This window comes from Rhinichthys klamathensis, unplaced genomic scaffold (genome assembly GCF_029890125.1).
Source record: "Rhinichthys klamathensis goyatoka isolate OS25496 unplaced genomic scaffold, OSU_Roscu_1.1 h1tg000111l_1, whole genome shotgun sequence".
In the NCBI taxonomy this organism is placed as follows: Eukaryota; Metazoa; Chordata; class Actinopteri; order Cypriniformes; family Leuciscidae; genus Rhinichthys; species Rhinichthys klamathensis.
In genome coordinates, this window is record NW_026606649.1 from 13,184,568 (window position 1) to 13,761,283 (window position 576,716).

Sequence of the window (576,716 nt, forward strand, 5' to 3'; positions counted from 1 at the left end):
ATAGGTGCTGACAATAAGATCAGGAATGTCTTTTCAGAAAGCTAATAGGGTTTATTTTAGTTTCACATTGACTTCAAAATGATTTTTTTTTAAGTCTGGGTTTTGAATTAAATTAAAAAATATTTCTCTTGTCTCTCACCTTCAATTTTTTGTGAAAATACAAAGATTCATCATTTTTCTTTCACAATGTCAAGCGCTAGAGCAAAACCAAAAACAAAGCAAGAAAAACAAAAACACGTTAACAGATGTCTAGCAGGAGAGTGTCCGCGTCTGTTTAGAAGCCTCAAGGACTGTAAACATTTTTAAGAGATTTATCTGTGGGTGGATAAAAAGAAAGACCTTAGTGTCAGAGCATCTATACACCAAAAAACAAAAGATGAGACTGACACAGGACGACAGGGAGATTTGTGTTGGTAGAAGCAAAAGAACAACCATCTGCACAAAATCCTCGTTCTCTGTTTCAATTCCACCTCAATCCTATTCACACCACTGCCCTCCTCCTCTCTGTGGAGTTCTTTAAGAGCCCAGTCAGAATTTCTGACCTCGGTCAAAGCCATAAGCTCGTCTCTTAATCTCTCACACTGCATGTGATGACCAGAGGAATTAGGGCAATTTAGAGACATACGATAAATGTGACTAAGCCTAAAAAGTCCTGAGTAGAGTTCACACAAAGCATGTTCGAAATGCATTTTTGGTTGGATTCTGTTTTGTTCAAGTTCAATACCTCTTACATTCTCAGAAGTGATGAAATACTTTTTTTTAAATACAGATCAACAGGGGTTGGACAATGAAACTGAAACAATGGTCAATATAGTTTTGGAGGTCTCACGCCTACATATGCGTGGCCTGGTGGCCTGGTGGCCAATCTTTACTGATTTTACATTCCGTCAGTAAGAGCAGATTGAGAAGGATGAATTAGCTGAGCAATAGCACAGCTGTACATAAAATATTGCAATCCATATCAGAGTTCAAAAGAGGACAAATTGTTGGTGCGCGTCTCGCTGACTCATCTGTGACCAGGACAGCGAGGCTTTGTGGTGTATCGAGAGCTATGGTTTCCAGAGTAATGTCAGCATACCACCATGAAGGACGAACCAGATTCATCAGAAGTGACTGTCGACGCAAGAGGAAGAAAGGGAGATAGGAAAGGGATGTAACCCGGATTGTATAAGAAAAAACATAAAACCACAGCTGCCCAACTCACGCACCTGGACGTTCCTGTTTCCATCAAAGCTGTTCGTCGGGAGCTCAATATTCATGGTCTTGCTGCCATAGTCAAACCTTTGGTTACTTGTGCCAAAACTGCCAAATGTTGGTTTAATTGTTGCCAACAGTGCAAATCTTGGGCAATGTGAAACATGTATTGTTCTTTAATGAGTCCACCTTCACTGTCTTTACCACATCCATGGGAGTTTTAAGAGGCTTAACACCTGGATTGTTGCTGTCCAGAGTGAAGCATGGGGTGGATCAATGATGGTTTGGGCAGCAATTTCATGGCATTCCCTACTGTGCTTGATGGGCGCGTCACTGCCAAGGACTACCGAACCATTCTGGAGGACCATGTGCACCTAATGGTTCAAACATTCTACCCTGAAGGGGGTGCCGTGTATCAGCATGATAATGCACCAATACACACAGCAAGACTTGTGACGGAATGGTTTGATGAACATGAAAGTGAAGCTAAACATCTCCCATGGCCTGCACAGTTGCCCGATCTAAACATTTTTGAGCCACTTTGGGGTATTTTGGAGGAGCAAGTCAAGCATTACATAGTGACCTGAGGCTAGCCTAGAAATCTAGACACACCCTAGCGACAGCAAAAATTATTTTGCAGCAAAGTGTGGTAGCAACTCTCCGTTGGCTTTTCGAGCTGGAAAAACCAAACTCTGGTCAGGCCAATCACATCGTGTATAGAGTTGGTGGGCGGGCTTAACAATGACGGCAGAGATGTGATGGTTCCGCGTGATTTCCATAGGTGATTTCCCTGCTAACGTTACTTGAAAACAAAGAAGATGCTGCTGGCGAACAGCGGTCTTTCGAATCGGATTTGGCCGCGACTCTGGAGGACTTGGAGTTAAGAGAACGTAACTTAAGTCATTCTTAAAAAAGGAAGATGTGTTTGGAGTTTTGATGATCGGATACGGCAAAAGTTTAATATATCAACTAGCTCCGCTGGTGGAAAAACGCATGGGACTCACACAGCCATAGCCGTTCGTTGCTCTGGTTGGTTGTAGTGCTGTCCTATTGCGTGCCGAGGGATATTGAAAGACAACCGTTTATCCCGCCCCTCGGATTGAGGTATGCCAATTGGGAGTTCCCAGACCTAACATCTTGATGTAGGTCTGGCTTGCCAGGCTAACCTGAGGCCTCATTTATAAAACATGTGTATGCACAGATTTGATCAGAGTGTGTGTATGCTAAAATCCAGGTCAATGTCCAAACACAGTCTTTGATCTGGAAAAGTGCTTAGCACCACGTCAGGCTCTAAGCAGACGTATGCATTTTTCCTTGTAGTAGAGAGTCGGAGTACTGCAGGTAATTTGGAAATGTAAGCAAATCTTGCCGCTCTACAATCTCAAGTATTTGGATGTTGACTGGTGCTCTTTTATGTTAATGACATTAATTAGGTGGCGTTTACAAGATCTGAAAAAAAAAATTGTGTGTACGTTCGGTCTTTGAATCACACATACGCACATTTGAGAAACGATCATAAGATCAAACGTAGGATTGTTTCTGGTCGCAAAATTGGTCACAAAAGGAGGCCCTACACCATGCTAATCAATTATTGTGGTCTAACCAAGTGTTTCAGTTTCATTGTCCAACCCCTGTACATACTGTAATGATTATAGTTTCATTACACTCATTGCTTTTGGTCTGTTACTCTCTCGATAAGAAAATAAAGCAGTTGAATGCATCACCTTACCTCTTTTGTAGGCACTATAGATGAAGTTCTGTTTTTAGCACTGTATAATCTCGACCTTGAGGTGTGAATGTAGGTGTAATGTAGGACAGTAACACATTTTTAATGCTCATATGAGAGAGAAAGTCAAGGTAAAGGCCAAGTGGGAAGCAGAGAGAATTTACACAATAAAAAGCAACCCTTGGCTCAAAATGTTCTAAGATTATATTATTTGTTTTGTTTTTTTCACATTTTCTTAAGAAAACATAAGTGGTGTTTGGTAAAACTCCAACACTGTCAGGGTGTTGCTATGCGGGTTGCAAAGGTTTTGTGAGTGCCCCATATTTTGCTATATGTATGTTTCCGTTGTGGTTGCTATGTCATTGGTAGTTGGTTGCTGGGTGGTTGTTAGGATGTTGCTAGATGATTGCTAGGATGTTCTAGGAGGTTGCTAGGACGTTGCTAGGTGGTTGCTAGGGTGTTCTGGGTGTTTTTGGGTGCACTAATGGTTAGTACTACTATAGCGCTCTGGGTGGTTGCTAGGGCAGGGCACTGCTAATTAATTGCTGCTAATTAAATACTAACATTTCTAAATGTTTGCTAGGACGTCACTATGCAGTTGCCAAGATTTTTTTAATGCTCCTTGTTTTGCTACATGGTTACAGCATGTTTCCAATGTGGGCTGGGTAGTTATAGGGCATTGCAACATGGTTGCTAGGGCATTGCTAAATAAATGCTAGGGTGTTCTGAGTTCGTGCTAGGGCATTGCTAATGGGTTGCCGGGGTGTTCTGGTTGGTTGCTAGGGTATTACTAATTGGTTGCTAGGGTGTCGGTTTGGTAACGTTCTTTGTGGTTACTAGGGGGTTCTGGGTGGTTGGGCATTATTAATTTGTGGCTAGTGTGTTTGTTTGCTAAGTGTTCTTGGTGGTTGCCAGGATGTTTTTGGGTGGTTGTTAGGGCATTGCTAATTGATTGCTACTAATTAAATACTACAATTTCTAAATGTTTGCTAGGACGTCACTATGCAGTTGCCAAGATGTTTTGAATGCTCCTTGTTTTGCTACATGGTTACAGCATTGCTTGAGTGTTGATTTGCTAGAGTGTTCTTGGTGGTTGCTAAGGTTTTCTGGATAGTTGTTAGGATGTTGCAAGATGGTTGCTTGGACATTGCTAATTGGTTGCTGGGGTGTTGGTTTGACAGAGTGTTCTTGGTGGTTCCTAGGATGTTCTGAATATTTGATATGGTGTTCTGGATGACGAGTTATGCTAGGACGTTGCATAACTCGTAATTTGAGATATCCTTCATATATCACAAAGAGTTTAATACTCAGGATCAGGGGTTTGTTCAAATCCATAACTCTGTATGAACAATAATCATTGTGATACTTGCCTTAGCAACCAACTTGCCCGACCAGTCCCATCTAAGTGCATTTTCAACTACATCAGAAGGCAGTGGGCTTCTGCAGCCGTCACAGAAGTGAATATGTGAACAAGTCGGTGATTGCTGAGGGACTTGCTTTGATTCAGAGCAGCTCCCTGCACATATAACCATCTGCGGCCCAGTGAATCGAGGGGGTTTGATTCTCAGACTAGATTTACTGGAGCACACGCTCACTTCACAGACTGCTGGGCCGGGCTGCATATATCATATGGAGCAGGGACACAATAGTGCTGTGTATCTTGCACATGCCGTGAAGAGTCAAAGTTAAAGCTTTCAGAAAATGAACAATAAACAAACCCAACAGGTGCACAGAATTGTTACTGTGTAGAATATACGAGCCTGCCTGTGAATACCAGTAATAAATTTGCTTTTATGTTCCAACCAAAAAAAGAGAGAGAAATGTTCATGCTCGACCAAACAGTGTTATCATTAACAATGTCATCAGCAAGTATAGTTTTTAACCCATTTCACAACAACCTCAAAGTTAAAAGTAAATAAATAATAGGAAATTACATTTTGCGTAAAGAAAGCAGGTGTTTTTTTTCTATTCTAACATTTTCATGACTATTTAACCTCTTGATTCTCATTAGAGGACATTGCCGCCATTTTACTTGTTGATTTTGATTTATTTTATATTTCCATTACTTTAAATTATTCTTATTATATTTGCATAAATAAATTAGTGCTGTCTAATCACTAAGATATCTTAAAAGTGTGTGTGTGTGTATATATACACTCACCGGCCACTTTATTAGGTACCCCATGCTAGTAACGGGTTGGACCCCCTTTTGCCTTCAGAACTGCCTCAATTCTTCGTGGCATAGATTCAACAAGGTGCTGGAAGCATTCCTCAGGGAGTTTAGTCCATATTGACATGATGGCATCACACAGTTGCCGCAGATTTGTCGGCTGCACATCCATGATGCGAATCTCCCGTTCCACCACATCCCAAAGATGCTCTATTGGGTTGAGATCTGGTGACTGTGGAGGCCATTTTAGTACAGTGAACTCATTGTCATGTTCAAGAAACCAATTTGAAATGATTAGAGCTTTGTGACATGGTGGAAGTAGTCGTCAGAGGATGGGTACATGGTGGCCATAAAGGGATGGACATGGTCAGAAACAATGCTCAGGTAGGCCGTGGCATTTAAACGATGCCCAATTGGCACTAAGGGGCCTAAAGTGTGCCAGGAAAACATCCCCCACACCATTACACCACCACCACCACCACCAGCCTGCACAGTGGTAACAAGGCATGATGGTTCCATGTTCTCATTCTGTTTACGCCAAATTCTGACTCTAACATCTGAATGTCTCAACAGAAATCGAGACTCATCAGACCAGGCAACATTTTTCCAGTCTTCAACTGTTCAATTTTGGTGAGCTCTTGCAAATTGTAGCCTCTTTTTCCTATTTGTAGTGGAGATGAGTGGTACCTGGTGGAGTCTTCTGCTGTTGTAGCCCATCCGCCTCAAGGTTGTGCGTGTTGTGGCTTCACAAATGCTTTGCTGCATACCTCGGTTGTAACGAGTGGTTATTTCAGTCACTGTTGCCCTTCTATCAGCTCGAACCAGTCTGGCCATTCTCCTCTGACCTCTGGCATCAACAAGGCATTTCCGCCCACAGAACTGCCGCTCACTGGATGTTTTTTCTTTTTCGGACCATTCTCTGTAAACCCTAGAGATGGTTGTGCGTGAAAATCCCAGTAGATTAGCAGTTTCTGAAATACTCAGACCAGCCCTTCTGGCACCAACAATCATGCCACGTTCAAAGTCACTCAAATCACCTTTCTTCCCCATACTGATGCTCGGTTTGAACTGCAGGAGATTGTCTTGACCATGTCTACACGCCTAAATGCACTGAGTTGCCGCCATGTGATTGGCTGCTTAGAAATTAAGTGTTAACGAGCAGTTGGACAGGTGTACCTAATAAAGTGGCCGGTGAGTGTATATATACAGTATATATATACATACACAAACACACACACACACACATATTTACAAGCTTTTATATTTTATATTAGATGCGATTAATCGCGATGAATTGATTTCACAGCTCTACAGTAAATTAAATATTTATTGAATAAATATTATTTTTTCACACAAGAAGAAATTAGCTTTATTGTCTTGTAAATGTCTTGATGCAATAAACGTTGTAATAGTCATGAAAACAGACTTAATTTTCTTTATGCAAAATACATGTTCTTATTTCTTTTAATTATGGGGTGAAATATAATCTTGACTAGTTTCACGAGTTCACACTTACATACAATTAGAGGGGGTAAAGTTGATTGCATATTTGGCGTGCTGTCCGGGGGGAGGGCTCCGAGCTCGGAGTTCGGCCCAAACCCAGAGTACTCCCCCCTATGTAAGTAGTCAGGACTAGAAGTGTGGAGAAGAGGCGGTGGAGGGGTGAGTCTATACACCTCTTATCATTGATTGTTGAGTGCTCTCCACCCATGTTAATTATCTGAACGTGCTCCTCCCGAACTTTGTTAATAAAACATAATTTCATGAGTATGCAGTATCAAGGCAGGGACAACATATCATTTGAATACTTTATTAAATAATTATAATCAAACTGAAAAAAGAAATTCCACTATCAGAAGTCACATTTTTCACAACTTTTTTTTTTTTTCAAGTTTTAGAAACAACAACAGCATCACTCTGTGAGCTACAATATATGCATGTGTACTTCCAGAGAAAAGAAGCACAACCCTCTGGACTGAGCTGTGCCAACAAGAGCACAGGAGGTTTCAGAAGCTACACCAAGGCTGATGGTGGTTTAAGAAGGAGAGTTCAGGAGCTACATAACCACAGTCCAGAGAGGTTTTGTGCACAATTAATGAGCTCAGTCCAAAATAATCCAGATTGGCTTGCTCTTTGAAAGGCCTTTGTGGCACAGCATATTGTTTGTCTGTTTGAAGATGTCAAAGAAAGCTGATAGATAGTAAAAATAAATTGATGTCTACCAAGACCAGAATACCATTTGTGCTGAAATAGAGGTGAAGACAGGGGTGGAGAGATGATTATTGAGACTGCGTTACAGTCTTTCTGTGTCCTCCCATGTCTTTCTGATGAATTGGTTAAAGCTGATGTGTGTATATAGTTTAATTCCCCCCAAAGAGCGCAAAAATTGTCGCTCGTTGAATGAGCTTATTGGCACAGTAACATTGACTTAACCAATGGTTAGAGGTGGGACTAAATGCTTGTCTGACCAATGGCAATTCTATTGGTGGAGATTGTTTTCCACAATCTATTTCATGATCACCACAGAGGAAATGACAACAGCAAAATGTTTGTCGCTTCCTGTTTGGCGAAAGCATGCGACTCTCTTCACCCTGACCCTCACATTTCAACAACCCAGGCTATAGAGTCTATGATGCCTTAGCACTATCAAAGCTGGATTTATTTTATATAAATATCAGTATTCAGAGCAAAGGTACCCAGTATAATTGCCAAAGTGCACAGAACAAGCTGTCACTGAAACAACCACATCAAAAAAACGACAATTCAAACAGAAGTGTGAAATTAACATTCTAATACTGTTGACATATAATTTCCCAAACCTGGGATGAGCTGATAGGATCTTTTTCAGTAAAAAATAATAATTATCATTATAATAAAAACACAAACAAAACATTCTGGAATTTCCTTTTAACCTTAAACTGAAATACAAAAAACAAGGATAATTAAATTAAAAAAAGAGTCAAGTTTACATGTACACCACCACAGCAGCAATTCCTGAATGATATACATGCAGTTTTTTCAGTCATTTCACATTGATACAAGCAACATATTTACACCACACTGGTTATGCTTCTGTCTCTGCGGTGAGAGACTCTACATGGCGTTCCTTTTGTATTCTACATACATTTAGCAGCATAGAAAACATTGATAAAGTAGCCATAACTCATAGAGTAATGGCGAAGCATACTCAACATCCAGATCCTGAGTGTCCAAATAAAGAGCCACATGTTGTATAGTGTCTTAATTCAGTAGTCTTAAACTTGAGAATCACATGACAGTCATCCCACCCACAAGTTTCTCTCTGTCTAATGACAGAAGTTTTCTTCGTTGGAAAATCCATAGCGATTCGAGGTCTCTGTGTGCTTGTCACATTAAAAATCTCCACGTACAGCAGTCGATGAAGCGTTTGAGGTGTAATGAGGACGTTTGTGCAAGCACGTCCTTCAAAGGTTGTTTGCACACGGTTTCAGGTCCATTTGATTGACTGGCAACAGAAGAAATGATTCTGCCAAACAGTAGCATTGATGGAGTGGAAAATGGCTCATGAGATATGATTATTCTAGCCTGAGTAAATTAAAGTCTCTATAATCAATCCTTTTTTGAGTCATGGCTTTCCTTGGGGCTCGTGTTTATGCGTGTGTGTTGTTAACAAAGCGATATTCAATATCTCTAATCTTTAGGTAGACAGTTTATATCCAGATCAAGGCACAAACGTTTCACATTAAAAATATAAGTTCAGAGCAAGTATGGAAACTAGAATACTTGCTGCCTTCAAACCAGCTCACAGGAACGCCACTACAATGCCGTAATTATGATGAGTAGAAACCCATTGCTTTCCAAGTCGGGGTCGTATCAATGAAAAAATCATGACTATATTGATCATAATAAGGTGTCATTTTGAATATACAATGCATTTTGTGTAATGATGATGAGGATTAGCAATAAAGCTAATGAGTTACACATTTTGTGCTTCCTTTATATTGTCAGGAAGTGAAAAAAAAGGAAATAAATATGCGTAAAACATCCATTTTATTCTAACCAAAATCACTTGAACGTACATCATGTCATAAAACTTCATAATTGGGAACTTCCCAGGAGAACTTGAAGGCAGCAAATATTCCAGAGAAATCCCAGAGCTTCGGTACACATGGGAGTGAATCAATGGAGAAAGAGTTCCAGCAAAGGAGCATGGAGACGAGCCAGACACGAGAGTGTGAGAGCACACAGTCCTAGTTGGAAACACAGCAGACAACACATCGCACAAGCCCATTGCTGAGGCTGCGCACGCTAGCAATACAACAACGGCGCTCTGTCAACGCTCTCTGTACACAATAGGGGCAAACTAAATCACTTTAACCAGGACGAGGAAAACAAGTGATATGTTTGTGAAAGGCGAGAAGGATGGGGGAATCACAGCGGATCAGGAGGGATATTTACACCCTATAGTATGCCAATCTTTTGTCTATGGCCACAAGTTTCTTTAAATAACATCATCCCCTGAGGCTGAAATGGATATGGAGAACTGTAGATACACCAACTCTCTGTAGGTTTGAATCTCTTGCTCATTGCAACTGTTTAGCAAGGAAAAATTAGTGTGACCACAAAGCAGCCTGTAGGGTCACAAATGAAGACTGCTACAAATTGAGGAAAACAACTCATGCTTAGAGTGTACGTGGTCATATTTCAAATTGTGTTCTCTTAATAGCTGTATCTTCCTATAGTATTACACCATGCAAATGCACTTTTAAAAAAAACATTCATTTGCATATCTGCTAAAAGTTATTTTGCCCATTTATTGGAGAACATAGCTTATGCTTCAAAGCTAACAAACATGAAATAAAAGCCACAATAACTCTAATCTGGATTTTATGAGGTCTCTACCCTTGTGAAAAGGAAGTACACTTTAGCATATTAAATTAAAATTTATTATAATCGGATATACTGTATGTATATATATATATATATTTAAATGCACACATACAAGTTTTATAAATGCTTGTCAATACATTTGGTAGTGCTCTTTAAGCATTATTCAAAGTGTACTGTTTGTATATATGTACTTAAACATATTTGTAATTATACATTACAGAAGTGTACTTCTTTAAAGCGTGGCAGAAGATTATTAAAACAAAATAATTTAAAATATACTTTAAAGTAAAACGTTTAATTTAAGAAAGTGTACACTTGTGGCCTTTTATACCATTAACATTAAATTATATTATCTGCAAGAACAATAAAAACAAACTACAATTGTGCATTCAATAAAATTAAGCACACTTCTTTTTCACAAGGGTAAACCATTTTATAGTGAAACCTTGTATTTTCTTTCAATCCCTCGCAATTAAGCATGTATTTAAGTACGTGTTAAAAGGTCACTATTCTGTTTTGCCATGTTTGTTGCATAACATCTGTGCAACGCACAGTCAAAATACAAGATGTGTCTTTTTTGTTAGTTTCAGGAAGAGAAATCTCTTCTGATCAGAATGGTATTTTGTTATTGTGGCATTTTCAGCTCACTCTGCCTAATTGCTGGCAAGGATCAATAGCGGATTAACGCTTCGGCGTGTGGGAGAAGTTGCATGCAGATACACATGCGTATCAGTGCGTTTGCGATTACTAGCCTGAAAATGAATGCTTAGTGGTTACAGGTCGTTTGAGTGAGCATGTCCTCATATATGAGAGCATGTGTGGGCTGAAGTATGCGTTTAGAGTTGACTTTTGCAGGGGAGTCGGAGTATGGCACCCATGACCCTGCCTTAAAACTCTACAATAAGATTAGCGAGTGCTTGCCGTGCCACATGCTGCTGTCCTTGCTCTTCTGTCTGAGCGCTGACACCTGAAACCCTGACCCAGAGACGATGGCATCTGTTGTATCTGCATGTTTTATCTATTACTTTTACGTATTCTTTGTGCAAGTAGCTTCAGAGGCAGAGGTGGCTTTGATGGACGATTCCGAACTTTTTTTGGATTTAGGAATAATGTGCCCTGAAGAATCGTGCAAAAATAAGACCAGGAGTGTATGTTAGGAAAATAAATAGGGTAAATGTTGATTTCATGTTGACCTTAGAGCATAGAAATCTGATATTTCAAAGAAACTGAAAAACTCTAAAGAGAGAAGATGCAGTGGTCTGACACTGAGACTAAATCTATCTTTAGAGAATCCAGGCTTCTTTGTTCATATATTTCTTGCTCTAGAGGGATAGGACTTACTCTTATAGACTCATTAAAACCGGATACAAATTTTCAATGACACTGTACTGCTATGAATGCCAAGACATGCAAGACAGAACATAGTGTGTATGGCCTACATGGATTACCCATTCAACCTATAGAGCTGGCGAGCAAAGAGAAGCATTGAGAACTCTGTGTGTGTGCGTGCGTGCGTGTGTGTGTGTGTGCGCGTGTGACACTAATCTGTTAATCTTGTTAATGCCTTTGCAGTTGGTGCCCTAACGTCCAGCACATGAAATAAAGGAAGGACAACACGATCACCAACAGCTGTTGATGCTCACTGTTTGCTGCCCATCACACACACACACACATACACGTGCACTCCCACTAAAAGTTTTGCTGTTATATGGTTTCTGTTGCAGTTTATCTCAGACTAGATGTTGAAAAGGTAGAGGAAGCGAAAGGTTTAGCAAAGGAATCGTAACTACTTCTGAAAAAGGCTGGTTTTGACAAAAGCATAACTAACAAACATAATCTGTAGATGGACAATTACTCCCTTCAAAGTGATGTTGATCCCTAAATAATTAGTATGTGTATTTTTTAAAGATAGGGGAGTTGAATTAGAAAAATAAGTTGGGAACAGCCTTTGTCTAAGTCAAGGTGCCAAAAGGGGGTTTTCGCAGTGATGCCATAGAAGAAGTATTTTTGGTTCCTCAAAGAACCTTTCAGGGAAGTTCTTAAAAGCACCATTGTGTGAAGTGTGAAGAACTTATTAATAATCTAAAGAACCTTTTGTGGAATGGAAAAGTCCCATGGATGTTAAAGGTTCTCCATCAATGCCAACAATCAACCTTCATTGTATGAGTGTATGTTATTTTCATGCTGTCTCCATATACTTTCTTCTCCTGCTGAAAAGACCATCACAGATAGTCATCAGCGTGCTTCTTAACTAGCATAACCACTAAAAGACTGTGCAGTTTACCAGCTAGACCAGCAACCCAACCAACATAAACCAGCCTGGACATTACTACAGGTCTAAGCTAGTCTTTTCAGCAGGAATATGTTGCATCTTTCTGTTTCTTGCAGAATTCTCAGTAAAAGGGAGACTCATAAAAGTCCCACTGTTTTGTGACAAGGCATATGGGGGCCAGAATGAAGGTGAGGGATGCTGACGGTGTCACTTTCGCAGAGAAAATCTGTTAGGTCCTCTTTTCACCAATCCAGAACTCTAGCGTAGTCCTGCAAAGCGCAACCTCCTTCGCTCTTCAGGTCGGCAAAGATCTGCGTGAAGAAATGCGGGTCTGCGTTGATGCGCAGCATCTTGGCACTGGTGACGTCGATAATGGCCAGACAACGGTCCCAGAATGCCTCTTTACCCGCCTCCACCAGGAAGGGCTTGAGCGGGTATGAGATCTCGTTCCCCATGTAGGAGTAGGACAGGTACAGACAGGTTAGTAGAATTGCTTGGAGCTCATGCTCTGAAGACACCACGTCGCCATCCACCACGTCACGGCACAGCATGTACACAAACACCACGTTGGCTGGGGTCACAAAGGCCTGGTCCTGCCAGCCCTGGAGCAAGAGTGAGCGGTCCACAGCCCGCAGCCACAGAACCGGATCTGCGGGGGAAAGGTGCTTGAGCCGATAGCAGCGGCCACACAGAAACTCGCCCAGGCAGCGAAGCAGCTCACTAGTCGAGGCCTGGACGATCACACGCTTGGGTGTGGAAGTGCATGTAGGCGAATTCTTCTTAACAGAGGAAATCTGCTGCGGTTTTCCGTAACCCAAGCCCAGGCCTAGACCCGCTGGACCCTCATAGCTAGCGAGATTGGCGCAGGAGAGAGACTTTTTCACATTTTCGTGGTTTAGGTGCAAGACCGGATCCTTTTGGTAGATGTTATTGTTGTTGAGAGGAGCCCCAACGGCGCCATGACCTCCAGGATAGGCTTTTTTGGACTCACCCCGCTTCTTGGTGGAGGCCACCAGTCGTTTCCAGGTGAGAGCGGGGAGGAAAATGGAATGGCGTTTGAGGTTGCGGTCCTTTTGAGTGTTCAGCGAGCGGCTGCTCAGGCTTGGGTAATGGCTTAGAGAACCGGGCCGGTCGTCATAATAACCAGGTTTTCGAGTACCCGGCGAGAGGGATAGTACGGTACCCATGAGTCCACTGAGGTGGTGAAGCGACCAGCAGTGTGGGTTAATGTGGCTCAAAAATAAAGTGCTTGTGCCTCACTGTTTGAATGCTGGAAGGTCAAGACTTGGCTGGTGAAGGGCACGGATGAGTTCCTGAGGAGATTATATGCAGAGTATTATAATAAATAAAGGACACTTTTAAATGACAGATACAAATTCATGTAAATAAAGAGAGAACACTATGACATGCAGTTTTGGGAAACACAAATGAACTAACAATGAAAAGTTTTTTGCAACATTTATATTGGTAATAAATTGGTTCATATAAAATTATTAGGGGTGTAACAATATATCATGTGCCACAATATTTCGCAATACAAAAATGCATTAATATCGTGATAGTGACAATATGTATCATGTCTAATTTACCCCAAATGAAAATTACTGTGTGAAAAAAATCAAGTTTACAGAGTTTTAGTGTCCGTACTACATTATATATAATGTTGAATATATTGTATAATAATGCAATGGGGGAATATTTGTGGGTCCTGATAGAGCCAAATGTCTTGTTTTCAGTAAAAAGTGGCCTACATTATTCTAAATATGTCTACCCAGTGACAGAGTGCAAGCATATTCGTCTAAAATAATTCTGTATTTTCAGCTTCAGAATCATGAATATTTTTATTCTGGTGTCACCATTTCATTTACACCCCCAATGTAATACCAAATTTAGCATTTTAATCAACAGTACATTTTTTGTTAACCTTTTATCAAAAGTCTTGGAGTATCGCTATAATATCGTATTGTGAGTTCAGTATGGTGATATGTATCGAATCGTGACATGAGGGTATCCTTACACCCCCAATAATTATGCATCAGTTCTAATTCTCAAACTTGATTGGCTTCTTTTGGAACTGTTTACATTGACAGAGAAAAGGCCATTTTTGTCAGAAATGCTTATACATATAAAAGTTACTTTATATTAATTCAGATCTAGTCAAATAAAATGTATTTGTATAGCACACAATGCTTGTTTTAAAGGAGCTTTACAGAAAATCATGATGCAATGCTTATAATATCTTAACATCTTTATGCCTTATAGTTGCCTTTAGCAGATTAGAGATGGGCAATAATATAGTTTACATTTTGTAATGATACAAGCAATTAAGCAGGAGAGATATGCTATAGATACTGCATGCCAATAAAGTTAGACATACACCTACTTTACATAAAGATAAAAAGCCGAACAATATTATATATTTTTTTGCAATGAAAAAAAATCGTGCTCCTGTTTACCTACATGGTGGTAAATAATGACAAACATTTAAGATTCTCCACTATTTCTTTCGGTTACTAATAAAGTCAGTTTGTTCTGACCTTGTTAATTTATTTATTTTACCCCAAATTAAAAATTATGTCATCATTTACTTATCCTCATGTTGTTTCAAACCTTTCTCTTTATCTGTTGAAGATTGAAAAAAGAATATGTAGCCTACTGATGCATTCAAGATTCAAAAAGATCAAAATATGCATAAAAACATTGTAAATGTTTCCAGAGTGATCCACGCGATGTGTTATATCTGACTCTTCTGAAGCAATGCAATAGTTTTGTGTGAGAAAAAGATTGAAATTTGAAACAATCTTGGTAGGCTATTTGTCTTGTGTAGCTCTCCTTGGTGTTCTCATAATAATTAGCAAGAGAAGTATTATTTGAGTCGTGAATGAATCACAAATTAGTCTGTTCTTTTCGATAGATCAGTTGACCAGTTCACAAAACTGATCTGAATGATTCGTTCATCACAAATCAGACTCACTGACCTAATGATCCAGTCGTAGCAGTTACAGCTCACTGGAGGCAGGGGATATTATCAGTAATGACTTAAAATTCGGTCTGTTCCTCACACAAAGCAACTGTTTTCAATTACATTAGAAGAGAAGTTGTATATGAACCAGGTTTTTTAATTTTATTATTAGGCTAGATTATTTTATGGTGTTTTTTGAGTCCGCTTTGAAGCTTGAAATCTCGGCAGTCTCCATTCAATTGCATGAGAATAAGAAAGAAAAAGTCATACGGTTTGGATCAACAAACATGAGAGAGATATCTGTATTAAATTATAAAATCGATCAAATAGCACTGTTCTCAGACTTTTTTGTAGATATTTGGTAGTTCCTTTACTCGGAACACCAACTGTTGAGAGAACAGGCATCTGAACCACAACTAAACATGTAAAAGCAAACCCCTAAACAGAACAATGTTGTGTTATGCTATTTGTTCTACACACAACTTTATTTTTTACTTGATTTTACAGATTATGTTCCTATATATTCACATCAGAGTAGCCTAATTGACTTGTAGAGCTGTATTTGCATATGCTATTTTATTAATGTTGTGAAAATAGCAACATTAAAGTACAGTAGCTACCTAAATACTTGAACCAAATTGTTGTAGTTAGTAAAGTTATTGTCACTGCAATACAATTGGTAATTTGGTAGATGCCTCTGTCATCAAGAAAGTTTAAATGACAGAAGGATTCTCATGAGATCCAATTTTAATCTATCATGGTTTTACATTTACATTAGTAGCAATGGTCACTGTACTATTTAGGTGATCACTATTAAGTTACAGTGTTTTGCTCACCTGTTCGGAGGACATCAGTGGATCGCATCAGCGTCTTGACTGCGTCCTGCACATCACACGCACGCGCTGAAACGCGCCGCACACGCGCTTACTGCATTAATGTTTGCATTAAATCCTTCCGTCGCGCAATTAAACCTGAATCTGACAACATAGTAAACTTAAGCGCGTCCAACGCTCGAGTTAGAAACAAAGTCGTTCAGGTTCACTGATGTCGTTCCTGTTCAAATATGTCCATTATCCAGAAACGCTGCTTGTTAAGTGTCCTCATTTGAAGTTGCGCGAATTAATTTGAAGAAGAGGATTTACACCACATAAAACTTTTACGGCATTCCAGTTCCATCTCTTATGCACTTTGAACAAACAGTTGATGAATCCGAGTATGTTTGGGCCAGTTACGGAAAATCCGCCAAAAATATATCCTATGCAAAGGCGCACGCATATAGCCTAAGTCTTTATAATAGAGCCTCAGTCCTGGTATACTGACAGCAGGAGTTTGTGCTCTGGTCCTCTTTGCTGCACATCAGGCTTTCTGTTTTCAGCGGAGACTCCTCCTCGCGACATGTGACCTCCTCCTCCTCGCTAATATCGTCCGATAGACTGACTGACTGACTGGCACACAACTGACACATGTAGAGCCCAATAGGTATACAGAAAAATCGGCCCCATATATATATATATATATATATGGGGCCGATTTTTCCGATTTTTATACAGAAAAATCGGCCCCATATATATATATATATATATATATATATATATATATATATATATGGGGCCGATTTTTCTGTATACCTATTTATTTAACGTGTATCAACGTTAGACTTCATTATTTTTTTCTTTTATTTGGAATGTTGCAGTTTTTATTATAAATAGCCTATTTCTAAAGTATTTCATATAAAACATTTATCCGTGCATATCATTTTTTAAAATTAATTTACCCTCGTAATTTTTAATCAAAATAACTTCCCATCCCTCTTGCAGAGTCATCTCTTCTCAGATGACGTGTTTACTGGCGTGAGGGCGGGGTAACCTGTCACTCACATGACATCACAGAAATAGCAAACTACAACCATCCAATCAATTTCATATGGACAAAATCAAATCCGAATCTACAATTTTACTTGTTCAGAAGCCTTTTCACTCATCATAATAGGGAAGAAAAGACTATAGCAGCTTCCATTTCATGTCAACTTTAAAATTATTATTTTTTTTTATTTTTTTTTTACTTTCTATGAATCAAAGAATTCTGAAAAAAAATGATCAAAAACAAGCAATTCAATTTAATATAATAAATTAAGCATCACAACTATTTTCAACATTGATAATAATAAGAAATGTTTCTTGAGCAGCAAATTAGCATATTAGACTGATTTCTGAAGGACACTGAAGACTGGAGTAATGATGCTGAAAATTCAACTTTGCCATCACAGATATACAAATATATTAAAATAGATTTTTTTTTAAATGTAATATTTCACGTTTTGATGAGGAAAAACTCGATGAGGCTATACACACACACACAGATTTAGGGGATAGAATATACAGTTTGTACAGAATAAAAATCATGTCTATGGAATGTCTTCATAAAACATGTTAACCCAACGTGTGTGTGTGTGTGTGTGTGGTGTGTGTGTGTGTGTGTGTGTGTGGAACTACGCCCACTAAAGCTGAAATGCAAGACCCATTTAGCCTATAACCTACTAAGCCTAACATATAGGCTACTGTATATGGTATCATAATTAATTGAAAGGCATCTTACAATTGTGAGCTTTTCATGTATAAAAGTGAACAAATATCTCAAATGTAGGATCTTTCTAAGGTTTTACATCTTCCGGCATAGAGAGAACAATTGCCCCTTGTTGAGTAAGAACAGCATAACATGGAGCTGATAAGATCACAGTAGCACAAGAACTTTGTTATATCACTTGATTACAAAACGGCTCAGCAAATACAACAAAGTGTTCCTCAGAAAGAGTGAGTTGGAACAACTCAAGCTAACAGGTGCCCAGTATGAGTGTTTTTTGTCAGAGTAGACATTTTCACCATTCAGCAAACAAGTAATTCTGTGTGGTTGCTGTTGCACATGCTTCCCCTTCTGCCTAAGAAGGATTTCTGAGCAGGGTTCAGCACATGGCAGTTCATGTATTTGCTTCAGATCCGTGTGTTATACACTGAATGGGCATTAAATGTGCAGTTTGCAATGATAAAGGAGCTGTGAAGAAATCTCTCGTTTTCTATTTTTTCGTCTTCATACTGTACCTGTTGTCATGCCATTTCACCTTCTGTTGGTGTTGGAGCGGTAGAATGAAAGAGAGAGATAATGTTGAAAAAAAAGTGTGCTTAATTGTACTGTGTACTTTTAAGAAATTGTAGTATGCAAACTTGATTACAATTTTAACATTAAACATTGTTCAATGTTCCATTCAAAGTCAATATATTTTAAAAGTACTAAAATTCAACATCATGTGTAAAATATATTTAAATATATGACAGACACGTTTCAGTAGAAATGACATTAGTTTACCATAAATGCTGGCAAGCATATACTTCAACCATATTTAAAAACAATCAAATTATGAAATTTCATATAAAGATGTAATTTATTAAGTCCAACTTAAATATGTCAAACAGCACTTTAAAGATTAGATACTTGCATTTAAAACAAATTGAATACATTTGAATTTAATTGCACTTAACATGCAATAAAGTTCTAAAACATTACATTCACTTTGCACTTATTAAGTATAATCTTTTAAAATATAATATTTCCGTGATAAGTAGGCTACACTTTATAAAGGTATGCTAATTTTTTTTTACTTCCTTTTCAAAAAAGGTAGACTTGGTAATGGGGTAATAAGAGTAACTTTGGAAATGGAGCTACTGCGATTACAGTCCTTCAACACTACAGCACATTTGAGTGAGACTGACTGATAGTGGACATGAATAGTGACTTGTGACCACTGAATTTCTCAAACACAGTGAAATCAAGTGAGTAACAAACAGACTGCCAGAGATTTGTTTGTTTTCTAGACTGTTGTATTTTACATTCAGGTAAATGCTGCCCTCTAGTGGTCAAAAGCTAGAAAGCCTAAACGTCCATAGACTGTGACTTGGGATTTGAACTCCACTGGTCGCAGACCCTGCTTTCTCTGCTTTACAGAATGAGATATAAGGAAATCACATCTGACATCATATACCATGGCCAGACATTTGAATGATTGCCTTGGCAAATATGTAAAGGAAAAGTGTTTCACCACTTACAAATAGTAGCTAAAACAAAGTTATTTTAAGGAATTATTGAAATAAATCATTTCAAATGTCAATTGCTGAAACATAAACACCTAGTGTTGTTCCATTTCTTTTGCAATAGCAGAATATTTGTTTCAAGGCACATAATGCTAGGGTGAATTTAATGGGAATATATATATACTATGTGACCCTTTTTTCATACTCTGGGATAGTTTATTTTAAAATCTGGGACACTCATTCAGAAAAGGCTGTATTACTGTAATTTATGCAGTTAAAGCCTGTTTGACCATAAGTGAGAGAGCATAAATGACTATGTGAATAAGTGAAAGAGGAGAAAGAAGGACATTAAAATGACACTGTAGTATGTTCTTTCTTTTTTTTTTTTTTTTTTTTCACTGTAGTATGTTCTATGCTATTGTGATGGCTGAATATTGCAATAATACGAAATACAGAAGTTATATAAAAATTCCTTTTTATAAATGCTAAGTATTGAATGTAGGGGAAAACCTAGATGCTTATTCATTTGAAACATTTAAATGACTGTCTCAAAATGTCCAAAACATGCTCTCCCACTTTTGTTTAAATTTGTATTTTATTATAGCCTATGTACATCATAAACATACAGTAATATCTGAATCAGAAATAAGAAATATTACGCTCCTAACATTAACCATATTGTTTTTTTCTCCTGTCTCACTGACATCAGACCCATGAAGTGATCTCAGTCAAACAGCAACCCAGTTATAATATAGACATGTTTACATAGACTAAACAGAGCAAAAATGTTCCTCGTGACCCAATTTCCAAGATTAACCTCATTCAGCCTATGTGATCAAGTTTCTCTTTCATTGGTTGAAAATCTAAAATAAGAAAGAAACCTTACATGAGTTTTGCATTTAAAAAATGCAAAAGCTTTTTGCTAGTATTGCAAGAAACATTTGTACAGGGACACATACTGGTTGATCTGAACATTGATTTTTTTTTCTAAAATGGCCTTTTATTTTCATTTTTGCTGCATCCACTGCGCGACAGAACAAGGCAAAAGCCAGGCAGCATAATTTATCAAAGGTTTCTTGAAGACAAAAAATGTACTGTTTAATGTTATATTTTATTATTATTTTTCTTTATTCATTTTCATAGTAATAATAATAATAATAATAATTTCATAATGTATTTTGTGAAGTCAGAGTATGTTGTACCATGTGTAAGCATGAGGTATACGTTCCTTTTTAAACATAAGCAACATGTTTTGCTACCTTACAAGGAAGTTGTAAGTCCCAGAGTGGTGTATATAAGCTCAATCCTTACTGTATTGACTCAGAGGCATGACGGGGTGAGGGAGGAGAAACACAGAAAAACCATTTACAGCTGGCATGATGGGGTGAGAGGATAGAGAAATGGGGAACAGAGCAATCTGGAATGAAGACCACCTCTATGCCTGTTTCTCTCGTGTGTTTGATACATGTATAAAAATAATAAATAAGAGATCTCTTGGCAAAGTAACTGGTGTAGCTTCTGTGATTCAACCATAACGGGGAAAAGCATGATTTTCAAATCTACACTTCGAAATATTCAATCAAAATAACTGGTTTGTATCTCTGTATGATATAAAATTATTATTATTATTATTTTTAATTTCTAAATTATTCTCATAACATTTTTAACTGTGGAGTTAATTTCTATTTTTACATGAATATTTGAAATATCGCTCATGTCCACACCTTGACCCTTGACAGGTTTTAATCAATATAATATCAACGAGTGTGGGTCGAGAGGTCAGATGTTACATTTTGTGACAGCATCCATTTAGGAACCAGAGCCCTGTCCCCTGGTTTCACAGATAAGACTTTAGTCTAGTCTCAGACTAAAATGCACGTTTGAGCTGTTTTACCTGAAAAAAAACTTGCAGTGACAATCTTAAAATATACCAGCACCATTGTTTTGTCTCAAGAAGCACACCAGTAATGTTTTTTTTCCAAAGCACATTTATAAAAGACACTTAAATCTCCTAATTGAACTAAAGCCTAATCCTGGCTTAATCTAAGAACTGTCTGTGAAACCAGGCCTATTCCAACCGACACACATCAATATTAAATTAATACACTGGATAGCATGATTTATAGTGCATAAATCATAACAATACAGATGTCTGGCTTAGATTTATTTTATTCTGTTAATATGTTTGAAACTTAAAACGCTAGATCAGTGAATTTGTTTAGCTTATTGCTGGCGTGCCCTTGTCTTGCTTATACTCCCATGGTTTCCAATCTCACACCAAACCAATACCAAATGGCTTATGTCTGGCATAAATCATACAAATACACCTGTTATGCATTTTTGTAATTCATTTTTTTCACTAAATTCTTGCAGCACACTGAATAACAAGTACATAGTATACCACTGTCCATGGTGCTGAAATGAACAAAATAACCTGACAATCAGAGCCTCTTTGGATGAAAAACAGGTGGGGGAAACCATTAAGAAAAGCACAATTACTGAATTTAATAACACATTATGGGGTTTTATAATGAAACACTACTGTGTGTATTTTTAAATGTATGTAAATGTAGTTTAACTACATAAGGACATTTTTATTCAAATTTTTTTGCAAGACGCCAAATTCACAGTCAACCTATTTAGTCATATTTATTGCCTTTTTAATTAATTGCTTTTATATTTTTTATGCTTTTATATTATATTTATTCCATTAGCTTTGCATTTTAAGGTTTGCTGATTCTCATCCAAATAGCACACAGATACCACTCATATTTCAAGCGTAGATGATGGTGCACGATGCAAACTTGTGCAGTGTAGTGTATAATTCTGATTGACAACATTTCTACCCTTCAAAATTTCACAAGATAAAAAACTAATTTTAATCATGATCTCTTCCTACCTCTCTGAACACACACATGAACACAAACACACAGGTAGTCATGATGAGGGGATTGCAGCGCGAGGCTTATGTCCTCAGATTCGTCTGCTTTTGGTACAGCATAAAGTCATCAGGTATGGAATCTGTGCAAAATATCAGGAGAAAAAAAACGGAGTCACTCTGAGACTAAAACACTGTTTTGACCTGAGTGACGTGCCTTCAATTTGAAGCACACAGCACACTGAACCATTACAATTCTGTTTTTATATTTTTATACATATAACATTTTCAAATTGGCCCTCAGATACTGAGATTCAATTTAGAATGCATCTCACATTATGTTACTTACCATTGCATCTATAGCCGAGATTAGACCATATGACGTTCTCCTGGGAGAAGCAGAAGACGCCCAACCGCCCTCCTCTCATAGTGGTGTCTATCAAGACTCCTGAATCGGCCACCAGGGCTGTACCTTCATACAGTCTTAATCTGTCCCATTGATATAAAGGACCCAGTCAGACTCTACAAAACTAAATATTTCAAGTTCTAATAGTAAGAGATATGCTTGTGTCCTCATGCATAGAAACATGTTTTGTGTATCTCTTAAAGTTAAATCAGATCCACCCTCACCTTATGTAGCCCACCTGTGGGCGGTGAGTGAGGTGCCAGCGATAGGACGTTCTGTCCTTCCAACCCACATTTCTTGGGTCCTTCCAAAGCAAAGTAACTTCCCCTGATGTGTCTCCTGTGTGCCACAGGGCATTACGCAGATACTCACCAGGGCCTGTACGAGACTTCACTGCCTGGAAGTCAAAAGAGACAGATACATTTCTGAGTAATGTTAATAAAAGGCATTTAAACATGAATATATGCACTACTGTTTAAAAGTTTCCCATCAGCGAGATTTTTAAAAAGAAATTAATACTTTTAATTAGCAAGGACGCATTAAATTGATCACAAGTGACAGCAAATAATTTTATATTGTTAAGGAAAAATTCTATTTCAAATAAATGCTGTTCTTTTTAACTTTCTTTTCATCAAAGAATCCTGAAAGAAATGCAGCGCAACTGTTTTCAACATCGATAATAATAAATGTTTCTTGAGCAAGCATGTGATACTGAAGACTGGAGTAATGGTGCTGAAAATTCAGCTTTGCCATCACAGGAATAAATTACATTTTAAAATATATTCAGATAAGAAAACATTTCACAATAATAATAATCTTTTTTACTGTATTTTTGATTAAATAAATGCTGCCTTGGTGAGCATTAGAGAGCATTTTTTTTTATTAAAAATAATCTTACTGTTGCCAAACTTTGTAATAATTTTTGAATCAGGCCTACATTATGTCCCAAATCCATTTTCTCCTTTCTCCCTCCACATTCCTTTCTCACATTCGTAAAAATGCAACACTGGTGAATTTTTGTGTATTCAATGCTTTATTTATCTGCCATAATAATGTACTACATTTGCTTTTCTTTTCTCAGCAAATATTCACATTCAATTAAGTCATTAACATTAATCTGCATATCAGGTTCCTTACAAAAAAATAAATATACTATTCCTTAAGTACACTTAAGTAAAGTTCAAGTATATTTTGAAGTATAGGCTACTTTATGTATTATACTAATATCAATGTACTAATAGTATCCTTGTAAGTGTACTATTTCAATACTACTTGGGACTAAATTGGCCCACTTTTTAGTGAATAAAAGTATACTTTTAAACATACTTTAAGTGTAACAGTAGTTACAAACTTTGAGTGCACATTTCTTAGTAGTTTTATACTGCAAGTATACTTGTATCTTTAAGTGAACTTAACATTATACATATGGTTTACTATTTATATATCATTTTTACACTTTAAGTATACTACTATATTTCTATTTAGGTATTCATTTTTATACTTTAAATATACTTTTTTATATACACTGTATTTTAAGTCAATTTGAAGTCAATTCCTACACTACCAGTGGACAAAAACATGTTAATACTCAGAATTAGGAATATATCTGTTCTCTTTTTAAATCAATATTTTTTAAACAATGTAAAACTATGAGAAAATAATTAATAGGTTACTCAATCAAAAGAGTAAACACAACTACAATCCAAGTATACTTAGAATACTTAATTATACTTTTAAGTATATCTCGATCAAAAGATTGAGTACAAGTATAGGCCAAATATACTTAGACTTAAGTACTTAAGTATAAATTCAAGTATATACTTATACTTAAGTATAAATTCAATTATACTTAAGTGTAATTTTAAGTATATTTCTGAGAAGTACATAAAAAGTTACGTTTTATTTTTTTGTTTAAAAGAAGTATACTAGTAGCACACTTAAACTTATTTTTTTGTAAGGGGTGCATAATTCAGTTACATATCAATTGACAGCCCTAATTTTAATGCATATGTTAAATTGACTTTACCTTAAGCTGTAGTCCAGGCTGAGCTGAGGCTTTAAAGGGTAAATTCTGCCAGTACGTCTGTTCTATCTGTTTCCACATCACCACATAGAAGCTGGAAGAGTCCTGATAGCCAAAGATGAAGCCCACGTAATCATCATCAGTGGCCGTGTTCACATGGATCGTGCCCTCAAAATCAACACCATTAAATGCTGTGTAACCTAAATAAAAAATAAGGAGGTTAATAGTTGTTGAGACACAGAAATGTCAATTAATCTGTTGAAAGTGAAGTAAATGAACTGTAAAAGTCACAAAACACCAACAGTGATTTTATGGCTGTACGAAAAAGTATGTAAAAGAGTTTTATGTACACTGTAAAAAAAAATTTTTTATTGAAGTTGTAAGTATGTTTTACAAGAAAATACTATTTAACTCTTTCTACTTCAAAATTTCAAGTTTAATTCAATGTATTACTTGCCATTTCTTTTTAACTATTTGTGACTTTTACTAGTAATTTCTGAGTATACATTGTTATAAAGTAGGCCTAAACCTTAGACAAATTTTTGTTCAGTGTACATACCCACAGCCAAACCAGGGTCGCTATTCATGGTCTGCACAATCTCCATTCCCTAAAAAAACACCAAAGTTGTTTTTATAATACTTCAAAGACTTTGTCTACAATAAGCACAACAATATAGGAGAGAATATAAGCTCAGAGACTAGCTGAACAAATAAAAGCCATTTTAATGAAAGATCACCTTATTTAGTACCAGCCAGTTGGGGTCGATCTGAGTATCTCCTTCAGGGTCAAGAATGACTGTCTGGAACGCCCTGAAATCGGTCATAGTGACCTCAGCACTTTCAGGGCACGCATCCAACAAGTCATTCACCTTATCGTTGTCAAAGTCTGTCTCACACATGTCACCCACTCCATTAGCTGAAAGGAGAGAAGGTACAAAAAAAGTATGTTAATTTCTAGACTGTCAATAAGACAATAAGTGTGACAGGTATCTTTGGAAAAGAATACTAGCATACTGGTTACTGCATCATATTTTTACAATCTGAAAAGTCTGTGAAACAGCACATGTTGTTTTTTAAAATGTTATACTATGCTATACTATACTATATTGTTGTCACATAATCTCATTACTTCAGAAGTTTAGTTCAGTGAGTGTTGGTCCAGATATCATCTCAGAAATAAAAAGTTATTTTGCAGTTTTAATCAAATGTTGTGTAAAATGTCCCACTCCAATAAAACATTATGACCTCCGGTCAAGCAAATATGTTTAAAGTTGTGGTTGATATTACTTTGAGTTTGAGGAATATAGTATTTCGTGCAATGCGCTCTGTTACTGCACATTCTAGCAAAAATAGTAGGTCATCCAAAATTCACATACTGTGCACTGTATATATACTGCAGTAAGTGTGGTATGCTTTTCCAAAATACAGAATTAAGAATCAGACCATCAGTGTCTTTTTGACTGGGGTTGGGAACAAGTCTGCAGTTATCTGGACCAGGAGGGAGGATATCTGGAATTCCATCGTTATCATCATCATCATCACACTCGTCCCCAATCCCATCATTATCTGAGTCCAGCTGAGAACTGTTGGGCACTTCAGGGCAGTTATCCCTCGTGTCCTGATATCCATCACCATCCCTACACACAGAGAATCATTTTCAGTAGGTCTTTGCAGATTTTCCTGAGTAATGAATTACACCACAAAGGAAATTGAAACTGACTTATACTAAAAGAAAACACAGCTATTACACATTAAGAGAACTGTAAACATCCCCTGTTCTTGGGTAAAATAAACATTTATCAACACAAGTACTTACATGTCCTTGTTTGTATCACACACATCTCCCACCAAATCGTTATCCATATCTGACTGTAAAAAAGCAAAATATGATAATTAATCATTGCATTCATATTTAAAAAGCAGAGTGGCCATAGTCATAGTCATTTATTATTTAAATGCCTCTTTAATTATGGAAGAAATCTATTTTTAAGAATATGATACAAGTTTGCTTAAGTAGTCATGTTGTGGAATTTGGCTATTGAAAATGCAACATTTTAATTTGACTGCTCAAATGAGCAGAGTTAAATTAAAACAATGGGTGAGCAATGAGCAGTAAACAATTCATGCAAAATATTTTGTCAGGTTACCTAAAAAACCCTGGGGTGCCTCAAGGTTTCGTGCTTGGACCTCTACTCTTCTCGATACACACAACCTCACTAACATAAAAGTACACTACTTGATTCTACACAAATGATAGACTGTTTTACATCATTCTGGCCTAATATTCCCACTATCTCAGCTGTATCTCTGCCTCCATTTTGAAGAACCTTCATCTCATGGTGCCCCTCTTCCCTTGCCTTCACCATTATAATGATCCCTTTGTCAAACCTGCAAAGGATCGTTGACCTCAGGACAGCTGTCACACGCGTCACCCACACCATCTCCGTCTCGGTCTGTCTGCATGGGATTGGGTATCTTAGGACAGTTATCCAAAACATTAGGGATGCCTGCGAAGAGAATGCAGTGGCAGGAATAGATGATGTTGTACAATGCTGTAAAACCACAGAACAGTTAAAAGTGAGTAGGCCAGTACCATCTCCATCAATATCATTGTCACAGATATCTCCTTTGCCATTGCCATCCGTATCAAGCTGATCTCCATTGGGAACGTTAGGGCAGTTGTCGCAAGCATCGCCAAACGAATCTGTGTCAGAGTTCTGCTGGTCCTTATTGGGCACTAGGCGACAGTTGTCCTAGAAACATGCAATTAGAATAGCTACTGCTTAGGATCTGTCCTACAGACAATTGGTTTCAAAATAATGAAAAAACAAAACAAACAAAAAACATCAGGACATCAGCCAATATGAACACGGTGTGGTATCCAATTATTGCTCAATATTTCAACAATTCAAAGCCACTTGATCATAAACCTCAACATTTTTGATTCCATCTTCATCTGCATCCTCGTCACATTGATCACCAATCCCGTCTCCATCTGTATCTTCTTGCCCAGAGTTTGGGGTATTCCCACAGTTATCCTACACAGGGATATCAAAATTATACCAAAAAGCATGATTAAAAAATCACAACAGAGATGGAAATATATGTTTTGCTAAAGAAAAACTGTCATCAGTTAAGAAGAAATCAGTTCAAATGGTAGTAAACAAAGAATTAGACAGAATGTGGCAAATTCAATACAGTTTCGGCTAATTTAACCAGGTGATATTTGGACTGCTGTTGCAATGCAATAAGCATGTTAAATTAAGTAATACTCTGATGGCCAATGTAATTTTGTTTAAACAAGATTTTGTACACTTTGTATCAATCAAGATGGTAGTAATTCAACAATTGATAAAGAAGAGTGCCATAACCAGTGTTTTTCAGTATTTGAGTCATTCTGATTTTCCCAGTGCAATACGGCATGGATATTTTATTCAGCACAAGTGTTTGTCTTCTGATGATTAATTTTTCTTTAGTGAATTGGGTGATTAAACAAGGCAGATGAGCAATTTAAAGAACTATCAGTGGGCGCAATTTATTCTTAGTGAATGAGTATGTACCGCTCTGCAGTGTTTGTCATTGTCAATGCATGGAAGTGGTTCATCAGGGTAACCATCAATGTCTGAGTCTGGACCACAAATGTTCCCATTACCTGCCCAGCCAACGTTACACTGCGGGACACAAAATGGAGAGAATGATCAGCCATTTGGACAATTCTGGCTTTTTGAGTTGAAAGAAGCAAAGAAGCAATCCAAAACATTAAAGAATGTATCATCTCACTTAAGAGCAGCAGGTGCTTTAATTACAAATGAAGATTTTCGATTCAGAATTTCCAGGTAGGAAAATTAATTTCTAGATTCTCACCAAGCAGGAAAAGTCATTATTGCGGCCCATCGCACAGTGTGCATTTACATCACAGGGGTTATAGCCCAGAGTTTCACACATCCTCCTTGCAAAACAGCCTGCAGTCTGATTACCCACAAATCCTGCTTTACACTGGCCACACTTGAACGATCCCTATGAAAAGAGAGAAGTCAGTTTGTGTTTCACCAATTATGGCTGCTCTGTTTGACTTGCCAATTCTGGTGTTAACTTATTTAAAGTGCAAATTTTGAGAGTTTAATCACCACTGTATTTATACAGACTGAGTTGGGCACACAGGCGCTTGAGGACTCAGCACACTCATCAATATCAACACATTCCTGAAAAAAAATATATATATTCTCACGGTAAAAGCCTGTTCACACCAAGAACATTAAACAGTAAAGCTAATCGCAGACATGTCTGTTCAATTAAATAAAAAATACTGAGGTCTGAATAGGCCATATCTTTACATTTTGTTATCCTCACTATGTTTGGTTGTAATTGGATTTTTGACACATTTTTACCTGCTTGTGGCTCTTGGCAAACTCCAACCCAACCCCCCTGAGTGTTGTACCGGTGAATCCTATGGGACAGGACTCACAGGTGAAGCCTTTAGCTGTGTTCACACACAACTCTGCAGAGAAACAGGGCTGAGCAGTACACTATAACAAAGGGAGATATTGAGAGAAAAAAGAAAAGTATGGCGGGAAAAAAACAATGTTAAAACTGTAACTTCCATTTTCTGCTGCAGCACAAATTAAATATCTCAATATGCTATGTATTTAACATGATGTCATGAGTATGGCTATGTGGTTGCTAGCTGCTTGCTTACTGGCCAAAGTCAAACTGACCAACCCCCAAGTCTCTTCAGTATTCTGATCTCTAGATACCCTTGTGAAAAAGAATATATATATATATATATATATATATATATAAACTGTACTTATAGATAATACAATTAAATAAAAGTCCACTAAAGAGTACTTAAAGAGTGTACATTTTTGTTTCTTAAAATACGGTTAAGAAGGTTTTTATTTGTTAATTAAAATAAAATACTTTTAAGAAGTGCACTTCTTAATAATGTCAAATTACGTTTTACTTTAAAGTACATTTTAAAACATATTTTAATAATCTTTTATTGTGCTTTAAAGAAATACACATATTTTGATGTGTTGATTAACATTCTAATTTGATTGATTCTAATAACTGTAGTTTGTTATTCAATATTACAACATTATGTTAAGTCATGTTTAGTTTCATGGTGTTTTGGTTTAGTTTTCCCTGTTCCAGGTCATTGTTAGTTTCTATGGTTGTTAATGAAGTTACACACCTGTTCCCTGTTCTGTTGATTATCCTCCCTTGTGTATTTAAGCCCTCAGTTCTCCCAGTTCTTTGCTCGGTGTCGTCGTGCTAAATTTTTATTCCTGTTGGATTCATTACAGACTGTTTTTGTTTATATTCCTTGTCATCGAGCGATTATTGCAACCATGCCTGACAGAACACTGAACCAAAAAAAGAAGACATGGATTTACCAGCTGCCCATCTGCTCTGTTTGGAGCAGGAATATCATACCCTCGAGGACCACATGAGTGACTTTTTAAATCTAGCTGTAGCTTATGCAGTTTCTAGATCACTCCCTTTGTGTTTTTTTTTAGACCAGCCAAAATGAGCGAACTAAGGCATGACTGCGCAAAGATGGTCTTCGAGGGACATTTTTTCCAAATTTGTGGAGTGGGAGCTGGCTAATAACAATTCGCTGTTGACTGTCTGCCTCACAGATGAGCCAGAGTTGACGCCTGAGCCCAACTTCATCCCGGAGTCTGACCAGGTGTGTGAGCAAGCAACACCGTCTGTCCCAGTGGGTGTCCTCGTGGAGTACCTGACCGAACTCCAGATGCTGAGGGTGAGATGTGCCTGGCCTCTGTAAATGTTTGTGAGGAAAGAGGTTATTCCCCAAAGCCTCCAATTCTGCCTTGGCACGTGGATCCCCTGGTTCCGCCATGGGCCGCCAAGCCCGTCACTCCACCTCGGCCCGTTGACCAGTCGGCTCCACCTTGGTTCCTCACCCTCTCGGCTCCACCTGGGACCATCATCCTCACGGCTCCACCGGGCTCCCTCGTCACTCCGGCTCCGCCTTGGTCAGTCATCACTGCCTACGCCACAGGACTTCCGGCCTTTTGGCTGCATCTTGTCCCTCCACCCCTTCAGCTCCGTCCGGCTCCTCTTTACCTTCAGCTCCACCTTGGGTCTCAGTCCCACCGGCTCTGCCTCAGTCCTCCGGCACCCTGGCTCCTTCTGCCCGCTCGTCACCACGGTTCCATCTTGGCCTCTACAACCTATGGTGTTACTCAGTCTCTGTGTCTCCTCCTTTGCCTGGGTCTCCAGCTCTCCTGGCTCCACTGGTGGGTCCACCTCCTAGTGTCCGTCTGTCTCCAGCTTTTCGACCACCTCCAGAGCCACCACCCTCCCTCATATGTTGAACTGTTATAGTTAGTTATGGCACAATGATGCACCCTCGGGGAGATGGGTGTTTTGTCTGAGTTATGTTTAGCAATGTTTTGTTTAATGGTGTTTTTTTTTTTTTTCGCCCTTCCCGTTTTGCCCGAGTTCCTGGTCATTTGTTAAGTTTCCATGGTTGTTAATTAAGTTACACACCTGTTCCGTTGATTATCCTCCCTTGTGTATATTATTTCTGTAATAAGTGCCCTTCAAAGTGTATGACTCTGGTATTTTTGGAGCAATATAAAAAATACTTAATTGATGCCTTAGCAAACACTAATTATAATAATAAACTGATCTTTGCAGTAACCTCATCAATGTCCTGGCAGTGTGTTCCGTTGCCTGTCATGCCCTCTGGGCAGGGGCCACATTGATATCCTGGGTACGTCAAACTCTCCATGCAGCTTACGCGGTTATAGCAGGGGTTAGGATGACACCGTGATTGAGGCTCATGGAATCCTGATGAACAGAGAGAGAGCAACATACAGGTTACCTCTCTTCACCTTATTTATCATGAAAGAACGGGCACGGCCATTTGTAAATTTCATAAATTGTAAATTTCTTCATGTGTCTGGCTTCTGGTGTCATCCACTTCCAGTAATTATTAGCTGTACAAAACAGCTTTTTATGCTGCTTGATATTGCAAACTGGTAATTTCTTACCATATTATTTTAATGTATTGTCAAAATTATAAACCCACTGGTTTGTAGCGCAAATTACCATTTGCTGCACTTTGATATTTTTTTTTCGTCATTTCCCTTCAACTGCTAAGGAATTGGAAGTCTAACATATTCTCAGAAAACGGCTTACTTCCGTGTTGAAAAATAAGGTGAATACCATGACAATCTTCAGACATGTTTTAACAAAACCTGATCTGCCATTATCCTTCCTGTTCATGCTTTTTCACCACCACTTACCACACACTTGACATTCAAGGATGGTGTTTCTTATGAGAGACATCTCTTTAGTCTAAAAACACAGAAAAGAAAAAGAGAATTTGATTTGATAAAATCCCATATCCCAATTAAAAACGGAAATGTGCAATACAATACCTGTTCTCTGATATCCTCTCTCAGCTCTCCCATGATCTGGTTAAAGATTATCAGCTGTCCAATCAGAGCTTTGGTGTGATCACCTGGCCATATGACAGGGTCTTTTTATTATCACAGAAAAGCATTACAGGCATGGAGATAATTCAATTGTGATAGTACATTCACATGATTTGATAATATTTGATATTTACCAAGGATGGCGTTATGGTCACTGGCTACTGTAAAGAAACAGCATAAACATTTTATATATAAAAAAAATCTTGTTCTAAAACAAAATAATATACATACAAATATTTTGAAGTCTGTAATTTTTGTTAATGTTGTTTTTTTATTTAAAAATCATTAATCAAAAAATGTGTTGTGTAATGTTATTTTTTAACGATTTTTAAAAATTGTAATGCATATATCTCATGATCACAAAATTACAGTGAAAAGAGTAATACTATGAAATTGTCTTACAATTTTTACTTTTCTATTTGAATATATTTTAAAATGTAATTTATTCCTGTGATGTCAAAGGTGAATTTTCAGCTTGATATTATCAATGTTAAAAACAGTTGTGCTGCTTAATATTTTTGTGGAAACTGCTTAATTTTTTTTCAGGATTCTTTGATGAATTGAATGTTTAAAAGAACACCGTTTATTTTAATTTGAAATGCATTCAATTAAAATCGTAAAATTATAAATGCCTTTACTGACACTTTTGATTAAGTTAAGGCATCCTTGCTGAATAAAAGTATTAACTTCTCTTAAAAAAACAAAACAACAAAATCTTACTGACCATAAACTTTTGAACAGTAGTGTATATCACATTCTCCATATATACACATATCCATAAATATGTATATAGACCATTTTAAGTGTTTGCAAACAGCGATTAAATTGTTTGTGGGCGGAGCCTGACTGTGTCAGATAATGACAGTTCAGCAGTGATAAGTCTATGGAACCGATATAATAAAAAAATAAAAAAGGTAATTTTGAGTTTATCTCACAATTATGAGAGGAAAAATAATATTATGCCTTTTTTCCTCAGAATTGCGTGTTTATATCCCACAATTCTAACTTTTTTTTCTCTCGGAATTTGTGAGCTGAAAAAGAATTATGTTTAAATGTTATCTATGTAAAATGTTATAGGTTTATAACATAATTTCATGCTTTAACTGTAGGCCCAATACATTATGTCCCATTTGAACTGCATATGAACTGCATTCATGCTTTAATAGTAGACTCATAATTTCATCAGTCTAGTCTGGGGCTTGTAACATAAATGTCTTGACTCTTGTGCATAGTTTTAGAGGGCGTCTTTGACGACAGAATTCTATACATCTATACATATGACATCCAAAGGCACAATAAAAAAAAAAAAATCTTATTCTGTGGATTTTGCCAGTTTTCCTCCAATTGTTACCACTGTTTTTCTGCCACCATAATGCAGGTGCAAGTGACGTAATTGTGATGTCTGCTTCCAAATGGTGTATCAATAATGGGCATAATTTCTGCATTGCCACAAGAGGGCAGTATGATGACATGATAATGGAATACTATACCGCCTATTGTATACTGTGCAGTATGTACTGTCCTACCTACTATTATTTTTTTTAATTGTCTGAAAAACATTATAGTATGTATTGATAAAGGTCTGACAAAAAGTAGCATGCTTTCGTGCTGTCACATGATATAGGTGGTTATATTATTTATAGTTTATTTGTCACAATGTAAATGAAAGGATGAATTGAGTGCATTGTTGGACATTGAGTGCCCAGTGTGCTCTGCTGTAAATTGAGTATTTTTCAAGACGTCTTGTACTAGTAAGTTACCAGTACCACATAGTTAAAATTCCTCTGATGCTGTAAGAAGTCCTTACCTGCATTGTTTATAGCTGAATCTCCTTGAAATGGACAGTCAATGAGAAGACCAGCTGTAGCCAGAGAGCCTCCGATAGCCAGTTTGACAGACTCTACTGAGCCCTAAAATGTATACAGTACATATATATATAAATTATATATATGAAACCTATCATTACTAGCATATTTACACATGTATCCTTATCCCTCTTCTTCCAGACTTCACCATTTAACACACTGACTTTCACTCCTGTGCACACAGGAAACTGTATAAAATATCCGTCAGAGCAGTATTTAAGTCACTTAAAAAGTACAGACCACACAATTAGAAATATCATTTATGAGTTATGAGTTCACCCAAAAAAATACAATTCTGTCATCATTTACTCACCCTCATGACGTCGTTTCAAACTCACTTTCATTAATCTCCGAAACACACATGAAGACATTTTCGTGCTTTTACTAAATTTGTATGCATTAACAAAGCAAAAAAGATACTATAAGTGCAATTCATATATGAATCGAGTGGCCAAAGTCTTGTAAATATGTATGAATGAAAGCCCTAAATTAAATCTGTTCATCATATAAAGCGATTGTGTCTCTTCAGAAGACAATTCAAACGGATTATCTTTACAATGTCATATTTTGAAGCATCCGAGTTTTGATTGCGTGGACTTGGAGGGACAGAAATCTCTCAGGTTTTATAAAAATATCTTCATTTGTGTTTTCGAAAATGAAAAAAGTCTTATGGGTTTGGTACAACATGCATTTGAGTAAATGACAAAATTGTAATTTTTACCTTCAAGTTTGATTCACACAGACTGCAAACCATGACAAAAAATGTTAATTAATTGTTGACCTAACTGAATCACCTGTATCCTGGCATAAGACTTCTGTCCGGTGCGAACATCCACAGATTCAGCCTCTGATGGAAGCCCGACAAAGGAAGGGAGGCCCTGAGCAGAGTCGACCAATCGGCAGTTAACATAAAGCTCTAGGTTTATGTGACTCCGTCTAAGTCCACCCATTCTGAGAATAAGTGATTGGGTGCGTCCCTCAGCGAGGACAGGATTTTGTAAATTGACAGCATGAGCTTTTCCATCAGAGCGCAAGTATCGCACCAGCACTGAGGATAGAAAGGAGAATTGATCTTTCCAATGACCGGAATCATAAACAAAGACTTACTTAAACTATTGAGAACCTATTGAGAACACAAATCGACATCTGGGGGAATGTTTGCAAAGGTATTTGGAAAAAGCACTTACATTTGTTGATCTTGCCTACAGCAGCAATCTCCAGGTACTTCTTGTTGTCCTCCTTATCATAGAGGCCAAACAAAACGCCGCCGAGTTTGGGTGGCAGCATGAAGGTGGAGGTGATGTACAGATCTCCCACTGTCTGCAGAGCTCCAGACAGATTCTCTATAGCTGCAGCTGTCTGACGTGGATCACGGAGCTCCAAAATATTTATCACTGAGAGAGAGACAGAACAGATTTGAAGAGATTTGTTTGCTTCAGGCAGGTATTATGCACAGATCATTTTGTTGAATATATGCACTATACGTATTCATTATATTTTTATTTAATTCATTATTTAAAGAGGACATTTTAGGCCCTTTTTCAAAGTCTTGATTTTGTTTTTGGGGTCTACTCGAATAGGTTTTCATGCTTGAATGTTCAAAAAACACATTATTTGTCACATATTGTGAAATTGTTGGACCACCTCTCTGCCCAGTCTATCAGTAACGCTCTGTTTAGTTTCTGCCTCTATGAAGCCCCTCCTTCCGAAAAGTACAAAGGGTCTTATTGGTCAGCTGGACCAGTGCGTTGTGATTGGTCATAGCGTGTTTGGAAATGTCACGCACAGGGCTTGACATTAACTTTTTTGCTAAATTTTGTAAAATTGTGCTCAATATGCGCAATCCCTCGCCAGAATTTAAGCCCTGTACCACCAACAATATTCATCCGGAGCAAATAAAACGAGTGAGTAAAGGGTTGGTGTGTCAACTCGCTGTCGGAAACACACAGCTGTTATCTTTTGTATCTATTCTGCGGAAGAGTTTTAGATATTTATTTTAGTATCAATATGTATTGAAAAATCAATATTACTAACAACACTAGATTGCACTTAGTTTATTATTTCAGATGCCTTTTTAAAAGACTACAATTGAAAAATGTACATATTATATAAAATTTAACCCGCCAAAGTGGCTAGTAGGAGAGACTGTGTTACACGCCAACGCTGAAATCCACCCGCATTTGGCGGGTTGGCGGGTGTTAATGTCATAGACAGTAAAATAAATGGACACAGCGACCCCATAGACTTCAACGGAGAAAAGTGAAGTCAATTAGAAGCACTCACTTCCTGATTGCCAAGCGCACTGCGCAGGCTCAAACTGAGCTTGACGACGTAGATGTGACGTGAGCAACTTGTAAGCCTTCTAGTAGCTGTGCCAAGAGGAATCTGAATCATTCCCTTCCGAATCTTGCAGAGCCGGAGTTCGTGAGTATTAGCTGTCCATGAGCTAGCAGCAGGAGCAACTTTATGACACTCTATGGGCTTCTCCCTTGATTTTATGCCTCCACGTCCCCCCGATTGCGCGCGAGCTTCTACTTCGTTCTATACGGTCATTTCTCTACTGTGCGACAGAGAGTCGCGTGTTATGACGCAATCGTTAGCCTATTTTTACAAAAACGGCTTCTACGGCACCATAACGTAAGATACAAGGTAATGGAGCCTTTTATACATTGTCGTGTTTCTTTAGAAATAAACAATGGACAAATGGAGTCTTTAAACGCCTCAGATGTAAAGTTATTCGCTGTCAACGTGACGCAAAAATGAATGGGAGTCAATGGGATGCTAACAGCAGGTGAAGGCTTGTTAGCCAATGGCGGCCCCCGGGGAGACTTCAGTTTGGTGGATTACCCCCTTGGTTAATGTCAAGCCCTGGTCCCGACCCCTACCCAAACCGCAACTTTCAACACCCAAGTGTGCCAAAAAGTAAAGCCAAAGCATTTTGATCGCCCCCTGGTGGCTGGATGCAGTATAGATCATAAACTCCACCCTCTCCATGTAATTGAATGGGACATGAGCCAAACTAAAACATCCAATTACACTTCAATACATTTTTTTTACAAAATTGGTTTCTGTCATTTTAGGTAGTTCTTATTACGCAGACATATGTTCAAGTGTTCGTTTTTGCAATAAGTTTGGATTCAGTTAGTTAATTTGATAATGGGGTGTAACGTCATGATTGACAGCTGTGTCTGCAGGAGAATGGGCAGGACCTTGATACCACAGCTCCACCTCAGGATCACTACTGCAAAGACTCAAGCTCCAAATGACGTAATCGGCAACAACCGTTTCTGGGATATTTTGGCTTCATTTCCCTATACAGTGGAAGGAAGCGGAGATGTGCTGTCCATCTTTTTTTCAACATAGGGCCTTGTTCCAAATGGAACCCTAAGCCCTTGCAATCTTCCTCCGAGTCCACACTTTCGTGACGTAATGCTGCTTTGACTGTCGGGTAGAAGTCTTCTGCGGAGCTCGCAGGCTTGTGGGCTCGGTAAAAGTGTGCATCGAGGGCGCATATCGGCCAATAAGGGGTTGTTCACGACTCACGAGCCCCCTTCTGAAACCTAAAATGACAAATGGGACACCCTATGGTCTTGTCAAAGTCCCTTTCAAGGAAAATCTGTTCAATCTGCGGCCATATTTGCAACGCCTCCAGCCAGCTACTTGAGGCATCCAAGGCCAAGTCCAAACTATTTGAGAGGGGGAATCCTGAAATCTCAAAATCAGCAACAAAATCTTTCATGAACTGTCCCATAAATGTTGTTTCTTAAATTCTTATTACTCAAATAGTGTTTAAAAAAAATGCGCATGTGCATTCCTAAGCGCGAGCCTGGGAACCGGAGCTTCTTATGGCAGCTGCAGTGGTGCAATGACTTTTCCAATCAGCGATTGGCTCTTTTACTTAGAAGGCGGGATGTATTCCGCCATATTGCACGTTGCAGTTTCATCAATTCATAAGTGAATTGATTCACTACTGTACACCTATAATATGTGTTTATATTCAGACTATTTTAGACTGGTAGGGTTCGTACCACTGCAGAGTAGCACCCATTTCACGCTTACAGTCAGGTGTAAATATTTAATGAAAACCTGTACACATAAGTATAAGCACTTGTATGAGATTGAGTACAGGGTGCGAACTACGGGGGAGCTAGGGGGAGCTCGGCTCCCCTTAATAAGACATGGGCTCCCCTGAAAACGTGATTCGTGAAATTTTGGGGGGTCTCAAAAAATATTGACAATCTTTTATTTTGACGTGCAATTTCAGTTTTGTGTAATGTGATCATTGTGGATTATTATGTGTAAAATAGCAAAATATTATTCATTAATGCATGACGGCGATTTAAACCTAATTCACTTCAATGAAGATAACTATACATGCTATTCTTGTCATGAGCATCAAGGCGTGGTGGCGCTGCGGTGCAAATTCCAATCATGTTTAGGCTATGTTAAAGGGACACTATGCAGCTTTTTTAGCTTAACTGAACAGCTTCAGAGTTATTGAAATGGTTATATAACTTCTTTCGGGTTGAATGGTGGGCGTCTCGACCCCCCCTGGTGCCTGTGAGCGCAAAAATCTCACTTGCAACTTCGGTGCGGCGGGCCGCGTCAGGAAGTATCGCGTGATACCAGCTCTCGCGATGTAACATATTCCTTTACGGCAACTGCACACATACACACAGGAACAAGGTATAGATAGATGGAGTTTGTCACACTATCGTCATGGCTGAGCCGGCATATAAGATGCAGAAAGCTAGGAAAGCATTGTCGGAGGAACAGAGAAAGAGGAAACGGCAGACTGACCGAGCGAGGAGTCGGACACGAGCATAGGCATAATTTGCTCGCTGGTGTGTTATGTCCCCATTGAAACTTCTCGCGGCACGGATGTAACGTTACCATTACAAACAAATAAAACATCTCCAGGTAACTCTAGTAGAGCATTCATTTTGTTCGTTTGTTAAATAAGAGGCGATCTGAAATGTGTTATTTTTGAAATCAAGTGACCAAAGTGCTCGTTGCCTCTGCGATCAGTGGTGCAGATAAGTTACAGTGTTCTGTTGTGACGCGCGCCTGAATCCGTTGCGGGGACTGAGAGACTCTATATTTTGTTATGGTGAAATCACAAAATCTAATGCACAAAAAACATGTCCCTGCTTGAAATACAACCACTAATAAACAATCGGTTTTGATGAGGAAAATAAACTTTACTACTAGTACCGATTAACCCAGAACCTCTGACACACTTGGCAAAAGTTCTGCCTCTGGACCATTAAAATTGTCGGATCTATGTATTTAATCACGTGAAAATTCTCACCACTAACAACATATATTATATCTCATTAAACGACAAATTAAACACAATGTACTATTGTATACTATGTAACAGGCCATGTCACGCTCTGAGTGAGTGGTATTTACGACAGTAACGTTAAATTCAAGTACTCCACAGTAACTCTAGGGGTCGCTGTTTGACAAAAACGGGATTTTTGCATAATGCCCCTTTAACTGAAAGATTCGTAGAAAAAATATAAACGTTGGCCATTGATCTGCGCGCGAAGTAAATCCATTCTGTGTTAAGGTAAGGCATGTTATTCCCAATTATGTGTTGTGGCTGGGTTGTTATATGTCTGCGTGACTCTCGATGTCTTATTGAACGGAGGTATTATGGTATTCTTTAGTAGCCTGACGAGTAATTTATTTAACCCTTGTTCAAGTGAACTCAAAGACAATCTATTTATATTGGTGGGTGGCTGTTTGAATTATCATTTTGTGTCGATAAAGTATAATGGGTAAATCCTGTATAAAGTGCTTGCACAGTGCATACACTTGTAGTTGTTATGTATTTGTGGAAGTTGAAATGAATGGGTTTCATAACACAGCGCCGCGCATTGCGCGTCCTGTCTGAAAGCCGCTTCAGTCCTCGGCGCGCGCAAGTGCACAAACCCCCCCCCCCCCCCCCCCGGTGAAAAAAAGGGGGCTCCCCCAAAGGACACGGTATAGTTCGAACACTGATTGAGTATAATTGGCCAAGTAAGTGGTGTCTGACCAACATGTAAAATTACCAGCCAAATGCTTTTGGTCAGTCATTTATGGGTGCAGGTGCACCAAAACATTTAGGGGCAGGTAAGACTGAAGGCTGAGACCAAAATAATAGACTGACATGCAACAAATAAGTGATCCATTCAAATAATGATGCAACTCCATAGGCTGTACAGACAACACTGAAGAGTTTGGAAAATATATAGCCTACAGTTGCAATCGAAATTTTTCAACCCCCGTTGCAAATCAGGTTTATTGTCAAAATGTACAGACTTTCAGCTGTTCACACTGCAACAGCCACAATATGACCACACTCTGCACTCATGCTTTAAAAAACATAATTCAACATATAAATAACACTTTTTTGATAGCCTACTTAAAGTGTGTATTACAAATAAATCGTTAAATGCTAAAAAAAAAAAAAAAAAAAAAAAAAGTAAATAAATGTACAATCCTGTGAACACCAATTATTGGTTGTTCAACTGAGTTGATTTTGTCAGGCTAATAATTGCATTTTCCATTTAAAATAAATGCATTTAGCAGACACTTTTGTTTTATTCAAAGCAGAATGTGCTATAATGCAGAACATTGCAGAAATAAACTAGAACTTTTGAACAATATGCCACAAAGACAAAGAAGGCCCAAGAAACTCAATTATAAGGGGCAAACGGTTGCCCCTCAATAAAAATTTAATTTATTTCTATACAGTCAGAGTTTGTACTGGGTAACAGGCACAGCTTCCAGCCTTCCACTTATTTGCATGATATTATCTCATTGTTTGGGGACTTTGTCTGACCACTATATTGGGTCACTATGGGGGGAAGCATAAAGTAAGCCAATAAATAACAGTTTAAAGGAGGAATTAACGGTTTAACTGTGCAACTAACCAGCTGAACCATTCATAACACCACTAATGTGAAAGTTTAAAAGCTTCACATTGAACACAGGGGGGTGGAATAATCAGGATCCAAGTGCAATGGAAGAAAACCCACACAAATTAGTGTTTAGATTACATTTTAAGATGTATAAAAAACCCACCTTTGATTTCCGATGATTCGGAGAAGTGGCCAAACGCAACATACAGGACAAGCAGGTTTGACACAATTTTCCTCAACTCCATCCTCTTAAAAGTCCAGCAAATATTGTTTGATAAAACGATTTGAATATATTCCAGTTTAAAGTCCTGTTTCCCAAAGACACGAACAGCTCAAAGCGTCCAAGATCTTCATAACATCACATAAACCCGCTGACCGGAGAGTCGCTGAATGTGACCTGAACGGCCAGGGGTTCAAAGTAGCCTATATCTGATTCTGAGCGGGTGCCGGGTCGGGTGAGTCTGACTCTGACTCTGCGGGTCTGAGACTCTGCAGCGCTCAACACTTTCTATCCCAAATGAGAAACAGAAGTTGAGCTGCAGGACGGCAGGGGGAGAGATAACGAGCCTTGTCAATCAACTTAACGTTACATGCATTTATTGAGGGTCTTTCCCGCTGCGACTTCAGCTTACCGCACTGAGCTCGTCTCAGACTATTGCATTGCATCGTGCAAATGAAAATCTATGAAAGTTTTTGTTTCGGTGAACTAAAAATAGATATTTGAGTTTGGGTTCAACAATACAAAGCAGACGACAGAGTGCAAATTAAAGCTACGACAACGTTTTGATAATTTTGAGGGCGGAATTCGAAGCTCACTGTCTTCGCTTGTCTTAATTAAAAAAAAAAAAAAAAAAACTTTAGTTATGATAAATGGCATAAGGGCTTTTTTAAAATGTTTTTGCCAAAAGTGTCTCTGGCAGCCGGAAATGAGCGGAAAGCGCTAGTGTAACAGTTAGTTTACTGTTGCTATGGCTACTTCCGCGAGCGTTTGTTTGGCGCCAAAAAAATACACCCACAACTTAAAAAAAAAAAAAAAATGTTGAGCCTACATGTTGATTTTGTATTACAACATTTTTTTAAACACACAAACATGTAGATATAATTAAGGGCTCAATGTAGGCTAAACGGTCCAAAGCGCCCAGAAAACCGAGCAAGCAGCATTTTAAGATCCACAAACTTTTAATCTTCGGGTATGGGCCGGTGTGGTGTCTTGTCACATATGTAAAATGAGAGCATAATTTCATTGTATAACAAAACGAAGTCACATCTGGACAAATTATGGTCAGCTATAGACACTCGGTCCCATCATGATTATGAACATGTTCTATGCTATCAGCTACTGCTTGAAATGTTATCTTTCTTTAAAACACATACCACGTGCGTTTACAAAACAATGTAGGCCTACTAAAGATGGAAAAGTGTTTCCCTTGCGTTTTTCGTGTACAGATGGCAATGCTGTCAAGAAAAGAAAAGAAACCACGCTGAACACATGATACGCATGCGCATGACGTCACATTTTTCACGAACGATAACGGTTTCAAAAACTTGCACTTTGAAACCTGTTTTCAAATGTTTGCGCTTTCAGGACCCCAACAACGTAGTTGGGTAAATAAACGCTAAAACTAATCAAAAGTTTCATTTTTTTTAGTTGAAAATAGTGTAGTGTAGCCTCTATGATTCTATCATGGAATAGCCTACAACTTTATGATCATGTCAAAAAAAGATCATAAAACAATTGATAAAGTTAAACACATGCAAGCTGTGTTAACCATCTACATTCTATGTTAATCTCGACTGATGATGATACTTAAAACATTTTTAAAGCCCTTAAAACTGTGTACTTTGTTGTTATAACCATTAAACGCTGCTTCAAAGCACACTTATGTTGATTTTATTTATTATTATTTAAGGGCCAGCAAAATACAGAAAATGCATAGCAGCCTACCCAGGTGAAAAAGACGTAGCCTACTATTAAATGTATTAAAAATGTACTTGAGTATGTTTTTAGTATAATTATATTATTAATACTTTGTTCTAAACAAAACATTGTGTCATTAAATGTGGAATCCTTTCATGATTACACAATTGCCCAAGTTACTGACAGTAAAATACTTTTGTAGGAACTTTGAGTGAGGTACAGTGTAGGTCTGGCCTTAGAGCAACAAAACGGACGAGCCCACTGTGCTTTGGGTTTCCGGTGAGAGATTGGGATGGAGAAGACCAGCTGTATAATGGCCACAGACTCCAACTTAACTGCAGTGTTTGGCATGTAATAATAAAGTTCTCGTCAGCAGTTCTCTGAGGAGCTCTAAAATCTGGCTGATTTATAAAGCTTAGCATCTTGAGTGGTCAAAAAGCTCCAAGATGGTTGTTTTAAGATAAGAAGTCTCTGACAAGCTTCTGCAATGTGTTGGAAATATTAATAGTTTGACAGTATGTTTAGTCTGCAGGACAGCATATTAGGTCACTGCACCATATAAATGTAATATTTAGAGTGTAAAAAAGTGATGAAGCATAACAATGCAGCTGGTAATGTTAACAGCCTTCCACAATGCAGCTGGTAATGTTAACAGCCTTTCTTCTGTATTTGATTTCGGAGCTGGTAACAGTCGGTTTCCACGATGATGTATGATGTCCAGTATAGGAGCATACGGATTGCTACGTTGTACAGTTAAAACGGAGCATAGACCGATTTGCTCATATTAGTGTGTTTAAAACTTACCAATACGCCGATAACTCCCACAAATCAATTTATTGAATTAACCCGTTGTCCCGGTTAACATGCAAACCAACAACCCTGTAATGCAAGTAAACCAAGTTTACAAGATTTTATTAAAAAATCAGGTTATTCCCCGGTAAACCTAATCATTAGTGTATCTGACTCTGAGGGCCCTATCATACACCTAGTTTCAGCCCGACGCAGTTATCATTTTCACGTTCTGTGCCACGTTGTTTAAATAGCAAATGCATTTGCCATGCGCCCATGGGTGTGTGCTGGTCTGAAAACGAGGTGTGTTCAGGCGCATTGTTTGGCGCGTTGCTATTTTGAGGCAACTGAAATAGACTGCGCCATTGACCTGAACTGAAACCTGGTCTAAAATCAATAGCGCAATTTTTTATATTTATTTAAAGAGCACGTTAGTAACATGCGCCTATAGGCGGGTGCACGACGCGCGTACACTTTGTCCCGTAGATGGTCAGCTCGCGTGCTTTAAGTTCATGCATGAGCAGATCCGTTTCCTCGCGAGAGAAACGTTCAGTTTTTCCGCTTTAAAAGTGGATTCGGACACGCCCTAAGTGCACTTGCGCTGTGCGCTTTAGACCATGCGCTTATCGTTAAAATAGGGCCCTGAGTATTCCATTTGGTTTACGAGATGTGATGCTTAATAAATAAGCAGTATTTTGACAGTACCATTTCTCCTTTGGCTGCATGGGATGAGAACACATTTTTATAATTTTTTGGAAAAAGAAAGAGTCTAGGTTAGTGATATATTTCCTCCTCCCCTATCAAGAAACGCTCACTCTGTCTGGATGTGGTTAAATCCACAGTAAGAACACTTGCCAGTTACAGATCACATATATGCACTTCAATAGGCCGACACAACCAGGTTAATGTGTTTACATGCCTGGTGAAATCAGGGTATGAGGCAAAATTCTAGCTGTGTCGATCAGTTTATGCTAAAGCCGTTTATAACCATACTCCGATAAAGGAAAAAGAGTAAAAGACATTGCATGACCACATGCATTGTCAACTTAACATAATTGGGTTAAGATCACGTGCTTAATATTTCCCAGGTTGAGTTTTTTTAAGTGGCATGTTTACTTGAATGCAGACCAGGAGATCAAATTGTGAGATATCTTTTAATGACCTAAAAAACAAGTTAAAATTCCTGCCTGTGTGAGACCTGACAAAATTACAGATCACTGAAGAATCACAACTATTGTAGTAACAATTATATTAACAATAATTAAAATAAAAGGAAAAGCACCAATATGGGGCTCGCTTGAGGCTACATCAAGGGAGCGATTCTGGCAGAGCGCACTCGTGCATGATGTAAAAAGAACTGAGGTAATAGTATGTGCAGCTCCGCTCTGAATGGCTGGTGAGCTAGAATGTGCGCTACTTGTCCCTAGTGGCACCCATCCCACTTTTCCTTTTGAATTTAGTCCTCGTCTTCTTCATCTTCGTCATGATGGCTAGAGTTGTTCAGCTGTGGCTGCTCACGCTTAATCTTAACAATCCCAGTGAAGATGGCGTAACCCAGCATGGCTCCCACAGCGAACAAAACAGAAAGAATCTGGTTACGGCGCTTATGGGGCTCATTGTCGAAGTCGCCGCTATGAGGCTCAACATGAATCTTGTGACCTGGTGCCTCTGAAAAGGGGGGAAGGCAAAGTTTAATTAAGTTAGTTTCAGCAAAAATGTCAAGGGTTATTTGAGTCCTCTTTAACTGAACCAAACTCAGACCCCTTTAAATGGACCAAAAAGTGAAAAGAAATAAAAAGAACCCAGTTCTCTGCATTTACACTATCAGAGGTCATAAAAGGAGACTCAAATTTTACTTCATATAGTATAAGTTCCATTCACAATGTTTTTAGAGCCTAATTAAAATTACATCAAATTTCATTTTTTGGTATTATTTATGTAATATTCATACTACTACTACTAAGAATATGTATTATTATTATTAATTTAAAGTAAATTGTAATATTGTTATTATTAATAATAATAAGTATTATTAAATTAAGACAAAAAAAATTACTTATTAATTTAATATCCATTAATATTTATGTAAATATTTTTTATTATTAATTATTTAATTTTTTACGCTTGATTATTATTAATTTATATTAGTAGTATTATTGTTGTTATTAATAATAATAATAATACTTATTTAATTACTATAATATACATAATGTTTATATTAGGCCTACTACAGCTGATAATAATAATTTAATTTAAAAGGTTAATTTAAATGAATAAGAATAAAATGTATCATTATTATTAATAATCGTAAGAATATTATATGAATGATAATACAAAATAAATCCTTAATGTAATATTCATACAATTATTATTAATAATAATAATATTTTTTATTAATATTTAATATTATTATTTGTTTAAATTGACCTTATACATTAAATTATTAATTTGTAATAATATTGTTGTTGTTAATAATAGTAATACTTATTAAAATAATATGATATACATAATATTTATATTAGGACTACTACTCCCTACGACTACTAATAATGCTAATAATAATAATAATAATAATAATAACAACCCATTATTAATAATTTAACCATATTAAATTAAATCATAAGGTTAATATGTTTGGGTATTATTATTATTATTATTAACTACTACTAATATTATTAATAATAATAATAATAGATCAAAATCTTTAACACACTATAATACAGCAATATCCACCTCGTGCATCGGAGGGGAAGTAGAGTTCTAGGATGTTGGAGCAGTACTGCTGCAGGTTGTTCAGAGAGTTGAGGTGCTGCTGAAGCTTTCCATTAGGCAGTTTGATCTTCAACAGAGGAGCCAGGTGTCCAAACACATACGCATCCAGCGACGAGGGACTGGAAGCACACGACACATCATGGTCACATACGCACATTCTCACACAAACACATACATGCACAAATTATGCAATTACACACAATTGGTGTTGCTTACGAGTCTCCAAAGAAGAATTGTTGTGACCCCAGTCTCTGCGATAGGAGGGTCATACATTCAAATGCATCACGATAAAGCTACAGAGCAGAAACAAAAACACAAAGATTAATTTGATCCATCAAAACTGCTGCCAATTGTTTTGTAAAAAGGACATGTATATCTGTCTTTGCTCATAACTCAAAATTAATCACACTCCTTTCCAAAGCCTTCCTCTAAACCCAACAAAGCAGTGATAACATGAAGACATGTTGCCATGGCAATGAGTCGTCTGACCCAATTCTTTCTATGTTGTGTAAACATATGACGGAGATCCTGCAGAATGGTCCAGGACTCAGGAGTGTCTTTGAAACAAATGTAGACCACCAAGAGACTGTCAAAAACAAAGCCCACATATAGAAATTCTCATGCTTTGAATGTAGCCGTTTATATTGAGATAAGCCTTGTTTGTGAAACCAGGGGGAAGAAATTATTTTAGCTTAAGCCAATGCATGTTTGAGCATATCTTAAAATATGTCAGTGCCATTGATTTGTCTCGAGATAGACACCAGTAATGTGTATAAAAGCCACTTAAATGTCCTAATTAAACAAAGGCCTAATCCTGGCTTAATCTAAGCCCTGTATGTGAAACGAGGCCTTAATGAACTGAATTTGGATAAGATTTTACTTTAGCAGATTGCACCTTTATTGTATCGATTAGTGTTTAAATAGTGAAAGCTTTTTAGAAAGGTTGTATAACCTGTTACAGTCACCTAAAACAACGCTTAAATTGCTAACTAGAATCTGGTTAACATTAACCAATAGTTTGCGCAGCTTCAGATACATTAGTTGAAACAGCTTTGGAATAGTGTGCACAGGACCAGGGATGAGAGTGTCTCTCACACACTACAGTTCAAAACTTTGGGGTTGGTAAGATGATTTAATGGATTTGAAATAAGCCTCTTATGCTCACCAAAGCTTCAATTATTTGATCAGAAATACATTAAAAACCGTAATAGCATGAAATATTATTACAATTTAAAATAGCCATTTTGTATTTGAATATATTTCAATTGTCATTGAAAATGTCATTTATTCCTGTGATGTCAAAACTGAATTTTCAGCATCATTAAGCCAGTCTTCAGTGTTACATGATCCTTCAGAAATCATTCGGATATGATGAGTTGCTGTTCAAGAAACATTTCTTATTATTATCAAATGTTAAAAACAGTTTTGCTGCTTAATAATTTTGTGGAAACAATGATACATGTTTTTCCAGAATTCTTTGATAAAGTTCAAAAGAACAGCATTTCTTTTGTGACATTATAAATATTTTACTGTCACTTTTGATCAATTTTATATACTCTTGCTGAATTGAAGTATTAAAGGGTTAGTTCGTCCCAAAAATTTAAATTCTGTCATTAATTACTCACCCTCATGTTGTTCCAAACCCGTAAGACCTTCGTTCATCTTTGGAACACAAATTAAGATATGTTTTACGAAATCCGAAAGCTTTCTGACCCACCATAGACTGCAATGTTATTACCACTTTTAAGGTCCAGAAAGGTAATAAAGCCATCTTTAAAATAGTCCATGACACTACAGTGGTTCAACCGTAATGTTATGAAGCGACAAGAATACTTTTCGTCAGCAAAAAACAACAACAAAAAAATAACTACTTTATTCAACAATTTATTCTCTTCCGCCAATATCTGACGATGTTTACGTTGTAAACACAGTGCAGCGCTTCTGGGTTCTACGTCAGAACGCCGGCTCAGTATTGGCCAGATCCTGCGTCAGCATTACATGCATGCGTAGTGGGGTTCACAGGAACAGTGTCTTTCTGGGCCTTGAAAGTGGTAATAACATTGCAGTCTATGGTGGGTCAGAAAGCTTTCGAAAAACTCGGAGAGCTTTCTGTCCCACCACTTATGACCTACAAGACTACTCATTTCAAGCCCCAGAAAGGAAGTAAAGACATCAAGTAATCCATATGACTCCAGTGGTTTAACCTCAATTTTATGAAGCAACGCGAGTGCTTTGTTTGTGAAAAACAAAACAAAAAAACATAATTTACCACTTTATTTACAAAATATTAACGCGCGTTCACGCAACTACGTCTGCTCTCAGGTCAACAACCCGTCATGGTGCTCTCATCAACACGCTACAGAGATAATTTTATGATGTCTTTACTACCTTTCTGGGGCTTGAAAGTGGTAGTTGCGTAGGCTATCAATGGAGGGACAGTAAGACCCCATTTACACCTGGTATTAAAATGCGATCTGTATCCAGATAAGTTATCCGGATAATAAAAAACGCATGTTAATGCAAGGTGTAAATACGTTGTGATCGGATTGTGATCGGATCTGCTTGACCACATCTGGAGGTAGTCTGGCTCGGATCTTTACTAGGTGTAAACGCAATCCGTACGACGTGATGGCATTCGTACCTGCCAAACGTCATTTTTTTTCTGGAGGACAGAGATCCGAACTCAATGTGGATAACGAGAACGCATTAAAAATACAAGGTGTAAACGCAAAGGTAAGATCAGAACACTTATTATCCGGATAACTTATCTGGATACAGATCTCATTTTAATACCAGGTGTAAATGGGGTCTAAAAGACCTTTATTTGTGTTCTGAAGATGAACGAAAGTCTTATGGGTTTGGAATGACATGAAGGTGAGTAATTCATTCATTTCTTTTTTTCTTTTTTTTCATCTTACTTGATCCCAAACTTTAGAACAGTAGCGTAGATTGTATGTTTTTTCATGTCACATATTTCTTATAAGCATTTCCTTTAAATTTACATTTTAAGTCATTAGAAGGAGAACATTGTAACAAAACTAAAATCTTCAGTGTTTGTTCCTCCCCATCTCACCTCTTTCTCCAGCTGTTCACCGGGCTCCAGGACTGCGTCTCCCCTCACGAGTCTCAACTTCTCCAGCTGCTGGCTGTGCATGCGGTTGGGTAGCAGGAAGTTGAGAGGGAAGGGGATGTTTTCTGCATACCAGCCCCGTGTAACATCCACATAGTTTTTCGAATCTATCCACAGTGTGTAGACCTACCCAGACAGAATGGTTCAGAGACACATGAAGTTTCTCAGAACTCCAATTAAGTTTCACTAAGACTGTTAATGTCTCCGTTTTACAGTTTTAAAGAGGAAAACAGGATGTGCGGCACATCAGTAAACATGACGGATGTCCGCAGGGGGACAGTGAAAGATCAAACATCAGCATTTGAACGGTGTCATCATGCAGAGAGTACAAATGACTGTACAAAGAGAAATAGCTTTGTAATGAACAGAAAATATTGGATACAATATAAGGGCTTTGAATATGTTTTTTCCAGACAGAGGTATCTGTTTTAGGGAGTTTTCATACATGTATATGGTTTGCTTGGTTCCGAAACAGGAGTTCAAATAGTTACAATGTTGCAATTTCTTCTTGGTTTGGTTTGCTATCACAAGGCAGCATTTCTAAACAGACCGAAATTTGTTTATACAAGTCACGTGCGAGTAAACTGTCCTCTCATTGGTCAGAGTGCACCTGACAAACTTATCTATTTCATCTCCTGGACTCCCACTCTTGCAAAATGAATCTCGAACTTTTATGTATGTATTGTTAACAAAGTTTTTTTTAGTCTTCGCACGACACTGTTTTATGTATGTATTGTTAAAGGTGCTCTATGTAACTTTTCTACTAAAATGAATCCTTTTTTTATTGCCTGTGTGTGAAGGGGTTGTAATCACACATTAAAATGATCCACTTGTCGAGTTTTGCTATTACCTCTGAAGGCCAGTATTCCTATTTCTATGTGAAGTGTCCGGGTCGGATTTACCGCGAAATCCAACGGATGTGACGTGCATGCGCGCTCCCGAGCCTCTCTCCTTATATACAGTCTATTGTAGACGGTCAGGGAGTTACGTCCGGTTAAAGGCGCACGTTTTTCGGCTTATATCTCAGTCAATCTTTGATCAATATTCCCAAGACTCTAATCGTTCGTAGTGCTGGACGGGGCCTTTCGAACGAGCCCACCCCCGAGGTCCATCTCGCCCGGCTCCCCGAGTTATAGCCGTTCGAAATCGGGGGTCCCAGCGAATGGCGATCCGGTAGGGGGCATCCCCGAGGCCCGCCACTCTAGCGTTCGGGCAAGGGTTCCCCTGGGACCTCCTCCCCCGAATTTGAGCTCTCTGGGTCTTTGCGTTCCAGAGATCCGAGCGATTTTCTTCTGAGATCGTGACGTCACCGGCGTCCGCAATTTTGCAGCGCGCCCGATGGTTTTCTGCTAATATCTCCGCGAAAACACCACCAAAAACTATGGAACTTATATGGTTCTTTTCAGCTCGACTAGATGGTCCCAACGAGCTCGGTGCTCGCCAAATCCGTCAAGTATTCGCCGAGATATTTGCGTAATAGACGGTATTGTCTATGAGTTCGAGCACGAGCGCTCTTGTAAAAGTTGGTTGCAATCTGAAACATCACCACTAGAGGCCGCTAAAAGTTACGTAGAGCACCTTTAATAAAGTTTTTTTTAGTCTTCGCACGACACTGTTCCACGATTAAAGCACATCTCTTTGAGACACTCGGTAAACACCTTGTAAACTTCTGTATTTCCATGCGTTTTGGACAGTTGTTTTATCAGACCAAATTTAAATTAGGCTTCTCACTTCATCTTTGCTCTAGGGTTAACCCATGATTCATTTCGAGTGGCATTAGCAATACAAACACTGCTGATTTTTATGCAAATTACGTAATTACTCATAAATAATTTGTGAAACTGCCTGGTTCGTTGGTCCATTGGGTCGGACTGCTTTCCTTCCAAAAGCCAACCACTCCAGTTTTAGTTTTTTTTAAGTGGGCCAAGAGACCACGGCTGCGTTTCTCAAAAGCATCATAAGCCAAAGTTGATAGTAGAACCATTGCCACCAATGCTCTTTACGATCAACTTAGCTCACGACACTTTTGATAAACGCAGCCCATCTCGTTCACGCAATCTCAGACCGATTTCTTCGGTGCGGATGTGGCCATGTTCAAATATGCCTAAACGAACTGAACTAAGGGAGGAAACGTGCCAGGTTCCGTAACAGGTGTGAAAACTCCCTTGTCTTTCGCTGCTCACTCCTCACCAGTGCAGGTAGCAGTTTCTCCTCCAGTAGAGAGACAAAGGCAAGCGTATCTGCACCCTCTTTTGCTGATAGGTCATAGTCTGCATTGTACTTCTGAAACAAGAGACAGACAATTATTTAACTGGAACTTTCAAAAGCACTCATCACATTTGCATTGCATTGCGTTCTTCATCTACTATAAGGGTGAAATAAGCAGTGACTAACAATCAAAGCAGCAGCTGCAGTATGCCAGCAGTTGTTAGTGTGAATGTTAGCAGTAAATGTAACTGACCATGATGTGTTTAGATTGAAGCGTTTAGATATCTCTGAATGTCTACTCTCTCAAGGATTAATGGATATAATAAGGAAAGGTTGAGCAATAAAATTAGTCAATTTCCAGAGTTCTTTCATGGGAGTAACTCGGACATGCTGTGCATGCTCTTAGTTCACCACTAACAAGCTATAAACGCTCATGCCATACCCACCGCCTTTACAACACAAGCCAGAAGCTGTTATTGGGAAACCGCTCTCAGTCTCATGACAGCTACAACAACCAATATGACCAACAAAGTCAAGAATACTGCCGTACTCTTTTAAAATGTCCAGCAAATATTCCATTAGGATTATACAATAATAATTTTACCAAAAATTTTCTGGGTGGATTCCCATTTGTATGTCAGGTAACAATCTTTTGAATTTTATTTATTATTAGCATACAGATATTCAATAGTGTAAACAATCGGTTGGTGTTATATTATGAAATAAGACCATCAGTGGACCGACTTATTATTCTAGGTTTTTCTCTACATAAACTAGCAGTAATGAATTATGCAGTATCATTTGAGATTAGTAAGATGTTTTTCTCCTATGCTCACCAAGGATGAATATATTTGATATAAATACAGAAAAAAAATAACATTGTAAAAAATTATTACAATTTAAAATAACAGTTCCCTATTTGAATATACTGTAAAATCATATCATTCTTCAAAAATTATTCAATAATATGCTGATTTGCTACTTAAGAAACATATCTTATTATTAATATTGAAAACAACTGTGCTAAATATTTTTGTGGAAACTATGACTTTTTATTTCTTCCTTCATAAAGTTCAATAGAACAAAAATTTTTTTAAATAGAAATCTTTGTTTAAATATCTTTAATATTTTAAATATCTTTACTATCATTAACAACTTCCTTTTAAAAGAGCTTCAGAACAGCTGTCTTTACATCACTCAACACCCTTTCACAATCTACTTAGCATCTGCTCATAAACTGGTTTAAGGAAAATCCTTCACCTGTTTTCAGAGGATGGAGATCTTGATTTAGATGCTGAGAAGCTTTAGGGTCTAATCCTCACCTGTTGAGAGTGTGCGTGTGTGTGTGTGTGTGTGTGTGTGTGTGTGTGTGTGTGTGTGTCCGCGCGTGTGAGAGAGAGAGAGTTCATCTTGCCCCCAAAGGTTGTTAGCCTCTGAGGGTTGGGGGTCGCTCACCTGTTTCCTGAGATGAATGATGATCTTACTGGGTTGGGAGATGCTTCCTTCTTCCCTAGTCTTCAGTGCAGGCAGAGTACCTGTTGGAAGAGGGAACAACTCGCATGTTAACCCATGCAGGAGAAAATTTTAGAAAAATTTAGCACACTGCCTTAAAGTGCACGTGCATTCAAACCAAACACACTCCACACAGGCTTTCAGAAGTCAGTGGAGGCTTGACACGTTGACCTATGACCTGTTAAACACTGCTCATTACACCCTCTTTCAGTTTCGGTCACTAAGGTTCCCTCGTACAGCATATATATAATAGCCTATATATATATACACTACCGTTCAAAAGTTTGGGGTCAGTGAGAATTTTATTTTTATTTTTTGGAGGAAAGAAATCAATACTTTAATTTATCAAGGAATAATTAATTTGATCGAAAGTGACAGTAAAGACATTTATAATGTTACAAAAGTCTTTTGAACTTCCTATTCATCAAAGAATCCAAAAAAAAAAAAAAAAAAAAAAAAAAAAAAAAAAAAAAACTGTACAACTGACAGACCAACAACTGTTTCAACATTGATAATAATAATAAATGTTTCTTGAGCATCAAATCCTCATATTATACTGATTTGTGAAGGATCATTTGACACTGAAGACACTGACACTGGTGATGCTGAAAATTCAGCTTTGATCACAGGAATAAATTACACTTTACTATATATTCACACAGAAAACAGCTGATTTACACTGGAATAATATTTAATACTATAACTGATTTTTGTTGTATTTTTAATCAAATAAGCGCAGCCATGGTTAGCAGAAGAGAATTCTTTTAAAAGTATTTAAAATCGTACCGACTCCAAACTTTTGAACGGTAGTGTATATATAAGCTGTCATTCAGTCTTCAGTCCTTGGCAGTAGCTCACTTTAACAGCTTGATGGATCCTTAATTCTGGCAGAATTTAGGATTCTGCACTGCATTAGTAAACTCACCTGTAGGACTTCTCCATGGGTTGGTGATTTTGTGAACTTTGAGAGGAGCTCCAGCAAACTTGGCATAGGCCTTAAGAGAAAAAAAGAAAGAGAAAACATGGAAAAAACTCAGTTATTTATTCCCAAGATACAAACAAAACAATGGAGCACAACAGTTGAGTTCTGGAAGTAAAATCCCAATAATTTATCCACAGAGAAATAATTTTTCATATAAACATGAGTAGTTCTTACAAAGTATGACAACCATTTGTAAAGTATCCGGACCCTGGAGTAGCAATCAAACAAGTCAAACATTGTTAAAATTGTTCATATAAACATACAAGATGCTATAACTATAATAATAACATTATAGGCTACTTATGAAGATGGTTTTTAGTAAAAGGTTTTATTTTTGAAAAGTAGTCTTTTTCTGTACTTTTTGGCCTTAAAAAAATATTATTATTTTTTACATTAAGAACTAACAATAATGCAAAATTATAAGTCACTCTTATAATGAGGCTTTTTTTCTTTTCTTCCTTTTAATGTCAGGAAAGTTGTATCACCCTAACATTTGTTTTATTTTCGCTTTAAAAAAAGTTATTTTATGTGTGAATCAGTGCTATTTTAGTGTCATTGAGATACTATAATAGTTTTTATTAATAATCTGAATTAGTTTGTAATTGTTATATTTTTCATTTTAGTTAAACGTTTTATCATTTTTGTTGTGTGTTTTTGTATTTTTTCAATTATAGTTTTTATTAATTTCGATTTCAGTTTTATTTTTTGTGTTATTAAAGTTAAACTCAATGAAAATGAGAAATGTTGCCTTGACAACTAGTTGACAAAATAAGTTTAATTCTGTTTAATTATATTTGGTCTCAGATAATGTTTATTTCATTTCAATAACAGTTTTTTTTAATAGTTTTAGTTTTAGTTTACTACAATAAACTTGGTGTGTGAATTGCATTGTTAATGTATTGAGCATAAAATGAAAGTCATGTCATTGACCCTAATATTATATGAATTATGGCACAGGTGGAACGCTGTAATGACCATTCAGCATCTAAGACTATGCTATGCATTTTATGAAGAAAAAAGTTATGTTAATTTATAATAAAAATAAAAAATCTGTCATTGCTCCTCAAAAGAGTTGAAATTTCACACGGATGAGTAATAGTCGGGCTGGATCATCTGAGCATTGCTACATTGCTATTGAGACATTTCTGTGGCTAACCGGTAAGTCACTAATTGGGTCGTCCAAGAATGTGCTGACTTGAGTTAGTGCCTGGGAGGGTCTTATGTTTGCCAATGGGGGAGATCAAATTCTGGACTCACTCCAAGTCAGGATAGTAAACAACATTTTGCAGTCAGCTGCATTAAATTGCCATGAAGACGCCAATCATAGCTCTCACACTCAGTGGGATTTATGAAAGTCACTTCCCTGAGCAAAGACAAAGGCAAGTAGGAAAGATCAGATGAGAGATACATGTAGTCTCTTTTATCACCCATCACGAATGTACTATTAAAGAACATCAAACAACAGCACTGCCCCTCTGTAAATTCCAGTGTGGTTTGCGGCTCTTGACTGCTGTGCTGAGAAGGCATTTAACAGGAAAAAAATTCATAGTGTTATGTTTTCTTTGTTTATGGAAAACTAAGAGAGTCAAGTATAATAGCATGTTTGTAACACAAATTAATCATGTATCCAAAATACAAGATGAGATCATGGGACACAGTAAAAATTTAAAGCAGTAATAATAGACAGGCTCACATAAATACAACATCTTTAAGATTACGAGTTGAATGGCTGCAAGCACCGCTGGTAACCTGAGAAGTGCCCTGAGAAAGCGTCTGGATGCAGTTAGAGTAATGCTTATGTCTTTCAATCTCACACACAAGCCAACTGCCCCACCTATCCATGTGCTACTGGTCTTAAAACCTTCATTCATGTTTTTCTAACATCGTCTGGACATTTATGTTGCGGTTTGAGCAAATGCAGCTCTGAAAGGGTGCTTTCGAAATCATCTACTATCTAAATAAGTTCTACTTTTAACTACTTCACGGACGTTAAAAAAATATGTTCTATTCAGTATCAATGTGTGAAGTCATTTTAAGTATTCAAGTCTGTCTGTGTGCATCAATAATTTGTATTTGTTTTGCATGAATTTGTTTTTTTTTTAATGTCTTGTGCCTATATTTTATTAAAAATTGAGTTTCACTTTTAGTCATTTTGGTCCATCAAGTCAAACTGTTGCCTTGGCAACTTTATTTTTTAATTTTTTCAGTTTACCCATAAAGTGACCAATCACAGTTTTTTATTTATTTATTTATTTTATGTGGTGTTTGGAGGGTTATGCTATGAAACAGTTATAATAGACCTATGTCTAACATTAAAAAATGGCATAGCCAGGGAAAGATGCATTTTAGTATTAAAAACAGCTGGATGGAGTGCAACGGAATAGAACAGAATGCAGCGGTCTCAAAGCATGTTTCAGAGTTTTATTGGTAGTCAACCATTGTGGCCCATCCCTGCAAAAGACTTGTCAACTAGGGCTGGGCGATATGGCCAAAAAATGTATCACAATATTTTTTTTTATATAAGTCGATATCGATAATTATCACGATAAATGTCAAATCTTTATTTCTTTCAAGTTTAAAGGCAGATTTTTGCTCCTAAGTGAAAGTTGAATAAACCAGAGCGTTGTGGTTTTAAAAATCTGAGGTAGAACATTCAAACATTTGTCATTTTTCCTTAACAAAATAAATATCTGAAAAGAAAAATATATTTCTTCAGCACAGTTTCCAGTGCAGGCTGCAATATTCAAATTACATTTTTGTCATGAAATGCATATTTGACAGTGAGTTGACAGTAAATCTACATCCTAACTCAAGCTAATGCTACTATGTTAAATTTATGTTCATTAACAAAAACAGTAACATCTGTTTGTTTTTTAAATTTAAGGACCACATTTTTATTTGGTAAAATGTAATATTCTGACTGTTTGAGTTTTATTAAAATTAACCATTGGTCATCCAGTATCATGCATTTAGATCATGATAACCACAGATAAAGCCAGGTACAGCCTATAGCACCTCACTATCATGGCAAAATGTAACTTTATGGTTTCTATGGTATTTGTATGAAAAACAGTAGCCTAACAGTTAAATACATTATTAAATACTGTAATTATATTCCATTAGTCATTTAATACATTGTCTACATTAATAATATTATACAATTCAATATGTATATCCCACATTTCATGGTGCAGTTAATATTACTAGGCTAACGTTACAGTAAATCCATGGTAGGCTAAATGGATTCAGCATCAATTCAGATTCTGACTGTTTCGCTGCGTAGTGTTTCTCCTGTTTGTCAGCGGTGTTTCATCTGCCTTTAAACTGATTTAAACTGGACATTTGTGTTCTTCGCTGAACTTAAGCGCTTCTCACTGGATCTCGTGAGCGAGACGATCAGAGTAAACGCGTCTGCTCTAGTGAGACTCATTTGGACTTTGAGCCGAGCGGACAAACGGTCCGTGTGGCGCGCGCGGTTCAAATGAGTTTCGTTCCGCTTTTGGCGCATACACATTATCGAACATTTATCGACCTCTTGATATCGTTTTATCGAGAAAAATTATATCGCGATAATTATCGTTATCGTTTTATCATTGGTATCATTGGTATTTGACACTATTTTAAGCTTTGCTGAATTGGTGGTGAATTCGTATAATCTCATTTGTACGCTTCCGTACAAACTGCTTACGTCCGACTGAGGGCTAGGTTTAGGGGTGGACCTTCATGCTTATTTTTTAAACATAGAAGTTAGCCTACGTTTTCTCATGAGATCGGGTTGGACTTGTTCAGGTATTCAAATATTATTTATATAAACTAGACACTTATGTGTTCCTGTAGCTCAAACAGTGGAGCATGGTGCAATTAACGCCAATATCATGGGTTTGATTCCCAGGAAATGCATGAACTAATGAAAAAAAAGCATATATTCAATGCAATGCAAGACGCTTTGGATAAAAACGTCTGACAAATGCATAAATTAATGTGTGTCAAACTTCAGAAAATAAGAAAAAGCAGTACCAGCGCAATTGACTGAACTCACCCCTGCTTTAAAGTGTAAATTGCAGGTTAACCACCAAAAACAATTAATGTGTAAATTAAAGTGCTCAAAACATTTCTGTCTTAAAATGCGTTAAAATAACATTTATACGCTGATTTCATGCAGCCGCCATTTTGAAATCGAAAGTGAGGCTCTGGTGGGAAGAACCCCGGAAGTAAAGATAAACAACAATGCCTCGGACTACCAACCTGAAGCTGCTGCCGCGATTTACACTACTGCATGTTAATATCCAATATAGGATATGTAGTTCGTTCCTGCTTCTTTTTTTACTTTCTGAATTATATATATAAAAAAAAATTATTTATAAATGAATTTTACTGTATATAGAGTATTAGAATAACTCATTTCTACATTAAACACAACAATACGCCATCGTATTCGCGACTCTCCTATGATTAAAGGCGGCACTTCCGGTTTTCTTCCCACCAGTGGCGATATTTTTTTTCACAGGATGGTAGGGGAAGACTCATGAATATTCATTAGGGAACTCATCCCTGATTGGTCTGATGACCTACCCCTAACCCCGCCCCTAAACCTACCCGTCACTGGGGGTCTGATGACTTACCCCTAACCCCGCCCCTAAACCTACCCGTCACTGGGGTTAAGACCAATCAGGGATGAGTTCCCTAATGAATATTCATGAGTCTTCCCCTACCATCCTGTGAAAAAAAATATCGCCCACCGGAGCCCATAGACAGTATAAGAAATGGACAGAGCCATCTCATTGGAACTCAGTTGAGACAGTTGAAGCCCATTTTTAGCGATTTCTGAGCACTTCCGTTCCTGACGCGCAGACTCAAACCGACTCAAACTAAGCTTGATGACGTGAGCAACCTGTCTGACAGACGATAATCTTCTAATAGCTGTGCGTGAAAATTGCCAACGTTAATCTTGCAGAGACGGGGAACTTGAGCAAAGAGTTCTTTGGCGTGAGTGAGCAGGAGTAAGTATTCCGTTGCTTTTATGGACTCATTATCTATGGGCTTCTCCCTTGACGGGACGTCCCCCCGATTGCCTGCGAGCTTCTCCTCCTGTCTGTACGGTAATTTCTGTACAGCGCGACAGAGAGTCGAGTGGTTATGACGCAATCGTTAGCCTATTTTTACTAAAACTGTTTCTACGGGGCCATAATGTAACATAGAAGGTAATGGAGCACTTTATACATTGTCGTGTTTCTTTAGAAATAAATAATGGACAAATGGAGTCTTTAAACGCCTCAGATGTAAAGTTATTCGCTGTCAAAGTGACGCCAAAATGAATGGGAGTCAATGGAAATGCTAACGCAAGTGAAGTTCTGCTACAACATGGCGGCACCCGGCCGGCTTCAACTTCCGGTCGATGGATTACCCCCTTGCCGGAGCCTCGCTTTCGATTTCAAAATGGCGGCTATGTGAAATCAGCGTATTGGGGTTTCAAAGGTAGCATGTTTTTTATAGTAACTGGGTGATGACGTCGTAAGAGGGAGTAGCAGCCCATAGCAACCCGTACTCTGCTAGATTCCTACTGTTTGTGGCTTGACTATGTAGAACGACTGGGAGACTGATGAGGTGGGAAACCATCAAATTCTTGATGGACCACAGCCCTACAATTTATCAATTATTAATGCTTGGTGTGAGGAAAATGAGTGGAGGGTTGGCCAGGTGTCCTGGTGAGTAGCTAGAGCTAGCCTAGGTTAGCCTGGTGCTAACCAGGATAACATTAGGGAACAAGCTAAAGTCTTTTCAAAATCTTGCAGTCATGTAGAATAGCAAGGAGGGTCAACGACTGAATACTTGATTATTTACTTGCATGAGTCCTAATCAGAGCTGTAGAGATGCACACAATGCACAGGCACAATGGCGCTTTTGCTGGCATCTGCTGACAGAACGCGATATTGCCTGTGCTAAAACGCAACTAATTAGCTATGCTCATTGTCAGAAAGAAAAAAAAGAGATCAATGTCCCTATCGCTGTGTTTGACAGGTGTTTGTGTGGGCTATGCCACCCAATGGAATCAGCGTGGAGAGTATGTGCTGCCGTGAGGTGAACGCGTTTTCGACCCGCGACCGGCAAATCTGACGTGCCTCACGCAGCATCCTGGTTTTGACGATTGCTGCCTGAACCCGTTTGTTTTGCGAATAGCTTACTCTCATTTCAGGGAGGATCACGGTCCTCTTGAAGCCAGCACATGAGTATGTTTACAATTGAGTTATTTCATTCATCACTTCTGAATCTAAAAAACGTTTCTATATAACTGCTAGCCTAGTTGCCGTTAGACTAACGGTAACTCTAGGCTTGGAGTCCCTTTTATGACGTCATGCCCAGCCTAGTGTAAGGGAGGGGGAGTGTAAAAAGTACCAACTTTTCATATTATATTCAGCATTTTGGTATAAAAAAAACATATAAAACAATGGTGGGCGATTCTTATCTTTATGTTTAGTAAGCACATTGCATTATCTTCGTGAAAAATGTAATCTGCAATTTACTCTTTTTTTTATTTTGGCCTTTTTTTACACATTGTTTTATGTAACCTATTAAACCAAAGCAATTTTCTGATAGTGATAATCCACCCACATTTTTCAATAAATATAGCTCTCTTTTCCCAGAATTTGCTTATATCTACTCAACATAAGAGCAACTGGAGACTTGAGCCTCTGTGATGACTTTTCTGTAGACATAGAAACCATAAACCACCCGTTCTCCATGAGAATGTTTAGGCGCTGGCTAGACAAAAGAGGAAAGTCGTCACCATTGCAAAAACCTCTGCTGCCTATATCATTTCTACCGCAGAGCAAAAAAAAAATCATGTTTTTCAGAAACTATGACTAATGAAGACCAAAAAAAAAAATCTGAGACGCTTTTCACACCTAAAATAGTTATCCTGGGTTATTCTAAACCCCAGGTAACCGCAATCCTGGGTTATCTTCCTTCATGTTTCACATTCCTCACTGTACATTCCTAAACCCTGGGTTAACATTCTTATTTGCGGTGTCTGTGTCAGTGTCACTGATCGGACAAACGCTGTACGTGATACGTTAATGCAAAAAGGCTCTACCATTGCATATCCTCATAGTATACTGACTGTATCAAGTTTATCCTCAATGGACTTTTCAGACTATAAGGGTAAAGGCCCGTTCACACCAAGAAAGATAACTCTAACGAAAACTATAGTGTATACAACACACGATACTGTTCTGTTTATTCTAATAAATTATTATTTATTCTGCCGCTTTAAATGCCCAAGCTCTTTAAAGAATGATTGATTCCGACAGGATGTCAATCTTTTTATTGTACATCAGCTAGAAAAAAATATTCTAAAAGTGATTCCAACAATATCATTTCTCTGTGCCATTATCGTAATAGTTGTGGTATGGACTCTGCTATTCTTTTATATTTAGAACTATATTTTTTAAAGTTATGGTACAGCGGCATGATTAATTGAAGATCGAGATCCAAACACCCACGTAATCTTATTCCTAAATAACAATGATTTGACATTCAAATCTGCGTTGGTGCTGCTGCTGACCCAGAGAGTGCAGTTGTCAGGTATGAAACAGCTTCACTAACAGTGTTTTCAACCATACCCTATCATTATTTCTGTTACAATAATTCAAATAATCTCAGAAGTACTGGGATAAAAGTTTAAAGTTTGGATATAAAACAGTGATGTCTATGGTGGCCATTAAAAAAAAAGAGTAAATAACCATTTGAAAGTAACTTGATGCTTCAAATAAAGATTGTATCAATTAGGCTACATTGATTGTTACACCAGTATGTGCACCAAGTGACTGTTAGAAAAATGTATTTGTCAATTAATCATTCATTCAAGAGATTTGTTCAAAAATGCTGATTCTTCAATAATGAAAAAAGAGCTCTTTATAAGTAATTTAATCAATCATTCAAAAAAAATTTTTTATAGACTGTGATAATTAACATTTTGTCAGAATCTCTAGTAAATTGCATGTTGTTGTGTTTAGTTGTCTATCCAGAATCTTGGGAGAATCTCTATTTTTAAAAAAAATCGTGATCCTCAATTTATCCAGAATAAAATATCACTGTAATCTGTATTATGCAACATACATTGTCTTTAGAAAAAAAAAAAATATATATATATATATATATATATATATATATATATATATATATACTCACCGGCCACTTTATTAGGTACACCTGTCCAACTGCTAGTTAACACTTAATTTCTAAGCAGCCAATCACATGGCGGCAACTCAGTGCATTTAGGCATGTAGACATGGTCAAGACAATCTCCTGCAGTTCAAACCGAGCATCAGTATGGGGAAGAAAGGTGATTTGAGTGACTTTGAACGTGGCATGATTGTTGGTGCCAGAAGGGCTGGTCTGAGTATTTCAGAAACTGCTAATCTACTGGGATTTTCACGCACAACCATCTCTAGGGTTTACAGAGAATGGCCTGAAAAAGAAAAAACATCCAGTGAGCGGCAGTTCTGTGGGCGGAAATGCCTTGTTGATGCCAGAGGTCAGAGGAGAATGGCCAGACTGGTTCGAGCTGATAGAAGGGCAACAGTGACTGAAATAACCACTCGTTACAACCGAGGTATGCAGCAAAGCATTTGTGAAGCCACAACACGCACAACCTTGAGGCGGATGGGCTACAACAGCAGAAGACTCCACCGGGTACCACTCATCTCCACTACAAATAGGAAAAAGAGGCTACAATTTGCAAGAGCTCACCAAAATTGAACAGTTGAAGACTGGAAAAATGTTGCCTGGTCTGATGAGTCTCGATTTCTGTTGAGACATTCAGATGTTAGAGTCAGAATTTGGCGTAAACAGAATGAGAACATGGAACCATCATGCCTTGTTACCACTGTGCAGGCTGGTGGTGGTGGTGTAATGGTGTGGGGGATGTTTTCCTGGCACACTTTAGGCCCCTTAGTGCCAATTAGGCATCGTTTAAATGCCACGGCCTACCTGAGCATTGTTTCTGACCATGTTCATCCCTTTATGGCCACCATGTACCCATCCTCTGATGGCTACTTCCACCATGTCACAAAGCTCTAATCATTTCAAATTGGTTTCTTGAACATGACAATGAGTTCACTGTACTAAAATGGCCTCCACAGTCACCAGATCTCAACCCAATAGAGCATCTTTGGGATGTGGTGGAACGGGAGATTCGCATCATGGATGTGCAGCCGACAAATCTGCGGCAACTGTGTGATGCCATCATGTCAATATGGACCAAACTCCCTGAGGAATGCTTCCAGCACCTTGTTGAATCTATGCCACGAAGAATTGAGGCAGTTCTGAAGGCAAAAGGGGGTCCAACCCGTTACTAGCATGGGGTACCTAATAAAGTGGCCGGTGAGTGTATATATATATATATATATATATATATATATATATATATATATATATATATACTTCAGCATTGTGTGATACTATTTTAAAGTGATTTCAGTCATTTTGACAGTTGTATTTACCTATGAAAACAAACCTGGTAAGAGACGTGAGGATTTGGGGAGAAAAAAAGAGATTCTTCATGCATTCCAGTGAATTATTAATGGCATAGGCCTATATCGTAAATTAAATCGGGAACAGACCACAAATGTACAGTGTATGTTGACCTTTTTTATACTATTACAGCTAGGGGAATGCAAAAGGAAAAAAGAAAATAATCATGAGGAAAAGAATGCAGCGACTGAAAAGGGCTCTTGCCATAGACATTATTGTTATAACATGTCACATTAAAATACCAAGTGTTACGTAATTTTCATGTTATTCTTAAATAAAACATGAAATAAAACTGATTGCTCATTGAGTCAAACTGACAGATAAGCTTTATTTGTAGGGCAACCTTATGATTTGAAATTTTGAAATTATTCATTTCAGTCTTTTTGAATGGAAGTTCCCCAAACCGGAAGTGCCTCCCATAATTCTAAACGCAGCAAGCTCATCAGGAATAAGGTGGATACAAATGGCTGAGGGCAGAAATATGCTAATACGGGACAGTCCGTCAGTGGTCGTGGGCGGAGCCTGAGCAATAAGGAGTGAATGGATTTTTTTAATTATATGATGTTTTATTAAAGTTCGGGAGGAGCACGTTCAGATAATTAAACCCAATTAAACACCTGTGAAGCGCATTGAGATAATCAAAGCTAATTAAACACGAGTGGAGCACATTCAGTTAATCAACGAATTAAGAGGTAGGCTATATACAGCAGACTTACCTCCGTTCGTCGACAGTTTAACAGCATCCCTCCACCACCCCATCTCCTCAGTTCTAACTACTCTTACATCAACCGGGGGGAGTACTCTGGGTTCGGGCAAAAAATTCCGAGCTCAGAGCCCTCCCCCCGGACAGCACGCCAAATACGCATAATCTTTACTCTGTTTAATTTGATGTAAGTGTGAACTCGTGAAATGGTGGTTGTGTCCACACACTGGAAAGACACATTTATATGCAAACACCATAAAAAAGTTAATTTTGCATCTGATGACCCCTTTAAGAATGAAACAGTCTCTTCTTCACACCAGTTGTCACGTTTTCTGTCACCATTTGACAGGTAAAACCTCTGTTTATACAATATGCAATGTTTCCGTGACTGTCTAAAGCGCGTGAATATGAGGCACGCTATTGGTTGTCAGTTGACAATCTAAGACTGCATAGTTTCACACTGTATTCTACAAGTTTGACACCACCGCAATGCAGGGTTAACACCGCAAAATCAGTGCTAACCTGAGTTTAAACCTAAGTTTAAGCACAGTGTGCCCTTTTATTAACAATCAATCATTTAGATTCACTTAACCGTCCCCTTTTTAGTTATTACTTTATTTTCTATTGGTCATGGCATTGGCAACAGTTACTTATTAAATAATCAAATGAGGGACAAGAGCAGACAGTCAAATATCCAGGCTTATGTTGTAGTTGTGCTTACTTTTGCCATTTAAAGAGCTGACTCAGTTGCTTTGATCGCATTCTCCACAACCTCATCACTCAAAACCAGTTCAGGCAAATTGAAATCAGCACTAGTGTCGTGACTGACTACATTTGTGCCATTACCTGATTTGTATAATTCCCTAGTTACATAAAAGCAATTAATTCATAGTGAAACACTCATTGAAGTTATTTCAAAGTTATACAGTCATAAATAAACTCAGACTGAATAAATAGCTGGATCACTGCATGTCCATTCATGTTGAAAAGTTTCAGTTATTACCCTTGTCCTGAAGGGGTTTTTTTTTGTTTTTTTTTTGTCATTGTCGAGAAACATGAGAACCTCTCGGTTACACTGTTTGTTTTTGTGTTTGGGGAGTTTGGATATCTACACTAAGGGACCCTTCACTCCCTAGCATAAGCATACACAAACTGTTGGCTGTTTAGACAGCTGTGGCGGACAGGCAGATAATCCTATCTTTCTCTACTGTCATCCACAATGAGTAGTATACACAAACAAAGACAAGTGATAATAGACACACATGGCCACTGCACCCTATTATTGAGGTCTTCTTTCTTTCTTGTAAAACAATGGAAGTTTTCTAGTAGATGTGAAAACTCCGCATCTCTGCTTTTAAGGGAGGAGTGTAAATTTAGGGAAAAATAAATTTCATTAAATTATGCTAAATGTCATTTACTCACCCTCAAGTTGTTTTAAACTTGAACTTATGAATATGAATTTCTGCTCAACAAAAAAGAAGATATTTTGAAGAACATGGGTAACCAAACAGTATGGGAAAAATCTATGCAAGTCAATGGGGCCCATCAACTGTTTGGTTTGCCAACATTCTTCAAAACACCTTCTTTAGTGTTCAGCAGAAGAAAGAAATTCATACAGGTTTAGAACAACTTGAGGGTGGGCAAATTATGACAGAATTTTTTCATTTTTGGGTGAACTATACCTTTAAATTACTGTATGCTAATTGACGTACCCCATCCACTGAACCAAAAGGACGACCGCTCAGTATATTATCAGAAATACAACGGTTTGACATATGAGAGTTTGAAGTTTGAACCCATAGACATGTGTGTGCGATTTTGGCACCATCAGTAACGCGTGCTGTAAGTCACCTCCCATCTTTCCTGACAACCGACACACAAATACAACACATTTACGGCAAATACCGCAAAGCATAAAACAGAAACTAATGTGATTAACCAACCAACCGATGTGTTTTTCTTACCAGCACAGTTAAACAGTCGATATCTACTGAAGGTAATCCATAGTCGCCTTTCCAACAGAACAACTCCAAGGGAGCAGCCATATTTGAGTGACTTTTCACCTGGAAGTACTGCGCTCTGTCTGCGGTGGTTACCACTGGCAACACTGTCAGTTGTGTGGTACTGGTACCCTTTTTTTTCTCCAGTCTATGGTGGTCCCCCATGTTTCTATTAAAATTATGTATTTTTATATGATGTCTTTTCAACCACTTATTAAAGGAATAAACGCTCAAACACTCCTTGCTTATTACCATAAAACGGCAAAGTGACACTATATTCAATGACTGTACATGGCAGTTATTCACTGTCACTGCATATTAACACTGGATAAGTGTTGAGTAGGCCTATACATTTTTTAAAAAAAATTAAAAATGTATACTCAACACTTATCCAGTGTTAATATCCAGTGACAGTGAATAACTGCCATGTACAGTCTATTGAATGGAATTTGTGGTGTATTGACACATACAGAAAGATTGTCATTGGAGTAGGTAGGCTATACACCATTGAACATTACTATTTTTAATGTTTTTGTAAGAAGTATCGAATGCTCATCAAGCCTGCGTTTATTTGATAAAAAAATACAGGGGAAAACCAGTAATATTGTAAAATATTATTACAATAAAAATTATTGGTTATCTATTTTAATATAGGCTTTATTATTTATTTCTTTGATGCAAAGCTGAATTTTCAGCATCATTACAGTCTTCAGTGTCACATGGTCCTTCAGAAATTATTCTAATATGCTGAAAAACATTACATTAAAACATTAAAAATAGTAATGTTTCCAAAAATCAGGGATGCCTTCTGTTGATTGTGCTATAAACGGCGATGAAGAGCAGAGGGAGCCAATGTTTCATTCAACCCAAAAATCTCTTTATCTCTTATTCCAGTAGTTATCTCTTATTCCAGTAGGAGGCGCTTTGGTTCTCTGTGGCAGCAGCGGATCATCTGCCCAACAAACATCACACATTCACATTTTAATGGCATGCTAAATGGTCTCTTGGGTCAAAACGAGAGAGTATATAATGCGATTACATGTGTTTCACAGTTTATTCTGCAAGTTACACATCAAATCCATATTCTGGAGAAAAAAAAAACAGTATTTATCTGAAAAATAAATAAATTAAGCTTTGCTACTCAAGTTTAGAAAAACATTATAATCTTGTAGTATATTTCTTTGAACACTAGATGGAGTCAGAGCAATCCCTTAATGTGTTGAGGTCCAGGCTCCAGGTGCTGTATGCATTTGCCGTTTGTGATCCAAAGATAACACATGGCACGTTTTTAGAATTATTTTTTACAAACAAATACCTCAAGAAATGTAATTTGTGTTATTTTTATTAAACAAAGTTGTTCTTACATTCACAAGAGTGTGCTAGTCCCCTCTGTGATACCACGTGTCATATACAGCTACATATCAAAGACCAGCAGAATCTCTCTCCCAAGGCAGAGGTAGTTGTGCACTTTGTCTAGGCCCTATGACAAACATGTTAAGCCTAAAAGTGCATTAAATTGTTCACACAGGACAAATGCATAATACATCATACAAATCTGTGCTGAACACACATATTCAGTCCTAATTTTTGTAAACATAGTCAAGTGCCTCTGTCATTGTATGTTAACCTAGTTTGTAGCAGCAGAGGCATCAGTTTCCTTCAACACATCCAATTTTATTATTATTATTATTATTATTTATTTTTTTCAAGGGAAAACCGCCTGTTTCTCTCTCCTCACTGTGTCCTGGTCCTCATCAACAACCAAACGTTGCACGTAGCTCAACTTTTAAGGTTTCGGGTGAATTTCTCATTGGTTCTCCAAATTGTTGGGCATACCCTTGCAACATCTCGCTGCTTTGTTCAGAAACGTCTCATCATCAGGTTCACTCCTCCTCAGAGTTTCCTCCCTTCCCGCAGCTGCTGTGCACTCGCTCGGCACTCTCAGCCACGAGGTGTCCACGCGCCGCTTCTGGGCGCTGATTGGCCAGTGACGACATAAACACCGAATTTCGACCAATGGGAGCGATGTGCATGCGCTGAGCCATGCAGTGCATTCCACTTCCACATGAACAGCTGAAGTGGTAAACAAGCCTAGTGAGTCACTGGCTGAAGTGTCTGAGTATAAAACCCTAGCCTAGCCCAGCGCGCACAAAGCTTCTATACTAACCATGCGAGCAGGCAGTGTGAATTGTAAATTTGCATAAACCACTAATTTGCTGCAACTCATTCCCTACCAAACTAATTCGTTTGGACTGAAGACTGGATGCACTTTTGAAGGACTACTTAATATCTGGCTGATTTACCAACTTTTAGTTGAGACGCGTATCTTCCTTCTTTTTAGCTTGTAAATCACTATGGTGGCGATGACAAAAAGAGTCAAGGCCTTTGAGGTCGTTTTCAACGATCCATCCAAGACATTTTACTGCAGTGGAGATAAAGTGGCTGGGAAGATCTTGGTGGAGGTTTCGGAGGTGACCAAGGTGATGGCCATGAGGGTCGTGGGAGTTGGATGCGCTAAAGTGGAGTACGCGAAAGGCAAACAGAGATGCCGTGAAGAAATTGACTATCTGAAGTATGAAGAGGTTGTCCACTTGGACGACCATCCCGCAGGTGATTTAAAACGGTTTATTTTGCTTTTAATGTTGACTTTGCTCTGGTAGATGCATTTGCTGGGATGATGCTGATGTTGGAATGTGGCAGTTCATTGTGAAATACTGAATATTCAAAAAGAAGTCGTTAACACTTTGTCTTCAACTACTATGTGCTAACATTTAAGTGATTGCACTTTATTTTACTGTACGTCCACTTACAGTGTACTCTCCTAAGAAAGTACTGGGTAATATAAGATAACATGGGTTAAGGTTAGGTTTAAGGGGTAGGCTCAGGAACAGGGTTAGTAACGTTACCTATAATTACCAAGTTATTGCAATTACTATAAGCACATTTACATGGAGAATAGGACTGTAAAATAAAGTGCTCCCATTTAAGTGAAACATTTGATACAATGAATTTACAATGAAGCATGTTTTACATTGTACTAATATTCTATAATTACACTTGTTGACCCTTAAGCCACCCTTAAACCTAACTATACCACAACAGATAGTGTGTTAGCCATATGAAAGTGGTCCTAAATATCATGTCAGATGCAAAACATTTAAACAATAGCTCCTAACTGAAAGCAAAGTAAGATTCATAGTAAGCGGATTCCTTTGCTAAAGTTTTAAGTGGGTTTGTTTTGTCTCATTTGTTGAAGATCTCTTGAAACGGTCCAAAACTAATATGCTTATCTTTGCTTCTCACAGACTCAGATGGTTCGGTTGTTCTCCGTCCTGGCAACAAATACGAATACTCATTTGGCTTTGAGCTTCCTCAACAAGGGTAAGCATTCTAATTGACAAGCTATAGGCATTAATTTCCGTTTAAGTCAATTTGCCTGTAAATTAATACAAATGTAATTTTCCCAACAGGCAACTGGTGTCTTCCTACAAGGGCAAGTTTGGGTTTGTTCAATACTTTGTGAAGGCTCTGATGGAAAGACCCTCTCAGCCCGCCCTGGAGTGTAAGAAACACTTTGAAGTTGAAGAGCCGTTGGATGTCAACACTCCAGACTTGCTGGTGAGTTCCTCATATTAATATCTTTTATTAGACTGATATCAAAACAGATGAGCTTTAGGCCACAGATCATCACTTTTGGTTGGGCTTATCCAAATTCTAGAGGCTGCTGTTCTTATTATTGACTTCCAATAGTAGTACTTTGTCCATTTAGGTAAACATCCTTTATGAATTTAATAATTAGCCGTGTCCTCATGAAGCTGGCGTGCAAGTTAATCATATCCTTTTTTTCCATCAATCACCAGTCCCCTACTGGAGGCATGAAGGAGAAGAAGGTCACCTGCATGTTCATCCCCGACGGCCAGGTTTCTCTGAACGCCAAGATTGACAGGCGTGGCTTCTGCGAGGGCGAAGAGATCTGCATTGATGCCAAATTTGAGAACACCTGCTCTCGCATCGTGGTACCAAAAGCGGCGATCATCGCCAAGCACACCTACCAGGCCAATAGCCGCACCAAAGTCTTCAGGCAAAAACTCTCCTCAGTGCGTGGCAACCATATCATCTCCGGCATGTGCGACGCCTGGCAGGGGAAGAGCATTCGTGTGCCTAAGATCAAGCCCTCCATCTTAGGCTGTAACATCATTCGAGTGGAATATGCGCTCATGGTGAGGTTTTTTTTTGCATATTGCAGTTACTGTAGTTGCATAATGTTGTGTTTTTCATCTACAAAGTAGGCACTTATTGAAAGCTCGTTGTTCTCCTTTATCTACAGATATATATGCACATCCCTGGCAGTGATAAGTTGATTCTGGAGTTGCCTCTGGTTATTGGGACCGTTCCCTACAATGGCTTTGGTAGCCGCACTAACAGTATGAGCAGCCAGGATGGTTCCGTCAGCACAGCGTCGGCGAGCTGGGTGTCCCTGCAAATGCCCCCAAGCTACTGTGACATTACACGCGACTGCAGCCTAGATCAACCTCTCACACCTCTATTGGATGACTATGATGGAGGAGACAGTCCCATCTTCATGAACGCACCCCAATTCCAGTTCCCCCTACTCCCCGCTTATTCTGAGGTGAGTGTAAAGTATATTCGCCTAAGGTGCGGTCACATTTACCTCTGCTTGGCGAAATTTCAATAAGAATTTGCACATTTTGACATGAGGGCGGAAAAGTTCTCCACACAGATTTTGCTCATGGTCACGTGGCAACGTGGTGCTGACCATCCATCGAAATTTGACCAAAATAGCACTTATGTGATTGCACCTTTAGTGTATACAAAATGAATACCAGTTGCTATTGAATATCAATATAAAAACTGATCTAATTCTTTGTTTTTCTGTCGTTTAGGTGGAGGAGGAATTCAACGGAAACGCCCGCATGCTTCCTGTCTGCTGAACCGATCCAGCAGCTCTAGAACTGAACTGATGCCCATCATAAAAGGTTTTTTTTCCCACTCTAAGCACTCCGGGCTTTCACCATGCGGATCAGAGGTGGTTTGAGAAGTGTCGTATGGATGTATGAAAGTGAAGATGGAGCGGAGGATTTTGGGACCCGAGTGGCCCCTCTGCAGGATGAGCTAGTCGACGTTCAGAGGAAAAAGGAGTGAAGTCCAAGCTCACATGTGCCTGCATTGCTGACAGCCATCTTATATAATGCATCACTCAAGTTAAACATGTTTCTGTTATACATTTGATGCTGTTTCAGGGTCTGAAAGAGGGCACACAGACTGGCGATTCGTATTTCTTTATGTTTGAGCTGCTCTCTCTTGATACGAGATTACTGCTGAGGTGCAAACTGATTGTCGCATTATAGCCATTTAAGCACACATAGACTTTCCTTATTGGTGTTCATTTACTTTCTAACAGTCCCCAACATATCATTCAATAGCATTGAGCTTATTTTCGTTATCATTCCATTACAACCCAATGTTTTTTTTTTGTTTTTTTTTTGTGGGGATGAAATATTTCATTTGTAGAAACATTCTTCAATCCATTTGTTTTTTTGTTTCTTTTTATGTTGGTTGTGAGGTTAAGTCAATGTGCTAGGCAGAGATATATTATTCTAAGTTACTGAAATGTAAAGAAGAAATGTAGTATATTGATATTTTCATCAAGGGAAAATCATGCAGTGTCAGTCTATAATGTACCAGTGTTTTGTTTTTCATTTGAATGCACTTTTTATGAATGCAAGTTGCTGTATAACTACTCGCAGGGAGATGGTTTTCATGTTGTTTTTTTCTTGTCTTCCAAAATTGTTCGCTGAGGGATCAGGCATTCATTGCATGCTCAATTCAAGAGTCAGTACTGTGATGCGTTCAAAACCTCGTCCTAAGAAAGGGCTCCACTGATGTTGTCTCTTCCACTGTGGACTTGAACATTAAGCCAAAAAAGAACTTGATACTTCAAGTGCCAAAATTAGGGTCTGTTTAGACTTCGAGCGCTGACCATGTTCATATGTGAGACTAGAACCTGCACTGTGTGTAGACATATCCTGAAGACATTTTGATCAACATTTTCACTTGTGGGGATATCTTCCTTAACTTCTCGTGTGTGTCTCTGTGTTTTGTTTCTTATAGAATGTATAAGATGACTGTTACTGTTATTATAAATCGTGCAAAGTATCCTTTTTGTATCTAAATTAAAGTGTTTTTTTGTATGAGCACTCGTTTTCAATAAAAGTTTTAAGATGTTATAATAATTTCTGCATTCTTTTGTTCAGTTGAAGTAAATTAAAACCACAAACAGGCTGTTAGAGACATTTTATTAATCAATATCAGAGATCAATGCTTATTGTAACATCATTACTTATTGGTGTTTTCTTAGGAAAGCATCACTATTGGGATTTTCAAGTATTTAACTTTATAACTCGTCCAGTTTGTGCTATGGACTTTAATCATCTAAAATCGTGTGACTTATTGAGTGGAAGTTTTATTTTCTAAACAATCAGATTTCCGCCTAGCTCATCAAACGAGCAAAACGATCCCATATATTTGTGTTGAAGGTCTATCTAGAGACCTGTATGTCAGAACATGTAGGTGAGCTCTTGACTTGGGCCAGTGATTGACCATTCAAATATCTGGCATTAGCATTGTGGTGGAGGTTTATCACATGCAAAAAATATTTTTTTACTGATAGACTGTGTCAGATGGAGAAGATAGCAGCAACATGTTACAAAACCCCTTAAAAGCTCTCTTTCTCCAATAAAAACAGTTCTGCTGATAGAAAATCCATCGTTTCGCGGTCACAGACCATTGTTTATTTTCAGTGGTTGGCTAAAGAGAAGATTTAAAGGCAAAGTTCACCCAAAAATAAAACATACTGTCATTTTTCCAAACCTGTATAAATGTCTTTTTTTTTCTGCTGTACACAAAAAGGAAGACCAAGCAGATCTCAGGCCCCATTGACTACCATAGTATTTTTTTCTTTCTATGGTAGTCAATGGAGCCAGAGATCTGTTTGGTTACCAACATTCTTCCAAATATCTTCCTTTGTGTTCAGCCGAGCAATGAGATTTATACAGGTTTGAAACAACTTGACGGTGAGTAAATAGTGACAGAATTTTAATTTTGGGGTGAACTATCCCTTTAAATGTGGAAACAGGAGACCAAAAGTGAATTTTGAATCAATGCAAGGTAAACAGACATGGATGTTAATATTTGTTCAAGGCAAACACCAGGATCTGATCGATGATAGAAAACAAGGCTTATTCAATAAAACCAGGGATGTTGCTAGGGATTCCGGGACCCTGGTATACTCTGGTACTGGTAAAACACATCCAAATTACCAATAATGTTGGTGTTTTTATTTGTGATTATTGATTTGTATGTAGTTTACATTCTCTTGCGAGAAAAATGGCAAAACACTCAACACTGTTGGTCTGAATTTTGAAAAATGTTTTAAATTTGATCCAAATTTGATTTCAAGAAGACACCCTGCACATTTTATATCGCATGAATCAGATCCAGCCTTCATACCCTGTTTTTCTTAGCCTAAGCAATTTTTCTTACAGTCTTGTAGAGTTGGAGAAGGGTCAAGTCATTTACGTCATTTTTTGTGCTGCTCTCTTTCTTGTGCGCATGAAGCATTTGTTGAGACGTGCCCGGCTGCGGCAGAGCAATAAGCGATAAGGGCAAAACTCTTTATCTTGAGCAAAACACTTGTTGAATGAGCCCCTCTCTTTCCTCTCCTTCTTGTGCTTTCTGTTCTGTATCTACCTCAGGAAAACCCTGTCATATTTAATGCACTTGCCCAATCTGCAATCCCTCTCCCAACATGGCTGCTTTAATATTAAATCTAAATCTTCCTCTCTTATATCTGTATAAAATATGTGGTTCGCAGCAGATTAATTCAGCACATATTATACATACGCTGGTTTGACAGGGGAAATCTCTTGTCTAGACATGGTTAAACTGACAAATCCAGTGTTTCTTCTATAGAACGGTGTGTTTTATTCCCCAGATTGTGTAACTGACATTAGATTATTTCAGAGATGTTTATTTGTTCTTTTCTAAATTGCATAACATATTGCTGTACGTTGCAGATGCAGTGCATAGCACAGCCTCATCCAGGACAAGTGGATGTACCAAGTGTTTGAGATTTTGACGGATGTCCACAGATTTCTCAGAAGTTAGTATCATTTTTAGGAGGTGGTGGTGTTGACGGACCCCAATGAATGAAAACAAATATACTGTGGAAGTCACTGGGGCCCATCAACTGTTTGGTTACTGACATTCTTCAAAATATCTTCCTTTGTGTACAGTTCAGCAGAAGAAAGAAATTCATACGGGTTTAGAACAACTTGAGGGTGAGTAAATGATGACAGAATTTTCATTTGGGTGAAGTATCCCTTTAAGGATCTGAAAACATTACATTCAGTTCACACTCAAGAAGCATATTATTTTAAAGTATATTATTTCTTTTTAAAAGTAGTCATTATTTTTCTCAAGGGTATATGGGACTGTGATCTTGATAATACCATGACCAGCCAGGTCTACAGATGTGCCTAAACACATGGGGAGGTATAAGTGTCATTGATCATTGCCCATGCATAATGACCAGGTGACCAGGCAGACCAGACAAGGCACGTCTTGTGTTCAATTATATGCTGGATGCCTTTCACATGCCTTTTGGGAAATGCTTAGCATTATTTTCTAAAACTACACCTCTGAAACAGCCTCAGGAGGAGACATGTGCTATGTCAGTGGCCAATACGTGAAAACATTGAAGATTCACTGTTTCTACATATAGACCCAAATTCCTAATTCGGAAATGGATAATGGCTACAAAATGAATAACGAATTCTACCGCATAATAAGAACAAATATTCGGCAGACCCATGCAATCCTTGTGCCGTTTAGGCCTACTGGATAACAGCTGGGCCAAGGGATAGATAGCAAATTAAAGCCTATTTCAAACCTCGTACGATATGTTAGGCCAATATGTTTCTCGCTGTCTTGCTCTCTCCCGGAGACGGCACGCATAGTAAAAGTTGTTTTAGCAATTTTTTAATCTCTGAATATTTCCTTTCAACTTAAATATCTCTTAGCACTTTTTTTTTTAAATATAGAATCCTCTCTTATCTCCTTATTTGAGCTTGTGGATGACTGTCCTGACATAAATCTGTTCCTCTGAAATTAAAAATCCCTTTTTTTAACATTTAGTAGCCTACTGTTTTAATTAGAAGATAATACATTTCAATACATTTTATAGGCTAATTATAATAAAGAAAATTATTTTATGAGCTGGAATATTTGTTAAATGAAGACCATGAAGGGAACAGAATTACATTTAAAATGTAATTGTCTGCTGTAATTTCACAACATATAGAGATAGAGAAAAAGATATAATATAAATATATAAAAATATTTAAATATAAGATATTAAAGACATTAATATTCATTCATTCATTAATATAAATATAAAGAAAAAATGACAGATTCTCAATTTATAATGCGGCTGTGAGCTATAAGCCTAACACCTTTCTTTCCGCATGTCTTTTATGTGTTTGCTAGAGGTTGAATTCAAATCAAATACTGTCAAACTGCCCATATTACTTCTGTCTACTTTATAAATAGTATGAAAATTATGGAAATATATGGTTCAGATCACTCAAACCATATATGGAAATGAAAGAGTCCTTATATGGTCACCAATGGAGTCTGGTTGTAATCTAGTGGAAAAGTTTGGTACTGCGCCCCAAACAAAACAATCTCACTGAAAGCTCATTTTTTGAGGTATCAACCTCAATTTTGGAACAAAACATAATTGTTCAGATTAATGGCTTTGTTTTTCTTGCAGTTTTAAAGTAAAAGATGTTTTGTAAAACATGTATTTTATGTAAAATAAAAATAATTATATTTTTAAATATTTACATTTCATAAAATTAAAACCTTTTTCACTTTAATTTTTTTTTCTTTTTTTCTCAAATCTACAATAATCTGCCAATTGTCTCCTTTCAAATGAGATCAAACTTAAGTCTGTGCTCCAAAGTTTTCAAGATTTATAACCATTTAAAGTGGAAAGGTCATTGAGGGGTTAAGTAAGTGGCCTTTTATTTAATTAGTATTATATTATCTGCAAGTATAGTTAAAAATATACTTTGATGATTTGAAGTACACTTTCACATTTAAAGGTGCCCTAGAATGTTTTTTTTTATATTATTTTATAATGTTTCCTGGGTTACCCTTAAAATGTTAGTATGTTTTTTAGATAAAAAATAATCATAATTTAGAAATAAATGGCATTTTTCCTAGCCTGCTTTTAGCCTCTGATTTGAACACTCTGTTTGAAGGGGCGTGTCTGCTGTGGGATTCAGTCTAACCGCGGCCACTGCTGTGATTGGCTGACATGCTTGCATATGAAATAGCTACGGATTACATGTGAAACTCTCTCCCGAATACTTTTACTACTGCTATTATACGTTTTTACTATAACAGCTATCGAGATTAACGAATCGTGAGATGTTTTTAAAGTATTTAGATCTATTCCCATCACATAAAATGTTGCCGTGATGAGCATTGAGCAGATGACAGTGTGTTGATCGCGAGAATGAAGATCTTATCATTGCAAAGCAGTTTCTGCACTCTCTCTGCTTTCACCAATGCAAACACAATGATGTAAATACAGTAAGAGCTTCGTTGTGCAGTGTAACGTGCGTCATTGATTTCATAACGAGTTGTCCAGATAAACTCGCGCTGTGTGGAAAGATTGTTCTTTGATCGCTTTCTGTATATAATTTGTTCACAATTTAAATACGATTATTTTCATCCTACTAAAAGAAACGATGTGAAGCTGATATTTTAGTCACTGGCATGACTTACTGATGCATAAACAGTATTGAACGATTTTGAGAGAAAGATTACCTGTCTGAACTTGAACAATTACACATCAGAAAGTGTTGCTTGGTAGCTCGATCCGAGGCCAGCTCTGTATTGGCCCAAGTTGAGGAAACAGTCGGTGAAATGTTTGGAAATTTCCAGAGAAAATAACATTAACCCATTATTTCTTCAGAGGTTCAGATGAAGGAACTAAAAAATACTTTTGTGTTCATGTGTACATCCACACTGAGCAACTGCCATGCGTCGGCTGCGCAGTTCCGCCTGGCATTGAGGGCTGGCATTATGCAAATATTTGGAGGCGTACATATTAATGATCCCGACTGTTGCGTCACAGTCGGTATTGTGTGGAGAACCGACCGTTTTTCAGGGGTGTTTTTCATAAACGTGAATTAAATGAGAACGCGAAAACAGTCCAGTTTGAGATTCACTCTATGTCAAGTCCGTGCACTGAACTCTTGTTATTTGACTATACCAAGCTAAATTCAATTTTGAATTATAGGTCACCTTAAATACAATTAAGCACAGTTCTGGGGGCTTTCACTTTTGATGTAGATTTGCACCTATTGCCGAAAAGCAAACAGATCAATTGTTTCATGACTGAAAATAGTTCAGTGGGAATATTTAGACAGACAGGTCAAACACTCTTGACCTTTGACTTAAAACAAATATTTTCTTGACCTCTGGGGGGAAACAAGCCCTTTCTTGCCATTTAAAGCTTCACAAATAAGAAGTCAATGACCGTAAGAAGTATTTGGAAAAGTTTTTCAGAATCTTTTAAACAATGTGAAAGTTCATGTGCTGGTGATAACAAATCTCTTCCTCTGCTCTTTCTCAAACCAGCATTTTCACCTCTAAAAATGTAAATAAAACCCTCTTATGCTTTTTAAAACTATACGTTTTTATAGATTATCATTATCTTCAACACCATATCAGCACATTAACCATTTTAACCCCTTAGCTGTCACTCCCCTTTTTGAGAATGGGGGTTAAAATGCCCTATTCAAACTTAAATGGTTGTAATTCAAGAATGCTTTGGAATATATACCTAAATTTGATCTTGTTTTAAAGGCAGCACTCAGCAGATTATTGCTGAAGTGAAAACACTTCAAAAAATGAAAGTATGAAAAAGTTATGGAAGGAAGTTTAAATTTACAGTAGATCAAATATACTGTACTATATATTTTTTATTTTATAAATTTTTATTTACATTTTTACATTTATACTATTTTATTTTTTATTTTTATATTTTACAAAATATGTTTTACTCTAAAATTACTATAAAATCAAAGCTATATATCTAACCAAGTTATGTTCCAAATTTGAATTGATATCACAAAAATTGAAGTTCCCATGAGATTTTGTTTAGGCGTAGTACCAAAAATAGCCACCGGGTGACATACATTCCATTGAATTTAGTTGTATACATTCTGCCTTAACAAATTAATAAATTTCTGTCCAAATATCAATTCTATCAAAAAGTTTGAAACCTTGAGACTCAGACCTTTCTGACAATATGTGTTTTGTCAGGATTAGAAAAGGTTTCATAAATTATGAAATATAATGATGCCCAAAAGGGGAGAAGCCTGATTAAATATTTTAGAGTACCGTTTCTATGGTAACTAATTTCTAATTTCAAAACGGTTTTCACAGGATGAATTCTGAGTTTGTAAGCTTTCAAATGATACCTAATTTATGATAACTACTAAAATATGTGATATAATAAAAAAGGCGATAAAAAAGATAATATTATATTTTAGAGGATAATATACATATTATACTTTTTAGAGGAAAATATTATATTATAATTTTTTATTGAAAAATACTAGATTATATGTTTTATTATGAACTTTTAGCATGAAAACCAAAGTTTCAATTATTAATAGTGTGTGCGTTGACTTTTTGTGACAAAGGTCAGAACTCATGTTATGATGCAGATTTTTTTGAGGTGCACTCTTGTCAAAAAATCATCGGTTACTCTTCCTACATAATTTGTAGCAAAAAACAGCAGTCAAATATCTATTTAGCAGTCTTAGACCTTTCCAACGATATATAGTTTGTCATAATTAGATTAGGATTTAATAGTAATATAGCGAAGTAAAGTTAGATCTCCCGTATACGGGATGGTGACGGACTGAGTGCCTTGAATCAAATTGTAGAGCCGTGAGACAGTTTCAATTCAGGATTACAGATGTGCTTATTATGGATTCATAGATTCATAGTTTCACACTGCCTGAAGCATACAGTTCGACCAGACATGTCAAAACCATAGCACTCATCTAGTATTCAGCCAGAGGTTATAGATTTTTCTATACCTGAGAAATGTCACTTGCAACTCACTTGGGCTTAACCTATATATAATAAACTAGATTTATTTTTAAAGAAAATGTGAGTAGCACATAGTTGATGAGTTATGCTTGTTCAAATCCCTAGGAACTAATAGTGATGCTTACATTAGCAAAAACCATTAACCAATGCATTAAATAAGAATTTAAAAAAATCATTATTCTTATTCTTAATGTATATTATTTATATATTCAAATGTATTTCATAAATGTAAATTAAATGGAATAATCTTATTTAATTTTACTTTTATTGTATGTAATTTGTAAATAAAATTAAATAAATAGAATTAATGAAATGAATGAATCAGAATATATATTTCAGAATATTTGACCACATCCATTTCTTTCTATTCTTTGGCCAGTATTATTAGCTCTCTCTTGATTGGTTAGCACATGCATGGTTATATGTTCTGTATAGTCAGGGGTACAGGGGTAAATATGTTTCCTCATGGAGGGACCTTCTCTTGTGTCATTGTCAATTCTTGGAAATGCTGCACTGGGTTGCAGACAGTGTGTGATGATTTGTTATGGCCAAACTGGACAGGATATTTTCTCTAACTTTATGACTGTCAAATACACTGGAGATTTAGGGGAATATCTTTGATGTAGCCTAAACTAATCAGCTAAAATGTTTCGTACACACACAGTCTCTTCTCCATTCTTTCTCTTTTCTAACCAGCATTGTTGCTCTATCCATTTCCCATCATGGAAATGCTATTCATGGAGTCATTAAGCCAAACTGAGAATGGAAAATTAGTTCTGCCCTTCTTCGAAACTTCAGGACGAGCACATAAACGACACACACACACACACACACACACACACACACACACACACACGCATGTACGCACGCACGCAATCACGCACGCACACACACACGCAATCATGCACGCACACACACATGCACACGCACACTCAGTTTCGTGGTTTTATGGGTACTTTCCATAGACATAATGATACTACAAACTGTATCTTCTATCCCCTAACCCGAACCCAACCCCTAAACCAATACCAATCACAAAAAACGTTCAGCATTTTTACATTTTCAAAAAAACATCAATTAGTATGAATTATAAGCTGACCTAAAAAAAAGTCCCCAAAATTTACTGGTATTACTATCCTTGTGGGGACATTCGGTCTTTCCACAGAGAGTCTTATCAGTTAACTACAGGCATGCATGAGAGATACCTCAAATCATGCCACTTTTTGAGAAGATGTTAACGTGATTGGACTTTTGTGAAGGGACAAAGGAAGGGACTCTGTTGATTGATTATTAACCACCCATAACACCCAAGCAACGAGGAAAACGTTTATTGAACGTTTTCATGGATGTTAAAGATTCTTCATGGAACCATCAATGCCAATAAAGAACCTTTCTTTTGAATGGTGTATATTACTCCAGTCGCAGTCAGTCCATCATAAGAAACCTGAGCTTGCTGTATGACATAGCTGTCAGCTGCTTCTAAAAAAGTCACATGTGACAGCCTCAAAAACGTCTCTCTTCCGTTCACCTTTCCCCTCATTCTTACTGCTTCTTAGCCAATCCTTAATCTGCCATTCATGAGTGGGAAAATCAAGTCATTTCCTTAACAGCACGTACCCCACTTGACCTTTTCATTCTTTTCTGCCTTATAAATACGCAACCTCTTCAACAGTTTCACGCAAAGGACTTCCCGTAATTTAAATATAAATAACTAATGATGCATGTACACTGTTTGTTTATCATCAGATGCTCAGACTTTTTAGCGCTGAACGTCACATCTATGCGCCTGTTTGAATATGTTCCATTAGAGAGCTCAAAAATAAATTGTGCAACAAATGAAAATACTCATGAGTTCTGTCAGCTGTCACTCAGGACTGATACACCATGGGTACAATGCTTGTTTGGTTTGTTTCCATCATTAGCCAGCCATGCCAGCCAGTAGTACAAGAGCTATTCAAAACAAACAAACAATGATGTTAGTATTAAAGAGCAGATATTATACTCATTTACAAGGTCATAATTTTATTTTTGGAGTCTGAATACATTTACATTTAAAAACCCATTATTTATCTATACTGTTCATTGCTGCAGCACCTCTTTTCACCCTCTCTTTTAGCTTCTTTTCTCTTTAATGGGTGTTGGTGGGATCACATTGAAAGGCCTGTGAGTGGTCTATTTTTGCTCTAAAAAAATATAAGTGGCATAACATCTTTTTTTTTATTTTTTTTATATAGAGGCAGGTGCTGAGCGGTAGGAACATTGCAAGGTTGGCATCTCTGTCTTGATGTCATATTATGCAAGCTTGGCATCAAGCCATGTGGACCAAAGGTGATTCTCCATTGTACTGTAATGGAAACTCATCTCATATTCCTGTTCGGTAATGGAATCCCGGCTGTTCTTTTTCCTCTGCTTGTCTGTAGCTCCTCATCATAGCATATGCTTTATTGGAGCTTCCGTATACAAGCATGTGATGCACATCATTTGAGAAACAAAGAATGCTGACCTTGTTATGTGAATACATTCTACCACATGTAGGGAACAGCACATTCCAGTTTTACAGTTTTATGGCAGGGCCCTCTCTTACTGCAACAGTGGAGAAAGGTTTGCTACATTTTGATTGGATCTAGGTGGACTTGGTGGTCCAACACCATCAGATAAGGATGCTAGGACAACTGACAGACACCTCAAGCACGGGAAGGACTTCTCATTGGTCCACAGACAGTTTCTGTCCTGCACCCATCATGAGACTAATCTCTAAGGTTGAAGATAACCGCATAAAAATTCTTTAGGATTTTTTGGGATGCAAGAGCAATCGCTGAAACAAAGGGAGGCTACAATGTTCCATCCAATCCATTCCAAACTATGTTTGAAAACCGTAAAACTGATGTAAACTACACACATCCATTTCATACTTATTTAGAGGAATAAGTATTCTCAGTTACAGCTATTTGTAGTGCAACATCTTACACAAATTCACCTGTTAATGTACAAATGAATGAATGCATGACAGTTCAATCTTTTTCCATCTTGTTTGGACTCCGTTTGTTTAGAATATTGCTAAAGGTTTGGAAAGTGAGAAATGCATTGGTAAAACTTAAAAAAAAGTGCTTTAGATTGTGCAAATGAGTTCCAAAGGGGAAAGAAGGTGTAAGGTCCACCCAATCGGCCCAACGGCAGTTTGCGATAAGCAGGTGAAGGATTACTTCACGTTCGGTCATTTCCGTTAGCCTGGGAAAACCCAGACAACTTCCGGCAAATTTAGATTTGCTCTGAAAGTTAGTCTGGCAAAGAGCTCATTCAAGCCCATTTCCAATCCGTCGAAATCGAGGCACCAATCAGAAACGTTGGGGCGGGCTTTACACGATGACGACAGCGCTGGGATTTTGAAGCAGATTTTGTAGCCTACATTACAAAGATGGATGCCGCCGTCGAACATCACTCGTTCGAATCAGCTATCGCGTCTTTTTTAAGCGATTTGAACGTTTCCATTTTGTTAAAAACCGAGCAAAGAACAACACTCGGATATGTTTTTCCGCCGCTCTGCATACGTCATCTCCTTCATCGCTCTGATTGGTTTTAGGTCTATCCGCGACGTCCGTTGGTGACGCCCCTCTGGAAATGATTTGTCTATGACGCTTTGCCAGACCATAACTCAGTTACAACTGAGAATGGTCTGGTTTTAACCAGGCTACATTTCCGTAAGTAGTTTAATTGGTATCTGGTATCAAGTAGTATCAAGTTGTTTAAAAGTAGTTTAAGTAGTTTAATTTTTAACATTTACAGAGTTCGAGAGAGTGATTAATTTGTTCATTTCATCTAGACTTGACTATTGTAATTCTCTTTATATTGGAATGAGTCAATCCAATATTAGTCGTCTTCAGATGGTTCAGAATGCAGCGGCCAGACTTTTGACTGCCACGAGGAAGTTTGATCATGTGACCCCAATATTGCGTTCGTTGCACTGGCAGCCAGTTTGTTATAGAGTTGATTTTAAAATACTGCTTTTTGTTTTTAAAGCCATAAACAAATTATCTCCAACCTATCTCTCTGATCTTTTGAAATTAAATGACTCTGTTAGATCATTGAGGTCATCTCAACAAAGATTGCTGCTGGTTCCAAGATCAAGACTGAAGACGAGAGGTGACCGTGCGTTTTCTGTTGTTGTTCCAAAACTGTGGAATAGTCATCCTGTATCTTTAAGACTAATATCCACAGAGTCTGTTTTTAAATCTAAGTTAAAAACTTACCTGTTTTCACTGGCTTACAATTGCCCTTGATTTTTGATGTTGAATTGTTGAATTGGTGTTTCTGATGTAAACTCCCTTTATCATTTACTTTGTGGACGGTCTAGTTTTTAAGATATTTATTCTGTTGTACAGCACAATGGCCAACTACTGTTGCTTTTATTGTGCTATATAAATAAAAGGTGATTGATTGATTGATTAATTCCAATTTACTTTTATCTGACTGCATTTTATCGTGACGTTAAATGTAGGTTGGAATGCCAATTAGTTTTTGGTCATTTATATAATCATTTATCTAGACATTTGATTATTCTATTTAACTCTTTACTCGTATTTTACTCGTTCATTCAGATACCAATGTCGCTAAGGTTCTTGTGGCGGCCTTTTAACGCGGACCCCACAATCACAAACTCGCGAGTCTTGGATCGCGAGTCTGGCTGCATGGATGCGCAGGGAGTTCTTGCCCAGAACAGAACCATACCGCCAATCTTAACTGTATGCTAACTGTCAATATTTGACGATAGTGTTCCTGATAGAAAACAGAGGTAAGGCTCACTTGTCCAGTGTCTAATTAGGTTGGTCGAGCAACATTTCTTAAAGCGGCGACGAGCTTCCGAGAAGTGAGCTTCCGACTCACACAACGTGGTCAGACTCTCTGAGGGGCGCAGGCTCCAGGTCGATGTCTTCTCCTGTCCTCTCTGTTGGATTAGGCTCGTCGATCGCGGCAGGTAGGTCTTCCTTGCCTGTGGTGGACTCTCTTATCTCCATCGTGCCAGTCGTCGACGGTTAACAGGTCTCTGGATGTGGAGTGGGGCTGGGGTCCTCTGCCAAGCCGATGGTGAACAGGGAGTTGTTGTTCACTAGCACCAGCACCCACTCCATGAATGCGGGAAAGTCTAAACTGGGTCACAGGAAAAAAAAAACACAATGAAACATAGGAACCCTGACATTTAGACCAAATCCTTACATGTATGGTGTCCATTTTAAGCATAAATCACAAAACACCATTTTCCCTTTTATAGCTATACACATGCATCTCAATACTACAAGGGTGACCATCACAAAAACATGTCAGGTCACATTTCAAAAATTGTATTTTGAAATGTATTCTTAATTTTATATTGTGACATTATTTCCTTATTTTATTTTATTATTATTTTTACTGAATGACAGTATGAATTGAATAATTTATGAATAATGTGACAGTATGAATAATGTCCAATTCCGAAACCCTGCTAAACTCTGCACCCCTGATCCAAAGACAAAATGTTATGACAGTTCAGCAAATACTACCATATAATTAAATACTTGCATTCAGTTTCTCACAGAAAACTATCATATGGATTCAGAAGAGTACTTTTATGGTGATTTTGTGTCGTAAAGCTCCAGTTATGTATTCCACTGTGGGGGAAAAACAAATGTCATATGGGTTTGGAATGACAGAAGGACGGTTGAGGAAATTATTGCAGAATTTTCATTTTTGGGTGATCTACTGCTGCTTTTTCAGTTTTATGTTTTCAATTAAATGAATTTACTGTAAATATACCTTTTATCACTTTTATTGTATTCTCTTTATTCTGTCATGTAAAATACTGATTGACTACACTTGATTGGAAGCAACTTGCATGATTAGTATAACTGCTAACTGTTCTTTTTGGATCACTGAAGGTGAAACATAAGTTCAGTAAACCTGTTTCTGCAGCTTAACTGGTAGAGGTAGAGCATGACACCAGTAACCTGACATTCGTGGATTCAGTCACCAGAAAACACAGAAATGCACATACTGATCAAATGCAAGTCTTTAAAATGCACTGTAAAATGTTTTGGATAAAAGCATAACATAACATATAAGATACACATATACAAAATTCTAGTTTCTAGCTAACAACACCACTCTACATAGTGTAGTTAACCCTTTATGACCTGCCATAGAACAATTCCCCAGAGTATATCTTTGTATTTTTACATGCTGCTGTCATTCTTTTGAGCATTTTCATATGCCATACATCAAAATAATCCTTACTCTCCCAATTTTAAGGCTATGTTTGTAAAAAATCAATAGTAACTAGATAAATATCTCAAAAGTGCAATAAACAAAAAGAAAAACAATTTTAATTATTTATTTTTTACATATTTTATTCAATACAAAAAATGGATAAATGTCAACCTCAAACTTGTCAATGTGAAAAACGTGCATAAAACAATTTAAAACTATACAGAATTGATTTGAACTGTTTACATAAATTAGTTTTTAAGATACACTAATTTTTACACTCATTCAAAAAAAGGGAGGGGAAATGCCATGTAAAATATTCAATTACATTTGTGGTCAAACAGATAACATTTTGCTTTTGAATTTTGATTGAACATTGAATTGGTTAAAATATAAAATAAATTAATGAGCAGACGTATAGTTCATCGTCATTGGACGCAATTAGTATTTCCAAAACCTCCGCGTCCGTGTACTTTCGTTTAGACATAACGTTGCGTGCGTGCGCGCACGTGTGTGTGTGTGTGTGAATGTGCTTGTATTTGTGAGTGTCTAAAGGAGAAAGAAATGATCAAATAAAGCAATGGTAAAAAGACAATAACTATAAGAAGGAACATATAGCAAATGGGAGTCAAACGGGAGTCAAACGTGTGATTTTTTCCCCCCAAACCACTTTAGCGGAAATCCCGCCCTGCAGCCGATTTCATTGGTTTAGGTTACAGTAACGGGTAGGTTTAGGGATCAGTGTTTAGGGGCAATCAGAGCCTGGGGGCAATCTGTACAGTGATTGACATGACCAATGAAAACTTTAGAATCGGCTGCAGGGCGGGATTTCCGCTGAAGTGGTTTGGGGAAAAAAAATCACGCGAGTCAAACGCATGGTCAAATGACGCAGCTTGTGACGTCACAACATGCGACACACCCGGGGGTCATAGTGCACAGAACGTGATACCTCAATGAGCCATCGGAAGACGTAACTATCAATCGCAGATCTACAGAACATGTGTGCAAAGACGTGCAATGCATTTTTGTGGGGGTTTTTTGTAAACGCATATTACGCAGTTTGTACAGACTGATTAGAGGGTGAAAACAACGCAACATGGGCATGTTGGAGGCTTGATCTGAACATGTTACATCTCTGGTTTTGTATGCAAAAAGAATGATTGAGCTAGCAATTCGGTTTCAGTTTATATAGGCTTTTAAACAGACACACGCAAACGGGAGCGCCGGCGCTCCCATCGGTCTTAAAGGGTTAACAACTAGTTTGGGTATTTGGTATTTTAGTTGATAATGGACTAATGTATGTATTTCATTTAGTAATATAGTTCAACTAAACTCTGAAGAATACCTCCCAGGCTAATTAATCTGTCAATTAAAGCTGCTGTAGGTAACTTTTGTAAAAAATATTTTTTACATATTTGTTAAAACTGTCATTATGTCCTGACAGTAGAATATGAGACAGATAATCTGTGAAAAAATCAAGCTCCTCTGGCTCCTCCCATTGGTCCTATTGCCATTTGCAAGAAATACACGCTCCCGGTCAGAAACAACCAATCAGAGCCAGGAGGAATGTCTTAGCAGTGTCAATCACCCTCGTGTACGCGCTGATCACACCCCTCTCTTGCACAGCGCGAGCGCCGGAGCGCGAGCCGTCGTTCAAACTCAAGATTGCCGGCGTGCTGCAGCTGTGCTTATGACGGAGAAACAACCTAAACTGCCAATTCTCGAGTGACACCTGCTCATAAAACAAAGAGGTAAAAGGAAAAAGACCGATGACGATAAACAGGCGAAAAAGAAAGAATTACACAGAGCCCATTGACTCGGTGTCAAAACTCTAGCCGCATAACATGTAGATAAAATGTCACGCACTCTGCTAAGCAACAATTGAAACCTGCTAATTCACTGGCTTGTCATGTTGCTGAAATAATGTACTAGCACACCTTATATAGCATTATATTATATCGCTAGAATAATTACTTACATAGACTACAGTAACGTTAGTTACCGTTATATTAACGTTATCTTACTAGCTATTTATAACTTAATAGAAAGAGTGCAACGTTATAAAGTTACATGTATTGCAAAATACATAATGATTTGAGGACCAAGTTTGTAGTCAAAGTATTGGCAGGCCATAGTCAATGTAAAGCATATTATTGACGTTTAGTCCCTATTAGTGAATGTGCCATATAACTTTTTATCCGCTGTTATCGGTGGCCCTGTTTACTAGCCTGCACGTTCACGACAGGCTCCGCTGTGGGGGACGAGCTGTGGAGGGAGGGCTGTAGCGCAGCAGAGAGCAAGGGGGTGGGACCTGTAAGTTGTGCTTGTTAAAATTTTCAGGCTAAGTCAACGTTTTCTCAAAACTCCCTACTGCAGCTTTAATATAGTTGTAAAAAAAAAAAAATTCCAATCAGTAAATGATATTTGAAGCTATTTTTTATACCTGCTTCCCATAGCTGATGTAGTTCACTGTGTGCTAGTGCGTCATCATGTAATGTCACACCTAAGAGAGTGTTCTCTTTCCCAAGATTCTGACTAAACCTAACCACTACATTAATAATTAATCACCAGTAAGTCTGAACTATGGGCTGGAACTAAACATGAGTACAGAATAACCATCCATGTGCAAACTAATGCAATATGTGCCTTCCAGCCAATCAGGGAGAAATTAGTCAGCTGCAATGTAAAAACTCCTTCGTTTATGAAGATGGAAATAAGTAGTTGTTTAAGTCATTATTTATTACACTAAACACTTTATTACACTATTCATTCTTAAATTGCGTTAGATTTCAGAGAATGTACTACACTCCCATTTACTAAGCTGAGATTGAACATTAAAAAAAACGAATGATGTGGTTACCGTGTAAATGTGTTACATGTCAATCGGTATGTGTAATCATCATATTCTATATACACTGTAATATTTTGACCACATAGCATAATAGTATTTAGAGTCTGCCATCTTATCTCTTATAACTTTTATTCATTAGCATTAGCTCAGGACTGACCTATAATACACTAAAATGTTTTTGAAAAAGGCTATGTGGTTAAATCTAGCAGATAATTGTGATAAGTTTAATTCAGACCAAACATTCACAGGGATTTGGGGACCATTAGGGAGAATTTGAGTATAGTTATTGTCATAAACCAAGCATTGGGTGCATTGTGTAGTCCAAACGGTAAACTGAAAAATCCTTTTTAAAAACAATCCGTGTTCATTTCGGTATAGCATCCAGAGGCCATATATGACTTTCAGCCTCCCAACACAAAACGCCTCTGGTATGCCTGAACTCTGGGCTTACTTGGCAGTACTACAGAAACAAAAAAACAAAAACAAAAACAGCTCCAGTTCACATGCATGAAATGATTTCGAGGAAAAGGGGAAATAATTCGTACTAATGCCAACTCTCTGAGCTCAGAAGCAGAATCTGAGGTTAAGTGAGTTAAGGTTGATAGACAGAATAAACTTTTTCAACCACAATTTCAGTTTCATTTTACAGCCTGTCGCAATTGATGACTAAACTTAGATGGGAATTCTGAGTACTCTTCAGAGACAACTCATTTTCACTTAACTTGCTGTGATCAAAAAGTCCCACTATCAAGTTATATGTGTTCAGGTTCAAAATTTCCACATAAGCCCATGACAGCACCTTTCTTGGCTGGCTGCATAACTGTGCCTTCCTTTGATTGGCTAAACATACATAATCATGCATGTCATTGGTTGAGCAGTGTTCTGCAAGCTTCCATTCACCTGATGCATGCTCGGGATTTCCCTTATTTTTTGTCGTCCTTCTTTATCTTTTGGTTTCTCTCACACACACCCTTTTTTCTGTTTGGCTACTGTATGTTCTAGCAAATATAGTACAATTAGAACAGTTAGTACAGGTTAGAAGGTCAGATTCTAATATGAATCTTATTTTGAAGAAGGAATCCCAAATGTTTGTTCTTTCCCAACATCATTATGTGTGATAAAATGATATTCTGTTGTGCTTATGTATATAAGCTTCAGCTGAAACGGACTGTTCCTCTGGCTTACAACTATCATATGGTGTGCAGTTTAATTCCTGCAATAGATACTTTCAAAGTGGCCCCATTCAAAGTATTTCAACACTTACAAAAATGTAAAACTTTCGCTACATTAGATAAAGTATCATCAATCCAAGTAGGAGAATAAGTAAGAAGAATAAATTACATATAATGTTCTAAATGTCCCTTTGTGGTTGTTATATGTTAGTGGATAATGTTGATATTAATTTATGATGAGCTACAACTGTGTGAAACTTTACATCATACACTATAATATAAAAAATCATACAATACAATACAATAAAAATAATATCATAAAATCTATTGTATTAAATATTTTATTAATACTATTTTTTTCTCTGAGCTATCAAACATCAATGATTTTAGAGGACAAACTTAATGCTAAATTCCAAAAAATGTACAGAGCAGGCAGAATTCGAACTCTATTTATGATGTCGCTCTTTTGACTCATGCATGCACATTTGGATACCCCCACAGATTCCTCTAAATGTTCCATTTCCTCACTCTCATTCTTCCTGTGTTCTGCCAAGTTGCAGTTTTTCACCCCACCCACGTCATCCTTCCCTGGCTTGAGGCTGAGAACATTACTTCCCCTATATTTGTGTACACTCAGTCTCAACTGTAGCTGAAATGTTTCTGACTTCTGATTGGTGGCTGACTCTGATCACGCTCCACCTCATTGGTTGGATGGCTTGAGCATGCTGTGATCACGCTGTGAATTCATGCCAGCATCCCCTGTTGGCTGATGTGTCTTGACTCTTCCCTGTTCTGTGTAAAATGCAGGTGTCAGCCCTTTTATGGAGCGTGGCAATGTCTTGGGCTTGTGAAGATTGGGTAAGACATAAACACGGAGAGAGCAAATCTAAACCTGGACACAACATCAGCTCCTTATTTATCTAATTTATTTGTATACAAGCATGTCCTGAGCTTTCTGGTTTCTTGTGGGTCACAGTAAAGCACTACCTATAAGTATTAGAAAAGGCCAATAGGCTAATATGTGCCATATGGATGAATGTGATTTCACCAAGTACATGTTCCTGGATCAACATCTTTGTTCAACAAATGCAACTTGAGAGCAGCAAATCAGCATATTAAAATGATTTCTGAAGGATTGTGTGACACTGAAGCCTGGATTAATGGAGTAAGATATATTTATATAAGTTCTGAAGAAAAAAAAAGTTCTGTGAGTAAAAACCAACAGTTTGTCGAAATCCGTTCTGCACAGCAACCCAGTTGTGAATGTTTTAAAAGGGGAACTGAAGGTCACATTACATGTTGTTAATTTTTAATAGATGTCTCAACAAATTCAGTCACAGAGAACCGAAACAAGGCAGAGAAACTGATAAAAAAATAGGGAAATGGGATTTGTCCAGATCATCACATTTAGTGTTCATTTTTCAAAACAAGAAATGGTAATCTTAGCATACGTGTTACATACAAAAATTAGTAAATAAAAAAAAAAACTTAGATTAAAACTTGATTATATAATCCTCAGAGACAAACTGTTGTCTAAACCAAATAGACAAATTTGACTGCTGCACTGCAGGCTCACATTATTGCATCACTGAGACAGTGTTGTTTCTCATCCATTGACACATTGTGCCAGATTTCATGTGCGATACGATCAAAATAACCTCAGGGCTCAGCACGAGCTGCAGAAATGTACACAGATATTTGTGCTGCTGAACACTTCTATTGGCCATAGCAAAAGCAGCAGACACACTCCTCCCATATGCTGCCTCTGGATGAGATCGGAATGTTCTGTTTACAGTGAGCGGAGCAAAAACACTTTGGGAAAGAGGAAATATCTTTTCAGCTAACCTTGACTTGTGCTGTAATGCCTACACCGAGATATCATGATGCACAGGAACAGAAAATGCATTGTTGCTTAATTGTAACTGTACACAAACTTCATACTGAGTTGATATGTTATAGAAAGCACAAGCTATAGGATCAGTACCAGTTAGGCTTTTAAATGAAGATCTCTTCATTGAAAGTAACTCACAACTGCAAAGACAGTCTACTCTGGAAAATGAGCAGGGATTCCCAAATGAGGTTTGGTTTGTGAACCCCTAGAGGTTTATGGCGGAACTGCAGAGAGCTTGAGGAATGAAAAGAATGCCTTTGTTAAATTGAACTAAATCACATTATATTAAATGAACAATGGTACGCATTAAAAGGTACACAACTGTTCATAAGTTGGGAGTAAGATTTTATTTTTTTTTAAATGCAGATTTATATTTTTGTTCAAATTTCAGTAAAGATGAATTAACCCTTAAATGCATGAATGTTTCGCCAATCATTAATACATATTCGGGACTTTATTGACCCGGATCTATATCTAACACGGATGGAACTCTACCTGTCGCGATAATGCAAAACTCTCCTGATAGAGTAACAATTACAGAAGAATAAAATAAAGCATATTTTGTTACCTTTTGGAGCCTAGAAGGGTTCAGTTTGAGCAGATGTTTTATACCATCATCCTCATCAGTGCTCATTTCCCTACATTCAGCATCTGGCTTATATTATAATACAAAACTAACATTCTCAACATCCTAAAAATCAATATTTTGATCGCAGACAGCTTCTTCACCAGATCCACCATGACAGTGACACTAATGTTTGATTGTGTTCAGTACTTGCTTTGCAGTATATCGCTGAGCCATTTCAAGCTTTGCTGATGATACTTCCTATTCTTTTGTTTTCTGCATGCAGTAACTGAATGAAACATCACTTTAGCGTTGTGTATCAGACATTGTAACCTTGTGGAATAAAAGTGAATTGTACTTATTCAGTCATCAAAGATTTAACTATTATTGTGCAAAAAATATATATACTTACACTGTTACACACCTCGCGTCGTTAGCGACCCTATACAATTTTTACAAAAAAAATTCTTGTTATATTGTTTATAATGAATTGATTGAGGAATACTATGTCTAATTTTAAATAATGAATGAGGACGAGGGTAGTGTCACTAAAGACCCGAAGTATGCGTTTAAGGGTTAAATTGATCGCAAAGTGACAGAAGACATTTATGAAGTTGCAAAAGATTTATATTTCAAATAAATACTGTTCTTTTGAACTTTCTATTCATTAAAGAATCCTGGGGAAAAAAAATCATGGTATGTTAAGCAGCACAACAGTTTTCAACATTGATAATAAGAAGAAATGTTTCATGAAAATCACCTCTAGTCAAGTTTGTCTACACTTTTGATTGACACTATAGCTCCCTAATCTTATACAATACAAAGAGTTATCAAATGTATTTTTCAATGTATCCTTTAAAAAGGTCAGAACATTAGGGTGTTCAAAATACGAGGGACTTCATCAATCATTTGTAAAAGGGTTTCAGCAGATGGTGGGGGGAATCCTTGCAGGCAAAGGTTAAGTGGCTCAAGTGAGCATTGTTGAGACAGCAAGAGTGCGATATCAACTCTGCAGTTTCTGGGTCACTCTGTCTAACAGGATCCCTTTCTATTAGAAGCACATGATTGTAAGTTGTAACCACTAAATTGTTTGCCCGTGTGCATAAATTCATGAACATAACCCCGCTGAAGTCAGCATTAAACAGAAGATGCAATAGATTTTTCTTTTCTATGTGTATCTGAGTGAAACGGCTCATCGAACAAGAAAAAATTGTAGGACGGGACCTGATTGGTTGCTATTGCAATCACATGTGATTGACAGGTTGCCCCGCCCTTGCGCCAGTAAACACGTCATCAGAGAAGAGAAGACGCTGCAAGAGGGAGGGGAAGTTATTTTGATTGAACATTATGAGGGCACATGAATTAAAAAAAAATAATGATGTGCATGATGAAATTATTTATAATAAAAATTCATAATATAATGCAATATTCCATAAAACAATAGGAATTGTCTACTTTGATTTGACCTTTAACCATTAGACTGCAGTGAATGATAAAGTTTAATAGTGGCCAAAAATGCTGTTTGTTCTATATGACCCTTGGTTAAACAATCAAAAAAAAAAAAAAAAAAAAAAATATATATATATATATATACATACATTTTTTGGTATATTTATTTTATATATACAAAGGAAAATCAAAACTCTAACATGGTTAAGGTATCTTACAAAATTATTTGGCAAAAACAAAAAGCTGTAGCACAGGAAAAGCACAGGAAAAAGCACACTGACTGCACCATAATTAATTGTTATTATTTCATTGGTTTTCTCTTGTTTTTGCATGTGTTCATAATTTCGTTGTGACAGCCTGGCCAAAAATTAAGCACAATTTGGCATGTTTCATTGCGTTATAGTAAAACAATTGACTCCAAGCATAATTATACAATATGCATAGAAAATCTTTAATGCATTTTAAATAAAGGGTGAATATTCAAATTTTCCTAGGCCAGACATCACCTTTGGCCACTATTGGCCATTATTTTTTATTTTATTTGATTTATTTTACAAAATTCAATCTGCAATGGATGCTGGGAACTTGCAAACCTGCATACATTCATTTCAATAATCTAATATGAAATCTCCTTCACATGCACAAATCAGTGAAGCTCAAACTCAGCACAGGTCACACAGTCCCCTCAGCCGCTGAATGAGCCATGACTCAGTCCTTCAAGCCAATGTTAAACAGCAAAATTTGCGGCTTCATTTAGGGGTGACGCCGTGGACTGATGAGCTGCTGACAAGCCTTGGCGTGAAGACAGTGTCATGATAAAGCACAGCCCTAGTGTCAGTAAGAACTAAGCTGACAGTGACACAACGAGGAAGTCAAGGCACTGAACATGCTTTTTGTTTGACCTAAAGCAATGATTTGGTACTATGTTTGGCACTGATATAATGGGCAGTGCTAGTTCCTCCTGTAGTCAGCATTACGTCAACATTTCAGCAGTGCAGTTTTAATTAAGATTCTGGAAGGACAAAAACATCAGTAAGAAAGCCAGAGATAATGTTCAGTATAATGCCCTTGATTACGTCTGTCTCCTGTTTAGTCTAAAAATCTGCTGATTCCCATTTAGCGCCCTAATCAGAGAACTCTACGCAAACAATAACCACACTTCCCTGCTTTCACGTTTCCCGTAACTAATATTTTTGTTGTGTTCTTGAACATGGGAATTTCAGTGCTTTCATCCAGTGCAGATTGCAGGGTCCTTTACAATATTGCAAAGAAACTAAACAGGTCAATTGCAACATTCAACGTTTAACATTATTCTATGCATTAATACTACCTAGTGATTTCCTATAACTTTGATATTTTTGTGTCTCTTGTATGCTCTTTTTCTTCTTGCGTTATGAATTTATTTTATGGAAGTAAAATAATCCCAAATGTTTTTGAAACAAAAAGCCTGTTGAATTGTACTACTTGAAAAAAATATGCATTGCATTAACCCTGCTTGTATTTTAATGCATTGTATTTTTAGGGCTTGTATTTTTATAGGCTGAAATTTAGCATGGTTAAATATTTAAGCTGTGAATATTTCAAATCAAAACATTTCAAACACATTTTCATTAGTAAAATTTCAATAATCCATATTCACCTTTCATATTTCACTTCCAAAATATTCAAACTGATTAAAAATACAACCTATAATATTCAACAGGTGGTTTTCGGTCCATTTTATTTCGCTTTGCAAATTCGCTTCCACAAATTCAGTGGTTCAAATTCGACCAATAGTATCCAGCTGCAGACCCGCAGCACCACCAGTTTCAGAACCCCAGCGCCAGAACCGGAAGTAGGGGCGGAGCTTACGTTCTAACACCAGCGCCAGGACCGGAAGTGAGGGGCGGAGCTTACGTTCTAAATCGAGTAACGCCACCTAACGTTTTGGAGCGTAATTTGCTTAGACACGAAACGGCATTTTTTCACACGAAACGTCATACTTTATACGTATTATAATGATACATTAAGGTATAGTACAATAAGCATTTTAAAACATTGATTTTGTGTAATATAATTCTATATAGTTATCCGTTTCATTGTATTATGAGAGTTACTTCCTGATCATGATGGTGAAAAATAATACTTGAAACTTATGGTCATTTTATATAAAATATACTTTATTTCACAAGAACATGTGCAGCATGCATTTTTCTTTATGTAAAATAATGTCAAAAATCTAAAAAGAGAGAGAAAATCCGGCATTGTTTTAAAAGAAACAATAAAAATGTACCGTACTTGTCTCTTTTACACGCCTGGTGTGGCTGCAGGTCTGGGTAAATAAAGGCCGGTCGCAAATAGAGGCCGGGTCTGTTTTTTAGTTTCAGGTTGTATTAAATCTTCTAAAACCCGTCAGATCGTCCGCTTTTTGGCGGCCGCCAAAGCAAATTTGTGTCCCGCCAAAGCCTATTTTGATCGGTGAGTGATGTAGAATAGAATGACTGCTGCGCATGACAGGGCAGAGCAGAGAGAGAGAGCCCTGGCCGCGCGCGCGCACTCTCACGTCTTCAAACAACACGAGCGCTGTCTTGCTCTTTATTTGTCACATACCAGTTATAGTTCATACAACGAGCAGTGACTCACTGTGTAATAAAAACATACCCTAAATATTATTTAAAAGGTGCAACAATTTTAAATATTTTCAAATACTTGCAAAAATAACCATGCTTGTGTCATTGTAAATAATTCCGCCCCTCCCTCACTTCCGGTTCTGGCGCTGGGGTTCTGAAACTGGTGGTGCTGCGGGTCTGCAGCTGGATATATCTCAATTCGACAGTAAATTCAACGTTGACATCCAGGAGCTGCAGGAAAAGCAGTAGATTACCGAGCATAATCTCCATCTGCTGTTAGTCGACCTCACCAGCAGGGGGTGCAAGCGCGTGTTGTTGAGGAAGACCAGAGCAACAGTTAGCGCAAGCCATTCATTCATAAAAACTCAGCATGCATTATGTTTTTTGTGACGATTATCTGGGTCAGTATATATGCGGAAAAGATGATAAAGGCACAAAAGCTGTTTTTATGTTTCATTCATTGTTACTTTCCCTGTGTAGCCTTATGTTATCAGCCTTTTCTACAGTGAACGGGATTATAATCTGTTTCCCTCAATACATCATCATACTCAAAGATTCCCCGAATTCCGTCAGGACAAAGCGCTTAACGTAGCTTAATGGACTACAGTGATATAAAAGACCAAACTCGCACCTTATTTGGAAAGTATGTATTGTACATGTACTGCATTAGATTAAACTGGGAAGTAGCACTTTCATATTGTTGTTCTATATTGTTAGTTTGACTAGTCGCTTTGGATAAAAGTGCCAGCTAAAAGACTAAATGTAAAATTGGGTTGACATTCGCACATTTAGGGACCGTCTCTAAAGTAACAAGTCCTATAGGCCTAAACGTTTCTAACTTCAATAGCAAACTTCAATCTATTTGAATAAATTGCGCATTATGCCTGAGCCTGACACCTACATGAACACTTTACAGTTGGTTTTATGACTGTAAGTCGTTCTTTTCAAATGGTATTTAAGTTAGAAACGTGTATACCAATTTCGTATGTAACTTTAGAGACGGCCCCTAAATGTGCGAATGTCCAATGTCAAACCAAATTTATGCCAGTATATCACTGGGAAACGCTCAGCATTAAACTTTGCGCGTTAAATTCATATTCTGAGTCCATCTGCTAGCCTGCGAGTTTGGTCTTTTATGTCCATTAAGCTACGTTAAGCGTTTATGTCCAGCAGGGGAATCCTGACATATTGAGGGAAACCAAACCCTAGTACTGCATGCAGCACATCGCTGCAATATAAGGTTAAGGCAACTAAACAACCAAGAGAAATATGTCAAATGTAACACTGGATCTGTCCGCATCGGGGGAATAACATTATCGTTCATGGTAGAGAAAGATGCATGTAGGCTACACAGGAAAAGTAATCGTGAACACACTGAATTTCACATAAAACAGACGTCATAATAATCACAAATACACTTACATTTTTGTAAATAAGTTTTTATGAATGAATGGCTTGCACTAACTGTTGCTCTGGTCTTCGTCAACAACACGCGCTTGCACCCCCTGCTGGTGTGGTCGACTAACAGCCGATGGAGATTATGCTCGGTAATCTACTACTTTTCCTGCAGCTCCTGGATGTCAATGTTGAATTTACTGTCGAATTTGAACCACTGAATTTGTGGAAGCGAATTTGCAAAGCGAAATAAAATGGACCGAAAACCACCTGTTGAATATTATAGGTTGTATTTTTAATCAGTTTGAATATTTTGGAAGTGAAATATGAAAGGTGAATATGGATTATTGAAATTTTACTAATGAAAATGTGTTTGAAATGTTTTGATTTGAAATATTCACAGCTTAAATATTTAACCATGCTAAATTTCAGCCTATAAAAATGCAAGCCCTAAAAATACAATGGATTAAAATACAAGCCGGGTTAATGCAATGCATATTTTTTTCAAGTAGTACAATTCAACAGGCTTTTTGTTTCAAAAACATTGGGGATTATTTTACTTCCATTTTTGTCAACTCATTGCAACATTTTATGTTCATTTATTTATGTCCATTTATGCTTCATGTCTGGGAACACATGTTGGCATTTGTTTTCCAATAATGATGGGCTGTTTATTGTACATTATCCCCTACTTAGACTGTAAGCAAGTAGTCATTTGAAAGACTGTTTTAAATACGGTTCCCCGGAACAACCAAGAGTCTTTCTCAAAAACACAATTGTGCAAACACATACATGTCTATATGTGATCATTTAAGCCCAAAGAAGCGCCAAAAAGAACTCAGTTCAGCTCCGAAGAGAGTTTAGTACAAGTGCACTTTAGTCAAATGAAAGGTTTTACATTGTACAGTAAACACATTGTTTTAATAATCTTTTGTTGAGCTTTAAAGTAATACACTTTTTTTTGATGTGTTGACCAACTTACTAAAGCACATAAAGTATTTGAATTCAATTTTAACTCGTGTTATTTGATATTGTATTTAAAGTTAATATTTACATATACACAATACAATAATAATATAATAATATAATATAATTTTCATATGTTAAATGAAAAGAATTACAAATTTGTAATTACAAATATATTAAAATACATTACATTTTAATAGAAATTACCTTAGTTCACCATAAATGCTTGACAGTATCAATAACTTATTTTAAGTGTGCACTTGAAGTATATTCTTTTAAAGTATAAAGTATTTTCTCCTTGTAAAAATAGTAAGCACCACTAAAAAGGATAGTTTGAACAAACTGCCAAATCCTAAGTATTGAACTTTATCGCATAAGTTGTCATGTACCATTTGTGCTATAAACATTAAACAAAATGTGAGGTACGATGAAGTACTGTTACTATGTCACGACTTCAGTTTAGTACAAATTTACTTGTAGATGTTGCAAACAAGTATGAAAAAAGCAATGCATGCAAAGTGTTGCTCACACTGTGACTGTTTATTGCTTTACTTCAGTTTCATTAACTGGACTGTTTATTGCAGGAACAAGAACATTGTGTCATTGAATAACAGGTCACGAGTGATGAGGAAGTAAGAACTGTTAACTAAGCAAACAGAGGAAGCATACTGCAGTTCTCCATGTTCCATGAGAGCACAAGAGAGGTTGATTCAGGAGCCGAGATGGCCCTGAATGCGAGGAAGCAGGAAAAGGGTGGCGCTTAGTCGGTTCTCCCATGGGATTAAGGAGTTAGAGGTGGTTTCTGAGAATCAGCAAATAAGCGATTGCTGTATATAAACATAAATCTTTTGTTGTTTGGTGGAGTCCTTGGGTTTACTTGTTTCTGCTAAATGGAAAGCAAATTCAAGCAATTACTGGGGTAATGAAATGATGCAGCACATGACTAACATGTGATCAGAGGCGGAGCAGAAGTGAGGATTTCATAACTGAGAGGTCCCTTAAATTTGAACATCCTTGTGAAAAATATAATTGCTCTTAATAGTTTTGAATTTGCATGTATATTGTACTTCAAATCTTAAAAGTATATTTAAAAAAACTATACTTGCAGATCATATAATATGAATGAAAAAAAATACCACTTGATTGAACTTTATAAATGTGCACTTTGTAATAGTCAAATTAAAAGTTTTACTTTAAATTACAATTCTGCTCTTTGATAATTAGAACCAACCAGTTTATTGATGTAGCTACATTCAAGTAAAAATATTTTACATCGAGTCAATAATCACATTGACGCTCCATTAAAAACCACATCGGTTGAAATCCATGTTTCCTTTGGGTCTTAACAAAGACTCCGACCTGTAATGAGTATGACTGTAATGAGAGTGGATGGCAATACTGATTAATGATCAACATTTGTTGCTTGATGTGCCAGATCACCTTCCATTTTTATCTTCATTTGTTGGTTGTGGGAGTAATTTGTTTTGTTAATAAATTGTATGTTTTGAGTATTTTTATATGTTTATGTCATGTACAGACTTAAATGACCAGGAAACAAGGTGTGGGCATCACAATCGGGAGGGAATGAGGGAGAAGTTCTTCCCTCCCTGCAACTTATTGGAAGAAATTGCAGGGAGGGATAAGTTTAAAAAACCTTTAAATAATTGTTTTAATAATAAGTTTAATTACATTTAGGTATATTTTAGTTTACCATCTTTTAAAGACAACAGAACTATGAAATTACATATAAAGATGTATGTATCAAAACAGCACTTTTAAGGTCTAATACATTTAATTTAATATAAACTATAATACATTTTCATTGAATTATAAATAAATAACATGCAGTTGACTTCTAATATAGAAGAATGTTTACGTTTGTTTAAAGCCAGAAACTACGTTTTTATTTCATACTTGTGTTGTATAGCCTATCAGAACAAAAACTCATAATGCAAACAAGTATGCAGTGCATTTTCATTATTGCCTATAAACTGTGTTCTTCTGCAGTCAAAGTTAAACTAGTTTACAACATGTCTATCATAAACTACCTGAATAAAATCTGCATTTGTGTACTTGGGTGGAGTATGCCTCTTTTCAGGGTAAAACTCAAGCCAGATGAAGCAACAGACCCGGAGAACAGACAGTGGTGTCACTTTGATCTTGTCACTTGCCTTAAAGTATTATATTAAAGTACATTAAAGGACATCTCATCTCAGCACAAGCCTGTTCAGGCATTCACACAGTTGTGTTAGCTGTACCACACGTGAGAGGGCCCGTTTCCAAGGCCTTTCTCCTTCTTGCCACGGCAGAATCCTCTTTTTTTTATTTCCCTAACTGGATTGATGCAGCACAGCATGACAGTATGAATCAGCCCTTCTTGACCTCATTTTGGCTTCTTGCCCTGAAACTGACTTGTGCGTGTAATACTGCGAAGTTCACCAAACATGACCTTGGGGCAAGAATGTCAGGTGATGACTAAAAGTGACAAAACAGACAAGCAAGCAACTAATATTTTCTCATTATTTCCCTTATAAGTAGAATTAACCGACAAAGAGAGCTTTTATTTTATTTTTTTATTCTCATGTATACAGCACTTTGGAACCCACTGTGGTTTTTGAAAGTGCTCTAAAAATAAAGTTGAGTTGAATTGAGAAAACAGGAAGCTGCAAGCACATATGACTTGCTGTAGGCTATACTCTGGTTTACAGCAAACATATTTATGCAAGGTAAAAGAAAAAGAAAACAGACCACATTAAACTTCTTAATATTTATTTTTTAGTCCAGTGCATTACAAGCTGATGAGAACATGACATTTAGGAGACATTTGGAAACTATTTGGTATTCTTATACAGCCTTGTCTTCTCTTGTGAAAAAGGCCTACACTTAAGAATACTTTAAAAAGAGCTATATGGAAATAACTAAACATAATGTTTTCAGACGCTTTATTGCATGTTAATTAAATGAAAATGTATTATGGTTTTAAATCTATATTCAATGCAGTTAGCTACATTTTATTGTGCTTTTTGACCCTCTTAAGCAGGACTTAAAGGGACAGTTCACACAAAAAATTAAAATTATCCCATAATTTACTCCTCCTCAACCCATCCTAGGTGTATATGACTTTCTTGTTTCAGCCAAACACAATTGGAGTTATATTAAAAAATATCCAAGTTTCTTGTTTCATAGTGGGAGTAGTGAGGGCCTGAGATTGTGAAGCCCAAAAAGCGCATCCATCCATCATAAAAGTAATCCATACGGCTACAGGGGGTTAATAAAGACCTTCTGAAGTGAAGCCATGCATTTTTGTAAGAAAAAATATCCATATTTACAACTTTATAAACTATAAACACTGGCTTCCGGTAATTGCCGTACACGAGTCTAGTTCCAGCGGAAGAGTGACCTTTGACCCGACGCATGATGTAGGATGTTGGAGTAGCGTAAGCTTAGTTGAGAGCAGATGCCCCTCGCGGTTCAAACAAATAGGGCTGGGCAACAAACTCAAGCTCCGACATTTCAGTTAAGAAATTCTCATTTTAGACTTCTAAGTCATGAGTCATGACTGATGTTTTGTTTTGCTCTATCTTCTGCTTCCGGGTTCGTCAATACGTCATGCGTCGGGTCAGAGGTCACTCTTCCAACTCGACTCGCGTACAGCCATTACCGGAAGCCAGTGCTTATAGTTTATGAAGTCATAAATATGGATATTTTTCTTACAAAAACGCATCACTTCAATTCAGAAGGACTTTATTAACCCCCTGGAGCCAGATTCACTTAGTGACTTTTTTCCCCCATTAATATTATATTATCTGCAAGTACGGTTTAATAAATGGTTTAAATACGGTTCGTTTTGATGTACACTGTGAGCACATTCAATATGTGCACTTATTCACAATGGATGTTAATAATTTAGTATTAATAGTAATAGTATACTATATTAATAGTATAGTACATTGTAATAGTAATAAATTACATTTTTGATTTTAAGGACATTTTTATTTATGCACATAAACAATTTTGGTACAGTGTTGTGTCGATGCTTGATGTCCAATGTAAAAAGTTGTTGATGATGCAACAAAGTTTAACTTTATGCAAATGAGCAACAATGTTCTGAGTCAACTACCAATGGGAGAGCAGACAGTGTCTCACCAACACAAATCCTTCGATTATACACACATAATAACAACAAAGAGTTACATAATAGTGTTACAGTACCACCCTGGGAACTTGATCCAAGTTTTGGTGGCAAATTGTCATGTTGAAATGAGTAACGCTGACACTTTGTGGCTGTAAATTGAACTGGGAGGGTAAAGCGTGCCAGATAACAAAACCATAGCTTCATCTTTAGCATTACCATCCAGCTTGATTCTGATCTGGAGAGTGTGTTATAATAGTTTATCTATTATTTGCATTCTGCTTGTCATTTCTGACATAAAAAAAAAAAAAAAATTCAGTCAAAAGTCAAAACCAGGTCAGTTGTATCATTTGTAAGCGAGCTGGACAAAGCAAAAATTACTTGTTCCAAATGAAGCACATGCATATGGTCTGTGGGTGTACACTGTGTTCTTGTTGTCTCACCACAAAGGCACGCTGAGTACAGAAAGTGCAGAAGGAAGTCACACGTATGCACGTACACGTTTATACATGTTGTCAACATGCAGCATTACCTATTATGTAACCAAATGGCCCACAAAGAATCATAAATTACTATTATGAGTCTTACTAATAGAGAAACTCTACAATTCTTGCTTGTGAAAGCCCGCAGTACATGTGCTTATGGAATATGTTTGTGCAATGCATGGCATACCGAGACATTTTCGGGATCCTCCACATTAAACTTGCTGACAGGGTGAAGGGTTGTGAAATATATGGTGCTGCTTTTTTCCCGGCCTTTACACTGACACACGACCCCTCCACGCAGCCCAAACAACAGGCTGCTTCGTCCTGCAGTCATTTGCAGACTAGATCATGGACTTTCATGATTTAAAAGAAGAAAGATAATACAAAGGTCAGTTGTATGTTCATAAAGCATAAAATGGGTAATGCACAACCTTATGATTCAACATTTTATGACATAGCTATTATGTGGAAGTTCTGAAATGGAGAAAAAGCAATCAGATGCAAAGCTTTAACCTATAGCCTTCGTTATCATATTTAATAGGCTTTGTGAAGGTCTCTAAACTATTAACATGATTGTAAAACCTCCTGAAAAATCTGTTGTCCTCCATCTAGCCTACTACATGCCTTCTGCCATCAGTGCCTTCAGGTGAGTTTGCTTCTGTTTGTTGACTTACATTTCACATCATTGTCCTTCACAGCACGTGATATATGTTGTAAAACATGTTTTTCCTCAGGCCCTGATGGAAAAGTCTGCCTGCAAGTTGTGTTGGTGGGTGCATTCACTCAGCCCCTTATGAGAAGAAGTACAGCCTACTTCAGCAGGCTTTTAAAAGGGGTAGCTAAATACTAAATAGTAGCTAAGTAGTTATACGTAACTACACATATGTAATGATGTAGTTGCAGCACGTGGGTTCTTATTTCAAACCACTGAAAAGGAGCACATCTGATTTGACACTTTGAAAATTAGGTTTAATGTTAGGGGAGCTGATATTTTTCAGTAAGGTTTGTTAGTAATTAACTGTTTGCACTGCAAAATGTTGCTGCGCAAGACACATAAACTTGACATGATGTAGTAGTACAACAAGATGAATATCAAACTCGATGTGCGCAACACACGCCAAAGCATGAATTTCAAAACGGGAGAATGAAAAGACAGGGCTTACAGAAAAATATTTAACACAAAAGAAAAACACAACATACAAAACTGATACTGTCTCTCTCTTGAAATGTATTTTCTTTTTTTTTAAAGAACTGATATTGCTTTTGTGAAATATTTCCTGCACTGCAAAACAACATGGTTAAAGCTAAAGTTAAAGCTCTAATCAGGTGACTTATAAGAACTCATAATTTTTAGTGTATACACCACACTGACGGGAAATATCGCCATCTGCCGGCTGACTAATGATGCCTAAAAATGTTTGAATGACGTTGCTCTCTTCTTAAAGAAATAGCTCACATGAAAATGTCATCATTTACTCACATTCAAGTCATTACAAACCCACATGATTTTCTTTCTTCTGTGGAACACAAAATAATATATTTTGTAAGAATGTCCACTCTTAGCCACTTATTTCCATATACCGGTAATGGGAGTGAATAAAGACGGGGAATGTCAAACTCCAGAATAAAACAATAATTAAAAAAAAAAATCACAAAAAAGTAGTCCCAGTGTTTTTTGTCACACACTCAAAACCACTCAGACAAAAAAAAAAAAAAAAAAAAAAAAAAAAAACAGATGAAGTTTCTGATACAGTTATAATTTGCAATTCAAGGCATTATCAGGTGTAAACATGAGATGCATGATATATGGTCTGTAGTGTCCGCTCCTATATGACAAAAAGGAATCCTGGCTTCTGTGTGTTCCCTTTTTAAGCAGAGCTTTCCAATTACAATAATTAAATTAAAAGCATAATTAAAACTGTCTTTCAGTAACATTCCAGCACACTGTTAGAATAGCAGCAGTATCTGAGTCCATCATACCGTTTGAACAGCATCTCAATAGCAGCATTGATTCTCTGATCTTAATTACATTAGTCATGAAATTAAATTCAGTCCCCTGTATTGACCTGATTCAGTATGTGTCAAGTTGAAACAAAGAACATGCCTGAATTAAGACACTTCTTAAAATACATTCTTTCAGTCTCACTCATAGAAATATGTATCCCCCAGTGATGTCCACATTAGTACACAGCTTCGTCCATATTGTCATCACTATCTGCTCCAAATTCCTCTCCGTTGTCAAAGTAAGACATGATGTAGTCTGTCTCCTGAAAAAAAAGAAGAAAGAAGTCATATGTGTAAATGACAGCAGCACAAATATTGTTGAAAAAGTATGTTTTGTGTCAAATTATGAAAAACAAATTCTTACATCTTCAATCTCCTCTTCAACATAATCTTCATCCGCATCTGGCTCCTCCTCATTATCCTGTTTCTTCTTCTCCTCTTCCTCCTCTTCCTCAGAATGCTGCTCTTGTTCTCTTTTCTCAAGTGTCTAAATGTTATTCCATAAAATGAACATTACTAACATGCTGCATACACAGATTAAACAGCAGCATTTAAAAAAAAATATATATATATATATATATATATATATATATATATATATATATATATATATATATATATATATATAAAAATATAAATAAGGACAAAGCAAATGGCTGATTTGCTTCGTTTGTTACAATTGTCAATTTAAGTTTTGGTATAGTTTGTGTTTCTATTTAAAGTCTTTCAATCTGTTTTTTTCTTCTTCTTTTTTTCTCGATTTATTTGAATGTCCAAGCATGTTTTAAACAGTTAATGCAACATAACAAAATATTATGGTGTCAGTAAACTCGTACCTCTAGTTTTTGGAGAACCTCTTCTTTGCCAGCAGCTACTTTTGGTTTTCGCTGGAGTTGTGGCTTAGCACCTATGACTACGGAACAAAGGTATTAAAAAGACAAATGGTTAACTCCTATTTTAACATGTATTGGGTAGCATTTAGTACATTAGACTGTGAACCTACGCACATGGTAATAATAATAATAATAATAATAGAGTTTCTCACGTGTTTTTCGGGGTTTCCGTACTTTAATACAAAGCTCTTTTGGCAGTCGGCTCCAGTCTGGAATGAAATCAAATATTTTTAGAGAGACCTGACTTTTACATTTTCTTGACTATAAAAATTAATAAGTCAGTTGTGGCACAATAAATAATGAATATTTCTCATTAAAATTCCTCTACAGTGGTACATGGAGTCTGTGGTCGGTAATATTTTTTTTAAAGAAATCTCTTATACTCACCAAGAGCAAAAATACAGTAAAACCAGTAATACTATGAACTAATATTACAATTTAAAATATGTTTTCTGTCTGAATACATTTTAAAATGTAATTTATTCCTGTGATGGTAAAGCTGTATTTTCAGCATCATTACTCCAGTCTTCAGTGTCATGATCCTTCAGAAATCATTTTAATATGCTGATTTGCTGCTCAAGAAACACTTATTATTATTATTATTATTATCAATGTTAAAAAAAATGGTGCTGCTTAATATGTTTGTGGTAGCAGCAGATACATGTTTTTCATGATTCTTTTATGTATAGAGAGTTTAAAAGAACAGCATTTATTTGTAATGGAAATCTTTTATAACATTTTAAATGTCTTTACTGTCACTTTTCATCAGTGGTCTGTGGTGTCCTTTTAGATATCAGATACCAGTCCTTGGAATTCACAGCTTTAATACATTTAAATCACAAAAAGACAAAAAGCATCCTGAGACTTGAATGCAGTGGAGGATTTCAGGTTTCCATGTTTGACTGTTGAATTTCCTCTGCTTTATTATCTGTTATGTCTCACCTGGACTCCATTCAATTGTGTTGTTCTTCGGCTCACCATTTTGGTATTTATCAGAGTACCGTGCCACATCTAAAAAAGAAGACAATAAAGAGAGCCGTTCAAACCTGGTCTTTGACCATCCATGCCTGATGGGTCGTTGGCTTTGAATATTTCAGTGACTGCCCACAGTTCAAATGCAAATCCAGATTGCATGACCTTATTCTCTATGGCCCTGTTTACACCTGGTTTTGGTCGATCGGATCACAAGTAGACAAGGGAGACACATACCCGTTTACACCTGGTATTTTAATCCGTCTCTTTTGTCCACTTTCAACCACTTCCTGATTTCTTCTACGGGAGGCTCTATGGGCGGGTAAATGTCTGGGCTTTTTAAGATCTTTCGATCTAATAAATGAAATAAGCTTGCATAATTTACATATATATGCGCTCAGAGACGACGGAAAAATATACAGAGCAGCAGCTTTCATTTCTGCTCTGATATGCGCAAGACCATGCCGAACGCTGTGAGTTTGTGTTAGAAATCAGGAATGCATTATGCTTTGTAGGTTTTCGTCTTCAAACCAAACCCGTCTGGCTAGCATGCTTCCCATAATGTTTACGCATTAGGCCAGTAGTCGGAGAATAGGCAGTATTTTGTGGCTGTTCAAACGCGTTTTAACTACCTCTGGAAGTGGTAGAAAGTGGATAAGCTCAAAACGTTTAAGCCCCCGTTTACACCTGTATTTAGCGTCGTCCATTTGTGATCCGATCGACCAAAACGCATCTTAATACCAGGTGTAAACAGGGCCTAATCATGTTGGATCTTCCTCCTTTGTGCTTAGAATTGTCCACTCTGTGTGCTCAGTATTGCCCACATGTTGCCTCAACCCATCGTACCTGTCTTTGTTCTGGCTGCTCTTATGTGGAATGGCAGATTCTTGCTGGAGGCTCTCAGCTCCTGCTTCAGAGCGAGCATATAGTCCACTTCTTCTCCTGTAAGCAGAGGCACTGGTCTAAATTGCATAGGCTGAAAGAAAGAAAAAAGAAAAGATTAAACTCAAACAAAAACAATCAGAACAATCAATTCTCACAAATCCGTAATAAGACATTTATAGCATTTGTATGTGTAATAACAACAATTGTAGTAAGACTGTAAAAAACTGTTTCTTGGTTGAAAGTAAGTTCCCTTACTCTACGAAAAACTGTAATAGATCTAACCTTACATTTCATGTAATTTTACAGTAAAATACCATTTATGGAAGTAAAAACAGAACAAAGTCTATAAAGATTTCACATTCCCAGAATTCCCTGTGTGACATTTTACAATTGGTAGTTTTTTATTTTAATAATTATGTTTCTTCTTAGTTTGTAATCAGTTATGTACAATAGGGTTTTATGTTACATCTTATGTTTTTAAATTAGTGTTTATTGCATTATTTTAGTGTCTTGTGTGTAACTGTGATGGTGTTTTGTATTTGTGTGCAGGACACTGTGTCTTCATATTAGTATTTACCTTAGCTTGTGGAAAAGATGAGAACTACATCATGTGTTTTCTCTTTACCACCAGTGTTATTATGGTGGATGTCAGTATATTTTAAAGGTACATAACAGATTTTAGAAGCTTCACTAATTCAGCAGAAAAGGGCTGTTGGATTTATCTGTTTTAAATTGTAAAATGTACATGTTTAAATCACATCTAACATGTTTAAACCACAGCTGCCAGTTTTTTTCTTCTTAAATTTTGTAAAGATATTTTTAACAGACTATATTACAATGTAAAGACACTCATATTACCATTAAAACACTTACGGGAAAAAGAGGAGAAGGTGTATGTGTAGATGTTGGTAAAGAATCACCCCTCCCAAAACCCAGTGCGTCCACACTGAAGGTAAACTGGCTTCTTCCACGACCTCTACCTCTACCTGCCATGACTGTACCTGTACAGTCAACACATGTGCATGAGCATACAACTAGCCAACAGCAATAAAAAACATTCCATGATGAAACCTGCAAGATACAAACACAAAGATAACTTTATTTTAAGCAGTAATATTTAGATTAGTCACTGAACAGCTTACCTCAAAATGTGTTTCAGGTTCAATCCCCCAGTAAAGATCTGCACTGATCACCAGCTTCCTGCTGAATGTAAAGCCATGTGTCATGAAGGCACAGTCATTAGGAGCCTACTGTGCACGTGGGTAGTTGTGTTTACATCCGGCACATGTACACGTGTGGTCCGTCTCAGTGTACAGTCCAACCAGAAAGACTCCTCGGGCAAAAAGTTCCTAGCACTAACAGCAGGCATTACATTGCTACTACAACTGTTACAACTGAGGATATTACAACATATTTGATTTTAATGGTGTTGTAAACTTTATTTTTTGAATACACCTATAAAATATCGCTACCTGACAGATATCACTGAAATTAGTGTCGTGATAAATCACGTGGAGAGTAACGTTACATGTTGCGAGTTGTTGGAGGGTGGAGTTATATAAATAAATAAATAAAGTATTTTTATGTCACAATTAAAAAAAAAATATGTCTCTCTTGCCATTCTGATGCACACCTCCCCCTCCTCAGATTTGCGAGAAAAATGTCAGAATTGTTTAAATTCCGTGGTGTTTAAAATATTCCACACACAACAGACGTTTGAGATAACAAAAGATAAGATATTTTATTTAACCAATTTATATAGTTTGTGGTCGCAGTTTTTTTTAAGCTACACTAATCCTGAAAGATTCAAGTGTCAATAGATTTAAACGATTATATGGTGTATATGGTAGTGTGTATATTGTGAATAAATGTCTAGTGCACTAAGTTTTCACAATTGCTAAAACAAACCCCATTCACTGAGCAAATTCTTAATGGGATAATTCTTTCTGCAAAACCTTAAACAAGTTCACTTTAGACAGTTACACAATTTGCAAATCTCATGCACTCTTTTTTGCTAAACTCTAATTCTCTAAAACTGTAATTCTGGATGCTCTGTTCTCCTTTTTCTTTGTATGTAGTGTGTCTAATGCATGATCCGTAGAGTTTACCCATTGGCTGTGTGAATGAGCTGAAAGCAGTTTCATTTTGAATAGGCCTACAGGCGAAAGGAGGATGAGGATATTGTTTGATTTTGTCAGAAGAGTAAGGGGTGAATTTAGTTTAAAGATTTGGATTTGTGCTTAAATGTTGTGATAAAATGGGTGAAGGTTTCAAGAAATGTGTCTTTGCAGTTGTGAAAAACTAAGACAAAAACGTCGTGAGATTTGAGGAGCCTTTCTGAGTGTCGAGCGCCCCCTGGAGGAGAAGAACTAGGCCTATTATGTCACAGGATATACAGTTCAATATTATGGGTATTCCAGCAGGTGGCACAATGGTTGCATCTACTTAAATTATTTCACATTATTGAAACTGACAAAGGGATCTGGCATGACCAGCAACAGGAAATGTCCATTTGTTATACCTTTGATGTGAGCAAATTATTTTGCCTATTGCCAAAGTCAGATATTAGAGTGGAAACTTGAGTTATGGAATGTAAGTACAGTCTTGAACTTTACACTCTTTCACCAATGAGCCACAGAATAAAAGCAGACAATTAAAGGGATAGTTCACTTTGAAATTAATTTTTGATATGTTTTAGCTTACCTAAAGGGCATCCAAGATGTAGGTGTCTTTGTTTCCGCAGTAGTTTCAATTTTGATATTTTTAGGTCAAACCGTTCTTGTCTGTCAGTCATATAATGCAGGTCTATGGTCACTTCCTCAAAGAGCATGTACAGAGAAGTCCAAATTAAACATGATTTAATGACTCGTAAATGTAAGTACACATTGATGGCCTAAGACATGAAACGAGCGGTTTGTGTGAGAAAACGAACAGTATTTATATCGTTTTTACCTCTTGTAACCACAGCCACATCCAAGTGATCTGAGGGCGCGGGCGCTTCGGTCTGTGCATTACAAGAGGTAAAAACGATATAAATACTGTTCGTTTTCTCACACAAACTGCTCGTTTCGTGTCTTAGGCCATCAATGTGTTACGAGTCATTAAATCATGTTTAATTTGGACTTCTCTGTGCATGCTCTTTGAGGAAGAGACCATAGACCTGCATTATATGACTGACAGACAAGAACGGTTTGACCTAAAAATATCAAAATTGAAACTACTTTTTTGAAGAAAGGTCAAAGAAGAATGAAGGATGTTTTGAAATTTAGTTTTTTTCTCAAACTATGTCAAAATGAATGAAATGATAAAAAAAGCAGATTTTTCTCATTTTATTCATTTTGACATACTGAATATATGTTTAATGTTTAACAATATGTTTCCATGACAACACATCCTGTGCAGTGCACATGTATCCCTCTCCTTAGGGTGCAGCTGACCATTGTCAGCCATTGTCATACGCATTAACCTCTGGTTAAACACAGCCAAGTTATACCGTTTTGACGCAAGCATTTTTCACAGTATTGCATGCGTGCAGGTCAAACAAAATGGCTTTGACGAAGGTCCATGGATCTCAGTGAAGAACAATGAAAAAGAATTGATATGATTCATCATCAGTTACTAACTTTAGGTCCTATAAAGCCACGCCTCCATCCATGATTGATTGACAGCTGTCAGCCTCTCTTGATAAAAGCTTTGCAAATAAAAGATTACACTTCATTTACCATCAGAACAACTCTACACAAGACACAGGAATACTTCAACATCCAGTGAATTTGAATCCAGTTTCTTCAGGATGAGGCACATTGAGTTGCATTACACCGGGGCAGCATTGTTCTTCCTGCTGTTTTCTGCTACAGGTACGTTAAAAACTTTACATTTAATGAAATATCTTCAGGATATCACTTTAGAGTTTGTGTGAACAGACTGTTATGGTAACTCACTTTCTCATTTTTATTTCATTGACTGACTTCCACTTTCAGCTCAACCCGATCACACTAAATGCGTCTCTATAGCACGCAGTGTGTTTATCGTGTAATTTATACGCGAAAATGAGTTTTTACGTGCATAGGATACGCATGTTGGTTAGGGTAGGTTTAGTAGTGGTGTGTGGGGTGCGTGTGTATTATACGTTATTATACGCGTGAAACAATATGCTTTATTGCTTATATTATGAGAAAAGTTTGTGACAGTCAGTAATAAAAAAAAAGCCAGTATTTGGAAAATATCACAATGTTTGTAAACCAGGTTTGTTCAAACCGTACAATCGCAGGAATTTTTGTAATAAAAAATATTTAAAAAATATTATGCTATTTAAAAAATGTCTGATCTCAATACATTTTTGATACATTTAAAATAAAACATAATATGCCCAATTTGCAACTAGTGTCATAGTCTTGAATACTTAAAACTCTTATTTTCATGGAGATTTGTGAATAAACATTACCCATCAGAATAACATTTTGGAATTTAAATGTCCTGACATTGACATGCGCTGGATTATGACTATTTTGGGGGAAAATACACAACCACAAAACATAAAACGACCAATTTCATGAGTAGACCTAAAAATTTATTAAATAAATAAATGCTACATAATTTTGTGACTGAGTCTTTTCCCCTAAATAGTAATAATCTAATATATAAATATAGTCACCATCTAATAACAGTAACAATAAATACATTAGATGGTGAGATGGTTGCTAACATGGCAATGAGTAATCATATTGTATTTGTAGGTGCTCAGCCCTTGAGCATTTTAAAGATTATTGAGGGGCTCCAGACACCCCCAATGACCTACTCTACACCCCTTTACTCATTTTCCCTGTGCATGGAGATCACCAACCGTGTCTTCAACGACTCCCTCCTCAACACAACCTCGCAGCAGTACAAGCGGATGTATACAGAGGTTTCTGGAGTTGTAAGTGTTTCCTGCGATTTGTCATTGAATAGATTTCCCCATTTTACACATAACAGCAACAACATTTTAAGTAGCTACATGTAAATTGCTGTTGACCCTATAAGAGACCTGTAAACATGATTTTGTCTGACTTTCACAGTTGGACTTGGCCTTTAATTGCTCTAACTGTGACACAAGAGAAACTTACAGAGGGGTAACAAATATACAGTTCAGGTAAACCTCATTTGATTCTTTTTCTAAAGGGGTTTGTCAGTTGGTCCTAAATGAACTGAGAATTTAAGTGCATGCTCTTGTGAAAAAGAAAAAGTGCACTTAAACTGTATTTGCGGAATATTAATGAAATAAAAAGAGTACACTTTCATAACTGTTTCTTAATACACTTTTAAAAAAGTGCACTTTGTAATGTCAAATCAAAAAAAATATATATTATAAAGTATAGGCTACAGTTTAAATCATTTAGTAATCTTTTGTCGTGCATTAAAGACGTACACTCGTTTTGATGTGTCGACTAACATAAACTAAAACACATGTAAAGTGCTTGATTATCATTTGAACTGTTATTTGATATTACATTTAAAGTTAATATATTTTAAATGTAGCCTACTAAATGTACCAAATTTCAAAGACAATAAGTAAAATACAATTAAATTATAATTAAATGTAGCCTATACAATAATACATTTTATTTAGTTGCAATTAACATACAATAGTTAAATATATTGTTTTAAAGAGATTATTATTTCGGTATAGAAATGCTCTTTTTAAAAATATGCTAAAGTGTACTTTTTTTGACACAAGGATGATGTTACTGCATTATATATTACAATCAATTTGGCAAAATGTTGTTTCTTGTTTGATTACAGGAGCGGGCCTATGATCGCGAATTGTACCATTCAGTTTCAGACCATTTTTATCAACCATGTTGTGATCAAATATTTGTTCCTGCGAGCCATAGATAGTAATACTCAACCAAATGGTCTTGCACTCAACAGACAGTACACTGCTGGTGAGTATTCTTCAGGGTCAGGCAAAGTTCAGAATTTATGAATTGGATCTCTTTTGATTTATCACTATCAATGTAAATATGGATTAAACTGGCATATGTGCATTTTAGAATTAACCTATATTATTACCTAAATTATAAATATATATATATATTTTTTTAATGTAGAAACGGTCACACCTGCCTGGCTTTCTCCAACATCCACAACTCCTATGGCTCCAGCAACTCCCTTTGCAGGAAGTGCTGCTCACTTTGCAGGAAGTGGTTCTCATTGGCTTCCTGGTTGGGCCATTGCATTGCTAGTGTTAGCATGCGTCATCATACTGCTTCTCCTCATCATCTTACTACTGGTAAAAACGTAACATTTACACTTCGCTTTATAAACTCACAAAGTACCCTTCGTGACAATGAAGTGCCCTTAATTGTATTCAATGTGCACTTGTAGTGTATTTCAAAATTTAAAAGTATTGTTAAGAAACTGTACTTGCTGATATAATATATTATGTTGAAAAAAAGAACACACTTAACACACTTAAGTATGTTTTTAAAAAATGCACTTTGTAATGTAATGTTTTTAATGTCATATTAAAAGGTGTACTGTAGGCTACAGCACATCTTAATTCAAATTAAAAATGGTTTTTATTAAAGTACACTTATTTTGATGTTTTGACTAGCAGACTAAAGCTCATGTGAAGTCCTTGATTTGAACTGTAACTCAATATTTACTTAAAATTAATATATTTTAAATGTAGGCTACTAAATTGCAACTTCATAACAAATTTGTAATTATATGATGTCTATTATATTATATTATAATTTATAAATGATGTATATTTACATACATGAAATACAAGTTTCAATAGAAATTACATCAAAGTATTTTAATTGATCATAAATGCTTGTCAGTACATCCGGCAGTACACTTGAACCATATTTCAAAGATAATAGAAGCCATTATAAAATTACATATAAAGATGTACTTAAACCCTACTTAAGTGCGTCAAAAAAGCACACTTAGATTCAACTATTGAATTTAAATTTAAACTAGAATACATTTTTATTTAACTGCAAATTAGCAAAACATTACATTCACTTTAGACTTAAGTATATTACTTCTGTACTCTTACTTCACCTTCTTTTTCACAAGGGTAATAACAGGAAAAATGTGCTCATGTAGAATGATGCTCTGCTATAGTGTGATATCTCATTTCCATCTCTCCAGATATGCTGTTGGTCCTGTAGGAGAAAAGACAAAAAGGAAGAAACAACCAACATAGTAGAACATGCACCTTATCAGAGGACATCTTTCAAAGAACATCTTGCCAATCCCACATATATGCCACACACACCTGAGAGAAGCCCAATCTACCCAGTCTTGGTAAGAACCAAATGTCATTTCTGATGGCAGAAATATAAGTTAAAAAAATCTATTGAGAAATTTGGTCACACCTCTATCCTAAAAAAACATTTAGTTAACATCAGCATTAGACATTGCGATTCAGTCATGCATGTTTTCAAACATAAATCATCTTTTTATCTACGATTTGTGCAATTTGGAATCGTTCAGATCATCAGAACATTTGTGCTTATAACATACTTGTGCATCCTCTATGCTTAAATAGATTGGTACAATATTCAATAACTTCACTGTTTCGATTTTATTCAATGAATGAAACGGCTGAATATTCAGAACACAGACAACTTGAATGTTAAGTCAATTCAACTTAAATGACATTAAACTGACTTTAAAAAGATGAGTTGAATCTTGTATAACATCAAAAAAGTTGAAAATTGCTTAACTTATTTTGATGAGAGCAATGAAAGCAATGTAAAAAACATATGTTGTCATAACTTATTGAACGTGTAATATGCGTATGATTCTATTATTATGATCTCTTCTAAGCGTTGTATCGTTTCTTCAACAGGGAGAACCGGAAGTACAGCATGGCAGCCAAGCCGGGATGTATGCGATGAACCCTCAGAGATGATAACCACAATACCACTATAAGAGAGGTATAAAACAAACTTCTGCAGACAACATTATAGACATCTATAACTTATGTATTATATACAGGTTAATAAAAGTTATAGGCAATATAGATCCTGCATTTATCAACAAAAATGAAACAACACAAATTCTCATTTGAAACAATAATAATAAAGTTGACATTTTCTCAAGCCGGTCTCAGAATCCAAGGGAGAGGTTTGGAGTGACTAACAGGTTTGCCAATGATGGAGGGAGGCTTACAGGGAAATGCGTAGTTGCTGGGAGAGCAGATCTATTCATTATGAACAAAGAGACACTAGCAACACAATGCAGATTAAATACATAAACTTGGTTAGTTAACATGAGGTCAAGCCCTCCATTCAATGAACTGTTTACCATTGGGACCATAATGCTTGCACAATATGGTAACACAAATATGGGCTTTAATGCTAGTAAATATATTTCATAAAGCTAGCATTGAATTAGGATTAAACTATGTATGCAGTTCTTTTACATACGATTAATATGTTGCTGCAGTGTCAAATATTGAATGGCAATGATTTATAGCTGGGAAAAGCTCCATGCTGATTGCTTTAAACTGATGAGTGAAGTGGGAGTAATTATTTGAGGTTACTTAAATTATTTGAGATGATTTAGCTTTAATTAAAAATAGTCATAATAATGATTTTTAACAATGTGTCAACTATTTGAAGCTGCTTGTCCTCTGTAGGGTCGTGGTGAAAAATAAATGAAATGATCTTTCTTATTTACGCTGGTGCGTTAACCTTGTACAATACACTAAAAATAACAAAAGTCCAGGGAGTGGCTTAAGCTATTAAAACTCACCCTTCTCACGTCATTTACGTTGCTTTATTTTACACAGTTCACATACACAACCTAATACATACATACTGACCTTTGTGATATTGTTAACATTAAACACTGAAAATACGGTAACAGTATGTTGAATCTGGTTCAAAACATCAACTGATGTAACATTGGTATTTAGTAGAACACTGACAAGTTTACGAGAAATATTTCAGGAGTCTATATACACTGGTGTAATAAATACTAATGTAAATAATGTGGTCTTTGTTTCAGAGCCATGAAATAACTGACGCTACGGAGGTTCAGGACGGTAAAGCGGTTTCTCTCGTAGAAGATGCTGGTTTCTTCAAAAAGATTCTAGAAATGTGGACTTGTCATCATTACCATGTTTAATATAAGTATTATACTCAACTTAAATGGAACTTTATTTATTGTCACACAGATATGGGGATTTAGGTCTGTGAACTTTTGCAGCTCTTTCTCAGTATAATATACCAGGGTTAGTTGTCACACTTTTTACTTCAATAAATATTTTTTTCCGGTTAGGTTAATTCTCGAGAAAGCCCCATTAACATTTCCACTGTTTCCCCCCCCAAAATAAATTTAATATATGTTGTTTCCTACAGTGGTGCATGTTGTCAAACTATGTTGTTTATTATTATTCATTTTTAGTTTATTTGAGACAAATACATTTTTGAAAGATAAAATACTGAGTTTTTTTTAAATTCCATAACACGTGTTTTTAAAATGTAAACATTTATATATACATTTATATCTATAGGACAGGGGATTTTAATCTGGGGACCCACAGGGTGAATGTAAGCGTAAAAAGTTTATAAATAAATAATAATAATAAAAAGATGTAAAAAAATATATTAAAAATAAGATTAAAATAAGTAAATAAATATTATAACAGTACCGTACTAAGGAGTAGGAAAAGATGTAATAATGCAACTTAATAGAAACTAAATATTTTCCCAAATAGAATTTTAGACCGATTTATGAAATTAATTTTTCAAAGTATAAATTGGATCTAAAAGATGCCTTTTGAATTTTGGCACAAGGGTGATCATATGTGGGGGTCCTTGAAATCTGAATGTTTGAAACCCTCTCTGAATATGAACTGGTATGCCGATGAAATTTACTCAAACAGTAAAGGAATTAAAAAACAAAATAATATATAAAGCAGCAATGATGTAAAAGGTGACTCAAGTTAAAACCATTGTTTTGCCAACATGAATTGCAATCACATGTAAAACAACAATCACTTCCCTATGTGACAACTTGCCCCGGTCTCTTTGATATCTTAGGCTACAGAAGAAGAGTAATGGTTTGCTTTTATGTATCTCCAGATTACAAGGTTATCAATCCATAAACCTCTTTTCAATTGTAATTTGCATTCATGTTATTTGTATGGACATTTACACTTTCTGTGGGAATAATAATTATAATATTTAATGCAAAATGTCAGAAACTATATATTACATATAAATAAATACAGCATACAGTACATGATTTGTTGTTTCTGTTCTTTTGCAAGGATTACACAACTGTGAAATTCTAAATGGACTTCAATGAAACAGTCTTCTGGTTGATTACTGTGCAACACTTATAGAACGTTATTGGGTTCAGTCTGAGAACAAATGGAAAAATATTCAATATCCAATTTAAACCTAGAAATATCAAAGCTTTAGGATTTAAAACATAAATAGAACAACTAAAACAAATAAATGTAAAAAATGTTTAAGATTTATAATCTATGCCAATAATAAAAGTAAATGTGTAACGTTGATCAGATGTACGCTTCCGCAGCTGCAAGATTATTTGCACAAAAGTTTATGTACCAGAGAATTAAAAAGTAACAGAATTCATAATCTTGCTTAATTTACAAAGTACTTAACCTCAGCTTGTATCAAGGGCAATATCTCTTCAATTAGTGTCAGTTACTTTAGATAAAGAGTCTGTTAATTTAAAGTGGCATTGAGCTCTTAAGCAATTAAGTATATTGTATTGTTCAACATAAGACTTATTGTAAGCTTAAATGTTAGAATTAGTCATTATTCCCAAGTATGATAAAAAAGCAATACTCTAACTCTAATGTACTCGCAAAATTCTAACTCTGATCAATACTCTAACTCTAAAATCAATGCTCCAACATCCACATTCCCTCAGATAGTAAGCACTAAGCAGTTTGTTACTATGGGTGGTGGATGCAGGACTGAGGTTGGTTTGGTACAGTCTGGTGTTCCTCAGGGATCAATGTTGGGTCCTGTACTCTTTAGCATTTACATTTTTCCAGATGGTCAACTCTTAAGATCACTCAGTCTTAACTTTAATTTTTATGCAGATGACACCCACATCTACAAACATTCAAAACCTGCTAATAATAATGTGGCTATGGCCTTTCTTTCTCAATGTATTTCTGAGATTAAAAAAAAAAAATGGATGTCTAAAAAATTTGTTTTGTCTTGGCTCACCCTACCAGTTAGGTAAAGGGTCTTTAACCTTAAAGTCCCCATGAAAAAACATGAAGTTTTTGGGCTTTTAGTATGAATATGTTAGCCTTACTGTTATCTATAAGCTAGCATGCTCCAATACAATGACAAAATGCATTTAGAAGATACAAGCGTTAAAAACTTACAGGGCCCTATCATACACCTGGTGCAATGCAGTGCAATGAAAGCAAGTGTTTTTATTGCTAGTTTCAGCCCGACACAGTTATCATTTTCACGTCCTGCGCCCCGTTGTTTAAATAGCAAATGCATTTGCGACCATTTGTGTGCCCATGGGTGTGCTGGTCTGAAAACGAGATGTGTTCAGGCGCATTGTTGGCGCGTTGCTATTTTGAGGCAACTGAAATAGACTGCGCCATTGACCAACAAAAACCTGGTCTAAAGTCAATGGCACAATATATATTTTTTGTTATTTAAAGAGCGCGTTAGTAATGTGCGCCTGTAGGCGGGCCCACAACGCGTGTACACTCTGCTTATTACACACACAGGGACGCCCGCAGTAGCACAAAAACATGCCAAATATTAAAAATAAAAGGATTACAATGTAAAGGATTAATATTGTGTACAAAAAGATATGGTGGAATCCGGCTTGTCCTGTAGATGGTCTGCTTGCTCGCTTTAACCTCGCGCATGAGCAGATCCGTTTCCTCTCTGGAGACGTGTTCAGTCTTTTCGCTTGCAAATTCTGCCATGGCACGAGCGCAACTGGCTTTTAAAAGGAATGGGAAATTACACTCTGATTGTTTTTTGTTTTTTTTTGCATGTTACGCCCAAAACACACCCATTACTCATTAAGAGAATAGGGACAACCCTTTTAGACCATGCTCCGGGTGCGCCAACCATTTTTGAATTCGGACACGCACTAAGTGCACTTGCGCCGTGCGCTTCAGACCATGCGCTTAGATCGTTAAAATAGGGCCCACAGTCTCTCTTCCGCCAATATGGATCAATGATTTTGATAACATCACTCTGCACTTCAGCTTCTGATCAGATTTTCTGTCCAATCAAATGCTCTCTAGAATCTAAAGAGTCCCGCCCCCACACTATAAATATGCTGCATGCTGCAGCTAAAATCGGTCACTTATTTACTGTTTTCTGTGTTACACACATACACAAATGTTACACACGTTTACTATTTTCTACATGGTGAATGGCACAGTGTTTCAGACTGTTTCCAACGATTTGAAACACAGACTGAACGCAACTGTCTCTGACTCGGCGCGTTTGGGCATGATCAGTCGTAAGTATCAAATTACATTCATAATCAGCCTTACAGTCGTTAAGTGTGTCCGTGATTATTGTTGAAGTAAAAAAAAAAAGTAAAAAAAGTTAGAGGTGTAAGTTTATTAAAATTATTTATAAACGTAATTTTTATAAAATACATACTTTATGAAACATGTTGAACTCTAAAACAGCTAGAAAATCAAAGCTATAAATCCAAATAATTTGTGTTCCGAATTTTACGTTTATATATCAAAACATTAGATTTCAGTAAGATTTTGTTTGGGTGCGGCACCAAATTTTCCCCATTTGCCATGCAGCAAAGTTCCACTGATGCACACAGTGGTTGGATTTATGATTTGCAGTACAGTAGAGTTTTCTCTCTCTCAAATATTACACGCACACACACACTGTTTTTTTTATTACACACATACAAACCAAACTCTGACATCCATACCAACACACCCACACAATTAAAGCCACATAATTTAGCCAATTGGCTCTACAATATGCAGAAGCAGAACACAGGAATAAAGCAACTATTTTGTTTATAGGCCAAACCTGAGAAAATGGCACCATCTGGTAATTTTTTTTTTTTTTTTTTGTCTTTTTTTTTACAAGTTTTAATTTTGAAGCCTTGCCAACAGAATGAAAGCCTTGTAATAAAGCTTGCATCATTTTATAGTTAAATGACCCTGGGATAAAAATTTGTGCTTTTAATGGGTTTTGTTCTTAAAGGGTTAGTTCAAGCAAAAATGAAAATTATGTCATCAATGACTCACCCTCATGTCGTTCCAAGCCCGTAAGACCTCCGTTCATCTTCGGAAACACAGTTTAAGATATTTTAGATTTAGTCCGAGAGCTTTCTGTCCCTCCATTGAAAATGTATGTACGGTATACTGTCCTTGTCCAGAAAGGAAATAAAGACATCATCAAAGTAGTCCATGTGACACCAGTGGGTTAGTTAGAATGTTTTGAAGCATCGAAAATACATTTTGGTCCAAAAATAACAAAAACTACGACTTTATTCAGCATTGTATTCTCTTCCGGTTCTGTTGTCAAGCCGCGTTCACGAGTCGGCAGTGACGCTGATGACGTAAGGCGCTGCTGACGTGTATCTGGTGCGTCCGTGTATTCGGGTTCAAATAAATATGGCTTGGCAAAAAAATGTAAGTCTTCCTCTGTGTTGAAATCCTTAGATATGTTTGCGAAGATTGTTTTGTTTACAGCGTGTGTCTCCCTCAGACTGTAAACGAAGCTTGGGCGCACCAGATAACACGTCAGCAGCGTCTTACGTCAGCAGTGTCACTGAACGCGGCTCGACAACAGAACCGGAAGAGAATACAATGGTGAATAAAGTCGTAGTTTTTGTTATTTTTGGACCAAAATGTATTTTCGATGCTTCAATACATTCTAACTAACCCACTGGTGTCACATGGACTACTTTAATGATGTCTTTATTTCCTTTCTGGACAAGGACAGTATACCGTACATACATTTTCAATGGAGGGACAGAAAGCTCTCGGACTAAATCTAAAATATCTTAAAATGTGTTCCGAAGATGAACGGAGGTCTTATGGGCTTGGAAGGACATGAGGGTGAGTCATTAATGACATAATTTTCATTTTTGGGTGAACTAACCCTTTAAGGTCCTGAGTGGAACTATTTGTGTTACTGTAAAATAGATTTATTAAGGGAAATGGGATTTAAATAGTTAAATTCCAATAAAAATGCACACTTGTGCCAAAATGTATGCAGTTATCCATAAGGTCGCACAAGGATTAATGTAAGCTGTGCCTGCATTCAAATACACTACTATGTGCTGAGTAATCATCCCAAATCAGAAAAAAACAACTGCAATGCCAGACATCTCTGACAAAAAACTCGGACTCTCAATAGAATGTCAATAGTTGACAAAGTCAGAGGTGCTGCACCTACTTCTATCTTTAGTAACAGTTGTGTGTCACAAGGTAATCAAAAAGTGTAAAGTCATTATTTGTGGATTATTAATCAAAAAGGATTTCCTTTAAGCAGCTATATTTATAAACGCCTATTTATAAAGAATGCATGTCTATGAATGCGTATATATTGAGTGTGCACATAGTGTCCTTAAAATATAAAAAAAAACCTGCACAAGATAATTCATTATTAATGAACTAAAAGGTCATTTAAGGGGAGTACAGGACATTATGTACTTAAATATGTACTTGAAGTAAAAAAAAAAGCAAGCTAAAAAGTTAAACTAATTACATTTAATCTCAATTTAAACTATAATAGGCTATGTTTTATTTAATTGCAATTAACATGCAATTAAGTGAAAACATTAGTCAGTTCACACTTGATGTATTCTTTTAAAGTATATATTTCCGTAATAAAGTACCCTAAAGTGTACATTTCTTTTTTCACTAGGGCATATGGATGAATCACCTGCCCTTTTGAAAGGTGCTTCAGGTTACTTATGTATGTTTTTGATACAAGGAACTGTCTGTAAGTCAAGAACACTGATACAATCTCACAGTATAAGAATAATCAATCAATGTGGCTATTTAATCACTGCAAATGAGGAACCTTTACTTTAGCTTATTCGGCTGTTCCACGTTTCTATACATAACCTGAAGTCTGTTATTGAAGTGTTTATCTCTCAGTATCCATCTTTATTGTGCGCGTCATTTTTGAGAAAACTACATTAAGTAAGCATGTGTGTCGGATGAATGGCATGGAGATGTCACATTATCTTGCTCAAGATGAAAGCATATGGTGATACAGAAAATCAAATCATAACTGATAATACAGAGTGCAAAGTTCTGAAAGTATCTGAAGAAAGATATCACTATATGCTGAAAGGGGCATTGTTTAAAGTTTTTAAACAATTCTTCACTCCTGTTTGAAGCAAGAAAGAAATATTAAATTATTTAATAATAATAATATTATATATATACACACAAACACGCACGCACACACACACGCACGCACACACACACACACACACACACACACACACACACACACACACACACACACACACACACACACACACACACACACACACACACACACACACACACACACACACACACACACACACACACACACACACACACACACACACACACACACATATTATATAAACAAAAACTTTTATGTGATTAAATGATTTTACAGCACTAAATATATAATATAATATAATTAATATAATATAATAAAATAAAATAGTCTGAGAAGTTTACTCTTGATCAAAACCTCCATGACAAACATCAACTTACTGCTATAAGGTTCTTATTAAACTGAAAATATACAAATATAAAAATGTAAAACAAGAAACAAAATCACATTGTTGGTGCAAAAAAAGTGGTTTAATAAGACCATTCAGCACCTAAAATACACTTCAAACACAATGAGAATGTGTTATTACAATGTCATATTACATTGACCGAATTCTTTGATCCCCATCTAGTGGAAAATGAAGTAATAGCAGCATGCTTAAGATCACAATTAAACAATATGTGACATAGTGAACAGAGCAGAAAATATACAGATGTTGTGTAAAAGAGGAATGAGAAAGTAAATGAAAGTATCCAGTGGATAAACAAAATACTTTGGTTTGTCAGATCTGTAATAAACCGTAGTTCGGATTATGACTGTATTATAACATCTAATTTCATATGATGAATTGAGATACTAGTGAGATAATAAAATTGACATTCTGTGAGTTTGGGTATAAAGTAGCTTACAACAATAACTATTAGCTTTATTAAGCCTTGTGAAACAATAATGGCAATCAAACAACCAGCTAACATGGACTGTTCTCAGAACTTTGGCTAACGTTCTCTCAAAGTTATGAACAAATGTTCTTCCAGTAACATTAATAGAATGTTGGTTCAAAGTTATCTATAGTTTTTAATAACATTAACAAGAAATTAGCACACATTTTTTTTATATAGGCTACATAATTTAGTACTCACTACTTTTTCAGATGGTTCAGAGATTTCATTGCATACTGCTATAAGGTTCTTTTTGTACTGAAAATATCAAAATAAGAAGCAATAATCACAGATTGTTGGTGCATAGAATATATAAAATACATAATATATTTTAGATATAATATTAGCAGTAATATTTTCTCTAACGCTCACAACCAATACATTTATTTAAAAAAATATTTGTTTTGAACGAGAACATTCAGAAATAACTTGTAATGTTTTCATAACTTAATGGGAACGTTAGCAAAACATTTCTAGAACACATTTTGTTAGCTGAGAAAGGGCCAAAGGTTACACATAAAACCCCTATTCTAACTCTCTCCGTTTGATCAAGATGAAAACATGATCTCCACACAACCTCATCCTGCACTGAAATGGATTTTTCAAGATTTACTAGTGTACTAGCACCAATGACTTTACATTAGAAAGTATACATCATATCTACAGAGAACACATCCCACTGTTTGATATTACATTTGGAGAGCACACAAAACATTATTTTCTTTTAACAGAATGTAAAAGATCAAACCCAACTTGGGTGTATATTATTCTGTTAAGATATTGTTACTCTTTTTCATTTTCTTCTGAGCATTTGAGTTCAAGATAGAGATAGTAAATGCCATCAATTTACTACTAACACTGAAGAGGCCAAATGAATTGTGGGAATATTTGACATCATTTATATTAACATCATACAGAGCTTTTTTTTTTGTTGATAAGTTAGGTCCATGTATTTAATATTGCAATCAGTGGTAAGATGCCATTTCTCAATTAACACAATATTACCTGCAATATAGTTTTTGACAGCTGAAGATGTTTTAAAGCTGATTTACAGTCTATATCTAAAATTTGCATCCTGTTAACAAAACCTGGTAATGATGTCTTGCAGTCAGCGGATCCAACTGTGCATGCTTGCATTGTTTAGATACATTTTTCCCTTCCACATTTTTTTATTTTATTCTTTGAGCTGTTGTTACATTTACATTAATCATGCTGTGATCTTTCTGCATTAATATCAATGCTATTGTTCATTATCTTGTACTTGATTTTCTGGGGAATTTCCATAAGTCATTTATAGAGATAACTTGAAAGATCTACATTCACTAAGAGCACTGACTTTTCCAGGATTGGAAATCACAATGTTCAAATTCCCTGATATTTCCAGGTTTTCCATGTCCGTGGAAACCCTGAATAGAGTTGTTTTTTTTACTTAGTCTCTGTAAAATTTAATTCACACACGTCTAAATTCTAAACATATATATTTATAAATATATTTAGTTCAGTGTAAATTAAATGCTACATTAGAGCTGATTTGCAATTGAAATAATAAACACTGCACAGTGTAAATGCTCTGAATGTTTAAATATATGCAAGGAAGAACCCAAGCATGCGCACCAATCACAATTCAATATGCAAACAGAGCAAGAGAGAAGATCAATCACAAAGCAGTATGCAAACATTTTGATGATAACTTTGCTGCCAGTTAACTTTTAAATTATGAATAGTCAATCACCGTATCAATGGGAGATTTTTAAACTTGTATCTTAATTTTTCTTTTTTAGGTAACACAAGAGGTGAAATTAGTGGTTCAGGCTAAATGAACTATAGATGTTTATAGGCACAGTATGTAATATTGACAGCTAGCGGTTGAAATGGGTACTGCAGTCCAAATTCAAAATATTGGAGAGAGTTGTTTCCCCCGCCCCATCCTCCTCAGACTCGAAGCTCACGCGGGTTGCCAGTTTGAGGACACGCAACAGGAACAGGCGCAATTGACAGTGAGCGACAAATCTAAGTTGATGAGCTCATGTTTTAATATGCCTCTGGTCACAGAGCTTTTTAGATGGATGCCAGCTTTTTTAGGTCGGATAGAATCTGTAATCTCTGACCCAGTTTGTTTGCTAGTTTCCATGGCTGCAATACGCTTTGTTTTCCTCCAACTGGCAACTTGGGGTATCGAAATACTATTGGGTGAATTGGCAATGAGCGGGATAAACATAGCATAGTTTCCTTAATCTCTGCAAACATATTATGATATTTTTATGCTTTAGTATAGTAATATTTTTTTTAAAAAAAGGACATACAGCACCTTTAATATTTAGGGTAAGGGGTTGACCCTGAATATTTGAGGAATATCCAACACGATCTCACGGCAATTCGTACTTATGTTATGAGGTGGCTAATTCGTACGACCTCACTTGTACGAATTTTGCTAAATCGTACGTATTTTATGAGTTGCCCAATTCGTATGATATCGCACGAATGACCTAACCCTTACTCCGCGCCTAAACCTGGGGTTTAGACAAATCGTACGAATTCGTACAAATTAGCCACCTCGTAAAACACGTACGAATTGGTCGTGAATATCAGTAGAGTGCATCGGCTGACAGACACAGAGGATCTCTGCAACTTTTTAGAGCAGGTAATGCAATGCTAAAGCGATAGTTCACCCCAAAATGAACATTTACCGCCATGTGTTTTGGAACCCAGAAATTCTTTGTTCTGTAGAATGCAAAAGAACAAAATTATAGAATGTTACACTTTTACAAACAATTAACGTGAACGGTGACCACAGAAGTCAAGCAAGATTTTTAATGAATAATGATTCACAAAGTACTATCTCAAAACTAGGCTATTATATGACTTAATATGCCCATCCACTTTCACTGGAAGAAAGTGTTAAAGGTTTGGAAAGATGAAGATTTTTCATTTTTGGCTGAACCATCCCTTATAGCATAATGACATATTGGATAGCCCTATCATGTCGATTTCATAAACAACTAAAACATAAAAACCCTTGCTGCTAAAACCTCACTGATCACCAAAGCCCCTACAATATACATACAGATCACATGAGCATGAAGTGTCAAACGTCTCTTAAAGAGTCAATGGGGGCCACTTGAGGTTCAGTGGGAGGGCTGGGGATTTCTTCTATTGGCTCAGATTGAGGTTCTGGCACGTGCTCTGGCATTGGCTCCACTTCTGAGACAAACACCTCCACCTATAAGGTTTGCATGGAATTGGGAAGAAACAGAAGTTCGATTGGTTGACAGGTTCTAGAACTAAAAAAGGAGAGAACTTCACAAATAACGATTACTTTAAAAATGATTATACCAAGTTCTGTCATGAAGCTCTAGATGGCGCATACTGATGGGTCATTAACGCAACCTGCCGACAATTGCATCATTAACTACACGGCACAAGCTGATTGGTTACTGTTGCATCTGTAGCCAATGAGCTTGCTGCTCAACATTTAAATAGTTGGCCAATGTTTGCTGTAGCAGTTTGAAGCGCACTTCACCTTCCCCAGCTCCACCTGTATAGATCTGCTATAAGTAATTTCGGAAACGCTTCCTTTTACAGTACAGTACTTACGTGTACTTACAGTGTACTTGCATAGAAAGTACTGGCTAATATAAGGTAAGTACATGGGTTAGGGGTAGGTTTAGGGGTAGGTTCAGGGTTAGTACCTAGTTATTACCCAGTAATTATAATTACTATAATAAGTACATAGTAAGTACATGGGTAACAGGACTGTAAAAGGAAGCGTTACCGATAACTCTTCCATCATTGAAGAGTTGTCATGATAGAAATAACGATCTACGATAACTAGCATCCACACCAATGGACAATAACTTTCTGTTTATTATGCACACTCTGCAGTTACGTCGTCTGCCGCTTTAAATGCTTGAGCTCTTTAAAGTCGAGTGGATTCTGATTGCCTGTCAGTGTTTCCAAAGATATCATTCCTCTGTGTCTTTATCGTTATAGTTGTGTGGACTTCCATATTGTCAAAGAACAATTACTAAAACTTTATAGTTGTGAACATGCCTTTAAAGCTCTAGCAAGCTCTAGTTTCACATTAGGTCCATTTCGAACCCAATGAAGGTATAGTCCTAAATTAAATCTCAATGTAGGTGAACTTGGTGTACCTGAGGTTGACTAGGGGTGACCGCCTCAGGCTGAGATGGAGCTGCACGCTGTCTAAAACCAGGAAACTGTGGAAAACAGAGTTCATCAATGTATTATATTAGTTTATCGCAGAAAGGATTTGCTCAGACAATTTTGAAGAGCATATTGCAAATCACATTTATACCAAAAGTCTACAAAATTTACCATACTATTTGCATTAAATGGGTAGTTCACACAAAAATGACTCACTCTCATGTTGTTCTAACCAATAAGATTTTTGTTCATCTTCGAAACACAAATGGATACTTTTAATGAAATCTGAGAGATTGCTGTCCCTCCCAATGAAAGACTATTCACCAAAAACTCTAATTTAGGCTTTTGTTAACTTAAACATTGATCAGCAAATATACAGGGCACTTGCTTGATGCTTGAGAACAAACCTCATTGGTTCTTGCAAAACCTCAATCATGCTGGCGTCACATGGAAGAATGAATCTCATTGGTTCTTGCAAAACCTCAATCATGCTGGCGTCACATGGAAGAATGAATCTCATTGGTTCTTTTTTTAACTTCCGTTTACCAAATTTGAGTGATCTATGTATTAGCTGATCAATGTTTATAAATAAAAGCCTAAATTATATCTGTTCATCATATAAAGTGATCATGTCTCTTCAGAAAACTTAAATTAAACCGCTCATTTCATATGGATATCTTTTTACTTTCTCTTAATGAACTTTCTGAAGAAACTCACCCTCATGTTGGATCAACATGAGGGTGAGTAAATGATGACAGAATTTTTGGGTGAACTAAACCTTTAAACACAACAACATCTCCAAAGTCATCACATACCCTACTATTGTGCTTATGTTTAACTGACCTTTACGCCAGCTTTAGCAAGAGCACTGAGTCCAAACAAAATGGTCACAATGCAGATCACCAACTCCACCACAAGAAACAGAACCAAGGTGGCCAAGAAGCCATCAATCAAGAGCTGACAGCACCCAAACGAGACAGAAAAACAAGACAGTGGTTATAACATCTGTCGATTTACCTAAAAGGGCAAAATAGTTACAACAGCTATCAAAACTGATGTGCTTGTCCACGTTTGGAAGTTGCCAAAGAGTTCAACTCTTAAAAACATGCAGACAAGCACACTAGTAAGGCAGGCATTGTTGTAATATAAAAATAAAAAAAATGGACAGAAGATTAGCAAGGGTGACCATTTGAGTTTTCATAGCACATCTGCAAATAATTGAAGGTATCTTTCATTCTGAAGCATTTTCAGACAACTGGCCCAAAGTGCAAAACTGACAAGACTATCTTCAAAATGACCCACACCCTGCTTCCGCATGCATTCACTCTCCTAACACAAATATACGCAAAGCTACTGATCATTTTTTGATAAAGACAATGAAAAACAAGCAGATCCTTAAAGGGTGAATTCAGGCATTTGGGGCTAATGTTAGAGTGGCTGTCACAGTGGTGGCTTAATGTACCTGAATTAACATTATAAGTTTTGTGCTTGAATTTCTGCAAAATGTTTGTCACCTTAAAAACAACAATAACTTAATTTTTTTTAAATGTACCTGTTTTTCTCTCTCTCTCTCGCATTATCAGCAATTATTTAAGCACATTCATGTACACAAAGAAAAACATAAAGGTAAGAATTACTTACTTTACAATTTCTCTCGACAGTATAAGTGCACTTCCTGTAACAATATTGTTGCTTTGGAAAAGCAGACACAAAAAACATAATCATGTTGAATTTTGCCAAATACCTGGCTCACTTTACAAATATAGCTATAAATCTATTATTCATATACAAATGTTGCTGCAAGCACACCCAATTGGTCAATTTAGAAAAACTGTTACAGTTTTTTGGCTTCCTTGACAAACTACAGTGCCCTCAGAAAGGTTTTGGACTTCTGAGATTAGGACAAATCCCATTAACCACAGACTTAATTGGACAGTTATTGTAAAAATATGTTTCTTTTTAAAAAAAAAAACTATTCACTTCTTTTCAGGTATTAGAGTGTATGTTTACAATGTCCAGCCATTGTATACAGGTGGCTGGACATTGCTGGACTTTGCTATAAACATAGACTATAAATATGAGCAGCCTCAAAGTCAAATGTACAGTATCACATAGCCCCCCCAAGCCAAAATAAACAAATAAAATAAAACACACAATATATATATATTCCATATTCTAATACCCCCCTCTTTTTGAATTTATAAAATGGCCATTATGATCACTTTTTGCATGTTTCATATCTGATCTACAATATTTTGTGTAAAAACTTTTTTTTTTTTTTTTTATTGTCCAAATACCTTGAGAGGGCACTGTTTTTATTAATTTCTCCAGCATCAGAAAAAGTCTGTACCAAGTGCAAAGGATCAATATCCATTACTCTATTCTGTTATAAATATATAAGACAAAATATAAATTACAAAGCAGAACAAATGAATAGGAGCGATGTTAACATATTTGGTTACATCTTCAGCAATTCATATCTTTCTATATTTCTCAAAAATTGATAAACCACTTAATATTCTGCCTAAAAAAATTAATTTCCAAGCAAACTGCTTAAATTGCTTTCCTATTCAAAGCAATTTAATAAAGTATGTTGTGTAAACCCACATCAAAAAATATATGTCACTACCCCAAATAACAACATTACCTGTATTTTTTCACTTTATATTTCATTCAGAAACTTTATATTAATTTCAACAACATAATCCTTCACTTCATCAAGCATGTATTTTACAATATGGAAAAAAAGAAGAAGAAAAAAAATCACACTGATTAAAGAAATTAACAGAAGATTTAATCTAATTTTAAAATAAAGTTTAAGCAAACAAAAATTATACGAAAACTTCAGCTTCCAACTCCACTTCTTTTTTTTATTTTCTTATTTCATGTTGTTTAACTCCACTGCACTGCACTGCACATTCTTAAAAAATCTTCAACCATCTGAACCACTTGGCCTTTTGACAGACAGAACATCATTATGCTTTTTATTGAAAGTCTATGTTTTGCACTTCGGTACAGTCCTTTGAAAAGGCATCAAGGAAATTTCTTACAGAAAAAACTGTAACAAGAAAGTTGATGTGGCCAGTTCATCACATCATACCCACTTTACAGTGTTTCATCCATCCCACTGCAGCCAAAACACACCCACATGCATTCATCATTAATGTAATGTATGCATGATCTATATCTGCAGGTCTATGTATGTGTGCAAAAATACACAAACACATCTTCCAATAATGCAAGCAGCTCAACAGTGCAGTAACAGAGTAGCAGATCTGTGAGCTCACCACAGCATAGATCTCCAGTCTCCTGCAGTGCTCACAGTGGTAAGTGTCCTGACGGTAAGGCAGGTGACGGGACAGCAGCCCAAGAACAGCAGTGGAAAACGCTGCACTGACCAGGTGAGCAACCAGTGTGGCTTTCACCTTCACACGATGGGACAGAAGTTACTGTACAGTGTGATTCGTCAAAACATTGAAAAGGGAAACTCAGTACTGAGAAAAGACTGAAATATAATGCCAGTCAAAAGTTTGGACATACCTACTTTCTTTATTACGATTATTTTCCACATTTGAATAGTCATCAGATCAAACTATGAATGGAAGTATGTGAATTATAGGGACCAAAAATAAATAAACAGATCAAAACTTGCTTGTATTCGAGCTTCTTTTTTGTAGCTTGGCTTGAAATCTTTGAAGAAGTTCATATGTATGATGTAATTGTTAGCGGCCTATCCTTTACTATCTGCTCCAAAATGAATAAAAAAAAAACACCAAAAAACTTAAGAAAATCCTAAACCAGGGTTGCCAGGTTTGCGTAACAAAACATGCCCAATTGCTTTTCCAAAACCGCCCAATCACGGCCAAAAAAATATAAATTGGTCGCTTCAACAAGCGGCAACAGTGTAAAAGTAGCTTAATTCCACAGGAAAACCCCGGACTTGGCAACACTGTCCTAAACAGGCACAATTTCTATTTTTCAACAAATCTAATTTCAATCATTTAAACATTAGCATTCACTATCTGCTCAAAACAAAACATTCCAAATTATTATTTTTTTTGCAAAACTAATAACAATGATTTGTGTAATTAAGACGGGAAAAAACGAGTCAATCGCGTCCAAACATTTGTCTGGTCTGTTCAGAGTTGGTAATTATGTAGGTATTTTCATTGGTTCTGCAATCCTTTTAATTTGTACTCACCCAAAACAGTGATGGAAACCTTCCAGTATGGATTAAAATGGATCCAGACACGAGCAACTGATAACAACAGATTAAAAAATTATTGTTTGCTACATACATAGCAACAATTTGATTCAATAGATTAAACCCAGATTAAACCCTGTTTTAAAACAAATGAAATAAACACTAGTACATTCAGCTTACCTGAGCAACAATCACTACCACAACGATGACATCAGGAGAGAAGTGGACCTCTTCATAGAGCTGAAGAATGGTGACGCTCAGACACAAGCACAAGACACCAATAATGATCTGAATGGACTGAAACAACACAACAAGATAAACTTGGTATGTTTCCAAAAAGCCCATTAGATTTAATTCAGTTTTTCGTATTGTAAAGGCTCATGTGAAATAACTGGTATATAAAGATACTCCTGTGCACTTTTTCCTGCATTCAGTATCAGATTTGTTGGGGTGTTGAATGTGAAACTCACCCCCAGTGCCTTCGGCTCCACATTCTGAAATGCCTTGACCTGCTTTGGCGTCAGAACTCCTGGAGGGCGCGTGGGACCCTCACTCTCAATGCCCATGCTGATGTCAGGCAGTTTGAGATGTGGCTACGCTAAGATCAAGAAATACACTTTGAGATCTCTTGATTTAGATGGAGGAACCTAAAGTGAATGGGGAAACAGACAGAAATGAGAACAAAGACAGATGGAGGCAGCAGCGCAGGGCAGAATGAAAAGGGGTGATATATGGATGACTGAGCATTTAACCTAAAACAGGTCATGCTCATGGTGCAATTTGTGCCTGAAATCATATCTTTTCTCAGGCCCAAAGATCCACCAGAGGAACGCAATAATCAGATTAGACCAATTTCAATGGACTATTCTTAAACTATCACCCACAATCTAAAAAAAAAAAAAATCTGTTACAGGGTTAATAGGCTTTAGTTTATAGAATTATATATACTTTTTACTGTACGTTGCCATTATTCCATTATGAAAACCCTTTGAGTTGAACTTGACTGGGGCAAAATAAGCTTCAATCTATTGAATTAAAATGGTTGATTAGTTCATGACAGTTTGTATAGACACCATTTGAGCATTTGAGATGCAACACAAGACAAGATGATTCTATTTATACTAAACATCCAAAATGATCCGTGAGAGAAAACATAAAGAAACTAATCCGACATGGAGACAATATACACCTTCTGAACCCTCATAACTGTGGAGAGCATCTAGACACCCTTTCAAAAAGCCTCTGAGGAACAAGATTGAACCCACAAGTTCCTACGAAAACTCTACGGATTGTGGTTCTTCCATTAACCCCATCATGGCATCTTATACCGCAAATCCTCTCCTTTATGATACACTATTTTATACGCTATTTTTAATGTTTCATTTTGTCATTTAATCTGAATATCACCATATGTGAGATTTAAGCAGTTTTGAGGTTAATTTATCTAATTTGGTGAATATTTGGTGATATGTGACACTGTTGAATATATATATTTTTGTCTATTAATGAGTGATTTGTGGACACATTAATATTTTATGACTTGTGGAGTAAGTTAGTTTTTATTTTGAAGTAAAATGATCAAATTAGACCCTTGGGGTAAGATGACCCCCACCCACTTAACTATTTTTAAATTTAATAATTAATTAATTGGGGTTATTATTCAGCATTTCCATGATAGATGTACATTTCAGGCACCTTTGCTTTCATTAAAACCAACAGGTTAGTGAAGTGAAATCATTCGGGCTATTGTGACATATCTTCAGTTAAAATATGGGCAATTAAATGTAAATATGAATATGCCTGAATAGAAGTCATAAAATAATTTTGCCTTTCAGATTAATGTATTTTACTGATACATTCATGTATTTTAATGTATTCTCCTTTGTCATCAGTTATTCAATTAGGCTATTATCAAAATTAAAAATTAATAGGCTACAATAATTTTTAGTTTTTTACATTAATGACACGTTCTTGGGGGCATCATCCCCCATCACACACACACACCTATAAAATGGAATTATGATTTTTTTTGTTTAAATATTTATGATGCAGAGAGTAGATTATTAGAGATTTCATTTTAAACATTCACAAACAAAGTGGACATCTTTACATATTTCTAGTGCGAAAGTGTGTTGAATGTAGCCTATCATATAACCATCAGCTAAGCATCGTATTCCCCATTTTCAAGTGATGATGTATTATGTTTTAAGTGGTTTCTTGGCCTCGGAGCGGAGGCCAGAGGAGCAGACAAAAATAGACATGGCAAAACGTGCAGCTTCATCACTCTCCTCATCCGCAGTGCCCCGCACTATGACAGAACATGCAACTTTATTACGAGCATAATACCTGCGATATGAATAACGCCAAGCCGAGCGGCAGACTCAATGCGACTCACCAGTGCTTCATTCTGGTTTCCAAATCCTAAACGTGTGTAACCTTCAGCGCTGTCATAGGTGGGGCCGCACACATGTCGACTATACGTCCTGTCCCAAATCGAGATTCGTTCAAATACATGCGTGATGTTACTTACCTCTGCAGCTCAAGTAAAACGCGTTGCTTTGTGGTTCGTTTTCTCTTTAAAGGCGAAAGTGCAGCATTCAGTTATTCCATCCGCGACGTGGTTGAAGGGAAACAACTAGTTAATTGTATGGGTGTGAGGCATGCGGGTTACGTGCAGTACCGCAGTGAGGAGGAGGCTGGTGCTCTGCATCGGTATGGATGGAGACAGACTCAAAGTGATGCGGCGCTATGGCAACTTAACTCACTCGCATCTACACGCGACACAATAGAACAGGGGTTTGTTACATTGTTTTTTCTACTCACCAATACAGTGCTGTAATGTAGCTAGCTAGTAGATTATTATTATTTTTTTTCCATCAATGTTTCATTAATTTAATTTAGTTTAATCAATTTTTTTATTATTTATTTTCACATTTTTAAACAATTTGTCTTTCTTTTAAAAGGTATATTTCACTCCAAAAACGACAATTGTGTAATCATTTACTCACCCTCAGGTTGTTCCAAATCTGTATGAGTTTTTTGCTTCTGTTGGAAGATATTTAAAAAAAATGTTGGTAACCAGACAGTTGACGGCACCCATTGACTTCCATAGTATTTATTTGCTACCATGTAAGTCAGTGGGTGCCGTCAACTGTTTGGTTACCAACATTCTTTAAAATATGTTCTTTTGTGTTTAACAGAAGAAAGAAACTCATACAGGTTTGAAACAACTTGAGGGTGAGTAATGACAAAAAATTTCATTTTTGCGTGAAATGTCCCTTTAAGGGAACATCTAAACAATCATGCTGTTTAAAAACCCACACCATGGCTGCTGGTAAACTGATATTCAAAAGGTCTACCGTATGGCAAATGTGATTTTGCTTTTATAACAGCAGTTAAAGTTTAATAAACAATATCTATCTATTAACTTATGTTTCAAGCAAAATGATCAGTTAGTTTATTAAGTCCAGTTATAGTCTATAATGCTCAGAATGGAATTTCACTGCTAAAAACTAATATGTCAGTGCATAATGTTGGTTCTCATAAAAAGTCAGTTCTTTAAAAATCGGTCACAGTGCATTTACATTAGAAATATCACCAGTTGAAGAGCACTTGAAAGTTTATTTATGGTCTATAGATTTTCACTTTTGTCTTCTGATGCCACCTAGTGGCAATAAAATCCTTTTTTTTAAGGAAAGTTGTAGTAAACACTTTAAATCAATATCTTTTATTTTCAAAACAGCCTGCTTTTGGAGGCTATAAAAAAATAAACAGAATCTTTCAATAACAGTGGCATGCAGGGGAATGCATCAAGTCCCGTGACAGACTTCACATATTGGGCTTCGATTGGGACTCAGTTATCCAGCTAAAGACAAACAGAAAATGAAATTGTTCTTTGAACTACTAGAAAGAACATGTTCTCCATTCTCTGATTGTAAAACACAGATTTGGCAATATCACAATTTACAAGGGATTTCCCCAGAATGAAGACTTCAAATTCGTACCGTTCAGGGACAAATCACAGGCTGGGAAAGAAAACAACAAACAAAAGATTGGTTTAGGTCACTCTCACATAGAAGTAGCAATCAGGCCCAATATACTGATGTGCAAAGGCAATTTAAACAGAGCCAATTTAAAAAATAATAATAATCATAATTAAGACCAAAATCGGGTTTGTCTACAATTTGTTCTGTAAAGAATTCAGTTTGCCTCAACTATGCTCCGATGCTGAAAATGTGACAAAATGTTCGTAGTTACTGTGAATTGCCATTAGGTTATAGTGAAGTGGTCAATAATGAACGAGGTACTGACATAACACTTTTGAGTATAATTTTTTACATTGAGTTAATCTTATGTTGAAATATAAATGATAGAGACACAACTACCCGTACTTACACATGACCGATCAGCACAACTTTTTTATGCATTACACAAAATACTTAAAAAATAAACCACTTGAAAAGCATCTTTGAAAGCTTCATTTTTTGCATTGGTGCAAAGTTAAAGGTATAGTCCATCCAAAAATGAAAATTCTGTCAGCATTTACATACCCTCGTGTTGTTTCAACCTTTTTGACTTTCTTTGTTCTGTGGAGCTTTAAAGATATTTTGAAGAAAGTTGGTAGCCAAACAGTTCCGGTTCCCATTGACTTCCATTATATATAAGTGAAAGTCAATGGGAAGTAAAACTCTTTGGTTCTCAACATTCTTCAAAGTAACTTCTCTTGTGTTCCATAGAAGGAATTAAGTCATAAAGGTTTGGAAAGAGAGGAGGATGAGTAAATTATGACATACATTTCTTTTTTGGGTGTCCCTTTAAGACTATAAAAATGAAAAAGAAAACATACCTCGTCTTGACATTTAAAATGTGAAATCAGACAAGAATAAGGAACAAAGGCAAAGACTAAAAAAGATGTGCGATATAGAACAAGGTAGACAGTACTGGAAACTGAATATTTTATGCGAATGGAAAATATGAAAGTTCGAAAAGTTGTTTTTGAATTAAACATTTCTAAGCCTCTCTTAGGAAATGTTAGAAATTAAAAATTTTAAGGTCCATTAATTTTTATTTTAAGATTTTTTAAACTGAGCTGAATCAACTTTCTAATATCAATTAAAAAGGTTGAAGAGATCAATGAAAATCTTAAACAGTCCATCTATATATTTCACTTATGTTTGCCTGAAAGTGATTTAAGAGAGGCATAAAATCTGATACACTTTAGACTGAAACAAACAGTTGTCACATAAATTACAGCTTAAATATTAACAAACTGAAAATGCACTAGTACCTAGAGTTCAAGATCTTCGAGTCTTACAGTTCCAAAAAGTTTGTAAAAGGTCCAATGTGCCATTTTGTACCATTTTTTTTTTTTTTTTACCAGTTGATCCTGCACAAGTGGTTCAGCGAAAGGGCTTGATACAGCAGAAGCCCGGTTTGGCTCAGAAAAGAGGTTTACATCACAGTGTCCGCCCTCAGATGGGTGTGTTGGGTAGGTGACCGTTGGAGGCGTTCAGCATACTGTTGCTCAGCGTGATGGGAGATTTGCCATTATGTGCCTGACCATTGTGGGACTGTACGTTAGGAGCTTGTCCGTTCCGCTTTTCCAAATGTGGCGAATGCCCTCTGAGAGACTCTCTCTCCTGGGGCGTCGCACTTCCTCCCTTTTCGGCGTCCCTGCGAGAAGAAGGAGTCTGTGGGACCGTCCTGCTGTGGCAAAGATGTCTGAACCTGTTAACTGCGATGGTCAGCAAGGCACTGATGCACAGAGCTAACAGAACGGACACCACCACTAGCTCCTGCAAGTAGGTGGGTTTGTTCACTTGCTGGAGGTTTCCACCAGCCTCAATCATTCGTGAGTTTTCCTCGTTCATCCCAGACAAGTGGGTGAAATTTCTACTTTCTACTTTTGCCAGCGAATCTTTGTGTGTGACAGTAGGATCCACATCTTCTGGTTTAGGCCTCGGCTCCGTCTGCTTGGGTATCATCCACCTGGGAGTGGGCATGGGGGTTTTATTTCCCGTTTCGGCAGCCGGGGTGTTCTGCGGGCGGCTCGGGGAAGCTGCTAGGATGGTGGGGTTGCTCTTCTGTTTAACATGGTAGACGGTCAGTGTTTGGGTGTAGCCGTTCTCCACAGCCTGACACAGGTAGTGTCCCAGGGTGGACGGGGTCGCCACAAAGCTGAGGCTGCCGGTGTCTGGCTGGATGTAGATTTTGGGCGAGAGTTGGCTGTTAAGACGCTCCCAGTGGCGTTTGGCGAGGTGTGACGCTTCCGGGCACTGCAGGTGCACTACCTCGTTTAGACACACAGACACCACTTCACCTGGAAGACACACAGGGGGTCAAGGGTCAGCATACACACGAAACCACGATAGCAACACAGGCATGCAGTTAAACCGGTACTCTGTATGGCACTTTTACATGAGTAAGAACAAAACAGGGCTTGAAAAGAAGGTGCTTAACCTTCAGAAAAAGTTGAATGTCAAAAGGTCAAATTAAATATACAATTAAATTTCTATAATATAATTAAATATGATATATTTTGATTTGCTTTATATTTAACTTTACATTTTTGCAACCCTGTTAGCTACATGTGGTACATAACTAAATCTAAATAGTGAATATTTTCTAGAATTTATATTACAAAACCACAAAAATTACAATTCAATTTAAATGCATTTACATTTAAATTTAAAACAAAAGGTTACACATTTATTTAAGATTATGTTATGCTAAATTAGGTTACACATTTATTATTAACAGTTACATGGAAATATTACAATACTACAATTTGTGAGAAAATTAAGGCCATGGAATGAAATCGCTTGTCTGTCACACGTTTATGATTTTTTTTTTCTTAATAGAGGAAAAATCATGTGGTAACAGGGTTGTGTGACAGCTAAATGTGTGACAAATGTGTGACAGCTAAATATTACGTTTTTGGTTATGTTCTTTCCCCCTTAAAAGAAATAAATATTTCAATATTGTGGCAAGATTTTGACATTGTTTTATGATATTATTGTTAATTTTTGAATGCAGAAATTTCATGGAAAATGCCATAAATAGTAAAGAATACACTTCAAGATCTAAGTAAAAATGAGACAAACAAGAATATTTCAAGGACTTCTGTTGAGGTTACCCAAGTACCACATTTGCAACTGCAATAAATGTAATTGAGATTAAATTATGAGTAAATTAATGGTACAAATTTAAAAAGGATAGAATTTGGGACTCTTGGAATAAAAACCAGCATTTATACACTGATATCTAAACATTATAAAGATGTACACAAACTGTACTCACTTGAAGGGGTTCGGGGCTGGCCAGAGCGTGACCTGGGGGTCACATTTTTACACTGCTCTGACACATTACCCTCATCTACATCCTGGACACTGTGAAAAGCAGTGAAGGAGAGATTAAAAACAAAGGACAGCGGTATGCTGAAGTAACCCAATCATTGTGAATGCTGAAATCTGCAATAAAAGCGCATTAAACCAACCGCATATATAATTAGGGAGTATTTGTTAGGTTTGAATACACTTGGCTGTAATGATACTTACAGATGGTCCTGACTAGTTATGTCTGTGCAGACTTTCATCACAGGGTCCCAGCCACAGAAGGGGTCTCTTGCAAGAATACACTCAGCACAGCTCCAGTAGTAAGAACAGTTGGACACTGGTACTGACACCACTCCTTCTGAAGAGCCTATCAGCACTGCACCCTGGGGAAGACACAAACATTTACAATTCATTCTTCAGACTCTTTCTTGCACCGTAGAATAGATTTCTGTTTAGTAAATTTGCAGTTCCATGATTAAATAAATACTATAAAAGAATGAAGCTGTGACTATGCACACTTTTGACATTTCCTTTTTATTTCCTTCATAAAATCAATATGAAATATATTAATACATTTTAAATTTAAACTACACCTTTTCAAAATAGACTAGTTGGTGTTAAGGAACCCTGTAAAATGTATTTAACTCATGTACCCTTCAACAGGGTAACTAACAGATATTAATTTAAATAAGATTTAATATTAAATAAACTTAACTTGTATTGTATTATGCCATAGATTTAAATTTTGAGTCAGTGAAAGGGTATATAGCATACAGCTCTCAGAAAAGCCACGTGTCTAAACAGAACTGTTATCTGCCTTCAATCTAAGATTATTATTCAGGGGTAATTCCTTTAGCTTTTGTACAAACGCCTACGCAAGTGCACATTAGACTAGAAAACTTCTCGCACACCTCCATCTAACCCAATTACGGACGAAATGTGACTGCTGAGGTCAGTACATACAGACTCATAGACTTGTGGGTCAGTGACACAAACATAAACTGTGTAAAAGAGTTCAAATGTATTAACAAACTATTCTCAGAATTAAATATCGAATAAGGACAGAAAATAAAGTCTGTCACGAGCAACTGGGCTCTAATTGGCTGAGCAGCATGATGGGAGTGGTATAACCCAGCATGTGTGTCGTAAGCCTGGAACACACCAAGTCGACGCCGACGAACTAGCGCTGATGAAAGCCGACTGTGTTGTCGCCTCGTGTCGGGGTAAAAGCTGCACTTGAACACACTGAGAGAACTACAGCCGACTGTCAGCTAAAATCCGCGTTCTGGGCCTGCGTGTAAATGAGACAACTGTCTATTCCTGCAGATATATTCGTCTATATTCGTCATTCAAAAAGGGACACCGACGCTGCAGACTGCAGATACACACACCGTAAACAAAGCAGTGCGTGCTTACCTTTTTGAATATCAATCCTGCTAAACACTTTCTTTATTCCACTCCGCTCATGTTAATATTGAAATATTCGCCAAGGAACACTCAGGTAAGATGACGTAACATTAGAACAGCCTTCTATCTGTACCGTTTTGACTTCTTTGCTCGCTGTTTTGCTATTATTCTCATGCACTGACTCGTTCACTAAGCTGAACAGCCAATCAGAGTTCCCTCTTTCACCGAAAAAAAGCCGAAGAGGACCAATTTCAGCCGACGGTGCGGAACACACTGAGAAAACTTAGTCGGCCGACGCACAAAAACTGCCCGACGGCCGACCGTCGGCTTGGTGTGTTCCAGGCTTTACAGCTGGGACACCAGTCACATGATATTTAAACCAAAAGTTTACAGTAGCACAACAGGGGTTATAACCAAGGAATTTGATTTAATGGCTCAAAGAGTATGATACTGTGCATGCCATGTAGTGACTTTTAATGTGTCAGAGGATTAGACAAGCACGGATGTCTGTTCCCGGAGTAAAGCTAATAAATGACACTTGAAGTGATGGGTACCTTGGAGACTGAAAGCAGGATGTTTTTGACCAGCTGCGGTTGATGAAACACTTGGATCTCTTCAATGATGTGAGCTCCGTTCTCCAAGATCACTGCTTTGTGCAGGTAGCCAGACTCTACAGGGAACACGGTTAAAGTGATATTAAGATCATTTTAAAATGACTCGAAGGGGAAAACAATTATAAGAAACAGTAATAAAGTCACAAAAAAGAAAGAAAACAATATATGCAATTCTTTGATGTCTGGGAAAATGTATTGTTCTACAGTCTAATACGACAATCCAACCAATGCATTGAATTTTTTAGGAGTATAGGAATACTCATATTACAACTGCCATTAGTTCTTTTTACTCTCATTAAATCTAGCACATTTTATTCTTGTCATTAATTGTTATGGTGTTTAGGAATATTATTTTTCTATATGGAATAATATCTCCAAAACAGCATTATTATTTTTATTATTTATATACTTTTATATTTTCAGTTTTCATTTCAATTTTACTTTAAGTTTTAGTCATTTTTAATTTTAGAAAAGAAATTAAAGGCTGCTTCAGCTTTTATTTATCTTAATCTTGTTTGAAAAACATTGCATTATGATACTAACAATAATTTAAGCAATCAATAAAACTACTGACAAAGAAAAACGTCTCCACTATCAGTCTAATTGTGATTTTTGAAGGTGACACTGATATTGACCAATATTTACCCGTGAGCAAGTAGAGCACAGTGTAATCTCTGCCGCGTGCTCCACGCACTCTCTGAGCTGCGATGTTGCTGTAGCTCTTATCAGGTGACACTATTGTCAGGCCCTGATTGACCGGTGCAACACTTTTATCAGCCAGGAAGTTGTCCTTAACAAAGCGCAGCGTGTTGTCCGATGCATTATGAAGGCCACACTGCAGAGATAAACAGCAGAAATTTTAATGGTTTGATTTAAGGGCATAAGAAAACAGAAGAAGAGAATTTGGTTAGTAAAATAAAATAAAATAAAATAAAATATAGTTTGGGCTCAGTAAGATTTTTATTGTTTTTGAAAGAAGTCTCTTATGCTCACCAAGGCTGCATTTATTTGATGAAAAACACAGTAAAGAACATAATATTGTGAAATACTTTTACAATTTAAAATAACTGTTTTCTATTTGAATATATTTAAAAATGTGATTTATTCTTGTGATGGCAAAGCTGAATTTTTAGCATCATTACTCCAGTCTTTAGTATCACATGATCCTTCAGAAATCATTCTAGTATGTTGATTTACTGCTTGAAGAAACATTTCATATTATTTTTGTGGAAACTACTTTTTTTCCCCCAGGTTTTTTTTTATTGAACGGCATTTATGTGAAATAGAAATCTTTTGTAACATTATAAATGTTGTTGTCACTTTTTCTCAAATGAATGCATCTATGCATTGATTTCTTACTGACCCTAAACTTCTGACCGGTGTAAACTAAATTAGAATAATAAAATAAAGGGGCCTTTCAGGGCACTCTTATGACACTAACCTCTCCAGGGTTTGCCATTTGCTCCTGTACTCGTGTGCTCCATTTCAAAGTGTCCCGATTCAGAACCTTGTAACGTCCTGTAAACACATTTTTAATGTCTTTGAGGCTGAACGCACACACGGCTGAGCGACCCAAGTTTACTTGCCTAAAAAACAACAACACAAAAACTGAGGTAAGTATTTTAAGCAAAATGGCAAATTATAAAATAAATCCTCACTACTTTCAAATATGGGGAAAAAAACCAAAACAACTCAGAATAATAAAGCATGTTTCCCCACCACTGAGAACTGAAAATCCCATAGAATAGGGTTTCGTCCTCAGACGCGCCCTCCGGTGGCGGAAGGCTAACAATGTCCTGTAGGATGTTGTATGGCAGCTCTTGGGCAGCTTGACATAGTAGCTGAGCCTTGGCAAAGGTGGTCCAGCGTTTCTGAAGAGTACGCTGCCCACCCACATCACTCTAAAGAGAAATTAACACCTACTGAGAATGACATTTTTAATAAAACCAATCTCAAATGAAATTAGTTTTTCATTTGTGTTTGATGAATCTGTAAAAGTGCTAGCTAAAAAAACTGTTATAAACATGCTCACATACACAGGATATATATCAACAATCAACACTTACTGTGCAAACTTGGGCAATGCGAGACACCGTAAACTTCTCAATGAAGTCGTACTCTTTTCCAGTCTCACTAAAGAAGAAATAAACCTTCTCCTCACTGGGAACATACGTGGAGCTGATGAAAGTAGGATCTAGGAATTGTGTAGTGAAAAAGAAAGCAGTGTAGTGATAAAGCGAAGCAAATCGGAATCAGTAAAATCTCTCCCTCTCTTTGCTTTTGTGGCAGCATTAAAAACAAAGTTTTCTTACCTTCTAACCAGCCAAGCGTATCATCCAGTTTCAGATCAACATGGCTGCCCTCGCTCAAGTGGCGTGAAATGACAGGTCGAGTTCCCCTGTAGTCTGCCACTGTTCCGGTGTACAGTTCTCCATCTGAAACATACAGAACCATTATATTGTGCTGAACCATATACAAAAACCTTCGGCCTCACATTTACAAATAGAAAAGTCGGGGATAAAATAGACAAGTCAAGAGACATCACAAATGAAATAAACTTCAATTTCCATAGTTAAAGGTTCTAAGCGTGTGGTTTTACAGTGATGCCATAGAATGTTGAAAGTTGATGTTAAAAGTTCTTCATGGAACTAGATGACAGTAAAGAAGCTTTATTTTTAACAGTATACTGTATAGGTACACAACAAACAACAGTGCCTGCCAACTTGGGTTCATGCATGGCTTTAAACAGGCTGTAGGCCTGTCCGATTGATGAGGTAAATGTGAAGTGAACATTCTCAGGCCTCATGTCTGAAGTCACATGTCAGCCACCCAAAATAAGTAGATCAGGACTAGGATTTAAGAGCAAGAGGATTAACAATGTCTGTTCACTGAGAAAAATCTGCCTCTCTCTCTCTCTTGTTCAATCTATTCATCATTACGGCAAGGCCAATTTCACACCACACACATAAGTAACATGAAGGAGAAGCATCAGCAATAACTACAATAGTTGTGTTGTACTTTCACACTGACATTGTTTTTGCAACATGACAGAGTTGATGCTCTATATGAAAAATAAAGTCTTTTCTGGGTTGCTACTTTAAAGGTGCAGTGTGTACATTTTAGAGGCATCTAGTGGTGAGGTTGCGAATTGCAACCAACAGCGGTTAAGGTGGCCGACAGGAAAAGATGTCGTCGTCTGAGACAGCAGAGAGTAGCCAGTTCAGCAATGAGGTTTTTTTTTTTACAAAGATAAATTAAGAAATTATGTTTACTTAATTATTCAGTAAAACAATATGTCATTGTGAATATTATTGTTACTTGTTCATCATTGTGTCAGTGTTTTATTCGCTGACTTTAGCTAGCTTCTTTGCACGCTAGTGACGAAACGCTCTGTAAAGCAGTTTTTCCGTTTAGGGCTACTGTAGAAACATGTCTGCCAAAAAAAGGCGACTAAACGTGTAAGAGGACCCGTGGTTTATGTAGATAGAAATGCCTCATTCTAAGGTAATAAAAACATAAAGGTTCATTATGTAATGTCTATATTCACCACTGAAAACATAGTTATGAATATTATATTGCAATTCTGTCAACAGATCCTCCTAAATATTACACAATGCACCTTTAAGTATTTCCTTTAATAACATCCATAAAATATTAAATGATTATCATGAGTTTTAAATAATTTTAATAATTTATTAATTAATACACAAAGTGTCAGACCAAACAAGTCAAGTATGGAGTGCCACAGGGCTCAGTATTTGGTCCTTTTCTCCTTTTATATGATCAGGAAAACAGGAAACAAGGCATTAGTTACCACTGTTATGCAGCTGAAACTTAGCTTTATATTTCCTTCAAACCTGAGCCAAGCAGAATGTATTTGTTATATCAAAGACTGGATGGTTTCCCTTTTCTCAATTCTGACAAAACAGGGGTATTAGTTATTGGACCAAAAACCTCTGAGAATAAGACGATAGAATATAATCGAGTTTGCTGACTATCATACAAGTCTAATGCAAAACTGCAAATATCTGTTTAGTCATGAAACTCTAGATAGCACAGGCAATCACATCATTTTCTACACGGCACAAGCTGATTGGCTTCTGCTGATTATGCATCCAATGAGCTTGTTTGCTCAACATTTAAATAGTCTCTTAGGTATGCTGTGTGAAACAAGCCAGATAACCGATGCAAGCTCTTCATGGCAGTGGAGGGATTCTTACCCACAGTTATGGCAGTGTTCTTCTGGTACGGGTCGTAAGGGCAACGACCTCTGCCTTCTTCAGGCTTACCACTGGGGATTGTAGCCATGGAGAATGTCTTCAAATCCTGTGGAGGTGAGCACATAAAGCATATGTGTATTAATACACTGATAAACTTGAGGAAATTAGATTAGGACAATTTGTACACCACACTTTTGCCTTGCTGATTTTGTTTAAATTTGATATGAAAAGACATTAACAACAGTAATAATTCACAGGCTGTAGTGCTTTCATTCAGGAGGCTTGCTATTTAGGATGCATATCTCCCCTGATACACGCACACACACAGATCTTCTTCCTCTCACACTCATGAAAGCACAGAATGAGGAAGAAGCACTGAGACCACTGTGTTCACATGACAGGATTGAATAATGCTCAATGGTATGTGAAGGACAGTCACGCAAGGTTCCATCTTAAAGGTGTATAATACCATAAAAGCCCTAAACATGTTGCAAACTAATAAAATCTTTAACTATAAAGCAAGGTGTAATTTAACATACACAGTGACAGCAGGGTTCTGCAATATCCTAATATGTCATGTGACTGATGCTGAGGCTAAGGCTGTAGATTGACGCTTAACTCAATAGAGGTCAGTGCACAGACATTGATGTGACTCATATGAAAGGATACTACGTAATCATGGCTCTTCAGACATTACAACTTTTCACATGCACATACGATTGTTGCATTTTGGCCCTCGTGACAGTCACATAGAACTTTCAAAATGGTTGGTTATTAATCAAAATTAATAATGAATGTATGATTATATTCACAAAAAAACGATGACCGCTAATACGTCTGAAAGAAAAAAAAGTTTTTCTAGGGCTAATAAACGTAAATAATTAATTATTTACGTTTATTAGCCCTAGAAAAACTTTTTTTCCTTTCAGACGTATCAGCGGTCATCGGTTTTGTGTTTACATTATGCTTACAAGAAGTAAACAGAGGACAAAATAAACTGTTTAAAGACGGATGCGGTCTGACTTACGATGTAGATGCAGCGGGGGCTGAAGGCAAACGTTCCACAGGCGTACATATGGGTGGAGTTCAGCTCTTGCAAAACCCTCACAAAGTTATGACAATCCATCTGAGGGTGAATAGGGGAGTTAAGTTAAAGGCCAGCTTATGAAGACAGATATTTGCCCAGTTTAACATAAGTGTCAAAAAGGTTGGACTGTTTAGCACTTAAAGTGGTTGGTTTCCCATACCTTCATTTTGCCTTTCATGGAACAATCACCGAGGTCTTTTTCTGAGGGAGACCAGTCCAGCTGAAATGTGAGTGTAAAAACAAGGTCAGATTCATCACATGCATATACCACAGCTCAAAGAAAGCTGTTTTTTTGTTGTTGTTTTTTTTACATTTTAATAAACTGTTAAACAAGAAAACAAACATCAACAACCCAAAACATGCAAAAAAACAACAACAACAAATAATATAATAAATAATGTATACACACTACACAGTTATATACGTACATTCTTAGACTAGATACAAAATTTAATTTTTAACTTCCTAAAATAGTTAAATAAATTTAAAAGAAATAAAAAGCACATTGATTACCGGCACCTAAACATTAATTTATGCTTACACATAAATGTTAGATCATTTAATTAATACATCTTTTTTTTTTTGTTAGATTTGCATATATTTTATATTTGTTATATATTTTGCTCATATTTACTTTGTGATCAGCTATAAACAATAATGCAAGAGAGGTCCAGCTAATTTTTTTATATAGTCACGGCTAAAGTGCCTTATTGTTTTTATAAAATGTATAAAATATTATATAAAATAGAAATCAAGGACATACATTTTAATTAAATCACTGAAGCCCCTGACATAACAAAAGGTTGCTATGCAACATAAATAATCATAGGCTATGGCAGCTGTTCCTTTATCTTGAAATATAAGGGAGATGGAATGCTGTATATTGACCAATCAGCATTTATGATATATTTATAATATATATAAATGTATAATATATATATATATATATATTTTTATGTTTCCATTAGTCTGATTTGTTGTGCTGACAGTGATCCTTCAATTCTTTAGCTAGTCATGTACTAAATCAAAAATCACACTGACCTTCTCCTTTACGGTCATATTGTCAGTCTGACTGACATCAATTGAGAGAATGGCATCACGTGCTCCGACGAATAAAGTGCCCTCATCGTTGCTAAGCAACAGCGTGGTGGTGTTATAAACATCAGGGTTTGTGAAGACAGTGAGGGAACGACCTGGACTACCTGTGACACAGCAGAAAAGAAAAACAGTAATGACAAAGCAGAAACATAAATGGAAAAATAATTAATCACAGTTTACAGTTTTACCGTAGAGTTCCAAATAATAACCACTATTTTTATTTCAATTGATGGATGAATGAAAGGGTTGTATTTCCCAGAACCACAGAAGAAAACTATATGAAATTGTATTGAGCAATTAGCATAAAGAAAAGCTATTTTTAGGATCATTGCACTACACATTTAAGATTGTGACATTAATTCCATATTCCATTAATGACAGTTGGGGTGGGCTCTGCATGTGATGAAAATATATAATAATAATAATTTGATCCTAATTAACTGTTCTGGAATAAAAATAAAATAAAATCACTGACAGCAGGGGGCAGCCAAACCTCCACAAAATATTAAGGAAATCTAAAAGTGCTTATTAATTGTGGCCAAAGGAAATAAACAGCTCTCACACCATGTTTTGGTGAGAATTTGACTGCAGGTGTTTTTGATGGAGAGATTATTAGTTTAATAAATCAAAAAATAACATGACAATGTATCAAGTGGGGATCAGATACATGTCAGGGTTTAAAGTTTAGAATTTGAGGTTTGTTTTATGAGCAGCAACAGTAAAAGTGATTGCCTACTTACAAAATGTGAAAGACAAAATTAAAGAAATCTTGATTATTGTTTTGTTTCAGCTACTGTTTCTGAAACACCTGAGTAATGAACAGTCATGTCTGACACTAAAAAGAGTATCTTACTTTAAATTCCATGTTAAAATTCAACATGTTGTGGAGTAATTCACACTGAAGCATGAAGTCTATCTACCCAGAGGAAAGACTGTAATTTCCAAGAAGCCGATTTTTGAAGCGTGAAGACAACAGCAACTTCCTGTGCTTTTTTTAATGCAATACAGACTCTGAGGTAAATGCCTGCCACACTTTTTCTTGACTTTTATTAGACTTACACTGTTGCAGTGGTTTCCTCACCAGATGGATGGTTCGCCTCAAGTTTGACGCATGTGTGAATTTCTGAGAGTAAATTTGAATGTGGTTGACATGGTATCAGAGCAAAAAGCTGCTATAGCAGCCGGTACTGGTTCCCCCCCCCCCAAAAAAAAAAAACCCCCACTAGATACATCTCACCTCAAACAGGTTCAGTCTAGACTGGTGAGAAGATGTGTCTGCAGACATCCACTTATCATTCAGCCTTACGTGACTTTATGTAACTGATCTCTTAAACACACACACAAACACTATAAAGATGATAAGCACAATACACACCCTTGTCAACAAAACAATGAGAACGAGGACCAAAAATGAAAGCTGTATGAATTATTTATTGTTTTAGTTTGGATGCCAGAACAAACACACACCACAATGTGTGCCAGGGTGATATCTGCCTTGATCTACATGCAAAAACAAGCATGCTAGCAGTAATGTTGTGCATGGGGTGAGCACGTTAACTTGTGTCAGAGTCAGAGATTGAACGTTTTGTATGGGAATACAGTATGTATACCACCATTTAAAAGTTTGGTGTTGGTAAGAATTTTGAATGTTTCTTATGCTCACCAAGGCTGCATTTATTTGATTGAAAATACATAATGTATTCCTGTGATGGCATACTGTCATTACTCCTGTCCTCAGTGGCACATGATCCTTCAGAAATCATTCTTATAGGCTGATATTGTTATCAATGATTATTATCATTGTTGTAAACAGCTGTGCTGCCTAATATTTTTTGTTAAGGATCAGGATTCTTTGATGAACATTATACATATAAGTATTGATTAGTTTTAATTTCTTTTAAAAAAATACTAAAATAAACAGAGAACGTTAGTGAACCCTAATTTACCTGACGTACAGTATCCATATAAGGTTTCATGCTAATTTTACAACTGTGCACAGTTTAATTATTACACATATTTCTTGTTTAACAAGTTTATGCAAAACAGCAACGGTGGCTCTCAATTTGGTTTTATTTTTAACTGTTTACATGAAACTTTGTTAATATTTAAATCCAAGAGAAACTGTTATTGTTGATGATGACGAGCCGAAACAAACACACAGTGGCTTGTGAAGAATATACAGGCCTCGGAATAAAAAGCAATGCGTTATGTCATTCTCAAGAAAAGCAGCAAGTGGAAAACTGCAAGTGGTTTAGTAAACAACGAGTACCATGTCTAAAAGTGATGTCTCAAAAGCCCATCTTATTCTGAGAGCATATCTATTGTCTAGTCTACATCTACAAAAACAGCCACATGAAATGATACTGTTTCTCTGTTTGCAACCGGCACCATGTCAGCTCTTACAGGAAACTTGCTCGGGTCAAATTGGAACATGGCAATACCTGAACTGAGAACATCAAACCACAGACTTGAAAAAACAGAAACTACTTCAGAAATAGTTTTTATTCCAATCCATTAACATCAATGCATTACATAAATTAATAAGTAACAAAATGTAAGATAATAATAAAAATGCAATAATAAAAAAACTACAGTAATTCTAAAACTACACTTTCCATAATATATATATATATATAAACCACTTTATTCCTGAAAGGTAACTTGAGAACTTATATTTTATAGATAAAGTATAACAAATGAGATACAGTTAAACAAAGTATAACAAATGTGATAAATGTAATTACCTCCTTTCACCTGAAAGTTATAAAAGTATGTACCTAATTATACGGCACGTACTTTTATTTACAGAACTGGATATTTCAATCGTTCTTATACTACTTAATTATTGGTTGAACAAAGGTATGCAATCTTTAAGAGCAAAAATTAAGAAAAAAATAGATGTCAGAACTGTGTGGAATGGATCCAATAAACTCCTTTCATTCACATTCTTCCCTACATAAAGAAGGAGTGAAGTGGTGTTACGCAACTACTTCAGATCTGAAAAACTTTGGCCAGTGCTGCCAGAAACAGACCGCTATCTGGGCCTTCGCTGAGTGTTTGGAAAAGCGACGACAGCAAGGATAGTGATGTCATAAAGGAAGCTCTAAGACAAAGAAAGCTTATCAACTTCTAAGTCACATTAACACATTGAAATCAACACATTTTTGCCCTAGGCGCAGTTATTATTCTGCTTAGAACACGTGAACAACTTCTCTGTTAGCTGTCATGAGCCTGGGAAGAAAACACTCGGCTCTGTGGGGAGGCTAATCCTAAAGCTGAGCCGCAGCATACCAGCTGTCTTCTCCCAGCAGCCCTCTGAGCGAGAAGAACGTCAGCACTACTTTTCCTCCTCCTCCACTCTTTTCCACTATATATCATTCACATGACACATGACAACTTCTGTGTAATCATAGCTTTTCTCAAGAATAAACAGCCCAATGTGCACCCGCAGATCCTCACAGATCTTTACAGATATATCTGCAGACTTCCACTGAATTCACACCTGCCCCTGGGTGTCAAATATTTTTGTTCATGTGACAACAAAAAGACATATTAGCTGTTTTTGTACCATGTTAAAATCTACAGATCTCAGATAGAGTTTCACCAAAATTAGTCCGGGAAATGCAGAAAATGTCTGAAAATCTGCTCAAAAACAAATAAGCCGATAAACAAACAAGGTCATAAAACAGGCATAATGTCTTTGAAAATGCTGTTCTAGCAAAAAGGGGGAAAGAACAGGAATTTCCAAGATAATCTTGGATTATTAGCAGCACTTAATGGTGATTTTGGTCTTATGACCATTTCACTGAACTAAACTCCTATAATTCCTCATATGAGCTGCTCTCTTGTCTGTGAGGCCTGTAAAGAATGTGGATCTGACGGTCAACACGCGGCTGTGAAATTATGCAACCCCAGGGTACACACTCTCAGTCCAGGCCAGAGAAACCAAAACACTTCAGTTCATTTGTAAAGATCCAAAAGCTACCTCCTTGACTTAGTTTGATATAGAAATATGTGGAAAAATAATGTCTTGTAACAGTAGATTTTCCCCAGAAACTAAAAAGGAAACACAAATGTGACAAAAACGAGACTGTTGAGGAAGTTTGCACGACTAACTGCTCATGCTTCCTTATTCATGATTATGTACAGTTAAAATACAGACACTTGCTCTGCTCTGGTTTCGTCAAATCCGTGTTTAACTCCTATCGGTGTCTGTTGCCGTTGGTCTGTGCATGTCACCGACAGAATATTATTCTTAATATTATTGATCTGCCTGCCTGCTTTGACAACATTGTATGATAACTGAACTGAGCTGGACAATGACATCCCTGTTTTCTCCAGAGCTGCTGTATAGATAAATAAACTAAGGGTACGTTTACACGACACTGATGTACTAAAAACTGAAACTTTTTTTCCCCTCTGTACAGATGACAATATTATCAAATTGATCCCCATCCACACGGATCCACGAAAACGACTTAAAAACGCTGTATATGCAATGCCAGACAAGTAGTTGTCAATGTCACTTTGAAAGAAAGACTTTAAACCCGTTTCAAAGTTTGCGTTCTCAGGCCACAACAATGACGTTGTTGTGTAAATGAACGGTCAGAATGCACTAAAAGTTATCTGTTTACAGGTGAAAACTGTGTTGTGAAAACGGACCCTAAATTAATTACTAATGATTTTTACAAAGGAAATAAATCAATGCTGAACTTACTAAAACTGAGCAATGACTTTCCTCTGCTGTTGCACAGCCAAAACAATCTTTGTTGCATTCACTTCCTGTTATCACTGTAAAGCTGCTTTGAAACAATCTGTATTGTAAAAAGCGCTATATAAATAAAGGTGACTTGACTTCCGACGGAACATATTGAATCTACGTTTGTCGGGTCTTGGAATGTCAGTACTGTAATCTGGTGCTTGTCCGCATTGGTCGTCTGTCAGTGCAGTGTGAATCGGCCATAAAAGTTGCACGAAGAATCAAAACATCCGTTATATTTTAAAATGAGTTTATTTTACTATAAATATATTGGTAAAATGACTTCCCTGATCTAACCTGAACTAAATATGAGCAGTATTTAAACATTGCATAAACTTGCATTGTTTATTAACTCAAGTTAATTAATGGGACCTTTATATTGTAAAGTATTTCACAACTTCCAGAACTTAAAAAGTTGATAATCTCCCCACAGTAAAAAAAGACAATTTATTGAAACTAAGCAGCCAAAACATCTGGTTCTGAACTTCTACTAACAGGATAATAGACAGAGTATGAAAAAATTGTCAAAGAACTAAACTATGGTAAAAAAAAAAAAAAAAAAAAACTACTGTGCATTTAATAGAAAATAAATTAAACAAATAAATTACCTATAAAATATCCAACTTTCCAATTTGATTTGTTTACTAGGACTAGATATTACAATCCATAACAATTCAGCTCAACACAGCACTGGCCTTGAAATATTCAGCACTACCAGTCCATGTTGAAGGAGTCGTCTTAGGTGGGTCTTCGCACCAATACGACACATCAGAAACACAGTTGTGTACCGCCTCCTCACTGGATGTTTTGGCCTTTTAGCACAAGACACACTCAGCAGAGGCAGGCACAGGCTGATCAGACCTGGGTGTGTGTCGCATGGTGACGGTGTGGGACACGGCGTCCCACACCGTCTCCTTTCGTTTCAGCCACAGCCAGTGACTACTTCCTTCGGCGACAGTGGCAAGTTCCTAAAGTACTTTCCACTGGGCCAGGCCTCTGATACCCACTTCCTTCAGCAGCCTTATGGTAGATCTGGCTACAAAGCCAAAGCCAGCCGACCTCCACTAGACTCACCTTCACCTTCCAGCCCCGCTTCTCTGCTTCAGCTGCCAACTTGGCATACCACAGTTTCTTCCTTTCATAAGCCTCCTCTATACTCTCCTCCCAAGGGACTGTCAGTTCCATGAAGACACAATAGCCGCGTTTCCACTGCCGGGCTAGGGCCGGGCCAGGGCTAACAGCGAGCTGAGCCGAGCCAGTGGCCTCGGGCCTTAAGCACCGGGCTTGCGTTTCCACTGCCGGGCCAGAAGCCCCGCAGCGCTGCCCTAAACCCCGCCCCTAACACGCCTTTCTGGATCAAACGTCATACATACAACCCAACCCATTTCAGCGGATATTATGAATTCATTTCTTTTTTAAGTTAGGAAGATAGCATGTATATTAACTCACCGGCCGTGGCTGCAATAGTGTCCCGATTGTCTCGCGAGTTGTCACTAACAGAGGGACGGTGACCCAGCACACCGTCCATCAAGTCGAACCATGGAAAGTTCCTTTTCTGAGCTCCGCTTGTCCATTGTGTGTTTTAATCGCCTTGAACAATACTGCGCCCGCAACTTTTAAATTTTTTTCCTGAACTTGAAGCGTTGCTCGCTGCATGCTTAGCTTAGAAAGTTCAGCATCGATGTATTTTATAACGTCCTCGTTTCTTCACACGCCGTCAAATTGACGTTGTACCCTTTCTTCTGCCCAAATGCTCAGAAGAGCTTTGCAGCGATTATTTTGCGTGATATAAAAAAGTGAAATGTGCATCTTGCTTCAGATCATAACGTTCCATAACACCGATAAACTCCGCCTTTTACCTTGACCACGCCTCTAGCCCGAGCTGGCCCGCTTTGGTCCAAGGTATTCGATGGGCCAGAAATCCTGGCCGTTGGCCCCGAGTAAGCCCCGGAAGTGACAGTGGAAACGCGACTGGCCCTGGCACGCACTAGCACGGCTCGGCCTTGGCCCGGCAGTGGAAACGCGGCTAATGGCAGGAGTTAGACCAGAAGACCAGGTCTGGGCGCAGTTTGGTCGTCCCGATTTTGGGTGGAAAGGTAATTTACTAATTAATTAGTAATTACTAATTAATCACTTTTAAATAAAAAAGGTACACTATGTAACATTTGGCACTCTAGCGGTTAAAAAAACTAAACCATGTATTTTGCGGAAGAGCATTGTGCTTCGGCTCTGCCTGACTGGGCATGGGCGGATGAATATGGTTATCCTACTGCTCATAAAACACTCAATACTAGGCTTTATAGATATAACCAGTTTAGATGGAAAGGACCTCAAGCTGACTAGCTGAAGACGTTACTGAGGCTATACCCATTAATAGACAAGGTACTTCCTTAAAAATAAATTCCAGTAGAGTGCTACAACAACTTTAATGAAATGACCCTTCACATGTGTAATGAACTCTGGTAGAGTGCTACATAGGTATTTTATTGATCAGATAAATTGCCATAATTCACCTGGTTGAGCAATAAAAACACAATCTCTGTTCTTTTATAACATTTCAAATCCCTCAGTTCTCGCCATCTCCGAAAAGCCAAGCCAATGTTGATTCTTCTTTTTATTACAAGCTCTGTTGCATTCTCTTTTTGTCAGCAGACTGTAATGACTGGACCGATCAAACACCTCACCCAGGCAGAGTCCGTGATGTCTGGTTTCCCCACTGAGAATTACCACCCTTTTGGTCACCTTATACACTTCAAAGACACTCCATTGGGAGATAGTGCTGGCACAGAACAGTACAGGCTACAAGACACAGACATGTACACTACAGTAGTCCCAGAAATGGAATTCTCTCCACTAATTCACTGACGAATCTGTCTAGTGGATAAACATTAGGGCTGGGGTAAACGATTATTAATTAAACGATTAGTCTGTCGATTATTTTATCGATTAGTCGACAAATCTAACGACTAATTGAACGATTCTTTTTTGTAACATGGAAATTGCAGGAGTGCACATTCAATGCACAACAATTTTGATCTGGTTCTTACAGAGTATCTACACTGTAAAATGTTTGGTAGGCTACTCAAATGAGCCCTATCACACTTGGATGTGGTGCTCATTTTAATGTTTTCAGTGCTCATAAAAAACATCCGGACTGATTTTTCGGTTTTGTTGACGGGGGTGGGGTTTACATGCGCTTCATAAGGCACACACGCACATTTGCACACACACGCGCAAGGTCTCTCGCTCTCTCCCTCTCTGCGCGCGCTACACGGTTTGGAGCTCGCGAGCTCTAGATTCCGGGAGATTTTAACTAATTTGCGGTCATCAGGGAGCCGCTATCACTATGCGGGAGACTTGGGATGTCAACTCCATTTGACAAAGAGCGCAAATAACGACACCTTTACGTTTGGGACTAAATTTGAAGTATTCCCATACCTTCGATGATTTAGTGCGAGCTGGGTTTTTTTAGGACTTTTTCTTTTGTTGGGACTTTTGCATGGCTTTGTTGTGAATTCTGTGAAGAGGTTGCTGTTTCGTCCTCGATTCTGCAATGTTTCGGTCTCCCACGTGTGTGTGGCGAGCTGTACCGCCGGGAACGGTGCAAAAAAATAAATACATAAATAAATAAAGAAGCGTCGACAAAAAAATATGACGTCGACGAATTTTTGACGTCGAATTTTTGACGTCATCGACGCGCCGCTACAGGCCTAATAAACATGCATTTCCCCAGTACATTTTGTGTATCATTACTGTTTGTATATTGTCTTTTTATATTATATAGTGTTATGCATGCCTGATGATATAACTACTAGTTAATAGGGGCTTTCGCACCAGGTAGTTCTAGGAACTTGGTTCTAGGAACTAGCCACCAGGGTGGTCCCCGAGAACTAATGGTTCCCCTAGGAAAATTTTCCAGGTTGCATTCGCACCGCCAGTAGGAACTCTGAAGTGACGTAAGCCACGCTTGTTGTTGTGACTTTTATTTTGACAGCGCTGGGAACGCTACAGCCTGAGCTCACAGTGCTCGTATTCTCCATGTTAATTAGTTTACGATCTGTCTAAAAGTCCTGTCTAATACGATATTAAATAGAACTGTTATACATAGAAAGTAGACAGTATATGAAAAGGTATTAGCGGAGCAGAAATACATAATCATGCTTCGCTTGGTCCCATCAAAGTTGCATTGGATTTTCTCCTCAGCGTAAAGTTTTAGAGGCCCATCTATCACTGTTTTCCATGTTCGTAGAGTACGTTTTTGGAGTAAATATATAGGCTATAATCTGTGCATTTACACAGCTTTTTTTTTAAATGGCCGGTGCTGGTGTTTCGTGTGCGTTCGGCCAATCAGCGTACACTTACGTCACTGGTAGTTCCTATAGTGCTGGTTTAGACCCTACTCTGAAGTAGGAGCTAAATTAGTTCCTCCAAAAGAAGTTCCTAGAACTAAAATTGTTCCCAGTTCCTGCAGTGCGAACACGCCAAAATTCGGGTACTTCCACCAATAGTTCTAGGAACTATGAAAAGGTTCCTCCGGTGCAAAAGCCCCTATTGGTCAAGCCAAAACTCAAAGGTGGGACCTCTGTGGAACTTGAAAGCCAACACAAAGTTCCCTCTGCGCTCGCTGGCTTCTGCTCCTGATTGCTGTTCGCGTGAGACCTCATCTGGCCTCGCCGGCGCAACCGAGCTGTCAGGCTATACACACAGAGCCATGTGTACCTTCCCTGACCATAACAGTCAACTAACTCCACAAGTTCACCATCGCTTCTTCATTCAACGGGGAAGAAATCGATTGCAACTTCAGCACCATCGGACCGAACTATTAAGATCTTCTCCTCACGACTGGATGAACAGATTAATTGATTGTAATATTAATTCAGTGGCATGAAATTACTTTGATTAACTGATCAAAATAATTATAATTAATTATAACGAGTTATGATTAATTATTTATATTTCCCTTTTGAGCTAATTTGCTACAAGACGGTGATTCCCCGGAGGTTCGAGATTTAGCGTGCTCCATGTCAACCTTTCTAGCTCATTGTGACAACTAACCTATGCCACTCCCACACCATACCAAATACTTTAGATATAAAGACAGGGCACTCGTATTACTTATGAATGAGAGAAAGTGACACACAATTTAGTGGAATAAGTCCCATCTTCTAAATAAAAGAGCCAATTGCCAATTGGTAAAGTCATTGCATCACTGCAGCTGCCGTTAGAAGCTCCGGTTGTCAGTAAGAAACAAAATGTACGAGACAGCTGTTGTCAGATTTCACTGGTGATATCAAATATGAAATTTAATAGTAAGATTGGTGAACAGCTTTGGAGAATTTGATGTTTCCCCATTCAAAGAGATAGGAGCTGTACTTCCATGACTGAATTAGCTCCCCGAGAGGTGTTTCCAAGATGGCCGCAGAGTGAAATAACTTGCCTCAAAGGGACTTTGACCATACATGCATCAAAGTAGCTAGAGCAACTTCTCTATTTACAGATATGACTAGACATGCATAGGTGACGTATGTACGCAATTGCCAGCGAAACCCATTCCAACATGTCTAAAATATAAACACTTATAATAGGCTTACCATAGTGAAACAGATTAAGATAAAAACATGTTTTAGAAGAAGGATTGAAGCTGTATTCATTTTGAACAAAGAAAAGTTACATAGTGTACCTTAAAAAATGTTTTGCTTAAAGAAAATAAGAATACAGAAAGCACATATTGATGCTATTACTTATATTATCATGTCTGGTTTTCATGTTTCCGGAGCTAGTGTCAATAACAATGACAGCAGCAATTAAAAGTTTGCAGATGTCATCATCAAATCATGCTCAAACACCTGCATAGGTGTGACCAGACTCATTCTGGCATCGGCTATAATTGGTACTGCTGGGAAACAGGGACTCAGAGTCTGAATTAAGCCCTGTAATCTTCACAAACTCATGTCTAGTCATTTACAGGGTCAAATGACTGATCCTGAATCAGCAAAAGTGATGTATCTGCATGTCTAAGCATCTGTAGCACAGTCTATCCATTGTTCTGATAAACAAGGAGAATCAACGTTTAACTGATTTATGTGACTCTCATAGAAAAGCCATTTGCCAGGTCAGCCTGATTCTGCCCTGCTTTGCCAACTCATGGACTGGCCTCCTCTTAACAAATAACTGTTGTTCAGAGAACAAGGGCCTCCATTCATTAAAAAATAAAAACAACAAAGCCACTTTCAATTACATCAGCGGATTTATCTGCTTACTTTCTTGTTTCTCAAAAGTAGATCATTTTAACTTCCTCGTCTGTGACCCAAAATTTATAACCCTAAAATCACTTCTTATTTTTTTTTAACACAAATGATTTGACCAAGACATTTGTACAAAAAAACCTAAATCAATATAGTATATTTTTAATGCTATTTTATTGCATTTTATTTTTATTACACATATAATAAGAAATTAATTCAGCAAGGATGCTTTTTTTTGATCAGTCATGGTTTTTTTTTTTGCCTTAATCTTTGAGCTGATACTGTCGCAATGTTGTATGTTCCACAAAATCCAATAAAGAATTTAAAAAATTTAAAATGCAAAACAGTAATGTGTGGCAATGCAAACAAATAAAAACAATATTACTCAAATGTGTCATGTCAATGACAGCTTTACATGGCAATAAAGTGTGCCTCAAGTTCCTAGATTTTAGGAACCAGAGAGAAGAACTTTGTTTAAGTTTGTGAGAGGTCACAGGAGAAATGAAACCTAATCTAGACGTTTCAGAAACATTTCAAGAAGCCATTATAAGAGGTTTGCATCAAAGCTCCCATGTGAATGACAGATGCTTCCTCTTAAGAGAATCCGGAGTCCCAGACAGGATCTTTCATTCCTCTTACATCCAATGTTTCCTAATCAGGGCAATAAACATGATGTACATGGAAAGGTATTTCTTGTAATGATCTCTCTTATGCTTCCTGCTTGTTATCTTTTCTTGTTAGTAAAAATGAAATGTGAAGCCCTGCTGGTATTTTAACATAAACAAATGATTAAAGTAGACAAACATTCTGTATTATGATACAGAATGTTTGTTATGATAGTCACATAATGATTACACCAGTATGTTAAATATATAATCAGGGTTCCAGACTGCGACCAATTTTTGAGAATGTGCGAGTTAAAATTTTATGTGTTCGCATTTGTGCGAGCGCATGGTCATGTACTCACCATTAATACATTCACCATGCGCAACAGAACGCCGTTGTATCAGCAGCTGCTGCAGTCCGTATGTTCAACATGAACGAGTACATCATGAATCCAATTTCCAAACCGTGTTTTTGACTTATCCTGAATCACTACGGTACGCCTATAATAAGTGTTTATATTCTGACTCTGTTATCCCGGGGTCGGCTCGGCTGCGGAGCTGCCCAGTGCTTGCGTGACTCGCCATAGACATTAACGGAGAAAAGTAGCTCCGGCTACGATGTTCTTCCGCAAGACACTTGCAGTTTATTTATTAACGAACGTGCACGTCACGCGCATTGCACACTGATGGTGAAACGCGCCAATTAAGTCATAATAATTGTAAGTTAAATGTACAGTGTACGACATGTAAAAAAGACAAGAGGCTAACCATGTAAAGATCAATATTTGTGTAGCCTGACACGGTGTTTTCACACTGCATCCGTTCCAGGAGCGGTGCGTTTAAGTGCAGAGATCACACACACCGAGTCTATCTGCTGTGCTGCACGTACTGAATTAAAGTGACAGCGCATAGTTCGTGGTCAAAAGGAGCACAAATTGACATGACAATGAATTTCATCATAAATGCATTTAATTAAATAAAATGTAGTAATCTCACCATAAATGCATTTAATTAAATACTACTATTTTTCACAGTCATCTTTTTAATATTTATTTTGAGAATATTTTGATTTGATAGTTAAAAGATTAAAACATTTTGCTAACATGAGGTCTTGTCACTGTCAGTCTTTTTACATCAGTGCAAAACTATGGTATGCAGATTAAGACCACTATTCATCAGCATGCATTGATTAATCGCAAGGCATGTAAAAAAAAAAAGAAAGGTGCGACCAAATCATATGCTGGTGCGACCAACTGAGAAAGTTAGTAGCACCAGTGCAACCAGTGGAAAAGTTAGTCTGGAGCCCTGATTAATAATATATAATAGTAAATTAACACTGATGTGAGGGACATTCATATATTCATGCTATTACAAGATATTTACAGAATACAATTATTTACAATTTACAATGGTGATATGAAGATATCAACAGTACAGTACAATATTTCAAGTATGTTTAACTCAAGTGGCACAGAACTTAATCTCACAAGACTTGATTATGTAATTCAACTTTATTCACCTTCTGGTTTTCCATTTACCCTAAAAACCACTGCAGGCCAAAGGTAAAGAGGACAACAGCAGCTCACAAGTTTCATAAGCTATTCAAATATCTAATGGCATTCGAAAAACAACTTGTTGCTCTAAATTCAGTTCATAAATCTTGAAAAGTTTAAAAATAAGACTTACCTATGGGAAAAGAGAGACGGGGGAGGACATGAGAATGACAGCTGAGGACAGTCAGAAGAGACAGACAGGCACAAAGTGACGTTGAATGCACCATCCTGTTGGACAACCAAGAGGACACTGAGCACAACAGATGAGCTAAATCCAAAGACTGGTATATCTGTCGCTGTCAGGTTCTGTGTTTGTCCTTTCAGCACTGAGTAGCCCACAAGGACACCACTTCAAACAGCCAAAAGAGTCTGCCGTCATCTCATCTGTGCAGAAAAATCAAGAACGTGTTAGAAAACTGTAGGCAAGTTCTTAAGTCATCATCACTTCCTCTGAAGTCCCCTCTTCCTCTTTTACAGTTTTGTATAAGCTTAAGAAACAGTCAAGGGATGACATACATCAGCAGAACATGACATGTCTTCATCTGTGATTGGTGGAGGGGGATTTAAGTTACATTTTTACATTAGAAGACAAGAGACTGACCATCATCCAGAGAAACTCTGTGAGCAAAGACAATAAATCTGATAAAGACTATCAGCGGTGTAGAGTGGAAACAGAGCAATATGCTTTTCGCCAAGTACTGTTCATTTTTTTCATTTAAATGGCCTAATTATTCCAAATATTTTTTTTAAGATTACCGTGGTATAACTGGGTGCAAATTTAGCTTTGGATCAAACATGGAGTTGTGTTTCTCTCATCAGTGAGTGTGGAGCAGGAAATGGAAAACTCAATGAGATGGAGTGGATGAATATTTTTTTTTTTTTTTTTACAAATCACGTTGAATCATGTCTAATGAATATATGATGGAAATCCCCGTGATCCAAAAACAGAAACATGGTGACTAGTGTCTTGTGCTTGGGCTACCTTACTAAACACTTGTAAACATGTGGAGTGCTTTGTTGATCATCAGAAGAGAAAAAAAAGCAAGGTTGCCCCAATCAGAATTTTTGGGGCAGATCACAGCATCACCCGATGCTGACCATGGGGTCTATTTGAAGCCTTCTATTTATCATGTAGCATTATTTATAAGGACACCCTGATCAGGAATTTACAGACATTAATTAAGGGCCTGAATTTTGTTTTGGAAAATTCCACCCTTAAGTGCCTCTTTTGGATTTTTTTAGACATTTAGACGCAATGCATTTTTTGTTTTTACAATGGGGCAATTTTGTTGCACAATAGCTTACACATTGCACAAGCTTGATTTCAAGCTTTGAATTGCACTTACAAAAAAGACAAGTAAACAGTCAGTAATAAAATAAGAACAAATAAACAAATAACAAGTAGCAGCACAAATAAATGCAATAATAAAGGTACAAATGAAAAGCAGTTTTCAGTTTGATTTACGTAAAAGCAACGCCTCGCATTAATCTCACAGATAACAGTATTGTAAAAAAGAAACTTTATTTTTTTTATTTTACCCAAGCAAAACTCACCAAAATGATGCAAGGAAGTTTACCTTAATGTTGTTGTTTTTTTAGCATGTTATGTTATGTTGTTGTTGAGGTGTTATGGTCTCTATAATATTGAGTAATTGAATTTTTAGATAAAGCTTGTGTACATCCTATTTTTATCTCCCATTTTATCATCTGCCTGAAGAAAATTACAAGTCTGTACATGTGACACACAACGTCACTTACAAAAATTACAAACCTCTCCAAAACCAGCTGCACGAACTGAGGTATTATTCATGTACGCACTACCCATCACAAACGTTGAGTTACATGAAAACGTTTAACACAAGCAATATTAATAGAACATGATGCTTGACTTTGGGGGGGGAGACTAAACAGTAAATTGGTTTACAATATACACAGAACTAACCCTGCACAAGCAACAATACATTAGGGATGCTTGTTTCACCTGAACAACACAACACACAGGTCCTTATTTCCTACACACTACTCCGCAGGTCATCAATATACAAACCCAAATTACTCATTCATAATTTCACGAGTTCGCACTTTCATATATAACCAGATATGGGGCCTTTCCTCCGAGTAGGCAAGGGAGGCAGTGTCTCCTCCAGCGCAAATATTACAAAACGTGACACTAAAAAGTGTATGAATAACTCGCTGTCCGAGGGGAGGGCTCCTCCCGAACTTTGTTAAAGAATTATATACGTTGTTAATAATATAGGTAGTGTGATTAGAAGAGATTTGTATTTTCATCCTTTTATATCCGGTCAGTGGCATTACCCGGAACAACCATATAAGAATTACCCAAGCATTAGTTCCTTAAAAGATCAATGATGTAGTAAAAGCAGTTTCCATTAGTCACTTCCAGCATGAGTCATGTCACGGCACCGGATCATAAGAAAACAGTGACAGCCTTATAAGACAGGACTTTTAAAACATTTTGGTTGTAAAGGACACCCTAACATAAAGATAGCCTTACAGGAGACCCCCCTTCCTAAAAGGAAAAATGTAACATGTACATATTTTGATTTTGAATTTATACTCTATGAGAAAAATACTAAGCATAATATTATAAAAACATTGATTATTGTCACTGTATTGGAGCCAAAGCAAATTATTATTTTCTTCCCACTGTTAAGGGGACACTGGAATATAAACATTTTCAATGCAATTCAAATGTATTTTTTAGCACTGCGCTTGCTGCGATAGTCTGTGTTACCTGTGTTCAGACATCGATTTTGAACTTGCCCACCGCACCACCACCCCCAGAACAGACACTACAAAAAAAAAAAACACGTCTGTTCAATTCAGTGTGTGTCGAACGAGACTCGCAGCTCAGATCATCAGCAGGAAACATTAAATGAGGCAATCTGTAAACTTTGCCTGATTAAAGTGGCAGCATACAAAGGTAACACTTCTAATTTACACACATACACACACACACACACAAGAATGAGGCTGCCAAAATGGGACCCGCAGCAAAAAAATGTACCGCGGAAGCCAGACACACAGGTACAGCCATCAATAAATGGTGTGTTTGATCGATGCACTAAATGTAATACATTTTTCACCACATTCGCGGGGATCCTGTCATTCATTCAGTGCTGAACATGACGGATGCAGGTGTGGCTTTCAGCTTGAAAGACGTTTCGGACAGTTGTATGAACTGTCATGTCACTGTCCCGATCGGACTAGTGCTGCATGGTCACGCAACTTTATCATTTGCATGCGTTTTCAAGCCTTGCCAATTCAAGCATTGAAGCGAAATAGAACGCGCACGCTGTGTAAGAAGTTTTGTGCGCGCACACCCAGCCCTAGTCAGAGGTGAAACGCATGCACTGATGCAGTGACCAAACACAGTATATCTGCAAAGAAATGTTGTCTTTCAAAATGGTTGAAAGCAATCGTTCAGAGACCTCTTAACCACACTTGACAGCCAGTATGAATTGTCAGGGTGTGAATATCTCTTCAAAATAGCAGTCACACGCACCCATTCAAGCAATGGGCTATATGCACGCATAACTGCCGCGTATGACGCAAGGATGCTCGTGCGTTTCCGGTTGGGGAGATTTAAAGCGGAGGAAAACCGAGGAAAACGGGATTATGGCAGAGTCTTCAAAATGTACTGTCCTCTCGTCTTTGAAACGAAACTTTAATACGTTTAGATGTAATTTTATATATAGTTATGTTTATTTAATATAATAAACACAGAAGCATTAACAAAATGAGGAGTGTCTGTTTTTGTGACTAACGTTTCTTTAGTATAGCAATAGAGTATAAAAACCAATATAAATTCTCGGTATAGCATTGGACTCTACGATCGGCGGAAGTAATCCAGCATCCTTAGACCTTCACCGGAAATACCGCCGTGCATAGAGCCCATTGCCGCCAATTCGAAAAGCGGACGTAAAATGCACACGGGCATTCATAAGTGATTTAAAAGCTAGGTGAAAAAGAGGGGAAAACTCCAAAGCCCCCCCCACATGCATATTTAGCAACTTTCACAATAGATCATGCTTTAATAGAGAATCATGCTATTACATACATTTCAATAGTATTAATGATTACAAACATTATAATGTTTCTTCAGTTAACTTTGACAGCCCTAAAAATACATTTAGTAAAATCTGCTTCTATAAAACATACAATCCAAGCCAAAATCTATCCTCTTTAAGTTATAGTCAATTGAAACCCTGACGGTGTAAACCAGACTACATCGTCAATGCAATACTTTTCAACTTGGAAGGAATTTGACACTAAAAAGAAGTGTTGGATACTCCAGTGTTGATCCACCACATATGACACTCAGCTGTCTGACAAAGCAATGGAATTTCAACTGAGTCATATCTTGACTTCCATCATGTGACAGCAAATGCTACATATTACAACAGAGCCATTCACATCTGATTAAGCATAGTGGTAGATCAAAACAGATTGTATTTCGTGTGTGAACACAACAGTGTGAACACAACAGATGAGTGTTTCACAATCTACTGATGAGTGTGAAATTGTAGCAAGGGCTCTAGAAGTTTATAATAGCCGGAGAGTGCTATCTGCTAGCATTCTCATTCATCTCAAATGGCAAATGAGCAAATTCTACCATCTTTACTCATTGGTGCTTAATATTTGCCCAGGTTTTTGGGGTCAATCATCTGAGCCATTTAAAGCAACTACATCTGGCAACCGCAAGCACGAAAGCTCTTAGATGCTCGATCAAAACAGTCTGTAATATTGTGTCTCCTATGTTTATTCGACAAAAACAGAGAGATTTTGGTAAAGTTATTTATTAACTACATTTTGGTCTCATTATTTTAGTCAACAATATTGCATGTTGACAGTCACAGTTATTGTTAAATGGCGTTGGTGTCGTCTCGTTATTGTCTTAGTAATGGGAAAAAAGGTGGTCAACGAACATTGTTATTAAAGTGTAAATTGCAGGTTAAATTTTTCACGAAGATAATGCAATGTGCTTACTAAACAAAGATAAGAACCGCCCACAATTGTTTTTTATGTTTTTTTTTATACCAAAATGCTGCATATAATATGAGTAATATGAGTATAAGTTGGTACGTTTTACAGTGGTTTTAAGCACGCCCCCTCCCTTCCACTAGGCTGTGCGTGACGTCATAAAAGGGACTCCAAGCTTTTACTGTCTATGCCTGATCTTAGTCTAAACGGCAAGTAGGCAGTTATATTGGAGACCTAGCTAGCAAAAATGGTTAACTATTGTGTTTGTGCGGGATGTACGAATACATCAAAAACGGGGGAGAGGCTCCACAAGTTCCCCAAGGACAAACGACTGATTCGTGCCTGTAAGTGTTAGCATACCCGAGGTAGATCTCGGGTATGCTAACACTTACAGGCACGAATCAGTCGTTTGTCCTTGGGGAACTTGTTAGATAGATAGGTAGATCTCGGGTATGCAAGCCCGACCCTACCCGAGCACGTTGTGTCCGAGCCCAGCCCGGCCCGACACATTAACTGTAATTATGAGCCCGAGCCCGATTTAAACCCGACCATTTTTTAATACGTGGGTCATTGAATAACTGACGTTCTCAACTACTTTCCATGTTACTTTCTCCCGCCCGCAACATTTATGTTTTGTCCTGCTCCCGCCCGCAAAAAGACTTTTTCTCTGTACCTCCAAATACATTCAAGTTAGCCTAAGTGTCGCCACCATACACATCAGCATAAATGCTTCTGATAAATTATTTGTTATTAAAGCATTAACACACAAACCACACTGTTATAATAACATAAAAACAAGCAGGCTAACTTACAGTCATGCATGGTTTGGCATGACTGCCCGCAAAGTGCGCTCCCGTAATAATTCCTAAAAAGCTGACATCAGTTCATCGCGATCTCACACATTTGTTATTATCAATGAATCTTTCAATATCTACACTTTGTCTGTTATAATTCGAGGATTTGCCAGCATACAGAATTCATCACTGAACAAAAAGTCCGTTTTGAGCGGTGAGGGAAGTCTATCGTAAATGCTTCTGATTGGCCATTGCGTTCCTACTAGAAATCAACACATATGTCTGTGATTGGCTACATCGCTCAACACTGCAAACATGTTATAAATAGAAACTCTGGCCTGTAAAATGTTTCTATTTTGTTTTAGTTGTTCTTGTTGCTTTTCTGCAACAGATGAATAAAAATGTATTAGTTTTTATGTTTTATTAATAGATATTTCTAGTTTGCGGGAGTCCCGCGAATCGTTTTATTCTCCCTCAACCCGAACACACAGAGTGAGTGCATTACCGCCCGCGCTCCCTCTTATGACGTCATCACCCAGTTACTAGGGGTGTAACGGTACACAAAAATCACGGTTCGGTACGTACCTCGGTTTTAAAGTCATGGTTCGGTATGTTTTCGATACAGCAAAAAGTAAGAAATGCCAGAGAAATTTCCTATTTGTTAAAAGAAAAAATATGTGTGAGTTTTTCTACATCTTGAACCTTTTAAGGTTTATAAATGGGTGTCATCTTTGAAGGATGAACAAATAATGTTTTGGTCATCACATTAAAAATAACATTTAAATATATGAAGAGTTCAGATGCAAAAGCCATTTGAAATTTTCTTAGAATGATCATTTTTATCAAGCTTGTATATTTAAGTTCAGTAATTTCACTTAAATGGCGATGAAGATTGCCTATTAATTGTCATTTGAGTGAAATTACTGAACTTAAATATACAAGCTTCATAAAAATGATCATTCTAGAAGAAAATTTCAAATGGCACTTAGAGGCTTTTGCATCTGAACTCTTAATATATTTATTTATATAATATTTGAGTTTTGAAGTGCTGGAAAAAGATGTGTGAAGTACTTGAAAGCATTTCACTATTCCAGCCAAACTGGTTACAGTTATGGTGAATGTTGCTGGTCTGTGGACGTAAAGTATTACTAACTTAGTTCATTCACGACAAAATATTTCTCCTGGTGTCCACGTCAGCGCTGTTTGATCTAATAGAGATCTACGGTTAATAACGGAGAAATGTGAATGCTTCTCACTAGATCTCGCAGCGATGTTATTACTTCAGTGGCGAATTCAAATGTTTTCTTTACTGGATCTCTTATTAGCGCTGTGTAGTAAGTGTTGCTTGATCGAGATCGGCTCGCGCTGCACAGATGTTGCTGGTCCGAACTGATAAACGATCCGTGAAGCACATGAGTAGCGCAGTTTCGTTCCGCTTTCTTTATGCTTGCCATTTGATGTTGCGCAACGTTGTGGTGATCGCGCCAGCGCGAATTCTGTCGGTAGGAAAAATGGTCCAAGGAATCGTTCGGTTTGTATGCGTACCGAACCGGAAGCCTCGAACCGAAACGGTTCAATACGAATACATGTACTGTTACACCCCTACCAGTTACTGTAAAAAACGTGCTACCTTTGAAGAAACCCCAATAAATGTTATTTTAACGAATTTTAAGACAGAAATTTTTAAATATATACATATTGAGCACTTTAATTTACACATTAATTGGTTGTGGTGGTTAACCTGCAATTTACACTTTAAAGGACCCCATTGACTTCCATAGTATGAAAAAAAAAATGCTATGGAAGTCAATGGGACCCATCAACTGTTTAGTTTCTGACATTCTTCAAAATATATTTTGTGTTCAGCAGAAAAAAGAAACTCAGGTTTGGAACAACGTGAGGGTGAGTAAATGAGGACAGAATTTTAATTTTTTGGTGAACTATCCCTTTAAGTATTGCTTTCTCAATAGGGTTGTGCCGATAGACGATATCATCGTCCATCGTGATGGCTGACAGACATCACGATGTTAAGCCAGCATCGCGCATTCGCTCCTTAGTGCTCAGCTGCTGCAGAGCGTGCCGACATCAAAATTGCTGATGAGATGTAGAGGAAAATATCTCCGCGTTGTGCCTACGCCCCTTAGCTGTTCTAAATCCACTGTAAAACACGGCTTTGCGGGGCTTATTGCTTAAGTGAAAAATTAGAATGTTAGCCCCGCCCTTCCTCCCGATATCATCGTCCATCGCGGAAATAATAAGTTGAAGGTAAAGCAAGACAGAGTGCGCCTTAGGATGGGAAATATATGCAGAAATGGGACACTTTGTAGGCTAGATTGCATGACAAGCAATAACCTGCTGAAAAGTATAATTTATTTGAATTATACCGACCGCCAAAAAAAAACTGCCGGGGACAGTACCTTTGGGCTGGCAGACCGGGGTGGTGGTCGCTCTTTTCAAGAAGAGGGACCGGAGGGTGTGTTCCAACTACAGGGGACAACTATCAATGCCTTAAGCATCTGTACATTAATTCCTCTTAGCAGAAATATAACAGCAAAACACAGAAAGATGGAACCTGATGTATAAGTCACAGTCACATTTACACCGGAACCGGGCAATAAGGTTAAATATGGAATAAGCGTGCAAAAAAACTCAAGAATACAAATACATGTTGAATAAAACAAATAAGATAAATTATTTTAAAATAAATTATTAACTGATACTTAAGATATAAATAAATATGAATATTAATGTATAATGGATATATTTGTAATATAGTGAAAAAGAAGAAATAAAATAAATCAGAAAAGATTTGGTGTACATTTAATGGTAAGTACGACCTGGTGAATGGGGAGATATTTTGTTAAATAAAATTGAGTGCATTTGTATTTTACTAAATGTCTTTAGGCCTATTTTTTCATAACAAATAGGCCTACCATATAAACAGTACTTTATGTTGTGGTTAACATAATTCAAATAGGCCTACTATGGAAGACAATTTTACCCTGTAAAATTTTACCTCATAATGAGGTTGTTCATTTTTTGGAATCAAATTAACTTTGGAACAAAAATCTGCCTTTAAACTTGAAACAAATGCAGATTTGCTAATACTCAGTTAATATCTAATTAACTGACCTAATATCAGTTAATATCATGATAATCGACTGATATGAAAAACCATATCGCCCATACTCACACTTTTTCACAGCTTTACATACCTATTTCTTTTTTATTTCTTTTTTATGACCAGCACTAAAACAGGGAGTTTCATGACAGTTTAAGACAGATTGTTTGTTGAGCCAAAGGCAGGATCAAACTGGTACAAAAATATAAACCTGATATAAACACAACAAACATTACAAACCTGTCAGCTCTTTCCATACTTACCTACCTATACATAAACATTCAGAGACATGTCTGTCATACTATACAGATTCTAAATTACAAGCTTCAGGTGCAGAAACGCACACATGTGCACCAGTGAAACTGCAGTGGCCCTGTGCACAACTCGAGTCAGACTGAAAACTACTGAGACAAAGACTCACAAGATAACAGTTCATTTAACTGAGAGAGTTCCTCCTATTGTTTACCGTAAGATCATTTGCCTCTTTTCATATCCGTATCTGTTATTTAAAAAAAAGGAGATGTAGACTGTACCGCCTCTCACCCATCACTTGAAGATTTTGTTTCACATTTTGTAAACTTATTTCCCCATTTAGGTCCCTTTAAGACACAGTTTTGTTTTGATATTTTTCTGTAATTAAATTGAATTCTGCCGCAAGAAACAAACAGCCTTTTTCATATAAGAAAATTGTGAATGGACTAATTATGTGCATTCTTTGACATCAAATACAAAAAAGTGGTAGGCTAACACTTTACAATAATGTCTCAATTGTTAACATTAGTTAATTAGTTAGACTTATTGAATTAGGAAACCTTGCAATATTTCAAATGGAGAATTGACATGTCCCTGAGGTAATTTTTCATTGGAAATTTAAGGGTAAAAAACCTTTTTAAAAAACGTGATGATCAAAGCAGGTCTGACTGTTTAGGGAGAATCGGACCTTTTGAAGATGAGCAAAGACTGTGGAGACTAAAGTCTAGTGTCAAAAACACGAGGAAGCAGTCTTCTGAAGCTGCCCATGCATGGAGCAAAAAAGGTTCCCTTTTCCCCTAAATCTCAGTCGCACGTATGCATGAAGCTTAAAGGGGTAAAAGTTGCCGTAATTATCCCCGTTCACACAGATCTGCGGAAAATTAAAAACGCTGTATGCTTGGGTTGGGTATCGTTTGGCGTTTTTACGATACCGGTGCCAAATCTATACTTTTAAAACTGTACCTTGTTCCTGTTTTACACTTCGTGCATGTGTATTGAATGTTAAATAAGTTAATAATGATAACAAGATTGTGTTTATCATGACTCCGTGGATTTGCACTTAACAAGCCTAGGCAGTGAATGAGAGAGAGATCGACTTAGCGTGTGCGATTACATGCGTCTGTCCTTCAGGTCAAGTCCTGTTGACAAACAGGTCAACTGTTTGTTAAGGCCTACATTCATAAAAAAAAAAAAGTTTGCCACGTCCAAGGATTATGAAATCTTTGTCATATCATCCTTTTAACGTTTAAGGGTATTTCCTGGTGTCAGTGCTGGTCAATGCATTAAATCAATGCCATTGGTCTCTATGAAGTGAAGCATCGGTTTCAGCGTTGCCCATGCGGCGCATTGCTGCTCAGCCGAGCCTTGTAAAGTGGCGCTCAAAGTTAAAATAATTTCAACGCCTTGTTTCATTATATCTAGCGTTGAATAAATCTACGTTTTTGAACATGTTCGTTGAATGAACGGTTGAATGACTGACAAGTCAGTCCCTTGCCGCCACCTCGACAGCTCAGGCACTTAAGTGGTTTGAAATCTGTGTTCTGATTCGGTCCGGTATACCGGTCATATAGGCCTCGTTTACACTGTCAGTGAAATGTGACCCAATTCCGATTTTTTACTCGTATGCGACACAGATCGGATGTGTTCTATGACAGTGTAAACAGGAAAAAAACGCATGGATTCGGATATTTCGAGATCGGTTTCAGGCCTCGTTCATATGTGGAAATAAATCAGATGTAAATCGGATATGTGCCAATGCGACTGTCATGTAAACAGGCAGATCGGATTTTCCGAGGCATTAGGCTGCGTCTCCGCGGTTTAATGACGAGAGAAACCCAGACGCGCATCTGCGGATGGACGAATGGCCCGATGAAACATTGTGTCGTCGTAGGAGAGGAATGTGGACACACGTTGACACAACATATCAAAGGTTGGCTTGCTCATCCTAAAATTTCGGAACCACTGCTCCTCGTTAAAGCCCGCCACGATCTCATGAAAGTGCGTTTATTGCACGATTTTTTTTTCACGTGGCATTTACACCAAAAATAGTTTTTGCGTGCATGATACGCACTTTATGGCGTTTAATACGCACGTTTACAGTGCGTATCATATGCAAGCAAAACTATTTTTGGCGTATAAATGGCATGAGAAATAAAATTTGTGCTATAGATACTCACTTTCATGAGATCGTGTTATATGTTCCCACCTGTCCTGAGATCTCGCTGCGCGTTCGTCCATCTGAGCAAGAAGACCCCTTTAAACATGCGCGATGTTTCAGTCAAGTGTAAACACATGACTCGGATATGGGTCACAATTTAAAGAAAGTGTAAACGGACGGTAAAAAAAATCGGATATAGGCAACAAATCAGAATTGGGCATCAAGACCTGCAAACGAGGCCATAGATGGCACCAGGTTTCGGTACCCAACCCTAATTATGCTACCCTGCCAGTAGTTGGCCATGTCACTTTGTAAAGAAACACTACGCACCTATAGACTGAACAAGTAATACGCATGACGTCAACTTTTTCACAAATTTGCGTTTTTGTTGTTTACATGTTGATGATAACGGTATTGTTTTCAAAAACTTGCACTTTGAAACCTGATTTCAAAAGCTTGCATTTTTAGGCCGCTAAAACGCTGTTATCGTACATGAACGGCCAAAACGCATAAAAAGTTTTCAGTTTTTTGTTGAAAACCATGTCATGTAAACAGCCCCTCAAGAAGCCCCTGAGATTTGAAGCTAATATTTCAATAATTTGACCATGTATTCACATTTTCATGGTTCTCTGGTGTTGTTTAATGGGCACACTTGGTGTGTGCACACGCATTTATTTTATGCAGGTAAAAATAAAAAGTAAATAAAATAAAATGAATATAATTTCTTTTTTAATAATGAATTTATTATTAGCTTTTAATCAACTCTCAAACCCCAATTTGGGAAAACCTGATCTACCCAATGTCTAGGAGGGATCTCATGAAATCAAAAAGAAAATACATTTTACATAAAGAAAGTGAAACCTATTTTTCTAGATTATTGTTTGCACTCACATTTTTAGGACAATTTATTCCCAATTATTATCATTATTACCATAACACATTTACTTTTATTATTCCCATTATTATCACTGATTATTCATTACTCTAATACAGTAGTTTTTCTGTATTAGAGTAAAAAAGATAATGTTATAATATAGTATTTCTATTATATATAATGTTAAAATAGTATAGCATAAATTAAAGCATGACAAATAATACCATGATGTATTATATATTTATATATTAAAATACTACATAATATTTTGAATTTGAAAAATAAACAAAGATAATATGAAAATTAGAATTGTTTTTCATTACAATGAGAATTTAAGGTTAAATGTGCTTAACTAATAAATTGCAAAAACTATTAATCACAAACACACACACAAAAACAAAAAAAAGTTATGAAGGGGAAAACAACTGGCACAGCATAAGCCTTGCGTGAAGGGGAAGCATAAAAAAAAAAAATCTCCCTCCGGAAGAACATTAAGTATTAAGGAAAACCGGTGGTGGCATTTGCGTGCAAGCAGGTAGGCCTAACATCTCGGTCCATGGAGGAAAAGCAATGAGTCAGTGAAGGAGAAGAAAATTGCTCTCCCAGTGAAAGCTTTAATTCCCATGTGCAGTTGCCATGACTACAGATGATGTGATTACAGTGGAGTTATGAGGTTTGTGTCAGCCAGTGTGCTGATGCACTATAGTATAACGCTATCTGTCATGTGAAGGAACAGTGTGAGAATGCCACATAGCCTATTATTTTAAGTGTGTTAGTTGAATCCAGCAAATTAAAAGGAAACAGCCGCGCCATGCAGGCTGTGATGTAAGGTTTGTTTTGAGAGTGGAATGAAAGCTCATGAAAAAAAAAAGACAAATCCCATCACAATCTGCACAGTACAGGTGATTTGAGTCTCTGGATAATGTTTTGAGGACAGACAGATCTGGCAACACTCAGATTAATTTCATTGCACTACAGCAAAATACACAGCTGCGCTTCCTCAGACACAACAACACTTTTCTGAATCATTTTTGCAAAGACTTTTAACCAACTGATCCCAAGGTAGTGGATGCATGAAGTCAGTTCTCCTCAGGTTCTGGATAGTTCACCCAAAAATAAAAGTTTTAATGGGAAAAACACACACAATGGAAGTCAATGTCATTAACTGTTTGTTAACGATATTCTTCAAAATATCTTCTTTTGTGTTCAGCAGAAGAATGAAATTCACAGGTTTGGAACAATGCGAGGGTGAGTAAATGAAGAAGAGTATCAAAAATGGGTGAACTATCCCTTTAACATCACCACACAGTGTAGTTAATCACATAATTACAACAACAACAATAAAAATACTAATAACAATAATTATAGAATAATATAATATGTATTTTAATGTTTTTATATTTTGTAAACGTATTCTGTATTAAAATGATCAGAACTGTCTTTCAATGACTGGTAATTCAACACTGAAGGGTTAGATACTGTACCAGTATAAACTGCATATTGAACTGAATTTCTATACAAGTGTGCATTACTGCACTTCACTGCAGTCCAGACTCCAGATAACAAATGTGCACGAAAACACCGGCTTGATATTCAGAAGTAGATTAGATCACAAGCAGCTTGATACAGGGTTCTAAAATAGAAACGTAAATTTAGAAGTGATGCCTTTTAAAAACAAACATGATGTGCTGTTGATGTGTTATTTGATGCATCTATTTAAGACCTGAACAACTGTTAAGTTTAAGAAAGCACAAAAACTTGAAACTAGACTTTGCAATCAGAAATGTTCAACGTTACAACAGATCAACCAAATTACACAGGCAAGACTAAAAAACACGTCCTGCTTAACACATACATACACAGGGTGAAAGCACGTGTTTCTCTCTCTCTCTCTTTTGTTGCAAAGTTTCTACACTGTAAACATAGCCTACCTCATTCAACCCATCGCAACATAATAACGTTAGTCAATGTTTCACGCAAAGGTTTTCACTGTAGCCTACAACTCAAATCTGCATTTGCATTGATTTGGATGCATGCTCAGCACAAACATACTATCAGTTATCGTCCATAGTTTAGGGGTTTGCCCATGTCCTATCCAGTCTATCGTCAAACACACTGAACGACGCATTTACTTCACTTCATAAGGCTCTGCAACGATTCAACGGTTGTACTCACATCAAAATGTGCTTCTCCGTGATCTGTTATGCTGCGCTCCGGTGTTGATATGATAGTCCTCAGTCCGTGTATTACCGTTTCTGAATTAAGAACAACCCCCAAACTGACGTTACAACTCGAAGTAATCGAAAATCTAAAGCACAGTCTGTCTTTACTGGCAGAATTCTCCCGCTTTTTTTTGAATAAAGTAGCTCGTTCTCATGTAAACGCTCGTCTCTCCCTATCTATTGTGTCCACGCTGTGCTGTTGATAAGTATAAACGCCGTTTAGGGGAAGATACAGGTCAACGACATTACACCGCTACACAACAGCGCCATCTGGCCGTAAGACACGGAACAATATAAAACATAAAACAATCAAGCTTACAAAAGGGGGTTTGCGCATGAAAGTCATAGAAGAACCATTTTGAGGTTTTCTTATTGTGAGCAACGTTTTAAAAATGAAATAAACCTTTTTACATCCACTCTTAAAAATAAAGATTGGAGAGAAAATGGAACCATCGCAAATTAGTTTTTGTTATAATTCCAAAGAAGAACCATTTGGGGTTCCCCAAAGAACCTTTCAGCGAACTGTTCTTCAAATAACCTTTTTTTTCTCTTAGTGTTTTTATTCTGCACTTTATGTTACTTTACTATACATTTTAATAATCTAAATAACCCTTTTAAAGAACTATCTGTGCAATGGAAAGTTTTCAAAGATGTATCAGAGATGCCAATAAAGAACTTTATTTTTAAGAGTGAAGGCCTAAACTGAAGAAGTGTCCGTCCGTCCGTCCATTCATTCATTCATTCATTAATTCATTCATTCATTCATTCAAGAAAAAGGAAAGACCATCTTATAAGACAGTTTACTGGATCCTTCATAGAATTTAAACTGCATATTTCAATGGCAGATTATTCACTTTAAAGAATTATATAAAGCTTTGTGGAAAAGTACACTTTACAAAGCCTTTAGTTATTTTAAATTGTTAATTTTATCAAAGGCAATGATTTTTAAGGGGTTTTCAGTCAGTTGTGGGGGTCGAGTCACCTGTTCTTCTTTTTCAATGTAGACTCAAACATGGCATACTGTCACAGTTTCACCATTTCGGAACATTCTGAACAGGAATATGTCACGTATTAGCCAAAAACAGTAAGGTCTACGTGACAAGCTACAAAGGCTTTGTTATTAATGATGTGGATAGTTGCCTAGCCGGGCATTGTGCAATGAGCTATGTCGACCTACTGAGGAAATGAGTGAAAAGTCCAATTAAGAATTTCCCCGTCTCAAAAACGCACTCAAACCAATCAATTAATCTTAACTAGGGTTTTCTGCGAAAACAAAGCATATGTGAATAGTACAGATTACTATTTACAATTAAGTTAAGACATTAAGTAAAGTGAACTAAAAAGTTTTAGAATCACTGTTGGATTTTACAGTGTACAGTATACTGTCCTTGTCCAGAAAGAAAATAAAGACTTCATCCATGTGACATCAGTGGGTTAGTTAGAATGTTTTGAAGCATCGAAAATACATTTTGGTCCAAAAATAACAAAAACAACGACTTTATTCAGCATTGTATTGTCTTCCGGTTCTGTTGTTCTGTTGTGGGCCGTGAGATTTCACGTAGTGAAACTACGCAAAGCTTCTGTGTTGCACGTCATACGTATAGGCTCACTATTGGCCGACGCTGATCATGTGTGTGATGCGTGTGAAGTACAAACTAGAAGCTTTGCGTATAGTTTCACTACGTGAAATCTCGAGGCCCACAGAGAAGGAAATGAATAGTTGAATAAAGTCGTTATTTTTGTTTGTTTTTTACGCACAAAAAGTATTCTCATCACTTGATAAACTTAAGATTGAGCCACTGTAGTCACTCGGACTATTTTAACGATGTCTTTCATAACTTTTGGCCCGGCCAGTTTCAATCCCTTAAGAGGCCTATGGAGGAGTGATCCAGCTCTCAGATTTAATCAAAAATATCTTAATTTCTGCTACGAAGATGAACGAAAGTCTTACGGGGTTGGAACAACATGAGGGTGAGTAATTACTGACAGAATTTTCATTTTTGGGTGAACTAACCCTTTAAGAAAGAATATGTTGAAATTAAGTGATATTTTATGTGTTTTTGAGAAAATTAGGAAAGGGGAAGACTTTATAGTGTGTAATTGTGTTTAATGTTCAATTACATTGCAATTATTAGAACCATTTAAAGTGGGTTACCGGAGAAGAGTGGAGCATTTGGTTAGATTGTGGACTGATTCAGATAAAGTCTTAGTCATCTTGCTGAAAATGCATATAAATCTTAGCATTTAAATGTTAATAAGTGCTATTATTAGCTAATAGCTATAGTCTAGAAATCCTACATACTTTTCTTTATCAGTGCAGTTTAAAAAAAAAACTAAAGCATGTTCACTAAACTTAACCGATTTAAGTTACAGGGAAGCAATTGATTTGTTTGGACATTACTATTTCACTTAGATTCCGCCGGCGGGCCCATTTGCCATTGCATGTTTAAAACAATAATATCTTAATAAAAACCTAAAGTAATATTGCCAAACTATATATCATTTGAAAGCTTAAAATCTCTAGTTTTCATATTTGGTGCCTGTTATCTAAAATAAATTACAGAGGAGCAGTAATTTATCAATTTGCAACAAGAATATTTCATATTCATTAGGAGTATTTAGGCCTTTATTTTGAAATAACAATAAACACGAAAAATCATGAAAGATTGGTAGAAACCTCAGTTTGTTTTCATGCCATGAGTTCAAAAGATAACACCAATTCCATTTTATGAGAAAAAAAAAGGTCTGAAAATGTTTTAAATATAAAGAAAAATGTATGGATTCTCGATTTCTGATTGGCTGCGAGCTATAACGCTATAACATAGTCTTTTTATGCATTTATTAGAGGTTGAATTCAAATCAAATACTGCCAAACCACCCACACTACTTCTGAATAGGATGTCTACTTCATAAATTGTATGAAAATTATGGAAATACATGGTTCAGATCACTCAAAACATATATGAAAATGGAGGCGCCCTTATATGGGCAGTAATGGAGTCTAGTGAAAAAGTTGGGTACTGCGCCCAAATAAAATCTTACTGAAAGCTCATTTTTTTCGATATCAACCTAAAATTTGGAATACAACTTGTTCAGATTTTTGTCTTTAATTTTCTTGCAGTTTTAGAGTAAAATATATTTTGTAATATATATATTTTATATAAAATATTAATAATTATATTTTTACATTACACAATTTCATAAACTCAAACTTATATAACTTTTTTTCTGTTTCATTTTTTATCATTTCTAGATAACTACAATATTCCAGATTTCTACAATAATCTGGAAAATGCCTTCTTTAAAACAAGACCAGCCATAGGTCTATATTCCAAAGCATTCCTGAATTACAACCATTTAAGTTTGGATAGTGATTTTTTTGTTTTTTTTTTCTAAAAAAAGGGGGTGACAGTTAACAGGTTAAGTTAGTTTAAAGAGTAATTTTTTGAGTGACTTACTTTTCTCTGTTTGCATTCACTCATTTCCCAAAGTCATCTTGAATGTGGAATTGTCAATACAACTGAAAAATTTGAGAGAACATCACATAAGTTGACTTCATAAATTGATGTTGATTTTCCTCAAATATTTTTAGTCGGCGATTAGTGATCCCTTTGGCTGGGCACTTGGAACTTAATTTACTGTATTGTAATTATCTTCCTATTGACAAGAAATTAGTTATTTGGTGTCAAAGGATAAGAAGGTGTGTGTGTGTGTGTGTGTGTGTGTGTGTGTGTGTGTGTGTGTGTGTGTGTGTGTTTGTGCGTGCGTGCGTGCGTGCGTGCGTGCGTGTGTGTGTGTGTGTGTGTGTGTGTGTGTGTGTGTGTGTGTGTGTGTGTGTGTGTGTGTGTGTGTGTGTGTGTGTGTGTGTGTGAGAGAGAAAGAGAGAGATGTATAACATAACTATATTTCATGTCAATTAATGATCTTTTATCATTTTGTTGCTAACACTTATGTCCTAAACACCATGTGAAACTTTTAATTGGGTTTATATAATCCCTCTATATTTGTGACAATCTTGTAATTGATCATGCTTGAGTCACTCAACATTCAGCATGCACAACACAACAATGGTAACAATTACATTTTATTTAAAGTAAATGATCAAATATTCTCTACAGTTATTTTTTTTAGTTACTAGAACTCTTGTGTAAGTGAACCGGTATACTAACTAAGCATTTGTCAGTACCACATACTATTCCTATTTCACTTTACTTGCTTTTTTTTTAAGGCAATGATTTTCTTGATATTTTCCTAGTAATGTGAACTCTAATGAGAAGTTAATACAACTAATGATTTTGATTCAACAGTACTTGAGTATACTTGATTAACAAGTTTTCTTGTTAATACAAGTATAAAATGAATACACTACTTTACTTGGAAATTTTAAGGCAATCTGTTTCCTCACTTTTTCTAAGTAAAGTCAACTTATTACATTTTACAGAGTAACAACAACATGCATTATGAACTACCTCAGAAATGAGAATTGTTGGCTGTAAAAAAAAGGCAATTGATGTAAAATCTGACTCAACATGTAGGCCTAGCCTATAAATAGAATTGAAATCTTACTTGGCCTATAGCCTACACAAACAAAGTATGACTAAGTTGTGACAACATGTTTTACATTTTGATTTAACTTAAAAAATATGTTAAGCAATTTTCAACTTTTTTTGTTATACACGATTCAACTCATTTTTTAAAGTCAGTTTAATGTAGCCCTAATTTAAGTTGAAATTACATCCAAGTTTTTTTTACAGTGCATAGCAAAAGGTATATTTAGCCAATAAATAAAATAAAAAAATCATGCACTTACTTGACTTTTTCAAGACAGCAAGTTCGCTGTCAAAGGGACATCCAAGGGGTTGGAAACCTCAGTTAAGCGTTCGCAGTCATCTAAACTAAAACAGGCTTATAAAGGCACATGTGTTATCTCGGAGCATCACCAAAACTCACCAAATCCGTGATAGCAAATCTGCCCACTACAACGCAGCAACATTCGTCCCTAATGGGAACGGAACGGTGAGAGTTGTCCTGTCATCGCACCTGTCCCGTCTGTGCATTCAGTGTGGATTTAAGCAGCCTAAATGTAGATCTCATTATTCACATGAGAACCAAGTGATTACTTTTACAGCTCTCTGAAATTATGTCCCGACTGGCTATCCTATTCAAACAACATTTGCAAAGCAATGTATTCAAGCAATATGTTCAATAATCACCAAGACTCGTCTCAGGATTTCATTGATATAGGCTAATAGGTAGGTCAGGATCGAGCACGACAGGGGAGCGGGTAGTAGCCTAAGATTAGTAATATGAGCAAAGAAGATTTGTGGCTTAGCGCCGACCTCAAAACTGCATGGCTTTTGCGCGCAAATGGTTCCTTGCGCTTTTCAACGCGAACGTGTTTTGCTGTGTAGTTTATTAATGGCTGTAATAAATGTGCTCGAATAAAACCTGTTTATTTAGGCTACATTATTTCAGTGTCTGGTGATGTTCACTCAGAAGTTCTGGATAATCGAACAGAGCGCGGTTGGCAAGTGTGATAAAAGACATTCTTCCAAAATTCGTTGGAGTTGTAGGCTAATAGTGACATCCATCATCAGAGGTATGACTAGTGATAACGTCTTTTTATTCGTGTCTTTAGCCTAAACACTTTATAGGCTCAAATTCATTGTGCGCATCGTGCCCGGGAGTGCCATGCCTTTATTGTGGACGCGATCGCTTATTACGATGAGATCATTTTCCCCCCACAATAATGAGGATTGAATCCGTCTTCTTTTTTCTTTCGTAGAAAATGTTCACATTACACCTGTCATGTTTAGGAATGTTGTGCTTGGACACCATACTATTCCAGAATTGATCAGAAATGCCATGAGGTCGAAAGTAGACTAGGTCTGGTGGTGAGTGAACATAAAATTTAGTTTGGAAAAGGTAGGCCTACCTGTGTCATTCTTCAATTTCTCCATTATTTATTTAATACATTTAAATACAATTTCATTTCTTAATGGAATTGTTAGTGAATTTATTGATAAAAAGCTTTTATCTATCATAAAGATAGCGAATTAGGCCTACTTGTTTGTAGTAGTTTTGTTAAATTACATTTCACTTTTTAAATTTTTAAACACCATTTTGGCGTTAAAAGAACGGCATGGCAACCAGAATTAGATGAAAGACTACATTTAAGACTACAACTTAAACAAAGTTTAAATGTAGTCTTTCATCTAATTCTGGTTGCCATGCCGTTCTTTTAACGCCAAAATGGTGTTTAAAATTAAAAAAGTGAAATGTAATTTAACAAAACTACTACAAGTAGGCCTAATTCGCTATCTTTATGATAGATAAAAGCTTGTAGCATGCGTTTTGCACTCTTAAAGAGAGAGTAAAACAAATTATATAAACTATTTTGACCTGAATCAAAATAATGCCTTACACTATCCGATGTGTGTGAAGCTGTGTCAACGAGTAGGCCTACTATATGAACAACAAGAAACAGGCTGTAACAAAATCAACAATAATCCCTAAACCTATTTCACTTTTTCTTTATTTCTTAGCAAACAAATCAAAATCAAGTTGTTAAAACAAGCTGCATGTTTAAGATATTTGAGATTTTATATTTGAGATTTTGTGAATACATGCTTTTGTGAGGGGTTGAAAAACCACACTGCAACAAGACAATGCGTGGGCCTTCTGCTACCTTTCTGCTGTCATCTGAACACGTGTGGTTACACCAAAGTAAAGAGGTGCAATACACAGCAGGATGTTAGACATGAGGGTCTCATGAAACAGATTGAACTGAACCTGCTTACTTTCACATACAGATGTCCATTCACAATGACCCAATGGCTTTACAACAACATTGATAAAACATTTTACTGAAACAAAATATTCACTTTAATAGGCTACATGTACTCCCATAAATCCTAATAACCAAATTGGTGTTATGATTTGAAAATGCATTTTTGACCATAAATTTAGACACAGAATTACTTATATACTGTATAGCCTAGTGTGATGTATGGATACATTATAGACTTAAATTACTTTACAAGCTGGTTTGTAAAAATCAGTAGCCTATATTTTGGTGATTCGCTTATCGTTAAGAAAATCAACATTCAGAAAGTTTCTCCGTGACAAAGGTTTTTTTTTTTTTTTTTTTTTTTTCATATCACAAAACTCTTAATACTCAAGACAGGCATAATAAAATGATTTGTTTTAGTATAATTTAATGATTTTTTTTTCTATGTATATAAATATATTTGATATTTATAGAATGGAATTTTAACATGACGTTGCACATATGACATAGGTATTTGAAGTGCTGGGTGGGGAAATGTTTTAGACTCAGTTTGCGAGCGAAGGTGTGGGCGTTCAGCATTGGTCGTTGTTCTCTCACCATACTGCTCTTTTCATCTCAAACCCGTGAGGTTAGATCAAAACAAGTAACAGCATCCAGAATAACAGCAGACTGTAGAGTCAACCGACAAAAAGAACACCTGCTCATTCTGTTGACCTTTCAGGATAAAAATCTGTAGATTTGAGCAATACAGACTAAGCCACACCAATATGCAATAGTGACTTTATGGATGATATATATGAACCTGAGAAATCTAACCTAAGCTCTTGTCTTAGCAATACCACACGTCAATAATTGGCATCTAAAACATCAGGAACGAATAGTGGCAGGCCTCTGCGGACTGACACATTGACTAAGTTTATTTTAGTTAGTAACCAAGAACTGCATTAAGCAGTATTTCTAGGACAGTGCTTCTTAAACCTGACCTGAGGACCCCCCACCACTCCACATTTTGTATGTCTATCTCATGTAACACACCTGATTCAACTCATCAGCTTTAATTGGGTGCGTCTGATAAGGGAGACTTCCAAAATGTGCAGTGGTGGAGGGTCCCCAACAGGTTTGAGAAGCTCTGTTCTAGGAGTCCTAAGAAAAGTGATAATGTCCCATGGCCCTGTTTCCTGAAACACCAAAGTAAATGCAAGAAGTAAAATGCTATTTTATCTTGGCAACATGTTGACTAATTATTTAACACCTTTGAGGGCTGCAGACCACTGGGAAAACTGTAATGTACAATGTAAACATGTCTTTCCATCTACAATCTTGTAGAAAGTTATTTATATGGGCTAAAGGTCCACCCACTGAGTACTTCTTAAGGGATTCTTTCTTTCTTCTTTTGTTTCTCCTTGCAGGCCATGTTCCTTCAAACTGGGTGGCGTTAAGATTGCCGTATTTAGGCTAGTTAAAAGTGGCATACATCTAACTTCTTTCAGATCTTTGGAACTGCAGACATGAGCACCTCGACACATTGTTGGATACAGTTATGTGTTTGCATTTTTGCTTCACACAGTAAGTGACATTTTTGCCTGCATTTTAAATTGAGAATATTCTGTCTCAAGAATCTCACCTCATTAATTTTAAAGAGTAACTATTTAATCTGATATTCTAGTCATAATGTCAGACATATAAAAAAAAAAAAAAAATCATTCTCTCGTTTGCAGCTACTTGCTCATTCCTCGTGTCTCAGTCACCGGACCTCACACACGTCTCAGTTGGTGACACTGTACAATTAAGATGTTCATTTGAGCACAAAGTTTCTTACTGCTATTCTGCTGTAACATGGCAAAAGCTGAACCTACGGACTGGTAAACTCACACCGACGAGGTCTGGCTCTCAGTCCGATTCACTTCAACATGATGATAAAACTTGCGTTGTTACTTTAACAAATGTAAAACAGAATGATTCAGGTTTGTACTACTGCATTAGCCATTCTAACGCAATGGCTATTGTCGGCAGTGGAAGCAGGGTGATCGTAACAGGTAAATCTGGGGTTAAATCTCATCAACTTTTCTATGGGTCACGGTCACTATAACAGATAACATTCTGACTTGATGATATGTGTGTAGATCACTCTGTTGTGCAACCAGAACTATCCATCTTATACTCAGCATCAGAAACTGGCTCATCATCGGTAGCACTGCAGTGTCTGGTGACCGGAGTTGTCCCGTCTCAAGTGCAGGTGTTCTGGAGGATTGGAGAGAAAGCGCATGTTGGATGGACCGAATCCGCTTGGACAGACTCCACTGATTCAGCCACAGAATTCACGCGTGCTCATCTCTCTATTTCTGCAGATGAGTGGACAGAAGCCGATGAAATCCAATGCTTTGCTGAATATAATGGCAAGAACATGTCCAAAACTCTGAAGCGATACGGTGCGTATAAATGATAAAAGTCTCAGAGAAACATATCAGGAAAAATAACAGGTCTACACCTATTATTATCCAGTCAAGTTTAAAAATGTCAACCGACTAAATTGATTTTCTTCAACCTACTGTTGAAGAAAGTTGCATTGGAACTCTGAAAACTAATGAAATCGAGTAAAAGTGAAAAACTGAATGTAAACAAATGATGATAACCGTTTACAGTAGAATACAGAACACTGCCCACTGCATTTTGCTTTTAGTTATTAATTAACTTAAGCATATCTATTAATCACTATGCTCATTGCTATATTTCAGTAACCCAACCAATCTTCTCCTGGCTTCTGTACACCGGCTGCGTGGCAGCGCTCCTTACCATACTTATAACAGTCATTATGTCTGTAGGATTGTACCGAGGTGAGAATTCGGTGCTTCTGATTTTGAGGAAGTTTATATATGCCCTAAATAGTTGGGACTTGCACTGATTGAGGTTTGAATTTGCAAAGCAAATGCCTAAAAATGAGTTTTGTTTTGCTGGCTGGGCCTTTTTCAGGTTTGTTTGATTGGACTTTACTGAGTAAAGCTGTCTGACAAACAATCCAACATAACCTTGTATGTTCACAATGTTGATTAATTTATGTTGATAAATACAGTATGACAATCTTATTGAAATAAGCCTGTGTAAGTCTTCAGAAATTCCATATTAGTAGCCTTTTACTTATAAGAAATCATTCAGAATTTTCATGTAGTTAAATATTTTGGAGGAAATATGTATAAATGTGCACAATTCATAAACAAATGCCGAGCCAAAATTATTAGGATATATATTTTAAAACTAACATCAATCAATTTTGCATTAATTAAAAGGCACATGCTTTGATAAAATTGTTCAGCCGATATATGATACATTGTGGCATATTTTTTATTATATTCAGTAATACATTAAATTTTTTCATTAAATTCTCAGATATGTCGGCGAACAAAAAAAACAGAGGGTCAGTATTTCAACTTCTACCCTATAAACTTCAAAAAGTGTATTTTATGAATGTAATTGAAGCAACTTAACCAAACTGTTTTTTATTTTTTATATTTTTTTTATTTCAGTCTCACAAGAAAAGATGCCCACCGCAAAATTTCCTATGGTAATGTTTCCTTTCAAACCTACAACTATAATGTGGTATGCTGTATTCTAATATATAATATGCAATAATAGCTGTAAAGTAATAAGAGTCAAGAAAAAAAACTGCAAACACAAAATGAAAGTGTCTATATTTATTTACCCTTTAACAGGCAAACAGAACACACTGAGAGAAGAGAGTTCATCTGTTATGGTAAGAGGCACAGAAAATTGTGGAGACTGAACTAAACGTTTTACTGCATGTGTCTTTGAAAATTACTGTTTTTGCTGTTTCAGAACAACTATTTAATGTGTGCTATTTAGAACATGAGAACAGGTTCATGAAAAAAAAAAATCAGCAGACACAATTCTAGTGAGATGAATAATTAACTAATAAGCAAGCTCTAAATATGTATTATACAATATGAACAAGGCTTGCAATAATATTAAATGGAAAAAATAAATATAAGTATGTGGTTATTGAAATTTGATCAAAATATTGTTTTGCCTGTAAGTTTGTTAAAACTCCTTTGACATTGTGTGTTTGGCTTATTTGTTATATTGGTAAAAGTTTTCTTGGAGCTTGGCAGATGTGGTCACTATGAATGTCGTGGAATGGAAAATAGCTGTGTGCAGATTCTTTAATATGTTTTTTGTAATGTATTACATGAATCTCTAGATCATTTGATTTCGACTGATCAATTGTGGCATTGAGCAGTTAAAAATGTATGTTTAATGACCAATAAACTTTAATCAATAAGAAAGAAAGGTTGTGATGGAACTTTATGAAGTCTTGTTATAGTGTCTTCACTAGTTTCTACTCCTTTTTGTACGTAGGATTTATTTTGTGGTTTTTGACCAGTAAACCATGTAACCTTGAACAGCAGATTCGATTAGACAAAATATTTTACATACAAAACTATGCTTTTGCAAACTTTTGACCAAACAAAATTTGTACTAACTTTAAATAACTATATTTTATGATCTTAGAATTTTGTCCAGTGTTTCTCTGGGGATCTCATCAGTCAGGGGCAGGGTACGAGTCCATCAAAAGAATAAAGGTAAAGCAAAGCAGAATTTTAATGAATTATGTGCAACAGGAAATAGTAACCCATGTAAGGATCATTCTCACGTGGCCTTGAGATTTTCATTCTTTTTTTTTTTTTTTTTAGGGTGCTATAGTGGGGAAGGACATAGGAGTATGTTAAAAATGTCTGAAATAAAAGTTAGAAAATGAAACATATTGTCTTAATACAATAAGATGACCTCTTCTTGTTTTATAATCATGAATATTTAAAAGTTAGAAAATGTAGGTTTTCCTGTATGTATTTCTGTTATTTTAAGTTTGTTTATTTACTTTTTGTCCCCCTAATAAAAATGTGTCCTCTTGAAATTGGGTTAAATCATGCCTCTTTGTAGACCATCACCATTTCTAGACCATTTTCCAGAGTAGTTCATATGATGTGAGATTTTTTTATAAGTTATATTTGGCCTAAAATAGGCTGATTCACAATACAACCTTAATGGCATCCTGCTATTAAAAAGGAGGGCATGAAAATGAGGAGAGTGGCACCAATTCTATAGTCGTTTGTAATTCTATAGCTTTTTTTGTAAAGTAAAACATGAGCCCGTGAGATTGTTCATAATGTATGCATATTTTCCTGTGATGGGTTGAAAAACCACAGTGCATGTAAAAAGACAATGTATGGCCTCTTGTTGAAGTCTTCATACTCTCAGTAGTGCTTGTGGTTAGACATAAGCTGCATAACAGGATGTTAGATGAGATAAACTGCATGCACACCTGCTTTTGCTGTCCATTTTTGCAGCAAACCCACTGACATTAATTAAGCCTTGATTATGTTGGACCTTACACCTTTGTATTGATACAAAATGTTCTCATTTGTCATTCATCCCTACATGACCCAAGTAACCACATTAACTTATTGTTCGGAGGAAAAATAAAATTAGACTACAAATCAGTATTAAATCACTTGAATATATTTTGAAATATAATGAAAAATATAGTTAATGATATCAGATCAGAGAGCAAAGTTGGGAATATTACATCAGCTACATTTGTTTTCCTCTTTTATATTATGCAGATGTACAGATCTTACAATGTGAGCTCTGAATTAAGAAAAAAATATCATTTTGTATATCTGATTGTACACTATTAAGGGAGATTATGTCCATTTTACTTGGTAAAATGTCAATCTTAAGGGGATAGTCCACCCTTACAAAAAAGTTCATTCAAGTATACTTAAAATATATTTGAAATTGAATTAAGTATACTTCATGTAGTACAGGTATGTACTAGTAGTACTTGTAAGTGTACTATTTTAATACTACTTGGAACTAAACTGGCCCACTTTTTAGTATAAAGTATACATTTAAGTAGGCTATACTTCAAGTGTAACAATAGTAAACTTTGAGTACTAGTTTACAAATAGTTTTTCGTTTGGACTACAACTACAAGTAAACCTATATGTATAACTTAAAATCATACTTAAAGTGCAAAAATAATAGAGTTCGCTAAGTATACTGTTCCCATTTCATTTTTACACTTGAAATGTACCTTTAACTGTATTTTAACTCTTTCCCCATCAGCATTTTATTTTTAAGTTGCTAGCCAGCGGCAGCATTTTTTGATCATTTTAGCAAAAGTTTCATGGCCCCCAGAATATTTTGTTTTATGGATTTCTGAACATGCAGATTGAGTTGAGTTCAAGAATAGGTCAAGACTTTTCTGTCAGTATAAGTCAAGTACTTAAGTGTAACGTTATATTTCTGAGAAGTAAATAAAGTTTACCTATATTTAAGTATATAAAATGTATAGACTAAAAGTACTTTCTTCTTTTTGGCTTTAAAAAAAGTATACTAATAGAACACTTGAAATAACCTTTTTTGTAAGGGCACCCAAACACCGTTTAGTCTTTCTCTCATGCCATTCCAAACCTGTATGATATTTTCTGCTGTCGAACACGAAGGAAGATATTACTAATATTTCAATTGTTTTATCCATATAAGGTCAATAACAGCATTGCATTAGCCAAAAGCATTCCACTGAAGAAAGTCATGCAAGATCTGAGTATTTTAAATTTTCATATTTGTGTTAACATTTTTTTAAACTATTTGTGTTAAAAAAAATAATATATCCAAATAATTTGTTAACATGTTTTCTTTACTTCAATCAGCTTATTGTTTCTGCCTTTGTATTAATTTAAACAATGTTTTAAAATGGTGTTAGCTAACTGTGATTTGAATATGTACATTTCTGAAAAAATATAACTTGGACACAGTCACCTCATAAAAAATCTTTCTAAATTGTATTGTAGACATGCATTTTCTGTAAAGCTGCTTTGAAACTATATGTATTGTGAAAAGCGCTATACAAATAAATGTAAATTGAATATTTTAACACGACGTTACATAATTCGTTCAGTATTTTCTAGCGTGACATTCCACATATGTATAGCTATCTGAAGTGCAGTGTGGAGAAACGGTATTGTCAGCTTGTGAGCGAAGGTGTGGGCGTTCAGCATTGGCCGTTCTTACACCATACTGCTCTTTTCATCTCACACCAGTTAGATAAAAACTTGTGACAGCAGACTGTCAAAAAGAGTAGTTAACAGACAAGAACAACTTCTCATCTTGCATAGATTGCTACACAGAGAAACAAATACTAACTAATCCTGATGAAACAAGATGAAACGTTGAAATAGACTGCTTGATTTTCAGAAGGTACACAGAGACACGATATAAGTGCTACTTTGCAGCTTATTTGATTAAAGCATTATTACCTGCATAATAAGTTACCTTATAAGTTATAAGAGTGTAATTTGCAACATAAAGAGATCTAGTATTTCTATGCTTTGCAACAGTGATTTCTAATGCAAGGAAGGTCCACCCACTGGTGAGGGGTTATTTTTGCAGGTAAATGAAACTCTTGTGTACTGGGATCTTTTGGCATTACGATTGTGACCGTTGAAGGTGATATTAAAAGGTGCATCAGAGCCTTGAAACCATTAACATGAGTACCTGGACGTGCTGTTGGATTTTATGTTTTTGCATGTCAGCTTCACAAAGTAAGTATGCAAGTTAAGAATGTCATCACATTTATCTCAGCTCATTAATTTTTCATCATGTTGAATATTCGTTTTAAAATTGCTTTTATTCTCTCGTTTGCAGCTACTTGCTCATTCCTCGTGTCTCAGTCACCGGACCTCACATACGTCTCAGTTGGTGACACTGTACAATTAAGATGTACATTTGAGCACAAAGTTTCTTACTGCTATTCTGCTGTAACATGGCAAAAGCTGAACCTACGGACTGGTAAACTCACACCGACGAGGTCTGGCTCTCAGTCCGATTTACTTCAACATGATGATAAAACTTGCGTTGTTACTTTAACAAATGTAAAACAGAATGATTCAGGTTTGTACTACTGCATTAGCCATTCTAACTCAATGGCTATTGTCGGCAGTGGAAGCAGGGTGATCGTAACAGGTAAATCTGGGGTTAAATCTCATCAACTTTTCTATGGGTCACGGTCACTATAACAGATAACATTCTGACTTGATGATATGTGTGTAGATCACTCTGTTGTGGAACCAGAACTATACATCTTATACTCAGCATCAGAAACTGGCTCATCATCGGTAGCACTGCAGTGTCTGGTGACCGGAGTTGTCCCGTCTCAAGTGCAGGTGTTCTGGAGGATTGGAGAGAAAGCGCATGTTGGATGGACCGAATCCGCCTGGACAGACTCCACTGATTCAGCCACAGAATTCACGCGTGCTCATCTCTCTATTTCTGCAGATGAGTGGACAGAAGCCGATGAAATCCAATGCTTTGCTGAATATAATGGCAAGAACATGTCCAAAACTCTGAAGCGATACGGTGCGTATAAATGATGATAGTCTCAGAGAAACATATCAGGACAAACGTTTATACTTTCCCATTTTATTCTCAGGTTTTTTTTTTAAGAAATCAGAGATTAGATTAATTGTCACACTAAAAGGTTGTCATAGCAACTAAAACTTTTTGATTCAAAAGGCCATTTATGCAATTTAATATATATATATATATATATATATATATATATATATGGCAGTGGTTTTGTGTGTGTTACAAACACCTATCAAAACCCTAATTAAGTGATTCAAAATTATTAGAAAATGCCTAAGAAGAATAAGTTTAATAATCATAATTGAATCTCTGTTGTGTGAACAAAATGATTCATTTTCGTACACTCAAGCAAGATACATAGGTCTATATAAAGACTACCAAAGGACTGAACCTCAGTCTCCACTATAGAACACTGTACTTACTAAATATGAATTATTCATTATATTATGATGGTTAATCTTTCAGGATGGAATCAAAGGACTTTCTGGCCTCTGTACTGTGGCTTTGGGGCAGCATTCCTGACTATGGCTGTGGTCTTCTCTATTTGTTTATGCCAAGGTAAAGATTTAAATCAATATGAAAACCTTTTTTATTTTATTTTTAAATATTATAACTAAAAGTATAAAACTAATTAAAACTAAAAGCACATATGGGGAAATTATTACCAATTTTTATTTTTATATTTAAATTTTTAATTATTACCATGTATTATGTTTTATCAAGTCTGGTAATCTGCAGTAAAAAGTGCATAATAAAAAAGCGTATAAAAAAACTTGAAAAAAATTAAATACTGGAAAAAAACGCGAGTTACTTACAAAATATTGGTAACACTAATACAATAAGATTTCATGTTTTAACATTAGTTAATGTATTAACTAACATGAACTAACAATGAGCAATACATTTGTTACAGTAGCCTATGTATTAATCCTTGTGAATGTTAGTTCATAAAAGTACAGTCGTTCATAATTTGTTCATGTTAGTTCAATGTTGAAATTAACATTAACTAAAATTAATAAATGCTGTAAAAGTATTGTTAATTCTTAGTTCATGTTAACTAAAGTAGTTAACTAATGTTAACTAATGAAACCGTACTGTATAATGTAAAAATTCTCGGAGATCCACAATTTTTTTTACAGGGTCAGTTTATAAACTTCAAACTTCTAAGGACACTATAGGGTCATTCCTTGTCGAATCAACCAAATTTCGGAAGCTTCCCCAGCTCAAATGTTTTTCTGAAGAAAACATAAATAGTGATGAAAGCCAAAATATTAAATAGTAATCCACTATTTTGTAGAGGGAGGGGTCAAAATGACAATTTTTTTGGAGCCAAATTACAGGGGGGTAAAATTGACTTTAGAAAGATGGCATTATAATTATTTTATTTTTACACAGAGATTGGTAGGTCTATAAGTGAAATCTGTTGACTTTAGCAATCGCTGTTGCATTATATGCCAACAGTGAAAGTTCAAAAAATGGGAAAAAGCACTTCTTGTGTTTTTTACCCCAAGTTTGCATGACTGCAACTCAAGAAGTATTAAAAATATCGTAATATCCTTTTAGATTTTGTTTTTTAACAAATATTTCTTTTGGTATCTTCATTCTAAAGGCCCTATATGGTTTTATGGAGATTTTAATGCAGCTCCATAAGTAAATTGGTGAATTGTGCACATTTTCAGACAGTCATCAAAAACCAAATGTGGGTCACTTTGCATACAGCGGATACTTTTTTCTTTTAAAGAGGAATATCTAAACAACAAATGTTGAAACTGAAATGTATCTAATTTTTTTCTATCAACACAATTGCATAATATACCAGTCTGAGTGCCATAAACACGTTTTTTTCTAAAGTTTGTATCACTCAAAAAGTATTCTACTGTAAACTGTACTGTATGCTATTCTGTGCATGTTATAAACATGTAGTCATCTTAGTGCATTAAATCTGCCAGTAGCTTCATCATAACACATTTGCATTGAATCTTTTTATTAAATTGCATTTACCCTTTAACAGGTAAACAGAGTGCAGCGACTGCAGAAATGTCATCTGTAATGGTAAGCATGGTATAATCTAATAATTATAGATATGTAAATATGTTTGTTTTTTTTTTTTAAATCTTGACAAAAAAAATACTTCAAAGTCAAAATGATTTTTTCAAGTAGAGTCAATAATAGTTTTGGTGTGGATATTAAACTTCTTAATTTTTTGTCTAGTTTTATCCTGTGGATCCCATTAATTTAGGACAGAATTTAAGTCCAACAAGAAAAAAATAAAGGTAAAAAGAAAATGTATGTATTCTTTTTGACTGTAATCATATGAATTATGTGAAACAGTATATAGTAGTCAATCCTTGCAGCCTGGTCTCATTGTAATACATAGGCAATAGGCAGTAATACGTAATTTTCAAAGACACAAAACGTACTTTTTTGTACTTCTGGATAGATGCTGAAACATAATATGGACGTATCTGCAACATTTAAAATGTAGCGTTATTACAGCTACAAAACGTATTTACGAATCTTTCATATCATAAAGATATTTGTATAATTTCCCTTTTACCATTTTATAGATAGGCTACATGTAAGCCTACCCATTTTATGCAGAATCTAAAAAGAAAAAAACGTGGACAGAGATGTGAAGGGAAATGACAGTTTTAGTAACGATATAGCATTAAAATATATTTTGAGCCGCCAATACTCCTACCCCTAAACCCACCCATAGCCATTTCTTAAAACTACATAAAGTTGTGAAGAAAAACATAACAGACAGACAAGTGTAATCACAAAATATTTATTCATTGCGAAAATGTCAAAAGCGGTACCAAAAGCCGCTCAAATGACGATGTGTTGCAGTCGCAATGCTCTCTGGCGGTAGGCCTATATAATAGTTTTGTACGAGTAGAGCAGAATTTAAGTTATTAATACATGGAAATGTTAATCCGGCTTCACTCTGTGTGAAGGCGCACATTTCCTAATTTCAAATGTAGCTATATCGACTGAAACACGGCATGTGTATTCTCATGAGATCACGTTGCACAGCCCAGCCTTGTGAAGACCACTGTCAGATTTTCTTCAGATAATCTGTCCTCTTTTTGTTAGGGCATCAATGGAGATCAGTGTTATTGAAAGGAATGTTGGAGTATGCCACACAATCATTGAAATGAAAGTTAATTATATTGAAATTTACATCCTTCCAAAGTTGTTGTTAAACCAAAATTATAAGAATAATCTGTATTATTGTTTGATTATGTCTCCTCTTGGTTCCAAATAAAGATATTTTTACTTTTTAAAAGCTAGAATTACAGCAGAAATTGCCTTCTGTCTTTAAATCCTTTGTAAGGAAGGCAAGTTTATTATGGTGCAAAGATTCTTGAGGCACCTCTTTTGAATATGCATGTGCACAAATTATATTTGAGAAGATTTCAGGGAATAACAACGTATATTTCACGCTGTTTATAGCTTTTATATGGTTTAGGAAAACTTGAAATATAGAGAACAAGGGGCTTGTTTTGTATTTTGCATTTACATTATTATTGCCAAAGCTTAAAGGAACTACACTTCATTGAACAACATGAATCATGACAACTTGCTTTTACTCCTCAATCCCAAATTAATTTCCATACCTGGCTGTACTCAATATGACTCTTCAGTAGCGAACATTGACTCTTGAACCATGCATGGCCATCTCACCCGCTTCCCTCATCAGGAAAAAGTAAACTATTAGCATAGCTTATACGGTGTTCTCTTCTAGTACTGCAGATGTACAGTTGACAAGAAATGCAACAAGCAAACAGCACAGTGAGTGTGATAGTTATCACCAAAATAAAAATGTAATAGAATGCAAATCCTCATTACAAATAATTGCATCATCACACAATCGGTGTGCACTTAGAGGGGTCCTATTATGCTTTTTCACTTTTTCAACTTTAGTTGAGCATAAGAAAATCTGCAATGTTACAAAGTCCACTCCAAAGGGAGATCTTTTATTTAACAGAATTCACTTTCCAAGAACGAACGTCTCTTGGAACGTGTTTTTTTCCAGAGTGTCCAATCACAATGTTACTCTTTTAAATAATCCCCGAGCAGACACTGGTTTGCTACTTGCTCTATGTTTATTTAAAATCAACAGCAAGACAACTAGAAGTGAATGTGCTTTCCATTAAATAAATCACACACAGTAAACAAAACCTTAAAAAAAACTTTGCAATGAACTTTGCAATTTAAAACTGCGTGCCGGTGCGGTGAGACGTACATGCTCGGGCAGATTCTTTGAAGTCGTTCATCCTCGGACGCAGCCAGTGGTTAATTTGTAAAGTGGGAGGTCCCAGAGCGTAGAGGGGGGGTGGATCCGGCGACTCAAAACCATAGACAGTAAAAGAAATGGACAGAGCGATCTCATTGGAACTCAGTTGAGACAGTTGAAGCCCACTTTTAGCGATTTTTGAGAACTTCCGTTCCTGACGCGCAGACTCAGACCGACTCAAACTAAGCTTGATGACGTGAGCAACCTGTCTGACAGACGTTAATCTTCTAGTAGCTGTGCGTGAAAACTGCCAACGTTAATCTTGCAGAGACGGGGAACTTGAGCAAAGAGTTCTTTGGCGTGAGTGAGCAGGAGTAAGTATCCCGTTGCTTTTATGGACTCATTATCTATGGGCTTCTCCCTTGACGGGACGTCCCCCCGATTGCCTGCGAGCTTCTCCTCCTGTCTGTACGGTAATTTCTGTACAGCGCGACAGAGAGTCGAGTGGTTATGACGCAATCGTTAGTGTAACGGTGGTCAGGCAGTGAAGGGACTGAAACCAGAACTGGCTTTTCTCACATTTATTCCTTTGGAGAATCTTTGGAAAAATCAGAACAAAACATGCCTTCAGGCACTGGTGTACATATAACAGCATCCGATGTAAAGCATCCCGCTTCTCATCTCTTTGGTAAATTGTTACAAAAGAAACATTCATACAGAAGGATACACCTTTAGCATACAAGAAGGGTATAAAATAAACATAAGAAAAATAAACACAGGAAAATATTTCCTCATTCTGAAACTAATTCACATTTAACATATGAAGCAACATACCTTTGGAAAAATCAGAACAAAACATGCCTTCAGGCACTGGTGTACATATAACAGCATCTGCACATACAAAAATAAAAGAAATACACACTGAATACACGGCTAGTTACTAGCTGAGTTTACAGCTAGCCACGCTAGACTCAGAGTGTATGAAATCGTGGTCATAATGAAAGCATTAATAAACTTTCTCTAAGTTGCTGAAATTGCACCTGAATCTTAACAATACATGTAAAATAATATAACACAGATCATATGTCGAAGTTTTCAACTTTAAACGGCATTTTACAGTTATATCATTAAAACAAAGTGAGAGTGCTTTATACAGTGAACCTACCCGATGTAAAGCATCCCGCTTCTGATCGGGTATGGCAACAACACAAGGACAAAACGCAGCAGAGCTGCAGTACACCGTTTCTCCAAAGGAGGGCTCCAAAACACCAAACTCAATACAGCTGCTTAATTATGGTGAAAATCACATACAAACACTAACTGACATTTCTAACTCTGTTACATTAGCCTATTTTTACTAAATCTGTTTCTACGGGGCCATAGTGTAACATAGAAGGTAATGGAGCCCTTTATACATTGTCGTGTTTCTTTAGAAATAAATAATGGACAAATGGAGTCTTTAAACGCCTCAGATGTAAAGTTATTCGCTGTCAAAGTGACGCAAAAATGAATGGGAGTCAATGGAAATGCTAACGCAAGTGAAGTTCTGCTACAACATGGCGGCACCCGGCCGGCTTCAACTTCCGGTCGATGGATTACCCCCTTGCTCAAAACGGGGGTTGGAGGAAACGAAAAAAAAAAAAAAAAAAAAGCTACGTAGCTCTCTCTTCGTTCTCTGACTAAAAAAAAACCTTAACAACGATGTGTGTGTATCAGGGCAATGTTTATTTTAATTTCAGAACATGCACTACATGGGTGCAAAATGTAAAAAAAAAAAAGAAAAGAAAAAAACTTTTCACAAGCAGCAAGGGGGTCGCACAACGGACGAGAAGCGCCGAGTCGCGTCTAGGACAACTCGAGCAGGGGCGGCGCCAGATAATTTTAAAGCAGGTGCTGAGGGGCGCTAGCCTGGTTCTACCAGACTCTCGTACATTTCATTTGTACAGAGAGTCTGGCCTCGCTCCATTGAGAAACGTTTACTTCCTTGTAGGCGGGTTCTCTGTTAAAGTTCAAAACTATTGGATCTGCCCAGCGTCACTCAGGATCTGCCATAGCCAATCGCTAACGTGTGGTCGTGACGTATGTCATGCGCCGAAACCGGCTGGAAACAACAAGTCCGAATTCCATATTCATAAATCTAAATATCTAAATGCTAAACCTCTCTTTCTTATATTTGTGAAAGAATTTAAAAAATACCTCTTTTCAATTAAGTTGTCTGAGAACAAAAAAAGCCTTAAAAACATTATCTGTTTGTAATTATTTTCCTTTTTTCAGTGTCATGTAATTCTCTTAACTTGTTCATGTTTATTTTATATTATCCCCCTACTGTTTTATTTTTGTTTTGTTTTATTATTATTTTTTGTTTGTTTTTGTATTATGTTTTCTGTTATTACTTGTGTATTGTTTTAAGCAATAAAAAAAAACAAGTCCGAATGATCAGAGGATTATGTTTAGAATAAGATGTCTGTCAACGAGAGCTGCATGTTTTGTTCATCGAATTTAAGAGTTCAAGGAACAATTCTAAATGTATATTTGACACTAAGGACAGTGATGTATTCAGTCAACTGTCGAAGCTGGGTGTAATCATTAACAATACGCCGCTGCGGTCGTTTCGGATCTGCCGCAAATGCTGTACAGTGATCATCGTGCACGCCGAGCTGCCCAGCACCAACTCCTAACCTTTCTGCCTCCCTCACTTGGTCCTCCATTAGTGCAACAAGAGGAGACGACAACAACTATCGGCTTTGCATCCTATCGTTCGCCTTAGCTAACTCATTCACCACTAGCGGAGTGAGCTGGAAAATTAAACTTTTCCCGAACCCCGTGGGGAGGAGGGCCACAACATCATGGCCACCAACAACACTTAGCAAACATTGATCTTGCTCCGGCTTTAACTTCTGGATATTCGGCAGTTTTGCAACAACGGACCGAATAGATTTTCTCACGTCTTTCTCCGCTGCCATTACTGAACTCCAACTCAAACTGACGCGCTACATCAACGTCATCGTTCTCAGCCACTCCCTCTGTTCGCTGATTGGACCGGTAAAAAAATTATTTCTGGAAACCAAAGTCTACAGCACAATCCCAGACGTAGTACTGAAGGAAAATAAAATTGAGCGGAAGTGCGTAGGAGGGCGGAGCCAGGCTAGAGGGGCGCATCTTACTAATGCTGTTCAATTTTCATAATCAGCATGTAAAAAAATAACATTATAATATTTTTACAAAAATTAAACAAAATGCGCTTATTTAATGGCTACAACAACACATAGTGGGCCATATATACAGACTCTCTATATTGACATTGACATTAACAATGCTGTAGAAGTGCAGTTTGTTACGAGCTAAATGTTAACTAATCTATAGTTAGGTTAGGTTAGCCTACCGATTTTTTATACACAGATTCAGAGGTCTCGTGAGTTCAGTGTTGGACAGGTCAGTTGTTTTAACTATTCATTAAAGTAAATAGTTAAAATGAGTCATTCGTTTGCGTAGGCCTATCGGACGTGTCATTAGTGGACGTCCAGCCACGGCACGCTTGTGTGATTATCTCGGCAGTTTAGGACACGATTTGCGTCAATACAGAAAACATTTAATCACTGGATAGGTTTTTTCGGTTATTGAAATGTGGTTTATGTCAGCTGAATGGGCGGAACGCTTTTTAGAGAAGATAAGGCAACGTGTTTTTTTTTTTTTTTTTTTGCACAATTCACACACCGCGGTAATTCAGGAGAAAAAATCTCCAAATGCTCCACGTGAAACTGCGATCTTCCGACCTTTTACTATCGTGTCAATTGATTTTGATTAATATGCGCGCGCGCGAGAGAGAGCAAAACAGCGCTCGTGTTGTTTGAAGACGTGAGTGCGCGCGCGCGGCCGGGACGCGCTCCCTCTCTGCTCGTTATGCGCCCTGTCAAGCGCGTGATTTTTTTTCCCAAACCACTTTAAATGCTGGAAAAAACCCTGTTATTATGTCGAAATAACGAGAATCTCACCTGAAAATCCGATAACATCAGCAATTTTAATTCAAGCAACTGATTTCTGTAAATGAATGTAAAACTAAATATATATTGCATGCAGCACAGGGTGAAGTCAAACAGTATTTACATTAACAACGCCGAATGGTGCTGCCGGTGTGTGTAGATATGTGTTAGAATTTTAAAGACGTGGCGCTGCGCTTCTCGTCCGGTGTGCGACTCACTTTACCCTGAAAATTCACCTCAAAAACGCATCGAAACTGCAAACACAAGATTTTTGTGGAACTTCAATGGGGAATAAAGACTAACAAGACAGATAACAACATTGAACACTACACAAACAGTAATTATTAATTTGCCAGAGTGACACAGGAGGTGCCGGATCCAATAAAAAAAGGTTCCGGATCCAACGTCGGAGGTGCCGGAACACGTTCCGGCGTGTTCCGGCTCAAATTAAGTCCTGGACGCAGCGCAGCGCTGTCAGACAGGTTGCTCACGTCATCAAGCTTAAGGCCAATTTATACTTCTGCGTCGAGTGTACGCCGTAGTGTACGGCGTGGGCTACGCACGTAGGCGACGCCGTCATGAGCATTTATACTTCTGCGTTTAGGTCTGCGTTGCTCTGCAGTACAGCGCCGAAACGCTAGTTGGCGGCGGAGGGTTTTAATGTTCCACTGTGTTTAGATTCCTCGCGGCAAGAAGAAGAAGATTCCTCGAGGCTGTTTTGAGTTTAGGTTACTACAAGCAATGGCGACTGAAAGAGAGCAGATCATGTTGGAGTTGGAGCTTATCGAGGTGGAAAAGGTAAATTTTTAGTTTTTTTTAACAGTTTCGCTGTACTTAGAATTTAAAAATGGCGGGCGGTGCAGAAGAACACGCCGGAAATGCATAGGAGGAAACGCGATGCTACCAAGCCGACCAATCACAGATCTTGCGGTCCGCGTCGTCGCGACGTGTAGTTACATTTTTGAGGAGGTGCGCGTCAGGTTACGGCGAAGGGTACGGCGTATGGTACGCGTCTGTGCGTATGCTACGCCGTACCTACTGCGCGCACCCGACGCAGAAGTATAAATTGGCCTTTAGTTTGAGTCGGTCTGAGTCTGCGCGTCAGGAACGGAAGTTCTCAAAAATCGCGAAAAGTGGGCTTCAACTGTCTCAACTGAGTTCCAATGAGATCGCTCTGTCCATTTCTTTTACTGTCTATGGCAGCCTCCCGTCCAAAGCACCACTAACTCCGCCTCCGTTTCCCGCGTAAGCTGATATTAGTATTTAAACATTCTCTATGATAAAAAATGTTTGTGAAAAAAATATTTTAATAACATGGTTTTGCCGGTTATAGAGTTCTAATGACGGTGTTCAACTATAACCGTCACACCCCTAGTTCCATCGCTGTGCTGTCGTCATCGTGTAAAGCCCGCCCCAATGTTTCTGATTGGTGCCGCGATTTCGACGGATTAGAAATGGGCTTGAATGAGCTCTTTGCCAGACTAACTTGCAGAGCAAATCTAAATTTGCCGGAAGTTGTCTGGGTTTTCCCAGGCTAGGGGCAACCCACTCCACGAAACAAAACAAACAGGGTTCCAGCCAATAACCGACAAGAAGAATTTGGGCGGTGGGGTTAGTGCCCGTACACATGAAGGGGGGTGTGGAGGAGAGAGAAGCATGAAGAGGGAAAATTATAACTCTTTAAGTTTAATATGGCCGACACACGACCAAAGAGATGACGGTCCGATGAACAGATTGCAAAAATGCAAAGAAGAGGAAAAAGGAGAAGGAACGCTCGAAGTCCCGAATTTACATTTGGAAAAGCCTTTGAAAGGTGGCGAGATCTCCGCCGGCAGAGGGCTTCCAATCCGACATTCAGGTAGCTCTGTTTTTGCTGGACAGGTGGGTAAATCCAGTTAGATTTTTCTAAATGGACTTTCATGTTCGCTTAACAAACACAAGGATATAATTATCTAGAACAATGCAGTCAGCGCTAACTTTGGTGAATACAAAACATAGGTTTCTAGCAGCTAGCTATCGATCTCTATTGTAAATGATCTAGCAAACTCACAGTAGGGCGACAGTTTGTGTGAATGATTGTTTTCACCCACTGTTTGTTTTGAATTTGAAATGTTCATTCATAGCCTATTGACAACTTTGACCAAATTTGTTTACAACGGAGCCGTTGTTTATACTCACTGGGAAATGCGAAGCTATAACGTTATCTTGCTATTATTGCGTCCTTGTAAGGGAGCTAAAGTTATAACCTAAGGTGGCGAAACGTTTTATCGTGTTTTTCTGGTAATGTCTCTCTTTTTCTGCATTATATGAAAGCATTTATCTAACTTGGCGACATTACACCTTGAATGAAGTATCAGTAAAACTACAGGGGGAGAGGACGGGATGAGGAGGAGGGAGGGTCTAGCTAGCCTCCGTTTAGTTTGACAATACTTCGAACGTCAACAAGAAGTGACGTCACCCAACATCTCCATATGTCAAAGAGACACTGTTTTTTCCATCCCTTTTCCAAAACACATAAGTTTGACCTTCTAATATGGAGCTTAAATTTACACAATTCAAATAATTTTGTCATATTATAAGCTTGCTGCACATTTTACGGAGGACAGCTTCCAGAACCTAAGAGAGTACAATGCAGGCTTTACACACAAAAGCTTCAACTGAAATGGAGCAGTTCCTACTTTGTTGGGACAATCTGTTGTTTGTGGATCTCAACTTGTAAGTATGTCTTATTTGTAGTTGCGTTTTTTATTAATAATTCCAATTATACGTTTTATGTTGTTGCTACGATGTAAACAAAGGGCAAAGCTTAGCCTCCGCTCGCCTGCTAGCCAACATTAGTGTTGATATAGTGTTTACTGTATTTGTAAGCTCTCGCTTTTGTACGGCTGTTCGCCATCCTTTATATTTACACCAGAGCAGAACTCAATGTTATGAAGGAGTGTGACATTTCCCGAAGACACGCTACAAGCGGTGCCAATCACAGCACATTTCGTATTTCGGAAGGAAGGGCTTCATCAAAACAGAAACTGTATGGCATGTTCGAACCAGACTGGGGAGAAAGGTGCTGTAAAAATGTAAAATATGTGAAAAATAATCTGTTTTTTTAACAATCATGTATGAAAGCCTATTCTAGTACACCCCAAAAACAAAATCAAGACTTCGTAAAAGGGCATAATACGACGGACCCCTTTAAGTGGAATATGGTGACAACTGGCCGGGTTGCAAAATGTATGACAAACACCACACAAAACCAACAACATTTAATTAAAGGCAGGGTAGGCAGTTTGATTCTAAAACACTTTTTCCCAAATTTGTTTAAACTGTCTTTATATACCAATACATATCTAAAATGTAAGTACTCTGAAAAGGAGAGTATAACAATCGAGTGTCTGTAGTCCTCTCAGGGCTCCCTCGCTACCATGGCTACCACCCCTACTGCTACAGGAGCTGCCCACATGCGCGCACCCAGTTGACTCGCTCATTTCGAAAGAGGAGAGCCACGTACCGGCCGGAAACTAGGAAGTCTCACAATTATGGCAGATAAAAAGCAGTCAAAATTCCCAGTACCACCTGTACCTGCATATACAGTCAGCGCAGGCAAACAAGGCAAAAAAGGTGATGTCACTCCATGCACTGCACTCCTCTCCGCTCGACGCTGGTAAACGCGTCGTCCAGCTGAGCGGCTAGCATCACGCATTCATGTGTTTTGGGGGCGTGGCTTTGGAAGGAGCCCAGAAGGGAGGGGGTGGGAATTTCTCTGTTGGATACTTTCAAAATCCAAACATTTTCTGCTAGTTTCTCAAACTTACCTACCCTGCCTTTAATGTAAGCATATGCACTATAAAAGTATCCACAGCAAAGCACATGAGTGACAGACACATCCACAGACAGTCAACAGCAATGGTGGCATTTTGGAACCCACAAGCACAAACAAGTGCAATGTTGAAAAAATAATATTAGATTGGCAAAGCGGCCTATTAAATGTACACTATTTTCTTATCTATGGAGCGTAAGGATTTAAACATTTTTTTAACTATTATTCAGAATTACAGCAAATGTGCATGGTCGCTGAGATGGTACATTTAAAGATTGACCAGTAATTCTACTAAATGACTTTACTCAAAATAAAGTTCAAGTTAAAACAGTTAAAACAGTAATTCTTTCAAAAACTGAGTAGCTAGTCAAATCTTATGGTATAGGAATAGACTTTCCCCTGATGCCCATGTAAAGAGAAAAAAATTGTTAGCCTCCTTGTACTCCCACACTTCGTATTTGTAAATATTATTAAAGGAGAACTCCGACGCAAAATGAACCTTTGGTCTATGGTACCTAGTCAACCGTTCTCTGAGATTTGTTTTCATGATAATCGAATGTAAAGAGTTTTATCTCTAAAAACTGTTTAGCGTATAACGCTAGTAATGGGGGCATCTATTAAGTAAAAATAAATCGCTAGTTAATACCACTAACAAGGCTCAAAATAGCCCCACACTAACACAGTAACATAATGAGGGTCCCTACATGCAAAACGAAGCATTGAGAACTTTGTAAGTGTACAGACCGTTTAATAAGAAGATATTTTATGAAGACAGTCCACTTCGTGTATACAGACAGGAGCCATCTTTGGAAAACAGTCTCGACTAGTCAAACCACGAATGCCATTCATACAGTTCAGAAGTTCACTGAACTTCATACAGTTCAGCTCACTTAGCACGTCGTTCGTGGTTTGATTAGTTGAGACTGTTTTCCAAAGATGGCTCCTGTCTGTATACACGAAGTGGACTGTCTTCATAAAATATCTTCTTATTAAACGGTCTGTACGCTTACAAAGTTCTCAATGCTTTGTTTTGCATGTAGGGACCCTCATTATGTTACTGTGTTAGTGTGGGGCTATTTTGAGCCTTGTTAGTGGTATTAACTAGCAATTTCTTTTTACTTAATAGATGCCCCCATTACTAGCGTTATACGCTAAACAGTTTTTAGAGATAAAACTCTTTACATTCCATCATCATGAAAACAAATCTCAGAGAACGGTTGACTAGGTAACAATGTTTTATTAGACCAAAGGTTCATTTTGCGCCGGAGTTCTCCTTTAAGAGACACATTTACCATAATATAGCCTAATAAACCCACCTGTGTGGACTCGGTGGGCGCTCCAAAGTTGCATACAAATTCCTTCCCTCCTCCATTTACACTGGGAATTAACTTCGATCTAAACAGAATTCTGAGGCTTCCGAGCAGCCTCGTACAGTGAGTGAGAGAGTAGCAACATATGATTTGTGCGCTATTTTTAAGAGTAACGAAGCCGTCTGTAGCTTTCAAAACTCGCTCATTCAAAGATTCCATTGATCATGCAGATGCACCACTCGCCAATCAAGATCCCGCCTTAAAGGGTTAGTTCACCCAAAAATGAAAATTCTGTCAGTAATTACTCACCCTCATGTTGTTCCAACCCCGTAAGACTTTCGTTCATCTTAGAACACAAATTAAGATATTTTTGATTAAATCTGAGAGCTGGATCACTCCTCCATAGGCTTCTTAAGGGATCAAAACTGGCCGGCCCAAAAGTTATGAAAGACATCGTTAAAATAGTCCGAGTGACTACAGTGGCTCAATCTTAAGTTTATCAAGCGACGAGAATACTTTTTGTGCACAAAAAAAAATAAAAAAAATAACGACTTTATTCAACTATTCATTTCCTTCTCTGTGGGCCGTGATATTTCACGTAGTGATACTACGCAAAGCTTCTAGGTTGCACGTCACACGTAGGCTCACTATTGGCCGACGCTGGTCATCATTATCCCTCAGTCACTGCGACAGGAGATGCTGAAAAAAACTGCACGAGGGACACCTTGGAGCAGAAAAATGTAAAAGAAGGGCTAGGACTGCAATCTATTGGCCCGGAATAACGCAGACATCGACAGGATGGTGTCAACCAGTGATACTTGCTTGAAACATCATGCTAAGCAACAAAGGAGCCAATGATCATCACTGATCCACCAGATTAACCATGGCACAAAGTTGGGACTGACTTATTCTTCCTGGATGGACGAAACTATTTGCTAGTGATAGACTATCTGTCAAACTATCCAGAGATGGCGTTGCTTTCCAATACATCTCATGCTTGTGTGATAACACACATAAAATCCATTTTGCGAGACACGGCATTCCCAGCAGGTGGTTTACAGTGATAATGGGCCGTGCTACAGTGCCAAAGACTTCCAGAAGTTTGCTGAGGAATATCAACATGTGACATCAAGCCCATTATATCCGCAGTCGAATGGAAAGGCAGAGAAAGGAGTACACAGTGAAACTGCTACTCAAGAAAGCATTGGACAGCCAATCAGATCCTTATAGCTCTGCTGACTTACCGTGCTTCTCCACTAGAACACGGTGTGTCTCCTGCAGAAATCCTGATGGGGCACAGATTAGGAACCACAGTTCCTTGCTTAGCAACACCAAAAAAGTACCTGAAAAGAAAACAAAAGCACCTGAAACGGAGACAAAAAGCTAATTATGACAAGGCATCAAAAAGCCTAGAACCACTCTCCAATAATGACACAGTAAGACTTGAGGATTGCAATACCTGGACTAAAAGAGCCACAGTCCTGGAGGAGGTGAACCCAAGATCTTACACTGTCAGGACAGAGGATGGTCAAGTCCTGAGGAGAAATCGGAGAAGTCTGTTGAAAACAAAAGAGACAGTACTAGTGGTAACATATACAGGTGACACAGACTGTGCAGAGTCAACAACAACATCTGAAACACTTCCAGTGCTGCTGGATGACAAAGAGCCAGCTAAAGAAATGCGTTCAGATTTGCATTCACCTGTACTGAGAAGATCGAAACGCTCAGTAAAGCCTCCTGATAGACTTGACCTTTGAATATTGCTTAAACATAACATAAGCATTAGACAGAAAGAAAGACAAGAGGAAATGTAATCGGTTGATTATTATTACAGTGATTGCAATGTAAATAATTCTTGAGATTGTTGGTTGATGCATTACATCTTGTATAATGTATAAATTGCTTGCTTAGTGGTTATAGCTAATATATAAGTAATTAGTTGTAATAACTCGTTCTTTACCTCTAATGGAAAGGGGATGTAGTGATAGTACCATTGTAGATGTGAGTACAGAAACTAACCACTAGGTGTCAGTAGTATTACACTTACCGGTAGAGCATGCAGACCGAGAGTCAGTAAAGTGGCGTTGTTGTTACTGTTGCTGCTCGCGACCTGAAAGTGAATAAAAGATAAGTTATGTTACAAACCTGTTTCTTTAATGAAATAAGAAACATTACAATTACCAAATCCAGATTACCAGTGCTCTAAATGGGACAACATATTACAATGTGGGCATTACAATGTGGGCTACCAGCTATGTAAAGAACAGGTAGAAGAGCCAACACACACTGTAAACCCGAATAAGTTGCCACAACTCAAAAAATTTAAGGCAATCAGTTGCCTCAAATTTTTTAAGTTAAGAAATTCAAAGTTTAAGTAAGCAGAACTGACATATTTTTATTTTGTATTTGTACATTTGAATTGTTCTTAACTTGAAATGTTTGAGTACACTAATTCATACATTTAACTTAAAATTTCATGTAATCTCAATGTGAACACTTTTATTAGTATAAACTTAGCTAGCTTTAACAAGCTAATTTGCTAACATACTATTTTGTTAACATCTTAACAATAGTATGCTATACAGTAACAATTGCAGCAATATAAAGGATTTATTTGTTCTCAAATCAAGCTCATGCACCACTTGTCACCATGATGGTAACCATCCTAAAACCAACATTCTAGAAATTCTTCTAAATTAGCATAACGAAACATTAATCATTACTAAATCACCCGCTTAACATTATTCTTGCACAAAAAAACATTGTATTACACTTAATTTTAGCATTTACTCTCCCTTTCGAGTGCCATCGGCAAAGCATGCTGGGAAATATACATCCCAGCCGTTTCAGTTAAACTTAAGTTCGTCTAAATTAAAAGAAATAATTTCATAAAACTCAAAACAATGAAACAGTTCAGTTCAATATATCCATTCTGTGAACTTGAAAGAAAAAGAAAGTGCTAAATACTCATAAAAGTTAATTTGACTGAACTAATTAGTTTAATTTAAGTTTTTCCTACTCAAACCAATTAAGTATTTTGAGCGTTAGGGTTTACAGTGCAGGGTCACTGTATATTATATTTTGAGACAAAACACAAAAATAATATAAACATCCACTTCCATTCATAATTTCTTTTATGACCCCTCATCTGAGCCACAACAAATAAAAAACAAATATAGGCCCTACATTAACAAATACATTGTGGATATTTTGAAAACATCTTTAAAAAATGGCCAAATGTCCAATAGTTGACAAGAATGTTCAGGGTTCTTCTTCATCTGAGGAGGAGAGACCAGCATATATATATACTTTACTATATACTGAATAGCTTAATTGGTAGCCTATTTCTACTTTATCTACTTGATCACGGTTGCAATGGTTACACAAGTCAAGTGCAAAATATAAATAAAAGTATATATACTAAATGATACAAATGTATTATTTGACCAATTTTAAAGTTTTACTACATTTTCTTCCTGGAATCCACCTTGAAATCTTGAAACCCTTGAAACCCACCTTGATACCCACCTTGAAATCCCTCTTGGGATCAGAATAATCCTGTTTTTGTTTTGTTTTTTGGATCAAAGTTATCCAAATCCTACAGACAAGTTTTGAACAACACAAACTGAAGGTTTGATCCAGATTAAAACTAGGATTGGATTCCATGATCCAATCTGATTTCAGATTCCTTATTTCCCTTTTGAACAACCCATTTTCAAGATTTGATCCAATCCAATCAGCTTACCTTTGAACAACTGGCCCCAGATGATTGATAAATGATTTGCATTTGAACATGCATGGACAGTATTGAGAGTGAGGAGTCACGTGCCGATTTGGGCGGGGTCTGAGCCGGTCGGCCATGATGGTAGGAGACGCTATCGGTTGCCAGGGGCAACGCCTTCAGAACTTCACAGAGGCGCGACTAAAACATTCCAGAAATAGCGAAAGAGAGACAGCGCAGCTTAGTGTTTGTTTACATTTTACCGATACGCCGCAGTTTCTTTGGAAGATATGGAGAAGGAAGAGAAATGAAAGGGGTTCTAGCGGGAGAGACTAAATAACAATGCTAGCCAGCTTAGAGAAACTGCTTGTCAATAAACTGACAGCAGCAACAGCGAGCAAAGCCTGCTTTCAAAAGCAACACATTTCAGCACAGTTCGCCTTTTATTTAACACAAACGAACGAAATTAATACTCTGTTATTCATCTAGAGTTGTTTCATTTGTTATAGATATATCTGTACCGCGAAATGTTTTAAAAAGACACTTTTTTAAATGACGTACGATTCGCATCGACAGGGGAATGTCCGAACTGTTCGCTTAACGTTGCACGGCAGGTGCAAATGCACGTATCTGATTCATATCAGATTTATTTCCACATATGAATGAGGCCTGAAACATCAAGTATGACTGAACTCTCGCAGTTTAACGTTACAGGTTTGGGGGTTTCTAAGTCGTGCACCCAGCCGCAGCAGACTTGTTCAGCTTCTAATGACTTAAAGCTTCTGAACTCTTGCATTGTGTAGGCAGTAACGTTAGTCACTGATACCATAAACAAACCAGGTAATTAACTATGTCAGCGTATGTGAAAGGTGGTAGTGCTTTGGGTCTTTCGTCCATTCTGTAGCAGGTCGGACGGGTCCATGTTGATGTCAAGTAGTTTCTCTAAATAACGCTGCTTGGTGTTGTTATTTAGTCTCTCCCGATAGAGCCCCTTTCCTTTTGCTTCCCGCTTCTTCATTTATTCCCAAGAAACTGTGCCTTATCGCAAAAATGCAAACAAATATCAAGCTGCTCTCTCTCTCTGTCGCTATCTCTCTCAGTCTCACGGTCGAAGTAACCATGACAACGGATAGTGTATCCTACCAAGATGGCGAATCCTTCCCACAATGGAACGCGGAGTGATACGCGTGACGTCACCTTCTCATTCTCAATACAGGGAGACGTCCATATCAACGGCAAAAAAAAAAAAAAAAAAAAAAAATTAATGTGATGTATCTGAACACATTTGTATTTTTTATTTCTTTACTTTCTGCCTTGTTGCATTTCCTTGGACAAACACGTGCATCACTGTTCAAAATTAATTTACATTTACATTTATCTGACACTTTTATCCAAAGCGACTTTCAATTGCTATATATGTCAGAGGTCGCACACCTCTGGAGCAACTAGGGTTAAGTGTCTTGCTCAGGGACACATTGGTGTTTCACAGTGGATTCGAAACCCGGGTCTCTCACACCAAAGGCATGTGTCTTATCCACTGCACCATCACCACATGCAAATAATTAGGCATTGCATACTAACTTAAAAATGGGATGGCAGAAACTGGATGACACATTAGAATGTTTGTTATTATAATTTGTAGTAGGCCTTTATTCAAATGTAATCTTTATTCACAAATTTTACATCTCACATTTGCATAAAATGTACTCACATAAACATAACAAGCAAATAATTATCCTAAAAGTTCATCAATACAGCAGTGTCTTGTATAGTATGTATCCCTGCCAATGTAGAAATAAAACCTATGCAAACTAAATAAAGTTGATTCAAGCTTTATGCAAAAATATTTATTTGTAACAAATTGTATTTATTTATTTGATGTTTTCAGGTCACAGAATCAAATACAAAATTTCCGTGGTTTAGAAGCGTCCTGCTAATATTAATGAGGTAATGAAAAAGAGAAGAGCGGCGACAAGTGCAAAAAATCTAGTTACACCGACGAGAGGATAACAAGTGTCCTGAATATCTGAGGAAAAGAAGAAAATGAAAAGTGTTGTGAGAAAGGAATCAAAAATGTTTACAGCAGTTCAGTCAATAAATCATACTGATCAACATTTTGGACAGATAACAAAACCTTTAATTTACTAACTTAGTGAGTATATGGATTATGAAAAGTTATTTACCATAATGATGAAGAGTTGTGTTGAACATCCATCCACCAAACTTCACAACACAGGTGCTCTGTCCTTCAATCTTCCACTCCTCAGCTGATACCGCTACATTATTCTGAGTTTTCACTGAGTTCTCTTCGCCTTCTTCCCAAACAACCAACGTTTGTCCATTTTCTTTTCTACTACCTATGAGCCAGTACACAAAGACCTGTGATGGAGCAGATCCCCTGACTGTACACTGAAGAGTGACTGTAGAGTGGTTGTTGCTGCTGGCAAATGCCACGATATCAACAGACGGCATAACAGTGCTGTCAGCTGCAAGAAGAAAGAGAGATGCAATTTTACTGAGATAAAATAACAAAAGGATTGATACATATAGTAATTATATAATAAACACCTGAGCTTTCTTATCAAAACAAACCTCGAGTACCACCATGTTCTAATACAGTACCATGTAAGGTGACAGCTGTGCCATTCCCAAGGTACATATGCTCACGGTCTGTAGCGATGCAGTAATATGTCCCAGAATCCTGTACCGTTGCGTTGTAGATGGAAGCCTGACACACTGGGTTTTCCACCTCATCTTTAGTCTGAGGAGGGATGTTTGCATCCTGCAGAATGTCTATGATTCCACTTACTGGATTTACTCGGACCCAGGCCACTGTGTGACAGAATGACTGCACCTCATTGAGTTGGCAGTGCATGGTCACTGTATCCCCCGATCTCTCTTTCACTGACGGGGGAAACTGATAAACTGTTCCCGCCATCGCTGCAAAGGGATTCAGACCTCAAAATGTGAAAAATTCAACAATATCATAAATGCTACTTTGATGGTCTTAATTACTAGTTTTAGTTACAAATGTACTAAAATGCATAAATGAAGAGAAAAATACTGTTGTAGCTTACCGTGTGGCGAAATTAACCTGAACAAGACAAGAAAAAGGAGGTCATGCATGCTGTCTGAAGACTTTACAGGCCAAAGCAACTGAGAGAAATGTGCAGAGTCTGACATATCACACACCTTTTCCTGTCTGTCCACGGTCGTTTCATCAGCTTGTTGATAAAAAACTGATACATTGAAGCTCGGCTCAGGTGGACCTGGAGCTTCATTTCTTGTCTTTAGTTTTATTCATGATATAACTCTCTACCCATTACAAAACTGCATAAATTGAACCGTTTACAGTTACTAAGGCAGAATCTAAGCATTAACCTGTAACACCAAAACCCCCAAAATCGAAAGAAATGAAAACATCAGTTAAAATCGTATCCCTAGTTATTATGGTTTTATAACAGTAACTGTGTATAATATATATAACAAAAATGCACAAACAGGCATTGCAACTCTTCAAATGGCATGTTAAAATGGCACATCAAAAGTAGTAGGCTATTCACATTTAATCTGAAGCTTGAGCTTGTTTTGATGAACGCAAAGATGATATCCTGGCCGGCCGACACACAGAGCTCTTGGTCAGCCTTTCTCTGTTTTTGTTCTTTATGTAAGTAAGAGTCTAGAAATCAAAGCTCAGGTTGTGAGAAATGATAGCAACACTGAGATTGCCCTGTCTGCGATGACTGGATACTCTTTGGCCTCAGTTAACCAGAAACTGGCAAAAGTTAGGTCATTAAACCACAGTCTTGTCTCATTTTAGTGAGCTGCTCGTGTTGCCTCAAAGTCCATTTCCTTTTTCCATTGCAGATTAGAAATGTGTCTCTTAACCAGCCAATGGCTTTGGATTAAAGGGTTAGTTCACCCAAAAAATGAAAATTCTGTCAGTAATTACTCGCCCTCATGTTGTTCCAACCCCGTAAGACCTTCGTTCATCTTCGGAACACGAATTAAGATATTTTTGATGAAATCTGAGAGCTGGATCACTCCTCCATACTAGTCCATAGGCTTCTTCAGGGATTGAACTTGCCGGCCTCGAAAAGTTATTAAAGACATCGTTAAAATAGTCCAAGTGACTACAGTGGCTCAATCTTAGGTTTATCAAGCGACGAGAATACTTTTTGTGCGCAAAAACAAACAAAAATAACGACTTTATTTCAACTATTCATTTCCTTCTCTTTGGGCCTCTACTCAGTTAACGTAGTGTGATTCCGTAGAGCTACGTCACACGTAGGCTCACTATTGGCCGACGCTGGTCATGTGCGTGATGCGTGTGACGTACAACAACAGAAGCTTACGCTATTACACTAGTGAACTGACTCGAGGCCCACAGAGAAGGAAATGAATAGTTGAAATAAAGTCGTTATTTTTGGGGGGTTTTTGCGCACAAAAAGTATTATCGTCGCTTGATAAACTTAAGATTGAGCCACTGTAGTCACTTGGACTATTTTAACGATGTCTTTAATAACTTTTCGAGGCCGGCAAGTTCAATCCCTGAAGAAGCCTATGGACTAGTATGGAGGAGTGATCCAGCTCTCAGATTTCATCAAAAATATCTTAATTCGTGTTCCGAAGATGAACGAAGGTCTTACGGGGTTGGAACAACATGAGGGTGAGTAATTACTGACAGAATTTTCATTTTTGGGTGAACTAACCCTTTAAGGAAATAAAAGAGACATTTTTTTTTCAAGGGGTTTTTTATGCTAGAAATGACCTCACAAAATGCTGCAGTGCTGTCTGAATGGGGGAAACATTTATAGAGTGGCTCTTTCCACATGTCATCTGTCATGAATTGACTCCAACGGAGGCAAGATGTAGCGAACCCAAATGCAACTTTAATAATAAACATAAGTTCAAACAAAAACAAAGGCTAGAAACTGGAAACAAGAACAACGACTGGTAACATTCACAGGTAACATACAATACTAGACAAAGACACAGGGCAAACATGAGGGCTTAAATACACAAGACTAACGACAAGAGACATCTGTGAACAATAATCAGACGATTAACCAATGACAAGACACGTGGCAGGATCACATGACAAACGGAATCACATGACAAGACAAAACCAGGAACAAGAAACAAAACCCAAACCGTGACATAGCCCCCCCTCTATGGGCGGCTCCCGACGCCCATCAAAACAAACAAAAAAACACAAGTTCAGGAGGGTGGTGAGTGGAGGCGGTCTTGGGGGAGGGACGGAGGGCCAGGTCCGCGCAGGGAACGGGACCAGGGCCTTGCAATGACGGGCATGGGCCATGAAACGTGAGCGGACCTGGGCCATGGAACGTGGGCGGAGCTGGACGTACAGGCTGCCAGGGCGGAGCAGGCTGTGGGCGTGTCCATGACAGAGCAGGCTGAGGGCGTGGCCACGGCGGAGCAGGCTGAGGGCGTGACCAGGGCGGAGCAGGCTGTGGACCCTCGGGCGTCCAGGGCGGAGCTGTTGGACCCTCGGGCGTCCAGGGCGGAGCAGACCCTTCGGGCGGCCACGGTGGTGAAGACCCCTCGGGCGGCCACGGCGGTGAAGACCCCTCGGGCGGCCACGGCGGTGAAGACCCCTCGGGCGGCCACGGCGGTGAAGAGGGCTTTAGGCTGGGCAGGACCAGCGGTGAAGGAAACTCTGGGCTGAACAGGACTGGCGCAGGATCAGCGGGCTCTGGCGCAGGATCAGCGGGCTCTGGCGCAGGATCAGCGGGCTCTGGCGCAGGATCAGCGGGCTCTGGCGCAGGATCAGCGGGCTCTGGCGCAGGATCAGCGGGCTCTGGCGCAGGATCAGCGGGCTCTGGCGCAGGATCAGCGGGCTCTGGCGCAGGATCAGCGGGCTCTGGCGCAGGATCAGCGGGCTCTGGCGCAGGATCAGCGGGCTCTGGCGCAGGATCAGCGGGCTCTGGCGCAGGATCAGCGGGCTCTGGCGCAGGATCAGCGGGCTCTGGCGCAGGATCAGCGGGCTCTGGCGCAGGATCAGCGGGCTCTGGCGCAGGATCAGCGGGCTCTGGCGCAGGATCAGCGGGCTCTGGCGCAGGATCAGCGGGCTCTGGCGCAGGATCAGCGGGCTCTGGCGCAGGATCAGCGGGCTCTGGCGCAGGATCAGCGGGCTCTGGCGCAGGATCAGCGGGCTCTGGCGCAGGATCAGCGGGCTCTGACGTGAACCTCAGGATCAGCGGGCTCTGACGTGAACCTCAGGCTCAGATGGTGCCGTGGGCTTGCGAGGCTCTTCATCCGTAGAGCCCACCTTGAACGACGAGCCACTCCACATCAGGGCAAAGTCAATATACTCCACCAGAGTGTTCCGAGGGGTATTGGCTGGCATAAGCTGGTAAAGTGGTTCATGGGCGGAACATATCCTTTAACACAGCATCATTGAAATCCTCCCCATGGCAAAGCTCGCAGAATTCCTTGACGTACTCCTCGACTGGACGGTTTCCCTGGCTGAGGCGGAAGAGGCGGATTGCTGGGTCCATAATGCGGTCTAGTATTCTGTCATGAATTGACTCCAACGGAGGCAAGATGTAGCGAACCCAAATGCAACTTTAATAATAAACATAAGTTCAAACAAAAACAAAGGCTAGAAACTGGAAACAAGAACAACGACTGGTAACATTCACAGGTAACATACAATACTAGACAAAGACACAGGGCAAACATGAGGGCTTAAATACACAAGACTAACGACAAGACAAGGGACATCTGTGAACAATAATCAGACGATTAACCAATGACAAGACACGTGGCAGGATCACATGACAAACGGAATCACATGACAAGACAAAACCAGGAACAAGAAACAAAACCCAAACCGTGACATCATCGCCAAATAGCAAGCTTTGATCTGAATCCAAACTATTTGTCTGTGCTAGTTAGCAAATTCTAATTTTTCTTTGCATTCGTATGTTTAGTTCATTAAGATGTGCAAAGATGTCCGTCATTGTATGCCAGCCTTGCAAACCATGATTGATGCATAACACAAAAACTGGCATCTTTTTAACACAATAAGATCATAATTACCAAATACATGAATGCAATCTAAGACTAAAGCAATGTGGCACATACTTGTGCCCTACTTCATTTCAACAAAATCAGCAATTCTGTTCTTCCGCCAAAGACTTCAGGGTTGGAATTATGCATCTCTGAGGTTTCGTTGCCGTACTTTTGAGACTGAAGTTTTTCCGCTGACAAAGCAAGGTGTGGACATTAACCAATATGATATGAGGTCCACATCACCATTTTGCTCATGTGGTGCATGCGACCACACAAAAAAGAGGACACAGAAAAACAGAACACTGAAGGAAAGAAAAAATCACTTCCTGTCTGTGACCCTGCCACACATAACCAAAGTCACATAAGGCACAATTCTCTTTATTGCTGGTACTTTGTTCCTAATAATTACATTTGCCATTCAGTGACACATGACTGACACTTTATAGGCTATAGGAAAAAAAAACTAATACCATTATATATGAAATCAAAAATGTTTATATGTTATTTTATTTTGGTTTGAGATCCTTGGTGTGAATTCATATGATTTCAAGAAAAGGTGGGTCAAACAATACATTTGTATATATTTTATTAAAAAAAAGGGGGATAATGTTGACTTTTTCCAAAAAGGTTTTAGATAAGACTAAGTGTTATATATATATATATATATATATATATATATATATATATATATATATATATATACTGTATATAATTCCTTTTAAAAAATATTATGCTGTGGAATGAGTTCAGCCCTGGGTGAAAGTCTAGATTTATCCTTTAAATTAACTGACATTTCACAAAATATCACACTATTCAAAACATCAAATAAACATCAATAAAAATCTGAATCAAAAAGATCACAATTACTCATGAAACATGCTTCCTGCAAATAGATATGCCAATTTATTTCAAATATTAGTATGTTAGTAACTATTGCCATCTTTCATCTGATGTACAGCAATGCCAAACAAAATAAGTTTGACGAATAAAAGTTTGTCAAAGCAAAATAGATAAACTGAAAACTCTTTGAATATCCGCTTGTTAAGTCACGATTAAGGAATGCTGTTTCCGGGTCCAAGTGTGACTGAGAATATTATTTCAACAGCCGTTTATGAGCAATAATTATTCATATAGCCTACACATATGCACACACATAAAAATGTACGCTGTACACTAGGCCTACTTTGTACTCACAACATCCCAAACTCAAGTATTTTAATGATTCATAACAGATGAATTACTGTCTGGCCATTTGGGATTTCGGTATGGAGATGAAGATTAAGACTATAATTTTTCATATTACATCCCATCGTGAGTGTATATTAGCACCGTTTGTTGTTTTCTTGGGGCATCTGGTAGCGTTTGGACCTGGAAACAGTGATCCAAAATGTCAGACTGAACAAGAGAATAAGTTTTTGCATTGACACATCTTCACAAAAGTTTTTCGTCCCAGTTTATAAACATAAACAATCACTGTTATCAGAAGCAGGAAACCAAAAATGAAGCAGAGAGACAGATATATGTGTTTTACAGCATAGCACACGTTTGATGCATCTGCAGAGAGAGAGAAAAAGGGAAAAAGTACATTAGAAAAAATAAACCCAGATTATTAAATATAAAGATGTTCATTAAAACCACTGAATAAATAAATTAGGAACTAATTAAACACTACCGTTCAAAAGTTTGGGGTCATTTTTAAATGTTTTTGACAGAAGTCTTATGCTCACAAAGAATGGATTTATTTGATCAGAAATCCGGTGAAAACCGTAAAATTGTGAAAAATAATTACAATTAAAATAACTATTTTGTACTTATATACAGAAATATACATGGATTTCTCGGCAAAGTCATCACTGCTTGCGCACACAACTGGGAGGCAGAAAAAAGACGTGTTTCGTGTAGGCTATAGCATAGTGGTGTCTGTAACGTAAACAAGTGGAATGCAGGCCTAACTTATAAAAGCAAATTCGGGCTGTCCAGTAGATGCTGCACTGCTAACATTGGCTATTACATTACTAGCCTAACATGATAATTAATATACATACATCACAGTAACACTGCAAAATTAAAGACAGACAAACAGATCCAACTAAAATCACGTTTTATTGAGTCAGGAGTTTTATACAAACAATAAGGAAAGCTTCAATTATTAATCCTCAGGTGCTCTTCGTTTCGGAGTCACACGTGTTATCTTCCCGGTCAGAAGTGACCGGACACCTAAAAATTAAACTTTCTCCATCCCAGTAAAACCAATGCAATTTATTTTTGTTCAATAATATTTTTTCTTTTTAATTTTGTATTTTGAGAGAATTTTACTTATTAATATTTATGCAATATTTATAGTCCATTTTTGCCAAAAAAACCCCCCAAAAAAATCCTAATTTTTTTAAATATTTTTTTAATTATTGCAGTATTTCAGATTAATACAGAGACAGGGGCCGTATTCACGAAGAATTTGATCTTACCACTGAGTACTCCTAAATCGCACTAAAATATTTTAGCTAGGAGTTTTCTCTTAAAAGTTATTCACAACGCCTTTCAGACCTACTCTTAGTAAGAAAAAATGACAACTCCTAAACTAAGAGTGAGTCTTCATTGCTATGGATGACATCAATTCTCATGCACGAGCTTCCTCGCAATGATCACGGTGATTGGTCGTTAGATGATAGGGCCATCATGCGGAACATAACACAGACGCAACAAATCATGGAATTACGACATCTAAATATGTCTGTGTCCTACACAAAATAATAATAGTAATGTCATCGAAATGCATATATAATGACATGTTTGTGCAGGCCCCAGTGAAGTGTGATTCTAAAAAGGCAGAGAGAGAGAGAGAAAAGTCGTGAATTAAATTAAATTAAATCAAGGTAGCCTAATACCCCAATGAAAACCGCCACTTGCCTAATAATGAAAAACGACACTTGCTTCGTGAATTACTCTTAGTGAAAAAAATGAGGAGTCCTAAAGTTAGGAGTGACACGCCCATTATTTTTAGGAGTTGCTCCTAAATTCGCCAGTTAGGAGCTACTTTAAGCCTTAAAATTCTTTGTGAATACGGCCCCAGGGCCCGTATTCATAAAGATTCTAAGAATCCTCTCAGAAAACTCTTAATTTAGCTTAAAAACTTTTACGTAGGAGTCTTAGCTTAAGAGCGATTCGGGAATGATCTGAGAGCAACTCTGAGTAAGGAAAAGACTAAAACTGTCTGTTTTGCACTCTTGATGTTTTAGTGTCACCCCTTCATTGTTGAGCACTTTTTTCTGCATCGTGGCTGATTTGTAGATTGCACTGACAAAAATTCTCAGACTTTTTGTGTTTTTGTCAATTTCCCATTCATTTCCTATGGTCGGTCATTTTTGACCGAAGAGCACAAGTGTTACTATTTTTTTTACGACCACTTAGCCTGCTCGGATCATGACCTGTTCACATACCCAATGCCATAGAAATCACCAAGTTTCGTAACATTCCGATGAAGCTGTGATTTTTAACATTTCGAAACAGAAAATGTTTCGGTCAGAAATGACCGAAGAGCACCTGAGGGTTAAGGTTGTTGCAGTAGCGGACCAGCTCACCAATCTGACTTTCTGCCTGTAATTTGTTCCAGGTTGCAAAGCTGATTTTCAGCAGCCATCAGTCCTTCAAAAATCATTCTAAAATGCCGATTTGCTGCTCAACTTGCTGTTTATTATTATCAATGTTAAAAGCAGTAGCACCGATTAATATTTTCATCGGAATCCCCCCGAATCTAGAGAGATGTGCCGGGATCCAAACACCATACAGGCATACACAGATAAGAGAGCGCACGGCTCGAGAACCCTCAAAGCTGTGCGACCACACAAAGACATGACAAAACAGGAGTGTAAGCAAGAAATAGATTCTTGGTTCACAAAACCAAGAAATAGACAGACGTGACCGAACCCTGAAAAAAACATTTATATGAAACATAAATATTTTGTAACATTGCATGTGTCTTTACTGTCACTTTTCATACATTTAATGTATCCTCCTTGATAATTAAAAGTATTAATTTCTTTGAAAAAATTTTCCCCCAAACTCTTAAACTGTAGTGTATATTTTAGAGATATTGTACTGTACCATGATGTCGCTGAAGGGTCTTGGTATAGATCTGTCCTCTAAACTTCACCACACACACGCACTTCACCTTCCTATCCCACTCCTCAGCAGTGATCAGAATTTGGTTCCTGGTGATCTGGATACCACCATTATTCCCATGTGTCAAAACTGCCTGTCCTTTCTCTTTTCTCCTCTCTACAGCCCAGGACATATGAATCTGAGAAGCCTCAATGCCGGTCACAACACAATGAAGAGGGACTAAAAGACCGTTTGGGATCAGCGGTGTCAGAATATCAATAACAGGAAACACAGTGTGTTCTGGAAAGAGATTAAGAGAAACATTTGGTTATAATGGAGAGAAATACTAACCATCAATAAAAGACTTTAGAATGTTATATTGCTATTCAATGAGTTTACTGTAAATCAGTTGTATTAAAAGTGTGAGGCACATAGGCTACAATCCTAAAAATAAAGGTTCTTTATTGGCATTGATGGTTCCATCAAAACCTTTAATATAAATGGAATTTTTCCATTGGAAAAAAGTTATTTTGATTATTAAAATGTTAGTCACACTAAGAAAATAAAAAAAAGTAATTTTTTCAGAAATGTTGACTGAAAGGTTATTTAGGGAAGCCAAAATGCTTCTATTGCACCACTGCAAAAAAACCTTTTTGAACCTTTATTTTTATTTTTAAGAGTGAGTGTATAAATGGGAGTCATGGATAATTCAGCGTGTAAAAACAAGAATGAAATGTAAAATTATATTAAAAAACTGAAAAATTATTGATTCTAGGTAAATATTTAATCCTGGATATAAATGCTATTGATAAATCTCGCTATAAAGTTCATGTACTATTACACACTCATTTTATGGAGTAAATGACAATTTTCTTAAAGTCCTTTTGTAAAGTTGAGCTGATGGTGCCACCAATAATTACATTTTTGTCTTCTGTGTACATATATTACTATAAACTATTAATTCACAATAAGAGATTATTATTATTATTATTATTATTATTATATTTAATTAGACTCACCTTTCACAATAACCCGGGATCCATTGCCAATGTGAGCAAAGCGGCTTTGCACAGCTGCACAATAGTACATACTGGAGTCATGCACTGTTGAATTGGTGATAACAGCAGTACAAATGCTGGTCCACTGGTTGGACGAGTGATGAGGATCGATTTGAAGTCTGTCAGTAAGGCTGATTGTTGCATTCTCAGGAATGACTCTCAGCCAAGCCACCGTGGAACACGGGGAGTACAACTCCACAATATTGCACTTTAAAATGACATCCTCTCCAGCCATCACCTCAGCAACTGTCGGCAACTGTGTCACAATGAACGCCTTTGTCGCTAGATGAGAAATATTGTGACATTTATGTTAATGCTTTGGACTCTTTCCTATTGGGGCTTTTATACAGCAGATTTTTGAACAACGTAAAGAAGCATTTAATTTTTAATAACTTCAAAATGATCATGCCTACCCGCCTACCAATGTTAAAATTAAATCTTAACGTTAACCTTTGAACCCCATTAGTACCTTTAAATAAACTTGATGGTTGCTTTTTATTTCAATAGCCCACTTTAGACATTCTACTAACTATAAGTAACTTTGTAACTTTTGTACATGCCAACCAACTCATTAATTTGCAACTACATGTCAACTAACTTTCATTTTAGTAGTTTTAGTATACAGTTAGGGTACGGTTAGTAGAATAAGTTGACATGTACTGTACTTGCAAAGTTACTTATAGTCGGTATGTTGGAAGACCATCAAAATAAAGTGTTGGCAGATATTAAGCAGACAGTCTACTAATACTCTAATGACTGGTAGGTAGATGACAAGTTACTTATAGTTAGTAGAATGTCTAAAGTGGACTATCGAAATAAAGTGTTACCAACTTGATTTTGTATGAATTTAGAAGTATATTTCTAGAGACTAAAATTCTTATTTAACAAACTGCTTCATTACAAAATGAGTAAAATCTCTTTACCTGTTCCCATAGTGAGAGATACCCAGATCATCATCAGCCAGGTGCTCATTTTTTATGTCTGACTATCACACAACTGAATCCTTCATTTGTCTTGATCAGCAAAAACTTGGTCTTCCTTTCAGCCGTCTGTGATAGGTCTTCTCACAGTAGTCAGTGACTACAGAAAACACAGGATACTTAAAACGATGGCAAGTTTAGCATTAAAATGCAGTAAGATTGGTATCATAAACAGTTTGACTGAAATGCAGGACCTCAGTATATTCCATTGCACTTTTTTAAAACTTCGGTTAATATCTGTTGAAGTTAAAAGCTGGAACAGTGTTAAATGTTAGTTGTCTAAATATTCACAGTGACATCCTCAACATGGCTTTCAATGTTAACCAAAATTTTCTTGAGAATTTTGTCACCTGCTACTCTCAGACTGTGATTATCTCAGGAACAGAGTGAAGACTGAGATTACAGATGCAAATTCAACCTTTAATAATAATACTCTACAAACTGAAAGACAGGGAAAACACATTAACACAACAGAGATCGGACAAAGACTGAAAGAAAAGGTGCAAACGGTATGTTGATGACATTTTTATGATTACTAAGGCTACACCTGCAGAGCTGTTGACGTTTTTGAATTATCTTAACTCAAGGACTGAGCATGTGAATTTTACTATGGAATGCGATCCAGTAAGCATCAGTTTTCTTGATGTTAGAGTATACATATGTGACGGGAAACTCCATACCGATCCGTATCGAAAACCAAGTAATCCTATTTTAAGAGGCGATAGTTTCCATCCTAGACCTTTAATCAAGAGTTTGCCTATTAGTCAATTTAAGCGTGTATGTAGAGTTTGTTGCACAGATGAATCTTACTCTCAACAATCCACTGATTGATTTAACCATAAGATTTTTTAATCGTGGCTACCGTAATGAATGGATCGATAATGCCATAAAGAAATTCAATGAGACATCTCAGATACAATGCTTACAAACTAAGTATAATAATAAAACACAACTTTTTAATGCTATATTATTTCAAGTGATCCTAAATTATCAGGTGTTTTTTAAAATGGTCCGAAATTGGTTTTTAAACGTCAAAACAATCTTCGTGACTTGCTTGTAAAATCTGAATTTCCTTCACGTATAAAACAAAGTATTACAACTCTTCCTCCAGTCAATTACAGGTGTGTCAGTTGTGTCCAGTGTGCCTTTACACATAAATGCAATTCCTTTAATCATCCACGCACTGGCCGCAGTATTCTGATACGTGGTACTATTGCCTGTGCTTCTACTCATGTGATTTATTTAATTTGTTGCCCTTGTAGTCTTGCATATGTTGGTTAAACGTCCAGACCATTGTGTACTCGCATTAGCGAACATCGCAGTAATATTAGGACCGGAGATATGCGTAGTCCTATAGCGTCTCATTTTAGACAAGTAGGTCATAAGGTCAGTGTTTTACAATATATCGGTATTGTCAGGATTCCATCACCATCTAGATCATCATCTCCACCCACTCGTTCCCTTTCACCCAACCAGACACTTCCCCGTTCATTATCCCCTGATTACTGATCACCGTCACCTGTGTCCCATCACCAATATGGACTATAAAACACTCACCTTCACTGCAGTCACTTGTCTGGTCTCGTCATTTCATGGCTCACAGACTTCCAATACCTACCTGTTCCTTACCTGCCTTCCATCCGTCCATGACCAGTCTGCCAGAACCAATCTACCGTCAAGTCACCTGCAAAAGAGAGTGAAAGAGAGAAAAGGACTTTAACCTCAGCTAAGCTTCCTTTATGTTTCTTTGTCATTGGTTTCTCACCTGTTATCTCCGACTTCGATCCCTCTGCACAAATAAAGCAGTAAAACTTACCAACTTGTTTGCTTCCTCTGTGATCCCTGACAGAAGACCAGACCACACTAAAATGCAGAATCCGTCGGGGTCTGAAGAGGATTCCTCATCGGCTAATCCTCCGGTCGTCGCAGCATTCATTCCACCACCTCTACTTCCGCAACCTCCCGCTGCTTCGTTCACTGCCTCCGCGAGTCCCATGGCCCGGCCAGCCCCCTACTCTGGTGAGGCGGAGAACTGCAGTGGGTTTCTTCTGCAGGTATCCTTGTATATCGCTATGAATGAGCATCAATTCAGTAATGACACCGCCCGGGTGGCTTTCATTATATCACTGTTATCTGGTCAAGCGCTTCGGTGGGCACAGTCATTGTGGGATTCAGATTCTCCGGTGATCAAATCCTTCTCAGATTTCAAACAGCACTTTAAAGAGGTTTTTGGGCAAACTATATCTGAACTGTCCATTCATGACCAACTATTTAACCTCCGTCAAGGAAATTCATCAGTGAGTTCGTATGCTCTCCAATTCCGCACTCTAGCCGCGGCTAGCGGCTGGAACGAAACCGCCCTGATCACTGCCTTTCGACATGGGTTGAATACCGACGTACGCCACCTGTTGGTGTTCTATGAAGACATCATGGGGTTAGAGAATCTGATTCAGCAGACAATCCGAACCTCCCAGCGTCTCACCGCTTGCGATAGGTTTGTACCCACTGTCAGATCTCCGCCTCCGGCTCCATCAGTTACTCCTCCAGCACCAGTTCCTATGGAAGTAGACTCCACCCACCTTTCAGCCTCTGAACGCCAGCGCAGATTTCAACATTCCCTCTGTCTGTACTGTGCGTCAGACAAGCATCTCCTCAGTGCTTGCCCTGTTCGACCTCCACGGCAGGCGGTGAGTTCTATTCAACTTTCTCCAAAGATCGAGCATCTAATACGTACCAGTGTACATGTCTTAACCTCCTGTGTTTGTCTCCCAGCGCAAGCCCTCGTTGACTCCGGGTCTGCAGGGAACGTCATATCCACCCAGTTTCACCAAAAACTGAATATTCGGCGACGCCGTCTGTCCCGAGATCTTCCCGTCCACACCATACAAGGCAAGCCATTAGGTCGAGGTCGAATATGCCATTATACACCCACTTTAACTCTTCGCATCGGCTGTCTACACTCAGAGGAAATCTCTCTTATGGTGCTGGAGGAGTCCACAGCGGATATAATCCTGGGACGTCCCTGGCTAGTACAACATCAGCCAGTACTCCACTGGGGAACTGGAGAAGTACTCCGTTGGGGTGAAGATTGCCATGTATCCTGCCTCAGTTCCATCCAGAAACGCCGTTCTTCGTCTCGTTCCAAGTCATCTACGGGTGAGTCCAAAGTTCCTGTCTGTTCAACTTCGGTGGAAAGCCCAGAGGTCCAAGTTCAAGTCGAAATCCCAGTGGAGTACCAGGCGTTCCAGGACGTATTCAGTAAGGTACTGGCAACTAAATTACCTCCACACCGGCCATGGGACTGCACAATCGACTTGCTACCCGGAGCCACTCTTCGTAAGGGTCGTATTTACCCTCTGTCCATCCCGGAACAGAAGGCCATGGAGGAGTATGTGGAAGAAGCTTTACATCAACAGTTTATTCGACCATCTACCTCCCCTGCCGCTTCGAGCTTCTTCTTTATCGCAAAAAAGGACGGAGGCTTGCGGCCCTGTATCGACTACCGTCATCTTAACTCGCAAACTGTCAAATTCAGTTATCCCCTTCCTCTGGTCCCTGCCGCCCTGGAACAGCTGCGTGGAGCACGCATCTTCTCCAAGCTGGACCTCAGAAGTGCATATAACCTGATCCGAATCCGGCATGGTGATGAGTGGAAAACTGCCTTTGTGACACCCTCCGACCATTATGAGTATCAGGTTATGCCTTTCGGATTGTCCAATGCTCCTGCTGTCTTTCAAGGTCACATGAATGAAGTCCTTCGAGAATTCCTCAACCGTTTTGTCATCGTCTATATTGATGATATACTCATCTACTCATCTTCTATGTCAGAACACCATCAACATGTCATCCAGGTCCTCGAAAAGCTGAGAGCACACAGTTTATATCTGAAACTGGAGAAGTGCGAGTTTCACACCTCTACCGTTCACTTCCTGGGTTACGTAATCAACTAGCAAGGCATTCAAATGGACCAGAGGAAGGTGGAAACCATTCAGAACTGGCCACAACCCTCCTCTGTAAAAGAACTGCAACGTTTCCTTGGTTTCGCTAACTTTTATAGACGTTTCATCCGGAACTATAGTCTCATCAGTGTTCCCCTCACCTCTTCACTCAAGGGTCAGCCCAAGTCTCTGTCCTTATCGCCCACCCCAGTCCAGGCCTTCCAGCGATTAAAGGAAACATTCATCACTGCCCCTATCCTCATCCATCCCAACCCGGACCTTCCGTTTGTGGTAGAGGTGGATGCCTCTTCTACTGGAGAGGAGCAGTTCTCTCTCAGCGGCAGGGTGAGCCACCCAAACTCCTTCCATGTGCCTTCTTCTCCAAGAAGTTAGCCCCGGCGGAGCGGAACTATGACGTCGGTAACCGGGAGCTGCTGGCCATCAAACTGGCCCTCGAGCAGTGGAGGCACTGGCTGGAGGGAGCTAACCATCAATTCACGGTAATAACCGATCACCGTAACTTGGAGTACCTAAGGGAGGCCAAAAGACTGAACCCTAGACAAGCCCGCTGGGCTCTGTTTTTCACACGCTTCAACTTCGTGGTTTCCTATCGTCCCGGAAGTAAGAATTGCAAGGCTGATGCACTATCACGACTCCATCATACCTCCGTTGAAGATCTCCATCCAGAGCCTATCCTCCCTCCAGCCGTAATCCTCAGTCCCATCGTCTGGGAAATTGACCAACAAATAGCACAGGAGCTCGCATGCCAATCTGCTCCGCCGGGAGGTCCAGAAGGGCGTATCTTCGTACCTCAACATCTTCGTACTCCCCTTCTGGACTCAGCTCACACAGTTCCGGGCTCTGGACATCCGGGTAGCAAGCGTACCCTCTCGCTCCTCAGTCAACGGTACTGGTGGCCGTCCATCTCCAGAGATGTCTCCAGGTTCGTCCGCGGTTGTTCAGTCTGTGCTATCATCAACACCCCAAGAAGACTCCCTGAAGGCAAGCTCGTGCCGTTACCTCTTCCCCGACGACCATGGTCACACATCGGAGTCGACTTCATGACTGATCTACCCAATTCAGAGGGCTTTACCTGCGTATTCGTCGTTGTGGACCGGTTCTCAAAAGGTTGCAAGCTGATTCCCTTACCTGGTCTTCCCACTGCTTTAGAGGCAGCTGAAGCCCTTTTCCACAACGTCTTTAGGAACTTCGGTCTCCCAGAGGATATCGTTTCGGATAGGGGACCTCAGTTCATCTCAAGGGTATGGCAAGCCTTCTTCAAACTCCATGTCTCCATCCACCTCTCCTCAGGATACCACCCGCAGACTAATGGCCAGACTGAACGGAAGATTTAGGAGATTGGACGTTACCTGTGGACGTACTGCCACCAGTACCAGGACAGCTGGAGCCGTTACCTCCCATGGGCAGAGTATGCCCAAAACTCTCTGCGGCAGAGCACCACCGGGCTCACCCCCTTCCAGTGTATCCTTGGTTACCAGCCTCCACTCTTTCCTTGGTCGGGTAAGCCCTCGGAGGTTCCAGCTGTCGACTTCTGGTTCCATCAGAGCGAGGGGGTATGGGACTCAGCTCATGTGCATCTACAACAGGCAGTACGGAGACACAAGGAACAAGCAGACCAACATCGACTCGACACCCCTCAGTATCAGCCAGGACAAAAGGTTTGGTTGTCGACTCGGGACATCCGTCTCCGTCTACCTTGCCGTAAGCTGAGTCCTCGATTCATCGGACCATTCACCATCCAGAGGCAGTTGAACGAAGTGACCTATAGGCTCAACCTTCCCCCTCATTTCAAGATTTCTCCTTCATTCCATGTTTCCTTGCTTAAACCTTTCACTGACCCTGTCACTCCTGTTCCCTCAGATAACCCTTCCACGGACGTACCTCCTCCCGTTCCCGTCGAAGAGGAACCCATTTACCAAGTCCGCTCTATCATAGATTCCCGGCGTTGAGGTCCTCGGCTGGAGTACGTGGTGGACTGGGAGGGCTACGGGCCAGAGGAGCTTTCTTGGGTCCTGCGAGATGACATCTTGGATCCTACTCTACTCACCCAGTTTCACAGTGATCATCCAGACCGTCCTGCTCCCAGGGGTCGTGGTCGACCTCGCCGCCGGCAGCACCCTTCTCAGGCGTCAAGAGCCGCCTCGGGAGGGGGGGGAGGGGGGGGGGGGTTACTGTCAGGATTCCATCACCATCTAGATCATCATCTCCACCCACTCGTTCCCTTTCACCCAACCAGACACTTCCCCGTTCATTATCCCCTGATTACTGATCACCGTCACCTGTGTCCCATCACCAATATGGACTATAAAACACTCACCTTCACTGCAGTCACTTGTCTGGTCTGGTCATTTCATGGCTCACAGACTTCCGATACCTACCTGTTCCTTACCTGCCTTCCATCCGTCCATGACCAGTCTGCCAGAACCAATCTACCGTCAAGTCACCTGCAAAAGAGAGTGAAAGAGAGAAAAGGACTTTAACCTCAGCTAAGCTTCCTTTATGTTTCTTTGTCATTGGTTTCTCACCTGTTATCTCTGACTTCGATCCCTCTGCACAAATAAAGCAGTAAAACTTACCAACTTGTTTGCTTCATCTGTGATCCCTGACAGGTACAGAGAAGGTAAAAAAAAAACTCAAGGGGAGGAGATTACGAGAAGAAATTATAACAGAGGGAATGTTTTTGGATTTATACCTTAAATACTCTATCACCATCAGGGTTGAATGAGGATTTTGATATTAAGCCTATTTTATAGTGATTGAGCCATTTCTTCATCTGTTGTTGATTATTAGTTAAGCTGTATACTATATAATATTCTTTTTTTCCTTTTTTTTCAGTAATATAGATCTTGTTATATTTTTGATATTGCTATTATTCTGTATTATTATTATTTTTGTCACATATTTTTGTGTGGGCCCAATTAAGGTGACCTGTTTCTATTTAAAGTTGACTTTACTCTACATTGGTATTGTCCCTGATGAAGACCTGATGGTCGAAACGTTGTGCTATTAATAAATTCATTTGGAGCAGCTATTTTCAGTGTGCGGACTTCACGCTTCTTCTTTTTTTTCCCTTTATGTTACTTTGTTGTCCTGCACCTGAGCCCTATCTGGGTGTTTGGGATGTGCGCACCAGTTTTGAATTTTTGAAGCCAGAGGAATTCCCTCGAAAACTCTAAAAGCTCTAAAACGCAGGAGAGCCACGGAGATGAACATTACCCATTCAGCAATATTCAAAGGCCCTATGACTTGCAGCTGTTTGAGATTTACTGAACAAGGATTAAGGATAAGGATTTTATTTTATAACTTTGCATAACTAGAACATAAAATATAAAATATTAAAATTTAAAATTTAAAATTTAAAATATAAAATAAAATATAATGTATAATGGCAATGCAAATGTCAAGTCAAGTCAACTCACCTTCATTTATATAGCGCTTTTAACAATATAGATTTACAGTGATAATTGGAAATTAAAGTAACAGATTGTTTGGCTTTACAGCAGCTCTAGAATAAAGTTATTGTCCAGCTAAAGTTAGTTTTGATTGATTCACATCCGTTGCAAAGATCATTAGTTATTAACTTAGGGGCCGCTTACACGACACCGTTCCAACAGAAAACTTAAATGTGTTCTGGCCGTTCATTTGCACAACAACAGTGTTTGGCTTGATCAGTGGCAGGCAGTCAGACAATCAGTGCGTCTCAGATTAGTTTGCAGATTCTCAGTAAAAACACCTTGAGGCAAAGCCGTCTATTCCCACGATCCGCTCTAGTCTTTTCATTTTCCTGGAGATTTTCTGTCTGGCCGTCGCATCAGTCTCACTTTATTACTGGGTGCTTTTAATATTTTTCATGCTGCAGTGCAGTTTGTTGGCTAATTCTCACAATAATGTACAGTCAAACCAAAATTTATTCAGACTCCTTCAACATTTCTCACATTATCACAGTTTATCGCTATAGTTTAGAAAATGATATAAGAACTCAGAGTTATCAAATCAGTTGATATATCACTGGTTTTGTCCATCCTTCTGAGACTGTCAGTCAGTCACCTTCATTTATATAGCGCTTTTAACAATATAGATTATTTTAAAGCATCTTTATAGTGATAATAGCAAATTAAAGTAACATAGATTGGTTTGGCTTTACAGCAGCTCTAGAATAAAGTTTTTGTCCAGCTAAGTTAGTTTTGATTGATTCACTTCCGTCGCAACGATCATTAGTTATTAACTTACGGGCCGCTAACACGACACCATGCTAACAGAAAACCCTTAAAGTCCCTGTAAAGTCAAAATTAAGTATGTGTTTTGAGTTTGTCACACCACAGAAAAATGTGTTATTAGTCACCCACCCAAATTTGAATGATAAAAAAAGCCGGCAAGTACATCAAATAAGTAATTTGTACTAGTAATTTCAAATAATATCTTGAAAAAATGAGCAGTAGTATCTGCTCTCAAACGCTAGGGGCGTGTCCGCTGGCTGCGCTGAAACCACGCCCACTCACGGGAAAGCTGCCGTCGCCACAGCCACACTCAACTGTCACCGCTACAGCAGCAGTAGAGTTACTGTGGACTACCTACTATAATTATAACATAAGCACACAAGGCAACTTACACACTCATTGGTGGGCACGCACTGCCGATGATGGCACCAGTTGTCGGCGCGACAGGAGGACGAAGGCCGAGGCGGGAGATAGTCGGTGCAGCCCCATTCACCAGTAACAGCGGATTATCAGTGAATCTCAGTTGTCTCCGACGAAAGTTTATAAAACTATCCCGTGTAAAATGATCACTACAGAGGCGGGTTTTGGTGATCCTCAGCTCTCCAACAAGGTCTCTTCACAAAATTAATCCACCTCTTCTTGATGTGATCGTTTTTAGGAAATTTAAATAAGGACACCGATCTGTTTTGTACATGATCGCATCCAGGTAGTACGCATTTCCGTGACGAAAGCATAGCTAACTCGCAAAGTGTAGGCTGTTGTAACTAATAATAGTACTGACAGTAACTCGCGATTGAGCGGCAAACTGAGGTGAATGTGTTGTATTAATATTGTTAGGGGAGCGGCCAGCCTCAGTGGCTCCAGTGCGTCATCAAGTAGGGGCATGTCCAGGGGCTCCAGTGCGTCATCGAGCCCTGTTTTAGCCCCGCCCAGAAAATCCGGAAAATAGCAATGGTGAAAAACTGTTTAACAGTCTAACTTAGGGGTGGTTGATCTGTCTGATTTCCCGATTCGATTCGATTACGATTATTGAAGTCCCGATTCGATTACAGTCGATTTTCGATTATTAACGATTCTCGATTAGCGATTATTGATTTTCCATTTCACAACAGTAAACGAAAATACACTAGACCAACATATGATTATATTAGCAGCAACATTTTGGTATTAATTTGCACTTTTTATTTGTTTGATATTCAATGAAAATGTAATGATGGTTACTGAGGACATGCAAACATGCTTGTTGTCTACTACTTAGGCAACCCATTATCTTTAAATTAAATTATTTTTTAAAAGCAATTGTGTTGCATTATAATGCAAAGGCACCTGGTTCTATTAATTGACAGCGTTAAAATGCATTTTGTGATTTCCTTCAATTGAAAATCTTTGAAGCAAGTTTGGGGGATTTGAAGGGCACCCAATTCAGAGAATCACCCAGAAATTCAAAAGAACAGCATTTATCTGAAATAGAAAGCTTTTGTAACATTAAACAATACCGTTCAAAATTTTGGAGTCGGTAAGATTTTTTATTTAATTTTTTTGGGCGAAAGAAAAAAGAAATCAATACTTTTATTCATCAAGGATAAATTAAATTGATCAAAAGTTACAGTGAAGACATTTATAATGTTACAAATCAATTATCTGAATCTTTTGTGTGTGTGTGACTATAAATACTTTGCTTTAAAAGTACAAAGTAATGACCCATAAAGAATTAACGTACAATATATTTTATTAACATTGCAAAGAACCAACAGGAAAATAAATGTGTGCCTAAACTAGGAGCATACTTGTAGTAAATTAATATTATAACGACTGGTACAGCCGAGTGTTTTTCCTCCTCTGGCTGGAAACGTGTCATATGGTTTCTCATATTTGTCGTGTTTCGGTCGTTAGTTTTATTATACAAAGCTTACAACTAGTGTGGCTCTTGTCCAGCTCCTTTCCCCCTTCAACTTCAGAAGCCAAAATATCTCCACACGTCAGCTTTTAACCTAACGCGGAGGGTGTTTAGCGCTCAGCCATCGCGTCTCTGCTATGTGTGCACGCCACAGACGGTCCGGCCACTGCACTTCCGCGCTTCAGAGTTCCGTCTTTCGCGTTCCGTCAATATTACGTTATTATAAATATATCAAAAAAAAAAATCGATTTTTTGACATTTGTGAATCGATTCAGAATCGCCCACGTCCGCATCGCGATGCATCTAAGAATCGATTTTTTCCCCCACCCCTAGTCTAACTCCACAATTCAGTACTTCACAGTTCACAGTCTTTGTAATATGTTTTAGCTATACATTTCTAACATTTAAAATGTGTTTAGAATTTTTTTTTATTGCCTTTACAGGGACTTACGGAGCCCCTTACTAATACGGAGCCCCTAAAGGGACCTTTGCAAAAAAAAAAAAAAAAAAAAGACGCACGCGATAGTTTCTCGTGCCCACGCGATACGTTTCTCATGCCCACGCGATACGTTTCTCGTGCCCACGCCATACGTTTCTCGTGCGCACGCCATACGTTTCTCGTGCGCACGCATAACAATTTCCGGTTTGCGTACAATTTGTATGGCGGCATTATAATGTCAATAATTGCGAGAAGATTTGAGATCCTTGCGCGCACAAGCGAAAGCCGCACGCGCGCATATTACTTTTGCGCGCAGAATTTCTCTGTTCGCGCGAGCAGGATTGTAACCCGCGAGGAGAAAACTGCTTTGAGCGCGCGCAGAATCCCATATACAAGTCCTTGCTCTGCTGCTCGCGAAACTTTAACCTGCTCGCTCGCTTGTGGTTAATAAGCTTGTTTGAGATGCGCCTTGCCCCGCCTGAAATGTATGCGAGAGTAGGCGGCTGCAGTGAGGGGAGGAGTGAAAAAAGCGCAGGCAAGCCGGACAGATCTCGCTTCTCGCAGTGGATCAGACACCTGTGAGATCAAAGGTGGATATCGCGGGATTCACGCTCGTGCATGGTGTTGCTAATAAACTGGATGTAATTTAAGTTGTTGCTTTTATATGAAAATAAATAAAATGAACAAATAAAAAGAACAAGACACCCAAAGTACTTATTTAATTCCATTTTAAATAGGCCTACGTGTTTATCAATCATTTTTTCTTTAATACAGACATGTGTTTTTATTAAAAAAAATAAAAATAAAATTACATCACATAGATCGCACTGTCAGAGAGTTTGGGAATATCCACACATAATTTATACACATAAAACATGATATTAGAGTTTTAAAATCAAACATTTTAAAGGAGAACAATACATCACGGTTGTTTAAACCAATGAGCATTAAGCTGTGTCGTCAGCAAGTCGTTTCCCATCGTGCTTTTGATCAGCGCAGTCGGTGGAGAGCAAGGGGGTAATCCACCAGCCGGAAACTGAAGTCTCCCCGGGCGCCGCCATTGGCTAACAAGCCTTCACCTGCTGTTAGCATCCCATTGACTCCCATTCATTTTTGCGTCACTTTGACAGCGAATAACTTTACATCTGAGACGTTTAAAGACTCCATTTGTCCATTATTTATTTCTAAAGAAACACGACAATGTATAAAATGCTCCATTACCTTGTATCTTACGTTGTGGCCCCGTAGAAGCAGTTTTTGTAAAAATAGGCTAACGATTGCGTCATAACACGCGACTCTCTGTCGCATAGAAGAGAAATTACCGTAAAGACAGAAGTAGAAGCTCGCACGCAATCGGGGGACGTGGAGGCATAAAATCAAGGGAGAAGCCCATAGAGAGTCATAAAGTTGATCCTGCTGCTAGCTCATGGACAGCTAATACTCACGATCTCAGTCTCTGCAAGATTCAGAAGGGAATGATTCAGATTCCTCTTGGCACCGCTACTAGAAGACGTACAACTGTCAGTCAGGTTGCTCACGTCACAACTACGTCGTCAAGCTTAGTTTGAGCCTGCGCAGTGCGCTTGGCAATCAGGAAGTGAGTGCTTCTATTTGACTTCACTTTTCTCCATTGAAGTCTATGGGGTCGGTGTGTCCATTTCTTTTACTGTCTATGGTGGAGAGCAACTGCGCGCGACTGCAGAATCCGACACGTGCGCCTTGCGGTCGCGAGAGTTTTTTGACATACGTCGGCATGACATCAGAGCAAGGCGGACTGCACTCGGACACATTTCTAACCGGCATGCATCTCGCGCTGATCACCGGTGATCGGTTCTGCGCAGATTTTGCTCATCTCAAACAAGCCTAATATATTTGGCAGTAGGTGGGCGGATCCAGTCGGCATCATTTCACTACACATGATTGGTTACAGTTCCTGTCCTGTGATTGGCTGTACCATTTCGCTGTGTGCCAAATTATTCAAACATGGAAAAACTTTATATTACTGTTCAACTGTGACTTTATAATTTCCAGTAATAAAACATGAATTTATTTCACGTCTTAAGTTCATGTAGTAGAGAGATTAAAGGCTCTTCCCTGGTTGATATTTCTGTATTATACATTCTTTATTCTAATATTCTGAGATATAGAATTTTGATTTCCATGAGCTGTAATTGTCACCGATGTTAAGGGTTATTTACCACACTCCGGAGGAGCAGACACCAGAGGCAGACAACCAAGGTAAGTTAAAAAGGTAAGTATTTATTAAATTTATAAAAGAACAGACAGTGGCTTTAAAGGTGTGTTGAGCTTTTCTCCCCTGCACCCTGCACACGATCTCAGGGACCTGGACACAGCTGAGGGGACAGATCAATTCGAAAAAATCTCCAAAGTTATGGGTCAATTTCATCCGTCAGAAACTCAGAGAAGACAGTTGTTTGATCTCACCACACTCGTGCATAAATCACTCTTGTAAATTCTCCACACGTGTTTAATTCACTCTTTTAGACACAGCAAACTCACTCTATCTTCACAGCGATTACTCAACTCGTTTCTCTTTTCTTCATAGGATGTATGAACCACAGAATATTGGACTCAGAAGATAAACATGGATTCAGCGATCTTCCCAGCCGCTACTGTTACTGTCAACAGGATAACACACTCTGCCCACAAACACGGGTTAGTCGTACACTGGTGATGGCAATCTTCACATGTGTTTTTCTCCAAGAGGTGAATCATAAAGGGGTGCACTTAACTTTTCCTCGGTGAATCACGTGAATCCTGCAGCGGGTTTCCACTCTCTTTTCTGCCAGTCACTCTCCTTCTGCCTCTGTATGATTTTCTCACTTACTTCGTTGCGTTGCTGTTCGTGGTTTCTAAAAGGGCTCACTTAATGAGCATGCCTCGGGGGACCCAACATGGAACACCGATCAGGCATTAAACCTCAGCTTTCCGCACTTGCATGCCGCCGCTCACGGTCACTGCCGCCATCCACTCGAGCACTCCTGTGGAGCTTTCCTATTGCCAGAGCATTTTTCCTCCTTACTGTGCTTCAAGCCCCTCTCTTTATACTGCTTTCTTCCCGAGCACATGCTTCAATGAAGCGCTACTCACTGGCTTCAGCTGGCGCTTGTTATGATCGGCGGCCATGACAGGTAAAAACAGAGCCGGCCCGGTGTTACACCGGCATTTCTTCCCCCTGGAAACGAGTCAACCATTTTTTTGGTTCCCGGTTTGTTCACCCGGTGACATAATCATTGGCAAAACTATTCAGATAATTTGATAATTAATTTAGTAAAAGTAATATCACACTGTAAACTTAAAAAACATGAATGCAAGTATTGAGTATGAAGTAGAATCGAATGTCAACTTGTCAATCGAATTATCTGAAGTTCGGTAAAAAACCTCATGCGAATAAATAATAATAATAAAGAAACACCTTAAAATGTCTCAAATCAATTCGATATACCAATTTGATCGCAAAACAGCATGTGACGTCATTACGCACAGGTTTTTATTCGCTTTAAAGCCGTTTGATGGAAACACACTTTCACCAGCTTTATTCGCATTTTTTTGCCGAACTTTTTTCATTTTAATTTTACAGTGTGATATTACTTTTACTAAATTAATTATTAAATTATCTGAATAGTTCTGCCAATGATTACAGCTCATGGAAATCAAAACTCTATATCTCAGAATATTGGAATAAAGAATGTATAATACAGAAATATCAACCAGGGAAGAGCCTTTAATCTCTCTACTACATGAACTTAAGAAGTGAAATAAATTCATGTTTTATTACTGGAAATTATAAAGTCACAGTTGAACAGTAATATAAAGTTTTTCCATGTTTGAATAATTTGGCACACAGCGAAATGGTACAGCCAATCACAGGACAGGAACTGTAACCAATCATGTGTAGTGAAATGATGCCGACTGGATCCGCCCACCTACTGCCAAAAAGATTAACCACGAGCGAGCGAGCAGGTTAAAGTTTCGCGAGCAGCAGAGCAAGGACTTGTACATGGGATTCTGTGCGCGCTCAAAGCACAGTTTTCTCCTCGCGGGTTACAATCCTGCTCGCGCGAGCAGAGAAATTCTGCGCGCAAAAGTAATATGCAAGCGTGCGGCTTTCGCTTGTGCGCGTGCGGATCTCATTTCCTCTCGCGAGGATCTCAAATCTTCTCACGATTATTGACATTATAATGTCGCCATATTTGGAACACAAATTAAGATATTTTTGATTAAATCTGAGAGCTGGATCACTCCTCCATAGGCTTCTTAAGGGATCGAAACTGGCTGGCCCAAAAGTTATGAAAGACATCGTTAAAATAGTCAGAGTGACTACAGTGGCTCAACCTTAAGTTTATCAAGCGACGAGAATACTTTTTTTGCGCAAAAAACAAACAAAAATAATGACTTTATTCAACTAATCATTTCCTTCTCTGTACGGCCGTGATATTTCACGTAGTGATATTGCGCAAAGCTTCTAGGTTGCACGTCACACGTAGGCTCACTATTGGCCGACGCTGGTCATGTGTGTGATGCGTGATGTCCAACCTAGAAGCTTTCCGTAGTTTCACTACGTGAAATATCACGTAGTGATAGAGGTAAAGGGAAGGGAAGGAGGCCTTCACATGGGAGAGACTAGTTGACACATATATTTACATTTATAAATGTAAATATATAAAATTATTACAATGTTGAAAATGTTTGTTTTGTCTTATTTTAAATCATTTTAAGTCATCTTGGGATCCCATTTGAATATTGCTCCTAGAGGCTCCTAGTGGGCAGAGGTGGGCACAAATACATCAAAAACTATTTTGTTACAAAATACAAATACTGGCTCATGAAATGTAACAAAATAAAATACAAAATACTGATGTGAAAAATGTATTTAAATAAAATACAAGTAATTAGTATTTTGAAAATACAAAAATACTCCCACAATAATCTTTTTTTTATTACTGAAAGGTCAATAACACAAATAGTAGCAATAACACAAATATGATGAATGTGTAAATTCAAAATGGCGAAATAACAAAATAAAAAAGTATGGGCATTTCACTAAATCTCTACAGGGCCTGAAATAGCTCCCTCTGACGTAAATGGCATGTATAGCTAAGTTCACATCAATGGTGTGGTAGTTTTATAGAAAATCAATATTTCTCATATGTAATACGTTTATATTGTGAACTAAATCCATATGACCGGGATTGGCAAGAACATATTCAAACCTTGGCAATGGACCGAGCACAATGGAAATGCATCACAGAGGATGTCGTCCATACCCAGCTAGGGTGAACAGGACGCTAACTAACTAACTAACTAACTATATTGTGAACGCTTGCTTAGCATGGAAATTTCAGTGGAGTTACGACAGACGCACTGTTTCATAATAGGTAGGACATATGATGTCCTTTATGAATGAAAACACAGTGCATTGATCTCATAAGGCACAATTATTTTCTCTATAATGCCATTCAGTGTGCAATATGTGTGTGTGTAGACTGTATATTTTACACAAAAGACTTTACCTTAAAGGTGCTATCAGCGATTTCAGGCCCAAAATAGGCCGAAACATAAATGATCACATTCATCTAATTTTTCCTAGGGGGAAATCACCGACAGGGGGTGGGTGTTGTGAGGTTTTGCTCCGACTTCGCGTGCAGCCGTGCACGAGTGCAAAACCTCACAACACTGTCTGTGATCGGTTGGAACACTGTTTATTTAGGTTTTGGTGGTTGGTGAAACCCATTGTTTTTGTGTGCAGATCTCAGAGCGTAGGCTGCCTACAGAGACGCGTTTTTTTTTTCGGACGGCATGCTTATGGGGCGGGCAGCTAGCGGATCGCTAGGAAAAATTAGATGAATGTGATCATTTATGTTTCGGCCTTTTTTGGGCCTGAAATCGCTGATAGCACCTTTAATGCCGTTTTTAAGAGGAGCAGTGCCACTTCTTCTCCTGTGTTCAAAACTCCTTCACTTCTTGGAGGGAGCCCGGTCTACAGGGTCTCACGTGATTTTCGTGCATCTAACCTGGACATTGCCATTGCCAACATCAGACCGAAAATATGGCAAAATCTTTTACTATGGTGATTTTTGGAAGTATTTAAGTATTTGAAATACTCTAAATACACTCCCTCAAAATATTTTGTTACAAACTACATTTTATTTTTTCCACACCTGCAAAATACAAATTACAAAATACACTAAAGTAATTAAATACGTATTTAAAATACATTTAATTAAAATACTGCCCATGTCTGCTAGTGGGCCCCGGACCACTGGTTAAGAACAATTGAAATATAGGGACAATTTGTCCCGGTAATGATGAAAGGATAGAAACGCCGCTGGTTAAAGCGGATACAGGGAGAGTCATGGCTCTGTGATTTCAGTAGTTATGAGATATTAAGGCAGGGCAGAAGTAGATTCAGTTTAGCACAGGTTTGAACAGGATAGGGAATTGTGACATTGGCATCAGATTAGGCAGAGTAAATTCGTAATCAGTCATGTTATGTTTCAACCCTTGTTGGGATGACAGGGAACTATGTGCTCTTGGTTTCCTGCTTCTCTTTATACTTTTATATGTACAAACTGAACAGGTTGGAAGGCACCCTGATATAATTTCTTAAAAGACTAGCAGTTTGAAAAATGGACGGATTGCTGTTGCTAGTAGATTTAAAAAAATAAAAAAATAAAAAATGTTAACCATAAGCTCTAGAAATTAAATAAAGTCCTCATCAAAGAGCTACAAAATTAAAAATAATAGAAAATTGGCCCTAAAATTTTCATGGCATATTGGTTTAGCTTAAGCTATTTTCCCCAAAATATTTTAATTAATATTGCTATATATTCAAATGTTTGAGGAACATGACAAAGAGTTCAAGGTATTGGCTTGGCCTTCAAATTCCCCAGATCTCAATTCGATTGAGTATGTGCTGGCCCAACAAATCACATCCATGGAGGCCCCACCTCCCAACTTGCAGGGCTTAAGAGAGGCTGCTCACTGCAGAACAAATGGGTGGAGCTTACGTCTAGTTCCCCCTCACTAGACGTCTAGTGATGAGGAGCGGATGTAATTTGGGCTTAATGGCTGGAGCTAGAATATCCAACCACACCCTAACCCTACCCACATCTCTATCCCTCCTACCCATCAGACGTCCAGAGAGGGGGAGCTGGACCTCATTGACTCTGCAGCTCACCACTTTGGACTTAAAAGGATCTGCTGGTAATGTCTTGGTTCCAGATACCGCAGGACACTTTCAGAGGTCTTGTGGAGTCCATGCCTCAACGCATCAGAGCTGTTTTGGCACAATATTATGCAGGTGGTTTTAATGTTGTATACATTGATCAGCCACACATTAAAACTCCCTGCCTAATATCGTGTACGCCCCCCTCAGCTCTGATGCACCAAGTGTCACAACTCTGAAGGAAATTGTCAAAGGATTCAGGTGCGTGTAAACAATAATATTTATTAAGCACAATAGTAGATAGCCGTGTGGGTCAGAGTGGAAGCAGGCAGAAGAAGACTCAGGCTCGGCAACGCAGGGACGCAATGGGCAGACACAGACGCAGGAACAAGTAGATAATCCTCCGGGAAACCTCAGGAAAATCACTGCATGTGAACAGGACTGAAATGCAGGAGAAACACGGTGAGTAGAACCCTGGTCAGCCTCAACAACCATCTGACAAAGACAGGAGGAGGTAACAAACAATATATAGGACATCCTCATTCAAAACAGCTGGCGCTGATCAGCCCATCAGCCGCGCTAATAAGCCGCGCTGATGAGCCGCGCCCACTCACACAACACGAACACACATAGCGAGGGCGAATCAATGAATCCATGAACCGTGACAGTACCCCCCCACCTAGGAGCGCCTCTTGGCGGTCTCAGGGGAACTTACCCGTTGATTGTAGTCATCAATAAGGGAGTGATCCAGGATGTCCCTAGCAGGAACCCAACTTCTCTCCTCCGGACCGTAACCCTCCCAGTCCACCAAGTACTGAAATCCACGTCCCCTCCGTCTCAAGTCCAGAATACGATGAACCGAATAGGCCATCTACGAGACACGGCAGTGGGGGAACCAGGGCGGGCGGATTAATGTGGGAATGAAACACGGGTTTTATTTTGGACACATGGAAAACTGAATTAATTCTCCTGTACGCAGGAGGGAGTTTGAGGCGGACTACCACTGGGCAAAGGATCTTAGTGACAGAGAATGGGACAATGAATTTGGGAGCCAGTTTATTACTAACGGAGCGAAGAGTAATGTTCTTGGAAGAAAGCCACACCTTTTGACCGACGACGTATACGGGAGGCTTCAGCCGGTGGCGATCAGCCTGAGCCTTGGTGCGGGCCCCCACTTGGAGGATAGTCTCACGGCTCTTCTCCATGTGTGACGGCACCTCTGGACGAAAGGGTGAGCAGAGGGGACCGCGACTGCGAATTCCAGACTAGGAAAAATAGGTGGCTGGTAACCTAAACTACACTGAAACGTAGAGAGGCCCGTGGACGATACTGGTAACGAGTTATGAGCGTACTCAACCCAAGAGATAAGCTGACTCCAGGAGGAAGGATTCTGAGACGCCAAACATCGTAAGGCTCTTTCCAAATCTTGGTTGGCTCGCTCAGCTTGACCGTTAGTCTGGGGGTGAAACCCAGACGACAAACTAACGCTCGACCCCAGTAACCGACAAAACTCTCTCCAAAATTTGGATATAAATTGGGGCCCTCTGTCGGAAACCACATCAGTCGGGAGGCCATGAATGCGAAAGACGTGATCCACGATAGTAACCGCCGTCTCCTTAGCTGGGGGTAATTTGGGTAAGGGAATAAAATGTGCCGCCTTCGAGAACCGGTCCACCACAGTAAGAATGACTGTGTTGCCCCGAGAAGGTGGGAGACCCGTGACAAAATCTAGCGCAATATGGGACCAGGGTCTCGAAGGGACAGACAATGGTTGAAGCAACCCATCTGGGGGGCGATTAGAAGTCTTACCACGAGCACAAACTGAACAAGCCAAAACAAAATCTCGAACGTCACGAGCCATAGCGGGCCACCAGAATCAATGCTTGATCAAAAACTTGGTACAACTGACTCCTGGATGACAAGCCACATTGGAACCATGACCCCATCTGATAACGTCGGACCGGACTCCCTCCGGCACGAATAACCGACCCGGTGGGCAGTCGGGCGGAGGCATTACCCCTTCTAAGGCCGTACGGACCTTCGTCTCGACCTCCCATGTGAGTGAAGAAATAATAAGTTTCTCAGGTAGAATACATTCGGGAGTAGACAGGCGCTCAGAGCGATCAAAAATACGAGACAACACGTCGGGCTTGATGTTCTTGGACCCTGGGCGGTACGAGAGCAAAAAATCAAAACGACCGAAAAAAAGTGCCCACCGAGCCTGCCTGGAGTTCAGTCGTTTGGCGGACCTGATGTACTCAAGGTTCTTATGATCGGTCCAGACGATAAAAGGTTCCCCCGTACCCTCTAACCAGTGGCGCTATTCCTCCAATGCTAACTTGACCGCCAACAACTCTCTGTTAACAATATCGTAGTTACGTTCGGCGGACGATAAGTGATGAGAAGAAAACGCGCAAGGGCGCATCTTGTCGTCCGCAGGAGACCACTGTGAGAGAACTGCACCTGCCCCCACCTCTGACGCGTCAACCTCCACCACAAACTGACGTGAAGGATCAGGGACTATGAGAATAGGAGCTGAAACGAAGCGGCTCTTGAGGTTGGTAAATGCCGCTTCCGCAGCATTAGACCACCTGAACGCCATTCTGGGGGAGGTCAAGGCGGTCAGAGGAGCGGCTAGTTGGCTGAAATTACGAATAAAACGTCGGTAAAAATTGGCGAATCCCAGAAACCTCTGCAGGGCCTTACGGGAATCTGGGATAGGCCAATCAACCACAGCCTTAATCTTGTCAGGATCCATGCGCACTCCTTCAGACGAGACGATGTACCCCAAAAACGGGACTGACTGTGCATGAAACGCGCACTTCTCCGCCTTGACAAAAAGCCCATTCTCGAGCAACCTTTGGAGCACTCGCCTGACGTGTTGAACGTGTTCATGGAGAGACGAAGGAAATATCAATATGTCATCCAGGTAAACATATATGAACTGGTCGACCATGTATCTCAACACATCATTAACGAGTGCTTGGAAAACGGCGGGGGGGTTGGACAGGCCAAACGGCATAACCAAGTACTCAAAGTGTCCCTTGGGGATATTAAACGCTGTTTTCCACTCATCCCCCCTTCTTATGCGGACCAAATGATAAGCATTGCGCAGGTCCAGCTTCGTAAAAAACGACGCTCCCTGCAACCGCTCGAAGGCAGGAGACATTAGCGGCAAAGTATAAGTATTCTTTACCGTAATGTTGTTCAGCCCTCGGTAGTCAATGCAGGGTCGCAGGGAGCCATCCTTCTTACCCACGAAAAAGAACCCTGCGCCTGCGGGAGATGAAGAAGGGCGAATGATCCGGGTTGCTAGAGATTCAGAAATATATTTCTCCATGACCTCCCTTTCAGGAACAGAAAGCGAATATAACTTGCCCTTAGGCAGAGACGTACCTGGTAGTAAATCTATGGCACAGTCATAGGGACGATGCGGAGGAAGAGAAGCAGCCGGGGTCTTACTGAGTGCGTTGAAGGAGATGGTGTGTACCAAAGCTGTGACGGGAATGTGAATTCTCTGGGCCAAAGAAAAGTCCATCAAATTGCCCTCGGCCCTCGAATCCACCAGCGCTTGGCAGCTGTGGGATTGGTCTGGCCACTGCAGTCTTACCGGGAGGAGAGTGGTGGACGAGGGTCTGGTCATGGAAAGCCCGTCTGACAGTAGCCTCCGTCCTACTGCCGGGCTTGTTCTTTTAAAGGACAGGTAGCAACAAAGTGACCGGTCTCACCGCAGTATAAACACAGACCCCTCGTTCTTCGGCGTTCCCTCTCCTCCCGGGAAAGCCGAGCTCGACCTACCTGCATGGGTTCTGGATCGTTCGGAGGGCTGACCGTGTTCACACTCCTGGAGCCGGGATACTCAGGGAACTCAAGTACTGGAGCCTAGTGCGACCGTTTCTCCCTCTGCTGCAAACGCGGATCCACCCGTAGGGCCAATTCGATCAGTCCGTCGAGACTTTTGGGTAACTCCAGGGTGTAGATCTCCCTTTGAACTCGGTCAGCCAACCCATGCAGGAACATGTCCCACTGCGCCTCCTCGTTCCACCTGCACTCGGCCGCTAACGTCCGGAATTCGATGAGGTAATTGGAGACAGTCTTGTTGTTCTGCCGAAGGTCGGCGAGTTGACGAGCCGCTTTGCGGCCAGCGACCGCATGGTCAAACACCCGCCTCATCTCCTCCCCGAGTGCGTGGAACGAGGAGCAGCAAGAGTGTTGATTCTCCCACACCGCCATTCCCCACAGAGCCGCGCACACCCGGAGAGCAAAATCATTACTAATGCCACCTTTGACTGCTCAGAGGCGAACGTCACCGACTGGAGAATGAAAAAATGAAACACTTTGTCAGGAAGGATCTGCAGAGATTAGGTTCACGGGAATACCTCTCTGGTGTAGGGATGCGCGGCTCTGGACGGTTGATGTCGGAGGATTCCGGGGAAACGGGCGGCGGGGGTGGTGCAGTGGGAGCTCTCAGTTGTTGTAGTTGAGTGGTGAGCTCGGACATCTGCGTTATCAGAGCCTGTATCGACGCGTTACCAGAGGCGACGATGTGTTCGTCCTGCCGATCCATGCGAGTGATGTTGCTGGCGCACATCTCCTCTAATCCTGTGGCACTCGCTGAATCCATCATAAATCTGAAGGAAATAGTCAAAGGATTCAGTTGCGAGTAAACAGTAATATTTATTAAGCACAAGAGTAGATAGCCGTGTGGGTCAGAGTGGAAGCAGGCAGAAGAAGACTCAGGCTCGGCAACGCAAGGGATGCAATGGGCAGACACAGATGCAGGAACAGGTAAATAATCCTCCAGGAAACCTCAGGAAAATCACTGCATGGGAACAGGACTGGAATGCAGGAGAAACAAGGTGAGTAGAACCCTGGTCAGCCTCAACAACCATCTGACAAAGACAGGACGAGGTAACAAACAATAGGACATCCTCATTCAAAACAGCTGCCGCTGATCAGCCCATCAGCCGCGCTAACAGTAGCGGAGTGGCCATCGGGAGAGTCAGGACTTTTCCAGGTGGGCCGGTAGTGTTTCGAGGCCAGGAGGGCCGGTCTGATAGTTATACATTTGCAAGTTCTTAGCAACACAGCATCCGGCGGCCTGGTGTGCGGCCGCTGCCCGCTGGTCAAACTGTGCAGCTTCTCTGCTCAACCTGTAAATAAATCCATCGATCCACAAGTTCTTCAATGGTCTAGTGGTAGATCTTTTGCCAAGCGTGTCAGAGGTTACGGGTTCTAATCCGCACTCATATAGTTTTTTTTTCTATCATCAAAACCGAATATGTTCATCATTGGTTACAGTCTATATCAAGCAGGGACACGTTTGTGTGCATTTTATTTTGTGATTTCACCGAGTCTCCGCAACGACGATAGATTGAAGAGCGCGTCCGAGTGAAGACTGTGCGGACGCCACAAGAGAACAACTGTATCCATGCAACTGATAGCAGTGAAAACTAGAGCGCTCAGCTTGATTTAAAAAACAACAGATTTTAGTGCTAGATCTCTTATTTGATAGTGAACTAAATGAATGCTTTGCTAGTTAACTGGATATGTTTTTTTGTGTATTAGGTAGCCTACATCCGTGCCTCAATGTTTCAAAAAGTGGTAGGGGACAATATCGATCCTGAGAAAAAGTGGTGGGGACACGTCCTACCCGCAAATTACGCCTATGATAACTACGACTTCACTGGATTTAAACAAATCAACCCCCCAGCCCACCCACAAGGGCCGGTGGTCTACGAAATTTCCCGGTAGATTTTTTGGTCCCACTCCGCCCATGCGCGCTAATAAGCCGTGTTGATGAGCTGCGCCCACTCACACAACACGCACACACATAGCGAGGGCGAATCAATGAATCCATGAACCGTGACACCAAGACATTAGTAGCAGATTCTTTAAAGGCACCGATATACTTTAAACAAAATCGAAGAATGAACTGGTGTGATGTTACTTTCCGGAAAAGTTCGCAATGGCTGGTGACCACCTTCGAACCCCCATTGGTCCATGGCAATTACGTTATAGGTAGGTAGGTGTGCTCTGGGGCTCTGCCTTTTTATGATGTGGAAATCTTTATGTCTCCTGTCCAGTCTGTCAAGGTTAGACTTCTGCAAGTAAAAACATTGATGAGTAAATAAACATGACGAATCACATGACTGGAGTGCTGAATTGTAGATCTAGTGCAAACATATCAACATCGCTATGATCAGATGCTTTCTTAACTTCTGTTTTCTCACTGCTGTTATTTTTGCTGTGTTTAGTTTGTTTATTTTGTTCAAATCAATGTGCGGCACATATTTACATATTCATTTAAACGCCACTTGCAGCAGCATGGGCAGCATGGATGTTCGCTAATAGTATACCGCTGGTCACATATTTCTAACTTCTTTTTACCCCAAAGTGAAGAACAAAAAAGAACTTCACTGTGAGTGTATATTACGCCCTTAAGCCCTGCAAGTTGCGAGGTGGGGCCTCCATGGATCGAATTTGTTGTTGTACCAGAAAGACTCAGTAGGCAGATAAACATTCAATAATTTTATTCTCTGAAAGATTTTTCAACAATTACATATGAATTTGTGTCAGCTACAGTCCTATCACAAAGTTCTTTGTCCTTAGTTCAGGTCTTGATGTAAGCTGGCCATCCTCGGACAGGAGGAAAGGGCCAATCTGGTGGTGGTGGTGGGGAAGATGGAGGGCTACTTCGCCAGGTCACCTATGATCAGCAAATGAGAGAGTAGGGTGAGACTTATATAGTGTTGACTTAATTAGTTCGATGTAATTAATGAATGACGTGACATTGGAGCCTTCCTGGTAGAACCTACGCTGAAGCTTTCATGTCCAGCACATCCCATAGATGCTCAATCGCAGTAAGATCGGGGGAATTTGGAGGCCAAGGAAACATCTTGAACTTTTTGTCATGTTCCTCAAACCATTTCTGAACAATTTTCATTGGCATTTGAACAATGGGCATTTGAACAATGCCTATTGTAGGCACTTTTGGTGGTGAACAAGTGTCATCATGGGTACTCTAACCAGTCAGCAGCTACACAGCCCCATACACAGCGAACAGCGATGCACTGTGAGTTCTTTCTATAATAGGAAGCATTACGTTTTTCAGCAGTTTGAGCTACAGAAGTTCTTCTGTGTGATCCCACTATAGCTATAGTCTTCACTTCCCACTTGGGTGCCCATGGCCCTGACGCCGGTTCACCAGTTGTCCTTCCTTGCACCACCTTTAGTATGTAGCTACTAACCAATGCATACTAAGCACACCTGACAAGACTTGCCATTATCCATCACTATTTGGCCCTTGTCAAAGTGGCTCAGATCTTTAGCTTGCCCATTTTCCTGCTTCCAACATTTGAAATTTAAGAACCAACTGTTCACTTGCCGCCTAATATATCACACTCCTTGACGGGTCCCATTGTAATGTTATAATCAATATCATTCAATTCACCTGTCAGTGGATTTAATGTTGTGGCTGAACAGTGCATATTCTATTCTATATTCTATTGTCAGCCATGAGAGTGGAGGATCCATTGAAGCAGATGATGATGACACACTCATGAGCAAATACTTGACTCTGGACTCTGAAGCATGCATAATCTATGCATCACAATCATACAAGTATGAACACGAGTTTGTATATACAAAGTACATTTGTTCTCTTTGTGAGTATGTTACATTTGAGGTAGACTGCCATTTGCAAACTGCCTGTTTTACCTGCAGTTTGCCATAAGAATGTGGTATGTGAAGAATGTAGACTTGCACTGAGTTGAAACTAACATCTGCAGTGAGAAACACTGCTGTTTGTGCTCACACTCAAAAAAATATACAAATGTGACAATATATAGCAAGGAAAAAGAACAGAAAGATTGCGACCATTTACAATTTACTTGAATATGGGTCCAAACCCTGATATTTTCAAATGGACATTATCCAGTAACAAACCAGAGACAACTTAAAAAAAAAAAAACTTCATAAGACAGAAACAAATGGTCATTGTATTCCATTGTGAAAAAGTATTGTGCTTAATTGAACTGAATGTGCACTTGTAGTGTACTTCTAATCTTAAAAGTATATCTGTACTTGCAAATAATATATTATTACTTAATAATGAAATAAAGATATACTTTTCATTAAAGTACATTTTAAATCATATCTTATTGGCATGTTTTAAAGAAATCCACTTATTTCAATGTATTGACTAAAGCACATGTAAAGGCCCTAACTGTAAAATTCACTATAACACAAAAAAATACATAATCCATCTTCATGTGTGTCTGTGTATGGGTAAAAAGGTCCCTGAACACCTGAAATATTCATATGATAGTGTGAGTGTGTAATTCTGCTTGTATAAGTGAGTCAGTTATACAAAGCTAGTTATCAAGAGGGTTGTGCAACTGTTTGAAGATGAGGACATGCTGACTAATTCATTGCTCAGATTGTTTAGGTGTAAATCTGTGTGCTTTTACACCTGTACAATGCTGCCCTATATTCTGTAGTAATATGCTGCTGTAATGTTGTCAAAGGAGTGTCATGTCTTGTAATCTCAGTGCACCCACCCAAAATGCTAAGCATGCCCTTGCCTGTCCATTACCAGAACTGTTCAGAAAACAAGGAGAGGAAGCCAGTCAGTGAATTTTTATCTGTGCAGGGACACGCCTTGCTCAATGGGAATCTATAGAGTATTTCTGATAGCTTCCTGGAAAGAATCTCATGAAAAATGTACAGTAGCCTAATGCTGACCAAAACTGCACATAATATCTAACACGTTTCTAACTTATCAGTTTTTTTTTTTTATAACAATACGATTACGACATGCCACAAGACTAAAAACTAGGCCAATGCAAACCTAATCACACGTTCTGAAGTAGAGGCCTGTTGTTGTGCAAAGGAATGTGTATCCTGAGAGCTTCCAGATGTGTTCCCAAAGGAGCAGTAGGCCTAATAGTTTCCAATAGTTTCATCCATCAACAAAAATGTGTCATAAGGAAACCTGGTTTTCCAGAGTTTTTTCCAGAGTGTGGAGCGTATGAAACCCGATCGACTCCGCCCCGTTAGGTTTACTGTCCTAAAGCATCAAGTTACATGAGACATTTTTCCCATAGTGGTCACTGACACGAAAGGTGGGTTTGATTTTTCTTTCTTTTTTTTTCCCCCTGAGTGGGAGGATTCAGGATGTCAGCCAATATGTGACAGAAGCGATGGGACGCTGAGAGTGTAAAGTAGGAGTACTGCACGACGGGAACAGTAAAGTTTATCTAGAGGCAAGAAAATAAAATAAATTCACTTCAAATGGCGGCAGAGGTATGTGGTGTACATTATATTACACATTTGTGATTGCTCCTTTACATATTAAATCGGGTTTCACGCAGTTTATGAGTGTTTTAAATAAGCTGCGTTTCGTCGGTTTTTTTCTCTTGAAACTTTGCATTTGTCAATCTCGGTAATCTTCCACACTTGACCGAAACGGTGTCAAGATGCTGTAATCTGCTGTCAAATAAACTAAAACAAGAAAACTTGTTTCTATGAAGGTTAAGTGTTTTTCTCCCCCAAAGATCTTGCTTCTGTTTCCTTTTTGTATGAGCAGTTAATAAGTGCCACTGACGCATATTTCTTTTGTGCTGTTTTATGTTTGTTTGGTTGTTTTTATGCGGACGAGTCTTTGTTTTTTTTTATGTGTCGTGTCATAACCACCGCGTTTTATAGGACATGTAGATTGAAAAGAAATTCGACTTTCGAAAACTCTTCTCGAGGACGTGCGTTCTTTGGCATCCCGCTGCGCTTAGTGAGTCTCCTTGTTTTTGAATGCAGAAACTCGCCCTGTGACCCTACCAAATAAATTATCTTAGAAATATTTCCAAATAATTCAAGCCATGAGTCGAGACCATCGCTGCAATGAAACGTTCGCAATTTTATCTATGCAAACTACACAATGGTTATGTGCCAAAACCTAGTAAGCTGTCTGCGTTCCTACCCTAACCACCCCCGTCACGCCTATGATAGCCAAAAAAATGCTGTCTAAGCAGGCAGCTCACTAGGTTTTGACATACAGCCATTGTGTAGAAATGGAAAGCACGGGGAATCAATCAGACTCTAGCGTTGTTGTGCATTGGCAGAAAGGCCTCAAGAAGAAGATGTGAGACCAGGGTGGTTGTGAATTGTCAAGGCTGCCATTAGTGTTAGATATTAAAGGGATAGTTCACCCCAAAATGAAACTTTTGTCATTATACTCACCCTTTAAGTTGTTACAAACCTGTATGAGTTACTTTCTTCTGTTGAACACAAAAGAAGATAGCTGACGGCACCCATTGACTTCCAGGAAAAAATACTATGGAAGCCAATAGGTGCAGTCAACTGTCTGGTTACCAAAATGAGGGTGAGTAAATGACAAAAATGTCATTATTGGGTGAACTATCCCTTTGATCCTTTTTTTTTATTATTATTGTAGCCACAGGATTTTTATGTATTATTTCAACAGCGTACAGTAAATGTCTTTCGAGCCATAACAATGGAACCCTAACCCTTTGTTTTAACAAAACAGGGAAATGGTTTCCGTCATAAAAGGCTCAGCTTAGGTAAATAATGCTCAGAGGGCGCCGGGCTGTCATGGCCTGACATGCAGGTATTTCAGGTACTTTAGAATCTAGATAATTGTGTGAGAGTGAGCAAGGTTTGAATACACACAGTTTACAGACTCCTTTAATAGTGCTCTGATAGTTTTGAAGAGAGTGAAGAAAAGCTCAAGCTTTTGGATCTTTAGAGTTGATTAATCTATATAAAACTGAGCGCATATGATTGTTTCAGCCTGAATGTTTATTGTTCTTCATTATAAAAGACCAAGCAACAGATGGTAACATACCAAAACTAAATAAATAATTTCTAAATAAAGAAGTGCTGATCGTCATATCATTTTTCTGTTTTTGTAATTTAAAAGATGGTTTCCTGCACTACATTTTCCAGTTGAATTATGATAGACATTGAGCAAAGAAGATCATTATATTCTCCCCAGATCAGTGTTATTTTTTTTTTTCTATGTTCTTTAAAGTGCCAACACAGAACACATGGGTGGTTTTCTAAAGAACTAGAGAAAAAACTTATTTGTGAAACTGAAACAGGTTCTCCTAAAACATTAGGCTATGAAACCCTTTTGGTTTTCAATGAAACATTTTTAAGCAGTAGAACCTCCACCTATATTATTTTTCTTATAATGATCTGTCTCTATCTGTACACAACATCTTGTACTCTCTTAATTCTGCAGTATTCTGACCTTGAGAAGGCCATTAACACCTTGGTCACAAACTTCCATGCTGCTTCTCCTGATAATCGGCCTACGCTGAAGGTAGATGAGTTCAAGAACCTTCTCTCCTCCCAGCTGCCAACCTTAGTCAAGGTAAAAATCCATGTTGCCATTCATTCCACCAGATAAGTAAACTGATAAAAAAAACTGTTATTACTCATGTCAGGTGACTGTATTAAGCTGCAGCTTAACAATTGATAATCCTTTCAATGGGGGAAAATGTGAAAATGCTACAGTGAAATGAGTTTTATTTATGATAACAATAATGTTAGGCCTCTTTTTTAAAACAAGCTTTTGCTGTAAAACATTGTAAAAAAAATATTTTTAGATATAAAAAGTATTAATTGTATAGCTTAGGTTAAGTTAATGTTTTTGCATTGTTTTAGGGATACATGTTAGTTAGGTGGTGGTGTTGTGTGTGTGTGTGGGGGGTAGTGATGTATGTCTCGAGACCGGTCTTGGTCTCGAGACCGGTCTCGAGACCACTTTTACGTGGTCTCGGTCTTGTCACGGCCTTGACGGTCTTTGGTCTCGGTCTTGTCTTGGTCTCGGACCTCTCGGTCTTGTCTAGGTCTCGCTGTCTCAGACCGACATAGTGGTCAGGGGATTGAGCAATACAATACTACAATATCCACGACGATATCCGCAACGGATTGAAGCGCGCGTCCGAGTGAAGACAGTGCGAGCCACGCGAGAAAACACTGTATCCGCGCCACTGATCCCAGCGGCAACGAGCACTTTGATCACTTGATTTAAAAAACACATATCAGGGTGCGATTTGTGAAAAAAACAGAGGGGGGTATGTTTTGAAAAAGTTTTATTCATAAAAATAAATCATGAGAACATGAACTTCATCACTGCATTTGCAGGAATTGTAAAATCTTTTTTCTTATTAACTCATGAAGTAGCCTAACGCAAAATATGTTTTACTCTAATAGCTTATCATGTACAGTTTTTGATATATTAATATTTAGTAAAACACATATCAGTGACATGATGGGTTTTACCTTCATTCAGGAGATTTTGGGTAACTGCACAACTGACAGATGACTTTGAGCGCACCGCCCACGGTGTGTGTGTGTGTGTGTGTGTAACCATAGCGACAAAAACGACCAACTTTCGGATCCTGCACCTAAGCCTATAATTTCGTTTTTAAAAATATAATTATGTATTTAAAAGTTGCAGAATGGATTCATTTGGAGACTTCGAAATCAGCAGAGATAGGCAGGCAAATGCAAAACAACATTTGACAAGTTATTGCTTAGCTTCAACACTAATGTTTTTTTTCCCCTCCGGTCTCGACTTGGTCTCGGTCTTAGTCTCGACTTGGTCTTGGTCTCGACTTGGTCTGTCTTGGTCTTGGTCTTGGTCTTGTCTTGGTCTCGATACCATCTGGTCTTGGTAGTGTCTTGGTCTCGGTTTAGGCGGTCTCGACTACAAGTCTAGTGGGGGGGGGGGGGGGGGGGGGGGGGCTATGCTGGAAAGGCCAGTTTTGCAGCTAACGTGCAGGCTTTATTTATTATCATCTGTCCATTTAACTTATTCCAGTAGCAGTATATTTAGGAACAGTGTATGAGCTGGTGTAAAAAACACACCTTCCCCTAATGCCTGTAATGTTGTCACCATATTTATAATAGCAAAGTTCTGGTAACCACAGCTGCCATTTTTTTTGCTGGCAATTTAACATTTTTCCTGTGTATGATTTCTGTGAAGGATTGGTCGGTTTCACAGAGACTGTTTCCCATAGTTTGTTGCCTTAGATAGAGGCGTGGTCTGATTACACAGATCAGTTTAAACTCAGGTTGAGCCAGCGAAGGACACTGGGTGTGGCTCCATTCAGGGAGCAAAATGGTGGCTGCCATTGATCTAAATAGTTTCTCCTGCTCTTCAGTTACAGTCGGTACCAGATCATGTTATGGCAGGCCTTCTACAGCTTCAGGGAGAACCTGTGACATAGAAGATTTTATATTTATTTTAGTTGAATGAAGAGCAAATGCTCTGAGGTAAATGATACTGTAACATTTGAACTGTACTTCAGTTTTGATGTAATTGTGCTCACAGTTCATGTTGTGACATGTTAGAAACAGAAGAAAAAAAATAGACTGTCACTGTACAGATTTAGAAACATTTCTTAGAACAAAATCAATATCAATATTGTATATATGATTATGCAAGCATTGCAATGTTTAATTTAATTAGATTATATTTAAAGATTATAAATGAAAGCTTGAATCTACTCATTGTACTTGAACTTGCAGAGTTATTATAGAACATGGGGGGGGGGGGGGGTTATAGGCTCAAAATAATATTTATTACTGAGCAATACAGACAAACCAACAGCCACATGAGGGCGATATAGTGCAATTGTTTAAATGCAAAAGAGAAAAAAACATTTTACATGGGGCACATTTTGACAGAATACATGAACATCAGTGAGGATTTGCACTCTCTCTTTTTTTCCTCTAGTCGGATCATTTTGGAGAAGTGCTGAAGCAAATGGGTGTGAAAGATGGAGAAGGCATCAGCTTCAAACACTTCTGGGGCCTGATCCAGAACTTGGCCACAACCCAGCATGGTCTGCTCAGCCACGAGAAGTTGTCCAAATGCACCTGCCTTTTACTATGAGCCGCAGACTTCAGCTGCATCTGCCACTAAGATCTGGTCTCTCTGCATCTCTGCATTTATCCAGAACCACTCATCTCCAGACAAAACACTAACTTTCCTTCCTAAACATTCCAATAAAATGCTGACAAAATAAACATCAAGATGTCCTTACATTATTATTATTTTTTTACATTGTGTCAAGCATTACAGTGATCATCTCTCTTCAATCAAGTATCAAGCAATCAAGTATCAAGTTATTCATAATATACAGACAAGTTAACTAACTTCTTCATATTCCATAATTAACCTGGAGTTCAATTTGTTTTTACTTGCAAGTAAAGTTACAGCTTCCCACACAATTACATTTAACATGAATTGAGTGTTTCTCAGTAAAAGAAAATTCTTTAATTTTCCTTTAGTATTATTATTATTATTTTTTTTTGTGATAACACTACATTTAAACTTACTGCCATAATAGTCTAATGTTTATTTTTGCATGCAGACATGTACTGAGTGGTTTTGGCAAACAAAAACAACATCAACATTAAAAGCTTTTATTTATATTTTGTAATACTGTTTTGTATGGCCAAAAATCAGTAACACCCTGAATTATTGTTTAATAAAATACACATCAAAAACATCCCTTGTTTTTTTCTGATTTATAACCAATTGTAATTTTCATTTAGAATCAACTGTCACTGTGCAACACAAAGGTCCTTACTGAGAAAAGAACAAGGCAACTACAGAAAGATGATCGGGTCTTTTGATATTGTTATATATGTTATTAAAAACTGCTGTACAAGGTTACATGTAAATACTTTTTTCTTTATTTTTATCACAGCTTAGGTTCTCAAATTCACCACAGCAAATTTTCACAGTAGGAGTAGACACTTAACACTTTTTTTTCTTCACCACATATTCTGTCAAAACAACTCCACAGAATTAGCATTTTGGTCTGGGAACGTTTATCTTATCAGCCTATTTGAATGAACACTTTTTGCATGCTTTTTTTTCATCCTGCACTCCCGTAAATGTACAGTGAAAATTAACCATATACTGTATACTGTCTTATATTTAAAGTATTGTATTTTTTAAGGTAAACACCCTACATTAGATATATCAGTAGTGCACTGCCCAACAAAAACACTATTCCGTAAATAAGAACAATAATCATTGATTTCTGTCAAATTTAAGGGCACCCAAGTAATTAATGTCAGTCTCCAGTGCAATACATGCATTCATCCATAAACTTTAATTTGCCAAAATGGGGGAAGCTCTGCATCCTGATCATACAGACCACTGTCTGCTGTTGAATAAGGTAGACTACATAGATGTCCTTTTAAGAGGACTTCCCCAGTAAAAGCTGTTGTACCCCTAAGGGTAAAATGTTGTTGTAAGACATTCTTCAAAATATCTACTTTTATGTAACGTCTTATTGGAAAATATGAGAGTGAGTTCCTTTTGTATTCCTAGCTCAAACATTAGAAAATGGAGGCCGTACCACCAAAGTCTTGGGTTTAATTCTTAGAATGCATGAAGTGATAAATTGTATTCCTTGAATACAATGTAAGTGTCAGCACTATGTGGTAAGTGGTAAGCAGACGAGACACAGAGCCTGGGGGCTGACCAATGGAGGTGGAGCTGAACAAGGTGGAGACCACAGAGAAAATGAAAAGACGACGGCCGAGACCCCGGAAGTCCAAGGCAATGCCATCGACTTGAGGGACCGAAGCAGTAATGGGAGCCTGGCGAAGCCAAAGGGCTGACAAGCCAAGGTGAAGACCTGGGTCTGGAGGCCTGAGGTATAGCCAGGGGATCCGCCTCACAAAGCCGAACTGGTGGTGAAGAGGCGCAAAGCCGGAGAGCTGGAGAGAGTCAGCGGTAAGGGGGAGATGAGTAGTTAAGAAAAACTAATTCAGATCATTTTACGGGTTACTTGGAGCGAGTTCAGGGGTGGAAACAAGGATGTGAGCTGGCTTATTAATAAGCCAGCGTCTCTTCAACTGGCTCAGGAGTTAACTGCCACCACGGCGCAGACTCTGGGATGGACCTGGTGGTGGGATCTGGCCTCAGGTTGGAAATGGCTTCCGGCTCTAGTTCCAGGATGAATGAGTTGGCTGGCTGTGGCTCCATGGTTGAAGATGACTCTAACATGTGACCCGTGGCAGGCAATGACCCAGGCTCTAGCTTAGTGCATCGACATTAGGTCCGTGCCTATACTATATCATAACTACACCACTATGGGTATCAAAATTATTACTGAACTTCCCAGTGTTAAATATGACTTGAGAGGGCATTCATGTCCAATTTTTAACTAGGAAACTCGTATTTATGATAATTCCGATAGCACATGAAGGAAGCATTAGTCTAAGCATACAGAGTCCAAACATGATGGAAAAAGATCATGCATATATTAATTTGTCTATAACAGCTGAATTTGTGCAAGATGTTGCACTACATATAGCTGTCACCGAGAATACATATTTCTCTGAATAAGTATGAAATTAATCTTTTGTACATCAAGTTTCCATCAGCCATTTTCCAAACTGCTGGTCTAATGTGGGTACAGCGTATATTATACAGGTATAAATTCCTTTTTAACCCTTTGATGCACAACATGGGTCTAAATAGACCCGACTGAGTTTTCATTTTCTATATCTTTGCAAGAAATTCATTTCATCATTCAGTATTCCAGGTATTCCTCAATTAGCTTGTTTTAGATCATTACAAATCCTTATTTAAATTTTTCCTTTCTTACTTTTCGAATAAAAATCATTTTTGTGTCACTACCCTTCTAATGCGCAACATGGGTCTAAAAAGACCCGTATTCATGTTTCTTTGCTGAATATTCGAAAGAAATGTATTTTATCATTTATTAATCCAGGTATTCATTAAATATCTTGTTTTTGATTTCCACAAATCATTATGTTTATTTTTCCTTTCTTACTTTATAAACAAACATGGTTTTTGTATTTCTACATCAATTTTACACACATGGGTAAAAAATGACCCATATAGGAACCTTTGATATTTATAAATAGTATAAATATATTTACTGCAGAAAACTATTCATCTGCCACACATTTCACAATTCAACACAGCTGCTTTTGTATATTTCATGCATGTAAGTTTTATTTAATAAATTTTTGTCACAGAGAAAATATTTTATATTTTGTGAAAGACATCTAGATATGGCCTAATATTTGAACATTTAGGCTAAGGTTACCTTGACCTTGAAATCCATTACTAGTGCAAAAGAGAAACATGTCCAATACTATTAGCTAGCTTGCGGTCGATATATTCTATTTTATCTAATAGCTAGGTCAACAAAATAAAAGTTGCAATAGAAAGTTATATATACAAGTATATATTGTGGCTGTTGGGCAGAAACCTTGTACCTCCATATTCATTTTTATTTGTGGTCATAAATCAATGCAATCGGTCACATAAGCCGTCGTGTGGTGGCGTTCTGGTGCACTATGGCTGCTGTCGCATCATCTTGGTGGATGCTGCACATTGGTGGTGGGGAGATCCCCCTACAGTTGCACTACACTACAGTTCAATTTCAGTGTTATCGGTTATATGTGTGTTATGTGTGACAAAGTGGCCAATAAACATATTTCAAGTGTTACAGTAAATGTGTTGATCTAAATAACTGTGACATTGGTTATTTTAACAAAAAGCTTACTTTATTCTTTTGTTTTATCACGCTTGCATAGATGGGTCATTTTAGACCCATGTGTGTAAACTTGATGTATTAACACAAAACCTAGGAAATATTAAAATATAATTTTGTGATAATTGAAAAAAAGATATTTAGAATATTCATAAATCATGAAATTTATAGATCATGAAATATTAAATGCTCAAATAAAGTGATTTCAAAAGGTGAAACAAAAAAAAATGCCAATCCATGCATGAAATAACACAGGAAATGAATACGGGTCTTTTTAGACCCATGTTGTGCATTAGAGGGGGTATCCATAGCTTGCGCATCAAAGGGTTAATTGATTATACAATTTTAATTAAGGTTTATACATGCTACTTTCCATGACAGAGTTCAATAGCAATCTTTGCACTACTGCTTGAGCTGACAATTTGCTAAGTTTCAAATGATTATTAAACAGCCCTTCCAACACACTCGGTGTCTGAATTTGCTCACACATTTTCATTCACTCCTTAAAGTGGGCTATATTAGTGGAGTAATAGTGAATAAGGGTATGGGTGCGATTTCAAACTTCTTGGATTTAAATTTCAGTTCATGTTTCTTTCATTTTAGGATTTTCCTTGTCGCATGAACTCTCCCTTTAAGAAATAAATGCTGTTGTCATATGTTGTGTTCACACACAAAACAATTAGTATGATGGAGCAAATGTAAGGGTTTTTACAACCAGTTTTATGCCAAACTACAGTTTTTACCAACTGCTTACACACAAAATCTTTTCATGTCACACGATTTTTGAAACCTCTCACTCAAAGTGCAAAACTACATGCCAAATCTTCAAAACCATAAGCTATTTCTCAGCCTGTGACTCAGTTTTCAATTGCATAAAACACTTTTTTCAAAACACTACACACAATTCTCTACCTAAAACACAAAGATCTATCAGGAAGTGACTTGCTTTCCTTTTCCAAACACAACCAATCAAAATGCTACACTTATTGACCAGGTCACACATATACTCACTTTTCTGGATGCAATTCATACAATGCTTGTCCCTGATCCAGATCAGGTGCCTGCTAGATTTGTGGTTGTGTGGGACAATGTTAGTTTTCACCGGGCTGTTCTGGTCCAAAACTGGTTTGCCACCCATCCACAATTTGTAGTTTTGTACCTACCCCCATATTCACCTTTTCTAAATCCCATAGAGGAATTCTTCTCAGCCTGGCGCTGGAAAGTGTATGATCGCCAACCCTATGCCCGCATGCCGCTTCTCCAGGCAATGGAGGACGCATGTGGGGACATAGAGGTTGCCTCTGTCCAAGGTTGGATACGCCATGCTAGGAGATACTTCCCTCGATGTTTGGCAAGAGAAAACGTATCTTGTGATGTGGACGAAGTATTGTGGCCAGACCCAGCTCGGAGAAGAGATGAAGCTTAGCACTGGGAACTGCACCCCCCCCCCCCCCCCCCCCCCCCCCTGCCAATTCCTGGACTGGGACCCCACACAGAATTTACTGTATTTTACTGTAAAGAATATACTTTTGGTTTACGTAAATGTTTACGTAAAAGTTCTGTTTGTATGCTAATGTATACAACAGTAATGTTTGGCCTAATCAATATTTTCTGTTTCTACATTGCATTGGCGTTTCCGGTGTACTTGTTACCACTCTCAGCAGATTACTTTCACTGTAGAACATTGTATTGAAATGTAGATATAAGCCTATGAAAGACCAAAGAGCTTTAGATTTAGAACAGCAGTGTTTACATGGTATATCCAAAAATGTGTTATTATGAAAGAAGTGTTTGCCATTTGATGCAAATGCTTCATTCTGACATGTGTTTATGGCATTTTGAACGCAGTGTTGCATTTTGAAGGAGATGTGAGGCATTTTGCATTTTGTGTGTGCAGTTTTGAGAATTGTGTGTAGAGTTTTGAAAAAAGGAGACTTAGTTTTGAAAACGTGTGTACGCAGTTGGTAAAAACTGTAATATCACAACTTGATAAAGTTGATGTTGTTTTTGACATGAATAATTGACACCTAGCAGTTCAAATGTCACATGTTCCATGTGGTAAAGCTTTGCAGGCATTTATGCTACTATATTTGTACATGAAATGCTACTGTGGTCTTATAGCACTAATGGTGAGTCATAGTTTAAAATAGCTTGATGAACAGAGTCTGAAAAGAAAACCCAGTAGCAGCTTTGATGACTACTTTAAATTGGGCTGTTTATGTTAGTATTTATTGATATCTTAAATATGTATGATTTGTCCCTGACCCTATCTGCTGAGCAACAGACCAAACTAAAGTATTTTAGATATAAATATGACTAAAAATTATAAATGATAAAATATTATGACATAAAATTACACCAAAAAGAAGCCCAAAAAGTATAGAGTTCCTGGTTTAATACTGCCCTAAAATCACATGGTGAGAATGCCAACAACAATGATGACTCTGCAAAGGCAATAGAGTCAATAACTGTGCAAGACAAGGCAGTAAGAACAGACCTTTATCACAGTAAAGACGACATACGTGACCTTTATCACAGTATGTATGTCATCGCATCCAGCTTCAAAAAGCTTTATAATATTTTTACCTCAATGGATGTTTACCGCCTGTTTTGGTTAATAAAATAAATTATCTTAGTTGATATTGACAATAATGATATACTGAAATGTGAAACATGTTCCCTGTCCATGCTATCATAAATGAACTGACCTGTTAAGGTCCATCCAAGAACAATAACTATAATGATACATAGTTCTGACATAAAACTCTAGATGGCACAGGATGGCTGACTGGTTCCTGCATGCATGCTCAACCTTAAAATACTTGATGGTGTTCTGGTTAAAGACATGCCAAGGCTTGAATTAAATCACTACTAACTTCAAGAGTGCTTATAGACAGCAGATATATAACTAAGAAGGATCCTTTATGTTTTTAAATATTTGCTCAGCTATTTTAATTCAAAAGCATACTTCTTTGTATTTTGTTTGATTAAAGCATTCACAAACCCAGACCTGTGGGATTGTTTTTGGTGAAGAGAAACTTACTGAAACTGTCAGACAGCTGCCCTGCAAATATACTATGTATACTGAAACTGTCAGACAGCTCCCCTGCAAATATAGTTTTAGAGTAAAATATAGTTTACCAACATAGCCTACTTTAGACACAACTTATGAATTAAAAAAAAAAATTAAAGTAAAGTAACTGCATTGGCCCACAGTATAGATAGCATCTGGTTTAAGCACTAGTGGAGGAGAAGTAAGGCCAGACTGTGAAGCTATTACAGGTTCTAAGTGCTAAGTTGCTAAGTGATTCTGCAACAGATAATAAGATAAAGATATAAGCTAATAAGAAAATAAGATAAATCTGAATGCTCATTTAGTCAAATTAATTCAGTAGTTGTACCCCTGGTTTTACAGACAAGGCTTAAAGGGATAGTTCACCCAAAAAGCAAAATTATGTCATTCATTATATGTCGTTCCAAACCCGTAAGACCTTCATCTTCGGAACACAAATTAAGATATTTTTTATGAAATCCGATGGCTCGGGGGGGCTCCAGCGTGCGTCTTCCTATGCTTGCTAAACACAGCCCTGCGTTTCTGGGTCATATGTCAGAACGCCAGCTCCAGCTGCATCAGTCATCACCACACCGCATGTGTCGTGGTGCTCTTGTGAATGCGCGAATACATAGCATGTCATAGCTTAGGCCCAAAAAAATGTTTTACACTAACATTAGAGGAATTGTCATAGCCACATCAGGGTGTCACAGAATCCGCCACACCATCCTTCACACCCTCAGCACCAGACTCCTACACATGCTCTCAAGTCTGCGTCTACTTCTGCCAGTCTCCAGTCCTCCAGCCACTTCTATCCATAACCTGCAACAGATAAGACTTTCATTCCCATGCCGGTATCACCAGTACTATCTGAAGTCGAGAGACTCACCTGCTAATAACCTGTGTCCTTCAATAAACTCTGTTCAGATTTTACCTGTGTTTGCCATCTTCTGTTCCGTCACGTGACAGGGCATATCATTTGTACCACAAACCTTCGACACTCACAAACACAATCATCATATAGAGGCAACAAATTTCATGACTCGTTTTTGATCATCTCTTTAAAATCAATGGTAAGAAACTGAAAAAATCGTCAAGTAAAACAATATTATGTTTTTAAAGGAACATTTAGTAGTTTACATACTTGCACTTTAAAAAGTTTAATGTTTAAACATAAAAATATTTTTGCTATTGTTGATTTTACTAGTTATTGTTACGATACCATGTCTTTGTTCTTGTAATGTAAAATTTGACTATATGTGGAAGACTAAATCGATGCATTACTTTTAGGCTTAATATTCTTGATATAAAATACTATCATATAACACGTTTTATTTCTACTTGGAGAACGGTGACCAGAAAAATAAAGCCAAATTTGATTTGGCATCGTCATTCACCTTTGTTCCATAATATTTTTTTACCATGAAAGAAAAAAAACATTTCATTGTCCACAAAGGGTTAAATGTAAAGTAAATTGCTTTGGTGACATTTATGATGACAAAGGGCTGAAATCATTTTAAGATATTAAGACTCTAACTTTAATTTACCAGGAACTTCATTTTTAATGTATCTTCGCATTAGATCTGCTCTTCGGGCATATTGAGTTCCCTGGTATTCACAATTACTTGTACATTACTTCCGAAAGATAATTCTTCCAACTGATAATTCTGTTATTTCTGCATCAGTTATTTACTCTTTTCTCCTCAAAAACTCATACAGACCACTTTCCATATCAACTATCTGGTCTAAGGTTATCAGTGAGGACATACAAACTTTATTCACTGAGCAAATTTGGAAGACAATCACATCATTCTCGAAAAACCCAAATCAACAGATGATCCAACTTCTGCACAGACTTTACCTATCCATTTAAAACATTCAGATGCATTTGTCTCCTTCCCAAAATTGTCATTTATGTCCGCAGAGAGCACTTGGTACATATTTAAAAAAAAAAATTCTGGGAATGCTCTGCACTTTTTCCTTTCTGGTCTCAGCTTGCTCATGACATATCATTCCTGTTAGATAAGAATATGGTTTTGACTCCAGAACTTTTCTTTCTAAATAATTCAAAATAATAAATAATTCTTCACTGCAATAGCTTGCGATTCCTTAGCACAGTATAAGACTACCTGGTGGGTGGGTGGGTGGATGGGGGGTGTGGGTTACACTTTAATATGTTGTATATTATTTTTTCTTACTGTATATTGAACTGACTACTCAATAAAACACAATTGTTCTGAAAAAAAAAAGATCTAAGCCAGTGTCATACCTGTTTTTTTCATGAATTGGCATTAAATCAATCATTTAAATTATAATGTAAAGGAATAATAGATGCACAGATCATCTTTTAAAATGCAACTCTTAAGCATAACTGTTCAATACCATCCATTTGCAGAGGTTTTTGTCACATCTGATGACTTGTACTTAAAATGTTCTTCTTTTTTCACAGACAATGTCAATGTGTTATACCAAAGTCCTGGTTATACTAATATTAGAAGATTTGTCACAGCCACGTCATGGCATTGCACTACAAAGCTTTGACACCCACAACCACTCAGCCATCGACAGGTTAGAGAGACAACCTATCACTTATATTTGATTATCTCAGCTCTACATTTAATGGTAGGTAAGTGAGAAAAAAAATAATTCAATTGTTATTATTTTAAAGAGGCAATAAACTGCTTAACATTATTTTTAATTTTGTATTTGTTTTTAAAATAACAATATTGCAAATTTTATGAAGGTATTATTGTTACAATTCTAGACTATTGTTCTTGTTAAGTGATGTTAATTTTCACAATTTTCACAATAATCACAATACTGATTTGAAATATGAAAATATGGAAAAATTACTATCTCACTGCAGATGATGGGGCAGTTCCAGATTTACCTTGTTTTCTGGGCATTGCTTCTCATGACCATTTCTGGAGAGGATGACATAGAAGCATCAAAAGAGTGTGTGGATGCTCCCTTTGTTCCAGGGTACAATCTTGCTGGAGAGGGATTTGATGTTGTGACCATGGAGCGAAAAGGATCTTACGTGATCAACATGGAGGAATGGGATTTAGGAAACGGCACTTGTAAATTGCACAAGAACAATTACATGAATGGAATAAAACAGAAGCTACCAGCAGCAGTTGTGTTCTGGAGGACCTTGCCAAAGTGTTCAATGAAAGTCTCCAGTCAGATCTTTGAATCAAGTGAAGCTCTGGTCAATGATTCATCATCAGCACTCTCGGTCAGCTGGAAAGTTGGTTTAGATGTGAAGGCTGCTGGAGCTGCAGTCGGAAGCACTCATTCCAGGGAAGCCAAATTTGGAATGACAAAATCAAAAGAAGACAAATACAGTTTCACCAAACATGAAGTTACATGCAGCTTTTACAGGTGAGAGAGTTGGCTTGCTTTTCGTCATAGAATGAATACAAAAACAAATGTAAACTTTAACTGTAATTTGCTACATCTTTGCTCCCACTGAATTCAAGTTTGTTTACTGTTTCTTTACAGATATCGTCTAGCTAAAAAGCCTTCTCTTCATGCAGAGTTTCTTGAAGCAATCAAATCACTCCCTGCATCCTATGATCCAGACGCCTACCACAACCTGATCACCACATATGGCACTCACTTTACCACAGGTGTCCAGTTAGGGGGGCAAATCAAAGCCATAACAGCCATCAAAACATGTCAGGCAGCAGTGAGTGGGCTTACAGACACTGCAGTGAAAGACTGTTTGGATGTTGAAGCCTCTGGTTCATACTATGGAGCAACTGTAAAGGCAGAGACCCATTTTTGTAAAGAACAGAAAAAGAAGATGGGCACAAATGAAAAGTTCAGCACCATGTTCAGTGAGCGTCAGACAGAGATTATCGGAGGAAACATAAATGGAGAAGATCTGCTTTTTTCTGGTTCATCACACCCAAATTCCCTTAAGAACTGGCTTGAGTCTTTGAAGAGCCTCCCTGACATTGTGCACTACTCTCTGAAACCTCTCCATTTCTTACTGAGTACTAAACACCCTGCCAGGAAAGGACTGAAGAGAGCTGTTGAAGAATACATAATTAAAAATGCCCTTATGAAGGTTTGCTCTGAGTCTTGCAAGATTGGTAAGAAGTGCAGTGCAAGAGACCGATGTGCTTGTGTTTGTGAAAGTAGTCAAATTATAAAGTCTAACTGCTGTCCACCTGAAAAAGGACTTGCCACCCTGAAAGTCTACAACCTTAGAGCCAAAGGTCTGTATGGAGATGTAAGTACTCAAACAGATGGTGCTGTATCAGTTACATATGGCACACAAATCAAGCGCACTGAGACTATTGATGATAATGACAATCCATATTGGCCAGAAAGATTTGAGTTTGGTCCTATTAAGATTAGCATGGCCAATAGACTAACTTTTAAAGTGTTTGATGCAGACAGCTACTGGAACAGCGATCTCCTTGGTGAATGCTCTTTTGAAATTAGAAGTGGAGTTGTAAGTGACGCTTGTGTTTTTAAATATGGCACCTTCTTTTTTACCTATGAAGTGAAATGTGCTCCCAGTCTAAATGGCCCACAGTGTAATGAACACAAACCTTCTCCAATGGCTTCCCCTCTGGCTGACATTTTCAGCTCAAGAAATGGTGTCCTGGTTAAAGACATGCACAGGCTTGAATTAGCTCGCAATAACTCAAATAAGTTAAACTTCAAGAGTACTTATGGAAAACAGATAAAGCTGTAGGATTTTGGTAGGATCTCAAATCAGGCATTATGCATTAAAGCCATAATCTTGCAAAGCTTTCTGATAATCAAATGCTTAAAATGCTTAAGTATAAACTTTGCTCAATTCTTTTAATTCCAATTACTTGTCTTTGTATTTTGTTTTATTAAAGCATTCATAAAACCTGATTTGTGTGATTTATTTACTTTTTCGGTTGAAAAACTTCATAAAACTGCTAAAACTGACAGCTGTGCTGCAAAATTTCTGTATCTAAAACCTTCTTCCTGGAGGCATACTATATCATTGTTTGTGGTTATTTGAGTAGAATGATTAATTTGAATATAAAATCATATACATTTAATGAGACATCTTTTGCAAAAAAAAGTCCTTGAAGCAAGTTCAGTCACATGCTTTGCGTCAAGTTAAATCAGAGCAATCAGGGGCCTGTACCATGATGGTAACAAACTCAGGGTTACAGGATTAGTTTTGAGTTGACGAAACAAAATCAATCCATTCAGGCTTTGTTGGTACCAAGACCCTGATCATCAACTTGCTCTGTGAACTCAGGCTTTGATCCACATGCACATGTAAGTGTGACATCAGTAGTGATCATTGTACCTATTTGTTGGATGTTAGTACATAGTTAGACACCTAATATAAAGTGTGACCTTTGATAATGTACATAGGTATTAAAGTGAACAGCTTACATGCAGTCATTTTTAAAGGTTTATTTGTCAATTCCAAATCTTTTTTATATAAAATATTATCAGTATATTAATTTAAACTAAATGCTTAATAATTGTTGAACTAAAGTTGCTCCGGTCTAATGGATTACATGTATAATAATAATATAAATAATAAATAAATCATATAAAATAATTATAATAAATGATCATTGCTAAAATTCAGACAATTTTGTCTTTAAAAATCATTACTATGTTGTGACCTTTAATTTGGAGCAAGAGAAACTGGGCGTGACTTTATTGCGTCAGACATGTGTCACTTTGCTCACATGTCTGATTGGTCGAATTTCGGTTTAGATCTCTTACAACATAACCTGCCATTTAGCAGGTTAGCAATGCCCATGGAGCACAAGTTTCTAAGGCGATGACCCTGCTAAAATCCGATACACTTTCATAGTGCCTAAAACCAGGGTTGTCACAAAGTAAACTGAAACACGTAGCTATCCTCCTAGGCCAGCTTCATGGGTCTCAGGCATGTAGAATACATGAGCAAATGTGCTTTGTTACTAAACTCCATTATGGTGGATAATTTTTACTTGAATAAGCCTACTACCACTAGCCAAAATTTCCAAAGCAAAAACCATACTATTTTGTTAGGTGAGGGTGACAGAGAGACTGAAATGCAGGTAGTTTTATAGTGAGGCAGCAGGAACACAAACCAATGTAGGTAAGAACATCTTGGTTACTATTGTAACCTCCATTCCCTGACGTGGTGTCAAGTGAAGACATTAGGGGTCAATCTTGGGAGCCCCAAACACCTCTTACTTCAGAAAAGGCCAATGAAATTGGTGTGTGGAATTTGCATTACTGGCCACGGCAAGCTCGTTGTTATGACTGCACCAGACAGCCGGTTGTTCAACCTCCTGTCTGTATGCAGATTCGTCACTGTTGTGGATGAGGCCAATGACAGTGGTGTCATCTGCAAACTTCAGGACGTTAAAGGGATAGTTTACCAAAAAATGAAAATTTGCCCATGATTTACTCACTTACTGAAGCCATCCTAGGTGTATATGAAATTCGTCTTTAGGACAAATACATTCAGAGTTATATTAAAAAATGTCCTGTCTCCCCCAAGCTTTATAATGAGACATTTATTTATCGATGAATGGATCTATAAATAAGCATGCATCCCAGAACATTTTTGTGAATGATTTACTGTCTTGTATTTTATGCATATTATGTATTTAGACTTCAGACTTAGTACTTCATATTATAGACTCTAGCGTTGTTGTGCATTGGCAGAAAGGCCTCAAGAAGAAGATGTGAGACCAGGGTGGTTGTGAATTGTCAAGGCTGCCATTAGTGTTAGATATTAAAGGGATAGTTCACCCCAAAATGAAAATGTTTTCATTACTCACCCTTTAAGTTGTTACAAACCTGCATGACTTACTTTCTTCTGTTGAACACAAAAGAAGATAGCTGACGGCACCCACTGACTTCTAGGAAAAAATACTATGGAAGTCAATGGGTGCAGTCAACTGTCTGGTTACCAAAATGAGGGTGAGTAAATGACAAAAATGTCATTATTGGGTGAACTATCCCTTTGACCTTTTTTATTATTATTATTGTAGCCACAGGATTTTTATGTATTATTTCAACAGCGTAAATGTATTTCGAGCCATAACAATGAAACCCTAACCCTTTGTTTTAACAAAACAGGGAAATGGTTTCCGTCATAAAAGGCTCAGCTTAGGTAAATAATGCTCAGAGGGCGCCGGGCTGTCATGGCCTGACATGCAGGTATTTCAGGTACTTTAGAATCTAGATAATTGTGTGAGAGTGAGCAAGGTTTGAATACACACAGTTTACAGACTCCTTTAATAGTGCTCTGATAGTTTTGAAGAGAGTGAAGAAAAGCACAACCTTGTGGAACTTTAGTGTTGATTGATCAATATAAAACTGAGCACATGCGATTGTTTCTGTCACGGTGGGTAAATCCTATGTCTCATTCATGTCTCGTGTTTCTGTTGTTACATGTGTGTGTGTGCTGATTAGAGGGGCGTGGCTGCTCATCAGAGCTCATTCAGTAATCACTCATCACCAGCTGCAGTCTATCATCCCGGTCTATTTAATCTCACCCATTTCTCATCTCCGTTGTCAGATCGTTGTTTGTGATGTCCGGTGTTTGATCCCTCTACGTTCCAGTATCCTTCGTTGTTCCTGTCTGTTCCCTGTGGATGTTCTGGATTCGTCTTGTTGATCGTCACCTCACTTCCCCTGCACTGTATCCATCTGACCATCGAGTCCCTGCGCCACTTACCTGCCTGTCTGTGGATCGTGTACTGAGTTTTCAACCTTGCCTGTCTGTGGACTGTGTTCTGAGTTTTCCAATAAATATTGTTACTTGCAATTGCTTCCGTAGTTCTTACGTTACAGAACGATCTGACCAGAAATGGAAGTAGCGAGTGACAATCCTGAGACGTTGGAGGATTTCGTCAATAACAGCAGACGGCGGATGGAGAATCAAGAGAGAAATATCAACGACACCGCTCGTGCTGTTCAGGCATTAGTGGCGCAGGTGTCCGGGCTCACCCAGCAAGTCCAACAGCTGCGTATTCCCGCTGCGCCGGTCCCACCGCCGATTCCCCAAATACCACCAGTGGACCCCTCCCAGTCGGAACCACGATTACCAGCCCCAGAGACATACTCAGGTGAACCCAATTTTTGTCGAGCTTTCCTAACTAGATGCTCCATGCATTTCTCTCTCCAGCCCAGAACCTTCCGGGAGGAAAGAACTAAAGTGGCTTTCGTGCTAACGCTGCTGACTGGGAGAGCGGCATTATGGGGAACGGCGGTGTGGGAAAACCAGGAAGACTGCTGCACCTCGTTCCAAGCGCTCTCCGACGAAATGAAACGGGTCTTCGACCGTGCCTTGGGAGGCAGAGAAGCGGCCAGATTGCTGGCCGAGTTACGTCAAGGACATCGATCCGTGTCGGACTACTCGATCGAGTTTCGGACCCTGGCGGCGGAGAGCCAATGGAACGAGGAGGCGCAGTGGGATATGTTCCTGCATGGGTTGGCTGACCGCGTCCAAAAGGAGATTTATGCCATGGACTTACCACCGAAACTCAACGATTTAATCGCGCTAGCACTGAGAGTGGACGCCAGACTGTCTCGTGTGGAGCGAAGAGGACCCAACTACCGTTCTTCGGCGGAATCGGAGGGTCACCGTGCTGGAGGTGGGGACGCGGTCAGCCCCGTCTACGATCCCGAGCCCATGCAGGTAGGTCGAGCCCGGCTTTCCCGGGAGGAGAGGGAAAGGCGGAGATCCCAGGGCCTTTGCTTGTACTGTGGAGGAGCGGGACACTTTGCCTACAACTGCCCGTTAAAAGGCCCAGCCCGGTAGTAAGTATGAGGCTACTATCGGGTGGGATCTCCGCCAAGAAGACCACATCGACATCGACTCTCCTTCCGGTTAGACTCCGATGGTCCAACCACCGTCACGATTGTCATGCACTTCTGGACGAGAGCCCGTGAGACTCTACTCCAAGTGGGGGCGTGCACCAAGGCCAAAGCCGATCGCCACCGGCGGAAGCCTCCCGTATACGTCGTCGGTTCTAAAGTGTGGCTTTCTACCAAGGATATTCCTCTCCGTTCCGTTTCGAATAAACTTGCACCTAAATTCATTGGCCCGTTTGCTGTCACCAAAATCATTAGCCCGGTGACAGTCCGCCTGAATCTTTCTCCAGTGTACAGGAGAATCCATCCCGTCTTTCATGTTTCCAAAATTAAGCCCGTCTTTTATGCTCGCATTAATCCGCCAGTCCCGGTTCCCCCCCCCGCCGCGCCTCGTAGATGGGGAATCCACATATTCGGTTAATCGTATTCTGGACTCGAGACGGAGGGGACGCGGATTACAGTACTTGGTGGACTGGGAAGGTTACGGTCCGGAGGAGAGAAGTTGGGTGCCAGCTAGAGACATTCTGGATCACTCCCATATCGATGATTACAATCGACAGGTAAGGGATTCTGGGAACGCCAGGAGGCGTTCCTAGGGAAGGGGGTACTGTCACGGTGGGTAAATCCTATGTCTCATTCATGTCTCGTGTTTCTGTTGTTACATGTGTGTGTGTGCTGATTAGAGGGGCGTGGCTGCTCATCAGAGCTCATTCAGTAATCACTCATCACCAGCTGCAGTCTATCATCCCGGTCTATTTAATCTCACCCATTTCTCATCTCCATTGTCAGATCGTTGTTTGTGATGTCCGGTGTTTGATCCCTCTACGTTCCAGTATCCTTCGTTGTTCCTGTCTGTTCCCTGTGGATGTTCTGGATTCGTCTTGTTGATCGTCACCTCACTTCACCTGCACTGTATCCATCTGACCATCGAGTCCCTGCGCCACTTACCTGCCTGTCTGTGGATCGTGTACTGAGTTTTCAACCTTGCCTGTCTGTGGACTGTGTTCTGAGTTTTCCAATAAATATTGTTGCTTGCAATTGCTTCCGTAGTTCTTACGTTACAGTTTCAGCCTGAATGTTTATTGTTCTTCATTATAAAAGACCAAGCAACAGATGTTAACATACCAAAACTAAATAAACAATTTCTAAATACTAAAAAAAGTGCTGATCGTCATATCATTTTTCTGTTTTTGTAATTTACAAGATGGTTTCCTGCACTATATTTTCCAGTTGAATTATGATAGACATTGAGCAAAGAATATCATTATATTCTCCCCAAATCAGTGTTTTTTGTTTCTATGTTTTTTAAAGTGTCAATACATGGGTGGTTTTCTAAAGAACTAGAGAAACTTTTTGTGAACCTGAAACAGGTTCTCCTAAAACATCAGGCTATGGAACCCTTTTGGTTTTCAATTAAACATTTTTAAGCAGTAGAACCTCCACCTATATTATTTTTCTTATAATTATCGTCTCGGTTACTGATGTAACCCTCGTTCCCTGAAGGAGGGAACGGGAGACGTGACGTCGACGTGACGACGTAATTGGGATCACTTCAGGGAACCCTATCATTTTCGAGTGTCTAAGAACGAGCCAATGAACGTTGGCGTGCGTGAGAAGCGTCACGCGCCCCGCCCCGCAGCGCGGGTATAAACCGGAAGCGGCCGCACGCACTCATTGTTTTTCGCTGAGGAGCCGAGATTGTGACGGCCGTAAGCGATGGTCAGCAACTGTGGCGGCGGGACGTCACGTCTGCCGTTCCCTCCTTCAGGGAACGAGAGTTACATCAGTAACCGAGACGTTCCCTTTCAGTCGCTCACGTTCGACGTGACGACGTAATTGGGATCCCATGGAAAACGCCATCGGTTGCTGCCACATCCAGCGGCCTACGCAAGACTCTCAGACCCCCAACTGGCTGGGGCGGAAGGCCTGCGTAGAGGGAGTTCAGACTGCTGCTCCATTATAACCCACACAGTGGAATTCTTGGATAACACTGGGAAAACGTGCCTTTCCAGGGGAAGGGGACGCTGCGGAAGCCACATCCTGCCCGAAGGGAGGTAACATGTGGAGAATACACATATGGACTGGCCAGTGCAACATATGGAATGTCATTGGGGTGGCTCCAGCCTAAGAAGGGGGAGGCTACACCAGACAGTGACGGCAGAGCGAACTCTGCCAAGGGAAAGACACGGGCTCACCGCAGGGAGCTGGTCGTGGAAGAATACTCATATGGGATCGCCGCAGGGATCGCCGCAGGGATCACCACATATGGAACCCAGCCTAGCACAAGTTACACAAGCATACGAGCACTAGGCCTGGCGTCAGACGCTCCGCAACGTCCGACTGCCAAAGGGGTGCGGAGGACCTCACAGGGTTCGCCTGAGTGGGGAACTCGACTGGAGCAAAAAGCGCACGTATCCGCTCCGTGGAGGGGAGTGGCACAGCAAGCTGACACTAGAGCGGGAACTTCGGTGTTACCGGCTGGTTGAAGCGAGCACACAGGAAGAAACCGGCTCAACACGAAGTGTAGAGGGGTTTTGGCTAATGTGCTGATCAGGTGATTGTGCTCGCCCCAGGGTGTCAATCAAAACACATCACAGGATTCAGAATCTTCTCATCTTTACTTGGTATTAGTGTGTATATGTATGTGTGTGTGGTCTGAAATAAACAAATGAATAACATTACAATAAGTAATTACAGTCTTCATACATAATAATAATATACATGTCATTCTACATCCAACACAATTATCAGGGTTTAGACTGCACTACCGAAATTAACCGCTAGATGTCGCATGAAGCGCATATAATGAGGATCGCGAATTCTCCGTGTCTCTGAGAAAACACTGAGTCATCATATACATATTGGCATGGTCACGAAAATACGACGAATACTATTAACTTGACACTCATTAAAGTGTTAACATTGCACTAAGTAACCACAAACAAAGTATAGAGAAATAAATAACTTTTGTAACTTAAATAACTTTGTATCTGTTATATTTATGACGGTCCGACTATGACGTGAGGCTAGTATCGTTAAGGCAATAAACAGCTCGATAATTTACATAAACTAAAACAGTAATGTGGCAGATGACTATTACTAAAGCACAATTAAGTAAATAGACTTACATTTTATCATGAACGCACACACAGAAGATAAACACTGAAGGTTAAGATACAGGAAGATATGATGCGCGTTCTTCTCTTGACTCCACTTGCTAGCTATTCAGGAAGTTTCTAACTCGCCACCTAACGTCATATCAGCGTCACCAATAAGTTTGTCGCTGATTGGTTAGATCTCCTTAACACGAAGGCTATAAAACCTAGCGAACGTGTTAGGTGTCGCCCAGCCCGCAGCTCTACAGATATCTGTCAGCGAGGCACCGTGTGCCAGCGCCCAAGAAGAAGCGACACTCCTACTGGAGTGGGCTCACAACCCGGGCGGGCAAGGCATGCCTTGGGCTTCGTAAGCCAAGGATCCACTATCCAGTGGGCCATCCTCTGCTTGCAGACAGCCTTTCCCTTCTGCTGGCCTCCGTAACAGACGAAGAGCTGATCTGAGGTCCTGAGGCTTTGCGTTCCGTCCACGTACAGGCGCAGAGTGCGGACGGGACAGAGAAAAGCCAGGGCTGGGTCTGCCTCCTCCGAAGGCAGCGCTTGCAGGTTCACCACCTGGTCCCGGAAGGGAGTGGTAGGAACCTTGGGCACGTATCCGGTCCGGGGTCTCAGGATCACGTGAGAGTTAGCAGGGCCAAATTCTAGGCACGATTCGTCGACCGAAAATGCATGCAGATCCCCTACCCTCTTGATGGAGGCCAATGCAACCAGAAGTACTGTTTTACAGGACAGAATTTTTAACTCAGCTGACTGCAAAGGCTCAAAGGGTGGTCTCTAAAGAGCCGAAAGGACCAGAGACAAATCCCAAGAGCTATAGAGAGTGGGCGAGGAGGATTTAGTCTCCTCGCCCCCCTCAGGAATCTGACGATCAGGTCGTGCTTTCCCAACGACTTACCTTCAACTGCATCGTGATGTGCGGCAATAGCGGCAACTAGGGGTGTCCCCGACTAAGGATTTTCATAGTCGAATCAGATTCGTCAAGTCCTGCCTATAGTCGACTAATAGTCGAATCATGTGTGTGGTGTTGGGGAGGGGGCGGGGCTTTAACATTTTAAAGCCGCGATGTACAGAACATCACACAAAGATATAGAAGAAAATGTATAAAAACATTTTGGATCAATAAAACTAAGAAATAACATAAATAACTGCAGAAAGGCCACACTGCAGATAGGATTTGCATTTCACATGCAAATCAAATCGGCTGAATTGCCTGTACGAGCATGCTCTAAGTAGGCCTACAGCGCAACATCGATGCACTGAAAAATAATCAACAATTAAGAACACAATATACATTTATAATAAATAAAAATACAAAACGAAATAAATCAGAATCAAGTCACAAGAAGCAGAACAAATGTGTGCAAAATGCCTAAAGTGCAGGGGAACAAATATTCAAAACACAAGTCACAAATAGTTAAATTAGATCACCCTGAGTGATCAATTAATAAAATAAAAATAAAGAAATTATTAAAATGACGAAAGTATGGCCAGGATTGTCAACTTTGTCTTTTCAACTGCAGAAACAACAATAAACGCTAAACTGGAGCGGCAGTCTTTTTAGCTAAACATGTTCACAGTATCCAAAAATCAAATTAGAACCAGCTGAAATGTTTTGAAATCACTTGTACCCATACCTGATCGAAAAAAACAAAATCCAGTCTTTCACTCGGCCTGTGTCCGTTTGAGTCTTTTCAAATTGTGTGCGCGGATAAAATACATTCTAAACGCTTAACGTGAAAAACCTTTAAACGGCTTTGTCCTAAAACTGTTATATTAAAAGATCAAATTCTGTACGCACCTTATTAATAAAGCATATTATATAGCCTACAGAAAAGCAGATGAGCCCAGAATATGAACGCAACGCGTTTTATTATAGGCTACGTTAAGCATTTTCCTCCCATAGAAAACCGTTAAAGCAAAAGCTTTACGTGACTTTCTATAGGAGAAACGCGTTGCGTTCATATTCTGGGTTCATCTGCTTATCTGCACATAGAATGGTTTCTTAAGGTGTGTAGCCTACTTTGTACATACATTAAGCACGTAAAAGTGCCATTTAAGCGTTTTAAAAGCTTTTTTCACGTTAAGCGTTTTAGAACGTCCCGAGGAAAACCAACCTGTTAACGTTGGCCGGCAGAAGTGCGATCATGGTTTTCCTGATGCTAAATCCAGCCTTGGAGAATATCCTTTCTGATGGTGTGCATCTTTAGATTTTCTTATCCCAGACATTTTTAAAGATTTAAATCCCTGCCGACAAGACGCTCCTCTGTCGTCACGGATCGAAAGTGAAACTTAAATCTGTCACGGGGTGTTTGGATTTATTCACGCTGCACGCACGTTAACCCTCTGGGCTTCTTCGGTCAAAAATGACCGAAACAGTATACGTTTTGAAATGTTGAATTTTTTTGCTTCATCGAGGGGGATGAAACTTGGTGACTTTTGTTGTATTACCTATGTGAACACACAAAAAAATCAAGGAGATGATTCGGATATGTTAAAGGGTCTTAAAAAAAATAGTCACACTTAGCTTCCTTTCGGTCAAAAATGACCGACATAGGAAATGAATGGGAAATACGAAAAAATAGGAAAACTCAGAGAAACTTTTGGTGGTACAAACTACAGATCAGCCACTGTGCAGAAAAAAAGTGTACAGCAATGAAGGGGTGACACTCTAAAACATCAAGAGTGCAAATAAGACACCTCCCCCCCCACACACACACACCCACGCACACAAACACACACACACACAGAGAAATGAATAGGAAAGACTGTAACAGCAAATGTTGAGAAAATGCTAAATAAAATCAAAAATTAAAATAAAGTACAAAAGATAGGCTACTCTTTCTCGCTCAAATGCACACACACACACCTCATCATGTCTAAAACAACAATATGAATCAAAAAGCCTTTCTATGTATTTATATAGGAAGCCTACAGGCGGTTACGGACATTACACACATTTATACATTTTTACTTATCTAAAAAGAAAAAAAAGAAAAAAAAAAGTAGTCTTTTAGCATATCTAAATATATATCTAAATAAAAAAACGAATAAGAGAGAGAAATCATGTCTAAAACAGCAATAGGAATCAAAAAGCATTTCTATGTATTTACATAGAAATATTACAAAACATTTTTAAAGCCACTGGATGGCGGTATTCTCACTTGAATTTTTTTTTTGCCTGCTGCCAGCATTATATTTTAATGTGTCACGTTGAGTTTTTAAAAAAAAAAAATTAAAAAAAAAAAAAAAAAAAAAAAAAAAAATCTAATGGAAAAAATAGCTCGTAAAAATTATATAAATAATGCAAAGTATCATAAAAATCTTTAAAAATTCTAAATAATAATAAGAAAATATTATTGAACAAAAATATATTTGAATGGTTTTCCTGGGGGGGAAAAAAGTTACATTTTAAGTAGGGATGCACCGAATCCAGGATTCGGATTCGGCCGAATATTGGGCTTTTTAACGGGGTTCGGTTTCTGCCGAACCTCAGAATTTTTTTCCACCGAACCGAACCCTAGGCTTGCACTACGCGCGCTACGTCGAAGTCACCGATCAGTGAATGACATCAAAGTACCGCGTGAACGAATAGAGAGCAGACGGCTCCTTATGCTTTTGAATTGCTCTCGCGGGACTTTGATGTCATAAACTCATCTGTCTGTGCAGCGCCGGTTCAAGTCGAACAAGCCTGTAGTAGTTATTGCAGAGGCCAGACAGACTCACGGAGGCGATTGGCATCTCACAACTCGCACTTTATTCCACAATCGAACTTGTGTAACTGTCTGTCACACGTTCTACCGTCCACAGCGTTACTTAACAAAATAAGGTAAAAATGAGCATCAAACAGAAATAACCCGCATACATGGGCATGTGTTCGAGGCGCACGACACATACGGCGCGCAGTTCTTAAAGGGGACACACCTTATTTCCACTCGCTACAGTAGGTGGACCGTTCGAATGCAGTAGGCTGTGAGAAAGTGAAAATGGAATTCGTGAGCAGAAAAAGTGTTGTTTGGCAGTAGGCTACTTTCAGTGAAAGAAGGCAATTCAAGTCGAGCTACATGTTCAATTTGCAATGCCGATTTGTCTCATGGTGGCAAGGACTCTAGGCTACACAACATCGCCGCTGTTAAAATGCATAATGTTGCTTATTCTTTTTTCTTTTCTTTTTTTTTACAGTTATAAAAGTAAAAGTAGTGTTTATTATTTACAGTAATAAAATAAAATGAAAAATCCACTTTGTTTACTTCATTAATGTGTTTACTGTGTTAATGGACTGAGGATGAGAGTAGGATTCGGTATTCGGTTTCGGATTCGGCAGAATCTTAACCAGTGGATTCGGTATTCGGCCGAACCCCACAAATCTGGATTCGGTGCATCCCTAATTTTAAGGCTTCGGTCTTTTTTGACCGAAAGGAAGCCAAGTGTAACCCCTAAACAAAGAAGCCCAGAGGGTTAAAAAATATTTATTAAAAGCTTCTTTCTTTGCACATTTTTATTGACAGCATTATCATAATAGGTGTATATTAACGTATTGACAGAAAACCAGTAGGCCTAGTCTATGTGAAATCAGACATTGAGCACACTCATATAGCCAAAATGACATAATCCTCGTTTAATAACACATCTGCGAAGATTCGGGCTCCTCCTATCGAAGCATCGAATCTTCGACTATTCGGGGTCACCCCTAGCGGCAACATACACTTTATGGGTGGAGGGAGACAGCCTTCGCTCCAACCCATCTTGCAGGAAGGAAAGCACGGCTCTGATCGAGCAAGTTCGGGGGTTCTCCTCGTGAGAAGAACACCAATCAACGAATAGGTTCCACTTCAATGCATAGAGGCGCCTCGTAGAGGGGGCTCTAGCGGAAGTGATGGTGTCAACTACCGCTGGGGGTAGGTCACCTAGAACCTCCGCGTCCCGTCCAGAGACCAGACATGGAGTTTCCAGAGGTCTGGACGCGGGTGCCATAGGGTGCCCCGTCTCTGAGAGAGCAGGTCCTCTCTCAGAGGAATTGGCCAAGGAGGGGCTGTCGCGAGGAGCACTAGTTCGGGAAACCAGGTCCGGTTGGGCCAATACGGCGCAACTAACAAGACCTGCTCCTCGTCCTCCCTGACCTTGCACAAGGTCTGTGCAAGAAGGCTCACTGGGGGAAACGCATATTTGCGTAGGCCCGGGGGCCAGCTGTGTGCCAGGGCATCCGTGCCGAGGGTCCCCTCGGTCAGGGAATAGAACAACTGGCAGTGAGACGTGTTGGGGGCGGCAAACAGATCTATCTGTGCGGTCCCGAAGCGATGAAAATCAGCTGGACCACCTGGGGATGGAGTCGCCATTCTCCCGGTAGCACCTGCTGCCGTGAGAGCTCGTCGGCATCACGGTTGAGCTGGCCAGGAATATAAATGGCACGAAGCGACCTCAGATGCTTCTGACTCCAAAGGAGGAGATGGCGGGCGAGTTGTGACATGCGGTGGGAGCGTAGACCACCCTGACGGTTGATGTACGCAACGGTCGCAGTGCTGTCCGTACGGACCAGTATATGCTTGCCTTGTAGCGGCATCTTGAAGCGGCCCAACGGAAGACGTACTGCTAACAACTCGAGGCAGTTGATGTGCCAATGCAGTTGAGGCCGCGTCCACAGACCTGAAGCTGCATGCCCGTTGTACGTGGCCCCCCCAGCCAGTGGCAGAGGCATCCATGGTGACCACAGAGTGCCTGGACACTCGTTCTAGGGGAACACCTGCCCGCAGGAATGAAGGGTCCGACCACAAGCTGAGAGTTTGGCGACAGTGCAGGGTTATTTGGACCCGGCACGAGCCGCTCTGCCACGCCCATCTCGGGACTCGATCGTGGAGCCAGTGTTGAAGCGGTCTCATATGAAGCAATCCGAGCGGCGTTACCGCGGCTGCAGATGCCATATGCCCCAGGAGCCTCTGAAATAGTTTCAGTGGTGCCACTGTTCTGCGTCTGCGTCATTTTGATCAAGTCCAACTCCATACCGAGAAAAGAGATCCTCTGCCCGGTGGTGAGTTTGCTCTTTTCCCAGTTGACCCAAAGCCCTAGGTGGCTGAGGTGACTGAGCACCATGTCCCTGTGTTCGCACAACTGCTCTCTCGACTGGGCGAGAATAAGCCAGTCGTCGAGGTAGTTGAGAATGCGAACACCACGCTCGCACATGGGAGCAATGGCTCTGGCGACATTGCCAGCCCGAAGGGTAAGACTTTGTACTGATATGCCCGTCCCTCGAACGCAAAGCGAAGAAACGGTCTGTGTCGAGGGAGAATCGAGACATGAAAGTACACGTCCTTCAGGTCGATCGCTGCAAACCAATCTTGGGGACGGATGCATTTGAAAATGCGTTTCTGCGTAAGCATCTTGAACGGCAGCCTGTGAAGGGATCGGTTCAGAACACGCAAGTCCAAGATTGGCCGTAACCCACCGCCTTTCTTGGGTACAATGAAGTACGGGCTGTAGAAACCGGTCTTCATATCGGCTGGAGAGACCGGCTCGATCACGTCTTTCGCCAGTAGGACTGCGATCTCTGCCCTGAGCACAGGGGCACTGTCCGCCAGAACACGGGTGAACAGAATGCCCTTGAACACAGGGGGACGCCGGGCGAACTGAATCGCATAGCCGAGTCTGACAGTACGGATGAGCCAGCGAGACGGGCTGGGAAGCGCTAGCCAGGCTCCCAGACACTGTGCAAGCAGGACCAACGGCACCACATACGTACCCGGGGTGGGGCAGCGCGGCGGAATGCAGGGACCCGACTCGGACGGCATAGCGGCCTGGAGTGGGGTCTGAGTGTGTGGTGCAACACGTACCTGCTTCCGTCGAAGGGCAGAGTGAGTCTGCGGAGGCGTCAGTGCGTCCAAAACACAGCCACTGCTGGCGCTGAAAGAGGGGCTTGAGGGTGACAAGGTATAGCGTCGTCGACCGCCAAGCGCGCCCTCTTGGGACCCAGAGGTTTCAGAAATTGCTCTTTTGTTGAAAATGTGGGTACCACTGGCCTGCGGTTCAGTCGCGGAACAGAAAGAAAAGGAAACAAAAGATTCTCCGCCCGGCCCTCCACCGGGGGAAGGAGCGGTGCCTTCACCACCTCCTGAAGAGCAACTTAGTCCACCTCTGGGTCGCCCGTCTCAGGGTCGTTTGCACCTGCGCTTGCCTCCTGGTTTGGCAGCTGTCCTGGACGGGCGTGGTCGACTTCCTGCGACCTGCTCCACGCTGAGGCCTGGATGGTGGCTGAGGCCTGGATGGTGGCTACTGCTGCTGAGGCTTAGCGGGAGCGGAGGACGCCACAGGAGGTCGACCTCGGCGACAAGCGGACGGAGGGTCTGCAGACGGGTGGGAGCAGCAGCGGGTCGCCGGGGCAGGATGTGTTGGATGGCCTCCGTCTGCTTCTGGATGGCCGAGAACTGTTGAGCAAAGCTCTCGACCGCGTCGCCGAATAACCCAACCTGGGAGAGAGGGGCATCCAGGAACCGATATTTATCGGTGTCCCTAATGTCCGCCAGGTTGAGCCAAAGGTGGCGCTCCTGGACCACCAAGGTGGACATCGCCTGACCGACTGAACGTGCGGTTTCTTTCGTCGCTCGGAGAGCGAGGTCAGTTGCCACACGGAGCTCCCGGAGGAGCTCTGGGTCAGAACCACCCTCGTTCATGTCCATGAGCGCCTGGGCCTGCTGGACCTGCAGAAGCGCCATGGCATGGAGGGTGGAAGCAGCCTGTCCACAGGCTCTGTAAGCCTTCGCCGTGAGACCGGACGAAAACTTACATGCCTTGGACGGGAGGCGTGGATTGCCCCGCCAGGAGGAAGCGGACGCCGGACACAGTTGCATCGCGACGGCAAAGCGCCACCGGCGGGACATCCACATACCCATTAGCTGCTCCGCCATTGAGGGTGGTGAGGGCACTATACGGCACGACACTATTCTCGCACTATACAGCGCCGTCCACGTCCTAGTAAGCTCCTCATGCACTTCCGGAAAGAATGGTACCGGGGCGGCGCGCTGGCCCGCCCCGAGAAACCAATCGTCCAACCGAGAAGGTTCGGGACGTGGTGGAGGGTTCAACACAAGCCCGACCTTCTCGGCGGCCTGGGACAGCATAGCCGCCCATTTTGGATCAGACTCGGGCAACGCTACACTCCCCGAAGGGGGTAACACAGCCGAATCTTCATCTCCAGAGGACTGAAGCTCCCCCTCCGATGCTGCGATAGACATCTGGTCCTCAGGTGGAGCTCCAAAGGACACGGCTGGTCGTCCATGAGAAGGACCAGCGCGTTCCTTTGGAGGCTCCAACGGCGGCAGCACTTGTGAGGCGTGAGGGACCCACGGAGATTGCCTCGGCGGGGAAGCCCTCACGGTAATCCTAAGATCACCCTGACCATGCACAGAAGTAGGTCTATCCTGAGGTCCAGAATAGACGCTAGATCGGGGCATAGGCGAGGGGACTGCACCTCCCTTGGAGGTAAGCGAGTTTCGATCTCAGCGCTGACATAGTCATATTCCCGCAATGGGAACATGAACTATTCACAAAAGCTGCCTCAGCGTGGTGAATGCCCAAACACGCGAGGCAACTATTGTGGCCGTCTGCTGGCGCCAGGGAACGACCGCATCCAGGAACGCACAAGTGGAATGACATCCTGAAAAGGACGCAGGGTCACACTTATGTTGCTCTTTTAGTTGAAAACAAAAAATACAAAAAAGAAAAAATAACTCTCTCAGTGCTGAAGCACCCAGGGATAGCCGCGGTGTAATCGGGGTACACACTCACGAGAGGAACGCCCACCGAGACCGACACACACAGACACCCACACACAAGCAATGCTGTGAAAACAGCAGTTGTGAGCTGTAATGCTCGCGGCCACCGCTGATCGCGCCTTCACACCAGCACTGGAACAGAGTATTCTCATTGAAGTCTCCAACGTTGCAGCAGTCTGCAAAAACTCAGAGTCAAAACGAAGCTCGGCTCCGAAGTGAAAGACAATGAGTGCGTGCGCCCGTTTCCTGTTTATACCCGCGCTGCGGGGCGGGGCGCGTGACGCTTCTCACGCACGCCAACTTTCATTGGCTCGTTCTTAGACACTCGAAGTTGATAGGGCTCCCTGAAGTGATCCCAATTACGTCGTCACATCGAACGTGAGCGACTGAAAGGGAACTGTCTCTATCTGTACACAATATCTTGTACTCTCTTAATTCTGCAGTATTCTGACATTGAGAAGGGGACATTGCTGGAACGGACAGTTTTGCAGCTAACGTGCAGGCTTTATTTATTATCATCTGTCCATTTAACTTATTCCAGTAGCCAGAGGTGGGCACAAATACATCAAAAACTATTTTGTTACAAAATACAAATACTGGCTCATGAAATGTAACAAAATAAAATACAAAATACTGATGTGAAAAATGTATTTAAATAAAATACAAGTAATTAGTATTTTGAAAATACAAAAATACTCCCACAATAATCTTTTTTTTATTACTGAAAGGTCAATAACACAAATAGTAGCAATAACACAAATATGATGAATGTGTAAATTCAAAATGGCGAAATAACAAAATAAAAAAGTATGGGCATTTCACTAAATCTCTACAGGGCCTGAAATAGCTCCCTCTGACGTAAATGGCATGTATAGCTAAGTTCACATCAATGGTGTGGTAGTTTTATAGAAAATCAATATTTCTCATATGTAATACGTTTATATTGTGAACTAAATCCATATGACCGGGATTGGCAAGAACATATTCAAACCTTGGCAATGGACCGAGCACAATGGAAATGCATCACAGAGGATGTCGTCCATACCCAGCTAGGGTGAACAGGACGCTAACTAACTAACTAACTAACTAACTATATTGTGAACGCTTGCTTAGCATGGAAATTTCAGTGGAGTTACGACAGACGCACTGTTTCATAATAGGTAGGACATATGATGTCCTTTATGAATGAAAACACAGTGCATTGATCTCATAAGGCACAATTATTTTCTCTATAATGCCATTCAGTGTGCAATATGTGTGTGTGTAGACTGTATATTTTACACAAAAGACTTTACCTTAAAGGTGCTATCAGCGATTTCAGGCCCAAAATAGGCCGAAACATAAATGATCACATTCATCTAATTTTTCCTAGGGGGAAATCACCGACAGGGGGTGGGTGTTGTGAGGTTTTGCTCCGACTTCGCGTGCAGCCGTGCACGAGTGCAAAACCTCACAACACTGTCTGTGATCGGTTGGAACACTGTTTATTTAGGTTTTGGTGGTTGGTGAAACCCATTGTTTTTGTGTGCAGATCTCAGAGCGTAGGCTGCCTACAGAGACGCGTTTTTTTTTTCGGACGGCATGCTTATGGGGCGGGCAGCTAGCGGATCGCTAGGAAAAATTAGATGAATGTGATCATTTATGTTTCGGCCTTTTTTGGGCCTGAAATCGCTGATAGCACCTTTAATGCCGTTTTTAAGAGGAGCAGTGCCACTTCTTCTCCTGTGTTCAAAACTCCTTCACTTCTTGGAGGGAGCCCGGTCTACAGGGTCTCACGTGATTTTCGTGCATCTAACCTGGACATTGCCATTGCCAACATCAGACCGAAAATATGGCAAAATCTTTTACTATGGTGATTTTTGGAAGTATTTAAGTATTTGAAATACTCTAAATACACTCCCTCAAAATATTTTGTTACAAACTACATTTTATTTTTTCCACACCTGCAAAATACAAATTACAAAATACACTAAAGTAATTAAATACGTATTTAAAATACATTTAATTAAAATACTGCCCATGTCTGCCAGTAGCAGTATATTTAGGAACAGTGTATGAGCTGGTGTAAAAAACACACCTTCCCCTAATGCCTGTAATGTTGACACCATATTTATAATAGTAAAGTTCTGGTAACCGCAGCTGCCATTTTTTTTACCATAATTTAATATTTTTCCTGTGTATGCTTTCTATGAAGGATTGGTTGGTTTCACAGAGACTGTTTCCCATAGTTTGTTGCCTTAGATAGAGGTGTGGTCTGATTACACAGATCAGTTTAAACTCAGGTTGAGCCAGCGAAGGACACTGGGTGTGGCTCTATTCAGGGAGCAAAATGGTGGCTGCCATTGATCTAAATAGTTTCTCCTGGTCTTCAGTTACAGTCGGTACCAGACCATGTTATGGCAGGCCTTCTACAGCTTCAGGGAGAACCTGTGACATAGAAGATTTTATATTTATTTTAGTTGAATGAAGAGCAAATGCTCTGAGGTAAATTATACTGTAACATTCAAACTTTACTTCAGTATTGATGTAATTGTGCTCACAGTTCATGTTGTGACATGTTAGTAAACAGAAGAAAGAAAAATTATATAGACTGTCATTGTACAGATTTAGAAATAGATTAGAATAACAGATTTAGAATAACAAAATCAATATCAATCTTGTATATATGATTATGCAAGCACTGCAATGTTTACTTTAATTAGATTATATTTAAAGATTATAAATGAAAGCTTGAATCTACTCATTGTACTTGAACTTGCAGAGATATTAAAGAACATAGGGGGCGTGGTTATGGGCTCAAAATAATATTTATTACTGAGCAATACAGACAAACCAACGGCCACATGAGGGCGATAAAGTGCAATTGTTCAAATGCAAAAGAGAAAAAAAAACATTTGAAATGGAGCACATTTTGACAGAATACATGAAAATCAGTGAGGATTTATTTTCCACTCTCTTTTTTTTCCCTCTAGTCGGATCATTTTGGAAACGTGCTGAAGCAAATGGGTGTGAAAGATGGAGAAGGCATCAGCTTTAAACACTTCTGGGGCCTGATCCAGAACTTGGCCACAACCCAGCATGGTCTGCTCAGCCACGAGAAGTTGTCCAAATGCACCTGCCTTTTACTATGAGCCGCAGACTTCAGCTGCATCTGCCACTAAGATCTGGTCTCTCTGCATCTCTGCATTTATCCAGAACCACTCATCTCCAGAAAAAACACTAACTTTCCTTCCAAAACATTCCAATAAAATTCTAACAAAATAAACATCAAGATGTCCTTACATTAATTTTTTTACATTGTGTCAAGCATTACAGTGATCATCTCTTTTCAATCAAGTATCAAGCAATCAAGTATCAAGTAAATCGTAATATACAGACAAGTTAACTAACTACTTCATATTCCATAATTAACCTGGAGTTCAATTTGATTTTACTTGCAAGTAAAGTTACAGCTTCCCACACAATTACATTTAACATGAATTGAGTGTTTCTCAGTAAAAAAAAAAAAAAAAACTTTAATTTTGTCTTTTAGTATTATTATCATTTTATTTTGTAATAACACTATATTTAAACTTACTGCCATAATAGTCTAAAGTATGTTTATTTTTGCACGCAGACATGTACTGAGTGGTTTTGGAACAAAAACAACATCAACATTAAAAGCTTTTATTTATATTTTGTAATAGTGCTTTGTATGGCCAAAAATCAATAACACCCTGAATTATTGTTTAATAAAATTCACATCAAAAAACATCCCTTGTTTTTTTCTGATTAATAACCAATTGTAATTTTCATTTAGTATCAGCTGTCACTGTGCAACACAAAGGTCCTTTCTGAGAAAAGAACAACGCAACTACAGAAAGATGATCGGGTCTTTTGATATTGTTATATATGTTTTAAAAACTGTGCTGAATAATGTTACATGTAAATACTTTTTGTTTTTGATTTTATCACAGTTTAGGTTCTCAAATTCACCACAGCAAATTTACACAGTAGGAGTGGGCACTTAACACTTTTTTTTCTTCTCCACATATTCTGTCAAAACAACTCCACAGAACGTCTCAGGTTACGACTGTAACCATAGTTCCCTGAGAAGGGGAACGAGACGATGCGTCATCGACGCTTTGGGAACGCCCCCAGCGTGAATGCGTCTGAGCATCAATGTCAACTAGTCCAATGGAAAGAATGAGCGTCACGGGCGGGTGACGTCATGACCAGGAAGGCATAAGAGCACATCCGGTGAAACGCGGCATTAGCTTCAAAAAGTCGAAGCAAGCCGATCACAGGGATGCAGGAAGTATGGCAGGGTGACGCATCGTCTCGTTCCCCTTCTCAGGGAACTATGGTTACAGTCGTAACCTGAGACGTTCCCTTTCGAGGGAACTCGCGATGCGTCATCGACGCTTTGGGAACGAGAATACCCAAAACGCCAGAATTCCAAGTACCTGGGTGTTAGTCTGTTGGAACTAAGCACTAAGCACCTGAGAACCTGGGGCAGCATCCAGGTCCAAACTGTAAAACCTGACGAATGTGAGCGGTGAGGACCAGCCTGCCGCATCACATACGTCTTGAAGAGAAACTCCAAATAATAAGGCTTTAGAGGCCGCCATACCCCTCGTAGAGTGAGCTCTGACCACCAAAGGACACGGCTGGTCAGAGTACTCGTATGCAAGTGAAATAGCCTCAACTATCCACTTACTAACCGTCTGTTTAGAAGCAGGAAGACCCTTCTTAGGTGATCCAAAGCAAATAAATAACTGGTCGGACTTCCTCATAGACGATGTCCGATGAACATAAGTATCCAGTGCTCGCACTGGACACAAGAGGTTCAGCCTTTCCTGGTCCGCAGATGTAAAAGGAGGAGGACAGAAAGCCTGCAGCACGATAGGCCTCGGAATCAAGGTCGGCACCTTAGGGACGTATCCCTCTTTTGGATATAAGAATGCCTTGACCATCCCCGGTGCAAACTCAAGGCAAGTGGGGGAAACCGAAAGGGCCTGAAGGTCTCCAACTCTCTTAAGGGACGAAATAGCTAGCAGAAAGATAGTCTTAAGGGTAAGAAATTTCTCTGAAACCGAATCTAAGGGCTCGAATGGAGCCCTAGACAGGCCTTCTAGTACTATTGCCAAATCCCAAGCTGGCACCCTAGTGCGAGATGCAGGCCTCAGCTTCAATGTGCCACGAAGGAAACGTGTAATCAGGGGGTCTCGACCCAACGATGTACCCCCCACCAGGGCGTGGTAAGCCGCAATGGCCGCCACGTAAACCTTAAGTGTGGAAGGACATAAACCTGACGTAAAGCGCTCCTGCAAGAACTCGAGTACTGTGTTCACAGAACAGTTAACCGGATCCCACTGATGTCGGTGACACCATACAGAAAAAACTTTCCATTTCAGCGCATATAGTTTCCTAGTAGCTGGAGCTCTGGAGCTTAGAATGGTCTCAACAACTTCAGTTGAGAGACCACTCTCTATGAGTTGGGCCCCCTCAGAGGCCAAACCCACAGTTTCCAAATCTCTGGTCGGGGGTGAAATATTGTGCCCCCGGCCTGAGACAGAAGGTCTCTCCTGATCGGGATCTCCAAGGGACCGTCTAGGAGATGGATCAGGTCCGCAAACCAGATCCGACTCGGCCAGCGTGGTGCTACTAGCAGTAGGCTTATACCGTACTGGCGGACTCGCTCCAGAACTCCTGGGAGCAGAGCAACAGGGGGAAATGCGTACAGACGTAGCCTCGGCCACGTCTGCACCATAGCATCCAGCCCCAGGGGGGCTGGGTGAGTAAGGGAGAACCAAAGTGGACAGTGCGTCGTATGCTGAGACGCAAACAGATCCACCTCTGCTTGGCCGTAAAACTCCCAAATTTTCTCCACCGCCTCGGGGTGGAGTCTCCAGTCCCCTGGCCTCAGCTCCTGCCTCGACAGGATGTCTGCCCCAATATTCTGGTCCCCAGGAATATACACTGCCCTCAGGGAGAGTACCTTCCCCAGAGACCACAGGAGGATCTGGTGCGCCAGCTTGCAAAGCGGACGCGACCGCAGACCCCCCTGACGGTTCAGATAAGAGACCACCGATGTGTTGTCTGTACGGACGAGCACATGATGGCCCCTCAGGTCTGGGAGGAATTGCTTCAACGCCTTGAAGACAGCCATCATCTCCAGGCAATTTATGTGCCAAGAAAGATGATGACCCCTCCACCGACCCTGAACCGAGCGGCCTTCCATTACCGCTTCCCAGCCGGTGAGGGAAGCATCTGTCGAGATCGCAACTCGATGGCAAAGAGCTCCCAACACCGGACCCTGGGTTAAGAACCAGTGTTTCCTCCATATAACCAAGGCACGAAGGCACCGCCGCGTGATCTTGATCATACGAAGTGGGTTTCCCCTCGGGGAGAACCCTCTGGTCCTGAGCCACCACTGCAAAGGTCTCATGTACAGCAGGCCAAAAGGTATCACGTTGGACGCTGCTGCCAAGAGACCCAACAGTCTCTCGAACTGTTTTACAGTGCGTGACTGGCCTAGCCTCAGCTCTTCTGTGGCTGCCAGGATAACAGCTACACGAACGGGCGATAGAGTGGCCCGCATCGTCACTGAATCCCATACCACACCAAGGAAAGTGGTTCTCTGTACTGGAGAAAGAACACTCTTCTTGGCATTGAGCCTCAACCCCAACATCTACATATGAGCGAGAACGACACCTCGGTGCCGAACCGCCAACTGCTCTGATTCCGCTAGAATCAGCCAGTCGTCGATGTAGTTCAGAATACGTATGCCCTGAAGCCTGAGTGGGGCTAAAGCTGCATCTACGCATTTCGTGAACGTGCGGGGTGATAGAGCTAGACCGAAAGGAAGTACCCGATACTGGTATTCTTTGCCCCCGAAAGAAAACCTTAGGAACTTCCTGTGCTGAGGGAGGATGGAGACATGGAAGTAGGCGTCCTTCAGATCTATCGTGACAAACCAGTCCTCGGATCTGATTTGAGTCACGATCTGTTTGAGTGTCAGCATCTTGAACTTGAGTTTCTGTACTGAACGATTCAACAGACGAAGATCTAAAATGGGACGCAACCCTCCATCCTTTCTCGGAACAATGAAATAACGGCTGTAAAAACCCGACTCTCTGTCGGGTGAGTACACCTGTTCTATAGCTTCCTTTCCTAACAGGGCCTTTACCTCTTGCTCCATTACCAGAGCCTGCTCGGGATGCACTACTGTGAGCAACACCCCGTTGTAGCGAGGAGGACGAGAACCGAACTGGATTCTGTATCCTTTCTCTACAATCTGCAGGACCCAACGAGAAATATTTGGCAGTAGCTTCCACGCTGCCAGAAAATCTACTAAGGGAACCAGCCTCTCGAGGCTGGTCTCTGGTGTTAACGAGACAGCCAGTTCTGGAGCCTGAAACATAATGGCAGGAACTACCTGAACTGGCTGCTCTAAAACCCCCCTCAGAGGGCGCGAAACCGATGCAGTGCCGCAGCATAGCATCAGCGACTCGCTGGAGACCGCTGCGCCCCGAAGCACCAAGGGTGGCGGGGTTGGCAGAACGGTCCCGTGAGGACCCCGAAGCGGAACGGGCACCGTATTCTGAGGTGTACACCGCTCCACTTCGGTCGGGGCCGTCCTCACAGGTCTGACGCCATTGACGTCAGGACCTCTTTTTATGAGCCGAAGTCTTCTTCGCCTGAAGAACGGTCCTCAGATCCGGCTTCGGCTTAGAAGACTTCGACTGAGAGTGTTGCGTCTGTTTCCATTGTTTATGTGGAGGTGTACGAGACGAAACACTCTGTTTTTGTTGCGCACGATATGAGGAGCTCGACGGCTGGGGCTGCTCACGCCCAGCAGCCCCAGGGGGTTGGACACGGCGAGGGAGAAACTTTTTAAATGCCTCCGCTTGCTTCTTTATTTCTTGAAACCTCTCGACGACCGCATTGACCGAAGAGACCAGAAGGCTCAAGCGGAGCATCTAATAAAAAAGCCCGGTCTTTTTCTCTTATTTCGGCCAGATTTAACCAAAGATGTCTCTCAGTAGCTACAAGGGCTGCCATAGACCACCCAATTGCTCTAGCGGTCTCCTTTGTAGCTCTGAGAGACAGATCGGTGGCCCGACGAAGTTCTCGAACTTCATCAGGGCCAACTCCCTCACTCTTATCCAAATCCCCCAGCAAATCAGCCTGGTAAGCCTGGAGCACCGCCATAGTGTGCAGACATGCTCCAGCCTGACCTGCTGCCGTATAAGCTTTGCTCACTAACCCTGATGTTGCTTTAAGCGGTCTAGTGGGCAAAGCTGAGGCCTTCAGAGACGATGCTGGGCCAGGTGACAGATAGCTCGCGAGCGTCTGTTCAGCCTGGGGCATCGCCTCATAACCGTACTCTTTCAGCCCTCTTATACCTGAATATAAATGAACTTGAGGGCTGAAAAGACGTGATGAGTACGGTTTATCCCATGATCTAGATAATTCATTGTGTAAATCAGGAAAAAAGGGAAGGCCTCGTGGTGGAGATGATGTCGCTGAAGAAAGGAAACGCTCATCTAATTTGCTTTTAGGACGAGCGCTACTTTTCTCAGCTGGCCATTCAATATTTAATTTCTCTACAGCTCTAGACATCACATCCACCAGCTCCTCATATGCTGGGGAAATAGGTGGCGAATCAATTTCCCCAGTGTGTGTGTTTAAACTCTCCAAACTCATCGCATCAACCTCCTCAGAGGAAGAGCAATGAAGTAATGGAGGGCTCTCTCCCCGGGCGGAAGAAGCCGCAGAGCGGGCTTCCGACACCGGGGGGAGAGCACTGGATCCTCCGGGTAAGGAAGGAGAAAAGGCCCTCGGACCCGTCTCCAACCCCTCCGAAAGATCCTTTTGCGATCCCCAGGAATGCATTCTCCGTGCTGCCTCGGCAGCAGCGGGTCCTGCACCCTGAGGATCGCGAACCTGACCACTCTCGTCAAAGAGTGACAGGCGAGAACGGAGCATGCGAAGCGGAAGCATCTCGCAATGCTGGCACTCAGCCCCCTCGAAGGCTGAGACCGCATGCTCCATTCCCAAACAAATAACACAAAGCTTGTGTGTGTCCCCACCCGTTAAATAACGCGGGCAGGGAGAAGCACACTGTTTGTACATTTGTTTCGCCATAACTCTTCCAATATAAATGCAACAGACAACAATAAATAGACAGAGACAGAGTAACACAGATCGCTTGCTGAGACACAGAAGCTAATGCCGCGTTTCACCGGATGTGCTCTTATGCCTTCCTGGTCATGACGTCACCCGCCCGTGACGCTCATTCTTTCCATTGGACTAGTTGACATTGATGCTCAGACGCATTCACGCTGGGGGCGTTCCCAAAAATTCATCTCAAACAGAACATCACTGCGTAAGAGACACTCATAGTCAAATTATATAAAATAGAAGTATTTATTCTTGCAAGAATAGGAGCAGTCTAATACACAGTTGTTACCCTGTGCAGAAGAGTGACACCCCCCAGACAGACTGAACTAGCTTTTATCTTAGTTTCAAGGCCTTCTTCCCCCCAGAGCCTTCCTCCCAGTAGTTTTCCATAGACGTCACTAGTTGGCCCAATAAGCCCCCCCCTGCACCAAAATGGCCTTCTGACATCTAGGTCAGAGGTCCTGTTCGTCTGTTCTCTGGAGTGTCTCCCTCTTCTGCCTCCCCAGGTACATAAACAGAATCTTCTCTCACTACAAGTGAGACACACATGTGACATTCTTTGAATCATCTATATTTTACTAAAGATCAATGAATATCATTAAAATTGCCACTACAACTCCTCACTTTTTATCATTCTGATTACCCATAATCACAATAATAAACAATAAAACAAATTTTAAGTCATATCATCACACTTATACTCTTTATCTCTGATTTTTGCATAAATGATCACTCTCCTTGAACCTGTGAAGAAAAGTTTAGAATGAAGAAGCATAAGGCTGTTTTTGTGGGGGAAAGGCCCCGTAATATTTTAGCTAGCAAGTAAACATTTTTACGACGCCGGGCTAAGCGAGAAATCTCTGTTCCTGCGCTCCTGTAAACAGACCCTCAGTCACGCCAGTAAGGAAAAAGGTAGTTATAACATAGTAAGGAAACAAACAGATAAAAGTATAATAAAAATCACTCAGTTTCAAACCCTATCTTTGTACGCCATCTCGTAACACGGATGACCGCTGCTTGTAACCTTCTTTAAATCTTTGCCCTTAATCTTTCTCAGAAAATAAACAAATAGAAGAAAAACAAACAGAACATACATTTAACACATCTCTCACTGTAGCTCCCGCTACATGTATCGTCACATAATTTTGTTCATCCTTGGGATAGACTGTCATTTTCACCAATTGAACAGACAGCATGTTTCACCTGTCACTGTAATCATATTCACCCATGAATAACAAAATTATTAGAATAACAATCCTAACTCCTATCATTAAGCCTTTTCCATTAATCTACGCCCATCTCCATATTTCACCTCGGTTTTCCTAACCATATTGTGTTCACTTCTAATTCAATTTAGTAAGCTCTATTTAATGCCATATTTAACAAAATCTAACCAGAGAAGTCTTATAATTTTATCCATTCTTCTAACCAATGCAGTTGTTCAATATTAACTCTAATATTTCCATTACGGACACAATCAATATATTTTCTACATTTACAATCAAATCAATACCTAGTTTGATTCAATCAAACAAAATCCTCAAAATAATCACAAAACCACATTCTTAAACCATTAGTTGGTTCACATCCTCCTCCAGGCGTGTTGATCATCTCGTTCGCCCCATGGACTGTGGGATGGTTGTGGCCTGTTGGTGTAGGTGAGAGGCTTGGACCCAGGTGTCACACTCTCCAACCATTTTCTGATCCTTATAAGGTTTTCCCTTATATCACGACCGCACCCCCACTGGAGTGAACTGTCACCTGTGAATGGAGACCTTAAGTATTTTGTTAGTGACCGCTTGTCTAGCCGCTCGTCCCCTTTGGTGTGACCTGTGGAATCAACAACCTGAAACATTATCTCCGGATAATTTCTTGCTCACTTAATAGCACTCGGGGTCCTTTTACCCTGAAAAACACAATATTTATACATTTGGAACAGAATTAGTTCTGTTTGATCCAATCCATCCTGACATTCTGTAAAAGGAAAATTTTAAGTTATGCGCTGCGCAGGTGTAGCATCTTTCTGCCACACTAATAACCCAGGCCAGGACAGTTAGCCAAATTCATCCATAACTATTATTTTATTGGCACATTTTGCCCTGTCTCCCAATCCTGCATGCTCTCTGTAAAGAGAAACAAATTTCGAGGTTATTGTCAGATAGTAAAGTACGTAGTTTCTTTTGTCTACTGTTCTCCCGTGTCCTTCGATGCCCTGGCGTTCCCTGTTGAAACAATCTTTGTTATTGGTGTGTGTACACTCACAGACATCAATTTTGTTAGGCAGAAAAAATGGCTTCTTTCAGGGCTTTTATCAAATTACCCCTAGTGTTCTCCCAACATTTATTCAGCAACTGTGAACCCCTTAATAAACCATATTTGGCAATTGTTATACCATCTCCCTCTTGATGCACGACACAACTCGAGCATAATTTAACATAACATTTAACATAGTGTTTTTTATAAAGTTTGCCATCTCCTGACCCTAATCCAAACGTTGTCCTTCAGACAAATTTCTCCCAGACATCTTTCTCTGTCTCTGAAACAAAATATTACATTCGTCACTTAAAGCCACAATCTCATCTTCTTCTCGAAGTATTTGAAAGGCAACGGCCCTCAGTCTCACATCGAATCTTGCTTTTCAGGCCTGTTGTTTGGTCTCTCAAGTCAGTCATCTACAAACATTTCCAAAGTCATCAATTTTCCCTATCAGGTCAAGTCGTGCTGTACAGACTTGGTCAATGTCAGTCAATCATTTCTCCCCCTTTGTTCACAATAATCATAAATGTGAGAGGCTCTCTTGATAATTTCATGTTGACTTAGCCAATATGTCACTTTGTTGTTTCCCTCAAATCTACAACATTTTCATTTATCTCAGCCCATGCCAGATGGTGATCTACAACTACACAATTCCAATTTACTTAAACTGATCTTCAAATCTACATTATGTATGACAAAATTATTACTACCAGACAGAGCTTGATGGCCAATCAACTTAAAGCTTGTCCCATGTTCTGTATTGTCTTTTCATCAGAATTATCAGCTTCTTTAAAATTTGTCATTTGCCTTAACCCATCTGTAATGATAAACTCATTCCAGAGGTTAATGACGCAATATACACACCATTCAGGCGGAATATTAGTGCCCCAAACTAATACATACAAGACATAAAGTGCTGTCACCACACACACTCGTACTAGACACACATATGTTAACTGCTCATTCTCAATGTTCACTTTTCTTTATATTATTGCTAAAAGATTTAAATTTTAAATAAGATTTTAACCTTTCCATTTTTTCCTGTAGCTTCTACCTAATTTTACATGGTCTCCCAAGCAGTTTCAAAGCATGTCTTGTTCATTATTCATTAGAATTTAACAAGGTCAGCTGGGTTGTTTTGTTTCATTATCATTATTTTGCTTCAGCTTGCTCTAGCAGGCTGAAGACAGAAAGACAGACACAGTTACCATCCCTTCCTCCAACTCAGGCAGTCTCTCTCACTATAAACAAATAATTTTTCCACCAGCCTCCTAAGGCTGTAACTTAGACAAAATTTGTATTCATTACAATAACCTTTGACCATTCACCTTTGTTATCCAGGCTTTTCTTAAATCAAAGCTGTCTTCATCTTTAGCCACCACCATGTCTAACGACCTTCAAGAGTTAAAACTATGTTATAACATATTAGTTCAAAATCAACACTATGATTTTCCTTGCCCATAAGGCAAACCAGTACATAAAAAGTTTTGCTACTGTCTCCACAACAACTAATGGGAATCACTTCATGGCCTCAGCTGGCTCTTGAAAGCCCACTCCTGTTAGCCCTTTATCTATAATCTCCATCAGGGTGTTTTCCCCTGGCATATTTGCAGACGCTTGTCACAATAAAAACAAGCCATACAATGAATGCGGTTTCTGGTGATTGGTATTAGAGGAACACTCACGTTTCGGGGTCAGACTGTCTGTACTCCTCACAGCTCATCCGCCCTAACGATAAAGGATGCTGCTGGCCTCACAGTCATCCGCTCCACTCTCATACCTTTCTCACATAAACACCTCCATCTTGAGATGCCAGTGACTTTACGTGATCCACTCTGGCTTAGGTTGCCCCCTGTCTGGCCAATAGAAGGTCTTACCCGTCATTGAGTAGCCACTCGTGCCCACTGGTGACCGCTCTTTCCCATCACAGGCTGTTTGCTTCAACAGAACTCAGCTGTTTTCTAGAGCTTAGGAAAGGCACGTTCAAGAGTCACCAGAGCCATTCGGATTGCCTAATAGTGTTCACATAGGGAGACAGATTAATAACAACAGTATTTAATCACTTAAATCCATTAACCATCTTAAAAGCAGAAACCTAGCTGCTTAGATTTATACTCAGTGAATTTAGATCACAACCGTACATTCAGTGTACTTCATCTGTAGCCGGAGCCATCGGTCCTGAATGGTGGAGACTAAATGAGACAGAGAAGTTACTGGTCCTAAAAAACTAATCAAAATGTCATCTCTCTCTGTATTATTATTTTAAATACTTCTTTAAAGTCATTCAGTTTTACTTTTAAAACAAACTGCTCTCTAAATGGTTTCTTTTACCATCTCTGTGTCTATGATTCTTCAACTGACACACTGTGCTTTACACATTATCACAGATACCAGCTTTTAGCTGACTCATTGAATGAGAGAGACTCTGAGACTCTATTGGATGGTACACTGCTCTCTCATATACTTCTAACATCAAACATTTATCTATCATCTTTTAACTCTATCCCAGCTTAAGGCATCTTTGCCAGAAATTAAATACGGTTTCAAATAAACATATTATTTATATTTGTCTTTTGCCCATCTCAGGGAATTTAGACATTACGAATTTCCACTCAGATTGAGTCTCTGTCGCACTGGCAGTTTCAGGCACAGCACACATCAGATTTTAGATAAGCGAGCTGTTTCATTACAGCCAATAACAAACTTATCTTTTGAAAGCAAAACATCAGCTTCTAGTTCTTTCATGGTCAACTTTTCAAGCTGTTTGTTTAATCAGATGCCTTTCAACACATTTTACATTTAGCAACTGTTAATTCAGTAGCCTACTGCATCTGCTTATTTGTTCTTACATAATGGTAATTATTCTAGTTCTCAATAACGTTTCACATTTCTCAATCTCAATTACCATAGCTTAATCTCTGACTTCAAAGTTTTCTCTTCTAGGAGTTTATCAGTCTCCAATCAGGATTCACACTAACTTTGACAAGGCTACTCTGCATCTTTTGCAGTTATTATAAATCATCTTTGAGATCTGTCTCTCTATATTACCTTTACATATTTTTGCAACTCACATTTGTTGGAGTCACAAAGGATTCACTTTAAGACTTCAATCTTTGACCTTTTTTTTTATCTCTTATTTCTCAGACCAAAAATTGTCACTGTCGTCATTTAAACACTGATCTATTTTCAAACCAATATTATTACCAGAAATGTGTTGTCATTTTATCACATTTTTAAACACCTTCTCGGTGGTCATTTACAGTTACCTTTTAAATTGTCCCGATGACCACCATTAAAACACTCTCTGTCATCTAGTGAATTTGTTTCAGCCTCAACTTCAGCATCAGACAGACCCACTGATAAGCAGTTCTCTGTATTCCTTTGACCATCCACCAATGGCGGATTCAATCACAATAGCCAAATCATACTCTTCATCATTATTATTGGCAGAACATAATTTCATGAGCAGCACAGAAAATGCTCAAAATATTCTAATTTGTTTTCTGTCTTTACCTTACTAATTTGGTATTATCATCAACAACACTAATTACAAGTACATGTCTAACATCCGGAAACCGGGCGAATAAGCAAGCACTGTTGCTGTTATCCCAGCTTATCTTTTACAAAACATCATCTGCAAATCTCTTCAAAGTGAGATCTTCAGAGCAGAGCTGTTTACAGCATTTGCTCTCTTCTGTCTCACTATTTATTTACTTATTTATTTTCCCGGACTGTTCCATTACTCTTCATAAAGTGTAACAATTTGTACATCATTATTTTCATTACAACTGGTTTGAAGCCTTTTTTCCTTCCATCACATTATTGTCTCAGTCTTATCTCTACTGTTTCCCCAAAACAGATTATATTACTCAGTCCGTAAATTACACAGACAACCATTATAGCTACTTGCTTCTTTAATCTTATTTTCTTAACATTAATAAAATAAGGCAGATATATCATCATTTCAATCATTATTTTATCAAAATCTAGAATTGCTCCCCATTCTGCTTAAAACATTCTTCATATCATGTTAGTCCCTGTCAATCATACAATGCCTTATTTTATTCTAAAACTTTTCATATCATTTAAACATTTTACATTTGACTTCCATAAATTCTATCAGACCATGTCTATTTTCATCACATATAGTTTTCTACTATATTCCTCCTTTCTTTTCCCTACATGCCAGTTCCTTCATTATCCTCTCCTTTCTTTTCTCAAACATGCCAGTTCCTTCATTATCTAACCAGTACATGATTGTTTGAACAATCCCCACACACACATGTCTCACACACCAACCTTTTTGTTTTTTCACTTCCCTCTTCCACCAAGTCTTACTTACAGTTCCCTCTATTTCACACAGACAGCCTTATTGCTTCTTGCTACTTCAATCCTTGTCATATAAATTTAAGTTCTATAGACATCTAATGTCATGCATCCATTTACTGGATGAAGAAGTAAAAAACATTATTTCTCCTGGCAGTTCGACATTTTATCTTCAACTGAACAATCCATTATCTGTTCACATTTTTTACACACATGTTGAACGCAGCCACAACAACCTTTTGTCCCGCTGCCCTGTTCCACTGATTCTCGCACACTCTTAGTCTATTTGTGCTCATGGTAGCTCATGATCATGGTATTTTCTCAGTTTTTTTTTCCCAATATCTAAAACATACATTTCCCCCCATACTTTCCTAGTTCTACAGAAAACCGGTGTATCAAATTTCGCAAGCTTGCTTTTGAGACATCCCCATACTGGCTGTTTTCTGTTCTCTGTGGATTTCTCTTCAACGCGCGTTTTCTTTAATCTGTTAGGCGTCCCTAAACAAATCCGATTCTTTTCTTTTAACCCAAATCGGTCGGGTTGCACTATTAGTGCCCTCCTAATTAAGGTTTACCAAAAAATTCTGGTTCCCCCTAATTAGCCTCAGTACCTAAAAACAATTTGCTCCGTCGTGGAACAACTAATTTTCAGGGTACCTATCTGTTTGAAATCTCTTGATCTGTCACAGTTCTCACTTAATCCCAGATTATTTATCTGCTTGAAATTTCTTGTTCTGTTACAGACCTCAATTAATCTCAGATATTTCCCTCGTATCTGTTTGAAATTTCTTGATCTATATAGATCTCAATTAATCTCAGATTACGTACCACAGAAACAGCCTTCAGCCAATATGGTTCAATTTCACTCTTCTCCCCAATTAAACTGAATTTAATTAACTTACCCAAAAGAAAATAAATTGAACTGTCTCTTACCAGAGATGCTTCTGTTGCCACCTGCGGGTTCTTTAGATTCCAGTGGTCGATTCTCCCGGCCCTGATATCGGTCGGCCCCTCTCTCTCAAGTTTACGAGGTAGAGCTGGAACTTACTTAGTCCAGGTGGCCAAACACCGTCCGATCTCAGGTCCAGGAGGCACGTCCAAGGAATATCACTTCTGACACCAAAACTGTTGTGGCAAAAATTCATCTCAAACAGAACATCACTGCGTAAGAGACACTCATAGTCAAATTATATAAAATAGAAGTATTTATTCTTGCAAGAATAGGAGCAGTCTAATACACAGTTGTTACCCTGTGCAGAAGAGTGACACCCCCCAGACAGACTGAACTAGCTTTTATCTTAGTTTCAAGGCCTTCTTCCCCCCAGAGCCTTCCTCCCAGTAGTTTTCCATAGACGTCACTAGTTGGCCCAATAAGCCCCCCCCCCTGCACCAAAATGGCCTTCTGACATCTAGGTCAGAGGTCCTGTTCGTCTGTTCTCTGGAGTGTCTCCCTCTTCTGCCTCCCCAGGTACATAAACAGAATCTTCTCTCACTACAAGTGAGACACACATGTGACATTCTTTGAATCATCTATATTTTACTAAAGATCAATGAATATCATTAAAATTGCCACTACAGGGTCATATAATGATACATGCACTTTTACAAGTTGATTGTACTGAAATGCGTGTTGCCAGTGCCTGTACACAACCATCATATAATGAAAAAAAATTCATCCAGTGTTTTTTTCTTTATCACCTTATATGTTTTCCCCTGTCTCAAATCGAGCCTTTCGACCGTGTGACGTCACACGGTCGGACGCCCATCCCACCATTGTTGATTGACAGCAGCGTTTCAACACAGACCCGCCCTGAGCGAGCGATCATCATAGTCCGCCATTGTTGATACGCTGGAGCAGAATGGCGTCTAAGCGATTGTGGTGTTCTGTTCTTGGGTGTAATAACGAACACAGCAGTCATTTTGATGTTTCTAAATCCGAACCGCTGAAGACGCAGTGGCTGAGTTTTGTTTTCGAAGGGAATATTCCCCACGAGCAACGTCAATGTTTTCATGTCTGCGCAAATCATTTCTCACCAGACTGCTTTATAAACGAGGGTCAGTGTAAAGCTGGTTTTGCTAAGAAGCTGCTCCTGAAAAAAGAATCGCTACCAACTATTCGTGCTCCTGCTGCACCTCCAGAAGAAGTGAGTGTAAAGTTTTATTAACCGTTAATCTTTGCAAATCGCTTGCACGCTTCACAATGAATGCTGCTAAGGTTTACACTCAGGGTACATTATGGCATGTTTTCTATGTACGACGTTCTCAATATTCTTGCTCACTTCAGGTTGGTGGAGAGATCCTTCCTCAAGTGGAGGAGTTTAAGTATCTTGGGGTTTTGTTCACGAGTGAGGGAAGGATGGAACGGGAGATTGACAGACGGATCGGTGCAGCTTCTGCAGTAATGCGGTCGATGTACCGGTCTGTTGTGGTGAAGAAGGAGCTGAGCCGTAAGGCAAAGCTCTCGATTTACCGGTCAATCTACGTTTCTACTCTCACCTATGGTCATGAGCTTTGGGTCATGACCGAAAGGACAAGATCCCGGATACAGGCGGCCGAAATGAGCTTTCTCCGCAGGGTGGCTGGGCGATCCCTTAGAGATAGGGTGAGAAGCTCGGTCACTCGGGAGGAGCTCAGAGTAGAGCCGCTGCTCCTCCACATCGAGAGGGGTCAGCGGAGGTGGCTCGGGCATCTGTTCCGGATGCCTCCTGGTCGCCTTCCCGGGGAGGTGTTCCGGGCACGTCCCACTGGGAGGTGACCCCGGGGAAGACCTAGGACACGCTGTCTCCCGGCTGGCCTGGGAACGCCTCGGTGTCCCCCCGGAAGAGCTGGAGGAAGTGTCCAGGGAGAGGGAAGTCTGGGCATCTCTGCTCAGACTGCTGCCCCCGCGACCCGGCCCCGGATAAGCGGAAGAAGATGGATGGATGGATGGATGGACGTTCTCAATATAATTAATAATCCCATGTTTATAATGAACAACGCGTTATGGTTATTGTGTTATTAAAAATTGTGTACGTATAAGTTACATCAGTAAACACATAGCGTTCGTACCACAGAACAGAGGGGCGGGGTGACGTAGCTCATTATCATTTAAAGACATATGCACTTAAATGGCGTGTTGAAAACAGAGCTGTTTTTGACCAGGTAAAATCAGTGTTTTCTTACAATACTAATGAGAATTTTTAATTAAAGTATATTACAAACTTTTCATTTAGACCCTAAAGAATCATATTAACTTGCAATGGCATTATATGACCCCTTTAAAGTATTGTATTTTTTAAGGTAAACACCCTACATTAGATATACCAGTAGTGCACTGCCCAACAAAAACACTATTCCGATTGAACAATAATCATTGATTTCTGTCAAATTTAGGGGGCCCAAGTAATTAATGTCACTCTCCAGTGCAATACATGCATTTATCCATAAACTTTAATTTGCCAAAATGGGGGAAGCTCTGCATCCTGATCACAGACCATTGTCTGCTGTTGAATAAGGTAGGCTACATAGATGTCCTTTTGAGAGGACTTCCCTGGTAAAAAGCTGTTGTACCACTAAGGGTAAAATGTTGTTTGTCATGATCCTGGTTCCCTTCTCTTGTTTTATTGGTCTCTGTCTCCCTCTTCTGGTCATTCTCTGTATCTGTTCCCTTTTGTTCGCTCTCACTCTTCATCTACTTATCTTCCCCAGCTGTTTCTCATCTTCTCATTATCGCACCTGTTCTCTATCATATCATTAGCTTCTCTCTATTTCTAGTCTCTTGTGTTCCACTCTAGTTTGTCAGATTATTGTTGACCGTCACGTTTGTTACCGCAGTTGATCTCCTGTTATTTGTTATGTCCTGTCTAGTCCAGTTGTCAGTTATCCACCTGCTACTTTACCAGATCAGCGGTTACCTGTGTTGAGTCCAGAAGAGGTGTGAGGGATCTGCGCTTCTACAGTTCTCCTTTGCTCACCCTTCTCCAGTCCACGAGACCTGCTGCGAGCGCTTCTCTGTTTCTTCACGAATATTTTGAGACATTTCTGTTGATCGGCCGTTTCGGCTCTGCCTTGTTTTTTATTAAAGACTGTTTACCTGCTTTTCGTCTCCTGAAGTTTCCTCACGCAGCAGTCTTCGTGACAGAATAATCCGACCACCATGAATCCAGCTGATGGGCAACCCATTCAGAACGTGCTTGAGATCCAGGGAGCCATGCTGGGGAGACACGAAGAGGAACTCGCCGCCGCTCGCCAGGCTGTTGAGACGCTGGCTTCCCAGATGTCTGACTTGTCTGGGCAGTTTCATCTTCTTCGAACAGATCCGGTCCGGTCCTCTGATTCCTCCGCTTCCGAGCCACGTGTGAATAATCCCCCCTGCTATGCGGGTGAGCCTACCGAGTGCATGTCTTTTCTAACCCAATGTGAAGTTGTGTTTTCGCTTCAGCCACACACTTATTCTGAACAACGGACTCACATAGCCTACATCATCTCACTTCTCAAGGGACGGGCTCGTGAGTGGGGAACAGCGGTCTGGAATTCCGAAGCCATCTGCCTCGACAGTTATTCCCTTTTTAAGGACGAGATGTTACGAGTGTTCGACCGTTCGGTGCGGGGACCGGAGGCTTCTCGTCAGTTATCCACTCTGCGTCAGGGAAGACGCTCTGTCGCCGACTTCTCGGTGGAATTCCGCACGCTCTCTACCTCTTGTGGCTGGAATGAGCCCGCGCTGGTAGCGCGCTTTGTCGAAGGGTTAAACGCCGAGATCAGGGATGAGGTTCTGGCTCGTGAGATACCATCTTCCCTCAACCCCCTCATTGATTTGGCTCTACGTGTGGAGGAACGTTTTGAGTTGCGTCGACGAGCACGTCCAGCGCGAGACTGGTGAGAGACTTTTCTGGTGTTTCATTCCCCTAATATACCTGTGGTGCTGGGTCATCCGTGGCTGGTAGATCATAACCCTCAGATTAACTGGTCCAAGAACACAATCTTGTCATGGAATCTCTCGTGTCATGCTAAGTGTTTGGTGTCTGCTGTGTTTCCTGTGTCTTCTGTCTCTGTTTTTCAGGAGGAGCCAGGTGATTTGTCGTGAGTTCCCGAGGAGTATCACGATTTGCGAGCGGTTTTCAGTCGATCCCGGGCGGCATCCCTTCCACCTCATCGCCCGTATGACTGCAGCATTGAGCTTCTTCCTGGAACTACTCCTCCTCGGGGAAGGCTTTATTCTCTCTCTGTCCCGGAGCGTCAGGCGTTAGAGAAGTATCTCTCTGAATCCTTAGACGCTGGCACCATAGTTTCCTCTTCCTCTCCGGCTGGTGCAGGTTTCTTTTTTGTGAAGAAGAAGGACGGCTCGTTACGTCCCTGCATCGATTACAGAGGTTTGAATGACATAACTATCAAGAACCGCTACCCCTTGCCACTTATGTCATCAGCCTTTGAAATCTTGCAGGGAGCTAACTTCTTCACAAAACTGGATCTTCGCAACGCGTATCACCTAGTCCGCATCAAGGAGGGTGATGAATGGAAGACCGCTTTTAATACCCCGCTGGGCCACTTTGAGTACCGGGTTTTACCGTTCGGCCTGGTCAACGCTCCTGCCGTATTTCAAGCTTTGGTCAATGACGTTCTGCGAGACATGCTAAACGTTTTTGTCTTCGTCTACCTTGATGACATTTTGATTTTCTCTCCGTCTTTACAGGTTCATGTGCAGCATGTACGTCGAGTCCTCCAACGACTTTTAGAGAACAAATTGTTCGTCAAAGCCGAGAAATGCACGTTTCATGCCCAGTCTGTTACATTTCTCGGCTCCGTCATCTCGGCACAGGGCATCAGTATGGACCCAGCTAAAGTTCGCGCGGTCACCGATTGGCCAACACCCGACTCTCGTATTGCGCTCCAACGTTTTTTAGGGTTCGCTAACTTTTACCGTAAGTTTATAAAGAACTTTAGTCAGGTGGCCGCTCCACTAACCACTTTAACTTCTGTCAAGTCTCGTTTTGTCTGGAGCAACGCGGCTCAGACCGCCTTTGATCATCTTAAGACATTGTTTACGACCGCGCCGGTTCTCGTCACCCCTGACACTTCTAAGCCTTTCATTGTCGAGGTTGATGCCTCAGAGGTAGGAGTAGGAGCCATCCTCTCGCAGCAGTCTTCTGCTGACGAGAGGATCCATCCTTGCGCTTTCTTTTCGCATCGTCTCTCTCCGTCTGAACGAAACTATGACGTGGGTAATCGCGAACTTCTCGCCGTCCGTTTAGCCCTGGGAGAATGGCGTCACTGGCTAGAGGGGTCTTCCTTTCCGTTCGTGGTCTGGACAGACCACCGAAATCTTGAGTACATCCGATCCGCTAAGAGACTCAACGCTCGTCAGGCTCGTTGGTCTCTATTCTTTGCTCGTTTCGATTTCTCCCTCTCCTACCGCCCTGGTTCTAAGAATTTAAAGCCTGACGCGCTGTCTCGTCAATTCTCCTCCCCCGAGTCGTCACCCATCGAGTCTATCCTTCCTCAGGAACGAGTGGTAGGGGCTGTTACTTGGGGAATAGAACGAACCGTCAAGCGCGCGCTTTCTAACGCAATAACTCCCCGTGGCTGCCCTAAGGGTTCTTTATTTGTTCCCCCCTCCGCTCGTCGTGCCGTTCTTCAGTGGGGCCACTCCTCCAAGCTTTTCGCTCATCCTGGGGTTAGGGGTACTATTGCGTCTGTGTCTCAGAAATTTTGGTGGCCCACTCGGGAACGTGATATCCGTCGTTTCATTGCGGCATGTCCTGTCTGTGCTCAGACTAAGGTTAGTAATAGACCTCCCGCTGGTCTCCTTAGACCGTTGCCTGTTCCGTCACGTCCGTGGGCTCAGATTAGCCTTGATTTTATTACAGGACTTCCCCCTTCGGGTGGAAAGACTGTAATTCTTACTGTCGTCGATCGATTTTCGAAAGCGGCTCGCTTTGTCCCTCTTCCAAAGCTTCCCTCCGCCAAGGAGACCGCCCAAATTGTTGTCGATCACATTTTTAAGATCCACGGTCTCCCTGAGAATATCGTATCCGATAGAGGGCCACAGTTCGCTTCCCTGTTTTGGAAAGAGTTCTGTCGCCTCATCGGAGCCACGGTCAGCCTTTCCTCGGGTTTTCACCCCCAGACCAATGGACAAGCTGAACGCGCTAATCAGACCATTGGCCGTATTCTGCGAAGCCTCGCGTACCGCAACCCTGCCTCCTGGTCTGAGCAACTTCCATGGGCAGAGTACGCGTTCAATTCCGCTCCCTCGTCCGCCACCGGCCTGTCTCCTTTTCAGAGCTGTTTAGGGTACCAACCCTCTCTCTTTCCTTCCTCGAGTCCGGAATCTAATGTTCCATCTGTAAATGCGTTTATCCAACGCTGCAAACGAACCTGGAGGACGGTGAGATCCGCTCTTTTAAAGTCTCACTCCATCACCCGTCGGTCCGCTAACAGACGTCGTATCAAGAGTCCCCGTTATGTCATTGGTCAAAGAGTGTGGCTTTCCACCGCCAATCTTCCTCTCCAGTATCCGTCTCGTAAACTGGCTCCCAAATTTATTGGGCCCTATCGCATAATTCAGGTCCTTAGCCCTGTCTCTGTGAGGCTCAGATTGCCATCCAATCTCCGCCGTGTTCACCCCGTGTTTCATGTCTCTTCTCTCAAGCCCGTTGTTCGCCCACCCCCCCCCGCCCTGTTGACCCTCCGGTTCGTGTCGAGGGCTCCCCAGTCTACCGGGTCCGTAAGATCCTTGATGTCCGTCCTCGTGGTCGTGGCCATCAGTTTTTGGTCGACTGGGAGGGTTATGGTATTGAGGAGAGAAGCTGGATTCCCGCCCGGGATGTCCTGGACCGCTCGCTCATCGACGATTTATTTCGCTCTCGTCAGTCTTCCTCTTTGAGTGCGCCAGGGGGCGCACTTTGAGGAGGGGGTACTGTCATGATCCTGGTTCCCTTCTCTTGTTTTATTGGTCTCTGTCTCCCTCTTCTGGTCATTCTCTGTATCTGTTCCCTTTTGTTCGCTCTCACTCTTCATCTACTTATCTTCCCCAGCTGTTTCTCATCTTCTCATTATCGCACCTGTTCTCTATCATATCATTAGCTTCTCTCTATTTCTAGTCTCTTGTGTTCCACTCTAGTTTGTCAGATTATTGTTGACCGTCACGTTTGTTACCGCAGTTGATCTCCTGTTATTTGTTATGTCCTGTCTAGTCCAGTTGTCAGTTATCCACCTGCTACTTTACCAGATCAGCGGTTACCTGTGTTGAGTCCAGAAGAGGTGTGAGGGATCTGCGCTTCTACAGTTCTCCTTTGCTCACCCTTCTCCAGTCCACGAGACCTGCTGCGAGCGCTTCTCTGTTTCTTCACGAATATTTTGAGACATTTCTGTTGATCGGCCGTTTCGGCTCTGCCTTGTTTTTTATTAAAGACTGTTTACCTGCTTTTCGTCTCCTGAAGTTTCCTCACGCAGCAGTCTTCGTGACAGTTGTTGTAAGACATTCTTCAAAATATCTACTTTTGTGTAACGTCATATGGGAAAATATTTGAGTGAGTTCCTTTTGTGTTCCTGTAGCTCAAACATTAGAGAGTGGAGGCCGTAACACCAAAGTCTTGGGTTCCCAGAATGCATTTATGCATTCCCAGAATGCATGAAGTGATAAATTGTATTCCTTGAATACAATGTAAGTGTCAGCACTAGAAGTGGTAAGCAGACGAGACACAGAGCCTGGGGGCTGACCAATGGAGGTGGAGCTGAACAAGGCTCCAGAGAAAATGAAAAGACGGAGGCCAAGACAACATTGCAGGCCCGGAAGTCCAAGGCAATGCCACCGGTTTGAGGGACCGAAGCAGTTATGGGAGCCTGGCGAAGCCAATGGGCTGACAAGCCAAGGTGGAGACCTGGGTCTGGAGGCCTGAGGTATAGCCAGGGGATCCGCCTCACAAAGCCTGAACTGGTGGTGAAGAGGCGCAAAGCCGGAGAGCTGGAGAGAGTCAGCGGTAAGGGGGAGATGAATAGTTAAGAAAAACTAATTCAGATCATTTTATGGGTTACTTGGAGCGAGTTCAGGGGTGGAAACAAGGATGTGAGCTGGCTTATTAATAAGCCAGCGTCTCTTCAACTGGCTCAGGAGTTAACTGCCACCACGGCGCAGACTCTGGGATGGACCTGGTGGTGGGCTCTGGCCTCAGGATGGAAATGGCTACCGGCTCTAGTTCCAGGATGAATCAGTTGGCTGGCTGTGGCTCCATGGTTGAAGATGACTCTAACATGTGACCCGTGGCAGGCACTGACCCAGGCTCTAGCTCAGTGACATGCGGTCTGGGTAGGCAAACTAGGCACTGCCTACCCTGCCAAAATTCTAAAATAAAAATGTTTATTAAATAATAAGCTTGTATTTGTATTTTTACTGTTTTTTCTTGTGATGTATATATGCAATATGGGTGTTATTCCAATTGTTTTAGACGTTACGATGACAAATGTAGCAGTTACGCATAATCAAATAAAAAACAAATGGTAGAATAAGCAGTGCTTTTACGGTCCATTCATTGCAGACGACAAGCGAAAAACCCATGTTGGGCATGGCCACTTCGATCCTATATTCTTTAACATGTACGGCAAAAAGCACAACTCTGCTGTGCCTTTGGACGTAAATATGCTATGCCCGTAACCATGTACGTTATATATCAGACATGGACCAATTAAAATCGAGATATTACTGGACATTTGCGTAGCTAACGTCATTACACCACAGCTAGCCTATGCCTAATCCACCGCCAAATTCAAAGTCAAAATGACAGCACCGGCCGTGATCATACAGTTCAGAAATTTTTCCAAGCTCGATTTTAATTCAAAATCTGAGTTAATAGCAAGAGGGAGGTCTATGCCAGCCTTAGATAGACTAGTGCAGCAACTGAAAGCCCATAAAGACGAGTTTTACAAAGTTGTGATTGACATCTTTTCAAGGAAAGAGCGGCGGATGGATTTTATGTACAAACAATCTACCGATTGGTGAGTCAAAAACTATTTTGGGCTTAATTTTGAATTGATAAATGTGGTTGAATTAATGCAAGCCATTTGCCTTCATATTCAATTGAGCAGTGTGTGATTTTTCTTTTGCTGACAGACATTTTGGCCGCTGTGCAAAAATTAAGGATTAAGAATGGTTGTATTCTGATGCTGGAGTGGACATTGTGCCGTGCTGGAGTGGCTGTGCCGTGCTTGCGTGTGTGCGTGTGTGAGAGAGAGAGAGAGAGAGAGAGAGAGAGAGAGAGAGAGAGAGAGAGAGAGAGAGAGAGAGAGAGAGAGAGAGAGAGAGAGAGAGAGAGACTTGACTTTAGATCTTCTTTAATCAATCAATAAATACATACGTGCCTCATTAAATAAAATAAAATAAAAAACAAACAAACAGAAAAAACATTTTAGCCTACTTACATTACATTTATACATACATGAAATATGTTATTGTTGGTAGGTTTTTTTTTTTTTGTTTTTTTAAATTGAACAGTAAACACTCATCAACATCACAAATACACTGATTTACATCCCATTTACCTTTAAACATCTTCATATCATTGACCAATTTATAATATGTAAACTCAATTTTAACACGATATTTTAATAACCCTTTTAAAACAGACACAACATCAGTTGACCCAGCATCGATCAAGCGATGTTTTCTTGATAGCCATATCGCCAATTTTGCCTGACCAAAAAGAGAGTTTAACAGAACATGTTCCTCCCTCCTACTTTTAGTATACTTTGGTCCATAAATAAAAAGTACTGGCATAAAAACTCCCCCTAACTTTTGAACCCACTCTTCTAAGATACGAAATAAGGATTGAAGTCTTTCACACTTTAAAAACAAATGAAAAACAGTCTCTTCCTCACTACAAAAAGGACACCCCATCCCTACCTCTGGATCAAGGTGTGCTCTGTGTCTGTTTGTAGCTATAATCACGTGAACTACTCTCCACTGAAGGTCTCCAGACCGTTTCTCAATGGGCAGCTTATACAGGGACCTCCAGCGTCCTTTAGGGGATTCGCCTGGCCCCAGAACCTCCGTCCACTTGGACTCACTGTCACTCTGCAGTGTGTTAAGATGCCACACTTTCACACACATAGTGTAAATGTCTTTCTTATCAGCATCTCCAAAGGCGGCCATATAAGGCATCTTGAAAGACAAAAGGCAGCCCTCCTTTTCTTGCCATGTACCAGTCTTTGCTGAGAAAAACAAATCTGGAAAGTCACAGTTCTCAGCCTCTTCATCAGAAGTCTCCATTGCCTGTTGATAATCCTGAGGCAGAGATGCTAAAATCTGAGTCAACATTTGTTGTGCCATCCTGACTGATTTTATTCCAAGTTTTAAAGCAAAATTTTCGGGGCTTATCCAACTTTTTTTTATCTTTTAAGTGTCCAATCTTTGTCATATTTGCAGCCCACATGGCTTTTCTGAAAGTGTCTGATTTAAAAACATCTGATTCCAATTCAGAATTGAAAAAAAGTGGTTCCTCCTTCAGCCATAATTTTTTGTGCCATCTGCACTCCGTGAAAACTTAAAAAGTATCCATGACTTTAAGATTGATCTATAAAAGACACTCAGCCCACTCAAATTCAGTTTGTCAAAGTCCATCAAGAACAAATGGCGATCCAGCCCCATGTTTCCAGCTCTTCTTAGGAGGGCACAGGCTACTTCAGCCCAGCTCACATCGACTCCATAGAGCAGTCTTTGTGCCGTCTTTAATCTGAAAGTCCTGAGTCTCGCTCGGACATCCACCAACCCCCCTGGCCTCCTTCTTGTGTGGGTAAATACAGTACCGCCGCCTTCAGCCAGTGCTGTCCCGACCAGAAAAAATCCACTAGTTGCTTTTGTATCCCTCGCACTAGTTCCTCAGGAGGTTCAAGTATTGTCATTCTGTGCCAAAGTGAAGAAGCAATCAAATTGTTGCATATTAGGACCCTCCCCCTATATGACAACTGGGGTAGCAACCATTTCCATCGAGACAACTTTGCACACACTTTCTCCAAGAGGCCCTCCCAATTTTTATTTTTAAACTCTTCTGTCCCCAAAAACACTCCTAAGTAATTAATCCCTGCCCTTCCCCACTGTAATCCACCAGGAAGATTTGGACCTTTAAAAACACTACCACACCACAAAGCATCACTCTTTCCCCTGTTAACTACTGCTGATGAGGCTTTCCCATAAAACTCTAATGCCTGTTTAAGCACCTGAATGTCACTTTGATCTCTGATAATAACTGTGACATCATCAGCATAGGCAAAGAGTTTAACAGAACAATTTAAGGTATTGACCTTTATCCCCTTTAACTCTCTTCTCATTTTACTTAACAAAGGTTCCATTACAATACTGTGTAATTGGCCCCATATTGGACAACCTTGTCTGATTCCTCTTTTAACATTAATTGGGACACTCAAACCACCACCCATTTTGATCATACATGTCGCTTCGGCATATAAAAGTGTAATCCTTGAAATAAATTTTTCCCCAAAACCAAAAGCGCTAAGGGTGTCAAACAGAAAACCATGATCCACCCTGTCAAAGGCCTTTTCCTGATCCAAAGACAACAGGCCCATATTAACATCTTTACAATAAGCATAGTCAACAACATCCCTGATTAAATGAAGATTATCCATGATTGATCTGTTTTTAACACAATACGATTGATCCTTGTGTACCACTTCATACAACACCTTATTTAATCTATTTGCAATAACCTTAGACAAAATTTTATATTCTGTACACAAAATTGCCACAGGTCTCCAATTCTTTAAAAGTGTTAAATCTCCTTTTTTCGGGAGCAATGATAGAACAGCTCGTTGACAGCTTGTTGGAAGAACACCTTCACTAAAGCATTTCTGAAGTACTTCAAAATAGTCATCTCCAATTATTGTCCAAAAAGATTTATAAAACTCGGCCGGTAGTCCATCCAAGCCAGGACTCTTATCTGAGGAGAGACCCTTTACAGCCAGAGCTATCTCCTCAAAGGATATATCAGTCTCCAAGAGCTCTTTATTGTCTTCAGATACACCGGTAAGTCCTTTAGCAGCTCTCTACTGCAATGCTCATCAGATGATTCAGCAGCGTACAAGTTGGAGTAAAACTCAACAGCAATCTTTCTCATTTTCTGTGGGTCTGAGGTAACATGACCAATATTGTCCTTCAAAGAAAGCATCAATTTTTGCTGACCCACTTTGTGCTCTAAATTAAAAAAGAAAGTAGTAGGAGCATCCATGTCCTTCAGGGTTGAATAACGGCTTCTTATGAGAGCTCCTTTAACCCGTTCATCCAGAATTAAACTTAAATTATTTTTCTTTTCAGTCCAACATTCTTTTATATTGACTTTGGTGTGAGTGCAGCAAGCTGACTCACTAGCTTAGGACTTCAAAGTTCTTTTGTACTCAACACAAAACGTCAGCGAATAAAAGTCTTGAATCCAAAGTTCTTCGTTTGACTGTTTAATTATAAATTTCAAAACATAAAATAAAACAAAAACTTAGGATCTTTACTTTTCTTACAAATTAACTAGTTCCGTGTAGGTCAAAAGACTGTGTTGCTCCAAAGTCCAGTGGCTTCTGGCTGCTTCGCAGGATTCTATTTCTTTCATACTAAATCTAACAACCAATCACATTACATTATACTAGATCACTGGTCAACTGTTTACATTCAAATTTCTACGTTCCATTTACAACACAGGTTTTCTCAGGTTTTACTAAATAAACTCAAAATATTATTATTACTTCCATTGAAATGGCTTCAACATATCCCGGTCCCTAATTGACTAGGCCTTAACATATCAATTATCAACTTAAACTTAAACTGAAGCCATTTATACTCCTAAATGTAACACTTTCTCAATTCCTTTTGGCAAAAATCTTCTTCTCTTCACAGAGAAGTATTTAAAGTAAACATTAACTGGAAAGCATTAACAACTAAATACTTTTCACAGACTAATCAAACTGGTAATTTCTATTCAACATTCAATCTACTCTGGTAAGTATTTTTAGTTTATTCAAGTCTTTCTCTTCTATCTTCAGTCTTCTCCCTGCAATAAACAAAGTTTAGTTATGGGTCTTTGAATGATGCTGGTCTTCGTTCAAACTTCAGCACTTCGGACAACGCCTTTGGATTCGGGCATCACCCTCATGATTCTGCCTTACACCCAGGAGTTTCTTGGCAGGAACGAATCTGCGACGAGGACGACATCTCCAACCTTGAAACTTCTCTTTAGGCCGAGCCATTTTTGCCGTTCTTGCAGAAGCGGTAGGTATTCGTGAGTCCACCTTCGCCAGAATAGATCCGCCATATATTGTATTTGTCTTCAGCGCCGGCGGGCGTAGACATCATCCTTAGCGAACACACCAGGTGGAAAACTAGGCTGTGTTTTCAACGCGAGCAGATGATTCGGCGTCAGCGGCTCGAGGTCATTGGGGTGATCTGTGTTCGTGGTTAAGGGTCTCCCATTGATGATGCTTTCAACTTCGCATAGGAGAGTGTGTAGTCCTTCATCTTCTAAGAGCTGTTGCTTCACAACAGAGCTCAGCACTTTTCTCACTGTGGGGATTTGACGTTCCCAGATACCGCCGTGATAGGATGCAGCAGGCGGGTTGAAAATCCATTGCACACCCTTTCTCATCATGACTTCATTGATACGAGACTGATCCAGCTCTGACAATGCCTCACGCAGCTCTCGTTCAGCGCCGACAAAGTTTGTGCCATTGTCGGAACGAATGATTGACACTTGGCCTCTTCTTGCTTGAAAACGCCGTATGGCATTAATACATGAATCGGTGTCAAGAGAATGGGCTACTTCTATATGCACTGCCCTGACAGTTAAACATGTGAAGAGCACTCCATAACGCTTAACCTTTGCACGTCCTCTTCTGACCTCAAAAGGTCCAAAATAATCCACACCCGTGTTGGTGAAGGGTGGTTTGTCAGGAAGCAGACGGTCTTGTGGCAGATCTGCCATTTTCTGCTCTCCTGCCTTTGCATGCAGTCTTCTACAGAGGTTGCACTCTGAAATCACTTTTCTTGCTGCTGCATTGGCTCTTGGTATTCAATACCGTTGTCGCAATATGGCTAAGATGTGGTTCCTACCTCCATGTCCACACTCTTGATGGATGTGGTGGAGAATGAGGTGAGCTATTCTGTGCTGTTTATGCAAAATGGCAGGATGCTTGGCCTCCTCAGGCATCGCCGATCTGTTCAAACGTCCTCCTACTCTCAACACATCATCTTGCAAGTATGGATCCAGTTTGAAGATAGAACTGTTCTTTTTCACATGGGAGCCTCCGGGCTGCAAGGCTTGTATCTCCTCTGTGTAAGCTTGTCTCTGACTGTATTTAACCAGTTCCATTTCAGCTCTGGATAGATCTTCCACAGTAAGTATTCTTTTTTCCAGGTTCTTCTTGCACATCACCATTTGCTGTTCAACTATTAATCTGCATTTACCTGGATCAATCTCATTCTCCTGTATGTTCTGCTCAAACTCTTTTCTCTTCTCGCTCAGGTGCCGTAACGTCCTTCTTAAGTGCAAAATCCAGGCTGCCGCTTTTTTCAGCTTATGCCAACTGGAATAATACTCAACGAGCTGGTTCAATGGATCTGTGAACTCGTTTGAGTTTGTGCATGACACTGCAGCAGATGTCTTCACCTCAACATCATCTTCAGTCAAGTAAGTACACTGTTCAGGTTGTTCCGGCCATTCAACTTATTTTTGCAGGAAACTAGGCCCCTGAAACCAGCTTTTACTTTCCATGAAGCTCTGGATCTTCAAACCTTTTGTGAGGTGTTGACATACTTCCACTGAGAAGATGTAGTCGCTTCTCTAATGAAAGAGACACGGTTTGCCACAAATGTCTTGAAACGAAGGGCATCGTTTTCAATGTACTTCAGTACTGTTGTACTATCTGTCCAGAAGACCGACTCCATCAGGGGAACTTCAAGTTCTTCTTTCAACATCCGATCGATCTTGACTGCAACAGTCGCTGCTGTCAACTCCATTCTCGGGATCGTGATCTGTTTGAGTGGAGCGACTCTGGATTTTCCCATCAAGAACGATACATGTTTCTCACCCCGATCATTTGTCAGCAAGAGATACGACACAACGCCATATCCATCTTGACTAGCGTCTGAGAAATTGTGGATTTGAGCAACCTTTGTAGGCCCAAATGCAGGGGGTTTGAAACATCTGCTCAGACTGAGTTCTGAAAGCTTGTCTAAGTCTGTCAGCCACTTCATCCATGTCTGGCATGACTTTTCGTGGATCTCTTCGTCCCAACCTTTCTTCTCTCGGCAGAGATCTCTTAAAATGAGCTTGACAGGTAGTAGGAGTGGTGCCAAAAAACCCATTGGGTCATACACCGAACTGACTACAGATAAAATGCCCCGTCTTGTGCATGGCTTGTCCGGCAGATGTATTTTGAACCTGAAGCTGTCAGAGCTTGTGCACCACTGCACGCCCAATGCCCGTTCCACTGGTAACTCATCATGCTCCAAATCGAGATCTTTGACTTCAGCCGCTCGTTCGTGGTCAGGAATGGAGCCCAGCAGGGCTCGGCTGTTGCTGACCCACTTGGTCAAATGGAAACCACCACTGGCGCACAGCGTCATCAGCTCCCTGACAAGAGCAACGGCTTTGTCTTCTGTGGCTACCGACTTCAAGCAGTCGTCCACATAAAAGTTCTTGAGGACTGTCTGTGTGGCTTCTGGTGTACTCTTTGATGTTGCATCCTCCGCTGTTCTTCTCAATGCATATGACGCACAACTAGGGGATGATGTAGCACCGAACAGATGCACACACATTCTGTGCTCTTCTGGATCCACATTCAGATTACCGCCTGACCACCAGAGAAAGCGTAACATATCTGCGTCCGTGTCTGGAATCCACACCTGGTAAAACATGGACTCGATATCTGCCATCATGGCAACAGGCTCCTGTCTGAATCTCAGCAACACTCCGATGAGGGTGTTAGTTAGATCAGGCCCTTGCAACAACTGGTCATTTAGCGACACACCTTGGTAAGTTGCTGCACAGTCAAAGACGACTCGGAGTTTCCTCTTTTTTGGATGGTACACCCCATGGTGTGGAATGAACCATACTCTTCCATCACTGCGAATCAGCTGTTCTTCTGGAATCTTTACTGCGTAGCCTTTTTCCAGTATGTTGTCCATAAAAGCCCTGTACTCTTGAAAGAAGTCAATATTCCTACTGAACTTCCTCTTCAGAGAGTTAAGCCTCTGTTCAGCAATACCACGGTTGCATGGCATCTTCACCTTGTCATCCTTCAAAGGCAACTTGATGCAGAAGTGACCATCCACAAGCTGGGCTGATGTTGTCACCGTATGCATGAACTGCTTGTCATGTTGAGACTGTTCTCGTCTGTCGTCACATCTTCTTTCTGGAAAATCTGCATTGTAATACTTCATCAGCATGTCTTCAACACTCATCACAGAAATACGGTTGACAAGGAAACTTTGTCTTTTGCCATCGTCTGATTCCTTCTCTTGGCATCTGCTGATTGGCCCATTGACAACCCAACCAAGAGCTGTCTTCACAGCGTATGGTCCGTCGTTCTGGCTATTAATGATCTCCCATAGCTCCATGGCTTTGTACGCGTTGACACCGATGAGCAGACCAACTTCTGCCTCTAGTTTTGGGAGATGGACTCGACTCAGGTAAGACCACTTTTCCAAATCTTTCTTCTGTGGGATGTTGGCCTTTTTTGCAGGTATATCTGGCTGAGTATACACATTGGGCAGCTGAATGTAATCTTGCGCCTCTAAGCCACACACCTCCAGATCTGTAAGTTCATAGCTACTAACTTTCTGTTCTTGCGCTATAGTGCGAAGCAGGAACTCTGTCTTTCTGCCTCGCATATTCAACTTCTTCGCCAAGTCTTCAGTGCAGAAAGTCGCTGTACTTCCTTGATCCAGAAAAGCATAGGTCTTGATTATCTTTGTGTCTTTCTTATGTTTTACCCGAACAGGTACGATGGGAAGAATACATTCACTGTTCCCGGCCCCAGTATGGCCACCTCTTTTGCACCCTGCAGACACGAGAGCACTTGTGACTTCACTTGTGCTTTGTGAGCTGTCACCTGCACTGTTGTTCTTTAATGAAGCATCCTCCCTAACAACCTGCAAGATAGCTGGGTGCTTGAGTGAACAATCTGGACAAGATGCCCTTTTTTTACAGTCCTTGGACATATGACCTGCTGTCAGACTCCCAAAACAAAGGCCGTTCGTTTTCAAGAATTGAATTCTTTCTTTCAGAGGCTGTTCTCGAATCTTGCTGCACGCATTCAGTGCATGGTTCTTCTGGCAGTAAAGACATGGACTTTGAAAGACACTTGCTGACTTGACTGCAAAGGGTTTCTTCTCAGGTTGGCTTTTACTGACGTTATTTTCAGTAGCAGACACATTTACAGCAAAGCTGCTTCTTTTAGACTCAATTTTTCTAATGCTTGTTTGCTTTTTTGAGTTGATCTGATTACTTGAAGTGGAGTCCAGGATATCTCCAAACAGCGGGTCATTGGCAACCTTTGCTTGGCAGTACACAAATTCCACTAAATCAGGAAACCTGGCTCTTTTTCTTGTTTTTTCTTGAATGTCATAAGCATGACTTCTCCATCTTTCTTTCAGTTTGAATGGAAGTTTGGATAAAATGGACTTCATGTTGGTAGGATTGTTCATTTCATCCATGTAGTCAACATCATTTACTGTGTTACAACATCCAACCAAGAACAAAGCAAAAGCATTCAATCCTTTTCTGTCCTCTGGCCTTATCTGAGGCCATTCCATAGCATTCTTGACATAAGCTGTAGCAATGGTCATTTCATCTCCATAGTGACGATCAAGCAGTTCTCTGACTTCTTTGTAAGCTCTGTCGGGTCTCATGTGCTCACAGCTCCGAACAAGATCAAGTGGCTCTCCACTCGTGAACTGTTCAAGGTAGTACAGCCGGTCTTGATGACTGTCTGTTTTACTGTCGATAGCATGCTCGAATGCCCTTATGAAAGATCTGTAGGTCAGAGGATCTCCTGCAAATGTGGATATGTCTCTTTGAGGCAGTTGAGACAAACTCTGTTGTTTAATGAGCATCTCTGTGACTTCGTTTTGACGCTGTAGTACTTCGTGCAGGCTATCTGTAGAAGAATCAGTGTGATCATGATAATTAAGATGTGGCGTGCTGCTGACAGCATCAAACCTTAAAGGGGTCATATAATGCCATTTTTGTACAAGCTAATATGATTCTTTAGGGTCTAAATTAAAAGTTTGTAATATACTTTAATTAAAAATTCTCATTAGTATTGTAAGAAAACACTTATTTTACCTGGTCAAAAACAGCTCTGTTTTCAGCACGCCGTTTCAGTGCATATGACTTTAAATGATCATGAGCTTTGCTGACTCCGCCCCTCTGTTCTATGCGTACACCAGAGCTCTGGCGTACACCATTTGTAACTCAATAACCATAACGCGTTGTTCAGTATAAACGTGGGATTATGAATTATATTGAGAACGTCATACATAGAAAACATGCCGTAATGTACCCTGAGTGTAAACCTTAGACGCATTCATTGTGAAGCGTGCAGCTAGCGATTTGCAAAGATTAATATATTAATATAAAGTTTAATAAAACGTTACACTCACTTCCGTTCTTCTGGAGATTCAGCAGGAACACGAATATCTGGTAGCAGCTACCGATCCATTTTTCATGAGCAGCAGCTTAGCAAATCCAGCTTTACACTGATCCTCGTCTATAAAGCAGTCTGGTGAGAAATGATTCGCGCAAATATGAAAGCATTGACGTTGCTCGTGTGGAATATTCCCTTCGAAAACAAACTCAGCCACTGCGTCTTCAGCGGTTCGGATTTAGGAACATTAAAATGACTGCTGTGTTCGTTAATACACCCAAGAACAGAACACCACAATCGCTTAGACGCCATTCTGCTCATAGACAGTGCTCCAGCATATCAACAATGACCGCGCCGGTCCGCGCAGACTATGATTGACAGCTCTCTCATGGAGCTGATCTCACCCGCGAGGGCGGGTCTGTGTTGAGACGCTCCTGTCAATCAACAATCGTGGGAGGGGCTTCCGAGCGTGTGACGTCACACGGTCGAACGGCTCGATTTGAGGCAGGGGAAAACATATAAGGAGATTAAAACAAAACCACTGGATGGATTTTTATCATTATATGATGGTTGTGTACAGACACTGCCAACACACATTTCAGTACAATCAACTTGTAAAAGTGCATGCACCATTATATGACCCCTTTAACGATGACTTTCTTCTATCTGACGCACCAACTTGAGTGGCTGGCTTTGGACTGAATGTAAGGGATGGCTTACCAGCTCCAAGACGCACATAATCTTCTACATTATGTTTTTCTTGTCTTCGTATCAGGGGTTCAAATCTGGATCCAGAAGGTGGCTCCAATAAATCAAAGTTAGATTCACGAGCATCTTCAAATTCTTCATACACCTTTAATTTGGCATCTGAAGCAGCAAGCTCAGTTTCAAACTCCAATTGCTCTTTTCTAACTCTCAAACGAATTTCTTCTTGTTCTATTGCTTCTCTCTTTTTCATTGCTGCAGCTCTTGCCAACAGTGCTTCACGTTCAGCTTTAATTCTCAGCATTGCAGAATTAGTACTGGAAGTGTGGCTTACCTTGGAGTTAGCTTTGGATACACTATCTTGCGGCCTAATATCATCTTCCTCGTCTTTTAAGACATCTGCAATCCATTTGTTTGTGTCTTCTATAAACAGCTTAAATTCCGAATATTTGTTCTCATAAGCATCTTGAACCGCTTTCTTATCGTCTTCATCTATTAACTCACACAACTCTTCATTAATCCGTTCATACTGTCTTAAGCATCTTTCAAACTTTAGCAATGCTTCATCTTTAATGAAATTAACATTGTGTTCATTTTCCTTCAATTTGGCTAAATCATTCTTCTGTTTTGTTATTTGTGCCAACTTTCTCTTGCGTTCTCCTTTCAGCCTTTGTAGTTTCTCCTCTACAGCCTTTTCTGTGGGCTTTGGCGCCCTCTTTTGGTCAAAACACGCTGCTGCGCTTTCATCTGCCATGTCATGTCACTTTAAAATCTTCACACAAAACTGTCACAATTTCCACAGCTTCTACTCTTCTTATGTCTTCACAAACACTCGTAAAAAAGAGTCACTGTAGTGTAGGATTTCTTTAAATAAAGCTCTATGACTTTCAGAACGAAATATAAAGTGAACAATTACTGACACTTTTAGACAATGGTTAGTATTAGCATCGTCAGGAGAAAATATCAGACCTGTTCCAGGGAAAACTTCATTCAACCGACGACTCAAACACTAGGTTTGGCTACCTCTTGTTTTCTTTCTGTATTCTTGAGCTGCGACGTAGTTTTCGTCTTTGTTAACATCCGCTAGAAAGTTTCCTCAGCTCAGCCCCGTCGATTCGCTCGCCGTCCTCACGCGAGTGTCTGCCTTCTTTTGCGGTCGTCTCACGAGGCTCGTATTTCGGCTTCGTCGAGCAATCTATTTTGACTATGTCGAGAAGTCTTTTGACTTTGGTGTGAGTGCAGCAAGCTGACTCACTAGCTTGGGACTTCAAAGTTCTTTTGTACTCAACACAAAACGTCAGCGAATAAAAGTCTTGAATCCAAAGTTCTTCGTTTGACTGTTTAATTATAAATTTCAAAACATAAAATAAAACAAAAACTTAGGATCTTTACTTTTCTTACAATTTAACTAGTTCCGTGTAGGTCAAAAGACTGTGTTGCTCCAAAGTCCATTGGCTTCTGGCTGCTTCGCAGGATTCTATTTCTCTTCATACTAAATCTAACAACCAATCACATTACATTATACTAGATCACTGGTCAACTGTTTACATTCAAATTTCTTACATGCGTCGTATGCTGAGACGCAAACAGATCCACCTCTGCTTGGCCGTAAAACTCCCAAATTTTCTCCACCGCCTCGGGGTGGAGTCTCCAGTCCCCTGGCCTCAGCTCCTGCCTCGACAGGATGTCTGCCCCAATATTCTGGTCCCCAGGAATATACACTGCCCTCAGGGAGAGTACCTTCCCCAGAGACCACAGGAGGATCTGGTGCGCCAGCTTGCAAAGCGGACGCGACCGCAGACCCCCCTGACGATTCAGATAAGAGACCACCGATGTGTTGTCTGTACGGACGAGCACATGATGGCCCCTCAGGTCTGGGAGGAATTGCTTCAACGCATTGAAGACAGCCATCATCTCCAGGCAATTTATGTGCCAAGAAAGATGATGACCCCTCCACCGACCCTGAACCGAGCGGCCTTCCATTACCGCTCCCCAGCCAGTGAGGGAAGCATCTGTCGAGATCGCAACTCGATGGCAAAGAGCTCCCAACACCGGACCCTGGGTTAAGAACCAGTGTTTCCTCCATATAACCAAGGCACGAAGGCACCGCCGCGTGATCTTGATCATGCGAAGTGGGTTTCCCCTCGGGGAGAACCCTCTGGTCCTGAGCCACCACTGCAAAGGTCTCATGTACAGCAGGCCAAAAGGTATCACGTTGGACACTGCTGCCAAGAGACCCAACAGTCTCTCGAACTGTTTTACAGTGCGTGACTGGCCTAGCCTCAGCTCTTCTGTGGCTGCCAGGATAACAGCTACACGAACGGGCGATAGAGTGGCCCGCATCGTCACTGAATCCCATACCACACCAAGGAAAGTGGTTCTCTGTAATGGAGAAAGAACACTCTTCTTGGCATTGAGCCTCAACCCCAACATCTGCATATGAGCGAGAACGACACCTCGGTGCCGAACCGCCAACTGCTCTGATTCCGCTAGAATCAGCCAGTCGTCGATGTAGTTCAGAATACGTATGCCCTGAAGCCTGAGTGGGGCTAAAGCTGCATCTACGCATTTCGTGAACGTGCGGGGTGATAGAGCTAGACCGAAAGGAAGTACCCGATACTGGTGTTCTATGCCCCCGAAAGAAAACCTTAGGAACTTCCTGTGCTGAGGGAGGATGGAGACACGGAAGTAAGCGTCCTTCAGATCTATCGTGAAAAACCAGTCCTCGGATCTGATTTGAGTCACGATCTGTTTGAGTGTCAGCATCTTGAACTTGAGTTTCTGTACTGAACGATTCAACAGACGAAGATCTAAAATGGGACGCAACCCTCCATCCTTTTTCGGAACAATGAAATAACGGCTGTAAAAACCCGACTCTCTGTCGGGTGAGTACACCTGTTCTATAGCTTCCTTTGCTAACAGGGCCTTTACCTCTTGCTCCATTACCAGAGCCTGCTCGGGATGCACTACTGTGAGCAACACCCCGTTGTAGCGAGGAGGACGAGAACCGAACTGGATTCTGTATCCTTTCTCTACAATCTGCAGGACCCAACGAGAAATATTTGGCAGTAGCTTCCATGCTGCCAGAAAATCTACTAAGGGAACCAGCCTCTCGAGGCTGGTCTCTGGTGTTAACCAGACAGCCAGTTCTGGAGCCTGAAACATAATGGCAGGAACTACCTGAACTGGCTGCTCTAAAACCCCCCTCAGAGGGCGCGAAACTGATGCAGTGCCGCAGCATAGCATCAGCGACTCGCTGGAGACCGCTGCGCCCCGAAGCACCAAGGGTGGTGGGGTTGGCAGAACGGTCCCGTGAGGACCCCGAAGTGGAACGGGCACCGTATTCTGAGGTGTACACCGCTCTACTTCGGTTGGGGCCGTCCTCACAGGTCTGACGCCATTGACGTCAGGACCTCTTTTTATGAGCCGAAGTCTTCTTCGCCTGAAGAACGGTCCTCAGATCCGGCTTCGACTTAGAAGACTTCGACTGAGAGTGTTGCGTCTGTTTCCAGTGTTTATGTGGAGGTGCACGAGACGAAACACTCTCTTTTTGTTGCGCACGATATGAGGAGCTCGACGGCTGGGGCTGCTCACGCCCAGCAGCCCCAGGGGGCTGGACACGGCGAGGGAGAAACTTTTTAAACGCCTCCGCTTGCTTCTTTGACTCTTGAAATCTCTCGACGACCGCATTGACTGCGTCGACGAAGACACCAGAAGGCTCAAGCGGAGCATCTAATAAAAAAGCCCGATCTTTTTCTTTTATTTCGGCCAAATTTAACCAAAGATGCCTCTCAGTAGCTACAAGGGCTGCCATAGACCGCCCAATTGCTCTGGCGGTCTCCTTAGTAGCCCCGAGAGACAGATCGGTGGCCCCGACGAAGTTCTCGAACCTCGTCAGGACCCACTCCCTCACTCCTATCCAGATCCCCCAGCAGGTCAGCTTGGTAAGCCTGAAGCACTGCCATAGTGTGCAGACATGCTCCAGCTTGACCTGCTGCCGTATAAGCTTTGCCCACTAACACCGAAGTTGCTTTAAGCGGTCTAGTGGGCAAAGCTGAGGCCTTCAGAGACGATGCTGGACCAGGTGACAGATAGCTCGCGAGCGTCTGTTCAGCCTGGGGCATCGCCTCATAACCGTACTCTTTCAGCCCTCTTATACCTGAATATAAATGAACTTGAGGGCTGAAAAGACGTGACGAGTTCGGTTTATCCCATGATTTAGATAACTCATTATGTAGATCAGGAAAAAAGGGAAGGCCCCGTGGAGGAGGTGATGTAGCTGAAGAAAGGAAACGCTCGTATAATTTGCTTTTGGGACGAGCACCCCTTTTCTCAGCTGGCCATTCAATATTTAATTTTTCTACAGCCCTAGACATCACATCCACCAGCTCCTCATATGCTGGGGAAACAGGTGGCGAATCTCTTTCCCCAGTGTGTGTGCTTAAACTGTCCATACTCATCGCATCAACCTCCTCAGAGGAAGAGCAATGAAGTAATGGAGGGCTCTCTCCCCGGGCGGAAGAAGCCGCAGAGCGGGCTTCCGACACCGGGGGGAGAGCACTGGATCCTCCGGGTAAGGAAGGAGAAAAGGCCCTCGGACCCGTCTCCAACCCCTCCGAAAGATCCTTTTGCGATCCCCAGGAATGCATTCTCCGTGCTGCCTCGGCAGCAGCAGGTCCTGCACCCTGAGGATCGCGAACCTGACCACTCTCGTCAAAGAGTGACAGGCGAGAACGGAGCATGCGAAGCGGAAGCATCTCGCAATGCTGGCACTCAGCCCCCAGGCTGAGACCGCATGCTCCATTCCCAAACAAATAACACAAAGCTCGTGTGTGTCCCCACCCGTTAAATAACGCGGGCAGGGAGAAGCACACTGCTTGTACATTTGTTTCGCCATAACTCTTCCAATATAAATGCAACAGACAACAATAAATAGACAGAGACAGAGTAACACAGATCGCTTGCTGAGACACAGAAGCTAATGCCGCGTTTCACCGGATGTGCTCTTATGCCTTCCTGGTCATGACGTCACCCGCCCGTGACGCTCATTCTTTCCATTGGACTAGTTAACATTGATGCTCAGACGCATTCACGCTGGGGGCGTTCCCAAAGCGTCGATGACGCATCGCGAGTTCCCTCGAAAGGGAACCCCAATTAACTTCATTTCTACAACTACTATGAGTTTCTTGCAAGAATATAACTCTCAAGTCTTTCATTTTAATGATTTCTGATAACACCTCATTCTTTCTTCCATCCCTCATTCCATTGATATTAAGAGAACCAACCCTTAAGATCTCCATAAGAAAAATAGAAAAAAGGGGAAAACAGATCAAATAGAAAGAGAAACCTTCAGCCAGCGTAATTATTTAGATTTTCCCTTCGCTTTTCCCATCCTTTTTCCTGATCTAGCTAACCTTTAAGTACATTTTAAGACGAAATCTTTTCTGTTGTGAAAGTTCATCATGGCTACTTTTTTTCCTAGCCACCATTACTGAGTCAATAAACTTTTCAACATCAGGGAAATAATCTCTTATTTCAACACCTGCCTTTCCTTTTGTCTTATCCAGAAAAGAATTAATCTGCTCAAGGGGATATAAATCTTCTACACCCTCCTTAACCTCTTCAGACCACTTCTCATCTCTCTTTCCATCATCAGTGTTCTGTGATAAGCATTCAGTCTCATCATCCATCTTTTCCTCAGATACACATTTCTGTACAATATCATTATCAGCATCACTCCGATCAACTTCGTCATCATCATCACTCACCTCTTTATCTGGTGAATAAACACATACCGGTTTCTCCACGCCTCCAACATGCTCATTCACCTCGCTCTCCTCCTCCTGTTGCTCGTCTACTCCCTCGGTAACTTCTTTATTTGGCTCCTCGATTCTCTCCTTTTCAGTGTTATTTACTAATACTTGACCAACTACATAATTTCCTTCACCACGAGATGTAGAAGGACGCTGTTCATCTCTATGTGGACAAATTAAACGTTTATATCCCAAAACACCACATTCAAAACACTTCAAGCTCACCGTACTCGCATAAACCATGAAAGAATTCTCTCCGTGAGTAACACGGAAAGAAGCTTCCAAGGTTCTCTCCGGCGAGCTGAGAAACATAGACATGTCGTCTGAAGGACAAAACGTGCTTTAGTGCTGCGTCCTTACATGCGAGTGGGACCGCTATTACAGGACTTGCTATCTTACCGAATCTCAGTTACTCTTTCACAATAGCTTCATTAGATATGAAAGGAGGGGCATTGGAAACTATTACTTTAGTTGCTGGAGCCGACAGCGGGGTTACCGGAACAAAAGTTTCCTTCACCCATATTCCGCTTACAGTCAGTTCATTAACGAGTAATTCAGTTTTCAAAAACACGACAACCGCTTTATTCATCCGTGACGCCGAGACTATATTTTCAAAACCATACTTCTGACCGATTACTAGGAGTAAATCCTCCACTGTCACTCTTTCCTCAGGAACACACCTGCAGCCATTACAGAGTGACAGAGGTGATTTTCCCTGCGCGTGAGCAGTCGCCATCCCGGCGACTACAAACCGCCCACACACGAAAAAGACTGTCTTCCTATACTAATATTGTTAAAATCACAGCGAGGGGAAAACTAAATAAACACATAAAGAAAAAAGAAAACACCAAAGAACACCACAATCACTCTCACCACGCACTCCGCACCTCCACCACACCCAGCATTCACCAGAGAGAGAGAGAGAGAGAGAGAGAGAGAGAGAGAGAGAGAGAGAGAGAGAGACTGTGAGAGTACACGACATACATCCTGATTTGTACATTTCTTGTTAATACCATTTTCTTCATAAATGCTGCGCTTGTGCGTAACGTTTACTGTTATTACACTATTAGCCTAAACAATAAATCAGGTAATCTGGCTTTCATAACTCAGTGCCTAGCCTCTTTAAGACATCACCGCACGTCATTGCTCTAGCTTAGTGCATCGACATTAGGTCCGTGCCGGCGGATCTCTCATACCTTTTGGGACACTACGGGATGGGACAATGAACCCTGTCTGGAGGGGGCAGTGAGATGCCTGCTGGAGATGGTGAAGTAAAGAGTCAGAGATGATGGCGTTGTAGCAGTACTTTTCTTTTCTTCCTTTTGAGGTTGGTTCTTCTGTCAGGATAACTCAGATGCAAGTACAAGATTAGAGGTTGGAAGACAACAATGGTACATTTTGTTGAAATACTGCAGGAACATTGAAGAGCAAGTGAGTAATGACTTTGGGAGAGAGTTAACTTGAATGAATGGATAAAAACTGGGATATATCTGACTTGGAAAAGATTGGCGCTTTTGCTCACGTGTCTGGAGCTTCTGAAGTTACAGTAAAACACAACTTGGGGGGCGCTCAAACACAAAACTAGCTAGCTAACCTGTAATTTGCTAATTTTACTTTTATTTAAATTTCCAGGTCAACGTTAATTTCTCAACATATCTTTGTGATTTGCTGTTATCGCAGTTTACAGCACAGCAGATAGACAGCATGTTGCAATTCGGTCCTACAAATGGCGGCCGCTCCACTGTGTGACGTCACATGAAATCTATGAATACAGCGTCTACACTCTGCCGGGAAGAAATAAGACGAGGAAGATGCAAGGTAAGATGAATGTAGAGCTGCTGGTCTCGTTGCTGTCGGAACATAAAGAACTATATGACAAACGCGACAGCGACTACAAAAATCTTGATAAAAGAGAGCTGTTATGGAGTGGTATTGCAGAGAAAATGGGCGCCATCTAATGTCAGGGAATGAATTGGCATGTTCACTCCGCTCATCGTCAGCGAAAATCGCTTGGGTGTGAACACAAAAAACGAGTTGAGAAACGCTGGCGAATAACGCGCGCCGATATTCGTCCCGGTGTATACGAGCCTTTCACACTAGGACGAATTTCGTGCGCGATGTTCGCCGACGTTTAACGCCTCGTGACTAAACAAAGGGCGCCAATGTGAGTGTGCACACCAACGCGAAAAAGGCCAGGCGTAAAAGCGCCATTTTTTTTAAAAGGCCTCGGTTTCGTCTTTTTGGTTTGACGCGCCGCGTCAAAAACTATCCGACCAATGAGATTGGTGCTTTTGGTCACGTGTCTGGAGCTTCTGAAGTTACAGTTAAGCACAACTTATGGGCGCTCAAACACAAAACGGTCTTGCCGAGCACACATACGTAACGGCGAAGAAGATATATGCCAAGTAGCGTCTACACTGCCAGGAAGAAATAAGACGAGGAAGATGCAAGGCAAGATGAATGTAGAGCTGCTGGTCTCGTTGGTGTCGGAACATAAAGAACTATATGAAAAACGCGACAGCGAATACAAAATAGGACTATTTCTGTTTTACATTAAGCGCCATCTAATGTCAGGGAATGAATTGGCATGTTCACTCGGCTCATCTTCAGCAAAAATCGCTTGGGTGTGAACACAAAAAACGCGTTGAAACAGGCGAATAACACGCGCCAATATTCGTCCCGGTGTGTACGGTGTGTGCCTTTTTTTTTTGTAAAAACTTCCAAGTCCAGCTTTTTGGACAAGATCGTAAACAGTAAAAAAAATCACAACTGCCATTTCCGTATCGTATTCAGATCCAAGTGCTCACAGGGGACCCAAGTTCGAATGTGACTCCTGATCCCACCCTATCTCTCTCCAGGCACTCTTCACTGTCCTTTCTGAGTAAAGGTAAAAGGCACAAAAATATGGTCAAAAATTAATTCACACAGTATAACCATAATGACACAAAATGACAGCATATTTATTAGATAACAACAACAAACAGAAGGCAAATAGATGACTTGTACAACTTATACAACTATACAATAACTATAGTTGCTATGCTCAAAAACGTATAGTAACTTGTACTTATATAATAAAAAAATAGAGTATATTTTAAAATATAATAACCTATATATACAGTATTAAATAAATATATAAAAACACTGAAAAAACACTGTTTAAAGATAGTGGCCCACCAATCTCAGGAACTTATCAAAATTATTACCGAACTTCCCAGTGTTAAATATGACTTGAGAGGGCATTCATGTCCAATTTTTAACTAGGAAACTAGTATTTATGATAATTCCGATAGCACATGAAGGCAGCATTAGTCTAAGCATAAAGAGTCCAAAACATGATGGAAAAAGATCATGCATATATTAATTTGTCTATAACAGCTGAATTTGTGTAAGATATTGCACTACATCTGTCACTGAGAATACATATTTCTCTGAATAAGTATGAAATTAATGTTTTGTACATCAAGTTTACATCAGCCATTTTCCAAACTGCTGGTCTAATGTGGGTACAGCGTAATATCATACAGGTATAAATTCCTTTTTAATTGATTATGCAATTTTAATTAAGGTTTATACATGCTACTTTCCATGACAGAGTTCAAGATCAATCTTTTCACTACTGCTTGAGCTGCCAATTTGCTAAGTTTCAAATGATTATTAACCCTCAGGTGCTCTTCGGTCATTTCTGACCGAAAAATTTTCTGTTTTAAATTTTTAAAAATCACAGCTTCATCGGAATGTTACGAAACTTGGTGACTTTTATGGCATTCGGTATGTGAACACACAAAAAAATTGAGGTCATGAACCGAGCAGGCTAAGTGGTCTTAAAAAAAAATTCACACTTGTGCTCTTCGGTCAAAAATGACCGACCATAGGAAATGAATGGGAAATTGACAAAAACACAAAAACTTTAAGAATTTGTGTGTGTACAATCTACAAATCGGCCACGATGCAGAAAAAAGTGCTCAGCATTGAAGGGGTGACACTCTAAAACATCAAGAGTGCAAAACAGACATACCCACCCACCCACACACACACCCACACACACACCCACACACACTTTTATACACAAAAACACCAATAAATTGTGATTAAATAAATCTGTTTTGAATATTTAAAAATCACAGCTTCATCAGAAAATTACGAAACTTGGTGGCTTTTATGGCAATAGGTATGTGATCACACAAAAAAATTGAGGTCATGATTCGAGCAGTTTAAGTGGTCATACAAAAATGAGTCACACTTTTGCTCTTCTGTCAAACATGACCGACCATAGGAAATGAATGGGAAATTGACAAAAACACAAAAATTCTGAGAATTTTTGTGTGTACAATCTACAAATTGGCCACGATGCAGAAAAAAATTGCTCAACAATGAAGGGGTGACACACTAAAACACCAAGAGTGCAAAACAGACACACTCACCCACACACACACACACACAAACACACTTTTTATACACATACACACCAATGAATTGACCGACCATAGGAAATGAATGGGAAATTGACAAACACAAATTCTCTACAAATCAGACAATGCAGAAAAAAACATCAATAGTGAAAAACATAACATAATTAATAATTATAATTAATATAGGCCTATATAATATATAATATAATAATTATTAAAATTATTAAAATAATAATTAATATAATATTTTAAAATAATAAATTAATATTTTTTAAAATAATAATAATAATATAAATAATAATAAGCTGTGAAAAACCATTACTGTTTATTTTTTTATTTTTTTATTGAATTGTAATGTTACTTGTAACAAAATGCTTTCTCTGTATTCAGGTTTGACTGTAGTAATAATGCAAAAACGTGTACACTTCACATCAAATTTATTAAAAAAAAAATTATAAACCATGGCAAAAAATATTATTTGAGAATTTTAAAAAAACCACATTCAAATCCACATCTTAAAAGTAAGTAATTTTGTCCAAAAACTATTAGAGAATTCACAAGCCTCTCCATATAGAGCTATACAGGCATCTAGTGGTTACACTATGAAACGACATGTTTTATTTTAATTTCTCTCAACAGATGGCGCTAATCTGACTTCAAAAATTGGATTTAAAAGGCCAGGGGCCTCATGTATCAACACTGCGTAAGCACAAAAACACGGCGTACGTCAGCTTTCACGTTCAGGCCAGATGTAGGCTACTAACAGTGAAATTAACGTAAGAATGTGCGTTCCTCCAAGTAAACTTCATGTCTGGCGTACGTATATTTGTCGTGATTTTTGTCCGTTGGCGACTCATAGAGGCAATAAAGTGAAGTGGCAAACATTACACTACGAATTGTTCTATCGCACTACCAGCTGTCAGATATTGCTTATAATTTGTAATTGATAAATTATTTGACATATTGTTACACGAGTTTTATTAAAATATATTATATTATGCAATTAAGTAAGAACGGCTATATAAAGCATGTCCAAATTGATACAACCCGTCTAGCAATGGCAGCGTTGGCTTAACTAGGAATAAAAAATAAACTTCATTAATTCGGTCAGTAAAGATAAAAAAAGAAAGTAATATTTTTATTCAGCAAGGACACATTGAATGTGTTTAAAAGTGAGAGTAGATGCATTTATAATGTTACAAAAGATTATAAGATTTCTATATCTGTTTGAATTAAATTTTTATTCATTAAAGAATCCTGAAAATACTATATCACGGTTTCCACGAAAATATGAAGCAGAAGCACACCTGCTTTCAACACTGCTTTCAACACTGATAATACTCAAAAATGTTTCTTGATCATCAAATCATCATATTAGAATGATTTCTGAAGGATCATGTGACACTGAAGAATGGTGAAATGATGCTGAAAATTCAGCTTTGATCACAGGAATAAATTACACTGTACTATTCATAGAAGACATTTTCAGTGAAATTTCGTTTCTTGCTTGCTTTAGCCATGTTCTTGCAGGTTTCTTTTGCCAAATTGGACTAATTACCATATTTAAATTAATTTAATTGGGGGAGGAGACTGGGTGGGGCGTTGTGCTCGTGCATGTGCGCTCAATTTTACGTTAATTGGGATGTACAAAGAGAATATGCGTGGGATCCTTCGTACGCAGAGATTCATACATCTGCTTTTTTTTGTGCATACGCACATTTACAGCTTTGTCCGTACGCAATGTTTTAGTATGAATTCAACGCAAGTCTTTGAGGCCCCTGGGGCCTCATTTATAAAACTTTGCTAGGATTTGCGTCAGAAGTGGCGTACGGATGAAACATCCCAGCAAGCAATAGCCGTCATTTCAACGTCTCGGTTAAATATAGACCCGATATACGATATAGTCCGGCTATGTGTAACCCACTTTTAGCCCAAATAACATTTAATCTGGATAAATTTATTTTTTTCCAAAATAACTTGTGAGATGTATGATATTCCATCATGTAAGCAAAGTCAACTGTGATTACAAAGTGTTTGGTTTGCTTTATTTTACATGTTATATGCGTAGCCACGATTTAGCTCGTATTCAGACCCGGCTATTAGCCCACTTTTAGTCAAAACTGAGTAGCCTAATTGTTTTTTGCCAGGCAGTGCATTAAATGGTTGATATTCCATCATGTTCGCATTTGTAATGATATCTGCAAGGTTCAATGTGTCATTTCACGACATGGTCGATCTGTAGTCACGATTTTTGCTCCGATTTGGACGGGCTATATGCGGTCTACTTTAGCCCACTTGGCGAAATCAAAGCAATCTGGTCTACCTACGGCTTGGCTATAGCCATGATTCATACCAGCGAAATAGTATAAGAATATTAGTCTTAAAAATGTTTTCGCTCACACAGCTTAATGTTTGCTGCCTGTCACACATAAACATAACATTCATACACAATCTACGATATGACTGTCTATCATTTCAAATTAAATCAAATGCAATTGCATTTCTCAACCGCTAGATGGCACAATCGAAACACTACTGAGACATGCCTACTGGGACTACTGGCGGCATTGCGTGACTAGATCACTTTAACCAGATCTCGCGATAATAAACATTTCTGCCATTTTCAATTTTATTTTACACGAGGCAGCTGCCGGCACCTGTTGGAGAGCAACGGGAACGGGTGAGCGACACTCTGAAAACCTTCAAATGTATACTTCGATCTTGTAAGTATGCGTGTTATTTTTGTTATGTTCATTGTTTAAATAAGTTAGTTGTTATAATGTGTAGAAACCGTGACATTTTAACATTACCATTGCAGAGTAGGCTACTATTTTTCTGCAACAAGTTAACGTTACCTGCACGTGTTATTGCAACTGTGTGCCCTTAATCTAAAATGAATCTAAATTCAAGGTGGTAACCATGAAACTATAAAACTTATCATTACTATTTTATTTGTATTATTATTAAAGATACCAATATATTTTTGTTTTTAGATTAGAGTAAGAAATAATAGGTTTTGATTTAATGCAAATTTTCAAAGTATACTTTACATAAAACTTAACAGCAACATGAAAAGAAATTATAAAAAAATAGTTTTCCTTTCCAATTAATAAAAGGTAGTGGCAAACAGTAAAGTCTTTAAACTTGATTTAAAAGAATTAAAATATGCAGCATACATTCAGTTTTCAGTGAATTTGTTTCAGATATATGGTGCATAAAAACTGAATGCTGCTTCTCCATGTTTTGTTTTGACTTTGGGGATATAAAAGTTGCTGGCTACTGTCCCAGGTGACCTGAGAGGTCAGCTCTGGATGGTTCATAATGCATCAGAAGATTAGAAATTTACTTTGGCCTTAATTTAATTATTGATATTAATTTATTAATAATATTGATATAAATTGTCTATATTGATATCAATTATATAGTCTCAATCTATATTCCATTAACTCTATATTGGGCAGCTCTAGTGTGCATCCTAGCAAAAGTGAATGACTGTAATTAAAATGATTGTCAACAATGCTTTTCTTGAGCAATAATTTTTTTCTTTTTCTCATTTGGCAGACGCAGTGATGACCAACTTTCCTTCGGCGACTGAATGGGAAATAAAAAATGCAATTTCTGGTCATTTTAAACAAGCACCAGGGAGAGCAGGGGGTGGTGGTTATGGATATAAGGCTAACAATTAATTCTTAACAATTTTAGTATCTTAAGTTGTTTTACATATTTTCCAATTTTTTTATTTGTTCATTTTTATGTTTAAATGTTGTCTAAGTTGTTAATATAATTGTTCAAAATAAATCCTTTATATTCAATTAGTTTGGATGGATTTTCATTTATGAGAACCTGTTGTATTTGAGTGAAAAGAATCTTAATGCCTCATTTTGTTGTCTATTACATGTATAGTGTAATTGATGACTAGTCTATTCTTGGGCTATGGTTAGACGTCTATTAGATTTTCACTGACAGCCCAAAATTAGCCTTGTTTTAGCCTAGACCCATATTGACTGTCTATTAGACGTATATATGTAGTCGTTTAATAGCTGTCTAATTGATGACTAGTCTATTATTGGGCTATGGTTAGACGTCTATTAGACGTATATATGTAGTCATTCAATAGCTGTCTATTCTTGGGCTATGTTTAGACGTCTATTAGATTTTCACTGACAGCCCCAAATTAGCCTCGTTTTAGCCTAGACGTCTGGGCTGTGTTTTGACGGCTATTAGACGTCTATTAGACGCAAAATTGCTTGCTGGGATAGGACGTGCGTACGCACAGAAATATTCGGATTTATAAAACCGTGCGCACGCACATCCTACGCAGTTTTCCCTTAATAAATCACAATCAATTCTAAAGGGGGTCGCACACCGGACGAGAAGCGCAGCGCCGCGTCGCGCAGCGCCAGGTCTTTAAAATTCGAACACATTATTCTCTATGAGTGTACACACACCGGCGGCGCCATTCGGCGTCTGTCCGCGGCGCCCAGCTACGGCTCAGGACCTTGTTCAAAACCCTGCCGCGCCACAGAGCGCCATTTGCATAGTTTTATATTGAATTTACATTTATTTGTCTCAAATCGTTGTTAATGTAGCCTACATGGCTTCACTCCGTGCTGTTTTCACTCGGGTTAGCTAAACGCTAGCTAAATAAATACTATTGTATTATGTGACAAAGTTGCCTAGACAACGGATAACGTTACAACAAAATAACAGACTCAACGTGATAGACACTTTTACTTGATTAACGTTCAAACATCAGCTATTATTCAATGAACATAAAAAAATAAATAATAAATCAAGATAAAACACACATCGTGCAGCTCTTCTACCAGGAGTTGATTCAAAATTGTGCTCGCGCGATTAGAATGTGCGCGTCCGGTGTGCGATACCTGGAGTTGTCCTAGACATGGCGCGACGCGGCGCTGCGCTTCTCGTCCGGTGTGCGACCCACTTAAATGTAGCGCAGCTTTTGCGGCTTCATGTCACGCCCATAGTTGCCCATAAATAGTCCGTGAAACGCCCACAAGTTAATATTCATCGATTGCGAAATCATGGCAAACATAGAGAGGAAATCAAAAAAACGTAACTTCACTCAATGTGAAGTAGAAGTTATCGTTGGCGAGGTGGAAAAGAGCAGAAAAAATTTTGTTTGGAGGGCACAGTGTGGGCATTAGCCTACTAATGCCAAAAAGGCACTTGAGTGGCAAAAGGTTGCAGAAGCCGTATGCTTGCTGTAGCCTCACAACCTCGGACTGTGGCCGAAAAAGAAATGACAAGCTACAGATGTCGGTTATAATCTACTTGCAAATGGGAAATAGTTCAGCGCAAATGTAATTTCTTGCAGCTTTCTGAATGGTTGAGACATACGTCATACGTTATTTTATCAAAAATAAAAAAAAATAAAAGCATATGCATGAAATACCTGCATGAATACCATGATTCCGTAGCTTGATAAAGACATTTTTACTATGAAAACAACTTTCCCCAGTGGACAAATAATACATCTATCTATCTATCTCTCCCTAATTATATTTATCTATCTGACTGACTATCTAGCTATATCTGCTCCGCCAGACGGACACATTGGTGAGAATATCAGTTTTGTACATTATTTTGTTCTGTTTACCATCTTATTTATGAGGATGAATTATATAACATGCCAATATTATTGCAGAACATATTTCACTTTTCTTTTTGCAAATATGTGCATTTCTGTTGCAGATCGATCAAACGGGTGTTCGTGTGGGCTGTTAATTGTAATACTTGCTTTGTGACGTCTTCGTGTTATTTATGAGAGGCAGTATTGCCATTTATTTTCCACAACGGTCTACAGTTTCACACACTTTCACGTGTTTCTTCCATCTGCCGACGGTGTCGCCATTTCTCATTTCACCCGTTTTTGTGCGTACGCCTGGGTCAGAGCTTGCGTGAAGGACCGCACATTTTACCGTCAAGTTTGCTTTTTATAAATACCAATTATTGCGTAGAGAGCGGCGTACGCCTTCTTTTGTGCGTACGCAACGTTTATAAATGAGGCCCCAGGTCTCTAATCTGAAATACTGCAATAATTGAAGAAAATTTTTTTATAAATTAGAAAAAAAAAAAGTATTGTTTTCAATGGCAAAAATGGACCATAAATATTGCATAAATATTAATAAGTAACATCAAATTGTCTCAAAATACAAAATTAAAAAGAAAAAATATTATTGAACAAAAATTAAATTGCATTGGTTTTACTGGGATGGAGGAAGTTTCATTTTTAGGAGTCCGGTCACTTCTGACCGGGAAGATAACAAGTGTGACTCCGAAACGAAGAGCACCTGAGGGTTAAACCTGATTATTAAACAGCAAGCTCAAACTAAGCAAAAGCGGCAGCCCTTCCAACACACTCTGTGTCTGAATTTGCTCACACATTTGCATTCACTCTTTAAGTGGGCTATATTAGTGGAGTAATAGTGAATAAAGGCATGGGTGCGATTTCAAACTTCTTGGTTTTAAATTTCAGTTCATGTTTCTTTAATTTTAGGATTTTCCTTGTCGCATGAACTCTCCCTTTAAGAAACAAATGCTGTTGTCATATATTGTGTTCACATGCAAAACAATTAGTATGATGGAGCAAATGTAAGGCTTTTTACAACCAGTTGTATGCCAAACTAATATCACAACTTGATAAAGTTGAGGTTGTTTTTGACATGAATAATTGACACCTAGCAATTCAAATGTCACAGGTTCCATGTGGTAAAGCTTTGCAGGCATTTATGCTACTATATTTGTACATGAAATGCTACTGTGGTCTTATGGCACTAATGGTGAGTCATAGTTTAAAATAGCTTGATGAACAGAGTCTGAAAAGAAAACCCAGTAACAGCTTTGATGACTACTTTAAATTGGGCTGTTTATAGTATTTATTGATATCTTAAATATGTATGATTTGTCCCTGACCCTATCTGCTGAGCAACAGACCAAACCAAAGTATTTTAGATATAAATATGACTAAAAATTATAAATTAAAATATTATAATATAAAATTACACCAAAAAAAAAGCCCAAAAAATATAGAGTTCCTGGTGTAATACTGCCCTAAAATCACAACAACAATGATGACTCTGCAAAGGCAATAGAGTCAATAACTGTGCAAGACAAGGCAGTAAGAATAGACCTTTATCACAGTAAAGACGACATACGTGACCTTTATCACGTATGTCGTCGCATCCAGCTTCAAAAAGCTTTATAATATTTTTACCTCAATGGATTATATGTTAATAAATTATCTTGATATTGAAAATAATGATATACTGAAATGTGAAACATGTTCTCTGTCCCTGCTATAAATGAACTGACCTGTTAAGGTCCATCCACAATAACTATAATGATACAAAGTTCTGACATAAAACTCTAGATGGCACAGGATGGCTGACTGGTTCCTGCATGCATGCTCAACCTTAAAATACTTGATGGTGTTCATGGTTAAAGACATGCCAAGGCTTGAATTAAATCACTATTAACTTCAAGAGTGCTTATAGATAGCAGATATATAACTAAGATTACAGTAGAAGATCCTTTATGTTTTTAAATATCATATCTTAAAAAGTTTCATAATGATCGAATGCTTAAAATGCTTAAATTTTGCTCAGCTCTTTTCATTCAAAAGCATTTTTTTCTGTGTATTTTGTTTTATTAAAGCATTCACAAACCCAGACCTGTGGGATTGTTTTTGGTGAAGAGAAACTTACTGAAACTGTCAGACAGCTGCCCTGCAAATATATTTTTTAGAGATTTACCAACATAGCCTTCTTTAGTGGACACAACTTATGAAGTAAAAAAAAAATTCAAGTAAAGTAACTGCATTGGCCCACAGTATAGAATAGATAGCATCTGGTTTAAGCACTAGTGGAGGGGAAGTAAGGCCAGATTGTGAAGCTATTACAGAGGGTATTGCTAAGTGATTCTGCAACAGATAATAAAATAAAGATATCAGATAATAAGAAAATTAGATGAATCTGAATGCTCATTTAGTCAAATTAAACGCTCACGCTGTGCAATTCATAGCCTGGTGAAAACCAGACCATTCTCAGTTGTAACTGAGTTATGGTCTGGCAAAGCTTCATAGACAAATCATTTCCAAAGGGACTGTCACAGTTGTGCAGGTTGAAGAAGGAGGCTGAGACAAAAAGCTCCAATGCAAAACATTTACTAAATATAAATTCAAAAACCAGGAACAGGCAGGCAAAATGGCAAACAAAACACACAACACTCTAAATATGACTAACAACCTACAAAGACTGAATGAACTGAGGGAACTAAATACAAGCACAAATCAAATATAACAAGGTGAGAACAGGTGACACAGATGATGATAACGCTGAACAGGTGGATGATTGAGGGAGTGAGTTCAGTTGTGGAGACAAGAGGATGCTGGGAAGTGTAGTGAAGATGACGAAGACAGAATGGTGCAGACGATGACTGTGACATAACGCCCCCCTTCAAAAAGGCGCGACCTCGCGCCGAGAAACATCAACAAGGGTGGGGGGGTGGGCGCCCTGAAGGCTGGCCAGGGTGTGCCCAAACAGGGACAGGAAGCCTCCAGGGCGGATCAGGAAGTGCAGGCGGCCAGGGCGGAGCAGGACGTGGGCGTGTCCATGACGGAGCAGGCTGTGGGCGTGGCCAGGGCGGAACTGTCGGACCCTCGGGCGTCCAGGGCGGAGCTGTCGGACCCTCGGGCGTCCAGGGCGGTGGTGACCCTTCGGGTGGCCATGGTGGTGAGGACCCTTCAAGTGGCCATGGTGGTGAGGACCCTTCGGGTGGCCATGGTGGTGAGGACCCTTCGGGTGGCCATGGTGGTGAGGACCCTTCGGGTGGCCATGGTGGTGAGGACCCTTCGGTTGGCCATGGTGGTGAGGACCCTTCGGGTGGCCATGGCGGTGAGGACCCTTCGAGCAGCCATGGCGGTGACCTATGGCCCCCCCCCCCCCCAAAAAAATTATTGGGGAGAGTGACTGGATGAGGGACAGGCTCTGGGACAGGCTGGGCAGACGTGCCGTAAACCACCTCAGGCTGGGCAGACGCGACGTGAGCAGACCCAGACTGGGCAGACCGGACATGAACAGTCTCTGGCTGGGCAGACGGGACGTTAACAGTCGCTGGCTGGGCAGACGGGACGTTAACAGTCGCTGGCTGGGCAGACGGTGAGGGCTCTTTGCTGGGCGGAACCAGCGGTGAAGTGGGCTTTGAGCTGGGCGGAACCAGCGGTGAAGAGGGCTTTGAGCTGGGCGGAACCAGCGGTGAAGAGGGCTTTGAGCTGGGCGGAACCAGCGGTGAAGAGGGCTTTGAGCTGGGCGGAACCAGCGGTGAAGAGGGCTTTGAGCTGGGCGGAACCAGCGGTGAAGAGGGCTTTGGGCTGGACGGGACCAGCGGCGAAGGAAGCTCTGGGCTGGACGGGACCAGCGGCGAAGGAAGCTCAGGGCTGGACGGGACCACCGGCGAAGGAAGCTCAGGGCTGGACGGGACCAGCGGCGAAGGAAGCTCAGGGCTGGACGGGACCAGCGGCGCAGGATCAGCGGGCTCTGGCGCAGGATCAGCGGGCTCTGGCGCAGGATCAGCGGGCTCTGGCGCAGGATCAGCGGGCTCTGGCGCAGGATCAGCGGGCTCTGGCGCAGGATCAGCGGGCTCTGGCGCAGGATCAGCGGGCTCTGGCGCAGGATCAGCGGGCTCTGGCGCAAGATCAGCGGCCTCTGGCGCAGGATCAGCGGCCTCTGGCGCAGGATCAGCGGCCTCTGGCGCAGGATCAGCGGCCTCTGGCGCAGGATCAGCGACCTCTGGCGCAGGACCGCGGATGAGGATGGATGGCATGGTGAAGATGGCTGGAGCCATCACTGGGGGGATGGTGATGCGGAGACCTCTTCCCATCAGGATCCTGATAAGGTATTCAGACAGGTCACGGCCAGCCAAGTCCATCTTTTTGGTCGGTTGTTCTGTCACAGTTGTGCAGGTTGAAGAAGGAGGCTGAGACAAAAAGCAACAATGCAAAACATTTACTAAATATAAATTCAAAAACCAGGAACAGGCAGGCAAAATGGCAAACAAAACACACAACACTCTAAATATGACTAACAACCAACAAAGACTGAATGAACTGAGGGAACTAAATACAAGCACAAATCAAACATAACAAGGTGAGGACAGGTGACACAGATGATGATAACGCTGAACAGGTGGATGATTGAGGGAGTGAGTTCAGGTGTGGAGACAAGAGGATGCTGGGAAGTGTAGTGAAGATGACGAAGACAGAATGGTGCAGACGATGACTGCGACAGGGGCGTCACCAACGGACGTAGCTCAAATGCCTCTGGGCGCAATTGTAAAACCAATCAGAGCGATGAAGGAGATGACGTATGCAGAGCGACGTTCGCCTGTTATAGAACAACTTAGTTTGAATAAATGAGCAGACACTGATTAGCTACTTGCTCTACGTTTATTTAAAATTGACAGCAAGACAACTAGAATTGAATGTGCTTTCCATTAAATAAATCACACACAGTAAACAAAACCTTAACAAAAAAAACTTAGGAATGAACTTTGCAATTTAGACGCGCCAACTGGGTGCCGGTGCGGTGAGACGTACATGCTCGGGCAGATTCGGCTTGAAGTCGTTCATCCTCGGACGTGGCGGCGCGCGTGCTGTTATATAAAAAGCCGTGCACACAGCCAAGCGAAATGGGGTCTCGCCGGTCTTGCGCACCGAACGCGTCATTTTTGCCGCACTGACCTTCGCGCTCGTGCGGACGCGTCGAGTATAATAATAATAATAATAATAATTCATTACATTTATATAGCGCTTTTCTTGGCACTCAAAGCGCTTAAGGGGGGATCTCCTCAACCACCACCAATATGCAGCATCCACCTGGATGATGCGACGGCAGCCATATTGCGCCAGAACGCCCACCACACACCAGCTTACTGGTGGAGAGGAGACATAGTGATGAAGCCAATTGGTATAGATATATGGGGATGATTAGGAGGCCATGATGGACAGAGGCCACTGGGCAAATTTGGCCAGGATGCCGGGGTTACACCCCTACTCTTTCGGAAGACATCCTGGGATTTTTTGTGACCACAGAGTATCAGGGCCTCGGTTTAACGTCTCATCCTAAGGACGGAAACGTTGGCTTTACTCCGTGTCAGCGCGCACTCTGATCGGTAAAGGGGCAGAGATTTCAGACCTCCGTTTATTAAGGAGATCTCCAAGATTTCTCATCTTGTGAGGGGGTGCACCAGTCTATGGGGTGCACAGACCTCTCCCGAATCATCTCCAGCAGTAGTAGCCTCCGAAGCACCACTAACTCCGCCTCCGTTTCCCTCGTAAGCTGATATTAGTATTTAAAAGTTCTCTATGATAAAAATGTTTGTGAAAAAAATATTTTAATAACATGGTTTTGCCGGTTATAGAGTTCTAATGACGGTGTTCAACTATAACCGTCACACCCCTAGTTCCGTCGCTGTGCTGTCGTCATCGTGTAAAGCCCGCCCCAACGTTTCTGATTGGTGCCGCGATTTTCGACGGATTAGAAATGGGCTTGAATGAGCTCTTTGCCAGACTAACTTGCAGAGCAAATCTAAATTTGCCAGAAGTTGTCTGGGTTTTCCCAGGCTATGCAATTCAATGCAATTCATCATCTGTGTCGAAATCTGCAGACATAGCATGAACTGTTTTATATTGAGCGTGCGTCTTCGTATACTTGTAAACTCAGCCCTGCGTTTCCGGGTTATATGTCAGAACGCCAGCTCCTGCGTCATCACCACACGCATGTGTCGTGGTGCTCTCGTGAACGTGCGAATACATAGCATGTCATAGCTTAGGCCCAAATAATGTGTCACACTAACATTAGAGGAATTGTCATAGCCATATCAGTGTGTCACAGAATCCGCCACACCATCCGTCATGCCCTCAGCCCTACACATGCTCTCAAGTCTGCGTCTACGTCTGCCAGTCTCCAGTCCTCCAGCCACTTCTATCCATAACCTGCAACAGATAAGACTTTCATTCCCATCACATGTCACCAGTACTATCTGAAGTCGAGAGACTTACCTGCTAATAACCTGTGTCCTTCAATAAACTCTGTTCAGATTTTACCTGTTTAATATCTTCTGTTCCGTGACAGGGCAAATCCTTTTTGTACCACAAACCTGCAAAACTCACAAACACAATCATCATATTGTCACGATTTGGCCTTGTCTTGGTCACGTTTCATGTCATTGTCATGTTTCTGTGTCTTGTCATGTGTTTCCCTGTAACCACTGTTGGTAAGAGTCATGTTCAGGTTTTTGTTTTGAGTTCATGCACGCCATGTTTTTGTTTCATGTTTAATTTTGTTTGTGATAAACTGCACTTGGGTTCATCTCTACAACTTGCCTTCAGTGGATCCCTTTACACATATAGGGGCTAATTTTTGATCATTTCAGCTGTAAAATAAATGGTAACTGACAAATCTGAGTATTTTACATACAGTACTTTAAAATGTTTAATGTTTAAAAATAACAATATTTTTGCTATTGTTGATTTTACTAAGAAGTTATTGTTACGATACCATTTGACTATATGTGGAAGACACACATCAATGATGAAATCGATGCACAACTTTTAGGCTTAATATTCTTGCTATTCTGTCTAGAACTTAGTTTGAAAATAAAATAATTTAAATAAATATCACTAAATGAGGCTCTTTTTGCAAAATAGTGTCTAAAGCAAGATCTTTGGGTCAAGTTAAACCACAGCGCCCTGCAGAAAATCGAGCATAAACCAAAACAAATTCCTTGTTGGTCCTAGGTTAGAACTGTGCTGGTCTGATAATACTACAGCTAAAATTGAAACTGTTAGGAAAGAACTTAATTTATTATAGATACAGTGCTGAATTTCTTATACAAAGATCCAGACAAAACTTTTATTTTCATGGTAGCAGATGCTTTAATACTACGTAATAGAAAATAAAAGTTCTTTTTATTGTGAGCTATACAGCTCTAACTCTAAATGCGAACCTACATCTTATACTTCCTTTTTATCTACTCTTATTCTTCCGCATCTGTCAGAATCAGACTTGATTGAGTTATAGCTAGACCTATATCACTTGTTGAATTAGAATCATTGGTCAGAGGTATGAGCAAAGGGGAATCCATAGGCCTAGATGGCATACCAGTTGAGTTCTACTTGACCTTTTGGGCCTAGTTGGGTTCACTTATGGTAGACATGATGCAATATTAAATTGATCAAGGATCCTTTCCGGAAAATATGAACATGGCTATTATATCTCTTCTGCTAAAAAAGATAAAGACTCTACATTATGTTCTAGTTATCGCCCACGATCTCGAATTAGTACATGTTAAAATATATGCAAAAGTTTTAGCCTGCAGTCTAGAATGCTTTATGACCAAGCTTGTTCATCATTATCAAACAGGGTTTATAAAATCTCGCTCTGCCTCAGATAACCTGTAAAGACTGCTTCACATAATTCACTCATCAGAACAATTGACTTTGTTTCACTCTGCAATTTTTTTTTTTTTTTTTTAGCTGACGCTTTTATCCAAAGCGACTTACAATTGCTATATATGTCAGAGGTCGCACACCTCTGGAGCAAGTAGGGGTTAAGTGTCTTGCTCAGGGACACATTGGTGTCTCACAGTGGATTCGAACCCAGGTCTCTCACACCAAAGGCATGTGTCTTATCCACTGCGCCATCACCACCCCTGATGGTTAAAGTAATGTCACTTTGACTTCTCTCTTTGACTTCTCTCTTTGAATTCTCTCTTCATATGCAATTAAAGCATTCGACCATTTGGAGTGGAACTAGTGGTCAGTGCTCACCTAGGTTTTAGCTCTAACTCTATAAATATGATTAAAACCTTGTACGTTAATCCCTCAGCTACCATTCTAACTGGCCAGGTATGTTCACAATCTTTTCGGATTGGAAGCGGCACTCGTCAGGGTTGTCCTCTTTCACCTTTACTGTTTGCTCTATCTAAAGAGCCTCTTGCTCAAGCTGTATGTCAGTCCGAACGAACGTATAATTCCTATATTGGTTAGGAACACCTCACATTACATATCCTTATTTGCAGATGACATATTGCTTTTTCCAGACAATCAAGTTCAATCAGTTCTAAATGTGTTTTAAAGGGGTCATATAATGCCATTTTATATAAGTTAATATAATTCTTTAGGGTCTAAATGAAAAGTTTGTAATACACTTTAATTGTAAGTGATTTAAATTCTCATTAGTATTGTAAGATAACACTAATTGTACCTGGTCAAGAACAGCTCTGTTTTCAGCACGCCATTTAAGTGCATGTGTCTTTAAATGATAATGAGCTTCGCTCACTCCACACGTGACACAACACACGTGGAGTGTTGCCTTGACAACAGTTGAGGGTATATTTTGGAGAAAGAATGGCCGAAGAATGGAGTCTCTGAGGACACATCATACAATCGTATCAGTTTGAACCGGAACAAGATGACGGCCCGTTCGACAATTAAGGCTCGAACAGGACGTTTAGGAATGGTTGGTTAAAGTAAAGTCACTTTGACTTTGATCTATGATCTTTGTATGTACTGGCAGGGTAGAGTAGTGAGATACGAACGCTATATGCATTTTCAATTCAATTCAATTCAAAGCACTTTATTTGTCCCCATGGGGAAATTTGAAGGGCACATTACAGTAGCTTGCACAGGCACACTGCACAACCACACACTACATACACCATATCATTTACTGATGTAACTTATACGTGCACTGTTTGTAATAACAAAATAACCATAACGCGTTGTTCATTATAAACTTGGGATTATGAACTATATTGAGAACGTCGTACATAGAAATAGAAAACATGCAGTAATGTACCCTGAGTATAAACCTTAGTAAGTTAAATTCATCGTGAAGCGTGCAAGTGATTTGCAAAGATTAATATAAAGGTTAATAAAACTTTACACTCACTTCTTCTGGAGGTGCAGCAGGAACACGAATAGTTGGTAGCGATTCTTTTTTCAGGAGCAGCTTCTTAGCAAAACCAGCTTTACACTGACCCTCGTTTATAAAGCAGTCTGGTGAGAAATGATTTGCGCAAACATGAAAACATTGACGTTGATCGTGGGGAATATTCCCTTCGAAAACAAAACTCAGCCACTGCGTCTTCAGCGGTTCGGATTTAGGAACATCAAAATGACTGCTGTGTTCGTTATTACACCCAAGAACAGAACACCACAATCGCTTAGACGCCATTCTGCTCCAGCGTATCAACAATGGCGGACTATGATGACCGCTCACTCAGGGCGGGTCTGTGTTGAAACGCTGCTGTCAATCAACAATCTTGGGAGGGGCGTCCGACCGTGTGACGTCACAGGGTCGAAAGGCTCGATTTGAGACAGGGGAAAACATATAAGGAGATTTAAAAAAAAAAAAACACTGGATGGATTTTGGCACTGCCAACACACATTTTAGTACAATCCACTTGTAAAAGTGCATGTACCATTATATGAAATGTTTAAATTTATTTAATCAGTTTAGTGATCTAACTGGGTATAAAATTAATTGGACAAATACTTAGGGATAGACATCTAGCCTTCTCTGCTGGATATTGTTTAAAAAACTTTGAATAACAACTTGGGCAGAGTCACCTCAGATCTTGCAAAGTGGACGCACCTTGCTACTTCGTTCCATGCGAGAATATCTGTTATTAAAATGAACATCCTTCCTTGTGTTAATTTCTACTCATCTATGATTCATTTACCTCCACCTGCTGGCTATTGGAAAAAAACTCAATTCAGCAATTTCTCATTATATCTGGAACGGTAACCGCCCCGAATTAAGTTATCTACTTAACAGTGCAGCCAAACAGATGGGGGTTGGTCCTTCCCAAATGTTTTGTTACGCTGACTCCTTTACTCTCCGTGCACTGTCAACCTGGTTTAAAGTGTATCGACTTCATGGTGGGCTAAGGGCTATTGAATAATCTCGTTACCCCTCACGATATAAAGCATTTGGTTTTTGTTGGTGTCTCACTAGACAATGTAAACTTCATTTTTGGCTTTATCATAACACATTTTATTTCTACTTGGAGAACGGTGACCAGAAAAATAAAGCCTAATTTGATGTAGCATTGTCATTAACCTTTGTTCCATAAAAAAAAAAAAATGTATTAGGAAAGAAACCATTTCATTGTCCACAATGGGTTAAATGTAAAGTAAATTGATTTGGTGACATTTATGATGACAAAGGACTGAAATAATTGTAAGATATTAAGGCTTTCTTTAATTTACCAGGAACTTCCTTTTTCGTGTATCTTCGCATTAGATCTGCGCTTTGGGCATATTGAGTTCCCTGGGATTCACAATTACCTGTACATTATTTCCGAAAGATAATTCTTCCAACTGATTCTGCCTCAGTTATTTACTCTTTTCTCCTCAAAAACTCATATAGACCACTTTCCATATCAACTATCTGGTCTAAGGTTATCAGTGAGGTCATACAAACACCTATGCACTGAGCGACAATCACATCATTGTCAAAAAACCCAAATCATCAGATGATCCAGTGGAAACTTCTGCACAGACTTTACCTATCCCCTTTAAAACATTTCTAGATGCATTTGTCTCCTTCCCCGAATTGTAAATTATGTCCACAGAAAGAACTTGATACATTTTTTTTTTTTTTTTATCTGGGAATGCTCTGTACTTTTGTCTTTCTGGTCTCAGCTTGCTCATGACAAATCATTCCTATTAGATAAGGATATGGTTTTGACTCCAGAACTTTTCTTTCTAATTAATTCAAAATAATAAATAATTCTTCATTGCAATAGCTTGCAATTCCTTAGCACAGTATAATGAATTAGCATTAAATTAATAATTAAAATTAGAATGTAAAGGATAGATGCACAGATCATCTTTTAAAATGCAACTCTTAAGCATAACTATTCATCTTCTTTGTAACACTGCCATCCATTTGCAGAGGTTTTTGTCACATCTGATGACTTGTACTTAAAATGTTCTTCTTTTTTCACAGACAATGGCAATGTGTTATACTAACACTAGAAGATTTGTCAGCCACGTCATGGCATATCATTTGCACTACAAAGCTTTGACACCCACAACCACTCAGCAATCGACAGGTTAGAGAGACAACCTATCACTTATATTTGATTATCTCAGCTCTACATTTAATGGTAGGTAACTGAAAAAAAAATCATTCAAATAATCATATTATTATTTTAAAGAGACAATTACTGCTTAACATCTTTTTTTTTTGTATTTGCTTTAAAATGCAATTGCAAATTGTATGAAGGTATATTTGTGTTACAATTCTTGACTATTGTTCTTGATAAGTGATGTTTATTTTTTTGATTTTACAAAAATATTGAAAAATTACCATCTCTCTACAGATGATGGGGCAGTTCCAGATTTACCTTGTTTTCTGGGCATTGCTTCTCATGACCATTTCTGGAGAGGATGACATAGAAGCATCAAAAGAGTGTGTGGATGCTCCCTTTGTTCCAGGGTACAATCTTGCTGGAGAGGGATTTGATGTTGTGACCATGGAGCGAAAAGGATCTTACGTGATCAACATGGAGGAATGGGATTTAGGAAACGGCACTTGTAAATTGCGCAAAAACAATTACATGAATGGGATAAAACAGAAGCTACCAGCAGCAGTTGTGTTCTGGAGGACCTTGCCAAAGTGTTCAATGAAAGTCTCCAGTCAGATCTTTGAATCAAGTGAAGCTCTGGTCAATGATTCATCATCAGCACTCTCGGTCAGCTGGAAAGTTGGTTTAGATGTGAAGGCTGCTGGAGCTGCAGTCGGAAGCACTCATTCCAGGGAAGCCAAATTTGGAATGACAAAATCAAAAGAAGACAAATACAGTTTCACCAAACATGAAGTTGCATGCAGCTTTTACAGGTGAGAGAGTTGGCTTGCTTTTCCTCATAGAATGAATACAAAAACAAATGTAAACTTTAACTGTAATTTGCTACATCTTTGCTCCCACTGAATTCAAGTTTGTTTACTGTTTCTTTACAGATATCGTCTAGCTAAAAAGCCTTCTCTTCATGCAGAGTTTCTTGAAGCAATCAAATCACTCCCTGCATCCTATGATCCAGCCGCCTACCACAACCTGATCACCACATATGGCACTCACTTTACCACAGGTGTCCAGTTAGGGGGGAAAATCAAAGCCATAACAGCCATCAAAACATGTCAGGCTGCAGTGAGTGGGCTTACAGACACTGCAGTGAAAGACTGTTTGGATGTTGAAGCCTCTGGTTCATACCATGTAGCAACTGTAAAGGCAGAGACCCATTTTTGTAAAGAACAGAAAAAGAAGATGGGCACAAATGAAAAGTTCAGCACCATGTTCAGTGAGCGTCAGACAGAGATTATCGGAGGAAACATAAATGGAGAAGATCTGCTTTTTTCTGGTTCATCACACCCAAATTCCCTTAAGAACTGGCTTGAGTCTTTGAAGAGCCTCCCTGACATTGCGCACTACTCTCTGAAACCTCTCCATTTCTTACTGAGTACTAAACACCCTGCCAGGAAAGGACTGAAGAGAGCTGTTGAAGAATACATAATTAAAAATGCCCTCATGAAGGTTTGCTCTGAGTCTTGCAAGATTGGTAAGAAGTGCAGTGCAAGAGACCAATGTGCTTGTGTTTGTGAAAGTAGTCAAATTATAAAGTCTAACTGCTGTCCACCTGAAAAAGGACTTGCCACCCTGAAAGTCTACAACCTTAGAGCCAAAGGTCTGTATGGAGATGTATATACTCAAACAGATGGTGCTGTATCAGTTACATATGGCACACAAATCAAGCGCACTGAGACTATTGATGATAATGACAATCCATGTTGGCCAGAAAGATTTGAGTTTGGTCCTATTAAGATTAGCATGGCCAATAGACTAACTTTTAATGTGTTTGATGCAGACAGCTACTGGAACAGCGATCTCCTTGGTGAATGCTCTTTTGAAATTAGAAGTGGAGTTGTAAGTGACGCTTGTGTTTTTAAATATGGCACCTTCTTTTTTACCTATGAAGTGAAATGTGCTCCCAGTCTAAATGGCCCACAGTGTAATGAACACAAACCTTCTCCAATGGCTTCCCCTCTGGCTGACATTTTCAGCTCAAGAAATGGTGTTCTGGTTAAAGACATGCACAGGCTTGAATCAGCTCGCAATAACTCAAATAAGTTAAACTTCAAGAGTACTTATGGAAAGCTATTTATGCTGTGACCTGCATCTTGAATCCATCCTTGCATGAAAAATAGTCTTAATATAGCCTAACAGCGCTTTCATCTGCGATAGAAAATAAGTGTATTAGTATAATTTGCGTAGGTCTTTTTCCAGTGCTTTTCTCTGGGTTTTTTTCTGTGTTTTTGCATTAAAATCATTTTTAAAGACAGATCTGTGTGTTTGTGTTCTTTTGGGTTTATTAGACTTGCAAATGTAATAGCAGCTAACAGTGCACTTACTACAGGCAGTGCTGGTCCTTTGAAATTTACACAATAATATTTCATTATCATGGTTCATATTTGCAGGCAAAGAGAAATATGTTGAATTTGAATACATATCTTGTATACATCTCTAGCATACATCTCTTACTATTTGTGCCATATAAATATATGGGAGTTTGCTAGTATGCTATTTTGAATTCAGCCATAGACTTTTTTTCACTGTCGGTTGCAATAAGTTCTAATATACCTCAGTATGATCACTCACATGACACTTCTCAGGTGATAGCTCAAAAAAATATTGGAACTGTACATGCAAAGAGGAACATTTTCAGCTTGTGCATGTTAACTATTATTGTGATGGATTTGGAATGCTAACAGATAGCTCTCTCCATATTTTACATATAGGCAGCTGAAATAGAATACAAGTTCATATACTTATTTATAATCTTCAACCATTTGCAGAATATTCTATTTAAATCAATCAAGGACAGATATGTGGACTGCTCAGTTATGTGGAAGGGCTCTGCCTTACATTCAAGCAAATAATCTTCTGGATGCATGTGCTTTATGATATTCCTTTTGGTTAACAATAATCACAAAAATTATTAAATTAATTTAAATATTGTTAATAAATTATGCTACATAATGAAGTTTTGGTTTCATTATGTACTGTAGTGTATATATAGTCTACTAAAGTATATGTAAGACCTAAATTGTGCTCCTTAAATCACTAAACTTTAGCTTCATCCATCACATCTCTTATTCATCAACAATGCAAGAAAAACTGAAATACTATTTAATTAATATTTTTGCTTATGCCCATGCATTAAAACTGCAGGATTTCCTCTGTATTTCTAAGTAGGCCTATTGATGTGATACATTCAAGTGATACATTTAAGTGTCTGTGGTTTGTATGTTTCTGAGCTTCATCGTTTCACACATCTAACACTAAGTCTTAAAGTGATGTGCATGATACAGAGAGGTTGCTGAATGCATTTCAGCTCAGCTCAGATGTGAGCTGAGGGGGGGGGTCACTGATTTTATCACTGAGTTTACTGGCAATAGTTCCACAATGCCACCTACACATGACTGGAATATTTTACATTTTAAATGTAATAAGATCAGATCAGTAGGCCTACCCTATAAACTCCATTTGTTTCAAAATTGTGACAGAAACATGGATTTATTCTTAATTGTTGTGGTTAATGCAAGCATAGTTAGCCTATTTCTGTAGTTACTAAAGAACATTTTAAAACAATTCCAAATTAACATGCCAATAAGCAAATCACATAAATTGGTTTGTTTAGTGACTGGCGTTATAATAACAGTATCAGCGCTGTCCCTTCAAAACGCAAACTTCGCAACGTCAGAGTAATACATAGCTGTGATTGGCTGCTGCCGAAAGGCGGGTCTAATCTACAGCGCCTAGTAGGAAGAAGAAGACGGCCATCTGCGTGAGGTCGCAGGCCTTTTTGTGGTGAGTTTAAAGGATGATCTTAAAGACAGAAATTGCTGAGAATATTCGTTGCTAGAAAAGCAGTTCGCATTTGTATTCAGTAGTCTGGTCTTATTGTTTTCAAATGAGCAACATGTCATCTGCTGACTTAAGTATCGGCTGTTTTAGCAGCATGCTATGTAGTTACCTAAAGACAACACTGCAGCCCTAAACACATCACATACATGAGCTGACATCAAGTCACATCGATACGGGCGATCGGTCGCCGATAGTCGGCTGCTTGAAAAACTGCTACAAGTCTACAACCGAACAGTTTACGATTAATTAATAGGGCCTTGGCTTTTACCACCATATGAACTGGGCATACGATTTTAATTCAAAACAGGAAAACGTGTTAATTCTGAAAATCCAAAATAAATAATAAAATGACAGATGAATATGATAAATGCAGAATTTATTTTTTTATTTATGTAGTTTTTACTTATTCAGTTATTATTATTATTATTATTATTACTATTATTGGTGTTATCTTTATTATTATAATTATGTTAATTTAGTTTTTATATTATTTTTAACTTGTGTTCTGAGTCTGATTTTGATTGCTTTGTTATTTTATTTTCAATTTCCATTTAACCGCATCTTAATGACAGGTGGTAGTAACATTTGAAAAGTTAGATCTGATCTAATCTAGATAATTAAAAGCCATTAGGTAAATGTGTGTGATTTATTTATTTTTATTTTATTTATTTTTTTATAGATGCCCAGGCACTGCTCTGCTGTAGGTTGCAAGTCAAGAGACACAAAAGACGTCCGGAAATCTGGAATCACTTTTCACAGGTGCATATAAATGTTTCCAAATCAGTAATGGCCATGTTGAAGAATGGACTTAATATTTTATTATTTGAATTCAGACCTCTTTCTTACTGCTGTTCATGACCTAACAGAACAGACCTGTGACCAACAAGTTGGGAACCAGCTGAACAACTACTGTATAACATGTTTATATTTACACTGACACAGGTGGTTTAATTTTGATTAAGCATTTAAAATCTGATTTTAAAAATGACAATTACAATAGAAAGTATATGTGATCTGATCTACAGTCTGATAGTTTGAGAACTGCCATCCCATCTGAATCAAAATATGCAACATTTTGATCAGCTCAAGAAAAACTATAATGATTAATGTCTGCCTCCTAGTGATCAGTTCACTGAACTACATGGGATTGTTAATAATAATTTGCATTGGTCTCAACTTATTGTCCATATTCTTGTTTTGTCTGTTGAAAAAGAGTGTAAAAGAATATAATATGTCTCAGCTGCAGTTGCTCAAGCGGGTAATTCTATTATCTTAACTTGTCAATATTGTTTATGATTACATTTTCCAGGTTGCCAAAGAAAGGAAACCCTCGCCGCACAACTTGGATTATCAACTCTCATCGCAAAGGCCCTGAGGGAAAAGGCCAGTGGGACCCCCAGAGTGGTTTCATCTATTTCTGTTCTAAACACTTCACCCCTGATAGCTTTGAACTCTCTGGAGTCAGGTCTGCTGCTTATCAGACTCGTAACTTTTCATAGAAGCAATGACCAAAAAAACTTTACGTTTAATTATGCTGTTAAAATACAATATATTAGAAGATGAGAAAATAATGTTGATACCTCCTTTTTTTTTTTAGTGGCTATCGCAGACTGAAGGATGATGCGATTCCCACTGTATTTGAAATTCAGCCTCATGAAAGAGGCACTGCTGGGAAATGTGCAACAAAACGGAGAGGTAGACCTCGAAAGGTGGATAAACGTATCAGGTATCTTACCTAAAACTTCAACAACAACAAAAAATCACCTCTTTTTATTGTGCTATAGTGAACTCTGACCCTATGTATGACGTAGGATGTTGGAGTAGCGTAAGCTTAGGTGAGAGTAGACGCCTCTCGCGGTTCAAACAAATAGGGCTGGGCAACAAACTCAAGCTCCTCTGACATTTCTCTTTAAAAATTCTCCTTTTAGACTTCTAATTCGTGACTGGTGTTTTGTTTTGCTCTATCCTCTGCGCTTCCGCGTTCGTCGATACATCACTTTACCGGAAGCCAGTGATTATAGTTTTTGAAGTTATAAATATGGATAATTTATCCATAGAACGCAAGTTTTTAATATGTACTGCAATACAGATACTTGATTTTCACTGTAATGTGTTATTCGATATTAAATGTACACATAAAAATGCAACATATTAAAGTAATACAACAACGTAATATTGTTAAATATTATGACAAATTAAAATAACGGTTTTCTATTTTAATATATGTTAAAATGTAATTTATTCTTGTGATCAAAGCTGAATTTTCAGCATCATTACTCCAGTCTTCAGTGTCATATGATCCTTCAGAAATCATTCTAATATGTGGATTTGATGCTCGGAAAACATTCATTATTATTATCAATGTTAAAAACAGTTGTGTACAATTAATTTTTTTCAGGATTCTTTGATGAATAGAAAGTTCAAACGACAATAGAATTATCAAATTACATCTGAAGCTGTACTTTATTTTTTTTCAGTGTCAAGAACTCCAACGATAATGAAGGATCAGAAAGCCATGAGATCTTCAACAATGAGACTGTGGTGCAAAAAGTAGCAGATAATGAGTGTGAAAAAGGCGAAGGGGAGGATAAGCATGGGCAGCCTCGTTCTCAGCCTTCATCTGAGGCTCCTCAAACTTCTGAAGAGACATTATTAGATGAACAACCTCCTGACCCCTCTTCTCCTCAACCTTCTCCACGTCCACCTTCTCCATCCTGCTACATGAAGCGTCTCCCCCCGCCTCCTGGCTTTTACTTGCCGAAAGAGCACAACTACGCTCAGTTGTGCCCTCTAGTGTGGCGAAAGCGCTATGACAAAGCAATCGACAGCTTGGAAAAAGCATTGCGTCTTCTGAGTGCCGCCCGCCGGCGGGAGAACCGCCTACGCCACGCACTGCTGCGCCTCAGAGAGAACCGACTTAGGAGTACCCTGTCTCGCTCAAGAGACGGTGTGAAAGGGAAGGAGGCCCGAGGAGGTAGGTTTTCAAGCTGGGCTGCTCAAAAGGGACAAGGGACGAAGGTGGAGAGAGGTTGCAATCTTGAGGGATTGGAGGAGAGTGCAAATGAAGGAGCAACTGATGAAATAGATCTTCTCGCTGAGGGATGGAACGGACAGGGACAGACGAGGGCAAAAGTCACAGCGGAAGAAGAAGAAGGGTGCTGTTTTTATTGCGGAAGGGACAATGAAGGAAACAAAATAAGTGGGTACAAAGATTCAACTGTAGGACCTGATGAGGTTCAAGGATCTCAGGCAAGACATAAACCTAAGAGAATCCAGGAAGTCAAAAGGAAAGCAAAGGTGCTCAAAGAACAAAAGCCAGAGAACTCTAGGACTGATGTGGCACCTGTGGAGCAACAAAGCTACTACTTATATTACTGTGAGAGCACAGAGAATGAGGACACAATGCAGATGGTCACCATGGAGTTGCAACCGCATCAATTGAACACCGAGGACGAAGCATCTCTTGAGCTCCATGATAATGCAGAAGCAATCCAGGAACTCGCTCTACTTCATCCACAGACTGACATGCACACTGCGCCTGGACCTGTTCAATACTCTGCGACAATACAGGAAACTTCTTCACCATTCCAGCTACAGCAAATCCAAGTGCTTCAGCCGCATCAACAACTTCTTCTCCCTGACCCCGGCACAAAGGAAAAGAGCGAAGTGGAGATCGAGCAGGGAGAAGGGCAGCAGTTTTTCTGGGTACAGGAAAAGACTGATGATCATGTGCTACTGATGCCAGTTGTTACTGAAACAGGGGAAAGGAACAGAGTCGACGTTGAGACTGTGATTGAGTCTGTGCTGCCTCAGGCTATATTGGATAGATTTCAGTCAAAGGCCACTGAAGAAAGGGATGGAGTGACTGTGAAGTGTGATTCCATGATACTGACATCTACGGGGTGGGAAAACGGACAGCTCACACACCAGTCGGACCTGAGGCACACAGCAGTGGGGGGAGATGTCAGGGAGAGACTGAAGGAACATTTAGAGGGGTTTCAGCTTCAGCTTAGCAGCGAGTTTATTGACTGATACTTCTCTGTTGTTATATTACTATCTAATGGTTTTATTCTCCACTTACAGAACATGCACAGACTGTACAGTCAGTTGGCTTTGGCTAAGATGTATGAAAGACATCAGCATCATTTTCATATTTTGGCAGAATATTGATTAATAGACATTTAATACATTGGTATTTTAATTGGAAAGTCATAATTCAATAAAACTCTAAAATGTGTATGTTGGGAAATGTGTAGTAATTGGATTCAATAATACAGATAAATCTTTTTTTTTCCTGACATTGCAGTTAGACTGTGTTCAAAAAGGCCAAAATTACAGTTAAAAGCTACAAGAACTTGGGAACTAATTTGAATTCAAGTTTGAAACCTACTCCATTCTTCCCTGTCTATACTGTATAGAGCTGGTAAGTCCCGCCCCTTCCGCTTACCCCGCTGGACCTCTAGGTTGAAAAATCGTCAATGCAAGTGAATGAGAGAAAATAATTATTTTCTAATCCCGTTTGAATTTTGCAATGAATGTGAACATATGTTGTCTGTGAATTTTTTATATAAATTTTCGTGTAAAGAATGCTACAATTTAGCGGGTAGAATTTTCATACGGTTAGACTTTGTGTGAGAGCACTTTGTGGACTACAACTCTTCGCTGCTTTCGACGCGTTTGATATACGTCACCACCACTAGCACACGGATCCCGCTAAACATGCCATTGTTTGAATGGTGACATTTGGGTACAAAACACACAGGCATCTCGATCTAATTCCTTAGATTATCGCACCGTGATTTGTGGAGGGAAAATAGGCTTGTTTGAGATGCGCCTTGCCTCGCCTGAAATGTAGTCGAGAGTAGGCGGCTGCAGTGAGAGGAGGAGTGAAAAAAGCGCAGGCAAGCCGGACAGATCGCTCTTCTCGCAGTGGATCAGACACCTGTGAGATCAAAGGGGGATATCGCGGGATTCACGCTCGTGCACGGTGTTGCTAATAAAATGGATGTAATTTAAGTTTTGTTGCTTTTATATGAAAATAAATATAATGAACAAGACACCCAAAGTACTTATTTAATTCCATTTTAAATAGGCTTACATGTTTATGAATCATTTTTTCTTTAAAACAGATAGGTGTTTTTATTTAAAATTAATTTTTTTTTACATCACATAGATCGCACTGTCAGAGAGTTTGGGGATATCCACACATAATTTATACACATAAAACATGATATCAGAGTTTTAAAAGCAAACATTTTAAAAGAGAACAATATACATCACGGTTGTTTAAACCAATGAGCATTAAGCTGTGTCGTCAGCAAGTCGTTTCCCATCATGCTTTTGATCAGCGCAGTCGGTGGAGAGCAACTGCGCGCGACTGCAGAATCCGACACGTGCGCCTTGTGGTCGCGAGAGTTTTTTGACACACGTCAGCATGACATCAGAGCAAGGCGGACCGCACTCGGACACATTTCTAACCGGCATGCATCTCGCGCTGATCACCGGTGATCGGTTCTGCGCAGATTTTGCTCATCTCAAACAAGCCTAATGTGTTATGCGGTGACGTCACATATGCGACGTGTAGTCTTTCTCGTTATGTCTATTCCACAACTGCTAGCCAAAGAATCATAGAATATACTGTCAAACTCGTTAGATGAGAAATTATATAAAAATTTCACAGACAACATATGTTCACATTCATGGCACAATTCAAACGGGATCAGAAAATAATTATTTTCTCTCATTCACTTGCATTGACGCTTTTTCAACCTAGAGGTCCACTTGGAGTTTTACGGATGGGCGGGACTTACCAGCTCTATACATTCATCATACCCATGAACACCCATTATGTAGTAGGTTTTGAAACCATTGTTTGTTCCCTCAACTATAATGATCAAGTTTTGCTTTCATAAAGAATAGGAAAAATAAATCTGTTTTTCAAAACATCCTGAAAAAAATTATCGCAGTCACTTCAAAAATATTAAGCAGCACAACTATTTTCAACATTGATAATAAGAATTTTTTCTTGAGCATCAAATTGGAATAATATTTCACAATATTAATGCTCTGTTTTGATCAAATAAATGCAGCATTGGTGAGCATGGGAGACTTGAATCTTGCCAATCCTAAACTTTTGAATGGTAATGTAAACATCTTTATATAAAAATGTTGTCATTGACAATGTCACCTTTGGCCTATAATAAGGCAGACTTAATTGTCAGGTTTGTGGCTAAAGCAAAAAGCCTACCTAATTTTGTTCATCAATTTGCAAGAGAGGGGCTGAAATCAAGTTGTTTCTATCATTCAATTTACATGTTTTTCTGCTGGTAGTTTTGTAACAACTGAAGTTCCATTTGCAACGTGTTTGTTACTTTCTCACTCAGATACTGAGCATTTACAAATGACCTCAAATTATAATAAAACCCACAACCACTCAGGGATCTTCTCTCTCTGCCCAGGTCAACATCTCAGCACCCAGCTTTAAAATGTAAACACTCCATTATATTATTATCACCCCAAATCACAGTATTAGGCTGTAGTCCAAAGAATCTGATGATATATGATAAGCCTTTTTTTAGTTGAGTTGTTTGATGTGGAGTAGGCTTGATTCTGTTTTCTTCAGAATTCTGTGAATACTGTCCATCCGCAGTTGCTGAATAAAGGAGATAAAACATGTCTATTTCACTGAAGGCGCATATTGCACGTAGGACATAGTGATCGTAAGGTCAATTTAAATGTACAATGGTCAATATTACCATAATGGCCCCTATTACCATAAAGTGAATTTCCTCTCATTACAACTCAAAAACTCACTTGCAGTACAGGCTAATGTATTTTAGACCAATTTAGATTTAGTATGATTTTAAATCTATCCATTTGTTCTGTTGCAGCCATTTCTAAAATGTGCTTGATTCCCCGTCATTTGTTTATGTGTCCACCAGGAGGCCTACTATACCCAGTATCGTGCTTCTAATCTAACTGAAGGAGAAATATTCGCATATACCACTTGGCGTCGCTCTTTAATAATTATCAGAGTTGATGTAAAAAAAAATATGGACACATAGTTTGCAGATCAAACGATGACAGCATTCATAGTATGCTTACAGCAATGAGGTTTAGGCAGGATCTGAACAATGTAATTTCAAGAAAAGTGTCATTTATCGGTTAATGAAGGCCGTGGTGGCAGCTACAATTAAGGGACCCTTCTCAAGGCAAGCTGGAGAACTGTATTGTCATGAAAAAGCGTTTGCCATGGCAGATCAAGAAGGGCTATATGTCTGTGTTGTATTGCTAATTTAATGTAGTCGTAATTAGTTGCTAAAGATCATCTCATTTAGAAGCATTTGCAATTCAGCCCTTCGCTGGATTGGTGTCATGCCTTGACAAGAGCCTCAGTTGCTACTTACAATGTTGCTGAAACATGATGAACCCCGAGTTATAATAATAATAATTTATGTTATTCACCAATTAATGTAGCCTATTTTGTTGATATTAAAAAATAAAAAAAACCTTGCCGTCCCCTTCATGCATATTTCATAGCCTATAGCCTACTTCACAATGTATTCGATAAAAATGTCTGTTTTGCTTTTTATTTATCCTAAATACTGAAATTCTAAAATAGATTACTGAAAAGAATGTTTTCCTGTGTTGTGCGTAGAGAAAATGTATTCTACTAAATTATAGACAAAAACAACAGACGCTTTTCGCTCTGATTGGTCAGTCTAAAGAGGAAGCCCCGCCCAGGCACATTGAGTCTATTTAAACACGCTTTCTAATGCGCTTCGGTACGCTCAACACCTGCACACTGTAGGACTCAGCCTGTACTACCTACCAATGGTTGTTCAAGTGAAATCACGCATTCGCTACAGCAGCAAAACCATGGAAGGCAACCAGCAGAAAGTGGAGGCCAACATTTTGTTACTTGGAGCTGAGAACGTTGGAAAATCTGGTAAGTTCTGCAGCGACATTGCCAGTGCCTTAATTTACAGTCTGAATTACAGCTCTAACAATCTTTATGTTTATTCTTCACAGCCCTCACCGTGCGCTTTCTAACGAGGCGGTTTATTGGAGAATATGGAGATATAGGTAAACATAGGCTATTGATTATCACTCTCTTGTCTTGATCCCCATTGTAATTTGCAGTAAAATACCCTGCGTTTTGCTTAACTTTTTTTCTTTCTCTTTTACAGAATCAATATACAGCCATACTGACAAGATCGACGGGCGTGATATTTGTTTCAACATATGGGACTCGCTTTGCCACCAGGTAAGCATCTTTTTGCCAATTCCAAAGAATGATTAAAAGTTTTTTGCACGGCAGTAGTAGTATGGCAAGCCATTTTAACATTTATTCCTTAAAACCATCTACTATCTAGATATACATTTTATTAAATACATCAATTGTAACTATCAGTTGGGAGTATGTGTAGCCAAATTGCATATAAAAAAAAACACTAACCTAATAAATGACTAATTATAATAGTACCTTTTGGGGATAGTAACTATTGAATAGTTGCTGGTAAAGCTGAGATCTGTACCATCAAAAATTGGAGTACATAAGTGAATAGAATTAATGGATAAATATCTTGTTTCAGAATGGAGAGGAGTCGGGATGCATTAGCGACAGACAGCTGCAGTGGACGGATGGATATATCCTTGTTTACAGCATCTGTGACCGCGCCAGCTTCAATGTGGTGCGGCAACAAGTGCAGTGCATACGACAAGCAAAGCAAAAACTGGCCAGCACAGCTCAGATCATCATTGTGGGGAATAAGAGAGACCTCCAGCACCGACGTACAGTGTCAAGTGAGGAGGGCCGGCTGCTGGCGCTCTCGGCGGACTGTGGGTTTTTTGAGGTCTCTGCTGCTGAGACGTACCACGGAGTGCTGATGGTGTTTCACGAACTGTTTGAGCTCATCCGAGAGGCAAGGGCACTCAAGAAGGGCACCGCAGGCTTCAAGGGTATCGTGAGGAGCATGTCGGCCGTATTTGGAAGGAAGCGGACTGAATAGTTTCACATTTCCCCTTTAAGGCGGTGGAAGAATCATTGATTTTCCCTTTATGAAATCCATATTGGAACAGAGACTGATTATTGATCTCAACTGGATTTTTGCAAGTTGACAATCTTAGGGGCCGTTCACACTGTGTTCCGTCTGTGCTGTTTTTGGTTGGGCTACGTATGGACAGACATCTTTGGCCATTATGTTGCTGTTTTTTTTGCCACCTCACACCATGAGCATCACTTAAGGCGCGTGTCAAGTTAAAAGTAGTTCAACAACAAAAAGTGTCTCTAGACCCCTGCTTATTGCTTCGTTCTGTTTTTGAATGAAGAAACGTGTCTTGTGTTAAGGGCCCCAAATTCCTGAATGTTCAAGTTAGATTTAAGTATAAGAATAGTATTCGGTCTCATTGCTCACACTTTATTTAAAAAAAAAAATCTCTCCTTGTACTTCTATTATTTTTACTGTAGCTAATAAGTGCAATTGTTGGCTCAATGCTTCTTAGCCCCTATGCAATTAAATGAGACGGGTTGTAAAATGTGGCCTCCAACACAAGATGCATGAATATTGTGACAATGTAGCATATATTGTTTTGTTTTTTTAAGTCCATGCATAATGGTCAAATAAAGTGCTAAAAGTTGAAGAATTTTTTACAGTCATATAAATTGATGTGAAATTGAATGAACTATTTCAAAATTATGCCCACTTTTACCATGGTTGATCCTTAACTGTTTTGAGTATAATGTATTTTTAAAGTCCTATCAGTTTCATTTGACGCATTGGTATTGCTAACTGTCAAACACACAGATGATTGTATATATTGCAAGTGTAAAACCATTATGTTAATATTGTTTTATAATAAAACATGACATATATTTGAATTCTGTTGCTTTTTTTAGGTATAGTTACAACACAATGTGCTTGTCCATTAAATAAGCATGTGATAATGCATCTTGCCAAATGTAAAACCAATAGCAGTAATGCAGCCTTTAGAATCTGCAGTTTGCTTGTGTCTTAAACTGGCGATTGGCCTCTTTGCTTCCAGCTAATAACTCTTGATTCTAGTCACTATTCAGACTATTGACAATTGAATCCTTAATATATTATTTCAAGATTGTGGTGATGGGCAATCTCTGTGCTCAATGGATAATCGGCAACAGCACAAACATTTCAGATGTTACTGGATTCACTGGTATCCACAAAGTTGGCAAGCAAAAATCCTGGAAAATGGACCTTGTGATTGAAATGTATTTAGAAGCGAATTGGAGCAACTTAGTAGACTAAATAAGGACTGCCACTCAATCTGCTTGCAAAGACCACATGCTGTGAGTTTTATTCATATTAATATTTACGCTTACTATAGCTGACCTAATGTGTATTTTTCTCACCTGTTACATATGTTTTTTTGTAAGATCAAGATCATCACACATTATGTGAATGACTTAAGGGTATAAAATGAAGGATTAAAGAAATGAAACTACAAAAATTAAATTACACTGAAAGCCGAAATCGAACGACTCATTGCCTGTGTTTCCTCGCACCCCTTCAGTCTTAAACCCTAAACACGAATAAATGACCATGCTCGGTCAATCTTAATCTTAGTTCTGTGAAGTCACTTCCTCTTGTCACCTGAGCACTTTTGTAAAGCTACCCAGTTTTCCCTTGTGTAAATAAAGAGGTAATCTTCCCTATAAGTAAAGCTGTTGTGTCTCAAGTTCAGACACCTGAGCATCACATGTTCATTCATTCACATGTAGGAAAGCTCAGAGCGGATCAGATCGCATGTAAGGCCCATTAGTGGCAGTTATGTGGGATTCTGTACATGACTTTTCTTTTCCTACACAAAAATATGACTAATCAACACATGATACACATTGGTAATGACACCAAAAATTAGTGCAATGAAAATTTGTATCATATACCAGACTGTGGCCAATGTATTGACTCTTAATATATATATATATATATATGTATGTGTGTGTGTGTGTGTGTGTGTGTGTGTGTGTGTGTGTGTGTGTGTGTGTGTGTGTGTGTGTGTGTGTGTGTGTGTGTGTGTGTGTGTGAAACCTAAAGCATAAATGCACATTTTCCACATTTCAAAGGCTTTGAGGAGGCAAAAAGAACCAATTTGCTTGTCCACGCTTAAGGAAAAACAATTCATACACTGTAAAAAATGATCGTGATTTTAACGGTAAAAGACTGTAAAAATGCTACAGTGAAAAACTGTTAATTGGTTAACAGAAAGTTTCCTTACTATATACGGTAAATAACTGTGATAGATCTAACGTTACATTTAATGTAATTTTACTGTAAAATACCGTTAAATTTACAGTTTTTGAAAGTGAAAAAGAACAACTCATTGTATAATTTACAGTGAAAAACCGTAAATTGACATTCCCACAATTCCCTGCGTGAGCAGCGTGACACTTCACATTTGATGTATTTTTGTTGAAATAACTATGTTTCTTCTTAGTTGTCTTAGTTCTTTTCTTATCAGTTATGTATATTAGAGTTTTATGTTACATTTAATGTTGTTAAATTAATGTTTATTGCATTTTTTAAATTTCATGTGTTACCATGATGCTGTTATTTATGCGAATGACACTGTGCAGCTTCTTTATATTAGTATTAACTTTCTTGTGGAAGAGCTGCTTGTGATGAGCTTTGATTTATCATGTGATTTTCATCACTGCTGTGATGATTGTTGTTATTCAGTGTATTACAATGGTACAAAAACAGATATTAATACATACATAGGTTGGTAAATTAACTTTATATCAGATAATGAAATACGGTTTATTACTGTAAATTTTAAGTTAAATCTGTAAAACCAATAACGTCTGTACCATATTTTTGACGGTAAAGTTCTGGCAACCACAGCTGCCAGTATTTTACCGTAAAAATGGCATTTTATTTTTTACAGTGTAATAGTGAATGAGAGTATGACTATATCAATTGAAGACAAGGGAAAAGAAAGAAAAGGGAAAATAAAAAGATTGAGAAAGAGAAAGGTCTTTCTGACATTGCCCCCCTCTAGCCAAGTGGGCGCTTTGCGGGGGAGCTGACTGAGACTGTGAAAGCTGTTGCTATGAGCACCACAATAACCCTCGTCAGTGATAATGACATCACTAACACAGACGTGTCTCCGTCCATAGTATGCCTCAGTGACACACCAGCCTGAATTCCTCCTACAACCATGTGTACGCTAACGTTTACACACAAGCATACGCATGAATATTCACAGTGTGCCATGGGGCATCATTTTCTGGCATATTTTATCATGCTTTCACAGCAGAGGCAACAATAAGAGGGTCTTTCTCAGGAAATGGTGCCATTGTTTAACATTTCCTCATTTCATTTGAAAAGGTTACCTCTGAGCTTTCAGGAAATCATATTTTCCCACCTAAAAACACAAAGCGCCAGGGCTGTAAGCATCATAAACATTGTGAGTCCACATCTGGAGCATTATTAAACTATTATATCTGATCCAAAATATGTGGCAAGAAATTAAAATCCATCAAATCTTTAAGTGCATATTATAGATCTTATTATTAATAATTCATCCATGCATAATCCTTGTAATGTTACATAAAAATGTCATTGCTCAATCTTCTGGTGAAACAATAGACTTCTCTTTGGTGACATATGCAGTGGTTTAGTCCACTTAAAACGTCCACAAACGACTGCAACCATCAACATTTTGTTTTCAGTAATCCGTTACACTCAGGTGTATATCACAATACAAAAGAAAAGAAAACAGAAGAAAACTTCTGGTTCATTTTTAAAACCTTTACCTACCGTAAAGAACACCATTATTTCAGCCCCATCTCAGTCTGTTTGGAATTCAGATTCTTGAAAGGAGAATATATAACAGCAAATGCTGATCATAGCCTTTTACTAAATCGCACATTATAACTGGAAGAAAAAAAATTGTAACTCATGAATTTTCTTATTCAAAACTTTTTTCGCCAATCGTCTTAAAATGTTTTGGAGTTGAATGTAATGGGGTTGAATGACTTGAAATATCCAGAAAATGTCATCTCACTACAACACATTATTGACACTATTGCATGTGCTTTATTCCAAGAACGATATTTTTCTGAATAAAATCATTCACTGTGATGTTTTTTAATAGTTAGTTATTGTTGAGCTTGATAAGACAAATTTAAGTGAAAAAATTATGAAAACCTAATAAACCTTGTAAGAGGAATGTATGTAAGAGAAATGTATGTTTAAAACATTTTTCAATAAGAGCAAAATATCTAGATTCTCCCATTTAAATGCAGATATGCAAATTGACTGATAATGTCAGTGCACATTCATAGCCTGTGTTCATGTTTGGCATTTAAACTGATAAAATCTCTAAAATATCTCTCTCTAACGTAGAAAAGCCCCGATATCAAGGCCATGTCTGCATCCTCGTTTGCCCTCATGCGAGATAAAAACATCTCAAGGTTCCCGACCATGGAGCCAGGCGAACAATGAAGATGTCTCTTCAACTCTATCTGTCTGTCTCTCTCTGTCACTTTGTCCTTTTGCTGCTCTCCCTAATTTCATTTTAAGAGATAAAGAGTGCCTTGGGGCTTTTGGTGGTCTAGTACCTCAGCGCACGGTGAAGTGTGTGAGGTGAGTCAGGGACAAGAGGGATTGTGGGAACAGACAGGCTCTGAACACTGCGTACATGTGGGATCCTGTACGTACGGATGAAGAACACGGAGTCAAGGGCTCTTCAGGAAGGAAGTGTGCTTGAATCAAGCACAACTGCTACTGTGTATGTAGTTAGAGCTTGTCATCATTTATCTGAGGAAGATTCAGGGTGTGTACACACTTGTAGTTCGGTTCTCTTGGTTCTTTTGGTCCAGACCAAAAAGCATTTTTTTAACAAGATACATAACAAAAAATAGCTTTTATGACATTTATTTTGCGACGGAATTTACCAAACATCCAAAACATTGCTGTGTGCTGGGCTAAATGCGCTTGTTGTTTGTGTGTCAATATGATAGTATTTTTACCAGCTTATAAAACGTTTAAAGGAGTCAAAACAGCACCAGGAATTCCTACGTTGCACATACGAAAATCTGATGCAAGATGATGGTGGTTCTGACGCCTGTACCGAACTGTAATGACAAGATGAACCAGGTATACTTGAGCATTCTTTCCTTTTTAGTGTCGCATTTTTTGACATCATGCTCTGTTTTTAGTTTGTTTAGATGTCTTCCCTCCGTGTTGCGTTCATATTTCAGTCAAACCGCACCAGAGTTCGCTTGGAAACTTACTAAGACCCCCTGAAAGGGTGGGACTCTGTCCGCTTGTTTAGTGCATGCCAGGGTTCAGATGACAGCGTTCACACTTATTCAACCCCACTAACAGAGCAGTCGCAGAAGAGTGTGTTTAAATCAAACCAAACCTGTTGTGTGAACACACCCTCTCTCTGATCTTCATACGATCTGAATAAACATCATTGCATGAACATCTAAAATGCTAAATTAACAATAAATAAACAATGCACAATGTACAATAGTTTATTTGTATAAATCGAATTAAACCTGTCCTAGATTATCTCTGACACAATAAACAGAGATTATACTAAGATTATGATTTGGTGGTTTCAGGGAAGATGGGCTGAAGAAACTGTCATGCTCAGATTAACTACAACAGAAGGATGTAGAAAAGATGTGTGCAGTGCATATATTGGATTTGAAAGGTTTGATTTAATAAGAGGGATGAGATGGGAGAGTGATTTGGGTGATGGCATTACAATGAGGCCTGATTACCGGATAGTGTGCTTCACTGTAAAATGTCTTAACTAATGCTGATGTCAGCTCTCCATCTCATTCCACTCTTCGCTCCTGTTCTCCTGTCTTCTAATCAGATACACCTGCATTTCAGCTCATTATAAACTCATGTGCATTACAATTCTCAACAAGGACTACTGTAGTGTGACTGTGCTGCTCTCTTGCATTATTTACCTGAAGTGTATCCTACTTTGTGTGCTGTAGGAGTAACCTGTGGATAACCTACCATCTTACCAGTGCTCCTCTGTTCATCTGCATCTTTCGTTGTGTCTTTCCATCCATTGAAGTATTGGTTTCCCCTTATCTTAAACTGTTCTGCTGTGTTTGTTTCTCGCCCGGTGAACGTCTGCAATAAAGCCTCCAACAGTTGGGCCCTCCATCCTTCATTGTGGTTTGTGTCCATAAGAGCTGAAAAGAGGAAGACTAGTCTCTAGAAATGACGTGTGCATAATTTCCTTTATGAATAAGCAAATTAGGATGTGTTTTAAATGTCAACTTGCCTTAAGGAGAGATGAGGGGGTGGCATTCATTTAGCTTTTTGGGTGCTTCTATAAGAAAAAGGTTTTACAGATTTGCTCTCCTTAAAAAAATCATACCCTTGCAAGATTGCATGAACTGAGATTTTAACTATATGTACAGTTTATTTTAAGTATTATTAAGTATCAAGTGACAAGTGAAGGCCAAGTATGGTAACCCATACTCGGAATTCATCCTCTGCATTTAACCCTTCCAAGTTAGGAGTAGTGAGTAGTGAACACACACACACACACACAGCAAACCGTGTGGACACACACCCGGAGCAGTGGGCAGCCATTTTGCTGTGGCGCCCAGGGAGAAATTGGTGGTTAGGTGCCTTGCTCAAGGGCAAGTATTTAGTAATATCTGCCGGTATCGAGGATTAAACCCGCAACCTTCGAGTTACCTTTCTGACACTCTAACTATTAGGCCATGAATGCATATACGTATATATATATGCTTGTCAGTATATACAGCAGTACAGTTTAACTCAAATAGATCTTTATTTCAAATAGAAGTAATTTTGTGTGTACTTAAGTCCTTAAGTTGGTTGGAAAATACTCAAATTAAATGGCAATTAACATAGAATTAAGTGTACGAAAAACATTGCATTCATTTCACACTTTAGTATATAATTTTAAAGTATATTATTTCTGTTATAATTACTATTTTTAAAAGTATGCTATTCTCACAAGGGTAAGCTATAATTAGGGGGGTAAAACACATAATCCATAACTCCAGTGACGATGGTATGCAATGGGAATTAGACCAGTACTCAATGCTGGCTACAGTCAAGTGTTTGTTTTCTACCGTTCCTAAGTGTTTTTAGGGTCACTGCCCTGATGTAGACCTATGACCTTTGACAGACACATAACTTTATGATGCTGGGTTTAACTTTGTGCTTTAAAAAGCTTTAGTAGTGATTTCATGATTCCATTAATATATTCAAGGCAACATACTCACAAAAATGAAGACTGTAGACCACATTTAAAATATCTCCACTGTTTCTAAATGAGTGATATTTAGAAGTCATGTATGTTATCAAAATAAATGTTTGGGGAGTGGAAACCTGATCCTAGTTCTATAAGATGCTATGAGAATTTAGCCCTGACCTTTGACTCCAAGTGGGAGGCATATACGTGTAAACCTTTTTCACCTTAGCCTTATGGTCATCGTATCCCCTACATACATTGACTCACAGGAATGTGATAGGAATTTTGACAAAAGCTGACCAAATCAAAGGTTCCTGTTATGAGTCACATCATTGGAGTGCCATTAGCAGGATGTACGCGGGCTTGGGTTTTTGCTTTGTAGTGGAAAATTACTGAAAACTGTGTAACTCATTAACATCCACCAGGGTAGTGTGCAATGGACAGGTATTGCTCAGGAAACCCTTGAAAACTATTTTGTAGGAAAAGAAAAACTTTTTAATGGGTAAAGTAAAATAAGATTCTTGAATACAGAGCTTTATGGCTGTTGTCGTACAGTCATTTTAACTGTTATCGCGGCTGCATTTCCCTTTTCAAGTTTGCTATGCAGGTCATTTCAAAACATGACTGAGGTGATCAGGAAATAGAAATATATTTAGGGTCCTATAACAAAGCTTCTGAAGTCTTCTGCTCAAAGCCATAGTAAACCACCAAAGTTCATTGTGTTAATGTTGTTTCAGCTATAAATCTTGCCCTCCTGAGAGTGTAATGGACCTCAAGCAGCGTGAACTAATGATTAAACTCCATGCTAAATCCTTGGGAATGTAGCAGTCAATAAGCAAATACAACACAATAACTAGGAAAAAGTCAGATTCATTAACATTTTGAGAAGAACATTCTGGGTTTAGAACAACCTAACATGCTGTGAAATATCACTAGACATATTTTAACATTCTTTGGTTTATAAAAAGAAATGAAATCACATTTACATAATGCTATTGACAGAGTTTAACATGTATTGGACCTGGAACATTCTTTTATGGGCTTAATTCATTAGTTGTGATTAGTTAATTCACAAGGCAATTAAAACATCCAAATTTATTTGCAAATTCACATTTGAACAAATGTGGCTATGCAGAAAGAAATTACAGCATTGCTAAAGCATTGCATTGCTAAAGTGTCCTCAGAAGTCTCAAGGTTTCTATTTTACCCATCGTTTTTTTTATCATTGTGGTGTCCTTTCTTCAGGACTCCACTGAGAAATGAAGCAGGCCTGAATGAAGAGGGATTTGGTTTCTTTATCTTTTAATAGTAAATATAATCTCACATCTTTTCACCAGCATAGGGATCTCACTGATCTACTGCTAGCAACCTTGGGATCTCTGCCTCTGCCACAGCAATATTCACTGCAGAATCATTACATTTTCAATTTGCTGTGTGGCATCCAGTTATTATTTGAATAATAAAAAATATATATATTTTGCATTTTTAATTTAAGTTTGAGTAAAATGTTTTATTAATTTGGCGGTCTAATCAAATAATCAGTTAAGAACGAGATATTACAAACCAGGCATGGCATTCTCAATGGAAGATCCAAGATCACATAGAGCACATTGCATCATGGGACACAGAATTATGTGCGATGTGCGATGTGTGTTCAAATTGACAAATTAAGAAGGTCTTCTAGGTTTTCTGTGCATACTGTGCAGATTGCAATATTATAAGTCTGTTATACTTTGTACAACTAACTAATAATGTCAAACTCCAGACTTCATGAAAGAGCTGGTTTACTGCGACCTCTTAACCAATTCTCAGCATGTGAAGACTCCTATGAACTTGAGTTGAACTCATTTATTGGGGGGCGGGGGGTGGGGGGGGTGGGGGGGGGTACATTTTCATGCATTTATTATGTCTGCCTGTCCCATATTCAGCTTATTCATGGGTGCCCCCTTTTAAGTTGAACCAAATAGTGTCAGTTTCTTCCCAATAACACCTAAAGATGGCATTTGTTGTCTATGTTGTAGATAAGCTCCAGCTGACTGTTTAAGTGTTTTGTAAAGGAGTGACTCTTTTGGCGTCAGTGAGGTCATAATGATTTGACTTAAAATAGGAAGCATTCCATTCATTCCATGCTGTGCTGCAATTCTGACGAAATTCCAAAGCCTTTATCTTGCCTTTAAAGCAGAATCATATTAGCTGAGAACTGTTGCACTTTGCCCCCTGTCAAACTACGCAGGGGATCCAAACATTTCATGTTTAGAGTTTGACCAAGAAATTAATAACCAACCGAAAACAGATTCTCAGTCAAGGTTTAACTCAACAGCCCTCTAACAAAGAATAACACCCTTAAAACTACACAACCACATTATTAACTTGAGCCTGCATAATGAAAACAAAGTTCACATCAAACCAGACCTCAACTACACTTCCTTGCTGAGAAAGGAAGAAATCATGAATATGACTATTACGTAAGGGCCTTAACCGTGACAAATTAAAAGTATCTTAAAAGTGTATGTAAACAAAACTACTGGCAAATAGTCAATTTGAAGACTAAAGTACACTTTAACCATTTCAAGGACAATATAGATATTAGATGTACTTAGATCCTAAAAAGACACTAAAATAAAGCTAAATGTACTGTATATAAATTTAAACTGTAATACATTTTCATTTAATTGCATGATACATTCAGTTCACACTTAAGTATTCTTTTCAAGTATTTTATTTCCATAATAAGTACTGTTTAAAAAATGTTCTTCTTTTTCACAAGGGCTCCCATTCGAGACAAAAATCATAAATCGTATCTCATTCTGTCAGTTGGTTCTCAAAGTCTAAATGGACATCAAATGTAAATATTTTCCTTAACTGTCATGCTTTTTTGGGTTCTCAGAGACTGCAGGGTCATATAAAAATAGCAGAAAAGTATACTTATTTAGCTGGGATGGAAACATAGTTTCATGTTTCTTAACATGTTTTTAGTTTTAAGTTCATTACGTCTCCTGAGCCATTAAAGAGCATTCTCCTCTAGGCTGTGACCTCCACAGTGTCCGCCGAAACCGAGATGTAATTTTATTGCAAATAAAAACACACCTGAGGCCTACAGTATGTGTGCACACACTGAGGCACTGTAGGCAGGTGTGTGCTGAGATGGTATTTGAGACGGGCATTCCTGGCATTCCACCTCTTCCCCCTCCGATCCAGAATTCCATTCATTTTAGCCCAAATGCTGTACAGAGCGAGGCAGCACAGCACAGAGCTGGCTTCTCACCAGCCCGTGCACCTGTTCAACATGACAGCTCACTCCTCGGTGCACCTGTGCTGCTGATCGCCGCCGCTGATTGCTAAATTAAACTCACGTGCGAGATGTCCTCCTGCTGTCTGATTTTAATTTGATAAGAGAGTGACCTGTAACAGCTCAGTCTGGAGTAACTCATAAGCAGTAGGCCAATATCAGCCCCGTGGAGAGGTTGACAAGTGAAGCTAAACGCTCATATGCTTCACTGATTCGACATATTAGAACACTGAGGCAGCGTAATGTCCAGGATGGTGTAGTAGGCCTGCTTGTACATGGCAGAGCCACAAGCAAACTGTTCAAATCTATTTTTGGACACCTTATAGCACGTTATTTGCAATTTAATGGAATTTATGGTAAATGCAATTAGTTATTTCTTCAATTGCTTTTTTGACTAATTTAAGTAGATCTTATTTATGCATTTTTTCATAATTACCCCTACCCTTGAAATATAGGCTAGTTAAAGTGTACTGCCGAACATACCGACAAGTAAATATTGGTAATAGACATAACCATGGTAATAGTTTAACATTTAAATTCTCAGATGGTACATTTGTGGAGAATGTTGAGGAATTTAAATACTTGGGCCTCTGGCTCGACTCCAGCCTCTCCTTCAGGCCTCATATTGACTATATAGTGAAAAGAGTAAATTATAATTTGAGACTATTATACCGTTCAATTAATTGCTTTACACAATTGATTAGACTAAGAATTGTAACTCAGCTTCTATTTCCTATTATTGATTATGCTGACTTTGTCTATATGAGTACAACAGAATCACACCTTAAATCCTTAAATATAGTCTATAACAGTCTCTGTCGATTTGTGTTGAGATGTCCGTTTCTAACCCATCATTGTCATATGTACCAACAATTGAATCTTTTATCACCAAAGGCTAGACGTCAGCTACACTGGTTTCAGTTTGTTTATAAATGTATATTTTTTAATTATCCTTTTTATTTGAAGCAACATTTAGTCCTATATGGGTCAACTTATGGCCTGAGACACCTTGATCATCCCTTTTTTTCTGTCCCAAAGATATCTAAAGGAAGACGTGCTTTCAAATTCAAAGCCCCCTCAGATTGGAACAGTTTACCTTGTTCTTTAAGGTCCATCTCTTCCTTTCCACTCTTTAAGTCAGCCCTTTTAACTTATTTGCAATCGTGTGACCAATGTATATGTTTTCCTGGTATATGAGCTTTTGTGTCTCTAATGCCCTTAGTAAGAAATTATGTATGTGCATGCACATTTGTATGCATATGTGTATATAGGTATAGTGGTTCTTCTTTACCACTCATTTATAAACAACCACTTTCTATTTTTATATCATGGGAACTTATCCTCGATACTATTCCTTATAAAAAACAATCGGATTGCTTTGATATCGCTACTTAGACCCAACTTTGCGAATCTCGGCTACTAGCCTTTAGTCCGCTAGCATTTCACGCGTGGCCTCGCGCCTATTGACCGTCTGATTTTACACCCGTTTCACTGAAAGGATACAGGTTATATCCGGCATTTCAGTCCTAAATTACTAGTGATATTGGTAGTATCACTACTAATCTACTGTTCATCTGTTATGGCGAACATATCAGATGTGTGTCTAACGTTACCTCTGAGTGCAGGTGAGGACACATTCGAACTGATTTCGGTACGATTGGAGCTTGAATCGGTGGAGAAACAGATCCGTGGTCTGCTAGAGAGGCAAGCCGAGCTGCGGGATCGGCGATCAGCGCTTGAAACGTCACGCGCCGATGCACACAAGTCAGTGGTTAGTAACTTTTTACTTTTTTTTGCCCAGGAGGACGCGATCATCTCTGGCATCATTCACTCCGGCACCAACCCAACACCATGGACCCTGGGTGATCCCACAGCGGAAGACATGAGCCAGGACCAGAGCAAGAACCTCTCCGCCCCTCCCGGTCTTCGAGATCTCCACCCGGAACCGCTTCTCCCTCTTCGCGAGTCGGAACGTGACGACGCCGTGATCATCGGCACTTCCATGGTCCGTCATGTCCGTGCTACCTCAGGTAAGGGTAAGGTGCGCACTCACTGCCTTCCTGGTGCTCGGGTTCTTGATGTCGCCGCACAGGTTCCCGAGATCCTGAACGGTGAAGAGCGCGTCGGAGCTGTGGTGCTTCACGCTGGAACAAACGATATCAGGCTACGGCAGACGGAGGTTCTGAAGAAGGACTACAGGAGCCTGATCGAGGCGGTACGCAGCACAGCGCCTGAGGCAACGATCATCGTGTCTGGACCGCTTCCCACGTACCGACAAGGACAGGAAAGGTTCAGTAGATTATTTGCACTAAATGAATGGTTAATGTCATTGTGTAATGAACAAAAACTGCTCTTTGTAAATAATTGGAATCTGTTCTGGGAGCGACCTAGGCTCTACCGTGCTGATGGCCTGCACCCCAGCAGAATCGGAGCGGCTGTTCTGTCGGACAACATCTCCAAGACGTTACACACCGTATGACTAGAAAATCAAATTCCAAATCACAGTCTTTGCTGTGCCAATTTAATTGATATAAGTAGTGTAGAACATTATATAGAAACTGTGTCTATTCCTCGTTTAGTGAGGCCAAATAATAAATCCACTGTAGGATCTAGGAAAAATCTTATTGTAATTAAACCTGAAAATCTAAATATCAGTGAACAAAAACAATTTCTAAAACTAGGTCTTCTAAACATTAGATCGCTCACACCTAAGGCGGTTATTGTAAATGAAATGGTCACAGATAATAGCTTCGATGTACTTTGCCTTACTGAAACCTGGCTTAAACCAAACGAGTATTTCGGTCTAAATGAGTCTACCCCGCCAGGATACTGTTATAAACATGAGCCCCGTCTGATCGGTCGTGGCGGCGGAGTTGCAACAATCTATAGAGATATTATTAATGTTACTCAGAAAACAGGTCACAGGTTTAACTCGTTTGAAGTACTTGTGCTAAACGTTACGCTCTTAGATGTAAGAAATAAATCCCTATTATCTCTAGCCTTGGCTACTGTATATAGACCTCCAGGACCATATGCTGATTTCCTAAAAGAGTTTGCAGACTTTCTCTCAGATCTATTGGTCAATGCCGATAAAGCAATAATTGTTGGAGATTTTAACATACACGTAGATAACACAAACGATGCGTTAGGGACTGCGTTTACAGATTTATTAAACTCCTTTGGGGTCAAGCAGAATGTCAGTGGTCCCACTCATCGTCTAAATCATACACTAGATTTAATTATATCATATGGAACCAATCTAACCGTTATAGATATTATACCGCAAAGTGACGATCTCACCGATCATCACATGGTAACTTGTATAATACGCACTGCTGAAGTTTGTCATGTTGCGCCACGTTGTAGACCAGGCGGAACAATCCTTCCGACCACTATTATAGATTCTCAAATAGCTTACCTGATCTATCTCAGCTGCTCAGAGAACCCAAACAAACAGATGAACTAGAGGAAATGACTAGCAGTTTGAGCACCATTTTCTCTAGTACATTAGATATTGTTGCACCAATTAGATCAAAAAAGGTTAGAGAGAAAACTAAAGCACCATGGTACAACAGTGCTACGCATGCTATCAAGAGAGAAACTCGTAACCTAGAGCGTAAATGGAAACAAACTAATTTAGAGGTCTTTAGAATCGCGTGGAAAGACAGTATGTCACGTTATAAAAAAGCTCTAAAAGCAGCCAGGGCTGAGCATCTCCGCAAACTAATAGAAAATAACCAAAATAATCCAAGGTTTTTATTTAACACCGTGGCTAGACTAACAAATAAACAGACATCACCCGAGCAAATTATTCCGTTACAGTATAGCTGTAATGATTTTATGAACTATTTCAATGAGAAAATAGAAAGCATCCGAAACACAATTGTAAATGTACAATCCTCTATGGTGTCTTATGATTCAGCCTCAATTATCGCCCCTCAAGAACAACTACACCGCTTTACAACTGTAGGACAGGAAGAGCTAAATAAACTTATCATTGCATCTAAACCAACAACATGTTTATTAGATCCAATACCAACTAAATTTCTGAAAGAAGTGTTACCTGTAGTGGAAGAGCCTCTTCTTAATATTATTAACTCGTCTTTATCTTTAGGTCATGTTCCAAAAATATTCAAGCTGGCAGTAATAAAACCTCTCATTAAGAAACCGCAATTAGATCCAAATAACTTAGCAAATTACAGACCGATTTCAAATCTTCCATTTATGTCTAAAATACTAGAAAAGACTGTGTCCGCTCAATTGTGCTCTTTCATGCAAGAAAATGAGATATATGAAAAATTTCAGTCAGGATTCAGACCGCATCATAGCACAGAAACTGTGCTAGTTAAAATTACAAATGATTTACTTTTAGCTTCTGACCAAGGCTGTATCTCAATACTAGTTCTACTCGATCTTAGCGCTGCGTTTGACACTATCGATCATAAAATACTCTTGGATCGACTACAAATCTACACTGGTGTTCAGGGACAGGCATTAAGCTGGTTCAGATCGTATTTATCAGACCGTTACCATTTTGTTTGTTTAAATGGGGAAAAATCGAAGATAACGTCAGTAGACTATGGAGTGCCGCAAGGATCGGTGTTAGGCCCTCTGCTATTCTCAATATGTATGCTGCCACTTGGTAATATTATAAGAAAACATGGAATTAATTTCCACTGTTATGCTGATGACACTCAATTATATATTTCATCACGGCCAGATGAAAACACTAACTCATCAAAATTGACAGAGTGTCTTAAAGATATAAAATGCTGGATGACGCATAATTTCCTGCTACTAAATCCAGATAAAACGGAGGTATTACTTGTTGGTCCAAAAAACGATCCACAAAACCACTTACAATACAACTTTAATATAGAAGGATGTCCTGTTACTTTATCCTCTACGGTAAAAGACCTGGGAGTTATACTAGACCACAACTTGTCTTTCGAAAATCATATTTCATATGTTACAAGAACAGCCTTTTTCCATCTTAGAAACATTGCTAAATTACGTAACATGCTATCTGTTTCCGATGCAGAAAAGTTAGTTCATGCATTCATGACCTCGAGACTAGATTACTGTAATGCTTTATTAGCCGGTGGTCCTGCATCCTCAATAAACAAGCTACAGTTAGTGCAAAATGCAGCCGCTAGAGTTCTTACTAGGTCAAGAAAATATGATCATATAACACCAATTTTATCATCTCTACACTGGTTACCTATCAAGTTCCGTATCAATTACAAAGTACTATTACTGACCTATAAAGCCCTAAATGGTTTAGCTCCTGTGTATTTAATGGACCTTCTATCGCCCTACAATCCATCGCGTTCTTTAAGATCACTAAATTCGAGGCTTCTAGTCATTCCTAGGATATCTAAGTCCACTAAAGGAGGGTTCTCACATTTAGCTCCTAAACTCTGGAATAGCCTTCCTGATATTGTTCGAGGCTCTGACTCGCTGTCCCAGTTTAAAACTAGATTAAAGACGCATCTCTTTAGCCAAGCATTTACATAATGCTTACCTTTTATAATACTGCTGAATCAGATCAAATGCATTTAATACTATAAAACTTGAAGAGACTGTAGGTTATCTGTATAGGTTGCATAGTATTTGCAGTCATTACGTTCCTGTGTATATTGCGTGAATGACGGGTGGTTGGGCAGATATTGTGTTGCGGTAGGTAGTATGCCATACGGAACCGTTGTCCACTGAAACTGCCTATTCACGCACCAGTGGGGCTCGACAGCCTTAGTCAACGGGTTGGCGCGTATGGTTGGGTTGCGGAGAGATTGTGAGATTGTGGTTAGGTCTCAGCAGCAGGAGGGACGTAGAGGTCAGTAAGCTGGGCTGAGTTGAGTGGGGGACGGAGGGGGGTGATTTTGGGACGCAAGAGTCACTGTCTACATGTTTTGTCATTTACGCCTGTGTTATGGAAATCATCATTATGAACAGCAGCTACGCTAATTATTTTCCCTTTGCTTTTCTGCTGTTATCTCGGGACGCGAGTCCCGAGAAAATGGCGTTCGTCAGCTCCAGTTTGTATCCAGCCTCTCACGGAGACTTCAGATGCTCCAATCACAAAGCCTATGAAGTGACGACTCAACACGGGCGATATGGACTCTCTATGGTGGACGGCACTGATCCTCAACAACTCGTCTTAAGACCGGCGTGCATACTTGGACTTCCAAAAAATACTCTAAATGTTCCGATCCAATCTGACTTGTAATGCTGCCCGAATCATGCACTGTTCCTTCGTTGGCCAGAGGAGAACTGGCCCCCCGACTGAGTCTGGTTTCTCCCAAGGTTTTTTTCTCCATTCTGTCACCTGATGGAGTTTTGGTTCCTTGCCACTGTTGCCTTGGCTTTTGGCTTGCTTAGTTGGGGACATTTAATATTCAATAATATTATTGAAATGCCTTACTTAAGGTGGACGTTGACGCAATTTCTTTTAGAAACAAACTTTGTTATATTGTTTTCATGTTATCACTGTGAAGCGCTTTGATACAATCTGTATTGTAAAAAGCGCTATATAAATAAAGGTGACTTGACTTGACTATGTATTTTTGTATTGGTATGTATATGTAGGTTATATTTGTTTGTTTTTGTGGTTTCGTCAAATATGGTTCTCTCCTGTAATATCTTAATGTCATACTATATTGTTTATGTAAAAATGCTTTTGACAGAGGTGGGACAGGTTGGGGTGGTTGGTTGTGAGGAAGAGCTTTAGTATGTGCGAATGTGTAAGTGTTTGTGGTTATCTTGAGGACCCCCTCGAAAATGAGATGTTCCATCTCAAGGGGTTATCCTCTAATAAAATGAAATAAAATGAAAAATGAAATGAAATTATGGTGAACTACAATGTACTTTAATGTACTTTAATGTCCTCCTCCAGACCTTCCTCAGACCCTAACCATATTGAACAGTAAAAGTATCCTTGAAGCAGGGGTGTTTCCCACGAGGAGGCAAGGGAGGCAGTGCCTCCTAAGAAAACTGTATGAGAAAATAGATCCATATTACAAGAATAAAACAATGCAAATATTACAAAATGTGACATTAAGAAGTGTATAAATCACTCATTTTTGTAAAGTAACACTGTCCAACAGTGACACCCGCAGGTAAAGTTACAGCGGGAGTCCTCGTCTCTCTTGCCTCCCCTGAGCCCAATGACTTTTAACAGACCCCCTTAAGTGTGCGGTGGGTTCAGTGGGGGGTCATTGAGAATGAATGGGGGAAAGTCATGTGAGTGTCACGGGTGGTGTATGGCAGGAAGCACGAGGAGACGAGGAATTCCAATAAACATTACTATAAATCAAAACAACAAACAGGTACAGGCAGACAGAGCGGATGCAAACACCAGTTAACATTGACAAGAACCGACAAAGACAGACTGAACAGAGAGAACTAAATACAGATACAAACGACCACTAACGAGGTGAGGACAGGTGACACAGATGATTAAGACGATGAACAGGTGGATGATTGAGGGAGTGAATTCAGGTGTGGAGACAAGAGGATGCTGGGAAGTGTAGTGAAGATGACGAAGACAGAAAGGTGCAGACGATGACTGTGACAGTGAGAGGATGCAATGCCTCCATCGCTCTATGATTGGATATGATTGAATATAATTGGTTTGTGCGATAAATCCCACCTCTTGTTTTAGTGCGCGTTTGCGAATCAGTCTGAATGAACATTATGATAGTGTTTATGGGAAGACTAATTAAAAAGTAAACAACTCAGCCACTTAGATATTACCGAGATCACATCAAAATCAAACATGCATGATGACTGTGGGGGGTTTTAGTGAGCATTCAACATGGTGAAATTAAAGGTACATCTTTGTGTCTTTGACCGGTGTTTACTATGCTTGATGACTGATGGTAATTTGACTATTAAAAAGAATAGCTGAACATTTTAGCTGAACAGTTCACAAATAAAATTTATTGTTTAAATTGATAAAAGTACACTTTGAAGTATTTTCTCAGTCACTTTTATACTGCACGTATATTTATAAGTTCACATGCTTAAAGGAACATATCTGTTGTCTTTATAAATCTTTAGTTATTAATCTAAAGTCTTTATAAATACATTTTCAAACAAATCTTGAAAATCTTCAAAAATTGAATCCACCTTATTTTTCAACGTTGAAGTAAGGTGTTTTCTGTGAATGTGCGAGACATCCGATTTCTTATCCGCTATAGGGAAATAACGAGAAGAATATATCAAAGTGCGGTAAACTGTAAAACTATGTGAAAAAGTATTTAACAGGCTACTTAAGCCAAACTAATACTTAATTATACCCGATCAAAAGATTGACCACAAGTATAGGCCAAATGTACTTAGACTTTTCTCTCAGTGTAAGTCAAATATACTTAAATGTAATTTTAAGTATATTTCTAAGAGGTGCATTAAGTATATTTCTGAGATGTAGCTCTATATATAAAGTAGATTGAAATTAGACTTTCTTAATTGCAGTTTAAAAGAAGTAATAGAACACTTGAATAAACTTCTTTATTGTAAGGGTCAATATGGCAGACTTATCTGTTATATTGATTATATTATAATTGATAAAAATTCATTACATTTTTATAGCGCTTTTCTCGATACTCAACGTGCTTTACATGGAAGGGGGAAATCTCCTCAACTACCACCAACGTGCCACTTGGATGATGCGACGGCAGCCAGTGTGTCAGAATGCCCTGCAGACACACACCAGCTCAAAAGCACATAGTGACCCACGTGTACTTTTGCTAAAGCAGCGTGAATAATGTCACCAACTCTAGCTGACCTGCATTTGGCCAGATGTGTCTCCGCATGTGTCTCCAGCTGAAACGTGATAGCAAAATCAATAAAGCAATGGCTGGCAGATTTGACATTGCATTCTCACTCCAGATTGCCACCATTGGTTTTTCTCAGCATGTCTTACACATGTCTTACATGTGCAAGATCAGAGCATTGTCCTCAGTCTGAAAAGCATTTCTGTTTCGGTCCTGGCTCCCTAGAGAGAAGTGTCGTCTACTACATGTGCTTGTTTTGTTCACCTAGGATCATTCAAGTTTCTAAGCTGAACTCTGTAACATTTCTGTCTGAAATAAAACAATTTTATGTACAGATATCTTATGTAAATTGTTTTACCTTTACTCATTACGTTTATTTTTTCTAATATGTTAATTAAACTTATTTTGTGCAACAACAAAAAAAAATTATCATAACCCATGCAAAGTCAATTTTCAATACCACTGAAAATTAAACCTCCTGTTTCAACAGAATAATATAACCCAAACTGATGTTTATTTCGATGCCTTTTCCTCGAATCTGAGCCCTTTAATCCATCGTCTTAATTAGTGGTATACAGTTTAAGTGATTATCAAGCCCCTCGCGATTGTTTACCTTGCCTTCATTCTGTGGTGAACTAAATCTGACATGGCTAAGACTACAGGGTGTTGAGTCTACAGAATGAAAGCTTCTAAAGTAGGGCTTTAATGCTGAACTTGAACATGGGACTAATGTCAACCAGTTTATGCTAAATCTTCTCTTTTTCCATACGATCCCAGACCCTACTGACTTGATTCAAATGAGGGGTCACATAAAGTGTCGACGAGGCCACTCACGTGCTGCCATACAAATAAAAAAGTTTACTGCAGGAATAAGTAAAGCCATAAGTCAATATTAAGGTAGGAACCAGATTAAAGGCATTCCTGCTGCTGTAAAATCCAGCAAGAGTTAAAGGGGTAAAGAAAGGGATAAACCAGTAGTTTTTGTAATCCTCTTAGATGGTTAAGTGTTTCAGATATTAAACCGAATTAACAACTCTGCATGCTGAGGAGAGAAACGTGACTCTGATCTAAACTTCACATTCATGGTCTTTTTTAACACTGAGATTTTTTTTTTATTTAATTACATTTCATTTTTTAATTGTATCAAGAATTATTGGTCATGTTGTAAAGCTAGAAAGAAAAATTTCTAAAAGCAAAAGGCTTCAGTAAACGCCATAATTTGTTCTCCATATCATGGAAGGCCATTTCTACCACCTAAAGAAAATAATTAGATAAAAGGTCAAAAGTATGAGTTCCTAAGTCATAATTACAAGTTCAAAATGTTTAAATTGTGACATATTAAGTCAAAATTATGAGATATGTTAAAATTAAGACAAAAAGTCAAAAGGATGATAAGTAATAATATCAGATAAAAATTATGAGAAAAAAAGTCATAATTATGAGATAAAATAGTCAAAATAAGTTAGAAGTATAACATATACTGTCATGGTATATGCCATTTTTATGCCATAACTCAAAATTATGGCATAAAAAGACAAACTTATAATATGTCTATTATGAGATTTAAAATAAATAAATTATGAGCCATAATTATGAGATAAAAATGCTGAAATTATGACTTAAAATGTCATTAAGAGATGCAAAAATGAAAATTGTGATATACAACTAACAAAATGTGATTTTTTCATAATTATTACTTTTTGTGTAAATTTTATTTAATTATTTAGTCATAATTATGGCTTTTTTAAAACTTAGTATGTAACAATTTCAGTCTTTATCTCATATTTATGATCCTTATAATCATAATATAGACGTTTTGTCATCATTATGACTTAGTATGTCATAATTTCAACTTTTTATATCAAAATTATATGAATGAAATCATTAAATTAAATGAAAACTTGAAATTTCTTCAAGCAGTCATAAAAATAACAGTTTACTTGCTATTTCTTGAAAACAGTACCTGGGTACAATAACCTGGGTACATTCCAGCATTTTTCTGCAAAAATTTCCATTTAAAAATCAAATGGGAATTGAAAGTACATTGAGTCATTTCTGCTCTAGCATGTTACAGTAATGCTATCTGATTAGTGCATACAAATCTTTCTAAAGATAGGGCATAACCTCCACATTAACACCAGCTTCTTGATGTCCTTTCACAAACATTTCAAAGGGATTTCAAAATAAGAATTCTAATCACCTTAGTCTTGGCACATGACCATATTATACAGTATCCCACTGTCCAATCTCTCTCTCTCTCTCTCTCTCTCTCTCTCTCTCTCTCTCTCTCTCTCTCTCTCTCTCTCTCTCTCTCTCTCTCTCTCTCTCTCTCTCTCTCTCTCTCTCTCTCTCTCTCTCTCTCTCTCTCTCTAGAAACAAATACAAAAACAGCTCTCAGGGTACAAAACCACCCAAATAAACTTTCCATGATAATCTGCCATTGTATTGACAAGTGGGGTCTGGTAGGGTAACATCAGCTGGGGCGGGCTGGCTGGATCATGGGAAAGGAACAGTTTGTGTGAGGTCACCCTTTGGTGTGATCAGAGACCAGAATTACACTAGCTCTTACAGTTTTTCTCAATTGCTAAAACACAATTTCTGAATCCTTGCTCCTTTTTCTGAAAACATTAAACACAAAACCTCATCTTCAAGCACTATTTACAAAACCTCTGACTCTTCTTGCAAAATGAAACTTTCGCCTCAAAACAGTTTTACTTGTGTTCAAAATCAAACACTGCTCTCAAATCATAGACAAAGTGATCAAAATGATATACACTATCAAGCAGTCAGTAAACAATACACCAAAAAATAGAAAACACATTGTTCAAAACATACAGTTCTCGAAAGATATCTATGGACGGCTATTCTGTTTGTAGACTTACCCGTGACACATTACTGTACCATCAAAATTTCAGGGAGAAGTACATTTTTAATCTTAAAACAAAATTCATATTTGTCCGTCATTGTCTTTTGATGAATGAAAACATCATAGTAGCGCAAAATTGATCAGAAATTACTACTCTGCTTTGCTCTTTGCAATTTTATTTGTTCTTCCTCCTTGTACCCCTATTTTTACAGTACAGTGCCCTGCATCTCACAAACGTCTCATTTGTCAGTTCTATTGTTTGATACTGTAATTCTTGTTCTTTGTTGATATGAACCTGCAAGTGCAACCAGTAAAATCTATTGAGCATTCAGTACTGTAACAAATGGTACTGTTACAGTAACGATGTTCGGGGCCATATAATTTGTTCATTGTACAGTATACAGCCTACAATGCACTGTACTACAGTATACAATACTAAAAGGGACAAAAATCAAAGGAGTAAACGTGATCAGTGTGCTTCTTCTTGTCTTTGGGCATCATTTGAAACAGGTTAAATCAATTTTGAGTGGTTGTGTTCAATCAATGACATTTGTTCTCTATTTGTATTTGATCATTGCCACTTGTGTTTACCAGTATGGATGACGTGTGCCTTACAGTGCAGAATATGTTTTGAGAATGAGAATGTGTTTAGCGTTTTGCTGAAAAGTCTAAGTAAGATCTGCAAATTGTGTTTTGCCATGTGAAATAGTTTAAGGTATTGACAACAGACTGCACAATTAGCTAAATGAGTTCAGGCAACTGAGAACTTTGTTCAGCCAATGGGTTTTAGTGTTTTAGCAATTGAGAAAAACTGTAAAATATACACAGGTTAAGGTTTGAGTAAATGATACTGGGTCTGGAACAGTGCAAAAAGGCACCTCATTCCCAGGAAACAGAAATACTTCCTTACTAAATATAATGGAGATGTGCGTGATGTCCGTGTAATATGAAGTACGTGCACTCTGCCACTGTGCTGCCAGCGGAAATGAGCTGTTATTGGAAAGAATGTTGAACAAGGATGTTTTAAAAATATGTGCATACAGTCAAACTTTATTTGCATGGACAAAAAAAAAACATTTGAAACATTGTTATTTTGTGCTTCCTTGATTTAAAAAGAAGTAAAGGTTTGCAATTACATGAGGCTGAAAGTAAATGATGACAGAACTTTCATTTTTGGATGAACTGTTTCTTTAAGACAGAGGCCTGAGTTTGAATGACCACCATAGCTGGACCACCCTCAGCTGAGCAGTGCTGTATAATGTAATCACTGATACTCATTAGAGCCACCAGCCTCCTGACCTGCATCTCTTGGCTGCTTTTCATAGTTTTCATTACTGCTCCCAGGTGTCCAGTGGCTGCCGTCCTTGTTTTCTATGAGCCGGGCTCTGGAAAACGAGACAATAATGGCTTTTTCTGTGTCCCTGTGTAACATGGAGAACAGCAGACAACAGCACATTCTCAGATTGCATGAGATCTTTGATTTGTGCAATACTGTGTGTGTGTGTGTGTGTGTGTGTGTGTGTGTGTGTGTGTGTGTGTGTGTGTGTGTGTGTGTGTGTGTGTGTGTGTGTGTGTGTGTGTGTGTGTGTGTGTGGTGTGTGTGTGTGTGTGTGTGTGTGTGTGTCTCTTTGCTGTTGGTCCTTTTAGGGCTTTCTGCCCAACCATGCCAAAGTATCTGTGCATTCAGGGGTGGTGAGGCTGAACCGTGTGGAGCTGAGTTAAGCAGACAAGAAAAACGGCTATGAAACAAGGGATGAGGAACAAAAAATTAAAGAGAATGAAATATACTGTTTGTGGAAGTCCACTTTCTTATGCAGCTTAACATCAATTCAATAAATGGTCAAATAAAGCTAAAACCATCAAATCTCATGGTTTTTACAGGACTGTCTGTGAGCTCCACTAATATTGTTAGTCAATGTTTTTTTTTTTTTCAACAACCACAGTCATATTTTTGTTTTGCATGACGATTTTCCACCCACTCTTTGCCCTGAGGTTAAAATGAGCCATTTTTTGCTGCTGTGCCTTCACACTATTGTATAAACATTCTACGTCATGTGAAATGAATGACAACTCTTACTCATGGGTTGTAGGTTTGTTCTCCCTCTGAAAACCTTTCAGAAAAAGAAGTGCACTTGATAGAATGTGCACTTGTCTTGAAGTGTCCTCCAATTAAGTTATATTTTATTAAACTGTACTTGCACGTATTATTAATGAAATAAAAGGCCATTTAAGTGGAGTTTACTTTCATGACTATGCTTCTTAACACAATTAAGTACACTTAAAAAAAAAAGGGCACTTTGTAATGTATATAAAGAATGATGTATTTAATACAAATTAAAATGTATTTCTGTAAAACGCATAACAAAGTACCTGCGATCTTTAGCGTCCTTGTTAGCCTCCAATGCCGTCGACCCGGGTACGAATCCTGCTCAGTGCAGGTTGAGTATAGGACAGGTTACATTTGGTGCCGTGACCCGGATGGGAGTTAGGCTTAGGGGGGTGAGTGTAACGTACGTATGCCAGTAAGAGCTGTGTGTGTAAACATCACTCCTCTGACCTCAAGTTGCACCTGTGATCTTTAGCGTCCTTGTTAGCGCACCTGCCTCCCATCCCGGTGACCCGAGTCTGAATCCCGCTTGGAGCGGGCCACATCCAATAGGCCACATCCTCAGTATTTGAGATTGTATATTGAGTCGTCTTTGCTCTAATATGGACATCTACTATATTGCACTGCATGTATATTTTCCTAATATGATCCAGAGAGTTATGAGGTTTAAGATTTGCAAATGTGTAAATGTAAAATGAATATGAGCAGTATAGCTCTAAGCTGATGTTAAATCAACAGTCATTAAGCAGCTATACAGAGTTTCAGCTCAGTGGCACCATTGCCAACCGCAGTCAGAGTGTCATTGGCAGTCCGTCTGTTATCTCCACGTTTCTCCTCTCCTGCTTTATCTCTGAGTCTCTGTTCGACAGCGCAGAGCCTCAGACCTCACGTAGGCAAAGCCAGGCTTTCATATCAAGCAGTATATCATTCTTCACCCGCACACAGACCTCAAAGAAGGCTACGTTGTTTATCAAGATTAGTGACAAAGGCCAGCTGGATGCACAGAACACCAGAACATCCTTTGAAAAATTAAGTCTTTATTAAAATCTGCAGTGAAGCACATGGAAAATTAGATATTTATATGCTGTATTCTGCTCTGTTTGTCATACCAAGCTACTATGTATAAACTTAATATTTATTTATTTTTAAAAACACAAATTAATAACAATTATTTTTAGGAATTATGTAATTTTAAATTAATTAACCCTTAAACTCATGCCTTTAGTGACCCGTGATTCATTTTTTGTAAAAAAAAAAAAATTGTATAGGGTCGCTAACGACCCGAGTATATTTTTTTCTGCACAACAATAATTGAATCTTTGACTACTAAATAAGTGCAAGTCACCTTTATTCCACAAGGTGGCAATGTCTGATACACAATGATGAAATGACGTTTCGCTTATAGTTCCCGCAGGCAGAAAACAAAAGAATAGGAAGTATCATCAGCAAAACTTGAAATGGCTCAGCGATAAAAAAAAAATGTATCTGTTTTAAAATGGAACACTTGCTTGATTGTGTTTTTAATTTAATTGCATGCATTGTATATTGTTTTTGCTTTGCTGATTTCCATGAGTGTTTATGCCCCATACTCTGCCCTATGAAGTGCAGACACTACATCCAGCCATACACAGACTCTCCCAGAGGATTCTGGGACACGCTGCATTGGAGAAGGAGGCTCGGCGGGCAGCACGTATAGCTGCAGTATTTTTACTCCCGCGTGACAGAAGGACAAGCAGGGATGGGCATATTTGGTCTTCACTCCCCTTCTTCAGTCCCAGAGGGATCTCTACTGCCGGGCCAGGCCCACACAGGGACCTGAGGCCATTTCGTACGTCTCATACCAAACAGCTGCCCTTGAGAACCCACGGCCCACAACGGCATTGTTGGTATTTGAACGTTTCAGCTGCAGTTCATTTCACCATGTGGGAAATAAGGAAATTAAAATATTCAGCATAGTGATTCTGATGTAGTCCAGGAAATGAATGAAACACTTGTTATGGTAATAAAAGCAATGGTTTATACCATTGGCCGTTGAATCCATTCAAATAGGAAACAGCTTAAGCGGTTCGTCTTGTTTCAGTCTAAACATGTCACCCTGCATGTTTTGCAATTCAAATGTGACCCCAAAAATGTATTTGGAACACGTAGCATGTTTTTGATTGCATATGCAACTTGGTTTGATATTTTACCTACACTTTACAAAGTTATAATAAAACAGATTGCTGGAGTATGTTTTACAGGACAATACTATTTCAGTCTTTCTACTTCAAAATCTCACATTTAATATAATGTGTTTGATTACTTGCCCTTTCTTTGTAATTATTTGTGAAATGTATAGTAATTTTCTACTGTAAATTGTTTTGAAGTAAATCCTACCATTTTTTTTTTCAACCGATGCTGCTAGACAGAGCAGAAAAGGAGAGGAAGAAAAATAAAAAACCCTGACAAACATGCAGCTCTAGAACATGTTTAGAAACATGTCATAAGTTACTGTGCCAGTACCATGGTACAGTTAGGGACGGGTTTCAGATAATATTACTTTGATATACACCACCATTCAAAAGTTTGGGAACGGAAAGATTTTTTTTTATCTTTCTGTCAAAAGATTTTTGACAGAAATCACTCATGCTCACCAAAGGTACATTCATTTGATCAAAAATATAGTGAAAACAGTAATATTGTGAATTATTATTACTCTATAAAATAAGTGTTTTCTATTGTAATCTAGTTTAAAAATGTAATTTATTCCTGTGATGTCAAAGCTGATTTATCAGCATCATTACTCCAGTCTTCAGTGTTACATGCTCCTTCAGAAATCATTATGTTGATTTGCTGCTCAAGAAACATTTCATATTAATATCAATGTTGAAACCAGTCATTCTCAAAACCGATACTTTTTTTTTTGAAGATTCCTTGATTTAGAAAAAGTCCAAAAGAACAGCAATATAAATCTTTATAAACATTACAAATGTATCATTATAAATGTCTTGCCACTTTGGCCAATTTAATGCGTCCTTGCTGAATAAAAGTATTAATTTCTTTCAAAAACAACAAATCCTACTGAACCCAAACTTTTGAACGATAATGAACCTTGCACACTATAATCTTGTGTATATAATGAATGACTTATAATGGACTATAAAGTATATAAAATAGATATGCCCTATTTGAACTGCATACACTATATTATATAAACCATAAACAATGACGTGTTGACCTTTCCAGGATGGTGATACTGTTGATGTATCTATCAGCTGAATGTGGCAGGTATTCATATCACTTCACCTGACATCCCCTTTGTCATACAGAGTTTGGCACAATGGCGTCCTGATAATGCCACAGCGCTGTGTTTATCTTCTGCATTGAGATGACAGAATGTCAAGCACGACCCGTGCCCTCCCCTCTCCCCCCTGTATTTCACTCACCCCTGCAGCACGTATCCGGTTCATGCGAGCACAGGACATGAGGGCTGATCCCAATCATCTCACACATCTGATAGGATTGTGTGCATAATAAAGACACATGATCCGTCCACTGAAACACTTTCTGTATGAATCAGCTCTCGACAAAAGATAAACCACAGACCTCAGGGCTGATTATTGTTCAGGAGGGATAGATAATATGACCTTATAGGACAATATACAGTGTGAGGTGGGGAAGTCCAGTCAAAGAAGTGTATCATAAAATGATCTGTGTAGGGAATACTCATGGGAAGGACATAATGACTCCGAAATTCTTTCCAGAAAAGTTAGTTAAACAATATTTAGGGTTCTCGGATGGATGGATAGATGGATGGATGGATGGATGGATGGATGGAATTCCTGATTAAATAAGTTAGAACTGAGCAAATTAGAAAAACTATATATATATATATATATATATAGAGAGAGAGAGAGAGAGAGAGAGAGAGAGAGAGAGAGAGAGAGAGAGAGAGAGAGAGAGAGAGAGAGAGAGAGAGAGAGAGAGAGAGAGAGAGAGAGAGAGAGAGAGAGAGAGAGAGTATTAATTTTCATATTAAACATTTTAATTTCAACTTAACCTCTTAAGTTGAAATTGAAATCTTAACACTAAACTAAAATAATTCCATGACTTGATTTTTGTGATTTATGATTACAGAAGAAAGAAGGATTTGTAAAATGTGTATGTTTGAAGTGAGTAAAGTAAGTAAATCCATATTATTTTATTGCACTGACAAAGAGCAATTTCTAGATGATAATATAATTTCGAGCTAAGCTTTAGTAGAAAAAAATATATTGTTGTTGATTTACACAACATGTTTTCCTTGACTTGTCCATGAATTTAGTCCCTTTAGTCCTTTTCAAACAAACCAAAACAATTCAAATAAAATATAATGAATGAAAGAATAATCATTTTATAGACATTCCACTGATAAAGAGCAATTTCTAGCTGATCGAATAATTTAGAGCTGAGTGTAACTAAAAACATTTTTTTATTGATATTGATTTCCATAACTTTTCCATGATTTTTTTTTTTAATTAGGATTTTAAAATTAATTTAAGATTATTTAAAAATTGCCTTAAGTCCATTTGGATTTCTAACCTCTGTCAAAGTATCTTTTTAATGCCCATTTGACAGTATTTTTGGGGGATAGACCACCTTGTTAGGCGATGATGTGATTGGTTTAAGAGGTCAAACTTGAGCTTATGTAAGGAGTTCAGAGACAATCAGTTGTCTATTAACACAGTATTAAGCTCTTGGCACAGATTCATGAAGACTTGCACTGTTGGGACGAGCCAGACATTACTCATCCTCTCTCTCATCATCTTTATCAAAAATGGTGTGTGTCCTGGTTTAATGTTACTGTCTGTGGCACTGTGTGTGTCCAGATCTTTGCTGGTGGGGTGTAAATGTCTGAGACTCAGACCTGGACCTCACTAGAAGTGCTGATCTCAATCACATTCAGTGTCTCTTAGACCACATTGTGGGAGCCAACACGATAATAGTTTATGTGGTCCCATCTTTAACTACTGTACAATGTACTTGAGTTTGAAAAAAAAAAGTTTGGTACGATGTATTATTGTGTGCATGTTGTATACATTTTAAACTATAATCACTGTCTCCTGGTAATGGTCGTACACAAGTCTATAGTTATTCTATGGCATCACTGTAAAAAAATAATGATAAAAAAAATAACATTGTGAACCCTTATTTTAAGAGTGTGGATGTAATAACATGCAGGTATTTTTAAAGGGGTCATATAATGCCATTTTTGTACAAGCTAGTATGATTCTTTAGGGTCTAAATTAAAAGTTTGTAATATACTTTAATTAAAAATTCTCATTAGTATTGTAAGAAAACACTTATTTTACCTGGTCAAAAACAGCTCTGTTTTCAGCACGCCGTTTCAGTGCATATGACTTTAAATGATAATGAGCTTTGCTCATCCCGCCTCTCTGTTCTGTGTGTACATCGTTTGTAACACAATAACACAATAACCATAACGCGTTGTTCAGTATAAACGTGGGATTATGAATTATATTGAGAACATCATACATAGAAAACATGCCGTAATGTACCCTAAGTGTAAACCTTAGACGCATTCATTGTGAAGCGTGCAGCTAGCGATTTGCAAAGATGAATATAAATATTAATATAAAGTTTAATAAAACGCTACACTCACTTCAGTTGTTCTAGAGGTTCAGCAGGAACACGAATAGCTGGTACCGATCCTTTTTTCATGAGCAGCTTCTTAGCAAAACCAGCTCATACTGACCCTCGTTTATAAAGTAGTCTGGTGAGAAATGATTCGTGCAAACATGAGAGCATTGACGTTGCTCGTGGGAAATATTCCCTTCGAAAACAAACTCAGCCACTGCGTCTTCAGCGGTTCGGATTTAGGAACATTAAAATGACTGCTGTGTTCGTTATTACACCCAAGAACAGAACACCACAATCGCTTAGACGCCATTCTGCTCATAGACAGTGCTCCAGCATATCAACAATGACCGCGCCGGTCGTGCAGACTATGATTGACATGCAGCTCTCACGAGCGAGGGCGGGTCTGTGTTGAAACGATGCTGTCAATCATTAATCGTGGGAGGGGCTTCCGAGCGTGACGTCACAAAATCAAACGGCTCAATTTGAGGCAGGGGAAAACATATAAGGAGATTAAAACAAAAACACTGGATGGATTTTTATCATTTTATGATGGTTGTGTACAGGCACTGCCAACACACATTTCAGTACAATCAACTTGTAAAAGTGCATGTACCATTATATGACCCCTTTAAGTACAAGTTCAACATAAAAACAAGCATTTACACAATAAGTGTACATTATCACATCATATCACACTATGATTAATTTAAATGTTAGTATATAGGAGTTAAAAACACTTGGTATAAAGAGGGGCTGTTTATGTACCAGGTAAAAGAGAAAAACAAAACTAGAAAGAGTATAGCCTGATAAGCAAGGATGTAGAATGAGATATAAACAGAAACCTAGAGCAAGAGAGCATCTGTTGTGGGTGACTGTGGGTGGTTTTGATGACCACTCTTACCCCCTTCACATCCTGGTCATCATTTATGTCATTAGCTTCCTACTGAAAACACTCAAAATCAATACAAAAATCAAGACATGTGTTCCTAGCATTTCATATAACTGTTCCACCAACGCCCTCTCTAGAGAATCTACATGCTGCCCAGTATAGAAAACATGTAGGCTTCTGGATAATTAAAAGTGATTCTGATCCTGATAGAGAGAACGAGAGGTTTGGGGGGTAATGCAAAAATGCAGCCATGTGGGAGTGACACAGCATCTGAATCAGTGTGATGTAACTAATGAAAGAGTAGGAGGACAGACCCCCACCGCAGCTTTCACAGCAGGAGGGAATGTGCTTTCAGTCTGTGCCATTAAACACATCAGTTACAAACTTCCATAAGGACAATGCATAAGCATGTGATCAATATTAAACACTATAGCAGTTTTAAGCTCAGTTTAAATGGTTTTAGTTTGGAGATTTTTTATGCAATTCATGAATTCAGGACTATAATTTCACACTTAGCAATGCTTATCTTAATCATTTCAAATCAACAAAACAAAAAGTATTTGAGTACTTAATAAACTATTCGGTCTGTTTATCTTATTTTCTTGTCAGAAAGCTGCAGTGCCTACTAAAACGATTTCATGTTTCCGGTAGTAAATGTTGTGTTATGTTTCCCTCTAGTGGTGAGATGCTGCATAGCAAGAAACGGCAATGCAGTGATTCAACACAAGAACGGATTAATCATTGATGGGCTTCAAATAACAGCTTTGACTCCAGCCAGAAAGTTCAAGGAACTTTGATTCGATAAAATGTTTAAAATGGTTGAGATTTAATGCACAAGGAAAACTAGGGGAAAGTCAGAGAAGAGAATAATAAAATTCAAGGCATTATTTATTTCAAAAGTTAGATTCACAGCTCCATCATGTCGACATTCAGTGGTGCATAGTATTTAGGAAGTTTCAAAATATGGTTAAGTTTAAAAGAAAATAGTCCATAGGTCACATATACATAAGCTCCTGGCTCAAGGCTCACAATTAAATAAAAAAAATCTAAATAACAGTGATGCAGTGATGCAGTTTTTATTCAGTTAAGAAAAATTATGCAATAACCTAAATTATTGTATCATTTTCAAATCTTTTTTGGTTGATATTTCATTAATCACAACAACAACAACAACAAAAAAGTAGTAAACTCCTAGTTTTGAAATGAGTTTGGTAACAAAATGCCGAGGTTCACAACTGCAGGAAGTGAAAAGCAAGAAACAGCTTCAAACAGATACAGATTTAGAAATAATCCACTGGATCAAAACAATTATTTTTAAACGTAACCGTTTTATCACTGTGCAATAATGTTTGGTAAGCACAGTTTTTGACACAAAAGGATTTGCAAATGTTTTAAGCTCTGTAATTTAGGGTGAATTTCATGAGAACCGTTTAAAAATATATATATAATAATAATTAGCTGGGTGATTTTTTAACAAATCTTTTAACAGTCTTACTCAAGGTTAATGCTTTTTTTTTTTTTTTGCTTTACATTTGTAAAGGTCATGATAGTATTTATTGTACTAGATTTAATTTATAAAACTTTTCATTTTGGGATGAAAACTGACCTTGACATTTCTTCACGTGACTCACCCTTAAGAGAAAGGTATAATTCTGAATAGTAAGCGTACCATTTGTAGTTCTGTGCTTTTACTACACTAGAACTGAAAACTACACCGTTATATGGTGACAGACTAGGACATGTTCAGATTTACATTCCTTTAAACAGACTTTAATAACTGTTTAACAAAGCTTTTTTGTTTGTTTTAATCAGATTAGGCCAGATCTTGTTTTTAGTTTTTCCACACAGAACAACGGTTTTGAATGTGCAATTAAACTGGTATACAGGAGCAAACATTCTTCTTCCCATTATCAACACAACCTCAAGAGAGGTTCTCTTTAGAAACAAAGCAACAGGATATGTAGTTGTGATGTGTCACTCAGGGCTTGAGTTTGAGCCAGGGGTGAACTATAGTGAGAATGGACAGGATAGAGGACGTGAGGCCGCAGGCTCCCACAAAGCCCGACCCCGTGGGGTACAAACCCAGCCGGTCCAGGGGTATGAACACGTCACACAGGTTCTTCAGGAGGTCCAGGAGCAGCGGAGGGTTGTTGCGCAGCACAGTGATCAAGAGACAGAACTGCTTGTTGAGCCTGGCCGTGAGCATCGGGAGGGGAGGCAGGGGAGACGTCGCTGAGGAAGGAGACGGGGTTAAAGGGAACTCTCCGTTCTCTGGGGTCGGCGCGAGGGAAGACGGACTGGAGTTAAAGCTTTTAGCTGAACTGCTGCGGGACTCTCTCTCCATCAGCAGACGGATTTCATACGCGTCTCGGGTTAAATTGAGGATGAGTGCGAACAAATAGTATCTGTTTACAGGAAGCGAGAGAGAGTCAGGTTATTAAATTAAACAATAAAAATAAAAACATTTCGCACTGTGATCAAAATAATTATATATCCAGCCATCATCATATTTTAGTAAAACAGTGTGATGCAAATTCACAGAAGTGAATTAAATTTTCACATGCAAAGCCTAATTTAATGTGTGTATTATCATTATTATCGTTACATAAAACTAAAAAAAATATAAAATAAATTATAAAATAAACTTAAAAAATTATAATATATATATATATATATATAAACTTATTTATATTCTTATTAAGTTTACCTGATGTACTAAAACTAACACTGAAATAAAAATGTTTAAAAACTATACAGGCATATTTAAAAAAAAGATGAAAAAAAAAGAAAAAAAGACAAACACACAACAAAACGACTAAAGGTCCTTGCACACTGAGTCCGAAATTTTCGCATGCGTTTTTTCGTATGCGTCATTCGGTGGCTCTGAATTGTCAAAACTCTCAAAATGCTTGCTATGGATGCGAAAAACGCAGAAAATCGAACCCCATCCGAATTTTTTTATGACGGATGAAAGTTTCGGAGGCAGTGTGTAAGCGTAATCTGCTATTTTTTAACGTGCAAAAATTCAAGGACCTTAAAACTAACTAAAATTCAATTGAAAACAGAAAACTTAAATCTAATTCAAAATATTAATAAAAAAAAAACTATAACAGTATATCAACACTAAAATACACACACACATACAGTACATACACTCACCTAAAAGATTATTAGGAACACCATACTAATACTGTGTTTGATCCCCTTTTGCCTTCAGAACTGCCTTAATTCTACGTGGCATTGATTCAACAAGGTGCTGAAAGCATTCTTTAGAAATGTTGGCCCATATTGATAGGATAGCATCTTGCAGTTGATGGAGATTTGTGGGATGCACATCCAGGGCACGAAGCTCCCGTTCCACCACATCCCAAAGATGCTCTATTGGGTTGAGATCTGGTGACTGTGGGGGCCATTTTAGTACAGTGAACTCATTGTCATGTTCAAGAAACCAATTTGAAATGATTCGAGCTTTGTGACATGGTGCATTCTCCTGCTAGAAGTAGCCATCAGAGGATGGGTACATGGTGGCCATAAAGGGATGGACATGGTCAGAAACAATGCTCAGGTAGGCCGTGGCATTTAAATGATGCCCAATTGGCACTAAGGGGCCTAAAGTGTGCCAAGAAAACCTCCCCCACACCATTACACCACCACCACCAGCCTGCACAATGGTAACAAGGCATGATGGATTCATGTTCTCATTCTGTTTACGCCAAATTCGGACTCTACCATCTGAATGTCTCAACAGAAATCGAGACTCATCAGACCAGGCAACATTTTTCCAGTCTTCAACTCTCCAATTTTGGTGAGCTCTTGCAAATTGTAGCCTCTTTTTCCTATTTGTAGTGGAGATGAGTGGTACCCGGTGGGATCTTCTGCTGTTGTAGCCCATCCGCCTCAAGGTTGTGCGTGTTGTGGCTTCACAAATGCTTTGCTGCATACCTCGGTTGTAACGAGTGGTTATTTCAGTCAAAGTTGCTCTTCTATCAGCTTGAATCAGTTGGCCAATTCTCCTCTGACCTCTAGCATCAACAAGGCATCTTCGCCCACAGGACTGCCGCATACTGGATGTTTTTCCCTTTTCACACCATTCTTTGTAAACCCTAGAAATGGTTGTGTGTGAAAATCCCAGTAACTGAGCAGATTGTGAAATACTCAGACCGGCCCGTCTGGCACCAACAACCATGCCACGCTCAAAATTGCTTAAATCACCTTTCTTTCCCATTCTGACATTCAGTTTGGAGTTCAGGAGATTGTCTTGACCAGGACCACACCCCTAAATGAAGCAACTGCCATGTGATTGGTTGATTAGATAATTGCATTAATGAGAAATTGAACAGGTGTTCCTAATAATCCTTTAGGTGAGTGTATATATATAGACAGACAGACAGACAGACAGACAGATAGATAGATAGATAGATAGATAGATAGATAGATAGATAGATAGATAGATAGATAGATAGATAGATAGATAGATAGATAGATAGATAGATAGATAGATAGATAGATAGATAGATAGATAGATAGATAGAATAGGAAATAGTTTAAAAATTTAATTTTGCAAAGAAAACAAATGAAACTAGCACTTACCTAAACGACCTCTGGCTCCATTTGTTTTGGTCCAGTTCGGGCAGCAGTCCTGTTTTGCCGGCCCACAGTACATTATCACAGGCAAAATACATAGCTCTGTTGAGATGGGCCACTGTGATGCAGAGACGCAGCACACAGTCGGACAGATGCACAGTGCGTTTCGCTGCTTCCAGAGCCTCAGCGGAGTTCCCTAACCGCATCACTGAGACAAACACACGGACAGACTGCATCAATCAAACACTGAGCCATATTAACATAACTAGATTCTGTGAGCGAAAAGAGATTAGCCAACTTTATGGATTAGCCACTTTATGGACCACTAGTATTAGTAGGCATAATAAGTCTAAATTAACCCTCAGAGACCCTTTAATATCTTTAGGAAGATATTAGCTATATTTCATTAAGGCAAAAATTACATTGGGGTTTAATGTAGAAAATAATTATGTAAAAATTGCAATGCTGGGCATTTAGGGTTGTAAAATGTCATTGATACATTGATACACATACATACATACACACAAACATGCATACATACATACAAGCATGCATACACACACATGCATGCATACAAACATAAACACACACATGAATGCATACATATACATACACACACACACACACATGCATACATAATATTCAAGCTGGCAGTAATAAAACCTCTCATTAAGAAACCGCAATTAGATCCAAATAACCTAGCAAATTACAGACCCATTTCAAATCTTCCATTTATGTCTAAAATACTAGAAAAAGTTGTGTCCGCTCAATTGTGCTCTTTCTTGCAAGAAAATTATATCTATGAAAAAATTCAGTCAGGATTCAGACCGCATCATAGCAGATAAACTGCGCTAGTTAAAATTATAAATTATTTACTTTTAGCTTCTGACCAAGGCTGTATCTCAATACTAGTTCTACTCGATCTTAGCGCTGCGTTCGACACCATAGATCATAAAATACTCTTGGATCGACTACAAAACTACACTGGTGTTCAGGGACAAGCATTAAGCTTGTTTAGATCGTACTTATCAGACCGTTACCATTTTGTCTGTTTAAATGGGGAAAATAACGAAGATAACGTCAGTAGACTATGGAGTGCCGCAAGGATCGGTGTTAGGCCCTCTGCTATTCTCAATATATATGCTGCCACTTGGTAATATTATAAGAATACATGGAATTAATTTCCACTCTGTTATGCTGATGACACTAAATTATATATTTCATCATGACCAGATGAAAACACTAACTCATCTAAATTGACAGAGTGTCTTAAAGATATAAAATGCTGGATGACGTGTAATTTCCTGCTATTAAATTCAGATAAAACGGAGGTATTACTTATTGGTCCAAAAAACTACCCACAAAACCTCTTACAATACAGCTTTAATTTAGAAGGATGTCCTGTTACTTTATCCACTACAGTAAAAGACCTGGGCCCGTATTCATAAAGATTCTAAGAATCCTCTCAGAAAACTCTTAATTTAGCTTAAAAACTTGTAAGTAGGAGTCTTAGCTTAAAGGGATAGTTCACCCAAAAATGAAAATTAAGTCATTAATTACTCACCCTCATGCTGTACCAACCCCGTAAGACCTTCGTTCATCTTCGGAACACAAATTAAGATAGTTTTGATTAAATTTGAGAGCTGGATCACTGCTACATAGGCTTCCTAAGGGAGTGAAACTTGACGGCCCAGAAAGTCATTGAAGAAAATGTTTAAATATTTCACTTGAACTCTCGTCTCAGGCCCACAAGGAAGCAATGGAATAGTCGAATAAAGTCGTTATTTTTGTTTTTTTCCGCACAAAAAGTATTCTCGTCGCTTGATAAACTTATAGTGGAGCCACTGTAGGCACAAATATTTAAACATTTTCTTCAATGACTTTCTGGGCCGTCAAGTTTCACTCCCTTAACAAGCCTATGGAGGAGTGATCCAGCTCTCAGATATAATCAAATATATCTTAATTTGTGTTCCGAAGATGAACGAAGGTCTTACGGGGTTGGTACAACATGAGGGTGAGTAATTAATGACTTAATTTTCATTTTTGGGTGAACTATCCCTTTAAGAGCGATTCGGGAACGATCTGAGAGCAACTCTGAGTAAGGAAAAGACAAAAACTCTCATCTTAGTGAGGAGGCGGGGTTGACCCCGTTGCTATGTATGACACAATCTTTTGAAGACTGTGATTGGTTGGTTGTCCAAGAAGGAAAAAAAGAGCCATTTTAAGTATAGAGTTTACTCAGACACACACACGCACATTATATTTATGTATAAATCCTTTTTTTTTACCTTGCTGTTAATTTCCTAAGGTATTTGATTGGCTTAGAATGATTGGCTTTTCAATTACACTGATTGTAGTCTATTTAAGTGGTGGTTTGAATGTTTGTTTTAATATAGCAAACATGAATTAAAAATCAAGAAAGACGAGAAAGCCCGACTGGTCAGAAGAACCGTGTTTACTGTTAGCCCAGTTAGTGGATGAACACTAGGCCATCATTAAAGGAAAATTCGGGCCGGGTGTCACAGCATGGAGCGAGAAGCGGACGCGGGAGCTTATAGCGCAAATGATTAACGGTTCATTCCCCTGCTTGTGCGCACCAGGGAAGCCTGCTATTCATAACTGCAGTTTTTTTGAGCCTGCAAGGTGGGAATGTCCAGTGGAAACTAAATGAACTGCGACACAATAAGAGGTTCTGAAAGTGCTGTAATGTTTGTGATCACTGCTTACAGAAGGTTGTGACAGACCCAAATCACTGCTGCTTTATTGCCTTTTCCCATTTGCCAAATATCTTAATGTAGTGATTACTTTCATTTCTGGCGTTATGGCATTCCTGCGCTGTCTGAGATATTAGCGTGTCTCTAATAAGATCAGTCCCAAACATGATCCCTTCACGATCTCATCTATAGCGTCTTATTAACTCACTGTCATCTATTGTCTGCATCACATTTCTTCTCCCTCTTCATCGTTCTGCCATCTCGCCTCTGCTAAAGAAACTCTTAAGCCTCTTAAAAGTCCTCATCCGTACTCCTAACAATTTTGACCTTAAGACCTCTTTTAAGGGTTAAGATGCTTTCTGAATGACTTTTTTCTTAACTAGGATTTTTTCTTTAATTTTAAGAGTAAACGCCCACATTTCTAAGAATTTTCTTAGAATTTTGTCACTAGGAGATACTCTTTGCAAAGATACTCTTTGCATTAAGATTCTTTATGAATACGGGCCCTGGGTGTTATACTAGACCGCAACTTGTCTTTCGAAAATCATATTTAATATGTTACAAGAACAGCCTTTTTCCACCTTAGAAACATTGCTAAGCTACGGTAACATGCTATCTGTTTCTGATGCAGAAAAGTTAGTTCATGCATTCATGACCTCGAGACTAGATTACTGTAATGCTTTATTAGCTGGTTGTCCTGCATCCTCAATAAACAAGCTACGATTGGTACAAAATGCAGCTGCTAGAGTTCTTACTAGCTCAAGAATATGATCATATAACACCAATTTTATCATCTCTACACTGGTTACCTATTAAGTTCCGTATCAATTACAAAGTATTACTACTGACCTATAAAGCCCTAAATGGTCTAGCTCCTGTGTATTTAATGGACCTTCTATCGCCCTACAATCCATCGCGTTCTCTAAGATCACTAAATTCGAGGCTTCTGGTCATTCCTAGGATATCTAAATCCACTAAAGGAGGGAGGGCGTTCTCACATTTAGCTCCTAAACTCTGGAATAGCCTTCCTGATATTGTTCGAGGCTCGGACTCGCTGTCCCAGTTTAAAACTAGATTAAAGACGCATCTCTTTAGCCAAGCATTCACATAATGTTTACCTTTTATACCACTGTTGAATCAGATCGAATGCATTAATATTATGAACAGCAGCTATGCTAATTATTTCCCATCTGCTTTCCTGCTGTTATCTCGAGACACTAGTCCCGAGGTAAATAGTGTTCGTCAGCTCCAGTTTGTATCCAGCAGCCTCTCACGGAGACTTCAGATGCCCCAACACCTGCGATGAGACGACTAAACGCCTGTGAAGAGACGACTCAACGTCGGCGATATGTTATGCCCTAAATTAATACATGATTAACTAACTGTATTTTTCTATGTACATTTCTGAAATGCACTTTCTGTAAAGCTGCTTTGAAACAATATGTATTGTGACAAGCGCTATACAAATAAATTTGAATTGAATTGAATACATTACACACACAAACAAGAGCATGCATACATACATACACACACACACACACACACACATACATACATAAACACATGCATACACACACGCATACATACATACATATGTATACATACAATGTAAATTACTTTTTTTCTATTGCAAATAGATACATTTGATAATGGCAGTTACTGTAATATGCAAACCATTGTGATAAGTGTCAGCCACTGTTATGTGTAGTTTTTACCCTTTTTTAATAAAAAATTGGGTATTATTTAAATGCATTTTACAAACGCTGCTATTCTGCTATGCTGTGTCTCTCATGGTTAATTATGTTATTAATTATATTTTACAGCAAACTTGCATTGGACTTTCTCTTATGAAAACTTGATTGAGCTGAATTTCTTTAAATTGCAATTCAGTAAATTCCACCCCTGCCATTCCAATCCAGCATCCTGTCAATTCAAATTCTCTTATCAAAACCCATAAGTCAAAAGAGAGCCAGTTGTGCCCAACCCCCATTCTACTGACCACTGCCTCTGGCAGAAGAGCTCAAACGTACATTTTCTGGTCAGGCTCATGTGGGCCTCAAGCTGTTTAATGGTGCTGAGCAGCTCTGGTCTGGCTCCTCCTCTCTGCAGCGTGTAACCCAGCAGTGTGCAGGCGTACTGGGCAGCCCTGTTCAGAGTCAGACACAATCAATTATTGAAAATGAGCATTTACACTGCACCAACATTCATTTTGGACAGTTACATCCTTACTAATGTCTGAATATCTTTGCAATAGATCAGGGATTTTCAAACTTGTTGATGCAACGGACCCCTAAAAATGATTTTCCCTTTGTGAGGGAAGTATACAAATATAGTTCTGCTCATAAGTTTACATAGCTACCCTTGCAGAATATGCCAGAATATGCCAATATGCTAATAATATTTTTTTTAAATGAGAAGGGTCATATTCTTTTTGTACTATCCTGAATAAGCTGTTTTACATACTTTGTACAGGCCCCGCCCACGACTGTTGACGGACTCTGCCGTATAGCCGTATAGCACTTTTTGTTCCAATTCAAAAAGTTTCAACCCCAGGCTCTAAATGCATATTCTGCAAGGGGGATGTAAACGTATGAGCAGAACTGTAAATGTATTTATAAAAACAAAATGCTAGAAATATACGTAAAATATTGTCAGGAAAAATACTTTATTTTCTTACTTTTAATTAATTTGACACTGTATCCTTTTTTACCCACCAGAAATATTAACCTGAAGAGAAACATAAAATATAATAAACTAGAGCCATTAATCTCAGCATTAAAAAAACAGTCATTAGGAATCTGAATAAAACTGCAATAATGTCATTCTGTAACTGTTTATTTTGTAATAATTATTTAGTTTTAGGTAACACTTTATTTTACAGTGGCCTTGTAACATATGTTACACATACGTATGCATAATTACATGCAACTAACCTGTAATTACCAAACCAAACCCTACCCTAATCCTAACCCAATCGTAAGTACATTGCTCAGTACTTCAATGTATAATTGCACTCCAAGGACATCTAAAATTATTTTATTATTATTACTATCAGCTTTTGTATACATTTTTTAACTTTTTTGAGACCCCAGTTTGAAAACCCCTGCATTAGGAACCATAACAAGTGGCATCTGCGCTCAAATGCCTGGTTGGTGATATTTTCGTTCTTTCTTTGTAAACAATGATTTTATAGTATAATTACAGTGCACATGAAAGTTACGGAGGTAATTTTGAACTGAGTTGTATATCCATATACCATATTTACATGGACCGGTTCTCAAAGGCACAATACCATAACCAAAAACATGTGAATATCACTGTGCTTTGTTGTTAGTTTTATTAATTGTTAGGTAGATGGGGAAAAAAGTAGCAGCTATAGACTCCAACTTCCAATGCAGCACTTTCAAGTGTCTAAACAGGCTGCAAAGTTCACGCAGTCAAGGAAACATGCAGTAGCATGTAGTGGTACTGGTGTAAGCATGCAGGCAGTGAGTGTTTGTGTACCTGAACACACGTTCTTTGGCTTGACTCTGCGAGCTGAATCTCACCCATGAATCCATCGTACACACACTGGGCCTGTGCGTCCTTCACGCGCGTATTCACTGATATTCACGGCGCCAGATACAGGTTAACCAAGCTGACCGTAAAGATCCTTGATGTTTTCAGACAATACGTAACGTTACTTTTGAGAGCAGTCTGGTGCTGGAAGTATGTTGCATACTTGCTCTGTTGCACTTGATGTTTTTGTCGCTTTGACAGTTCGTCCGTGAACGGCAGCTGAAGAGGGACATGCCGTTCGCGTTTGGATTGAAATCGCATCATGCACTTGTCCTTGAATAACCACACGGTGAGTCGCATTTTGACAAATGGGGTTGAGATGTCAAAGAGGGCAAGAAATTAACCGGTAAACTGTCTATTTATTTTGTATTAAACTAGATAACTTTAATATGTAACGATAAGTTAAGCTCTAATATGCAACAACAAAAGCTTTATGAATGTCCTGTAAGTTTCTGGCGACTAGCCACCAGGGGTCGCCAAAATTAAAAGGTATAGATTTAATATTACAGATCACTATTCTATAACAAGAAGAAATGATAATAATAATAATAATAATCAGACTATTTAATAGATTGGTAAAGTGATTTTTATTTGAGAATCTCAGATGACAATAAATAAGGAAAATATAGTAAAACCATTCTGGTTAAAAATTAAAAATAAAATCTAAAAATCACAAAAAAAGTAATAACATGAATTTTTCATGAAATGCCAAAATGAACAGACATACCATTCAAATTTGATGCGTAGTAAGTGCACAGCATGTGAACGAGGAAATCCAAATAAGGACTCACCTTCTTAAGCCACATTAAGGCGTTTCATTTCCGACATTGACTACAGAAACCACTGGAATAAAAATTACCCTGTGTAAAAAGGAAACAATGTTGCTTTCCATCGTAATCAAGTTAGTAATTCTGTTAATGTGCTTAAAGGTGGACCTGAATTTTGCTCAGCAAGATTTCACAAAGTCATTCATACAGTGTATTTTGCAGCTACATCATACAGCTCAGTTTCCATCAAACACACTGAATCTCACAGAACTTTCAAGAACATGTCCAAGTCATATTTCAGATAATAAATTATATTTTGATTCAAGAGGCTTTTTAGGAGCATTTTTGCATTGTGACATTATTTCCATGACAATAAAGCAATTCCCCTTTTAAATTCCCATTATCCATAATGCAAAAAAAAAGTATCGTTACTGTAATATGAATGAAATCTATATTTAAATTGTACAATATTACTGTATTACAGTAATGAGAATCTAATAAGAATCTCCACTGATAATAATGAGAATTATAAACTCAAAAGTAAAACATCCCAGCACATTAAGTTAATGAGAATTTGGGGGGAAATGTGCTTCCAATTATAATGAAAATATTTTCGCAATGCAACCAATGGTCTAAATGATTTTAACCAGTTCTTAATGATCTTAAACAGGCTACTTTAGAAAAAAAAAATATATATATATAGACATGTTATTGTGAGATGTAGTTTTTGAAAAGCTATAAATAAGAGTTGCAAATCAAACCCTCATTTTCATTTTAAAACTACAGCAATTGTTTTTAAATGCATCTAACAGAACTACAGCCATGTTAAAGGAATGGTTTACAGTACTCAATATACTGGCAGATTAATATTTCTACCATAAACCCTTGCCTATTTACCAACCTCTGCACACACTTTGCTCTTTCTTTCTACTCTGCACATGCTCTCTGCTCTCTTAAACTCATTTGCCCTTCATATTTTCCTGCAAGCAAATCTCTGACGCATGTCTGACATGACCTTACCTCTCTTCACTTCAGTCTTTACAAAACACGTGTGGCAAATCCTTCCATGCCCTGTCCCCTACATTCCCATCAGTTAAAATGAGGTTCAACATTCCCCCTGACATTCACTTTCACAAAGTGTAATGCTGTCCAAAAAAGAAAAGAAAAAAACTACTGTCAAGTTTAATATTTCTTTCGTAATCTCTAATATCAGTAAATCAGCCCACGTCCCATTTGACGAGTGAGTGTGTCCTGCACAGTGAGGGTTGTAGTCTAACCAAAACGATTGGGAGTGCATCATTGCAAACAATCAAACATGAACTATAAATACAGTTCCCAAACCATCTGAAAGAGGTGGGACTAATACAGCTGTAGGTGAGAGAACAATCATCTGGAAGGCCACGGTTTTCGAACATGGCCTTTTTTTTTGTGGCTCTCTCAGTGCTCGGACTGCTGTTTCTTGTGGAAGGGGGCTTTAAGGCGACTCCAGAAAGAATGGCTGCGTCGGGTTTTCCTTTCGCTTCCCCGCACCATCTCGGCCTCACGCTGGCGGATCTGACGCACCAGTGCGGCAAACACCTCGTCGATGTAATAACGGAACGCTGCGGAGGTCTCAAAAAACGGGCACTGGAACTCTCTCGCCAACTGTTTGCCCTCTTCGACAGACACCTGAAAGTGTAAGTGTAAAAAGTTTATAACAGTCATATATGACGAAGGTTTGGCCTCAGAGTCTCTTTTGCTCACCAAGACTGCATTTATTTGATAAAAAAAAATTTAAAACAGTAATATTGTAATATAGTAATTACATTTATTTATTTTTTATTTGAAATAACTTCATTTTGTATTAATTTCAATGTTGAAAACAGGTTAGTATTCTTGTGTAAACTCTTGATTAGTTTTTTCAGAATTCTTTGATAGCTAAAAAGAACAGCATTTAATTGAAATCAGAAACCTTTTATAACATTATTGATGTCTTAATTATTTTTAAAAATCTTACTGACCTTAAACTTTTTTTTTAAAAGGTAGTATACAGTGTTTATATACACTAAACACAAAAGTACAAAAATACGTTACACTTTATTTCAAAGTGTCATTGTTACAGTGTAATTATATATTTAAGTACCGAGTAATATTAAGCAACTACATGTACTTACTATAGGATTAGGGTAGGATTAGGATTTGTTTGAGGGTTAGTTGCATGTAATTATGCATAAATTACTGTTATTACTATGGTAATTACTATATTATTATTACTATAACATATGTAACAAGGACACTTATGAGTACTATAAAACACTTTCACAGCATTTATTAATCTATTAATGTTAATTTTCTCAAGCACTATCTAGCAATCACACAGCAACGCCCTCACAACCACTGTGGTGGCGATTCTAGAATTGGTTGTTTAGTGGTTTTGGAAATATACCAGTTAAGGTACAGTAAGAATCTTTCCAGGGCTTCATATATCCCAAATGCACAATGCAGCCTATAGTAAAAAGCTGAGAAAATGTAGTACTTTGTAACTGAATGTGAACAGACTGAGACATCCTTTAAAATCATGGGTCACACTTTAGATTAGGATCCAATTCTCACTATTAACTAACTATTAACTATGACTTTTACCTCAATAAACTCCTAATTGCTGCTTATTGACAGTTAGTAAGGTAGTTGTTAAATTTAGGGATTAAGGGACGTAGAATATAGTCATGCAGAATAAGGCATTAAGATGTGCTTTATAAGTACTAACAAACAGCCAAATCCTAGTAATTTGCATGCTGATAAGAAACTAGTTAATAGTGAGAAATGGATCCTAAACTAAAGTGTTACCAAATTATGTATACAGCCAACAAGAACCTTTGTAAGACAGAGGCCATCAAGAAGCCTACAGCGACTCTTTAGAAGTTGCAGTCTTCCATGACAGAGATGCTTGTACGAAAGAGTGAAGTGAACTCATGGTATCTTGGCTAGAGTTTGCCCAAAGGCATGTGAAGGCCAGGAAGATTATGTGTTCTTCTCAGACTGCACAATGCTAGACTGTGTTTGGCGCATTTCAAACAGAGCACATCACAATGACACATCATCCCTACAGTGAAGCATGGAGGTGGCAGCATTGTGCATTAGGGATTCTTCCCTCTGGCAGGCAATGGAGACATCATAAAGACAGAAAGAACATGGATGGAGCTGAGAACAGAAAAATTACCTTCAGTGCAAATTGTGCAATGACTTTGAAAGATGACTTAAAAATGAAAAAGATTAAAGTCCTGGTCAAAATACAATAATCCAATACTAAGCACTGGTGGAACAGTTTAAATTGCTCCTCATAAATGGTACCCTTCCAGCTGGATAAGAAAAGCTCCCACTTGTTTTTTTGTTGGCCAAAACCTGTAAATGAGTTGCATTTGAGCACTTCCGGTTCCATCGCCCTGAAGTCAATGTGTTTTTTTTTTTTTTTTTTTTATGTTAAATGTCAGAAATAAGGTATGTGGTTAACACAAGCGCAAGATTTTTTAATGTTTAATTCTACAACATAAAATACATCAGCAATATCCCTTTGTGATTTTACTTGTCTTGGAAAAGGCAGTGTCCAAATGGGACTTAAGAGGTCGTCTGGGACATTAAACATCATCACGCTGAACAGCTTAAACTCATTTACTCACTAGTCTGCTTTTTACAGCCTCGTTGTGTTTATAATCACGCTCTTGTTATATTCCAATTCACACTTTCAGGGAAAATGTTTTGAAATGAAGACCGAAAGAGAGTGACTTTGAAGTCATGCAACCCTAGTGTAGTTCATTAGGTTTAGCTTTTTACTTTAGGATTCAAAATTCATTAAAGTTGTGTTCATTTGTGAAGATTATCATGATTAACAAAATGTGTAAGAATCATAAACTTATGTTGGTCACAGAGCTTATGTTCTGTAATAATGCAAAATCCAATCGGGTTTTTGTTGAGGAACCGAGGTGAACTTGCAGGTTGGCCTACAAAAATATGTCATCGCTGCAGTGCTCTATAACTGCTGCCAAAAATATCTATCATTTTATAGCCTATAGTATTTTGTGTTAATGTGATACATCATGGTTCCTTAACGTAACACAATATTATGCAACCGAATCTGAGGGGGGTGAATATTTATATAAACACTTTATTTCTATAGGTACAGGGTTTCCAGTAAATTTTCTCACCTGTCTGAGATGGGCCAGGTCAGACTTGTTTCCCACCAGTACGACGGGGGTGTCCACGGTGCGTCTCACACGGTAGATCAGCTGCTTAAAGTGCCGTGCCTCCTGGAAACTGCGGCGATCCGTGATGGAGTACGAGATGATGAAACCTTCTCCTGCTCGCATGTACTGATCACGCATCGCTGTGAACTCCGCCTGGTTTAAGACAAATACATGAGGCCTTGTCCATCCACCTACCCATGAATATGACAACATCAGTTGATAAATTATAGAAATATTCCGAAGATCAATGCATCAATCAATGCAGCTCAGTCAAGAGCATTCATGGCATGTTATCGATTACCACAGACAGTTTCAGCTCCTCCCTCAAGTTGTAAACCAACAAAAATCATGTTTATAGTTATTCATTTACAATGGAAGTCTATTGGGTAAATACATCTAATATTAATTAGATTAATCTCATATTAACCCTGTAAACCTAACATAAGAAAAATCTTTTTTTATATATAAATGGAACCGTTTGTTGAACCTTTAGACCAAATATATAAAAACTGGTTAAAAGAAAAGTTTGGTCATATTGTTTTTCTTTGAGTATTATATTTGATACATCATCCATCAACATACGTATAGTATGATATAGTGAGAATATGGAGCACAGAGGCTCTAACATGCAATTAGCAGCAGTTGCTGATATGTATTTGCCCAAAAAGTAAGATGAAATTCTGATAGCTTGTAATGTAAATCAATGAGATACATTCATAAAATAAATATAAATATCAGTTATCAATTTATATCACCCAATAGGAGATATAATTATGTATTTATTATTATTAGGCTTTAAAGAGCTATTTGAACAGGAACCACTGTCATAGGCAGGTGAACATCTGGTTAAATATTATCGATGTAATTCCTGTGGAATTTTACATAAATATATACATAAATAAATATACAAATAAATGTAAAAAAAAACATTTATATACTTTTATTTCCACATTTATTTATAATTGTGTTTTTTTCCCCACATTTATTTATGTATATTTGTATTGATGTCTACATTTACTTTCTTTCCATAGTGGGTAATTTCACACGTATATGCTTCTGTGTCGAAATATCTGTTATCAGATCTGTTGAAGATGTGGTTTCTGTTCATGTGTGCCAAGCCATTTTAGAAATCCCAACCGGACGATGTTTTACGGCCATGTCCAGGATAAAGAGTATGTATGGTCACCCAATACACATACAGTTAGGGTGATATTAAATTACTTAAACCATGATATACTGTAAGATTTTGGCCATATTGTCCATAAGTCGTTCATTTCCTGTGTGACTTGCAAAGGCTCGCTTTTCGTTTGGTCACACCACAAGGTTTCACTGTGGCCTCAAAGCTTCAGCATTGCCATTCTGAGCTTGATTGCTATGTCTAAGGTAAAACACGCCCCCTCATTACCATACGGACAAAGAAATGTACAAATAAATAAATCTATAAATAAATGTGGAAATAAATAAATGTAGACATAAAAACAAATATACATAAATGTGGAAATAAATAAATGAAAAAAAAAATGTGGAAAAAAAATAGAATTATACATAAATAAGGAAATAAAAGAATAAATACTCATTTATTTTTGTATATATTTCCGGATATATTTACTTCGGATATATTTATTTATGTATTTATTATGTCAGCTTTGGAATTCCATACCTTAGTCCCATGTTGCCACATAATCTCACATCTAAAGGCCCGTACACACCAAGAATGATAACTACAGTATAACGATAACTATATTACTATCCACACCAACAGATGATATCGTTGTTTATTCTAAGCGAGTGCTTGTCTGTCACTTTAAAAGCTTGAGCTTGTTACAGCAGGATGGATTCTGATTGGATGTCAATGTTTTTATCGTTCATCAGCTGGATAAAATTGACGATATCGTCGACAACGATATCGTATCTCTGTGCCGTTATTGTTATAGCAGTGGTATAAACTCTGCTATTCTTTAATATTGAAAATGATTTTTTGAACTACATATTTTCGTTATCTTTATAGTTATCTTCATTGGTGTGAACGGGCCTTATGTCTATACTTTTGGATTCATAGTGCATTCCTGTAAACAAGGATTTATTTTTTATTTTAAACAAGTGATTAGTAAAGGTCACGACTTCTGACTTAATTGACATAATGCCACAGATGCATTATGAAACAGTCATTGAATGTTTCAACAATGTTACCAATTGAACCGTAAACTAGATTATTATACTGTAGGCAAAATTTCATTAAACTCGTGATGAGATGACTAATGTATTTTATAACAGTGCTGAGTGATCCAATGAGGAAAAAGCAGCTGACTCAGAGAGAAACATTGTGCCTGTGTGTGTTTGTCTTATGAAGTGACTGCCGCAAAGACGAAAACAAAAAAGGGAAGTGAGACATATTGTTGAAGGAGAACGACCCTCTTATAGTCTGCAAAATAGAGTGTTAAGTTGACTTGACTTCACTAAACTTTTTAACAGAGGTTTTTCCACTTCACTGCCTGTCTGATTCTTGTTTTGTTTTCCATGTGCTCATCTTTATCACAATACCCCTCCCGCCTACCTGTCCTGCTGTGTCCAAGATGTCCAGGTTTGCTGGCTCATCATCGATGCGGATCTGTGTTTTATAGGCGTCCTCTAAAAACAGTAAAAACACATGCATGAACATAATGCAATGGTTGATGAGAGATCAACCATTAAACATTAAACATTAAACAGCAAAACTGAAAAAAAAACTCAAAGAGGTACATTTAGTAAAGACAGAATATGCACTACTGTTCAAAAGTTTGGGGTTAGTAATATATATACTATATATTAGGGCTGTCAACGTTAACGCATGTGATTAATTCAAAATCCTTAATGCGTTCAAATAATTTTCTGCAAATAAATTACTGAACGAAATTTATGTCACGCAGTTACATGATCTTAGAAGTCAGGAGTTTATCACACTGAGCATCTACAATGGCGCAAGCACCTGTAACTTTGGTAGGAGGACATTTTTTTTATTTTAAACTATTTCTATTCTTAATTTCAATTTTTCTTCTCTGTTAAGTTTTCAACGCACATCGACGCACTGATCGCACATTGTATTTATGCACTGACACATTTCAGTACATTCACGTTGTTCCCACACACATTCAGTATTGTTTTGATTTGTCATGTGTATGTTGCTGTGTTTAGTAATTCTGAATGGATCCGTGTGCTGTATATGCAGTCAGGTCAAGGCGGATGGTTCAAGTTTTTATTTGACATCTCCATGTGGTTCTGTTCAATATCGCAACTTGACTTGTCTAAAATGTAAACAAGCTCTTTGCTGTTGCACTGTGCACATACTATACTGTGAATTCTGAAAAGTGTCTTTTCTCTGTAATGTTTTTTTTTCATGGGTGCTTTGGTTTGCATAAATGTATGAATTAGCTATTTGGACACCTAAAAACACTTGCAGAAAACACAGTTTTGTGAGAATCACCCTTCAATCTAATGATTTACTTTGATAGATATAGAAACGTTGATGGATATAGCAAATTATGACAAAATGAACGTGCTAAAAAGAAGTGTATGCTTAATTCCACGATAAGTGTGCGATTAATGCAGCCTTGGTGAGCATTAGATACTTTTTTTCTAAAATGTAAAAAAAATCTTTAATTTAATAATTTTTGAACGGTGTATGAGACAGAGACAGCAAAATAGATTCAACATAGCAAAAAAAAATAGTAATTTGACATCACCTCAAACATAAAATGTGTCATTTCTGTGACACTACCAAAAATGACTGGTTGCTCAGGTTGCTCATTCAACTTGGATAGCAGAAAGTATTACAACCTTAAATATATATATGTATTTGTATTTATATTTATTCCATTAATTTGCATCAAATTAAATGTCTAGGCTAAGACTCACTGGGCCACTTTTTGACAGCCGTCCTGAATTCACCGTAATTCTTTCTGAAAATACTTTGCTCATCTATACCAGTGAGGTCACAAAAATGTAACACAATATCAATATGAAATGTAATTTAATAATTAACTGTTAAGTTAAGACGACATGTTAGATATTTCCTCACCGATAGTAGGGTCATGATCCTCTGGAAATCTGTGACTTATAAACTGCATGATGATGGCTATGAGACAAAGAGAAAGAGACAAGCAGAGTTCTTACATAATTGTGGTATCATGAAATACAACAAGAGGAGTGTAAACAACTCCCCCTTCTCCCTCATGCGGAGCAAACACACCCTGCTGTCGGCATGTATTTGCTCTGTATGCGCTCTCTGCTCTGTTCCCATGGAGACAGCGATATAAAGAGAGAATATCAGTCACCCTAAAGAACCTTCTGCAGTGCACTCTCAAACAAGGAGAGCAAAGCTCATGCATCCTCTCCAGGTGACCTCCGCTCATCTCCTAGGCAACAGACTCCTGGAGGCGAAGGAAGTTGCTAGGCACCTGCGCCTTCATAACGACCAGACTGAAGCACTGAGCCAACACCCACACTTTTATTGTCTGGCTGCCAGGGACTGTATGTCTACAACTGTAAACCAGCCCACTGTCTGACCACAATAATGGGCTGCAGTGAAAGAGAACGGAGAAAAATATCCCAATAAAAGAGCATGAAGAAATTAGACACAAGGGTCAATCGCACAAAAACATTTCATGTTAAATTCAAAGGAAGAAATTGTATGAAAATGTTAAAAAAATTTCATCATTTCCATTATTTTAAATTATGATATAGCATAGACAATCAGGGCTAGACATTAACTTTTTTTTTTCTCACCAACCACTGTGGCTAGTGATTTTCCAAAGTTACTAGCCACTCAGCATTTTTACTGGCCACAATTTTGACATCGGTACCATGGGGAAAAACTGCCATATAGATATTTTGAATATTATCTCATTATTTGGCAGCCGGTATATTAGGCTGCTGTCACTTTCAAGTTGACTGCTGTCAAGACCTGACGCACAGACCCATTATGATTTATCTCTCTCAACTGTTTACGTTCTCTTAAAACACAACTGACTTGAGTTTACGTGAATACTCGCCAAGACCGGCATTTTGACAATATTTTGTGTGTAATTGACTGTTTAAGTGCAATAAGCTGCGAAAAAATAACTCAATTTAGTACTGAGAGGCTGCTTTATGTGCGCGCACGAAAATCAAGCCCTCTAACACCAACAATATTGATCCGGAGCAAATGAAACGCATGAGTGAGGGGAGGCGGGTTTATGTGTCATCTCGCTGTCGGAGAGATGAGAGAGATGAGAAAGCGCAGCTGGTATCGTGTATCTATTCTGCGGAAAATGAGTATTGGAAGCATTTCAGATATTTCAGTATCGATATGTATCGAAAAATATATTTTTTTTGACAACAGTACATGCACTTTTTAAAAGACTACAATTGAAAAAATGTATATATTATATATAATTCAACCCACCAAAGTGGCTAGTAGGAGTGACTGCGTTACACACCATTGCTGAAATCCACCAGCGGTTGGCGGATGTTAATGTCAAGCCATGTAGACAATTATAAGCAAGCCACCAAAAAGTGTGAAAATTGTGATTTTGAAGCACTTTCAACATTGCTTTTTGTTTGAGCATTTCAATCAGTCTGACCAAAGAGGTCCATAATATCTGGAGAGAGTTATGCATTAGCATTCTCAGTGGTCAGTTGCTCAGCTTCAAATCTGCCATCTTTGCATACAGTCCCAAACCCTATTATGAACTGTCATGTCACAGACAGTAGACCAGAGAAGCCCACATTTTTTTAAGAACAGCCAAATGGTGTCAGGGTCCTGCTCTGACAGTCTTGTCTGTTTTGTCACTGTTTAATGTTTCCTTGTTTGTCCTGTGCCTGAGCACATGGCTTTGTCTTTGTTTGTGTTGGCCCTGTGCTCCTCTCATCCCGCTTCCTTGTTTTCCGTTACCACACCCCCTTGTTTAGTCCTTGTAGTGCTCATTTGCCTGATTGTGTGTACCTGTTCCTCATGTGCTCTGCTCCCTTTATATTGTGTTTCTTTCCTTCATGTCTTTGCTGGTTCGTTTTGTGTCCTATGGTGTGTTCCTGTTCGTTTGCATGCGTCTGCAGTTTATCTATGCTCTTGTTCTAGTTGTGTATTTGATTGTTTCTAGTTCTAGTGTATCCTTGTTGCTATTTTGTAGCGATGGCGAAGTGAAGCTTTCTGAACCAGCGAAACATTCAACACAGTTGTATCGGACAATTGTTCATTGCTCGAAGCTTTTCAAATCAGAGCTCGACAAGGACCTCTGCTGGTGAAAGTGAGGGAAAGCGCTGTTTCGCAAAATGTTTCAAAACCGACCAACGCATTAATCTTAGAAGCAAAAATGAATGAATGATTGAATGGATGAATAAATTAATGAATCAATTCAATATATTAAATACATGACAACAATCTGTTCCATTCCATTGCATATACTAGTAACTCAAAACAATAAAGAAAACATTTTGTATTGCGGATGTGGAAATTGTTCCTGTTTGTTAACAAATAAAACTCATGAATAGAGGAAGTAATTAAATGCAGGTGCATACACACAAAGACACACACACACACACTTTCACACGATTATCGTAAATCTGTAGCCTACTACAGACCAACAATGTATTGTGGCCCAGATGGGCAAGGCTTAGAGCGGCTCTGTGCTTTATGATCATTGTAAGAAGTGTTCTTTAGAATTACTGGTGCTTGGGGAGAGGGTAGTGCTTAAAGTGTTTTGAACTGGGACCAGTGCAGTCCTTTGAAACAATGTAAATGACAGTGACACTGCTTTAAGAAATGCAGTCACAGTGGAATGGGAATATTTTATACTGCAACAATAAACTCTTGCATTACATCAAACAGTTCAATGCAACGCAATACACCTTAACAAACCACGAGGGCACCCTCTGTATCGCACATTTTTTTATCCGATTTCGAAGCAGTCACATGGGTGTGTGTGAAACGAACGTCATTGGTCAAGTGATTTTGATAAAACGAATCAAGCATCAATAAAAGGACTACAGGTGACTGTCAGCTACCATGCGCGCTCTATGCCTGCGTGTAAAGTAGATAACTGTCTAGCAGATATATTCGTCTATATTCATCATTCAAAAAGGGAAAGCAAAAGTAAGACTGCAGGTATACAAACCATAAACAAAGCAGCGCTTGCTTACCGTTTTGAATATCTGATCACGTGCAGTGGAATGCTCAGGTAAGATGACGTAAAACTAGAACAGCCTTTCTGTCTGTCCCGTCATGACCAAGGGGGTAATCCACCAGCCGGAAACTGAAGCTACCCTGGGGGCCGCCATTGGTTAGCAAGCCATCACCTGCTGTTAGCATTCCATTGACTCCCATTCATTTTGGCATCACTTTGACAGCGAATAACTTTACATCTGAGGCGTTTAAAGACTCCATTTGTCCATTGTTTATTTCTAAAGAAACACGACAATGTATAAAAGGCTTTATTACCTTGTATCTACGTTTTGGTCCCGTAGAAGCAGTTTTTTGTAAAAATAGGCTAACGGTTGCGTCATAACCACGCGACTCTCTGTCGCACAGTAGAGAAATTACCGTATAGACAGAAGGAGAAGCTTGCACGCAATCGGGGGGACGTGGAGGCATAAAGTCAAGGGAGAAGCCCATAGAGAGTCATAAAGTTGATCCTGCTACGAGCTCATGGACAGCTAATACTCACGATCTCCGGCTCTGCAATATTCGGAAGGGAATGATTCAGATTCCTCTTGGCACAGCTACTAGAAGACTTACAACTGTCAGTCAGGTTGCTCACGTCACATCTACGTCGTCAAGCTCAGTTTGAGCCTGCGCAGTATGCTTGGCAATCAGGAAGTGAGTGCTTCTAATTGACTTCACTTTTCTCCGTTGAAGTCTATGGGGTCGCTGTGTCCATTTCTTTTACTGTCTATGGTCATGACTTCTGTGCTCACTTTCATCATTCTAGCTCTTATTCTCGTGCACTGACTCGTTCGCTAAACTGAACAGCCAATCAGAGTTCTCTCTCTCACCAACAGCCCAACGCCGATTCTACTTGTTGAATCGGCCACAAAAAAAAAAAACGACGGCATCCGACTAGAGCCACACACTGAAAAAACGGGGGGAAAAATCCAAGTCGTCAGTCGACACTCAAAAACGGCCTGACGTTACCCGACGTCAGATCGTCGGCTTGGTGTGTCCCTGGCTTAAATATGTTCCTAAACACACAGTAGCCTTTACATATCCTTTATGAAAACATATAATAACTTACAAAGGAAAGTGTTGAAAAATTAAGGGAGATGGATGGGATAAAGTGGGGGAGAGATATTTTTTCTGCCACCACAATCAAAATGTCGTTCCTTGCCACAGTCACCTCTGACTTGATCACTGGTGGATTTAAGCATTATCAAGTGACTTTCTAGTAGGTCCCTGTTTAAGCTACTTAGAGCAGGGCTATTTGACCAAAATCTTTAACACAATATGAGTAATGTTCAAGCTAAGTAAGGAAAGTAAGGAAATCACAATATACCGGTAGTAATTATTTCTAAAAATGTCTTGTTGTCTCTATACCGAGACATCACTCATCGAAATTAAAGCTGTATTTTATATTTCTCAACATCATCACTTAAAAATGTTAAAAGCATTAAAGGGATAGTTCACCCAAAAATGAAAATTCTGTCATCACTTACTCACCCTCAAGTAGTTCCAAACCTGTATGAGTTTCTTTATTCTGCTGAAGCACCCATTGACAGAACAGAAGAAACTCATACAGGTTTGGAACAACTTGAGGGTGAGTAAGTGATGACAGAATTTTCATTTTTGGGTGAACTATCCCTTAAATGCATTTCACGAGTTCCTTTGCCCATATAATCTTTAAAGCGTATTTGGCTTGCTGTCCGCAGTGGAGGGCTAGAGGAAGCAGTTTTAACTTGAGCTTAGATATACCCCGCAGTGGGACTACAAATGCTTGGATGATGAGTATGGTAGCGTTAAATTATGTTGGTGGAGTTGGGGAGGTGGAGGAATGCCAAAACAGCTGATGCCAGAGCAAGGTGAGTGGCTGCTTATATGCTCCGGCAGTTAATTGAAAGATTAGATGGGTTCACTCCTCCCGAAATTACGTTGTGAACTTCACTAACATAGACATAACAGTATACATTTCTGTAAGGCTGTTTCAACACATGTATTGTGTGTTGTGAAAGCACTATACAAATAAATTTGACTTGATTTAGGAAAGAAAGAAAGAAAGAAAGAAAGAAAGAAAGAAAGAAAGAAAGAAAGAAAGAAAGAAAGAAAGAAAGAAAGAAAGAAAGAAAGAAAGAAAGAAAGAAAGAAAGAAAGAAAGAAAGAAAGAAAGAAAGAAAGAACATCAACAACGGAGAGACAAACAGAGAGAGAGAAGAAGAGAAAGGGGGAGAGAGAACCAAGTTACTTACCACTTTTGCCCACACCCCCTTCTCCTAACATCACCAACTTGTACTCGCGGGAGTGACCCCCTGTGCTCCGTGAGGACTCCATCCGAATCACTGAAACACACATCACACAAAATCTTGTTTAAAATAGTTTAAAACTTTAAGTGTAAAGGTTCAAGTTTAAAGTATACTTTAGAGACAAACGGACGGACGGACGGACTGAGGGAGGGACAGACAGACAGACAGACAGACAGACAGACAGACAGACAGACAGACAGACAGACAGACAGACAGACAGACAGACAGACAGACAGACAGACAGATAGATAGATAGATAGATAGATAGATAGATAGATAGATAGATAGATAGATAGATAGATAGATAGATAGATAGATAGATAGATGCTCCTTGGTGATTTGTGACGTCATCATAATAAACAATAGAACACTCAGTTTCTACTTCCACAGCTGCACTGCTGCATGAATGCGGCCCTTAGCGGAACATCAAAAAAACACTCCGAAAAAAAGCACTTGTCGAGGCTGCATTTGACACCCAAGCTTCTGTTTGATGGAGAAGAGGAAGTGAGTCATTCTGTCGAGCTATTCATGTGACAAAGCGAAGCATCCACAGGGTGGGTGTTACATTAAACACGGTCAATAATAGATTATCTGCCAGTGTACCCCTATCTGATGCATTTTTCCATTGTCATCGACTGTGATGCTGCATTAGTTACTTTAGAGCAGGCAGCCCTTCTATGTGATTTCCAACAGTGGAAATAACACTAAATGTTTGTTTGATAATATCTTGTGTGTTTGAGTTTTTGTGTTGCTGTCGTAATTGATTGTCATTGTTTATGGGAAAGCAATCGAAAATTGTATCCATGCAAGAAAAAGTTTTGAGCAGCTCTTGTGGTGTCCAACATTGGATTTAACATTGTTAGTTGGTAATAAATGGCTCAGCCATTTATTATCGAATAAATGCGAAAAAGGGTTTAAATTATTTAAGTTGACACAATCATTATTCTACAGCCCCTATTATTGTCACTTTCAATCAGTCATGAGAATCATAAATTTAACCAATTGTTTCCAAATTTTGGCTGGTATTGGACATTCTGTTGCCCCTTATTTTCCTTGGTAACTATAGTGCACTTTGGGGTATATAGGCTATATATAATTTATAGTATTTACACTTTATAAGATCTAATGTTTATTGTTAGAAAATTGCAAAAACACAAAAATATGAGTTTTAAACTATTCAGATATGATGCATATTTTGGTAACAATGTTGGAAAAAATATAAACATCACAGAAAATGTACAGAAAATAAACCAGCTAAACTTATTTCGGCCTCGAGCTTCAAAATCAACTTATATAATTTGCTTACAGTTTTATTGTAGCTACTTGATTACTGTAACTGTGTAACTGAGGTATGTTGGCGGAAACTATGGTTACTATAGTACGTTTGAAAGGGAACTTTAATATAAAGGCCTATTGTCATTGAGTGGCACAAATGAACCTTGAATCCACCGGGTTAAATATGTCCAAGTTAAAAGGGAAACTTGCATAACCACGAAAAAATATTATTTTAAACTACCAAAAGATGAAAAGCTGGTAATTATTTCATGGACGAGTTTGAAATGAACAGGACGACAGAACGGGATTAACTGCAATGCAATAGTTTGTGATATTAATAGACAGAACGCATCGACGACATTCATACTGCGTTTGACAATGCATCATATGTGTATAAATAACTTTGTTAGTTAAAATTGCAACGTTTATTTTATAAACTTTTAGTGATCATCAAAATCGCCGCGAAACTTTTAACACTCTTTTGAAGTTGTTGAAGAAGAACAGCCCACAATTCATCGATGTGAGTGAGTAAGCTTATTATACTGCAGCGACCGTTTATTAAAACAAACACGTGAGTCGTTAAAATAAAATAAACTAACGAAACATAGTAGCCGCCGCCGTTACATTACAGTCATTTTGCTTTTAAAAAGTGTGATTTTGTACATGATAAAACTATGATTAGAAGCCGAGTGAGTTACTTGGTGGCTTACCTGTGTCACAGGATCTCTGTCTCCATTGGGACTTTTGTATCGATGCAAATTATGTTTAAATATTTGATGTTAGAAAATTCCTGCCATACAATTCTCACTGTAAACATACAAAGCCATGGACGACTGGAGCAGCGTGCAGATGCTGGGTCCTAAAGCCCGCATTATTACAGGCCATTAACAATTGACAATGACAGAGTAGAACCGTAATTATATAACGTAATAAGTTATAGAATGAAATATTAATATCATAAATAAATGTAAATACATAAATCAATTAAAGACTAGTTAGTACAGTTATTGTTACTTCTGTAAAACTATAGTAAATTAAAAGTGTATGAGTAAAGATAGAAATATGCAACAGTAAAATAAATATATGGTATATAATCTCCATCTTAAAGGGTTAGTTCACCCAAAAATGAAAATTCTGTCAGTAATTACTCACCCTCATGTTGTTCCAACCCCGTAAGACTTTCGTTCATCTTCGGGAACACAAATTAAGGTCTTTTTGATTAAATCTGAGAGATTTCTGTCCCTCCATTGACAGCTACACAACTGACTCTTTGACAAGTTCATAAAGAGATCTTAAAACTAATCCATATGAATTGAGCAGTTTAGTCCAAATTTTCTGAAGAGACATGATAACTTTATGATTCACAGATTGAATTTAGGCTTTTATTCACATAAACATTCATCAAATTTCACATCAGTTGTGGTAAGCGAAAGTTCAAGCATGTTCGCTTGACGTGCAAGAACCAATGAGGTTCATTCTAGCCTCTGTTTATGTTTTTGTTCTAGCAAAATAAATAAAAGGCTAAATTCAATCTGACATTTTTGACTGTGGTCCGAAATTAGTCTTTAAACGTCAAAACAATCTTCATGACTTGCTTGTAAAATCTGAAAATCCTTCACGTACAAAACAAGGTATTCCAACTCTTCCTCCGGGTAATTACAGGTGTGCCAATTGCGCCCAGTGTGCTTTTACACACAAATGTAAATCATCCACGCACTGGTCGTGATATTCCGATACGCTATTACCTGTGCTTTCATGTGATTTATCTAATTCGTTGTCCTTGTGGTCTTGCATACGTGGGTAAAACATTCAGACAATTTCGCACTCGTATTAGTGAACATCGCAGTAACATTAGAACTGGAGATATTCATGTCCTATAGCGTCTCATTTTAGATAAGTAGGCCATAACGTCAGCGCTTTGCAGTATATCGGTATAGAAAAGGTAACAAAATCCTCAAGAGGAGGAGAACCTTTCACCTTTAGGGTTGAATGAGGATTTTGATATTAAGCCATTTTTATAGTGATGTAAAATAAAATAAAAAAAAAATTTATGTGACTCACATTTGTTACATTACTTGTATTTGTCATATGATCTTTTGTGTGTGCCCAATTAAGGTGATCACTTGTGTTGACTTCACTCTACATTGATATTGTGCCTGATGAAGACCCGAGGGTCGAAACGTTCCTTTTAATAAATTCTTTTGGAGCAGTAATTTTTAGTGTGCGGACTTCACACTTCTTTATTTGTTTATATTACTTAGTACACCTGAGCCCAATTTGGGTGTTTGGGATGTGCACACCATTTTTGCATTTTTTGACTGTAAGTCTGTATCATAAGAACTAGTCTGACCATCTAGCAGTTAACCAAAGGGTAATCAGTCTTACTTTTCGGAATGAAATTAGACTAATCTATGTTTTTATGTTACTGATTAAAAATGGCTGTGACATAGTTGACTAACTTGTAAGACTAGTCACAGCAGTTTATGCAACCAGCTCTGTTTGTCAGGTGTAGCTGTTAGTTTGCAAAAAATAAAAAATACTATTTTTTGATCCACTCCCTTATGGAAAACTTGCTGTTGTAAATTGAGCAAAATAAGGGGTGAGTAGGCGATAGATTTCAAATCAGGTTTCAACTTGAAATGATTTTGACAATGTATCTTTAAAGTAGAGAAAGAGGTGAAGATCTGATCTAGTGTATCAGTTTTTATTTTATTTGCACGTCCATTGTGTTAACAACTTCAACATACAGTACAAGTCAGCATTAGTGTAACATACTGTATTTAGCATAAACTCACAGCAGTATGCAGATAATTTGCCCTCAAAAGCATTACACTTCACACTTTATGTTAGATGTCCCTGAAAATCATGTAGTGAAATGAGCAGTATTAAGCTAGATATGTAAAGTACATGTTATTACACTGTACTTACATTATACATAGACAACTTGTACTTACATTGAAAAGGCCAGGTAACAACATGAATCACACTACAGTTGTGGTGAACTAACACTGTTTATCATCTAGGTCGTTTTAGGGACACCTAAAATAAAGCTGAATCACTAACTTCACTCCACCTTCACATATCGACATTGCATTATCCAAATGGACTAATATATTTATTACAATAATTTTCTTCTCAGTTCATTTTCTTCTTTGTTCAGCTTTCAATGTATTTGTACAACACACAACAGCAAAAAACTGAGGGATTGTTAGGGACCAGTGGCAGAGAGAGAAAGAGGGGCAGATAGTACTCCATAAAAACATGAGGTTTACACAAAAAGAAACCATTTCCATTCCAAGTAAAACAGTTAGATACAAGAAGAGCAGAAAGTGCTACTGCCCACCAGTGCATTGGAACAAACACTCATTTACAGTTGGTTATATTCTTCTTTATGTAATTATTGATATAAAACAAGCTTTTTATGCCCAAAAGATCAAAAAAGTTCCAAGTAACACAAGGAGCTGAGGGTTAAAGTAAAGAAAATCACGCATGTATCATTTCACTTAGGTTGCATTGTGTAATTTGGGTTGCTGTTTTTACAAAAGTGGGTTTTGCTGTCATATAAACCACTAAAAACTGTAATATATACACCAGTTTTGAAGCAGAAATTTAAATAGTGAATGCATGCAGGGTTAAAAAAAAAAAAAAACACACTAGAAGGTGGAAAAATTCATTCTTCTATTGTAAATGTATAGCCTGAAAGTGAAATAGCAAGTCTGGACTAGGATGATGGGCACATGGTTTCTTGATTTTCATGAAAATGTGATTGAAATGTGATTCATTTTCTCCTAATAAACAATGGTTAATCTCATTATGTGGTCTTTAAAACTCACAATGAGCTTGACTGCAGAGAATGCTTGGGCCTAATTTACTGCTATATTAATTTCACGTTAAATACGAAATATCTCTAATGAGCCAGTCGATTTCTTTTTCCTCCTCTCACCCTCCCACTTTCTGCCTTACTAACTTAATATGCGCTCATTCGCACTGGGAAAATGGCATTTAAATCTGCCTCAGGGGCTGTGGGCACCGAATGACATAATTAGGAACACATCCACATCCACATTGCATGTCTTCAAACATAGACTCTGGGCCTATTGTGAGACTGCAGTGTGAGATGCTTCATCGCGGTCCCCAACGCTCAATTTTCTCAGGGGTGCGATATACACACCACCAAACGTTGGTCCATCTACTTTGGTTAGCTAGTTTTTGACAGCTGGCGCTGACTAATGGTTACTGGCTCATGCCAAAATCCTAAAATGATCAGTTATTAGTCATATCATAGTTGTTAGGTTTTTGATATACCATATACATATATATATATATATATTCTTTCTTTTGAAAACAAATCATAAAAATAAATACAGTACTCTACGAAAGTGCAGAAAATTGTTCTGAATTTGCATATATCTGCTTTAATTCATATAGACTAACTTACTGAATAACCTAACAGGTTGGGGTGGTTAGAGATCTGGCTAAATTGAATTTCTGTTATTTCATGACACCCTTTATATGTCAAAGGTTAAAAGATATATTTGGCGATATTCAATTGTACTATGAAAATAAAAAATCGAAGAGTACCAGTGTTACACCCTATGATACATTATGTACATCTTGACCAAAGACATTAAGAATTAGTTGCATTGCCTTAAGAATTTTGATGGCAATTAAAACTGTGATGTTAGGTACACTTAAAATGTACAAATTTGCAGACAATACCCAAATATGCTAATATCTGTCATATTTGGCTTTGGCTGTTAATTAATCTTTATTTCCCTCCAACTTTTTTGAACGAACCTTCCCTGATCTCTGTGTTATGGCAGCACAGCAACTGGGTCAAAACGTCATTTGCAGTAAAATGGAAATGTGCATAGATATGCCTGAAGAAAAAAAAAATCAGTCAATGAATAGTAGATATTTTAAGATATGCAACAGTAAATATGTCATAGAAGTGCTTTGTCATCAAGATGGAGAAATTAACAATAAAGTATAAGTACAGCTACAGATAAATAAAGCAGCTACTGCATGGAGACAGTGTAGACTGGCTTTACTGTATGTAACATTAGAGTGCTTTCATAAATCAAATTAATTTTTAATCTTGAGTTGACGATCACTATTTTTTTATTTGGTGGTTGGCTGAAAACTCTGCTTTAAAAACCAAGTATTGTTTAACAGATATTTAGAGTTTTATTATTTTGTTTGTTCGTTTGCTTGTTTTGTTTTTTCAGCGTCATCAAAAGACTAACACATTAATAAAAACTTTTTAAATGGATTTAAATAATAGCCATATTTCTACCTTTCCTTCTGTGGTAAATATTAGCATGTTAGCAAAAATGTTCATGATGGCGTCCAGTTTAAATCACCATTCATCCGTATTTACTATGAAAAATTCACCCCATTATTTTCCTAAAAAGTGAGCTAAGCGCACTTTTTCTTACCGCCCTCCTTTATGCTAAATATAAAAGTGTCTCATTATCTCTAGCATGCGGCTAATTGAAAGTAGTGTATGTATATTGTGAATATGCCTGTATACTGGTGAAAGGCTCTAAGGATATAACTCTCATACAGGTATTCAGAGCCATATTTACTTTTTTTCTTCTTCTTTTTTCTATGACTGAGACTTTTTTGCTATAAGTTTATTAGAGAACTTACTAAGTGGTTCCGTTAGACTGCTCCTGGTCCTTTGTACTCACACATACTCATCCACTCATTCACCTATCTATATAGGGAATATGAGAGATTGTTAAATGGGCTTCTTTCTATAGAGGGGCTGACAGGAAGGAAGTGGAATAATACACTTTGCTTTCCCAATGTTTTAGCCAGACACTAGTACTCTGTAAGGTTATGCCATTTGGCAATCTGCCGCCTTGGGTTGTCACAGACTTCCCTCCAGTGAGTCACCCCTGATGGAATTGGGCTCTGACCACCCAGAACCAGGCGACCCACAACCTCATTCTTCGTGGTGCGGTCAAAATCAATGACCAGGAACTCCACAGAGATGTCCGGCATTAGCTCAGCGGGAACATCGTAGATAAAGGATTCATTGAAAACGGGATTGAGTGTGCATTTCTTGACATGCGTCTTTTTCTTGGCTATGCGCTTGCGGCCGTAGAAGACGTTCACTTTAACATAAGGGTCTGTAGGTAGAGAAGAGAAATAATGATGTGAGAGGTTAGATACTGATACGTTTTTGGCATCATCAATGGAGTTATTTGAGTATCTTCACTCTTAAAAATAAAGATTTTTTGGGCATCTATGGTTCCATGTAGAACATTTCACATCCATGGAACCTTTCCATTCCATCTTTTCTTTATAGTGGAAAAAGTTCTTCAGATTATTAAAATGGTCTTCACAATAAGAAAAAAAGGTTCTTTGGGGAACCCAAAATATAATATTTGCAACCCCCCTCTTTTGAAACCTTTATTTTTAAGAGTGTGTATTTTTGTGTATATGTGTCCTGTGCACTTACTGCCTGAAAGACCACTGATGTCCATGGTTGGCAGATGTTTGGCCTTAAGAACCACCACATTAAGCCTGTGAGTAACAGGATGGTAGGACAGTGAGACCAGCAATTCCCCGCGACTTTCACACTATGGAGAAACAGAACAGAAATTGAACAAATGCTTATTAGCAAACACAAAAGTCCATCAGATAAATGACTAAGGATCAAAGTGATGAGCCACCCGAGATGACCTGTCGGTGATCACACAGGACTGATGTAAAAGGATTGCCCCAATGACTCATGATACTCAGCCCTTTCAGACTCTGTCCCATAGTAAGGAAAGCCTAGTCCAACTATCCATACTTCCCAGAGCAGTGCTAACAAGAGGAGGATACCTATCCCCCAGTGTTGTGGTCGAGACCAGCTCTTTCGAGTCCAAGGCCAAGACCAAAACTAGAAGAGGGTTGAGTCAGATACAATACAGAGACCTGAAGAGGGTGTGAACAGTGTAAATAAGTTCAGGGTGAATAAAACCTGGTTTTGCATCAGTGTCACTCCTGCGGAGAAACACGATAGCACCACAGAGTGCATCATATGCACAAATCGGCAATGAGTCTGACTCAAGGCCAAATCCAAATGCTCCCAAGTCCATGACAAGCCCAAGACCATGAAAATATGGTCTTGGAGCTCGGACTTCAGGCAGAGGCCGGTCTTGAGTACTACAACCTTGTCCAAGTGCTTCAATGCCCATGCCCATCATAGCCAAGTCAGTGTCTGATTGTTGGGAGACCTAACGGTACCCCTGATTCTGGGACAAGGTAGGGTTTGCAAGTTATAGGATTAAAAGCTAAGGAAGTGTTGCAATACAGGAACACTGTGTTCTCCTGGCACTCTTGACCTCTGGGACAAAACCAGACTAAAAGTCAGATGTTTTTGGAAATTGTCTTTGGAGGGTCCCCTGGTCAAGAGCAGGGGTTTCAAATCCTGCTCCTGGAGGACCATGACTGTCCTGCAGAGTTTAGCCCCAATAGGCTCTATGCACGAACGCTGCTGACGTATTTCTGGTAGAATCTCAGCCAGTGTCTTTACCTCCGCATAGCGAAGTTCTATAGCGAAGTGTACTAGCGGCCAAACTTTAATAAAATTCATTTTCTCAGAAACGAGACAACGATTTTAGAAACTGATTCGCTAGTCGGATTTCGCATGAGAGATTACTCACCCTCAAAGTTGTCGATGTAGCTCGAAATATATAATTTAATGCCCTTCTCTTTCTTACTCTTATGTGTGACAGCTAACTGCCTCACAATATTGTTAACATCATTCATGTTAACCGCTGGAAGTTTCTTTTTAAACAGCGAGTGTAATTTGCCATTATCTCCACCTAATGCAAAAACGGCTTCCGACGCAGCACCGGATGTAACTGGGCGGGCTGAGACAAAACACGGAAGCGATCGTGCATAGAGCCTACACACCTGGACCAAGGTAATCAACATTTACTAGAAATTTCCAGGAAGGTATGTTGGGACAAACTGTAGCTAAACTCTGCAGGATCTCCGTAACTGAAATGGGATTCAACTGGCCAAAAGGATGACTGCATATGGACTGCTGGTGTCAAGTCTTCAGAAATATTGGCAAGTCAGGGTTCTCCAAAACTCTAGGAGCATTGGGAGTATGGGGCTTTCCTTTCAGTATACATTGGGGGTCCCTACCTTATCCCATATGTTACATCTCTGATAACCTGGATGAAGTCATTATCCATCTTGGGTGCTAGATGAAAAACCTACTTTATCTCCTAGACAGTGAAATGGAGGAGAGAGCATTCACGGCAATTACACCAGAGCTTGTCCTGCTCACATGATATATTAAATTGCCACTTATTCTCTAAGTGTGAGGGAGAACTGCAATGGTGAGCCATCTGTGCACCTAACAGTTCTCCCTGGGCAATGGTGATCGTTCATGTGGGTAAGCAAGGTGGAATAATCAAAGGCACCTGTCCATTGTCACAAGAGAAGAGGAGAAAAAGAGCATTGGCATCTCTGCAAGCCATGCTTCAACTCCCAGAGGACATTCATGTCTAACCCTGTCTCTGCGAATACAGTCTTGCAATCTGACACTTATGAGCACTGAAACCTTCAGCAACAACCACCTAAAACAGCTTAAGGTGACTTTTAACCCAGAATTTAAATCATGAGTTATTAAGCTCTGCCTCATAGTAAAGACAGTGTTAATAGCAAATTGTGATTACAGTTATACAAGTTCCAAATGTAAAACAGTTCCTAAATGTAACGGCAAGTTGTTTAACAACAAGCAACCAAATATAAACTTTCCTCATTAAGTGAGGAAATGCTTTCCTCATTATGTGTTTATGTACTTTGTACAGTCACTGTGTTTAGTTTCAGTGCTGAACTTTCACTGTCCCTCAATGGTAGAACAAGCATCCAGCCTTAACCCGGTTGCTGAGACCATAAAAAACAGCTTTAGATATAAATAAAGCCACTTATTGCCATATAAAAAGACATCCTTTTCAGTACTGTTCTTCACATTTATTTCTTGTCTACACTGCTACAAATATTTGTTGCCTTATTTTCCGGGAAAAATATCGAAATATATTTGAGGGGCACAATTGTTGATGAGCAAAAAGGTTTACAGAGAGTATATCTTGAATTCATTTTTAAGATATGCCAAATAGTTTGACCTTATTTTAAGTTTAACCATGCCTGTTAGATTTATGCTCAAAACAATAACATTTACATTTATTTTAAACAGTTTAAATGGGATAAGAAGAATTAACATAATTCAAGCTATTTTCTTAAACGTTGTATTGTCTTATGCAATTTTTCACTCATGTAAATGTATTTTGTTTTTAGGATGTTTAGATATTTGTACTGGACAACAAGACAAAAATACAGATTGAAAAAGAAAAAGAAGAAGATTTAAATTTTTTGGGCTGTTCTGTTTTATTCTTTAAATAGCATATTGTGACTGCTGATATTTTTGGCTTCTTTATCCGTGTTTTTCCTCAGTCACTTTTTTATCCAAGCATCTGCTAAATAAAGAAATGTAAGTAAAGATAGATTTTTTCACAGACCTTCATCCACATCATATACAGAGACTTCTATAGCTACAACGTTGCCTTTTCTTTTTCTTGTTTTTCTCTTGCCGTCTCGGTCTTTGTTTTTCTCTTCACTTCTCTTCTTTGAGAGTAAAGATTCCAGTCCTGCTCCTGGTCATCACCATTGCAACATGAATTAGGAGGCATCCTGGAGCTAAACATGGACTTAAAACAGCCATCATCTAAATGTGTAATGTCTGTAAGTGTTTGTGATTTTCTTTTTAGCTGGGGGGGGGGTAGATTTACTGGGGGGGGGGGGGGGGGGGGGGGGGGGGGGTAGATTTACTGTAAACATTTGACAGGAATTTACAGTATTAAACAGTATTATTTTACAATAAAGTACTGTAGTCAAAATCTACAGTGAAATCAATCCATGCTGGGTTATTTTCTGTGAAATTGCTGTGAAATTGTGCAGTTATTAACCTGGAATATACTGTAATATTTAACAGAAATATTTCACAGTTTGTGCATGTTAATGTTACAGCATGTCTCACTTGTATGCTATACTTGTTGAGATTTTATGATAATTCAATTTATCCATGCAAGGAGTCCAAATAACTGGATTTAATTTGTACATAAATTAGCTATTAAAAAGTCTTTGTCATGGTTGGTGACTGTAACACTCAGGCAGAGGTGTAAAGTCCAGGCGTCAGAAAGTAAAAGTCCACTCATGAACTTTTCACTAATTTCAGTAATTAGTTCTATCCAGAGCCATATAGAGTGAGAGTTGCGACAACTCCATTGACTCCAATGGAACGGTTTTTTACAGCAATGGCGGCTCGCGGAGCCTCTCAATAGTTCCCGGAAGTAGCAGCAGCGCGGTAGAGTTAGAGCAGAACAGACCGTTTGTGATGCACTTTTAAAAGGTAAGACGTTTAAAGAATAAGATTGTATATTATCAGTACATCTGAATCCAATTAACTTGTAAGTTTAACTGTATTAAAGCATGCTAGTTGATTATTGCTCTCTAAATTAGTAGTTTTAGGGGACGTTATCAGGTAAAATAAAGGTCATTGGATAAAGTTAGTACCGCATAACAAACCACGAACAGCATATTAATGTTTAAACCCGTTCTATTAATGCATGTTTATCCTTTGTTGTGTAATAAGAGGGAAATACTTCTAAACAGAGGTTAAATATAACATTGGGGAGTGTGATAGTTGTAATTGATAAAATGAGAATATCGGTTTCAATCCATATTAAATGTGCAATAACGGGGAAAAATCCTTATTTTAGATTTCATATTTGAGTAAGGAAAAACGTATGGTTGGCGTTTTTTATTCATTGTGTTTCTGTTGACTATTACCTGTCTATATTTTGATTTAGCTCAGCTGATTTGTATTGATAGGAAAGGGAGATGGAAGTTTATAAGTAAGATTAAAAACATGCTTAAAACGGCAGCAAGCCGTGTTCTAGATCAAATCACACTAGGCTAAATGGGGTATTATAAATACCATAACTGTATTATATACTAACTCCTATATATAATTTATCCCGTTTTTGTTTCCTTTATCTCTTTCAACACAAGAAGCACAAAGAGGATTCGGTGGATCCTGAAGACTCCTGCACTGACGCTGTACCCTCATCAGTCTCAGCTCCTTGGATTTTGCAAGACTTTACTTGCTCCCTATTTTTAATAAACATTAAACTTCCCAGTGTTGGTCTTTGTGGAAAAAGTGCAGATACACCTAAGTATGATTAGCACACAAGTTCTATTTAGATTGCTCCTGACTTGAGCATATTTTCTGTGTCTGACAACATAGAGGAAAGGCCAGACAACATGCTTGACGTGCAGTTTATTAGACATTTATAAATCCCATTGTGCTAATTCAGTGCAAAAGTGTATATATAGGTCATTGACAAATAAACAAAGTCTAAAATCTTTTCAAAACTGATGTAATGTATATTTTTGTGTCATGAACAATGTATTTGAACAAGTTTCAGTTGTGAACATTTCTAAGTGTTTAAATTCACCTGAAAGTGTACCAACCTACCCATAACTTTAAAGCAATTACCAGTATTTGATAGAGATCTAAAAGGATCATTATGGCTCCTCTGGACAATGCATTATCATGCACACTGCAATTACCATAATAAGAGAGCCATGTTTGCAGTTGTGCCCCCCCCCCCCGACATACAAATTGCTAGACAAAAGGTTTTCAATTATCAGCTATAAATCTACTGAAATGTATCAAATTTGTTTATATGAAAGGTTAAAATGATGCCATAGAATTTCATTTTTATTTTTTTTATGATTAAAACACCATTTAAATTAGTATTTTAGTCTGTTAATTTGTGCGGACAGTTACACAACCTGACATTTTGGGGGGTTTAAGATAACAAAACATAAAATATGTATTATCTAAATGTACTAAAAATTAATTTAAACTAAATAGGTTTTATAGATTTAAGTGATGTAGTATGTCATGAATTTATCAAATTATGTTAAGGAAATAATGTACTTGGACACTTAGAAAATAATGTATGTGTGTATAATCATGTTTTGTTTTAAAATGAAATATGTATTCATTTATATAGTAATAAGTGCATAAGCATTGTAAACATTACGATGAATGCAATTTTACTTGTTTGCAATGGCATTTTAAGACAATCACCTGTTTCCTGCAAGTCTCCTGTCCTTGTGAAACCATAGTGAACATTACATGATAACCCTTAAATAACATACAAGTTTAAGAACACAAAAATACTTCAAAACAACTGCAAAACGGTCTTTAACCAAGGTAAAGTTAGCCAGAAAATATGTTAACAAAGGCAGGCAACACTGGTTGACCACAATAAACATTAAATATCAGCAGATTTTTATCTTTTAAAAACAATATTGCTGTAACTACATACACATACTACATCCAAATGTCAATGTATTATATACATATTGTAAACCAACGCATTTATTGACTACAAACTACCAAAAATCACAGTTCAGCTCTCTACCTCCATCGATTTGAATTGGCGCCGAAGCACTTCCTGGAACTATCTGAGGTCTACGCGAATCACGTGACAACCAAGCATTTAGAACTTCCGTTGTCGCAACTCTCTCTCTATATGGCTCTGTCTGGTTCTATCTATCTCCTGGCTGAAAAACTACTGAGGAGGACTTTTACTTTCTGAACCTGGACTTTACACCTCTGCACTCAGGAGATAAACTAGTTGTAACACAACCATGTAAACTTTACGCAAACATTACTGGACAAATAACTAATGAGAACTTGGTGGTTTCTGTTAATTTCAGGATTTGTTGAAGTTACATAAAAGGGATTACACTTGAAATACTGTCAATACATTGATATTGTATTTTTAAGTGTCTATTCAAATACAAATATATACATGAATATTTTAAAACAGATACCTACGAATTTGATTGAGGTCACCCTAGCTTCTCTTATTCTGCTCACATTCATTTTTTTTTCTCTTCCATGAAACTAAGCGAGCGTAACGAGCATGGCGCTGCCGCAGTATGTCACTCACTCCTCATAATCACCCATCTCTCTCTCACTGCACAGACTGCACCCCATCTGTTTCCTGAGCTTTTTCTCCTTCCTTCTCTCCTATAATCCTCTCTCTCTCTCTCTCTCTCTCTCTCTCTCTCTCTCTCTCTCTCTCTCTCTCTCTCTCTCTCTCTCTCTCTCTCTCTCTCTCTCTCTGTGTCTTTCTCTTGGCGGAATCGATTGTCCACCACTCCCAGCCAACACCCTAATGCTCCTGTCTTCTGGAGCCATAGTGCACTGATTCAATTTAAGATACTCTCTTTATAGAAGAGTATAAAGCAGACAGGAAGTTCTCTGATTTGAACAAGCTTACTCTGCATATTCTGTGTACTGATTTACAAAGCGGGAACACAAGCTCAAATACTTATTTGCCTCCAAGCACTTAAGATTTCCTGTGGCCAGAGAGAATGAGATTATGAACATCGCGTATAATGCTATTGTTCCTGTTTTGATGGAAATACAGCAGTGTATTAGACTATGATTACTTGTTATGCAACCACTTTTAACAGTTCTGCTTGTGTTTGAGTGAAAATGGTTGCAAATCCTTCATAATAACTCAACCGCGCTCTCTCTCTCTATTTCAATGGGTGTTCACTAAGCCTTCTTTTACACCTGTTCTCTGTCTTGTGTGACCCGATCATCACAGGCAGAAAATCAGTGCTCTAAATATAGGTGTAAAAGAGGTTCAAAACATTTTGTGATCACAAATTATAGTATATTTCAAGGTAGTCAAAAGTGCATGTGATCACAGTGAGGTGTAAACACTGATCTGCTCTAATGTCTCTCGGACATTGCAGTAAATGCCTAGTCACCTCTCAATCATCCATTGCACTAAAACAGAGGGTTTAAATTTTACTTTAAAAGATAAATATGGGAAAAACCAAACATATAAGCCTGGTGAGAAGTTCCATATATTTTAAGCAATAGTGCGCCAAATCAATGCTTTGTTTAAAAATATTTGACATCAGTAAGATTTTACAGTTTTTTTATTTATCAGGGATGCATTAAATTGATCAAATGACAGTAAAGACATGTATAATGTTACAAAAGATTTTTATTTCAAATATATGCTGTTCAACTTTCTATTCATTCAAAGAACTGACAATAATGAAAATGTTTCTTGAGCAACAAATCAGGATATCACAACGATTTCTAAATGACCATGTGACACTGAAGATTAGAGTAATGATGCTGAAAATTCAGTTTTGCAAACAGGAATAAATTACATTTAAAAATTTATTACAATAAAAAAATAGTTATTTCAAATTGTAATAATATTTCAAAATATTGCTATTGTGATATTATAATATTATATAATTTCGGGGGATGTAAGCACAAGAAACTTCTTTCAAAAACATTAAAAAATCTTACTGACCCCAAACTGTATACAGTAGTTAAAACACCAGAGACCCTCCCTTCAAAATACAATCACAAGTGGGTACAGGAAACGTATTTTCCATCAATAAAAGGCATCAATACCATCTGTAAACAGGGGTAAGAAACTACAGAAGCATAGAAAGTGTCAATAATTTTCAGGAAGTGAATAACTGAAGATATGCTTGTTGTTTTGTTTGTGAGTATCATTGCTAATGATGTGAGTATTAGTGCTAGTTTCCAAATGGTTGTACTGATGGATGTCCCCCCTGCAGTCTGTAACCTTTATGGCTACACTCTCTGTCTGCATAATGCCACTTTAATGGGCCGTGGATCAATAGACGCTCTCACCACCCATAAAGCCCAGCCCATACATGTAAGGAGCACAATGGTATACAGCTACATAATATAACATCTATAGTATGAAACACAGGATGATTTTAAAAGAAAATATGATTGATGTTTGTCCACGCAAAACTGTCTAGGTGGTTCAGAGTGATTTTTAAGTGGTTTCTAATTCCCCACCCCCACATCTAACTTCCCATCATCACTTACAAAAGTAATAGCAACCTTTACTTAACAAACCTTGTAAAAAAAAAAAAAAAAAAAAAGTGTGCTGAAGTGTGCTTAACTGTATTGAATGTACACTTGTAGTTACTTCAAATCTTAAAAATATATTTTTAAAAACTGTACTTGTAGATAATGTAATATTAATGAAATAATAGTACATAAAGAGAATAAACTTGCAAGACTCTTAACTTTTAAAAATGCACTTTGTAATAATGTTAAATTGTAACTTTTATTTAAGCAATTTTTTTATATTTTGTAATTTTTTAAAGAAGTGCACTTATTTTGATGTGTTGACTAACATACTAAAGCACATCTACAACATACTTATAATAGTTATAATTTTCAGTGTTATTCGATATTACAAGTTAATATATTTTAAATGGACTAAACTATAACTTCATCGGTACAAATGTGTGATTACAAATACTTTTAACATAGCATACATGACAAAAGTTTCATCAGAAGAAATTATATTAAAGTATATCAATTTGTGTGTGTATATATATATATATATACACACACATATATATTAGTCTTCTAAGAATACTGTTCACAGTGCGTTGTTTACAGTGAAGTAATTGAATTACTCACCATGTGTCCTTATAATAATATTGTATTTTTGTAAACTGCACTGCACTCCTAGTGAATTGACATTTCGTTCCATTGCATACTTGTACATGCCTGTAATGACAATAAACTCTCTCTAATCTATTCTCTAATGTAATCTTTGGCCCTGTTTACACCTGGTATTAAGATGCGTTTTGTCGACAAAGAAGACACATTCTCGTTTATACCAGGTGTTTTAAACCGTCTCCTTTGTCCACCTGATTTCCTCGAGGGGACGGGTCTATGGGTGAGTAAAAGTATGGGCTTTTTCCTGATCTTTTGATCTAATGGACGAAATAAGCTCGTGCAAATTTACATTTGAACGCGAAAGGAGCCGATGGAAAAAACGTACAGAGAGTAGCAGCTTTCGTTCCTGCTCTGACAGCCGCAAGACCATGGCGAATGAAGTGAGTGCATGTTAGAAATCAGGAATGATGAGAGAACATTGTGCTTGGTACATTTTAAGTGTACTTCTTTTTCACACTAACTTGAATAAAAAAGCTTCCCCTTAAAACCACTTTTTTTAATCTGACAGTTACAAATGGAAACTTCACGAGTTCACACTAACATATAAGTTAGAATAAATATATAAAAAAATATGTGTATTTGGCGTGCTGTTCAAGGAGAGGCCTCAGAGCTCGGAATTTGGCCCGAATCCAGAGCACTCCCCCCAGGAATAATTAGGAGTGAGGAGTTGGGGTGGAGGATGTTGGAAAAACTGTCATGGAACAGAAGCAAGTCGGCTCAATATATAAGCCTCCTCTCGTGCTGATTGGATAGATTTTCCATATGTAATCTTCCCGAACTTTGTTAAAAAAATATATCAGGAAAATCAGACCCTTCCTGTCAGAATACGCAACACAGCTACTCGTCCAAGCGCTTGTAATTTCGAAACTGGACTACTGCAATGCTCTACTAGCGGGTCTTCCCAACCAGCACAACTAAGCCTCTGCAGATGATCCAGAATGCAGCAGCTCGTCTAGTCTTCAATCAGCTTAAGAAAACCCACGTCACACCCCTCCTGATCTCACTCCACTGGCACCCAATTGTGGCCAGAATCAAGTTTAAAGTTCTAAAGATGGCTTTCATGCCTACCTCAACCCACTACTAAAAATGTATGATCCCTCCCGCCAGCTCACTGAATGAGCGCCATCTTGTTGTTTCCTCACAATGAGGCAAAAAGTCACTTTCCAAAACCTTCACTCTCTCTGTTCCTGGTGGAATGAGCCGCCAATCTCCACTCAAACTACTGAGAACATCACATCTTTTAAGAAGCAGCTGAAGACGCACATATGCACCAATGCACTTACACACACACAGACACACACTTTAAAAAAGATTTGCATTTATTCTGTTCTCTAGCTGGTTTCCAAATCTAGTTGTCTAATAAACCTGTCATTGTGTACTTGTACTAGAAGGATTGCTGGCTCTAAGATGAATGCTTTGTTCTTTTGTAAGTCGCTTTGGATAAAAGCGTCTGCTAAATGCATAAATGTACAAATGCAGCTACAAAGGTCTCAAAAATCACAAGTCATATATCCTCTAAAATGCCAAACCAAAAAAAAAGGTTCAAAATGTCAACACAATAAAATCAACACTTCTGCGACTTGATCTCAAGGAAAGCTGTGGGATAATAGGTTCAATTAACTGGAATTGATGGCAGCGCTATCACTCTGAAACTGCTTGTATCAATCACAGGCACGCTTAACCTCGGGCAAAGATCTCAAAATCTTTTCTTTTACCTTATTTCCTACATCAGGTTTATGCTGGAGAAAGCCTTTCACCCACAATGACTGCCGCTAACCATAAAACATCTAGGGAGATCCATAAAGGTTCCAGCAGCCATCTCATGGGAATGATTAAGTTTAACGATTGCAGCGTTGAATAACAGCCGAGGAATATGATGCCGTTTGCAGGGCCAGCAGCAGCACCCAATACTGAAGTTTTCATGCTTCCGAATGATTTAAGTGTGGTTTTATGAAGATTACAGACATCTAAGGCCACATACACACTGCAGCTAAATTCGGTTGTCAATTCACCTTTTAGTCCTGTTCTGTACACACAAAGTTTTGTGATTTACAGAAGTATCAATTGCATTCTACAAAAATTCTGCAAAAAAACAATTGTGATGTGTCAATCATCACAATTTAAAGAGTGAGTCGTGTTCCGTTCCGTTAGGTGATTCACCTCTATATTTAAATGCGGTTGTCACTCCTGAAACTTTACAGTGTGTACGTGGCCTAAGATATCCCACAATCCTGTGCAAGGGCAAGAAACACTCACCTGTGTGTTCCTCTTGCTGATTTGCTGGGTGATATGGGCTCGTCCCGTGCTGGGGTCTACGCCCACCAATGGCACGACCGCCTCCCCAATGACATCATCTCGTGCAAAGCGATCAAAGCTGAGCACCAGGAAGTGCAGCTTGAGCTCGGGCAGCAAGCTGTACGGGATGCCGTAGAAGGTGAACGTCTCGTCAAACACGGGCTCCAGAGTCTTCCTCAGTACACGTGTCTTCACCCGGTGCTTCTTCTCGGGTAGGATGGTCATCTTCACGTAGGGGTCAGAACTGCCCGCCTGTTCGTCCACCGCGGGGAGTCCCTGCGCTCCTACGATAGTGACAACGAGTGCCTTCTTGGGGAAGTTGTAGTCAATGGCCAGACTGAGCGTTCCCAGAGAGGGTGAGTTGAGACTGTAGGGTGATGCCGTTTTACTGGGTGCTTCACTGCTGCTTCCTGAGCTGCTCTCCATACAGCAGTAGTCCGCCCGGATGGGCAGCGCCCTGTCCAGTCTGGGAGGACCCATAGGGGGAACCAGGTGGTTCATCTGTAGGTGCGTGGTACCACCTTCAGGATCTGCATCCACAAGGAGCACGTCACCGTTTCGGGATCCACGACTCCATTCTCTTAACAAGGAACTTGATCCTGAGCGTTGGCCCACCCGTACAATCTTCTTGTTGTTGCTGAGGGTCTCGGGGTAGATGCTGATGCCTTTGAGCATGTGGATGAACTTGTAGGGGGGGTCAACGGGTGGGTCGTAGGGGCCACTGGTCAGCTTGTACGCACCTGCCATTTGACGATATCGCCGCTGACAGCACGTCCAGAGGAAAACAGCCACTGTCACGGAGACAACCAAGACCCCTGCACCCAGAAAACCTGCCAGCACTGGGGACACATCTGAAAGAGACAAGGACAAGAAATTAGATCACCTCTTGTGGAAAAGAAATACATTTTAGCATACTTTTAAAAGGGGTAGTTATTACAGAATTAATATATTTAAGTATAATTAATTATATATATTTACATATAAGTGCAAATTGAATGTAATGTTTTTGGGCACTTAATTGCATGTTGATTGCAATTAAATGGAAATGCATTATAGGTTAAATGTATATTAAAGACCCACTGCAGCGTGCAGCATTATTCAATGTGTTGACGTAATTTACACTACAAGTGCACATTCAATACATACTTTTCACAAGGGACATCATGATTATATATATTTTTTTATAATCTACTTTAAAAAAAAAACTGCTTGTGGAAATTTTGCCACAGAAATGTATAAATACAGGTGATCACATGTCAAACACTGAGGGCAGTTATATGGTAACAAGGATAAGTCTCCCCTCAGTTACCCACCCATTTACTATAGGGATAACAAAGATAACTTTCCTATTGAGTGAACATTTACAGAAGAAAAAACACAGCTAAAAGTTCATGTTTCTTTTTTCAAGGGAATAGGATCTTACTTTCCACCTAGATAATGAATAAACACTAATTTAACCATCTCAATTTGTATTAAAGATACAATTATCTTTCACTATTATACAGTATGTCTTCGTTTAGATATAAATGATGTAATAAACAAGGAAATTCCTAAAAATGCATGAAATTGGAGAGTGAAAAGATTTATAAAACTATTACCACAGGGAATTTGATACTGACTTGGATTCTCAGAGAGCTATATGAACATGTCTGCATTCATGGTAATAAAATATACTTCTACAACATGCAGTACTAAAGCAAACTACCTTCTGTGACCTTGAATAGACTAAATAAATAAAATAAGATCTTAAAGCAAAGCACATAAACAGTTTCTACCATCAGACTTCAGATTTAACCCTCTACTGCACAGTGTTGCCATATGGCAACATACCCTTTCTTTGGACATTTCTTGAAATTTGAAAATAAACAGGAGCTCTAATTGATCTTAAATTCATAATAGAACCCGGTGGTAACCAATGATATGCTTTGATGACATCACGACACTACACACACCCTTGCAACGTCATTCTTTTCACACACTTTTGATGACTCCAGCTGCTGAAAAAGTGCTCGTGTATATGTGAAGATTTTCCTCATTTTTTTCATATTTCTTCGGAATAAAAAAATACATCAAGCATCTGGGATAAGTTCTAATCTTTTTTCAATCACTGTCACATTGTTTTGATACTTATATTACCTTTTTATTTAATAAAATAGGTATGTTGCCATATGGCAACATTGTGCGGTAATGGAACAATATTTTGCCCATGCTAATGCAGAGTAGCTTTGTATGAATGACAATGTATGGATGCACTGATATAGTTGGATGGTTGTATTATACTCATATATTTATATATATTTGTATATATTTATAAAGTAAAGTAAAAGTAAAGTATAAAAGTAAAATATATATCCGTCTTGACCGCTTTGATCACTGGCCAGAGATGGGTGCACCAAAAGGAAGGTGCCAGAATCCTGGCTGCAAGGGCATCGTCAGAGGGGTTTGCTCTAAGTGCAAGGTGCACCTCTGCCTTAAAGGTGGGGTATGTGATTTGCAAAACGGCCGGCAGATTTTGAAAATACACAACTCAAAAGGTCCTACCTTCTTTCCTCCAACGCTGGCCCTGACTCCACCCACTCCACCCATTCGAAGAGGGGCATGGGGGGAGGGGGATATGGTACGACCGTTTGATTGACGCACTTACTGTCCAATGATTCTAGGTGGTCTTGGAAATGATTGGCTGGAGTTTTTCGAGTCCTGCCCGTTCCACAGATGATTAAATTTTTTAATTTTCATGTCAGTGCTTCTAACTCAGTGGCTGTAAGTGGGTTAGGAATAGGATTTCAAGTGATTTTGAAAAAATGGTCAAAAAAGAAAATCACATACCCCACCTTTAACGGAGAGAACAACTGCTTTAAGGCGTTTCACATCGAGTAGTTTCACTTGAACAGTTCTTATGAGTTTGCGTCAGATGTTTTGTAAATGTTGTTGAAATAATCGTTTCACATTGAGTAGTTTCACTTGAACAGTTCTTATGAGTTTGCGTCAGATGTTTTGTAAATGTTGTTGAAATAATCGTTTCACATTGAGTAGTTTCACTTGAACAGTTCTTATGAGTTTGCGTCAGATGTTTTGTAAATATTGTTAAAATAATACTTTGAAAATTAGTTTCATATTTTGTACACAAAGCTCTTGAAAACATTTTTAATAATAAAAACAATTTCATTTCTAAAAGACAGGTCTGTAATCATCTATGAATTTCATATCATTTTGGGAGAAAACGCATCAGGCTGTTCCATTGTCGCACAATGTTGCCATATGGCAACGTACCCAAAAGTACCCCTCCCAAAAAAAAAAAAGAAATGTTAATTTGAGTCTATTTTATATATAAAAAAACACTGTAAATTTTTTTTCCATGATTGCATAATAATGCGTGCAGTAGAGGGTTAAGATGCCAGAATATTGCAGAAACAGAGCAAAGCAATCATTCTGCAAGTGATTAAGTTACTAAATAAATATACTTGAACTTGGGAAAAGGCCATCTTTTTATTTTTTTGTCTGTAATGTATTGTTTGTACTTTTAATATGCATTTTGGACATTTATATAGAAAATATTTTCAAATTTAATATATTTCCATGTTGTCTTGTCATTTGTCTATTCATGAATCTTTATACAAAATAAGTGTGCAGAGAACATAAACAAACTTAACAAAAATGAATAACATTATCAAACTGAAAGCGTTTCTACATTGAAAAATATCACAATTTAGCTTCAAAATGTGGATCCAAAAAGTACATGTGGACTATAACTAAATCTAACTAAATACTGTGCACAAATCATTTTTCTTCATAACTCATAATTTAATTGCGGCCCACGTTCACACAGAGCTGTGGGTAATGTGGAGTTGGATGAGGTTTCTAGAGAAAATCATCTGGTCTTAAAGTGAATTAAACAGAACAACAAACACGGACACCAATGGCCGACTGACCCAGTTAGAAAAGAGAGTGACAGGGAAGAGAACACAGAAAAACAGCAGCAGCGCTTCAGGTCAGTACAAGCAAATGCAAAAACATGCATATGAAAAAACAGCAAAAAAAGATGTATGGAATACACTTGTTTGTGTGAGAGAAAAAGCTCACTCAAATTAAAAAAAAATGAGCTTTCTAGGCTATTGAAATGATCCGTGTAATGAAAAACAATTTTCAGGGTATATTGCAGGATAATTCTTGCTCTTGGCTGCAGCTTGGATTCTTTCCAGTTTAATTCATGACTGCTTGCTTCACAACCATTTGCTATCTAATGGGGCTGATGCTGAGCACAGCAGTTATATTTATGATCATGGATTCTTTATTACAGCCCATGAGAAGATCCAGCATAGCAGTAACATGCACCTGGCTGGAGCCTTTACTGTTATTCACACAGATCTAATCTCAACACCCAGACATCTCTTCTGTTTCATTAAAGGTGACAAAACTGACACTGCCAACAGAATGTGGTCATTTATATGACTGTCATATCTGGCTCATTAAAACAATTCCCCTGAAACTTTCAAATGTCAGAAACAGACCATAACAAGCTTAACCAGAGCTGGCAGGTTCTTCTTTTGCCCTATGCTGCAGGGCATTCAATTAGGAAACATCACACTGTGGGCTCCCTTTGCCCAAACACCTTTAATAACAGACAAAGTAGCATTGTCCGGAGGGCTCTACACATGGCTTTAGGACAAAACTAAACAATCACCACCCATTTTGCTTTATTAATTGGGATCTGGATAGTTCTACAAAAGTTGGTGTTTCACAATATCTCATTTTGTGGGAGTATGGCCTCCGAATGCTGACTCTGATTCCGACAGGTCAACCATGGCATTCAGAGCTCAACTATTCCACTGTTGCCCGTCATCTGGAGTTTCCGAGTTGGGGGGGCGAGTCGGTGAGAAAACGTGGGGCGGAATGGATGCAGTGGTGAATCTTTTAAAATGAATGATTTTTTTTTTTCATTTCTACAGTAAGCTGCATACAAAATACCGTATCGTACTAGCTCAATAGAATATAGCTATTATATTTACAGCACCTTCTTAAATTGAATAAAAACATATAGCAAAAACGCAACCAATGTGCTTTATTCATCATTTTGTAGATGAACATTTTTTAAATTGCATGTAGAGGTTATAATTACGACTTCCAAACTCATAAATATGACTTGAAAGAGCGGACTTCGGTCATTACTGCAGCATTGTTGCAGTGTGTTAGTAGGTTGATTGTTTTGGACATTGTTTCTTCTTTAAAATAACAATAAAATACACTGAAAAAACTATACAATTTCTTGTACACATTTATTTATTTGTATTTTTTCCATAAACCACTTTTTTGATGGCTAATAGCCAATATATAATGTGATATCACACTATTTAATAAAGATTGTGAGTCAACACCCAAACTAACAATTTTGTGAATATTTGCGATGTCTGCTCTGTGTGTGTGTGTGTGTGCTGATTTTTTTAAAATTGTGTTTGTACATCGCCCTGCTGTGTAAACGAGAAGAAAAACAAACGGAGTGGATCGGACCGATCCATGGAGCACCAAAACACTCAATAGGGGGTGTGTCCACTCATGATGGGGGAGGAGAGAGAGTGAGCAAGCGGGACATTTGTAGAAAGACTGTAGAAAGAGATATGGCTAATAGAAGATAATAGAGATAATACCAAAGAGGAAAAGATCTGAGGAATATAATTGAAAAAATAAGGGTTTTGATCAAGCAAGACAAAGGACCTGCGTTAATACTTTACAGCACTGGAGAGATGTTAGAGAGCGGGAAGACCTGAAAACAAATGCTGAGGTTGCTTTGTTTCTAATTTATACGTGAGTAATATAGGTTTACACTATGCTACACAGACCAACCAAGATATGCTGTTGTATGCTGTTGTTGTTGAATCACAGTTGATTCATCCATACTTGCGCCAGCTGTTACACTGCATTCCCACAGGGCGTCTGCATCGACGCTTGACGGAGGGCGTGTCTGAAGCTTGATGCAAGTGACAACAGCCAATCACATTACTTCCAGCTTGGACTTCAATGAGCAAGGGTATTTGCATAAAGGCGCCTCGTTGGAAGAGTTAACACTGACGCCCAGTGTGAATGCTCCGTTTGCATAACAAACCAGCCCAATTTCTATACAAAACCCACCCAATCACGGCCAAAACTAGCCCAATTGCTTTTAGGGGGAATTTCCCGGTAAAAATCGAGTTCCTGGGTAGAGATACTTGGTTGCTTCAACCTGCGAACTAAAAAACAACCTGAGGCAACAGTGTAAGAGTAGCCCAATTTCGAGGGGCAAATCGCAGACTTGGCAGCACTGGTCGTTGCCTGTGTTTCATTGCATGATCGTTATTTTGGGGGCGGAGCAATGAAGAGAGGGGTGTGTTTCTTTTGGGTAAGGGGTGTGTTTGTCAGAAACCACTTTCTGCACCTTTAAATTCACATTTATTTTACATAATATTTTCTAAAATAATTAGAAACATATTATTTGCAAGTGAATCAACTTCAGAAAATAATTTGAACTTGATAAAAAAATCTGTAATATAGACAAAGATATGATGGATGGATTCACAGAAGTTTGCGAGGTTTGTGGCATTAAATGTTTATTAGATATTCAAAGGCTTGTTAATATGATAGAAATGCGTATTTGCTGAATGCTGACAGCACATGAAAAAAGTGGTATATCGTTTGCCATTCTATTATTAGACAGAACTTTTCAACAAAGATAGTAAACTAATGAAGACTGACAATGGGTGCTAATGTGCGTCTGCACTCAGGCGCAGAGTTCTCAACGCTGCCAAAATAAAAGTCGACCGCTATTAACTACTATTAAATTATTGCATGAACTATTGATAAGAATATAGAAACTTACAACATTAGCCTAGAAGAATGCCAAAATAGCTATTTGGTCACTGGTTAACCAATAAGCTTGCACGGCCTAGATGACATCGCCAGAAAATGTGTTGTTTTAGAGAGATATTACCTATTGCTTTAGAGATGGAGCATTTCATGTTAACTTGGAAACTGACTCGTTCATTTTGTGTGAAGCACGGTAAGTTTTAAGAGTGCTTTCTTTGATAGATTCGCTGCCACGTACAGACTCCATTTTCTTTGCCATTCCCTCTGCAGTCTGCTTTGTCTGTCTCGTTTTCTTTCATTTCTCCATTTACTTACTTGACACTCTTCCCTATTCTTTTTTTTTGTTATATTCATTTCACAGTCTTACACCCCTCTTTCTTTGCCCCTCTCTCCTCCCTTCCACGTCTCTCATCTTTTCTTTACTCTTGCCAAACTCCAAAGGCCCGGGTGGTGAAGTGTTCAGGTCGCCGTGGCAACAACAGGTCCCATTCTTTCGTCATGCCGGTCAGAGCTGATTGGAATTCTAAGTTGGGCCCGGGTTCAGTGAGCTGATGAGAACAGGATGTGCTCTCCTGCTCCACACAACAGCCTCCTTAAGGAAATGCCAGCCAATGGGAACACAGAAACTAACCACATGCCCAAGCAACCAAGTACAACAATAAAGTTTAGGGAGAAAATGTTGCTGAACCTGCTGAAAATGTCATTTTATTTAATTGTACAATCTTAAAAAAAAAAAATCTGGCAAAAAAAGAGGTTTTTAATGAAAGGTTATTTAAAGGTGAACTAAGTAACTTTTTTACCTTAACCGAACAGCTTTGGAGTCATTGTAATGTTTATATTACTGATTTCGTGTTGAATGGTGGTCGTCTCGCACCCCCCTGGTGCCTGTGAGCCGCAAAACCACCCTTGCAACTTTGGGCCGGCGAGCCGCCGACCTCAGTGTTAGGAAGTATCGTGTGATATGGTCTCGTGAGGTAACGAATTGCTTTACGGCAAAAAAACAGATCTGATAAAATTCTGATAAAATGAGCATCAAACAGAAATAACCCAGCGCCGTATACATGTGGTGTTCGAGGCGCACAATACATACAATACAGACTGCCGACAGTTAAACAGGGCGCGCAGCTCTTAAAGGGGCCATACCTTATTTCCACTCGTTACAGCGTCCATCCAACAGGTACCGGTGTACAGGGGGAGGGGATCCGGCCGTGAGTGCGAGCCATCTCTGCGTGAGTGCTATTCACGACAGTACAAGTACTCCACAGCGACTCTAGGGGTCGCTGTTTGACAAAAACGGAATTCCAACTTAGTGCTGCTTTTATAGAGTGTATGTCACGAAATATCCCAGTCAAATGTGTCATTTGTAATTTAAAATAATAATAAATCACACAGAAGTAACTTTATAACCAATCAGCTTTCTGTTGGTCTACATGGCCAATTTGTGTGACCAACATGCGCAATTTTTGCTAAATTCCAGATCATGTGGATTCCTATTGAAATTTGACTGAACAGCTGTAAATGTGACCGAACCTTAAGGCCAGCGCTCTTAAGTGTTTTCAGAAGAGCGTTGGAGGTTTTTTTCCCAGTTAAGACGCTATATGTGCTATATACAAAATATCCGCCGAAGTGTTAGTATCTGATTTCCCATATAGTTTGTTTGAAAATAAAAAAGTCGATACAATGTAAAGTATTTGCTCTGGCTCTTGTTTTCAATTATTTTGTTCCATTGTTGTGCCTGTTGTTGTTGTCTGTTGCCTCTGTCCCAGCAGGATGTAACGGTTGGTATTTGTCCCGCCCCTCATCCACTGTGATTGGATGGCTGGGTAAAGAGTGACAGTGATGATCGTTGCGATTTTCCCTAAAGTTGAACTTACTTCAACTCTCAGCCACCAGAAAAAAACACTGAGCATTCAGCGTGAAATAAACACTCAGCGCATCCTCATGCTGCTGCAAAACGCGGCGCTTCCATTAACAAACGCGGCACTCCCATTGAAACCAATTGGAAAAATACGCTAGCCTTGGGGAAAAAAAAATGCTTTGGTGGACAGTGACACTTATATTACATGCAAACAAATTACCTCAATTGTACTTGTCTCAACTTCTGAAAAATATCTTACTTTTCACCATAGCTAAGATTTATTTAACTCTTTATCATAATAAAACATTTATTAAGTCTCACTAGTCTCCTTTATAAGCAAGCATGTACAAACACACACCCACTCCTTCACCCACATAGCATTCACCACATTTCATACAAGATTACCGACAGCATAGTTTGTTGCTTTAATGTAAAACATCACTAATGCTCTGCTGGCCTCAATCTGAGAGGAAGATGGTGTGCTGCATTACCAAAGAACTTGCCTATTACTGCAGCTTACCGACCACTCAAGAGTGACTCATCCAAGACTCTACAGGTTTCCTGAAAATGAGGGATGAAAATCTAAGACCTCTATTAAAATAAAAGATTTAATTTAGCTGGCTGCTCATGGAAAACTTGTCAACATGGTCGCCAAGGCGTTGCTAGGCAGTGTTTATAGAGTGCAACAGTTGGGTTCCGGAAGTAAAAACTCCATTCATTTTCATTATAATGTCTATGGTGTCGACATGCCCCATGGAAGAGAGGGGTGGGGTGAGCAGTTGCTCATTATCATTTAAAGAGACATGCACCGAAATGGGTCGCTGTGAACAGAGCTGTTTTTGGGGAGGTAAAAAGGGTGTTGTTTTACACAGCCATTGAGGAATTTTAACCAAAGTATGTTACAAACTTTACACGAAGACCCTAAAGAATCATACCAACTTGTGGAAAATGGGCATCCGATGACCCCTCTAAACTGTCGTAAATCTTGAATGTTTTATTGCTTTAGAGCAGGGGTTCTCAAAGTTTTGATAGGTGAGGGCCAATTTAGGAACCCAACATTGAACTGAGGGCCGCCAAAGTGGCGGGGGAGAAAACGAAGAAAAGAAAACTGAAAAGAAAATCCCATTTGAAATTATTTTAATGACCAGGTTGCATCTACAGTTTACATTAGTTGCAATAAACACATTTTAATTCATAACTGAGGCTAAACCTGGCAAAACTTGTGAAAATTTTTGGGGGGAGAGAAAGAAACTTTTAAAATAGAAGCTTACCAAACAAGTCATCATCATCATTCATTTCTATCATTGCTTGTCAGTCGCGTTTCCATTATTGCAGATTTGCATATTATTATCTATCTTTTTTAACCCGTAACTGAAAAACGAAAAATGAACGGTTGTTGTCTTTTTAAAACGCAAAGTTGAACAAAATTTTAATTTGAACTGGCTTCACCAACTGCTGCGCAAAAAAAGTAAATATCGACAGACTTTTTTCAGATTTTTGTTTAAATGACTTTTTGCCCCTTTATTAAACATTTTAAATATTCACAAATTAATATGGAAAACATGTCGATTTTACTGGTTTTCTAAGGCCAAATTAGAACCTGGAATTTATATTTTTCCCGCAGTGATGAATGAGAAGAGTCATATAGCCTGTACGTGTCTGATCTAGCCTGATTTATAGGTGAGTTAGGCTAATGATAATAAATGCGTCTGAAAAAACAGCGAGGCATTTTAATTGTTTATTAATAAACTATTGTTTTCTAAGTGTCGGCTAAAAACATATCTCCATCTCCGCTGTTAAGCAGATGCGCTTTTAGAGAGAAATCCACCTTTCATACGGATTACATAATCAGGTATTTGCTTTCGATTCGAGTTTGTTTGTTTAAAAGTGCACATTTTAAGCTTTAGCCTACATAGGCTATATTTTGTTTCAGTTCTCGCGCTCCAGTTCACGGAGATCATGAAAGCGCGTAGTAGCCTAGGCTACTGATTGTTTTATTTTATTTTACAAAAGCACGTTTTCTTGTTATGAGTTTACACAAATAAAAGTAGTTGCGAATAATGCATTATTATTTTCTGTATGACCAGAAATGATAGACTAGTTTAAGTTGTTTCCACTGTTGATAGGAAAATGCAAGTGTTCGCGCCCGCGAACATTTTGAAAGGTAATGGAAACGCGGCTATTAATAAGCTTGACATTGTTAAGATTATTATTAAGTCACATTGAATATTGATTACTTGGTCAACATACCATTTTAAATTGCAATGGGATTTGTGGTGCTGGTTTCGGTTGGCCACGATTCCTATTCCTGTGTAGACAACCACTCCTGGTGGCCTTGGGAGTGAGGTCAAGTGCGATCGGTCGGTCGGACCATGTAATTACCGCTTATGCCTATGGATGCCGCTAAACACCACTAAACGGAGATATTCATTTTTTCAAAGCAATAGTTTTAACAGTTTTACAGATGTTATCGCGGGCCGCCAGAAATGTTTCGGCGGGCCGCCATTGGCCCGCGGGCCGCACTTTGAGAACCTATGCTTTAGAGCAGTGGTTCTCAAAGTGGGGTCCGCGGACCCCTGGTGGTCCGTGAACTATAGCCAGGGGGTCCGCAAAATAATTTATAACAGTCTACCGTTTTTCCCGACTATAAGTCATCTTTTCTTTAGCATCTAAAAACTTGCTATTTATTCCAAAGTGACTTATATAATGCATTTAATGTCAAATAATAAAAAAGTAGGCTCTTAAAGGTTTATATAGATAGATATTCTATCTATATTTCTTATGTCTGTGCGTCAAGTATTCGCTGTATTTTGGTCGATTTTTGGGCACGTGCGCCAGAAAGGAGACAGAGACGGCAGAACGCGCATCCTGTTGTGTTCTTTATTTTTAAAAGGCATGACATTTTGTAGTCATTTTTAATGTATACACAAATAAAAAATAGACACTTTGTAACGGCCACCTAGTGTTAAGAAGTGTTCATGACATGTTAATATGCCTTTAAGATGACTTCTTCTATGGCGTACGTTATTGTATGCGTGCTGTTCTTATGTGAGCGCGCACGCAGAGGGAGAGTGAGAATGCTCGTGAAAGGAGAAAGATGACCGCTCTATCGCTGACTGCTGTTTTACTATCTGTTTACTTCTACTTTGATTTGTGACGTGCTTTCAGAGTGTTTTCTTTTCACTGTTAACTTTCGCTCTTTGACATGTATGTGAAGAGTGTGTTTAACTGAAAGGAAACTATAAAAGATTCGTGGGACAACCAGTTCGTTGCACTGTTTTTCCTAATCTTCATCTGGGCAGACTTCAAACTCTGACGGACGTTACAACTTTGCCGTTTTGAATGATGTACTCTTATCTGTATGACCACACCACTGCTGAGGAAAAATCCAAGTGTTCGCGCCGGCGTCTCATGTGCGCGCACAATATGTCAGTTCTAGCACTGCTAATTTGACATCAAAACCTGTTCATTATCAAAATAAAATACTCACCGAACTTATAAAAAGTTCTGCTTAATTTAATTTGTCTGTTGTACACTATGAAGGCAGAGACGGTCAATCATATACTGTCGACTTGCTGTTGTTCCAATCTCATTTCTCCAAATGTGAAGATGCTGATACGTGTAGGCCTATATTGGGACTGAAGCATGAAGCTTTCTTTACATAAATAGTTAAGCTTCCAAATGTTAGGCTACATCGCAAATATGGAAACTTTGGACCGAATGAGAGATGCACGAGCCCAACGTCTGCAGTTTCAGTTTCGATTCAACTTAATTCGTTTAGACTTGATGTTTTAAATAAATGTTGTCTGTATACTATTATTATTTGTATTATTATCTATTAATAGTATTATTTTTCATTCTTGTTTTGTTCTGAATACCATTAATTTAAGGATTTGCTGTGGAGTGAGGGGAAGTAGGGCTACTACGCCTCAAGAACGCAACAAAGTATTACACACTCAGGTCCAACTTATTTTCTGGAGAATACAGTAGGCTAAATTATAAATTTGTGCATAGGGACAGGGTCGTATACCCACAATTGAGGTCCCTGAGGTCCGGGCCTCTGTAATTTTTCTATGTGTATAATGAAAGTTGTGAAATAATTGCCTAATATTAACTCTAATTTGGTGCTGCAAGGATATTAAACATCGCGATGATAACTGACCTTCTCATCTGAGCGGTTTCAGCAGACTAACAGCGCTCGTCAATGTCAATGTTTGAGTCGGAGATTAAATCAAAGTAGGCGGGTTTATGTTCACAGAAGCTGCAAGCCGAGCGCGAATTTCCGCATGACGCTTCAGTTATTCGGTCATAAAGTGCGAGATGAGATGTAAACCGCTAAACTAAACAGCTGTTTTAGATAGAAGTTTTAAACAAACGACAGAAACAATCAGTTTGCAAAGTATCAACCAGGAAAGGAAATATAGGGGATAGGGGGGCACAACGTAAATCCCAGTTGTGCAAGTGGGTCATGTTGTCACACTGCGTTACAATGAATATGTTTTGAACTATGTTGTATAGCTGTGTGTTCGTTGTCAAACTCAAAAATTAGTTTATTTTTAATTGTTTTAAAATGCCATTATTTTATATGAAAAAGTTAATAATTGTATTTTATTGAGAAAATATTTTTGTTTGTCTTGTATATTTGTTTGATTAGATCAGATAACATTTTAATCTGTCATATGGTCATGTTACAATGTGCATTGTATCACATAATATCCATGATTATGGGACATGTTGTCACATTGCACTTCTATTCTTTCTGGGTATATCAAGAAAAAAGTACAATTTTTGGCCTTAAAAACACCTTAAAATGCACGTGTAGATCAAGAAAATCTAAAATTCCTCGGGGGGGCATGCCCCCGAACCCCCCTAGCAAGTTCACTTTTGGGACCTCAGTAGGCTATTTAGAAATTCCTGCATATGACCCTGGGTGGAGACTATTTGTGTCAAAATATTTCATTAACCACTCCCACATTAACTTTAGGCTCAGTCACTGTTATAAATATGAGGGTGTCCTTGGAAATGTTTTTCCCCTGTAAGGGGTCCCTGGCTCCAAAATGTTTGAGAACCCCTGCTTTAGAGCACAGACTTAAGTTTGATCTCTTTTCAAAGATGACACTTGGCAGATTATTGCTGAATTGAAAAAGGTTTTAAAAAGTGAACGTAAAAAAAAAGTTACAGAATTTTTCATTTATTGTTATGAAAATTGTGCAAAAATACTATTTTCAATTTTTATATGAAATATATATTTTCAAAAACATGTTTTACTCTAAAACTGTGAGAAAATCAAAGCCATAAAGTTGTGTTCAAAATTTGAGCCTCATATCTCAAAATGTTAGCTTTCAGTAACATTTTATTTGGCCGCAGTACCAATAGTTTTCACTAGGTGAAATTTGTCACTCATTAATTTCATATGCAGTCATTTTTGACCGCGAGGAGTACAAGTGAGACTATTTTTTATATCATTCTACATCAGAACGCCGCCTCAGTATTGGCTGACGCTGGTCATGTGATTTTGTTGTTTTTTTCGCACAAAAAGTATTCTCGTCGCTTCATAACATTAATGTTGAACCACTGTAGTCACATGGACTATTTTAACAATGTCTTTACTAGCTTTCTGGGACTTAAAAGTGGTCATAATAACGTTGCAGTCTATCAGAAAGATTCTCTCGGATTTCATAAAAAATATCTTAATTTGTGCTCCGAAGATGAACAAAGTTCTTATACATTTGGAACGACATAAGGGTGAGTCATTAATGAAAAAATGTAAGTCTCTATTCTGGTCTCTAGATAGCCTTGTGAAAAAAAGGTACACTTTAGCATACTTTTAAAAAGAATATGAATTATTTTAGAAATAATATACTTTAAAAGCATGTGCTTGAGTACTAACTGAATGTAATGATTTCTGATTGCTGTAGTTTAGAGAGCGCTTACATGCAATATTGAATAACACTACAGTTGCAATTATAATCAATACTTTACAAGTGCTTTAGTATGTTAGTTAACACATCAGAAGTGTACTTCTTAAACTCAAGACAATTCGATTAGGAAAATAACAACACAAAATAACATTACACCTCCCCTCATTAAGTAACATGTTTTAATGCTTGCCTTACACATTGAAGTTCATTTCAGGTACCATAAACCCCAGAAGAACCTCTCTTAGAAGGGTGTTGATTAAAATGAACAGGGAGACATAAGATGGTTGAAATTCCTGATTGAAACCAGCATCTTTGATACAAAACTGCATCTGTCCTTTTTCTATAATGTGACCCTGCTGGCTTTATATTTCCTGATATTTTACCTAAATTATTCTTGTTCTCTCTTTAATGTATTTTTTTCCACCAACCCGCCAGCCTCGGTCGACCCCGCCCTTTTTCTGTCCACACAAAGGATGCACCCCTCGCCGCTTCAACCGCCCCGGAGGGATTCCGGGCCAGATGATGTCACTTTTGGCTGCATGTTTTAAAGCCAGCTGCTTCTGTTGCTTAGAAACGACCCCTCCGAGAGAAGAAGCACAGGAAAATAATCATTTTGCCAGCTGATTTTGTTCAGCTCTCGCTCTGATAATTGCTTCATAAATGATAAATTAGTGTCACTATTCAAGCTGAAATCTGACATACTAGGTAATAAGTATCTAAATGATTTCTGAAATAACTATTAGCAGTGGATGCTCAAGCTAATACTATTACTGTTGCTCATATTTTAGTAATGGATTGAACAAAATCCTAACCATAAGTATTACACCGCACCGTTTCTGTTAATGAGACCTCAAATTATGCAGATTACTGAAAAATGTGCTGTTACATTTCAGTAATAATGGCATTAAACAAAAATCCCATAGATTTACATTAAAGGAGAGACTCCTTTAGACCATAATCCCTTGGGAAAAAGAAGGGCGCTTAATTGTATTGAATGGCTTTTGTGGTGTACTTCAAATCTTAAAAGTAGCCTATATATTAATTTAAAAACTGTACTTGCAGATAATATAATATTAATTAAATAAAAGGCCACTTAAGTGCACTTACTGTTTCTTAACACACTTAAATACACTTTTAAAAAGTGCACTTTGCAATAATGTCACATTTACAGGTTTACTTTTAAGTACAATTATGTTTTAATAATATTTTGTCATGCTTAAAAGACGTATACTTATTTTGATGTTCACTGACATACTAAAGTACAAAAACGGAAATATTCTTCCTTTGCATTTTTCACGTACAGACAACACTACTGTCTAAATGATCCCGTTCACACGGATCCGTGAAAACGATTAAAACCTGTATTATGCTGCCAGGCCAGTAGCTGGCGATGACATTTTGAAAATAAACTAGACTGAACACATAATACACATGCACATGACTTCACTGATTTCACAAATTCACATTTTTGTAGATTACACAGAGACAATAACGATATTGTTTTCAAAAACTTGACGTTGAAACCCAATTTCAAAGTTTATTTTCGGGCCCCCCAAACAGCATTGCCGTGTAAATGAACGGCCAAACCGCATAAAAGGTTTTACATTTTTAGGTGAAAACGGTGTCATGTAAACCGCCCTGTAAACATTTTATTTCCATAATAAATACTCTTTTTAAATATATGCTAAAGTGTGCTTTCTTTTCATAAGGTTCTACAAGCTAGAATATCTGGTCTTCTGGGTGGTCGAAGACCGGACATGACCTCAAACACCCTAACCACCACTCAGTAAAAGACTAAAATAACTCTAAACATAACAACCCCCTGGCAACCACCCAGAACACCCTAGCAACTACTTAGCAACATGCTAAATGGACTCAGAACACCTTAGCAACCACATAGCATAGTGATGGCAACTTTTTCACAGATAAACATCTCTTTAAAAAAAAGAAAATTGAAATAGGTGTATTTTCCCCCACATTAAATTAGAATTTTAAATCTGACATTTTTTTTAAACGCTCGAAAATGTGTGGCTCTTATCTCAACAGATATAAAGTGTACGTCAGCGCGGCTCATTTTTCAAAAAACCAATACATTACCTGCGCCAAACACACGACTGATTATGACACACTCCATTATGTGCGTCAGTTGTACAAGTACACACAACTGTGTGTGCTGAATATAAGTGTGTTTGCGTGTGAGCCCACATGATTAATAAGCTGGACAAAATTGCCCACAAATGAGAATTGATCCCATTGTCTGTAGTCATCACTGAGCTTTACAGCAGGGTGGGGTTTATGATGAGTAGAAATTAAGAGAAAGCAGGATAGGAAAATGATGAGGTTACGAAAAAAGGATGTGCTGGTCACGAAGCGGACAGGTGTGAATAATGATGCTCAGCACTGCCAGATTCTCAGTTTTCACCCTTTCTTTTGTTTACGCTTATACGCCACCCACAGTTTTGCTATCCGTTCTACAGGATCACGAAGAGGTTTAGTTAGCTGCCATATCAAGACGGTTCCCTCTCTATATCTGCTGTCAGTGGTAGTATGGCAGTACCAGCAGGGTGAAAATGAGTATCACCAGCAGCCGTGTTGTAGAGACACTGTGTGCTGGATTTCAGCAGGGACAGAGAAGACTTGTCACTCTGACACCAGTCACACGCATAAATCAACCCATTGTTCAATCACTGCAGCTTTACACACCCTCTACACACACAGGAGAGAGAAAAAGGGAGAACAAGACATATACACTTAGATACCAGATATGTGTGATAAGCTGAGATCAAATATAGTCAAGGCTAGAACATCACTTCAAAGCCTCTTGGTCTTCAAAAACAACTCTCGAATTGAATTATTAATGATTTTTTTGACTTTGCACAGTTTGCAGTAAAAAGAGTTGGAACATGATTCGTTTTAATTGCTACAACAGTCCAAAATTAATCAAATGAAAATTCGCATATTTTCAAAATAAAATAAAATACATCTCCATTACACACACACATGACTGGGTCTGAGCACATAAGAAATTCTGCAACACTCTCTACTGAAATCTGTCTAAAAAAATGTTAACCTAAAAATGTGCTTCATGTGGTAACATCAAAAAAAATTATTTATATATTTAATAATGTCATAATTATCACACAATTTAATAATATATTTAATTTGATGCAAGGCAAAAAATATTACCACAGAATCAACCTAAAAACATTAGGATAGACACTCAAAAAAAACCTACATTTAAGGGTTTCACTTTTTTAAACCAACAGTGTTACAGTGTATAATAAAATGCACACTACTGAGATAATCATTTCTGAATGTTATGCTACCAGTAAAATTATATCATTTTTAATCAGACTCATTCAAGTAACTTGACGTCACTCTATGTACTTTTGCTGCCAATATTAATAATCCCAACTAGACTGTGAATATCCATAAAACAAGCAAAAGAGAGATGCTATTAACGTTTGAGGCTTGACCTGGTCACCTTCCTCCCTGAAAGCACTTTCTTGATTCTATTTTGCCCATTAAAATAATGTCCTGCAAGGTCATTCGACTCTCTGCCTAATCAATGAAGGCAATGTTATTATCTGAGAGGACTTGACATTTGATTAATATTGATACAGCCTTAATCTGACAGAATTCAGTTTGAATTCAGAAACCATGCAGTTTCTTGTTTCACTATTTTCAATCATGTACACCCTGCTAGCAGGTGATTTGTCTTTTCACACTGAAACCAACAATGCTATATGAAGCAACAAAATCAGAACATACAGTAGTTGCAGTGTAATATACAGTTATGTAGGATGGGATTTGGACCAATGATATTCCAATGTGGGGCGAAGCTACCCAGTGAAACTAGAAAGCATATATATCTGGTAGTTTGTGGCATCGATATCTGTTATTGCTTGTCAATTTATCATGTCGGACCTGATTAAGACACAGTGATACAAGCTTGTTTGATGTCATATATCAGCAATCTATATAAAGCTACCATACTTTTTAAAAGTACTTATTAATATAGGCTACTTTTAAAGAATCTAATTAAGTGTGAACTGAATGTAGCCTAATGTTTCCAACACTTAATTGCATAATAGTATGTCATCTATTTAAATCTATATGTAATGATAAAGTAAATTAAATTATATTAACTTTAAAATAATGTCGAATCACACAATACAGTTAAAATTAGGCTATAATTAAGGACTTTACATGTGCTTTAGTCAACAAATCAAATAAGTGCACTTCTTTAAAGCATGATAAAAGATCATTAAAACATAATGATTTAAAATGTACTTTAAAGTAAAGCTCATAATTTGACATTAATACAAAGTGCATTTTTTAAATCATAGTCATAAAAGTGAACTCTCTTTAAGTATTTACATGGTCTTTTATTTCATTAATATATCAGCAAGTGTACTTTTAAGATTTAAAGTACAAGTGTACATTCAATACAATTATGCACATTTCTTTCCCATAAAGGTAATCAGCAGGATTTCCAAGCAACAATACATGTTTTAGTGGCTTTGTGTCTATTTCTGTGGTGTTGTGTTTGATAGCCTCACCCACCATCTAATCTCATCTGTCCAAAATCCCACTTCACAGCCGTACATGCACACACACACATACAACACGTTCTGATTTTCTATTGCCCTGTCACATCATATAGACTTTTCTCTTAAAGAGAGGACAGACAAATCACTGGAAACTTGTAATACAGAAGGAGTAAAGGGTTTTATTTCCTTCATGGCTTCAGAAACCCTAAATCTGTGTTTATCTGGCTGGACTAGTCCTGGTTATTTTCTTCTCGAGCACACATCTTGCTGCTGATTCTGTCTCCAGGCAACTCCCACGAGGTGGGTTGTGATCCAAGATGCCTCAGACGTGTTCCTAAAATACTTGACCCAAACTACATCACACACGCATTCACCAGGAAACGCGTCAAAACTGTCCACCTCCCCCAGCGTGTGATATAATCCCCCTAAAGACTAATGGCTGATAAATCTGACGGTTAATGATTTTAAAACCATTGAACAACTTAAAATGTAATTTTGAAGATTAATGGGAGCGTGGTTTATTTTTCACTAAATATTCTGAGCAGTATTTTCTGGACAGTATGTTCATTATTGATCTTTTTTAAAATAATTGTAAATATTTTAGTGAGTTGGGCTACCAGGGCAAGTAACAACAACTATTTATAAAATAGACAGAAGATTTTAATATTCATTTTTGCTATTCAAAAATGAGTGGCGTTTTTGACGGTTAAGACTCATATCATACCTATTCAATCCTGTTAAAATCATATAGCCTATGCTCCTTGGTATAAAAAATAGGACCAATAATGATACTGTGATGACAAATAAAATGTGGGCATTATTTATTTTTGGCATGTCACAAATTTGATATTTATAATAATGGGAATAGCATGTAGGCTACTAGCCTTGAAGCTTATACAAATGTGCATTATACAGATATTTATAATGTCTTATAATATGTCTTATATAACACAGCCAATAATCACCACAATTTTAATATATTAGCCTAAAACAGGGCCCGTATATACATACTAGACCTTTAAATAGTAATATATGATATCATCATGTGTTCATTACATTCATAACAGGAATAGGCAAGTAATATATATGTTAACTGTAATTTGACTGTGGTTACCATCCCTTCTGAAAACATGTAGGCCTAATCGCAATACAGATTGTATTAAATATCATTATAAATATAGCCTAGCTATTATACATGATGTTTTGAGGTAAGGGCACAAACTGATCCAGCTGACGCCTCGCGCAGTGAACAGACATGACGTCATACACGCAGTGTCTTCAGGGATGCGAGAGTTTAGTTTATCAAACGCGCCTTTCCTTAAATAAGTAGGTCTAAATGTATTGTTACTTTGAGACTTATTCAACTGAAATAAACCATCACATGACGCAGCATGTGTGTGTAGCCTACACAAACACACTTAACCTGTCTCAGGTGAATCACGTCTTCATGTGCGTAGCCTATTTCCGGTGCTGCACTTTACACTTGATTGATGAAAATGAAGAATTTCAGTAGCCTATTTATTTTATTATCAGTTATTACCAAAATAACTTGCCCTAACTCACTATAGATAATATAAAGTGGTAAAACAGGCTATAGGCTACACTAAATAAACATAATAGCTCTACTACCCAGAAAACATTGCTCAGAATATGTAAGCTATTTAAAATAAAACATAAATGTAAAATCGGACTCCGAAGTAAATTAAAAACCAAATTATACTTCTGTCGAATCATTTAGCCTAGTAACACCATCGCAGTTTCAATAGCGTATACTATAGCCTACAGATTCAGTAAAAGCCCATCATTAGGCCTACGTAAATATAGATAGACCCATTCACTTACCATAGGTTGGTTTTAAATTAGTAATCTCGGCCATTTTGAAGTCCATTGTCTTGGCTGTGATCAGAAAACAAAAAATAAAAAGCAAAGGGAATGAAAATCTATTTTATTTCCATGAATTTCTTCAGGCCGATCCTCCAGCTGAATGGGTGGCCGAGCTGTAGGATGTTTTCTTCTGTGCCTGCGCGCTCCTCAAAGATGCGCTCGGTGACGCGCCTGCCTCCTCCTCCTCCCCCGCTCCAGATGCGAGTGTGATGGAGAGGCTGTTCACTGCAGAGCCAATGGGTGGAGCGTGACGTCCAGCTCCCCCTCTTAGAATGTAATCTGGGCGTAATGTGTGGAGCTAGAAGGTCCAACCACACCCTAACCCTACACATAACCATATCCCTCCACTCCATCCATTAAATCAATAGAGATGGAGCTGGGCTAGGTCAAGCTTCACCCATGACGTCCAGAGAGTGGGAGCTGGACGTAATTTGGCTCTGCAGCGCCGACTGAACTTTTATTTAAATACAAGCCCTTCAGCGTCCCCTACAGTGCAAAAAACAGACAACACTATGAACCTGAAGTGTTGCACTGTATATTTTATTCGAACATTATAGCCTATTATTATATACATTACACAATTGTATTAATTTTTTTTAAATTAAATATTAATTATATAGTATTTGTGTTTTTTATATTAAAATTATAAGTATATTCTAATTATTCTATTGTATAAAATTAAATATTAATTTGATATTGATTTGAATATTAACCTTTTCACTAATTCATTAATTTTTAGTTGTTTGTAATTACTACTAGATAAGTATTTTTAACTCATTTTATGGAGACTGCATTTGCATAGAATTACATGACTCAAGATTCTATTATTTCAAGGCCCATGAAGCACTATTTTAAAATCGTCTGATATTTTCCAGTTTTCCATGACTTCATAACCTTGATGATATAACTGCAGACTCCTGTATAGGCATAATTTGACTACATGTCACAAAGAAATACAACTCAAAACATATATGTATCAAAAGATTTTTTTTTTACTTTGGTGTACAGTCAACATACAGGAGCAGAATGTCCTTTAACAATAGAATAATTATAATAACAACAATAATTGAAATGACAATATCAATAAAATAGTCAATTCAAATATATTCACACTGGATAACATACTGATAAATACTTGTAAGAAATAGGTTTCATATGGAATGCTGTTGATTGACTTCCAGTTGGGTGATTGTCATGTTACTGACATACATGTTGGCTTCATCATGTAGTAACCTTACACAATACAGTATGCCCATCAGTGAAAACACACAAATTCTAGAAGTTAAAGTGTTACAAGGGACTAGGCCACATATTTTTGAGAGGGGGGGGGGGGGGGGGGGGGGGCATCATTTGGACTTGAACAAAAATATTTTCTAAAACTTTGATACAGTGAAAGAAAATCTAAATTACAGACCAGAACACAGTAGCTAATGAAAGAGAAGTAATTTGAAGTTACTCTTCAATGACAATAGTAACTGCACGTCTATGTCACGATGACCTTTGAGGTCGATTGTAACATATTTTCTGTTTTTAAGGCAAAATAACCATCCAATTACTGAGGACCATGTGATATTCAGTGTTGGGTGTAATACATTAGTACACCGTAAAAAGTGATCAGTTGACTTACTTAAAGTGAGGAAACCCGTTGCCTTCAAATGATTAAGTAAATACACTTCATGCTTAATTGTGAACTTGACAATTCCACATAAATATTTTTTTTCAATTACGCATGAAGTTTATAAACTTAATAATTAAGGCAATGGGTTTCCTCACTTTTTTTAAGTTAAGTCGACGGATAACTTTTTACAGTGTAATTAATTACTGTAATTTAATTACTTTTTTCCCTTTAAAAAGTAAAGTAATGAATTACTCTTAATGTGTCTGTAATTTAATCAGTTACTTCTGATTTAATTGCATTAAATACTGTATAGACTATGTAACAATTCTATATATAAATAAAATGTAACATCTGATGTTAAAATGTAACCTTCTCTCTTTAAATATTTCAGTCAGTTCAAGAATAATTTATGCAGTTTTATATTTATTTAAAAGAGATGTTTCATGTCTCCTTGTTTTATTCAACTGGTTGAGGTTGATATGGGATTTAGAAAGTAATTAGTAAAAAGTAATTAGTAATACGATATTTTTTGGGGGAAAGAGTAATTAGTACAGTAATCTAATTACACTGTTGAAGATGTAATTAGTAGCTTAATTACTTTTTTTAGAGTAACGTACCCAACACTGTTGATATTTTTTGGCAAACTCTTTAAACCAACAAAATGCTTCGGATCATACCTGTAATTCTAATCAAGCTATGCACTGAAATTGCTAATGACATTTAGATACTTGTCTAAGTCTATTTTTATAAATGTTTCTATCTTTAAATACAACAAATATGTTATCGTGTTAATCGGATGTGTAATGCGAGAGCTTAAATCTTTTTCACCCAAAATGACCTCAAGATAGCATACCGGTTTAAAGATAAGTCAACACTGATTGCGTACATTCCAAAGTGCCTTTGAAATTTGCATTAAAACTACAGCTTTACTGTAATTAGCCTTTAATCTGCAGTGTATGTATATGGAACACGTATCCATTGAAATACAGCACAAAGGCACTCATCGAAAAACAATGAGTGTACCTGACATCTAACGTGTTTTATAGCAACTGACGTTCAAGAAAAAGAAAGAAAACAAGGCATTATGCTTTACAATAAATTTCCCGAAAGGCTCATAATTCTTAACGTGACCTGAGCCGATGTGATCAATCCTGCAGATGTAGAATTTGCATCGCCCAATTTACAAACGTCAAATAGGGTCAAAACGAAACCCGAAAAAACACTCTATGACTAAGACGACTAAAACATCCCTGACGTAATTCATTGCTTAAAACTACTGGAATATTTCAGACCAATAGAAGGTTTGCTAAGTTTATAATCAATGTGAGGATAACTGGGATGGGCTTTTTAGTTATTTCAAAATCTATCGACGAACAAAGGAGCACAAAGGGAAAGGCACAAAGATTATTACTTTACTGGGAACGCAGAACATCATACAATCCTCTACTAAATCGTTTCTCTTAAGTTGTCATTAACCACAGCTAACACTTGTCAAGCACTAAAAATAATGAGGATCTGATTAAAGTCAACATGAAATGGCATTCGCAACCCATTTTCTTCTGTAACGGAACATATTTCCCAGCCAAATACTGTAATACTGTAATAAGTGGGGGTTGCAAAAGTCTCTTATGCTCACCAAGACTGCATTTATGTGATCAAAAATACAGTAAAACCTACAGAGCCCCTAAAGAGACATGGTTATGGTAAAATAAAATAAAAATTAGATTTCAAATGCTTTGGCATTCGCTCACAAAACTTTTGGGATGGAATTAATACGATGTTGGAGGAAAATCTATTCTTCAGTGTTTTTGTGAGTGAACACAAAGTTTCTTGGAGAAACGCAATACTTATGTAAGAGAATTTAAAAAAAATGTAATTTCATGTTGACTTTAACATACTATAATGAGGTTCCACTTTTATTATTAGATTTGCATTTGTATTGGATGCACATACTAAGTAAACTAATAAAAAGGGTCTTTTAATAAATGCATAATTTCCTGCAAGTGTACAGTAAAATATAGACATTTCAAACAAAGCAAAACAATAATATTTAATGCTCGAAGTTTCGATGTTCTACCCGTTTGCAAAAGGTTATAGTGGTATGGGGCTGACTGACGGAATTTCGCTCCCAATCGAGACAAGAGTTGCTGGGCGAGATAAATGCTAAAGCTGAGCAACTGGTGTTGGCAAAAACCTGTTGTTTGAAATCGGTCAGTCGGTGCATCAAGGCTCTACATTCGGTTCAAGACACGCCTTGTTTTGATTTGGTTAAAGTATGAGGTGAGCATGACGTCCGGAAAGATTCCAGACACATTTTGGCATAAAGAAAAATCCACTGGGTTCATGCTTGATTATCATGAGGTATTCTGGCTTTGGTGAGTTACACCACATGGCAAATGATTTGGTTACAAACACCGAACTGCGTCACAATACTAATACCACCATTTTAAAGCTGAACAATTCAGGCTTGTTTTTTTTTTTTTTTCTTATTATTTTTATGTTTTTTTTGGTATGAAAATAAAGGAGTTGGAAGGCTATTGCAAGTCTAACTAATAAGATGCCTGGATAGTAAGCCGCGTAATAGCTAAGTTGAGGTCCACATGTAGAGGAACACAGCACAAGCACAGAGATGAGGAGCGTTTTGTTTTGACAGTTTGTCCTGTTATCTGTCTGGTACAGTTTGTCTCCCAGAGGCAGGTTTGCATCTACATCAGCTGGTCCTTTCGAACAGTTCCTGAAGTGACCAGCGCCAACATACTAGCGATATACATTTGCTCTGAGGCATTTAGTGCTACCAAACCCGTGGATCTCAAGATATTCTGAGTTTTTATGCAATAAACTTGGTTGGAGGTTGAACAGTCTCTTCCTCACTTGTGTCGTGTTGTGTGTGTGTGTATGTGTGTGTGTGTGTTTGTGTGATACCAGAGTCTAGTAGAGCACAACACAATGTTCCGCAAGTAAAAATACCATTCATTTTCTTCACAAAGATTCGAGTCAATCTTGCTGCACTCTCAATATAGTAAGTAATTGAACATTTATTTTACAAATATTTTAGAACAAACTTCAAATATATAGTATGCAAGCTGATTTAAATTCACAATGCATTTGTTTGTTTTTTTGTAATGTTCCATCTTGTAGCTATTTGGTTTGGTTCAAGGATCAGAACTCTTTATGGAGTAAGTGAATGGAAAAATACTTCCGGAACCAAGGCCATTGCAAAAACAGCAGTTTTTCGTGCTTTGTTTTATGTTCAGACACTGACCTATAAATGAATTTCTTGCAAGGACAGATTGTAAGCATTTTATACCGGTATTGCAAAACTATTAGGCTCTAATATTCTTAGTATAACTGCATGATGTGCAAAGCTAGAAAGGCATATGAACAATAAAGCTATTTCCCTGAACTTAATCTGCAATCAACCCTGTGTAAACTTGCATTCATTAGTAGACCTGTAGCGCTAAGGTATGTACATCTAATTTGAATGGATAAATCTCACAAATCCCATCAAGAACATGTTCAGATCATATTTCACCATAAAGTCAAGAGAAAGTAATAGAAAAAGATATAGTATTTGTGTAAAGTCCAGGGGTCAGAAAGTAAAAGTCCTGCCATATGTTTATCATTCAGCCAGCTGATTTCACTAATTAGTTCTCCTGGCTGAAAAACTGTGCTAATTAGCAAATCCAGGTGATTGGAACAAAATACTGAGGATGACTTTTACTTTCTGAACCTGGACTTTACACCTCTGCTTATTTTAGATTTTGTCATTACAACATTATTTCAAGCATTTCCCCTCTAATTCTCATTACAAGTTATTAAAAAAAAAAATCATATATATATATATATATATATATACACACACACACATATATACGTATATATATTTAAATGAAGTACTTGTACATCATTGTAGTATATTGTTGGACTGCCTTTAATTTATGATGATTTTAATAAAACAGGATCACTGCATCAGTTTTTTTTAAATAAATAAAAAATGCAGTACTCTCATCAGAATCACCATTGCATAAACTAAAAAATAAAACATCTGGAAACATTTCAATAATGTAAATTTTGGGGGAAATGGTTAATTAATTAAAAATAATGTCACAATAATAATAAAAATCATGAAAACAGGCTTCATTCTCTTTATAGGGTTAGTTCACCCAAAAATGAAACATTCTGTCATTAATTACTCACCCTCATATCGTTCCAAACCCGTAAGACATTCATCTTCAATACTGAGCCGGCGTTCTGGCGTAGAACCTGGAAGCGCTGCACTGTATTCAAGACTGACGCAGACGAGAAGAAATTGTTGAATAAAGTAGTTTTTGTTTGCTTCATAACATTCAGTCACGTGGACTATTTTAACAATGTCTTTATTACCTTTCTGGGCCTTAAAAGTTGCAATGACATTGCTACCTATGGCTGGTTCAGAAAGCTCTCCGATTTTATCAAAAATATCTTAATTTGTGTTACGAAGATGAACGAAGGTCTTAGGGGTTTGGAACGACATAAGGGTGAGTAATTAATGACAGAAATAAAAAAAAATTAACCCTTTAAACAAAATATATATTTTTTATATTTGAATGAAATATGACCTAGACATGTTTTTGTGAGATTCACCCGAAAATAAATGCAACATTTCACTATAGAACAATAAAATGCACTGAAATATCTTTCAAAAACATGAATTTTAGAGTAGTGAATTTCTGTGTTGTTTTCATTGGGATTCTAATGACTGATAAAAGAGCAAACCACACTGTAGCACGTAATGTGGCTTGCACGCTTACTGTAGTGAGTCCAGTATCTGTGTTGTGAGTGTTTTCTGTGTGTATTGTTCCCTCTCAGTTAGCTGGTCCAGGGTCTGCCAGTGGCATAGTGTGCAGCACCTCATCCAGCAGCTGCAGTGCCCGGTGCAAATGCACCTCCACCCAGCAGGGGGTGTGCTTGATGCTCTGCCGGGGGTAATCAGGCCCCCAGCCCTTCACGAAGCTCAGGCGCAGGATGCACAACCTCCTGAGGTCATCCACACCAATCCCTGCTGCCGCTGAGAGGCCTGGAAATAAACATTCGTAAATTCACCAACCACTCAAAGTTTTTGTAGAATCAGTGCAAATTCAAAAACTATCGAATAATACCCCCATTAAAAGCGGTTTTCTATACTATGTTGACTTATTTCCTGTTGAAACAGTAAGTTAGATGCATTTATAACAGAGATGGTCTTATTATTGGGAGATACGATGGTCCGCTGCTCTACCGTTGGAGAAAGCAGGTAAACCAAGAACTGATAAGAATGTAAATGTGTACTTGGATAAAAGCATCTGCCAAATGCATAAATGTATAAATGTAAATGTAAAGCGTAATGGCCAACTTGGATCACTTGTGACTTGATAACCAATCACATTACAGCTTTGACCTCATTGAATTTCTTCTCTCATAAAACAGCAATTTTTTCGTTGTAAACTCTTAAAACGGATCAATCCAAAACGAATGTTTAATGACCAACATGTTAAAGATTAGCAGACAAGCTAATCTTTAACAATTCAACAAGCTTTACAATTCATTAAGTAAAAAGCTATTTCCTCACAAAAGTAGTATATACTGAAGCCCCTCCTCCATTGACACCATTAAAAAAAACGCAGTAAAGCACATTCCACAAACAATGCAATCCTACTGTATGTTTACTAGCGATATAACACCAAATATAGAACATTTATTCACAAGACCAACACGCTAATAACCCACAAGAAACTGATTAACGTAAACTGTAACTGACTGTCATAACACTTTGAACGGCGGGCACTGACGTCACTGCCATTACACGATAGGCTGAGGTGCCCCACATGATCCAAGTTAGCCGTTAAGCTTTGTCCAATGGTAAGAGATACAGACCCTCTCATCTCAATATCCACCTTATATTTTAGGGAAGAGCGGGAGCGCCCATTTGTAAATTTAATGTGTCTGGCTTCCGGTATCATCCGCTTCCAGTTATTTTTAGATGTACAAAAAAGATTGTTATGGTGCTTGATATTGCAAACTGGTATTTCTTACCCTATTATTTTAATGTAGTTGCTTAATTATAAAGATGCTGTTTTGTAGCGCAAACAGTTTTACCATTTACTGCACTTTGTTATTCTTCTCGTAATTTATAAAATATAGCGGCTAATGAATCGGAAGTATCGCACATTCACAGAAAATAGCTTAGTTCCGACATTGAAAAAATAAGGTGGATAATAAGACAATCTCTGCCGTGGTCAATACAATAGCATTGCTGTATAATGACAGTCATCCAGTTATTTGAGGCCGGTGATTCTTTCATGTCTCTTGTATTACACTCTCTCTTCTCATTTCATTCAAATGCAGCTGGTGCATCTTGCGTATCAGTAATCGACTATATTAACTGTAAAATAATAGGACTTCAGTATTAATAGTAGGCCTCCAATATTAGGCCTACTACGGTATTATAATAGAATAAAGAGGTACGATTTTAAAACGGCTTCTTTCCTCTAGGCTCAAAGCTGCAGCTAGCAACTGTTTTTCTGAGCAGAAGCTTTGCGTTTAATGTGCTAATAAAATATTTCAACTCAAATCAATATTTCGTGTGATTATTTACTCTTGTGGCAAGTGTCTGTGTAATAAGAGGGATAATGTACATCCAGTCAGTCATTACTGCGAAATAAATTGCAGGGTCCTGATCACCCTGTCAGGGTTTATTTTGCGATAACAACCAGCTGGATGTACATTATCCCTTACCTAATGACCTCAAAGCTAACAGACATCTCATTTTGACCTCATGGGTTTGCAGTGAATGAGGCAGACACTCACTGACTGCAGGTGCGATTCCACCAACACTTCCTGGTCCTGGAATATTCCCTGCTACCGCTGCGGCCTGCGCTGCTGCTGCGGCCTGAGCCGTGGCCGCCTGTTGCTGCATCTGCCTGTGGCACTGCCTGAGGTCAAAGACCTGCAGGAACAAAACACAATAACTCTTTCTGCTTTCAGCACAGCATTGAGGAACAGACCTCGCTGCCGTGTCCTAAAACAATGGCTGATGAGAAGTCATCTGGACAGGCTTGAAAAAAATGAAGCTCTGGATCAAGCAAATCTAATGTGACAGGAAGCAAAAATACACACAGAGCTCTCAAGTGTACAAAGGTATTTACTGCCCATCGAGTCTGGCATTAAAGAGTCTATTATTGGGACTTTTCCTTGATCTTTAATTTAATAATAATAATAACATCATGTAATTTTAATAAAATTATATACAATTAAAATATTAAACACTGCAGCACAAAAGAGGCATTTCAAAAATGAAAGCAACATGTCTAAATTTATCCATTTATTTGGCATGTAGTTAAATTTGAAAAGTGATTTATTTATTATTTTGATTTTTTTTTTTTTTTTTTTATTAAAATGTTAAATATAGCTACGTCACAATGAAATAAACACGCTTTAATTGTAAAATAAATTATACTTTTTAAAAGCTAAAAATAAATCTTTAAATTCCAAACCGCCCACAATCTAGTTTTCTACAAAAAGTCAATTCTAATCATAATTTTGCACTATTTCCGCCCGTACATAATTTATAAAACATGATGATGACCCCCCCTTTAAGCTTTTCATTTGTGACGTCTGCAGTATTTGTGGGTTCAAAGCTTTTACCTTTATGTAGGCCCCTGGGTAGATTTTGTGCACCGCATCTCCTGGCGCTCGGCCTGCTTCTCTGTCCAGGTAGTAACTCTGCACAAAGACTGCATGATCGCTCATGCAGCGCATCCATACGTCGCCTTCTCCACGACACTCTAGCTGCACGCCTTTACCTATGTGCAACCTGCAGACAGGATGAGAAGACAACTGCGGAATCAATGACTGTAACATCAAATCAAACATCAAATAGTTACATAACACGATTTGAACACATACCACCGAGTGTCATAACCAAAACCAGATGCGCCTTTGTTGACATGCTTGCATTCTATTTTGTCAGGTTGTTAAAACCTGTTATTTCCTGATTGTTGTCCTTGAATAATCTGTTTGTTTATTATTGTTCATCACAGTGTCATTCTGGCACAGTAAGCAGATTTTGCAAGAGCGTGTTAAGGTAAACATCAAACCTGTGAAATTCATCTATACACAAAACAAAGACTCACACATATATATAGCCATTTGGTCTGGACAGTATACCTTAATATTTTTCAGCCTTTTGGCGATATTAAGAGTTTTAATATATTTACAATATTTACAGCAAAAAAAAACAACAACATACCTTTCCCACAGAATAACCAAAATTTCAACCTTGGCCATTGCTGCCAAGTAGATTAACCACCATAGACAATATTACATGCACATCATTTTCTAATTAAGGTTCATATCATGGTTAAACTTTTATTTAAAAAAAGATTTAAGCTTTTTAAGTTTTAATATTTTTTATATGTGCTTTTGTGATTTTTATTAGTTTTTAGTCATTTTAGTACTTATTTCAAAAACTTATTTATTTCAGTTAGTTGCCAAAGCAACAGTTCCTTTTTGAAAAGTAACCTTTTCATCTAATATTTATATTTCATTTTAATTCAGCTTTATTTCAATTAACTAAAATTAATTTTAATAGTTTTAGGAAACAATAACACCACTGTTAGTAATTTAATTCAAGCCGTTTTGTCATTAAGTAAAAATAAAATTATTAAAAAATATATTAATTTAAATAAAGCTGAAATCAAATTAAATATAAATATTACATGAACAAAATTTAACTTAAATGAAAATATTGAAAATGTTTAGAAATATTGCCTTGACAACTAAATTAAATAAATAAGATTAAGTATTAAAAAACACAAAAGCAAAAAAAAATGTATTAATCGTTGCTGTGCCCAAAATCGAATACTTTGCTACTACATAGTATGTGAAAACAGTACGCCAACAGAGTATAAAGTATCAGAATGAATAGTATTCGAAAACAGTAAGCAAAAGCTCCCCGGATGACCTATTACTTCTGGCGAGATTCTGAAGTGTGCATTTAATGGACACTTTACTATCCCGTGAGGTCAAGGGAGAGGATTAATGAAAGGCAGTGAACTGATGCAACTGACGCTGGTAGGTCACATGACAGTAACATAGCGGATGTAGTACGTCCGGATTTCATTCATACTAGTACCCACATTCATACTATATATATAACATAGTTTCTTAATGGTCGCGAAGTAAATTAAAATTCAAATGTAGTACCTACTAGAGCCCTGCACGGGACTGTTTTCTTAATCCCGCTCCCGCTGAATTTCTGACCATTACCGCCCACTCCCGCAACGTGTGTGTGTTCCACTCCCGCCCGCACCCTCAAAACATTCTGTTACAGCTTGTAGAAATTGTGAAAAAAATTACACCAACATTAGGGCTATGTTAAACATTCAGAATAACAGAAATTGCATTTAATTACACTGACCACAAGATAAAGTAATGCTAGCACGGTAGCACCACAAATGATAAACACATTCAGCCAGCTTTTTTATTAAAACAAAACATCCCATCTAGTGAGCCTAAAAATATATTTAAAGTCCCCCTGTAGTCAATAATTGTATCCCTTAAAATTCACCTTTGATCACCAAAATGGCATATTTAAAAGTTTTCATTTCTGTGAACATTATTTATTCGCGGCTTAAAATAGCTTGAATGGCTTGTAACTACACCCTTGCTTCATTTAGTATACGCATACGCCGAGTCATGAATATGCAAATGAGCCCCGCCTCCACTAAGATCCCAATCCAGCCCTCTACCTACTCAAACAGCATGCCATTTCGGATGCAGCACGTGTCTCCTTCTCGTCCAAAAATGTCTTTCTTTAATAGCTGACAACTGTCTGTATATACTAACACCAATAATTACCTTCTCTATTTTAATGCCATTAAAACTACATTTTTAGCACTTTCACACTCTAAAGTTGTGATAAAAGAATATGAAACTAATCTACCGGCACTGGTCTTTAGAAAACTTCATAGCTAAATAAAAAGCACGTTCAAATTGTAATATTCACAATGCCGGTTTTATATCTGCAACAAAATAGTACTGCACAAATCATAAATATTCATTATATCACCAAGCTCTGACAACCACACTAAGATATTTTTTCACTGCAACAGTTGTTGGATTGCGGCACACATACCTGGCCCGCTCACTGGCGTCTGTGCGGTGCACATTACTAAGCTGACCCAGGCAGAAGCGGTCACCTCCTGAGGGATCCACATACCCGTCAATCGTCACCACCGGACAGCTGGACAGCACTTTAAACATCTCTCCAACCTGCACGTCCATCTCAAAGTACGAGATGGAACACCAAAACTCAGGACCTGTTGATGCATTGCATATTGAACTGTATTAAGTCTGAGAGCATAAATAGAACAAAACCGTTCAAAAGTTTGGGGTCAGAGAGACGTTTTAATGCTTTTGAAAAAAGTCACTTATGCGAACCAAAGCTGCATTTATTTGATCAAAATATAGTAAAACAGTAAAATATTGTTACAATTTAAAAGAACTATATTTTAAAATGTAGTTTATTCCTGTGATGCAAAGCTGAATTTTCAGCTGAGTGTCACATGATCCTTCAGAACTCATTCTTATATGCAGATTCGCTGCTCAAGAAACATTTCTTATTATTAATGTAGCAAACAGTTGTGCTGCCTAATATTTCTGTGGAAACCGTGATTCATTTCTTTTCAGGATTCTCAGATGACTAGCTTTTATTTGAAACAGAAATCTTTTGTAACATTATAATTGTCTTTACTGTTACGTTTGATCAATTTAATGCATCCTTGCTGAATAGATGTATTCATTTCTTTCAAGCAAAATCTTTTTTGTTTACATAAAGTGGAGATTATATAAAGTAGAAACCTGGATGGTTGGAGACTGGAGGAGGGAAAGATGCTGTACTGTGATGTTGAGACCCTGATAGAGGAAGATATTATAATGGATTCAATTAGTTATATAAAATAATGGTATATCTGCATACATAAACATTACAAGGAACACTTCACTTAAATGTGCAAGGCAAACGTACAGTAGTGTGGGTGGTGGAGAGGAGGTTGGTGGCCACGCCCATTTTGCTGGGGTCCTACAGGAGTGTAGGAGGCTGTGCTGCTGCCTGTCCAGGTTGCTGCAGCAATATAGAGATTCAAAATGTTTGTATATGAAGCAGTAAAAATTCGACAAGTATTTTATCTGTCTACTCTACACCGAAAAAGAAAATACCAAGCAACATTCCAAAACCACAGCCAATTAGAATATATTAAATGAAGGTTAATATACAGCTTTGTGGGATTTGGACCAATGAGATTTCACTGTGGGCAGGACTACAAAAACAGAAATTTTCATTAATTAAAATAAATAATATATATATAAATAAATAAATAAAAATAAAGTAAGAAAAAGCTGTTTTAATATATGATTAATACTATAATAGTGTATAAATCACACTGATCAAAAACTCACATTAAAATAAACAGGATTTATCATTTGACATTGTGACTGGTTATGAGAAGTGTAATTTACTGTGAAAGGAGCTTTGTGTCTGGGAGTGTTTGGAGCCGTTGTAGCCATTCTGGTTTGGTGGAGGCTGGGGTGGGACGGGGGTCTGTGGGGGTCCATGTGTGGGGGTAGAGGGGGGAGGTGTAGGGGTCATGACTTGACCCTGAGGAGATGCAATCTGTAGTAAGCCTTCACCATGACCTCCCTGCATAGGCATCATAGAGCCTGAAGCTGAAAGACATGAGAGTTTGGAAGATGACACAACGACGCTATTACAACTGCACAATTTAACCTCCCAGAGTCCTCTATGGCCAAAGGTCAGCACTTACCGGTGGGGGAGAGTGGCATATTAGAGTAAAGGGTGACCGGTGGGGGTGCGCGGGTGGGTTCTGAAGGCAGCTGTAGAGGAGGCAGTGGCTGGCCGTAGTGGTCCGGAGGGGGGAGTTTCATCACCCCCTGGTGGTCCTGCTGGGGAGGCAGGCATGGGGGAATGTCCATCTGAATGCAGTCGTGGCTGTACTCTTCCTTTATCAGTCTGCCAGTGGGACCTAGACACCAGCCAGAGGACAAATTATGCTCTTTTTACTGAATCGGTTCATTTAACAATTCACTGATTCATTTGGGGCTTAATCAAATCAGTAAATCTTTTTTGAACCTGTGCGGAATAGTAAGAACTTTTTTACTGTTTATTTAAGCGTAATGTTGTCATTCTTATTAAGATCCAAATTATTTTTTTAAATAAATTAAAATATAAATTAAATCATATATGTATACTGTTAAGAAAGGGGTCAGTGAGATTTATTTATGTTTTTGAAAGCCTCGTATGCTCGCCAAACTGCATTTATTTGATCAAAAATACAGTAAAAATATTGTGAAATATTATTATAATTCATTACAAGTTTTAAATTTTTTTTATCATATTTGAAAATATTATTTATTCCTGTGATAGCAAAACTGAATTTTCAACAGATCAATTTTCATTGATCCTCCAGAAATTATTTTAATATGTTGATTTGGTGGAAACCACCATACATTTTTTTTTCAGGATTCTTTGATAAATAGAAAGTTCAAAAGAACAAGCATTTATTTTAAACAGTATATATAATGCTAACATTCAGAGATATTTACATTGTTACAAAAAAAATACTAACATTTAAAAGACGTTTATATTGTTACAAAAAAAAACTACTTCAAACAAAATAGTGACAAATGTGTGTAACTTACCCGTGTTTTGAAGACTGAGACCAACTTGAGAAGAGCAAAAAAAAGAGAAAACAAAAGAGAAAATCATATTGCAAATTGACCAAACAAAGTTTTCCTGCACTGATTAAAAATAAATAAATAAAAGCATAACACTGTAGTTTCGAGACACAGAATGTGCTGCACACAGCTCAGTAATGTCTTTGTTCATGGTGATGAATAAAAGGATTCACCGCAGACTCACCGATGCCTGGTGACACCACTCTCTCATAATGGTAAGGGTTGACACAGACATTATCGTATTTGAGGTCAAATGCATACTGGCAGAATTTCACATGCTTGAGCTCATTCTTGTGAAGGTCGGGCCAGCGCCACAACCGTGCGTAGATTACATGAGGAAAACCTTTACGACCGGCAACCTGCAGAAAGAAAAAAATAAGAAGAGAAGAGTAAAGAAATGTTCATGAGGAGTACAACATAGTGTAATAATACTAAAGGAAAACAGCACAATCTCTAATACTAATACTAACACTAATAAGAATTACTAAATTCTGATCAGTACAGCATTATTTTAGTATTTTTATATACTATTATAGTATTTATTTTATTTCTGTATTTTCAGTTCAGAAAATTTTGTTGTTCTATTTTATTAGTAATTGTTTTGTTTTCTAAATAGCTTTAATTAATTTTTATTTCAGTTGTAGTAATTTAGCAATTTAACTTAAATATATTTATTTCAGTTAACATTTCTAATTTTTGATTATTTTTTAGTTCTAGTTAACAATAACAACTCTGGTTCAGCGCATTTAATTTTAATGTCAGATTTATGTATTTTTAACCTCAAGTATTGAATACACATTAGCATGTTTCAGCGCATATTTGGTTCAGTAGCATATTCAAACTGTGTGAAATACAAGTGATTTTGAAATTGCAGTTGCAATTTACCGGTATATAATGCAGTTTTGGCTAACAACGGATTCCTCATACTTCTTAGCATAAGCATTGTTTTAAATTGTATTTTTGGTCCTTATGTCTATTGAATGGCAAGAGAGACTGAAACCGAGATCAGGTACTGAACATTGGATCACATGACCTACTGTGATGCCACTGCCAGTCATATTTCTGTTAAGGACACAGCAACATTACCAAAACGTTTTTCCATAGCAGCTATTTGACAGGTATGCAGTAATATGACAAAAGAGCATCACGTGATCCTGAACACAGTGAGCGTAAGGTCATGTGTTGAGTTTTGAGTCCGTATCACAGCTGCCTGTGCTTGTTTAGTGTAGTAGAACAGCAGGGAGGACGTGTGTGTGATATGATAATCCGTTGTAGATTAACACTAAAGGCATGACACTACAGTTGTGCGCTAGTAGCATGATACTAGAGCCGAGGAGAGGGATAACTCCAGCTGTCAGTGCCATTTAGGACTGAAGACGGGCTGAAACAAAGACAGAAATGTGGTGGGGCTGGTAACCAAAAGGGCCAGGGTTCAAACCCCAGAGGGAACAAGAGAGCTGCTGAGGTCCAGGTGGACTTCCTTTACACAACAGAATTTCAGAAAAACATATAAGTTATTAATTACTATTTGTGTTTAGAAAACCTACTTATTGAAACACATCTGACAAACATTGGTGAACACGTTCTTATGTTAGTGATTTTACTGCGGTTATAGGATGTTGTTAGGCATGATGCTTTACAGAGTGCCTAAAATCCCCTTAACGTAGGGCTGGGTGATAAAACAACAGTGATAGCTATGTATCGGGTGGAAAATCTAAGTTTAAAGTTAATAAAAGTCATGATTAAATTCATTCTTTGTGGAACAAACACATGGAATGCATTTCATTCCCCATTAATGGTGTGAAATATCTTGATAAATATCAATGTCAAACAATATGAACATGAGAAAGAGACCTTAATGTGGTCAAATCAGTGTAAGACATGACTTATGACTTTTATTGTGTCAACAGCCCCTTGCAAAAAAGAAGTAGACTTTAGCATACTTTTAAAATAAAAATAGTACTTATTAGTTTAAATGAATATACTGAAGTGTGAACTGAATGTAATGTTTTTAAGACACTTAATTGCAAGTTAATTGCAAGAAAATGTATTACAGTTTAAATCTATGTTGAATGCATTTAACTGAACTTCAAAGTGTTTTTGACCCACTTAAGGGGTCCCACGTAGGACTTAAGTACATCTTTATATGCAATTTCATAATTACTTCTGTTGTCTTTGAAACAAGTACTCCCGAATGTACTGACAAGCATTTATGGTAAACTAAAATATATTTTAATGTAATTTCTAATGAAACTAATGTCATGGATTTAAATAATCTTTTAAAAAATGTGTGATTACAAATATAAGTTTCAATTTAGTACATTTAAACTATATTATATTTCCTTTAAATGTAATATCAAACACTAAAATTATAATCAAGGGCTTTGCATGTGGTTGAGCATGTTATGCGTACATAGTACAGCTATTTTACTCTCTTTTTTGGTCTCACTGGGCCTCATTTATAAAACGTGCGGATGCACACATTTGATCTTAGAGTGTGTTTACGCTAAAATCCATGCAAACGTTCATATTTATAAAAACGGTCTTAGACATGAAATAGTGCTTAGCGACACACGTCAGGGTCTAAGCAGACGTACGCACTTTTCCTTGAGGCAAAGAGTCGGAGTACTGCAGGTATTTGCCACTCTCAAGTAAAGGATTTTGACTTTGACTGGTGCTCTTTTATATGTCAATGACATTAATTAGGCGGAGATCTGAAACCATTCAACTGCGCACAATTTCAAGATCATTTGCGATGATTTCACATCTATCAAAGAATCCGTTTTTTTTTTTGTGCGTACGTTCGTTCTCTGAATCGCACGCATGTAGGACAGTTTATTAATGAGGCCCACTGTCTCTGGCAAGGTCAAAAAAGGTAACACATTACGTCTCGCTCAGTAGTTCGGTTTTACTGCATCAGGTTCTCTATTACTGCACATACACAGTTTCTTCACTTGTGTTGCCTAGATATCATCACATCTTGTGTGTAAAGAATAGAGCGTACTATCAACCAGCAGCCCTTCTACACAGAGGAAAAAATAGACGGCCTTAAGTTAACCCGGCCCCTTTCCTGTGTTTTAGACAAAACAACCTTCACAACCTCTCCTCCACCCCTCCCTCTAAATCTGCCCATACGAAAGGGTGGGGAAACTGCGCAGACATCGTCCTTACTCCATATAAACCACCACTTTAACTTTGAGGTTGTTGAGGTTTACAATCAAAAGGCCTTGTGATGAATGTCTCTCTTTGTAGCTGCTGTCAATCATCTAGTATCCATGGACACTGATGCGTACTATCAGGAAGGAAGCTATTAGAATTGTTGAAGCTTCGACCGCATCAGTCTCCCATATGAAAGCCGTATGTTCACATGTGGGTGGTGTGGATTTGATTAGCGTTGGGCCCCAAAGCAACACCCAATCACAAGTTTATTCAATGGACAATGCCTTGATTATTTACATTGTCTAGCTTTATTTATCGCAGGATTCACAAATAGATTAGGGGGAACACAATTGTGTGAACAATGTTGAACGTTTTTCTAGGGAGAGGGAAGAGTTTACACAGTGGTTGACCGATATGGGTTTTTTAAACGGCCGATGCCAAAAAACGATATCTAGAGAGCAGGACCGACGATGAATCTTAGACAGAATCTACAAACTTTCTCGCATTTTCTGTGCCGTCTTTTTTTGGGGGGGGGGGGGGGGGGTCTGTGGTATGGATTTAAACACTTCTAACGATGATAACTTGCATTATCTATCAAAATAAGTTCTATGTGTGGTTCTGTGAAGTTCTGTGTGCTGCTGATGACCAATATAATACCAACATACACTAGCATTCAAAAATTCAGGATTGGTTAGATGCTTTTGAAAGAAAATAATACTTAGATGCATTCAAATTGATCAAAAGTGACAGTAAAGACATTTATAATGTTACATTTATAGATTTCTATTTCAAATAAACATAGTTTTTTTGGACTTTCTATTCATCAAATAATCCTGAAAGAAATGTATCATGGTTTCCACAAATGTTTTCACAATGTTTTTTCCACAATGTTTTCAACATTGATAAAAAAAAAAAAAGAAATGTCTCTTGAGCAGCAAATCAGCATATTAGAATGATTTCTGAAGGATCATGTGACACTGAAGACAGGAGGTATGATGCTGAAAATTCAGCTTTGCCACCAAATTCTATTCAAATAGATTTTTTTTTAATATTTCACAATATTACTGTTTTTACTGTATTTTTCATCAAATAAATGCACTGCAGCCTTGTCAACCCCAAACCTTTGAATGGTAGTGTTATACAATTTTATGCCAAATTAGAATTTTAATATTTACTCAAATTAGAAACAATTTGCCATAGATTGTTAGAAAACTGTTAAGAATCAATGAAACAAAGGAAGCTTGACCGAAATGTTGATCTCCATGATATATTGTATTTCTTGAAAGGTTGAAACCATTTGGGTGTGTATGGGATGTTTATTTATTATTATGTTATATTTACTCACATTTTTTTTTTTTCTAAAACAAAAAGTGTGCATTATTCATTGACAGCACTCGGAACGGACACAAGCGGAAACAAGCAGGGAAGAGGGCAAGGTTATTTGGTTATATACCAAATAATCAGCTTGGGAAATGTATTAGTCTATTGCTAGTTTTTTGCCTTGTGACAAATACACATGCTGACTGAACAGGTCCCATGAAACTCTAAAAACACCTTTGCCACTGTGTCATGTCCAATCAAACACAATGACAGAATAACAACCTAAACAGCTATACGGTCCATGTCTGAAAAACCTATCTAACACCAAGTAAAGCAGACAAGAACAAAATCTGCCAAATGAAGAAATGACTCATCCATTCAGTTCATTCAGCATTAACATTTGGAGGGATCCCTGCAATTCAATTCTAAGAGCATTAAAGCAAATGTTAATGGTTCAACGTCAATTACTGTAACTGTGGTTCACCTGTAGGCGTCCGTCCAGCGTCCTCTGGATGGTCACGCACTTGCTGGGGTGGACTCCGTTGGTGGTGATGGCGGTGATGAGGGAGTCCAGCTCGTCCTTCTTCTCCTTCAGTTTCTTGACCAGGCTCTCGATGGCACGCTTAGCGAAGCCTTCGTTTTCGCCGCCTTGCCTGTGGCACATGAGACTGTGCACGATACTGAGGCAGGCGTCATTACTGTTGGGAGGGTTCACGGACATCCTGCTGCTCTGACAGATGGGGAAACAGAACAGCAGCATCAATACACAATACTCTTACAGACTGCATGTAGTATGCTAACACACAGTCAGAACTGTAGTAATGCTTCGTGGAAATTAGCGGTACAATGCCTTATAATGTATCCATTATAAATCCCTTGTAATATATATATATATATAATACACATATAGTACGTTATACTGCCAACTATTTGCTGAATATAGATTTCAAAACAGTGGGAATTGCACCATGGTAAACCTGTCAAAAAATAGATAAAATTTATTTTAAATGATCATTGCCTTGCATGTAAGTGACATTGTGTTTTCATCTTGGTAATAGATTATTAGGTTATTTTTATACAGAGCAAAGAACATGGCCACAAATTATGAATTTGTTCCCCCTTCTTTTTCATTTGGTTAAACTGTGGCCCCCTTGTACACATTCGTTCCCTCGTTTTAATTAAATAGTAGTCACGTTGTAACAATTTGTTCCCTCATTTGAGTTAAAACGTGGCCCCCTTGTACACATTTGTTCCCTCGTTTTAAATAAATAGCGGTCATGTTGTAATAATTTGTTCCCTCATTTTAGTTAAAACATGGCCTCCTTGTACAAATTCGTTCCCTCGTTTTAATTAAATCGTACTGTACTGTATTTGTTTCCTTGTTTTCATTATGTTAAATTGTGGCCAAGTTTTACTTAGGCCTATTTTTTCCCTCATTTTAGCTCAATCTTGTTTTTTCCCCCCCTGTGTCATGTGTGGGACTCTGTAATTTTGTATTTTAAATTACATTTTGTAAAATGTCTTTACTTTTAGCAGTCTGATCAAAAAAGAGATAATTTGTTATGGAAGGCCAAGTCGAGTGTATTGGACTAAGGGATACAGTATTGAGTATTCCATAATGCAGTGTGCTTTGTCATATTACTGCACATGTTTGACAACATAATAGGTTATCTGCTTCATGTATACATAAAGAAAAAGTGCATACTTTGCACAGTATACATACTGTATATACAGCAGTAACAGTTTGAGTAGTAGTAGATTAGTATGCAAGTCCAAAAATAGCAGGCAATGTTTGAAAGAGCCAAAAAGCAACAGCATTTACAGCGGGGAGCAATCCAACCAACAAATAGCTTACTTATATTCTCTTTGCACAATAAACTGGGATAGGAGAAAGCGTTTTAATATCCAAAAACCCTTTATGCATATGCCATAAGCGACTTAAGATTGATTTAAATTCGTATTTTGTACACAAGAAGCAGAATTTCATGGAGCTGCTAAAAACCCCTGTGATCTTAGCATGAGATGTTGCAAGTGCAAAAGTGTATAAGATTTCTGGAGTGCAGTAATTGAGAGCTGGTGGAGCGCTGACGGATCCTGGCACTTCAGATCTCTGAGCATCATCAACTCTAATCTGGGGGGAGCTTCTCTGAGACCCTTATTATCAGACTCAGTGATGCTCTCCATGTCTGCGCAAGTGGCCCTTGAGGCATGAGCGCCAGAGGAACAACTTTACATTAAGACAGAATGTACAATACTCTTAGATGAAGTAACGGATTTCATACACTGTAATATTTGAGAAAGGGGCTTCTTCTTAGTCTTGACTGACACAGTCATGCATTATTCCTTTCTTCGTATCTGGGTGTATTACTCTGTTATTACATCATATATAGTACAGTGTGCTTGAGTAAAGCCGGCATGGCGGCCTGATTAGAGGACATTCAGACCCAGTCCTTGCTTTATATATCAGCTATAGTATGATGTAACCCCAAGGTTTATGATCCCATCATAAGATACTGACTCTGATCAACAGATGTAACATGCATAAATATCTGTATTATGTGAAATACAATGATAGCACTAAGGCCTAATTCTAAAGGAGATGAACAGAGCCCTAATGCTTAAACTATACAAAACCTTAGCCAAGACATCCCCCCTTACTGTAGAATAACAGTTAGTATTTATAAAAAATGTAATTCAAAGTTAAAGCCAAACTGTTGACTGCTCTGCGGGCAAACAAATGCAGCGGCGCAGATGCCATATTTGGTCACATGACGTCATCGAGCCCGCCGTCTAAACATTTCACGAGCTCCCGTTGGATATGAGCACAGTTGAGATGACATGCAACCCGTTTGTGCATTCCAACTAACTAGTCGGAATTCGGATCAATAAAATCAAGGTGAACTGCTGAAGGAACAGACTCTTGGTCGTGAACTTGCAGTGAGAAGGTGGACATCATATGTCAGTGGCTCGAGACAGTATTCAAATGCTAGACAGCAACGAGATATTTCAAAGCTCAGACAAGGGCAAAGATGAATTATTACGACACGAGAAGGCACACCTTTGACGTAATATATGTTTTAAACGAGGGAAATGTATCGCCAAATCGACAGTCCTGATCAGTTTCCAATAAGGTCTCGAATGGTGCAGCGTGCGTTTAAAAATTAACAAATAAGCACATACGTGTACAAAAAAATACTCACACATCGGTCGTATTGTTAGAGAATTGCAAAAAGCAGCCTTCTGAACAAGGACGGAGAGGTAGAAATCCGCGTCCCCTTCCCCCTCCAACATCTAATTTGAGTCGATACCGGACTATCAGGCTCGCTGTCTCCGTCCGCGCATCCTGCCGCTCTCCTCGCGCTCGCTACAATAACAAAAGCGGGTAGACATTGTGCGCGTGAGCGTCTCGTCCGGCTCCAACCAATAAGATACCGAGTCTCAAAAGGACGGCGGCGCTCATCCAATCACGGCGCGGCTCTCACGGCTGGGCCCCCGGGCCGAGGTCTGTCTGGGTCGCGTCTGGATTGACATATCGGCGCGACTGTTTTTTTAAGGTGGCGCCGCTGAGATTACTCCGCCCCATATCAACTCACCCCGCCCCATTTATCCCTGCTCAGTTTCCATCGATGATTGAAATTTACAACAGCCAGTGATGGCTACTTTTACACTAGCTCCCCAGTGGGGCATGTAATAGGCAGTAGAAAACTTGTATCATATTCTTTAGTCAGTTTTAATAAAGGACTGAAATATATGCAATGGGGCCCAATGGTTTGAGACCATATTGAAAATCCTTGATTTCGTTCATTTAAACCTGAAAAAAAAAACAACGTTGTAGAATTATAAAACAAAGAAATAAAATAAGATTGTGGTTATATTGGGGTTTTTTCGATGCCACGGGCACCCAAATCATCCTGGTCCGAGGGCCCCCCATCCTAAAACTTAAAAGGCAGCTATATATTTTCATATAGGCTATAAAGACTAATTTTATACTGTGAAAATTAATATTATAAATATGTATGAACAAATTTGTAACATTAAGCATGTGAAGACACTTGTACAAAAGGTCAGATGATCCATGATCAGCTATATTTTTCAGGAACAACATACAGCATGCAGTTATCTTTTAGTCTAGTTTGCCTATGCAGTCACCATCAAATATAAACAGACTCCAAATGGCCTTTACTATTTCGTTTTACTTGATTTCCAGCAATCTGTGTTTAATCTCTCATCAACAAAGCAACTTTTAGGAGGCCCCTCGTTTAATTCCAACTTCCTCCTTGAGAGATTCCCTCCCTTGACCTTTCACCTGTCCTGAAATCTTTTCCTAACCCTCTCCCTTTCAGCTAAAACAAGAGGTCGCCTTCATCTGCCCTTTCTGATATCCTCTTACAAAGCATCCACTATTAACATAAGACATGTGCATACCTAAGATTTTACTGCTGATTCAATTATAATGCAATGCAATGCTATGGATTCTGGGGAAGTTCATTTTTTCCATCAAATTGTATTTCTAAACACTTATATTGGCTTGGTCTGTAATTTGAAACCTCAATCTATGTGTAATTATGACACTTCTATATTTATTATTATTAAATTAATAATAAAATCAACATCAATGAATAGTATTTAGTCTACTGAAGGCTGTTAGCAATGCCTATTTTAAGTTGTACAAGTTTTAAATGTTTAAATTGTTTTCTATGTTTTTTTTAAAGGGATAGTTCACCCAAATTGTGACTTTATCTCACAAGTCTGACTTTTTTATCTCTCAATTGCAAGGTTACATCTCACAATTATGACTTATCTCTCAGAATTGTGACATAAACTCGCAATCGCGAGTTATAAAGTCAGAATTGTGAGGTATAAACTAGAAAAAAATAGAACTGTAAGATAAAAAGTCCCAAAAACATTTAGTATTTTTTCTATTATTATGTGATAGAAACAAGCTTGCATATAACCCCCCATCCCCCAAAAAAAAGATATGGTAAGAAAATAATTCACTATACTGTTTCCACATGTGAGCAAAAAATTTTAACTATAATCTGCTTCCACTGATTAGATCAAGACTGGGAAGATGAGATTTCCTTATCTGGTACATTAAACTGGATACTATCTCTGAAATTAATGATAATTAATTTTATAAATTTGCAAATAATTAGGAAATCCAGAGCATTGCAATAAGAGCATTTCTCAGCATCAGTTACATTCATATAGACAAAACGTTTTATTCAAGAAGTCATATGTTGAACAAAGAAATGAGTGCATATATACACTGCTGTCTCCCTGACTACTCTTAAATGAATTGACATTAATTCTGCTGTAGCAGTGCTTTGCATAGCCCAGTGCCCTTTAACAATGTGAGGAAGATTCTGTGAATCTACAGCGTTGGTCCTTGACATTGAGCACAGTGTAATGGTGCATTCTCAAAATGTGAGCAACAGGACATCATGGTTTGCTGGGAGAGCGTGGGGTAAATGCTCCTGATGCCTCAAGCATGGTCTTCCTTCGTGCGGTCTCCTTAGCAACATTATGGTTCAACCTCCGCAAACGTTCCTGAAACAAACATTTGAGAGGATGAAGTAGAAAACACAGGACAATAATGTGCATGACTGATGTTTTATATCCAACATTACCTGTGCATTCTGGAGTATGTTATTGACAAGCACCACTCTTCGCCTGGCATTAAGAAGTTTTTTAACATATGGGTCTAAGTCTAGTGCCACCTTCTGGTGTTCATTGATCCTACACAACTCTGCAGAAGAAATGTGCACACATAGCATTCATGAGATGATATAATATTCATGAATTCTGCAGAACTCGTTCTTACATTATGACAAAAGAGTCAGTCGTAAACTCGTAATCATAACAAACAGTAATACCTTTCTCTAAACTGTAAGTGAAATTGTCACAACTGTTTTATGGGACATCACAACTCTATCGCATGTCTGCAAAATGTAGTAACTCACCCAAAACATTTCATTCATGCTTCAAAGGAAATTGAACAAAGCCACCAAAATGAATCTTTATGTATCATCATGTGAACCATACTGGTCAAAATGTTTGGATGTTTTTTCATCTTTTGTTGACAATGACCACTTACTATACAATATTTCTATACAAGAATGTACGTTTTGTCTAACTGAATGCTATTCTGTATCACATTGAGCTTTTCAACAGATTTCAACAGTACGTAAAAGTTTACTGGGAAAAGTCAATATTGTAAACAGAAAATTCACAATTGCAAGTCCATTTCTACACATTTCCTAGATGTAGCCTTGCCCTACCATATACACTCACCGGCCACTTTATTAGGTACCCCATGCTAGTAACGGGTTGGACCCCCTTTTGCCTTCAGAACTGCCTCAATTCTTCGTGGCATAGATTCAACAAGGTGCTGGAAGCATTCCTCAGGGAGTTTGGTCCATATTGACATGATGGCATCACACAGTTGCCGCAGATTTGTCGGCTGCACATCCATGATGCGAATCTCCCGTTCCACCACATCCCAAAGATGCTCTATTGGGTTGAGATCTGGTGACTGTGGAGGCCATTTTAGTACAGTGAACTCATTGTCATGTTCAAGAAACCAATTTGAAATGATTAGAGCTTTGTGACATGGTGCATTATCCTGCTGGAAGTAGCCATCAGAGGATGGGTACATGGTGGCCATAAAGGGATGGACATGGTCAGAAACAATGCTCAGGTAGGCCGTGGCATTTAAACGATGCCCAATTGGCACTAAGGGGCCTAAAGTGTGCCAGGAAAACATCCCCTACACCATTACACCACCACCACCAGCCTGCACAGTGGTAACAAGGCATGATGGTTCCATGTTCTCATTCTGTTTACGCCAAATTCTGACTCTAACATCTGAATGTCTCAACAGAAATCGAGACTCATCAGACCAGGCAACATTTTTCCAGTCTTCAACTGTTCAATTTTGGTGAGCTCTTGCAAATTGTAGCCTCTTTTTCCTATTTGTAGTGGAGATGAGTGGTACCCGGTGGAGTCTTCTGCTGTTGTAGCCCATCCGCCTCAAGGTTGTGCGTGTTGTGGCTTCACAAATGCTTTGCTGCATACCTCGGTTGTAACGAGTGGTTATTTCAGTCACTGTTGCCCTTCTATCAGCTCGAACCAGTCTGGCCATTCTCCTCTGACCTCTGGCATCAACAAGGCATTTCCGCCCACAGAACTGCCGCTCACTGGATGTTTTTTCTTTTTCGGACCATTCTCTGTAAACCCTAGAGATGGTTGTGCGTGAAAATCCCAGTAGATTAGCAGTTTCTGAAATACTCAGACCAGCCCTTCTGGCACCAACAATCATGCCACGTTCAAAGTCACTCAAATCACCTTTCTTCCCCATACTGATGCTCGGTTTGAACTGCAGGAGATTGTCTTGACCATGTCTACATGCCTAAATGCACTGAGTTGCCGCCATGTGATTGGCTGCTTAGAAATTAAGTGTTAACGAGCAGTTGGACAGGTGTACCTAATAAAGTGGCCGGTGAGTGTATATATATATATATATATATATATATATATATATATATATACTGGAGAGAAAAAAAAAAATGACATCCAGGCAAGCTCTAGCTATGCTTCAAACCTTCATTGGTAAGATTGTGATTACCATTTCATTACTAAGGCATGTCATTTAAGCAGACATCACAATGACGCCATGTTATAAATATTCACAGAATATACATGTATGACTGACCAATTTTTGATAACTGAATGGATCATTTTGCATTTGATGGCTCACACAATAAATGAAGGTTTAGAAGTTGCGCAGATTATGACAATTTCAGAGAATCAACTCCATGTGCATTTAGTTTTTGTGCAAATTGTACTTACTTACTGTGTTGCACAAGTGTCAAAACACATGCAATTTTCTTAAATGGATAAGAAATTCAAATTGGTGTTAACTAACATTTACTAATTGTTCAGAGATCTGAATTTATTTTATTTATTTTTTTAAATAAAACAATCTAATTTGAGAATTAAACCAAAGCGACCGAGAAAAACTGCAAATGCATAATCACGTCATGACTTACCAGATGCCAAATTATCAATGTGTTCCCTAAGTTCCACTTGGCTTTCTCTGTGAAGATAAATTTGCAGTATATAGTAAACGATATAGCTGTCCATATTTATGCACACTTTAAAATAAATTACTAAGAATCATATCTTAAAAGCATAAATCGTGCGAAACTGCTTACAGTAACAAACAATTAACTGTCATTGTTTTACATTTTATATGGTCACAGCATCTCTGACTCTGAGTCACAAGACCTGTCATGTTGACAGTGATTAGCATACTAGCAAACAGAACTGCTTATTGTAAATTATACATTTCTAGGGTTTTAAAGGGTTTGGTTTCCCAAAATATACTACCTGACTGAGTGCACATGTAAGTCAAGCTGCTCTACCGCGGGTCTCAAGAGGTCCAGCATTCCCTCCGCGAGCGCATCTTTCCCTGATGGGGTTTCCACAACTGCTAACGCTGCCATCTTTACTGCGCTTTAATTTGATATAACAGTCACTGCGCCTTTAACACATATTATGACATATATATAAAAACAGCGACCGTCCATGAGCTGTGTGATGATTTGTAAATCAGCGAATCTCCAAGTTTCCGTACATTCTGCGTCACACATGGCTGTGTTCAAATCAGCGGTCACCTTCCTGTCTCTCTCTTGAAACCAACACGGAAGTGACTTAAACTGCAGTCTGCAATTCATGAGTAGGGGGAGGCTGCAGACTTGGGCTGCGTCCGAAACCGCATACTTCCCTACTATATAGTATGGGAAAAAGAGTAGGCGAGCGAAAAGTATGTACGAATCATAAAAGAGTAGGCGAGAAATACCTGGGTGACGTACTAATTATCGCGAGATTCGGACGTACGTATACCTTTAGTGCGTTCGAATATGCCTACTTTCCTACTATATAGTAGGCGAAAACAGTACGTGAAAGGAGTAGTATGTCCGAAACATCAGTATTCATAAAAGAGTAGGCGAGAAGTTCCCGGATGGCTTACTGCTTCTGCACAGATTTTCGAGTGCTCAACCGATGGATACTGTGGATACTCATCTATCCCAGGAGGCCACGCGAGAGCATACGTCATTATCAACAATCGCGGAGATCAGCGACGCGGGGTTTTCAAATGTGAGTAAACACGGTCCCTTGTGTTAAAATTGCATGTGTTGAACTACTGTACAGTAAACTGTTGAATTGTTGAAGGTGTAAAGACATTAGACAGTATAGTATAGTTGTGATTTTGTTGTTAAAACACGTTTTATTATGTATCGCTATCAGGGGAGCTCCAGTAAGGATCGACACTTAAGTTACGTCTCTAAAGTGGATTTACATAAACCACACATCTTAAAGACGCTTATTTTAAATGTCTATTTACATCTGACAGGAAAATCTTCAATAAGTATTGCAGAAGTGCACATCACAACATATAATAGACATCTGAGTGATGTATGTGTGCTATTATGTAGAACAAATCTATAACTAAACACACGTTATCTATTTTATTTGTCCATAGTACTGTTGATAAATTGAGGAACATTTATGTTGGATAAAAAGTTTAAACAACCTCAACATGTAAATGTAGTGTTGAGCTCATAAATCACAGAGGTTATGTGAATCTTGTCAGGATGTTACAGGGACAGAAGAACATGTGTGTGTGTCAAGTGGAGAGTGGCTCATGATGCTGATGAATGCAGCCATTAAAGGCTTTGAGTGAGTATACTACAGAAATGAAGAACAACAACTATTTAAATATTAAGTTGTAGTTTATTTTAATTATTGTAATTTCAAACAATGCTATTACAGCACTTTTCTGATTCTTGATTTATGTGGATTTGCTGCACAGCTTTTGTGGCGGAGTAGGACCTGCAAGGAAAGATGATGGCGGCATTTGTGAAAAGCATTTTTGTCTTCTAAATAATACTGAAATCAAATGACATTGTGCTGTTAAAATGACTGCTTTTGTGTTATGTTTGTGCATTTTTGTAGGATCTGAAATGTCAGCAGACTGGTGTGAGCACTGAGGATGAGGAGCCCAGAGCTGAATCCTGGAAATGGTGCCATGGATGAGTCCCTCCATCACTCCACCTGCCCTTATTTCCTCAGATTGGGAAGCACAACACATCACGCAACAACCTCCGGCACGAAGGAACGGCTCACCTCTGGCGGTCAGCTGATTCATCAGAATAAAGCCGCTGAATGGGAACCGCTGTGTTGAGATGGCAGTATGTGGGGTTCAGCGCCTGTAGCCTACATACATGATTGTAGTTTGAATAAAGCTTTGTTTCATGTGTTGACTTGAATATGCATTTGTTTATTGTGTGATGACTTTCATTCATTCTTTTACTAATTTATTAATATTTCTCATTGTTGTCAGTAAATAAAATATATTTAATTAATTAATTGTTTAATTAATTGTTTGAATGAAAATGTAGATATGTTCACTATATACACATCTAGAGTGTATTCATGCATAGCTATGTCATATGACATACATTATTGTTTGTTTTATTGAATTATATCATTTTCAGTAAAAAGTAATATAATTAAGTATTGGTCAGCATTTATCGTTGGTATTATTGTATGTTTTGGGGTGGGATAGCAATGCAATACATTCTGGGGTAATATTATTTTTTAATATTAATGATACGGGTATAAAAGCAACAGTTTTCTCCAAAGGTGAATCTTCACACAGCTGCCCAACGTCTCCTTTGTGCAGACATTACAAACGCTGAGGAAAATCGTTCTAGGTAGGGCTGTCGAGTTACTGATGTAATGAGGTGTGTATATATATATATACTGTATATATTATGTATGCAATATATATATATATATATATATATATCATATTATGATATCAAACCCATGATATATATAACCCATATATCATGGGTTTGCATATAACATGAGATGTTATACAGAAGAAAAAAGAACCTACAAGGTTGAATATCTTAATATATATATATATTCTTAAATAATTCATTAATACATTTAAAAAAATCTTTTTTTTGTTATTTATAGGCCTGAGGGATGAAACGAGAGTTAAATTCAACAAGAAAAAGCAGTATAAAGCCCCTTTTGCTTGTGGATGAAAATGTTTGGATATAAAATAAAGAAATGAACAACATATTCAAGGGATGACGATTTGGGGGTTTCTTAATAAAAAAATATATCGGTATAAGGTTTACTGTGGGTCACATAGGGTTTAAAATATAACAACTTAAATCAACCCTAAATGTATTCACAAAATAAATTGGCAGCTGTTTCTTCAACAATACTACCACAAAATTAGCAAGTTTCACCAATATCAAGATATTTACAGATAGATGAATTAAATATTTGAAGTTGTTGCGCTTATGATAACGCGTCGTAGGTCACATGATAACGTCAACATGGCGGATGATGTCCGGATCGCATTCATACTCAACGAGATTTGGTTATAAAGTACCTACTCTTTTAGCGCTCGTTAAGTAAGTACTTTTTGAAATTAAGTACCTACTCATTGAGTATGCGGTTTCGGACGCAGCCTTGGAGCCGGCAGATATACGGCCCTGGCAGTTTTACGCCCCGGCAGTTTTAGGACCCTGTTGTTCCTGATGCGTCCAGTAGAGGGATTTACTGCGAAATAACATCATTAAATCGACGCTTAATAAGCCGTCCATAGACTTGACAATTTTGTGTTTTTTGTTCATTTAAGTATAAACGTTATAGTGTAGATCTGCACGGATTAAATTATCTGTTTAACAAAAAAACAAGGGGGCTAAACGGACATCAAAAGAGATTGAATTAGGTTACACAAATCAATGCAATATTACATTTTGTCAATATAAAAACATGTAAGGTTCTTTACAACAGACTCAATGATATTATTTGTTTTATAAACCTTTGAGTTTAAAGGTTCTGACATTTTCTTAAAGGAAGAAAAAAATGAACTTTATATCAGAGGAGAATATTCTAGAATCAGGATTACTTTGAATGGTTCTGTCTTTATGAAGATGAAACTTACCCTGAAGACAAATTAATAATACCGTATAATCAAGTTTAACATCGTTAGAATTAAAATCGGACAAAAATAGATTCTGTCATTTGTATATTAAATAATCTGCTAAAGTTATTGTTTTTTAGCAATGATGCAACATTTATTATTTATAAATGATTAGCTCGATAGAGCTACGGTAGGTAGATATCAATTCATTTATATATCAATGGATGGGTCTATAATGTATTTTGACAGGTTTCTGTTCTATCTGGCTTAAACTTAACTAACCACGTGTAGGTTTAGCTTCCCCTATCTTCTCTACTCAATTTAAAATTAAAATTTTAATTTTAATTTTCTTTTGTTGCCTGTCTTTAGCTTGGCCTCTTCTGGTAAGACTCTGTTTACTCCTTGCATTAAAACATACTCCACGTGGTTTATAGAGCAATATTACAGTAGATAATGGAAATATGTTAAATTTTTTTACAGTCTATGGTGTGAACACACAAAAGACACATTTATAATATGTAAATCTCTCTCTCTCTCTCTCTAAGTAAAGAGTTAAACTGCACACTCACTCAAATACGTTAAAACACATTAAAAACTTTCCCCATATGGTTTGAATCTAGATTCTGGTTTGAGTTGTTTCTTATAAATGAGATGATCTAATTATCTCATTTATATCTTAATATACATTTTTTCTTAAAATAGCTTACTGATCTGGACTCAAATGTAGGGTATGTGCACTTAATGTGGGTTTTATCATACTCTGTATTTACAAGTTCTCTTTAACTTGGATCTCATAAAGGTGTGTTTGCTTTAGCTACTTAAAGAAATACACACACACACACACACAGGGACAAGGTCAAATTCACCATGGATGTCCTTTTTAAACTTTTTTAATGTTTCATTTTTAAATGTTTCATCAGTGAGCAGGAGCAGTTAAAGAAAAAAAAAACAGTTAAAGAAGAGTGGCAAACCATAGGGGAGTCATCATAATTCATAAATGCTGTTAATAAATATTTTTTTGTGAACAACAATATTGTCTATATCTTCTAAATGGCCCATGGAATTTTAGAAAAGGGATAAATTGTGTTTGTCTTCATAAAATGCTGTGTAGGACACTGTTTTGTAGCTGTATGATGACCAATAGAATAGTACAGCAGATATTTCATCGAGGATCCATATTATTACACGGTACTGCATGTCTAATGGGCTAAATATAGTTAATATCTAAATGTGACTTTATATAAATTCACAAAAACATATTTCACTCAGTCTCCTGTATATAAAAACCTACGGTGAATTGGCCTATAACTGCAGTAGGTCATAGCATCCCCTGTCATAACACATAGTTGATCCAACTATGCGTATTTTTCATTTTTCAATTCACAAAAACAAATAGTCTTCTGTAGGTTGAGTGAAGAGAGTGAAGCCAAACTGAATATCTACAGAAAATTTAATCCGTGGAGATCTACACTGTAACGTTTATATTTAAATTAACAAAAAACACAAAATTGTCAAGTCTATGGACGGGTTATTAATGTGTAAGCGTCAATTTAAGGATGTTATTTCGCAGTATATCCCTCTACTGGACGCATCTGCCGGCTCCAGGTCTGCAGCCTCCCCATTTAGGAATTCATCGACTATGGTTCAAATACAATATAGTGTACTGCTGTACGATGCAGTATACATTGTATGATGTGGTGTATACTGTAGAAATAGTGGGTAACTGACTTGAAATGTCAAGCAATGAATGAAAAGTATGCTGTATAGACTAGTATACACTCACAGTACTTGTTAATCAATATGGATACAGTCAGTCAGTGCAGGGGTTTTCAAACTAGAATCCGCAAGGGAGTAGGGGGTCAGTTTAGAATTTTTTTTGTTGAAAATAATCATAATAATAGATAGATAATAAGGATTAAAAAAATAATTTAGATTTAAATGAATATTACATCAAAAAGTACATTACGAAATATTTTCAACATAATATTTTATATCACAGTATAAATTATACAATATACACAGTGGCTGCCTTTGTTTTTTGTTTTTTAAATGGGAGTCCCTTGCAGAAAGATGATCATATTTGGCAGGGTCCTATCATCCTAGAGTGTGATAGATAGACTATCTTAATTTTTTTTTAAGATAATAAACCTATCTAACCCTAACCCTAACCCTAAAAAAAAAAAAACATGCATGCAATATCTGTAATTTTTAATTCTTAAGTTGTTGTCTTTCCACAGAAAAATTAAAAAGAAAAGTAGATTTTAGTTTTACTGTGGTTTAAAATGGTTAAAACTTCAACTTTACTAAAAAATGCTCAGAGTAGGCCTACGTCTAATAAATCGTTCCCACTGTACTTTTATATACATTTTAAGCTAAAATCTTGATGCACACAGTTCATGCACAAACCCTAGTACTTGTATGGAACATAGAGGTATGGAAGTATGCTATTTGGGACACAACCTTTCACGCTTAAATCTCGCGATATATGACGTAGTAAGTAGTGCTCCATTTTCCGAACTCGCGCAGTTGTTAGCACCATTTTGTGATGAATGAGGGGAGGGTAGGCAGATAGAGTTGCAGATTAAAGTAGACTGGTGTTAAATAACCTATTCTGTGGGATATAGCTTTGTTTTTAGTTCTTAAATATATTTAGAAGAGGGGCGATAGTTATACAATTTCCGACCGTCAAATTGAGAAGTTTTGAGTAGGGATTTTGTCGAGTCAGTCTGCTGCTTCAGCGACGCGCTAGCCTCACAGCTAACAGATCTGCCCTGACTCAACTGCACGAGTCGTCCAGAGAAAAGGTAAGTTAATATATTTTAAACATTTATACATATTAAATATGCCTTAAACATGAATGAATGTGTTATTGAGTTGTTTAATATATATGTATACGAATACGTTTTGTGTGAGTTACGGTGATATTACTTGGGTCGTGAACAGTCAGTTAGCTATGTAAGTAACGTTAACGTTACATTGGTTTAAGTTACATAAAACCGGTAAATCTTGTTGTTGTTTTCATTATGTTGACGCCTGGTATGAATTAAGTGTTTTCAAACCAATGGTTCTGCTACACAACATATTTGGTAATCATTTATACTGACAGGCTTCCATTTTGTTACAAACTGCAAATACTCTACAAAAATGATGCCTAGGTCGGGGGTTTCAGACTACGTGGGTCCGAGGATTGTTTTAAAAAAGAGCAAAAAGTACGTGTAATTAAAAAATATATAATGGCTTAATAGAAACTAAATATTTTCCAATTAATTTTTAGACCCATGTATAGTATAAATCAGGGGTCTCAAACTCAACTTAACTGGGGGCCGCTGGAGGTAGAGTCGGGGTTAGGCTGGGCCGCATCAAGTATTCCACAAAAAAATAGTAATCAAGTATTCCAAAAAAGGAGCACAACTGATCCAATCTTCTCAATATTTATTATTAACGTTTCTTCTGAACTGTTCCTCTGAATTTGAACATTCCTTTCTGTACATGATTGGTTCTTCATGAGCTGTCCTTCTGACAGTTGAAGTTCATTTTTACAAACTTTCTTTGTCTATAACACATATTTGTGATATTTACATTTGCTTATGCCCTTTTTATTTTCTTTATACAACACATTAATGATATTGAATGTTTTTTTGTTTTTTTTTGGAAGGCACATTTCCTTTTATTATACTTAGAAAAACAATTATTGCTTTTGAAATACAAATATTTGCAGTCATGTCTGCCCGTCTTATTGAATTCTTTCTACACATGTAGGCTATAGTGTCTCAGGCAAATGACTGACTTTGCACAAATCAAAGCAAACCGTCTTATCAACCTGTTGGACACATATTACAAGCTCAAAATGATTATTCTCACATTGTTTTAGAGCAGGGTCTCTCTCCAACACGTCGCTCGCGAGCTATCGGTAGCTCGTGGCCTGATTGGTGTTAGCTCGACAAGGGGCCGTTCACATATCGCGCTCACATATTTTGCGCGCTCAAGTTCGTTATTTCAAATGTAGGCGCGCGCAAGCGCGCTCATAATTGAAGCGACGCGCTCATTTTTTCCAGGCGCAGTATGTTTGTACTTCGCGGTTGTCATTGACAACTATTGACAACAAACCCACCGTAAGCTGTCACGAAACTATCTATGGTAGCCCATAAGGGATAAAAAAAAAATATATATTTTTTTTTTAAACGCGGCACACGCAACGACGGGCCGCACTAACATTAAACTTTAATGTCAAGTAGGGGGCCACAAAATATCACCCCGCGGGCCGCAAATGGCCCGCGGGCCGCGAGTTTGAGACCACTGGTATAAATGTTCACGGTATAAATTAGTTCTTTATACAAGAACCCATATAGATTTAAATTCTAGGATGGGGGTCCCTCACACAAGAATGATCTCATTTGGGAGTTTGTGGTATCTGAAAGTCAAATTGATAGGTTTTAAAATACAGCCAATTTGTATATGATGTCAAGTCTCCCTATTGACGTCCTTATGTCTGTCTGAAACTTTCACTTTCATGCAGTAAAGATATCTTACATCTTTATTCTGCTGTGTTTCCTCTACAGGAGAGATCCCTGCAAGTTTGAAGAAACATGACCGCCCCTTCTTCTCAAAAAGTCGTGCTGAAAAGCACCACCAAGGTGTCCCTGAATGAGCGGTGAGGCGCTACGCATCCTGACAGCATTATCTCAAGGCCGGGGGGAAAAGCATACAGAGATAACTAAGGCATGAAGCCTCAAGACACGTGTACTATGGAGGTCATTGAGGGGGAGACATCAGATCTGACATGGACGCTAGACTGCCCGCATGGTGTGCTCCGCTTACCCAACAAGACGTCGGTTACTTGAGTCGATGTATAAGATCTAATAATGTGCCATGTTTGGCGAGGCGTCTCTTGTGTAAGCAGCGCACACCCGGAGGTGAGAGGGTAATGGTGGTGAGGTAAGCCGACTGCACTTGAGTTCTCTGCAGAAGAGCATCCTCGACCATGGGAATGAGTTGATAGTGCAGGATGGTATGTGTGCCATCCATATTTCTTGCCCTCTCTCACACAAAACACACACTCTCTCTCTCTTAGATGACCTTTTTCTGCTCCTTTGCATTTCTCAATTTCTCTCTGTCTACGGATTAAAGGTGCCCAGTCCATACTTAAGACGTGACCTGTCCCCCAACCCCCTTCCCTTCTTCTCAGAAGAAGCATCTTACAGAGCAATGTACCAGGTCACGGTCTTGGTTGTAAGTGGCTGGGTGGCCAGACACCCCTCTAGCCCTGGGCCAACTCACCATGTGGTGTCTCGGACTGATGACATCACAGTAGGTTGATGGCGGCCTGTAAGTGGCAATCACTCTGAAAGAAATCTACCTGCCTCTTTTCTGTCTCCGGCTGCATCTACATTAATCCAGATACATTTGAAAATGGTGTTTTCATTTCAAAACTAGTTTCCAAAAGTGTCCACACTGCAATCATCTTATTGCAGAAGCATAAAATACAATATGAGCTCACTGAGATGATGCAGAAAGACCAGATATAAAGTTCTGACACGCTGCTTCTGGCACATTGATATCTCCCCACTGGTGTTTTCAGGTCGCACTCAAAATCGCTGTTTTGTGTATAGTCTAAAACGCTATTACCCTCATGTTTTGCCACAGGACAGCAATTTTCTTTCATTTTAACAGGAATGTAGTATGAAGATTGTACGAAGTAACGTTTATTTTTAACAACACTATGAAAATTAATAGAAGGCACAACATTGCTGGTATAATCATAGATATCCACGGGTATATTACCACGGTTTTCATAGTCTGCACTACAATGTGGCAAAAAACAGCATTTTCAAATTTATCCATTTGTGAAAGGGTCTTCAAAAGTTTCCATTTTTACAGGACAAAAATTCTGTATCGGTGTGGAAGGAAGGCCAAACCGTTGAGGAAAAAGCGGTTTTCAAAAGTATCTGTATTAATATCGATGTAGCCTCTGTCTTCTCTTCTGCCATCCCTATATTCTCAAAACCATACTATAAGCGTTCAGTTTAAACCTAACTACTGATTTGTTGGGGTGTCTCCACATGTAACCGAGAGAGAGAGTAAAATAAAGCGCGTGTGGTCTAAAAAGGGCATTCACTATATTGCTACACGAGCCGCTGTAGCTGCGTCCATGCTGTGTGAAATGATTTGATTTGGAACCCTCCTTTCCTCGTATCCCCCTTTCCCTCCTCTTTCTCTCTCTCTGTCTCCTCCTTCTGTTGTTCCACAAGCTTCACAAACATGCTGAAGAACAAGCAGCCGACAGCGAGTAGCATCCGGGCGACCATGCAGCAGCAGCACATGGCCAGTGCGCGCAACCGCCGGCTCGCTCAGCAGATGGAGAACAGGCCCTCTGTGCAGGCTGCCCTGCAACACAAACAGGTACGAGATGAAATGCACAAAGACGACTTAAATGGCACATTCAGGTTATATAGTTGGAGTGGCAATTTGACTGATGGCTGAATTGCAGTATTTGAAAAAATGTATTTAACGTACACAAGGTTGGGGTCAGTAAGATTTTTTTCCAAAAAATATTTAGGTTTATTCTGCAAGGATGCATTAAATTAACCAAAAGTGACAGTAAAGACATTTATCATGCAAATAGGAAGTTCTTTATACTTTCTATTCATCAAAGAATTCTGAAAATTATCACGGTTTCCACAAAAACATTACAACTGTTTCCAACATTTCCAACAATAAGAAATGTTTCTTGAGCAGCAAATGAGAGATGCTGAAGACTGGAGTAATGATGCTGATACAGCTTTACCATTACAAGAATAAATTGCATTTGAAAAATTTTAAATAAAAAAATATTTTAAATTGTAATATCATTTCACAATATTACTGTTTTTGAGATAACATTTTGTCTTGGTGAGCAAAAAGACAAAAGAGAAAAAAAATGACCAGCGTTAAATGGTAGTGTACAATTAAAGTCATCATGAAAGTAATAAAAATGGTATTCTTCATCTTGTTCTGCACAAATGACTAGTATTCAAAGGAAACCAAGTTTAATTGCAGACTTGTATTGTGTACAGTCATTCTAGTATAAAACCCTCGCTTTTTTTTTTCTTGCCCTGTTTCTGTATTCTGTAACACATTACAGATAGATTATGAAAGCCATTTAATTTAGCCTTTAAATGTTAATCAATGTGATGTGCCTAATAAAGGAACAATCCATTATATTACCTGTAGAGCCTGAAGCAGCGACTTGGGAAGAGCAACATCCAGGCCAGACTGGGTCGGCCCATCGGCTCATTAATGCCGGGCGGCGGCAGAGGACGAGGTTTTCCTGGAGGATTGCGTGGAGCTGGACGAGGACTGCGAGGAAGAGTGAGAGGCGGTTCCATGAGAGGAGCACTCTCTCTTAGAGGTGACAAACAGTCTTTACATGACACTACTGCTTTTATTTTCCATTTTCCAGTGTGCTTATCATGCGCTGTCCTGCATTTATTTAATAAAAAGCCACACATCCTATTTATACATTTATTCTGGCTCGCTATAGTTCTAAATCTGAGGAAGAGATGCATGCATGTGTTTTCAGAATAAAGCTTTCTTTGCCGTAAGTGCAGTGAGAGCTTCTTAACATGTCACAAGAAATCTGTTCTTCATTTGGAACTGTCAATCATTGCAGTACAGCTGAGATTATATTTTATAGTGGTCATGTTTTTCACATGTTTAGCCACCCTCTCTCTAAACTTTGCGTCATGCTGACTGGGCTAAACTGTCAATTTATGGCTGTTAGGTGACCCCTGGTAAGTTTCTGCACCTGTTGTGCAGTGTCTAGGTGGTAACAGGAGGAGACAGCTGAGCCTGCTCTACTGTTCCCCTAAGGAGTGTAGATGATTAACCTGTTAAGCTTCAAGCCCACTTTTGAAAAATCCCCAGAAATCACATACCCAAACTGAAACAGATACAGTTCATGAACCCTTTGCACTAAAAGCACAAGTATGATCTCATTTGAAAGCTGACACCTGGTTGTTTATTGTAAATGTAGAATGAATTATTGTCATAATGAAAAAAACAATTTTAAATAGCTTCAAAGTTTTGTAAAGTTATTAGAAATTTATTTTTATGAAACATCTTTATGAAAATAAAATGGAAGTTGGCCCTGGAGCAATCTAGAAATGCACTGCAGCTAAAGCCACATGTCTGACCATTTTATATTTAAAATCTGAAAATGATAAGTATAAAACTCTGTATTTAGTTAAATGTTTTTCAAGATCATGTCAAATTACTTTATTTTGATTAGACTCTATTAGCAAACTGATGTTTAGTCATCCTCTGAGTCATCTATTCAGTCTATTGTCTCTATTGTTTTGTGGTGCCCCATTCAGTGTCAGTCTCCCCTGTACACATTCACACCTCTCCAGACTGGTTATTATGGATCTAAATATGCATTTCTTTTGTCTGCATTATAGCTACTAACGACTGGCTATTCACAGGCTATTCATAGGGTTTCAAACCCTAATTTCTTTTATCAAAATTCTCACTAAATATTTGAAACTGGTATCAAATGCACTGAAACATTTCAGTAAGCATTCCTATTTAGAAAAAAATCATAAAACAATAACTGCTCGTGGCAGGTGCGCCTGGGCTCGCTAGCATGTTAGCTTAGCACACCATCAATACACGACCATTTATGAGATTAAAATTATGTTTGTGCTCCAAACTTACTATATAACGCAAGTCTAGTGTTTTAAATAATCTTCTGTGATCTAACTTGGCTTCATATTAAAAAAAAATCCGACAGAAAATGTATTATTTAGTGTTCTGAACGATGATGAAATCTATATCGATTAGCATTACATTATAAATATAATCTATTATTATGAAATACCTGGCATGGCTTGAAGAACACAGGTAACTCAAATATCATTGCAATCATGTTTATTGTTTTCAAAACATCTTTATCTGCATGTTACAGCGATCTCTGTCAGCTACTTTCTGTATCACTCAGTGACGTCCTGGAATGTCACATGACTATGGGTCTTCTTCATGATCCATATATGGACTTTTATTGGACATAATAGCGCCCCCATGCCATTGGTATGAATGGAAAACACAGCACATCTCAGTAAGAAGCGATCATAACTTACATCGACGCATTTGGGTATAAATTCAATAAATATTATTCCTGTCTATAGAAATATGATGTGAATCTATGAGAATATATCAATATTTCTCCACATCTGCACATTGTTGAGCTAAAAGCCCTCAGGGACGTTGTTTTGTGAATCGCTGTCATGACGACAGCACGGAGTGTTTTTTATGAATGGACCAGCTGACGCTCATAATTCATATTAAAGGTATCGACTCATTGTTTTCATTTCATAACTCCTGACACAAATTAAGACATAACTGTCACTATAAGTTTCTCAGAATACAATAGTGGTCAAATACTGAATCTTGAGGCTTATATCTTTTTAATGATGTATAGTTTGTCAAGGTATAACATTAAATCTGATAGTATATTTGAACTAAATAAAAAAAAAAACGCTTCAGTGCGCCGACGCTCTGGAGACGGTTAAGAGGTTAAGAGCTCTTTTTTTTTTTAAAGCTATAATGAAGTTTATAGAGTATCTACTAATTTTATCCAGTTGACTCATTGCCTCCCTTAAATTCTCTTTTAGGTATTGAGAGAAGTTCATCTATGTTACCAATAGTAGGGGTGGGAATTACAGGGTACCTCATGATACGAAATACACGATAAATGGCTCATGAGACAGCAATTCTGCGATATTATATATATCGCTTGATAATCCTATAATAATGCATCACGATATCTAACTATGAAAACAAAATGCCTGTGAAAAGGTTATGTGCAGGTTTTCTCTCTTTATTAAATTATTTTATTATTAATTAATAAATTATTAATTATTATTACATTTATTTAATGTTAAATTTATTTTAGGCTGAAAAACGTCAATTAAAGTAAATTAAACAATTGATGCTTATACTTTTTTAAAAAGCTTTAACTTTTTCTTTGTGTGTAAACTGACACATTTAGCTGCTTATCAACTTGTTTTATAAACCTGGTACATTTAAAAATGTACTAACCTCTTTTATTTAAACGTGGGATCATCTCCATGTTTACCAGCTTCCTTAAAATAAACCTGGGAATAGTGTTGTCACAGGTAACGACTTGGGATTGATTCATTAAATTTTATTTTTCTACAATTTGATTGGTTCGTCATATGTATAATTCAGCAAACCCTTCTTTTACTAGGTAAAAGCAAATCCTGATTTCTTAATTGCGTCACTTTGTTATTCAAAAGTCACAAGTTTATATATTTAAACATGTCTAGTTTCATATCCTCTTTTGTTATATTCGGAAATTATTCAGACACACACTAACTTAGGCCAAAGTGTTTGGGGACATTTTAGGTTTCAAAATCATGTAATGGTTAATTCTGCAAGAAAAAGGAATGTTAGTTATGATTAATTAAAAAAAAATCCTTCACAAAGCACTGTGTGTAGAGCGTCACCATTACAACATTTACAACATGTTCGTCCTATAAATGGAATAAAAGCTGAAGTGTGTCCAGACTTTGGACTTAAACGTGGTTTGGGCATCTATTATTTTGCTCAAAATGCTGTCCACCATCCTGTAAAAAAAACTTGAGTGCCACCTCGAGGAGCCATGAGAGAACCTAAATTGCTTTTTTATTAGACTGTCGTTTACTGAACAAAATGGTGTCTTTAAATGAATTCATTTGTGATTTAAGGATAACATGATCTCTGCTAATGGTGTAAATTATATAGGGAGCCCTTACTTGCACATTACTATAATATTAAAGGTTCACAACAAAGCCCAAACTATTAGCCTAAATCCAGTTGCTATTTATTTTTAGATATCACTTCAAATAACATTGTATGTAAACTGCCCACTGCAGTTTTTGCATTAACTTCTAAATTGAATCATGTTTTTACTCCAATTTGTTGTTAATATAATCATTTACACACTGGCTGTCATTCTCATGACAGATATTTTAAACATGCATTAAATAATCAATACATCACTAACAGGTTAAGTCAAATATAATGAATATATATTGCATATATTTAGCGAAAGAGTTAATTTCTCTAGCTGATTAACAAGCTGTGGACACTGAATGACTTGCCTGAGGTAAATGTAATGCTACATGGGATATTCCGCCATTTAAATTCTGACTTAGCGATTACACGAGATAAAATACGTTTCAGTAAGTTGTACTGTATCTTTCAACATGCCTTGAGGTGTTGATTCATGTTTATTAGGAAGAGATGATCGTGTTCACTCGCACTGCTGCTTAAACTGATGTGCCTAATCTGCCTATATAGTAATTTATCACTTCACATTAAAGAGCCTCAAAACGGCATTTATTGTTTGTATTTCGTAATAAAATGGACATAATTTGAAATGACACTGTCTCATCAAAAGTAGCAAAATGCGGAGCTTACTGCGATTAATGGTGGTTAGGCTGCAACGCTGTATTCGTCTTGAACACATAAGACGCACCTTTTTCGGTTAGGTTTGAATATCTTTGAATACCAGGGATGGGCAACGTCGATCCTGGAGAGCCGCTGTCCTGCCGAGTTTAGCTCCAACCCTAATCAAACACTAGCCTGGTTAAAACCAGACCATTCTCAGTTGTAACTGAGTTATGGTCTGGCAAAGCGTCATAGACAAATCATTTCCAGAGGGGCGTCACCAACGGACGTCGCTGATGGACCTAAAACCAATCAGAGCGGTGAAGGAGATGGCGTATGCAGAGCGGCGGAGAAACATCTCCGAGTGTTGTTCTTTGCTCGGGTTTTAACAAAAAGGAAACGTTCAAATCGCTTAAAACAGACGCGATAGCTGATTCGAACGAGTGATGTTCGACGGCGGCATCCATCTTTGTAATGTAGGCTACAAAATCTGCTTCAAAATCCCAGCGCTGTCGTCATCGTGTAAAGCCCGCCCCAACGTTTCTGATTGGTGCCTCGATTTTGGCGGATTGGAAATGAGCTTGAATGAGCTCTTTGCCAGACTAACTTTCAGAGCAAATCTAAATTTGCCGGAAGTTGTCTGGGTTTTCCCAGGCTAATCAAACACACCTGAGCAAGCTAATCAATGTAATCAAAGTTACTAATGCTAATGGCAGGACAGCGGCACTCCAGGATCGACATTGCCTATCCCTGGTCTACACTGTTTAAGTGAAATATAATCGATATTTGTTATAGCTACAAAAGTGATTCTTTGTCATTAATGTAAACGAAAGAAAAGAGATGGCAGAAGTTATATTAGCCTGCTCACACTTTAAGACCTAATGCGCAAATCCAATAAAATGATGCGCATTCGTTTTCATGAGTTCAGTTCAGCTATAAAGCAGCTCTGTAGAAAACTTATTTTAGATGCTGACAAAGTCGATGCAGAAATTATATATTGTGCAGCCCTACCTTAAATCAGTTTGTAAATTGCTCTTTTATAGTATTTTTAACTTTGTTACCAATAATATAGCCATGAAAGCTGGCATTGCATTAAAATACCAACCAAACAATATTGATCTTTGTATTCTCAACTTATAATAATAATAATTTGCTATACTTAACTGCAAGCACTCCCATGTGCATTCTGGAAGTATTTTTACCATTAATTAAAACTGTTGTTTTTATTTCTTAGGTGCTGGTCCGATGAGAGGTAGGGGTGGTCCTGGACGTATCGGTCTCCGTCGAGGCATGCGTCAGCGCGGAGGACCTACAGGACGAGGAGCTTTTGGTGGCCGAGGTGCAGCTCGTGGAGTAGCTGGAGGAAGAGGTATAATATTAGTAGATTCTTGCTAGATTGCCGAAAACTTAAATACACATTTTTGCCAGTTAGTGTTTTTTGTATTTCTCTTGCATGCTTAAGTGTTTGTCTCAACGGTTCTCTCTTAGGCCGTGGGGGTCTGAGAGGTCGCGGAGGGTTTGCTGGAAGAGGTCGTGGACGCGGCAGAGGCCGAGGAGCAGGTCGTGCCATCGTCACACGTGAGCAGTTGGACAACCAGCTTGATGCTTACATGTCCAAGACCAAGGGCCACCTGGATGCCGAGTTGGACGCATATATGGCCCAGGCCGACCCAGAGAGCATGGAGTAACCACAGCTGAGCTGAGAAAGAGCAGCTCCCCAAAGATCTGCAGATAATAGACTGACTGACAACACACAGAACCATTAAAGCTGTTGCTCTTGGACACTCCCTGATGAGACATTTAAACTTGAAGTTTGTACAAAGTTATGTATCCATCCCAGTTATGTTCAAACATCTGAGTCGCTACTCGCATTTCCTAAACTGAATGCTGTACCATCCATAAAGCCTCACGACAACTTATGGTTCTAAAACGCAGGTCCTCTTAGAAAAGTTTTGGCCGTGAAGTGAAGGAAAAAAAATGTTTTCCATTGAACTATAATAATAGAGATTGTACTTGCTATTTGTTGGCCAAAATTTTGAAAATGACCCAATGTATGAGGAAGTGTGTGAATGATCCAGTGGTAAAACATGGTTTATATAGATGAACATTAATTACAGCAATGTCAAATGTCATTTACCTTTTTATTATTGTATTTTTATTACGGTTTTAAAAGTAGAACTTTTACTTGGTATACGCAATCTTGATATGTCTTTTTTTTTTTTTTTTTCAATGTTATAAGATGGTTTAAAAGTATATTGTAACCAATTATTTTCTTTTTTTTTTGGTTTCAAATAAATCTTTGCCAATGAGACCTATGTGCTTGCAGTGACTTCCCAACCAATATTATTACCAACATTACCTTTCTAGGCATTTTGTAAAATTTAAGTGGGTGTTTTGTGGTTAAGAATTAGTTTTTTTTTTTAAACTAATGGAACCTTTTATGGAAGTGTCTTACCACCTTCAAATGTTCAGTATCTCCACTAGATGGAGGTAAATTGCTGCCTTTTATTCTCTAAAGCATAATTTAATGCTTTGGGGAGTATGAATGCGTACATGTGTAATGAGAACTGGGGTTATTTGTATTTGGGTGGCCCAAGTGTCTAACTCTGTTCAGTGGTCTATAAATATCACAGAAATATTATATCGTTTCAATATACAGTACACAGGAGCGTTGTAGCGTCAAAAACATGAGATCAGAACTTACAACCTAAATTTTAAATACATTTCCTTAAAGCATACAATAAGGTCCTACTGCTTTATTTTTTTAATCACTGACACATTTAAGAGATACTGTATGACAAATGGCAACTAAACATACTTGGTGAAGGTATTTGGGCTACTGTATTAAGTATTTACAATTAAATTATTTGTAAATTATCTTAAAATATATTTACAGTGTGGTCCGTACTGTGAAATGTGCTATTAAATTATCCTTTTACTTAAAGTATTATTTCAATAAAATACTCATTTACAGATTGTACACGACAGAAGCCTCTTCAAAACGGAACTGACGTTTTGGGTTGGGTGACGTTGACAGCGCACCATGGCAACGCTCTTATGCGCTTGCTTCAGTGTCCAGAGATCCAGACCGAAGCAGCAGTGCAGTCGGAGATTGCGCGCGGTCAGATCTTACAAGCGGAGATTTGCGAACTGCAGCATTTCTTTGTGCTGTGCATATGCAGGATATTATCACAGCGTCATTGAATATTCGTCGTGTCGTTTGGGCGCTTCATTATTTTAGATAGAAACATTTGCTTTACGGGTGAAAAGTTGAGATTCACAGCGCGAGCGAGATGATGCTTGAATCCATTGAAGTTACAGGTAAATCTGTCAGTTTACACTAATGTTACAACTTACAACACAATGTTTATCAATGAATTTCAAAATGACCTACTGCTTTAGGGAACTGAAGTGCATTTAATTAAAATGTAATTCCTTAGAATTAATTACAGAAAAGCTTGCGTGAACTTGAAAGGAACCTGATTTGATACGTTCACTAAAATTACTGAGACTTAAAAATTACTTAAAAATAATTGCAATAAAGACTCTGAAAGGAAACATTTGTTCTGAGAAAAGAATGTTTATCACTTTTTTGTATCTAATGCACAGACATTCATGTTTAGTGTGGTCAAATGTGCCTTTCAATTTCACTTATGCATGCTACATCAGCCAATGAAGCCCCACAGATCTAAACATACAAAGACAGTTTTGCTTCTTGCCTAGATTGGCTCTCTGATGCTGGTCCTTCTACTTCAGTGCACCTGTCAGCTGTTCTCTGATGAAGCGTGGGATCATTTTGCAAAGGCATATGCCATTGTGTGCCACAGAGTTGCTTGACATAACTGATGTAGTCTATCCTCCTGAGATGATAGAGTAACAAACAGTTTTAAAACACTGACATTTAATAATTTAGCAGATACTTTTATCCAAAGCAACAAATGAAAGCCTGCAGGATCATTGAATGCAGGCAGGCCAGGATTATCCAGCAGTACCTGTCATGCTGAATGGGAAATAGTTTTTGTTTTGTGTTCTAATATAGGATTAACCTGGTCTATGAAATCAACTCAAGGCTGATTTATACTTCTGCGTCGAACCTACGCCGTAGCTACGTCGTAGCCTATGGCGTAGCCTGACGTGCACCTCTCCAGAAATGTAACAACGCGTCAATTCTTCGCGGACCGCAACCGCTGTGATTGGTCTGCTAGAACCTCTCCCTCAGGGGTTACACATGCTCCCTCTGCTTGTGGAATTGCACGTCGTCATGGACAACGAGGCAGAAGTATAAATGAAAACCGACGCGTAGAGGCTACGGCACAGGTCCGACGCAGAAGTATAAATCAGCCGTTACTAGACAGTGAAAGAGCTGCTTTCAACAAGCTTAATTTCACTATGCTGTTCGGATCTGTTTCTCGTCTTTTGTTGAAGTCAAGGGTAAATGGGCAAAGGAGATTTTATTTCCAGGGAAATGGGGACACACCACTGAACTGACAATGGCGCGACTGGTCTCAAATTCAAGAGTAGATTCAAGATTCAAGAAGAGATTAATTTCCTTTACTTGAAATTCCACCTGGTGTTCTCTGCTCTCCCCTCATCATATATTTCACAGTACAGGAGGCTGCGAAACTGTGAATATAGTAACAGCTAAACCTTTATTAGGCACAACTAAGATTCACAATATAGTAGTTTTGTAGTACTGAAAAAAAAACAGAGTTCTCTGTTAGCCCACACCACAGGAAGTCAACCATCCTCCTCAGATCACCATAGATGGGACAGAGTTGAAAACAGTTTATCACTTTACTTGGGAAGCATCATTTCCATGGATGCCATGGTTGACAAAGAGATTGAGAATAGGCTGGCAAAGGCCAACAGAGCATTCAGCAGACTGTACAAGTCTGAAGACTGTAGAGTCTGAAGAAGAGTACAAAGATCAGTGTGCTGTCTCCAAATCATCCACTGGTTCGAATTTTTTTTTTTTTACAAATACCGAAATCTTCGAACCGGTGGAAGTCTCCAGCATCAAGGCCATGCTGCTGAAGACGTAGCTGTGCTGGGTAGGTCAAATCTCCAGGATGGAGGACTATCGCCTACCCAAGATCGTGCTCTACAGTGAACTAGCTACTGGTCATCGCAACAAAGGAGCACCAATGAAGAGGTTAAAACTCAGAAACGTTTCTCTTCTGGTCTCAGACTTTACTCGGACAAGACCCTCTTTTGGTTACAGACTTGATTCGAAAGAGGTCCTCTTCTTCTCTTGGCCTTGACTCCGACAATACAATTTGTGTCTCGATCTTGACAGACATGACCCTCTTGTAGTCTCATCCATGACTTGTATGCGTCTCTCTTCTGGTCTTGGACTTGACTCAGATGCAACCCTCTTTTGGTCTCGATCTTCATTTGGACACAGCCCTCTTCTAGTCTCTGTCCTGACTCAGATGTGACCCTCTTCTGGTCTCGCTCTTGACTCTGACTTACTCAAGTCTCTGCCTGGACTTGAATGTGCTGGTCTTGACTACAACACTGAAATATATTGTAGTACATCCTTGAGTATATATTGTATAAGTTATTTAAATGGTTTCTAGAAAATAAAAAAGAAGCATGACCCACATATTATGTTTGTTTCTTCAAGACATAGGGTTGTTATGCCTCATTTTCAAAGACCCAGTAGAGAATTGAGTAGACTATTGTAGTATTCCATCTTGTGATATTTCCTTCCAGAACTGCTCCATTGGCCAGGGCTGGAAACATCTAAGAGTTGTGTCCTGAGCCCTTTGGAGAAGCCTGTGAGCCCCAGTCAGCTGCGTCTGGAGCACATATCCTCTGACATTCTAAAGGACCTGTTTAACACGACCACCAGCAGCTACAACACACTGCTGCAGAAAGAGTCAGATGCTCAGGAGAGCCCTAAAAGCTCATCTTACAAGTTCCCGAAAAGAGTCTCCACGGCGACGCACCGCGACAGATCCCTGCCGACCCTTGCACCTCTCACAATGAGTGGGCTGGCTTTTGGTTGCAGAGATACCAGGCACGCTCAGTCTGTGTTCTCCTGTTTCTCCACCAACAGTTCCAAGCAAACGAACAGCATCACTGTGCTGGGCAGTGCCATCCGTCTGTCCCCTTGCCCCATCCCCAGGCCCAAAAACAGCTGCCCAGCCGGCACAAAACTCCCGCAGCTTTCCAGAGTGCTCTCTACTGCACGTGATGGAGAGAACTCAATCAAGAAGCTGTGCATCCTCACTGCCATAAAGCCATCCAACGTGGAGAAGGAGAAGGCCAGGTTTTTCAAATCAGACTTTAAATACAACCCTCAGTTTGTGTACAGCAATCCTCTGCCTCCACAAGTACTAGCAAAGCACAGCAACGCTTCAGACCGCTTCCTCACACAGGTAAGTGCCCATACTCTCATAAATATCATATTAAGAACATTTTTCATATTAATAAAGACATTTTTGTTTAATGTAACCTGTGGTATTCATCACAATCTAGTCACAAAAGTACAATTTCGTGTGAGGATGTTCCCCATGCAGATTCCACATTTCAGATTCAAGTCGGTCACACAAATTTGCTGTGTTGACCAACAATGCTTGAGAGGGACTTCTGTGTGAGCTTTGCCTAATGCATCACTACACAATGGGCCTTTTATGTCCACAAAATTTTGATGAGATTTCACTAATGTGACCGCACCTTTATACACAACAAAGGCGTGTCCAATGCCTCAAGGGGTCAATAGCATTTTCTTCAATTGTTTTCCTTCTGTGTTGACCAGCAAGAATGCAAATCATACTTGTGTTTCATTATGATTGCATTTTGAAACGTGTCATGTGAAAACCGTGTGAGATCATGCTAACTAGAAGTGCACTACTATGCACTAAAAGTATAGACTTCAGTGATGGTAAAGTGCATTGTTTGGTGCGACAGCATGTCATATATTCTTTACTTATTGCATTTTCACACTGTTTGCATTTGCATGTAAGCGTTAACATCTAGCTAATTTTATTACCCTAATATTCATAATCAGTTGACTAAGATTAATTCATTTAATCATTGCCAATTTTACAACCGATAAAGTCATTGGAGAACCATCCCAACCTCATAATCTTCTATTGTGCAAGGGGTTGTGGGCAATACTAGATGGAAAATCATGCATGGTTGCAAACTTCAAAAATTTGCCAAATAGTAATCTGAATAACTGTAAGGCCCCAATATACTCTTTCTTTTTTGATCTTCGCTTAGAGGAAAAATAGAATTGAAGTACTGCACATCCCAACACTGCCCACGCTTCTGAGAGCGGCGTTTAGATGTAAATATGTGCTGCGCACTGTCCTCTCAATAACAACATAAGCACACAATACAGCGACAATAACAATGACAGCGGAAGAAAACAGCTGTTAAGAAAGCATCTGATCATAGCGATGTGGATATATTTGCATGAACTCATGAGTGCAATTTGGCACTCCAGATATGTCGTAAAGTTTATTTATCACTTTATACAATGTATTGCTTTGAAGCAAGCAGTATTAAAATAAATATAAAAAACTGCTTTTAATGAGAATTTCAACTATAAAGCGGCTCTTTAATATCTTTAAAACGAACTGAACAGAAGAAGTAAACCGGATAAGATTTTCACAAAGAAGACTGAGCCTTGACCTAGCTATTACGTAATCACCACTGACCAGTGGTAGTTAAAAGGCATTTACCAGCCGAAGCTAACTTTTCCGGAAAGTTCACTTTGGCAATTTGTTTCGAATTCTTGAAACAAAGTCTAAACATACTTTGTTTTGGCCTGATTTGTTTGAAATAACCTCACTCTAGTTTTTTAAATTTTACTTGAAGTATAGCAGGGCCTTTAGTATACTTTTCTCAGAGTCTTGTGAGGTGGTATGCACTAATGCTACTTTATTTAAGATGGCCAGTGTGCAAATTGAGATGCAACCTGTAAGTAATGCTATTATGTCATGGCTTTATTGTCATTTATTGCTCGCTTTGCTTTAAAGGGGTCATCGGATGCCCATTTTCCACAAGTTGGTACATGATTCTTTAGGGTCTTCATGTAAAGTTTGTTATATACTTTGGTTAAAATTCCTCGATGGTTGTGTAAAACAGCCCTACGGCTGTCGCGGTGAAGGAATTTCTCTTGCGGTAATTTTGAGTGGCTCAATAGCGCGATTTGTGGTATTATCGCCATTTATTTTATTTTTTATTTGGATTTATTTATATTTATTTGTTGCTATATAAATAAGTGTTAGTATGTGGGCTGCATGCACAAAAACAAGGACATTTTCAGTAACCAATGTAACGGAAACTAAACAGCGTCTCTGCGCATTGAAAGGCGGGCTGTCACTCAGCGCATTGTTACAGCAACGGACTGTCTTTGAGTGAGTCATTAAACCGTTCATTCAACGAACACGTTCAAAAACGCTGATTCATTAAAAGATAGATGTAATGAAACAAGGTGTTAATTATTTTAACTTTGAGCTCAGCTGACCATCAATGCGTCGCATGGGTAACGCTGAAGCTGAAGCTTCACTTAAAAGAGACCAATATAGTATTGATTCAATGCGTGACTCTCTGATATTTCCCCCGCGGCTTCCTCGCACGATGGGAATGCTGACGCCATTCATGGTAAAAACCCTTAAATGTTAAAAGGGTGATACGACAAATATTTCGCTTTCCTTGGACATGGCAACCTTTTCACAAATATATATGACTTGATCTCAAAGACAGAATCAGGTCATCGTATGCGCTCAGTCGATCTCTCATTCACTGTCTGTTTAGGATTAAGTGCAAATCCACGAAGCCTCTGTACCAATCACCATGATAAACAGTCTTGTTATCATTATTAACTTATTTAACATTCAATACACAGGCACAAAGTTGAAAACAAGGTTATAGGCAGCCTTATGAAAAAAGAAAACACTTGCATTCCTCTGTGGTTGGACTGTCAGTAGCGCGGTGCTACAATATTGCGGTTATCGCGACAACCCTAGCTCACCCCAACCCTCTCTTCCATGGGGCATGTCGACACAAGACACGTAAAGTGATGCCTTGGTGGACAGTATACAAATGGCTGAGGGTGGAAATATGCTAATACGGGACAGTCCGTTAGCGGTCGTGGGCGGAGCATGAGCAATATGACATCATATTGCTCAGAAAATCCAAACGGCTTGATTATTGAGAGTGTTTAGACTTTTTGAGGATTAAAAAAAAAAGATTGAATGGGTTTTTTTAATTGTATGGTGGTTGTGTCCACACACTGCAAAGACACATTTATATGCAAACACCATATAAAAGTGAATTTTGCATCCAATGACCCCTTTAAGAAGTATTTGGGAGAGAATTAGCAGATGTACATAAGGACATGGCATGTTTGTCTGAGATCTCTGGGCTGACCTCATCTTAACTTGGTTAAAGTGCTGTAGAGTGCCAGAAGTCACAGCAAATCTGACGTCAAGGTCTTTAGTTCACTCTCTCCCACGATCTGCCGCATTTAGCACTTGCATTCATTCCCCCTCATCCTTTCATGCTGATATCTTCTGTAAGGTTGTGTGCTAGTTACTCTTATTCACAATTCACATCCCGCAAGGTCACAGTCCTATAAATGAGATTAAATGGAATTACTCTTGAAAAGAAACTTTCTGACTCTTTAGTTCTGTACTATAAACCTGGATCCAGCAGCTCAAAAGCAACGTGTTACCAACAACACAATCAGACTAATAAACCTCTTTGAAGGATAAAGAGTTAATTCATTCAGTTTCCCGCTAGCTATTAACACAGCCAACACTACACTGGGAGGGGAGTTTGGAAAGGGGTTACAGAGCACTTTGTATAGGGCGTAGCCTAAGAGATCCCACAATAGTGTTCCTGGCTCAACCGGCTGCAAAAGCTGACAACAACAACATATCAAGTTATATGTTACTAACAGGTTAGATAATGTTTAAAAGAAAGTATAGAAGTGGCTGTATTAGGGCTCTGTGCTGGAGCAGAGTCATTTCAGACCATTATATTGATTGTCTCAGAGTGCTGAGCTCACTGTGGATCCCCCTCAGGCTGATCCTGACGGATCACAAATCAGTTCTCATAAATCCACACTCAGCACCAAAAGTCCCCAACTGTGGCCTAGTTATTTACTGAGGTCTATACATTCATGACATAACAATTGAGAATCATTTTGAGTCATGCTTCTGCAAGCATGTCTTATTTCACTTATGCAGCCAGTGTTTCATCCCAAAGTACAAACAGCTGAGTCCCAAATCAGTCCAACTATAATTCTGAAAGCTAAAAAGGTTCACTTAGGCTACAAAAGTTGATTTTACAATTTCAACCTTTGTTATGCTTATTGAAAAATGGATACTAAAATATATTTTAAAAAATATGAGTAGCTTCATAACCTTGAACACAAGACTGTCTAACTCGTTGGTTCTCAACCTTTTTGACTCAAAGGCCCCCCCATTACCCAACACAATATTCAAATATTCAAAGGCCCCCTATAAATACAGATATTTCTGAAATCTTTTCTATTGTAAATCTATCAATTTTTTTTCATGATACATCAAATTAATTAACATGGGTAATTTAATATATTAAATTAATATTAAATTAACCACAATTCTTTCTATGATTCTAGAAGTTATGTTCTGTATCCCATGAACTGTGTTTTTTAATTGAAAACAATATTTATTGAAGGTAAATAAAATGATGCATTTATGCATTTATATTTTAACAGTATTTTAATTTAGATTAAAGTTCTATTTAAAATTAATTCATTTAAATACTTTTATGGCATCTTGCGGCCCCTTGTAAGTTTGCTAAGGCCCCCTGGGTCCCGGCCCCCTGCTACCTAAGGCAACATTGTATCCTATCATATAAATATACATTAATTAGTAATATACAAATTTAAATATATTCATGCTTGCTTTTTTTTTTTTTTTTTTTTATAATAATCTGAAGTTTTGTCAAATAATAATTTACATTAGAATCACTTCTCAAAATAAGTGGGTACCTGTTTTTTTAACAGAATTACCTCTGGCATATACAGGGAATCAATTAAGCTGCTTTGCTTTGCTGTATTTATCTTTGTTCTAAAAATCTTCTATAAGTTCTCTCCTATTGCCCATGACTGAGTGCTTGCTGATGTCTCAGGCTGTGAGGATCATGGAGTTGGCCCTACAGAAGTACGGCTCCTATGAGAAGTTTGAGCAGGCTACAGGAGGAAACCTCCTCACCAAGAGCCGCATCTGGTACCACGTCAAGAAATACATGGAGAAGGAAGGATGCATAGGAGAGGTGAGGTGAGAGAGTGAGGTTAGAAAGAAACATTAAGATGGATATTCAGTTTGTTTACTGCACTTTTAATTTAACCCCAAAAAGCGTACTATTAAACCTCAAAAATTCGAGAAAAATACTAAACAATATGCACTAATGTTCAAAAGTCTGCGGTCAGTAAGTTGTTTTTGAAATAAGTAATTATGTTCACCATTGATCAAAATACAGTAAAAACAGTAAAATTGTAAAATATTATTACAATTTAAAATAACTTCATGATCCTATAGAAGTCATTATAATATGCCGATTTTCTGCTCAAAACAGTTGAAAACAGTTACTATTATATTTTTGTGGATTATATCTTTGATGAATAAAAAAGTTCAAAAGGACAGAATTTATTTGAAAGAAATCTTTTTAAGTGCATTTTAAGTGTCTTTACTGTCACTTTTGATCAATTTAATGCATCCTGGCTGAATAATAGTATTAATTTCCTTCAAAACAAATCTTACTGATCCTTAATATTCTGAACAGTAGTGTAGTTTATTGATTTTTTTTTTTCTTTCTCATCTAGATTGTGGTTCATCTTACTGATGACCTCCTGTCCAGAGCGTCTATGACTGTGGTGAACAGCAGGCCTACACTCACCATTAACATCTCTACTGCTAGAGAGCAGTGGCTGGAGGGGATGCTGAGGCATGAAATCGGTGTGTGCTTGTGTGTAAGAGCATCTGATCGCCAGTTGAGGCTCATATTAAATAACTGAATAGAATAGTAAGACACATTCAAGACTTTCATGATCCATCAGCTCCACTCAATTGTGTTCTGTTCTTTGGATCATGTCACGGTCACCCCATGAAAATCAGCGATCCGTGTCGGCAACAGCTTGTGTTCCCGCTGTCAGGGAGTATTACACCCAGAGCGTATCAGAGCTCAGTGTCAGGAACACAGTAATTACACTCCCACGCTGTGTGTTCTCTCTCTCCTTCACTTTCTCTGCACACAATTCAGGGTTTGGCTGGAGACATGGCCTAGCCCTAGGGGTTAGCGCTGTTTATAATGTTTTAGTAAAGAAATTTATCAGTTAGTCACAAGAGAGTCACTTGTGAAAAAGTGTGATTAATTGTATTAAATATGCACTTGTAGTGTACCTAAAATCTTAAAAGTATACTTTTAAAAAACTGTACTTGTAGATAATATATTGTTAAAATAAAAGACCACTTTTATAGCTTTGATAGTTCACCCATTACATTGACTCACTCACCCTCAAGTTGTTCCAAACCTGTATAAGTTTCTTCTGCTCAACACAAAAGAAGATAATTTAAAGAATATGGGTAACCAAACAGTTGATGGACCCCATTGACTTCCGTAGTATGGGGGGATAAAATACTAGTCAATGGGGTCCATCAACTACAAACATTCTTCAAAATATCTTCTTTTGTGTTCAGCAGAAGAAAGACATTCAAACAGTACGTGAGGGTGAGTAAATGATGAGTTTGTGTGAACTATCCCTTTAAGTGTACTTAAGGAGAGTTCACTTTCTTGACTGTTTCTTAACACATTTAAGTACACTTTTAAAAAAAAGTAATAATGTCAAATTAAAAGTTTTACTTTTAAAGATTATTAAAACATAATTATTTTGAATGTACTTTAAAGTACACTTATTTTAATGTGTTGACCAGCATACTGAAGCTCATGTAAAGTATTATAATTCTAACTGTAGTGTGTGATTCATAAATATTTAAAGTTAATATATTTTAAATGTACTGAACTGCAACTTCATCATTAAAATGTCATTTCAAATACATGACATACAAGTTTCCATAGATATGACATTTAGAGGAAATTTCAGTTTACCATAAAGGCTTGGCAGTACACTTTAACACTTCAGTACAAAATAGAAGTAATATATGCTTAATTGTTAAAAGCGCTATATAAAGAAGGTGACTTGACTTGACTACAAATTAAATGTATTGTTTTCAGACTACATGTTTATAGCAATTCAATTAAAATGTATTACAGTTTAAATTTGTATTACATCCAATAAGCTGACCTTTAGAGTTTTTTGACCCACTTAAGTAGAACTTAAATAATCTTTATTTGTAATATAATATATATAGTCTTTGAAATATGGTTAAAGTGTACTGCCGAATGTAATAATATTCATCAAATGTAATAATAATTAAAAATGTATGTATGAATAACACTATAGTCAAGCACTTTATGTGCTTAGTATGTAAGTCAACACATCCAAATAAGTGTACTTCTTTAAAGCACGACAAAAGATTTTTAAAACATTATTTAAAATGTACTTTATAGTTATACTTTTAATTTGACATTATTACAAAGTGCACTTTTTTAAGTGTAAATATGTGTGTTAAGAAACAGGCATGAGAATGAGTACCCTTAAGTGGACTTTTACTTCATTTATATATTATCTGTGAGTATACTTTGTTAAAAATATACTTTTAAGATTTGAAGTACACTACAAGTGCACATTTAATACAATTAAGCACATTTATTTTTCACAAGGGTATACAACAATGAGCTTAATCTAGGTTCTTGGTAACTAATAATAGTTATCATAAAACATAATTTTGATCTTCATTTGATCTTTAATTTTGATAAAGTTCCAGATTGTTCTGATTTGATTGGTAAAGTAAACCTCTCTACACTTTTTCCTCAGGTACGCACTACTTCCGCGGCATCAACAACAGTCACCAGCCGTGGAGCGGCGGCGGGGGCAGAAAGAAACATGGTCTGCGTCCCATCAACCCCACGGAGGAGGGTTTGGCAAGTATCCACAGCGTGCTCTTCCGCAAGGACCCCACCCTGTGGCGCGCCGCCCTGCTCTACTACACCGTCTACCAGGCAAGCCGCATGTCCTTCTCACAGCTGTTTCACAACCTGGGCCGATTCGTCCACGACCCCAACACACGATGGGACTACTGCGTCAGAGCCAAACGAGGACAGACGGACACGGCACTTCCAGGTGCCACATCCTGATTCTCAGAAATATGACGTCTCATAGAACTATCATGGTTTTTATTCATGGTAATAATAAAATCTGTTTGCTATTAAGGTTGTTTCAGTAAGGACCAGGTTTATCTAGATGGCATCCTGAAGATCCTCAGACACAGAGACAAGATTGACTTCCAGCTGCTAATGGCTCTGGGAAAGGTTAGTTGGAAGTCAACATTCAAAACTAACCTTTAATTATTCAGATGAACAGTGTTATGCACACACTTCATTCAGAACGCACAAAATCGACAGACTTGTGTGTGTGTGTGTGTGTGTGTGTGTGTGTGTGTGTGTGTGTGTGTGTGTGTGGTTGTGCAGGTGTCCTATGAGGATGTGGAGCGTCTGAAGGGTTTGGCTCTGATGGAGCACGTGCGGATCCCTCACTTCCTGCAGGATCAAGCGCGCTACACGGAGCAGCTTCATAAAATCATGGAGGTCAACCAGTTAACCGATGAGGAGCTGTGCGCGCTTATTCCCGAACATGTGACCTCCAGCATAGATGGTTGTGTTGTTAGATAGGAAAGAGCTGGTGTGTTAACGGGTGAATCTAACGAAACCTGTCTAGGTAATATTTCACTTTTTTTTTTTTTTACTAAAGAAAGAAAGACCAAATTAAATATTTTGTATTTTTAAATTGTTTTCATGACAATTAAGGCCCTTTCCGACCTCTAATTCTTGTAATTTCCATATCCCAATTAGCGTAAATGTACAAAAATCTCATTCTGATTAATGTGAAGATTAATTATTACAAAATGTAAAAACAAATATATATATATAGGCTATATTATAAAATTATATATATATAAATGGAAAAATTACATTGTGGCAAAGTTACAATGAAAAAAAATCTGAATAGTAGACTTAACTTTCTCTCTAAAAGCAAAATATTTTTTTCTATTTAATTTAATTTATTTATTTTCCTCATTTTGATTTTCGGGTGAAATGTGACCCTGACATGTTTTCGTGAGTTTCATTCTGAGGAGGATTGGAAAATAAAGTGATCAGTCTATATAAGGGCCTATAGACCTGTATTTGTTTTTCTCTGGTCACTTTTAGCCAGTGCAGAGCATTAAGACCCTTCATTAAGAGGTTCCCAGTCAGGACGTGTGTGTTCTCCTTTGAGGGGATATTGAAAAGAGAGGCCAAATTACATCACTTAAAAATTGCCAAATATATGTTTATATATACTACAATTTCCTTAAACTGTATGTTTCCTGATTTCCTGAGTTATAAACTGCTTGTGTGATATAAATGTTTATATCTTTCTGATGGCATGTGTTTGACAAAATAACTTATAATCAAATGTTAACAATAATCAAAAAGTTGATGATTACAAATCTGGGTGCCAAGATGTTAACCTTTGTTTAAAAGTGTCCTCTGTGGAAGTAGACAATCCTACTGTATGTGTCCTAAATGTCACATACTAAATATACAGTACATGAATAGCTCAGCTGCTCTACCTTGACTGTTTTGTTGACCTTTGACCTTGCTCTGTTCCTGCCATTGTCCTATAGATCAAAAAGCACTGTACCATTTGCCTATAAAACGCTTTATAGCCAATGACAACTTCCTCTAAATATGATCTAACTATATTTAAATTAATAAAATAAATGTGCTCAATCAGAATGCCCTGCTCAGATGTTCATTTTAAAGCATGTTAAAGATTGGGTATTTGTTTGGGTCATGGGAAGTAGATTCAGTTTGTTCTTTCTACTTTGTGTCTTCCTGATTACTTATAAATCATCTGTTTAATGCGCATCATACTGCATGTGAACATAGGACATCCGATCATTAATTACAGGATGTAATATTGCCAAAGAATGGTCATTGTTTACAAGTGAGCAATGATCAATCCCACAATGCCCTCTCAAACACACTGTAAGTGATCTTTTGGCAAACTCTTTCCACAGGTGTCTTGTTCTCGCATGTCTTTGTAAGCAGATCCTGCGGATTGACACCTACAAGGACGGACAAAGGGTTTGTTTTCAGCTGCGCTTCACGACCGACACACACACACACACACACACACACGTGTCAAGGCTCATTAATCTCTCTGAAGTTTTAGCTTTCACACTTCCTGCAATCTGTGGGATTAAACTGGGATTGTGTGTAATCATGTGGACATTCATGATGCTCATGACATATGAACATATAAACATTTTAAATGTTGAAATGTAATATATTTTTACTGGGATTTAAAAGAACTTGATGATGATGTGTTTGGAAATCTGAGGCTTATATTTATCTGCCACTGCTGTTCTGTGTGCAGATGGGTTATCTTCATAATATAATCACATAATAATGAGACTATAAAATCATCCTGTCCTTGTTATATCAGCACAAATGAATATTGTATAAACATGCAAATCACAGGCACACAATTGATTGGAGGACGAGTACCAATTTAAAAAATAATCGATTATCTCTTTATTCATTTGAAATAAAAATGTAAGTAAATTAAGAATTTGACAAATTTACAATTAATGTTATTTAATTCATGTTTAAAATATTAAGATTTAAATACTACATTAATAAATCACATTTTATTTTGACAGCTGCTTTTTTTTTTTTATCCATTTGCCATTCAGTTATGAAATGCCAGTTTAGGCAGTGAAGTTAAGTGGCCACTAGAGGACACACACTGGACAGTCTCACTGCCCTGCAAGAAACAAAACCTCATAAATGCTTTTATGGCCATATAAAGCAGGATAGCTGCTGATCTATATGTCATGATCGTGCGATAAATATTCAGACATGCCCTAAGCAGATTTTAAATTGAAATTAAAATATTTTAAATAGTTTCCTTGTGTACAATTCAAATTACTTATACATTTTTTTTAAATATACTTTTAACTTTTTTTTCATTGTTTTGCCTTTATAACTCTATAAAACAGGATAACTGCTGATCAATGTTATCTTCGTGTGTAGATAGATACGTAGATCTCATGAAATCAATTTTATTTATTTATTTTAATCAACACTTTTTTGCAACCTCCTTTTGTTCTCCTATAATGCCTAATGAGTTTGGAGAACACCTGACAAGAGATCAGAGACAATTCCTCCATTCAGAATTTCTCCAGATCCTTCAGATTCCAGAGTCCTCATTGATACACTCTCCTCTTTAGTTTTCATTTTACATTTACATTTAGTCATTTAGCAGACGCTTTTATCCAAAGCGACTTACAACTGAGGACATAGGATTCAGGTCAGGGGACTAGAACTGCCATGGCATAACCTTCATTTTGTGCTCAGTGACTCATTTTTGTGTTGATTTTGGATCACTGTTCTGATAGAAGATCCAAACATGGCCTATTTTAAGATTTCTAGCAGAGGCTGTCAAGTTTAGATTTTTTTTAATCTGTTGGTATTTGGCCATAGAAACCAGTCCTGTTTGAAGGTCCAGTAATGTTTGACAACTGAATGGGAGAAGGAGCGAGGAGGATTTTCTTGAAACCCTGTCAAACAATTTGTGGTGATGTAGGTGCTGTTCGATTTTTTTTTTTTTTTTTTTTTTTCAGGCTTTCTGACCCCAGAATATTTTCTGCAATTACTTTCTGGAGAGCTGTAATCCTTGGAGAGTCTTTGGCTGCTGAAACTTTCCTCCTCGCTCTGCATCAAGACAATATAGACACGTCCTTTAACATGCACATTCGTTACATTTTCCAATTTTAGGAACTTCTAAATTATTGCCCTGATGGTGTAAAAGGGAATTTTCCATTTAGCTATTTTCTTACTGCCACTTTTTGCGAAGCTCAACAATCTTTTGCTGCACATCAGAACAATTATTCTCTGGTTTTACCTTTTTTGTGATGGATGATTAAGGGAATTTGGTCTTTGGGTTTCCTCATATTTATACTCCTGTGAAACAAGTAGTCAAGGCTAGACATTTTCATGTTCCTATGGTGCTAAAAATTGCAAATATGAAGGGGAATATACTTGTTAATATTTTAATTTACATAGGTAATGACAACACATTGTTTAAATAAAACAAGGGCTTGCATTTAACATGCTTTACAACACAAAATAAACTCTGCTGCGTCTCACTGTGTAAAGTTCACTGATCATGTGTGTCAGAACCTGACATTCAGCAAACAGGTGAATGTTTGCTAGATAAATAGCGGAAGTCTAAAAGCAGATAGACAGAAGTACGACAGAGGACTTTAATCTTTAGGCAATTTTCAACTTCTACATGCTTCTACTTTTTTTTTTGTTTTTTTTTGCTAAACCCTATGAAGTGAGTCATGATGTGACAAATGTGAGTGTATTCACCACTGTAAAGAGGGAACAGATATGATGACAACCAGTAGGCTACTTATTCTATTAAAAGGAGAAGCATTCAGTTTACACAACTCCATTAGCCTCCAACAAGATGCAAATACATTGACCAGAAGCTTGACGCGGGAGAACCAAGGTTCATTCTCGTGTTATGCAGCACGTTTTAGCCAGAGCCATAGAGAGAAAGAGTTGCGACACGCTTTGATGTCGCCGCGACGGCTGTCACGTGGTTCATGTAAGCCCCAATAGTTCCACAACATACGCGGGCTGTCATGTTCTTCTATGGACAGACAGCAGCGATTGCATTATTAAACGGTAAATATAAAATAAAACACACACCCAAGTACTTTTTCAGCTGTTATTGCATTTAGTTAATGTCAGTTTTGCATTTGGAGAGGCAGGGTGACAACTTAGATAAGTTTATAGGCTATATTTTTGGAGGGAAACGCTAGTGTTCATGTTCGCATGGGTAGTAACGTTACTGGCTTTGGCGGCTCTAACTTAACTTTTCCATGTCATTCATCTGATGATGGACGTCTCATGATATTTATTTTAGCACAACTGGGCTGTATTAGGCTATAATGATTCCCGTGATCTTGCTTATAAATTCCGCTTCGTGATCATGCAAAGAGGTCTGCAGTCCGTTCAGAATTCCAACCAACATAAAATATAAATAACGTAGAAAGCAACGACTATATACAGCAATGTTCGGTAAATATTCAACCGAAAAATATTCTTCATAAAATTAAACCGGAGAGATAGTTAATGAGTGAATTAACTATGTTCCTAAATACATATAAGCACATATATGCATAACCCTAACCCATTTAAATAAATGAATTGTGTGTGTGTATGTATATATAATGTTATATATAGGCTATATATATATACATACATATAAAATGTTATTAAAAATATTATATATTATATACATCAGTTACCGTAAGTTAGCGTTAGTGAAGTGTTGGTCACGTAAGCTATAGCTGCAATTAACCTATTATCTTCCAATAAACATTTACTAAAACTGGCTACATAAAATATAACTACAGACTAGATTCACGAGAGGTCGGCTAATGTGTGTAAAAGTAAAAAAATACAGTAATTTCATTAATTTACCAGCGAGCGTACTTCGGAAGCACTGAAATGAATGGGGTTCAATGGAGAAACTATCACGCGTTACTTCCGCATTCCAAAGTTCCTATGGCGGTCTATGGGAGTGTCAACTCTCTCCCTCTATGACTCTGGTTTTAGCTTCTGCAAGAACCAATAAGGTTCCTTCTTGTGTGTTACCAGTGGCGTACCGTGGGGTTTCAGTCACAGGATTCAGTTGCGATCTACACTAAATCTTGATGTATTGATTACATGTCAGTCATCATACGGCAGCTTCAACAGAAGAAATGCTATACTGCTAGTGCTGGCCCATGGAGCTGCGTGTAGATGACAATTGGAAAATCCAGCTCAGCCTCACAAAAAAATAACCATAGTCTTTCTGGAAATATAATCGTTACGTAAATAGACAGTAATTGAATTTAGACACGTTCAGACACGCATTAATTTCGATTTTTTTTATTATTTTTTTTGACAGAATGCCCTGTTGGCCCTTAAGGCTCGCCACTGTGTTACACTGCAAGTTTGATCTTCCGCAAGTACCGAGATATATCCAGCTGCAGACCCGCAGCACCACCAGTTTCAGAACCCCAGCGCCAGAACCGGAAGTGAGGGAGGGGCGGAATAGAGGGTATGCGCATGACGTCACCGTCGGCCGGAGTGAATGCGGTCACGCCCACAAGTGGCAAAAAGACTGAGCGGCAGCATTTGTTTTCAGCGTGAACGCCGTGAAAATCACACAAAACACATCTAAAACGGGAAAGAGCTTTGCGATTGACTGTACAACTAGATTTGACCAGAAATCTGATGTACTGTATATTTTTACAGACTGCAAAAAGCTACAGAACAGACTATATTCTGCATAATTGGATGTTTTTAAATAAACACTGACAAAAAACTATACAAGTTTTAGGGCTGGACGATATGATGATATACAGTATAACATTAATGTAAGTGATCACTCGGATTTAGACCTATCTATATTGTATTTATATAAAACGTTTACAGGCAAATTGTCTTCATTTATTTCCCCAGCGTCGAAATCAGGCACATATAAATGTCAGGAAACACGATTCCTGGCTGCATGTCAATATCCATGGATCACTGGATCTTTGATAAGTTTTAAGGAACACTATATCGAGTCCAACTTTTAGTTTAAACTGATAATAGTTTGTTTTACTCGCGTTAACGCAGTTTCCCCTATTAACTCCAGTCACGCAGCAGCTCTTCTGCCACTCAGTCCCGCTGAGGGGGGCGTGTTCCGGCGGGGAAGTGACGTTAATGCATTCCCTCTATTATTGACAATGACACAAGCATGGTTATTTTTGCAAGTATTTAAAAATATTTAAAATTGTTGCATCTTTTAAATAATATTTAGGGTATGTTTATATTACACAGTGAGTCAGTGAGTAGGAATACCACACTTACATTTCACTGCTCGTTGTATGAACTATAACTGGTATGTGACAAATAAAGAGCAAGACAGCGCTCGTGTTGTTTGAAGACGTGAGAGTGCGCGCGCGCGGCCGTGGCTCTCTCTCTCTCTCTGCTCGTAACGCGCGCAGCTTTCATTCTATTCTACATCACTCACCGATCAAAATAGACTTTGGCGGGACAAAAAATTAGCTTTGGCGGCCGCCAAAAAGCGGACGATCTGACGGGTTTTAGAAGATTAAATACAACCTGAAACTAAAAAAACAGACCCGACCTCTATTTGAGACCGGCCTTTATTTACCCAGACCTGCAGCCACACCAGGCGTGTAAAAGAGACAATCGTCTATTTGGAACTCGGCTATTATTTTAAAGGAGCTGTATGTAAGAAATGTATTTCAATTAATCATAAAATGGCCCTGATATGTCACTAGACATTAAAGGTGACCGATAATTCAAAATTGAATTTACCTTGGTATAGTCAAATAACAAGAGTTCAGTGCATGGACATGACATAGAGTGAATCTCAAACTGGACTGTTTTCGCGTTCTCATTTAATTCACGTTTATGAAAAACACCCCTGAAAAACGGTCGGTTCTCCACACAATACCGACTGTGACGCAATAGTCGGGATCATTAATATGTACGCCTCCAAATATTTGCATAATGCCAGCCCTCAATGCCAGGCGGAACTGCACAGCCGAAGCATGGCAGTTGCTCAGTGTGGATGTACACATGAACACAAAAGTATTTTTTAGTTCCTTCATCTGAGCCTCTGAAGAAACAATGGGTTAATTTTATTTTCTCTGGAAATTTCCAAACATTTCACCGAGTGTTTCCTCAACTTGGGCCAATACAGAGCTGGCCTCGGATCGAGCTACCAAGCAACACTTTCTGATGTGTAATTGTTCAAGATCAGACAGGTAATCTTTCTCTCAAAATCGTTCAATACTGTTTATGCATCAGTAAGTCAAGCCAGTGACTAAAATATCAGCTTCACATCGTTTCTTTTAGTAGGATGAAAATAATCGTATTTAAATTGTGAACAAATTATATACAGAAAGCGATCAAAGAACAATCTTTCCACACAGCGCGAGTTTATCTGGACACTTGCCAAACTCGTTATGAAATCAATGACACACGTTACTGCACAACGAAGCTCTTACTGTATTTACATCATCGTGTTTGCATTGGTGAAAGCAGAGAGAGTGCAGAAACTGCTTTGCAATGATAAGATCTTCATTCTCGCGATCAACACTGTCATCTGCTCAATGCTCATCACGGCAACATTTTATGTGATGGGAATAGATCTAAATACTTTAAAAACATCTCGCGATTCGTTAATCTCGATAGCTGTTATAGTAAAAACGTATAATAGCAGTAGTAAAAGTATTCGGGAGAGAGTTTCACATGTAATACGTAGCTATTTCATATGCAAGCATGTCAGCCAATCACAGCAGTGGCCGCGGTTACACTGAATCCCACAGCAGACACGCCCCTTCAAACAGAGTGTTCAAATCAGAGGCTAAAAGCAGGCTAGGAAAAATGCCATTTATTTCTAAATTATGATTATTTTTTATCTAAAAAACATACTAACATTATAAGGGTAACCCAGGAAACATTATAAAATAATAAAAAAAAACATTCTAGGGCACCTTTAAGAAATCATGTACATTTCAAATACTTATATCACTGACAACAGTAGTCCGGCCAGCATATTGTCATTTAAAAAGTGCAGTTGCAGCCCTCAACTGATGTTGATGTTGTCATGTTGTGTTTTGGTCTGATGCTCCACCCTCCACCTATCTACCAATCACGAAGTCAGTAGTGTTGCAGCATCCGGGTTGCCAGCTCTGCTCTAGTTACCACAGCTGCAGCTCGTCACGTTCCTGCGGGATCCTGCAGCCTATCTGGCAACCTTGAGTCAGGGAGGAGGGGGAGGGGATACACCGCTCTACAGTAATTTGAAAGTGATTGCAGTACCAGTTTTGGCCACAATCTTACATACAGCTCCTTTAAGTTTTACGGTACATTTTTATTGTTTCTTTTAAAACAATGCCGAATTTTCAAAGATTTTGGACATTATTTTACATAAAGAAAAATGCATGCTGCACATGTTCTTGTGAAATAAAGTATATTTTATATGAAATGCCCATAAACATTATTTTTCACCATCATGATCAGGAAGTAACTCTCACATGAAACGGATAACTATATACAATTATATTACACAAAATCAATGTTTTAAAATGCTTATTTTACTATACCTTAATGTATCATTATAATACTTATAAAGTATGATGTTTCGTGTGTAATAATGCCGTTTCGTGTCTAAGCAAATTACGCTCCAAAACGTTAGGTGGCGTTACTCGGTTTAGAACGTAAGCTCCGCCCCTCACTTCCGGTCCTGGCGCTGGTGTTAGAACGTAAGCTCCGCCCCTTACTTCCGGTTCTGGCGCTGTGGTTCTGAAACTGGTGGTGCTGCGGGTCTGCAGCTGGATACTATTGCAAGTACCAATGAGGTTCATTCTCGTGTTTCACGCTGCATGTTTGAGCTTCCACGAGAACCAATGCGGTTTGTTCTCGTGTGTTATGCAACATGTTTGAGCTTCCGTGAGAGGTTTGTTCTCATGCGTCAAGCAGGTTCGGTTGAGCTTCTGTTTATGTTCTCTGATCAATGTTTATATGTGAATAAAAGCCTAAATTCAATCTTAATTTGAAATAGTAAATACATGTATAATGTTACAAAACATTTCAGTCAATTTAATGCATTCTTTCTGAATAAAAGTATTAATTTATATCAAAACATAAATAAATAAAAACCCCAAATCTTTGAAACTTATTATGCCATTCCTAACGGCTCATGTGTTACTGTACCTAAATCACCACATGAGAGACAAACTTAGGTTGTAAATATTGATTTATTATTTGCACTTAAAAAGTTTTGGCACACTTGTCATTTGCTTCTTCATTTCACTTAATTTTATGTACATGTTTAATAAATCTGTGTTTAAATATCTCTCTCATTATATTGTTCTATATTAAAATCTAATGTTTGTTGCCCTAGAATCTCTACTGTACATTGAACAAACAAAACAAAAGGCAATCATGGTGCACTTCTCTCATTCTTTCATTTATATTCAGTCAGTCATTGTGTTAGTCCAGACGCTTGTGACCATGTAAAAGGTCATCGCTCATGTTTGGACATGGTATCTCCTCTCTCCACCACTGCCACGCCGTTGCCACTGCACAGGTGCTCCTTCAGGATGATGTTCACGAAGAACTCTGCCACTATAGGACAATGCTCGGACGCCACCCCGCCCCACGACCAGTTATCGGGAATCCATGGATTGGTCAGGCCCTTCCGCACCACCGAGCATTGACCTGAAGGGGGCAGCACAAACACATACACTACACTTTCAGTCAAAAGTGTGGAATCAAAGATGTTTTTGAAAGTCTCTAATGCTTTCCAAAGTGGCAGAGCCGACTTGTTTAAAGAGTAAATATTATCTAAAATTTTAAATCTTACACCACCCACCTGTGTAGATCTTTTTGAGGGAGCGACTGGCCCAGATGTTGTCCAGACAGTGTGAACCCTGCGGTGTGCGAGTGCTGATGTTCGTAAAGATGGACGGTGCGAGGAGGGCCGAGAGTTTTTCTTTCCTCAGGCACTCCATCTCAGGGCTGTCGGGAGCCATGCCAAAGTGACCCAGCACCAGCAGTTCTCTCTCACCTACACCAGCAACACCAACAGAGAAATACTGAGGGGGTGTTGGCATCATTTATGTCCTCAAGCCTTGTTAATTTCTCTCATTGCACTAGAACACACAGTATCAGTCAATACACAGCACAAACATACTACCATAAAGACTACGATTCCACCTGATAGCACCATGGAGCTCGCTGACACGGACGCATAACAGATAAGGAGCTCTTGTAAGAGTGACTCCTGCAAGGATGCACTAAGTATCATGTTGTATCAACAGACCTTTGAGAGTTTCCTGGATACCAGAGCTCAGCCTGTAAGCCTTGAGCTCATCACAAGTGGTTTTTCCTCTCAGTTCTGCAGGCGATGGTGCTGCTGTCAGGTGCAAATTGATCAGCGTGAGCTCAGACGATCCAATCTGTTTACAGAGAAAATTGGGTGAGATAAATCATTCAAATGATCAAATGTGAACATTACCTGTTATGCAATTAGCGAAGATGAAAGAGTCAATATATTTAGTTCAACCTCATTTCTGTTTTTAAAGACCTATATTTAACTGTTTATGTGATCAAAAATACAGAAAAAAACTTTAATAACGTTAAATATAATTTCAATTCAAAATACATGTTTTCTATTTTAATATATTTTAAAATGTAATTTATTCCTGTGATGACAAAGCTGAATTTTCAGCATCATTACTGTCTTCAGTGTCACATGCTCCTTCAGAAATCATTGTTGCACAAGAATGTTAAAAACAGTTGTGCTTCTTAATATTTTTGTTAAAACCATGACACATTTCTTCAGGATTATTTGATGAATATAAAGTTCAAAAGCATTTATTTAAAATTATTTTATTCAACTTTCTGAATAAAAGTATTAATTTCCATTTTTTTTTAAAGTACTGACCACAGACGTTTCTGTATGTGAACTACCATGAACTAACTGCATAAAACAAATTGCTTGGTAACACTAACAGATAAAGCTGTATTCCAGGTTTACTTACATAAAAATGTCCCAGGTATGGGTGAGGATGAGGATGCTTCCCATTACCATTAGTCGCAGAATTTTCCAAGACAGTGGCATCCTTCATTTCAATCCCAGAAGAGCTGTCCCACAGGAAACCGGAGTACTCAGCAACCTAGAGGATTACAGCAAAACCATAATGACCAGGATCTGCCAAGTAACATTCATAACCCAACAACCATACCCATTATTAAAGAGTTATTAAAGAGAAATAGCATTTTAATCTCAGAATAGTTTTAGCATTTTCATTAAATATATCATTGGTCAAGCAAGCATTGACTCGCTACTGCTACAAGATACACAGACACGCTTTGTGAGCGTGTAAGATATGCTGCTGTTGCTGCATAAATAGACATACATAAATCCCATAGCACATCTAGGCAAGTGGAACTGGGGGAGGTGGAAGGTTCTGAAGTAAATCTGATACCACGCTGCAGGACTAGCTTATAGCAAACAATGAACAACACAATTTAAATGTTAAGTAAGCAATCACATTGGCTGCAGGACCAGCAGAGGCCAATCAGCTTGTGGCATGCGGTAATGATGTGATTGCTTGCATATTGCATGTAAAGTACCTATCAGCCTGCTCCATCTAGGGTTTCATGACTGAACTAAATATATAATACAACTCTTGCACTTTATTTCAAGTTTTCTGAAGTCATATGATAGCTTTAATTGAAGAAAAAGGCTGAAATGTAAAAGTATGAAAAAGCACAGCCAAGACATTTTGCTAAATATTGGTGGTGGTTGAGGAGATTCCCCCCTTCTATGTGAAGCGCTTTGAGTGTCCAGAAAAGCGCTATATAAATGTGATGAATTATTATTATTATTATTAAATATCTTCTTTTGTGTTCCAGAGAATATTAACAAATTTACAGGTTTGAGGTAAATGGCAGAATTTTCTGAATTAAATTAATCTAAAACAGTGTTTTTGTTCACTAAAACTATTAAAACGTTTTCATTCCTTGAAATGAAGCTGAAATAAAATAAGTATTAGATGAAAAACTACAAAACAACGGCAAAATGACAAATAAAATGAGAACTAAAATTACAATAAACTCAATTAAAGCTAGATTGAAATATATAAAAAAACTAATACAAATTACAAAACACAAATTACTAAAAAAGTTAAATTACAATGAAAAAATAAAAATAAAAGCCATAATAATAAATATAATAATACTAAAATAACACTGGTCCATTACCCTTTATAACAATGGCTGCTGCAAAGGACAAGTGAAGCGTATCTTTGCAGCACAACAAGACACAGCGACTCCCTATTTGCATAGATAAAGAGTGTATAAATTGTGGATGTGAGCTGTGTGTTTAACTAAAGGCCACTGCATCATCATGACTGGAGTGTGTTAGTTTGGTTTAACAGCCTTTGTGCCTGATGTCCAATTTATATGCACAGAGGAAGCACAGCTAAGAGATCAGGGGAAAAGTACACAGTGCGTGTGGATCACAACACAGCTCTATTGAAAGTGTCTTCAGGTGTGGCTTTAATAGAGTTTGTGTTGAAAGTGGATGGTGATTGTACTTATTGAGGTGCAAATGAGAACCAGGATTCAGTTTACCTGTACTTCTAAAAACAGGAACCTGAATTATTAGAAAACTCTTAATGTGAAATGTAAAAGCACATGAGGGCTTATAGACACTTTCTCTCTCTAAAAGCACACTGCAGTAATCAGATATCACACATAGCTCCACTATAGGAAAAAATCTGGTCTAATACATCCTACAGCACATCGATTAATATTAATATTTACAGTAATGCTCCATGATGAAGAGCAGACCTCTGTCAGTCAAGAACGTACATTTCTCCTGTGTAATCTCATTCATTTGTCCTACGTGACAGCACAGTCTCTGTGGAGTTTATATCTGCCACATGTCACCGGTAAGATGTTTCCTGTGTGGGTAAACAGCGCTATCCAGAGAACATCTTGTGTTCGTCCAGACACCTCTAGACATGGTCAAGGTCTTTAACTATTGTGTAAGGCTTTTATTTCAAATTCATGTTCTTGATCCTTACAGTTCATGTTTTCTCTAAAACTGCATTTTATTTATTAATTGAATCATTTACCTGTTTGAAGGCAAGACACTGTTTTTTCATGCACTGGTCAATTTTAAGATTTCGGGCTTTTTGACTACATATTGTAATTTTTTAGACTAGTATTTTATTACACTGTCTATTTGCGTCTGTAGATTTTGAAAGTTTTTTTTTCTTATTTGCTGAGCCCAAAATCTCCACTTCAGCACTGTTCATATAACATTTGTCTGATTTATGTAACGTTATCTCTAGTGATTATGTTTACTGCCTGTTGATGGTATTTTCTGATTTATAGAGTGATAAAAAGAGATATCCAAAATCCCCTTTGTAAAAACATATAACTCTAATATGTCAATAAAACGAAACAACAGAGTTGAACCTGGCTTTATCCATTGTTCAGATTTCTGTTCAGGAAATGTATGCAAATGCATATTTAATTAGCGCCTCAATTATTTAAAGGTTAGTTCACCCAAAAATAAAAACTCTGTCATTAATTACTCACCCTCATGTCGTTCCAAACCCGTAAGACATTCGTTCATCTTCGGAACACAAACGAAGATCTTTTTTATGAAATCTGAGAGCTTTCTGTCCCTCCATTGACAGCCTATGCAACTACCACTGTCAAGCCCCAGAAAGGAAGTAAAGACATCTCAAAAGTAATCCACAGAGTAGAAGTAATTACTTTTATGATTTCTTTGCTACTAATTTTCATTTTTAGGTGAACTAACCCTTTAAACATTACTTTTCAGAAAACTTGATTTACAAAACAATTGTCTTAAAGTACTGCGATTAATCAACTGTGAAAGTATGGTGACATCTGTTATTTCACCTGTGTTGCCTTAAAGGAGAATGAATCAGTGGACAGCTTTCTGTATGATGTAACAGCAGATATCTGCTAGTTAAGGCAGTTGGTAAACATTTTGGACCTTTAACCCCATATCATTTAACCCTGAACATTTTTTAACGTTTGCACACGTGTGGATATGTGCTACAGGGGTCTAAACTTACATTACTGGACTGTCCGGTGGGACAGTCTGAAACGGCACATTTCCACAGGCCTCTGGCACTCTTCCACTTGCGTACGCTGCAGAGAGTGGGCTGATTCAGCTCTGCACAAAACTGACACAGACAAACACAAAGGATAGCTGATTAGCAGTGAAAAATTAAAAAGTATTACACTTCCTTTTGGGGATGCCCCCTGTAAGCAGGAATTGTTTAATTGTTTAAAATGGAGTCTGATATTGTTTGCCACCTCAGTCAAATGCAAAAAAAGGGTGCTTTTCGAAGAGTTTAGAGTCATCTTTCCTACTGAAACACAATGCCTTTGATGGAGATGCAACTTTCTGATGCTGTAGTGTGTTTTACATTTTGTTTACCTCAAAGCAGACAAACCAAAGCATCCGTAAGTTTGCAGATAGACCTCTGAATTTTCTAGCAAACAAAACCTGGCCTTATCCTACTAAAGAGTACGTGCTGAGCCCGCTCACTGGAGCTGGGAAATCTGATAACTACATGTGTCATTCCCATTACCTCAGACCCCCCCCCCCCCCCAGTTAGATCCTATAATTAACCAGGAGCAGTAGGGGAGAGTTTCCTGCAGGGTACCAGGGGACAGAACCAGAAGTTCAACAGAAGCTGCGCTATCTGTAAAGAGCGCTTGAGGAATGTGTGCAGGACAGAGACATTTAATGCAACAAACCTCTCCACTGACGTCAAAAACTCAGAACTAAAGCAAGACCCCCCCCAAATACCTCAGTCCTGGTGCCAAATACGTGTCTGCTCTGCATCTTGGCTTGTGGGTAGTAGAGCTGCACAATTACTCATTACAAAAACAATGCAATCTCGATTCAAATCCACACAATCTCATTCCTAATTAAATGACAACAATTCGCCTGTGTCCATTAAACCTTTGACAAAATCACACTGGAGCATTCAAATCTGCACTTTGTTCTTTTGCACGTTGACCCAGAGAAAGCAGTTATCATTCATGTATAGTTATGAAACAGTCTTTTTAACCACACAATATCGTTATTTCCATGTTACAAATATTCAAATTATCGCAGAAGTACTGGAATAAAAGTTCATAGTTCGGATATAAACACTGATGTCTACGGAAGCGATTAAAATAGAGCAAATCACCTTTTGAAAGTAACATGGCGCTTCAAATAACTATAGTATCGATTGCATTGATTGACTAAAACATGTATTTGTCATTGAATCATTCATTCAAGAGATTCAGTCAGAATCGTGGGATAATCGTTATTTCAACCAAAAAAAAAAAAAACGTGATTCTCAACTAATCCAGAATCATGCACCTCTAGTAGAAAGTGCTGGAGTCAGTAAATATGTGAATAGCACAATGAGGAACAAGCGCCCGGTAGTCACTGCAACTAAATACAGGTGATGACGCCAAAGAGGACTTTGGCATTGTGTTTGTCAATGGATACGTTAAGGTATGTACAATCTAATTTACCACAAGAACAAACCACTTGTGGAAGCCGAGCAGTGGATTCCCACACGATGAAGGAAATGACGGTGAACCGTGAGAACTGAGCTGTTGATCATGAACCATTACGGACATTACAGTCTTCACTGGCAGCTGTCTAGCATCATAACCCTCATAAGTGATTGATCTGCAACACTCTTCAACTCTGTCGACTGCACAAAAAATGGTCCTAGCTATTAAAAAAACATTTAATAGCTGAATTCTTGGCGAAGAACCATCACCTTTAATCTTAAAGAGAGATATACCAGAGAAGCAGTGTTACTTTAGTATTATTTATACTATTATACTAGAGGTTCACGATTAATCATAAAAAGATCGCAATCTTGATTCAACACCCAAGTGATCTCATTCCTAAATGATTCACCTGTGTCTATTAAACGAACCTTTTGACAATCACACCAGAAGATTTAAATCTACATTTGCATTGCCTCTTTTCAACCACACAGTATCGTTCTTTCTGTGTTACAAATATTTAAATTATCACAGAAGTATAAAAGTTTATAGTTCAGATATGAACACTGTTGTCCACGGAAGTGATCAAAATCGAGTAAATCACCTTTTGAAAGTAACTTGACGCATCAAATATAGATTGTATCGATTACATTGTTACACCAGTAGGTGGCGATAAGTGACTCGTATTTGACATTGAATCATTCATTAAAGAGATTCATTCAAAAACGCTGATTCATCCAGTAATGAAACAAGTGAAGTATTTATGAGTGAGTCGTTGAATCATTCATTAAAACCGATTTAATGAAAAAATTATTATTTCAAATTAATTAAACATTTTTAAATAGATGGCAGCAATTAACATTGTGTCAGAACCTCTAGTAAATAATGTTATTTTTACGCGGGGGAGGGGGGACAGTGAATCTCAATTTATCCAGAATCTATATACTATCATACTATAATATATAGCTTTTATTTTAATTTTAGATCAGGTTTTAGTAATGTTATGTCCTTTGTCATTTTTATTTATTAGCTTTTGCTTTTTAAAAAATATTTATGATGCTTTTTTAGATCAACAAAATTATTTTATTCACCAAGGCAACAATTCAAATTTTCATTTAAATGTTTCAAGTTTGTTTGTATCTAATTTTATTTGTTTGTTATCTATTTTATCATCTTATTTCAGTTTTATTTCAATTACCGAAAATGTTCAATGTTTTTATTTTAACAATGCAGAAAAGCTGCTGTTACTAAATGGTAAAATCAATGCAAAAGAGCTCAGCAGGAATCAGCCACTACTATTAAGGCCTTGTGAAATAAGTTATTGAATCAGTCTCCCAACAATATCAAACTATTGGTAGGCTACATATCTCAATAATATATATAAAATATTATTATTTTGTCGTTCAAAATGTTTCATGAAATGAGTAGTTCATTCACTCCTGGGTAAATGTAAGTACAGTCTTTTTTTTCCAGATTTTTATATATTTTATACTTTAAAATCTATTTGTAATGCTGTTATTCATTTAAGAGCTGGTTAGTTCGGTTTATGACTTAGAAGTTAGGGTGGAAAAAAATAAAATAAAATCAGAAACTTCTAAAAGAAAGGGACACTGAAAGGTGGGCCATGTTGCACACTTTAGAGTTTGATTTAACTATTAAGATCAATACCTTTTAGTATTGTACAGAATATATTTATAATCTGCATCTTTTTTCAGTAAATGTGGTATATGAGAGCGATTCAGAAATCAAAATCTTATTTTGAGGTTCTTTGGGGAAGTTTTTTGCTGATAACAATTAATAGATTGGTATCATAATATTTATCGATTACTCAGAGAGACTGGTCATGCAATTACAGTCTAAATATTAAAATATTTATTAAGTCTCTCGTTCCTAGTTCCACCACATATTGACCTCAACCAATAATACATGTACATATAGAATTGTGTGTGTGTGTATATATATAATATATATATATATACACACACACACATTTATTATTGATAAAACCCCCACAGATTGTGATGTGAGCCATAAGACTTTACTGTTAGTTGCTCACTCAACAGTACAGTATGTGGCAAACACAAAGAACGCTTAGCCTCACTAGGCGAATGACTGACAATTTCCATGAGAGCATGCAATGTATTATTGTGCTCTGAGGGTGACAAACAGAAATTTAGTAAGATTAGGAGGAGACGGTAGAGGGAGTGCCTTTATTGTCCTTTCGAGAGGTTCTTTAACAAGAGGTCTGGGTTCTTTTGCCCGCTAATAAACTCAATGGTGACGCACAGCTCTGGTGTCTAAGGGAAGTCGCTTTGGTTCTGAGGAGTTCAGTGGAAATATGCATTATAGCAGAGCAACAGCTAAACCACAGACTCCATGGAAACCAAGAAAAGCTATAAACAAACAGCCCAACACTCACTCTGCGTTCTTCAAATCTAAATCCAAGTGTCGTGGCTTTTTGTCAATGTCTATTAGCTTTATGGAGATCTATATGCCAGTGTACTTAAAATAAAAATTCACCAGACCAACAGTAGACATGAAATTCACTCTATTTTCTAAATTCATGTTATTATTAGGGCATGTTTACACAACAACAATGTACTAAAAACAGAAAAGTTTTTCCATTGCGTTTTTTTGCGTACAGACGACAACTAATTTTTTTTTTTTTTTCTTAATCTTATTCCTCCATGCACGTTTCATTTTTTATCTTTTTTATGTAATTTTTTATTAAAATATAACTTCATGAAAGGACAGACTTCTCTCTGGTGACTTATGCTGGACTTCTGCAATCATGTAGTTTGCTTAAACTAAATAACGATTGTATTGTACAATCTGTATGTTATAAAACGTTATACAAATCAAGCGGTTTAAAAAAAAAAAATATTTGTCATTGAATCATTCATTGAAGAGATTTGTTCAAAAACGTAGATTAATCCCGTAATGAAAACAGTGAAGTATTTATGAGCGAGTCATTTCTTCAAACTGATTTGAATAAAACCAAGTCCTGGCCTATATTTTTTTTCCTTTTTGGATAATATGTTACACTCAGATGGGCGTCACAATACGGAACAAAAGATCTGATGCTACTTGCATTATATCACAACTTTTACCATTTCCTCTTCAAGGAAAACAGACCGAATATATTGTTGAAATCTGCTCGCGCATCTAAACCGCACTATAAAAAATACAAATGTCCCTACCATCATACCACCCACAACTGACTAGCAATATCTGTAGCAAGATGATGATTTTGCTGGGCTGTGTCCTAAAACTAGGATATTGGCTATTAATACAAATACAAGCCCAACTTACTGTTTCAACAAGAAATATCTCAGCAAAGGAAATTGGGTTTTAATCTACTACTTTCTGTTCAAAGTTTTAAAAAAAAAAGTGACAAATCAATTAAATTTAAGATAATATCCTGTCTTTGAAGTCATAATATTAATTAGAAGTGTCAGGATTCCATGAATATCATTTAGGGAATGATGGAATTCCAGACGTTGTCTAAACAGTGTTAATCTCAGACTAAGCCGGAGTCCAGAGAGACATTCAGAACGCGATGTCATTTCATTCTGAGCCAAGTCAAATAAGCATGCCTTCCCATCTTGGTCTGTCCAGTCAGCACTTGCAAAAGCAGTGTGGAGAAAAGAACGGCACTTCGGGTTCACTGCGGCATAACACCAGCAGACAGTAGCGCTGTTAAAATCAGTCATTCACGGCCCATATGATTCCCAGTTACACAGTAATGGCATCAAGAATTAACTCAAGGAGAAGGAACCAACATTTGGAGAATTGAGTAAGTAGTTCATTACCAGACACTTTTATCCATTCTACAGTACAATCCATAAATTCCATGAAAAAAAAAAAAACATAAGTTGTGGTTGCCAGATATTTATTGTTAAATAGCTATATTTAGCTGAAATTATGCTAATATCCAATGACTAAAATCAGTTTTTTAAAAACCTTTATAATATATTGACATCCACCTTGGTAAAAAGAAAGTCACATGATGAATCAAAGTTCAACGTTCATCATAAGTAGCTTTTCCAAGGTAAATACTAATATATAGAAGGTGCATGCAGTGTCATGCACATGAATACAAAACACTATCATGGACACATGTAACCCTAAAATAAAGCAATAAACATTAATTTAACAACATAAAATGTAACATAAATCCCTAATGCACATAACTTATATCTAAAAGCTAATTAGAAACATAAATATTAAAATGAAAAACAAACAAATGTAGTGTAACAGAATGCTGGGAATGTCACATTACGTTTTATTTACTGTAAAATATAAGATGACTTGGTTCTTTTTCCACTTCCAAAAACTGTACATTTAAAAGTGATTTACTGTAAAATTACATAAAATGTCCCATCAGATCTATTACAGTTTTTCATATAGAGTAAGGGAACTTACCGTTAACCAATTTTTACAGTCTCTTATTGTCACAACAATTGAGCGATTAAATTACTGTGCATTTACATGAAGTTGAACTCAGCTTTGAGGCATAGCTAAAGGTCACTCATGTTGTCTTAAAACCACCCACTCTTATTGAAAAAGAATTATTTCAGGTCACATTGTCATTGATAATCGTTGTCAGTGTGTACGCCGCTTCACATGAATATTTAGCCTGGACCTCAAGGGCACAATGGTGATCAGGTCATAGCTCACACACTGCTGGGATTGAACCAGTAACCTTCCAATCACCAGCCCTGAGCTTCCTATTATGCCACACCAAATAAACATGATGTGTCCAAGAAAGACGAGTAGGAGAGTAAGAACATCTCAAGTCTGCAGTGAAAGAGGATATGGGAGAAATATTGGTTGACTTTGCCCTTGTCCTCTCACTGACAAACTGCTGGCCTGCTAACCTACTTTACTAGTCTATTCCCAGCATCAGACACTGCGGAGAAGACCTCAAACACACACAACATGTTACGCATAGCTATTTGAGTACATGGTCAAGCTGGTCTTTTAAATTTTTTTAACAAAAAGACCACATAAACATTGGACGTTTGACCATATAAGATTTTCTTTACTTTTTTCGAAAGTGCTTCATGGGAGGGGACAGATCCTGAGATCTATTTTGGCGTGATTTGCTGGTCACAATTCGTTGATTGGATAAGAATTCTCTGCAAAATCATAATGTAGTTCATCCCCAGGAATTCCGCAGTTAAACAACTTATTTTTTAAGTAAATTAAATAATGTGGGCTGATAGCTTCAACAAAATCTTATACGTAAGGGGTAATGTACATCCAGCCAGTTGTTATCGTAAAATAAACCCCCAGCAGGAGTCTCGAATCACACTGAAGGTTTTTTTTTTTTGCAATAACAACCAGTTAGATGGACATTATCCCGCTTATTACATGGCGACTTGCCACATAAGTAAGTAAATGTAAATGGACACAAAATATTGATATGAGTTTAAATATTTTATCAGCTCAATAAATGCAAAGCTTCCACGAAAGCAAAAAAGTTCCTAGAAGCTATGAGCCAAGACAAACCAACAAGCATTAATAATGATTGGGGTCTGAAATACAGATTGCGAGAAGAAAAAGGTTTTAAAATCTTACAATCCATTACAGTGCACAAAAGTCCTCTATTTTATTTTACAGTAAATTCAGTTGATATTACTGGGCCGTAAAATACACCAGCTGTGTTTGAATGAAACGAGAGAGAGCGCTTCCGCGGTGTGATACGAGATACATTAAAAGAAGCGCCGGCCTTAAATACCCAGACGAGTGTCATTATAGAGCGTTGGTTTTGACGATGGTTATTATCAGAGAATAAATGACCTCGGAATGTTGTGATAAAAGGAAGAGGTGTGTGTTGTCTGTTAATTTGTAACACTACCTTGTCTAGAGCCTCCCGATCGGCCAAGTCTTGAACCGCTAGCAGGTTAATGCTGGAGAGAGGGAGAGAAAAACAAGGCATGTGAGACCACTAGTATATCAACATAATTGAATATTTAGTCAACCAAATTAACAATAAGAATAGATTGCATCTACAAACAGATCAATAACGTCTTCAACTGCATCATTTAAATCCGCCGGCTAGCACTTTTACCTCCTGCTGTGCGCCGGATCCCTTCAGCATAAATGATATATCTTGCAAACACAAGAACAAACTCAAGGTGACGACAGTGGAGGTAATGGCATAGCTCTTTCACTGCAGAGTTGATGTTTACAGCCCTAATAACCACTGAGCCGTTTGTTTTCGAAGGTAATTCTCCTGGTTATTTCTCAAACAATATAATACAGCAAACAGCAGATGGTTCTTCCAGTAATAATTACTCAAACACACAAGCAAAAATGTCAAAGCTGTGCTTTTCATTAAACAAGTGTTGGAAGTTAAGATGGCATATTATAAACTGCCACACACGTACATGCGAAATTGGTGGGACCAAAAGTAAAATTGTGAGAATCTGTGAGAACGTCAGGTTTTTTTTTTTTCATGCCATTTGGATTAGACAGCACTTCCAGGACAAACTTCGGCCTTCAACTGCACTTTTGTTCTATTTTTACCAAAAGTGTTGAATTTTTCCAATGTTATAATACTGTTCCAATTGCAACTTATGCGGTCAGCATAAGATGTATTTCTATATCAGCATATAGACATATTTTAAGGCCAAAACCCAGAAATAAGTTGCATTTTAGCACGTTTTATTCTACGGCATAAAATACATCAGTAATACTGCCTTGTGATTTTTTTAAATCCTTTTCCAGGACAGTGTTATTTCGATATTAATTATTTACTATTATAGCATTTATCAATATTTTGAAGAAATTGTTTACATTTTAATTTTAGATAATAAAGGAACTGAACTAAAAATAAATTGTCCACTAAACCATCATTCACTTTAACTGCTTTGCCTACCACTCATGAATATTCATGAGCAGATGGCACGACCGACTGGAATTCGGCTCATGGTGGATACCCAAGATTCGGGCACGCACACACGATTCAGGTCCACTGACACTGGCACAATATTAATGACATGCTGGTCAAATTTATAAGACGTAGTCTAAACATTATTTGTATATTATATTTTATTCCAACGGATATAACTGCAGTGCCTAACTTCATTTAGACCTCTTCTGAGCTCCCGGTCTCTCTCTACAGGGATGTATATCTACACTGGAGCCATTTAGAACTTCAAATTGGAGCCACAAAGTTGACATGAACTAGAAGAGCTCAGAGATCAACAATAAACACAAATCAATGATACTGTACTGTACTGTCAGGAGGCACAGAACACTCCTGCAGGCTTTCCCAGAGTTCACTGCATTCACTGTCACAGCAATTCATTATCAAATACAAGTGCAACATTTATCCTAAAGCTGAAGCGTTTCATTTTTTCGATGTTAAAACACTGTTCCAATCGCAACTTATGCAGTCAGCATAAGGTCTTAAATAAGGTCTGTGGTTATCACAAGTTAAAAATATTTCACATTTTATTTAACGGCATGAAATACATCAGTAATCCCGCCTTGTGATTTTTTAAAATCTAAAACCCCATTCAGTTATACAAATGTGGACGTGCACATTCAAGCATTTCATACAGTGAGCTTAAACATAACGCTCTTTTACAGCAGATTTAGTTCACACACAACTGACAGTCGTGACCTAAATGATTTTCATTTACAAATGGTATTAGTAACTTACTTTTCATGGTATCAGAGGCGCGCACTCAAGCTCCAGGGATCTTGCCTCATTTTAAGTCAGACTTGTGAATTCAGTGAATTGTTAACGGGAGACTCACTCTGAACACATAATAGAATCAAGTGAGTTGTTGAATCGAGAACGGATGCAATCGGATCGGTGCGATTCATGAATGAATCGTTCAGTGCCGATTAAATGAAAAGAAACAGCTCGTTCACTATTCGGACAGCGCTATCGCATCACTGAACGGGTGACGATTTCTTCAATTCAAAACTAAGCAGATGTAGTGGAGTAAAAAGTACAATATTATGCTTTGGAATGTAGTGAAGTAAAAGTTTCCCAAAATAAAAATACTCCGATAAAGTACAGATACTTGAAAAATGTACTTAAGTACAGTAACAAAGACAAAATACTTCTTCACTTTCCACTACTGTCAATTTACAGCACTTTATCTCTGATAATACTCTCCTAAAATTGTCCTGGTCTAGAGTTACAAGTACAGTTGCAGTGACTGATCAAGAAAGAGAAACAGAGAAAATAAAGCAATACGGCAGGAGAGAGTCCATCTTTATTCTCCAGCCAATGCTGGAGCTAATAACTCAGATCCTGTTTTGAGAACAAACAGTCAGAAAGACAACACCCAGTTCCCTCATAGGTGAGCACATGGTGTCTGTGTGTGTGTTTGTTTTGCTATCCCGGTGGGGACTTTAACCTGAATGCACACAGACTCATGGGGACACTAAATTGAGGCTTATAAAACATACATAATGAGCTTTTTTGAAAATGTAAAAATGCAGAAAGTTTTCTGTGATGGGTAGATTTAGGGGTAGGGTTAGTGGAAGTGATCCCCACAAAGATAGCGAACCAGACGTGTACGTGTGTGTGTGTGTGTGTGTGTGTGTGTTCATTTGATTATGTGGTATTTATGTGTGTTATAAACTCTATGATCTTTTCAAACCTTGACCAGTTATCAAAACTCGGATCAATAAACTTTAACTTTGAAAACAAAGCAGCTGCTCACTCATAAAATAATAATAATAAAATCTCATAAATCTCATAAACATTGATGGACATTAAGCAGTAAAATGATTATATAACAACATTTTCAATGATCATGAACCATCATGTGTACAAGGCATCAACTTTTTTTTACGGTCTATACGACTCTGAGGAGGGAGTGAATGCCTACAGTATGAATTCAACAATTTTCTGATTTTATTTTTGATTTAGTAAAATGACTTGATTTTTGTTTGCACAACACAATTGTTTGTTTGTCATAACTTGTCTGTTGATAATATAGGAGTGGTGTACCTTTTCAGCCAAATACAGCCATGTTATAAAACAAAAATCCATGCATTTAGCATTTTATTTTTTCCTCAGAATTGTTCATTTAAAATAATTTGTTACATTGTTAATGATTTATGGATCATGAACTACAGTAACAATTAAATTTGCAGCATTTATTAGTCTAGATTAATGTACATTTAAAAAAATAGTACATCTTTAACATTTCAAGTTGTATAAATTCACATTAATGTATTATGAACAAAAGTATATCATATGTATATGGACATTAACCAAGATTAATGAATGGTAAAGGTACTGTTTATCTTTAGTTAGCGATTCATGTTAGTTATTGCATTAAATAATGTTAATGTACTATATAACATCATTATACAAAGTGCTACCATGGCAATGTTCCTATCACCTAAAATCATTTAGTTTTATTTATTTTTTTAAACCCACATCAGATAAATTGAAGAACAGTGACAACTGACAAGCAGAATAAAACAAAGACAATTGAGTTTGATGAAATTATGCTGCCAAACCTCTCATTCAAATGTAATCACAATTATATCACAATTCCAAACAGATTCTTGAGATTTTAGCCAGATAATGGAGAACATGATGTTTATTGGTGGATAACCAGAATAGTGTGTTTCCCTGCAGAGGTCAAACCCCAGTGATTCATGTTACTTCTCTGCTTAACTTGGGCTGTATTACTGTATGATAATCTACAGTATATTCTCTTTCCATGCCAGTTGAGTCATTTGTTCCCTCACATAATTCTTCATCTTGTTTGTGGTCTTGTTGCATATCAACTACTGCATTCTATTCAACTCAGAGAGTCAGAATTTCCAGTTTCCTACTCGGAAAAGTGCAATAGAGCGCCACTTGGCATTAGTGCACAATCTGATGTGCACGTGTATGACATCATGCGGACACGGTGGCACACAAAGCAAGTTACACAGTTAATGGTAAACTATCCCTTTTAAGCAAATAAAATGTATCAATGAGTTGCAGTTCTTATGATGATAAAAATCTGTTTAACAAACATCTGCGCAAAACTTTGTAAATGACCTTCTCTGTCGGTATAATCGGTCACCTTTACAACAGAAGAATCTACAATCTATTCAATAAGAGTTGCATATATTTTTCTTAAATATTCCTCAGTCTTTCTTACAGCATTTGTTAATCGACATGCAAAAACCTCTTGTTCCAAAGTTATTGGGTTTAATTCTGACAGCATGCAGTGCCTGTTTGTTGACCAGCATCTTTGCCCGTTCGGTCAAAGTGACGTAATAAGGAGGAAATGGGAAATTCGAAAGCATTGTTTCTCATTTCACAAATTCACATGCAAAGAAGGTGTTTACATAGAAGCAAAACTCCTCTCATTCGATTCAAAAGGTCTGAGAGCGGGTGGCTCATGGTCATGTAAAACTACTCAGATTCTTATTTAAATTAAAATGAAAAGAATGTTCTCTTGTAGAATGATGCAGTCACAGTTCTGAGCAGTGCTATTATTGCTAAAAAAAAACAAAAAAAAATGTAATATTGAAAATTGAAATTAAATATTTATAAACTTAAAAACGAATACTTAACCCTCTGGGGACCAGAGTGTTTTTGGGGCCCTTGGGATGTTTTGACATGCACTGACATTTGTGCTTTTTTCAGTTATTTATTAACATGTTAATGGCAAAGGTGTAAATTCACTCTATATAGCACAAACTTGGCTACCATGATATCTGAGCAACATGTATGTACATGTTTGTATTTTTAATAGAATAATGTTTATGCGTGGTTATTGAAAAAAATAAAAATGAAAGTTGCTGAAATAAGACCACAAAACACATATTGATTATTTCTTCACAAGACTTTTGAAAATTGTATCACATAGCCTAGAATATTTGCTCCAAAACTATGTGAGAATCATCCTGACTACTCATTCAGATAAGTCAATAAAGTCTTTTACATTTTTAATGACGTGTTTTGTTTGAGAAAGCTTTATGCAGGAGGCGTGATCTCTCATTAATATGTGTGGCATTCCACACCTGAGAAAAACAAAGACCCTCCCCATAATGGCCCTATTAGGTGCTATCAGGCCATATCATTACAGGAGCCTTGCACAAAGAATGAGGAGATTTAAAAAAGAATGGCTTTTAGATTGTTTGGATTTATATAAGGAAAATACAGGGTGCATACGTCTGGACACTTCTATAAACACCCTTCACCATATAGACATGGTTTTATTTCAGTTCAAAGTTCAAAGTTAGAGTTGGAAACATCTTGAAAAGAAAATTGTCTTTCTCCACAAATGTCTTAGTTTGATCATACATATTTCAAAGTTGAGGATTCATTATTTTGATATAGCTTGAACAAACACTATAACATCTTAGTTTTAGTTTATTGACAAAACATACTATATATTTAACATATGAGCAGAAACTCCTAAAAAAAGCTTATTTGATGTCTATTTTAGAGTAAAAACTTTATCCAAAACGAGTCAACGAAATGTTGTCTGTTATTTAGTCTGTAACAGTGCGTATCTGTGCGTTCATTCATTCATTCATTCATTCACACACACACACAAACATGATTCACATTTTTAAACAGTATGCTATTTTTCCGTTTACAGACACTACGTTATTCTATATCGCGATTAGAACAAAGCACTTGCAAAAAACACTTACTTCTCAGCTGAATCTGTTCATCCTCGAAGTGAAAATAAACCCAGTGGTAAATGTCCCAGGATTGTTCCTCATATAGCCGCGCAAGACGACAGTAGATTAATCTGACTAAAAAAGAATGTGTGTTTTCAGAGTTGATGGGCGTTAACGCGTCTCAATGTGTTGCTTCACATATTTGCGTTTGAATAGCGCGTGCTCTCACGTCTCTCTTTTTATATAGATGACATAAACGGAGAATATTAATTTTAGTTTTGAATCGGATCATTTAAAAGTACAAACTCAAATGATTTAAAAGATATATTGCTTATGGCTGGGTGAATAGTATTAGCTGAGTTGTGTTGAAGATTAGAGACGTGCTCCAGAAAAAAAGTTCACGGTGACTGAGGCAGAACGCACACCCTGTTTATTTTCTTTATTTTACAAAAGCACAATATTTTATTTCGATTGTATGTGCGCACATAAAAAAGTAGACATTTACCAGATTATTTTTTCATATTTCTTAACTCTATATGAACAGAAATGATGGTAGTACTTTAAGTCTATTTTTCTGCTATGTGGAAAAAAAACGAGCAAAACGCGCCGGCGCGTTTCTGGTCCCCAGAGGGTTAAACAAAAATTAGAACTGTTGCTTTTGGTGAATAAAATTTCATTTCTTAAAAAGTTGAAGTGCTAAAACTGTCAAAATAAATTTTAAATGAATGAAAAAACAAAAACTAATTACAAATGACAAATGCTTATAGCAAAATTACTCAAATGTAACAAACTGATTTTTAAAAATAAATATAATATATAAATAGTACTAAAATGAAACTGGTTCTGAGCTGGTCTTGTTCGGCCAGTTTGTCATCCAAGCCTTCCAACACATTCTGTTTTCTTGAGTCTTTATTTACATATATTGCCAAATTAGAATATTTTCACATGAGCAAACAACACTGTTCCTCAAATCTTTGCATGTTATAGACCGGGTCAAAGGTTACCCGTGGTTGTGTGCAGCATACAGCGCAACAGCCTGGTCCTAATCAAACAGTACGATGCTATTTCAAGTGTACAGTATGTAAAGCTGTACAACATAAAACCTCAAACCAGAACTCAGAAGACTTTGGTAAACCCAGAGACATTATAAAAAATTGAGAGATCACTAGTCGTTTTCAACGGCGACCTATTTGTGTTGTATAATCTGTCAGATAAACCCACCAATCAGTCAGTAATGACTTTATTTTTTACTGAGGCTCTAAAGTGATTAGTCACATGGTATTTCTGCGTCAGGTGATTGACTCAAAATCCTGTATGGGAAAGACGGCAGATTCCAGAGCAATTTTTTCCAAGGGTTCCTATACCAGTCGAGCAACTGCCATTGAGAAAGAATGGTAATGTAATGTTAACGGATAGCTTTCAGTTTCTCCAGGTATTATAGACCATTCTCAAGACTACAAGTATAACCGAAGCTGCAAATAAACTGCTCAGTGCTAATACAACAGTAGTGACAGTTCAATCAATAAGAGCACGACTCAGACAAGGTTCAACTCTGTCAAAATGTAACTGGTGAGTCTGCAGTTCCTAACGTGTTTGGCAGTTCATTACAGTACTAAAGGAAAAGTATGGAAAAAGTCCCATAGACACACACACACACACACACCAACAAATAGGTCTACACATCCTGTCACATTGTGTCACTTCTAGAACTTGTTTTTATAATAATGCTGCTAAGCCGTTTTGTGTCAGCAGAAATGGAAAGGTTTCCAGAGAATTGAAAATGATGACTTTGATCCTGTGTGTGTGACCCTGAGGTCAGTCTTGGAAATAAATCAACAGCAACTGCTTCTTTCACACAGTCTCTCATCCTCGTCAAACTCTCCACAACCCAAACATGTCATTGTCAACACCTTGTTTTTGTTGCAAGGAAAGAAACCTTTCGAAACCCAATTTATTTTGCAATAAAAATGAAAGCTCTTGCAAAACTCACTGTGACACTCAACATCCTATGTAGTGCGGCAGGGCCTGAATGTTGGTGCAAGATTGTGGGTATTGCACATCATTTTACTATTTCCCGCAGGTTCCGCACTTATAATGCAGGAAATTCCCGCAAACATTTATTCACTATAGGGTGGTAGGTTGAATGAGAACATTAAAACACACAGATTGTCAGATCAAATCCGTCATTTGAAAACTATGCGAGACGTAATTTCACAAACCAGCTACCGCGTCCCTCTTTTACTTGCGATTGATTTAAAACCATTTAGTAGCCGCACATAAAGCCACCTCTCAAACAGCTTGCGAGTACCAAATTGAGTTCTTTTTCGCAGATTATTGCACTTAATCACATACTCACAAAATGTCAAAATGCCCGCCTTGGTGAGTATTCACGTAAAAACAGTTGCCGTCGGCAACATTTTTTTTATCATATTCAGTGAAATCGACACTATAATCTGACAGAACAACATAAATAAAGTGGTTTTAGAAAAAAACCCGAGCTTCTAACTCCACCTGGAGCGTGTTATTTGTTTTGCAAAAATCCACCGCTCCCGGTTCATCATGTCCAATCAGCGTAGGGGGGTGTGAGATCTGACTGTCAATCACAGATCGGGCACACGCCACCCCTCGCGCACGTTACAATCACATGCACACGCCTGAAGTTCACGCAGTAACGAAGAGTGATGGCGGAAAATCAAGTAAGCTCATTTAGAGTATAAATGACGTTAGCAATTGCAATCTATCGGTAGATTATCCAGGACAGCATACCTCCCAGTGTTGCCAACTATTTTCAAAGGAAAGTAGCTAAGGCCTTCCCTAAAAGTCGCTAAATGTCGCTAGATGACGTCATACGTCAATTAGCATATTAGGGACGTCATCGCGTCGTACTTGCGTTCTGTCAGCCTAGTGCGTTTTCTCTCTAAATGAATGCTCTATTCAATATAATATAGCCGAATGTCAAATAAAGCTGTTCTCATTTCCTATTTTTTTGTTGTCAGACAATTGAACGAGTAGCTATAATATAGTGAGTGATTAAATTTTTTATAGGCCTATGTGTAGTTAGGGAACCGCATGAACTAAGCTCTGTGAAAGTGAGTGTTACAAGTAATAAGCACAAGAAAATAAATAAAATTAAAATGGTCAAACTAAATTCTTTAAATATAAAACAAAAGAAAAGCAGATAAGTGATAAGTCCATGGAAAAACACTGCTCATTCGCGTCTGTCAGCAGCCGTGCGCTCCTCTCAGCCATTCCCTGAACAGGAGAGACGCAGCTAGAGAGAGTGACGACAGGGAGAAAGCAAGACCTCGCGCTCGCAGGACAGTACTGGCAACATTTGGAGGTTACTGAGGTTTGTCCAAAAAGTTGCTAAAATTGTCGCTAGTGGCTTTTTGTAAAAATGTCGCTAAAGGGGTCTGAAAAGTCGCTAAAAATAGCGACAAAGGCGCTAAGTTGGCAACACTGATACCTCCAAATACTCCATGGTGTTGATGGATGCTGATGAGACGGGCGCGTTCCAGGGCTCTCAAGTTTTGAAGACGGGTAAGAGTGACACCCAGCCGACGGGGGGTTGGATACATTTTTGTCATTGGTTGTTGCGTTAAATCTTACCCAGATACAATAGTGCTATTTTCTGATTGGCTATTGTGTAGCTCGACGAACAACACCAGAGGAAACGCGCTTGATTCATGCCGGTTCCACAGTGAGAGCGGCGCGGCCAGAGCTTTGGGCGCTGCGGCATATTAAATATTACAAATAGTTTTTCAGCGTGAGAAATACAATGTGTGGCGGGAGAGCGTGACCAAAGACCGAAATTAGTGACTGTCACGCTCAATGCGTGACACTTGAGAGTCCTGGCGTTCACTGAAAATCTGGTGCACACGCACTGACGAGCATGAACTCGGTGGGAGGGTATCCGTTGATAGTGGGGGAGGGGCATGAGAGTTGTAAACATTCAAAATTTTCCTAAATCCACTCAATCTGCCAGACTTGCCGACTGCAGCTTTAAGTGGTCATAAACAGTTGAAAAAGAAAACGCATGTGAACAGACAGGATATTGGATCCGAGCTCTTAAAGTGGCAGCAGCCTAATATACCTGCTGTTGTCAGTGTCAATAATGTTAATCAAACAACAAAAGACAAAGAGAAAATCACTCACTGCTCTTGACTGAATAACTTTTGTAACTTTAGTTGTAAGGATTAACCTGTATTTCATTTATTCATGTGTTATTTTACTTACATTGATTACTTTATTTACATTTCTGTACCTGAATTAGGGTTGTCAAATGTACTGGTACTAAAAAAAAAGAAATAAAATTGGCGGAACCAGCATTTCGGCAGTACTGGTAGTACAGAGTACCGGGGTATATTTGGTCCACGCTCATAGATGCTGCTTTCAAAAATAAAAAATAGTTACAACTACAGAATAAAAGAGCTTTCAAAAAAAAAAAAGCATAAACTGAAAGAGGAGAAAGCAGAATTAAGACAAATGAGGAGCTTTTGCACAGGCAAGCACCATTCTTTTGCTCCAATAAATATAGTTTCAGTCTGATATTCCAGTCAAACCAAAATTACACATTCAGGACATGAGATTAGAGATCTGAAACTGTCTTTTTGTAGATAGGTCATCATAATGTAGTACAGCACCATGGAGACTAAACATGTGACGTGTGCCACACTCACAAAGTTGACAGATTAGTCAGATGAGTCGGATTGTGTGTCTTGGTTCGTGTACAGTGAGGTTACTACAGGCCGTCTCTGCGTACACTTTTGCACGAACTATAGTAACCTCTGATAAAGCAGTCTGATGGCTTCCTCCACCCTGTGTGTTTAAGAGACGAGATTTGTTACAGCATTTCAAGCACCGTGGGTTTCAATGTGTCCTTTTACCCTGATAACAGATCAGACGTCTACCAGGTAGCGTTTTATTTACAAAAACAACCCAAACTGGAGACCATATAAGTATACCTAAAGGAGTTTGTTGTGTTACACAGCAGTAGTGAGCACACTGGCGGCTGACTCAGTTGTGATGACTGGAGACGAGTGGCATTGGGTGACCTGTAGTGACTCCTAGATAGAGATGTTTGTCTGAGATGTTTACACATAACTTAAAGTATTAAGCTTTGGTGCCAGTTGGCTATAAACATGAATGATATTGCAAATCATGCAGCTTGTTGAGAAGAGTTGGGCTACTACTTTTCTACGCAATGTGTACTAAATGTTTTTTTATTTTAATATATTTTAAAATGCAATTTATTTCTGCTGGTGGCAAAGCAAAATTTTCATCAGCCAATTCTTCAGTGAAACATAATCCTTTAGAAATCATTCACAAAATGTCGATTTCTGCTCAAGAAACATATCTTATTGTTATTAAAGGTGGGGTAAGCAATATTTCAAAAACACTGTTGGACATGTTGATATTTGAAATCAACCCAAACAAACACACCCATCTCCTCATCCGCCTCAAAAATAGGGGTGGGAATCTCTAGGCACCTCACGATTCGATTCGATTCGATTACGATTCAGAGGGCTGCGATGCGATGATAAAACGATTCTCGATGCATCTTTTTTTTTTCTATAGAGATTTTCTTTTTTCTCACTGTGTGACTACTTGGTACTTTTAAAGCAAAGTATTTCTAATGATCCATAATGAATTTACTTCCAAAATATTTTATTAATTAAACAAATGGAAGTGATTTGGCAATACATTTTACGATAGAGTTTGTAATTTTCTTTGCCTATTCCGAATTGGGTGGAAGCTTTTAAGGTTGTCCTGGTTTCCACATCAGCGCTGTTTGATCTGACATGGTTTATAACAGAATTCTGCGCCGAATTTGAATGCTTCCAATTAGATTTGATGTTTCTCGTATGTAACAGAAGTAGCTCTTATCAATTGGACAACATGGTGGTCGCACCAGTGTAACCTCTTATCGCCCATTTGGTCGCAGTCTGGAGCCCTACTTGCATAATGTGTGGCTCTTATCCAGGTCCTTTTTCTCTTCAACTTCATAGAAGCCAAAGTTATGCTAGATTATAACGCAGAGGGTGCCGGTCGGATTTCTCACTCAACCATCATGCGTCTCTGTTATGTGCACAGCTGCACGGAGACTGCCTTTTGCGTTCCGTCAACATTACGTTATCAATTAACATTTTAAAAAATGGATTTTTGACATTTGTGATTCGATTCAGAATCAGAATCGTCCACATCGCGATGCATCTTAAGAATCGATTTTTTCTCCCACCCCAACTCAAAAACTCACCTTTCAATCCTAAATGGTCTCAAACCTCGCAGCCGTTTATCATAGCAAAAGCACAACAAAATAATGCTTCAGGAAAAATAATGCGCAGATGATGAACAAATGACAAGGAAGCACAAAAAAATGAACGTACAGTACACAAAAATAATTACAAACCAGAGTTTGTTGTTAGTTGACAACAGCGCAGCAACTCCAGACAAATAATTACACCCAAATCCAGTGTTTCTCACGTGTGTAGCGGAATCAAACCAACGTCCGTGTCTGTTTTCAGGCCTTCCCGCTTAGCTCTCTCCAGCGCTGGAAAGCTTTCTAATTTTAGCCCGGGTCGGGTCCTAAAGCTCGAACTTTCCCAGTCATAACCCTTAATTTTCCAGTGATTTCTTCTGAGCTTTTCTCTTTTTACCAAGTGTAAAAATGTGACGATGCCAGAATTTCCCTTTAGCATTTTGAGCGTTGTTGAACGGATTCTTAAACACCTCTGATTGGCCATTGTGTTCACGCACTCAACATATATGTCTGTGATTGGCCTGCTTTCAAATGCTCCCGTGTGTATCTGTGTAAGAGCTTGCCGTTCGGTGAAGACATGTTTTTAAAGCGTTGATCATTGTAGCCAATCACAGACATATACAGATACTGACTGGTTTTCGGACCCCCCCTCGGACCATCCCCAATACAGTAAAATTGCACATTTTAGAGTGGCTTTTTATTGTGGCCAGCCTAAGGCACACCTGTGCAATAATAATGCTGTCTAATCAGCATCTTGATATGCCACACCTGTGAGGTGGATGGATTATCTCGGCAAAGGAGAAGTGCTCACTAACACAGATTTAGACAGATTTGTGAATAATATTTGAGAGAAATAGGCCTTTTGTGTACATAGAAAAAGTCTTAGATCTTTGAGTTCAGCTCATGAAAAATGGGGGCAAAAAACAAAAGTGTTGCGTTTATAATTTTGTTCAGTGTATGTTGAGAGCGTCAACATAATGGCCAATCAGAGGTTTTTAAGAATCAGTTCAACAGCGCTCAAAATGCTAGAGGGAAATGCTGGTGTCGTCACATTTTTTAAATTTCAGTACCCACTTGGTGCCAAAGTTCACTTCACTTTTAACAACACTAGTTCAACACAGTCTCCTTTCTGTTTTTTCCTCGACACATTCATAAACATTACGTTTGCCGGTGCGCAGTGGCAAGCTTTATGCGTGTGCTTGAGCACTTCATTTATATGAATAAACATGTGATTAGTTGATTATTGGCTTAAATTAATGAATACTAGTCGACTAGACAAATCTTTAGTCGGGGGCAGCCCTATACATTATAAATGTCACTTTTTTAATCAATTTAATGCATCCTTGTTGAATAAAAGTATTCATTTCTTTCAAACAACAACAAAAAAATCTTACTGACCCCAAACTTTCCATGCTGATGTAGCAGCAAACTATTGTGGAGAACATTTGACCATTTAATGTAATATTTTGGGGAATGGCAATGGCAAGAAAACTCATGACATCCCTTATGACCTTCACTTATCCGTTCAAAAGGCCTTCCCCAAATCCAATCAGACAGTAAAGTGAGTTTTCATGGTTATCTATTTGACTTAATAGGTCAAAGCACCAGAAAGGTTGTATAGATTCTCAAGATTCTTAAGGGATTTCATACATTAATAGAACGTATATTTATCAACCGACACTTTTGCTGTAAATCATTATACTATTGGTAACAATATTTATTCCAATTCATGTTAAATCTAACGTCTTCTCCCTCCAATCATTGTTCTTTCACTAGAGACCTGGATTTTCCACAGACAGCAGAAAAGTGGTTACCCAGAGTCATGTGTGCAGTGGACTGTAGTTGCTGCAGAAATAAACATCTGATAGGACGTTTGATTTAGGGATTTGAGAAAGTAGTCATTTCCTATTCAAGGTTAGTTTGGATCCAACTGAATTTTTTATACAGTTTTATTGACATTACAACCCATCTTTTGTGAGTTCTCAAAAGATGGAATTTGTAAGTTTATTCCAGCAACACCTAAGTCAATCAACAGTGATAAACCAACCTTGAGAGATTCTTGTTGCAGTTTTGCAAGCTGGTGAGTTTTTAAATGCCGCAATATGCTGGTGCATCAAAAAAAAAAAATTATAACAGCAATACTAGTTAAGTATCTGCATATGACCTTGTGTGGTAGAATCAGGTTCTGTAGAACAGCGTTTCCCAACCTTTTTTGCCCTATGTGTAAGGCTAAAATACCTCTTCATCACACTGTTATTTTAGTATTATTTAACTATTGTATTTATTAATAGTTTGAATGAGGTTTTATTCTTATATTTTCATTTGTTTTTACTTTCATTTGTTGTTTTATCGTTATGTACTTCTGTCATTTTTATTAGTTTACGTTGTTTTTTATTTCTATTTGGCTTTAATTTATTTTTATTAATTTATTTCAATTGCTTTATTTCTAATTTTCACTTAGTTTTTTCATCTAAAAATTTGTTATTTCAATCACCAAAAACATTTTTAAGGGGTTATGACATGACAAATCATATCCTTGTTAAAAACCTTGATCTTTTGACATATAAGAGGTATTTGTACCATTAAAACATCCTGCAAGTTTCATAGCTTAAAACGTCCTTGTTATAAACAAAGCGTTTATTTAACCAAGCTCCAAAAACAGCTTGTTTGGATATTGTGTGATTTGTGACGTCACACAGGCAAATACATTTGCATATACCTGCCTCCAGTGCAAGACAATGGTTTTATATCATTGCACCATAGGCCCCGCCCACTGGAGTTCAGTCACCTAATGACTGACACTTGTCTAAAGATGCGACTGATGCGTCTCATCAAAAGCAAATAGAACCCATTACAATTACCGACACGGTCTACACTGGATGGATACTCAGGGCCGTCGCTAGTGGGGTGAAAGGTGGTGACAATTATAGGGGCCCCCGCTGCCCAGGGGGCCCACAAAATCCAGCAGTTATACTATTTAGGCCCCTGTAGTATGAATAATTCTAATATTTATATTAGTTGTATGCCTGAGATTTAAATGAAAACCACAAAAACGTGCAATTTGGGTAAATATTTTTCCAAATATCTGCTTCTCTTACCTCCATAAAAATGGTTTAGTCCGACCTAAAGTATTTATTAATTATTCAGTCAGAGTCAGTGACAAACATCAGATGGACCCAATACAATTGTAAGTCCCGCCCAGCTCGTGAACAGAACCAATCAGAGTTGAGGCGGCAGCCTAAGGTTAACGATGAACTTGGTGGAAGAGCAGGAGACTGACTGACTGAAAAATATGAAGAAGACTGAAGAAAACATAAATCAGGGAACCAGAAATGCCAGGAAAAGACGGAGAGGGAGGCAAGGAGAGTGGTTGTATCCCAGTCGATCAAGACGTTCTTAAAGACCGGTTATATATTGTTATTTCGCTGGGAATTAGAAAAAATTAGAAAGTCTGCCGTGTACAGTCATTTTTTATTATCGGTGCGCGCCACAATCGACCGAATGATTACGTGGTCTAAATTCCTGTCTTTTTACACTATTATTACTAGAGTTTTAAAAAAAATACACGAGTCACGGCGCATTGCATTATGCATCTGACCTGCCGGCTGATGATATTTAAAACATCGAGAAAACACGAATACTGCACTTGGATGAATAAATGTATTCGCTTTATTTAATAATATTACCAATTCCATATTATCTTTATTAAAAAATAAGACAATGAATGGTTTTATTTTTTTAATTAGACTGCATTCTTGTCAATTTCTAAATGTTTACTTTTTGATTTATGAATTATAACAGACTGATGGGGAAAAAAAATTATTACGTTTTAAAAATTGGTTTTATTATTATTTAACAATTTCTTGCTTTTTTGTTAGTTTTTATTAGTTGTAATTTTTATATAAACATTTAACTTTTAAAATAAAGGTTTTACAACAACATCACCATCTTCTGTTATGTGGGCCTCCATGTTCATCTATTGTACAGTATATGATATTGGTGGAGGGTGGTGGGGGCCCACATCAATATTTTTTCAGGGGGACCCGAATCCTCTAGCTACGGCCCTGGATACAGTATACAGATGCCTGTTCACTTTCTGACGCACTCCATGTGCTTGAGTCTGCCGACAAGAGGACAAACGGAAGAGGAAAATGAAGCGTAAAATGAAGCATTTGCCGTTTAAACAGCTTATTTGCTCATTTCTGTAGAGACTTCAGAAGGAAACCAGCATCAGGAGTAGGTGGATGGTTTATTTTTAATGCCATCCTGGTTTGGGACGGAGGATTATGTGTTTGTTCTAGGGGTGGTGAAAAAAATCGATTATTGATTAATCGCGAGTATGTTATGGACAAGTATGAATCGATTATTAAATTTTCAAAAATCGATTTTTTATTATTTAAAAAAAAATTTTTTTGCATTATTTTATTTTGTAAAAAATGTTATACCGGAAGTTGAACGTCACGAACGCGCCCAGTTCCAATTAGCAAGCGCGTGTAACGGCAGCCAGAGCGAGTGAGAGCAGGTGTGTAAAATGGAAGAACCAGGAACGAGCAACCAACCGATCCACCCAGCTCCATCTGGGCTCAAAGCAAGAGTGTGGATTCATTTTGGTTTTCATGGCAGGAGCTCTAAACATGTTGATAGAACGCATGCCGTCTGTCAACATTGCCACACTAAAGTGTTTAGTACAACTTGATTACTCACAAGTTAGTGTTTTGCATTTTGTCACTGTGTTCTACAGTACAGTATATAAGCTGAAGCTACAGTAAGTTGTTCAAAAATTTTCATTTTGTCTTCTTAATGATTAAATTGGACAATTTTCTTCTAGAAAGACAAGGTGTTCAGGTGGAGAAAAAACTCTCTTTACCTTGACATGTTTCGACTGCAACCTGCAGTCTTCCTCCACCTGAACAACACCTTGTTTTTCTAGAAGAAAATTGTCCAATTTCTACAGTATGTTGGTTCTGATCTTTTATCTTCTGATTTCTACAGTATGTTGGTTCTGATCTGTATCTTTTCTGATCTTTCCTAAAGGAAATAAGCCTTCCATTTATTTGTTATTGTTTAGTTCAACTTGATGAGTCACAACACAATGTGATGTATTCATTTCTGTGTTCTACAGAACATAAGCTACATACAAATAATTGTGAAGTTATAACTACACGACACAGAAAGTGCTTTGAGTTTTTGTTACTCAATAAAAGAGTTAAGTAATTCAGCAGCTGATATTTTTTAATACTGCAATCACTTTGTAGTGTATTTTCGTTTACTGTTGTGAAATGGAAAATCAATAATCGCTAATCGAGAATCGTTAATAATCGAAAATCGACTGTAATCGAATCGGGACTTCAATAATCGTAATCGAATCGAATCGGGAAATCAGACAGATTAACCACCCCTAGTTTGTTCTGAGAATTTTTCCTGCAAATTGTTTTGTAAACGAGGCACAGTGTAATGGAGAGTTTGCAAAGTACTTTTGCTGACAGATGAAGCAGTCAGCTGTATTGGATCTGACAGCAGCTGTCACAAACTGTCAGTAAACGATTTCATAATGCTATGTCTGTAAATTATGCTTTTATAGGGATAATGTTTTTTAAACTCAAGAAGAATTAGTGAGTGGGCGTTGATACTGTTTCCTATGCAATGATATTAACCAATCATAACAGTGGCCATTTAATGACTTAAAGCTGCAGTAGGGAGTTTTGAGAAAACGTTGACTTAGCCTGAAAATTTGAACAAGCACAACTTACAGGTCCCACCCCCTTGCTCTCTGCTGCGCTACAGCCCTCCCTCCACAGCTCGTCCTCCACAGCGGAGCCTGTCGTGAACGCGCAGGCTAGTAAACAGGGCCACCGATGACAGCGGATAAAAAGTTATATGGCACATTCACTAATAGGGACTAAACGTCAATAATATGCTTTACATTGACTATGGCCAGCCCATACTTTGACTACAAACTTGGTCCTCAAATCATTATGTATTTTGCAATAGCCTACATGTAACTTTATAACGTTGCACTCTTTCTATAAGTTATAAATAGCTAGTAAGATAACGTTAATATAACGGTCACTAACGTTACAGTATGTAAGTAATTATTCTAGCGATATATAATGCTAGATAAGGTGTGCTAGTACATTATTTCAGCAACATGACAAGCCAGTGAATTAGCAGGTTTCAATTGTTGCTTAGCAGAGTGCGTGACATTTTATCTACATGTTATGCGGCTAGAGTTTTGACACCGAGTCAATGGGCTCTGTGTAATTCTTTCTTTTTCGCTTGTTTATCGTCATCAGTCTTTTTCCTTTTACCTCTTTGTTTTATTAGCAGGTGTCACTCGAGAATTGGCAGTTTAGGTTGTTTCTCCGTCAAAAGCACAGCTGCAGCACGCCGGCAATCTTGAGTTTGAACGACGGCTCGCGCTGTGCAAGAGAGGGGTGTGATCAGCACGTACACGAGCGTGATTGACACTGCTAAGACACTCCTCCTGGTTCTGATTGGTTGTTTCTGACCGGGAGCGTGTATTTCTGCAAATGGCAATAGGACCACTGGGAGGAGCCAGATGAGCTTGATTTTTACACAGATTATCTGTCTCATATTCTACTGTCAGGACATAATGACAGTTTTAGCAAATACATTTTTTCAAAAGTTACCTACAGCAGCTTTAAGGCTTAAAGAAGACACCGTAATTAAAGCCCCCTCAGACAGACCTTTTCCACAAATATATTTGTATTTTTGTGCAAAAAACTATTAACATTATGAGTGAACCTCAAGAACTTATTAAAATAGAAAAATCCATGTTGTGACCCCTTTAATAGTTTTAGTTAATGATATAAAAAAATAACTGATAGTTGTTTATGTAGTCAAGTAGCACATACGTTTTGCTACCATTGCTATCTACACAATTTACTCACATTTAGATTTTTTTGTTTAAAAAGAAAATGAGCAAACATTAACAATCAGAACTAATAATTTTAATTTATTAATGAAACAATGCAAAATCTAAATCTTTCCAAATGCATTTAGAACATATTACATGAGCCTCTTGGTTGAGAATCACTCCTTTATAGGACGGTTGCATTATGCATTGCTGTAACAGTGTACAGCTTTCAGCACTGATGTAATTCATAACACTAACACTATACTCTCCCTGCCGATACTACTACTATTTCAAACCCCTTCAACACACACACACACACACACACACACACACACACACACACACACACACACACAGACACACAGACACACAGACACACAGACACAGACACACAGACACAGACACACACACACACACACACACACACACACACACACACACTAAAGATTATATAACAACAACCCTCCCCGAGTCATGACAAGAATGAGGGCATGTACCTCAGCAACACCCTGAGTGAATTAGCCTACAGTATGTGTGTGTGCATGCCATGGACCATAAAACAACCAACAGAACAGTACAAACATTTATCTTCTAGAATTGATAAAACATAATAAAACATGGGCAGTGCTGATGAATTCTAACGTGTGCAGTCAGATTATCATGAACATCCACTAAAGACCTCAGTGCCTAGCATTGCAACACAGGCCAGCTGGACTGCCTATATCCACTACAGTACAGCAATAACCTGACACACTGTTTCTTCCCTTGCAAAAAACAAAGTATGTGATTTGAGAATAAAAACATCATCAGAGGTCGTAACGCTTCACAATTTTTTTTCAGACCATACAGAGCAAATGCAAAAAAGAAAAAAGAAACCAAAAGTTCATTTTTCTTTCTTTATTTACTGGTTACTTCTTCAATGGATAATTGCCTTTTTCTGTTCTTTTTTAATTGTGACTTGAGAAATTATCATTTGAATAAATTAAATCTAACCAAATTTCTATTTTTCATATTGATTTTAATAACTTTAATGTTTTTCAGTGTACTAAATAATCAATGACTCAGATTGGAGGCACAAAAAAAATTGATCGTGACGGGACATACCTAGTTAAAAGGTCTGTAAACAGGTCCAAATGTCCAAATACCTTTACAAAGAAGTACTGTGATGCTACGAGGGAGTGGTGATGGTATCAGATAATAATAATACCATGGTCTTTTAATATGTAACTGTACTGATTGATTACCATACTCATGTACCATGTTGTTTGCATGGTACTCAATGTTCCTTAAAAAAAAAACACACACAGACCATGTTCAAAACACATTGTGCGTGTCCGAAAAAACATATGTGTGTACTCCAAGTCCAAGGTATTTGGATGGTGCACATCTAAAAACATGGTATTACCATGGAACATGCCCACAAGGTATTGTCATGGTAGAGTGTCAAAATATGATTAAACGATGGTACAAAAATATTGTATCATGACTCTTAAAGGGAGGCTACTTCAAAGAATATTAAGGTAGTGTCAAAAATTATGATATTACTTGTCTAAAAAAGGCATTAGTGTTGTAACTTAATAGTTTACTCACTCATTTTCTAGTAGGGTCATACAGACGACCTCTTTGACCCCAGGGTTGTTGGCCTTCTCACTGGAGCATCGCTGCAGGTTCCAGGTGGCCACTCGCACCACGGGCTTTCCATCACGCGTGCCCGCTGGAGGCTCCACGCAGGGCCGGACAGATGTGACGAGCGGCGGTCCTCCGAGCGGAACGTCCATCTCATCGCTGCGAACACTGAAGGACGTGGGGCTCGGGTGCGTGAACCCTCCGTTCGTGTTCGTTGAATGAGTCCTGGACCGCTCCACGAACACCTGGAAACGGATCCGGTCCAGCAAGGATGAATTTATGTTGGCCACTTTGACCAGGTCTTCGATGCTTCTGAACGGGCCGTGCACGGAACGGAACTCTACGACGTTCTTGGCGATTTTCTCGGTGATGCCGCGGACGCTCATGAGCTGCGGCGGCGTGGCCGTGTTTATGTTCACGCCGGTGCACGGCAGGTGCTCGTGCTCTTTGCGCAGAGATGAAGGAGAGTGATTAGACGAGCTGTTCTTGCTCGACACGCAGATCTCTAGTTTAATCGCCTCTAGTTTAGTTGCACCGACTCCTCTGACTAACGCCAGGTCTTCTACTTTCTTGAATCCGCCGATGCATTCCCGGTACTCCACGATGTTCTGAGCCACCCCGCGGTTCACGCCCGGCAGAGTCATGAGCTCCTCCTCGGTCGCGGTGTTGATGTTCAGGCGCTCCTGATTCACTAGTATGTGGCTGAAGTTGCATGCCGCGCTGAACTTGCGTTTGCCCTGGCAGAAATCCGTGGGGTCCTTGGGAATGGACCGGTGGCATCCGAGATTCCCACCCATGTGTCTCGGTGATTCAGTTCGGAATCTGAGAATGAAACCCGTCCGAGTCCGGATGGCACATATACTAATTTTGATATTTGAACTTGATATTTAAAGCTATAAATTCTTTAACGACTTCTCGTTCAACATACACGAACATATATCGCTGTAATCTCTCTTATCTGTGTCAGACCTTGCAGAATTCCCCGTGTTTTCTCAGTCTCGGAGCAGAAGCGTCCATGTCAACGCACATCCAGGCAGACAGAACTGAAGTGAACCCTAGCGCGGTTTCTATGTCGTGCTGTCCGATTCGCTCTTTTGAACCTGAACCGATTCTTTTTAATGATTCGATCGAATCAATTTAAGAAGGATTCATGAATCACTGAACTCTAAATGCCAGTAAAGTGGACACGATAACTATTACTATAATAATCGTTCTAATTCTAAGAAAATACGGAAGTGCGCAAACGACAGCTATAACTACACAGAGGAACTATTTCGTTGGAATTACTTTCAGAACGATTTTTACAGCTTTTGAACGATAAAAACATTGACAATCTGCCAATCAGAATCCACGACAAAACTGCACCGCGCTTTTAATTACCAGAATGTTATCTTTAGTTATCGAACTTCTTGGTGTGAACTTTCTGAGAAAACTAAAGGAACCGTGATCAACAACATGGTAGGAATAGGATAATAGCCTACTTGGCAAACGTACACACACACACACACACACACACACACACACAAGCAGAGTCATATAATCAAACTGGAGCATTTAGACTTGCACACACAATATAATTAGAATGTATGCACACACACACACACACACACACACACACACACACACAGTGATAGGCTAAGCGCTTTGGAGCGATGACTCAACGGAACAGCTTGTTCGAACCAATCGACTCTCTAAAGTGAATCGCACTTCCCAAAGCTATTTCAAAGCACTCATCAAACCTGATGGGGGTGTTTCCTGCTGTCTTTATTATTGGTCATTGTCTGTGACTCTCCCAATATGACACTTGATAGAGACACGGAGCTATTGTGATCGTTTGATCCCTCGTGAACATGTTGTTCATATTTATTGTAGGCTGTAGGCTAAGCAGTAGAATTGTAAAATTAAGACTAAGTACACCAAATCTGAGCTTAAATATCCATTCTAAAAGGTTTATGTTTAAATTATGTTTTGAAAATTGTCTAAAAACTGAATGAAAGATCTTGTATGTATGTCAGGAGAGATGACAACTATTTATATAGGCCTTTCTTTAAAACCTTGGCCTTTAAAACTTTCACAATGTGCTTTGAGCTGTTGTCAATTCAATCAATGGCACAATTAGCATCTGATCTAAATGCCAGTCAGATGATTAATCTTGGTTGTGATTGCAGCAAACAGAAGACAAAATCTGCCTCAAGTCAATATTTAAAATAGTTTATTTTCAGGGATGCATTAAGCTGTTTAATAAAAATAAAAGATTAAAATAGAACTATATAAAGTGCAAACTAATCTCATGATAATCTAAACATAACATTTATGAAAATTCTTTGTGCTATCAAATAATAGATATGCATTCTGTAGCACAAATCGCCTATTGTGTTTAAATGTTCCCTGCAAAACTATTTCTGGAACAAGGTGTGCTTGGGGTGAGACAGACATTGGCGATCATGTGTTGAGCTCACATTTCTGGCATTTTGTGTGATCCAACACCAATTCCTCACAACTAGTACTGAGATGTGTGTTATGAAGTGTCAAGACAATGCCTTTTAGTACCAACTTAGAGCCATATTTTTTATTGAACACAAGCAAACCTCTTCACTCCCATTTACCTGGAATTTTCTTTATTCTGATAATCCACGAAGAATTTTCTTTTAACCACCATTATTCACATACCCCAATGCACAGCACACATGATGAACTCAGGTGTGTTACTGGCCACTATTGTAATCAACTTATGTCAAATACAAAACACATGGACGTATGGGATTTATTGGTGCCAGCTAAAAATGTCTTCATTTCGATGTTTTTGACCATCAATATACTGAAATATATTTTATGTCGTGCAATGTTGTCAACATGAACTCGGTTTCTTCAGCAATCCAAAAAATCGGATGCCTTTACCGCTGTTTATATATCTGTGCATGACAACGTCATCCGTATATTTACGTCACAAGCACATGCACACTTTTTCAGAGTGGAATAGATGCGATTCGTGTTTACATGCCTGTTTATTGTGATTTAAATCACCATACCCCCCATATTTTACTACGATTTTGGTTACTACAATTATGAGCTTAATCAATTTGATCGAAGTATTGTGTTTACATGTGGTAAAGTTGAATCGCTATATTGCCTAAATCTCATTATCTCAATAGTCATTGATTGTGTCCCAGAATGAATCTAAGTTTTTCACCGAATCGGTTTAGTGAAAGATTCATTACTTTTTCAACCATAAAGACACGTGTCTTTTGTCGCCATCTACTGGCATAACCGGCATACTGGCATAATCCCCAGTACACAAGACTGTAGTTGTGTCCCAAATGACGGAGTATACACTATGCACTTATACTATGTATCAAGTACTCTACGGTCTAGTGTATGAATGTTATAATATTTTGTCATTCACCATTGGAGTCTGATAGTCCCTCCCCTCCGCTACACGATTAAATCTGCGGTAGATGAGTGCATGAAGTCAAAGCTGCTTTAAGCCAAGCCTCCAAGGTTATCAAAAAAAGAAGGAAAAAAAGAAGAATGTGATGCAGCGGTACACAGACAAGCAGACCAGAGGCCATTTTTTGAATGGATGTCAATGGAGGGGAGGGTTCGGCACGCTGAATAAGCTGCTTTTGTGAGGAAATAGGTTATCACTTATTGAATCAACAGATAGGATTCAGTTTATTAAATCATTTGTGTGATATCCACCAACAATTACGCTGCGTCCGAAATCACATACTCTATAGCAGGTACTACATTTGTTTTGAATCTTACTTTGTGACTGTTAAAAGAGTATGTTATACTAATTCATACTAATATATAGTATGAATGTGTGCAGTACTTCTCGCATGCTGTCACTGTCATGTGAACTATGGTAGTAAAGTGTCCATCAAATGTGCACTTCAGTGCACTTAATGTGATTGGTTATCAAGTCACATTTGATCCAATTTAGCCATTTGCTTTCTCCAATGGTAGAGCCGCGTGCCTTGGTATGTCCCAATAATAAGATCATAGGTGAGTCCCAATCCCTGTACTTTAAATACCCAGATGATGCAGTTAATTAACCAAATTAATAATTACATTTTATGTGTACCCGGTCCAACTCGATCCTCCCTGAGCGGGATTCGAAGCGGCGCCTCTGGCGTTAGAGACGGGCACACTAACAAGAACGCTAAAGACCACAGTCATTAGCATCAGACTCTTGAGATCAGGGGAGTGAGGTTTACATGCACAGCTCTTACTGGCCTGCGTCCGTTACACATGCACACACAGCTGTCGTAGCTTTAGAGTGGGAAGGGCTATAGAACTCAGACGTCGACAAAATAGCCTTAATTATACACTAAAAAGTTGCGTACATAGTGCCAAGTATTAGTGCATAGTGTATAGTGCATCATTTGGGACACAAAACTCATATCTGATAAAGTGTCCAACATTCCACACAATTTTTTTCGGGTTAATTAAATGCATCACCCGGGTATTTAAAGTGCACACACTACTCGCACTATTTATACTACAAAATGGCATATATATATATATATATACACTCACCGGCCACTTTATTAGGTACCCCATGCTAGTAACGGGTTGGACCCCCTTTTGCCTTCAGAACTGCCTCAATTCTTCGTGGCATAGATTCAACAAGGTGCTGGAAGCATTCCTCAGGGAGTTTGGTCCATATTGACATGATGGCATCACACAGTTGCCGCAGATTTGTCGGCTGCACATCCATGATGCGAATCTCCCGTTCCACCACATCCCAAAGATGCTCTATTGGGTTGAGATCTGGTGACTGTGGAGGCCATTTTAGTACAGTGAACTCATTGTCATGTTCAAGAAACCAATTTGAAATGATTAGAGCTTTGTGACATGGTGGAAGTAGCCATCAGAGGATGGGTACATGGTGGCCATAAAGGGATGGACATGGTCAGAAACAATGCTCAGGTAGGCCGTGGCATTTAAACGATGCCCAATTGGCACTAAGGGGCCTAAAGTGTGCCAGGAAAACATCCCCCACACCATTACACCACCACCACCAGCCTGCACAGTGGTAACAAGGCATGATGGTTCCATGTTCTCATTCTGTTTACGCCAAATTCTGACTCTAACATCTGAATGTCTCAACAGAAATCGAGACTCATCAGACCAGGCAACATTTTTCCAGTCTTCAACTGTTCAATTTTGGTGAGCTCTTGCAAATTGTAGCCTCTTTTTCCTATTTGTAGTGGAGATGAGTGGTACCCGGTGGAGTCTTCTGCTGTTGTAGCCCATCCGCCTCAAGGTTGTGCGTGTTGTGGCTTCACAAATGCTTTGCTGCATACCTCGGTTGTAACGAGTGGTTATTTCAGTCACTGTTGCCCTTCTATCAGCTCGAACCAGTCTGGCCATTCTCCTCTGACCTCTGGCATCAACAAGGCATTTCCGCCCACAGAACTGCCGCTCACTGGATGTTTTTTCTTTTTCGGACCATTCTCTGTAAACCCTAGAGATGGTTGTGCGTGAAAATCCCAGTAGATTAGCAGTTTCTGAAATACTCAGACCAGCCCTTCTGGCACCAACAATCATGCCACGTTCAAAGTCACTCAAATCAACTTTCTTCCCAATACTGATGCTTGGTTTGAACTGCAGGAGATTGTCTTGACCATGTCTACATGCCTAAATGCACTGAGTTGCCGCCATGTGATTGGCTGCTTAGAAATTAAGTGTTAACGAGCAGTTGGACAGGTGTACCTAATAAAGTGGCCGGTGAGTGTATATGTACAATGTAATATATAATTTTACTAATTTTAGGAAATATCAGAGATTTATCCAATAATCGGTGACCATATCATACACTATCGCTCTGTCCAAAAGCGCATACCGTGTAGTATGTGCTACATTTGTTTTGAAAAAGTATGTTCTATATGGAGTGAATGTGTGTAGTATGAATGAAATTCAGGCATACTACATCCACAATGTTGTTACTGTCATGTGACCTTCGGCATCAATTGCGTCACTTCACCGCCATTCACAATTCATAAGAGTACATGCGATAATTATAGTACATGTAAATAATAGTAATTATACTAATTAATAGTAAAAATATTAATTATAGTAATATTACATGTAAAGTGTCCATCGGAGTGATCGGACGCATCAGAATCTCGGCGGAAGTAGTAGATCATCTGTGTACTTTTCACCTGCTGTTTGTCAAAAACTATGTATTTGGACCTACTCCGTTGGCAAACTGTTTTTCGCATTCTATAAACTAGGGAAATATGCGATCTCGGATGCAGCGTACAATCCACTGCATGGCTCTGTGTCTGCAAGCAAATATTTACCAACTAAATCCTTGTATAGACTTCCAAGTGTACTTGAGGTTCCGAGTTTGTCTGAGTTGAGTTCAGGGGGTTCAGAAACAAGTGAAATGAATGTAACGGGTGATGTAATGATATTTCTTGGTAACAAAAGGACTGTATCCATGGTGAGAGACTACAGGTGGTGCAACCTAATTTAGACAGGCATGAATATGACATAACTGATCCTTGTGGATTCAGAGTTTTGGATGTTAGAGGGTTTCATATTATACAGCATGGAGTTAATATGCAAATAAAGACTACAGTAACTGTTAGTAACACAAAGACAAAGTTTGTGGTGTCTGCAGAAAGTAAGTAGATCCGATTCAATGGCTGATGAGTCTGCAGATTTTTCTGCCAGCCAGTCATGTTGCACCGAGCCCGATGAGAATGAGGTCACCATTAAGCAGGACATTAGGATTGGCTAAACCACAGCGGCAGGCAGAAGCCATTGTCTGTCCTGCTCAATGAGATGTCATGGAAAGGGCTTGTATTTGGCAGGAGGTGTCCAGCCTTGGCATGAAATAAAGAGCGTTGTGTTGGTTACATAAGAGTGATCAGCCAAAGGGCTTTAGAGCGCTGAGGGAACACATTAACAACCTCTCACATAGTACAGCCTCCAGACTAACACAGCTGCCAACATGGACACAAGCTTAATCAGACATTAAGGTGAACTTTATAGAGTAGGCCTATATTACCACATACTCTGTGTGCAAGAGGCAAGCATGGGGCCAGTAAATGATATTGCTTCCATCAGTGTAGTTGTTTAAAATGTCATTTACTGTGGGTCATTCTCAGGACACGGTGACATTTGTCTCCCTGACCTATCCACTGCAATTTACATTGCATTCAAGGTGTACATTTTATCAGTTAATGCATTCCCTGGGATTCAGTGTTCTTTGGGAATGTTAGTGCATTTTTTTAAGCTACAGGAACACAATTATTTAATTGATCTGATCATGTGATTTTCTACTTAACCCTCTGGTGCTGTTCGGTTCTCTTACGAGAGTATCTCTCGTACTGCGTAATAGCTTTACGCTAGGGGAAAAACTCTTTTCCGCGAGATATTGAAGCCAAAAATTATCCTTTAATTTTTTATTAATGCAAAACGCTTTGCAGCAGCAAGCAAACATAGGCGAAACAGCTCGCGCGCCTATTGGTTGCTCTGCAGCAAATGCAGCAGCCTATCGAGAGAGACTCTGCGTGACGTAATGACCAATGGGGGCAATTCGCGCCCATATCGTCACGTCCCGCCAGAAGGGGCGTGGTCTCGCCCTATAAATATGTTCGTTAGGCTGATACAAGCTGATTTTTACCTCTTCAGCGAAGCACACGCATCGCTGGATCCGGAGTGAGAAGCCGCGCCGTCGAAGCAAGCCTTTCAGCGGGACGAGCTCTGGAGTCGCTGGCCTCGCCGCCTTCATCTGCCGTACCTGCTGCGCTTTCCGGCGTTATATATCCTTTCAATACTCTGTGTGTATTTCTCTGTTGAGAAGTGTTTGTTCGCTTACTTGACGCGACTTACACTTCTCTCACAAAAAGAGCAGCGTCTTTTTAAAGATGCCTTCCTGTGGCTCGTGCCGCGCCCCGCTCAGCGATGGAGATCGACACGTCATCTGTGTTTCCTGTCTGGGTGAGGATCACGCGGCTCTCGCGCTCGCTGACGGCGGATGCCCTCATTGCGAGCTTTTGCCCATGGTGACTCTGAGGACGCGCCTGGCATCATTCTCCGAGCCTTCACCACAGCCCGCCGTGACGTCGCGCCGTAAAAAGCGCCGCGCCCAGCGCGCTCCCGAGCTATCTCCAGCCCGCCAAAGCTCGCCGGTTCGCCCGCCTGCTTCGCCGGCTTCGCTCGAGTCGCTCACTGACGGACAACGGCCGCCGCCTGCCGCCGCGTCCATCCACGAGCCTGACGAACCCTCCGAGGCGTGTTCTCTTCTGGCGTCCGATAGTGAGGATTGGGCGAGCTCCGTGGATCTCCCCTCCGCTAGCGTTTCCCGCCAGACCACTGGTAAGAGAGCCGGCATTGAGACTGAGCTGATGCGTCTGCTCTCTCAGGCCGTTGAAAGCATCGGCCTCGATTGGGAGGCGCCCGCGCAGCCGCCGCGCAACAGAATGGACGGACGCTTTCTCAGAAGTGACGAGGCTCCGTCGAAATCGCGGCCCGCGCCCTTCCTCCCGGAACTTCACGACGAAGTTACGAAATCGTGGAACGCCCCCTTCTCCGCCAGGCTTCGTACCTCTGCTTCTGCTGCTTTCTCCTCTGTGGATGGCGCGAAGGAAAGAGGATACCTTTCTGTTCCTCCTGTGGAACCAGCTGTAGCGTCTCATCTCTGCCCGCCCTCCGCTGGACGGCGCGCGCACACGACGCTTCCATCTAAAGCCTGCCGGGTGACGTCATCCATGCACGGTCGCGCTTACACCGCCGCCGGGCAAGCAGTTTCAGCGCTGCACACTATGGCCATCCTGCAGATTTTCCAGGCCGACCTTCTCCTTAAACTGGACGAGGAAGGACCCGGAGCGATCTGCGTCGCGGACCTGAGAAGCGCTACAGACCTCGCTCTTCGCGCTACTAAAGCCGCTGCACAGGCCATAGGACGAAACATGGCCTCTCTCACCGTGGCTGAGAGACATTTGTGGTTGACGCTGTCCGAGATGACGGAAGCCGAGCGCTCTGTGTTCCTCGACGCGCCCATTTCTCAAGCGGGCCTTTTCGGATCTGCCGTCACAGACTTTGCGGATAGATTCATGGAGGTGCAAAAGACTTCGCAGGCCATGAAGCACTTCCTCCCGAAGCGCTCGAGCTCCGCTGCAGGTCGCTCTAAACCGCCGCCTGCTCGCAGTTCTCAGCCGCAGCCTGCACCGCCCGCCGCCGCCGCTTCACAGCGCCGCCACGCCCGAGACCAAAGACCGCGCTCTCGCTCTGCTGGACGCCGCCCCCCTCAGCGCGGGCCCCGGCCGAGGATTGAGATCAAGCCCGAGGCCTCAAAATCTTCCTAGCCATTCTAGGAAAACGACGGTGTTCAGATCCCGCTGCGGCCGGTTTTTCACCAAAACTTCTCGCTCGGTCAGTTCCAAACATCGCGACTGTCCCAGTGTATTTCGCAGAGAGTCAGCCGGTGTCACAGCCCGTTTGCCTGCGCACAAAAGCCGTTTTTACGGCTACCCAGATAAATCCAATAAAGAGTGCATTTTCTGGTGTTCCGGCCACGGCCGAATGTGTTATGAGTGTTGTAAGAATGCCCACCCAGTGCCCATTCCCACACACAAACACAGCCCGCCACGGTGCAGGGCTAGCACAAATAAAATCGACTCCGGTCGATTGTGCAAACAATGTAGTGCAAGTGCCCATGTCATCATGCCCGCTCACACTACATGCTGCGTGTCCCATGGTTTCTGTAAAAACGAAACCAACACACATTCAGTCGGCCATGAACGACAGTGTTTTCAGTGTATTAAATGTGCCCGCAGCCCCGCGCCCACATTTTCTCACAGACACGCCGATTCCCACGGGATCTCCCCCGCTCGCTTTTTCTGCACAATCTGCCATAAAAAAGCTGAGCGCGGCCAGGTCGCCCGCTGTGATCAGCGCGCCCCCCGCCTCGAACGCTGTAAACACGGTGTTGTGTTCCCAGTATGCCCAGGCTCTCGAGCTGCCGTTTTGTCGCGGCCAGAGCCCGGATTTCATTCTGCCTCTAGCTATTCACGCAGATGCGTGGTCAAAGCTTCCCGGGGTTTCAGAATGGGTGCTGAACACTATAAAGAGAGGCTATTCGCTACAATTCGCTCGACGCCCGCGCCGTTATACGGCGCGCGTCGAAACCACGGTGAAAAACGAAGTATCTCATCTACTTCGTGCCGAAATAGCGAAACTACTGAGCAAAGGGGCTATAGAACCTTTATCTCAGGCTCAGAGCGAAGGGGGCCTATACAGCAGATATTTTCTGGTACCGAAAAAGGATGGGGGTCTCAGACCCATTTTAGATCTGCGGCAGCTGAACAGAGTGCTTGTGAAGCGCCAGTTCAGAATGCTTACGACCAGGAAAATCCTCGCGCAGGTGCGCTTCGGGGACTGGTTTATGTCGATAGATCTGAAAGACGCCTATTTCCAAATACAAATAGCGTCCCATCACAGGCGATTTTTGAGATTCGCCTTCGAGGGCCAGGCATATCAATACACAGTCCTGCCGTTCGGCCTGTCCCTAGCGCCTCGTACATTTACGAAGTGCATGGACGCGGCGCTCGCGCCCCTGAGACTTCAGGGCATGCGAGTTCTGAACTACTTGGACGATTGGCTGATTCTAGCTCGATCACGATCGGAGCTCATAGAACACAGGGCCGCATTGCTCGAGCACCTCGAGAAGCTGGGCCTCACAGTCAATTGGGCGAAGAGCTCACTGTCTCCCAGTCAGAAAATTTCCTTTCTGGGAACCGTGTTGGACTCGCTGTCCATGACAGCACGCCTGTCACCAGAGCGCGTGCTAAATATTCAGCGCGGCGTGAAATCCTTCCGCCACGGCGCGATAGTCCCGCTCAAAAGGTTTCAGAAAATGCTGGGGCTGATGGCCTCAGCAGCCTCTGTACTCCAGTTGGGCCTGCTCCGCATGCGCCCACTGCAGATGTGGCTGAAGACGCGGGTTCCACCCAGGGCATGGACAGCGGGTCTGTTTCGCCTCAGGGTCGACCTTCAGTGCGTTTCAGCTCTGAAACCTTGGAGAGAAACCGACTGGTCTCAGTCAGGTGTAAGTCTGGGGACCGCTTCGAGCGTGAAGGTGGTGTCTACGGACGCCTCCACCTCGGGGTGGGGAGCGCTGCTCGAGGGCAGACCGCTAGCTGGCCTGTGGTCAGAACGGGAAAAGCTCCTTCACATAAACTGCTTGGAGATGATAGCAGTCGACAAAGCGCTACGGCGTTTTTGTCCCCAGATAACAGGCCACCACGTCTTGGTCCGGTCGGACAACATGTCGGTGGTGGCATACATAAATCGCCAGGGCGGCGTCAGGTCACGAAACCTTCACAGGTTGACGGAACGCCTCCTGGTTTGGGCTCAGCACAACCTGCTCTCACTGAGAGCGGCGCACGTGCCTGGTCACCTGAACGTGGGACCAGACAGACTGTCCAGGAACAACGTTCCAGCAGGGGAATGGTCGCTGCACCCGCAGACGGTCCAGCTGCTGTGGAAAACGTTCGGCAGAGCTCAGGTGGACCTATTCGCGTCCCAAGAAAACGCTCATTGCCCGGAGTTTTTCTCGAAAAGCAAGGACGCGCTGGCTCATGTTTGGCCCCGCTGCCCCCTGTATGCTTTTCCTCCTGTCTCGCTCCTGCCTCAGGTGTTGGAACGAATCAGGGAAAACGGATGCCCAGTGCTGCTTGTAGCCCCGCTCTGGACGAACCAGACGTGGTTCCCTGCCCTGATGCAGCTGACCAGCACTGCCCCATGGCCTGTACCATTGAGGAGAGACCTCCTCTCTCAGGCGGAGGGCTCAATCTGGCACCCTCGCCCGGAGTTATGGTCCCTGCACGCATGGGCCATCAACGGGTACCCGCTAGCCTCCCAGAGGGAGTGTTAAACACGATCGCGCAGGCTAGAGCTCCGTCTACCAGGCGGCTCTACTCCTCGAAATGGTCTGTTTTCTCTACATGGTGTCAGGCCCAGAGCCTTTCACCTGTGGAGTGCGGGGTTGCGGAAGTGCTTTCCTTCCTTCAAGAGCTACTGGATAAGGGCAGGACCCCATCCACGCTCAAAGTATATGTGGCGGCCATAGCAACGTTTGCAAAACCGGTGTCTGGCCAGTCGCTTGGGAAAAACGACTTAGTCGTGCGTTTCCTTAGGGGAGCTCGGAGGCTGAACCCTCCAAGGCCCCCTTCAGTCCCGACGTGGGACCTTTCCACGGTCTTGGAGGCCATGAAAGGCGCCCCGTTCGAGCCAATCCAGCTGGTGGACATGAAACACCTGTCGTTCAAGACAGTGTTTCTCATGGCTCTCGCTTCAGTGAAGCGCATAGGGGACCTACAGGCGCTTTCAGTAAGCGCGTCGTGTATGGAGTTTGGGCCTAATGACTCAAAGGTCATTCTCAAACCGAAACACGGGTATGTCCCGAAATCCCTCAACACGCCGTTCAGGGCCCAGGTCATTTCCCTGTCTGCCCTTCCGGTTCTCAGTGAGGAGGAGGATGCAAGTCTCCTCTGCCCCGTCAGGGCATTGAGAGCTTATGTGGCACGCTCGTCTGTTTTCAGACAGACGGAGCAGCTTTTTGTTTTGTTCGGCGGGCGTTCCAAGGGAAACTATCCAGATGGATAGTGGATGCCATCGCGCTCGCTTACTCTGCGAAGGGCTTACAGTGCCCCTTGGGTGTCAGGGCGCATTCCACGAGAGGCGTGGCCTCTTCGTGGGCATGGTCTAGCGGGGTTTCCCTGCAAGATATCTGTACGGCCGCGGGCTGGGCCTCGCCGTCTACATTTATAAAATACTATAACCTGGAGGTACCCGCCTTACAAGCTAAGCTTTTGGCGGTCTAAATTCAGTGCTATCTGCCCCGCTCTGCGGCCCAGATGCTGAGTTTACTGCAGCCCCATGAGTGTTGACTCACGTATGGCCGCCCAGATCAGGCTGAATGCTTTCACCCTGGCTGCGCGTTTGATGGTCATATAATAGCCCCGCTGGGTGCTTTTGTATAGGGAATGACGCTTCCAGCCTCTCTTCCTTTACTCTATGTGAGTTTATGGTGATTATGCACTACATGAGCCCTGGGCTTCGGCCCCTGGGACTTTGGTGTTGGATCCCTTTACGCACGGCGTGTTGCATTGTGTTCCCCTAGCGTAAAGCTATTACGCAGTACGAGAGATACTCTCGTAAGAGAACGTACTCGGTTACTAACGTAACCTCGGTTCTCTCTAGAGAGGGAACGAGTACTGCGTATCTTGCCGTGCGTGGAATACGCTCTGGTTCGCTTCAGCGATAAAAACCAGCTTGTATCAGCCTAACGAGCATATTTATAGGGCGAGACCACGCCCCTTCTGGCGGGACGTGACGATATGGGCGCGAATTGCCCCCATTGGTCATTACGTCACGCAGAGTCTCTCTCGATAGGCTGCTGCATTTGCTGCAGAGCAACCAATAGGCGCGCGAGCTGTTTCGCCTATGTTTGCTTGCTGCTGCAAAGCGTTTTGCATTAATAAAAAATTAAAGGATAATTTTTGGCTTCAATATCTCGCGGAAAAGAGTTTTTCCCCTAGCGTAAAGCTATTACGCAGTACTCGTTCCCTCTCTAGAGAGAACCGAGGTTACGTTAGTAACCGAGTACGTTTTGTTTTTGTTGTTGAATTGTTTACTTCATCAGAATGGTACAAAACTTGATAAAGGTTTTGGGACTTGCTGTGTGAGAAAAAAAAATCATGGCCATGATTCAAAAAGGTTAAATGGTCCTAAAATAAATAGTCACACTTGTATTGTACGCGGTCAAAAATGACCACATTGGAAATGAATGGGAGATGAATTTCATCTATTGTAAACGTTTTGTACTGGGCACAAACAAATTCTTATTGAAAGCAAATTTATATCAACCTCAAATTTGGAACACAGCTTGTTTAGATTTATGGCTTTGATTTTCTCACAGTTTTAGAGTAAAATGGGTTTTGAAAAAAATAAATTGTACAATCTTTTTTTTTTCTTTTTTTTTTTATATGTGTAATTTATTTCAAGGCAAACTGAAACTGAGTGATTCTGCAAGAGTTTATCCAGGTATTCAATATAATAAGTTTAAATCTAAATTTAAAATAAATAAATATTACTTTTATTTGCAAATATTACCTTGACTGGACCCAGTACTACATTTACATATACATAAAATGAAACATATTTTGATGGAACCACTGTGTTCTTTTTTGCAAGGTTGGTCTTTTGAAAGGGTCTTTTTTTTCTGTCTTTCCCTTTGTGAAATCTTTCTGGTCCATATTCATGGGTTTGAACAGGTTGCAGTGACTAAACAGATTATCTGATTAATAGATAATTATTGATTACTCTCTGTGATTCTTGTCATTTAAGTGTGCAAATTTTAGTGTGAAAACCTGCAACATGTCATATCAGTTTGAGTTAGTCTTACAGTAACACAGATTTTATTTACTGGCACATTGATTTTACTAGGAAATCTTTACCACATGTCTTCAGAGAGCACCTCTATCTATGCATTATTTCAGCCTAAACAGACTGCTGAGGAGTGTTCAGCCACACTGCTCTCTCCAGTTACCCTATGATGTAAAACATGAGTCAGCGCTGATTGGCTGAAACATCATCTATCTTGATGATCCGGGATAATGGTGGGCCAATCACAGAAAGTCACATCACCTGATGAGCGAATCCTCCCGCCGATTACTGCAAGACCCCATTAGTTCAAAGTTCTCCATTTGTTTGAGAGTTACACTTAGAATGGGGACAGAGGTTATACGTGATAGGAACGATCAAACGCACACAAATGTCATGTACTGAATTGGAGGAGCTTCTCGAAGAGCACAGAGACCTCAAGACTGTGTTGTCAAGCCTGATGAGATCCCATGACTGAAATTAAACCATTTCTGGGTGAAAGTACTAGTACTGGGAATGTGGATTATCCCACTTATACCATGGTCATTTGCCAGCATTGACAACTGAAAGCTGTAATTGATGTTTTTGCAGCACAATATTTGACCGGAAGGGTGAAAAGCTGTTTAATTACTTCAAAACCAGCGATGTTACCCTCTTGCTGCGAAATATAATGTAGCGGTTCAGTTTCGAACCTATTTTATTAATAAAAGTTGCGGGGTAGCATTGATAAGTTTCTGTCGTCCTGAATGTTTCTGTGTGAACAGCACCATCTCCATTGTGTGCGAATGACGTATGTGTGTGTGTGTGTGTGCGCTTCAATGAAAGCAGTGCATTAATATAGAACAGTGACTTGGAACTACCTGTGCATAAAATGGTTTTATTGCACACCTTCCAGCCAATCAGAATCAAGTACTCTAACAGACCATGGTATAATACGAGTTAAACACATGCTGATTACCACAGGACTCCCTCCTCAGTTTATAAAAACAAACAACAGTGAACAGGAAAGCACATATAGGACGTCTAATTTTAAAAACAAAACATGAATGAATTCTTCTGTCCAAAACTGATCCTGTTTGAACCCTAAAGCATCCTTTTAGCAGTGGGACTATTGTTCTATAAACTTGGTTATGCACCACCAACGTAATATCTTTGATGACAGTTTGTTTCATGTAAACAGTTACTATTTGCATACATTTTGAAAGTTACTCTACATGTGTTTAAAGATTTCATATAGGCCTATAACTTTGCCCATAAGCATCACACGTCAATAGCGTTGAAAACAATATTCTAAGGCCCTCAAGTCTAAGCTGATATGTACCTTTGGTACTTCTGTTGTCATAAAAATATTGACAATGTCAATATTATGTCAACGTTGTACATCTTTGTTGTTTATTTTTTGCATGTTAATTAAAGGGGTCATACAATGGTACATGCACTTTTACAAGTTGATTGTACTGAAATGTGTGTTGGCAGTGCCTGTACACAACCATCATATAATGATAAAAATCCATCCAGTGTTTTTGTTTTAATCTCCTTATATGTTTTCCCCTGGCTCAAATTGAGCCGTTCGATTTTGTGACGTCACTAAATCGGATGCCCCTCCCACGATTGTTGATTGACAGCAGCGTTTCAACACAGACCCGCCCTGAGCGAGCGGTCATCATAGTCCGCTATTGTTGATACGCTGGAGCAGAATGGCGTCTAAGCGATTGTGGTGTTCTGTTCTTGGGTGTAACTCGGGGAAACAGTTGGAACACAGGACACAGGTGAACTAGTAGCAGTGAGAGGGATGTCTGTGTCACCTTTATCATTATTAGTCTCTTGTCCAGTACTTTCAGATACTGGCTCAGGCACTTCTTGCAAATGCCTCCTGTTCCTGCGGGCAACAGTCCCTTGGTCGGTTTGGATTAGATAGGACCTGGGCTCTTGAGCTTTCGCGATAACTTTTGCTGGGGTTTTCCAACCCTTCTCCCCATCCAGTTTGACATTAACCCTCTGGCCAGGCTGCAGTGTAGGCAGAGGTCGGGTTGAGTGGCGCTTGTTGTAGAAGAAGCGGTAGGCTGCTTTGGATTGTTGGTCCTTAACTCTTACCGCCTGATGGTCAACTGCAGTCGGGCTCAGCTGCTGTGGCAACACAGGAACTGTGGTTCTGATTTCTCGTCCGATCATCAGTTGAACTGGGCTCTGGCCTGTTGCGGTGATAGTTGTGGCTCTCTAACTCAACAAGGCTAGTTGTGGATCCGGTTGTCGAAGGATTCTTTTTGCAATGGCTACACTCCTCTCAGCAGCTCCATTCGCTTGAGGGTAGTGAGGGCTTGACGTCGTGTGCTCAAAATTGTAGTCCTCACTGAACTGGCGAAACTCCGCTGAAGCGAACTGAGGGTCATTATCTGTAACTAGCTCAAACGGGATCCCCCACCTGGCGAACATGCACTTCAGGCAAGTGATGACTTGGTTGCTGCTTGTGGAAGGTAAATGAGAAATCTCAATGTAGCGTGAGTAATAGTCTGTTGCTACCAAATACTGTTTACCTTCAAGCTCAAATAAATCAGCGGCTATCTTCCAAGCTCCTTTTGGCAGTGGTGTGGTGATCAGTGGCTCTTTTCTTTGAGTTGGTTTGTTCTTGATGCAAAACTCACATGCTTTTATAAGCTCAGTTATGTCTCTCCCGACACCTGGCCACCACACTGAAATGTTAGCCCTTTTCCGGCACTTTGTGAGTCCCTGATGACCTGCATGTATTTGTGACAGCACAGTCTTTTGCATTGAAAGAGGAACAACAACGCGCCGTCATCATGCAGCAAGAGTCCATTGACTTCAGACAGGTGAGCTCTAGCGGCGTAATACTTGAGCAGCTTGTGTGGCAGGCAGGACAAATCTGAGGGCCAGCCATTACTTGTGTAACGAATCACCGTTTGAAGAATGTTGTCGTTGCTTGTAGCTTCTCTCATTGCATTAAGTCTGTCTTTGGTGATTGGTCTAGTTCCAATCACTGCCTGAACATAAGCTTTGATATCATGCTCTGTCTGACACAGTACTGCCCTGCAGGGGGTTGCGAGACAGGGTGTCAGCGACAACGAGCTGTTTTCCTGGTACGTGAACAGCTTCTGCGTTAAACTTCATTAGACGCATCAATAACCTCTGACACCTAACAGGTGCTTTATCCAGATCGTAGCTGTTGATAATTGGAACCAGAGGTTTGTGGTCGGTCTCAAGCACGAACCTGTCCATTCCTTGTAAGTACCTCCCGAAACGCTTGCATGCCCACACACTGGCAAGGCATTCCTTTTCTATCTGGGAGTACCTACGCTCAGTCTCTGTCAGTGTCCTTGAACAAAAGGCAACTGGTCGGAGTCCGTCACTGTGTTCTTGGTAGAGTGCGCCGCCTAGGCCATAACTACTTGCATCTGCGCTTACCACTGTTGACTTTGCTGTGTCATAATATGCCAGTACAGGTGCTGAGGTTAGCATGCCTTTTACCTTTTTGAAGGCTTCATCTTGTGCTTCTCCCCATGTCCACACTGTGTCACTCTTCAATAGGCTGTTTATAGGGTCCATGACAGTGGAGAGATCAGGAAGGAAATTTCCCAAGTAGTTTATCATTCCAATCCTTTGACGCAGTTCCGTTATGTTCGTTGGGCTGGGGAGTTCCGCAATGGCTCTGACTTTCTCAGTGTCCGGTTTAATGGCATTCTTCCCAATGATGTGTCCAAAATAGTGAATCTCAGGTTTCCTGAATTGACATTTGTCCTTGTTTAGTTTCAGTCCTGAAGCTCTAATTTTTTTCATCACAGCTTGTAGGTTCTGGTCGTGGTCTTCCTTGTCATTGCCAAAGATCAGAATGTCATCCATGACAACTTCTGTGCCGGTGTGATCTCTCAGAAGTGAGCTCATTTTTCTGCTAAAATATTTCCGGTGCAGATGTAATCCAGAAAGGAAGGCGACGGAAACAGAAGCGGCCCACTGGAGTAATAAAGGTTGTAAGTTTCCTGCTGCTCTCATCAAGTGGGATCTGCCAAAACCCACTTGATGCGTCCACTGTGGAGAACACTGTTGCTTGACAGTTTTGGTGCAATATCCTCTAGAGTGGGCAGGATGAACCTTTCTCTTTTCACAGCTTTATTCAGTTTGGTAAGATCCACACAGATCTGAGGTTTCTTGTTCTTTTTAATCACTGGCACCATAGGAGAACACCAGTCCGTGGCTTCCTTTACTTCTTCTATGATGCCAAGAGACTGCATTCGCTTCAGTTTCTCCTCCACTTGAGGTAGGATTGGAAATGGGATGCGCCGTGGGGTTACAATGCTGTATGGCTTGCCGTCCGGCATAAGCTCTATTTTGACTGGCTCACAATTTAACAGTCCAATGTTCCCAAATACATCATCGTATGACTCGAGTCCATTTACTCTGCGCACTAGTCCCATATTGATTGCAGTTTTCCGTCCAAGTAAGTTTTTTGTGAAGGGGCCTGACATAACATAAATCCAAAATGGGAAAGTCTGTCCATGTTTTTCACAGTGAGTCATAAACTTGCCTTTACACACTAGCTTTCCACCTGGGCTTGTGAAGGTTGATTTTGTCTTCACCAGGAGAGGGCGCTGTTGCAGGGATGAATATGTTTCCTCGGGAATCACTGTTACATCCGCACCTGTATCAATCCGGAACATAACAGTTGTGCCATTGATTTGTTGGTTTTCATACCATTTGTCCTAAATTGGTGATATCGTGGGACAGGTACAGCATGGAAGAGGGGGTTTTGGGCTCAGTTTAGCTCCTCCTAAATGGCTCAAGGCAGGCCCAGCTCAAAGGAGGAAGCTGGTAGTCAACGAGGTGCGAAAGCAAGGAGGAGAGGATGAGGTGTATAAAGGCCATTTCCCAGGCCAAGCAGGGAGAGTGGATGAGATGGGAGAGTGTGGAACAACGCAAGATGGGCTGGCAAGACCTTTGGTCAATGGAAGAGAGTAGGATCAGTTTCCTTATCAGGTCAACATATGATGTTCTCCCATCACCACAGAACCTAAACCTCTGGGTAGGAGAGGATCCCTCTTGTCCTTTGTGTTCATCACTTGCCACATTAAGGCACATTTTGACGGGATGTAAGGTGGCTCTTAGCCAAGGTCGGTTTACTTGGCGCCATGACCAAGTACTGCGATGTTTGGCTTTAGCATTGGAAGACAAGCGTAACATGACCAATAAGTTGCCACCTGTTCTAGCAAAACATTACACACAGAAGACAATATTCCTCCGCCCAGGCGAGCAACCACCAAGAAAAGGTGTTAAAACCAATTCTCGCCCAGGACAACTGGAAGCTGCTAGGGACTGGAAAATGCTGGCTGATCTTGATCAACGGCTTATTATTCCACCTGAGATTGCCACCACTAACCTCCGACCAGATATTGTTTTGTGGTCTGGATCAGCACGCATTGTTCAACTGATAGAGTGCCATGTGCCAGGGATGATGCTGTAGATGAGGCATATGAGAGGAAGAAACTGCGGTATGCTCATCTGGCCACTGAAGCAGAACAGCGAGGATGGAGAGTCCAAGTTTATCCAGTGGAAGTGGGTTGTCGAGGATTTGTGGCACACTCTACAACCCGGTTCCTCAGAGACGTCGGATTCAGTGGCCAAGAGTTGCGTCGCACAGTAAAGAACTTATCTGAAGCAGCAGAAAGGAGCACCAACTGGCTGTGGTTGAGACGGAAATATTCTCGCTGGCTGTGTACAGGCCGCCACGCTACGGTTTCGTAGAATTCTTGAAAAACTCGAAGAGTCTGTTGGTTTACTTGTATAGTTTGCATAGTAATTAGAGTTATTACGTTCCTGTGTATATTGCGTGAATGAGGGTTGGTGTTTGGGCAGATATTGTGTTTTGCGGTAGGTAATATGCCATACGGAACCGTTGCCACTGAACCTACTTTAACGAAGACAGTGGGGCTCGACAGCCTTAGTCAAACGGGTTGGCGCGTATGGTTGGGTTGCGGAGAGATTGTGAGATTGTGGTTAGGTCACATGTGAACTACGAGGAAGGAGCAACCTCAGCAGCAGGAGGGATGTAAAGGTCAGTAAGCTGGGCTGAGTTGAGTGGGGGACGGAGGGGGGTGACTCTGGGACGCCAGAGTCACTGTCGAGCCCTCTTGAGGTGTCGTGGGCTAGTCAACGAAACACTGAGGACGGAAGGTGCCCACTTGAAGACCCTAGAGATGTCCCCTACTCGGCTCAATCCAGACGGTTGTCGTGCTGGTCCACTGGGGAGACCACACTGTAGTTGCAGCCGTTGTGTGTGCTGACGCGCCAAGTACACTGCAGCCGTTAACGCCGGACAGAAGGAGATTCACATCACCATATGGAAAGAAGCGTAAATGGATGGAGAAGCATAGGTTACTGTAAAGGTACGTCTTAGTTTGCGCTTATCTTGGCGAAAGCCGAGTACAAATCAGCATGAACTTTTAACATCTACTCTCGTGTAATGGAAATCAAACCTCATCACCTTCACTGCCATCAGCAACAGCCCCGAGAAACCATGCACTGCCCTCATCACTGTCACCGTCAGTAGTTTTAACTGCATTCACATTCTTAGTTTTACTCAGTGCTTCAAAATGTCCTGTTTTATTGCATTTGCAGCAGCGTTTACCTGTAGCTGGACATGCAAAGTAATCATGCTGTATCCCACATCTTGTGCACATTTTCCTTGTTTGATGTGTCACGTTCTTGTAATGTTCATCTTTGTTTTTGGCATACCTTTTGTCATACTGCCTAGGCTGCTTGTACTTGCGTGCATTAACGGCACCCACCGCAACATTTGTTGCTCTGGCGCTGGCGTTTTGTGCTTTAATAAGGTCTGACTGTCGCGCAATACTGATTGCCTTCTCCAATGTCAAGTCCGGTTCGAGTTGTAACTTTTGCGACACTTCTCCATCTGCGATGCCGATTACAATGCGGTCCCTTATTTGTTCGTTGCTCCAAAATCGCAGTGCTCTGCAAGCTTATAAAGCTCTGACAAACGCCTCCACGCTCTCCCCATGGAGCTGTGAGCGTCTATGGAAACAGGCACGTTCATGTATCGTATTCCGCTTTGCCACAAAATGTTCATCAAACTTTTTCAAAACCTCTTCATAATAGTGCTGAACATCATTCGGAAATGTAAAGGTGCTACAGATAGGTTCCGACTCTTTCCCCATTGCGTATAACAGCGTATTCACTTGTATATCATTGTCTTCTTGGTTTAGCTTAGTTGCTATCCTAAAATGGGAAAAACGCTGTGTCCAGATCGGCCAGGCCTAAGGCTGGGTGAAGTCAAACGATTCAGGAGACTGAAACTTAGCCATTTCGTTGCTTCAATCTTGTTCACAGGGCGAACGGTCCCTCTTCTGACACCATGTCATGAATTCACGGATTCCTGTAAGTAGTCTTCAACGGTTTATTAACAGGATTTGTCAAGAGCAGAGAACAGTGGCGTCAAGTATTTATCAACAATATTACAACTGCCGGAGAGCCGGTCATCTGCCGTAAAACAAGCAGAGCTAAACAATACAAAAACCAGTAGCGCCTCCTAGTGGAGCTTACTGCAATAATCATTTAAATCACATCACAGCAGACATTTTGATGTTCCTAAATCCGAACCGCTAAAGACAGTGGCTGAGTTTTGTTTTCGAAGAGAATATTCCCCACGATCAACGTCAATGCTTTCATGTTTGCGCGAATCATTTCTCACCAGACTGCTTTATAAACGAGGATCAGTATAAAGCTGGTTTTGCTAAGAAACTGCTCCTGAAAAAAGAATCGGTACCAACTATTCATGTTCCTGCTGGACCTCCAGAAGAGGTGAGTGTAAAGTTTTATTAACCTTTATATTAATCTTTGCAAATCGCGAAAAAAAGTTGTTCATCATGACCATTAACTGTAACATCAATCTGTCAACGAACTAACCTATACATCAGTAAACACATAGCATTCCTATCTCACTACTCTACCCTGCCAGTACAAAAATAGATCAAAGTGACATTATGTTAACCAACCATTCAGAAACGTCCTGTTCGAGCCTTAATTGTCTAACTTCTTCGGGCCGTCATCCAGTAGCGCGGGAAGGGGGGTGCTGCGGGGGCTGCAGCCCCCATCGTCATAGCCACAGCCCCCTTGGTGGGGGCTGTGGACTAACATAATATTGTACTAAAAAACGTGGGGGGAAAAATTAAAATAGACATGCTGTGTTTGAGTGTTCAAGCTACGGAGAAAATGAAATAAAGTTTGAATTTGTCATGCTTAGTTTGTTCCGATCAGAGCATGTGAGCGGAGAGCGCATTTCTGAATCCCTCCGCTCGCTCAATCCGCTCAGGGTCGCGCGCTCAACCCAGAATGGCCTGTTGGTTCGAAAATATGTGGAATAAGGGCTGCCTCCGACTAAAGTTTTCTTCTAGTCGATTAGTAGTTGTTCATTTTAGCCACTGTGGACACATCGCCCCTTTATATTGATTTAATTACTTAAATAGGCTACAGGATGAGCGTTTACGTAGCCTAATATAGCTGCACTCAAGCGCACACCCGCACTCATAAACCTTGCCACAAAGAACCGGCGAAAGTAATGATTATTAATGTGTCAAAAATAGCAAGGAGACATGTAATTGTTTATTAATAAACAGGTGTTTTCGGTGTCGCTGCAAAAAGATGAAGTTATGCGGACTCGCCATGAACGCCAGAGAGAAATGCACATTTGATTACATAATCAGAGAGTAGGCCTAGTCTATTTCTTTTCGTTTTGAATAGTTTCGTTTAAAAGAAGACATTTCAAGCTAATAGATATCCTATATTTATAAAATATGTGAGGCACAAGCTGAGTTTCGGCGCCCTCCAGTTTACGTGCAATGCAAGTGATCGCCGGCGCCTTACATTGTCTGATATATTTGCTTCTTATTTAGCTATTAAATATAGGCAATTGTTTGATAAAACATATCAAAATTAAGATACAATTTATACTAAACGAAAATATTTTTAAAAGAGTCTTTCTACAACAACAACAATAAAAAAACTTAGTGAAGGTAAAAATCATGTCTTACCCACTCCTCGTGACATGTCTCCAGACATTTTGGGTATTTCATGATCTCATGTATCATGTCTTTCTCACGCTGCGCGCTCACTTTCATAATCAACATTGATTAAATAAAAAATAATAATATTTAAACATAAATATGAAACTAAATATGTTTTCTTTAATGGCTACAACATATACAGAGAAATGTCATGTCTTGTCGTCAGCCATTCCACAATGACGTCACATATTTTCCAACCCAGCCCTCAGCCCCCCTCGCATGAAACAGCTTCCAGCGCGCCTGCCGTCATCTTGTTCCGGGTCCGACTCCGGTTCAAATTGATATGGTTGCACAGATGTGTCCTCAGAGACTCCTGCTGCCATTCTTGTTCCAAAATATACCCTCAACTGTTGTCAAGGCAACACTCCACGTGCGTTGTGTCAAAACGCCCACAGAACAAAGCGAAGCTCATTATCATTTAAAGTCATATGCACTGAAACGGAGCTGAAAACAGAGCTGTTTTTGACCAGGTAAAATTAGTTTTCTTACAATACTAATGACATTTTTTAATAAAAGTATATAACAAAGTTTTCATTTAGACCCTAAAGATTCATATTAACTTGTACAAAAATGGCATTATATGACCCCTTTAAGATTGTTAATAGAACTTAAACGACAAGTTTAAATTATTTTAGGATTCCCCCTTTTTTTTAAATAGTTCAAATAAACTTAAACAGAAATAAAATATAACAAAACCCTTACACTTATTTCAGTTACCGGTATGTGACAAGGCAAAATTACCGTAGTCAATTTCATTTAGTTTAACTTGATGTACTAAAAACTAAAACTGAAGGGAAAAACAACTATAGACATAAAAAACAAACAAAAACACCCCTAAAAAATTACTAAAACTTTCAAATGAAAAATATAAAAAGACACTAATTTAAAATATTAATAAAACCTACTAGTTCAATTATAATAAATATTACTACTTAGAGACAACAGTGAAATGTCAAGCAAATCCGCAAGTGAATTTTTTTCAAATCTGCTTTTTCT

General features: G+C 38.7%; 24 protein-coding genes and 1 long non-coding RNA gene across 35 annotated transcripts; 10 read left to right on the forward strand and 15 right to left on the reverse strand.

Moving 5' to 3' along the window:
• Nucleotides 1–12,316: 12,316 nt before the first annotated feature.
• si:dkeyp-92c9.2 (uncharacterized protein LOC571482 homolog) lies at nucleotides 12,317–16,234 on the reverse strand. Its single transcript, XM_056254550.1, has 2 exons — nucleotides 16,030–16,234; nucleotides 12,317–13,544 (listed from the first exon to the last, which is right to left on the reverse strand). The coding sequence occupies exon 2, from the start codon at nucleotides 13,416–13,418 to the stop codon at nucleotides 12,474–12,476; it is 945 nt and encodes a 314-aa protein (XP_056110525.1). The 5' UTR covers nucleotides 13,419–13,544; nucleotides 16,030–16,234; the 3' UTR covers nucleotides 12,317–12,473.
• On the forward strand, nucleotides 12,685–253,275 carry s100v2 (S100 calcium binding protein V2). Of its 2 annotated transcripts, XM_056254563.1 has the most exons (4): nucleotides 12,685–12,696; nucleotides 248,453–248,523; nucleotides 250,478–250,609; nucleotides 252,983–253,275. In XM_056254563.1, the coding sequence occupies exons 2-4, from the start codon at nucleotides 248,512–248,514 to the stop codon at nucleotides 253,139–253,141; spliced, it is 303 nt and encodes a 100-aa protein (XP_056110538.1). In that variant the 5' UTR covers nucleotides 12,685–12,696; nucleotides 248,453–248,511; the 3' UTR covers nucleotides 253,142–253,275. The 2 variants fall into 2 exon arrangements, with proteins under 2 accessions (XP_056110538.1, XP_056110537.1); XM_056254562.1 differs by lacking the exon at nucleotides 12,685–12,696 and having other exon boundaries at nucleotides 248,335–248,523.
• thbs3b (thrombospondin 3b) lies at nucleotides 21,980–41,245 on the reverse strand. Its single transcript, XM_056254528.1, has 23 exons — nucleotides 40,994–41,245; nucleotides 35,107–35,313; nucleotides 34,714–34,967; nucleotides 33,862–33,964; nucleotides 32,189–32,215; nucleotides 31,998–32,080; nucleotides 31,863–31,914; nucleotides 31,256–31,404; nucleotides 28,971–29,108; nucleotides 28,710–28,784; nucleotides 28,447–28,599; nucleotides 28,143–28,253; nucleotides 27,513–27,620; nucleotides 27,176–27,335; nucleotides 26,971–27,089; nucleotides 26,399–26,451; nucleotides 26,026–26,219; nucleotides 25,320–25,498; nucleotides 25,142–25,190; nucleotides 24,586–24,782; nucleotides 22,784–22,956; nucleotides 22,503–22,642; nucleotides 21,980–22,296 (listed from the first exon to the last, which is right to left on the reverse strand). The coding sequence occupies exons 1-23, from the start codon at nucleotides 41,073–41,075 to the stop codon at nucleotides 22,241–22,243; spliced, it is 2,862 nt and encodes a 953-aa protein (XP_056110503.1). The 5' UTR covers nucleotides 41,076–41,245; the 3' UTR covers nucleotides 21,980–22,240.
• On the reverse strand, nucleotides 44,675–66,451 carry mtx1b (metaxin 1b). The gene is made up of 8 exons (XM_056254544.1): nucleotides 66,340–66,451; nucleotides 54,085–54,154; nucleotides 53,103–53,182; nucleotides 51,630–51,722; nucleotides 49,383–49,565; nucleotides 46,526–46,602; nucleotides 46,271–46,428; nucleotides 44,675–45,205 (listed from the first exon to the last, which is right to left on the reverse strand). The coding sequence occupies exons 1-8, from the start codon at nucleotides 66,418–66,420 to the stop codon at nucleotides 44,994–44,996; spliced, it is 954 nt and encodes a 317-aa protein (XP_056110519.1). The 5' UTR covers nucleotides 66,421–66,451; the 3' UTR covers nucleotides 44,675–44,993.
• Nucleotides 68,551–72,629, forward strand: txnipa (thioredoxin interacting protein a). Its single transcript, XM_056254542.1, has 7 exons — nucleotides 68,551–68,985; nucleotides 69,681–69,756; nucleotides 69,846–69,993; nucleotides 70,236–70,595; nucleotides 70,703–71,005; nucleotides 71,280–71,927; nucleotides 71,960–72,629. The coding sequence occupies exons 1-6, from the start codon at nucleotides 68,730–68,732 to the stop codon at nucleotides 71,325–71,327; spliced, it is 1,191 nt and encodes a 396-aa protein (XP_056110517.1). The 5' UTR covers nucleotides 68,551–68,729; the 3' UTR covers nucleotides 71,328–71,927; nucleotides 71,960–72,629.
• On the reverse strand, nucleotides 105,082–109,382 carry polr3gla (RNA polymerase III subunit GL a). Of its 2 annotated transcripts, none has more exons than XM_056254557.1 (8): nucleotides 109,242–109,382; nucleotides 108,973–109,100; nucleotides 108,061–108,190; nucleotides 107,185–107,253; nucleotides 106,395–106,451; nucleotides 106,186–106,262; nucleotides 105,714–105,836; nucleotides 105,082–105,612 (listed from the first exon to the last, which is right to left on the reverse strand). In XM_056254557.1, the coding sequence occupies exons 2-8, from the start codon at nucleotides 109,090–109,092 to the stop codon at nucleotides 105,526–105,528; spliced, it is 663 nt and encodes a 220-aa protein (XP_056110532.1). In that variant the 5' UTR covers nucleotides 109,093–109,100; nucleotides 109,242–109,382; the 3' UTR covers nucleotides 105,082–105,525. The 2 variants fall into 2 exon arrangements, with proteins under 2 accessions (XP_056110532.1, XP_056110533.1); XM_056254558.1 differs by having other exon boundaries at nucleotides 106,186–106,256; nucleotides 109,242–109,370.
• On the forward strand, nucleotides 111,835–117,536 carry si:dkeyp-92c9.4 (mucin-1). Its single transcript, XM_056254554.1, has 8 exons — nucleotides 111,835–111,956; nucleotides 112,836–113,017; nucleotides 113,157–113,230; nucleotides 113,881–114,023; nucleotides 114,189–114,370; nucleotides 115,243–115,398; nucleotides 115,946–116,033; nucleotides 117,109–117,536. The coding sequence occupies exons 1-7, from the start codon at nucleotides 111,893–111,895 to the stop codon at nucleotides 116,006–116,008; spliced, it is 864 nt and encodes a 287-aa protein (XP_056110529.1). The 5' UTR covers nucleotides 111,835–111,892; the 3' UTR covers nucleotides 116,009–116,033; nucleotides 117,109–117,536.
• Nucleotides 127,338–135,159, reverse strand: si:dkey-81h8.1 (uncharacterized protein LOC100034657 homolog). Its single transcript, XM_056254556.1, has 9 exons — nucleotides 135,094–135,159; nucleotides 133,169–133,291; nucleotides 132,879–132,995; nucleotides 132,696–132,752; nucleotides 131,782–131,919; nucleotides 130,136–130,186; nucleotides 129,338–129,451; nucleotides 128,482–128,547; nucleotides 127,338–127,550 (listed from the first exon to the last, which is right to left on the reverse strand). The coding sequence occupies exons 2-9, from the start codon at nucleotides 133,262–133,264 to the stop codon at nucleotides 127,416–127,418; spliced, it is 774 nt and encodes a 257-aa protein (XP_056110531.1). The 5' UTR covers nucleotides 133,265–133,291; nucleotides 135,094–135,159; the 3' UTR covers nucleotides 127,338–127,415.
• Nucleotides 137,756–176,160, reverse strand: sema4ab (sema domain, immunoglobulin domain (Ig), transmembrane domain (TM) and short cytoplasmic domain, (semaphorin) 4Ab). The gene is made up of 15 exons (XM_056254529.1): nucleotides 175,999–176,160; nucleotides 161,754–162,004; nucleotides 148,402–148,562; nucleotides 147,521–147,580; nucleotides 147,301–147,399; nucleotides 146,274–146,379; nucleotides 144,366–144,488; nucleotides 144,120–144,247; nucleotides 143,773–143,954; nucleotides 143,495–143,639; nucleotides 142,699–142,888; nucleotides 141,994–142,109; nucleotides 140,255–140,415; nucleotides 139,998–140,086; nucleotides 137,756–139,017 (listed from the first exon to the last, which is right to left on the reverse strand). Exons 2-15 carry the CDS (start codon nucleotides 161,845–161,847, stop codon nucleotides 138,170–138,172), a joined length of 2,502 nt encoding a protein of 833 aa, XP_056110504.1. The 5' UTR covers nucleotides 161,848–162,004; nucleotides 175,999–176,160; the 3' UTR covers nucleotides 137,756–138,169.
• Nucleotides 184,218–194,598, forward strand: LOC130087971 (immunoglobulin kappa light chain-like). 4 transcript variants are annotated; one of them, XM_056254545.1, is made up of 9 exons: nucleotides 184,218–184,401; nucleotides 184,554–184,871; nucleotides 184,959–185,264; nucleotides 185,571–185,669; nucleotides 186,220–186,247; nucleotides 186,357–186,394; nucleotides 186,543–186,583; nucleotides 187,372–187,430; nucleotides 190,558–190,754. In XM_056254545.1, exons 1-8 carry the CDS (start codon nucleotides 184,344–184,346, stop codon nucleotides 187,426–187,428), a joined length of 945 nt encoding a protein of 314 aa, XP_056110520.1. In that variant the 5' UTR covers nucleotides 184,218–184,343; the 3' UTR covers nucleotides 187,429–187,430; nucleotides 190,558–190,754. The 4 variants fall into 4 exon arrangements, with proteins under 4 accessions (XP_056110520.1, XP_056110521.1, XP_056110524.1 ...); XM_056254546.1 differs by lacking the exon at nucleotides 190,558–190,754 and adding an exon at nucleotides 187,542–187,603; XM_056254549.1 differs by lacking the exons at nucleotides 184,218–184,401; nucleotides 184,554–184,871; nucleotides 184,959–185,264; ... (3 more) ...; nucleotides 186,543–186,583; nucleotides 187,372–187,430 and adding exons at nucleotides 190,276–190,454; nucleotides 190,963–191,268; nucleotides 191,743–191,835; ... (1 more) ...; nucleotides 193,489–193,563; nucleotides 194,374–194,598 and having other exon boundaries at nucleotides 190,558–190,875.
• Nucleotides 196,084–196,845, reverse strand: LOC130087984 (uncharacterized). The gene is made up of 2 exons (XR_008807418.1): nucleotides 196,683–196,845; nucleotides 196,084–196,408 (listed from the first exon to the last, which is right to left on the reverse strand). It is a non-coding gene; the product is annotated as an uncharacterized LOC130087984 (long non-coding RNA).
• Nucleotides 210,098–211,582, reverse strand: LOC130087973 (Ig heavy chain C region). Of its 3 annotated transcripts, none has more exons than XM_056254551.1 (4): nucleotides 211,420–211,582; nucleotides 210,935–211,282; nucleotides 210,526–210,828; nucleotides 210,098–210,368 (listed from the first exon to the last, which is right to left on the reverse strand). In XM_056254551.1, the coding sequence occupies exons 1-4, from the start codon at nucleotides 211,523–211,525 to the stop codon at nucleotides 210,262–210,264; spliced, it is 864 nt and encodes a 287-aa protein (XP_056110526.1). In that variant the 5' UTR covers nucleotides 211,526–211,582; the 3' UTR covers nucleotides 210,098–210,261. The 3 variants fall into 3 exon arrangements, with proteins under 3 accessions (XP_056110526.1, XP_056110527.1, XP_056110528.1); XM_056254552.1 differs by having other exon boundaries at nucleotides 210,526–210,821; nucleotides 210,931–211,282; XM_056254553.1 differs by having other exon boundaries at nucleotides 210,099–210,368; nucleotides 210,965–211,282.
• On the reverse strand, nucleotides 216,503–221,612 carry LOC130087975 (uncharacterized). Its single transcript, XM_056254555.1, has 4 exons — nucleotides 221,460–221,612; nucleotides 220,498–220,818; nucleotides 219,482–219,778; nucleotides 216,503–216,934 (listed from the first exon to the last, which is right to left on the reverse strand). Exons 1-4 carry the CDS (start codon nucleotides 221,506–221,508, stop codon nucleotides 216,771–216,773), a joined length of 831 nt encoding a protein of 276 aa, XP_056110530.1. The 5' UTR covers nucleotides 221,509–221,612; the 3' UTR covers nucleotides 216,503–216,770.
• Nucleotides 253,276–262,416: 9,141 nt separating the features above from the next.
• LOC130087963 (perforin-1-like) lies at nucleotides 262,417–264,721 on the forward strand. Its single transcript, XM_056254532.1, has 3 exons — nucleotides 262,417–262,474; nucleotides 262,715–263,232; nucleotides 263,353–264,721. The coding sequence occupies exons 2-3, from the start codon at nucleotides 262,715–262,717 to the stop codon at nucleotides 264,557–264,559; spliced, it is 1,725 nt and encodes a 574-aa protein (XP_056110507.1). The 5' UTR covers nucleotides 262,417–262,474; the 3' UTR covers nucleotides 264,560–264,721.
• Nucleotides 264,722–306,272: 41,551 nt separating this feature from the next.
• Nucleotides 306,273–357,156, forward strand: zgc:64022 (Ras-related and estrogen-regulated growth inhibitor-like protein). The gene is made up of 5 exons (XM_056254560.1): nucleotides 306,273–306,277; nucleotides 355,685–355,815; nucleotides 355,899–355,952; nucleotides 356,057–356,133; nucleotides 356,462–357,156. Exons 2-5 carry the CDS (start codon nucleotides 355,701–355,703, stop codon nucleotides 356,876–356,878), a joined length of 663 nt encoding a protein of 220 aa, XP_056110535.1. The 5' UTR covers nucleotides 306,273–306,277; nucleotides 355,685–355,700; the 3' UTR covers nucleotides 356,879–357,156.
• On the forward strand, nucleotides 343,985–346,275 carry LOC130087964 (perforin-1-like). Its single transcript, XM_056254533.1, has 3 exons — nucleotides 343,985–344,055; nucleotides 344,268–344,785; nucleotides 344,906–346,275. Exons 2-3 carry the CDS (start codon nucleotides 344,268–344,270, stop codon nucleotides 346,110–346,112), a joined length of 1,725 nt encoding a protein of 574 aa, XP_056110508.1. The 5' UTR covers nucleotides 343,985–344,055; the 3' UTR covers nucleotides 346,113–346,275.
• thap7 (THAP domain containing 7) lies at nucleotides 348,529–352,211 on the forward strand. Its single transcript, XM_056254531.1, has 4 exons — nucleotides 348,529–348,626; nucleotides 349,177–349,332; nucleotides 349,465–349,593; nucleotides 350,345–352,211. Exons 1-4 carry the CDS (start codon nucleotides 348,547–348,549, stop codon nucleotides 351,897–351,899), a joined length of 1,920 nt encoding a protein of 639 aa, XP_056110506.1. The 5' UTR covers nucleotides 348,529–348,546; the 3' UTR covers nucleotides 351,900–352,211.
• A 32,427-nt stretch (nucleotides 357,157–389,583) lies between the features above and the next one.
• Nucleotides 389,584–398,716, reverse strand: pex11b (peroxisomal biogenesis factor 11 beta). Its single transcript, XM_056254564.1, has 4 exons — nucleotides 398,459–398,716; nucleotides 396,985–397,100; nucleotides 392,247–392,448; nucleotides 389,584–390,061 (listed from the first exon to the last, which is right to left on the reverse strand). The coding sequence occupies exons 1-4, from the start codon at nucleotides 398,512–398,514 to the stop codon at nucleotides 389,635–389,637; spliced, it is 801 nt and encodes a 266-aa protein (XP_056110539.1). The 5' UTR covers nucleotides 398,515–398,716; the 3' UTR covers nucleotides 389,584–389,634.
• A 1,729-nt stretch (nucleotides 398,717–400,445) lies between these two features.
• rit1 (Ras-like without CAAX 1) lies at nucleotides 400,446–415,096 on the reverse strand. 2 transcript variants are annotated; one of them, XM_056254566.1, is made up of 6 exons: nucleotides 414,947–415,096; nucleotides 412,908–412,997; nucleotides 407,554–407,610; nucleotides 406,054–406,127; nucleotides 403,461–403,652; nucleotides 400,446–400,947 (listed from the first exon to the last, which is right to left on the reverse strand). In XM_056254566.1, exons 2-6 carry the CDS (start codon nucleotides 412,987–412,989, stop codon nucleotides 400,717–400,719), a joined length of 636 nt encoding a protein of 211 aa, XP_056110541.1. In that variant the 5' UTR covers nucleotides 412,990–412,997; nucleotides 414,947–415,096; the 3' UTR covers nucleotides 400,446–400,716. The 2 variants fall into 2 exon arrangements, with proteins under 2 accessions (XP_056110541.1, XP_056110540.1); XM_056254565.1 differs by having other exon boundaries at nucleotides 414,935–415,087.
• A 4,842-nt stretch (nucleotides 415,097–419,938) lies between these two features.
• syt11a (synaptotagmin XIa) lies at nucleotides 419,939–453,419 on the reverse strand. Its single transcript, XM_056254567.1, has 4 exons — nucleotides 453,177–453,419; nucleotides 432,130–433,019; nucleotides 420,706–420,826; nucleotides 419,939–420,373 (listed from the first exon to the last, which is right to left on the reverse strand). Exons 1-4 carry the CDS (start codon nucleotides 453,220–453,222, stop codon nucleotides 420,063–420,065), a joined length of 1,368 nt encoding a protein of 455 aa, XP_056110542.1. The 5' UTR covers nucleotides 453,223–453,419; the 3' UTR covers nucleotides 419,939–420,062.
• A 6,097-nt stretch (nucleotides 453,420–459,516) lies between these two features.
• On the reverse strand, nucleotides 459,517–475,643 carry smad10a (SMAD family member 10a). 2 transcript variants are annotated; one of them, XM_056254568.1, is made up of 12 exons: nucleotides 475,287–475,643; nucleotides 472,571–472,816; nucleotides 467,792–467,966; nucleotides 467,572–467,595; nucleotides 466,677–466,895; nucleotides 466,372–466,578; nucleotides 465,881–465,976; nucleotides 465,715–465,768; nucleotides 464,990–465,173; nucleotides 462,499–462,667; nucleotides 461,662–461,800; nucleotides 459,517–459,892 (listed from the first exon to the last, which is right to left on the reverse strand). In XM_056254568.1, exons 2-12 carry the CDS (start codon nucleotides 472,805–472,807, stop codon nucleotides 459,681–459,683), a joined length of 1,716 nt encoding a protein of 571 aa, XP_056110543.1. In that variant the 5' UTR covers nucleotides 472,808–472,816; nucleotides 475,287–475,643; the 3' UTR covers nucleotides 459,517–459,680. The 2 variants fall into 2 exon arrangements, with proteins under 2 accessions (XP_056110543.1, XP_056110545.1); XM_056254570.1 differs by having other exon boundaries at nucleotides 472,571–472,811; nucleotides 475,287–475,642.
• A 1,758-nt stretch (nucleotides 475,644–477,401) lies between these two features.
• snapin (SNAP associated protein) lies at nucleotides 477,402–480,614 on the reverse strand. Its single transcript, XM_056254245.1, has 4 exons — nucleotides 480,478–480,614; nucleotides 480,138–480,184; nucleotides 477,717–477,835; nucleotides 477,402–477,636 (listed from the first exon to the last, which is right to left on the reverse strand). The coding sequence occupies exons 1-4, from the start codon at nucleotides 480,591–480,593 to the stop codon at nucleotides 477,529–477,531; spliced, it is 390 nt and encodes a 129-aa protein (XP_056110220.1). The 5' UTR covers nucleotides 480,594–480,614; the 3' UTR covers nucleotides 477,402–477,528.
• A 6,010-nt stretch (nucleotides 480,615–486,624) lies between these two features.
• chtopa (chromatin target of PRMT1a) lies at nucleotides 486,625–497,604 on the forward strand. 2 transcript variants are annotated; one of them, XM_056254572.1, is made up of 6 exons: nucleotides 486,625–486,906; nucleotides 488,662–489,110; nucleotides 490,351–490,501; nucleotides 491,312–491,489; nucleotides 496,764–496,898; nucleotides 497,018–497,604. In XM_056254572.1, the coding sequence occupies exons 3-6, from the start codon at nucleotides 490,361–490,363 to the stop codon at nucleotides 497,215–497,217; spliced, it is 654 nt and encodes a 217-aa protein (XP_056110547.1). In that variant the 5' UTR covers nucleotides 486,625–486,906; nucleotides 488,662–489,110; nucleotides 490,351–490,360; the 3' UTR covers nucleotides 497,218–497,604. The 2 variants fall into 2 exon arrangements, with proteins under 2 accessions (XP_056110547.1, XP_056110546.1); XM_056254571.1 differs by having other exon boundaries at nucleotides 488,662–488,753.
• A 1,035-nt stretch (nucleotides 497,605–498,639) lies between these two features.
• Nucleotides 498,640–510,558, forward strand: matcap2 (microtubule associated tyrosine carboxypeptidase 2). Its single transcript, XM_056254573.1, has 7 exons — nucleotides 498,640–498,850; nucleotides 501,245–501,912; nucleotides 506,666–506,809; nucleotides 507,360–507,492; nucleotides 509,472–509,777; nucleotides 509,868–509,965; nucleotides 510,125–510,558. Exons 1-7 carry the CDS (start codon nucleotides 498,823–498,825, stop codon nucleotides 510,323–510,325), a joined length of 1,578 nt encoding a protein of 525 aa, XP_056110548.1. The 5' UTR covers nucleotides 498,640–498,822; the 3' UTR covers nucleotides 510,326–510,558.
• Nucleotides 510,559–519,521: 8,963 nt separating this feature from the next.
• Nucleotides 519,522–553,244, reverse strand: eepd1 (endonuclease/exonuclease/phosphatase family domain containing 1). The gene is made up of 7 exons (XM_056254577.1): nucleotides 552,196–553,244; nucleotides 531,720–531,771; nucleotides 524,407–524,517; nucleotides 521,329–521,463; nucleotides 520,608–520,743; nucleotides 520,158–520,352; nucleotides 519,522–520,003 (listed from the first exon to the last, which is right to left on the reverse strand). Exons 1-7 carry the CDS (start codon nucleotides 553,026–553,028, stop codon nucleotides 519,807–519,809), a joined length of 1,659 nt encoding a protein of 552 aa, XP_056110552.1. The 5' UTR covers nucleotides 553,029–553,244; the 3' UTR covers nucleotides 519,522–519,806.
• Nucleotides 553,245–576,716: the final 23,472 nt, after the last annotated feature.

Coding starts and splice junctions, on each gene's coding strand:
- sema4ab (XM_056254529.1), bottom strand. CDS start 161,847: ATGGTGCATTCAACGTCACTTTGTGCCTGTCTGTCTCTTCTGACTGTC. Junction 147,581..148,401: donor ATATGACCGTAAAGGAGAAG/GTCAGTGTGATT, acceptor CTCACATTTCAG/CTGGACTGGTCTCCCTCAGA. Junction 146,380..147,300: donor GCCCCCGCTGCATCTACATC/GTAAGTCAGACC, acceptor TCACCTCCACAG/GATTTGAAGACATTCTCCAT.
- matcap2 (XM_056254573.1), top strand. CDS start 498,823: ATGATGCTTGAATCCATTGAAGTTACAG. Junction 501,913..506,665: donor CAGACCGCTTCCTCACACAG/GTAAGTGCCCAT, acceptor CTGATGTCTCAG/GCTGTGAGGATCATGGAGTT. Junction 507,493..509,471: donor GATGCTGAGGCATGAAATCG/GTGTGTGCTTGT, acceptor CTTTTTCCTCAG/GTACGCACTACTTCCGCGGC.
- syt11a (XM_056254567.1), bottom strand. CDS start 453,222: ATGGACTTCAAAATGGCCGAGATTACTAATTTAAAACCAACCTATG. Junction 420,827..432,129: donor TCAGCAAGAGGAACACACAG/GTGAGTGTTTCT, acceptor GTTTCTCCATAG/TGTGAAAGTCGCGGGGAATT. Junction 420,374..420,705: donor CATCAGTGGTCTTTCAGGCA/GTAAGTGCACAG, acceptor CTCTACCTACAG/ACCCTTATGTTAAAGTGAAC.
- zgc:64022 (XM_056254560.1), top strand. CDS start 355,701: ATGGTTGTTCAAGTGAAATCACGCATTCGCTACAGCAGCAAAACCATG. Junction 355,953..356,056: donor TGGAGAATATGGAGATATAG/GTAAACATAGGC, acceptor TCTCTTTTACAG/AATCAATATACAGCCATACT. Junction 356,134..356,461: donor GGGACTCGCTTTGCCACCAG/GTAAGCATCTTT, acceptor ATCTTGTTTCAG/AATGGAGAGGAGTCGGGATG.
- snapin (XM_056254245.1), bottom strand. CDS start 480,593: ATGGCAGCGTTAGCAGTTGTGGAAACCCCATCAGGGAAAGATGCGCTC. Junction 480,185..480,477: donor TTACATGTGCACTCAGTCAG/GTAGTATATTTT, acceptor TTATCTTCACAG/AGAAAGCCAAGTGGAACTTA. Junction 477,836..480,137: donor CATTGATAATTTGGCATCTG/GTAAGTCATGAC, acceptor TTTCTTCTGCAG/AGTTGTGTAGGATCAATGAA.
- polr3gla (XM_056254557.1), bottom strand. CDS start 109,092: ATGGCAGGTAGAGGTAGAGGTCGTGGAAGAAGCCAGTTTACCTTCAGT. Junction 106,452..107,184: donor CACAATTGAATGGAGTCCAG/GTGAGACATAAC, acceptor ATTTCATTCCAG/ACTGGAGCCGACTGCCAAAA. Junction 106,263..106,394: donor ACGGAAACCCCGAAAAACAC/GTGAGAAACTCT, acceptor TTTGTTCCGTAG/TCATAGGTGCTAAGCCACAA.
- LOC130087963 (XM_056254532.1), top strand. CDS start 262,715: ATGATGGGGCAGTTCCAGATTTACCTTGTTTTCTGGGCATTGCTTCTC. Junction 263,233..263,352: donor GTTACATGCAGCTTTTACAG/GTGAGAGAGTTG, acceptor GTTTCTTTACAG/ATATCGTCTAGCTAAAAAGC.
- chtopa (XM_056254571.1), top strand. CDS start 488,689: ATGACCGCCCCTTCTTCTCAAAAAGTCGTGCTGAAAAGCACCACCAAG. Junction 488,754..490,350: donor AAGGTGTCCCTGAATGAGCG/GTGAGGCGCTAC, acceptor TTGTTCCACAAG/CTTCACAAACATGCTGAAGA. Junction 491,490..496,763: donor AGGAGCACTCTCTCTTAGAG/GTGACAAACAGT, acceptor TTTATTTCTTAG/GTGCTGGTCCGATGAGAGGT.
- eepd1 (XM_056254577.1), bottom strand. CDS start 553,028: ATGGGTGGGAATCTCGGATGCCACCGGTCCATTCCCAAGGACCCCACG. Junction 521,464..524,406: donor CCACCGGACAGTCCAGTAAT/GTAAGTTTAGAC, acceptor GTAATCCTCTAG/GTTGCTGAGTACTCCGGTTT. Junction 520,004..520,157: donor CCTCAAAAAGATCTACACAG/GTGGGTGGTGTA, acceptor TGCCCCCTTCAG/GTCAATGCTCGGTGGTGCGG.
- LOC130087971 (XM_056254545.1), top strand. CDS start 184,344: ATGAGCACCTCGACACATTGTTGGATACAGTTATGTGTTTGCATTTTT. Junction 184,872..184,958: donor AAGCAGGGTGATCGTAACAG/GTAAATCTGGGG, acceptor ATATGTGTGTAG/ATCACTCTGTTGTGCAACCA. Junction 185,670..186,219: donor GTCTGTAGGATTGTACCGAG/GTGAGAATTCGG, acceptor TTAAATTCTCAG/ATATGTCGGCGAACAAAAAA.
- LOC130087973 (XM_056254551.1), bottom strand. CDS start 211,525: ATGTCAGACTCTGCACATTTCTCTCAGTTGCTTTGGCCTGTAAAGTCT. Junction 210,829..210,934: donor AGAACATGGTGGTACTCGAG/GTTTGTTTTGAT, acceptor TTCTTCTTGCAG/CTGACAGCACTGTTATGCCG. Junction 210,369..210,525: donor CACAACTCTTCATCATTATG/GTAAATAACTTT, acceptor TCTTTTCCTCAG/ATATTCAGGACACTTGTTAT.
- txnipa (XM_056254542.1), top strand. CDS start 68,730: ATGGTGGCGATGACAAAAAGAGTCAAGGCCTTTGAGGTCGTTTTCAAC. Junction 69,994..70,235: donor TCAACACTCCAGACTTGCTG/GTGAGTTCCTCA, acceptor ATCAATCACCAG/TCCCCTACTGGAGGCATGAA. Junction 70,596..70,702: donor GAGTGGAATATGCGCTCATG/GTGAGGTTTTTT, acceptor CTTTATCTACAG/ATATATATGCACATCCCTGG.
- pex11b (XM_056254564.1), bottom strand. CDS start 398,514: ATGGATTCATGGGTGAGATTCAGCTCGCAGAGTCAAGCCAAAGAACGT. Junction 397,101..398,458: donor GCCAAAGAACGTGTGTTCAG/GTACACAAACAC, acceptor GACTCTGAACAG/GGCTGCCCAGTACGCCTGCA. Junction 390,062..392,246: donor TGGAGCCAGAGGTCGTTTAG/GTAAGTGCTAGT, acceptor TCCTGTAAACAG/ATACTATTTGTTCGCACTCA.
- si:dkeyp-92c9.2 (XM_056254550.1), bottom strand. CDS start 13,418: ATGGGTACCGTACTATCCCTCTCGCCGGGTACTCGAAAACCTGGTTAT.
- LOC130087975 (XM_056254555.1), bottom strand. CDS start 221,508: ATGAGCACCTGGCTGATGATGATCTGGGTATCTCTCACTATGGGAACA. Junction 219,779..220,497: donor ATCCCGGGTTATTGTGAAAG/GTGAGTCTAATT, acceptor ATCTCTTTCCAG/AACACACTGTGTTTCCTGTT. Junction 216,935..219,481: donor GACCCTTCAGCGACATCATG/GTACAGTACAAT, acceptor CTCTCTCTGCAG/ATGCATCAAACGTGTGCTAT.
- thap7 (XM_056254531.1), top strand. CDS start 348,547: ATGCCCAGGCACTGCTCTGCTGTAGGTTGCAAGTCAAGAGACACAAAA. Junction 349,333..349,464: donor TTTGAACTCTCTGGAGTCAG/GTCTGCTGCTTA, acceptor TTTTTTTTTTAG/TGGCTATCGCAGACTGAAGG. Junction 349,594..350,344: donor AAGGTGGATAAACGTATCAG/GTATCTTACCTA, acceptor ATTTTTTTTCAG/TGTCAAGAACTCCAACGATA.
- smad10a (XM_056254568.1), bottom strand. CDS start 472,807: ATGTCCGTGAACCCTCCCAACAGTAATGACGCCTGCCTCAGTATCGTG. Junction 467,596..467,791: donor AGTGGTGTCACCAGGCATCG/GTGAGTCTGCGG, acceptor GCTCTTCTCAAG/TTGGTCTCAGTCTTCAAAAC. Junction 465,977..466,371: donor GACACAAAGCTCCTTTCACA/GTAAATTACACT, acceptor ATATTGCTGCAG/CAACCTGGACAGGCAGCAGC.
- s100v2 (XM_056254563.1), top strand. Junction 250,610..252,982: donor AGCTGCCAACCTTAGTCAAG/GTAAAAATCCAT, acceptor TTTTTCCTCTAG/TCGGATCATTTTGGAGAAGT.
- thbs3b (XM_056254528.1), bottom strand. CDS start 41,075: ATGGAGTTGAGGAAAATTGTGTCAAACCTGCTTGTCCTGTATGTTGCG. Junction 28,785..28,970: donor TTGCCAAGAGCCACAAGCAG/GTAAAAATGTGT, acceptor ATTTTTTTTCAG/GAATGTGTTGATATTGATGA. Junction 27,090..27,175: donor CAATGATATTGATGGAGATG/GTACTGGCCTAC, acceptor TTCTCTTCGCAG/GCATCCCTAATGTTTTGGAT.
- si:dkey-81h8.1 (XM_056254556.1), bottom strand. CDS start 133,264: ATGGGCATTGAGAGTGAGGGTCCCACGCGCCCTCCAGGAGTTCTGACG. Junction 132,996..133,168: donor TGGAGCCGAAGGCACTGGGG/GTGAGTTTCACA, acceptor GTGTTGTTTCAG/TCCATTCAGATCATTATTGG. Junction 130,187..131,781: donor GACTGGAGATCTATGCTGTG/GTGAGCTCACAG, acceptor GCTTTTCCAAAG/CAACAATATTGTTACAGGAA.
- mtx1b (XM_056254544.1), bottom strand. CDS start 66,420: ATGGCTGCTCCCTTGGAGTTGTTCTGTTGGAAAGGCGACTATGGATTA. Junction 54,155..66,339: donor TCGACTGTTTAACTGTGCTG/GTAAGAAAAACA, acceptor TTTTCTCTTAAG/GCCTATGCCAAGTTTGCTGG. Junction 46,429..46,525: donor CAATTCTTCTTTGGAGACTC/GTAAGCAACACC, acceptor GTGTGCTTCCAG/TCCCTCGTCGCTGGATGCGT.
- rit1 (XM_056254565.1), bottom strand. Junction 406,128..407,553: donor GGATCATGACCCTACTATCG/GTGAGGAAATAT, acceptor TACTGTTTTTAG/AGGACGCCTATAAAACACAG. Junction 400,948..403,460: donor ACCTGGCCCATCTCAGACAG/GTGAGAAAATTT, acceptor TTACACTTTCAG/GTGTCTGTCGAAGAGGGCAA.
- si:dkeyp-92c9.4 (XM_056254554.1), top strand. CDS start 111,893: ATGAGGCACATTGAGTTGCATTACACCGGGGCAGCATTGTTCTTCCTG. Junction 111,957..112,835: donor CCTGCTGTTTTCTGCTACAG/GTACGTTAAAAA, acceptor TTGTATTTGTAG/GTGCTCAGCCCTTGAGCATT. Junction 114,024..114,188: donor CAACAGACAGTACACTGCTG/GTGAGTATTCTT, acceptor TTTTTAATGTAG/AAACGGTCACACCTGCCTGG.
- LOC130087964 (XM_056254533.1), top strand. CDS start 344,268: ATGATGGGGCAGTTCCAGATTTACCTTGTTTTCTGGGCATTGCTTCTC. Junction 344,786..344,905: donor GTTGCATGCAGCTTTTACAG/GTGAGAGAGTTG, acceptor GTTTCTTTACAG/ATATCGTCTAGCTAAAAAGC.